Source organism: Carcharhinus amblyrhynchos, chromosome 27, assembly GCF_965287045.1.
Source record: "Carcharhinus amblyrhynchos chromosome 27, sCarAmb.v2.hapA, whole genome shotgun sequence".
Lineage (NCBI taxonomy): Eukaryota > Metazoa > Chordata > Chondrichthyes > Carcharhiniformes > Carcharhinidae > Carcharhinus > Carcharhinus amblyrhynchos.
Window position 1 is genome coordinate 11386080 of NC_137350.1, and position 460092 is coordinate 11846171.

At 45.0% G+C, this 460092-nt stretch overlaps 2 protein-coding genes and 1 pseudogene across 9 annotated transcripts; 1 reads left to right on the top strand and 2 right to left on the bottom strand.

Annotated features, from left to right (window-relative positions):
• The first annotated feature begins 18616 nt into the window (after window positions 1–18616).
• On the top strand, window positions 18617–131235 carry grnb (granulin b). Of its 8 annotated transcripts, none has more exons than XM_080213869.1 (14): window positions 18617–18724; window positions 84408–84551; window positions 91407–91541; window positions 94192–94341; window positions 94657–94887; window positions 97439–97520; window positions 102319–102428; window positions 102887–103034; window positions 107677–107774; window positions 111875–112105; window positions 112761–112988; window positions 117836–118078; window positions 125624–125839; window positions 129049–131235. In XM_080213869.1, exons 1-14 carry the CDS (start codon window positions 18632–18634, stop codon window positions 129187–129189), a joined length of 2250 nt encoding a protein of 749 aa, XP_080069995.1. In that variant the 5' UTR covers window positions 18617–18631; the 3' UTR covers window positions 129190–131235. The 8 variants fall into 8 exon arrangements, with proteins under 8 accessions (XP_080069995.1, XP_080069998.1, XP_080069999.1 ...); XM_080213872.1 differs by lacking the exon at window positions 18617–18724 and adding an exon at window positions 42729–42807; XM_080213873.1 differs by lacking the exon at window positions 18617–18724 and adding an exon at window positions 42796–42814.
• Window positions 131236–138392: 7157 nt separating this feature from the next.
• Window positions 138393–433879, bottom strand: fam171a2a (family with sequence similarity 171 member A2a). Its single transcript, XM_080213484.1, has 8 exons — window positions 433664–433879; window positions 319628–319855; window positions 279354–279446; window positions 247009–247167; window positions 243834–244010; window positions 164073–164189; window positions 151319–151442; window positions 138393–143788 (listed from the first exon to the last, which is right to left on the bottom strand). Exons 1-8 carry the CDS (start codon window positions 433764–433766, stop codon window positions 142237–142239), a joined length of 2553 nt encoding a protein of 850 aa, XP_080069610.1. The 5' UTR covers window positions 433767–433879; the 3' UTR covers window positions 138393–142236.
• On the bottom strand, window positions 321394–321545 carry LOC145359370 (U2 spliceosomal RNA; annotated as a pseudogene).
• Window positions 433880–460092: the final 26213 nt, after the last annotated feature.

Sequence of the window (460092 nt, forward strand, 5' to 3'; positions counted from 1 at the left end):
CTATAATCCCAATAGCCACAAATGGGGATTTTCATGAAGGAACATTAGGAACTAGAGTGGATCAGTCAACTCATTATGGCTGCTCCGTCACTCAAGTAGATCAGGGATGATCAGTACCTCATCTCCATTGTCCAATCATTAGTCCATATTCTTGAATTCCTTCTTTGTAAAAGTCTATCAATCTCACCCATGAAAAATTCAATTGTCCCAGTATTCCCAGCCTTTCAGAGACAGAGTTCCAGATTCCCACCACCTTTTCTGTGAAAATGTGGTCCCAGATTTCACCACTAGATAGCTGAGCTCACATTTATTCCCCCTAGTTCCTGATTCCCCCACAAGAGTAAATTGTTTCTCTGCCTCCACCCTACCAAATCCTTCAAACACTTCAACTAAATCACTCGTCAACCTTCTATACTCAAGAGGATGCAAGCCAATTTCATGCAACCTGCCATCATAATGCAGCCCTCTAAATTTTGATGCTGTTCTGTTAAATCTCTTCCTCCATGGTTGACGTACCTTTCCTCAGGTTCAGGGCCCAAACCTGAATGCAGTAGTTCAGGCGGGGTCTGACCAAGGCTCCATTTCATAGATATGTAACAGTGGGGATGCAATGGGATGACAATGCCATTGATCGTCATGATATTTGGAAAAACTAGAGGTTTAAGATCAACAAGCTCATATCCAATTTGCAATGTTCAAGAAAGGTCATGCCTGAGAACTTCAGACTTCTTACTGAGTGTTGTTTCCTTTAATAGGACAACTTTTATCAGCATAGACGTGTGTTTGTGACATGATTGGGTGAATTTGTCCGTCCTGCCCACCACGGGAATCGTAGTGGGTGGGCAGGGGCGGACAATGCAAAGGTCCATTGAACCCAGGCCGGATTTCCAATTTTGAGGTGAGCGCAACTGGAAAATCCCGCCCATCGATGACTTCATCACTCATCGGTCATATCTGGGGGCGCGGGCTCGTTGGGCCGAAGGGCCTGTTTCCCGTGCTGTGTTGTTCTTTGTTCTTTGTAAACTTGAACTTAAACAAAATGTGAGGGAGCAAGTTTTGCAAACATTCACACCCCACCTGCCATCGGGTTCCGTGTCATGTGAACTTCCCTGAGGGAAAACCCATTTGTTGGACTTAATGTGAAGCTTTCAGATCAGTTTAAACCAATACCCTCATCCAGTAAGAAGCATAAATCGAGACTAAGGCTCGAGCTGCCATCTAAAATCTGCTTTCAAAAACCTCTGTCAAAGTTTCTGAGGGACAAAATCAGACAACTAAAGTTCAATTTTTACAATAGCGGTTTGGGATTGTGTAGCCAGGATTCATCAGGGGCAATTTTAACTTGGGTATTGAGTCAACAAACTATTTTACATCTCTTCCTAACTTCAATGGGAATTTTTATTGACAGACACATAAAAAGTGGGCAGCTGACTCACTATCACCCCTTCCACACAGCGCAGACATCAAATGATTTCTGTTGGATCACTAAAGTTAGCAAAATTGTTTTAGCCAGAAGTCTGGGTCATGATCCTACCCAGTTGCCCAATCGCATTTCGTTCTGAATCTGGCTAAACCTTATTTGGTAAGAAGTCTCACAACACCAGGTTAAAGTCCAACAAGTTTATCTGACGGTAAATCCACAAGCTTTTGAAAATTAGAATGTGAGTCTTTACAGCTAACGTGCTACTCAAGATTAGCTGTGAAGACTGGCATTCTAATCAGTAATCTGTAAACTGTGTGCCTTTATATGCCCTGTTTGTGATCAGAACTTCCCACTCACCTGACGAAGGAACAGCGTTTCCGAGAGCTTGTGGGTTTACTGTCAAATAAACCTGTTGGACTTTAACCTGGTGTTGTGAGACTTCTTAGTGTGTTTACCCCAGTCCAACGCCGGCATCTCCACATCATAACCTTATTCGCACATTGAGGGACTGCCCTTCATCCCCGCTGGCACAATGCCCATTCAGATTGGGCCAGAATAATGTGACAAAATAAATAGCAGCAGTCTTTTTTTTTGTTAAGGTCTTATTTCTGTTACTTTCCCTGATTATGTTGTGAATATCTGAAAAGTATCGTAAAAGAACACACACAGGAATGTGTTCTAGTCATTGAACTTGGCAGGAAGAAGCATCAAGTGGTGAAAAGGTAGGGTACTTTCTCGGGTGATATGTTCGATAAGGCAAATGCTAAATCATTTGGTTTTCAGCATGTTTCTTTTATCTTCTTAATTGTTCGACTGTTACTTAAATTTCTGAAGATTGGAATTGTATCTGAAGCTCATAGTCTTATATTTGCAGAAGATTAGCCTGCATCACAATAATTCCGATTACTGGTGAAAAGATACTGCTTACAATAATGTTGTCAAAGATGAGAAACAAATGTGAAAATGTATCAGGCAAGCTTTGGTTTGTAAATATTGTGGAATATTGTTCATTGACAGCATGTGGCACAGCTATTTTCTATTCATTCAGAAGAGAGCCCCAAAAACCTGAAGACATTTTGTTGAGAGGCAGTGTGATAGGCCATTAATAATGAAGCACGGCAGTACATCAACTTACTCTGGCAGGGTATTGGATACGATGGATTTAATTAAACCACTCAAGCCTAAGCATTGATTTGTATTCTGGTCATCCCTCTTTTTTTTAAATTATGCACCAACTCAGGAGAAAATAGGAGATAATGGGTGGCACTATGGTTAGCATTGCTGCCTCACAGCGCCATGGACTTGCGTTCGATTGCCAGCTTGGGTCACTGTCTCTGTGGAGTCTGCATGTTCTCTGCGTGGGTTTCCTCCAGTTTCCGTCCAAAAGACGTGCTGGTTAGGTGCATTAGCCATGCTAAATTCCCCCTCCATGTACCCAAACGGGTGCCAGAGTGTGGCAACCAGGGGATTTCCATAGTAACTTCATTGCAGTGAGCTGACTTGTGACACAAATAAACTTTTTCTAAAAAAGCACAAGGCCACTCATCGATGCTCTAATAAAGTCTGCAATCACTGTACGATGTGAGGCCTGCTGGTCAGGCAGGGAGGAGGAGGATGAGAATGAATGCAGCGAGACCTCCTAATCAAAATATCAGAATGCCTGGAATAACTGGCCTTGCAGATCATCAAATCCACGCTCTTCAGATTTCAGAAAGTCTCTTGTAGACAGTAAATAGGCTGATGTGCAGCGTAAGCACCGGCATAAACCATCTGGCCAAATGGCCTGATTTGGGTGGTCAATTCTGTGTAATTTTGTACAATAATCACCCTCCTGCCACATGGCAATGCATATACATGTTGAGGAATGGTGAACTTTTCCCTCACTTCTCAAAGCACTGGCAATGCTGGATTTTCCAACTGACTTTCTCTCAGGGGATTATACCAATAGGGTAGATTTCTTAAATGCATATTTATAAAAGTTTGTATATTCATTGTAGGGCAGCATTGTAGCGTAGTGGTTAGCACTGCTGCCTCGTAGCACCAGGGACCGGGTCTGATTCTCAGTTATGGGGCACTGTCTGTGCGGAGTTTTCACGTTCAACGCGTGGCCATGTAGGTTCCCTTTGGATGTTCCGGTTTCCTCCCACTGTCCGAAAGATGTGCTGGTTAGGTTGATTGGCCATTCTAAATTCTCTCTGTGTACCTGAACAGAAGCTGGAGTGCGGCGACTAGGGGATTTTCAAAGTAACTTCATTCCACTGTTAACAAAACCTACTTGTGACACTAATAAATAAACTTAAAGCTAAACCATCAAAAACTCAATGGCCTTTTATAATTCCACATTGGCTTATATTTTTTTACAAGAAACAATCATTAACTTGGGGGCTTCACAGAACATGTCATTGTGCCCAGTATGTTTTTATTCCAGAACCCATGCACTGGCAACCTCAGAAACCATTCATCCACTCAACCTATCCCACTCTGGCCAAGTGACGCATCTAACCCATCATCCCAAGTAACAGTTTAAAGTTAAATGAATAGAATCTTTCCACTGCAACTATTTCACCAGTTTGTGTTTTGTATTTATTGAGGATGTTGGTGCAATAGTTCTTCTGAATAAATAAATTCAGTAGGGGCTTAGAAAATAATGAAGAGGACTTTGGGAGAAACTGTTTCCATTGATGGGTAGGTTAGCAGCAAGCAACACTGAGTTAAGATAATGGGCAACAGAAGCGGTGGACCCCATTGGTCTGACAGTTGGTACAATCTGGAATGCCTTGCTTGAATGGATGGTGAAAGTAGATTCACCAGTAACTTTTAAAAACAGAATTAGATTGAGAATTGAAAGGGAAACATTTGCAGGGCTATGGGCAAAGCACAGCAGACTGCGGACATACTGGATAGCTAGCACAGATATGGTGGGCCAAATGGCCTCTTCCTGTGCTGTAAGATTCGATAATTCTTTGGCAGTTGGATTCAAGTTAACCCATATGTAAATACCTTTCAACCTTTCACTGGTATTGAACTTAAACTTGATTGTAAATCAAAATGTAGGACGGGTGGAGCTCAGTTTCTTTTAAAACAGTAAGAAGTCTCACAACACCAGGTTAAAGTCCAACAGGTTTACCTGGTATCGGAGTGCCGCTCCTTCATCAGGTGAGTGTGCTGTGAGGGGGGGTTGGGAATCCAATGACTTCAATATTTGAACTGTAAGTGAGGTGTCGGTGCGTGTAACCTGATTAAGATATCAATATCCAGGACCAGCTGGAAATGATTCTGAATGTAACCATCCCATTCTTGCTGCTGTTCCTTTCGCTCCCATTTCCAGCTGGTCCTGGATATCGATATCTTAATCAGGTTGCACCCACCAACACCCCACTTACAGTTCAGATATTTATTGAAGCCATTGGATTCCCAACCCCGCTTCTGACTGCCAACCACTCCTCCATCTTCCACCCCAATAGGTAACTTCACATGGGCTCTGAAAGCTGGTTTAATGATCACCGTTCTGTGGGAGTGCAGTCTATCCATTAAACTGACTCTGCCCTTTGCATAGGGACACAAGCGATCAGTGCAATCACTCTGTCCTCTTCCCTCCTCATAGATCCATAGGGTGATGTTTTCCCGTCCCGCCAACCATGGGAATCGTAGCGGACGGGACATGGACCACACAAACATCCGTTGATCTCAGTTGGAATTTTCCAGCACTGGGGCAAGTACAATCCCTTCAAAGAGTTTTACAACACAGTAAGAGGCCTTTCAAACACGTTTCTAATCTAATCCCATTTTCCAGCATTTAGTCCACAGCCTTGTATGCTGTAGCATTTCAAGAGCCCATGTAAATGCTTCTTAACTGTTGAGGGTTCCCACCTTTACCATCCTTTCAGACAGCGAATTTGTCTAGCAAAAGCTAAAATTGATGCCATGGTGGCATCAAAATGTTGTTGGAGCCTTCAGTTTACTAACGTTATGCACTGATCTCCACACATCAGTGCCATCCAGCTGTAGGGATAATACAGCAGAATATATTTAAATTTATTCCTTTCCCTCCACTGCATCTTCAAGGGTTCAGAGATCAGTTTTGTTACCTAGGCCCCAAGTAATGCAATTCTCTTGCTCAACTTGTCCATACCTTCATTCCTCTCTCATATTTTTGAAACCCTCCCTTAATTCCACTTAGTCTCTCTCACGTTGCGCTCAGTGCCTTTTAGCTATGAAGTAAAGCTCAATACTATTTAAGTTTAGTTACTATTGTAACATTGGGCAACAAAGCTGCCAATTTGGGCACAGTAAAATCTCACAAACAAGTGGCAGGGACACCACAACTTCCTTGTTCCTCCTACAGGTCACACAAGATTCCGACTTGGGCATATTTTGTTATTCCCTGGGTCTAACATCTTGAAGATCCCACTGAAGAGCACGGGTAGGGTGGGTGGGTTTGTGAGGCAGGGGGAGGGTTATGAATGGACTCGAGGTTCAAGACGGATGCTCACAACCACTTTCTCAAGGGCAATTAGGAATGGCCATCCACATTCTGTGAATGAATAAATAGGAGGGAAGCAATGAGATTAAATGAGTAGATAATCTACAGTGATGTTAGTTCAGGGATAAATATTGTTGAGCAGACCTCTTCATGTGATTCTCTGAATAGTGCCATGTGATTTTTTTAATGTCTACCTGAGAAGGCACGTGGCCAGGTATCAACAGCTCGTTGAAACATTTTATCTCCAACAATGAAACACTCCTTTATCATGGCACAGGATTCCTGGGGTGGAGACTGAGCCCACAACCTTCGACTCAGGACCATTTAGTGAGCGAGATAAGACCAGAGAGAAAAATGTTTGTATACAATTCCTCATTTGCCATCAACAACACTGCACTCTGATTAATAATTTACGGTACAAAATGCCTTGAGACATTTCATCCACATGATAAGGCACTAATGTAAAGGGGAGAATTTCTTCCTTACTTTCTCTTACTGGTTCACTAGTTTTAATTTTAAACATTAGCACTACTGTTAGAATGGGAGACACTGGAATTATATACAAATGCATTAAGCCTCCTACTTGTACAATAAACTGTAAACTCACTGTGAAAAAAGTTGTTTTAGTGCTATGATTACTAATATTTTACCACAAGGGAAAAGAAGCTGGATTGATAAATTAATATCACATTTTCTCCTCTGTTCTTGCCCTTTATTTCCTGCCATGCTTTTGGATACCGGGTTGCTTTGCAATATTTCGACGCAGGGGGCTGCATTTTTGTAAACACTGCACCAGTTCTTAGGATTTCAACCCCAAAGTCTACACAGGTCTGTAATAAGGCTGCTTGTCTGTAATATACATTGCTAAATTTGGAGATGTAAAATGTATCAATAATGAAGGAAAAGGTTTTTTAGGGGGAAAAAAATTAAATTTTTCCCTGTAAAATTGTAATAAACTATACATTAATAAGTTAAACTTGTTTTTCATGTTTGTTGGTAGGCAACTATTAGTAGCACATCTTGATCACTAAAAAAACACCCACTGAATGCACCATGCCAACAGTATATTTGAATACATACACATGTACATTTGCTTATCCCTTCAAAAATGTCATGACTCACATACCATTCCTCATCCATTTGTAAGGAGACAAAAGAGCTGATGTTTCAAGTCCAGATGATCCTTTATCAAAGCACAACCTCAGGCTAAAAGACGATCCTTTAAAACAGAGATGAAGAGGAATTTCTTCAGCCAGAGAGTGGTGATTCTGGGGAGCTCTTTGCCACAGAAGACAGTGTAGACCAGGTCATTGAGTGTCTTTAAGACAGGGATAATAAGTTCTTGATTAATAAGGGGATCTGGGGTTATGGGGAAAAGGCAGGAGAATGGGGAGGAGAAAAATATCAGCCATAATTGAATGACGGAGCAGACTCAATAAGCCTAGCAGCCTAATTCTGCTCCTATATCTTATGGTTTTATGGTCATCTGCACTCAAAATGTCAGTGTTTTCTCTCCTTACAGATGCTGCCAGACCTGCTGAGATTTTCCAGCATTTTCTCTTTTGGTGTCATATTCCAGCATCCGCAGTAATTTGCTTTCATTCCTCATCCATTGACTGATGTAGGTATTTTGGGTGACGTACACTTTTTAGAATATGGATTGGGTTTTATCTTCTTTATCTTTAACCTCCATCTATGCACCAACAGGTAGGCTTACATTAACACTGCAATGAAGTTGGGGGATTTTCACAGTAACTTAACTGCAATGTTAATGTAAGTCTTGTGACACTATTAAAAGAAAGAAACCTCCTCTTTGTACTAATTCTCTGGAACAATTCTCACCGTCATTTTCATCAAGAGTCTCAGACTTGATTGGCCAGATTTGGACACAAATTGCAGCCAATCACAAAAAGGGACCTATTTATCATTGGTCTCCCAGCACGTGCAAGGTGAAAAATCCCCTCTTTGTCCTCAATGGGAAGCAGCACCACTTTATAAAAGTACTTTTTTTTTATTCATTCGGGGGACGTGGGCGTTGCTGGATGGTTGACACATTTATTGCCCTAGTTGCCTGAGAGTCAACCACATTGCTGTGACTCCGGAGTCACATGTAGGCCAGACCAGGAAGGATGGCAAACTTCCTTCCCTAAAGGAGATTAGTGAATGAAATGGGTTTTTCCGACAAGTGACAACGGTTTCATGGTCGTCAGTAGATTCCTAGTTCCAGCTATTTTTTAATTGATTTCAAATTCCACCATCTGCCATGGTGAGATTCAAACCCAAGTCCCCAGAACATTAACTGAGTTTCTGGATTGATAGTTTAGCAATAATACCACTCAGCCATTGCCTTCCCTTGGCTGTAAAGCATTTTGAGGAGTCCTGAGATGAGAGAAAGCGCTTACATAAATGCAAGTTCTTCTTTTCATGTGTAATCTTAACATTTGGATACTGGCCGGTTGTTCAACTAGGAAGCTGAGACCAATCTAATTCTTCACTCAACCATTTCCCAAGCACTCAGGACATCAAGCCCGGAATGGGAAACCCGGTTGGTGTCCTCCCTGTTTATTCTTTCATAGAATCCGACAGAGCAGGAGGAGGCCATTCGGCCCCTCAACCACAATTCCACCCAGGCCCTAGCCCCATAACTCCATGCATCTATCCTAGTTCATCCCCCTGACACTAAAGGGCAATTTAGCATGGCCAACCCTCCTAACCCGCACATCTTTGGACAGTGGGAGGAAATGGGAGCACCTGAAGGAAACTCACCCAGACATGGGAGCACATGCAAACTCCATACAGACAGTGGCCCAAGTCGGGAGTTGAACCTGGGTCCCTGGCGCTGTGAGGCAGCAGTGTGCCACCCCTATTCTTTAGACCAGATCCAACGCTCCCATTGGAAGCTCAGCTGAGATTGGCTTTGTGTGACTCCATTCCACAGCGAACAGTGAACATTGCAGCTGAGTTACCGATGCAGCCAACCTTGAACATTTCTTTAGGTTTTGGACTCCTAGCCTGAGATTTTCCCCAGCATGAGCTAAATCCCGACAGCGGGATTAAATGTAGTTCCCAAGCCCATGGAGCCAGGTAGCAGTGCCTTGTGCAGTGGTCAATTAAGAGATGGCCACCAGGCCTGCCTTCTGTTTAAGAATAAGTGGATTCTCCACACTGTCAGCAGAGCTGCCAAGAGAAGTGGCTGATCCTGAGACTACAAGGAGAATGGGAGTGCACCTCTATTTTGAGGTGCACTAGGCAGAGTAAAAATATATTCCTATGCCAGGGCCAGCTATGCAGGCATCGGCAATCAGAGAGGAAAACCTTACTGCAGTGGTGCCATGGCTATGGTGCCCAACTTTACAACCGTCTTACCCATCTTGGGCTATGCATTGAACCTCTGTATGAGATTGGGTCTCCCCCCTCCCTCCAAGGATTACCACTGGGAGGCAATTTCCTTACAGCTGATATCATGCAGTAAGAGGTGTTGAGGATTAACCAGACAATGCACAGTGAGTATTCAAATCTTTTAAGCTTTTTTTTATTGCTAGCAAGGAGAACAGGCACAGTGAATTTCACTATCATGTTCTAACAGAATTCCATACAGCGTCAGTTATAGCACTTTTTAGTTAATAAGAGAGAATATACCAGTTAAAACATCAGTCGTCTTACAAATTGATAGTTTCGTGTATACTTTCAACCAATGGAATTTATAATCCTTCATTTGCCTGCATAATCTACCAACCATAGCATAGCTTTTTGCCCCTTTCTTATCTGATTGAAAACTATTTCCTTCAATAGCATAATATGTCAATATATTTTGTTTTTTGATATTTGTCATGGTAACTTGTCTTTGTTTTTATCCTGTGGCCAAGCCTGGGAATGCAATGTTTATGAAACTGACACAAGGTTAGATTAGTCGCTTATCCTGAGAACGCAAGTGCTGGCCTCACTGAAAGCCTTGTTTACTAATAAGCATTTTCCATTACTTGAAAGAGTTGTTTGTCATAACTTAATTTCCACAATTGTTATAACTTAATTTCCACAGGGACACTCTGCCAGTGTCAAAATGCCAATGGCATGGGATGATGGTCCTCAATTAGGCCCTTTAATTAGCGTACCTAGTGGTCCATCTCCAGTTAGCAGTGAGAGTTTAAGGCGCTGCCCTTTCTGCTGCTAGTAAAATAGTTCAATGGCCAGCATGTTAATGCAGCACTCGACCATTGTACCAGCATCCTGCCTCCTAACCCAACAGGAAGGAACAGTAAAATCCTAGCCCAGGAGTTGATATGTACTCTTTACTAAGCACGTTCTACCATAACTATCTGAGTCATCAAAGAACAACCAAATCTTGTCCATTCTAGTGACACACACAAAGCAAGACAGTTGTCCCACAGGATATTAGGTTTTGTCAATGGCTATATAGTTCCTGTGTCACTCGGAAAGACCCATTTGATATTTCAGCCTTATAAGATAGAAATTGGAGCTGCAGCTGTCTATTAAGTGGAGTATGTGGAACACTCCCTTGCTTGTCTCAGACACAGGATGACAGAGGGATCAAATGTTTTGTTTGAATGTTATAAGTGGTCAGATGGACTTATTCATGTATTCTGTTTACTGAGCTGCTCAGTAAGTGAAGCCGACAGTCAGGATACTCACATTACAGGATTATTTTGGTACAAATTGCCTTCCGGTTTGTTCAATTTTGAACACAAATTTAGATGTCGGTAATCCAAGAGTTCCTGTGCAAATTCCAGATCTGGAAAGGAAGTAAACATTTCATATTTTATATATTGCAATGATTTATGCCCTTGAAAACAAAAACAGATTCTACCCACAAAAGCATCTCCGGTAACTGTCGCCCAGCATTTGATATTTAAGTCCTGACGCAGCTTTGCTAATTAGGCCGAAGCTGAAAATTTACTGCTTGTGATATTAGCATAGAAATATAGAACATAGTTACATGGGCGGCACACTGGTAAGTACTTATGCCTCATTGCACTTGAGACCCAGGTACAATTGTTGGATGGGTCACTGTTTGTGCGGAGTCTGCACGTTCTTCCCATGCCTGCATGGGTTTCCTCCGGGTGCTCTGGTTTCCTCCCACTGTCTGAAAGATGTGCTGGTTAGGTGCATTGGCCACGCTAAAATCTCCTTCAGTGTACCCAAACAGGCGCCGGAGTGTGGAGACTAGGGGATTTTCACAGTAACTTCATTGCTGTATTTACGTAAGCCTACTTGTGACACTAATAAGTAAAGTTTTAAAGTTAATCTAACAGCTATTTTTGCAGAGATGTTGACACTTAACACACAGAAGTAAATCACATAGACCCATTGGCTCAGAAATTCAGGGGGACCCATTGTTGGGCGCACGGAGATGCTGGCTGTGTCTGAATTGTGAGTTCCCTGGTACTCTCGATACTGGGCTTTGAGCCTCATTATGTCAGAGCTAATGAGGTAACGGGTTGAGTCTGCAATCAGGATGGGGCTGAAGTCCGGATCCAGCATCTGATCAGTGTCAGAGCCTGGTTTCCAGTGGAGTCTGGGAATTGTGGCTGTGGGTAAGAGATTTGGGGAGGGAGCATAGAGCTTGGGGCCTGGAGCACAACAGGTGGGGGTGAGGGGAAGGAGGGTTGCCGGTGGAAGTGGAAGGCGTGGGTAAACAGTGGTGCTGCCGGAAGTGTGAATGGGAGGTGAACAATGATGGGAAACGTATGGCACAGGAGGGGTGTCTGGCAATGTTAATGTGTGGTAATTGGAGGTATGCTGTAGATATGTGGGCAGCAAGTGACAATGGGATGTGATGATAGGAGCAGGGGGTGGGTGAGCAATTGCAATGATTAATGAGTGACCGCAATTGCTTTATTTTGGAACCTGGAGGGTCACTGCATTCCTGCCTGCTCCACGCTGAGGTAACTTTGATTCTTGGATTCTCCTTGCAGTAGCAATTAGGCCTGGTTTCCTTCACTGCAGCCTACACTGGCTGCTCAATAAATATTAGTCCTGGAAAGGGCAGCTGAAGCAGGAATTACTCCCTTTATTTGAATATAATTTGTACCTCATGCCGGTTTCAGGTATGGTAAAGGGGTGCATATTTTTTGCCCCCACCCAGGATGGCGGGGTGGATGGAGGGAGGTGTTTGAACAGATTTGATGTTATACTTGGTGTGCTAACAAAAATAGTACACAGGATTGATGCCTACTATACTCGGGCCTTAGTGGGCAAACGACTGCCAGATAAGCAGGCACTGCGAGACTAGTTTCTAGACCATTAAGCATTGCCTGCTTATATTGCAAACAATTCTTTCCATTATGCAGGGATGTTAATGGATTTTATTATATTTTACCCATGGTTCAGTACAGTCATTATTTTAGAAACAGCTCAGCAAAGCGCAAACTGCAGCTTTTACACGGCTTCAGACTGTTAGAAAGTGGCACTTCACGGCAACAGTCGAAATGTCTAAACCTTGCACTGGATATGTTTCTCCAAGTGCTATGCAGTCATCTTGTGGTGTGGCAGCAGACATCATTACTATTTTTAAACTCTGATACTGGTCTCTGGCCACTTCTCTGCCAAGTCACTGATATACAAGCCTTGTTCCTCACATGGAGACTAAACTTGATACACGGAGGCATCTGTTAATGTAATCACAGATCCTTCCATCTTTTCCTAGTGAGCCCTGCGTCAGTTTTCCTTTTAAAACACACACACAGCAAACTTTAATATCTTTTGAGGTAAATCGGGCATGCATTGTGCAACAGGTTTTTTTTTCCACATAAAATTACACCAATCTTACAGAGCAGAAAGGCCGTTCAGTCCAACTGGCCATCTTGGTGTTAATGACCTCCTCCCAGCCATGCTTCATCTCACCCTTCCAGCATAACCTTCAGTTGCTTTCTCACGTACTTATGTAACTTTCCCTGAAATGGATCTATGCTATTCACCTCAACTGCTGCATGTGGTAGCAAATTTCACCTGTAACAGGACATTTGATAACAACAACCAGTTTTTTTTATTCCGAATTGGAAAGAAGGGTTTAATATAGCAAAGGGAGAAAGAAGCTCCCTCATGGGGTAGGAATGCAAAGAACACCCATTTTCATAAATGGCCCACATTGAAAGGCCAATTACTCTAGCTGTCATACTGTTTGAGCTGTGCTTTTTCTCCCTCCAATGTATGTTGGGACGTGGGCATCGCTGGCTGGCCAACATTATTATTACTCATCCCTATTTGCCCTTGGAGGGCAGTTGAGAGTCAACCACATTGCAGTGGCTCTGGAGTCACATGTAGGCCAGGCCGGGTAAGGACGGCAGATTTCCTTCCCTAAAGGACATTAATGAACCAGATGGGTTTTTCCGTTTCATGGAAAGGTTTCATCAGTAGATTCTTAATTCCAGATTTTTTAAAAATTGAATTCAAATTTCACCACCTGCCGTGGTGGGATTCAGACCCGGGTTCCCCAGAACATTAGCTGAGTTTCTGGTTTAATAGCCTAGTGATACTATCATGAGCCATTGCCTCCATTTTCCATGGATTTTGGCATGGAAGTTGACATGGATTTTCTATACAGACTTCCGAAGAATTAGAGACATTATACCAGTGGTCCTTTCCTTTCTAACAAGTCTACTTTTCAATTGTGCCCCTTAGCATTGTCACTATTCCATTATTCCCACGTCTCTGGATTTCAACATTAGTATCTTACTGCTGAATGTTGCAAAAGTTGAGAAATTAATACTGCTCCCAATCTCTTTCTGTAAAGCTGTAGGTTTTAATAGACCTACCAGTCTGGAGGTTAGATTTTCCCCTCTTAAAATAGCCAGTCCTTCAGCTGTCAGATAGTAATGAAAGAACTTGCTTTTATATCATATCTGATCGAGACCTCAGGATGTCCCAAACCATTTCATTAAAAACAACGCCTTTAGAGTAGCAAAACATCCTAAGTTGCTTCACAAAGGTTTCTTGATAAATAGATAGGGTCCTGCGGATCTGATAAGAGTCACTAAGGAAATGGATGAAAACAAATGCGATTGACATTGGGTGGGATTTTTCAGCACCGCTTGCCCCAAAACTGGAAAATCCTATCCAGTGTCAATGGACCTTTCCATGATCCACTCCCTTGCCCACTATGATTTCATTAATGGGCGTACAAGGAAAATTTGCCCCATTATCTACTTGGATTTTCAAAAAACCTCTGATAAGCTACCTCTAAGCAGGTCGTTACACAAGCATAATGGTGCTAAGACCACAGACCACAGGGTGCGAATCTCCAGCAGCGCAGTGAGCTGGCCTCCCCCTGGGCAGCATGGTCTCCAAGTGTCTCCAACGCCAAGTTTTCTGGAAATTGGTGCAGAGCTGATTTAAACATTAAAATTTGAATTTAAATTTCATTAGCGGGCCCGGGGACCAAAGGTTCCGGAGTGTTTCACTCCAGCTGGGTTTACAATAGTGCCCCACGAATGGGGAACTGGCGGTCGATCTCGCTGGAAGGAACAGAGGCAATGGAGGCTCCTTCGGGAGGTCATGGGTAAGAGGGGTTGCCCGCAGGACAGTGTCAGCCTGGCGCCCTGACACTGCCCAAGGGGCACCTTGGCACTGACCTCTGGGCATCAGGAAGTACCAAGGAAGGTGGGGGGGGCGGTTCCTGCTGCTACACTGCATAGGGACTGGTGGATTGGTGGCAGAGAGAGGGAAGGGGGCATTCAGGGATGGCCATCCGGGGAGGGTGGGGGGGGGGGGGGGGGGGGGAGGGGGTGGGGTTGGGGGGGAGGCAGTGAGGGCTGCCGGGGGAGGAGGGGTGGTCAGGGAGATGGGTGCTGACCTGGAGAGGTCAGGGAGGCCAGTGATAGGGGGTGGAGGTACGCAAGAGCAATGGGGGGTGGGGGGTCACAGCTTGGCCAGTGGGGGCTGGCAGATTGGTGCTTGCACAGTGGCGCACTCAGCACTTTGCAGCCGGCCTCTCGGGCCACCCACTGATTTTCAGTGTGAATCTCCCTGGGGCTCTGTGCAGTTCTCAAAGTGTGGGAGATTCATTTTGAAAATCCTGCTAAAAAAATCAACGGGAGTTATTCCAGTTTTTATACAAATTTGGCACTTAGAATATTTTGGGGAGATTCACCTACATTTTTATAAAATACACATATACATCTTTATAGCTAATTCCTAAAAGTTTAAAACTGCACAATGAACTTTTTTTAAAATGACTGAAGCCATGTCTGGCTGTGGCCTTTGAACAAGAGGAGCTAATCTGGCAATATCAAAGAATTGTGCGCGTCGTTATGTCTGAAGAGGCACAAACAAAGCCTATGGATTCAGAGGCCAGATTCAAAGGGAATTATACAAATATCATCTACATTTCTGGTTAGATGCATTGACTTGAACAGGTGCCGGATTGTGGCGACTAGGGGAATTTCACAGTAACTACATTGCAGTGTTAATGTAAGCCTTACTTGTGACTAATAAATAAACTTTTACTTTAAATTTCATAAGCTAGGTCTAGCCATCAGCATCTGTTCATACAAAGAGCCCTGCAATCTTCCTTCCAAATTCATTGTGGTTGTAACATTAACGATCTCAGGAACCGAGACAAAGGAATATACATTCCTTGTCAAAGCCAAAGTGGAGAGGTGGAAGTCATATGACATGACCCTCATAACAGAGAGAACCTGTTTTGCCTTTTGCAAATCAGTCTGCTATCTTCCATCTACCAGCAGCAACTCAGAAAAGGGACTTTCTCCAGGTTGAATGTTGGGTGGCTATCTACACTGTATCTACTGGAACTTTTACATGATCACCTACAAAAATAATCCATCATTGCATGTCTATCTCATCATGGGAATCAATTCTATTGGAAAAGTGAATCATCCAGCATTGGGTTTCAACCTGCAGACCTCTGCAGGAGTATACCAGTGAGCTTTGATTCTGGACTCTGGACTCATGTGAATCAGTAATTCTTTACTCCGTGGTCTTTGCCCTGTAAATATTTCTTTTTCTATCACTTATTTATTGTATGAACACACAGGGAGTTGTGCTGTGACACCTTGGTCCATGTTTGAAATTTGTACCAATAAACTAACCCTATCTTGAGTTTGCTGTGGGGTTATTAATGGACATTGGATCACACTGAAATAAAGGGGTTGGGAAACACGGCACTGCTTATAAAAGGGGAAAATCAAAATGCCTTTCCGTTTAAGGACAGGTGGTAAAAGGAGAAATCAGGGCTGTTTAAATTAAACTCCCTCCTGCTATGACGTAAGATAAAACTTTACTGAATCAGTAAGAATTGGGGAGGTGCAAATTTGGTTTCCATATAGCACTGCTTGTGAGCCTTGCACCCTCCATGTGCTGTGCCATCAGCTGCTCCTGGTGTGGGCCAAATGGTGCACCCTCATGAAAAATGCACTTGTATGGGGATCCCCTGTATGGAAGCAATTGATTCAGTTCAACCTGGGTGTCACACAGCTTGCCCTGATGTGATACCTAAACGTAGACACAAAGATTGCTGGAACGGCAAATTGTGCGGAGGGTGTAGAAAGTCTGCAGAGGGATCTAGATAGGCTGAGCGAATGGGCAAGGAACTGGCGAATGGAATTTAATGTTGGCAAGTGTGAGGTTGTCCACTTTGGTAGGAATAATGGTAGGAAGGACTACTACTTACATGGCGAAAAGCTGCAGCATGCTATGGGGCAGAGGGACCTGGGGGTCCTTGTGCATGAGTCGCAAAAACCCAGCCTGCAGGTGCAACAGGTGGTCAGGAAGGCAAATGGGATGCTGGCCTTCATAGCGAGGGGGATTGAATATAAAAGTAGGGAGGTCTTGCTGCAACTATACAGGGCACTGGTGAGGCCGCAGCTGGAGTACTGTGTGCAGTTTTGGTCGCCGCACTTGCGCAAGGATATTTTGGCCTTGGAGGGAGTGCAGAGGAGGTTCACTAGGCTGATGCCAGAGTTGAGGGGGTTGAGCTATGAGGAAAGGCTGAATAAACTAGGCTTGTACTCGTTAGAGTTTAGAAGAATGAGGGGAGATCTCATTGAGACATATAAGATGATGAATGGGATGGATAGGATAGAGGTGGAGAGGTTCTTCCCGCTCAGAAAGGACAGTAAGACTAGAGGGCACAGCCTCAAGATGGGGGGGGGGGTGCAGTTTAGAACGGAGTTGAGGAGGAACTTCTTCACTCAAAGGGTGGTGAATCTCTGGAATTCTCTGCCTGTTGAAGTGGTGGAGGCTGCCTCGCTAAATATATTTAAGATGCGGGTAGATAGGTTTTTGGTAGGCAAGGGGATTAGGGGTTATGGGGAGAGGGCAGGAAAGTGGAACTGAGCCACTTCAGATCAGCCATGATCTTATTGAATGGCGGGGCAGGCTCGAAGGGCTAGGTGGCCGACTCCTGCTCCTATTTCTTATGTAGGTTTATCAGATGAATTTTTATATCACTCTACAAAGAAATAAGCAGCAAAGTGGGCCCCAGCCCCACCAGTGCTATTAAAGGGAAAGGTGCTCAATTTGCAGATAAGGTCATTTTGTAAAAAAAACTTCTGCTATTGCAAAGTTCTTCAAGGACAGTGGAATGTTCACAGTGGACCATCATTTCTGGACCGAAGAAAAGACAGCCAACGTGCCTTAATGACTATCATCCAGTGGCTCTCACATCCATCATTATGAAGTGTTTCGAAAGGTTAATCACGGCACACATCAATTCTGGCCTCCCAGATTGCCTGGATCCATGACAGTTCACCTACCACTGCACCAGGTCCACCATCTCCCTGGCCTAACACTCCACCCTGGAACACCAATGTCCGACTCAGCTGCAGGTGGGGGTGGGGAGCCCCACTGCCACTCTGCAAAGGGGTCAGTGGCAGAGGGTGGGAAGAGAGTGATTGGGGCTGGCCATCCAGGTGGGGCGGGGGCGGACATGGTCAGGGATGCCAGGAGGGGACTGCAGATGTGGGGGAAGGTGCTGGGGGTCAGGACTGCCATGTGTGGAGTTGGGGCTGATGGTGGAGGGGGTCGAGGGGAGGTGGTGAGGGGGTCAGAGAGACAGCGATGTGGTGTTGCAGGGCTGCTCAGCGATCAGGCTGGCCAGCGATTAGGAGGCCAGCGGTGCTGGGCTACCGTCATGTGCCAATCTTGGCGCTGACGGATCAGCGCATGCACAGCGCCCCGAACTCTCCAGCGGGAATTGGCCCCACCCAATGATTTTCAGAGTAATTCACGCTAATGCACTCTGCAGGGCACAGAGTGTGGGAGATTCATTCTGAAAATCCAGCTTAAAAAAATCAATGGGAGTTATTCCAGTTTTCAAGCAAATTCGGCATTTAGAAATTTTTTTGGGAGAATTGTCCCCTACCTTTGCTGAACACAAATCACAGGTATCATTTACAGAGAACTGTGATAAAAGAGATTGAGAAAGAATGAGGGCATTGTTGCTGCTATGCATTGAAGATCCATGAGAATTGTAGAGACTCTGTAGATAAAGTTAAAAGAATATTGAATTGTATTAATAAGATCATTCATGTTTTGTCGTTATACGATATCCAGACCGTCGGCACAATTTTCTCTTGTGATTCAGGATGCCAAGGCCCGGCCAAATGCAGGTCTGGACTCTGCACAGTAACAGGAACAGTGACTGACATCATTTCCTTGCAGAATTGGCCAATTAGAAGCCTAGGGCCACACTCACCATCCAATTAACGATGACTAATAGGCTGCCGAGGCTGGAGGACCAATAGGAAGTGATGACATATTGGCAGCTCCACCAGCCTAGATGGGAGCTGCTGATGTCTGCAGTGAGCACAAGACTTTCAATGGAGGCACCCTCTGAAGAGAAGGTAAGATAAAATTAATTTTAAACCATGACCACAGTTTTGACCTAACAGCCATGACAAATGTCAAGGGGGATCCTTAGTGGGATAAAGCAAGGCTGCCCTCCCCTCCCACTGGGGGGCTCACCTTGTTTAATTGACTATGTTTTGATTGCTGCATAGGGTCCACCTATCAACTGGATAAGGGCCTTAAAGGGCACCTTAATTATCTCAGCTGGCTATTAGCTGCTTGTGGGCAGGTAGCCATTCCACTACCAACCCTAACTTCTAAAAGATGGCTCCAAGATAAGATGGTGCCAGTAAACAGCATGATGGCTAGCAATGCAACATCCAACCTCACATTCATTGACTCAGTCTGCATTTCCCACTGCCTTGGAAAAGCAGCCAGCATAATCAAGGATCCTATGCACCCTGGACATTCTCTCTTTCACCTTTTCCATTGGGGAAAAGATACAAAATTCTGTGTTCATTTACCAACTAACTCAAGAACAGCTTCTTCCCTGCTACCATTAGACTTTTGAATGGACTTACCTTGTATTAAGTTGATCTTTCTCTACACCCTAGATATGACTGTAACACTACATTCTGCACCTTTTGCTATCCATCTCTGCACTTTGTCTGTATAGTGTGCAAGAAACAATACTTTTCACTGTATACTAATACATGTGACAATAATAAATCAAATCAAAAAATTAAGTGCCACTCACCTTGGTTCCCACCTATCTCAGATTCTACTGATCCACATCTACTGTACTGTGCCCAATTCTGGTTCCCATACGTGGTGGCTGGTACAATGTGTTTGGAAAAGTCTGGGGAGAACTACAAAAACCATTCCCAGTTTAAAGTGTCTCGATTACACAAATAAGCTCAAGGACTTGGGCGGCACGTTGGCACAGTGGTTAGCACTGCTACCTTATAGCGCCAGAGACCCAGGTTTGATTTCCGGCTTGGGTCACTGTCTGCAATCTGCATGTTCTCCCCATGTCTGTATGGGTTTCATCCGGGTGCCGGTTTCCTCCCATAGTCCAAAAATGTGCGGGTTAGGTGGATTGGCCATGCTAAATTGCCACATAGTGTCAGGGGGATGAGCAGGATAAATATGTGGGGCTATGGGCATAGGGCCTGGGTGGGATTGTGGTTGGTGCAGACTCGATGGGCCGAATGGCCTCCTTCTGCGCTGTTGGTATTCTATGATTTTGATGACTCAAATCTATTTACTTTACAATGGTATATAAAATTAATCAAAGGACTGGATAGCTTCTTTATTGATAGAATATTCTGGTTTAGTAAATTGGGAAGGATTAGGGAATGCAAGTTAAAATGATGGGACCAACAATGGGTTCCTTAAACTGAGATTCAAGGATTAAGGTAGTACAGGATTGATGGAGGAGAAGTCAATTGAAGAGCAAAAGGAGAAACAGAAAGAGAGAAAGAAAGTTTGTATTAAGACTGAAAGAGAGATAGAAGGGAAAAGTAAGAGAAAATGTAAAGTTGACATCTCTAACAACAATTTACTAACTGAAGGAATGAAGCACCACAGTTTAAATTGTTCAATTTCTGGGCCAAAGAGGCTGACTGGTGTTGCATTATCAATATTCACACCAATAAAAAAAAACTCACCAAGAAATTGCAGGGCTTAACTTTTTCTGGCAAGTTTTACAGGCAATTAATTGTGAACATCCAGGAAGTGCCTAAAGATAAAAGAGAGTCTAAGGGTGAAATGATCCTCTATAAAGTTGTGCTTTTCATAAATCGGTAAAACAAGTTCTTGAGAATTGCAGTGCAGGGCACATCTCAATCTCCTGTTTGGCACTTTGTACATTACTAACGGGGTACATCATTAGGGTAGCACAGTAGCTCAAAGGGCAGCATGGTAGTACAGTGGTTAGCACTGCTGCTTCATAGCTCCAGGGTCCTGGGTTTGATTCCTGGCTCGGGTCACCGTCTGTGTGGAGTTTGCACATTTTCCTCGTGTCTGCATGGGTTTCCTCCGGGTACTCCAGTTTCCTCCCACAGTCCAAAGATGTGTGGGTTAGATTGATTGGTCATGCTAAGAAATTGCCCCTTAGGGTCCAGGGATGCGTAGGTTAGAGGGATAACTGGGTGTAATATGTAGAGATATAGGGGTAGGGCCTGGGGGGGATTGTGTTTGGTACAGACTCGATGGGCCAAAAGGCCTCTTTCTGCACTGTAGGATTCTATGATCTATTAACACACAGCTATTTTTCAGCAGGAATTCTAACCACTGAACCATGAGATTCTGACTATTAGCTCCACAGTCAGCTTCAGTGGCACATTGATGCAATCTAGTGGTGATTTGTACAATTGCATGGTGCTCCTGATAGTTCCAAAGGTATGTATTTAGACTATTGGGGCAAAATTTTCCTGCTGGCAGGTAGGGTCCACCGAATTCCTCACACGGCCATCCCTCAGGACACCCCGACCCCTCCACAATTTAAAGGTGGGACAGGTGAGACCTAGGCCAATCCATCCACCCTTCCTCCATTTGAGGCATTTAAGCAATCAAATAATGACCAAAGGGTTAGTTTTGCACCCGGTCTCAATTTTCAAACTGGCAGGAGTTTGATGCAACTGGGGGTCTCCTGAGAAATGACCCAGTTCAAGCCTCTGGCAAGAGTGGTTGAGGGGCATCCCCATCAGTGATCCTTTCAAGATCGGACACACCTCTCCCCACATGGTCTGCCCTCCGGGCTGCTCTCCCCACCCCTCGTCTCTCCATCAACACCCCAACATACAACACATCCCCCCGATCCTTACCTCATCTCTCAACCCTGAGACCCCCAGACTTAGCTGGTGCTGCACTCCTAGGATTAGATTCCAAGGTCTGATTGCAGTCCCAGTCCTGCACACTTGTACTTTACTGGCACTGCTGGAATTAGAGGGCTGCCAACTGATTGGGACGAAGTGCCACCTCAGACCTGCCAGTGGAGTGGTTGCAGGTTTACCTCCAGTCAATTAACACTTTAAATGACTATGGGACAGGCAAGGGGAAGAATACCCTATCAGACACCTAACTTGGTGATTTGTAGATATTGGACAGGCTTTAAACATCAGGAGGGGACTTATTGCAGAATTCCCAGCCTCTAACATACTCTGATAGCCACAGTATTTTTATAGCTGGTCCAGTTCAGTTTCTGGTCATTAGTAACTCCAGGATGTCGACAATGGGGGATTCAGCAATGATAATGCCATTGAATAAAGAACAAAGAACAATACAGCACAGGAACAGGCCCTTCATGCCTCCAAGCCTGTGCTGTTCATGCGCCCAACGCATGCACCCCCATTTGTTTGTATCCCTCTATTCCCAGTCTGTTCATGTGGCTATTTAGATAAATCTTAAACGATCCCAGCATGTCCACCTCAACCATCTTGCTTGGCAGTGCATTCCAGGCCCCCACCACCCTCTGTGTAAAATACATCCCTCTGACACCTGTGTTGAACTTTGCACCCCTCACCTTGAACTTGTGGCCCCTTGTGTTCGTCACCTCCAACCTGGGAAAAAAGCTTCCCACTGTTCACCCTATCTATGCCCTTCATAATTTTGTACACCTCTATTAGGTCGGCCCTCATCCTCCGTCTTTCCAGGGAGAACAACCCCAGTTTACCCAATCTCTCCTCATAGCTAAGACTCTCCATACCAGGCAACATCCTGGTAAACCTTTTCTGCACTCTCTCCAAAGCCTTCACATCCTTCTGGCAGTGTGGCAACCAGAGCTGGACGCAGTATTTCAAACGTGGCTTAACCAACGCTCTATATAGCTGCAACATCATATGCCAACTTTTATACTTTATGCCCCGTCCAATAAAGGCAAGCATGCTATGTGCCTTCTTCATCACCCTCTCCACCTGTGCTGCCACCTTTAAGATCTGTGGACTTGCACATCCAGGTCCCTCTGTGTGTCTATACTCCTGATGGTTCTGCCATTTATTGTATAGCGCCCCCTATACTATATCTACGAAATGCATCACTTTGCATTTATCTGGATTAAATGTCAAGGCGGGGGAATGGTTAGTTTTTTTGTCATAGATGGTGATTGGGCAGCACAGTAGCTAACACTGTTGCCTCAGTGCAAGGGACCTGGGTGACTGTGTAGAGTTTGCACATTCTCTGTGTATTTAAGTTTAAGTTACACATTGTCACAAGTAGGCTTACATTAACTCTGCAATTAAGTTACTGTGAAAATCTCCTAATTGCCACACTCCAGCACCTGTTTGGGTACAGTGAGGGAGAATTTAGCATGGCCAATGCACCTAACCAGCTCATCTTTCAAACAGAGGGAGGAAACCCACACAGACATGGAGAACGTGTAGACTCTGCACAGACAGTGACCAAAGGCAGGAATCGAACCTGGGTCCCTGGTGTTATGAATGGGTTTCCTCCGGGTGCTCTGGTTTCCTCCCTTATCCAAAACATGATAAATTGCCCTTACTGTCCCAATGTGTAGGAGCATTAGTGGGGTTACAGGGATAAGGCCTTAGCAGGATACTCTGTCAGAGAGTTGGTGCAGACTTGATGGGCTGAATGGCCACCTTCTGCACTATAGGATTCTATGGTTGTTGGGCATTTGTGTGGGGTGAATGTTATTTGTTGTTTATCAGCCTAAGCTTACCTGTTGTTCAGGTTTTGTTGCATATGGACGTGTATTTCCCAATTTTTGTGGCTTATTTAAAACAGGGAAATATCCTCAGCAGGCGTGGTTGTGTGCAGGAAAATTGGATTGCCTCCAAAAAGATAAAGGTTAGCACTTTCCAAATCCCCGTGGTAGGTTTTGGGTGCCAAAAGTGGCACACCATTGGCTGCCAGCAGAATCTTCTGTCTCACCAAAGTCATTGGCAATCTGCATTCTTGCTGGCTATGCTGCAAAGAACTCACGACAGGGAGGTCACCTTTGGCAGGACCAGAATATCCCAAAGGCAGGAAGGACTGGAAGATCCTCACCCATAGAATCCTATGGTGTAGAAAGAGCCCTTTGAGTCTGCGCCGACTCTCCGAAAGAATAACCCACACAGGCCACCCCTCTGCCCTATCTCTGTAACATCACACATTTTATCATGGCTAACTCACACGTCGGACTGTGGGAGGAAACCAGAGCACCCAGAGGAAACCCACACAGCCACGGAGAGATTGTGCAAACTCCACACTGTCACCCAAGGCTAGAATCAAACATAGCTCCCTGGCGCAGTGCTACACAATGTGCCACTCTAAAGTGTGGGAACTCACGTACGAAAGACTGTTTTGCACTCAGACAAAAACCCAGCCAAAGGTTCAAAACCTGAACTCGAAGACTCAATTTTCTTTTTTAAAAGTAGCCACCTCCTGTGGTATGCCCACAAGTGAAAAGGAAATAATCAAGCTTATCTTTCACACTTTCCTCTGTTACTGCCATATAGTGGTTGACACTTGTTTGAGCCTTTCAGTTGCTGTGAAGGAGACACAAGTGCTCCTTCTTCACAAAACACCTTTATTTCTTTGAAACAACTTCACACACAATTCTCCAACAAAATAGTGCCACCTGTGACCCCTTTATATATCAGTGGCTTCTATTGAATAATTGACTTTATTGGAAGGTCTGTTAACCCACTCCTAACAGAATCCCTTTCCTCGGAGGAAAAAAATATTTTAAAGAACATAGAACATTACAGCACAGTACAGGCCCTTCAGCCCTCAATGTTGTGCCGAGCTATGTCCAAACCCAAGATCAAGCTATCCCACTCCCTATCATTCTGGTGTGCTCCATGTGCCTATCCAATAACCACTTGAAAGTTCCTAAAGTGTCCGACTCCACTATCACAGCAGGCAGTGCATTCCACACCCCAACCACTCTCTGAGTAAAGAATTTACCTCGGACATCCCTCCTGTATCTCCCACCATGAACCTTATAGTGATGACCCCTAGTAACAGCTGCATCCACCCGAGGAAATGGTCTCTGCAATTTCCCAATTTTGATGAATTTTCCACAGAAAAACAAAAAACACAAACCACACTCTATTTCCCCTTTCTCTTTTTTTAAAAAATACATTTTTTTGAAAAAAAAACATACATTCACAGAAAAACATGCCCCTCCTTTATAATGTCCAAAAGTTTCTTCAAACCAGCCCTCCTCCTAGTAAAACAATTGGATAACTGAGAGCTACTATCAACACATTTAATTTTTGATATATCCCCTTTGTCCAGCATTTGCCAACATGATCTTTAAAATAACACTTCCTGCCATAAGTAAATCCACCCTAAAATCCTGGTCTTCTAAGTTTTCTTCAAATCCCTTTGCCACAAGCCTGGCTTTTGCCTTATAATTACTGCAGGAAGCCCCTATTCCATGCAAATGCGTCTGGGAGATAGAGCTCTTTGTCCCCTGAGTGGTGTCTCCGTGTATGCCCCAAATTCACTCCAACTGTACAGTTCTAGTTGTTTGGCATTTTATAACTTTTTCATCTAATTTATTAGCAGCCACCAAAACCTCACTAGCATGTGGGCTTCTACTCCTAATAGCATTCATATTCTTACCCTTGTCAAGCTGCACCCCCTATCCTGCCTGATATCTCGTTCTGTGCTACCATTGCTTAATCTTTCCCTCCTACTGTGGGATGTTCCTTCAATTGTTCTCGATCTCTTCCTGTGATCACATTCACCATCGGACTTACTAACTGAACTGACACTACATTTCTGTGCCCTCCATTTTTGAACTTCATGTTCCCAATCCATGGTCTTGACATCCTCCCTTGTACTCTGTACATTTAACCAGTGTTTATACTTTACAGAGGCCTTCCCTGCTCTACTAATGACAGTTGCATCCTTCCATTGACTGGACCCTTCAGGCAAGTATGTACCTTTGCACCAACTTTTGGCAGCTATCCTTTCAGAAAAACAGCCTATTCTAGTTTGTCAGAAGTATCATGCTCCTCTACTGATACCCTGTCTACTTCAGTTAACTGGTCCTCATAGTATTACATGAATATCAGATGACCCTGGTTCCTCATCATATTCATCTACTCTTTCTAAATGTTCAAGTTTGTAATCTGCACCTGTTGCCCTTAATGAATATACTCTAACATTCTGATTACCGCATTGCAAAACAATTTTTTGCCATCTTTGCCTATAACCTTCCCTGGGCCTTTCCAGTCATTAAAATTGTCTCTCTTATTGTACTATGTGTCCTTGCTGAAACACAGTATTTGCTGGCCGTACATTGCGCCCTAAAGCTCTGTGAATCCTTTCAGAGTCTTCTGCTTCCAAAAATATTATCCCAGCATGCTTTGTAAATCAGCATCTTAGGTAGCACATTTGGCCACATTCCCCCCTCTTGATCCTGAACGTGAAGCATAATGGACCAATATCTGTCAGGAATTCCCCAGTCACTCAACAGTCATTGTAAAGCGCAGGCATTGGCATGCATAGTAATAATAAATCCCTACAACATATTTACATTGCAGAAGCCACAGACAACAAGCGTTCTACTGTTAACCATGAATTACAAACAACCACACATTCTAAAACAAAATTACATTAATGTTTGGTTGTTTGTCAAACAACCTAACATTATAATAACTATTCTCAATTCCGGTTTACTCTGATATTAAAATTTTCATCTGTCCATTAGTGCAAAGAGCAATCCGGCAGGTTCTCTGTAAACATTGCTCTAATGAATTAGGGGTGACCAATGATTTAAGTGCAGACCTCATGTCCAAACCACAAATAGCCAGAATACAAAAAAAATTCATCTCGCTTGGGGTGTCCTGTGTGTTGATCCTGATGATGAATATCCTAAGTTGCATCTTTGTCGTTGCCCTGAGGAGGACAACATAATTTCTGTTATTACCGTGTTATCATGGTGTTGCTCCTGCTCTGCCCAAGACCACAAGAAACTACAAAAGGTTGTGAATGTAGCCCAATCCATCACACAAACCAGCTTCCCATCCATTGACTGCCTACACTTCCTGCTGCCTCAGAAAAGCAGCCAGCATAATTAAGGACCCCATGCACCCCGGACATTCTCTCTTCCACCTTCTTCCTTTGGGAAAAGTCTGGAGGTCACGTGCCAACCAACTCAAGAACAGCTTCTTTCATAGCCTGTTTGTGCCTGTGCGATCTCACCATCCTGTTACTAGTGTATCTTCCACATTCTGCTTTATCACTGACTGGTCACAAGAACCATGGGGATAGATGTTTCCCTAAAAATATCTTTAAGGCCTCTGTCATTTGATTGAATAAGCTATTATATGCAAATTTAACTACTGTCAAAACCAGAAGCCTATCCATATTGGTCACTTTAGTACAGTCCAATAACTTGAATGCCAACACTGACTGTAGAAATTCCAGGTGCTGTTTTTGTAGCCTTTTATATAGTCAACTAAATTCCATCACATACTCTTCAATAGAAATATCCTCTGATTTGCAAAATCTATCAAATTCTGACCAGGCTTCATACATACTTAATAAGTTTGTATGGGTGGCACAGTGGTTAGCACTGCTGTTTCACAGCTCCAGGGTCCTGGGTTCAATTCTCGGCTTGGGTTTGTGTGGAGTTTGCACATTCTGCTCGTGTCTGTGTGAGTTTCCTCCGGGTACTCCGTTTTCCTCCCACAGTCCAAAGATGTGCAGGTTAGGTTGATTGGCCCTGCTAAGAAATTGCCCCTTGGTGTGCAGGGCAGTGAAGGTTAGAGGGATTGGTGGGTATAATATGTTGGGATATGGGGGGTAGGACCTGGGTGGGATTGTGTTCGGTGCAGGCTTGATGGGCTGAAGGGACTCTTTCTGCACTGTAGGGTTCTATGTTCTTAAGTAATCCTTTTGATAAATCTTATCCATGAAATTTAATAAATTATCCAGACCTTCTTCTGAGTTCAAATGTTCCAATTCCACTTCAGAAAACACTGTCTGGTTTTACTTCTATACGGCAAAAAAACGGCTGATGTTTTCTTTACCATAATCCACATGATAACTTCACTTCTCCATTGCTCATAAGGTTCAGTTTCTGAAAATAACAGTGGATGGTCATATCCTGACACTTTTATTCTGAGTTCAACCATTTTGTGGTCTCCTCCTTTGTTGATTTAGAATTTGAACCAAGTCTTCCTTTTTTTCCAGAGTTGTAACTTGCAGCCCTTTACTCAGAACCAACAACCATCCTCTGCTACCATGGTATGAGCCTCTCGGTTGCTGTAGAGTAAAGGGGACATGAGTTCTGCTTCTTCACAAAATACCTTTATTTCTTTGATCCAACTTTACACACAATTCTCCATCAACAAAATAGTGCCGCCTGTGACCCCTTTATAGATCAGTGACTTCTATTGAATAATTGACATCAAATTAGGACTTAATTGGAAGGTCTGTTCATCCATTCTCAATGACTTGTACTATCTACACAGTACAGAAAGAAGTCTCACAAAACCAGGTTTATTTCGTATCACAAGCTTTCAGAGTGCTGCTCCTTCATCAGGTGAGTGGAAATTTGGTTCACAAACAGGCAAACAGGGCATATGTAGACACAGACTCAATTGCAAGATAATGGTTGGAATGCAAGTCTTTACAGATAATCAAGTCTTTACAGGTACAGACGATGCAAGTGGAGAGAGGGATAAGCACAGGTTAAAGAGGTGTGAATTGTCTCAAACCAGGACAGTTAGTAAGATTTTGCAAGCCCAGACCAAATGGTGGGGGTTACACGTAGTGTGACATGAACCCAAGCTCCTGGTTGAGGCCATCCTCAAGTGAAGGGGCAGTGTTCCGAAAGCTTGTGATACCAAATTAACCTGGTGTCATGAGACTTCTTACTGTGCCCACCCTGGTCCAATGCTGGCATTTCTACATTATGTCTATACAGTGTAATAAAATAAACTGCCAAGGGCTTCTTTAGGTGCACCTCTCAAACCCTGTTGCCATTTAGAAGACAAGCGCTTGGGGATACCATATTACCCTGATGGCAGCATGGTAGCACAGTGGTTAGCACTGCTGCCTACAGCGTCAGGGACCTGGGTTCAATTCCCAGTTGGGACATTGTCTGTGGGGAATCTGCATGTTCTCCCTGTGTCTGCATGGGTTTCCTCCAAGTGCTCTGGTTTCGTCCCACAGTCTGAAAGACATGCTGGTTAGGGTGCATTGGCTGTGCTAAGTTCTCTCTCAGTGTACCCGAACAGGCGCTGGAGTGTGGTGACGAGGGGATTTTCACAGTAACATCATTGCAGTGTTAATGCAAGCCTACTTGTTACACTAATAAGTAAAGGCGGATATAAATCATCATTCCTTCATTATCTTCATTGAACAAAATTGTAGCCTTTTGTATGAACAGCATTGTGGGAGTACCTTCATGAAGAAAACCTTGTGGTTAATTTCAAAAAAGTGGTTACCTGATTGTAGAAGTGGGAAGAGGAATAACACTCCCTCTCCCACCCATTCGCCCTCCTAATCACTTTCCTTCCTCTCAATTGTTTTTGCTTCCTCTTATGCCCAAATAATATTGAAACCCTCTTGTTTGTTGAGCTGCCTTGGGATACCGAGCAGGCTCCTGCAGTCCCCTGGCCTCATTTAAGAAAGGCCCCAGACCCAATATGATCTGTGCTCACTTGGAGCTGGAAGGCAAACTAATTTCATGGAGTCATAGAATCCCTACAGTGCAGAATGAGGCCACTTGGCCCATCGAGTCTGCACTGACTACAATCCCACCCAGGCCCTACCCCTATAGCTCCACTTATTTATCCTGCTAGTCTCCCTGACGCTAAGGGGTAATTTATTATGATCAATCAGCCCAACCCGCACTCCTTTGGACTGTAGGAGGAAACCGGAGCATCCAGAGGAAACCCATGCAGATATGGGGAGAATGTGCAGTCTCCACACAGACAGTGACGGGAGGCTGAAATTGAATCCAGGTCCCTGGCGCTGTAGGCAGCAGTGCTAACCACTGTCCCACCGCGCCGCCCTTTCCCGACCTTTTTGAACTCTAGTTACTGCCTTGTCAACCAGTGGAAATGGTTACTGTCTATCCATCTTTTTGAATATTTCAATTTGGCATTATTATAACTTTCTTTGTTCCAGTGTATAGAGCTGCAGATTGTCTTCAATGAAAACTTCCCACCCAGTGTACCTTTTAGTAACTGATTCCATAACCTTGCCATGGATTTGACACCCTTCCTGAAGCAAGTAACCCAAAACCCCCAAACACCACTGTCATAAAGTCAGAGATATACAGCATTGAAACAGGCCCTTAGGCTCGACTTGTCCATGTTGCCCAGTTTTTACCACTATGCTAATCCCAACTGCATATCCCCCTACACCCATCTTGCCTATGTAACTGTCTAAACACTTTTTAAAAGACAAATTGTACCTCCGCTACTAGTACCTAAGGCAGCTTGTTCCAGGCACTCACCACCCTCTAAGTGAAAAAATTATCCCTGGGCCCTTTTGTATCTCTCTCCTCTCACCTTAAACTCATCTCCTCTAGTTTTAGACTCCCCTACCTTTGGGAAAAGATGTCGACTGGTTTCGTTTTTAATTGGCAAAAACCCTTTCTCAGCTAAAGAACAGTTGAAATTTGGGGATCAAATTTGGGGACCCTTCTGTTTTTTTTCCCTATTAGAGGAGATATGTTTTATTTAAGTCATTTTACAGGATGTGGGCATCACTGGCTAGTCCAGCATTTATTGTCCATCTTTAGTTGCCCCTAAGAATGAAGCGGTGAGCTACCTTCTCGAACTGCTGCTGTCCCAATTGTGTAGGTACACCGACAGTACTGTTAGGGAGGGAGTTCCAGGATCTTGACCCAGCGACAGTAAGGGGACGGCTGATATATATCTGAATTGGGATGGTAAGTGAGTTGGAGGGGAACTTAGAGAAGCTGTTTCGCTCAGCTGAACATCTCAAAACTGAGATTGATAGGCTTTTCTAATTAGTCAAGACAAATAATGCTGATACATTCAAGGCTTGTGGGTACAGACCAGCCATGATTTAATTGATTGATGGGATAGGCGGGAGGGGCTGAATGGGCTATTCTCAGGCCTACTCTCCTTTTGATAGTCCATTAAGCAAAAACTGTACAAAGTAGATATCTGCCCTTTTTGGGATTCCAGTCACCTAATCACCTTTACTTTGCCAGTTTCAAACTTTTGTGGGTTTAACATTTTAAGAGGAAATTGTGGTTAACAATTCATATATGGAGACAAAGAGAGAAATAAAAATGCAGAACCTTTTTAAACGTTGGTTAGGCCTTTGTGTTGGGAGAAATATAACCCGAAGAAATTGGTCTGTTGTTGGGTTAAAATGTGAAAAATCTGCTTCCTAAGTAAAACCTGCTGCCAATCTTCCTGTTTCCAGCTTAAACCTATCCAAGAAGGTGGGCTAGAATTTTGACGATGGCAGTAAGGCCAAAAATAACATTGTCATTCTGCTTTTTAACAGCTAGCTCCTAGCACTGTAGCACAGTGGTTAGCACTGCTGCTTCACAGCTCCAGGGACTGGGTTTGATTCCCGGCTTGGGTCACTGTCTGTGTGGAATTTGTAGATTCTCCTTGTGCCTGTGTAGGTTTCCTTCGGGTGCTCCAGTTTCTTCCCACAGTCCAAAGGTATGTGCATTAAGGTTGACTGGCCATGCTAAGATTGCCCCTTAGTGTCCTGTGATGCTTAGGTTAGAGGGATTAGTGGGTAAAATATGTAGGGATATGGGGCTAGGGCCTGGGTAGGATGTGGTCAATGCAGACTTGATGGGCCGAATGGCACTTTCTGCACTGTAGGGTTTCTATAATTAAGGGACATGTGTTGGACAGATTAATTGACTGATCACCCACTGTATTTTACTTTTTGTTTATTAGTGTCACAAGTGGGTTACATTAACACTGCAATGAAGTTATTGTGAAAATCCCCTAGTCGCCGTGCTCTGGCACCTGTTCGGGTACATTGAGGGAGAGTTTAGCATGACCAATGCACCTAACCAGCATGTCTTTCAGACAGTGGGAAGTGACTGGAGCACTTGAAGGAAACCTGCACAGACATTGGGATAACGTGCAAAATCCACATAGACAGTCACCCAAGTCCAGAATTGAACCCTGTGAGGCTGCAGTGCCACCGTGCCACTTACAATCAGTACAACTTTTTCCCCATGTTTCCAGCAGAGTAGATTTATTGTAATGTGGACTAGGCTGTAATTATTTAACATTCCTCCCTTGTTCACATGGGTATCATAAATATTCTGAGTAGTTCTTTTAACTGGGATAATTCATTGTGATGAATGAGAAGTAGCTGCACTCAGCCTTATGTTATTAAATTGTTTGCTGCTGAAACAGGGAAAGTAAGAGAGGATAAGGATCAGTGTGGAAGAGGGAATAAAAGCTTCAACATTGACTTAAGAATTGAGCAAGGATGTTCTTTAACTTATAGGATTTAGTTAATGAAAGGAATTACTCACCGGGCTACTAGGTATGATTTGCAGCGGGCAAAATACCCAAGGAAATTGGTTTTAAGATTTAAAGCTATTCAAGTCTTCCCCACACCTCCCAATTGTATTTTTCTCATTCCTTCTCTTCACTGAGTCTCTCTTTGAAGAGTTGTTGTCACCACACACAATCCAGTTGAGTTCCCATCAGCGTCGTCTTGTGTGAAATATTTGTTCACACAGTCAGATGTGAATTTGGATCATGCCCTCCCCCTTCTTAAAACTGGAAGAGGGATATAAATACCTGGCCGAGTTAAAGAGCCACAGCAAAACCTGCTCCATGAGCTGTCAGATGATTCAGCCAAGTTGGCCACCCTTGCAGCAACCAGTTCCAAAGGTTATGCTGCCCATTGCATTCAGTTCTGAGCACCGCATCTTAGGAAGGACATCAAGGCCTTGAACATGTTGGAGAAGCAATTAACTGGAAACAGGGATGAATGACTCCAAGGTTGTTGTTTAAAGTTAATAGTTTATTTATTGGTGCCACAAGAAGGCTTATATTAACATTGCAATGAAGTTACTGTCAAAACTCCCTAGTTGTCACACTCTGGCGCCTGTTCAGGTTCACTGAGAGAGAATTTAGCATGGCCAATGCACCTAACCAGCACGTCTTTCTGACTGTGGAGGACACCTCAGCATCCGGAGGAAACCCACATAGACACGGGGACAACGTGCAGACTCTGCACAGTGACCCTAGCTAGGAATTGAACTTGGATCCCTGGCGCTGTGAGACAGCACTGCTAAACACTGTGACACCATACCACCCCATATTGTGCACAATTTTACAGAGCTTCATTGCTGTTTCATGTTTATGCATCACACCATTTACTTCACTGCTCAATTCTACTCTCCTGCCCATTCTTGCCTGCCGGCTGGCAAGTCACCTTTTCTCTTTTGTGAAGAATTATTAGGCAGGAGTTTAAGATGAGCAACTTGAAATGAAGCCACAAGGAGTTAAATGGTTTCAGAATTTGTGTGCCTCTTGGCTGCACTGTTTAAACCACTTTGTGTGCAGCTCATGAAGCCCTTGGCACTTCATACTCTTTATTCTCCTCCTTCTCCAGATTGGCCTCTCCAGTTACAAAATACACATGTGCATTCACTAAATTCACATTCACTAATGTCCTTCAGGGAAGGAAATCTGCTGTCCTTACCCAGTCTGGCCTATGTGTGACTCCAGAGCCCACAGCAATGCAGTTGCCTCTTAACTGTCCTCCAAGGCAACTAGGGATGGGCAATAAATACTGGCCAGCCAGCGATGCCCACGTCCCACAAATTAACAAAAAAATAAATTAAAAGAGGAAAGATGGCGGTGGTGACTTGTGGGCATGCACAACGGGTAACCAATTGCAACATTCTACAACTGTTACCTGCAAATCCATGGAAGGAGCCAGAAGCTAATCAGTCAAAGGCTTTGGTGACCTTTATAACCACTGGCAATCCCTGGTCCATTCAGCAGCACCTCTTCCTGCGAGAGGCTGCCAACATCAGCAACCACCTGACAGAAAGTTCTGAGGGTCCTGAGGTGCTGGGGCTCAGCCAAGTCCAAGAAGATGTTTCTGTGTCTGTAAACCTGGCATTGGGCGCATCGTCTCCTATGACCTGCAGATCCGCGTTCAATCAGTCTCTTCAATGGAGTGGAGAGTGCTGTGGAGATTACTGCTGTTCCTGCTACTGCTGGCGGCAACCGTGTTGTTGCTCATCCTGTTCCTCATCTAAGGTCGAATGTGGAGTTGTATAAACAGCTCCCATGCTGAACTGAAAGTTGACAGTTGGGAGGTGGCGACCAGCACTGACAAACTCCAAAGTAGTGTATATCACCCCCAAAAGCTATGAATGTACACTCTCATAGAATCCTTATCATAGAATCCCGATAGTACAGAGGAGGCCATTCAGCCCATCCAGTCTATACCAACCACAATCCCACCTAGGCCCTATTCTCATAACCCCACATATTTACCCTGCTAATCCCTCTAACACTGGGGTCAAGATAGCATAGCCAATCAACCTAACTCACAAATCCTTGAACTGTGGGAGCATCCGGAGGAAACCCACGCAGACATGGAGAGAATGTGCAAACTTCAGATAGGCAGTGCCCGAGGCCAGAATTGAACCTGGGTCCCTGGTGCTGTGAGGACAAGGCCTGTGAGAAAAAGCCTAACAATGAAATTGGTGTAATAGTGAAAAACGACAATGATGGGTTTCCTTTGATTAACTATTCTGGCCTATGTCATATAAAACAATTCCAATCTGACAAGCCAAACACAGTTTCAACAACTCTTTAATTGTGTATGACCAAGTCTGGACAAACGCACAACGGGCAGAATTTTACAGGAGGTGAGAGGGTGACATGGCAGAAATGGGCAAATCCTGCTACCCAGTTCTGCATTCCCTCAACAATCACATGCCAGCCAGCCAGTGAACAATTGGCATTGGAAATGTGGGTGACAGAGAGGGTCTGAACAGGCTGGAAGGTGGTGATGGAGGGTGGGCTCATGGGCACAAGCTGCCGCTGTGGAGTTTGAAGGGACACCAGCAATAAGATTCAGAGTAAGGCAGGAGAAGGGCAGAGTGAGTTGTAGAGGCAGGCAGAGGGGCAAATGCAATCATTTCTGGCCCAGTCCTTCCAGAATACTCTGAAGAACTGGATGATGGAGTCAGAAGGTCACACTAAGGATTAGTGCCACAATGTTTAGCTATCAGAGTATTCAGAGGAATGGTCATGGATGATTCCAAAGTTTAATAATGTGTACCGTCCTCCAAATAACCAGTGAATGGTGGGATGTTCCTCTCCCTTGGAATGGCAAGAGATATCCACATCTGACCAAGGAAACTTGGATGGAGGTGGTACATATGGTCAACAAACATAGGGTAATTGTAGGACCTGGTTGCATTCAAGGAAAAGGGTAAATGACTTTCTACTTTCTGAAACAGTGAGTGTGGAAGCTATCCATCAGTGTGTTTGTACAAATATGGTAAGGTAAGTAAGAGGTGTGACTGAGAAATTTTTGCCAATGATATGAATACATAATCCTTGTGAACCCACAATGCCAAATGAAGGAATCCTGGCATGCTGCAAGGGTCTCGGGGGTTGGTATGTAATGACTGATTCCTCGCAGGAAATCCCCTTTGACCTGAAACTTAATTGGACCAGCACAGTTCAGGCCAGTAAGGCTATAAGAACAGTTCAGAGGCTGGATGGTTTATAGTGAGTTACTCACCGCTTGATTCCACAAAGCCTTTCCATTACCTACAAAGCATTCTCAGGAGTGTGATGAATAATTCTTCATTCGCTTGAATGAATGCATCTCCAACAACATTCAACCAGTTCAAAAGCATCCAAGTCAATTCAAACAACATGATTGGATTTTATTTTAATGAATCACTCTCTCCATCTACTTAGAGTCATAGAGTCATTGAGGTTTACAGCATGGAAACAGGTCCTTCTGCCCAACTTGTCCATGCCGCCTTTTTTTTAAACCCCTAAGTTAATCCCAATTGCACACATTTGGCCCATATCCCTCTATTACCCATTTTACTCATGTAACTGTCTAAGTGCTTTTTAAAAGACAAAATTGTACCCGACTCGACTACTACTTTTGGCAGCTTGTTCCAGACACTCACTTCCCTCTGTGTCAAAGTATTGCCCCTCTGGACACTTTTGTATCTCACACTTCTCACCTTAAACTTATGCCCTCTAGTTTTAGACTCCCCTACCTTTGGGAAAAGATATTGACTATCAAGCTGATCTGTGCCCCTCTATTTTATAGACCTCTATAAGATCACCCCTCAGCCTTCTGCACTCCAGAGAAAAAAGCTCCAGTCTATCCAGCCTCTCCTTAAAACTCAAACCATCAAGTCAGGGTAGCATCCTAGTAAATCTTTTCTGCATTCTTTCTAGTTTAATAATATCCTTTCTATAATGGGGTGACGGAACTGTACGCAATATTCCAAGTGTGGCCTTACCAATGTCTTCTACAACTTCAACAAGACGTCCCAACTCCAGTATTCAATGTTCAGATCAATGAAACCAAACATGTTGAATGCCCTCTTCACCACTCTGTCCAGCTGTGACTCTACTTTCAAGGAGCTATGAACATGTACCCCTAGATCTCTTTATTCTGTAACTCTCCCCAACGCCCTACCATTAACTGAGTAAGTCCTACCCTGGTTCAATCTACCAAAATGCATCACCTCGCATTTATCTAAATTAAACTTCATTTGCCATTCATCAGCCTACTGGCCCAATTGATCACTTGGGTGCAGTGTGTCCCACCTAAAGGATGTACTGCAGCAACATAGCAAAGCCTCTTCACAGCAACCTGCCAAAGCTGCAACTTCCATTATCTAGGAGGAGCAGGCATATGGGAACATGTGTAAGGAGGCATATTTAATAAACGATCTCAGAATAAAAGATTCTCTTGGAAACAGTGACCATAACATTGTGCATTCAGTTTGAGAGAAATTTGGATCAGAAACAACTGTGAAAAATTAAATAAGATAATTACAAAGGATTGAGGTGGAGTTAGCTGGAACAGACTGGGAAAGGAGTGTAGCAAAAAGACACTTGATCAGCAATGACAGGCATTTGTGACAATAGTTTAAGACTCACAACAAAGATACATGCCAGTAGGAAGAAGAGTTTTAGAAAGGGGAAAGATCAACACAGTCAACTAAGGAAATTAAGGATAGTATTAAACTGAAAGCAATGTGGCAAAGGATAGTGGTTAGCCAGAAGATTGGGAAAGTTTTAAAAACCAACAAAAGATGATCCCAAAAAAGATGAACTGTAAGGGTAAATTAGCAAGTAATATAAAAATGGACAGCAAGAGTTTCTTTATAGATATAAGGAAGAGAGGGGCCAAAGTAACATGGGTTCTGTTGGAGCTTTTTCAGAGACCATGTATTATGCTGGCTTTCTCAGCTAACACAAGATTCGCAGAGACAGTATGCTGGTTAAAAACGTTTCTTTACTTCCCAAGTTTGGTCCATGGAGAGAGATTTGGGGCAGTCCAAATCTATTGTGAAATTACATCACCCTCGGTATTACAATTATACAAATTTCAAAAGCCATTTGCCCACCTCTTTGCTCACAGCAGTTGGGTATGAGCCAATTATTATTGGTATGGATTATTTACCGTGGCCAATTACATTTATCCGCTGACAGCATGAGTCTACGTGAGTTCGCAGACTTTGGAAGTCTTTCTTAATGTCACTTGATACTTTCTGATTGAGTGGAATGTATGTTCTATTCATTAACTGTCTGGGACCTCTAGTACTGTCTGGAGCCCTCACTGATAAGAGCTTTTTTCCCTTTGCTCAACAACTGCATTGTTCTGAGGAATGTGGTTCTTTTCACTTGACTACATCCCACCTGATAGAAGTCTACAAGATTGTGAGGGGCATGAGCAAAGTGGACAGTCAGAAGCTTTTTCCCAGGGCGGAAGAGTCAATTATTAGGGGGCATAGGTTTGAGGTGCGAGGGGCAAGGTTTAAAGGAGATGTAGGAGGCAAGTTTTTTACACAGAGGGTAGTGGGTGCCTGGAACTTGCTGCCAGGGGAGGTTGTGGAAGTAGATATGATAGTGAGTTTTAAGGACCATCTGGACAAATACATGAATAGGATGGGAATAGAGGGATATGGTCCCCGGAAGAGTAGGGAGGTTAGTTCAGTCGGGCAGCTTGATCGGTGCAGGTTTGGAGGGATGAAGTGCTGTAATTTTCTTTGTTCTTTGCTGGACCTGTGGAACTCATGCCTCCAAATTAACCCATTCAATGTGCCTTCTCCTGTTATGCAAGCCTTGCTCTCAAAAGACGGATGCATTCTACAATCACCCAACTTCCCCTGGGAAGGAACACTCCAGTTGACCTGTAATTCTGTACTCTGGACACACGTAAAACCAAAACTTGTACTTTACTGCGGTCATGCCCTGAACCCTCTTCCTTTTCCCTTATCCTCCATTTATTGTGTGATTGCAAAAAGAGATGGAATTTGTGAAGCCTCTCTTGTGCGCGCGCGCGTGTGTGTGTGTGTGTGTGTGTGTCTGCGGGTGTATGTATGCGTGTGTGTGTGTTTGTGTGTGCGTATGTATGTGCGTGTGCATGTAAAAATAAACCAACTTTTATTTTCATCTTGCATCAGGCTTGTTATGCAGGTTACTAATAGAGGGTTAGAATCTTTCCAAATTTAAGTGTTGGGGAAAATACACCGTATATAAAGGGGGAAAGGATAAGGATAGGTAGAGGGTGGGAAATCAGGGCAGTTTAAATTGATCCCTCTTACCCATGGCAATCAGGATAAATAGTTATGATATTGCTGTAAATCCTATGTTGAATAACTCACCTCTTATACCATCATCTACAAGGCTCAAGTCAGGAATGTGACGGAAAACTCTTCACTTGCCTGGAAGAGTGCAGCTCAACACTCAAAAAGCTCAACACCACCCAGGACAAGGCAGCCTGCTCAACTGGCACCTCATCCATCATGTCCAAAATTCACTGCCTCCACCATCAACGAACATTGGCAGCAGCATGCATCCTCAATGCACTCACCAAGATTCCTTAGGCAGCACCTTCAAAACCTGCAATCTCTAGCATCTAGATGGAAAATGGCAGCAGATACGTAAGAACACCCTGACCAGCAAATTCCCTTCAAAGTCACTCACCATCCTGACTTAGAATTATATTGCCATTCCTTCACTGTCACTGGCCAAAATCCTGGAACATTCTCTCTAAAAGCACTGTGGGTGTACCTACGCCACATGAAGGTCTGCCTTCTCAATCTTGCCACATGCCTGAGATGTGGTGGCCCTCAGGTTAAAATCACCACCAGCCAGCTCTCCCCGTCAACGGGGAGAGCAGTCTATGATTATATGGGACTATTCTGACTTACTTTACCACATGGACTACAACTGTTCAAGAAGACAGCTCACCACCACCTTCTCAATGGGCAATAAAAAAATGCTGGCCTAGCCAGCGATGCCTCCATCTCATCAAATGAATTTTAAAAACTTAACTCCTCTAATAAGGAACAAAAATAAATGGGAGTGTTAATGCTCCTCAAAATTCAACCATTCTTTAAGTGAGAAACAGTTTTTGTCAATTGAAAATCAGTGCAGTGGTGTTGATTTTGGTTCCTTACACTCCTCTCCCCACTCTTACAAGATGATAGGTCATATATATAGGCATTTAAAAAATGCTAAATACACTCAGCCGCCTTCTAACCTCCAAATGGTACTTTCAGTAAACCAAAAAAAAAAGTTAGGTGGCATGGTGGCACAATGGTTAGCACTGCTGCCTCACAGCACCAGGGACTCAGGTTCAATTCCAGCCTTGAGTGACCATGTGGAGTTTGAATGTTCTCCCCATGTCTGGAGGTGGCTATGTTGAGGCTGCCTCAAAATCTGTTTGTCGGACTCCTGCTACTGAAATTGAGAATGTGCATCATCAGGAGTCTGCAATGCACAATCGCTCCCTCGGCAGGCTGACTGGCAAATTAAGACGAGCCCACTGCCTGCAGCAGCTAGAAACAGTTTAGCCCAAATTTCAATGACTAAGTGCATAAGATTACACTCAGGATTGTACATAAAGTGCTGCCCAATCACAGAATCAGATCAAACTGTAAACATTTGGTTTTGCAAACAGAGATTGATTGAGTATGGTGTGAATTCTGAATATTATACACAACTGAAAGAACATGCTATTGATTTGATGAGTCAATCATTGTGATGTGCGGTCTTCATAAGTGGCATTGGCATTGCTCCACCAGAGGTTCATATTGAATTGGATATATTACATTGTTACAACCTTTCCAAATTCAAACTGTGCTATAGGCAAAATTAAAGCAAAGCATTGTCTAAGCTGGAGATCTGAAATAGAAATAGAAAATGCTGTAAAAAAATCAGCAGGCCTGGCAGCATCTAGAGAGAAAGAAGTATTTTCAAGTCCACTTCGACTTAAAAAATCAGTTCCAGAAAAGAGGCATATTGAAATGTAAGCTCTGTTTGGCTCTCCGCAGATGCTGTCCGACCTGCCAATTTCTTCCAGCACTTCTCATTTTGATTTCTATTATAACCAACCGAGGAGTGGGAAGAGTCAGAGGAGGTAGTTCACCCATCCTCACTTATTCTTTACAGTACAAACATACAAACATATGAATCAGGAGCAGGAGTAGGCCATTCGGCCCCTCGATCCTTCTCTGCCCGCCATTCAATAAGATCACGGCTGATCTGATTGTAACCTTCATTCCTGCCAACCCTGAAAACCTGAGTTGAGGAGGAACTTCTTCACTCAAAGGGTGGTGAATCTCTGGAATTCTCTGCCTGTTGAAGTGGTGGAGGCTACCTCGCTAAATATTTTTAAGACGCGGGTTGATGGGTTTTTGATAGGCAAGGGGATTAAGGGTTATGGGGAGAGGGCGGGAATGTGGAACTGAGCCACGACAGATCAGCCATGATCTTACTGAATGGCGGGGCAGGCTCAAAGGGCTAGATGGCCTACTCCTGCTCCTATTTCTTATGTTCTTATGTTAGTCAATAGTGTACCTAATTCTCCTTTAAAAATACTCAAAGACTCTGCTTCCACTACCTTTGGAGGAAACGAGTCCCAGAAACTCATGATTCTCTGAGAGAAAATCATCTTTGTCTTAAATGAACGAGCCCTTATTTTTAAGTAATGACCCCCCTAGTTCTAGAACCCCTATTATGGGTGGATTTTGAGGGGGCTTCTGCTTAATTCCTTTCTCACTTCAGTCAGTGTGCAGGGTTGGGGTGAGGGGAAGGATATGCGGAGTCAGGTTGTTGGTGGGCCTCCAGGTGAGCTCCCTCCTAGCCCTGACCAAAGTGCCAAGTTGAAGCATAATGGGCAAGAGGGGCTAATCTTCAATCTGACTGCCTCCTCACAAATGCATTCCCTTGGTGCAGGTGGTATCGACTGTGAAATATTCCTCAACCAGAGGGTTGAAATGTTTGGTTTCCATGGAGTCTAATATCCTGATTTTATGTGTTGGCAAGTGCAAGGTGGTCCACTTTGGTAGGAATAATGGTAGGAAGGATTATCACTTACGTGGCGAAAAACTGCAGCAGGCAATGGTGCAGAGGGACCTCGGGGTCCTTGTGCATGAGTCACAAAAACCCAGCTTGCAGGTGCAGCAGGTGATCAGGAAGGCGAATGGGATGCTGGCCTTCATAGCGAGGGGGATTGAATATAAAAGTAGGGAGGTCTTGCTGCGGCTGTATAGGGCATTGGTGAGGCCGCAGCTGGAGTACTGTGTGCAGTTTTGGGCGCTGTACTTACGCAAGGATATTTTGGCCTTGGAGGGAGTGCAGAGGAGGTTTACTAGGCTGATGCCAGAGTTGAGGGGGTTGAGCTATGAGAGGCTGAATAAACTAGGCTTGTACTCGTTAGAGTTTAGAAGAATGAGGGGAGATCTCATTGAGACATATAAGATGATGAATGGGATGGATAGGATAGAGGTGGACAGACTCTTCCCGCTCAGAAAGGATAATAGGACTAGGGGGCACAGCCTCAAGATAAAGGGGAGGCGGTTTAGAACGGAGTTGAGGAGTAACTTCTTCACTCAAAGGGTGGTGAATCTCTGGAATTCTCTGCCCGTTGAAGTGGTGGAGGCTGCCTCGCCAAATATTTTTAAGACGCGGGTTGATGGGTTTTTGATAAGAGAGGGGATTAAGGGTTATGGGGAGAGGGCGGGAAAGTGGAACTGAGCCACGACAGATCAGCCATGATCTTATTGAATGGCGGGGCAGGCTCGAAGGGCTAGATGGCCTACTCCTGCTCCTATTTCTTATGTTCTTATGTTCTTATGAGTTAAAATTTTACAAATTGTTCACCCCCTTTAAAAGGATTTAATTGGATTTGCTGATTGATAGGATCATCACAGCTGGCACCAGAAATCATAGTTTGTCCTTCCTACAGAATGCTGGAAGCAGCATGGTAGCACAGTGGTTGACATTGCTGCCTCACAGCGCCAGGGACCCACGTTCAATTTTAACCTTGGGTCACTGTCTGTCTAGAGTTTGCACATTCTCCCCGTCTCAGCGTGGGTTTCCTCTGGGCACTCCGGTTTCCTCCCACACTCCAAAGATGTATGGGTTAGCTATGCTAAATTGTCGCTTAGGAGCAGCTAGGGTAAATGCATGGGGTTCCGGGGATAGGGCCTGGTTTGGGATTGTAGTCGTGCAGACTCGATGGGCCGAATAGCCTCCTTCTGCACTATCGGGTTCTAGGATTCTTGTTCAGGAGACGGAGCCCCGCCTTCTCTCACTAGCCCCGCCCCTCCCTCAGCTCCGCCCTTCTCCCACAAACCCGCCCCTCTCACGTGGCCCCCGTCCCGCCCTCAGCTCAGCCTTTCTCGCTCAGCCCCGCCACCTCACTAGCCCCGCCCTTCTTCCTCAGTCCCGTGCCCTCACTGTCCCCGCCCACTCATTCAGTCCCGCCCCTCTCCCCAGCCACGCCTCTCTCTCTTTCAGTTCCTCCCCCTGTGGCCCTGTCCCGCCGCCGCTCCTCCCCCTGCCCGCGAGCTCTGCCTCTGCGCTCATGTGACCCGCGGAGACAGGAGGCGGGACCGGTTGGCGGAGCGGCGGCGGTGGCGGAGTGGTGAGAACCTCGGGGAGTCGACACTGGGCCGCGGGGGGTGAGGGGTGAGGGGTAAGGGTCTCGGGGGGGAAAGCTCTGGTGTCGGGCGGTGATGCAGCGCGGGAATTAACTCGGATTAATGGTTTGAGGATGGAGCTGGGATTCACCCTTCGCCCTCACTCGCCCACCCCTGACAGACCCTCCCCTATCAACTCCCACCCACCCCGACAGACTCTCCCCCAGCCACCGTGACAGACCCTCCCCCACCCACCCCGACAGACTCTCCCCCCACCCACCGTGACAGACTCTCCCCCCACCCACCCACCCACCCCGACAGACCCTCCCCCACCCTCCCCCGACCACCCCGACAAGACCCTCCCCCGACCACCCCGACAAGACCCTCCCCCGACCACCCCGACAGACCCTCCCCCGACCACCCCGACAGACCCTCCCCCACTCTCCCCGACCACCCCGACAGACCCTCCCCTATCAACTCCCACCCACCCCGACAGACCCTCCCCCACCCCCACCCCCACCTTCCCCCACCCACCCCGACAGACTCTCCCCCCACCCACCCACCCCGACAGACCCTCCCCCCACCCACCCCGACAGACCCTCCCCCACCCTCCCCCGACCACCCTGACAGACCCTCCCCCACCCTCCCCCGACCACCCCGCCACACCCTCCCCCGACCACCCCGACAGACCCTCCCCCACACTCCCTCGACCACCCCGACAGACCCTCCCCCGACCACCCCGACAGACCCTCCCCCGACCACCCCGACAGACTCTCGTCACCCCCCCCCCCCCATCCCGGACAGACCTTACCCATCTCCCTTGATGAAGTCCCCACAACCCCTCTGCACAGAGCCCCATCCCACTGATTAAACCCCCAGCCTCACTCACAGAGCACCCCCCCCCCACCAACACAAAACAATTTTTTTGGAGGGAAGGGGTTTGGTATTTTGGAGCTTAACACTGTGTTCTTTAATTTGATGTTTGTACTCACATTGTACTTCTCAGGTTTTAGTTTTCTTATTTCAATTTCTGACAGGGTTGCAAAAAGAGCAATTACGGCAGAGAAAGAAGTAATAAAGCTTTGTGCTAACCTGTTAAGTCATGTGTTTAGAACATAGAACATTACAGCGCCGTACAGGCCCTTCGGCCCTCGATGTTGCGCCGACCAGTGGAACCAATCTAATGACCCTCTAACCTAAACTATTCCAATGCTATCCATATGCCTATCCACAGACCATTTGAACGCCCTTAAAGTTGGCAAAGTTTGGTTATGTTATTGCTCTCTACTTATACTGCCTTGGAAATGGAACTAATTTTGTGATATGCTTGCATACCTCTTTTACAATCAGAGGAACGACAACTTGAGCATATATCCTGCCGAACCCTTAATGCGGTTTAATGTCACAAGATGTTTCATAAGATTTAGTTTATTATTGTCATGTGTTAACAGTGAAAAGTATTGTTTCTTACACAAAGTATACTGTTCATAGAGAAGGAAAGGAGAGGGTGGAGAATGTAGTGTTACAGCCATAGCGAAGGTGTAGAGTAAAAACAACTTAATGCTAGGTAGGTCCATTCAAAAGTCTGATGGCAGCAGGGAAGAAGCTGTTCTTGAGTCGGTTGGTATGTGTCCTCAGACTTTTGTATATTTTTCCCAGCATAGGATGATGAAAGGGAGCATGTCTGGGTGCAGGAGGGGGTCCTTCATTATGCTGGCTGCTTTTCTGAGGCGGGAAGTGTGGACAGATGGGAGGCTGGTTTGCATGATGGACCAGCCTACGTATTTGTTGGCGGTCTTGGACAGAACAAGAGCCATACCAAACTGTGATACAGCAGAAAGAATGCTCTCTATGGCGCATCTGTACAATTTGGTGAGAGTTACAGTGGACGTAACAAATTTCCTTCGTCTCCAGAGAAAGTACAGGCGTCGGTGGGCTTTCTTAACTGTAGGGGGATGAGGACAGGTTTATTGGTGATCTGGCCAACCAAAAAAGCTGGAAGCTCTCAATAGGAGTCTTATTAAATAAAATTTGACACTGAGAAATACGAAAAGATATAGTGATGACCAAATACTTAGTTGAAAAGGCAAATTTGTAGGAATGTCTTTCAAGGGTCGGAGTGCATGCAAAAAGGGAATTCCAATTCTTAATGCTTCTAGTGAGTGCTGATTAAAGTTGGGATGTTCACAATATCTAAATGGCAGGATCACTTCTAATGATTTATTATTGTCACACACATTGATATACAGTGAAAAGTATTTTTTCTTGCATGCTATGTAGACAAAGCAAATTGTTCATAGAGTACATAAGCAGAGTGGGTGTAAATTAAAGGGGGCGATTCTCCTAGCTCGCTGTGCTACAAAAAGCAGCACAGCGAGCTAGGAGATCAAATGGTGGCCGTTTCATAGGTTCCCACTGGGCGTCATAGTCTCCGGGCGCTGGATTTCCGGTGCCATCAGCACCATGCTAGAAATCAGCACGGAGCTGTACAATTTATTTAAATGATGATTTGAATCGATTTTAAATATCATTCATGGGCCTGGGACTGAAGTCTCTGGGCCACTAGCCTGGCTCCCTGGCACTGTCCAAGGGGCAAAGTACAACCTAGGGGACACCTTGGAGCGGCCTCTGCAACCGATTAGTGGGGGTGGGATGGGGGGGGGGGGGGGGGGGTGCGGCTGCTGCTTTTGCCACTTTGCAGAGGGATCGCGAGCAGAAGGAGGGAGGCCAGCGTTTGGGATAGGGCATGGTGGGTATTTGGGAGATTGGGGCTGCGGGTGAGTGGGCGGATTGAGGCTGATCTAGATGTGTTCGGGGTGCCAGTGATTGGGCTGTGTGGGATCATATGGCCAGTGGGGCTGGCCAGCAATAAGGAGGCTGACAAGCGCGGGCTACTGTGCATGCCCTGATCTCGGTGCTGACAGATCGGCACAGTGGCCCGCTCAGTGCTATGTCGCCAGCCTCTCCAGTGAGAATAGGCCCCCGCTCCCTGATTTTTGGACTGATTCATGCTGGTGCATACTGCAGTGTATAGAGCGTGGGAGATTCATTTTGAAACCGTTGCTTAAAAAATCCCAATGGGATTCACTCCAGTTTTTACACAAATTCGGCGCTTAGAATTCTTTTGATCGAATCTCCCCATAGTGTTAGTCATAGCTGGATGTTGCTCATGAAGAAACTAGAGAATCATTTTTCTTCCTTCGGCTGGGCCCATTGAGGAATCGGTATTAAAGGGGTTAGCATTATTTACACCTCCAGGTATTTGGGACCCCAGAGAAGACTGAGTCCATATCTTAGGAATAAAATTCCATCCTTTCATAATGCAATTAGCTATAAGCCATGTGGCACAGTGGTTGGCACTGATGCCTCACAGTGCTGGGGCCTGGGTTCAATTCCGACCTTGGGTCACTGTCTGCGGAGACTGACCATTCTTCCCATGTCTGCATGGGTTTCCTCTGGGTATTCCGGTTTCCTCCCACAGTTCGAAAGACGTGCTGGTTTGGTGCATTGGCTATGCTAAATTCTCCCTCACTGGCGTGTGGCAACTAGGGGATTTTTATAGTAACTTCATTGCAGTGTTGATGTAAGCCTATTTGTGACACTAATAAACTATAAACTACTATATACTGTTTAAAAAAAACTAAATTCACCTCTTGTAGTCACCAACCTGGTAGTATTTAGGCTTTGGTCAGGGACTCCCATCATGAAAGGTACCAGGAGACAATGGAGGGGAAAAAAGAAGCAACATGCAATTTAAAAAGTATTTTGTGTTCTTTTTGTGACCTGGATGCTGCTGCTATTTACGGATACTTGTGAGGAACTTTTCTTTCTTTAATGCAGAGCAAGTTCTTTTTTTGTTGAGGGTGGACTTTCTGTCGCCTTGTATTGTGTAATCTGTTGCCAAAGCGCTCCAGATTCCATTTTTGACATTGCATAAGGAAGCAAATTCTAATCCAATGAACCCTGTGGCTTATTTAAATTGTTGTGTTTTGCGAAACATTTGTGTTGTAAAATGAACTTGTATTTAAAAAGTAACATTTATTTTCCTTAGGTATGCCTCGACTTTTCCCACATGCCTCTGACCTTCAGGGATATAAGTGTCTGGGGAATTGCTTGCACAGAAACAAGTCCAGTTGGTTTATGCTGGTATTTATACTGCAAATAAACGTCCTCCCACTCAAATTACTTCATTCCACACCGCACCTTTTATTGTTATAAAAGGAACCAAGCTCGAATCCAGCGACGTCTGGAAAATAACCACCAAGGCATCCACTATAACCTCCGCCATTTCTTTCAGAACCCTCGGATGCATTCCATCCGGTCCTGGGGACTTGTCCACAATCAGCCCCTCCAGTCTGTCGAGCACCACCTCTCTAGTAACAGTAATGTCATTAAGACCCTCCATTCCTACCACCTTTCCATCTCTAACACCCGCCGTTGTTTAAGAAGGGTGCCAGGCAAAAGGCGGGGAATTATAGGCCGGTTAGTTTAACGTCTGTGGTAGGTAAAATGTTAGAATCCGTCATTAAGGAGGAAATTGCGAGGCATCTTGAAGGGAATTGCTTGATAGGGCGGACGCAACACGGTTTCGTTAATGGGAAGTCGTGTCTGACAAATTTACTGGAGTTCTATGAGGATGTGTCTAGGGCAGTGGATAGAGGAGAGCCGGTGGATGTGGTCTTTCTGGATTTTCAGAAGGCGTTTGACAAGGTACCTCACAAGAGGTTATTGCAGAAGGTCAGGGGACATGGAGTTGGGGGTAGGGTGTTAGCGTGGATAGAGGATTGGTTGTCAAATAGGAGGCAGAGAGTGGGGGTCAATGGGTGCTATTCGGATTGGCGGTTGGTGACTAGTGGGGTGCCCCAGGGGTCGGTGCTGGGGCCTCAGCTATTTACCATTTATATAGATGATCTGGAGGAGGGAACCGAGTGCAGGGTGTCGAAATTTGCTGATGACACCAAGATTGGGGGAAAGGCAAATTGTGCGGAGGGTGTGGAGAGTCTGCAGAAGGATCTAGATAGGCTGGGTGAATGGGCCAGGAAATGGCAAATGGAATTTAATGTTGGCAAGTGTGAGGTGGTCCACTTTGGTAGGAAGAATGGTAGGAAGGACTATTACTTACGTGGCGAAAAACTGCAGCAGGCGACGGTGCAGAGGGACCTCGGGGTCCTTGTGCATGAGTCGCAAAAACCCAGCTTGCAGGTGCAGCAGGTGGTCAGGAAGGCGAATGGGATGCTGGCCTTCATAGCGAGGGGGATTGAATATAAAAGTAGGGAGGTCTTGCTGCAGCTGTATAGGGCATTGGTGAGGCCGCAGCTGGAGTACTGTGTGCAGTTTTGGGCGCCGCACCTGCGCAAGGATATTTTGGCCCTGGAGGGAGTGCAGAGGAGGTTTAAGAACATAAGAAATAGGAGCAGGAGTAGGCCATCTAGCCCTTCGAGCCTGCCCCGCCATTCAGTAAGATCATGGCTGATCTGTTGTGGCTCAGTTCCACTTTCCCGCCCTCTCCCCATAACCCTTAATCCCCTCTCTTACCAAGAACCCATCAACCCGCTTCTTAAAAATATTTAGCGAGGCAGCCTCCACCACTTCAACGGGCAGAGAATTCCAGAGATTCACCACCCTTTGAGTGAAGAAGTTCCTCCTCAACTCCGTTCTAAACCGCCTCCCCTTTATCTTGAGGCTGTGCCCCCTAGTCCTACTGTCTTTTTTGAGCGGGAAGAGTCTCTCCACCTCTATCCTATCCATCCCATTCATCATCTTATACGTCTCAATGAGATCTCCCCTCATTCTTCTAAACTCTAACGAGTACAAGCCTAGTTTATTCAGCCTCTCCTCATAGCTCAATCCCCTCAACTCCGGTATCAGCCTAGTAAACCTCCTCTGCACTCCCTCCAGGGCCAAAATATCCTTGCGCAGGTGCGGCGCCCAAAACTGCACACAGTACTCCAGCTGCGGCCTCACCAATGCCCTATACAGCTGCAGCAAGACCTCCCTACTTTTATATTCAATCCCCCTCGCTATGAAGGCCAGCATCCCATTCGCCTTCCTGACCACCTGCTGCACCTGCAAGCTGGGTTTTTGTGACTCATGCACAAGGACCCCGAGGTCCCTCTGCACCGTCGCCTGCTGCAGTTTTTCGCCACGGTACCTTGTCAAACGCCTTCTGAAAATCCAGAAAGACCACATCCACCGGCTCTCCTCTATCCACTGCCCTAGACACATCCTCATAGAACTCCAGTAAATTTGTCAGACACGACTTCCCTTTAATGAAACCGTGTTGCGTCCGCCCTATCAAGCAATTCCCTTCAAGATGCCTCGCAATTTCCTCCTTAATGACGGATTCTAACATTTTACCTACCACAGACGTTAAACTAACCGGCCTATAATTCCCCGCCTTTTGCCTGGCACCCTTCTTAAACAACGGCGTAACATTAGCCGTTTTCCAATCTTCCGGCACTTCCCCGGAATCCAGCGACGTCTGGAAAATAACCACCAAGGCATCCACTATCACCTCCGCCATTTCTTTCAGAACCCTCGGATGCATTCCATCCGGTCCTGGGGACTTGTCCACAATCAGCCCCTCCAGTCTGTCGAGCACCACCTCTCTAGTAACAGTAATGTCATTAAGACCCTCCATTCCTACCACCTTTCCATCGCTAACACCCGGCAAATTATTCACGTCCTCCTCCGTGAAGACAGAAACAAAAAAGTTATTCAAGACCTTAGCCATATCCCCATCCCCTACCACTAGCTCCCCTTTCTCATCCTCTAAAGGACCAACGTTCACCCTAGCCAGCCTCTTCCTTTTTATATATTTATAAAAACTCTTGCTATCCTTTTTTATATTAAGTGCTAGCCCAGCCTCATAGCTTCTCCTACCCTCCTTTATCAACTTCTTTGTCAATCTTTGTTGACATTTAAACCTTTCCCAATCCTCTTCTCGCCCACTGCTCTTAGCTACTCTAAATTCCTCCGCTTTTAATTTAACACTTTCCTTCACCTCCTTCGTTATCCACGGCTTATTACCTCTCCTCCTACTGTCCTTTTTAACCATCGGAATAAATTTCTGCTGAGCACCAAGAAAGATCTCCTTAAAGATCCTCCACTGCTCCTCAGCAGACCTACCTTCCAACGCACTCCCCCAGTCCACATTCGCCAATTCTTCTCTCATCCTACCATACTCCCCTCTATTCAAACAAAGGACGCGTGTCCGGGAACCCACTTTCTCCTCCTCCATCTGCACCAGAAACTCCACCATACAATGATCACTCTCTCCAAGAGGATCCTTCACCGCAAGGTCCCTAATTCTACCCGCCTCATTACATAGCACCAGATCCAAGATAGCTCGCTCCCTCGTCGGCTCCAACACACACTGTTCAAGGAAATTATCCCGGCAGCATTCCAAGAACTCCTCCTCGAGCCCACCTCGTCCAACATGGGTCGACCAATCAATATGCAGATTGAAATCTCCCATAACTACTGCCGTCCCATTCCTGCACGCCGCACTTATTTGCGTGTTAACAGCCCGCCCCACCTCCAGATCATTATTCGGGGGCCTATAGATGACACCCACCAGCGTCTTCCTCCCTTTGCTGTTCCTAATCTCCACCCACAACGATTCCACGTTCTGCTCTTTGGCTCCGATATCATCCCTTGCTACCACCTTGATACTATCCTTAATCAGCAGAGCTACGCCACCCCCTCTTTCCTCCTGCCTATCCTTCCTAAACACTTGATAGCCCTGTACATTCATCTCCCAGTCCCTGTCACCTTGCAGCCACGTCTCTGTAATGGCCACCAGATCGTATCCATCTGTGTCGATCTGCGCCACCAGCTCATCCACTTTATTCCGAATGCTTCGTGCATTCAGATAAAGCGCTTTCATCCCAGCCTTCACCTGGACCCTATTTGCCGTAACGCCACCAATTGGGACATCCTTGGCCTCTTCCCTTACCTGTACCCTATCCTTAACTTTAGACCTCGTAGCGTCACCTACCCTCGCACCCTCCCCCCCCCAATTAGTTTAAAGCCCTGTCTACAGTCCTCTTTACTCGATTCGCCAACACTCTGGTCCCAGCATGATTCAGACCAACCCCATCCCGCCCGAACAAGTCCCACCTACCCCAATACTGGTGCCAATGCCCCATAAATTCGAACCCATTCCTCCCACACCAATCCCTGAGCCACCCATTCACTTCCTTTATCCTGTCAACCCTACGCCCGTCTGCACTCAGTTCAGGCAGTAGCCCAGAGACGACCACCTTGTCGGTTCTACTTTTTAATTCCATTCCCAGCTTCTCATACTCCCTCCCCAGATCCTCAGTCCGCACTTTGCCTACGTCGCCGGCACCCACATGTACTACAACGACTGGGTTCTCACCCTCCCGCTCCAGATTCCTCTGCAGCCCAGCTGCGACATCCTGTACCCGAGCACCAGGCAGACAACACACCCTTCTGTGCACTTTGTCATTGTGACAAAGGACAGTGTCAATACCCTTCACCCCACTATCCCCAATCACTACTACGTTCCTTTTCCATTTCTCTTTGCCTATGTCCTGCTGCATCACTGTACCGTGTGCAGTTTGCTCACCAACCTCACCTGCCTCGTCCTCTTCCAGACTGGAAGCAAGAACCTCAAACCTGTTATGCAGATTAAGAGGCTGAGGCCTCTGCTCCTCACCCCCCTTCCTCCTCCCAGCAGCCCCCTTTTGTCCCTGACCCTTAGATTTAGCCAGTCTAGGGGCACCCTCTCTCCCCCTGATGAGCCTCAGTGTCTGTAGCTCAGAGGCCAGCTCATCCACCTTGAGCTGGAGCTCCTCCAGCAACCTGCACTTACTGCAGACATGGTCACTGGGGAGGACCCTGGGGTCCACCAGTTCCCACATCATACAGAAACCACACATCACATGCCCCTCCATTATTCACTGTAATTTTTTATGGGGAAAAATTTTTTTTCCTTGTTTCTTGCTGTAGTAGTTTTGAAAAAATTTTTTTTCCTTGTTTTTTTTTCAAACAAACTCACCTGGCCTTTTTCCTTCCAGCCCTTTTTGATATTAAGCCCTATTAACTCACTCTGCTTCCCACTCACTCCGCTGCCCGCTCAGACGCTGCCCGCTGTCTACACCAGGCCTCCTTTTAAACCTGGCGCTGATTTAAAGCAGGCTGGTCCACAAATGCCTTTTCACCACACCCTCAGAATTCTTAAAGCAGTAAATACAATAAATAAATGCTTTAAACAGTTCTACAAAGAGTAAAGTGCTTTAAACTTATTTTAAACAGGTTTTTAACAGGTAAAATCTTAGCTCTCTCTCTCTCTGCTCCAGCAAACAATGGAAGGCTTCACCGTGTGGCTGATACCGGAGTTGAGGGGATTGAGCTATGAGGAGAGGCTGAATAAACTAGGCTTGTACTCGTTAGAGTTTAGAAGAATGAGGGGAAATCTCATTGAGACGTATAAGATGATGAATGGGATGGATAGGATAGAGGTGGAGAGACTCTTCCCGCTCAAAAAAGACAGTAGGACTAGGGGGCACAGCCTCAAGATAAAGGGGAGGCGGTTTAGAACGGAGTTGAGGAGGAACTTCTTCACTCAAAGGGTGGTGAATCTCTGGAATTCTCTGCCCGTTGAAGTGGTGGAGGCTGCCTCGCTAAATATTTTTAAGAAGCGGGTTGATGGGTTCTTGATAAGAGAGGGGATTAAGGGTTATGGGGAGAGGGCGGGAAAGTGGAACTGAGCCACAACAGATCAGCCATGATCTTATTGAATGGCGGGGCAGGCTCGAAGGGCTAGATGGCCTACTCCTGCTCCTATTTCTTATGTTCTTATTTCTTATTTCTTATCTCCCTGAATTATTTGAGAAACGACGTAAGAAATATACAGAAGGAGGTTGGCTTCTCCGTTCCTTGGCACCAATGAATGTGGCTGTGTTAAAACAACCTTTAAGAGTCTTTAACTAACGACCGTCATTGGAAGTGGCATTAGGTTATATTATTTAGTCATTTTTGATCTGCTGTAACTTTGGCTGCTGCTTCTTCTGGATCCCTCTCACCAAAAAATATACACCATTCTCTTGGAGGTACTCAATTTGGAGCGGCATGGTAGCACAGTGGTTAGCAGTGCTGCTTCACAGCTCCAGGGACATGGGTTCGAGTCCCGGCTTGGGTCATGCCTGTGTGGAGTTTGCACCTTCTCCTCATCTCTGTGTGGGTTTCCTCCGGGTGCTCCGGTTTCCTCCCACAATCCAAAGATGTGCGGGTTAGGTTGATTGGCCATGTTAAAAATTGCCCCTTAGTGTCCTGAGAAGCATAGGTTACCGGGATTAGCGGGTAAATTATGTAGGGATATGGTGGTAGGGCCCAGGTGGGATTGTGGTCAGTGCAGACTCAATGGGCCGAATGGCCTCTCTGCACTGTAAGGTTTCCATGATTTCTATGATTCTGTCTTTGTACAGGGAATTGTAGTGTTTGTGTGTAATACTTATTGCAGGAAAGTAAAATCTGTATACACAACAGTTTGTTGGGATCAGAACTCAGTAATGTGGGGAATGAAATATGTGGGCCACTACCCAATCCATCTGAAATTCTACTGAAGCCGATCCACATGTTGTCACTGCACCCTCTGTATGACACTGAAATATTTGAGCCAAATTTCATTGACGATGCACCTGTGGAGATCTTTGCAACTTCTTCCTGTGTTAGATACAAGTTCATAGAATATCTGAGTGCAGAAGGAGGCCATTTGACCTGTTGAGTGCACCGACCACAATCCCACCCAGGCTCTATTTCCATAATCCCACATATTTACCCTGCTAATCCCCCTGACACTAGGGCCAAGTCACCTAACCCGCACATCTTTGGACTGTTGTTGCGAGTCATTTTACTAATTGGCCTTTCTCTTGGCTCAGTGCTTGCTGGCGTGTAGGTGGAGTGAAAAGCAGGTCTTGCAAAACATAGTTAAGTTAGATTGTGCAAAACAGATCTCAGAAAAGGGATGTTACAATCCAAACTCATCATTCTGACTTTCAGTCTAGAAATATACTATCTTGGCATTGGGGAACTGTGGCATCAGCTGTATTACTTGTAATAGGTTTTTGACAAATCGTGGTCAATATGGCACCAGCATTGTCTTGAGGCTGAAGTGTGAAAAATTCAACAGTATGAAAGTCCGATAGCTGCACTTAATGTTTGGGTCTGAAATTTTAGACAGCTTTTTGTGCGCAGAACAGCAAGAGTTGCTTCTCTTTTTTTCTAAATAGTCTTGCAATGTTGTTAAGCTTGGATGAGTGTGTATCTTTAAGGTTTACTTTTTGCTGTCCCTTTGCATTGCCAGTGCAATACAAATATATGATAATACCTGAGCAGGGTAATAATGGAGTGTGCTATTATTCCCCTCCCCTCCACAGTGTGGATGAATAATAAGACCATAAGGTAGGAACAAAAGTAGGCCATTTTGCCCATCGAGTTTCTGCTGCTATTCACAGATCATGACTGATCTGAAATGATAATCATCAAATCCCTGCAGTGCAGAAGGAGGCCGTTTCGCCCATTGAGCCTGCACCGACAAGAATCCCAATTTGGTGCGGCCAACCTGCACATCTTTGGAGTCTGCATGTGATACCAAATAAACCTGTTGGACTTTAGCCAAGAGACTTCTTCCTGTGAGACTTCTTGCTGTGCTCACCCCAGTCCAATGTCGGCATCTCCATATCATGTCTGGGAGGAAACCCCTGCAAACATGCAAACTCTACACAGAGGTCGGAATTGAAAGCAGGTCCCTGGCACTGAGGCTTCAGAGCTGACCAGTCCACTTTCCCACCTTAGCCTCATAACCCTTGATTCCTCCACTGATTAAAAATCTGTTTATCGCAGCTTTTAACATAACTAATGACCCAGCCTCCACAACCTTCTGTGATAAAGAATCCCACAGATTCATTACCCTCTGAAGGAAGAAATTTTAAGACAGCTTACTCTGAGATGATGCCCTGTGGTCTTAGACACCCACCAAGGAGCATCCACCCTGTCAAACCCCTGAGAATCCTCAATGTCTCAATAAGGTCGCCTTTCGTTCTTCTAAACCCCAGTTGTGGCACAGTGGTTAGCACCAGTTATGGGGGTAAGGTGGGAAAAGTGGACTGGTCAGGGACCCAGGTTCAATTGCCGGCTTGGGTCACTGTCTGTGTGGAGTTTCATGTTCTCCCCATATCTGCGTGGGTTTCCTCTGGGTGCTCTGGTTTCCTCCCACAGCCCAAAAGATGTGTTGATTAGGTGCATTGGCCATGCTAAATTCTCCCTCAGTGTACCAAAACAGGTGCTGGATTTTCACAGTAACTTCATTGCACTATTAATGCAAGACAGATTGTGACAAATAAATAAAACTTTAAAAAAAACTTGAGTATCGGCTCAACTTCTCTTTGTAAAATCCCTTCATACCTGGGATCAACTTAGTGAACCTTTGGACTGTCCAGTACATCTTTCCTCAGATAAATACTCCAGTGTTCTAGCTAATGTCTTGTATAGTTTTAGCAGCACTTAAACCTATTTTTATAGTCCATTCCCTTTGAAATAAATAACATTCCATTTTTCTTCCCTATTACTTGCTGAGCTTGCATGCTAGCTTGTTGTGATTTATGCATGAGGACCCCCAAATGCCTTTGAGGTGCAGCTTTCTGCAGTTTTTCTCCATTTAAATTATGTTTGACTCCGTTATTCTTCCTACCAAAGAGCGTAACTTCACATTTTCCTGCATTATAGAATTATCTCGTTGCTTCATTTGGACCCTGTCTGTGCTCATGTTGACTGCCATCCCATAGAATCCATACAGTATAGAGGGAGGTCATTTGGCCTATCAAGTCTGCATTGACTCTCCCTTAGAGTATCTTAACCAGGCCCAACCTCTGCGCCTTATTTCTGTAACCATTTACCATGGCTAATTTATCTAACCTACATATCTTTGGGACACTGAAGGGCAATTTAGCATGGGCAATCCACCTAACCTGCATATTTTTGGATTGAGATGGGAAACTAGAAACACATGCAGACATGGAGAGAATGTGCAAACTCCATACAGTCACCCAACTCCAGAATCGAGCCTGGCTCTCTGGCAGTATGAGGCAGAAGTACCACCAAGTTTTTGTCCACTCATTTAACCTGTCTATATCCCTTTGTAATCTCTTTATGCAGAAGGTGGACAGCAAGCCTCCCTGGAAATCAAGGTCATTTGTAATAGAATGACAAGCAACTCCGCAGCAATAAGCAGCTGCGGGACTCATTAAAAAGGGCCAAGTTCATTGGAGTGGGGGTCTCACCGTCTGGAACTGCCAGCCAATGCAGTTGGCTAGCAGTCCCATCTGCCCCAGCAGTGCCAGCTTTCTGGATTGCTGCCGCAGGGAGGAGCCCACGACCTAGAATTCCTGCAGTAGGTAAGTCAACGGTTTGGGTATGTTAGACAAAAAAGGAGAGAGAAAAGGGGGTGTGATGGAGAGAGGGTGGGTTTAAAAGAGGGGACAGTTAGGATGTCAGTCAAAGTGGGGGTGGGGGGGGGGGGGTTAATCTTAGCATCGTTCACTCAGATGGGTTTCCCCCATCCCACGGCAATGAACTGAGATTTGGCTGGCCAAATTCTCTGACTGCTGCAGTGGGAACATGGTGTGAATGGCAGGTAAGGTCGTGCTCTTATATATTGTTTTTTGAGTCTAAGCTTGTCATGAAGCCTTGGAAATTTGATGTGTAAAATGCTAGCGGCCTGAATTCCCAGCAGGTCATAACTCCAACCCTCTGCTTTTGAGGTTTTATGGATGTGTTGCTTCACTAAGCTTGCATAATGTATCACTGCCAATGCAGAAAAGATGGTCCTTGCACCAGTGTTCTGTTTGATTCCCTTCATTCATCAACTGTCAGTGTGAGTCATTAATCCTAAAGATCAAAATACTATTTTCACTTGTTTAGAAAGTATTACTTATGTTTTGGGGGGGTTTGGTTAGCTCAGTTGGCTGGACAGTTGGTTCGTGATGTAGAGCTCACCAACAGTGCATTTTAGTTCCTGTACTGGCTAAGATTATTCATGAAGGCCCTGTCTACTCAATCTTTCCCCTTGCCTGAAGTGTCATGCTCTCTCTCTCTCAAAAAAGGGGGAGAGCAGCCTATGATAAAAGCAAAATAGTGAGCATGTTGGAACCTGAAACAAAAACAGAAAACGCTGTGGAAAATCTCAACAGGTCTGACAGCATCTGTGAAGAGAGAATAAAGCCAATGTTTTGTGTTTGGATGACTCTTCGTCGGAACTAAGCATAGAAAATCAGAAAAGCTTTATACCAAGAAGGTTGGGGTGTGCTGAAATAGGACAAAGGAAATGTAAGTGAGGATGAAGAAGGCTCAGAGAGGTGCTAAAAATGTCCATTAAGTGATCAGAATGTGTGAATACAGAACAGAGGTTTAGATGGTTGAGGCAGTTGGCCTGAAGAAGTATTGGGGGGGCGGGGTGGTAGCAAGTAGAAGGGTAGGAAATGAAGAAGTGGAAAAATGGAAATGAGAAAGATAAAAATGAATGAATGAGATGAAAAGAAAAAACAGAATGAAATAAAGTAAACGAAAATGGGTGAAGGTGGAGAGAAAAGATCATGGTCTGAAGGCTGTAAAGTGTCCAAAAGAGAAAATGCGGAAAATCTCAGCAGGTCTGGCAGCATCTTTAAGGAGAGAAAAGAGCTGACGGTTTGAGTCCAGATGACCCTTTGCCAAAGCTAAAAGGCATAGGAAAGTGTCAAAGTAAATTATAAAGTGTCCAATCGGAAGAAAGAAACTTAAACATAAACTTAAACCTATCTCTCCTTCTCATCTCATTCATCCATTTTTGTCACCCTTTTTTCTCACTTCCATTTTTCCACTTCTCCATTCCTGCTCTACTTTGGCTCCCACTCCTTCAGGCCAACTGCCTCAACCATCTGTACCTCTTCTGCAATTTACACATTCTGTTCACCTTAATGGGCATTTTTAGCACCTTTCTAAGCCGCCTTCATTCTCATTTACATTTCCCTTGTCCCGTTGCAACCCCCCCGCCCCCACTACGACCTTCATAGTATAAATCTTTTCTGATATTCTTTGTTCTTAGTTCTGACCAACGGTTATCCAGACGCGAAACAATGGCTCTATTCTCTCTCCACAGATGCTGTCAGTCCTGCTGAGATTCTTCCGTAGTTTGTTTTTTTTGGGAGACCAACCTATGGTCCTTGGGGACTGGTGATTTTCATTTCACAGTATGAAAATTTCACACACTGGCTGACCTTTTCTGAAATTCAAGACACCATACAGATCTGTTTTAAATTAGTTTTGGATGTTTTTTAAAAAATAACTTAATTTTTGTTTAAGTCTTCCGGAAGGCTTTACTCATTGGTGGGGTTCCACTCGTGCCTGGTACCCTCACATATTTGATTTAGCAGCCACTAATCCTGTGCGAGCCTTAATGATGAGTTTCAGAAGTTTGTTCGATATGCGTCAAAGCAGAGCTCTTCCCAACCCTCTACTGATGGTCATTTGTTATGCATTTCCAAAAAATGATCCAGAGTTTATACTGATTCTCCCCTCGCTAACCCAACTCCCTAAACTGGCTATTGATAGCCATGTTGACCCCCCAGCAAATTAACTAATCAAGGATTGAGCACTGTGTTGGTACTTATGCATCAAATGAATCTCCTCCCCCTCCCCCTTTTCCCCAATTGCATCTAGCTGAATTTCTTTTTGGCATATCATTCTATTCCTTTCTCCCTTGTCCTTGTCCACTTTCCTTTTGAATGTATCTAACTTTTTTGGCTTCAACCACTTCCTGTGGTGGCGAGTTTCACTTCCAAACTATTTGCTGAATAAACAAAAAAACTGCCTTTTCCCTCTTTCATTTATTGACAACCACTTATTGATAGTCTTTGTTGTCCCTAGTTTTTAATTCTTCGAAGAGTGGAAACATTTGTACCACGTCTACCCTGTCAAACCCCTTCATAATTTTTAAAGATCGCTGTCATGTCTCCTTTAAGAAGTCTCACAACTTTCCACACACCTGACAAAGAAACAGCATTTCCAAAAGTTTGTGGGTTTACTATCAAATAAACTGGTTGGACTTTAACCTGGTGTTGAGAGACTTCTTACTGTGTTTACCCTAGTCCAACGCCGGCATCTCCACATCATGTCTCCTTTAAGCCTGTCGTTCTCAAAAGAAAGAAACTGGAATGTTCTTGATGTCCTCTAATCTCTCAGTTCTGGTACCAACCTTGTAGACTCCTTTGTACTTTCTCTGATGCTTCCATGTCCTTTTACTAGTATGGACACCTGACTGCTATTAAAGACTCTTTTTTAAAAAATAATCTATACCTTGAGGAATAAATTCCAACTCGTTATTAGCAAAGCAATTAAATAAGTGATTCTCATTTTTGTGAAGTGATGACTTTATTATGGGGAGATGAATTTTATTTAGTTTGGGTATTTGTGATGGTGCTTGTAAAGGAAAATGAGTAACATTCTGTTTTTTTTAAGAAAAATGCTGGAAAATCTCAGGAGGTCTGACAGAATCTGTGGACAGGGAGTAATGCCAATGTTCCAAGTCTAGATGACCCTTCATTAGCTCTGACGAATGGAAGTTCTGCCTGAAACAGTCCTTTTTGTTAAGCGCTTGTAGACGTGTGTTCTTTGCTTTTAGGATTTTATGTTTTTGCTGGATTATGGAATATCCAGATATGTTGCAATTTTAAATAAATACTTATTTGTCATTGCATTTAAACTGTGAAGTATTGAATGCAAGAAAGTCCAAAGAGCAGATTCAAGATTTACTGACCAGGGCTCCAGTAGAGTTCTGTGCTTCTGTCCTTGCAGACAAACTGGGATAACTTCAGTTGGCTGCGATATGTTATGACATTTGAGTGTTATCTATTGACAGGTTCTGTCATGCGAACGGTTAGTTTCTGCATATGTGAATAGATAAGTTGAGAGGTTTGCCTTATTGGCTTTGTTATTGCTGGCTATTACATCGAGTGATAACTGAAACCAAAATCAGAGGAAGTACAAGACATCTTTCTTTGTGCTCTCTTTGAGCTGCTGTTTGATTTCCCTTTTTAAGTGTCAGACCTGTTGAGATTTTCCAGCATTTTTCTGTTTTTATTTCAGATTCCAGCATTCACAGTATTTTGTGTTTTTTTTAAGCTTTCATGGGTAATATTATTTTCAGGATTTAAACTAAGTATAATAGTGGACAAACGCAATTTTCATCATTTATTTAATTTGAACAATTCAAGTAACATGGAATAAAACAAGAACATGTTGAATAAATGATAGGAACGTAGGAATTAGGAGCAGAAGTAAACAACTTCAGCCCTTCGCGCCTGCTCTGCCATTCAGTCAGATCATGGCTGATCTCTCTGTAGTCTCAAATCCACCTCCCCATATCCTGTTCCCATATCCCCTTGTCTGTTTTTTATGAGAAATATGTCTATCTCCTTCTTGAAACCATTCAACAATTCTGACTCCACCATGCTGTGGGACGGTTCCACAAATTCACTACCTTCTGTGAGAAGTAGTTCCTCTTCATCTCAGTTTTAAATCTACTGCCTCTCAACCTATACCTGTGACGTCTTGTTCTAGATTGCCCCATCAGAGGAAACATTTGGTTTACGTTTACTTTATCAATCCCTTTTAAAACTTTATACATCCTGATCATATTCCCTCTTATCCTTCTAAACTCCAGCAAATATAAGCACAAACTGTTTAATGTCTCCTCATACATCAACTCTTTTTCCTGAATCAATCTAGTGAACCTCATCTGAACTGTTTCCAATGCCACCACATCCCTCCTCAAATAAGGAGACCAAATTGGACACAGTACTCCAGATTTGGTCTCACCAACGCTTTGTACAATTGTAACAATGCTTCTCTATAATCCAGTCCCTTTACGATAAATGCCAACATCCCATTTGCCTATTATATGCTGCACCTGCATATCATGAACATAGACACCCCTCTGTCTAAATGAATTTGAATCTGCTTTCCATTTAGGTAATTTTTTTCTGCTAAAATGGATAACCTCGCATGATGCAACATCTCAACTAAACAGATGGAAGAGGTGAGAGCAATGTGAGGTTATGAATTAAGAGTAATGGGCAGGAGGTGTACTGTACAGTATTGAATTTTTTGTGTTAGTACAGGTTCAAGCATGGTGCCAGTGCTGATTTCCTTTTGTAAAATTACTGGCTGTTAATATCATTAGCAGCTCAGTTTTTACTTTTATCCAAATTCAACAGATGTAGTTGCTCCTAGGCTTTTATCAGCTTCCTATTCTTGAATAATTAGATTTAGTTATATGCAAATAGTGTCTGGTTTATATGGTTTTCTGTTATTCCCTCCACTGCATTATGCAATATATATATACTGTATGACTGTAGAGTAAGGTAACTAGTTGAACTGTTTAATTTTTACCTGGGTTTAAGTATTTTTCTAAGTATGTTGAAATTCTGGAGGAATTCTGCTCTTTATGTTGCATGTAAGCAGCGGACAATAGTATACCTTCCTATCTCGCAACAAACCATAGCTTGATGCAGAAACCAAAAAAGAATACACTGGAAGATCTCAGCAAGTCTGGCAGCCTCAGTAAGGGGAGAAAAGAGCTCTTTTCTCTTACAAATGCTGCCAGACCTGCTGAGATTTTCCAGCGTTTTCTCTTTTGGTTCCAGATTCCAACATCCACTGTAATTTGTTTTTATCCACAGTTTGATGCAAGTTTTCTTTCACATTAGTTTTTATCTTATTTAGTGTTTCTGATGTAGAATAAATTGCCAGCTTTGAGCCGTCAATTTGTTGTTGGTTCATCTTCTAATTGTAATAAACCTTTACAAAAAGAGTCAGCAATTTCTGCTTCAACTAAATCTTTGCCAGTTTGCGGCTTTCATGCAGCATCCAAGAGCAGAACTCCTCAGAATTTCAAATTAGTTTACACAAAAAATAAATGTTACGCTTTGAAGTATTTTCATTCAAGCATGACCCCTGTGACATTTCAGATACTAGTGTTCACATATTGGGAAAAATAATACTGGGAAGCAGTGGTTGTGAGCTGGTAGTCATTCATACAGTAACTAAAATGGCAGTGGGGAAAAAGATTTGGTGATGCATGGTGTCGTTTGAAGTTCGTCATTTTTCTGGCGGGCAAACAATTTGGTGTTTCACTTTGAAGCACTTTGAAAAGGGATAACTAATTTTCTGGTAATCTGAAAGTCAAAAACGATACTGAGAGAAAATAAAACTGGGTAATTCCTGTTGAAATAACAGGCAAGATAATTTCAGAACATGAAAAACAGAATGAGAAAAGACCCATTCTGCGCACTGAGCTTGATCTGTTGTTGACTGTGTTCCAATACTGTTCTGTCGATACTCCAACTCCCCTGGGAATGGGGAGAAGTTCTGCTGTTAATGCATTGCTAACCGCCAGTGTTCCTATTTGCATATTTAAGTTCCCCCTAAGAGCAGTTCATGTACTCTGAATCAGAGTAATGTGCTGGAGTTAGGTGTCCATGTGCACAAGTAACTAAAAGCTGGTGTACAAGAGCAGATCAGAGCTCTGTAACTCATCTCCCCAGTCTCCAAAGCCTGTCCACCATCCACAAGGCACAGGACTGTGACAGAATACACTCTACTTGCCTGAACGAGTGAACTCCAACAGCACTTAAGAAACTTCACACCTTGCAGAACAAGGCAACCAACTTGATTGACAGCTCATCCACATTCACTCCTTCCACCACCAACACTGGCACCAGTGTGAACATTATTGGAACTAGTGTTCCAATATGTGAACATCAGTGTCTGAAATGTCACAGGGATCTTGCTTGAATGAAAATGCTTTAAAGTGTAATGTTTAATTTTTGAGTAACTGATTTGAAATTCTGAGGAATTCTGCTCTTTAGATGCTGCATGGAAGCTGCAAACTGGCAAAGATTTAGTTGAAGCAGAAATTTCTGACTCTTCATAAAGGCTTGTTACAATTAGAAGATGAACCAACAACAAATTGACAAGATGCATTGCAGGAACTCACCAAAGCTCCTTGAACAGTACCTTCCAAACCCATGACAGCTACCATCTAGAAGGTAGAGGAAAAGTCCAACAGACATATGGGAGCACCACAGCCTGACCTGGAAGTTCCCCTCCATTCTGACTTGGAAATATATCGCTATTCCTTCACTGTTGTTGGATCAAAATCCTGGAACTGCCCACCACCACCACCCCGCACACGCCACTGAGAGTGTATCTGCATCACAGGGAATGTAACAGTTCAAGAAGGCAGCTCACCACCAGCACCTTCTCAAGGGCAATTGGAGATAAGTAATAAATGCTGGCATAGCCAGAGTCTCATGCATCCCACCCCTTAAAGGAAGAAAAAGGAGCAAAAGATAATCAGGCTGTGGCAATCAAAAAGTGGGATGTTGGCCTGTTTCTCAAAGGATCAGGAATTCAGAAGTGAAGAAGTGATTCTTCATTGGTTTCATTGCCCCACACCATAATTTCAGGGTCTGAAAACACATAGCAAGCCCATCAGTCTCTTAGAGTGGAGAGAAAGAATACGAGTAGATGCCTTAGGTTATAACTCTTGGATTAAAAGTTCATAGAACCCCTACAGTGTAGAAGGTGGCCATTTGGCCCATTGTGTTTGCACCAGCTCTCTGACAGTGTCTCTTATCCAGGCCCTCTTTCCTGCCCCATCCCCCCTGCACATCTACCACAGCTAATCCATCTAACCCACACGTCCTACTTAACCTGCACATCTTTGGGAGGAAACCCGTGCAGACATGGGGAGAATGGAAATTCTAGCTGAAATAGTCCTTTTCGTTAAGCGCTTTTAGACATGTTCTTTGCTTTTAGTATTTTCTGTTTGTTTTTGCTGGATTACGGAGCATCCAGATATGTTGCAATTTTAAATAAATACTTCACAATTTAAATCCAATAACAGATGAGTTTTGAACACAAAGTTCAAAGAACAGAAGATTAACCTCAAGATTTACTGTCTAGGGCTCCAGTGGAGTTCCGTGCTTCTGTCCTCACAGATAAACTGGGGTAACTTCAGTTGGCTGCGATATATTAAGCATTTGAATGTTGCCTGTTAACAGGTTCTGTCATGTGAATGATCAGTTTCTAGATATATGAATAGATATGTTGTGAGATCTGCCTTATCAGCTTTGGCTGTTACATCGGGCGATAGCTGAAACCAAAATCAGAGGAAGTACAAGACATATTTCTTTGTGTTCTCTTTGCAGCTGCTGTTTGACTGACCTCTTTTTTTGTTAAGCATCAGCATTATTTTGCTTTTTGCTGTTGCGCTTTCTACCTTATCTGGGATTGCAGAAGCATGTGATTATACCCATTTGGCACAATACAATGATTGTTTCTGTCTGGGTTTATACAATTACCAGATGTTTTGTTTATGAAAGTGGATTGCGCTTCTTAGGGAACTAGGCTACAGTTACTGAATTTTGACGACCAATAAGAGCAGTATTGGAGATAAAGATGTATGAATGTAACTGGCAGTGTGCAGGAGTGTGGGAAATTTAGCAGTTAAAACTCTAGCAGTACAGTAATCACATGATAAATCATTTCATATATAAGCTCTTGAGTCTGCTGAACTGGCAGTAAGTTTTGTCTCAATGGATTGCCTTGTTGCATCTACTTAACAGTTGCAGATCGGTTTGTGTGAAAGCTTAAGTTCACTGGGATTGTAATTCAACTATTTAACCTGCAAGTTTGATTCTATTGCATTTCCTGTTGATTACAGAGCATTATTGATAGGATATTGTGGAATATGGCTGCGTATCCTGATGGTCAGTTAGCTGTTAACCTGGGTCTTTAATGAAAACTTGAATTGGCAACTTTAAATTTATTAGTGTCACAAGTAAGCTTACATAAATATTGCAATGAAGTTACTGTGAAAAATTCCCTAGTCACCACATTCCGGCACCTGTCTGGGTACACTGAGGGAGAATTTAGCATGGCCAATGTGTCTAACCAGCACATCATTCAGATTGGGAGGAAAACGGAGCACCTCATGGAAACCCACAAAGATACAGGGAGAAAGTGCAGATTTTGTTTTTGTTTATATGCAATTCAATCCAATCAAAGTCTCAACAAGTGAGACATTCCATATCCAAGCTCACAAGAAGGGGAAGCCTCTTCCCGTCTTGGGCTTGATCTACATGATCCAAGCTGATAGGAGCAGGCATTGCACCTTTTCCAAGGCTTGATCTCATTTGCATCTTAGCCAAAAGACCTTGATACCACTTCAAAAAATTGCTTCAAATGAAGCATCAGTGAAACCTCATGACTTCCAAGTTGCAGGACTGTTGCTGCTACACTTGATCTTAGCCAAAAGACCGAGCCGCAAAGAGAAAGGGAGAAAGTGCAGATTCCGCACAGACAGTAACCCAAGCTGGGAATCGAACCCTGGTGCCTGGCACTGAGAGGCAGCACAGTGCCATCCTTTAAGGTGATCTTGGGTGATCTTAATTTGAATTTGTAAACTGCACCTTCTACCCTGTCACTAGATGGCCAAGAGTAGCGATGTAACAAGTCTCAACATCAGGTTAAGGTCCAACAGGTTTATTTGGTAGCACAAGCTTTTGGAGTGTCGCTCCTTCTTCAGGTGAGTGAAGAGTTGTAAATTTAAGGTTACTCACCTGAAGAAAGAGTGACACTCTGAAAGCTTGTGCTACCAAATAAACCTGTTGGACTTTAACCTGGTGTTGTGAGACTTCTTACTGTGCTTACCCCAGTCCAATGCCAGCATCTCCACACCAAGGTAGCAATGACATGGGAGAGCATCATCTCTTTAAGTCAAACACAGCATCCTAAGAGAGGCATATATCCCTATTCTGCTCCTTTTGCATTGTGTTAATATCCTCTTTAACACCATGTGACAAAATCATCACTACAAGGTCTGCAGCAACTCAAAGAAGATTTGTCACTGCCGTTTAGAGACACTGAGGTGGATGATAAATGTTGGCTTGGCAACCTCTGAATATATTTTAAAAAAATCAGTTTGAAAACTTTTGAGATAATAGTTTCTAATATGAAGGTTTTGCGTCCTTTTTTTTAAAGATGTCATGTGAAGTACATTACGTGTAAAGCCAGATCTCATTTTCCTTCAAATTCACGCCAGCAAAAAACGAGTGTTTTTTTTGTTGGATTAACATTCAAATTGGTGAGCGTGTTGCATTTTTTTGGTGATAGAATTGAAACAATTGAAAGTCCTCTGCAGTAAATATACTGAGGTACAAAGTGCAGCTATTGTTCTGGCTTGCTGAACTCATTACCTCACAATCACATGATAGCTTTGGCAGAACAAAAGGCAACTGTAGAGGTAAAGGCCCAGTTTTTCAGAGCTGCGTCTAAGTTTAATTTCCCATAGCGACGACTGGAGTGTTAGGTATTTTCAGTTTTGGATCTTCCCAAATTGGAGTAGCCAAATCTGAGCCTTAAGGATAGGAAGGCTCTGAGAGACTGCTGTGGACAGTTCTCACAATCGAGAACAGTAACTGCACTGCTTATTAGTTAGACCAGCCAGCACGTTGAGATTTTTTTCTTGTATTGTGTTTAAACTATGGAACTTAAAAATTATGGGTTTTTGAGAGGTGAACCTGTTGATATTTGCAGTACAGTGAATTCTGTAAATTATACCTTGTGACTAGCACCAGTTATCTTTTTGCAACTTAGCTATCTCTAGGTTTAAGCTATGAAAACAGTTGATGAAAAGTTTATTTAACTCCAGCAGCCTGGGTAAAGAGTTCTCGACTCTTAAAAAGCTATTTCTTCCGCATAGCTTGCTGCCACCATGCACTCACTGGCACACAACTGATTTCACATGAATTTGCAAGGAGTACGGCATTTGAATGGCCTATTTCTGCTCCTATTTCGTAAGCTGCAAAGGGAAGTGCTAGTGATCCTGATTTACTGAATACTTCAAAGTCAGCAGCTTTGTAATAGGCCCATGTTCTGTGTTGTAACTTGTGAAGGGTTTTGCTGCATTGAAGGCTTTTCATAGTTTGTCATCTGTGTGGCTTTGTATTGCTTCTTGTATATGAGTGCCTGTTGTTTTTGCAACTGTGTGTTTCAGGTGTGTCTGTTAATATGGACTTCACTTTAATTAGTGAATGTTTAATTGCAAAGAAACGTAACCAACCAAAGTTTGCGTAACTGGCCATTTTTTTCACAATTTCATTTTCACTTGAGTGCAATTGTAATGCAATGCTGTTCAACTTTCTAATGCCCTTGTTGTGCTGTCCATAACTAATTTCATAAGAACATAAGAAATAGGAGCAGGAGTAGGCCATCCAGCCCTTCGAGCCTGCCCCGCCATTCAATAAGATCATGGCTGATCTGTCGTGGCTCAGTTCCACTTTCCCGCCCTCTCCCCATAACCCTTAATCCCCTTGCTTATCAATTTGCCAACTGATCCAATCAACAGTGCAGCCTTGTTTTTGGGATTTAGCTAGTAACTTTGAAATGAAATGTCATGGTTTGATGTGACAACCCCACTTAAATGTGCTCATAATTCTAAGAAAACAAGTTAGATAAGATAAGATTGCAGTTTAAGAGGAGCTTTGTCATAAGGATAACATCCATTGTGAAAAAGACTTGAAAATGTTGATTTAAAGAGACTTGCATAGCACTATTCAAGGCTTCAGAATATCTTGTACTGTTACAGCGATGAGAGGATTGAGGCATGGAATGGTTTTGAAATGAGGGTAAGAATTTTAAATTTGTGTTGGACCAGATTTGGAGTGTGTTCAGTCAGTACCCGGGGTCAGGGGGCGGGTGTCATGTTCAGATTAGGTTGTTTCCCAACAATGAAGTTACGATGCTGTTTTTAAAAGATCGTTGAAATGGATAAACCATATCTGGTGAGCTTAGTAAGGCTCTATCACAAACATGCAGCAGCCTCACATGGCAGTTTTATTCGCTTCAGTGCAGTGTTTTTCAGCAAGGTAATGTTACAGCAAAGCCCCTGGAGTGAGAGGGGTACCTTGAACATTAACTTGCTGAGTTATACATTTAACTACACATGCAGAGGCTGATTTGTTGCTATCCAATTTGCACTTCCAGCAATGGTGACCTGTGATTTGCGTCATTGTTCATTCTACAGCAATCATTTGTGTTCAGAATAGTCTGTCTCTTCTATTAGAATGATGAAAAACAAGAGGCTATGTTGCTGCAAAACATTGAAGATGTGATTAGCTTTTGAGACCATATTGTCTCCCTTGAGTATTCCATTAAGTTGACCCATTTCAAAATCAAGTAGCATGCTGCATTACCAGATGTTCTGCAAGGCTTTTTCTTGCTCAGTTAATTTGTTTAATTAGGGAAGTGTGATTTTTGGGTGCAGTTTGAACACACAACTTCTTCTTTTGTTGGACCAAGTGTTGACCAGTTTTTAAAAGATATGTGCCTTCTGCTTTCTAAAACACTCTGCATTTTATCCTGGGTTTGTGTCATCTTTGTCAACCCACTAAGAAGGGAAATGTGATTGCTGGGGGTGGAAGAAAACATTGGTGGTATGGTGGTGGTATTGACCTTGTTATTTGCTCGTGGGATGTAGGTGTTTTTTAGACATCCCTGAGGGCATTTAAGAGTCAACCACGTTGCTGTGGGTCCGGAGTCACATGTGGGCCAGACTAGTAAGAGCAACAGATTTCCTTCTCTAAAAGACATTAGTGAACCAGATATATTTTCACAATCAACAGTGGTCACCATTAGACTTTTGATTCCAGATTTTTATTAAGTTGAAATTTCACTATCTGCCCTGGCAGGATTCAAACCCCGATCCCCAGAGCATTACCCTGGGTCTCTGGATTACTAGTCCTGTGACAGTGCCACTATGCCATGACCTTCCCTAGACTGTGTCAAAGAGTTCAGAGAACAAGGATGGATAATGTCCTGTGGTCACAGGATAGGATGTCTTTTGTGACTTTTATTACAGTCAGTTATGTGTTCTGATAGAAACACAAACCTGACTAGAGAAACTGAAAGATGGAATTGAGAGATTGAAGTATGGAAGTGAAGTAAAGTGGGAAGTGGAGCTGGAAGGTGACAACGTTTTGAAGGACTTTGGTGATTTGGTTGTTTGTGTTGAAGCGAGGATAATAATAGGGGCAGAGAATAATATGCAATGACTAAGTATAGGGAGTAAGAAAAGAAGTTCAATGGTCTGTGAATGGGGTCAAATGGACAGGAGACAGACTCATGGACAAAAACGCTAAGAGGCTCCTCAGGATTTGAGGGGACAAAAATGTGAACATACCAAGACAAACAGCTGGGTTGGACTTGAGTACAGTTTTTGTGGAGGATGAAGGCTTTAAAGATGGAGATGGCTTCAAAAGTTCATGTTGTGTTAAAGGCCTGGTCTAAATAGTTGGGAGTTTGAAAGTGCAGTTGTGAGTATTTTCCAGGAGTCGACATAGAATGAAATGGGGTTGAAAGTAGGCTAGGTGGTAGTCATGGGGAAGGATGCAAGGAAATAGTTGTGAACAAGACCAGCAGTATGGAGAAACCACTTGAGATGGCAAGGTTGAGGGAATGACCATGAATATAGGTAGGATAATTTACGTGGAGGTAGTAGTGCAGTGAGATGGACAGAACTGAGAAGGAGATTGAATTTCCTGGGAATGGATATTTGCATCGTCAATGGAGACGGGAGAGGTTCCAGAGGATTGCGGATGTGGTTCCTATTTTCAAGAAAGGGAACGGGGATAGCCTGAGAAATTACCGACCAGTGAGTCTGACCTCAGTCTCATTGTTCTCCGGAGCATTGAACCTGGTGGCTGTGGCTGTGGTGAGTGACTGATTTAAAGTGAAAACCGCTTTTTTCCTGTACTTCCGGTTCTCGGGGCTTGTTAGAGTGTAGTTTACTTCCGTACCGGAAGTTAGGCCAGGGGATTGTCGTTAAGGGGGAGCGGGGGGTATAAAAAAGAGGTAGCAGTATAGAGCAGGCAGCGTCGGGAGCGGGCAGCGGAGTGAGTGGGAACTGAGTGAGAAGGGCTTTGGCTTGCTGGGCTTAGGCGAGTGCAGGCTTGGAGAAGGTGAGTGACAGATTTCTACCTTGGGCACTTACAGGAGGTTGGGACATGGCAGGGAATATAGGGAGGAATGTAAGTTGCGTCCGGTGCCACATGTGGGAGTTCCTGGTGGTGTCACGGGTCCCCAAGGTACACATCTGCAGTAAATGTTTAGAACTGCAGCGCTTGAGGGCCCGGGTCAGGCAACTCGAGGGGCGACTGGAAGATGCGTTTCTAGTTAGGGAGAATGAGGAGATAATGGCTGGGAAACATGAGCAGGAGGAGGTCTCAAGGGCTGAAGATAAGGGAGGATGGACGACTGTTAGGAGGGGAAAGAGGAAGAAGAAGAGTAGTCAGGGTCCCCCGGCCTCCCCGGAGGCCCCCCAAGGTTCGTCGGCAGGGGCACAGAAAAATAGGAAGGAAGGGGAGACTGATTTAGAGGGACGGAAGGGGGCTGGTAAGGTGATAGTGGTAGGGGATGGGAGGGTCCGAGGGATTGATAGGAGGTTCTGTGGGCAAGGGCGCGACTCCAGGATGGTGGTCTGCCTCCCTGGAGCAGGGGTAAAGGATATAATGGAAAGGGTAGAGGGAATTTTGAAAGGGGAGGGGACCCAGGCAGAGGTCATAGTACACGTAGGGGAGGGGGATATAGGAAGGAGGAGTAGGGGAGAGGTCCGTAGGCAATTTAGGGAGTTGGGGGCCAAACTAAAGAGCAGGACCTCTAGGGTGGCACTGTCTGGGTTGCTGCCCAGTACGAGCAGGGCTAAGAATGACGAGATCATGCAGTTGAATGCATGGTTGAGGGACTGGTGTAGGGTAGAGGGGTTTACTTATGTAGATCACTGGGAGGTGTTTAGGAGAGAAAGGCAACTGTACAGGAGGGGTGGGGAGGATTTGAACGGGAGGGGGACTAGTGTCTTAGCAGGGAGGTTAGCTGGGGTGTTCAGGAATGATTTAAACTAATAGGGAGGGGGGGTGGGGAGGTGGCTGGGAGAGAGACGGGTGAAAGGAAAATTATAAGGGAGAAGGTGGTTCCGAGGGACATTTGTGGGTTGAACTGTGTCTGTTTCAATGCTAGGAGTGTGGCAGGGAAAACGGATGAGCTTAGGGCCTTGATGTTTGTGAGGCAGTTGGATGTGGTGGCTGTAACGGAGACGTGGTTACGGGAAGGGCAGGACTGGCAGCTGAATGTTCCTGGGTACAGGTGTTTTAGGTGTGACAGAGGAGGGTTGAAGAGAGGTGGAGGGGTGGCACTGTTAGTCAAGGAAAACATCACAGTAGTGCAGAGGGAGGGCGATATGGAAGAGATAGGGATTGAGTTGCTGTGGGTGGAGTTGAGGAATAAAAAGGGAGAGATCACACTGCTAGGGGTGTACTATAGGCCACCCAACAGCCCAAAGTCAGTGGAGGAGGGAATTTGCAGGGGCATTTTGGACAGGTGCAGAAAGAATAGAGTGGTTGTAGTGGGTGATTTTAATTTTCCCGGAGTGAATTGGAGGGGGCCTAGAGCTGGGGGTACGGAGGGAGAGGAGTTTGTGAAATGTGTTATGGAAGGGTCGCTAGAACAGTATGTAACTTGCCCGACTAGGGGAGGGGCTATACTGGATTTAGTGTTGGGAAACGAGCCAGGGCAGGTGGGTGAGGTAGAGGTAGGCGAACATGTGGCAAACAGTGACCACAAGTCCGTCTACTTTAGGATAAAAATGGAAAGGGACGAGTGCCGTCCAAGCGGGAGTGTGCTGAACTGGGGAAAGGCGAGCTATGGCAGGATTAGGAGGGAGCTGCAGCAAACTGACTGGGAGGGACTGTTAGCTGGCAAGTCCATGGTTGGCAAGTGGGAGGCTTTTAGGGACAAAATGAAATGGTTGCAGGGGAGGTTTGTTCCGGTTAAGCGAAAGGATGGGAAAGGTAGGATTAGAGAGCCGTGGATTACGGGGGATATTGAAGACTTGGTTAGGAAGAAGAGGGAGGCGTATGTTAGGTCAAAACAAATGGGTACGGAGTGTGCGCTGGAGGAATATAGAGAGAGTAGGAGGGGGCTAAAAAGGGGAATTAGAAGGGCGAAGAGAGGGCATGAGATGGCTTTGGCCGGTAGGATTAAGGATAATCCTAAGGCATTTTATTCCTATATTAGAGGCAAGAGAGTAGTTAGAGGGAAAATTGGTCCTCTTAGGGACAAGAGTGGAGAGTTGTGTATTGAGTCGGAGGGAATGGGGGAGCTCCTGAATGAATACTTTGCGTCGGTATTCATGAAGGAGAGGGGTTCGGAATCGTGCGGTCTCTTGGAGGGAGCGGAGGTGCAGTTGCAGGATATAGTTATTACGAGAGAGGAAGTGCTAGGGCTTTTAGGTAGCGTAAGGACGGATAAATCTCCGGGGTCTGATGGTATTTATCCCAGGCTGCTTAGGGAGGCGAAAGATGAAATTGCTGGGCCTCTGGCGCACATCTTTGTCTCTTCTTTGGACACAGGTGAGGTCCCAGAAGACTGGAGGGTAGCAAATGTGGTCCCGTTGTTCAAAAAAGGTAGTAGGGATAACCCTGGGAATTATAGGCCGGTGAGTTTGACGTCGGTGGTAGGGAAGTTAATGGAAAAAATACTTAGGGGTAGGATGTATGAGCATTTGGAGCGTTGCGATCTGATTAGGGATACGCAACATGGCTTTGTTAGAGGGAGGTCTTGCCTTACGAATCTGGTGGAATTCTTTGAGGAGGTGACAAAAACGGTTGACGATGGGAGAGCCGTTGATGTCATCTATATGGATTTCAGTAAGGCGTTTGACAAAGTCCCTCACGGTAGGCTGGTAGAAAAGGTTAAGGCGCATGGGATACGAGGCCAGGTAGCTAGGTGGATTGAGAACTGGTTGGGAAATAGGAGACAGAGGGTAGTTGTGGAGGGTACCTTGTCGGGCTGGAGGCCAGTGACCAGTGGTGTGCCGCAGGGCTCGGTACTGGGACCTCTCCTCTTTGTAGTCTACATAAATGACTTAGAAGAGGGAGTAGGTGGTGTGATCAGCAAGTTTGCTGATGACACCAAGATGGCAGGGTTGGCGGGTACAGAACTGGATTGTCAGGTGATACAACAGGATATAGATAGGTTGGTGCAGTGGGCAGATAGGTGGCACATGGCATTTAATCCTGACAAATGCGAGGTGATGCATTTTGGAAGGAATAATGCAGAGAGGAGCTATGTGATAAAAGGTAGGCCGATTAGGAGTATAGACGTACAGAGAGACCTGGGAGTGCAGGTTCACAAATCCATGAAGGTTGCGTCACAAGTGGAGAACGTTGTTAGGAAGGCTTATGGGATGTTAGCCTTTATAGGAAGGGGCTTAGAGTATAAAAGCTGCCGTCTAATGCTTCAGTTATACAGAACGTTGGTTAGACCGCATTTGGAGTACTGCGTCCAGTTCTGGTCACCTTATTACCGGAAGAACGTGGAGTCTCTGGAAAGGGTGCAGAGGAGGTTTACCAGGATGTTGCCTGGCATGGGGGGACTGGGTTACGAGGAGAGACTGAAGAGACTGGGGCTATTCTCCTTGGAAAGAAGGAGATTGAGAGGGGACATGATAGAGGTATATAAGATACTGAAGGGAATACATAGAGTTAATAGTGAGAGACTGCTCCCTAGACTGGGTACGAACACAAGAGGTCATCACTTAAGGGTGAGGGGGGGAGGTATAATTTGGAGGTAAGAGGAAGGTTCTTTACACAGAGAGTTGTGGGGGTCTGGAATGCGCTACCGAGTAGGGTGGTGGAGGCAGGAACGTTGGACTCGTTTAAGATGCAGTTAGATAGGCACATGAGTGAAATGAGAATGGAGGGATATGGTAGGGGCTATTAAATAGGGTTAAACCTCGGGAGACACCGGAAGGGCAGGCTGTATGATTAATATTTTTTGTCTTTATTCCACAGGTGGAGGTCCACCTCGTGTCAAGCGAGGGGCATGCACACGGCGGGTCGTGCGTGGGCTGCTCTTGGAAGTCCAGGAGTGGCCTAGTACTTCATGTCAGTGTGTGTGCTTGATCCTGGACCGATAGACGGGCTCCACAACAGCTCAGTGACTAGCACTGCTAGCTGTGCAGATACATGGATTTGGGCCTGTGTCTGTGGGAGTTTGCGCATTCTCCCTGTGGTTGCGTGGGTTTCCTCCGGGCGCTCCGGTTTCCTCCCACACCCCAAAGATGTGCTCTTAGGCTAATTGGTTTCCACCAAATTGACACTATTTCTTCCCTGAATCTGACTGAGTAGGGTCCCATTCGTAGACATGCAGGGTAGAATAGGTGTAGGGCGATGCGGCGGCGCGGGCTCGTTGGGCCGAAGGGCCTGTTTCCCGTGCTGGGTTGTTCTTTGTTCTTTGTTCTTTGTAAGTTGATGGAGAGGATTCTGAGGGACAAGATTTATGAGCATTTAGAGAAGTTTAGAATGATCAGGAATAGTCAGCATGGCTTTATCAAGGGCAGGTCGTGCCTTACGAGCCTAGTTGAGTTCTTTGAAAATGTGACTGAACACATTGACGAAGGAAGAGCGGTCGACGTGGTTTACATGGACTTCAGCAAGGCATTTGATAAGGTCCCCCGTGCAAGACTTCTTGAGAAGGTGAGAGGGCATGGGATCCAAGGGGCTTTGGCCTTGTGGATCCAGAACTGGCTTCTCTGCAGAAGACAGAGAGTGGTTGTGGATGGATCTTTTTCTGCATGGAGGTCGGTCACCAGTGGAGTGCCCCAGGGATCTGTTCTAGGACCCTTGCTGTTTGTCATTTTCATAAATGACCTGGATGAGGAAGTGGAGGGATGGGTTAGTAAGTTTGCCGACGATACGAAGGTTGGTGGTGTTGTGGGTAGTCTGGAGGGATGTCAGAAGTTGCAGCGTGACATAGATAGGATGCAAGACTGGGCGGAGAAGTGGCAGATGGACTTCAACGCGGACAAATGTGTAGTGGTCCATTTTGGCAGGACCAACGGGATGCAGGAGTACAATATCAAGGGTAGGAGTCTTAGCTGGGTTGAAGAGCAGAAGGATCTTGGGGTCCGGGTCCATAGGACTCTTAAATCGGCCTCGCAGGTGGAGGATGTGGTCAAGAAGGCGTATGGTGTACTGGCCTTCATTAATCGAGGGATTGAGTTTAGCAGTCGGGAGGTAATGCTGCAACTTTATAAGACCCTTGTCAGACCCCACTTGGAGTACGGTGCGCAGTTCTGGTCACCTCACTACAGGAAGGATTTGGAAGCTATTGAGAGGGTGCAGAGGAGATTTCCAAGGATGTTGCTTGGATTGGGAGGCATGCCTTATGAAGATAGGTTGAGGGAGCTAGGTCTCTTCCTGAAGAGACGAAGGTTGAGAGGCGACCTGATAGAGGTTTATAAAATGTTGAGAAGAATAGATAGGGTGGATTCTCAGAGGCTATTTCCCAGGGCTGAAATGGTCACTGCGAGAGGACACAGGTTTAAGGTGCTGGGAAGCAAGTACAGGGGAGATGTTAGGGGAAAGTTTTTCACTCGGAGGGTGGTGAGTGAGTGGAATCGGCTGCCGTCGGTGGTGGTAGAGGCAAACTCGCTGGGGTCTTTTAAAAGACTTCTGGATGAGTATATGGGATCTAATGGCGTTGGGAGTCACAGATAGTTCTATGGCTTGATAGGTATAGATGTGATCGGCGCAACTTGTGGGCCGAAGGGCCTGTTTGTGCTGTAGTGTTCTATGTTCTATTTCAGTGTGAAACTGGAGAGGGGGCGTGGTCAGTGATGAGAAAGGTGAGGCAAGAAAGATTGAACAGGCCAAGGTTTCTAGAACACATCTTTGAGAACACAACTTTTAAGCAGAACTATTTCTGGTAATTCACATGAGGAATGTTGGGTTCATAAAACCAGTAATGCAGCTAGCAGAATCGTGTGCAGCTAAAAAATAACTTGATTAAAATTTGAGAGATCCCTCAGTGAGAGCAACTCGACTAAAAAAAATGAGAAACTGACACTAAAGGTGATATGTGTGTTGAAATAAAGAAGTTATGAAACATCGATAAATATGTGGCAGAGCAGACGAGGAGATGTATTATGCTGAGAGATAGTCCAAGCCAAAAGAGCTGAGCAATTGCAGACAAAGGGCCAGATGCAAATATTGCAAAGGACAGTTTGCACGGGGGGATTAAAAAAACAATTGCCCAGCATTGGGAAAGCAGTGTTTTAACTGTGAGAAACAACGATTTCACACACAAATGGTTGGCAAGATAAAAAACCACAAGCCTATGTGGATGGTCATTGAAGAGGTATCAGCAGAGGAGTCTGATGAAACCATACATGATTATACATGATTATACATGCTGGTTCAGTCAAGTCTTTCAGCAGCAAATGGTTTGTGACTGTTACCATGATGACAGCAGAGGGAAAGTTTCGAGCAAATAAGAAATTTCAGATGGACACAGGTGTGTCATGTAATGTAATGACCTTCGCAGATCTGTAGGAAGTGGCTCAACAAGGCAATCTGAAAATGAAGCCTCTAACATCAAATCGATGGCTTATGAGGATGAGTTGGGATGATAGCCCTATGCGATGGCAAGAAGGAAGGTCTCAAGTTCCAGATTATAGATGGGACACAGTGACTACTCACCTCAGCTAGAGCAAGTCTAAAGTTTGGGCTGGTATGCCAAGAGATGCGGCAATAAGATTCCAAAGTAAGGGAGACAAAAGACCCCAGATAAAGGGAGACAATATTCAAATAAACTGCAAGATAGTTACCAAGAATGCTAATGCAATGAAATGCATGGGCCAAAGGTAAATTAAGCAATTCTACAGGAAAGTAGTTCTGTTCCAAGACTCATGTCATGCCACGTGTAACCAATCTTCCAATAGCAAAAAAATGCCGAAACCCAGGAGTGGTAGCAGGCATGAGTGAAAAGTCAATTTTTTAAAAGTTTATTCATTAGTGTCCCAAGTAGGCTTACATTAACACTGCAATTGTTACTGTGAAAATCCCTGGTTGCCATACACCAGTGCCTGTTTGGGTGCATTGAGGGAGAATTTAGCATGGCCAATGCATCTAACCGGCATGTCTTTCAGATGTGCGAGGAAAGCGAGCACCCGGAGGAAACCCATGCAGACACGAGGAGAATACGCAGACTCCACACAGACAGTAACCCAAGCCGGGAATTGAACCCGGGTCCTTGGCACTGTGAGCCAAATTTCATTTTGATAAGAAGCTGCCAAACTATGACCAGAGCTAAGCATTGAGAGCAGGTCAGGCTATGAGCTGCTCTTAACAAGAGTCAGCACATTTGGAAACTTGGCACATGCATCAAAGAATTGTCACTTCGATCGTACACAGAGGGAGGAAAGGGCCAAATATATATTGGCATAAACATAGGCACATCTGAACAACTAGCGAAACTGTTGCTTTGCAGAAGTCAACTGGTCAGCAAATCTCACCAACTGAGAACGGAACGACCATCAATCCCAAAAGTCCCCAGCCGCCGCAATGGAACAGTAACCAAGACAACTGGGGTCATGAGAGCAATACTCTCTGGACATGGAACATCTCCCAGACAGACAGCTAGTATCAATACGCAAGGGTTTCATTAAGAGATCTGTATGGTTTAAAGACTGTGGAATTTGTTTTCAGTGACTGACTAATTGAAGAAAGAGTAGACTCTTCAATTAGTCTTGAGAAGGCTAATTGAAGAGGATCATGCGTGCAAGTGTGTCTTTTGTTTGCTAGGTAGAATGGGCTGTTTGTATCTTTTATTCAATATGAATTTGGGTTTCGGAAATATAATTGGATGACATCTACTACCTGGCTTGTCATAGTCATATGGTTCTGCCACAAGGGCTGAAAGCTGCCATTTCTAATCAGTTCAGTAAAGCCTGTCACAGACGGATACTGAAGACTGCTATCCTTAGGCATGAAACATTGGGTGCATTGATGATCAACTTCCAAAATGCTATAGCTTCTGGAATGGTTCTTGTAGAATGTAACACACTATTTAAAAGAATGAGAGAGAAAACTGAAAACTGCCTATTTTAGCTCGATACCAGTAGTAAGGAAAATGTTGTAATCTATTATAAATGATGCAGTAACTGGGCACTTAAAAAAAAATGGTAGAGTTGGGCAGAATGGTCATGGATTTATGGAAGGGAAATCATGTTTACCAAACACAGATTTTTGAGAATATAACTAGATGAAGGGGACCAGTAGAGGCGGTGTATTTGCATTTTCAGAAGAATTTTGATAAACTTCCACATAGGAGATTACTAAACAAAATTAGAGCACTTGAGATCAAAGGTAATATACTGGCATAGATTGAGAATTGGTTAATGGATGGAAAACAGAGTAGGAATAAATGGATCATTCTCAAGTTGACAGGCTGTGACAACTGGAGTTGTCACAATGATCAGTTTCTGAGGCCCCAGCTATTCAATCTTTCTCAACGTTTTGAATGTGGGGAGCAAGAGTAATACTTTCCAGTTTGTTGGTAACACAAAACCAGGTGGAAACTGCCTATTTTAGCCTGATATCAGTAGCAGGGAAAATGATGTTCTATTATGAATGATGCAGCAGCTGGACACCGAGAAAATAATGGTAGGATTGGGCAGAATGAACATGGATTTATGGAAGGGAAATCATGTTTGTCAAACATTTTTGAGAATATAACTAGCAAAATGGGTGAGGGGAACCAGTAGCGGCAGTGTATTTGCATTTTCGGAAGAGTTTTGATAAGCTCCCACATAGGAGATTCTCTGAAACTCGGGAGCTTGACACTTAAGTATTGACTTTCATACAGACCTCTGGTTTTTCTCCTGGCAGCTTATGTGATTTTAAAAATTCTGTGATTATTAACCCTTTCAGAGGCCTTGTTCATAAGTCATATGAAGCGCACTCTCTCTCTCTCTCTCTCTCACTCACTGTCACTCACTCTGTCTTTCACAGCTTTAGGATCTTATGGTGTGATGGGTTCTCGATTTGTCAAACCCAGATTTAAAGATGTGGGTTGTGTTTTCCCTGTGGGCTTCATGTAGGTGGCTCTGTGGCAGAAACCAAATTTTCCAAGGGGAGGATTTTTTTTTGCAAATCTTTCAGCCACTCCTCCTTGGTTTCTGAAACTTGAATTCTAATTTTAGTTAGCGTATTGAATAGAAGCCTCCAGTTGGATGAAAGCTTTACCATAGAATAATAGGTAAGGAACTTTGTTTGAAATCTTTAATTACTGCACCAGATATCTGTATTTCTACCTCATGAAGCAGCCAGGCATGGAACTTGTGATGGACTCGACCTTGGGTGGAGTGCAGCACAGACTTATCAGAATGATGCTTGAGCTCCAAGAGTTAAATTATAAGGCTAGATTACACAGCAAGAGTTGTACCTTTTGGTATTTAGAACATTAAGGTGTGATTTGGTCAAGGTTTTAAGGGTATAAAGGGAAACTGCTGAGGTAGAAAGGGAGAATCTATTTCTGTCCATGAATGAGCCTAGGACTAAGGGACATAATCTAAAGGTTAGTGCTAAGATCTTTTGGGGAGATAGGAAACACTTCCACTTCAAATGGTAGAGGTTCAGCAAACTCTTCTGCAAACAGCAATTGTTCTAGGTAAATTGTTAATTTTAAATGTAAAATAGATTTTGTTGACCAAAGGTATTAAATGATGTGGAGTTGGGTTATAGATCAGTTCTGATCTCATTGCATGATGGAATTTACTTGAAGGGTTAAATAGCCTCTTGCAATTCTGTGTAATAACTGTCACCTCTGTTATCATGAAAACAATCCAAAAATGCAATCAGGATGTTCTGACAGTTTTTTTTGTTTGTTTTAACCTTGGTTTTCATTGCAAGCCATTCATTTTTGCCTGCAGTTTCATAATTTTTGCCAGCCATGTTTTCAGTCTCCATATCCTGAACAGAATATATTTGAAAATTAGCAAAAATATGGTCTTGTATTTTTTTATTTTTGAAATGTATGAAATAACTGTTGCTTGAGTTTAGAATGGTTTGTAATTATAGTTGACTGTTCAAATTAAATTGGGGCTGCCTGCATTGATAACTGTGTTGGTGGACAAAGAATGTGTGTATAACACAAGAAAGTTAATAGTATATTCAGGTCTCAAGACAACCCTAACCTGAGAGGACACAAATTTCCTCGTGAGAGTAAATTCCATGCGCCAGGTCATTTGGTTTCCAGTTGTACAGTAGAGCTGAAATAAAGTGGACAAAATAGAACTGGTCCATCAGACTAATGTAGTACTATGTATCATTAGGCTAAAAACACTGATCCTGCAGTAGAGCCCAAGCTATCAGATTGTTCTGTTTCAGGGCAGATTACTGATTCAAAAAATGCTCTTAAGAAACAGAATATTGGCAGTTCTAAAAATGGACTGGAATGCGGGGCTGAGTGTCGCAATCTGTGCCCTGTTGACCCAAGCATGAGATGGAAAACAGTTAGATTCACCCAGGCCTAATAGTTATTGACTGGGAAACCTATGTACGTTGGTATGGCCAACGTCACAGCCCTCGCTGCAGCTTGTGCATGAGGTGCCCAGGCAATAAGTCCATTTCAACAAATCCTTAATCTGTAACTTCTTATTGGCAGCACATCATGAATAAGTAGAAGAGTTTTTGGGATAATACATTTAAAGACACCTTGGGTTTTGCCTGGGTACTAAGAAGGACAAGCTACATGATTCTCTGTAGACTGTAGAGACCACATGACCTGATAATTGATAATCACATACTGTGATTACCAATTCAAAGTCTTAAGAATCTATGGGTGTCCAGTATCTGGAATAGATCGAAGCCTCTTCCTAAGTACTAAAATCCAAAACTGCTACAAGTTTACTACACCTTCAGGTTTGTATAAGCTTATGTCAATCTTTTGAAATGAAAATACATTTAACATGTTCCAGAAATTAAATGTATCCTGAAGGAGCCAGACATTTTTTTTGCTTCTGCACTGGCAAAATCTACCACTAAAGGCGTGCTAATCCCGTTTTCCTGCATTTGTCCCATATCCTTGAATATCGTGATGTTTCAAGTGCTCATCCAAATATGTTTTAAAAGGTTGTAAGGTTTCTGGCCTTGACTACCTTCCCAGGCAGTGCATTCCAGATTACCTCAGCCCTCTGAATGAAAAGGCTTTTTCTCAAATCCCCTCTGAATCTCATTTGGTAATATATACTATACCTTGCATGCTTCCTGTTGACCCAGTTACAGGTACAAGATGAAAAGAAAATATGCTGTGATGGAGGAAGTTAATAGAAGTGTGGTGAGCAGAAATAGGTGCCATTAACCAGCTTATATTGAACGATAGGTCCATTTTCTTGTGGAAGCGAGTCCATGCTCTTCTGGGATCAGCAAATTATTATCCGAAATTCCAGCAGCTCTATTAATGATGTCAAAACCAAGTGGTCTTTCATAGAAAATTCTTGTACCCTTTTCAGGCTTTCAGAATCTCAGACCATTCAAAGAATTTAACAGTCAACAAAATCCTTTTGAACTGAAGCCAGTCTTTTAGCTGGGAAGATGTTCACTATGGAGAAGGCTGAATGCCCTGTTGTATTGTAAACTCATCTGCACTGACTTCTTCTGAAAGAGTAAATTCATTTGTCATAGACTGTTTCAAGGTAGTTTTATGTACTTCGTATTACAGAAATACTGGGTATAATCAGTTTGATTGTTATATGTCTGTGTGCGAGTCAACTGATGTGCATGGAAGCAGCTATGTTGATGTACGCTTGCATGCTGGTTATTAATAGTACTTAATAAATTACGATCCCTTGCACAGAAAGCAAAAAGATACTGATTCCATGTTGTATTAAGGGCATGACCTGCTACAGAAACTATTGTTAAGCAGTGGTGTTTGAAATAATTGAAATCCAGCCAAAACCTTCCAATTTAAAGGGGAGTTTCCAGTATCTGAGCAATGCTATTGGAGAAATAGTAGTTGTTCCTCATTTCTGGTATTGCTTCCTGTTTATAACATTGTACTGAAACTGCAAGCTCAGTTTAATACAAAAGAGTAACATGGCTACTGTCATTCATTAAGATCAGCAAACCAAAGGCACGAAACAGATTGGTATTATGCGCAAACACACAGCAGATTAGTTTAATACAGAGAAGTGTGAAGTGATGCATTTGGAAGGAAAAAGGAGACACAATGCAAACATCACCTGATGAACCTGCAGTACTTTGAAAACTTGTGATTTCAAATAGGTCTGTTGGACTTAACCTGGTGTCGTGTGACCTTTCACCTAATGCAAACTAATATTGGTACAATTTTTAAAAAGTTTCAGGGACAGAGAGAGACAAATCTTTGAAGATAGCAGGACAAATCGGTACTATGTTTTGTTTTTAGAGCAATGGGATTAGAGATCTTTACAAGTAGAGGCATGGAATTCAAAACAAGGAAGTGCCAGCTAAACCCCTCAATCACTGGTCAGGAACGGTGTTAAGACCTCAGAGTGACGAGGATGATTCACTGAAATGGTAGAAAGAGTGGGAGACTTAGTTGTGAATAGATTAGCAAAAGGAAAATTGGGCTAGGGGAAACTTGAAGAGAATTGTTCAAAATTATGGTGTTTTGATTAAATAGGGATAAACTATTTAAGTGGCAAGAGTATGTGAGTAGCACGAGGACATAGGTTTAAGATGATTGAGAAAAGATCATGGAATTCCTATAATACAGAACAAGGCCGTTCGGCACATTGAGTCTGTACTGACCCAACAACATCCCCATTGAGGTCCTATCCCCGTAACCCCTGGTATTTTCCCTGCTAATCCCCCTATCCTACACATCTTGGGACACTGGCCGTGTTAAATTGCCCCTTAATCAACCTAACCCGCACATCTTTGGACTGTGGGAGGAAACTGGTGCACTTGGAAGAAACCCATACAGACACGGAGGCTAGAATTGAACCTAGGCCCTTGGTGCTGTGAGGCTGCAGTGCCACGGTGCTGTGAGGCTGCAGTGCCACTGTGCTGCCCCATTCTTTTGTACAGTTCTGTATCCTTGTTACTGTTTCCCTCATCGCACTAAATAGTTCATTTGATTTGATTATGCTAGTCCTGGACTTTATTTTATAAAGAAACCTGCTTCATCTTCTGAATTTTGCCAGTTGTTTTCACAATGGCCAGTCCTCCAGCATCTCTACTTTCGCTCCAATCTCTGTAGACATTTTTCGTCTAGGAACCCTGTGGTAACTTTTTTTTATTTGTTTATGGGATGTGGGCGTCACTGGGCATTATTGCCTATCCCTAAGGGTATTTAAGAGTCAACCACATTGCTGTGGACCTGAAGTTACATGAAGGTCAGACCAGATAAGGGATGGCAGATTTCCTTCCCTAAAGGACAGTAAGAAATCTCACACCACCAGTTGTCCAACAGGTTTATTTGTAATCACGAGCTTTTAAAGCATTGCTCCTTCATCAGCTGAGTGCTGATGAAAAAGCAGTGCTCTGAAAGCTCATGATTCCAAATAAAGATATTATTCCAAATAAACCTGGAATTTAAATTTCACCATCTGCCATGGTGGGATTGGAGCCCAGGTTTCCAGAGCATTACTCTGGATCTCTGGATTACTAGTCCAGCAACAATACCACTAAACCACCACAAATAAACTAGTCAAATGCATTGTCTAAAGAATGACCTTCTTTATGTAAATAAATAAAGTTTAACAATAACGATAATTAGCAGAACAATATTAACTATGAAAACAGGAGCACTAATAAAACAGTTCTTGCTTGCAGAGCACTCTCTTGCAGATTGAAAAGCCCTTGAAAACCTACATATGCTCAGATGCCGGTAAAACAGTTACATAGGAGGAAAGGCTTGTAAGAACGCTACTCAAAACGACCCTATGTTACAAGATTGAATGGTTATTCAAGGATGCAAGGCATCACAGCTTGAACCTTCTCTTGGCCAATGCCTGCTGCTGTGCACTTATCAATCTAGGGGTCCCTGGATAATGAGAATTTTCATTTCTCCAATATCTTGCTCACACACCTGCTCCACCCTAACCAAGGATTGGTAAGAGAAACTGTAACGTTCTGTGATTACCACAGTGGTGGTCACATAACTCAGCACAGTTGATTGATGTGGGATCTTGCTGTTTTGTATGGCCCTGCTGTTCAGTAGCTGCCTTCACTGAGCCTTTGGGGCCTCCTTTATTTCAGTGTATGACAGTTCTTTAACTTTGGTTCTTATTTTTATTTTAAAGATCTGAGCTTTGTTCAGTTATTGCTATATCATTAATTATTGTTCATCTTTACCTCACTTCCAAACACAGCATATCTAAGATTGAATGATGACCCGTCATGCTGGTAAAGATCTCAATTAGACATAATTTAATGCACAAATAATGAGATGTCTGAGACTAATCGAGAAGGTTTGCTTCTAAACTTGCCATCTTACCGTCTGGTCATTGAATGAAGATGCTCAGTTAAATTTTAAATGTTGTAGGCCACAGGCACTGGTCATTGGAGAGACTGTGTCCAATGTCAACATCCTGCTTATACAGGAGCAAACAGAGGAATTGGTTCTTGTTTATTAATGCAACTTTTACATGGCTTACTTTCTACCTGTTCAAGTGATCCACTGTTTTTTGGTTTCAGGTCATGATTCAAACATTTGTGTTCCTGTGGCTGGCCACAGGCCTGGCTTCTGCTATCCAATGTCCTGATGGGCATTCATGCCCGGACCCAGCAACCTGTTGTAAGAAGAGTTTTGGAGGATATGGCTGCTGTCCTATGGCGAATGTAGGTTGTACCTTACTGCATTATGCAGATAACAGTCAGTGATTCTTAGAGTTTCTGTTATCCAAATTGGTTTAATATGCTCATACTGTGATTTTGTTTCTGTTTTGCAAAGAAATTGCTTTGCCCCAGTTTAGGTTTAAGAGGCATGCAACTTGCCACATCCAGCCAATCAGAATACATTACCTTTATCCCTCCCGTATCTTCTATTTCCCAATTGTCCATTTATTAGTTCCTTTGCTTTTTATTTTTCCCGCTAATCTTTTCCTGCAGAACATTATGAAATGCTTTTTTGAAATCCATATGGATGCATTTATAAATATTCTGTTACCCACCAGCTCAGTACCATCAACAAATTAAGTTTAAAGTTAATTGATTCGTGTCGCAAGTACGCTTGCATTAACACTGCAGTGAAATTACTGCGCGAATCCCCTAGTTGCCACCTATTTGGGAAGACTAACAGAGATTTTAGCATGGCCAATGCACCTAACCAGCCTGTCTTTCGGACTGTGGGAGGAAACCGGAGCACCCGGAGGAGAACATGCAGATGCTGCACAAAGTGACCCAAGACAGGAATTGAACCTGGGTCTCTGGCGCTGTGAGACAGCAGTTTTAATCATTGTGCCACTGTGCCATCTAGCTAGATATGACTTACCATGTATACTTGAGTAATGGTTGATCTTGTGTAAAAGTCAATCTCTGACTTTTGGCCAAAAAATCCAAACAACTACTTAACGACCCATTTACCACTGAAGCCAAGCTCACTTGGTGCATCCTCCCTTATTCAAAAATAGCTGTTGAGCTCTTTGTGCCTGCAAAATAGTAAAAATACATTTGGTTCTTTGTGCCCTCCTTTTGGAAATGGCATTAGCAGGCACAATCTCTGATGGGCAACTCTGCGATCAGCTGATGTATTGCCGTAAACAGTTGCATAGCATGACGATGCGAGAGGGTGGATTTCAACACCTTGAATGTTAGTTATGTATAAATCAATCCTCAGCATTTTTCTAAAACCTTGGCCTCAAACACTTTTTTTCTCAAGTATATGATACCCATCATATCTGATACTCTCTTTGGTCAGCTTTCATTTGCCCAAGTGCTCAGTTACTCTGCCATTGATAAGTTCAGTAACCTTCCCATAATTGTTATTAAACTAATGAGTTTATAGTTCCTTGGGTTCTCCCTCATAAATAATGGAGCAAAACTTGCAATTTTCTACTCCAAAGGCACACTTCTAGAATCTAGAGTGGTCTGTAATGTAGCAATATTTTCCTGAGAGGCAAAAATGATCACTGAAAGCAACTGCAATGGTTGACTACTTTCCTGTGAAATATCTTCCAACATTACAATGTTTAATAACCACTAATCCCTTTTGCGGTTGTAAACTTGCCTTTTCATTTATTCTTCAATCTCTCCTGAAGCTTTGTTATCATAGAACCCTACAGTACAGAAAGAGGCCATTTGCCCCATCAAGTCCGCACTGACCACCATCCCACCCACTCTCTCTCCCACAACCCCACACATTTGCCCTAGCCAGTCCCCCGAAACTAAGAGGCAATTTAGCATGGCCATTCCATCTAATCCGCACATCTTTGGACTGTGGGAGGAAAAGGAAGCCCATGCAGACAGGGAAAGAATGTGCAAGCTCCACAAGGACAGTGACACAAGCTGGGAATCGAATCTGGGTCCTTGGCACTGTGAGACAGCAGTGCTAACCAGTGTGCCACCGTGCTGCCCAAAAAATGTTTCATTCACAGCATCAAGGGAATTTCCAGCAATAAATTCCCTTCAACTGAAAATTACAACCTTATCTCTGCTTAAAAGGTGCAAGCCTGCTTAAAAGGGTAATGACTATCATCTGATCAAACAGCATCCTCAAGTTAAGATTAAAGGTCAAACCTATTTATGAACAGGCTGGGTAGCCTGTCTTAAGTCCAGGAGATAAGGGATGAAAGTCAAAAACATGATTTGAAACATAACAATGTTTTTATGAAGCAAAATGCTGAGATATTCAACCTACGGGCATACAGAGTGAATGAGTGTATTAAGGGTGAAAAGCAAACCACAAAAATGTTCTTGTGAAACTTTTTAAAAAATTTTTCTTGTATTCAACAGATTTCACTTGAGCAATTCACTTATACACTTTCACAATTACTTTATGCCAAATAGCAGAAGCAGCATGCGATAGATATAGCTAAGTGATCCCATAGATCAGGTCTAAGCTCTGCAGATCTGCCACATCAGCCATGAAATGGTGGCAGTCAGTTAAACAACTAATTGGAGGAGGAAGTTCCATAAATATCCTTATTGTCCTAATTGTGTGGGCTTCCTCCGATTGCTCTTGTTTTCCTCCCCCACAGCCTAAAGATGTGTAGCTTAGATGGATTAGCCATGGTACAATTTGTGGGGTTACAGGGATAGAGTGTGTGTGTGTGTTGGGGGCAGGGAGGGGAGCTGGATATGGTCTTCTTTCAGAGAGTTGGTGCAAACTTGATGGTCCAGATGGTCTCTTTCTGCACTGTATGGATTCTAATGTTCAATAGTAGTAGAGACTTGTGTACCAAAACTTGGCACCTCTAGCCAAGCTGTTCCAGTATAACTACAACACTGACATCTAACCAGCAATGTGGAAAATTAACCCAGCATGTCCTGCTAACAAAAAGAAAGGCAAATCCAACTCAGCCAATTATCACTTTCTCATTCTACTCATGATCATCAGCAGGGTGTTGGAAGGTGTGGCTGAAGGTGCTATCTAGCAATACGTACTCAACAATAACCTGATCACTGGCACTCAGTTTGAGATCTGCCAGGGCCAAGACCTCAACTTGATGGAGACATGAACAAAAAGAGCTGAGTTCAAGAGGGAGATGTGAGTGACTGCCCATGACATCAGGAAAGCATTTGACTATGTGTGGTAGCAAGAAATCCTAGCGAAACTGGAATCAATGGGAATATGAGGGCAAACTCTCTACTGTTTGAAATAATGCCTAGCACTGAGGAAGATTGGTGTGGTTATTGGAGGTCAAACGTTTTAGTCCCAGACAGCACATTACTGCAGGAATTCCTTATGATAATTTCTTAGGCCCAACCACCTGCAGCTACTTTATCAATACATTCCCTCCTTTATTATATCAGAAGTGGGGATATTTGCTGATGATTGCACAATGTTCAGCACCATTCACGATTCTATGAATATTGACGGATCCCATGCCCATATGCAGCAAGACCTGGACAACATTCAGATTGAGCTGATAAGTTGTAACTAACATTCATGCCAACAAGAGAGAATCCGATAGCCTCCCCTTGATGTTCAATGGTACTACCATCACTGAATCCCCCACTGTCAAAAATTTTGGGATGGGGGAGGTTACCATCGACTAGAAATAATTGTATGAATCATAAAAATACTGTGGCTAGAAGAGCAAGTTGGCAGCTGAGAACTCCCCTTCTGACTTCCCAAAGTCTGTCCACTGAATACAAGGTGCAAGTCAGGAGTGCGCTAGAATACTCTCCACCTATTTGGATGAATTAACATTCCACTCATGACTGAGACTGCTTCAATGGCACCATCCACCTCCTTAAACATTCACTCCCTCTACCACAGTGGCAGCAGTGTGTACCACCTACAAGAGGCATTGCAGCAACTCAATAAGGTTCCTTTGACAGCACCTTCCAAACCCATGACTGCTACCTCCTAGAAGGACAAGGGCAACAAGTGCGTAGGACACCACCACCCACAAGCTCCCCTTCCAGTCTCTCATTATCCTGATTTGGAACTATATCACTATTGCTTAATTGTTGCTATGTCAAAATCCTTCCTTCCTAACAGTACTATGGGTGTGCCTGCATCTCTCTTACTGCAGCGGTTCAAGAAGTTGGCTCAGTATCACCACCTCAAAGGCAATTAGGCTTGGGCAATAAATGCACTGCCCACTTTTTTAATTTGTTCATGGGACATAGGCGTCATCAGCTGAGCCAGCATTTATTGCTCATCCCATCCCTTGAGGGAGCAGTTAAAAGTCAACCACATTGCTGTAGATCTGGAGCCACATACAGGCCAGACCAGGTAAGGATGGCAGATGTCCTTCCTTAAAGAACATTAAGTGAGCTAGCTGGGTCTTTACAACAATTGGCAATGGTGTCATGGACAACATTGGACTTTCAGTTCCAAATTTTTATTGAATTTAAATTTTACCATCTGCAGTGGTGGTATTTCAATCTGGTTCCCCAGAGACTTGCCCTGAGTCTCTGGGTTACTAGTCCAGTGACAATTCCATTATGCCAACACCTCCCCACATTGCCATGAAAGAATAAAAAGAACTAAAACTTTAAATTTCACAATCGTGATGCACAAATTCCCAAATTCTCACAAAATAGTTTTACACTAAAACTTATTTGACCAAAAATATTTACTTTTGCAATGAATATGTTAATTTGCTTTACTTAGCATTACTCTAGTTACACTTACTATTTGATTTGATTTATTATTGTCACATGTATTAACATAAGTGAAAAATATTCGCACTACACAGACAAAGCATACCGTTCATAGAGAAGGAAACAAGAGAGTGCAGTATGTGGTGTGACAGTCATAGCTAGGGTGTAGAGGAAGATTAACATAATGCAAGGTAAGTCCATTCAAAAGTCTGAAAGCAACAAGGAAGAAGCTGTTCTTAAGTCAGTTGATACATGACCTCAGACTTTTGTATCTTTTTCCCAACGGAAGAAAGTAAAAGAGAGAATGACAGGGGTGCATGGGGTCCTTAATTGTACTGGCTGTTTTGCCACAGCAGTGGGAAGTGTAGACTGAGTCAATGGATGGGAGGCTGGTTTGCGTGATGGATTGGGCTACATTCACGACCTTTTGTAGTTCCTTGTGGTCTTGGGCAAAGCAGGAGCCATACCAAACTGTGATACAACCAGAAAGAATACTTTCTATGATGCATCTGTAAAAGTTGCTGAGAGTTGCAGCTGATATGCCAAATTTCCTTAGTTGTCTTAGAAAGTAGAGGTGTTGGTGGGCTTTCTTAACATGGGAGGACCAGGACATGTTTCTTAACATGAGTATTAGCATGGGAGGACCAGGACATGTTTTTGGTGATCTGGACAGCTAAAAACTTGAAGCTGTCGACCATTTCTACTTCACCCCAATTGATGTCGACATGGACATGTTCTCCTTTATGCTTCCTGAAGTCGATGACAATCTCCTTCATTTTGTTGACATTGAGGGAGAGATTATGGTTGCTGCATCAGTTCATCAAATTCTCTATCTCATTCCTGTACTCTGTCTCATCATTGTTTGAGATCCGACCCTCTACAGCGGTGTCGTCAGCAGACTTGAAATCGAATTGGAGAGGAATTTGGCCATACAGTCATAGGTATATAAAGAGTATAGTAGGGAACTGAGAACACTGCCTTGTGGGGCACCATGATCGTGGAGGGGGTGTTGTTGCCTGTCCTTACTGATTGTGGTCTGAGAGATCGGAAGCTCAGGATCCAGTTGCAGAGGGAGGTGCCGAGGCCCAGGCCACGGAGTTTGGAGATGAGTTTCTGCTAGTTATTCTCTGCATCTTCAGCTTCACTCTCAAATCCTCAGATTCAAAATCTACGTCAACAACTATTTCCTCAATATAGTATAACAAAGTACTGCAGATGCTGGAATCGGAAACAAAAACAGAAAATGCTGGAAAATCTCCAAGTCTGACAGCATCTGTGGAGAGACAATAGAGCCAATGCTTTGAGTCTGGATGACCCTTCTTTAGAGCTTGAATATAGGGTAGTATTACTCTGGGTGAGGGGGACTGGTGGGGTGGTGCATGGATAAAGATATCATAGACAAAAGAACAAAGGGAATGTAAAGGGTGCTGATAACCAATAAGAGATCAGAATGTGAAAGTGGCAGAATAAAGGTAGTTAACTAAACCTATAGCACTTAAATTCTACCCACTTTCAAATGTTGGCTCCATCAAAAGTTAGTGGCTTTTGTACTTCAATTTAGAAAGCTTAATGGCCTTGCCTCTGGCAGGAACTGAAGTGTCTCTGAAAGTCCTGCACACAGCTAGCTCAGGATGAATTCATCTGACCCAAATGATCCTACTGTGGCATAAATCTTTGTTTTAATGCTCTCAAAGCCCCCCAGGTCAGGATTGATGATCAATACATAGAATTGAAGCTCTGCTCAGAGGAAATGTGAAAAAGCATATCTGTTGGAAAATACAGTTTCCACGTTGCTGTCTATCCTCTGCAACTACTGCAATGAAGTTAAATGCAATAAGGATTTCTGTTGGGTTTGAATTGTTTTTTAATTCATTTGTGGGACGCTGTCTGGCCAGCATTTATCGCCAATCCTTAATTGCCCTTGGAGGTTGGTTGAGAGTCAACCACATTGCTGTGGCTCTGGAGTCACATGTAGGCCAGACCAGTTAAGAGTGGCAGATTTCCTTCCCTGAAGGACATTAGTGAATAGTTTTTCCGGCAATAGTTTCATGGTCATCAGTGGACTTTTAATTCCAGATTTTTAAAAAATTGAATTCAAATTCTACCATCTGCAGTGGCGGGATTCAAACCCAGATCCTCAGAACGTTAGCTGAGTTTCTGGATTAATAACCTAGCATTAATACCACAAGGTCATTGCCTTCCCCTTTTAAAGAGCTGCACAAGGTTTAATTTTAGTAATATTTACATAAGCGAATTATGTTTTGAACATTTAAACATTTAACTATAATTTTGTGATTGACTGGGGTGATTTAACAGAAGCCATATTTGTTGACTTTATAAATAAGACAGTTTACATAGAAAATGCTAAGCTGCTGTGTTTAACATTTGCAGATTTCACAATCTGTTGTTTTTCTGTTACAGGCAGTTTGCTGTTCAGATCACGAGCACTGTTGCCCTGAAAATACCACCTGTGATCTCGTCCATCAAACTTGTACTCGTTTGAGCACTGTTCCCTGGGTGAAGAAAATCCCAGCAATTCGTGCAGAGACTACCATGGTAACTTGATGGTTCAAACTATTGAGACCTGTGCTGTAATTTCAATATTATCAATAATTCTCGTAAGAGTTTCACAGCACAGAAAGAGGCCCTTGGCTCATTATGTCTGCATCGACCATGAAGTACCTTTCTATTCTAATCCCATTTTCCGGTGCTTGATCCATATGCTTGTATGCTATGGTGCTTCAATTGCTCATCTAAATACTTCCTAAATGTGAGGGTTCCCACCTTTACCAGCCTTTCAGACAGTGATTCCCTACCACCCTCCGGGCGAAAATGTTTTTCGTCAAATCCCCCCTAAATATTCTGCTCCTTGCAGAGGATGTTCCTTACCCTACCTATGACCCTCATAATTTTGTACACCTCGATCTGGTTCCCTCCCCCAGCCTTCTCTGCTCTAAGGAAAACAATCCCAACCTCACTAACCTCTCTTTGTACCTGAAATGCTTCAGCCCAGGCAACATTCTATGAATCTCCTCTGCACCCTTTCTAATACAATCATACACTTTTTAGAGTGTGGCGACCAGAACTGCACACACGACTCTAACTGTGGCCTAACCAGTGTTTTATACATTCCACCAAAACCCCCCTGCTCGTATATTCTATGCCTCGGATAGAATTCTGTCTACAAATATCTATGTAACTAATTTTTGAACCAACAGGTATCTTTTAAAATATTAGACAAGTTTATATATAGATACCTGTAAAATGTTTTCAGCCATTATTTTCCTTTCCTTTGACTGAGTTTTTTTTTGACTTCCCATGCTGCCTTTAGGTTCATTTCATTTTTAAGTATTTTCATTTTTCCTGTGGCTTCTGTATTTGAGAGCTTTCTGACCAATTTTATATATGATTCATGCTCTGGTGCAGTTCTGTTAGTACTTTACAAATTGCCCATACTTCATGTGCAAAAATGCTTGATGAATGTTGGTCAGAAATTGACCATATGCCACTGCCAAGCCTGATTGACATTTGCAAGCAACTTTCAATGTAGTTTACTACATACTAACACATGTTAAATATGGTAACAAGAAGATTGTCTGATAATGTTCCTGAGTTGTATGGTTCTATATTGCATTCAGCCATTGAGCCATCTCTTTTTAAATTGTAACCATGAGAGTTAATGTTCTAAACTCCAGATAGTCTTCAGGACTGAATAATAATGAGCCAATTCTATGCAGGACTACCATAAGCTGCCTGAAAAGCTAATATTTGTGTTTAGCTGGGATTGTGGAGATGTGGGCTGTTTGGGGTGGGAGGATGGTGGGGATTGGGGGAAGGGTGGTGGAAGCATTCTCACCATAGCACTTTTTGTTGTTCTAAATACTAGTTATATAAGAAGCAAACTTTTTCAGCCTCAACTGATGTGCTTAGAAATTTATGCTAATAAATCAGGTTGGTTCTCCGGTAATTGTATCCAGTGAGCAGTGAGTAGAAATTTATCTTGCTGATTATAAATTCACATCCAAAGGCATGCAGTGCACCTCATGACCAAGAAGGTGCTTTGCTCAAAATTTTAGCTGCATATCTCATTAAGCAAAAGTTACTGTCATTCTGGGAAATGAGATGATTCTGAAGGGTTGCTGAAGTAACGTTGTTTTGTATTGGCCCCACACAGTAAGAAGTCTCACAACACCAGGTTAAAGTCCAACCAATTTATTTGATAGTAAACTCACAAGCTTTTGGGGTTTGCCCCTTCGTCAGGTGAATGGAGCATTCTGGCCTCAGACTGAGCATATAACAGCACACCCAGTTTACAGATTACTGATAAGAATGCGAGTCTTTACAACTTACTGCTATTCAAGTCTTAAAGATGCAGACGGTGTGAGTGGAAAGAGCATTAGGCATAGGTTAAAAAGATGTGTATTGTCTCCGGACAGTACAGTAAGTGAGGTTTTGCAAACCCAGGCAAGTCATGGGGGTTGCAGATAGTGCAACATGAACCCAAGATCCTGGTTGAGACCGTCCTCGTGTGTGGAACTTGGCTATCAGTCTCTGCTCAGCAACTCTGCGCTGTCACGTGCCGTGAAGGCCGCCTTGGAAAATGCTTACACAAAGGTCAGAGGCCGAATGCCCGTGACTGCTGAAGTGTTCACCCACAGGAAGGGAACAGTCTTGCCTGGTGTTTGTCGAGCGATGTTCATTCATCCTTTTGTTGTAGTGTCTGCATGGTCTCCCCAGTGTCCCGTACTTCGGGACATCCTTTCCTGCAGTGTGTTAGGTAGACAACATTGGCCGAGTCGCAAGAGTTTGTGCCATGTACCTGGTGGATGGTATTCTCATGTGTGATGATGTCATCCATGTCGATGACCTGGTATGTCTTGCAGATGTTGCTGTGGCAGGGTTATGTGGTGTTGTGGTCACTGTTCTCCTGAAGGCTGGGTAGTTTGCTGCGAACAATGATCTGTTTGAGGTTGTGCTGTTGTTTGAAGGCAAGAAGTGGGGATGGCCCTGGTGAGATGTTCGTCGTCTTCAATGAAAGCTGGTGTTGTGAGACTTCTTACTGTGTTTACCCCAGTCCAATGCCGGCATCTCCACATCATGTGTTGGGCCCGCAAGAGTTCTTGTCAGTAGACCATGACTACTAGTAGTTAATCAGTGCAGTATCCAAGAATGGGCAATCACTTCACACATGTTTATCTATTTCTAGTGGGAAGAAGCAAAGGCCATCCCTCTGGTTCAAGCAGGAACACCCAATGCAATGACTGAGAACATATGTCCGGATAATACTGAATGTCCTCCTGAATACACTTGTATGCCAACGTCAAAAGGTGTCTATGGCTGCTGCCCTCTCACTGAGGTATAAAAGCATATTTTAATTTTAGCTGCAGTTTTCTCATGACCTCCATAAAGTGTTTTGATTGTAAACAATGAAAATTGTGTTTAATAGTGAAAGTATTAGACTGGTTATACAAAGTGATATAAAATTTAAAATAATTTCACATAAACAGAAATTTAATGTAAAAAGCTAAAACCTAACAAAACTGTTTTTTTGATCCCAGTTGTATATAATCCTCATTTTCAATATAAATCTTGCATTTTCTCTGATCATGACCTTTTATTGTCAGAATTCTATAAAATCATTCCTCTGTTTTTATTGTTTTTCTGGTCGCAGGCAACTATTTGCAAGAACTTGGAGCATTGCTGCCCAAAGAGCTATGAATGTGACTTGAACGAAGCCAAATGTAAAAGAACTGGAATAAAGGAAGAAAAGTTGCCTTTGGTGTCTGGAGTAGGAAACTTGCGTACTGCCGAGAGTGAGCTTTGTGGGAATATGTCCTGCTCTGCGGGGTACACCTGTTGCACATCCAAGAACTTTGGATGGGGTTGCTGTCCTGTGAAAGATGTAAGCCCTGAGTAAAGTTATTTCTAGATTAGTTAAATGTTGATACAACTATTAAGTACTAGCAAATTAGTAAATTATTTGTATTGGTGCAGAGTGATCAGTGGGATGATAATATTCCCTTAGGGTTTGCTATAGATACTTCCTATTCAGTGGCTCCATGTTGGCAGGTTATATCGTCCTGCACGCAGTGGCACTTTGATTTCTCTACAACTTGAAGCAGAAATATAGTGCTATCCCTGGAGTTCAGACAAAACTCAAGTGCACAGTTTACGTGTCCTATACAGAACTTAAGTTGCCTGCCAGTAAGAGCACAGTGGGCTAAGAAGGGGGCTGACCTGCCTAATACGTGGGGCCATTTTCTTTAGCACTGTGATGGTCTTTTGGCTCCTGGGTTTGGCCACAGCTGTTACAACAGTGCGTTAGAGCTCAGTCTCTACCTTAAAGAGCACCAGGAAACCCAACAAGCACTTAAACAATTGCTCACTACTGACATTACAGCGGCTTCTGTTCCAAGGACAAGATTTAAAGGCTGACAGAAAGATTTATTTTGTGATCACCAGTATGAAATGGCAGAAATGGACCAAATGGATCTTTGACTAAGGAAGTAGAGAGTGTTCACTTGACTTTTAACATCATAATGAATCCTTGAGTACCAATTATGAAAGTACTGCTACTGAAGGCATGGCACATATCCAGAAATAATAGTTGAACTGTTTTACTTAGGTTGATGGAACTGTGGTTCAGGCAAAGTTCAGGATCATCTTGAGGGGAAAAATAAGTATAACTAAAACATTTAAAACAGAGTCAAATTTAAAGAGTAAAATTGGGCTAAATCAAATCTGTATTTCTAGCATTCAAGTTATTCAGCTGATTTGATTCTGAAAGGGAGAATGCTAACTGAGCAGAGCTGTACAGGGTTAGATAACTTAGCTATCACAAACTGAGAAAAGTCTAGGTAAAAGTTTAAAAGCACTCTTGGTATGTAAGCCAAAATAGAACAAAGAAAAGTACAGCACAGGAACAGGCCCTTCAGCCTTCCAAGCCCATGCTCATCATGATGCCCCAGCTAAACTTTAAAAAAAAAGCTTCTGCCCTTATTCAGTTTGTATCCCACTATTCCGTCCTTATTCGTGTACCCATCCAGACACCTCTTAAATGTTGCTAATGTGCCTGCTTCCACCACGTCTTTCTGCAGCACACGCCAGGCACCCACCACTCTCTGCGTGAAAAACCTTCCCTGCACATCTCAGCCAAACTTCCCCCTCTCACCTTGAACCTGCACCCCCTTTTCATTGATATTTCCATCCTGGAAAACAGCCTCTGACTATCCATCCTGTCTATGCCCCTTTATAATTTCGTAGACCTCTATCAGGTCTCCCCTCAGCCTCCATCTTTCCAGTGAAAGCAATCCTAATTTATTCAACCTCTTCTCATAGCCAGTGCCCTCAAGACCAGAGAAATCCTAGTGAACCTCCTTTGCATTCTTTATAAAGCTTCCATGCTCTTCTGGTAATGTGGCGACCAGAATTGCATGCAGTAGTCCAAATGTGGCCTAACCAAGGTTTTATATAGCCGCTTTCCTCATGTCCATAACACAATGCAAGTGTGAGGTTATCCACTTTGGCAGAAATAATAGTAGGAGGGATTACTATTTAAAGGGCGAAAAGCTGCAGCATGCTACGGTGCAGAGGGACCTGGGGGTCCTTGTGCATGAGTCGCAAAAATCCAGACTGCAGGTGCAGCAGGTGATCAAGAAGGCAAATGGTATGCTGGCCTTTATAGCGAGGGGGATAGAATATAAAAGCAGGGAGGTCTTGCTGCAACTGTACAGGGCACTGGTGAGGCCGCAGCTGGAGTACTGTGTGCAGTTTTGGTTGCTGCAGTTGCGCAAGGATATTTTGGCCTTGGAAGGAGTGCAGAGGAGGTTCAGTAGGCTGATACCAGAGCTGAGGGGATTGGACTATGAAGAGAGACTTTAATAGACTGGGTCTGTACTCGTTGGAGTTTAGAAGGATGAGGGGGGATCTTATAGAGACATATAAGATAACAAAAAGGATGGATAGGGTAGAGGTAGAGAGATTCTTCCCGCTTAGAAAGGATAGCAGGACTAGACGGCAAACCCTCAAAATAAGGGAGGCGGCAGTTTAAATTGGAATCGAAGAGGAACTTCTTCACTCAAAGGGTGGTGAATCTCTGGAATTCTCTGCCCGTTGAAGTGGTGGAGGCTACCTCGCTAAATATATTTAAGTCACGGGTAGATAGGTTTTTGACAGACAAGGGAATTAAGGGTTATGGGGAGAGAGCGGGAAAGTGGAACTGATCCACTTCAGATCAGCCATGAACTTATTGAATGGTGGGGCAGGCTCGAAGGGCAAGATGGCCACCTCCTGCTCCTATTTCTTATGTTCTTATTGTGTCAGCACTGGATGCTGGCATCTTCAGGTGGATTAAAGGAGTTTGACAGGTGGATTAAGGGAGTTTATTTTAGGTGATCACATCTGCATGCTTTTTTTTGTTGCAAATTTACCACAAAGCACCGTTCTGTTTACAGGCTGTGTGCTGTGATGACAATTATTGCTGTCCAAAAGGTTTCAAATGCGATAAAGTACACAAAACCTGCATCAAACACATTGGTAAGCAGAATGCATATTAAATGAATATAAGCCTAATATTTCAGGTATTCAGATTGTTCGTTGCGGGCTCGTTGGGCCGAAGGGGCTGTTTTTCGTGCTGTGTTGTTCTTTGTTTTGGTGAAAATAATTGTTTTTTCTCATTCTCTCCCACCCCCTCTATCAAGAATAAGAAAAGGTTGGGAAGAGGCCGTGTTTATTATATATTTTTATTTTTCGTAGCTCCTTCCACCATACTAAAATGACAGGTAATTAATTTTTTGATGTAGAAGGAGTTTAGGCTTGTGCTTTACATTCGCTGGTGAGTACTACCTATGTGTTCTGTTAGGCTGGCATCCTCCCATCTGCAGGCGATGCTGTGAATGCAGCCTGAGGTCAGATGAAATCGCCTGCAGCTACGTTGGCTGAACAAACCAGTTCTGGAAAAGCAAAGGCTGCCACGTGTGAAGTTTTTCCCCTTTTGATGGCACAGGATGGCCTCTACTGATGCCTTGTTTGCAGGGCTCGCGTATGGTTTGGATGTGGTTCAGAAACCACATGTTGTGGTGGCCAACTAGCCATAACTTGACTCGTCATTTGCATTGATTGTCAGCTAGAGTTTCCCATTTGTTGTGATTGATGTAGAATATTCTTCTGTTTCTTGATGGCCTTTGGAGTGCATCTGTCCAAGCCAGTGAACCCATGTTAACATGCCTTGTATATTTGTCCTAGAAATGACTGTTCAATGGTGACTTTGGGTGGGATTTTCTGGCCTCACTCGCCCCAAAGCCTTAAAATCCTACTCAAGGTCAAGAGACCTTTGCATGGTCTGTGACCTGCCTGATACGATTCCCATGGTGAACGGGATGGGAAAATGCCACCCTTTGTCTTTCTATGTGATGCCAAGAATACATCATAGACACCAGAGGTGAAAGTTATTTGTTCTTGGTAAGTATACGTTACCCAGGCTTCGAAGCCATACAGAAGTGAGCTGAGGATACTGGCCTTATTCTTCTTGGGCCTGTGAGATATAACCCCTTACTTCCAGTATTTGGAGGACTGAGTGAAAATCCAAGGTCCTTGTGTGCATGTTAGGTTAGCACAAGTATAATTTACAAACTGTCATCGTGGTGAGTTCTTTCATGCCCAGAGAATATTTTTAATATACTAAATTAGCAAGTATAAGTAATTAAAAATAAAATGAAGCAGTTAGGGACATTGATGAAATAAGTGAAATGAGCAAAAAAGTGGCAGTTTGAATTCCATTGCTAGTAAATGAGGTGACATTTTGTTTTTAGAGAAGGTAACAATTATACTTCAAAAGGGAGAAGAATTGATGATTCCCGACTAAAAAGTCATTAACTTCGCAAGATGCTGCTTTAAATGCAATTTTAAAAATCGAATGTATTGCTGGGCAAGAGCTTTGAATAGAAATTGAGGCAATCTAAAAGGAAATATAGTTGAAGTACTCTGCACTTTTGGGCTTTACAATGGACTTCGTTATAGGTGACAGCATTGAAATACGAATGTGGATACAGCATAGAGTCTCTAGGGCGCTGCCTACTATGAGAGAACTCAGGAAGAGAAGCTTTGAAAAACTGACTTTTTTTTAAGAACCGAGGCGATTAAGGGGTGATTTAATAGAGGTATTTAAAATTATGAAGGAATGGAACAGAGCATTGTTTCTGGCTGCTGTGAGGTCTAAAGTGTGACAATGTAAGATTAAATGCAAGAGATTTAGGAAACCTAAAATGTCTTGAGGCTTGGAACACATTTACTAGGGCTAGTTAACATTTCAGAATTGGTTACATAAATGGTTGAAGAGAAGGGGAAATAAAGCAGGGGAGCAACTACATTTGTGGAAGTTAAACTCCAGTGTGGTTTGGCTGTGTGACCTGTCCAAATGTTTTCATTGTAACCCTACGCGAACCAGAATTGTAAGGCTCACTGCTTATAGCACCTAGCCAGCATATTGGTTTGGGACAACAGTTTATACAATACTTCAGCCAGCTGGTTATAGGATTTGATAATCAATTTGTTGCATAGCAACTATTACAGGCATGGAGTGTATCCCAAGTTAATTACAGGAACCAGTGTCTGAGCAAAAAGTGCTATGTGTTCAAAGCAAATTAGTTGCTCCAGGTCATAGACAGTTGAAGCATTCAACTCCTTGAAGATTTTAGTGTCGCTGCCAGTTTATGAAGAATGAAATTTTAAATTGAAAATTAGATGGCAGAAAAATTGCAATTCCTGAAGTTCTGTTTGTGTTACCTTGCACTGTCAATTGCTTGAAATCTTGAACAACTCCCAGAATCTCTCGAGAACAAGACTGAATTTTGAAAATGAACTTAGCTGATGGCCCTTAAGTGAGCAGAACAAACCATTCAGATTCACAGAATTTTTACAGTGCAGAAGGAGCTTGTTTGGCCCATCGTGTCTGCATTGGCTTTCCGAAATGAGCATAATGACTTAGTGTCATTTTCCTGTCTTTTCCCCATACCCCTGCACATTGTTTCTATCAAATAATCATCTAATTGCCTCTTGACTGCCTCGATTAACCCTGCCTCCACCACACTTCCAGGTAGCGCGTTCCAGACCCAGAGCCATTCACTGAGAAGTTTTTTTCTCACGTTGTATTTGCTTTTTTTTTAACAATCACTAAATCTGAGCCCTCTCATTTTCAATCCTTAAACGAGTGGGAACAGTTTCTCTTTATCTACCCTGTCTAGCCATCCCTCATGATTTTGAACAAATCTTCTCATAGCCTTCTCTACATGGAGAACAGTCCCAATCTATCCTCGTATCTAAAATTTCTCATCCCTGGAACCATTCTTGTAAATCTCTTGGGCACACTTTCCAATATGTTCTCGTCCTTCCTATATTGTGGCATCCAGAACTGTGTACAATACTCCAGTGGAGGTCTAACTAGTGTTTTGTAAAAGTTCAACATAACTTCCTTGCTCTTGTACTCTGTCCCTATTAATAAAGCCCAGGATACTGTATATTTTATTAACTGCTATCTCCACCTTGAATGGCATATGCATATCAATATCGAGATCCCTCTGCCCCGCACCCTTTTAAGTGCACCTTTTGTTTTATAATATCTATCCATGTTCTTCGTAGCAAAATGAATCACCTCACACTAATCTGCATTGAGCTTCATCTGCCACCTATCTGTCCAGTCTACCAGCTTGTCTGTCTTTTTGAAGCTCTATGCTGTCCTTGTCACAGTTTGCAGTTTAGTTTATAGAATAATATGTTCTGTTTCATTGTCAGCTGATTGGTCTTGCATTTGAGAGTTCCTCTGATCCACCTCGTACTCAAGTGGCACAACCTCTGGGGTTTAGTGACTAGTGTGTCATAGCACAGATTACGCAATCATGTTTTTTGTAATCTGAGGGAGGGAAACGAGGATTCTGAGCCAAATGGCCCAATTTGGTAGGGGTGTGGAGGAAGGAAGAGTGGCTTTTTCTTATACAAAAAAAATGTTTCAAAACAGGCAACTCTAAATGTGTGACACCCTTCACAAAGAGAGTTCAGAGAAGTCTGGGTCTATTCTACTTGGAACAGAGATGGCCTGTTGAAGATTTTGAAAATTATTGATTTTGATAGGGAAGAAATCCTTCTGGTGAGTGAGTTAATAAGCAGATTTCACAGATTTAAAATTATTGACAAACGACGCAGCTTGGAGGTGAGAAATTGTTTCACTTCAAGTTGTTGGGTTGTGAATGCTTCATCTGAAAAGATGGTGGAAGTTGATTCTTCAAATCGTTTTAAAAAGCAGTTGGACAGAACTTGAGACTGAGGAACTTAACTAGAGCTATACTTTTTTAAAAAAAAAGGTGGTTTGTGTGGGAGTAAGCACAATTGCTCTTTCAATGAGTCGGCTCAGGTAAGGTGGATTAAATGGTCTCCTGTGCTATAAAGTTTCTATAATAATAGCAGATACACACTGGACTTGTAAAGTTTATTTATTAGTCGCAAGTAGGCTTTCTTGCACTGCAGTGAAGTTCTATGAAAATCCCCTAGTTGCCACATTCCGGCGTCTGTTCGGATACACCAAAGGAGAATTTAGCATGGCCAATCCACCTAACCAGCACATTTTTCAGATTGTGGGAGGAAATCGGAGCGCCTGGAGGAAACCCGCACAGACACGGAGAGAATGTGCAAACTCCACATATTGACCCAAGCCGGGAATCAAACCCGGGTCCTTGGTGCTGTGAGGCAGCAGTGCTAACCACTGCCACTGTGCCGCCTCACTGTATCACCATGTTTATATCTGTTACTTTCTGTTAATCATCATGGTCTGCCAAATGCTAGTAAAACTAAATTTTGTTGTCTTTGCTCACAGGGACACTTAGGTCACAAATAACAACAATCCTGGTGATGACCTGTCTCCCTCTGAGTGGGAAACCATTTTGTGTAGGGAAAGGCAGTGGCCTTATTATCGCTGGACTATTAATCCAGAAACTCAGTTAATGTCCTGGGGACCTGGGTTCATATCCCACCACAGCGTTGGTGGAATTTGAATTCAATAAAAAGTATCTGGCATGAAGAATCTGTTGATGACCATGAAACCTTTGTCGATTGTCAGAAAAACTCATCTGGTTCATTAATGTCCTTTAGGAAAGGAAATCAGCCATCCTTATCTGGTCTGGCCTATGTGTGACTCCAGAGTCACAGCAGCATGGTTGACTCTCACCTGCCCTCCAAGAGCAACTAGGGATGGGCAAAAAAACCAGCCAGCGATGCCCATGTCCCATGACTGAATAAAAAGTAATAACCATGCTATTGAGACTGAAATAAGGCTTGTTGTTCACAGATAAGAATGTAAAAGCAGTTATTTGCCCAGATGAGGCATCCGAGTGCCCAGATGGCTCAACGTGTTGTTTGCTTCCAGATCAGCGGTGGGGCTGCTGCCCTTTGCAAAAGGTATAGTTTGGGGATTTGATGTCATTGCATTCTAGCCCTGAGATATTGGGCATTTTAATTCAATGTACAAACGTGATGTTGTAGTAATCATGGTACTGTGCTGGCCAACCAGAGGTTGTATATTCAAACCCTGTGATAAATTGTGAAGGTTAATTCAATAGAGTACTAACTTGTGGGCTAGGTTTTATAAAATTCCAGGGAATTTTACTATCTTTGCCCGCAATGGAGCAAATTCTGTTTTTCTGTTCAGTTAACTTTTGGTGCATTCAGTGCCCTTCTCATTAAATATACCTTTGTTCAAGTTTGTTGCCTCTTGAGCTTTTACTAACTATAGAATGGATTTGCAAGTGAATGTATGTTACTTATCAGTTTCACTTTTTAATTAGTGAATGTCCATTGTGTAGTGACAATATCGAATGAACGCTTCCTTACCTGTTGGTTAATCACTTCTTGTATAGGCTGTGTGCTGTGAGGACCGTCTGCATTGCTGCCCTTCTGATACCAAGTGTGACCTGAAGCAGTCCAAGTGTGTGTCTGAGTTCGGTATGATGGAAATGTGGAAAAAGTTTCCAGCCCGCAAGAGATTTACAATGAAGAATACTAAAGGTGTTGTGAATTTCCTTTTCCTTAACTAGTTAATCCACAGTCGAATTAACAGAAGGATTAATCCACATTAGGATCTGTTAACAAATTTAAGAGTTTGCCTCAAATTGGGACCTAATAGCTACTGAACACAAGGCAGAAACCAGATGATTCTTGGGGTGAAATTCCAAGATCGAAGCCTTCTGATTGTTGCTTTCGCATCTTAATATGTTTATGTCACTTTACTTAATTGAAGATATATTGAGCTCAGAAAAGTATAATCCAAAGTATAGAAGAATGTACCTTTTCCCATGGAGCTTGAAGTCAGTCCAAATATAAAAGAGATCTGTTTTTCAATTCTGAGGACCTTTGGTGAAATGAGCACTCTTGCATTCAGACTCATCAACATATTGTAAGAGTATGTCTTAGTTTCATAAGTTCTAGAAATTCATGCCCACACAAAACAATCTCTTTGCCCCTCTTGCCTAGCTATCCTCTAGATAACATATGTCTACAGATCAACACAATCCATTGGAGATAATACATTCACTCCTAGTTTCACAATACCCACCCTACTCTGGGGGTTACCACTTAAGAGGTTGTGGTCAAAAGGCATGCACATTTATCGTGCTTCTGCCTTTATCTATTCTGGATAGCAGTTCAGGAGATTGTCCCTTGATTCTTACAGACTCAGTCCAGCTATTATTAGACTTACACTGATTAGAGATCCCATTGCAGAATAATTGTAAGCCAAGGGCACTTTGATGGATCTCAGCTTAGTCTTACCTGTACCAGTGACCCTAATTTGTTAGAGATTTTTCTTTTAATGCCATGTAATCATGCATAGGAACTTCAATGCACAGATTTTTTTTTTAATAAGCAGTTCTCTTGATTGTGTACCAAATGTCAGTTGATAGATTATTATATTGCAAGCTTATGAAAAAGATGCATAGATCACCTGTGCCAAATTTTGGAAGACATTTAAACCAAATATCTGATATTCAACAACAATTCAGCTTTCTCCAAGAGGCCGTGGTAACTGAATTCATTAGGACCTCGAGCACACTGCCTTCTTTGGTTTGAGATGTTCACTCCAGGACCTTGGCTAGCTTCCATCTGAAGGCTTGCAGAGAATTGGCATTTACCATATATGCCAGCATCTTAATAGAGAGAAATCGCTTATATTTCCTCTGTTGGAGGGATGCAGAACAAGAGGGGCTAAATTTAAAAGTTAGTGGTCCAATGGTGATGTCAGAACCACTATATCTCACAAAACGTAATCGAGAACTGGAACACATCCAAAAAAAACTGTTGAGGCTAGACTAATCAAAAATATCAAATAAACTTGATGATGTTTTATGCAGCAAGACCATTAATTCCATACTGCAAACTTTATTTTTAAATTTTTGTGCTGCTTCTACCTCCAGTGAACTTCATTGTCCCCAAGATCGAGATCTACCATTCAGCTGCCTCTGTTGCTTTTCTCCATTCTCCCAGCTCACTAGACTAAAGCTCTTCTAAAATACACAGTTCCAGACTCAGCTCTGGTGCCGAGCTCTTTCATTACTCTCTAATGGTTTTCCTATCTACTATCTGTTTGTGAGATCCACTTACGACTCCCTCAAATGTTTTCCCACTATATGGCTGACCACCATACCTCCCTTCCTGGCCCTTACATTAATTGATCTTGTTAATGGTTCTCTGTCTCCAAGTACCGTTTTCCCCTCCTCAAATTTGCCAATAATCAACCCACTCCTTTTTAAAAAGAAATTAAGCCTCGACCTCTCTGTTGCAAACCATCACTTTCCCTTTCCTTCGTGAACATATGACCGCCTCCCAAATCCAAGCCTAATCTTTTCTGGAATGGCATGTGTAAACCCCTCCATTCAAACTTCCATCCTGCCACACTACCGAAACAATTTTAACTTCATGAATGACATCCTATGTGACTGTGACAAAAGTAAACTGTCCCTTCTCATCCGTTTTGACCTGTTTTGAGTTTTTGACACAGTTGATCTTCTGTTCGTTCTCCTGAGCCACCAGCTCTGATGACATGAGACCACTGTCAGCACTCAGTTCTACATCGGCAGGCACTATTCTTTCTGAATTGCCAGATTGTTTGTTCGGCATCCAGAACTGGATGAATAGAAATTGCATTTGCTCATCACTGATTCCATCCTCATCCCTGTCACCCATCTGAGGCTGAACCAGATTATTTGCAACCTTGGTGTCACACTTTTCCTCAAGATGAGCTGCCGACCACATATTGTTACAATCGCAATTGATATTATAATTGGATGGGAAGATCCTAGATTGGAATCCTAACTCAAAAGACCTTGACTTTTACTTTTTTTTGAATAAAACATGAGGAGCTGAGTCACAGGACCATTAATTAGTTTTAACAACAAGAAAAAACATTTATTAAACATGAAAAATTGAGTTATATACAATACCCCTTTACTATCCCCGTATCTTAACAATTACATATTTAAAGATTAGCATGGATTACAAAATACATTTTAAACTATAATCTTATTAACACAAGTTAGTGTCTGTGGATTTCTCCTCAGATTCCTCCCAGATAATGATTACATGAGAGTTTTCAAATTCCACTCCCAAAGACACTTTAAAATTTTCTTTCATCATAATGCTTTCATAGAATCTCTGCTGTGTAGAAGAATGCCATTCAGCCCATCAAGTCTACATCAGCTGTCTGACAGAGCATCTTATCCAGGCCTTGTCGCCGTATTCCCACTATTTCGTACTAATCCCCCTAACTTGGGACACTACGGGACAATTTAGCATGGTCAGTCAACCTAACCAGCACATCTTTAGACTGTAGGAGGAAACCGGAGTACCTGAGGAAAACCACGCAGACACAGAGAGATTGTGCAATCTCCACACAGACAAGTCACCCAAAGCTGGTATTGAACCCAGATCCTTAATGCCATAAGGCAGCAGTGCTAACCACTGTGCCACCCCTTTAACGTTTTGCATTCCAAAATCAAAACCAGATTTTACAAATGGCACTTTTAAACAAGTGCTTCCACTCTACTTTTAACAGCAAAAATCCTGTCCAGGCTTTTACACTTTCGAATTCCTTTGTTTTGACTTCTGTGCAACCTGCTCACAATTCCTTTAACTCTCGATTCCCAAGCATCAGACGTTTGATTTACCTTAAAGGCTGTTGTCCCACTTTAAATATAGTAAGTATAATTGGACCTTTAACTCCAAACATTTGTTTATTTTTCCTTGAATTTTCTGAACAATACCTTGGTTTCTGTCATCTTGACTTCGGGAATCTTAAACGTTCCAATTATCTGGATTGTATCTTATTCCTTAGGAAGCTTGAATTTTTGCGACTCCCTTGTCGTTCCCCTGGCAGAGTTGAGAGAGATTCGCCCTCCAGTATCCTGTCTGCAACTACACATAAATTGAGCTAAAACTATAATTTAAAAGAAGCAACCATTGTTGGTTTATTTATTTTTCACAATGTCACCCTCTCTTAAGCACAATAGAAATACAGTTAGAATTTAACCAATCCCACGCACCCAACACCTTTGTCCAGCATGAATCTAACGATGGGTTTTACCCTTCCAGGCACAGGAATGTTAAATTAAACATACTTGGGTGGAATTTTCCAAAAATTGCATGAAGTGCTGGATCAGGTGATTAAAAGCAGTTTGAAACTCATGGAACCATACAGTGTAGAAGAGGCCCTTTGGCCCATCAAGAGTGCAGTGACAAAACTACACTAAACCACACTAATCCCACTTTCCAGCACTTGAATCATAGCCTTGAGTGTTATGACATTTCAAGTGCTCATCCATGCACTTTTTAAAAGTTGAGGTTTTTTGCCTCTACTACCCGCCTAAGGGAGCGCATTCCAGACACGCACCGCCCTCAAGAATTTTCCTCAAATTCCCTCAAACTAGCCAGATCGAACAACACACTGTGCAATTTTGAAGCACTGGTGAGGATCACTTTGGAGGGAGGGAGGGGTTGAGGGGGAGGTTGGGTGCCAGACTTGCTCGTAAACCAGTGATCCAGAGCTCGGATGCTATTTTTAAGGATGCCATGATTTCAGGATGCAGGCAAAGCCCCCTCCCCCCTCCCAAACTCCAAATACAGGGGGCCAACTTTGCCTCAAGCACTCAGTGGTCATGTTACCCCTTCCCCTACTTCATCACGCAGATACGAGGAGGAGCCAAAACCAACGCCACCCACCCCCCCCAACATACACACACACACACACACACACACACACACACACACACACACACACACACACACACAAAAACCCCTCCTCCCCAAACCCCTCCCCACTCAAGGTACCCTAGCTGCAGTGCCAGTGGGGGAGGGAGAATCTAATGCCCTCCGGAAATAACGATGTTAAGTCATTTAGAAAGTAATATTAAAATGTATTTAAATTCATGATAATCAGGCTCAAGCCCCTGCTGGGTGAGTTTTTGCAACAAACTGAGTACTTTCGGGAGCTTACAGCGGGAGAACATTGTAATTTTCGAGTCTATTAGTGTTTTTGTATATTGTATTTTACTTGCATAGTTGTTAACTTATTCCTCCCCTCCTTGCTCCCACATCCTCCAATCATGTGATCTATTGTATTTTGTCTTTCATTAGTTGATTACCATTTTTCTTCTTGTAGTTCAGGATGTGAAGTGCAATGACACAGTTAGCTGCCCTGATAACACTACATGTTGCAAGCTTGCCTCTGGAGATTTTGGATGCTGTCTTGCACCACAAGTAAGAAATAATTATCTACGTTTGAAATGTGATAGCATATTTCATATTTTCTGTTGAGGACTACACTAGCATTTCTAGAACAATTCAAAGTGACGTTCAGATGTATCAGGTGGCACAGTGGTTAGCACTGCTGCCTCACAGCGCCAGGGACCCAGGTTCAATTCCTGGCTTGGGTCACTGTCTCTGCAGAGTCTGCACATTCTCCCTGTAGCTGTGCGGGTTTTGAGTGCTCCAGTTTCGTCCCAGAGTTTGAAAAGCGTGCTGGTTAGGCGCATTGGCCATGCTAAATTCTCCCTCAGTGTACCCAAACAGGTGCAGGAGTGTGGCGACTAGGGGATTTTCACAGTAACTTAATAGCAGTATTAATGTAAGCCTTCTTGTGACACTAATAAACTTTAAAACTGTATTACATAAAGAACATAAAAACTAGCCTGCTCTGCCATTCAGTAAGAACATGGCTGATCTTTTTGTGGACTCAGCTCCACTTACCCGCCCGCTCACCATAACCTTTAATTCCCTTACTGTTCAAAAATTTATAAGAACATAAGAAATAGGAGCAGGAGTAGGCCATCTAGCCCTTCGAGCCTGCCCCTCCATTCAGTAAGATCATGGCTGATCTGTCGCTGCTCAGTTCCACTTTCCCGCCCTCTCCCCATAACCCTTAATCCCCTCTCTTATCAAAAACCCATCAACCCGCGTCTTAAAAATATTTAGCGAGGCAGCCTCCACCACTTCAACGGGCAGAGAATTCCAGAGATTCACCACCCTTTGAGTGAAGAAGTTACTCCTCAACTCCGTTCTAAACCGCCCCCCTTTTATCTTGAGGCTGTGCCCCCTAGTCCTTAAAAATTAATTAATCCTTGCCTTAAAAACATTCAATGAGGCAGCCTCAACTGCTTCACTGGACAGGGAATTCCACAGATTCAGAACCTTTTGTGTGAAGAGGTTCCTCCTCGAATCAGTCCTAAATCTGCTTCCCCTAATTTTGAGGCTATGACCCCTAGTTCTAGTTTCACCCGCCAGTGGAAGTTACTTCCCTGTTTCTATCTTATTTATTCCCTTCATAATCTTACATGTTTCTATAAGATCTTTCCTCATTCTTCTGAATTCCAATGAGTATATCCCCAGTCTACTCAATCTCTCCTCATAAGCCAATCCTCTCAACCCCGAAATCAACCTAATGAATCTCCTCTGCACCCCCTCCAGTGCCAGTATATCCTTTCTTAAGTAAGGAGACCAAAACTGTACGCAGTACTCCAAATGTGGCCTCACCAGCATCTTATACAGCTGCAACATAATCTTGCTGTTTTTAAATTCCATCCCTCTAGCAATGAAGCACAAAATTCCATTTGCCTTCTTAATTACCTGCTGCACTTGCAAACCAACTCCTTGAGATTCCTGCACAAGGACACCCAGGCCCCTCTGCGCAGCAGCATGCTGCAATTTTTTTACCATTTAAACAATAGCCCATTTTCCTGTTATTCCTACCAAAATGGATGACGTCACATATACAACATTGTATTCCATCTGCCAGACCTTTGCCCACTCACTTAGATTATCTATATCCCTTTACAGACTTTCAGCATCCTCTGCACACTTTGATCTTCCACCCAACTTGGTGTCATCTGCGAATTTTGACACAGTGCACTTGGTCCCCAACTCCAAATCTCCGTGTAAATCGTAAACAACTGCGGTCCCAGCATTGATCCCTGAGGCACACCGTTTATCTGACACTGAGTTTAAATACTGAATACCATACTCAAGTAATAGTTGATCTCATGTAAAAGTCACTCCTGACGTTTGACCAAAAAGTCCTTTATTTGATGCACCCTGTGTAAAGTCGATTTTCCAAGGGCGCAGTGCTATAATGCTGCAACATTGACTTGCTGATATTTAGACTCAGTGCCCTGGCTGATGAAGGCAAGCATGCTGTATGACTTCTTGACTACCTTTTCAACTGTGTTGCCCCTTTCAGTTATTTGTGTACTTGAACATCCAGATCCCTTTGCCTATCAGTACTCCTAAGGGTTCTGTCATTTACTGTATATTTGCTATCTTTATTAGACATTCCAAAATGCATTACCTCACATTTCTTGGATTAAACTCCATCTGCCATCTCTCTGCCCAAGTCTCCAACTGATCTACATTCCCCTGTATCTTCTCATGGTCCTCTTCACTATCCACAATTCCACCAACCTTTGTGTCATTTGCAAACTTACTAATCAAACCAGTTTCATTTTCCTCAAAATCATTCATATATATACACACACACATTTATATATCTATTACAAACAGGAAAGGTTCCGACACTGACCCCTCAGGAAGGCCACTAGTCACAGCCCTCTATTCAGAAATGCACCCTTCCGTTGCTACCCTCTGTCTTTTATGACCGCTGTATTATTTTCTGTATTTCTGTAAAATGACATTGATCATTAGACTAGGGTCTTCGATATTAGGATTCAATTTTTAACAGTCCTTGGAGTTTACTCATTATGCGGATGAAAGATGGACTGTTCTTGTATCTAGTTGACTTGCATTCTAATTCGGTTAGTTTAATTTAGCTCTATAGCTGGTACTGGCTATGGATAGCAAGTAGTGAAAATAGAGTTTGCCAGCGATCTTGTGAAAGAAGAGCAATGTTGATCACATTTGTTCTCAAGTGACTCCAGACACAATCGTATAACCTGAGTACTGTATTTAAGCTAATTAGGACCAAGAGTTTCTCTAAGACCTTTCCTGAACATTTGCAATAGCTTTACTTTGCTGCCCTCTGATTCCCCTTGATAAACAGATGTTCTGTACATAATGAACGAAAGATGGGAAAATAGATGCAAGGTATTCACTTGAGCAGAAATGATATTTTAGTTTCTAATGGATGGGGATGATGCCATGCACAGACAATGGTAATGCCATTAACTGTCAAGGGGAGATGGTTATAACTCTTTGTTGTGATGATTATAGCCTGGCATTTTTGTGTTATGAATTACTTGCCACTTTACAGTAACATCACAATTATGTTCTGTCAATTTCACACCCATTCGGTGAGTATATTATACTTCTGTGTTTTATTACATTTTCTACCATATTAATTACACTCCATATCATCCCTCCCTACCATCCCCAAAATTTGTGTTGGCAAAATTTGAAATTCTCTTTTCAGTTCCAAAATGCAAACGGTTTGTATGGAAATGGTGAACGAGCGTGGCATGCCCCTTGCTACACTGAGTAAATATCTTGATTTAGCTCCGACACTCTGAGGCATTCTATGAAAACAGAGCAGAAGGTGGCCGTTAGGCCCATCGAGTCTGCACTGACAAAATCCCACCCACGCCCTATCCCCTTAACACCAAATATTTACCCTGCCCATCCCTCCCTCACGTTAAGGGCCAGTATAACATGTTCAATTAACCTTATTCGCACATTTTTGGACTGTGGGAGGAAAGCAGAGCACTTGGAGAAAACCCATGCAGACACTGGAAGAACATGCAAACTCCACACAGACAGTCACCCGAGGCCGGAATTGAACCTGGGTCCCTGGCACTATGAGACAGCAGTGCTAACCGTTGTGCCACTTGCTGCCCCAAAGCTAGTTTTGAAGGCAGCTTGCCCAGTGTTCTGCTCCTTGTCTTGGTAATATTTGGACTCTGCAAATTCTGGTCCTAGTCACAAGTCTACCATGGAAACATAGTAGAATTAATCCTACTATATCTCTTAAGACAATGGTCAAGTAGAATAGTCTGTGCATCGATTGCATTTTATCATCTAAAATTGCAAACGAGGTGTTGGTACTTTATAAAATTTTCCTTTGATATTTGAAAGCACGTGATGATGAGTTGGCCCAGAAACTAATGACAGTTACCATTACAGTCCACTCTTAGTCAGCTGAAACTGACAAAAACATTTCCCCGTGTCATTAGGAGAGAGTAAGCACTGGAGGAAATGTTAAATTTAAATTCAGCCATAGGAGTGATTTGAGATATGAATGTTAACTTAATCAAGGTTTAGAAAGTTTAAGAAGCTATTTGCAACTCTAAATCTCCCTTTGCAGGGTACTGTTTGGAGTTATGGTTACTTTATTCCTTATTCTTTGTTCCCATTAGGCAGTTTGCTGTGATGACCATATACATTGTTGTCCACATGGATACAAATGCCGTCCTGATACTGGACAATGCTACCAGGAAAAGAACTCCATCCCCTGGATGATGAAGACTCCAGCTGTTGTGCGAGGGAAAGCAATGAATGTTAAGTGTGATGAGACCGCGAGCTGTCCTCCAAATCAAACTTGCTGCAAGGCAGCTTCAGGTCTTTGGACTTGCTGCCCCCTTCCACAGGTAGGTTTTCAAAACAAACAAAAGGTTCACCTGAACCCAACTAGATGAAGACTGGAAACAGCAACTATAATCACATATAGAATCTTTATCAGTTAATTATCAAACAAGGGAGGGAAGTTTGAACACTGGTGTCAATACATTAATCCTTGTCCAGCTAGGAATTGGATTAGATTGTAAACTAAAAGTCTAATGTAGTAAGGAACATAAAATTGGTGACAGGAAAGCTTTGCCTTAGCCCAGCAAGCCTTCTGGTAGAAACTTGAATGTCAGAAATAAAAATTGAGATGCTGAGAATAATGGATTAAAAATGTCTATTTGTTCTGATAATATAGTTTAATTTACCACATTAAGCACATTTCATGTCCCATCACTTAACAGTTTTGAGATTGTTCTTTGTATATCACATGTACAGTGTTTTGGATAGCCAACTATCTATTTGGGTAACATAGTGCAAGGGGAAAGGGTGAAGGCTTCTAGTTGGGTTTCTGAACTGCCAATGAGCTGAGGTAGTAGTTAACTGTTGAACTCACAGGTGCATCCACCCAATCTACAAGTTTCAAGGGTATACATTGATTTTAGACAGACTAATATGGGCAATTCTCAGACATCTCGGCAAACACATCTTGATTTAATGCTTTTGTTTTTGCCCTAATAGGCGGTTTGTTGTGAAGATCACATACACTGCTGTCCCAATGGCCACACGTGTGATGTTCAGCATGGACTCTGTAAATCAAAGGGTAGTTCCATTCCCATGATCCTAAAACTCTCAGCCAGTGTGAAAAGAACAGAAAGTATGATGTGTGACGAAGATACAATGTGCCAGTCAGGGACCACCTGCTGCAGAAACAGTTCTGGAGGCTGGAGCTGTTGTCCTTTAGCTCAGGTTAGTGGAACTTTCTGGTCATTTCCCTTTCTGTGCTGGTGCATTTGATGGGACATCATCAAATAGCCCTCTTCCTCTCCACAGCGTGAACTAGGCATGCCTTTCCTTTTAATTTAGCAGGTTTGTGGAACTTTCCAATGCTCCAGTGGATGCGCACATTAAAATTCTGAATTTAGATTTGGAATATGGATTCTGGAATTATACTCATAATTTTGCACCATCCCCCCCACCTTCTAAAATCTATTTGGTCTTTCTGTTCATGACGCACATCAGTATTTTCTTCAATTAAGCATCAGAAAGATCAGAGCTTTACTTCTAAACTCTCACCATAACCTTGCATCCCTTCTCACTGACCATTATTCTCCACTGACTTAGGCTGAAGCATGCCACTTTGTTTGATGCAGAGTTGACCTTCAAACCATATATTCTATCAGTTACCAAGACTGCTTATTTCTATCTCTTCAACATTGATTACCTCAGATCCCACTTCATTCCCACTGCAATTGAAACCATTATCCCTGATCTTGCCACATCTTGTTTGATTTCTCCATCAACCATAGCTTGTATTATTAGCATCTTTAATAAAATATCTCAAGGTGCTTTACATGAATGTTATGAAATAAAATTTGACATCAAGCTATAGAAGGTGATAATGGGACAGGTTTGAAGGAGTATCATAACGGAAAAGAGATGGCTGGAAAGGTTTTTCAGGAGGGAATTCCATTGTATCGGGCCTTGGGAGCTGAAAGCATCACCACCAGTGTTTGAGTAATTAAAATTGGAGATGCTCTTAAGGGACCAGAATTAGAAGAGTATAGATATCTTGGAGGCATATGGGGCTGTAGGATATTTCAGAGGTAAGGGACCAAACCATGGTTGGGATTTGAAAATGAGAATTTAGTCATAGCTTAACTGGGAGTTATTGTAGCTCAGTCAGCACAGTTGATGAGTGAATGGGTCTTAGTTTCTGTTAGAGTAAATGCAAAGAGCTTTGGATGACATCAAGTTGATGTAACATAGAATGTGGGAGGCCAGCCGGGAATGCATTGAAATTTTCATGTCTGCTGGTAACAGAGCATGAATAAGGGTTTCAGCAGCAGGTGAGCTGAGGTGGAACAGAGTTGAGTGACGTACAGAGGTAGAAGTATGCAGTCTTAGTGATGGTGCAGATATGTGGTTGGCATCAAATATATCAAGGTTTCACATCCTTAGCCTACTGGGGAGAAGGATAAAGTACATTGTGAATGAATGGTAGCAGGGACCAAAGCCATTTAAATATTGGAAAGCCTTGGCTTTGGGTTTCCTAATGTTTAATTGAGGAAAATTTCTGTGCTTTCAGTACTGGATGACAGTCTGCTAATTGCGAGTGTTGAGAGTGCTCACGGTGAGCTATAGTGGGCAGTCTTCAGTGTATATGTGAAAACTGATGCTTGTTTCCAGATCATGTTGGAAACAGGTAGCTCTTCAGTATAGCCCACAGAGGAGATCCCACCTTGTCATCATCTGTTGTGCCCCCTCAATTTGGCACAGCAGCGATGCGACATGCAGGAGGAGGAGGACCATGAGGGAGTGGGGAAAGAGCTGTAGGGGAACCTTGAAGAAAGAAGATAGGCACTGGCCAGGATGTGCCAGGCCTGGAGGACCAGGGCTACCCTCAGCCTCCAGGCTCACCTCTGCCCCTCCCCATGGAAGGTCTCATTGACATTTCACTAGGGTGACGGGCCTAGGTTGGCCATGAGTGTGAATCGCTAACCAAGGCATGAAGGTGAAGACGATGCGCTGTGAGGTAAGCTGTGATAGTTCTCAGGATCTGAAAATGTATAACTTCTGTCTTCTGACTGCACATTTTGATCCTCAACCTCATATCTGACTGAGACCCAGGAACATTCCTTTGTCCCACTGCTCTTAAGGGGGGGAAAGGGGCAAGGTTCAGGGTTCAGTGAGTGATGATGCAGTAATTTGAGGATGTCTGTCACTGTGGGTCAAACTGTTGGGATTACTTGGACCACCTGCACTTTTAATGGGGAGACGAACCATTCCTGTGGGAGAGGGGGCAAAGACAGAGGCCTTGCGACTTTGAGGTGCAATATTATTTAATATGATAGTGCGACATTATCAAGGTCCTTATTAACGGTGTCTAACTTCACCCGTACCCACTCTGTGCGCTTACAACTTCTTCATCTTGCATAGCCTAACACTAGGTCTACGTGTTTCCCCAGGATGCAAATCAAATGTGGAGGCAGCTTGCTGTTTTCCCTGTTCTGTAGCCTGAGATACCCTTGGCGGGTGTACTCTGGGGGTGCCTAGGCTACTCCATGGGATGGAGGGGCAGCTGGAATAAGCTCCTGAAGCCTCTACATCTCTTGGTGCTGTCAGTTCTGGAAGCCTGGAGACATTTTCTGTGCCATGGTATTGAAGCTCTTAGTGATGGCACTCTGTGTGCACCAAGCTCTGGAGCCCCTCAGCAATGACCATCTGTGTCTGGGCCATGATAAGGCCTTTCGTCATGGTCCTTGATGTCTGGGCCATGCTCTTGACTCCCTCAGCCATGGTCCTCAGAGATTTATCCATGCATTGGGCTCCATCACTCATGGCTCGGAGTCCTGCCCCAGGCTTTCCACTGTGGTTGCCATCCCTTGCAGTGTTGGCCTGGATGCCATGTAATGCCAACAACATCTCCTGCGACTGTAGGCTTGAGGAGTCCTCTAATTCTGGCAGCTGCGGGAATGTAGCTGATAACCAATCCTAATACTCCCAGCTCTGCCTTTGCATCTACAGCAGCTCAGGGCGAAATTTGTCCAAAAGCATAGCATCTGGCTGTGGAGCAGCTGCATCCTAGGATCCAGCAGATCTCCAATATCCTTGATGTTCCTGTCTCCATTTGATGTGCATCAGAAAGTGTGGTGCTCACCGGACGCCTGTCTGCTAAGATTACCCACCAAGGTCTGTGTCTCTGCGGTGGTGGGTGGAGCAGTTGCCAGCTGTGGCACCTCTTCCATTTTTCCCTTGGAGATTTTCTCTGAGCTGCTATTGAGGGTTTTGTAGGAAGCTCTGCCTCAGGATGGCCTGGCCTCATATTGTGATTCTGCAAGGCAAGGAACAAAGTTTCAGTAAATAGGAAGTTAAGAGTCTGGGCAATAGACAACTCAGTTGAGACAGGTCATATGGTTGAAGGTGTAATAGATCCTCACTTCTCTGGGACAGGTCAACCTCGCTGTGAGTCACAACACTCCCTGGCCCTCTTCTGCAAGCTCCATTGCTCTTTTTTAGGGGGTGAAGATTCTTCACTCGGGCATTCCCCCCTCCGTCTTCTCCCTCTCACTTTTATTATGGACTGTCTTTTCCTTCACGGACCCAAAGAGGACGTTGTGAGCTGCATGGCTGGCAGATGGGAGGTTATACTGGCACATGTGGGTACTGTGCCTAGCTCTACGGAATTGTGATTGAGTTATGGGGGGTCTGATGGAAGATGCTGGGAGATCAGGTGTTTGGAGGCTGTGAGGTGGCAGCGAGTAGATAAAAGGTGACCTACCAAAGGTGACAGATGGGAGTGATGTCAGGGAGAGATAGGTGGTCACTTGCTCCTGAAGGACATTGGAAGTTATTCATCTTCTTGGAGCATTGAACCTCTGTACTCCTGGTCATGTTGCTGGCACTGACTGCAGCTGCCAACATGCAGGTAGATGGTGGCCACCTCTCCTCCAATGCATCCAAAAGTATAGTAAGGTTCCCCCTCCGAGGATTGTCGAGCTAGTCTTCTCGTGGCCATCTTCCTGGCTTGACTGGGAGTGAGTGCTGAGGAACCATTTAAATGCATCTCCCCTTTGATTGCAGTGCACATTGAGCCCTGGGCCGGGCAGATCAGATGCCTGGTGAATCAGACATGTTCAGTCTCACATGGGGGAACAAATTACTACATTAAGTGGAGGAAGATCATCATCCGTGCACTGATTTTCGCACCCAATAAAACAGTCAATTTTGGGGAAAATTCCCCCTTCTGATTGTGTTTTCTTATACCCTTTCATGGGATGTGGGTATCTCTGCCCCCATCGGGGGCGTTTAAGAGTCAGTTACATTGCTGTGAATCTGGAATCACATGTAAGGATGGTAAGAAAATCACTTGGCGGCACAGTAGCACAGTGGTTAGCACTGCTGCTTCACAGCTCCAGGGTCCTGGGTTCGATTCCTGGCTCCGGTCACTGTCTGTGTGGAGTTTGCACGTTCTCCTCGTGTCTTTGTGGGTTTCCTCCGGGTACTCCGGTTTCCTTCCACAGTCCAAAGATGTGCGGGTTAGGTTGATTGGCCATGCTAAGAAATTGCCCCTTACTGTCCAGGGATGCGTAGGTTAGAGGGATTAGTGGGTATAATATGTAGGGATATTGGGGTAGGGCCTGGGTGGGATTGTGTTCGGTGCAGACTCAATGGGCCGAAGGGCCTCTTTCTGCACTTCAGCATTCTATAAGGATGGCAGATGCCCTTCGCTGAAGGACATTAGTGAACCAGATGCATCTTTATAATAATTGACAGTGGTTTCATAGTCATCATTAATTTATTTTTATTGAATTCTGATTTCACCATCTGCCGTGGTGGGATTTGAAGCAGGGTCCCCAGATGAGTGATAATACCACTGTGCCACTGCCTCCCTGTATCTAATTACAATTTGAAATTTCTAATCTGAACAGCACATCCGTAGATTGTAATAATGAAGGTGGAGCATGTTGCACAGAGAGCCCTTTCAGAGTTAACAGAACAGTCCACAGCTGCAATCCCTGAACAGTTTTAATTATACAGGGTGCAAAGTGCCTAGATAAACAGAACCATAAGTTTCTGCTTTTCTCTCCCATTAGGCGGTTTGCTGTAAAGACGAAATCCACTGCTGTCCCAAAGGCTACACGTGTGATGATGAAAATAAGCTCTGCACAAAGAAGGCAGTGTCTTTCCCCTGGACCACCAGTGAAGCAACTAACATGAAATCCCTGGAGAAGAGCAATGCATTAGATACCAAATGTGATGACACTAAGAGCTGCCCTACAGGCAGTACCTGCTGTCGGAGGCGTTCAGGAGCCTGGGGCTGCTGTCCTCTGATTGATGTAAGTTATGTGTGTGCTTCTGTTTAGATTTGTTACATGGAAAATTTGTTTCCATTAAATATTGTCACCAAATGTTTCTGCAGAGAGCGAGGAACATGTGAACCACAACATTCCAAAGCTGCTTTTCTCTACACCCCATCCAGCAGTTTTTGCTATTTGCTAGGATGTCTAACAGGCCGAGTTTTGCTAACATTCTGATGAAAACTGATCAGAAAACCAAAACATGACTCTGCTTCTCTTCCACAGTTGCTGTCTCCCCTGAATTTTTCCAGCATTTTCAGTTGTTTCACATTTCCTCCACCTGCAGTATTTAACTGGACTGGATGGCACAGTGGCTAGCACTGCTGCCTCACAGCACCAGGGACTTTGGATGTGATAGCCATTATATTCCTTTGTTTTTATCAGAGATGGTAATCAGCCTTTAGATTCTTTTAGAATTATCTTGCCTGGATCACATGATAAATCATTTCATACATTAGCTGTTTTGTCTGCTGAACTGAGTTTTGTCTCAATAGATTGCCTTGTTGCATCTACTTAACAGTGCAGATCGGTTTGTGTGAAGGTTTGAGTTCACTGGGATTGATAATTCAACTGTTTAACCTGCAAGTTTTTGGTTCTATTGCGTTTCTTGTTGATTACGGAGCAATATGGATGGGATATTGTGGAGAATGTGGCTGAATAGCCTGATGCTTTGAATTGGGATGCTCAATCAGCTGTTAACCTGGGCCTTTAATGAAAATTGCATTGTCAAATTTAGTTTTTAAGTTTATTTTATTAATGTCGCAAGTAGGCTTACATTAACATTGCAGTGAAGTTACTGTGAAAATCCCTTAGTCGCCACACTCTGGTGCCTGTTCGGGAATGAGGCGGAATTTAGCATTGGCCAATGCACCTAACCAGCACGTCTTTCAGACTGTGGGCAGAAACTGGAGCATCCAAGCTGGAAATCGAACCTGGGTCCCTGGTTCTGTGAGGAAGCAGTGCTAACCATTGTGGCACTGTGGGAATCTGGAGGGAGTGGTTCTCTCGTACAGTAGACTTTGCATTCATTTCTGTCAATGGCTTGTGGTACATTCTCAGCCATCTTTGAGGGGGGGGAGGTCTGTGTTCTTTTAAAAATACAAAACTCAGATCTTTTTAAAGTACAATATTTCTGTGTGGTATTCCAAGGTTTTTCTTTCATCATCATGCACAGTGGTGGCACAATGGTTAGCACTACTGCCTCACAGTGCCAAGGACCCAAGTTCAATTCCAACCTTTGGTCACCATGTGGAGTTTGCATGTTCTCCCCCTGTCTTCATGGGTTTCCTCCAGGTGCTTCAGTTTCCTCCCACAGTCCAAAGATGTGTAAGTTAGGGGGATTGGCCATGCTAAATTGTCCCTTCATGTCTCAAGATGTGTAGTTAAGGGGATTAGTACAGTAATCCATTCTTCAGGAATTTATAGCAGGACGTTTTGAAAATCTAAGTGCAATCAGGCCGAGTCGGCATGATTTTGTGAAAGGGAAATCGAGTTTTTTAAAGAGTTCCTGAGTTTGGAACCTCTGGATTTGGTGCACTTAGATTTTCAAAAGGCATGCGATAAAGTGCCACATCAAACATTACGTCATACTAGGAGCACACAGTTTAGGGTATCCATATTAGTATGGCTAGAGCACAAGATAACAGCAGAGAGTAGGGATAAATAGGTCGTGTGTAACTTGCCAAGCTGAACAAATAGAATTCCATCGGAATCAGTTTTGAGACCAAAACTGTTCACACTCTTTAGTAGCCATGATGTGGATGTGCCGGCGTTGGACTGGGGTAAACACAGTAAAAAGTCTGACAACACCAGGTTTCAGTCCAACCGATTTATTTGATAGTAAACGCACAAGCTTTCGAGGTTTCCCTCTTGACAAAGACGTAATCACCTGACGAAGAGGGAAACCTCAAATGCTTGTGCGTTTACTATCAAATAAATCGGTTGGACTAAAACCTGGTGTTGTCAGACTTTTTACTGTGCACACTCTTTATATCAGTGGTTTGGTTGAAGAATGTATGCTTACTGATATTAGGAGAATAAGTTGTGAAAAGGACGTAAGGAGACTGCAAAGGGATATAGATGAGTTAAGTGAGCGGGCAAACATTTGGCCAATTGGAACATGATGGGAGAAAATGTGAACTTGTCACTGTGGCAGGAGAAATAGAAATGCAGTGCCATATTTAAATGGAGAGAGATTGTGGTACCAAAAAAAACCCAGTCTGAGTATCAGAGAACAATAGTATGCAGTTATCGCAAGTGATTAGGAAGACAAATGAAATGATACTGTTTGCTGCATGGGGAGTGAAATGTAAAAGTCACTCGAATTATTCTTGTAGGATGATGGAACGTGGAAAAGGGTGAGAATGAGTCATGAAGAAACTGGAAGTTTTTGTCCGAACACTAAAGCCAAAAGTCACTGTGCTAAATTATGCTGTATAAAATATTTTATTCCTTATTATCACTTTAAATTGCATTTAGACAGAACTGCCACTAGTAGCGAGCACAATGATCATTTACAATTATGGTGGACATTGCTGAGAGGTATTCCTGGTAAAGTCTTGAACTTGTACAATTGGTGGCTCTTTTGAAAAGAACACACATGTAAAGTAGGTGCAATGGACATCTGGCCATATAGTTAAGATCCATGTGCAGTGGTTAGCAGTGTTGCCTCAGCACCAGGGACCCAGGTTTGATTCCCCGCTTGGGTCATTGTCTGTGCGGAGTTTGTACATTCTCCCCGCGCCTGCGTGGGTTTCCTTTGGGTGCTCTGGTTTCCTCCCACAGTCCAAAGATGTGCGCGTTAGGTTTATTGGCTGTGTTAAATTGCTCCTTAGTGTCAGGGGCATTAGCAGGGGATAGGGCTTGGATTGTTGTTGGTGCAGGATCGATGGGCCAGATGGCTTCTTTCAGTACTGAAGGGATTCTGTGATTATGATCTTAAGCGCCGGCATGTCTGTCTTCCTAACACTCGAAGCAGGAACTTGTCCAAAGTTTTGTCCTACTTTGTATATTTGGAAACAGATTGTGGAAAATAACACATCCCCAGCCCACGATTTTCAACCCCAAAATTAAAGGTTAAATTTTCTGATGTGTTTCCCAGGAGTTGTGGGAAAAGGTAGAGAATTTCCCTGTAACAAGCCAACTGTTCGACTGTCTAAAATTGTACTGCAGTGCGCGAGTCCTGCTCCCTTGAGGGGCAGGAACAAATGTAGCTAATAATCTTTTTACAAACTATGTAACCATGATCACTGGGATTAAACCTGATACTAAAACTTTGGTTACTACCAAATCATTTGGATAGGCATGCTATTTTGCTCTGCCTTTCATCACTGCTGTCAGTTGATCCTTTATATCTGCTTTTGCTAATGTTCCATGGCATATGTAAACCATTTCATATGTTTTATAAAGTATGGTTTCATTTAGTCTGCTCTGTGTCGGCAGTCAGTAGTGCTATACGTTGCACCTCAGCACATTTATCGTCTGTGCTGAGTATGTGGATTGGGAAAATGTCTTCAGTCTGATTTCAGAAAACTCTTGGTCATGAGTCTAAAATTCATTTATTGCTGGTTGCATAAATTATTGTTCAAATGCTGGTTTTATTTTGGACATTGAATGTAACAGACATCAAACATCTTACCTTGCTTGGCTCTTTTCCCTTTTCCTCAATCCCCATCCCCATCCCCACCCCCACCTCCCCTTTTCCTCTGCTCTCTTTCTCTACCCTCCCCCACCTTCCTGTACAAATTCTTTCTCTCTGCCTTCATCATCAATCGTTTTCTGTCCTGAAGACATTGGTGTTGGGGTGTGATTCCAAAGGTGGTGCTTTAGAACTTCAGTACAGTTCCATTTGCAAAGGTGTTGGAGAGTGGAGGGTGTTACAGCCAAGTTATTAGCTACTCAACATCTTTGCATGTGCTTTCCATCAAGAATCAAACAATAGTCAAGGTGTGGGCAATGGTGGTTATGTTGCTGAACTAATAATAAGGCTTGTGAATACAAATCCCTCTGTGGCAAATGTGTTTTAAAGTTTGTTTATTTATTAGTCACAAGTACATTAACACTGCAATGAAGTTACTGTGAAAATCCCCTGGTTGCCACACTCCAGCATCTGTTCGGGTACACTGAGGGAGAATTTAGCATGGCCAATGCACCCTAACCAGTACGTCCTTTGGACTGTGGGAGGAAACCCACGCAGACACGGGGAGAACATGCAGTCTCCACAGAGACAGCGACCCAAGCTGAGAATCAAACTCGGGCCCTGGAGCTGTGAGGCAGCAGTGTTAACCACTGTGCCGCCGTTAATTTTAATAAATCTGGTGAGCTAACACCAATCAAAATAACAATTATAGCTATGGATTTGTGCAAAATCACAACTAGCTCATTAACTTGCTTTTGGGAAGGGAGTCAGCTCCTTAATTGACGAATATGGTTGACGAATTTGCTCTGTAGCCTAGCAAACCACTCAGCTGTAACAAAAATAATTGTTATGTACCTAAGACGAGGATCAGCCATCTCCTCAAGGCAGTTTCTAAAAGGCAATGAATGCAGCCTTGTCATCATTGCCCATTCCCTGTGATCAAATTTAAATAACCTCCTATTGACTCTCTGTTGAAGGATAATCCTGACTCAACATTGGCTCTATTCTCTCTCCACAGGTGCTGTCAGACCTGTTGAGATTTTCCAGCATTTTCTGTTTTCTTTTCAGATTCCTGCATCTGCAGTATTTTGCCTTTATCCTGTTGACTCAATTAGGCCAGTAACTGTCAGCAGGAAAGATTTGCACGAATGCATTTAGAAAACTGGTGCAACTTTAAACACAGCTCAATTCAATGGAAGCCACCAGAAGTTCCGTAATCATTCTACTCCACAGGTCTAATAGTTTACTTATAGTTTAAGTGCTGATTAAAGAATGGAAGAGAGTGAGCAGAAGTTGGTTTGGAACCTTTCGTTTAGGACAGAACTTAATGTACTGAGGTTTAAATTCTATACACCCTCTGAGCATCTCTAAGAGGATGAAGCTCATTTTTTAAAAAATTGATGGAGCCATTATGTTGATTTTGTAGATAGACAGTGATTTTTTTTTACGTTTTCGTCTCTTCCCACTGATTTCCAAAGCGATAGTATAGCGAAGAATACAAATGGAGCTGTTTCTTCTCCCGAACCTTTGCCTATTTTCAGTCTAAAGGGTATACGAAAGTAAATCAGGTTGGCCAATTCCTTCTGACCATGCCATTAGTATAAAGATCATGACCTGCAGAGTGAGATTGGGCTATTAATGAACCCTTCTCACCTTCTGTTTGCCAGGATTTTGTTTGCTGTTGATTTTTGTAATTAATTGCTTTGTTGACAGGGAGAAATGATGGACCAAACTGCCATTGATGGACCGTATGGTGGACACACGCCCACTCACTGCTTGTACAGTTATCTGGATACGAAATCATGGCAAATGATGGTTAAAGTTATGAAAATCCTCTTGTGTGACAGTTGGCTGTCAATTTAGAGTTACTTTGCTCGATTGCTTCCAATACACTGTGAAACCATTGAGTATTAAGTAGAACTATGAGGGGGGTGGAGTTGCGTGGGCTTTGCATAGGCCACAGTTCAGATATTCTTTTAAGAACATAAGGACATAAGAAATAGGAGCAGGAGTAGGCCATCTAGCCCTTCGAGCCTGCCCCGCCATTCAATCAGATCATGGCTGATCTGTCGTGTCTCAGTTCCACATTCCCGCCCTCTCCCCGTAACCCTTAATCCCCTCGCTTATCAAAAACCCATCAACCCGCATCTTAAAAATATTTAGCGAGGCAGCCTCCACCACCTCAACGGGCAGAGAATTCCAGAGATTCACCACCCTTTGAGTGAAGAAGTTCCTCCTCAACTCCGTTCTAAACGCGCCCCCCCCCCCCTTTATCTTGAGGCTGTGCCCCCTAGTCCTACTGTCCTTTCTGAACGGGAAGAGCCTCTCCACCTCTATCCTATCCATCCCATTCATCATCTTATACGTCTCAATGAAATCGCCCCTCGTTCTTCTAAACTCTAACGAGTACAAGCCTAGTTTATTCAGCCTCTCCTCATAGCTCAACCCCCTCAACTCCGGTATCAGCCTAGTAAACCTCGTCTGCACTCCCTCCAAGGCCAAAATATCCTTGCGTAAGTGCGGTGACCAAAACTGCACACAGTACTCCAGCTGCGGCCTCACCAATGCCCTATACAGCCGCAGCAAGACCTCCCTACTTTTATAGAACAAAGAACAAAGATCCGCTCCTCCCAGGTCTATTTTGTACATGTTATGTTTCCCATTCCTGGCTAATGAAAAGCGGATATGACTAGAGGCAGCTGCTGCTTTATGCAGACAGTTGCCTCTGTGAAGCACACATGTACAAATCCCAATCCACCCTATCCCTGCCCCTACAGAAATGGTAGGTGCTGTGTTTGGTTATGGAAATTTCAGATTTCAGCCTTTTGTGCCATTTTTGTAATGATGGAGAGATTCTACATCATTGCAAAGTTCAGGTTTAATTCTATGCAAACCTAGGTGAAGATAATCCAACCAACAACATTTTGAGTTATATAGAAAGGAGCATAGTATTATTCTTTACAATTATATTCTATCTTAGGGTACATGGATTATTTATACTGAAATAGAGGATATTTCAAAATTTAAAAGAAAATTATGACCAATTTTGATAGGATGGACAATCTCTTCTGAGTCTGGGGAAAAATTAAAAATTGCTACTGAGTGAATAAAGATGTAAGAAAAATTTCCTTTTATTCAAAATAGTTGTTGGACTGCAGAAAATTTGGTTGCGAGCGTAGCTGATGCAGGGAACGCCACATTTTTTCAGGGACTATTGGAGAAATATATGAAATAATGGAAGGTACAGGACTTTGGGAAGCAAGATGGGCAGTGACATTAGTCTTGGGATTGATTTCGTGAGGCATCAGCAGAGACACGACGGCTCGGATTTTACGACCTTGCTTGGGCGAGGCTCATAAAATCCTGCCCGAGCATATTCAATCCCCCTCGCTATGAAGGCCAGCATCCCATTAGCCTTCCTGACCACCTGCTGCACCTGCAGGCAGACATTTACTTAATATAATGTCACAAAAACAATAAAAGTACCTATGAATGCCAGTTTCAATTCTTTTAAACCACTGCAGTGACTTCATCCACATTATTTAAGGTCCATTTTTTGATCATGACAGGTTGTGTTAACACTAGACCTTTTAGGTTCTTGTTGTTTTAATGTTTCCTTCCCATAAAATATTGTACATTAAAATAAAACAATAATGCAGATGCATTAATATGAAACAAAGCTCTGATGAAGGGTCATCCTGACTTGAAACATTGGTTCAGTTCTCTCTCCACAGATGCTGTCAGATTTGCTGAGATTTTCCAGCGTTTTCTGTTTTTGTTTTGTAATATTATAAACTGTAGATTTAGCTTGGTTTGCAGCCAACTGCTTACATGGAAGAAAAGGGACCCTTAAGCAAGTACTGAAGATTTTTTTGTATTTCCACTAGGCCGTGTGCTGCAAGGATCATGAACACTGCTGTCCAAATGGTTATACCTGTAACCTGAGCGCTGGAACCTGTGAAAAGCAAGGCCGTTCGCTACCTTGGAAGGTCAAGCACTCGCCCGTTTCTGATGTAAAATGTGATGACAAGTTCAGCTGCCAGTCTCCAGCCACCTGCTGTAAGATTGCTTCTGGGGGCTGGGGTTGCTGCCCCTATGAAAAAGTAAGTGCTTCTGAAATTGAACTCTGCTCTCTCAGTGGATTGATTTTGCCATCTCAGGCTGTACAGGACGGTTGGGACCTGGAGGTGTCAGATTCAATGATGAAGTTGCTAAGTCTGAGCTGGATCGATAGTTAAGATGCTCTGTTGTGAGTTCAGTGCCCCACTCTTAATTGCTGCCTAGTGATATCTGCTGGGCATTGAAAGGGAACAGGACAAAGCTCAATTATATCATAGAATTGAATTCCTACGATGCAGAAGGAGGCCATTCGGCCCATCAACTCTGCGCTGACCATAATCCCATACAACCGCTATCTCCAAAGCCCCACATATTTAACCTGCTAGTCCCACTGACGCTAAGTGGCAATTTAGCATAGTCAATCCACCTAACCCGCACATCTTTCAGACTGTGGGAGGAAACCAGTACACCCGGAGGAAACCCAGAAAGAGACGAGGAGAATGTGCAGACTCCACACAGTGACCCAAGGCCGAGATCGAACCCAGGTCCCTGGTGCTGTGAGGCAGCAGTGCTAACCACTGTGCCAAACTAATTTGTCCCATAATTTCAAATGTCCTGTTTTTGAAGTGATGTGAAATTTTATGCTAACATTAGGAGGTGCCTCTATTGACGACATTGAGGAGAAAGGAATGTGTGGTAGAGGTAAACTGGAGTCCGGTTAGATTATGTGAAGTTGGAAATGCATGAACATTTTAACAAGGTCCAGATATCCTTTGGTAAAGTAGATATCTGTTGCAGATGGTTTTTAACTAAGGTCTTGCTACATAAGTCAAAGCTACGTTTGGTGGCTTGCTTTGACGTTAATTCATGAGTGCTTCTCAATGCTGGGCACCCATGTTGAATGCCAGACCAGGAATTTTTAAACTCCACGCCGTAAGATATTAATACTTTGCAATTTCTCCATTATCAATCCAATATTGGGCTGATGGTTTTCTTTGCAGTATTTCACTGTAATGCCCTGAGTTTAAGCTAATTCACTTCCTCATAATCAAGTACGGGAAAACTAGACAAGCAAAGGTTTGGTGTGAGAGAGTTCTTTGGTTGGATTTTGTAGGTCAGATTTGTAAAATGAAAGTTGAGTTTTCACTGATTAGAGGGGCAATAATAACATATCTACTTTCTTCCATCCCACTTCACAATCTCTTAATTTCTGCTGAAAATATCCTGCTAACGGGAAAAATTCCTTAAATTAATTTAAAATATCTGACAGTGAAAGTGTATTTGAGGAAATGTCTGGCTCATCGAAATAACATTACATTGGAACAGGCATCAGCCTTTAAGCTATTGAAGTTAATTTATTAGCATCACAAGTGGTACATTAACACTGCAATGAAGTCGCTGTGAAAATCCCCTAGTTGCCATACTCAGCGCCGGTTCGGTTACACTGTTGGAGAATTTAGCATGGCCAATGCGCCTAACCAGCATGCCTTTTGCACTGCGGGAGGAAACCAGAGCATCCAGAGGAAACCCACGCAGACATGGGGAGAAAGTGCAGACTCCACACAGACAGTGACCCAAGCTAGGAACAGAACCCGGGTCCCTGGAGCTGAGGCTGCAGTGCTAACCACTGTGCTATGGCCACTATTGTGAGATGATTCTAGAACCTCTTTCAGAGCAGTTATTCTCTGCTAAAAGTTTTGAATGGAAAGGACTACACCTCAACATAGTAAAGTGTTCATTACCAAAAATGACTTCAGTCGCACACAGTCAAGTTATTCGTGTTAACGGACCTCACTTACTAACATGGTAAAGTTAGTTCAAGTGAATATGTCTTTTTGAAGGCTAAGATCATTTCAGGCATGTCCAATATCATTCAGCAGAAAGCAACCTTGCTGTTAATCATTTAGAAATTAATTTGCGTATTGCTTTTTGAGATATGCCATTGAAGCTTTTTGACCCACAAATCTTCAGGACAGAATCACAAGAATACCAAACCTAATTGGGAACAACAATTTATACTGCATGTGGAGAGGGTGCTGATTGGTTTGTAGAGGCGTTGTCACAGAGAATACGAACCACCAAGCTTTAGTTTAAATTCAAACTAGGTGGGTCCACTAATTGGCATTATATGGTTCTCCCCAGCATGTTTCTCTTCAGCTATAGAAAATAATTCACGGAGCCACTTATAAATATGTAAATCAACTTTTATTACATACAGTGGTCCTTTGTCTCAGGGTAGCGAGAGAGGAGTAATAAATGTGGCTTTGCTAGTATTATCCAGTCCACACGAACAAATAAATTTTTAAAATACTGTTCTTGAAACATAAATTTGGATCTTGAAGTATGGAAATAAGAAGGTCATTGAGACGAAAACACGACACTTAGTTTAAAAGTGTGAATCTGTGGGAGGAAACCAGAGCATCTGGAGGAAAGCCATGCAGATATGGGGAGAAAGTGCAGACTCCACACAGTGACCCAAGCTAGGAACAGAACCCGGGTCCCTGGAGCTGTGAGGCTGCAGTGCTAACCACTGTGCCACCGTGTTATGGCCACTATTGTGAGATGATTCTAGAAAGTTTAAATCTATGAAATACATCACCTTCCTTGTGAAATGCAACTGAACAGTTCAAAGTGTAAAAATGCCTCTTCCAGTCAGTTTGAAGATTTAATTTGATTGAACTGTCAGCTTGTGATTGTCCATTAGGCACTTTACACATTTAGGCCCAATAAATTACTATTTTTGTATTCGTTATAAGGCAGTTTTGCCCAGACAAGAAATGGAAGTTCTAAGGCAGGTATCAAATGTTCATTGGGTTGACTTTGATCTTGGCCATCCAGGCAAATATCTGTCCATTGCTGATTCTCAACTGTAGAGTAGCAGATCTGGCACAGAATCTTAGGTGGATTCTCAGGTGAAATTAAAACACGGAATGTGAGGAACATTTTTTTTTTACACAGCGTGTGGTAATGACCCCGAACTTGTTGCGAATTAGGGTGCTGCAAGCAAAGACAATCAATGATCTTGAAAAAAAAAGGATGAGAAATAAATTTGCAGAGCTGTGAAGATCGAACAAGGGACTGGGGCTGATTGCGTTTCTATAGACAATGCTGGCATGGACCTGATGGGTCGAAAAACCTCCCTTGAATTCATTGAGATTCAAAATCACTGTGAATATTTCCCTCACCCATACCCCATTAACGAATGTTCTTTAGTTATCAATTTCTGTAATGTATGATTATGATTACCTTGCAGGCAACTTGCTGTGAAGATGGGCTGAATTGTTGCCCAAACGGCTACACCTGTAATGGAGCAGCTAAAGCATGCACACTGCGACCTCAGCTGAGATGGGACCTCTTCTTTCCAAAGCAGAAAAAGGCCTTCATCAGGCTGTGATGTGCTTGTGCCTCTAATCTATTGTGTAATGCACCAAAACAAAACTCTACAGTGTGAAATCTCAGAAATTGTACAAACTAACATTTTGGGTTACTTTTATATGGTAAGTCTCTAGTCAGGCATGAAACTAGTCAGATTCCTAGAATAGTAAAGAGCAATTCTGATGCAGAAAAATCAGGTTTGTTAAGCCCTTTTCAATATTTTTCTTTAAAGATTTTAATCCTCTTTACTATAAAATCATTTTTAGAAACCTCTTATGTACACTGTATTGATGCTGTTTTTGTGCATTACATGGATGCTGAATGTAAACTTGGACCAGATTGAAATCCAGTTGCTTGATTTTCTTATAAAATGGAAACATGCTGGCTCACTAACCATCTCATTGTAAAGTAAGACCAGCAGACAACCTATCTGATAAATTACTAACCCAATTGGAGATTGGTTTTACTCAGATGTAGTGAGATAGATCTATCTCGTGTCTGAAAACCATTTAAATCTGTCCTTACTCTGCTGTAAGCCCTTCAGTTCAGTGTGCACTGAGTATATTTCTCAGGGTAATACTCCTGACTGTTCAATCAATGAAAACGTTGAAAGACATTTGAAAAATGAGGGTGAATCTTGATGATCCAGTGCAGGTACTGCTTTGGGAGAGGCGGGGAAACTACCACCCCTCCTGTGATCCAGCTTGGATGATGTCACACTCCCTGCCAAACAGAATGGACCTGATGTGCACTTTTTTCCCCCCTTGCACTTGCCACTCCAATGCACACTCCTTTATCTGAGTGTGACTCTTGTATTTGTGTGATGCATGTTTAGCTGCAACCAGCTGAATGCGGACCAGACAGTGATCTGATCTCTTTGTTGGAACTCCAACACATTAGGTCCAAACCAACCCCATAGAGTAACATTTTTATATGAAAACAAGACACAACAGATCAATTTGAGAACCATTCTTTAAAATGATACAATCTTTGAGATAGCTGAGACTAAAATGTTTCAAGTGCTAATTCAAGAATTAATTGATTTGGACAGATTATTGACATGCTTACTGAGTACTTTGGCGTTTAATCAAATTGCAAAATGAGTTCTGATTTTTAATGGTAAGACATATTGTTGGGACTTGTTAAATTCTTGCCGACTATAACTTAAACTTTTTTTTTGATTGAACTATAATCCATCTTGGACTGATGCTTTTTTTAATGATGGGGGGATGTGGGTTTTTTAAGATATGAGGGAGGCAAAAGGTTTGCTAGTTTTTTTGAGGGTATTGGTTGCTTGTAGAATTAGTGAAAGATAGCTGCAATGAGGTGGTGGCAGTAATGGTGATGATTGAAACAACCAGGTAGTGTGTTTGCTGTTAATCTTTCCAAACTTTTTATTTTGCTGACCAGATGTCATTTCACTTTTAATGGATTTTTTTATTATTTACTGTCATCATGGATATGGAGATCCAAAAGTCTATAGCCTTGTACAACCTTGCTTATTTCTGGATGAGGTCATGCTGCTGAACAAAGATGGAGCAACCTCAAATTTAATCATTAGTTTTTGATTGTTTCTTTCTGAGCACTCTAAATGGGGCTTTTGTGAGCATGAGAGAGAGGATTTGTTGAGCAAATATTTGGACAGTTTGTTTTGAGTAAAGTAGAATATTCTATTTGAGATGGCAGTTTCCACTCTGGCATAAATTTCCATGGTAGCTCATGCATTTATACAAAATGTTTGAATTCAGAGTTTTAATAAGTTCTGCATTTTGCAATCCTTGAATCCACTATACAATGCCTCTCATTATGTACACCATTGTTCCACAGTTGCCACCATTTAAGACCACTTTGTTGTGTAATTCCTTCACTGAAACTTCCAACCATTGCAGTTTGGCCATATGGCCATTGGCTGATTGAAAGGATGGCGCTGCAGTGTTGCTTTGGCATTACCAAAAGGGAATTCTTACAGCTAAATGATGCAAATCAAATCGCTCGTACTGTGCAGTTCTGCTGCTTTTTTTGAATGTTTGCTATAAATAAAAAAAAATAAATTCATCTGAAATATAGTCTTTGCTTCTTTAGTCAAACTTAGCACCTCAGTAAAATCAGTGTCACACATCATGACTTGTTTGGCCTTCAGAAGCTACATGAGTACCATGCACGTAAAATCTTCTGCTGTCAATAAGTCTGCACATGTTCTTCAATTGTTCCATCTACTCTAACTCAAAATATTTCTGTTTTTTGCTCTTTGTCTTGCACTATTGTGACTTTGCCAAGATTTCAGTCACTTCAGCAATAAGCAAACTTTTCTTACAGTTTTAGCATTTTAATTCTGTTCCATTCCAAATGATTTTGCATGTGTGTCCCCCAGGCCTTTAATCTTTAAACCCCAAAATTCTATAGAAAGGTCAATGGACTTGAAACATGAACTGTGTTTCTCTCTCCACAGTTGCTGTCAGACATGCTAAGCTTATCCAGTGTTTTCTGTTTTTATTTTGGGTTAAGATAAATGCTGCTTTGTTGCACATTAATAAGAATATTTTGTTCGGACCTGTTTAAAAAAAGAGGGAGATAAATTACATCCACGTTGCTAGCCTGGAAACCTCTGCTGCTTTTGGTTTGCAGTCTACAATATTAAGTCCAAGTTCCACTTTGCTGTTTAATTCAAGTCATTGGATTATGTTGGTCCAGAAATTGACTGAATTTCAGGAGTAAAGAACATCATTCATTACTTGTATAAGCACACAACATCTCAAAAGCACTTCATAGTCAATGAAACACTTTTGAAGTATTGTAATGTTGGCAAGCAGTTTGCACTCAAACTACCGCAACAGCAAAATGACAATGACCAGATAATCCATTTTTGTGATTGAGGTGCCAGTAATGGTCAGGGCATTCCCTTGGTTGTCTTCAAATGATGCCATGGAATTTTTTACATTCTCGTTAGGAGGCCGATTAGGCCTCGGTTAAAGTCTCAATCAAAAGATGACAGTGTAGTGTTCCCTCAGCCCCGCATCAAAGCCACAGCCTAAATCTTTGTGCTCGAACCCTGGAAAGATGACTTGAACCTTGTGTCTCAGGGACAAGAATACTACTAACTGAGCCAGTTGACAGTCTGAACTGTAATGGTTGTTTCTGATCACATGGTGTGAGTGTGATAAAGCATAAGGAATAAAATTGGAGTTTGAAAACTTTATTATAATCTCTCTCCTGTGTTTTAACAGCACTAATCTGTGCAACACACTGCCTAAGTGAATCAGAACTTGGAGAAACATGTCAACTATTTCCAACAGAGGCTTCAAACACAATACAAATCAAAACTAACTGCATATCAAACTGTGCACCTGTAAGAGGTTACTAAACCACATAGCCCGGCATCATGTAGGATCAAGAAACCCAAGAATGCCAATATGATTGACCTGGGCCCTCTTCTGAGAGCTAGAGGAGCAGTCTCTCCAATTTTGCTGCTGCTGCCCTGTGTTGGGTGGAAATAAAACTGCATGGTAGCTGCAGAAAGGACTTCTGTGCTACTAAATGGCAAGAGGTCCCTGGAGCTGAACAGAGAATGACAGTCTTTTCAATGCTCCATTCTCCAGGTTTATGGAAATGTTCCTATTCCCTCATCTGTTTCGTAAGGTTTGCATAGATTCCATTACAAAGGAATTGTATTGGGGGTGGACGGTGAGTGCAGGATGGAGCGATGCTACAGTACGTTAGAAAGTGGTCTTTTTTGGGGTCTGCCACAGGTCTTCTGTTCTCTGGCTGCAAGGGCCCTGTAAATTTATGCAGTAAGCTAGTCCCTACTGTGTGTTGGACCACTCCATAAAACTGTCTATGATCATCTAACAGTTGCTTAGAATAAGTCAATGGATGATTAAGAACAGGTCATTTAGCCTCTCAAGCTTGCTTTTCTATTCGAAGAGATCATGGCTGACCTGCAAGCTAACTTCATTTATCCACCACTCCGTAAAATTTAATATTGTCAGAGACTGTAATCTTACAATTGATTTAGTAAACTGTTGCTGTGAAAAATGGAAAAAGTGGCACACTGAGACAGTGGCATGGTGATTAGACGGCTGCCTCACAGCTCCAGGGACCCGGGTTCAATTCCAGCCTTAAGTAACTGTGGGTGTGAAGTCTGCATGATCCCCCCATGTCTGCATGTGTTTTCTCTGGGTGCTCTGGTTTCCTCTATAGTCCAAAGATGTGCAAGCTACGTTGAGTGGCCATGCTAAATTGCCCCTTAGTGTTCCAAGGTATATAGGTTAGGGGAATTGGCAAGGTAAATATGTGCTTTGTTGGAAAGTTGGTGAAGACTTGAAGGGTCAAATGGCCTCCTCCTGCACTGTGGGGATTCTATGATTCTAGACAGTTGGTTTGGGGACAGAATGAAGATGCCTTTATTCCTCTGTGGTTGTCCGTTATAATCTTTTGAGAGTACTTGGTGTTGACATTGGATATCTGAAATAAAATATTCTGTTCTTTGCCACTAATATCTCACTTTGATAAGCACAAAACATTGTGCTTTGTTTTAATAAATAATGCAAATGGGAAGATTGCTAGTTTTCCAGATGCTGTAGCTGGGAGAAACTCTCATTCTTGTCATTTACTCCATCCCACCTTCCATCTTATCACAAACCTGTCCTTTTGTCATTTCTTACCTTTTTTTAACATCAAAAAAAAATCAGTTGGATCTTTAACCTTAAGCTTTAATGAAAGGTCGTTGATTTGGAAACTGAGGGTGGGATTTTATGGCCTCACTTGAGTGAGTGTGGAAATTCCCTCCTGAGGTCAATGGACAGTTCCATAGTCAGCCCCTTGCCCGCTCTGATTCCATGATGGGCAAGGTGGTAGAATTCCAGTACATAGTTCTCCATTCTGAATAGATACTGCCTGAGTATTTTCAGTACAGGCAATCATCAGACTTATCAACACATGTTAAGTCGAAACACCATGAGACTAATTTTCCCATTCCGAAAATGGGAAATCGGAGTGGGTGAGGGGCGGATCATGGAAAGATCTGTCGTCCTCAGATGGGATTTTCTGTTTTCGGGGTGAGTGCAGTCGGAAAATTCCACCCCATAAGTTGGAACTGGTTTTTCTCATGGATACAGTGGGGGATTGGTTCCTGATCCAAGGCTAAAAATCACTCATGGGATGCCTGGCAGTGTTAAAGTCTGTCAACTCTTGCCCTGTCAGGTTGCTGAAGTGATTGTTAATGTCTACATGCCATTGCACAAGTTCCTCGGTTAGTGTGGGGTTATAATGAAGCCATTCCATCACTGTCAGTTGCCTGTTTAGCCTTGAACCTGTGAGTCTGAGCGCATATCAAATGCAACACAAGTGTATAAATGCATTAAAATTGCAATAGTTGTGCCAAAAAAACTAACAAAATAGTACACTCATTTCCAATCAAATAAAGGTGGTTTGACCTGTCCATGTTACAGGTGAGTGGCTCAGAAGGTTCCTGTATGAATTTGCTGGCATGGAGTTGTGATGTTGAAACTGATCGAATGTCAATTTATAAACAAGATTGCCAGTCATTGTAACTCGAACATTGTAAAGATGAGAACTGCCTTTATTTTGTGCTTATTTCTGTCCTTTGCTGGCTACAGCCCAATGCAGCTTGGTGCCTAAGTCCCCTGAGCGTAACTTAAGCTCAGACGCACTCTGTAAGGCTGAATCAGTTTCCTGAACAGATGCATTGCATAGCTGTCCATATTTTCTTTGTTGTTGCAGGTCACATGGGGGGGCAGTGGATAATAAGTAAACCCGTGTCTCCATGGATTTTGCTGATACTGAGCCAAGTGTTGGGATTTTAAGTTTTTTTTTGAGGGACGTGTTCACGGGTGGAGACATGGGCATTTTTAGACAGGTCGCGGATTTGAAGGACGGGATTGCTGTGCCTGAGGGATTGGCAGTGGTCTCCTGGGTTTGACTCCCTCCATTGCTTTCCCTTTATACTCCGATTGATTTGCAAAATAAAATGATCCCCTCGCTGCAGAGGGACGCTTTCAGGCCAGTGTGAGAACTCAATGAGGCGTTCACTGACAATTTGGAACATCAGAGAGGGCTGCGGGGAGGGGTAGGAGTGGGGGACATGATTGAGGTGTATAAGATTATAAGGAGTATGGACTGAGCAGCTGCGCCCCTTGGTTGAGGGGTCAATCTTTGGGGGGGGGGGGCATAATTTTGGGGAAAGTGGCTGGAGATTCAGAGGATACTGAAGAAAACATCACTGAGGGGAGTGAGAATCTGGAATGTGTTACCTGGAAAGGCAGTGGAGGCCAGAAACCTTACAACCTTTGGTTGAACACTTCAAATATAACATTCAAGGAACTGGGATAAGAGCAGGAAGATGGGATTAGTGCGCCTTTAGTGGTAGTTATTGTTGGTGTAGACTCGATGGGCCAAAGGGCCTTTTCTGCTCTACGTGGCTCTATTGCTGGAATTTTACTGCCTCGCCCATCCTAGGTTTGTAAGATCCCATCCGAGGCCAACCAAGAATGCCGTTCAAAATTCCGGTCTATAACTCTCCCTGTCTCAGTTTTCCCTTCATGGCCTGAAGGCATAGCTCCATTAGCTTTGGGCAAATGACAATTTGCATGTACTTGTAACTTTCCGTTGACTATCTAATCAGCAAGGCATTACTGATAAAACCAGACCTGTCCCACACACATACCTGCACTTTCCATAAACAGGAAATTTGCTGGTTTTCCCTACCTGGGCCAGGAAATGATAAGCTAATTCTGCGGCATTGACCCCCTTCTGATCTGCGTTGCTTGGCTCTCTTGGGTGGTGAGGTGGAGATTAGCCCCAGAAAGTTCGGTATTGTGATTTGCCAGCATAATTTTGTAACGTTAATCTTTAACCCCGGTTCAACGACTTGTTCAATAACGCAGGAAAGCTGGCTTCATTTCATCAAACATTTTTAATAAGCTTTGTATTAACAACTTTTAGGAACAAGCAAAAGAGATTGCACAGCATTTTGACCATGTTTTCTTTGAAAAGAGCAAACTCGATACCAAGCACACATCTCTGTTTAAGACCACCTTGTTTAAAAAAAAATGTGGCCGCGAGTCGAACAAAGGACACTGAGTCACTAGCACTAATAATCATTTAAAAAATGGAGCCACACGGATATTAGGTCCAGCAGAAACAGTCCAGGTCATCCATCCTACCTCAGTTGTGGCACAGCATCTGAAACAATTCAATGACTTGAATGCGCCAAAAAGATGTGAACTGATGGCACAAGACAGCTTTCTATCAGGTTAAAGAAAAACTAGTCCACAATCACAATACCAATAACCCTTAAAGTAGTTCTTATTTTGAGCCTAAAATGACACCGTTTAATATGTGCATCAACAGGAAATGCCAGCACCGCAACTAACGGGCCTTCTAAACAGATGAAAAAAAATACATTCCTTAACAGACTTCTGGTTTAGTCCAGGTTATGATGAGCTACACTCAAGGTCCAGGGCACTCAAGGTCCAGGGCACTCAAGGTCCAGGGCACGCAAGGTCCAGGGCACGCAAGGTCCAGGGCACTCAAGGTCCAGGGCACGCAAGTTCAAATTAGAGCTAGAAAACTAATTGACTGCTTCCACTAGCCATGCCCCCGCCTCTCTTGCCTCTGTCGTGTACAGAGGCTTCACGCGCTTGCCGCTGGTCAGCATTTTCATTACTGGTCATAGCTTGTCTGTGATCGTGTGATCATCACGAGCATCTCAAGTGATGCAGCAATAAACTGAATGCAACTGAAGTTTCCAAACGGAAAGAACCTAACAGCAGCACTTCCTTACCTGCTATGCCTCACCCGAGTTCTGGGATGGATTGATAAGGAGCAGAAAGGTTGTGTAAAATCTATTGGATAAAATATGTTGAAAGTTGAAAAACAAGGACTAATCTGATCTGGTGCTTTACTAAATCCACCCCTGCCCGCCCCCCCCACCCCCCCCAGTACCCCTTCCACTCCCCACCAGTGAAGAGATTCAGTTTATAATTTGGAGTTAATTAAAATCTGGTCACAGTTTGAAAGTTGCACTCTCTCTAACTTAATTTGAGAAAATTCCCTTTGCTTCATACTGTCTTTAACCAGATTGTGACAGAAACCGTGTCCAGCCTATTTGCTCAATGGCTGGGATTTTATGGATGCGTTCATCCCGAAACCATAAAATCCTATCCAAGATCAACAACCCTTTCCATGGTCTGCTCCTCACTCGCTCCGATTTCCCCTGGCAGGCGGGATGGTAAAATTCCAGCCAATCTATCAGGATGGCATGGTGGCACAGTGGTTGGCACTGCTGTCCCACAGCACCAGGAACCCAGGTTCAATTCCAGCCTCGAGTCAATGTCTGTGTGGAGTTTGCATATTCTCCCCATGTCTGTGTGAGTTTCTTCTTCCGTCCACACGCCAAAGATGTGCGGGTTAGGTGGAATGTCTATGCTAAATTGCCCCTTAGTGTCCTAAGATGTGCAGGTTAGGGGGATTAGTAGGGTAAATATGTGAGTTACAGGGGAAAGGACAGAGTTGGACCTGGGTAAGATGCTTAGTTGGCGAGTTAGTGCAGGAACAATGGACTGAATGGTCTTCTTATGCACTGTAGTGATTCTATGAGTTTATGATCGGTTAAAATTTGGTATGGGTGCCTGCTGTTAACCGACAGTAGAGTGTTTATTCAGGGTTTAGTCCAAGTTATGATGAGCTACACTCAAGGTCCAGGGCACTCAAGGTCCAGGGCACTCAAGGTCCAGGGCACGCAAGGTCCAGGGCACGCAAGGTCCAGGGCACGCAAGTTCAAATTAGAGCTAGAAAACTAATTGACTGCTTCCACTAGCCATGCCCCCGCCTCTCTTGGCTCTGTCGCGTACAGAGGCTTCACGCGCTTGCCGCTGGTCAGCATTTTCATTACTGGTCATAGCTTGTCTGTGATCGTGTGATCATCACGAGCATCTCAAGTGATGCAGCAATAAACTGAATGCAACTGAAGTTTCCAAACGGAAAGAACCTAACAGCAGCACTTCCTTGCCTGCTATGCCTCACCCGAGTTCTGGGATGGATTGATAAGGAGCAGAAAGGCTGTGTAAAATCTATTGGATAAAATATGTTGAAAGTTGAAAAACAAGGACTAATCTGATCTGGTGCTTTACTAAATCCACCCCTGCCCCCCCCCCCCCTCCCCCCCCCCCCCCCCCCAAATACCCCTTCCACTCCCTACCAGTGAAGAGATTCAGTTTATAATTTGGAGTTAATTAAAATCTGGTCACAGTTTGAAAGTTGCACTCTCTCTAACTTAATTTGAGAAAATTCCCTTTGCTTCATACTGTCTTTAACCAGATTGTGACAGAAACCGTGTCCAGCCTATTCGCTCCATGGCTGGGATTTTATGGATGCGTTCATCCCGAAACCATAAAATCCTAGCCAAGATCAACAAACCTTTCCATGGTCTGCTCCTCACTCGCTCCGATTCCCCTGGCAGGCGGGATGGTAAAATTCCAGCCAATCTATCAGGATGGCATGGTGGCACAGTGGTTGGTACTGCTGTCCCACAGCACCAGGAACCCAGGTTCAATTCCAGCCTCGAGTCAATGTCTGTGTGGAGTTTGCATATTCTCCCCATGTCTGTGTGAGTTTCTTCTTCCGTCCACACTCCAAAGATGTGCGGGTTAGGTGGAATGTCTATGCTAAATTGCCCCTTAGTGTCCTAAGATGTGCAGGTTAGGGGGATTAGTAGGGTAAATATGTGAGTTACAGGGGAAAGGACAGAGTTGGACCTGGGTAAGATGCTTAGTTGGCGAGTTAGTGCAGGAACAATGGACTGAATGGTCTTCTTATGCACTGTAGTGATTCTATGAGTTTATGATCGGTTAAAATTTGGTATGGGTGCCTGCTGTTAACCGACAGTAGAGTGTTTATTCAGGATTGTTTATGAATTAGATAAAGTAATAACACTAATAGTAATTAATATCTGTCCTATACAGTGATAATGCTTTTCTTAAACTGGATATCCCAAAATGACTAATTCCATCTTTGATGCCATGCAATATCTGACAATTATTTATTTGTCAATTTATCAACTGATAAGAAACAGCGGTGATGATAACTGAGATAGTCCACTCTCTTCCTTTGCATCACTATGAGATGGACCAGAATGTTATTTACCCTCTGTCATTTTCTATGAATTCGGCCAAAGTCAGCTGTGGCAAGGTGAGACACAGACAAAAGTCTGCAGTTGGTCCCAACAATGAGGTTTAACATTAACCTGACAAATTTTCCTCCAATCGTCTTCATTGGGATTTGCAACTTGGGTCCAATTACGGTGAGTTCTGAGCTGGAGAGGAGCATCTGACAGAATGGAAGTAATTTGTCCCTGGGTTCATTTCAATTGGCAGAAAATGAAGAGGGGAGGGGGCCAGACTGGGTTTTATACCCGGGTCTAGCAGGTGAAAAGGTAACATGTGCCAATGTTTCTTGACTCATTTTTGTGTTAAGGATTCATAAAAAGAAACCAAACATGTGAAAAGCAATTTCTACAGCGAGCCAGTGCCTTTACACCACTCTGGAAACTCCTGTTCAGTCAATACTTGTTCAGAGGGCCCTGAATGAAATACTTTATTATATTCGTACACCAGTGTCACGTTTATTAAGATATACTCTTCATGCTATTCCAATGGACAAGGAATTAACAGTTATAGATGTATCTGGGCATTTATTTCACTTTTATTTTCACCATTTCTTGTTTTGTGGTGAAACTTGATATCAATTGGCAGTAAACTGGATGGGCAATCTTTTACTTACAGTCAGGAAGGTGTAGCTCCCCCTGAGCGAGGAGGTTTTCTGGTGCATGTCTGGTTGAAGGTGCCAGCCAGATGCTTGACGGTGGTGCTGATCGGGTGGGCCATTTTGAGAGCTGGCCCCCACTTACATTAGGATGGTGTGTTGGCACTGGAGTTTGGATGGCCAGAGGTGCCTTTGTCAGTGTCTGGGATGAAAGTAAGTTTGCTGGGGCAGTGTCGTGGGGGTGGAGAGGAAAGGGGGGAATAGTGTGGTGAATGCAACAATGACATCAGTCTTGGCTAAATTTGTGGATTCCTGGTGGGGAAGAACCAGGCTGGATTTTTTTTTATTCATTCACGGGATGTGGGTGGCGCTGACTAGATCAGCATTAATTACCCACCCCTGACAGCATTTAAGAGTCATCCACATTGCTGTAGCTCTGGAGTCACCTGAAAGCCAGACCAGGTAAGGATGGAAGATTTCCTTCTCCAAAGGGCAATAGCGAACCAGGTGGGCTCTTTACGACAATTGACAACGGTTTCATGGTCATCATTAGATTTTTAATTCCAGATTTTATTGAATTCAAATTTCATCATCTACCATGATGGGATTCAAACCTGGCTCCCGTGAGCATTATCCTGGGTCTTTGGATTACTAGTTCTATTACTTAGGAAGCTATCACTGAGGTTATTTAGTGCTATCATGGTTGTCTAGGGACACAGGTTCAATTCTGGCCTCGGGAGATTGTGTGGAATTTGCACATCCTCCCCAAGGGTGTGTGTGTGTGTGTGTGTGTGTGTGTGTGTGTGTGTGTGTGTGTGTGTGTGTGTGTTTTCTCCGGGTCCTCCTGTTTCCTCCCACAATCCAAAGACATGCTGGTTAGGTGCACTGACCATGCTAAATTCTCCCTCAATGTACCCAAACAGGCGCTGGAGTGTGGCCACTTGGGGATTTTCACAGCAACTTCATTGCAGTGTTAATGTAGCCTACTTGTGACACTAATAAATAAACTTCAAAACCAATTGCCCCTTAATGACAGGGAGATTAGAAAGGTGAGTGTTTAGGATTATGGGGATAGGGTGGGATTGTTGTCAGTGCAGGCTCAATGGGCTGAATGACCTCTTTCTGCTCTGCAGGAATTCTATGATTCTACATCCCTCGTAACAGGTTCACAGATAAGGTACTTGACAGGTACTTTGTTTAAACTCCTGCAGCAATCTAACATGAGTCGTTATGTATATTAGCTGATTTACACAAGAAATCATACATGGCTGATTTACCAGGTAATCCCTATAGGCATCAGGCTACTAGTCATTTCTCTTCCACATATATTAATTGAGCAATTCATCTCGACGCAAACTAATATATTTAAATATAAAACAGCACTTGAATTAAATGTTTCCTGTGATTATTTCTCCTACCTGGCAGGTTGGCTAGCAAAAAAAATCACAGTGCTAAATTGTAACTGGGCTACAGTTCTTTAGCTGTTTCTGCACATATTGAGTGTCACACTTACAAAAGACATATAAATTCGGACTTGCTAATTTTAGGCTCTTTGTCATCGCCCGCCACCTGACATCAGCACAATATGATGCTTTCCCTCCTTTTAGCGCAACTTAGACATAAAGAAGGCACTTGGAGAGGACTGGACCAGGTCGATATGGTCTGCTACTGGGATTGGTTTCAGGTCAAGTTAAGGAAAGTACGAGATACGGAAAAGAAAACCTTCCAAAGGAAAAAAAAAGCTCCCATTCAAAAAGGTCGTGACATGTAAAATTACTGCTCCTCAAGCAAGAAAATGCTTCATTTGGTAGGGTTGTTCCAATTAAAATAACAAAAAGGACCTAACCTTTATATAGAGTTTTCATCTTCCTCAGGAAAAACAGTTACCGAGTTTATTGTGTGGGTTGAGGCCACACTGGCATTTTTCTTTTACAAAAACTCAGTATTTAAGTTCTAAAGACAACATTGACAAAGACAGCATGTTCCAACGTGCAGACGTGCACATCTGTCACTGGGATTGCTCTCTCTCTCTCTCTCTCCTGCAGCTATTTTACAAAACAAACAAAAAAATTAATTCTGGACAAACTAGTTGGCTGCTTTCATCTCTTCCTCCATTTGGACTCTCTTTCTCTCTCGCGAGGAAGCTCTTTTTTTGTTTACAAAGGTCACCAGATATGTTGCTTCAGACTTTTGTGGTTTTGTGCTCAGATTTTCTGTCAGGATGCTGATGCATTTTCAAACACTTGTGAAGAGTTTATTCAAGGTCTTGGGGAAACCAGTCCACTTTTCACTTCAGGTTAAAAACCATCAAAGGCCTCTCCTCGCGTTTCTGCCAGGGACTCTTCTTATTCTCACCTTGGTCGTCCGCCCCTTCCGAATGGTCTTGCATCTCCTCTTCTGGGCTGGTGGTGGAATCCCGGTGGATCTCACTGGTGCTGCTCCTCATGCTGTTGCCTCTGCTGCGGTCCCGCCGGTGGATTGTCTCCCTGTGTTCCGAAGTCTCTTCCAGCAAAGGGGTGAGGGAGTTATCCTCCGGGGAGCAGACGGCCGTTCTGCTTTCGCTGCTGCTCTGCTCGGTATCGTCCATGTAGACCAGCTTGCTGTAGGCCACGTTCCCGGGAACTTGCCTATCGCGGTCTTCCTTCGTCTTTTTGCCCGGCTTCGCTTCGTTCACGTCGACGCCGGAATCTAAGCTGGCGTCGTTGCTCCCGATCCTTTCTCCCGTCTGCAGGTCGATGTAGGAATGCCGGACGTGAGCGTTGGAACGCCCGTCCAATGATACGAACCAAGCTCTGGGATGTTGGGGCTTTACCCCGAGCTCCAGGAATTTCTTCTCAGTGAGCGCTTGCAGTTCCCCGTTCATCTGTGCCATCGCTGACTCGTTCAGTAACACAGCCATTGGGCCACTCATTGAGGAAGAATGGGGGCCCCACCCTTTGCCTTCTCCGTCATCCGATTGGGGGGTCGGCTGTTGCACTTGCTGATGTTGATACTGCTGGGGTCCGTGCTGGTGGGACATGGGAGCCCCCTTCATCTCCAGCTGCTCCGCGGGTATGCCCGCTGACTGATCCATGCAAGGATAATCAGAAGTTAATCCCATATAATGGGCAGGTATGACTAAAGTAGGCATCACGTTTCTGTACATGTTGTCCTTCATGTGATCGATAGAACCGCAGAAGATCAGTTGACCTGGCTGGGACAAGGTGGTAGGCCTGGCCAGGTGATCGACAGACTGGGACATCATGTACTCTGAAGGCTTATTATCCATTTTGTGGCCAACAAGGGATTCGAAGGGTGGTGGTAAGGGCGGAGGTGAGGGCGGATCATTCGCACAGAGTTTACTCTCGGCCAAAACGCGTCGGGCGTGAACTTCTCTGCCCTTTTCGTCCATCGGTTGTTGCGAAACCATCGAGCTGTAGCTTCGCCTGTAGTCATCCATTAAAGGTGGTTCCAACTCTCCGGACGCGTCCATGGACCGTGCAACTTTCAAGGGAAAGCTCTCCACCGGCCTGTGGTAGTCCTCTTTCGAGTTTCCTCGATGGGCCAAAGTGTCGGTGGATGCCTTGCTGATGTGCCTCATCTTCTGACTTGGATCCTTGTACGGAATCTGTTTGAAGAATTCCTCCCGAGAACTCTCAAACTCTCGGGATGTACTGAAGGCGGATTTCAGGATGGGTGTGTGGACGTCCATATCCCCGTTGGAGGACACCGATTCCAAGTGGCTGGTACTGATCAAATTAATGTGAGACATGGAGGTGGCTTGGTCTTTCTTGGAGCTGTCGAGAGTGGAAGCGATCTGTAATTTTCTGTGCTGTTGCCGCGGCTTTAGACATCTCCGCCTGTTAAATAAAAATTCCATTAGTGAAACTTATGACAAACTTAAAATCACCCACATCTGCCTTTAAAATGACAGGGAAAGATAAACATTCTCACGCATGCAGCAGAGCATTTGTTTCATTTCAAATGAAAATGAATGCACTGAATTCAAACAAGAGCCCACATACTTCCGATTGATTTGAAATTTAGTTTTAAAGCTATGGCTTACGTCATTGATCTCAGCCAGGGTGCAGTTGGGGTGATACAACTGACTGTAGCCCCTTGGGCATTGAGGGAGGGGAGGTGGGGGGCCGCAGGGGGAGGCTTGGGCGCAAAGACACACAAAGTTACAGTTCTCCAAACTCCTGATCACAATTCAGCGACCTTTGCTTGAAAGTGCATGTCAATTTGGAGTAGGAGCAATCACACCTTCACAGCTGAATAGGCTATTGGCTGCCCTGGGCTTCATAAGAACATAAGAAATAGGAGCAGGAGTAGGCCATCTAGCCCTTCGAGCCTGCCCCGCCATTCAATAAGATCATGGCTGATCTGTCGTGGCTCAGTTCCACTTTCCCGCCCTCTCCCCATAGCCCTTAATCCCCTCGCTTATCAAAAACCCATCAACCCGCGTCTTAAAAATATTTAGCGAGGCAGCCTCCACCACCTCAACGGGCAGAGAATTCCAGAGATTCACCACCCTTTGAGTGAAGAAGTTCCTCCTCAACTCCGTTCTAAACCGCCCCCCCCTTTATCTTGAGGCTGTGCCCCCTAGTCCTACTGTCCCTTCTGAGCGGGAAGAGTCTCTCCACCTCTATCCTATCCATCCCATTCATCATCTTATACGTCTCAATGAGACCTCCCCTCATTCTTCTAAACTCTAACGAGTACAAGCCTAGTTTATCCAGCCTCTCCTCATAGCTCAACCCCCTCAACTCCGGCATCAGCCTAGTAAACCTCCTCTGCACTCCCTCCAAGGCCAAAATATCCTTGCGTAAGTGTGGCGACCAAAACTGCACACAGTACTCCAGCTGCGGCCTCACCAATGCCCTATACAGCTGCAGCAAGACCTCCCTACTTTTATATTCAATCCCCCTCGCTATGAAGGCCAGCATCCCATTCGCCTTCCTGACCACCTGCTGCACCTGTAGGCTGGGTTTTTGCGACTCATGCACAAGGACCCCGAGGTCCCTCTGCACCGTCGCCTGCTGCAGTTTTTCGCCACGTAAGTAATAGTCCTTCCTACCATTATTCCAATTTAGTTACGCTGCTTTATGCATGTGCAGAATCCAACATGTTACAACCTACAACCACCGGCCATCCTTGTGGGAATATCTGTTCATTTCAATGTGCAGTGATTGGCTACTTTGTCCCTGACCCTGTACTTCCAAGGTGTGTCAGAAGAGTAATGCAAGCAGCAACACACAAATGTCCATAAGATGAGTAGCACAGTGGTTAGCACTGCTGCCTTACATGCCAGGGATCCAGGTTCAATTACCAGCCTGGGTCACGGTCTGTGTGGAGTCTGCATATTCTCCCCATGTCTGCGTGGATTTCCTCTGGGTGCTCTGGTTTCCTCCCACACTCCTAAAGATGTGCTGGTTAGGTGCACTGGCCATGCTAAATTCTCCCTCAACGTACCCGAACAGCGCTGGAGTGTGGCCACTAGGGAATTTTCCCAGTAACTTCATTGCAGTGTTAATGTAGCCTACTTGTGACACTAATGAAGAAACTTGCAAAAAAAGTGAGTGAGCGGAAAAGACTGGTCAAGCGAGCCCGTGCTAACAGAGTTGTGATGCATCACAATGTAGACATCTGGTACCCATTCTAATCTCTGGGGAGAGACGAAGAACAGGTCATCAGTAAACATAGAAACATATGAATTAAAGTTTATTATTGGTGTCACAAGAAGTTAACTTCATTAACACTGCAATGAAGTTACTGTGAAAATCCCCTGGTCGCCACACTCCAGTGCCTGTTCAGGTACACTTAGGGAGAATTTAGCATGCACCGAACCAGCAAGTCTTTGAACTGTGGGAGGAAACCGGAGCACCCGGAGGAAACTCACGCAGACACGGGGAGAATGTGCAAACTTCACACAGTGACCCAAGCTGAGAATCCAACCCGGGTCCCTGGTGCTGTGGGGCAGCAGTGCTAACCATTGTGCTACTGTGCCACCCACAGTCTTAGGAACAGGAGTAGGCCATTCAGCCCTTCGAGTCCACGCTGCCATTTAACACGATCATAGCCGATCACAGTAACGGGAACCACTGCTTTTGTGAGAAACGTTTTGAGAACTGCCAACACACAGAAATATGCACTGATACAGGGGGAAAAAAAATTGTCCAATATACCCAGAAATGCACTGTTGCAGTGATCGACAAAGAGATCTTTGGGTTTGTAACCCGTAGTCTGTACTGATAATGCAAAACTGGCCTCTAAGACCCATCGCAACCAAAACATCCAGAAGAACATAAAATGATAATGAAATCATACAATACTGACACAATCAGACCTCACTGCCATTAATCTAAATCAACCTTTATCTACTGCTGTCCCACTACACAGCCTGATTCATACAACCATCATTTTGTCACCTTGTTGTAGGGTTATCTATTTTAGGCTCAATCACCATTCTTAAAATGAAAAGGGGTTTATTTCCTTTACTATGTTTCCCTGTTCCAGGTTTGATACTGTACAGTCTTGCCGTGCCTCTCAGTGTCAAAAATGGACAGGGGTAAGTCAATCGCTTTTCCTTCATCCCTGACTTCTCTTTGATACTTGAGGTGGCAGTGATGCTGAAATGGCCAGTTCAGTTGTGTTATACCTAAATCCATGACACACTTCAAACTCTACGCTGCAGAATGCTGCATTGCCAATGGAAAGTAATTCTCATGTTTTGATGATGAATCCTATTGTTCAGTTCCCCCCCCATGCTGTAGTGAGCACCAGCTCCCAGCAGGTGGAGCTTGAGCTACTAGCACAGAGATCCAATGGCTTTGGAACCCCCATCTCCTGGTGTCCAATGTCTAAAACCATCCCAGTATTCTCTCTGTTCTTAACGCGCTGATTATCAACTACAAACAAAAGTCATCACGATTCCCTCAAGTAACAGGCCTTGCAATTTAATTTAATTTAATCTAGATGTTTCCATTAAATTACAGCTGAAAACTCTGCTGCACAATTTTGTTTACGTGCCATACACGTCAGAGGTTGGAGATGTTGCAGATACCCAATGGAAAAATGGCAAGAGCCTACAGCAAACAATACAGAAAGGTTGTACTTTAAAGCCCTCCAGCATTGGAGGCTGCCTTTTTGAATGAGTGAAGGTGAGGGCGTGCCGACACGCCAAGAATAGAGGCCATTTCTCTTCCTTCAACTTGTTTAGCTTAAAATTGAGAAATGCCCTCAGTCGCCAGGCCGTAGGGAGACCCGTGGCTGCAGCTGAAGCCAGGCAGGCAGGGAAGAGAGGCCTCTAGGCCTGCCAGAGGCATTAGCTCCTGATCTGTCGCCAGGAGGCTGCCTCCAGACAGTTACACCCTTCCTCAGTGCATTTCCCGGAGACTGAAGGCTGACTAGAAAGTTCTAATTGGCCTCCGACATTGGCAGACACTTGGAGCCAAAGGGCCGTTGCCGGCGCTATGAATCTCGATGATTATGAATGCGTAATGTGCTCAAGTGCTGAATAAAATTAATAGAACGTGATCAGGATTAAAACATTTGTGTCCCAGCTGCCATTTTATCTCATTCCATCCCACTCCTTTCCCATGTTCCTTAATAATTTTACTCAAGTAATTAACTCCCTTTTAAACAACTGAATTCATTTTGGATCCACGGCCTTCTAGGTCAGCACTTTGACAGCGCACAGGGTTCTCACTGATGGTTTGGATAAAAGATGGACACCTGCAGTCAAGACAGTCACGAGGGGAGCTGAGGAGGTTCCAGAAAGCATCGCAATTTTGCTGAAGAATGTGTCACCGACACTCAGGCTGAGAGGCCAGTGCCGTCAACTGAGGATTGGTGACAAAACTGGTGAAGGAAAAGAGCTGTAATTTTACCCCGAGGGGTTTCAGTTCTGAAGGAAATTGGTGCCAGATTTGCTGCCTAGTAAACCTGTGATTCCGACCGTTATGGTGTCTGTCATTTAGTAATATAGATCGACAATGATTTGTCTGCTGATTCAAGCGTAATTTATGTTGATTTTGGAAATAGTGAAATCTTATCCAATGGTTTTCCACTGAGAAGATGTTCGAAAAATGTGGTTCTTTTGGCTTGTTGATCTCCATGGGGGTCAGAGTCGTCGGGATTTTAATGGAGACGCCCCCCCCATTGACTCAGAGACGGGTACCATGTCCAATTGGACTTTCAAAGCTGGAGGGTCGGTGGCCCTCCACTCTGAGAGGTGGCAGCGAGACGTCAGGATGGCAGGGGGCTGGGGTTTTAATTTTGCCCTATCCATCTGTGGGACATGGGCATCACTGGCTGGCCAGCATTTATTGCCAATTCTTAGCTGTCCTTGAGGAGGTGGTGGTGAACCGAGTGGCTTGCTGGACCATTTCAGAGGGCAGTTGAGAGTCAACCACATCGCTGTGGCTCTGGAGTCACATGTAGGCCAGACAGGGTAAGGACAGCAGATTTCCTTCCCTAAAGGACGTTAGTGAACCAGATGGGTTTTTCCAACAATCGACAATGGTTTCACTGTCATCAGTAGATTCTTAATTCCAGATTTTTTTTATTGAATTCAAATTCCACCATCTTTTTGATTCAATTCTTAATTCATTCGAGGGGCATGGGCATTGCTGGCTGGCCAGCATTTATTGCCCATCCCTAGTTGCCCTTGAGAAGGTGGTGGTGAGCTGCCTTCTTGAATCACGATGTGGGAATGCCGGCGTTGGACTGGCGTAAACACAGTAAAAAGTCTGACAACACCAGGTTTCAGTCCAACCGATTACTTGAATCACTGCAGTCCGCGTGCTGTGGATTGACCCACAATGCTGTTAGGGAGGGAATTCCAGGATGTTGATCCAGTGACTGCGAAGGAATGGCGGTATATTTCCAAGTCAGAATGGTGAATGACTTAGAGGGGAACTTGCAGGTGGTGGGGCTCCCATTTATCTGCTGCCCTTGTCTTTCCAGATGGAAATGACTGTGGGTTTGGAAGGTGCTGACTAAGGATCTTTGGTGAATTGCTGCAGTGTATCTTGTAGATAGTACACACTGCTGCTACTGAGCATTGATGGTAGAGGGAGTGGATTTTTGTGGATATGGTGCCAATCAAGCGGGCTGTTTTGTCCTGGATGGTGTCAAGCTCCTTGAGTGTTGTTGGCAGAAGTATTCCGTAACACTCCTGACTTGTGCCTTGTAGATGGTACAAAGGCTTTGGGGAGTCAGGAAGTGAGTTACTCACCGCAGTATTCCTAACCTCTGACCTGCTCTTGTAGCCATTGTGTTTATGTGGTGAGTCCAGTTGAGTTTTTGGTCAATGGTAACCCCAAGGATGTTGACAGTGGGGGATTCAGTGATAGTAACACCATTGAATGTCAAAGGATGGTGGGTAGAGATCTCTTATCGGCAATGGTTATTGCCTGGCATTTGTGTGGTATGAATGTTACTTGTCACTTGTCAGCCCAAGCCTGGATATTGTCCAGATCGTGTTGCATTTGAACAATGACTGTTTCAGTATCTGAGGAGTCACTAATGATGCTGAACATTGTGCAATCATTAGCGAACATCCCCACTTCTGACCTTATGATGGTCATTGATGAAGCAGCTGAAGATTATTGGGCCTGGGACACCAACCTGAGGGACTCCTGCAGAGATGTCCTGGAGCTGACATGACTAACCCTCCACAACCTCAACCATCTTCCTATTACCAGGTATGATGTCAACCAGCAGAGAGTTTGTTCCCTGATACCCACAGATTCCAGTTTTGTTAGGGCTCCTTGATGCCACACTCAGTCAAGTGCGGCCTTAATGTCAGGGGCTGTCACTCCCACCTCACCCCAGAACATTAGCTGAGTTTCTGGATTAACAGTCTAGTGATAATACCACTAGGCCACCGACTCCCCTAAAGAGCACTCTTTAGCCGCATGCACACCCAAGCAGACAGGGTGTCCATCTTCAGGCATCCGAACTGCCCCTCCCCCCACCTGGTCAGGAAACTGGAGGCCAAATGGACAATCCCAGGCAGCCTCAGATTGGTTCACGAGAGACTTAATTGGTTGCCCATGTGCCAGCTTACGTCGATAGTTTCCAGTCCCGTCGGCCACTTTTCCCCCATGTGGGCGGGGCCAGAACATTCAGCCCAAAGTAATTTTACACCAACAAGAACTGTTAAAGTGCAAAGTTAGTTTTTTATGTTTATTAGTGTCACAAGTAGGCTTACATTAACACTGCAATGAAGTTACTGTGAAAATCCACTAGTCACCACACTCTGGTGCCTGTTCGGGTAAACTGAGAGAATTTAGCATGGCCAATGCAGTCTCTCAGACTGCGGAGTTGGAGCACACTTTACTCACTGAGTGATCGGGCGAACATTGGCTAGAAAACAAAACCTAAGAATCATCACTGGGTTACCAATAGTCTTTTGTGAAATTTACTAGAGTCATAGAGGTTTACAGCATGCAAACAGGCCCTTCGGCCCAACTTGTCCATGCTGCCCTTTTCTTTAAGCCACTAAGCTAGTCCCATATGCCTGTGTATGGCCCATATCCCTCTACACCAACCTCACCCATGTAACTGTCTAAAAGCTTTTTAAAAGACAAAATTATACCTGCCTCTACTGCTACCTCTGGCAGCTTGTTCCAGGCACTCACCACCCTCTGTATGAAAAATTTGCCCTTCTGGACCATTTTGTATCTCTGCTCTCTCACCTTAAACCTATGCCCTCTAGTTTAGATTCCCCTATCTTTGGGAAAAGATGTTAACTACCTAGCTGATCTATGCCCCTCATGAGTTTATAGACCTCTATAAGATCACCCCTGAGCCTCCTACGCCCAGGTAAAAAGTCCCAGTCTCTGAAACCATCAAATCCTGGTAGTATCCTAGTAAATCTTTTCTGCATTTGTTCTAGTTTAATAAAATCCTTTTTACAATAGGGTGACCAGAACTGTACACAGTATTCCAAATGTGGCCTTATTAATGTCTTGTACAACTTCAACAAGACATCCCAACTCCTGTATTCAATGTACTAGTCAATGGCTACAAAGTTAATTTGATTTCACAGTAGCTTCAGTCGAAGTCTATGAGCTGATTGCTTATTTAGATTTGAGTGTCTCAGTCAGGTAGACTTTGTCAGTTCTCAACTAAAGATCTGAGTTGAGACCAGGCGTTCCACACTGAAGAGTGGAGGTGACAATAGCACTTGTTCTATCGCCTCTAACATGTTCCTAAGCTTAAAGATCAATCAGAAGGGTGCGAGATCCTCGGCCCACTACACTCCACCCTGCTGGGTGTTAGGGGCCCAAGAACTGGGTGGGGGAGAAGGGATAAATGAGAGAAGAGAACAAACGAGATGCTGGCAGTGAAGGAAGCAACAAAAAATGTCACAGGTTTACCTGCAATAATAAAGAAGCAAGCACAAGAGAACCAGAACCAGGAGTGCCATGGCTCCGAGAATGGTCAGCAGAAATATGGTGTGGTAGGTTGTGATGTCTCCAAATCTCGAGGGGTTAACCATAGCTGTAAACACAGAGTAAAAATCAGAGTTACAAGTTAATAATCTTCAAACAAAAACCAGTATGACAGAAGCAGACATAAATGTTTACATTATTCACCACCAGCCTTTGAAAATATTCAATGTGCCCTTGTGTCTTGTCACTTGCCAGAAGTTGAGATGATGGTGTAATGGTAATAACACTAAACGGTGATTTAGTTGCCCAGGCTAATGCTCCAGGGACATGCGTTCAAATCCCACCATGACAACTGATGGAAGTTGAGGGGACCATGATGGCACAATGGTTAGCACCACTGCCTTGCAGCGGCAGAGACCTGGGTTCAATTCCGGCATTGGGTGACTGCGTGTGGAGTTTGCACATTCTCCCCATGTCTGCGTGGGTTTCCTTTGGATGCTCCAGTTTCTTCCCAGATGTGCAGGTTGGGTTGATTGGCCATGATAAATTGCATCTTAGTGTCAGGGAGAATTAGCAGGGTAAATCGCGGAGTTACGGGGATAGGGCCTGGGTGGGATTGTGGTCGGTGCAGGCTATCTCCCCCAATCCCTTCTTCATCCAGAAAGATATTTAATCATATCATAAACCCATTAACAATGCCTGCTTATCCTTCCCTTGTAGCCTTCATAGAATCATAGAATTCTACAGTGTAGAAAGAGGCCATTCGGCCCATTGAGTCTGCACTAACCACAATCCCACCCAGGCCCTATTCCCATAACACAATGCATTTACCCTAGCTAGTTCCCCTGACACTAAGGGGCAATTTAGCTTGGCCAATCCACCTAACCTGCACATCTTAAGAGTATGGGAGGAAACCGGAGCACCTGGAGGAAACCCATGCAGACATGGGGAGAATGTGCAAACTCCATGCAGTCAGTGACCCGACCAGGAATTGAACCCAGATTCCTGGTGCTGTGAGGCAGCAGTGCTAACCATCGTGCCGTCTTTGAATGGGAAAACCCTGCCGAGCTTATCTCCTTGCTCCTAACTTCTGAATCATTAACTTTTATGCTTTATTTGTGAACCACAAGCTGGTGTTTAGAAGTATTTTTAACCTAAGGGAGGAGTGAAGACTGGTAAAACTGAATACATCCAGAAATACTCCCAAATCCCTTCTTTAATTTTTTACTGCAACCTGTCTTAAGTATTTGCACTTACTACCCAGTGGAATAATAATCATAAGGTTGTGTAGGATATATATACAGTGTTGCAGAGATCCTTAGTCTGCCAAGATACTATTTATAGAAAGTAATTCCACCATATTTTTCCCAGTAAATGCACTACATCCACCAGAATTAAGATATTAATGTTGTCAAGTCTGGAATGTTACTATTTAAACAGCTGAAACTTTGTTTATACTGTTAACTAAGGTTGTTCAGACAAATTGTCAGCCTCGTACTAGGTTCTGTGCAGATGCGACAATTTGGGCCGGTGTCTGTGGGAGTTTGCGCATTCTCCCCGTGCTTGCGTGGGTTTTCTCCGGGTGCTCCGGTTTCCTCCCATACCCCAAAGATGTGCTCTTAGGCTGATTGGTGTCACAAATTGTCCCTAAATTAGTCTCCCCTCAATCTGGTTTCCAATGTGGAGTGCCATAAGCATAGACAAGGGTCATGGATGGAAGAGGGGACTCACAGTGTTGAAATGGCGGCGCAGGCTCGTTGCGCCGAAGGGTCTGTTTCCCGTGCTGTGTTGTTCTTTGACAGCCTGCAATGTGGAGTAAAGAATCCAGCCCCTGCTGTTTCGTCCATGACAGGTGATTCTCTGTTGTAAGCACAGTAAGAAGCCTCACGACGTCAGATTAAAGTCCAACAGGTTTATTTGGAATCACGAGCTTTCAGAGCTCTGCTCGTTCCTCACCTGAAGAAGGGGCAGTGCTCCTCCAAAAGCTCGTGATTTCAAATAAACCTGTTGGACTTTAACCTGGGGTCATGAGATTTCTTACTGTGTCCACCCCAGTCCAGTACCAGCATCTCCACATCTGTTATAAGTGGCAAATCCAGATTTCCATTTACAATTCACTAGGGCAAAATTTTCCTGTCTGGCCCACCATGAGAATCGTAGGGGTGGGGAGGGCGGGGGAAGGGTGGGGGGAGCCATGCCAGGGTCCGTTGACCTTGGGAAGGCATTTTCCAGTTTTGGGGCAAATACAGCTGGGAAATCCCGCCTATATTCTCTCAAGTCGAAGCAATATCTAAAGCCAGGTTCCCGGATGGCCACAGCTACAACGTTTGAGTTTCCAGCATTTCTTTCTGCAGCTGTGTACTCCGCAGATGCCAAACGTGAATAAGGGATTTCCACAGGAAACTGGGGCAAAACCAGACCCCCCCCAACCCCGTGAATGACTAATACTGTGTCAGGAACATTTAAACATGCTTAAACGGTAAAAGCTGTGGCGATATAGTCTTCCTGTTCAAGATGCTGTGCAGGCTATCTTGTCCAGGCAGTTATTAAGAATAGAATAGTTGTTCTCTGCAGGAACTTGTACTATCCAGGGTCCTATTAAACTTGAACCTTGGCTGATTTCTCCCTTCCCTTCCTGACTCCAAGGGACAGAGGCCGTTGGAACCCGTCTTGAACTCATCAGCTGTTTCATTACTTCAGTGTAACAAATCCAACAATATTACCAGGGGTGAAAGATTTCAGTTACATTGAGCGACTCGAGAGAGTGGGGTTGTTCTCTTTAGAGATAATGGGGAGATTTTACAGAAGTGTTTGAAGGGTTCTCAAAAAGTAAACATGGAGAAATGTTTCCTGAGGCGGCAGGATCAGTGACTCGAGCCGACAGTGGGGAAAATTCTAGAGTCCATTATCAAAGATTTTATAACAGAGTACTCGGTAAACAGTGGTAGAATCAGACAGAGTCAGCAAAGATTTATGAAAGGGAAATCATGCTTGACAAATCACTTTCATTCTTTTTGATTGTATCACAACTTGGTATGGCTCCTACTCTGTCCAAGACCGCAAGAATCTACAAAAGGTCATGAACAAAGTCCAGTCCATTACTCAAACCAGCCTGCCATCCATTGACTCCATCTAGCCTTCCCACTGCCTCGGAAAAGCAGCCAGCATAAACAAGGACCCTACGCATCCCGGACATTCTCTCTTCCATCTTCTTCCGTCGGGAGAAAGATACAAAAGTCTGAGGTCACATACCAACCGACTCAAGAACAGCTTCTTCCCTGCTGCCATCAGACATGTGAGTGGACCTAACTCGTATTAAGTTGATCTTTCTCTGCACCCTAGCTATGACTGTAAAATTACATTCGGCACTCTCCCCTTTCCTTCTCTATGAACAGTATCTTTTGACCGTATAGCACGCAAGAAACAATACTTCTCAAGGTACACTAATACATGTGATGATAATAAATCAAATCAAATCAGAGGACACAGACTTAAGATAACTGGCAAGTATCAAGCAGAATAAGATATTTGGGTGAGTTAACACATTTTTGAATGCATCACCTGAAAGAGTGGTGAAAACAGATTCAATAATAGCTTTCTAAGTAAATTCTTGAAAGGGAAAAGAAAAGTGAGTTAGTGGGACTAATTGGAAAAATTTCTAGCACAGCTGGCACGCAAATGATGGGCTGAATGGTGCTATAAGATTCTATGAAGCGGAACACTACAGTGGAAAACCAAGAAGATTTTAACACTTTAATTCCTGTAAAATATTGTTGGCAAGCCTTTCAGTATTCAGTGCCAGCCCAAGCTGATGAGGTTGAAGGTTTCTTTCTGATGTAATCCCAGGTTAAAAGGGAAGTAGAGAGAAACTGGGGAATTATAGAGCAGTCAGCCTATGGTATCAGTAGTGGGGAAAATTCTAGCGTTTGTTATCAAAGATTTTATAACAGAGTACTTGGTAAACAGTGGTAGAATCGGACAGAGTCAGCATGGATCTATGAAAGGGAAATCATGCTTGACAAATCTACTCTTCGAGGATAAAACCAGCAGAGTTGATGAGGGAGAGCCAGTGGATGTGGTTTATTTGGACATTCAGGAGGCTTTCAACAAAGTGCCACATAATACATTAGCATGTAAAGCTAAAGCACATGGGATTGGGGGTATTGAGATGGGTAGAAAACTGGTTGGCATACAGGGAACAAAGAGTAGCAATAAATGGGTCATTTTCTTAATAGCAGGCAGTGACTAATGGGGCACCATACGTATCAATGCTAGGACCCCAGCTACTCACATTACATGTTAATGATTTAAATGAGGGAACTCAATGTAATATCGCCAAATTTTCAGATGATACAAAGCTGGGTGAGACGGTGAGTTGTGATTAGGATGCAGAGATGCTTCAGTGTGGTTTGGATTATCTGAGTGAGTGGGCAGATGCAGTATAATGTGGATAAATGTGAGATTATCCACTTCGGTAGCAAAAAACAGGAAGACTATTATTATTTGATTATTTGATTATTATTTGAATGGCTATAAATTAACAGAGGGGAATGTGCAACAAAACTGGGTGTCCTCGTAGACTAGTCCCTGAATGTAAGCTTGCAGATGCAACAGGCAGTAAAGAAAGCAAATGGTAAGTTGGCCTTTAGCGAGAGGATTCGAATACAGGAGCAGGGATGTCTTGCTGCAAATATACAGGATCTTGATGAGACCACACCTGGAATAATGTGCACAGTTTTGGTCCCCTTATCCGAGGTTAGATGTTCTTGCTACAGAGGGAGTGCAGAGAAGGTTAACCCGGCTGATTCCTGGAATGATGGGACTGATGTACGAGGAGAGACAGAGTCAGTTAAGATTATATTCGCTGGAGTTTGTAAGGATGAGGGCATAGAAACCTCTAAGATTCTAGCAGGACAAGACTAGCCGGGTAGATGCAAGAAGGATGTCCATGATGGTAGAAATGTTCAGAACCAGGGATCATAGTCTAAGAGTACAGGGTAAACCTTTTAGGGATGAGATGAGGAGAAATCTCTTCACCTAGAGAGTGGTGAGCCTTTGGAATTCACCACAACAGAAAACAATTGAGGCCAAAACATTGTATGTTTTCAAGATGGAGTTAGATATAACCCTTGGGGTGAAGGGGATCAAAGGATATAGGGGGAAGATGGGATCAGGATATTGAGTTGGATGATCAGCTATGCTCATAAGGAGTGATGGAGCAGGCTTGAAGGGCTGAATGGCCTACTCCTGCTCCTGTTTTCTATGTTTCGATGGCTGTTGGCATCCCACACATCATGTGTCTGGGCAGTTTAAACTCAATTCTTAGTGGGTTTGAATTCACACATGGAGCTCTCTCAGCGGTTTGTGTGGGAAATGGAGATTTTCATCCGAAGGAAGAGCTGAGGTATTTTGAGCAGGATTTTACAGCTTGTCCCACTGGCAAGATTTTCCTGTCCCGTCAAAGTCAATGCACCTATGAACAGCTCACCACATTTTCCAGTCCTGCCAGTGCCATGATGTGACCGCAAAACTCAGTCCCGTTGAAGATAATCACCTGTGGTATTTCCCTCAGTGAAATACTTCATCTATACCTCATCTGGGAATGTCTCAAGCAAAGGGATTTCATCCTCCAATAACCACTTACTTTTGATAAGTACAAACCTTATATAAAAGGTATGGATGAAGTATACGAGGATGGATGATTCCTCTTGTGGGGCATTCTAGGGTGAGAGGTCATAGTCTTAAGATGAGGGGTAGCAAGTTTAAAACAGAGTTGAGGAGAAACTATTTGTCCCAAATGCCATGCTAAAATTGCCCCTTACTGTCCTGAGATGTGTAGGTTAGAGGGATTAGTGGGTAAATATGTCGAGATATGGGGGTAGAGCCTGGGTGGGATTGTGGTTGGTGCAGACTCGATGGGCCGAATGACTCTTTCTGTACTGTAGGGATTCTATGATTCTGTGAAAGGGTTGTGCATCCGTGGAATTCGCTACCCCAAAACGTGGTGGATGCTGGGACAGTGAGTAAATTTAAGGAGGAATTAGACAGATTTTTAATTGGTAATGGTTGGAGGGTTATAGGGAGAAGGCAGGAAAATGGGGAGCCATGATCGAATGGCGGAGCGGGCTCGATGGGCCGAATGGCCTAATTCTGCTCAGCTATATTATGAACTTATAAAAACAAACAAACTGATCAAAGTCTAATGAAGAAATGAGAAGTACAATTGACGTCCTTTAGTCTGGGTTTAACAGCTGCATCATGCAGTATTCAATTGTTCAATGCTTGGTTATGTGTGCCTGTTGACTCTTTCCTGTGCTGTGTGCTGTTAGCCAAGCCTGGGTGCAGTGACTGAGGAAGAGCAACTAAATTGAAAGCAAGCAGTAAGCATGAGAGATTTAAACCAAGCTGCTGTTCAGGCACAAAGTGTCATCTCTCCATACCTCCGAGGCAAGAAACGTAACACGTAGAACTAATTGCTATTCAAATCTAGAATTGTAGCATCGTCCAGCTCAGGAGGAGGCTACTCGGCCCAATGTATTCTATCAGCTGATTGAAAGGGCCATCCAAATTGGGCCCAAAGCCAGTCCATATTTCTCTTTTCAAATAGATGAAAAACCCTTTCGAAAAACGTTTGGCATCCAATCATTGTCTGTGAACTGCAACACTCCTGAATTCTTTGCAGTTTTTCAACCCCTATCTCAATTCTGAGTGTAATTGTGGACTTGAAACTACAACACAAAGTCACAGTGGAAAACAGAGCAGACTTGCAAACGTATTGCATCCAGCAACCCTGCTCATAAATCCCCAACCACTTGGCGAATCTTCAATGTCGCACCCACACACCATCTGGGTTTACTCACTATAAGCTTATGAAGTTCGGCATCTTTAATTAGTTTAGTGAAAGGAGTTGAAATGAGGATGCCTTCAGAGGGCGCACAACTGTGCGACAAAGAGATTCTCATCCAGCTCCCGCGACCACGACACCAACATCAGAGTTAACCCTGCTCAAAAGTCAGGAAGGCCATTCAGCCCATCATTCCAGCCAGAACGGCCTTTAGAGTACCCTTTCCCCATCCCTGACCGCAAAACACATGGCCGGTTGCATGGAAAATCCCGCCCATAATTTAGGAACTCAAAGGCCACTTGGGGAAGGTCTGCACTACAACCTATTTTCAAGGTCTTAGTCTGGAGTTTTGCCATGTCAGGGTGGCTTGGGAGACCTTTAAAAATGGTGGGCAGGGCTCCTATAGGAAACCCTGCCTCCATCGCTTATCATTTATCCGGCAAAGAGAACGGGGTGGGGTGTGAGTGGCACTGGCGGGAAAGCAGGACCATTTGATTTGACTGCTGAGTGAACACCCAATGTTCATTGTCCCAGTAACTAAACTCAGCTATTCAGGATTTCATAGAGAAGGTGAAAACGCAGTCTATGAAGGGTTGTGATTTGAAGTTAGTTAACTCTGAATCCTTTGAAAACTGAAAAACAAATTCCACTTTGAGTAAAAACAGGCGCCGTTCTGATTCACAGGATATCTAGCGCCGCTTATGAAAAAAAACCCATTAGCCATCTGTTTTTGCAATTTCAATAGGATTTGCTGTTTATAGTTTCCCAGAGTTTGTTACAATAGCAGAGCCCATTATGAATGCTTGACTGAGTTTTAAAAAGTCCAAGACCATCATGCGGCACAGCGGTTAGCACTGCTGCCTCTCGGCACCAGGGACCCGGGTTCGATTCCCGGCTTGGGTGTGCGGAGTTTGTGACAGTTTCCTCCGGGTGTTCCAGTTTCCTCCCACAGTCCAATGATGTGCAGGTTAGGTAGATTGGCCATGTTAAATTGCCCCTTAGTGTCAGGGGGATTGACAGGGTAAATTCATGGGGTTACGGTGATACGACCTGGGTGGGATTGTAATCAGTTCAGATGCGATGGGTGAATGCCTCCTTCTGCTTTGTAGGGATCCTGTGATTTAGTTCATCTGAGGGCAGTGTTCACACTTTGACTGACAGTTTGAAGAGTTCATTAATGGACTGTATGTCTTTGTCACGTTAAGTGAAGCAGCTGCTTGATTTTACAATGGATTAACACTTCAGGGGGTTTAAATTTTCTGGAGTATGTTTTGTGAATGATTTTCCAGCCCTTGCCTTCTGGTCTGGCCACAGCGGGGCGGGTGAACAATGCAGAGCGCCACAGACATCGCGGCTCCGGAACATTCTGCCGGTGGCCAATGGCGACCTGCCTCTGCCACCAGGAAACATGTTGCTGGGGGAGCGGGTGGAAAATCGTACCCAAAGGCTGGAATTATACTGACCTGCCCATCACGGGAATCGGGAGTGGGTGAGGGGCGGACAATGGGAACGCGTGCTGCCCTCCGGTGGGATTTTATGGTTTTGGATGAGCGATCCTGCCCATAGCTTTATTTCAGTGTGAAGTGTGTTTGAGTGAGTGCCTAGTCAATAGTTTGAAGATTAATTATTTTTCATCTCCAGCTCAAAGGCATTGGCTGCAGAGGTCTCCCCATGGTTACCACTGGGTGAGTAGCTAAGGAGGACACATGGGTGGCACGGGGTGTGCATGGGGGCACAGAGTGTGCATGGGGGCACAGAGTGTGCATGGGGGGGCAGGGTGTGTGCATGGGAGGCAGGGAGTGTGCATGGGAGGGCAGGGTGTGTGCATGGGAGGCAGGGAGTGTGCATGGGAGGGCAGGGTGTGTGCATGGGAGGCAGGGAGTGTGCATGGGAGGCAGGGAGTGTGCATGGGAGGCAGGGAGTGTGCATGGGAGGGCAGGGTGTGTGCATGGGGGGCAGGGAGTGTGCATGGGGGGGCAGGGAGTGTGCATGGGAAGCAGGGAGTGTGCATGGGAGGCAGGGAGTGTGCATGGGAGGCAGGGAGTGTGCATGGGGGGGCAGGGAGTGCGCATGGGAGGCAGGGAGTGTGCATGGGGGGGCAGGGAGTGCGCATGGGAGGCAGGGAGTGTGCATGGGAGGCAGGGAGTGTGCATGGGGGGCAGGGTGTGCATGGGGGGGCAGGGTGTGTGCATGGGGGGGCAGGGAGTGTGCATGGGGGGGCAGGGAGTGTGCATGGGGGGGCAGGGTGTGCGCATGGGGGGGCAGGGTGTGCGCATGGGGGGGCAGGGTGTGCATGGGGGGCAGGGTGTGCATGGGGGGGCAGGGTGTGTGCATGGGGGGGCAGGGAGTGTGCATGGGGGGGCAGGGTGTGCGCATGGGGGGGCAGGGTGTGCGCATGGGGGGGCAGGGAGTGTGCATGGGGGGGCAGGGAGTGTGCATGGGGGGGCAGGGTGTGCATGGGGGGGCAGGGTGTGCATGGGGGGGCAGGGTGTGCATGGGGGGGCAGGGTGTGCATGGGGGGGCAGGGTGTGCATGGGGGGGCAGGGTGTGCATGGGGGGCAGGGTGTGCGCATGGGGGGGCAGGGAGTGCGCATGGGGGGGCAGGGAGTGCGCATGGGGGGGCAGGGAGTGCGCATGGGGGGGCAGGGAGTGCGCATGGGGGGGCAGGGAGTGCGCATGGGGGGGCAGGGAGTGCGCATGGGGGGGCAGGGAGTGCGCATGGGGGGGCAGGGTGTGTGCATGGGGGGGCAGGGTGTGTGCATGGGGGGGCAGGGAGTGTGCATGGGGGGGCAGGGAGTGTGCATGGAGACAGGGAGTGTGCATGGGGGGCAGGGTGTGTGCATGGGGCGCGGAGTGTGCATGGGGGCACGGAGTGTGCATGGGGCGCGGAGTGTGCACGGGGGCGCGGAGTGTGCATGGTGGCGCGGAGTGTGCACGGGGGCGCGGAGTGTGCACGGGGGCGCGGAGTGTGCACGGGGGCGCGGAGTGTGCATGGTGGCGCGGAGTGTGCACGGGGGCGCGGAGTGTGCACGGGGGCGCGGAGTGTGCATGGTGGCGCGGAGTGTGCACGGGGGCGCGGAGTGTGCACGGGGGCGCGGAGTGTGCATGGTGGCGCGGAGTGTGCACGGGGGCGCGGAGTGTGCACGGGGGCGCGGAGTGTGCATGGTGGCGCGGAGTGTGCATGGGGGCGCGGAGTGTGCACGGGGGCGCGGAGTGTGCATGGGGCGCGGAGTGTGCATGGGGCGCGGAGTGTGCACGGGGGCGCGGAGTGTGCACGGGGGCGCGGAGTGTGCACGGGGGCGCGGAGTGTGCGTGGGGGCGCGGAGTGTGCGTGGGGGCGCGGAGTGTGCACGGGAGCAGGGAGTGTGCACGGGAGCAGGGAGTGTGCGTGGGGGGTGCGGAGAGTGCACGGGGGCGTGGAGTGTGCACGGGGGCGCGGAGTGTGCGTGGGGGCGCGGAGTGTGCACGGGAGCAGGGAGTGTGCACGGGAGCAGGGAGTGTGCGTGGGGGGTGCGGAGAGTGCACGGGGGCGCGGAGTGTGCACGGGGGCGCGGAGTGTGCGTGGGGGCGCGGAGTGTGCGTGGGGGCGCGGAGTGTGCACGGGAGCAGGGAGTGTGCACGGGAGCAGGGAGTGTGCGTGGGGGGCGCGGAGTGTGCACGGGGGTGCGGAGTGTGCACGGGGGCGCGGAGTGTGCACGGGAGCAGGGAGTGTGCACGGGGGCGCGGAGTGTGCAGGGGGGCACAGAGGTTGTAAAGATTATAAGGAATTATAAGGTAAACTGCTTGTGGGATAATAATATTCTACATTAATTGAGAAAGTGAGGTTATTCACTTTAGAACTGAGAAGATTACGGGAAGATCTGGTGTTCAAAATCATGAAGGGTTTTGGAAGAGTAAATAAGGAGATAGCAGGAAGGTCAGTAACCAGGGGACACAGATTTAAGGTCATTGGCAAACCAGGTGTGGCGTTGTTAAAAAACTATCTTTGTGAATTGCTGTATTTTGGGCCACATCATCCCAAAGGGTGTTGAAAGCAAACTGAAGATAGGCACAAAATTAATTAAAGTGAAGGTTAAATAAAACCACTTCACTTAGATAGCTGGCATGTTGAATTCTGTCCCACAAATGGGTATGGAAACGAGGCCCGTAAATCTGTTAAAACAAAACTAAAACATAAAGTGGCAAGAATTGGACAAAAATGACCTCCCTTCAAATCCACCGAGGGTGAGCTGGGAGGGGGCAGAGGGGCGTGTGGAGGGGTTGGAGGGCTGGTCTGCAGAATTAAGTGCTAAGATGTGGGGTCCAAAGTCTGTCAGCTTCCCAACTCCCCCGATTAAGTTGGAGTGGGAAATACCAAGGTCAGCTTTTCCAGCGTTGAGGTCCGTTAAGAGCCTGATCCTCATCATAGAATTCCGAACCTGCATCGGCAACAATCCCACCCTGGCCTTATCCTCGTAGCCACAGGCTAATCCTGTGACACTAAGGGGCAATTCTCCATGGTCAATCAACCTAACCCGCACACATCTTTGGACTGTGGGAAGAAACTGGAGCACCCAGTGGAAACCCGCGCAGACACAGCGGGGGGAGGGCGCACGTGCAAACTCCACACAAGGCTGGAATTGAACCCGGGTCCCTGGCGCTGTGAGGAAGCAGGGCAAACCATGGTGCCACCATGTCACATCCTGCTGCTATTGGCAAAATACCAGTGGTGGGATGGGGAAGGGTGGTGTTGTGATGAGGGATGGGCTATGCCACACGTTACATCCATATGCCCGATGCCAATGTATATTTGTCAGGTTCCCTGGGGGATGGAATGGGGGCCAACACTCTCTTACTCAGGCACCCTCTGTCCCTTTGGAGGATTATGCCTGTGGCAAGGGCTGCCCCCCCAGCCCTGAAAGAGCTCCCTAACCTTCCATACAAATCACCCCCGCTTGTCACACTCCCCCAGCTCCTCACCAGGGCCTGGGCTGAAAGGCCCTGGCAGACTCTCCCACTCATGTCTCTCTTTTTTCATTCATTCATGGGACATGGACTTCACTGGCTGGCCAGTATTTATTGCCCATCCCTCGTTATCCTTGGAGGGCAGTTGAGAGTCAGTCACATTCCTGAGGCTCTGGAGTCACATGTAGGCCAGACCAGGTAAGGACAGCAGATTTCCTTCCCTAAAGGACATTAGTGAACCAGATGATTTTGACAACAATTGACAATGGTTTAATGGTCATCAGTAGATTCTGAATTCCAGATTTTCTTTTATATTAAATTCAAATTCCATCATCTGCCACGGTGGGATTCGAACCTGGGTCTCCAGGACACTAGCTGAGTTTCGGGATTAATAGTCTAGCGATAATACCACTGGGCCATCGCCTTCCCTTTTTTGGGGTATTCATTAATGCTGCTGTCCTGGGCCTCCAAGAGTCCATGCTGTGCCACCTCCAGACCTAGCAGTGGCGCTGTTGGGTCCAAAGAGCTGCTGGCTACATGAATGGCTGGACCTACAATCTGCAAAGGGGCTAGGACGGCGGACTGATGGCATTATATCCCACCAGGGTTCAATTCCGGCCTGTCTGTGTGGAGTCTTGGAGTCTGCACATTCTCCCCGTGTCTGCATGGGGTTTCCTCTGGCTGCTCTGATTTCCACAGTCCAGAAATGTGGGGTTGTATTGATTGGCTGTGCTAAATTGTCCCTAATCAGCATGGTAAATATGTGGGGTTAGGGAAAATGGCGTGGGTGGGATTGCGATTGGTGCACAGTCGATGGGCTGAATGGCCTCCTTCACACTGTAGGGTTCTATGATTCAATGCCTGTTCCCTGGTCTGCTCACTACAGGGGGAACTCCAGTCTCTTCATTAAATTAGAAAAAGCAGGATTTAGACAAAGCGAAGCCAGCTTACCTTGAGTTAACGGGAACATGGCTGCGGCCCAGTAGCCGAGCTGCGGAGCGATGTACGACCAGGTGAGCTGCCCTCCCTCCTTCTTAATCACCCCGCTTCCACTTCTGAGCCAGGCTCCTGAAAAAACAGGTTCGGAAAAGCGGTCATGTAGCTTTGCACTTCAGAGCTGGCTGCATAACCCATCTTCGCCAGCAGCCCAAACCTTTCTTCCCACCCCCTGAACCCACACTCTGGAGTCATCCCAGAGATTTGCTGTTTCCTGACTTTGATTTACGGACGAGTGCTGCATGTTTAGAATAGACGACAGCATTTGGAGAAAATGAAAAAATTTTCCCAAGAGTTTCTTTCTCCCCGCTCCCCCCCCCACCCTCAGTGGCCGCACCGCACGATTGATAATCTTCTATCTCTGGGAAGGGCCTATAAAATCTTTGCAGTTTTTTTGTGAGCAAAACACAGAGACGCGTCTCAGAGAAAAGCAGAAAAATCGAGGTCCGGGGAACACAGATAAAATGAAAGGTCACAAAACTCTGAGGTCCCGTACTTTCATGGCCTGGAAAATATTGACATTGGGCAGGATTTTCCGGCCCTTCCCGCCAGCGGGGTCTTCCAGTCCCGCTGAAGGCGACCCCCACACCACTCCCTCTCCCACCACCCCCCTCACTCCCCTCAGCAGTGGGTTAGACGAGCATGAGCCATGCAAAGTGATGTCGACATTGGTGGGACCAGAGGGTCCTGCACCTCCACCATCAGAAACACACCGCCAGTTAATCCCACCCACTGAATTTACAGCACAGGAACAAACCATTTTGCTCCTGTTTATCTCCACACAGGCTTCTTCCCACCTTAGTCCATCTCACCTTAACCCCATATCCTCCCTTGCGCACGTATCTTAGTCCCTCTGCTTCACTTACCAGTCCATACAGAATCATAGAAACCCTACGGTGCAGGAAGAGGCCATTTGGCCCATCAAGTCTGCACCAGCCACAATCCCATCCCGGCCTTACCCCCATATCCCTACACATTTACCTGCTAATCCCTCTAACCTATGCATCTCAGGACACTAAGGGGCAAATTTTAGCGTGGCCAATCAACCTAACCTGCACATCTTTGGGCTGTGGGAGGAAACCGGAGCACTCGGAGGAAACCCACACAGACATGAGGAGAATGTGCAAACTCCACACAGACAGAGCCCCGAGCCGGGAATCGAACCCAGGTCCCTGGAGCTGTGAAGCAGCAGTGCTACTGCGCCACCCCCATCTGGGTAGTGGGTTCTCTATTCCCACAACTCCCTGACCTTTGTGTTTATTCATTTGTGGGACATGAGTTTCACTGGCTGGCCAGCATTTATTGCCCATTTCTAGTTGCCCTTGAAACTGAGTGTCTCACTTGGCCATTTCAGACAGCAGTTGAGAGCCAACCACATTGCTGCAGCTTTGGAGTCACATGTAGACCAGAACAGGTAAGGACGGCAGATTTCCTTCCCTGAAGGACATTAGTGAACCAGATGAGTTTTTCCGACAATGATTTCATGGTCATCAGATTCTTAATTCCAAACATTGTTAATTAAATTCAAATTCCACCATCTGCCGTGGCAGGATTCGAACCCAGTTCCCCAGAACATTAGCTGAATTTCTGGATTAATAGTCTAGCAATAATACCATTAGGCCATCCCCTAAAGAAGCTTCTCCTGACTTACTTACTGAACTCATGCTTGACTATCTTAATTTATGACCCCTAGTTTTGGATGCCCCCACAATTGGAAGCATCTCTATATCTATCTGATTGAACCCTTTCATAATATTAAGAACCTCTATCAGATCACGCTCAGACTGATCAATCTTTCCTAAATGTTTGACCCTGTCACTTCTGATCTCACCCATGTTAAAAAAAAATTCAGAAGGTAATTCTGGGTGGCAGGATAGCACAGTGGTTGGCACTGCTGCTTCACAGCTCCAGGGACCTGGGTTCAATTCCTGGCTTGGGTCACTGTCTGTGTGGAGTTTACACATTCTCCCCGTGTCTGTGTGGGTTTCCTCCGGGTGCTCGGGTTTCCTCCCACAGTCCAAAGATGTGCGGGTTAGGTTGATTGGCCATGCTAAAATTTGCCCCTTAGTGTCCTGAGATGCGAAGGTTAGAGGGATTAGCGGGTAAATATGTAGGGATATGGGGGGGTGCGGTTGGGATTGTGGTCAGTGCAGACTCGATGGGCCAAATGGCCTCTTCCTGCACTGTAGGGTTTCTATGATTCCAATTGGAACTGGAGTAAACCATACCACAGCTCGAGACTGCTCTGCCAATCAATTAAACTCATGGCCAAACTTCAGTATCAAACCCACATTCCTGCTCCATCTTCATTTCCTTTTAAGTTCCTTGGTGTCCTGGTCTAACCCTTAAATTTATCCACTGACTTAAGCATCCACAGCAGGAGAACATTCCAAAGGTTTATCCTTCCTAGAGAAAACATTTCTCCTCATCTCTGTCCTAAACAGCCCGAATGCTTATCCTGACATTATGACCCTGAATTCTAAGCTCTCCAGCCAGGGGATTGGGCCCACCAACATCCACCCTGTCAAGTGTTCAAAGACTTTTACACATTCCAATGAGATCACCTCACATTCTTCCAAACTCCAGAGAATACAGGCCCATCTTACTCAATCTCTTCTCAGTAGGGAAAGCCCCATCAACCCAGAAATTAATCTGGTGAATCTTTATTACAGGTCTGCTGAGGCAGTTCCTTTCTGAAGCTAAGGTTCCAAAACTTCCCAAAATACTCCATGCAACGCGTCACCAAATTTCTACATAATTGCAGCAAGATTCCCTTACTCTAATACTCCAATGAAGGCCAATGTACTGTTTGGCCAAAAAAGAAACAGAAAATTCTGGAAACACTCAGCAGTTCTCACAGCTTCCAGAGAGAGAAAGGGAGAGTTAACATTTCAAGTCTGTGACCTTTCCATCAGTATCTCCTTCATTTGCCTTCTTCATTATTTGCTCTGTTTGAATATCACTTTCTGGGATTTGTGTGCAAGGATCTCCAATTCCTAAAGACAAACATTTACTTGGAACTAAACTTTCAAAAAAAAATCATATTCCCTTTATTCCTAGCAAAATGGATATTTTTAACACTTCTCCAGAATATTTTCCATCTACAGTCTTCTTGGCTAATCAGTTAACTCATCTACATCCCATTGTCTGGTGGGGAGGCAATAGTGGGTATAATATGTAGGGATATAGGGGTAGGACCTGGGTGGGATTGTGTTTGGTGCAGACTCGATGGGCTGAAGGGCCTCTTTCTGCACTGTAGGGTTCTATGGTCTATGGTCTTTGTAACCGCTCTGGGGCGAATTTCTCCTTTGCGTCCACCATGGGGAATCACAGTGCGCGGAAGTTGGGCAGAGGCGGACCATGCCAAGGTCTGTTGACCGTGGGTGGGATTTTCCAGTTTTGGGATGAGCGTGGCCAGAAAATCCCACCCTATGAGCCGGATTTTATCATTTTCATTCTAAGTGCCGATTCTGGGCGGAGTACAGATCCGACTCAGAAATCCGCTTTCAGGCGCCCCCATTCGCTCTCAACCATCTCCAGTCCGATTCGCGTTATGTGCGGGGCTTAGTGTGGCTGGAACGATCGGAGCTCTGAACTGCGCACGTGCAGTTAGAAAAAAATTTGAAAAAGCGCGCCCGTGTCAGATTGCTCCCGAGCAGCAAAAAGCAGAGAAAGTGGCCTGAGAGCGAAAAGTGGGATCGATGGTGCACACTCACATGTCACTGTCCCCCTTATCCACCCCCCCACCTACACGCCCACACATCACTGTCTCCCTTATCCACCGCCCCCCCCACTATACACACACATCACTGTCCCCCTTATCCACCCCCCCCACTATACACACACAACACTGTCCCCCTTATCCACCCCCCCAACTATACACACACATCACTGTCCCCCTTATCCACCCCCCCCACTATACACACACAACACTGTCCCCCTTATCCACCCCCCCCCTATACACACACATCACTGTCCCCCTTATCCACCCCCCCACCTACACGCCCACACATCACTGTCCCCCTTATCCACCCCCCCCACTATACACACACATCACTGTCCCCCTTATCCACCCCCCCACCTACACGCCCACACATCACTGTCCCCCTTATCCACCCCCCCCCCCACTATACACACACATCACTGTCCCCCTTATCCACCCCCCCACCTACACGCCCACACATCACTGTCTCCCTTATCCACCGCCCCCCCCACTATACACACACATCACTGTCCCCCTTATCCGACCCCCACTATACACACACATCACTGTCCCCCTTATCCACCCCGCCCCCACTATACACACACAACACTGTCCCCCTTATCCACCCCGCCCCCACTATACACACACATCACTGTCCCCCTTATCCACTCCCCCCCACTATACACACACATCACTGTCCCCCTTATCCACCCCCCCCACAATACACACACATCACTGTCCCCCTTATCCACCCCCCCCACTATACACACACATCACTGTCCCCCTTATCCACCCCCCCCCACTATACACACACATCACTGTCCCCCTTATCCACCCCCCCCACTATACACACACATCACTGTCCCCCTTATCCACCCCCCCCCCCACTATACACACACATCACTGTCTCCCTTATCCAACCTGCCCCCACTATACACACACATCACTGTCCCCCTTATCCACCCCCCCCACTATACACACACATCACTGTCCCCCTTATCCACCCCCCCCACTATACACACACATCACTGTCCCCCTTATCCACCCCCCCCCAACTATACACACACATCACTGTCCCCCTTATCCACCCTGCCCCCCCTATACACACACATCACTGTCCCCCTTATCCACCCCCCCCCCACTATACACACACATCACTGTCCCCCTTATCCACCCTGCCCCCACTATACACACACGTCACTGTCCCCCTTATCCAACCTGCCCCCCCTATACACACACATCACTGTCCCCCTTATCCACCCCCCCCCACTATACACACACATCACTGTCCCCCTTATCCACTCCCCCCCACTATACACACACATCACTGTCCCCCTTATCCACCCCCCCCCACTATACACACACATCACTGTCTCCCTTATCCACCCTGCCCCCCCTATACACACACATCACTGTCCCCCTTATCCACCCCCCCCCACTATACACACACATCACTGTCCCCCTTATCCAACCTGCCCCCCCTATACACACACATCACTGTCCCCCTTATCCACCCCCCCCCCACTATACACACACATCACTGTCCCCCTTATCCACCCCCCCCACTATACACACACATCACTGTCCCCCTTATCCACCCCGCCCCCACTATACACACACATCACTGTCCCCCTTACCCACCCCCCCCACTATACACACACATCACTGTCCCCCTTACCCACCCCCCCACTACCCATATACATCACTGTCCCCCTTACCCACCCCCCCACTACCCAGTCCGATCGCCACCTCTGCTCCCCTCCCCACTGATCGCCCGCAGAGTGGCAGCGGACCCTCCTGCCCCCCACCAGAGATCCTATTGCCCCCCCGCAACCAGCGAGCGATTGGGCTCCCCCACCCCCGACAATGATCTAGCCTCACTCTCCCCGTCCCAGAGAATGATCTGGCCTCACTACCTCCTCCTCCAGAGGAACATCTGACCAGCCTCCTCCTCCCTCCCACTAGACAATGATCGGCCCTCTCCCCTCTCCCCCTCCCTGCCCCGCCAGAGATACATCTGACCCGCCTCATTCCCCTCACCGCCCCCACCAACAATTTGCATGGATGCGGCTGCAGATCGCGTTAATGGCCTCACTCCCGACTTTACCAAATTTTCGCGCTCGAAAATGGGCGCAATGCAACGGTAAAATCCGGCCCTATGTATCTTCCATGTAGTTTACTGTGCCACCTCATTTGGTATCTTTAGCAAATTTGGATACATTAAACATCGATATATACCGCCATTCCAAAAATAATCCGTTTATTCCCACTGCTCTGCTGTATCCTCTGTTAACCAGTCCTTAACACAGTAAGGAGTCTCACAACACCAGGTTAAAGTCTAACTAGTTTATTTTTTAGCAAAACGCCACTAGCTTTCAGGGCTTTTCCCCTTCATCAGGCGACTGGGCTCACTTGGCTAAGGGGAACAGCCCCGAAAGCTAGTGGTGTTTTGCTACCAAATAAACCTGTGGGACTTTAACCTGGTGTTGTGAGACGTGTCACTGCATTTACCCCAGTCCAATGCTGGCATCTCCACATCATAACTAGTCCTTAATGCACCCTAACATGTTATATCCAACTCCATGAGCCCAAATGTCACGCACCAACCTCTTGCATGGTACACCTCCTTTCTGAAAATCCGACGATATTATACCCACAGCTTCCTCCTTACCTATTGTGTTAGTTCTATCCTCAAAAAGAAAGTTAATAGTTTCATCATTTCGTAAAACTGTGTTGATGCTGCCAAAACATATTGTAATTTTCCAAGCGTTATCTCATCTCTGACAATAGATTCCAGCATTTTCCCCATTACCGATGTCAGGCTCACTCGCCTAAATTTTCCCTCTCTTTACTCTCCCTCTTATTTTTAATTGGCGGGGTTATATTCTCTATCTTCTGATATACAAAGAGCATTCTAGAATCTAGTTCCCCAGCTCTGGAGAATTAAACCAATACATCAATGACCCCAAAAGAGGAAATGTAGGAAAGTCTCAGCAGGTCTGGCAGCATCTGTAAGGAGAGAAAAGAGCTGATGTTTCGAGTCCAGATACCCCTTTGTCAAAGCCTTTTACAGCATTTTAAAGCATTTTACAGTGGGGCCAGAGAGCTTTGACAAAGGGGTATCTGGACTCGAAACATCAGCTCTTTTCTCTCCTTACAGATGCTGCCAGACCTGCTGAGATTTTCCAGTGATTTTTCTTTTGGTTTCAAATTCCAGCATCTGCAATAATTTGCTTTTAACAATACATCAGTGATCTCTGCAGGTAATCATAAAATCCCTACAGTACAGAAGGAGGCCATTCAGTCCATTGAGCCTGCACCCATAACAATCCCACCCTATCAACATAACCCCACACATTTACCCTGCTAATCCCCATGAAACTAGGGCAAATTTAGCATGGTCAATCAACCTAACCCGCACTTCTTTGGACTGTGGGAGGAAATCAGAACACCCGGAGGAGACCCATGCAGACATGGGGAGAATGTGCAGATTCCACACAGACAGTGATCTAAGCCAGGAATCAAACCTGGGTCCCTGGCACGCTGTGAGGCAGCAATGCTAACCACTGTGCTACAGTGATGTAAAACCCTACAATGTAGGCCATCAAGTCCAGCAGATTTGATGGATTTTAGTCCCATTAATTTCTCCAGCTATTCTCCTTTAATTGTATAAATTACTTTAAGTTCCTCACTCTCATTAAACCCCTCGTTCACCACAATCTCCGGTAGGTTCTTTGTACCTTCCACTGTGAAGTCAGATACAAAGTACTTGTTTAATCTCCCTGTCATTTCCTTATTCCCCATAATAATTTAATCCTACCTCTGCCTCCAAGACACGTACTTTTGTTAATCGCTTCCTCTTCACATAGAATCTGTTTTGACATGTCTTGCTGGTTTACTCTCATACTCTTATTTTCTCTCTCCTTATCAAGTTCTTCTGCATCCTTTGGTGTTGGTAAAACTCTCCCAATCCTCACGTTCACTATTTCTAACACCGCAAACCTCTTATTTTGGGTGTGGTAATCTATTTCGTTTTACAGCTGGGGCCAGGGCTTGAACTGGCAATGAAGGTCATCAGCTTCGATCCCTGGCCTATGTTGGGTCATATAGAAAGAGGGAGTCCCTATTCTTCACTGCTATCTGTTAACTTGAAGCAGATAAGCATAATTCTGACTACACTGGTTGTAAAACTCAATACATAACTGACAGCATGAATGTGTCAACCAACCAGCATCAAGTCATACAACAATGTGAAGGAAAAGTTAGATAGGCAAGACATTGCAGCCTAAATCCTAACTCATACCAAATTCTGTTCACCCATCACCCACCCCTCTGCTCACTAATCTATACTGGCTCCTGTCCTGGCAATGCATCAATATTAGAATCCTCATCCTTGCCTTCACTCACCTCTCCCTATCTCTGTCTCCTCCACAACCCTCTGGGATCTCTGCACTTCCTCCAAACCAGGCCTCTTGTGTACCCCCATTATCAATGCTCCACTATAGGCAGTCATGCCTTCAGCTGCTTAGGTCTGGAGTTCCCTTTCTGTCTCTGTAAATCTCTCCTTTAAAAAAAAGCATTAAAATCTGTCTTTTAATCAAGTGTTTGGTCATTTTTTTCCCTATTTTTTACATGACCTGGGGTCACATTCTGCTTTCTATTGCTCCTGTGATGCACTTTGAACATTTCATTATGTTAAAGCTGTCATATAAATGCAAGTTGTTGTATAGTAAGCGATATGTGAGATTTGTGGAGAGCTCCTATTGTGGTAAAGATAAAGCATCCTTCTGGGAGTTAAGATTGTTGACACAGAGATGGCGGATGTATGAGTAGGAGAGAAGGTGGTAACTATAGAAAAAGATGGAGGAGTCAGAGGCAGATAAAGATGGGGTTTGCTGCATTCTCTGACTATGGCAACAGGGCTGATTTCCTAAATGCGCATTTCTAATGTGGAGATCCAGCTGCCGCAGCACAGAATGGAATATTCCCCCCTGCACCAATTATACTGTGGGGTCAATGCTTGCTAGCTGTGCTCCTACTGGCAGGAGCTCTGGGCACATTTGGGCAATCAATCTCAATACTGAAGGAGACTAGGAGATCCTGAGTGTGTGAGTCTAGCTTGAGCTAACAAGGTAATGGAGGGAATGGGAAGATGTGATAACCTCCATGATAATTGACCTCCTAGTTAGGCTCGTTGAATACAAGCTCCCTGCGGATTGGTAATTACAGTAAGGAGTCTCACAGCACCAGGTTAAAGTCCAACAGGTGTATTTGGTAGCAAAAGTTTTTGGAGTCTCGCTCCTTCTTCAGGTGAGTGAGGGGTTATGTTCACAAACAGGGCATATACAGACACAAACTCAATTTATGGTTGGAATGCCAGTCTTCACAGGTAATCAAGTCTTAAAGGTACAGACAATGTGCGTGGAGAGACGGTTAAGCACAGGTTAAAGGGACGTGTATTGTCTCCAGCCAGGACAATTAGTGAGATTTTGCAGCCAAAGACAAGTCGTGGGGGTTACAGATAGTGTGACATGAACCCAAGATCCCGGTTGAGGCCGTCCTCATGTGTGTGGAATTTGGCTATCAGTTTCTGCTCAGTGGTTCTGCGCTGTTGTGTGTCATGAAGGCCGCCTTAGAGAACGCTTACCCGAAGATCTGAGGCTGAATGCCTGTGACTGCTGAAGTGTTCCCCGACAGGAAGAGAACACTCCTGCCAAAGTGCAGGCAGCAGGTGACCGAGGAGGTCATCCGACCTGACTATCTGCCTCTCTACCGCAGCTATATTTGCAGCTAGGTGCCCCTGGAGAGCATGCAGTGTCTGAGGACACTGTTAACGCCTTCCGTGCCCGCTGGGCACCACAAGGGGTGCATCATTGACCTCTTTAATCACATTTTCATTTGTTGTTTGAAGTTTCCACCTTGACCTTTGTTTCGTGCTGTTTCCCTCCTTTTTGGGAGCTGCCCCTTTTAATTTGTCCCCTTGTTAATTTGAGTTAGTTTATTTGGTTGGCCAAAAAGATCGGCAATTAATCAATCAGGTGGAGCTTGTATACCGAGCCCTGTATAAAGCAAAACTCTGAGAGGGTCCATTAAACTTTTGGTCCTGGTTGGGATCAGTTGTGTTCAGCACAGGCTTGTGGTTATTGCTTATTTTCATTTAGTGCTGACTCCTGGAGTTATAGAAGAAAAGAGAGCTGTACCTTATACAGTGATCTGACAGGAGGAACAGATATCCAAACGTGGATAAGCATGTCAGGGACACAGGCCGAGTGTGCCTGAGGCTGGAAAAAAGCTAATTCTGACAAAGAGAAAAAGTCCTTTCAGATGACATTTTCTGGTTTTCATTTTCATTGCAACGAAATGCATAATGATCTGATTTGCTGTTTTATTACTGAAGTTATATATTCTGTTTTATGACAGCACTTTGGGAGTTCTGCCAGCATTGTGGGGACCACATTCCAGTATTTATTTTCAGCAGCCTTGTTAATAAATCATCATTTTGTGCTAATAGTCATCAAACTGATGTAAATATATTTGACAAACCCTTCCTTTTGTGGGGGTGGGATGGGTGAGAGGTCGACAATTTGACTTGATACTATCTGTAGAACACATGCTAGCAGGTGAGGGGGATGGAAAATGGGCTGGTGTTGCCGTCGCACCAAGTCAGGACCTACCCCAAGAGGTGGACCTGTCACAATCATCGATAAACACATCGACACACATTATGCATGATTAAATGTCAGTGCTGCTTTCAGGAACGAGTTAGGTCAATCATCCGGTTCTGTTTATCTCAAAATGCTCAATTAGATTACTGAACTCTGTGCCCAAGCCACTTTTATTCTGTAATCCAATAAATGTATGATGTGCAGATGCCGGCGTTGGACTGGGTTAGGCACAAGTCTCACAATACCAAATTAAAGTCCAACAGATTTATTTGGTAGCATGAGCTTTCAGAGTGCTGCTTGTTCGAACAAGACCTCTTCACACAGAAGGCCTTCAACTGACGCTATAAGGCATGAGATATATCAATGACATTTTCTTTCTTTAGCCTCATGGCGAACGATCACTGAAACAACTAAATGATGACATCAACAAGTTCCATCCCATCATCAGACTCACCATCGGTTGCATTCTTGGACACACGCGCCTCCATCAAGGGTGGTCACCTCAGCAGTTCACTGTACCGCAAGCCCACAGATAACCTCACGATGCTCCACTTCCCCCATAGTAGACATGGCCAATTGGTTAAAGGCAATGGATTCGAAATCCATGGGGGTTTCCCCATGCAGGTTCGAATCCAGCTGATTACGTTCTCAGCTTTGCTTGTATGTTTCCTGTATTTATCCAGGACCATTTGGAGCTCTTTGATCTTGCACAGAATTACATACCATTACCCCACCCTAAACATGTTAAAGAAGCCATCCCCTACAGACAAGCTCTCCGTTTACACAGGATCTGCTCAGATAAGAAGGAACACCACAGATACTTGAAAGATGCCCTCAGAAGAACAGGATATGGCGCTTGGCTCGTCGATCAATAGTTCTGACATACTACAGCGAAAAACTGCACCAACATCCTCAAGACAAACACGGGTCAAGTCATCCAGTACTTTCCTGCAGCAGAGAAGCTATGACATCTTCTTCGGAGTCTTCAACATATTGATGAAGACGAACATCTCACCTCCACCACTTGCCTTCAAACAACCGCGCAACCTCAAACAGACCATTGTCCGCAGTAATCTACCCAGCCTTCTGGAAAACAGTGACCACGGCACCACACATCCCTGCCACAGCAACCTCTGCAAGTCGTGCCGGATCATCGACACGGATGCCATCATCTCATGTGAGAGCACCATCCACCAGGTACACGGTACATACTCTTGCAACTCGGCCAATGTTGCCTATTTGATACGCTGCAGGAAAGGATGTCCTGAGGCATGGTACACTGGGGAGACCATGCAGACACTATGACAACGGATGAATGAACACCAGTCAACAATCACCAGGCAGGAGTGTTCCCTTCCTGATGGGGAACACTTCAGTGGTGACAGGCATTCGGCCTCTGACCTTCAGGTAGGCATTCTTCAAGGCGGCCTTCAAGAAACATGACAATGCAGGATCGCTGAGCAGAAACTGATAGTTAACTTCCATACACATGAAAACGGCCTCGATCAAGATCTTGGGTTCATGTCACACTATCAGTAATCCCCACGACTTGCCTGGACTTGTAAAGTCTTACTAACTGTCCTGACTTGAGACAATACACACCTCTTTAACCTGTGCTTAACACTCTCTCCATTGTCTGTACCTGTAAAGATTTGATTATCTCTTAAGACTCACATTCCAACCATTATCTTGTAATTGAGTCTGTGTCTATATATGCCCTGTTTGTGAACCCAACTCTTCTTTCACCTGATGATGGGGCAGCGCTCCGAAAGCTTGTGCTACCAAATAAATCTGTTGGACTTTAACCTGGTGTTGAGAGATCTCTTTCACTGCCAATAAATATATGGTGTTGATCCTGTTACATGAACAATGCTGTTCAAATGCTGCACTTGCAGCAGTTTACAACCCAATTTACGCCTTATGTACAATCTACTGATAAAGCTCAGCTATTCCTAATGTTTAAACCTCCATGGGCAGAATTTTACACTCCACCCAAGAGAGGTTCTGAGATGGGGGCAGATGAGAGTGGTGCTAGAGTGGTGCCCCCCCTCCCCCCACACAGCCCCCTGTGAAGAGGCATCTCATTACACCCAGGGTGTACCAACACTGCATGTCTCATCTACAGATGACTGAGAACCAGTGTCGCTAATGCCTGCGCATGCCCAGGGATGCGGTATCTCACATAGAACATAGAACCCATACAGTGCAGAAACAGGCCTTTTGTTCCATCGAGTCTGCACCAACCACAATCCCACCCAGGCCCCATCCCCATATCTCTACATATTTACCCGCTAATCCCTCTAACTTACACATCCCAGGACACTAAGAGGCAATTTTAGCACAGCCAATCAACCTAACCCACACATCTTTGGACTGTGGGAGGAAACTGGAGCACCTGGAGGAAACCCACGCAGACACGAGGAGAATGTGCAAACTCCACACAGACAGTGACCCGAACCAGGAATCGAACTCAGGTCCCCGAAGCTGTGAAGCAGCAGTGCTAACCACTGTGCTACCGTGCTGCCCACGTGCCATATTTGGCATAAATTGGGGCTACATAGACTCGGAGGACAGTGGATTCATTGGATGTGAAAGTAACAGCTTCTATTCCAGGGTTTGATCTGAGACCTCCTCGGGATCTCCCAGGCATTCACACGAGGCCATAGACACCCTTCCTGCTAAGGCCCACAATCACATCAGCTTTGACAGATATCAAGCCAGACTGCTAGAGCACTGTCTTTCACTGAGATTAATGGGTTTCCACAGATGCTGGGTGCCATTGACTGCATTCATGTGGTTCTCAAAGCTCCCTGGCAGCAGGCACCAACAATAGATAAACGGGAAAGGTTTCTACTTCCTCAATGTACAGATGGTATGCGACCATAACAAGCAAATCCTGCAGCTTTGCACCAGATATTCAGGAAATATCCGTGAATCATACACCTCGAACAGATCGCAGATCCCTGAGATCTTTGAAGGATCACACAAGATCCAGAGCTGGCTCCTTGGGGACAAAAGGACCCGAAAATGATGTGATTGATGATGCCTGTGTGGTCAGCTCAGACCCCTGAGAGTGCAGTGGAGGCAGATTCAAAAGTGGCTGTCAAAAGAGCATTGGATCATTTACTGAAAAGATGCATCGTCACGACAATAGTGGGGGGGAGAAAGGGAATGTTGCAGCAAATCAATTGTTCTTGAAAAGAGCCAGCTAGGACACGATGGGTGAAATTCCTGCTTCTGTGCTGCCCTACTTTAACCTAACAGTGCTGAGTCCAACATAGCATTTCAATTATCACCCCAGCTGGGGTCAACTGTTTCACAGCAGAATGAAGGTCAAATTTAGGACCTACTGGTTCCCATTGTTTTAAGAACATCAGAATGTAAGAAATAGGGTGAGGATGGCATGATGGCACAGTGGTTAGCACTGCTGTCTCACAGCGCCAGGGACCCCTGATTTGGTTCCCAGCTTGGGTCACTGTCTGCGTGGAGTCTGCATGATCTCCCCGTGCCTGCGTGGGTTTCTTCTGGATGCTCCGGTTTTCTCCCATACTCCAAAGATGTGCATTGGCCATGCTAAATTCTCCCTCAGTGTACCAGAACAGGTGCCAATGTATGGCGACTAGGGGATTTTCACAGTAACTTCATTACAGTGTGAATGTACTTGTGACTAATAAATAAACTTTAGGAGTCAATCGTAAGGCCCATCAACCCTTCTGCACCATTCAATATGATTATTGCTGAGTTCAACACCTGTTCCCTTGACCTTGTCAACCTTAAATACATTCCAGGATGGCACACACACAACCCGCTGGAGTAGGGGATTCCAAAACTTCCAACACCTTAAGAGTGAACAACCTCTCCATCTCGGTCTTAAACGCTTAAACTCTTATTCCGGAATGCTTATTCCAAAATCCACCAGTCTGGAGAAATAATGAGCAGAATCTAACAGGGTGGCACAGTGGTTAGCACTGCTGCCTCACAGCGCTAGGGAGATGGGTTCGATTCCCGGCTTGGGTCACCGTCTGTGCATAGTCTGCACGTTCTCTCCGTGTCTGCGTGGGTTTCCACCGGGTGCTCCAATTTCCTCCCACTGTCCAAAGATGTGTGGGTTAGGTGCACTGGCCATGCTAAATTGGCCCTCAGTGTCAGGGGAGAACTTGCTAGGGTAAATGCATGGAGTTATGGGGATAAGAGCTGGGATTATGGTCAGTGCAGACCCGATATGCTGAATGGCCTCTTTCTGTGCTGTAGGATTCTATGATTCTATGAATTTTCCCATCCTGCCCACCACTGGAATCGTAGCAGATGGGACACGGGCCATTCAAAGGTTCGTTGACCTCGGGTGGGATTTTCCAGCCTTGGGTGTGACATGGCTGGAAGATCCTGCCCAATGTCTCACTGGGTTCTCTTTTGTACTGCACTGGCCAATATTTTTTCAAAGGGAGCCATCAGGTGGAGCACTTTGGCAAACAGGAGCCTTGTTAAGCTTCAGAAGATCTCCCAGTGCAATTAAACGTGCTCACCAGGGAAGTCTTTGTGGCATTTCACTGGGTTGCTGACAAATGAATAATGCAATGGGGCAAGGATAAGAGCCTTCTTATTCCATCATCAGGAACTAAATACCTTCCAACACTCTCACAACAGACTGATAAAATGAGGGTTCTTTTTGTCAGTAAAAAGACAGTGATGGAGCAAATAATTAATCCAGACAAACCGGCAAATTAGCCAATCCGTTATCCTCCTGGATCACAGCCCTTGCAGATAATCCTAACAGTTTCAAACACAGCTGGCATTAGTCTGTCTATAAGTCAGTAGTATTCATACCTCACTTTTAACCAAAGGTTCAGAGAGCTCACGGTGACACCGCAGTTAGTACTGCTGCCTCTCAGCGCCAGGGACCCAGGTTCGATTCCGGCCTCGGGTCACTGTCTGTGTGGAGTTTGCTCATTCTCCTCTATGTCTGTGTGGGTTTCCTCCGGGGGCTTCGGTTTCCTCCCACACTCCAAAGATGTGTGGGTTAGTATGATTGGCCAGGGTAAATTGACCCTAGTGTCAGGGGGATGAGCAAGGTAAATATGTGGTGTTTCAGGAACAGGGACTGAGTGGGATTGTGATTGGTGCAGATTCGATGGGCCAAATGGTCTCTTTCTGCATTGTAGGGATTCTATGATTCTAAATCCAATTTATTTATAGGTGGCTTATTAGCCTGGGGGTCTGATTCTCATTTTGGGTGTTCTATTTTAGGATGGCACAGGTTAGTGCTGTTGCCTCACAGCGCCAGAGATCCTGGTTGAATTCCAGCCTCGGGTGACAGTCTTTGTGGAATTTACATGTTGTCCCCGTTGATTTCCTCTGATTTTCTCCCACAGTTCAAAGATATGCAGATTAGGTTGATTGACCATGATAAATTGCCCCTTAGCGTCAGCGGGTCCAGCAGGGTAAAATACATGAAATTGCGAGAGTAGGGCCTGGGAGGGATTGTGGTCAGTGCAGACTTGATGGGCCAAATGGCCTCCTTCTGCACTGTAAGGATTCTATGATTCTATTCTACAATATTCTGAAATGCACTCGATCTCTGATTTCACTTTTGAAGGGTCTATTTCTGTTACAGTGGAAGTTTCTGTTTGGAGCTAAAACTCTGTCTCTCATCCTCATTTCATCTTGCCAGTATCTATTTACAGTCGCTCATATTAAAATACAAGGTGACAAGTACACAATCTGAACACCAACACCAGACAAATAACACTGGACCCAATGACACACATTTAGGGTGCACCAGAGATACCAACTTATAGGAATTAAAATAAGAACTTAAAATCAAAGAATCATACTGCAGGGAGGGAGGGAGGGAATGAGAGGGGGAGGGAAGAAGCGAGGGAGGGAGAGAGAGAGGGAAGGAGGGAGAGGAGGAGGAAGGAGACCATTTGGCCCATTGTACCCATGCTGGCACTTTGAAAGAGCTATTCAATTAGTCCCATTCCTCTGTTCTTTTCCCACAGTCCTGCAAGTGGTTCCCCTTCAAATATTTACTTTGAAACTTAATTGTGGGAGAGCAGCCAGAAAGCTGTAAAACTGCAAGGAAATAAATGATAAATCAACTTGAATGCCTCTTGCAATGAAAAATCTCGAGCTTTTATTAGGGGGTCACTTAGATAGATGTGGAAAGATTTGGGGAAATGCGTCAAATTGGTGGGTGAATCACACCCAGCAAGTGTCGGAGAGGCACGGAAGTTAGCACTGCTGCCTCACACCTCCAGGGACCTGGGTTCAATTCCAGATTTGGGTAACTGTGTGGAGTTTGCACATTCTCCTCGTGTCTGTGTGGGTTTCCCCAGGGTGCTCTGGTTTCCTCCCACAGTCAAAGATGTGTGGGTTAGGTGGATTGGCCATGCTAAATTGCCTCTTAGTATCCCAAGGTGTGTAGGTAGATGGATTAGCCATGGGGAATATGCGAGGTTACAGGGAAAAGGTGGGGGAGAAAGCCTGGATAAGACACTGTCAGAGAATCGGTACAGGTTTAATGGGCCGAATGGTCATTTTCTGCACTGTAGTGATTCTATAATACTTGGGATTCTTTTACCAGGATACCTGGTAACACTGCATCTGTCTCTATAAATTGTTTGCTTTTGGTGCTGTGTTCCACATTATCTCTGCACTCTCCTTGCATCTTAACTTGAGTTTGCCACAAAAGCCTGTGTTCTTCGAATATGCCATCTAGCTACCCCGTCATAGCCGTTCATTAAAATAAGCTCCCCCTCACAATGGTCTGCTACAAAAATGGAAAGTTCAAGTCCCCCTTCATCCCTGCTCAGTCCTGCAGCCAGTGGAAGTTCTGCTTTTAAGGCGACAGAAAGAACAGCCGATTCCATGGATATGCCTCACTGACACGTCAATGGTATTTTGTTAACTTAGAAAGTTTCTATGGTTCAAAGTCATAGCAAGGCAATTAAGTCGGAACTGTGCTTACCCCGTGTTTGTGTGCGCTTATCAGAAGCAAGTACCATCACAGGGTCTGGACTCATTCTATCCAACTGGGTTCTGTCAATCCGATGTGGGTATGCCGGCATTGGACTGGCATAAACACAGTGAAAAGTCTGACAACACCAGGTTTTAGTCCAACCTATTTATTTGATAATATATCTTGGGTTCATGTCGCACTATCTGTAACCCCCGTGACTTGCCTGGGTTTGCAAAACCTTACTTACTGTACTGTCTGGAGACAATACACATCTCTTTAAACTGTGATCAGTGCTCCTTCCACTCACATTATCAGCCACTTCAGGTCTTGAACAGCAGGTTAGGCGTAAGGATTTGCATTCTAATCAGTAATCTCTAAACTGTCTGTGCTTTATATGCTCTGTCTGAGGCCAGAACTCTCCATTCACCTGACGAAGGGGCTAACCCCGAAAGCTTGTGAGTATATTATCAAATAAATAGGTTGGACTAAAATCTGGTGTTGTCAGACTTTTTACTGTGTTTCTGTCAATCCACCATTGTACAGCCCTTGAAGCAAAGCTTTCATCAATATTTAATTCAGCTAGAGTTTCTAATATTGTATTTGTTTGGCAAGGTAATTAATGGGAACTTAGTTTATTTGAATCCAATATAAAGCTATGAATATTTTCCGATCCTCAAAATAACATTCAGTGGACCCCATGGCAAACAATTCTGGTTTTGTCATGTCTTCATTAGCTTGAAGAATGTGGGCGCTGGGGTGAATGCAATATTTCATCAGGCTTTAACAGCGTGGACTTCCAGCTTCAGTCCGGCTGGAATTCATGGGCAGAGGGCACCAAAATGTCCAACTTGGCCCTGCTCACCGGCAACATGGACTAGTGAGACTACCCTGCCCCACCATAGTGGATGCAGTTGGTGATTTGAATGGTGAGCTGTCTCAGTGAATTGCGCATGTGCGGAGCCCTACCTGACTCCAATGCCACCCCTGCCCCATGAACGTGGGCAACACAGGTTTGGGCCCAGACTTAGAACCTTCAGCCATTTCCTGGGTTTTCAGTGATCTAGAGGCTCATCATCGTGGTCAAAATCGGGGACTTGGTCACTCGTAGCTTTCCCCTGTTATCTCCATGTTCACTGATCTACAAGGGCTCCCAGTCAAGCAACACCTCCATTTTAATGTTCTCACCTTTGTTTTCAAATTCCTCATGGTTTTACCCCTCACTAACCATAATCTCCTCAAGCACCATGAGCTTCTGAGAAATCTGCACTCCTCTAATTCTGCCCTCTTGACCATCTCTGACTATAAACACTCCACCATTGTCAGCCATGCCTTCGACTGCATCGACTCTGGTGTTCTCGCCCTAAAGCCTCCCAACCACTGAAGCTGTCTTTCCTCCTCTCAGGTGCCCCCTCAAGCTCTTGAGGCAAGTTTCTACTATCTGCCCCAATGTGGCTCACTGTCAATTTTGCTTTAAAATATTCCTGTACAGAATCTTGGGACACTTAATCACATTAAAGTTGCCATGCAAATCTCAGTTGTTGTTGACTACACTTCTAGGAAGGATTTTACTCTGTTAAACGTGCTAAATGTAAACCCAAGTCAATGTTATAATCATAGCGGAAACTCTTAGTGATGAGGGCGGAAGGCAGTTAACATTGCTGCCTCACAACACGAGGGACCTGTATTCAATTCTGGCTTCAGATCACAGTCAGTGTGGAGTTTGCACCTTCTCCCTGTGTCTGTGTGGGTTTTCTCCGGACACTCCAGCTTGCCGCCACATTTCAAAGATGTGCGGGTTAGGTTGGTTAGCTATGCTAAATTGCCCCTCAGTGCCAGCGAGATGAGAAGTGTAAATACGTGGAGTTATAGGGATAGGATGGGATTGCTGTCAGTGTAGGCTCGATGGGCTGAATGGCCTATTTCTACACTGTAGGGAAACATTGATTCTAAGTGTGTTAATGTGCCACCTCCCTTTAACCCAACTAAATACCATCCTTGTAACAGCATCTCCACTAATGATAACATAGAGGTTATTCTTCAAGCTTATTGAGATCATGCACAAATCTTTGCCCCCGGAAAGGTGAAGGGCATTAAGTTCGATAGTGGAGACTTCTGGTTATCAGGTTTAATTGGATATTTAAATACAATAAGCAAGGAACAAATCAGAATTTAGGATGCTGCACTTGCAAACACATTTTAAGAACACTGCTCCAGTCAGCGAGGGGAGCTGTGCAGCAATTGCGACTCTTGTATAGCTGCACTGATTTTTAATTAAATTGTCACTGCAAAGAGCCATGGGTTGTTGTGTCTGACTGTTATGCTGCAGGTGAAACAGAGTTCAACATGAATCCATTACACAGCTGTGACCCGCAATTTAAAATGGGGCTTTTCTTCGAGATCAGTTGCGTTTGTTTTGTGCCACAGATATTTTCTTTTGATGACGGGGAACGCAGATTTTCTCATCATAAAAAGAGTTCACTGTGTTTATCGAGCAGGAGGTCTTGCGGCTCAGTGGGTAGCCTCACTGCCTCGAAGCCAGAAGCTCCACGTTTCAGCTCCATCCGAATAATTCTAACCTGCAATGGCTCATCAGTTCTTTTAACCTTCCTGTGATCAAGCTGCAGCTTTACAATGAATGATCCCAGGAGTGAGAAGCTTGACTACGAGGAACGTTTGAGGACTCTGGGTCTGTACTCAATGGAGTTTAGAAGCACAAGGGGAGATCTCATTGATACTTACAGAATATTGTAAGGCCTGGATAGACTGGATTTGGGGAAGATGTTTCCATTAGTAGGAGAGACTAAAATCCAAGGGCACAGCCTCAGACTAAAGGGATGACCTTTTAGAACCGAGATGAGGAGAAATTTCTACAGCCAGAGGGTGGTGAATCTGTAAAATTCATTGCCACAGAGAGCTGTGGAGGTCAGGTCATTGAGTGTATTTAAAACAGAGTTAAGTTCTTGATTGGTAAAGGGATCAAAGGCAGGAGAATGAAGTTGGGGAACTTATCAGCCATGATTGAATGGCAGAGCAGACTTGATGGGCTGAATGGCCTAAATCTGCTCCTGTATTTTATGGTCTTATTGTGAACCATTGATGTTTCAATGTAAAAAGCATCTAAAGGACAGTTCACTGAAGAAATGCCATTGGGATGAGAAGCCAATGTCAGACTCCAATGTTTAAAGTACTAGGGCTCTCCGATTCATGACTATCCAGTTTGTCAGATGGTCCAAAGCTAAGTGAACCTAGAGGGCAAGAATGGGGTGGCAATCTGCATTGGTCAGTGATAGAGTAGGAGGAAGAAAGCTCCCAATCTAAGACAAGTTGAGCAAGAGAGGAAATCAGAAGTGACAATCCATCCTTTCCACCCATAGGATAATCCATCCATCTGTCCCTAAAAGGTTGTCCATGTGCCGTTTTGATGGCAGAATCGTAACTAGATAGACTGGGAATATATGTGAATAATTTGAATGAGAAAACAGTCAAAGAACATTGAGGGTCAAGGTCCATTTAGACAACCTCAATCTTACTCTGTTGTTGTCGCCGTATTGTTGCAGTAAAGATGTGGGGAAGATATCGTAGAAAACATAAAGACCAGGAGCAAGAATAGGCCATTCGGCCCTTCGAGCCCCCTCCCCAATCAATATGATCATGGCTGGTTTTCTCTCTCAATACCATATTCCCACTTTCTCCCCACATCCCTTGATGCCATTAAAATCTAAAAAATTACTATCTCTTTTTTGAATTTATTCAGTGACCTGGCCTCCACAGCCTTCAGTGGTAGAGAATTCCACAGAGTCACTACCCTTTGAGTGAAGAGATTTCTCATCTCAGTCCTAAACGGTCTACCCTGTATCCTGAGACTATGTCCTCTGGCTGTAGACTCCCTAGCCAGGGGAACCAGCCTCCCAGTATCCAGTGTCCCACCCTCTTAGAATTCTGGGTGTTTCAATCAGAGATCTCTTCATCCTTTTAAACTCTAGTGAACATAGGCCCAGTTGAACCAATCTGTTCCATCAGGACAGTCCCCTGACCCTGTTATCAGCACAGTGAACCTCCGAATCTCTGTCACACTCCCTCTACGGAAGTCTATACTTTCTTAGGAAGGGAGATCAAAACATTGCACAATACTCCAAGTGTGATCTCACCAGGGCCCTGTATAACTGCAGTAATCACAGATTCATAGAATCCCTACAGTGTAGAAAGAGGCTATTCGACCTATTGAGCCTGCACCGACAACAATTCCACCCAGGCACCGTCCCTGTAACCCCACATATTTACCCTGCTAATCCCAAGGGGCAATTTAGAACATAAGAACATAAGAAATAGGAGCAGGAGTAGGCCAACCAGCCCTTCGAGTCTGCCCCGCCATTCAATAAGATCATGGCTGATCTGTCGTGGCTCAGTTCCACATTCCCGCCCTCTCCCCATAACCCTTAATCCCCTCTCTTATCAAAAACCCATCAACCCGCGTCTTAAAAATATTTAGCGAGGCAGCCTCCACCACTTCAACGGGCAGAGAATTCCAGAGATTCACCACCCTTTGAGTGAAGAAGTTCCTCCTCAGCTCCGTTCTAAACCGCCCCCCCTTTATCTTGAGGCTGTGCCCCCTAGTCCTACTATCCTTTCTGAGTGGGAAGAGTCTCTCCACCTCTATCCTATCCATCCCATTCATCATCTTATACGTCTCAATGAGATCTCCCCTCATTCTTCTAAACTCTAATGAGTACAAGCCTAATTTATTCAGCCTCTCCTCATAGCTCAACCCCCTCAACTCCGGCATCAGCCTAGTAAACCTCCTCTGCACTCCCTCCAAGGCCAAAATATCCTTGCGTAAGTAAGGCGCCCAAAACTGCACACACTACTCCAGCTGCGGCCTCACCAATGCCCTATACAGCCGCAGCAAGACCTCCCTACTTTTATATTCAATCCCCCTCGCTATGAAGGCCAGCATCCCATTCGCCTTCCTGACCACCTGCTGCACCTGCAAGCTGGGTTTTTGCGACTCATGCACAAGGACCCCGAGGTCCCTCTGCACCGTCGCCTGCTGCAGTTTTTCTCCACGTAAGTAATAATCCTTCCTACCATTATTCCTACCAAAGTGAACCACCTCGCACTTGCCAACATTAAATTCCAAGGCCAATCAACCTAACCCGCACATCTTTGGAGTGTGGGAGGATACAGCAGCACCCAGAGGAAACCCATGCAGACACGGGGAGAGTGTGCAAACTCCACACAGACAGTGACCTAAGGCCGAAATTGAACCCAGCTCCCTGGCGCTGTGAGGTATCAGTGCTAACCACTGCATTGTAATGAAGGAGGAGGTGCAGTGATGTGAAAAGGAAGGGGTTACATTATAAAAATCCACCTGGATTTAATTGGCAAACAGGGTGCTATCCTTCAACAGTTCAAACGCACTTCTGTCAATCAACCAAATATGATGCATTCGCTCATTTAATTGCATTGCATTAAGCCTCAGTCTAAAAGTTTTGGAAGTGGCTGGTTTTTGCTGTCTTTAAAAGGCTCAGGGTTTCCAGCCCTGCTTGACGACAGTTGTGTTCCCTGTCTCACAAACTCCAGTGGCCACTGTCTATCCTGTTCCTCAAACAGCGATGGTAATGAGCCCACACGTCAGCCGCTTGCTTATACAGCTCCACAAGGTGCCTCGCATCATGCACGAGGACAAATTCCTCTTTTGGGGCCCTCGGAAGAGTTGCCTTAATTACCGTCATAAATCAAACAGGCTCACCCTCCCCCCACCGCCGAACCTTCATTACTCCTCCGCCGTGCGCTCAATCAGACTGTGTGAAGGAAAACTGCAATATTTCCTCAGAATCATCAACTTAGTTGACTGGATTAATTAGAGATTAGAAATGCGAAAAGAAGTGAGATTGCATTGCCAATTTAAATTAGGCCAAACTGATTTGAATCTTCTTAAGATTTTAGGTACTGAACTGTGATGTTGTTTTAGGGGGCTTTGTCTTCACGGGAATGTTATTCTGAGAGAATGCAGCAATTTGCCAGCAACACTTCAACGGTATGTGCCAAACCTACCATGAAGGACAAGAATTGCCAGCGTCAGGGGAACGCCGTCACCTCCATGGACCTTTATCCTCACCACTCTACCTCCAACTCCCCCCCACCACTCTGCACACTATCCCCAAGGCACATAAAATCCCACCTTTTAAAAAAAGATTTTATTGGTCTCAGCTTACATTAACACCGCAATGAAGTTATTGTGAAAATCCCCAAGTTGCCACATTCCGGTGCCTGTTCAGATACACAGAGGGAGAATTTAGCACGGCCAATGCACCTAACCAACATGGCTTTTAGACTGTGGGAGGAAACCAGAGCACCCGGAAAAAGCCCACACAGACATGGGGAGAATGTGCAGACTCCACACAAGCAATGACCCAAACCAAGAATCGAACCCGGGTCCCTGGCAGCAGTGCTAACCACTGCGCCACCCCTAGGACCCTGTAATTGGTATGTTGTTAAGTGTAGATTTTGTATATTTATGCCATTTCTTCATTGTTGCTGGGTCAGAAAAATGGAATTTCCATACCTAATACCAGAATGGCCCATCACCATCTTCTCTGGGCAGTAACGTGGCCCTGCGGATCTCGGGAACATCCAAAGGTTTTTTTTATAGTTGGTTCATTTGCAAAGAGGAAGGCATAGGGCTAAGAGAATGTTCCATTTCCCGTTTTGAGAGAAAGTGTGCCTCAAATGGACGGCAAGGTGACGTACACAGGGCGAGTCCAAATTGGTGTAGTCTTCAGCTCCCTGACACTGACATGCATTTAAACATTGACCTGAACCGTTCCCATGGAGATCAATCCGGTCAAAACTGATGTTGATTTAGAGAGTGTTACACAGCCCGTTGTGATTGGCAACAGGAGGTTACTTTTACATTATTTATGGAAGTGCCCAAAGGAGACTTAACATTGGAGAAAGGGGGCAAAGTGAAAGATTGTCGCTTTGTTCCATCCTTCTTATGACAATTTAGATATTATAATGGAGGATGAAAAGCAGCGGTATAAGCAATAAACCCAGAGCACTATTTCATTATTAAACCAGTTCAACGGGTCAAAGGACATGGACTTCAAACTGACGAAAGGTGCTGATCTAGATAGGTTTTTAACACAGAAAGACCACTGGTGGGATTTTGCATGGCATTTCAGGCCACCCTGCTATAGAAAGGTTGTTATTAAACTGGACAGGGTGCAAAATGATTGACAAGAATATTTCTGGCCTGGAAGATTTAAATTATAAGGAGAGGCTGGATAGGCTGGGACTTTTTTCCCTAGAGCGTAGAAGATGAGGCACGACTTTATAGAGGTTTATATAAAATCGTGAGGGGTATAGATAAGGGGAATAGCCATGGTCAATCCACCTGACCCGCACATCTTTGGACTGAGAGAGGAAACCGGAGCACCCGGAGGAAATCCATGCAGATAACGGGGAGAAAGTGCAAACTCCACACAGACAGTCACCCAAGCCGGGAATCGAACCTGGGTCCTTGGTGCTGTGAGGCAGCAATGCTAACCAATATGCCACCATACCGCCTAAATGGGGCTAGTTCAGTTTAGGAAACTTGGTTAGCACGGATGAGTTGGGCCGAAGAGCCTGTTTCCGTGCTTATATATCTCTACATTACATATATACATTACATTAATGCTCAAGGCATTTATATTTCAGGAAAATAAGTTCACTGTCCCTCAGTCTGGATAACTCGCACCCTGCAGCCAAATGCTTTAAACGCCTTGTCTGGCCGAGAGACCATTTTCTTATTCCTTCATAGAAAAAATGTGGTTTACGTCTCCTCAGGCACAATTGAAGAGTTGAGCAGGGCGATGGATTTAGAAATGACATTCTGCTACTCTTCACCTCTGACAGGCACAGTCAGCACTGGCAAGTTGTAATTCTATTTCATTTCATGTTGCATCAGCCCAGCACCGCCTCAAAATGCCCAGTGCCATCAACATTGCCAGTAATGTGTGGAAGAGGACACAAGTGATGAATCCATTTCATGAGCAACGCTACTACAAAGAGATTCCGCTCCCATCCTTCTGAGGAAGAAGCGCACGAACATCAAACGAGCTTGGCTACTGTCCTGCTTCCTCTCAGTGACAAATAACTGGATGATAAAAGGAATCCAATTTAAAAAGGAATTAATTTGTCCTTTGATTTACAAAACTGGCAACTAGGTAACGGGGGAAGAAATTTCTGTCAATCAGTCGAAGATTACTGCCTAGTTAACCTGCAGTGAAGGCCGTTCCAATCAGTCATTCTCTTTCTTTTTTAAAAGCTTATTTTTATTGTAGTTTTCATTTGATGAAATGCAACCAGTCCTCAAAATCTAGTGCGATAATCATTATTCCTCCAAACGAGCAGAAACGACCAGTGAATATTCTTTCAAATTAGCCATCATTGTATTCATTGTGTTTGGTGTTTGTTCTCATACAGACAAAGAAAGGGTACCAGATAGAGTCGGGGAATAACAGGATAAAATCTGAACACATGGCCTCATGGTGCATGCCCTCCTACACAGGATAACAGAGACATGGCTACAAAATGCACGGGATCCCTCATGATGTAACATACAACAGCCTAATTCAGCCACTCAGGATCTCCAGGCAATGAAAGGATAACCCAGGAAAGTGGGAACATCAGATTACTGCAATCAATAGAGGCTACAGCATAGCAGCGTATATTCTCATGTGAAGTAAGCCAAAGACTCAGACACCACACTCAGGTTCACAGCAATACAACCCTCACTCTTCTCTAACCAAATCAGAGCGTCAAACAGCCTCCCCGTCGCTGGAAAATTTAAACCATTTTTCTCCAGAGAAACCACACCAAAAAGGAAAAGGATCGTCAAGACACCCATCAGCAGGTCATCCCTGGGAGAGATACAACCGTCCTTTTCCCAATAGCCACTCTCCCCCCCAACAATGCCAGTGGCAGCTGATGGTGAATGTCTCCCCCACCAGAGAAATCCTGTAGGGAGGGTGAAGTGGGGATGGGAGGTGAGCGAGTGTGGGGGTGGGGAGGGGGGGGGGGAGATGAGGGAGTGGGTGGGTATGAGGGGGCATGGGGAGTGTGGAGGGGGGTGGGGGAATGTGTGGGGGGTGGAGGAGTATGGGGGGTGATGGTGGAGTGTGGGGGGAGTGGGGGAGTTTTGGGCAGGGTGGGGGAGTTTTGGGGAGGGTGGGGGAGTGTGGAGTGGAAGTGAGGGGGTGAGCAGATATGGCTCTTATATGGCCTTTTGAAGTATTCCAGCTAGTCACTCAGTTGTATCAAATCATTGTAAAAACAAAGCACAGACTGCAGTGGACCTTTGGCCAACCAGGGGCAGACATTGAATCACAGCCTTGCCTGCCGAGAGGGAACTTAAATGAAAATGTATCGGACTTAGCAAGCAGGAGAGAATTTCCACAGGAGAGAGTTGGCACATTCTCCACAGTTCACGTTGTTCCCGCAGGCCATTTCCTCCCAGGGCAGTTTGGACTGTGATGACCTGTTGACAGTTTTAACCAGAAACGCAGGAGACATTTTATTTACTACTGCGTGTTGAAGGTCCTCTCTCCAATCCCCCAAGTTCTGAGACCTCAGCCAGGGCAGCCACTCGGTCGCCAGGGTTGGGCCTGACATCCCTGAGGACGAGGGAGTGTTGGGGTTTGAAGGTGTATAGATCAGCCAGCTTCCTGCTTTTGATGGCTGAGCTGTGATACTGTCCCTGCCACCCATTGTCCAGAATGATAGCAATCAGCAGCAGATGTAGACGTCCTGAAAATGATATCATCAGATGTACACACACGTCTGAACACTCTGGGTCGGTGCTCAATGGAGTTTAGAAGGATGAGGGGGGGGTTCGCATTGAGATTTACAGAATACTGAGAGGTCTGGATAGAGTGGATGTGGGGAAATCCTTCCATCAATAGACGAGATGAGGACCCGAGGACACAGCCTCAGAGTAAAGGAGAATTGAGATGAGGAGGAATTTCTTCAGCCAGGAAGTGGTAAATCTGTAGAATTCATTGCCACAGAAGGCAGAGGAGGCAGGTCATCGCGTGCATTTAAGTCAGAAAGAGGTAGGTCCTTCATCAAAGGTTATGGGGAAAAGGAAGCAGAATGGGGTTGAGAAACTTATCAGCCACGATGGAATGGCAGAGAAGATTGATGGGCGAATGGCCTAATTCTCCTCCTATATCTTATGGTCTTATGGCATGCAGGAAGCTATCACTCAAACAATGTCAGTGTTCAAAACCACATCAAGGGGAACTGTTATCAATGTGTTAATCTATGAGATATGCCAGTGCAGTACTGAGGGAGTACTGCACTGTCAAAGGTGCCTTATGAATGAGATGCAAAACTGAGGCATCATCTGCTCTCTCAGGTAGATTAGAATGATGCCATGATAACCATTTTGAACACAAGCATGGTAGCCCAGACACCATCTGTTCCTCAAGCAACATCAACACAGTGGTTAGCACTGTTGCCTCATAGTGCCGAGGACCGGGTTCGATTCCCGGCTTGGGTCAATGTCTGTGCGGAACCTGCACGTTCTCCCCATATCTGCCTGGGTTTCCTCTGGTGGCTTCGGTTTCCTCCCACAGTCCAAAGACGTGCTGGTTGGGTGGATTGGCTGTGCTAACTTCCCCCTCAGTGTACCTGAACAGGTGCCGGAGTGTGGCGACTTGGGGATTTTCACAGTAACTTCAATGCAGTGATAATGTAAGCTTACTTGTGACACTAATACATAAATAGAAAAAACACCCCAAAGAAAGAAACAGATAATCTGGTCACTTATCGTGTTGTTATCTGTGGGATCTTGCTGTGCACATGTTTCTGCATTTCAGTGGCTTATCACAGCGACTACATTTCAAAATGGCTTCATTGGCTCTGAAGCACTTTGGGATGTCATGAGGTTGTGAAAAATATCACACAAATGTCATTCTCTCTTTTTGCTCTTTCGTGGAGTTCAACAATCATCAAGACCGTTCCTCTTAGTGAAATTTACAGCCAGAATTCTCCGACCTCGCCCACGGCTGGGATTCTCCAGTCCCGCTGCAAGGGACAGAATGTTGGCTGAGTGCCAAATTCTTCCTTCTCATTGGCAGCAATGGTAAGAGAACATCGGAAAGTCCCGATTTAAGTATCAGTACACCTGTGCTTTGAAAATGTTACACAAAACATTATGTGGTGGAATAAATGTGAGAATGCCAAAGATTGTGAAACACTGATATTTCCCAATATTCTGATGAAGCTATCTCAGTATTACTTATGAAGTGTAGTTAATGAGGTGAAGCACTCAGCCTTAACCCTTCAGATAACCTCACAGTGCTGCGGCGTGCCGTAAATCATGTTGGTGTCAGTACATCTGTGTTAGGGTTTCATCGGGCGATGGCCCCTCTGTGCTTTCTCCACAGGAGATGTCCGAATACCATGTCCCCAACACAGCAGGAATCAAAGCTTTTCCGAGAAAGCCATATGCCCAACCCAGCTGTTTCCACAGTGGATCCTTGCAGTATCTTAATTTCCATGTGTCAAAGGGACAAGTGGAAAGGATTGACTTCTCTGAGGATTTAACGGGGGCGACGTAGAACACTTCATTCTGTGATGACCTTTGACCTGGAAGCAGTACATCAAGGAAAATGTGTAATTTCTTTAAAAGGTCTGTGGAATCATAATTGTTTCACAGAATATTTGAAAAGGACTTTAAGAGTTTGTGTCCACTGTAAAGGGATCCATTATAATTTTCTTGGATAAGAAAGGCTGGTCCATATGTGACCTTTCAACTCTTGATCTGCAAACAGTGCCAACTGTGGCCAGACACAAAGGAGAGGAGGCTGACGGTACAGGTACAGACACAACAAGAAAACAGAGACACACTAAATTCTTGTAGGAGGAGAAGCTAATCCCACTCAGGAGGAGGTCAGTTTTGCTGTTTGGCAGAAAAGGACACGGGGGTGGTGGGAGCGCAAATATTTCTGTTGCGCTGCCACAGTAATGATAACGGGCCAGCGTGGTCACAAATATTTCACAACATTAACGATTTGGAAGAAGGAACTGAAGACACTGTTGCTAAGGTTGCAGATGATACAAAGATATGTAGAGGGACAGGTAGTATTGAGGAAGCAGGGGGGCTTCAGAAGGACTTGGACAGGTTAAGAGAGTGGGCAAAGAAGTGGCAGATAGAATACAATATGGAAAAGTGTGAGATTTTGCACTTTGGAAGGAGGAATAGAGGCATAGACTATTTTCTAAACGGAGAAATGTTTTGGAAATCAGAAGCACAAAGGGACTTGTGGAGTTCTTGCTCAAGATTCTCTGAAGGTTAACGTGCAGGTTCAGTCGGCAGTTAGGAAGGCAAATACAATGTTAGCATTCATGTCAAGAGGGGAAGAATACAAGAGCAGGGATGTACTTCTGATGCTGTATATGGCTCTGGTTAGGCCCCATTTGGAATACTGAGAGCAGTTTTGGATGTCATATCTAAGGAAGGATGTGCTGGCCTTGGAAAGGGTCCAGAGGAGATTCACAAGAATGACCTTGAAATGAAGAGCTTGTTGTATGAGGAACGGTTATTGACTATTTAAGTTGAAATTTACCTTTTTAATTTGACATATCATTTGCCTGTTTAATTTTTATTGGTTCTGATTTGTTAAATTAGAAGTTACGAAAACTGATATTGTTTATTTATTAGTGTCACAAGTAGGGTTACAATGAAGTTACTGTGAAAAGCCCTGAGTTGCCACACTCTGGCATCTGTTTGGGTACACTGAGGGAGAAACTGGCATGGCCAATGCACCAAACCATTTTAGACTGTGGGAGGAAACTGGGGCACCCAGAGGAAGCTCACGGAGACACAGGGGGAGTGTGCAAACTCCACACAGACAGTGACCCAAGCCAGGAATCAAACTGGGTTCCTGGCACTGTGAGGTGCAGTGCTAACCACTGGGCCAAGGTGCCACCCTAGACCTTGTTGGTAACTTCTTAAAATTGGGGATAATTTGGTAAATTTGGTTATTTGGGTTTATGGTTCCCTTATAGGAAATGGAACAGTAGCTTGAGCCAATTTGGAATCCCCAACCCCATTCATTCTCAACTGGATGGTTCTGGAGAGGAAGCATCACTACATCTGAATTATTGCATGACCAGAGGACAGTACAGCATGGACAGTGTCTGATAGACATGCAGGATAACAAGAAGATTCTGTCTGACAGGCACTCAGGAGGAAAGATTTTATCTGATATGTTTTCTTTTGGTTTTGTTAAAAGTAGACTTAAGATCCTCTTACTGGTTTTGCCTCCATGGAGCACATCCAAATTTGCTCCTCTGTTGGTGATACTGGGGCATCCCAGCAACATCTTTATGTAATAGGCAATGCTGGTTCTGTCTCTGTTGGGTGGTGGAATAATTATGGTTAATTTTCTCTTGAAAATAGAAGCAAAGTGCATGAAAGCATTCCTCCCTCTATTCTTTCCAATCACCCCTCACCCATATTCCCATTCAATATTCAAAAACACTTCCTCAGGGGATTATCTGGTATATAATGAAGGAAAGATCAATGTCTATTCCCAGTGGACAACTAGATTGAAACAACAGCATAAACCCTCCTTCTCTGAAGCTAATGATGTGGAATTCAGTGCACTGCAATCAGTAGTGATGGGTCTAACAGCATCAGTTAGACGACCCTTTCCTTATCATCTATAAACACAATCACAGTGCTATCAGATACACACGGTACCATCTGCTGTACAAACAGGATCATGTACACTTTCATATACACAAATCATACAGTGGAAATCAATCTGGAGGTTCAGCTATGAATCAAGATCAGCTGACTCCTGAATGTCATCAGAAATCAGGACCTCTCGCAGTGAACGGACTGTGTCCCTCCTTTGCATGTTTTGCTTTGTGCACTTATTAAGATGAATGAATTCTGTGCTATGGAATGGAGCGCTCTCTATTGCAAACCCCAGGGAAGCTAAAACAAGAGCACATTAGACTCAACTCCTTTGCAATACTGTATACTTTAACCTTAACCTCAAAGTAACTGTTGTGCACCGTTATAACCCCCACCCTTTAACAGCTAAAACAGTAGACTGTGTGAGCCATCTACTTTAGCATCAGTCTATGTCCATTTTTATTACTTCATATTCTTATTTTTATATTTTTACTTCTGAAATCTCACTCTCCAGCTTGTCTGTCAGCTGCCCTGCTTATAATAGTGACATTGCATCTTTTGCATTCAGCAAAGGGTGCTTTGTTTAAACGTTCATCTGAAAGACAACATCTCGATACTGCTGCTTTCTGTCATTCTGCGCTGATTTACGAGTTTAGCTGGTGTGCTGAAGTGTCTAGAATATTTTCTTTTGAACACAATCCTTTGACCGAGGTGAGAGTTCTACTGCTGAGTAATAGGTAACAACTTACTCAGCTCCAACAATACAATACAATCTAATCTCCTTTTATTTGTTCATAAAGGGACCTGGGAAGCACCGAGCCAGTACCTGTGAGACTATACACTGTGCTTTAATGTCTGCAGGTGTCAAGGTAGGATAGGTAGTAACGTTTTCTGGAAACCAGCGGCAGAGGAGCCATTATGAATAAGAAAGTTAGCACTGCTGCTTCATAGTGCCAGGGACCCGGGTTTGATTCCAGCCTCGGGTCACTGTCTGTGCAGAGTCTGCATGTTCTCCCCATGTCTGCATGGGTTTCCTCTAGGTGCTCCGGTTTCCTCTCACAGTCCAAAGATGTATGTATTAGATTGATTGGCCATACTAAATTGACCCTATTATTAGAGGATTAGCAGGGTAAGTATATGGGGTTATGGGAATAGAGCCTGGGTAGGATTATGGTCAGTGCAGACTCGATGGGCTGAACAGCCTCCTTCTGCGCTGTAGGGATTCTATAATTTCTCAGGCGTTCCTCTGATAACCTCTACCTTGGTTCTGCCATTAGCACATTCTGAACTCTTCATGGATGTTCTTAGCACCTTTCCTAGCCTTTATCATCACCTTTGTCCAATTCTAGCAATTCGACTACCCCCTGCCCAATCCCCCAACACTCATAGTATAAATCTTGTCCTTCTTTCTTTGTATTTAGCTCTGACGGAGAGTCATCTAGGCTCAGAACATTGGCTCTATTCCCTCTCCACAGATGTTGTCAGGCCTGCTGAGATTTTCCAGCATTTTCTGTTATTGGTGAACTATTGATGATTTGGTATCATGGGTCCACGCAAATTAAAAGCTGAATTCTATAATCCTCTGGTTATTATACACACAGGACACTAGCATTCTATCATTGAGTGTGAACCCTAGGACCCTGTGATTGATTTTTTTGTATACATTCCATACTGGCGATTACAAATATGTAATTTAAATTCTGAAACATTGGATATTTTTCTTTTCGCATCTTGAAACTAGCAAGAAAAGCAATCAAAACTCTTAAACTATGTCTGATAAGCACTCACTATTCATCAATATTCTTATGTCATAATTTTGCGACAGCAGTGAGATGTGGCTCCTCAGGTTAGCGTTAGTTATTCATGCTTCATAATGTCAGCGACTGACGTATAATAACTAATTCAGCATTGACTATCCAATTATTGTACAGTGATGATCGCATTGATTACCAAATGTATCATTTCAAGCCTGGCACACTTTAGATTGGTTCCTTAAATAAATGACCACTTTGTCAAAGGAGTCCTGATTAAAGGAGCTATTGTACAGACAGTTCTTTGATCACATCACCGAGTCTAAAATATTCCCATTAATTAAAATTCAAAGGAAAATTGTTAAGCATTTCAGCATGGCCGAGGAGGGGTTTGACGGGGTGGATGTGGAAAAGACGCTTTCTCTTGTGGAGGAATCCAGAATTAGGGGCACGTTTAAGTCTCTGAAACCCTCTTCTTCCAAAGACTGTTTTTAAGGCAGAGTGAGATAGAATCTCAAGAAGCAAGGGACTGAAGGTTATCAGGATAGGCGAGAATGTGGAGTTGAGGTTACATTCAGATCAGCCAAGATCTTACTGAACAGTGGAGCAGGCTCGAGAGGCTGAGTGGGGCCTCCTCCTGTTGCTAATTCATATGATTATATGTTCGGCTGTTGATGTGATGTTCCCATTTATTTCAACAGATAGTGGGACAGCTGTGAACTGGACAACCTTGAAGGGTTTGGAACAGGCGAGCACAGAAAATGAAAATCACTTAGGATGTCAGCTCGTTTATAAAGAACCAGTTGCAGAACAAACTAAAAAAAGAACAATAGAATGATTTACATTTATGTTCTGCCTTTTAGGATGTCCCAAGAGCGGGTTGATGGGTTTTTGATAAGAGAAGGGATTGAGGGTTATGGGGAGAGGGCGGGAAAGTGGAACTGAGCCACGACAGATCAGCCATGATCTTATTGAATGGCGGGGCAGGCTCGAAGGGCTAGATGGCCTACTCCTGCTCCTATTTCTTATGTTCTTATGTTCTTATGTTTATAGCCAACAAAGTATTTTTAACATAGAAAATAGGATCAGGAGAAGGCCATTCAGCCCTTCAAGCCTACTTGGCCATTTATGATCATCCAACTCAATAGCCTGATCCTGTCTTCTCCCCATAGCCTTTGATCCGCTTCAGACGTAGAGCTATATCGAACTGATTCTTGAAAACATGTAGGGTGAGATTTTGCAGCCTCGCCCGTCCCAAACCGTAAAATCCCACCTGAGTTCAACTGACCTTCCCAAGGTCCGCCCTCACCCACTCCAATTCCCATAGTGGGTGGGATGACAAAATTCCGGCCACAAAGTTTTGGCCTCAGTTATTTCCTGTGGTAGTGAATTCCACAGGCTCACCACTCTCTGGATGAAGAAATTTCTCTTTACCTTAGTCAGGTGGCATGGTGGCACAGCAGTTGGCACTGCTGCTTCACAGGGCCCACCAAGGACCCGGGTTCATTTTCCATCTTGGTTAGGTGCATTGGTCATGCTAAATTCTCCCTCATTGTATACAAACAGGCGCCAGAGTGTGGCGACTAGGGGATTTTCACAATAACTTCATTGCAGTGTTAATGTAAGCCTACTTGTGACACTAATAAATACATTTTTAAACTAAAATGTTTACCCCGTATCCTTAGACTATGACTCCTGGTTCTAGACACTCCTACAACACCAGATTAAAGTCCAACCAGTTTATTTGATAGTAAACCCACAAGCTTTCGGGGTTTGTCCCTTCGTCAGGTGAGTGGAAAGTTCTGATCTCAAACAGAGCATATACAATGTATTCTGTGAACTGTGTGTGCCTTGTATATGCTCTGTTTGAGACCAGAACTCTCCACTCACCTGAGAAAGGGGCAAACCCCAAAATCTTGTGGGTTTACTATCAAATAAAGCTGTTGGACTTTAACCTGGTGTGGTGAGGCTTCTTACTGTGTTTACCCCAGTCCAACGCTGGCGTCTCCGCATCTAGACACTCCTGCCATTGGAAACATCCTTCCTGCATCTATCCTGTCTAGTTCTGTCTTGGCTTGTCCTAATTAGAATTTTATAGGTTTCAATGAGACCCCCTCTCATTCTTCTGAACTCTGGTGAGTATAATCCTAACCTGGCTCAATGACTGGTATTTTACTGCCACAATCATCCCGGAATTGGGGCAGGTGTGGCTTGTAGAACAGAATTCTCCATTGGCTTCGGGCGGGATTTTACGAGCCAATACAAGGGTGTAAAATACCAGCAAATCTACCCTCATACGTCAGTCCTGCCACCCCAGGAATCAGTCCCGTAAACCTTCATTGCACAGCCTCTACAGCAAGAACACAGGGCGGCAGTGGTTAGCACTGCTGCCTCACAGCGTCAGGAACCTGGGTTCAATTCCTGGCTTGGGTCACTGTCTGTGTGGAGTTTACACATTCTCCCCATGTCTGCGTGGGTTTCCTCTGGGTGCTCCAGTTTCCTCCCTCACTCCAAAGATGTGTGGGGTTAGGTGGATTGGTCATGCTAAATTGCCCCTTAGTGTCAGGAGGATCAGCTAGGGTAAACGCATGTGGTTATGAGAATAGGATCTGGGTGAGATTGTGGTCAGTGCAGACTTGATGGACCAAATGGCCACCTTCTGCACTGTTGGATTCTATCCTTCCTTGATAAGGATTCCAAAACTGCGTACAATATTCCAGGTGTATAATTGCAGCTAGCCATCCCTGCTCCTGTACTTTGGAAATGCAGTGGCTGTTGTGCAGGAAACCATAATCCCTTGAACTTTATGTGGGTGTAACCTTAAAACCAGAGTCAGAACATTCAGGAGAGATGATCGGAAAGATGTCTTTACACAAAGCCTGGTAAGAATGTGGAACTGTCTCCCACAAAAAAAATGGTTCAATTAATAAAATTGAGGCTGACAGTTTTGCTCGGTTACAATACCAATGGATATCACAGCAAGGTGAATGGATGGAGTTAAAATACAGGTCAGGCATTGAATGATGGAAGAGTTTGGAGAAGATGATCTGCTCCTGTTCCTATCTATTGTCAACATGGATCACTCTCTGCCAAGATCAAAACACACTAAGAAGTCTCACAACACCAGGTTAAAGTCCAACAGGTTTATTTGATAGTAAACACACAAGCTTTCGGAAACGCTGTTCCTTCGTCAGGTGTGTGGAAAGTTCTGATCAGAAACAGGGCATATAAAGGCACACACAGTTTACAGAATACTGATTAGAATGCCAGTCTTTACAGCTAACCTGCTATTCAAGTCTTAAAGGTGCAGACAATGTGAGTGGAGACTTGAATAACAGATTAGCTGTAAAGACTGGCATTCTAATCAGTGTTCTGTAAACTGTGTGTGCCTTTATATGCCCTGTTTCTGATCAGAACTTTCCACTCACCTGACGTAGGAACAACGTTCCGAAAGCTTGTGGCATTTACTTCCAAATAAACCTGTTGGACTTTAACCTGGTGTTGTGAGACTTCTTAGTGTGTCTATCCCAGTCCAACGCCGGCATCTCCACATCATGACTCAGATCAAAACAAAACAATAGTTTTATGGAGGGAATGAAGGCCAAGGGAATATTTTCATCTCGGGGAATGCTGTTTATGATGTTTAGTCAGTCTTTAATTCATTAATAGGACGCGTTTGTTACCATCTTATGATTTCAAAAATGAGAAAATTAAGACTATGGCCGGAATCTTCTGGCCATTCGCGCCCCGCTGCTGCTGCAAGTGAGCATGGAGAATATGATGCTCAGTGAAATCTCCATTCACTGCGGCAGAACCAGAGAATCCCGCTGGCGTGAAGGACTTGTGATGTGTGAGCTGAGAGATTGGACATGCTGAACTGCTTCATAGTGTCCAAAGATATATAGGATTAGCCAAAGGAACATTGAGACAAATATTTCATTATCACAGTCTGTCACTGGCTTCATCTGGCACATGAATTTATTACTTAATAGTCACAACTAGGCTTACATTAACACTGCAATGAAGTTACTGTGAAAATCCCCTAGTCACTACACTCCAGCACCTATTCGGGTACACTGAGGGATAATTTAGTATAATCAATCCAGCTAACCAGCGCATCTCTCGGACCATGGGAGGAAACCAGAGCACTTGGAGGAAACCCACACAGACATGGGGAGAACTTGCAGTCTCTGCACAGACGGTGACTCAAGCCGGGAATCGAAACCGGGTCTCCGGCGCTGTGAGGCAGCAATGCTAACTACTGTGCCATCACGCCGCCTTCACATGTGTGAATGCGAGAGGTTTGTTAGCTGGGGCCAGAAGCTCAGATAACATTTCTAATTTCCATCTGGACAAAGAAAAGTTGCTTGGATTTGTCAGCAGGTCACAAGAAAATTATCAGAAGCTCTACTTCTTTTTACATCCACTGCTGCTTTACGCTCCTGCGCATATCCTCTCTCCACTCTAACACTTGACTTGCTATCACTTGGTAAGAACATAAGAAATAGGAGCAGGAGTAGGCCATCTAGCCCTTCGAGCCTGCCCCGCCATTCAATAAGATCATGGCTGATCTTAAGTGGATCAGTTCCACTTTCCCGCTCTCTCCCCATAACCCTCAATTCCCTTGTCTGTCAAAAACCTATCTACCCGTGACTTAAATATATTTAGCGAGGTAGCCTCCAGCACTTCAACAGGCAGAGAATTCCAGAGATTCACCACTCTTTGAGTGAAGAAGTTCCTCCTCAACTCTGATCTAAACTGCCCCCCCCCCTTATCTTGAGGCTGTGCCCTCTAGTCCTGCTATCCTTTCTAAGCGGGAAGAATCACTCTACCTCTACCATATCCATCCCAGTGGATCCCTCAGCTCCACTGACAAATGCTTGTTGAGCATCCTACAGTCTGCAATTTTTTATCCAACTCCCTCTGTCTGATCAGCTAAATACACATTTTTAAAAAGCACTTCAAAACCCTATTTAACCATTGCTGTTTTGTTATCCCAGTTTCGCCATTTCCCCAGTCCCTCACATATGATGTCCACTATATTACTTTTCACTTTATTGCAAAACACTCGGAGAAGTCTTCCTGTTTGTGAGAAGCATGATCTAAACGTGCAATGGTTCTATTTTGTTTGTGAGGTTAAGAGCTGGAGGGAGGTGGGTGGGAGAGAAATGATCACATTTGGCACTCAGGAAGAAGGTGCCGGAAGGCTCAAGGACAGAGAAGCCCACTCGAGGATTGAGCTGAATGTTGTGAGTGTTCATGTTGCAGTACATCACAAGGCAAAGTGTTAATATGCAGCATCCTTTTATAATTAATCGCATCGCTGTTATATTATAGTGTTCCCTTCCTGTCGGGGAACACTACAGCAGTCACAGGCATTCAGCCTCTGATCTTCGGGTCAACATCCTCCAAGGCAGCCTTCACAACACACAACGCGGAATCACTGAGCAGAAACTGATAGACAAGTTCCACACACATGAGGACGGCCTCAACCGGGATCTTGGGTTCATGTCACACTATCTATAACCCCCACGACTTGCCTGGGCTTGCAATATCTCACTAACTGCCCTGGCTGGAAACAATATGCATCTCTTTAATCTGTGCTTAACCCTGTCTCCACTCACACTGTCTGTACCTTTAAGACTTGATTACATTTAAAGAATCTCATTCCAACCATTATCTTGTAAATTGAGTTTGCGCCTGTATATGCCCTGTTTGTGAACACAACTCTTCACTCACCTGAAGAAGGAGAGACACTCCGTAAGCTTGTGCTACCTAATGAACCTGTTAGACTTTAACCTGGTGTTGTGAGACTTGTCTCTCTAACAGGACAAAGGTTAGCAGGAAACTCCTAAAAGGCCCAAAGGAAAAAAAACTCCAGATGCTGAAAATCTGTGATAGAATTCAGAAAAATGCAGGAAACCATAAATCCCTACAGTGTTGAAGGAGGCCATTTGGCCCATCAAATCTGCACTGACTTTCCAACAGAGCATCTTAACCAGGCCTGCCCCTCTGCCTGATCCCTATAACCCCTCATATTTTACCATGGTTAATCCACCTAATCTACATATTTTTAGACACTCAGCGTTAAATTTAGCATGGCCAATCCATCTAACCTGCGCATCTTTAGATGGTGGGAGGAAACCAGAGCACCCGGAGGAAAGCCACGCAGACTCGTGGAGAACTCCACACAGACAGTGACCCAAGGCAGGAATTGAACCTGGGTCTCTGCCACTGTGAGGCAGCAGTGCTAAGCACTGTGCCACCAAATTAGTGGAGAGAATGATGAAGGATTTTAATGATGGGTTAAGCCTGAAGCATCAGCTTGTCAGTTCACTGATATTGTGCGTCTGACTTGCTGCTTGTCACTTAACACTTACTATTTTCATTAATAAAACTTTCAAATTCCTCTTTGAGAATGCAGTTCCAATCTCCATTCTTTGCCCGTTTTTGCCTCTTTGGTCTCTTCCCATTTCATTGGGATTCTGAGGATACCTATCTGGTGAAAATGGGGCAGTCTGGGATTGACTTATGGACATTAACATGGCTACCCCCTCCACAGACCCATTTAAAATCCAAATCGGGTTCCATAAGGAGCAGTGGACCCGAGTTGCCACGTTGGGAAAGAGCTTTGCAGAGCTGTACAGTAGCTGCCTGTGAGTGATCCCAAGTTCTCAATTTCCACTTATTAAGAAGATGCAGAACTCAAAATTGACCAGATTCACCACTGTCCACATCACTATCCACTATGTTACCTTCGGTCTACTTGTGGCAGGTTATCTTCCTGTACATGAAAAGTTTGTGAAATGTCTACATTTTGCTGACAGGAACATTAAGGTACGCTATTAAGATCTAACTATGGTGAATAAGAACATTCTATTTTAAGAACAAAACATTTTTTCCGTCAGAAACCTGCAGACCGGTATTTACCTTAGTAATAGATAAAGAATAAACTGCCATTTATAGAATCACAGAATCCCTACAGTGCAGAAGAAGCCCATTGAGTCTGCATTGACTCTGACAGAGCACCTTACCCCGGCCCTCTCCCCCAACACTATCCCATAATCCCACACATTTAGCATAGCTAATTTCTGTTCTGCCTGACACCGCAAGAAACTACAAAAGGTTGTGAATGTAGCCCAATCCGTCACACAAACCGGCCTCCCATCCATTGACTCTGTCTACACTTCCCGCTGCCTCGGCAAAGCGGCCAGCATAATCAAGGGTCCCACGGACCCCGGAATTCTCTCTTCCACCTTCTTCCATATCGGGAAAAAGACTCAAAAGTCTGAGGTCACATACCGACCGACTCAAGAACAACTTTTTCCCTGCTGCTGTCAGACTTTTGAATGGACTTACGTTGCATTAAGTTGATCTTTCTCTACAGCCTAGCTATGACTGGGACACTACATTCTGCACTCTTCTTTCCTTCTTGATGAATGGTATGCTTTGTCTGTATAGTGCAAAGAAACTATACTTTTCACTGTATATTAATACATGTGACAATAATAAATCAAAAATCATCTAACCTACGCAACTTTGGACTGGCAGACGAAACAGGAACACCCACTTATGTAACATCTTAATGTATCTCGAAGTGCTTTACATTCAACAAATTAGTTTGGAAGAGTTTTCACTGTTGGGATACACTACAGTGCTGGTTAAGGGAGAATATTGCAGAGACCTGCCTGTTCATCTGTAAAGAATGCCTGATAATCTTTGTAAGCCTATCTAACAGATTGCTGCAGCGGCTGGAAGAGGAAATCAGTGCCGTGCCTCAGACCAAGCCCTGGGGAACTGTACTCTGAAAAGGATCAGGGATCCCAGGCAGGGGACTGATGGGGATGCCCTGGTTGTGGGTGGGGGAGGATGGGAGGGGAGATGGGTTGAGGGAGCAATGGGGGGAATGGTGCTCGCCCCCTTCACTGTTGGAGGCAGGAAAGGGGTGAGCAGAATAGCGGGCTGAAGGTCTCTGGCCCTTGAGGGGAGGGTGTCCCCCGTGTGAAAGGGGCTCCCGATCCTGCCCAAAGTCAAGAGTGAGAACTTTGCCTGTTTCCCACTCTCAGTCATCAGCCGCCCACCAGCCTACAAATTGAGGCTGGATGAGAAAAGGCCCCTAAATAGCAACCTAATTGGGGCATGGGCAGGCCTTGATCCTGAGGCCCTGTCTGCCTCACTGTAAATCATGTCCGGGTTAGTGAGATACTGGAGGGAATCCCATCCGTGCTATTTTATGCTATTCTCGTGCACACTCGCCTCAGAACCCACTGGAGGGAGAGTGTAAAATCATGGCCAAGGTCTCATTTGGAAATGGTAGCAGTGACAATACTCGAATACTCGAGGTGTTGGCCGAATTACATGCTCAGGAGCAGAAATCCACTTATTCGTAAAGTGACAGCGTTACCGATAGCAGGTCATCCCACTAAGACACCTCACCCTCTCTCCAGATCTGCACCCCCTCCCCAGCTCCTCACTCAGATGGAATGCAGTGGTGCTGAGCCTTAGGTTCCTCTTCACACACGAGCTGAAATTCAAACCCCACATCCACTCTTCCCTTTTGTCCACTATCTTCCTTTCTCCGCCTCCCCGTCAGTCCAACTTTTACCAACTCTTCACCAACATCCATTCCCTCACTTTACCCACTCATTCTGATTCCTAGCAAGTCCAGTGGCCAAGGACAATATTCAGTGCAATGCTCTCTGTCATCTCAATTCTGCTTCTATTATTAAAGGAAAGGACAGGGATGGTAACCTTTATATACACAACATAGGAACTCTTGTTGTGCAGGATTCCACTTACACCCTATGGAACTACAACATTTGCCATTAGCATTGGGAGTAACATTGAACTGACAGCAAAAACGGTTAACTTGCTATAGCCACTGGACCATAGGGAAGCACAATCGAAGAGTCTATGCTTACATTTTGTTAGTTAAATTTGACCGAGCTTCTATAAATGGAAATAATTGAGTTACTTGGAAGTACTAAAGTTAATTTATTAGTGTCACAAGGGGGCTTACATTAACACTGCAATGAAGTTACTGCAAAAGTCCCCTTGTTGCCACACTCCGGTGCCTGTTCGGGTACACTGACGGAGAAGTTAGCATGGCTAATGCACCTAACCAGCACGTCTTTCAGACTGTGGGGGGAATCCGGAGTACCCAGAGGAAACCCACGCAGACACGGGGAGAACATGCAAACTCCACACAGACAGTGACTCAAGCTGGGAATCAAACTCGGGTCCCTGATGCTGTGAGGCAGCAGTGCTAACCACCGTACACTGTGTCACTCCTGTTGGGAGTCTTTAGAAAATATGATCAGTGAAGACTTATTTATGGGGATTCTAGTACCCAAAATAACAGGATCATTGGTTGCTACAGCAAAAACACTGCACCATCAGTGAAGTTTCTGCTCCAGCTTCCCATATACAACTTTTGTATATTTTCAAAAAAAATTGGTAATGGTAAATAATCCTATTTTCCTATAAGGCTTCCCCTTTCTTTGGCCTGACTAAACTGACATCAATAAATTTCTGACGAATCTGACAGCAGGACAAAATAATGATAGTTTGAGAAAGCTTTTATGAAATGTGAAGTATTCTAATCGCATTTTTCAGCTGCCAACAAGTTCAGTCAGTTATCTGACCCGCAGGGAATGAGAGATATTCAAAAGGAAAAGGCATCCCATCGCTGCTACGCGTTCTGAAGAGTCACACTGGACATCCAACAGAACCACTATTTCTCTCTCCACAGATGCTGCCAAAACTGTTGAGTATTACCAACATGTTTGGTTTTTATCCCATCACCTGGTACATTCCTTTTATTCCTGGACAAAACAAAATCTAGATGCTGAAGAGTGGCACAGTGCTTAGCACTGCTGCCTCACAGTTTAGGGACCTGGGTTCGATTCCTGGCTTGGGTCACTGTCTGTGTGAAGTTTGCACATTTTCCCCATGTCTGCATGGGTTTCCTCCAGGTGGTCCTTTTCTCCCACACTCTGAAAGATGCGCTGGCTAGGTGCATTGGCCATGCTAAATTCTCCCTCAGTAAACCTGAACAGGAGCCGGAGTGTGGCGACTAGGGGATTTTCACAGTAACTTCATTGCAGTGTTAGTGTAAGCCGACTTGTGACTTAACAAATAAACTTAACGCATGGTTACCAATGAGAGTTGGGTCAGCATCGTCAGACACAAGGTTAGTCTGAGTCTGGCAATGGGAGTTGGGTGAGAGCCAAGATTGCAGGAGTGCCAAGACTTTACTAAAATAGTCTGTTTTTGTGTCAAAGGAAAAAGGACAAAATCCCCAAGTCACAAAGCACAATTATCTGTGTTGACAGGGTCATAAAGAATGAGGAAATGGGACAATTTTTGCTACACATTTCCAAAACATTTTCCAATACATTTCCTCGTATGCACTTCAACTTTTTTTTTATTTTATTACTGGTCTCTTTCAGTGTAGCCAATGATCTCATGATATTTATTTAACACAGTGGTACCGTTACACAACAGAAAAATCTCACATGTGGTCTTTGTGCCAATACAGTTCCCTTGTGCTGCTCTTAACTGAAGTTACTCTAAGATGCTGCTCCATCCAACACTCCTGCTTCCATGAAATGGTACGAATGGAATGAGTGCCCTGCCCTTTACATTAGTGATCGAGCCCTGGGATTTAATACAGAGCCAATGCCAGGGCGGACAAGTAACTGATGCCTGCTTCCCTACACTTCCTCACGGGTGCGGGGTGTTCTAGGTGCAATCAGCAAGTGTGCTAACAGGCTGTTAAAATGCTCACTGGCTTGCGATGAAAATGGAGCTCGGTTGGGTTATAAATTCATCAAGATTCTGGCAGCCAGTTACTGCTGCTAATGTTGGTTATCTACCAATGCACAACCAGGGTCACATTTCACATTACACAGCTCGCCAATCATTCTATCATCATCTCAGACTCAGAGGATAGTGAACATTGTATTTTACAGAAATTAGAACATGTAATCTTCTGTCACCACACACCGAAAATAATCAAGGGGTCTTTAACAGGAAGAGTGAATGCTGCTGATAAACACTCCTGCTAAATTCAGAGTTTATCCTTTTTAATAATGGAATGAATATTGAGAGTAGCTGAATGAATCTAATCTCCATGCTTGAGACAGTTTGTTAAACAGCTCCATTTATTATACTGGTGATCTCAGATGTCAAGATTAATGGCTGGCAGTTCACCCAGTTACTCCTTCCCTTCCATAAACATAGGAACATAGAAAATAGGAGCAGACGTAGAATACCTGGGTACACACAACACTAGGCACTAAGAGTACTCAGACTTCCAAGCTTTAATTACTCGTGCACAAGTGACAACATAATACAGCCTGAAACATTGCAAGGTATTCTGTCTATTCATGTAGAAAATGTAACAGTCATAGTTCACCATACCTTGCACTTTGGAATTTTGTTATTGAAAAGGTCTTAGTTTCATCCTGTGGCCAAGAGGCTGGGAACACAGTGTTTATGAAACTAACATAAGGTTCAGATTAGTCGCTTATAAGAACATAAGAACATAAGAAATAGGAGCAGGAGTAGGCCATCTAGCCCTTCGAGCCTGCCCCGCCATTCAATAAGATCATGGCTGATCTGTCGTGGCTCAGTTCCACCTTCCCGCCCTCTCCCCATAACCCTCAATCCCTTCTCTTATCAAAAACCCATCAACCCGCTTCTTAAAAATATTTAGCGAGGCAGCCTCCACCACTTCAACGGGCAGAGAATTCCAGAGATTCACCACCCTTTGAGTGAAGAAGTTCCTCCTCAACTCCGTTCTAAACCGCCTCCCCTTTATCTTGAGGCTGTGCCCCCTAGTCCTACTGTCTTTTTTGAGCGGGAAGAGTCTCTCCACCTCTATCCTATCCATCCCATTCATCATCTTATACGTCTCAATGAGATCTCCCCTCATTCTTCTAAACTCTAACGAGTACGAGCCTAGTTTATTCAGCCTCTCCTCATAGCTCAATCCCCTCAACTCCGGTATCAGCCTAGTAAACCTCCTCTGCACTCCCTCCAGGGCCAAAATATCCTTGCGCAGGTGCGGCGCCCAAAACTGCACACAGTACTCCAGCTGCGGCCTCACCAATGCCCTATACAGCTGCAGCAAGACCTCCCTACTTTTATATTCAATCCCCCTCGCTATGAAGGCCAGCATCCCATTCGCCTTCCTGACCACCTTAGGAGGAGGTGCAGTGATGTGAAAAGGAAGGGGTAACATTATAAAAATCCACCTGGATTTAACTGGCAAACAGGGTGCTATCCTTCAACAGTTCAAACGCACTTCTGTCAATCAACCAAATATGATGCATTCGCTCATTTAATTGCATTGCATTAAGCCTCAGTCTAAAAGTTTTGGAAGTGGCTGGTTTTTGCTGTCTTTAAAAGGCTCAGGGTTTCCAGCCCTGCTTGACGACAGTTGTGTTCCCTGTCTCACAAACTCCAGTGGCCACTGCCTATCCTGTTCCTCAAACAGCGATGGTAATGAGCCCACACGTCAGCCGCTTGCTTATACAGCTCCACAAGGTGCCTTGCATCATGCACGAGGACAAATTCCTCTTTTGGGGCCCTCGGAATCCTGAGTACGCAAGCATTGCCCTCACTGAAGATCTTGTTTGCTAATAAGCATTTTCCATTACTTGACAGAGTTGTTTGTCATAACTTAATTTCCACACTTGTCGTAACTTAACTTTCCCCTACCAGCATCTGTATTTTTTAACTGCTTTTAACTATAATTTTACAAGCTCCAGCAACCCCATAGTACTTTATTTGAGGTGAGCATCCTTAATCTTGCAGAACAAAGTGAATTAAACATTTGGCCATAGCTGGAATGACAACTTAGTTTCCACACAGAAATGGGCCATTTGGCCCTTCAAGCCTGCTCTGCCATTCAATATGACCATGGCTGATCTCCTATCTCAACGTCACATGCTTATGCTCCCTCCATACCTCTCGACATCTTTAGAGTCTGAGGGTGGGATTATATGGCCTTGCTTGTCCCAAGGTCAAAAAGTCCAACCTGAGGTCAACATGGTTCATGTCCCGCTCACTATGATCCCAGTGGCAGGCGGGATGGCACAATCCACTCTAAAAGCCAATCTAAACAGTTGTAAAATCGATCTAAGAGTCCCCCAACCATTCATTACCCACTTCTCTCCCTTCCAAAGGAAATACTTGAGATGGGAATTGTCAGGGAGGGGTGGGGGGAGGAAAATTAAATGGAGAAGAAAGGTCTGTCGTAAGACTGGAAAATCCTAGCCTAGGTTACAGTCTGGGGCTAAAGAAATTGCAACAAAAATAAAAAAGCAAAATTAAAAATAATTAGAAAAAAGGAAATCGGTGCGTGTGGCAGTTATTTATTCTTCAGTCAAAAACCATGATTGTGGTGTTTTCACCCATCAACATTTCACACCCAGAGTTCTGAGCCAACCCTTAAAGAGAATTTAACAAAATGGAGACGAGATTCATCTGGATTTACACATGGACGTGAAGTGCTTTTGTAAATTAAAAGCAGTAAAACTGCTGTACGATAACCGGGGCGAGGGAGAGGTCACATCTCATACCACATTAGTTTGAAAGTAATTGCTATGATTTGCATTTCTCATGATCAGAGATAAAACCAGCTAACTGACAAATGATTTGCGATGTAAAGCTCAGGATATAAAACACTCTGCTTTTTTGCAGCTTCTCAAGGAAGGATGTTCTGTACAGACTGGGGTTGGAGGTTTTTAACTGGACTGGAAACAATGTAGCATTTCTATCGAGGTCAGGCTTCCAGCCGTGTTACCTGCACGTGACGGGCTTTAATGGTCAGCTTCTGAGAATTTAAAGCCTCTTTAACATACATTTTGCCATTTGGTCAGATAGATGAAAGGTATTCCACAGATCTGGTAATGATGTTATAAGGAGGGATTACAAAGTGGACAGGGGTGCGATGGGGATGCTGGGATTTTTACTTGCCAGCTTGCTGAGAGTCAGAGGGTTACAACACGGTGGCACAGTGGCTAGCACTGCTGCCTCATGATGCCAGGGACCCAGGCTCGATTCCCGGCTTGGGTCACTGCCTGAACAGAGCCTGCTTATTCTCCCCATGTCTGCATGGATTTCCTCCGAGTGCTCCGGTTTCCTCCCACGCTCCGAAAGACGTGCTGCTTAGGTGCATTGGCCGTGCTAAATTCTCCCTCCGTGTACCTGAACAGGTGCCGGAGTGTGGCAACTAGGGGATTTTCACAGTAACTTCATTGCAGTGTCAATGTAAACCTACTTGTGCCACTAATAAATAAATTTAAACCAATATCATGCAGAAAATCCAGAATTTTGGATTTTTCTGTGAGCTACCCCTGAACCTAATAGACTTGGCTTCCATTCAGACAGGGATCACACCGGAACTGATCGCAGAGTCAGGTAATTCCAATCCCAAACTTCAAAAATAGTTGTAAAGGCTGTTTGGAGTTTCACAGAAAGGTCTGGAGACTGGTATCCATTCATTTTCTTCCCCGTATCTACAGACAGACAGAACACATACTCATGTCCGCATGCCTGTACCCATAGCTGGAATTTCCTGGGACAAGTGACTAGCCTGTTACCAACCTGGCATCAAGTCCTGGGGTGGGACTCAAACCTGGAGCTTCCGGCTCAGAGGCAGGAACACTGTCCACTGTGCCACTAGATCTGGGGGCTTGTGTGATTGAACCTACGCCATTTATTGGTAACCCATAACTACGTACTTATCCAAGGTACTGCCTGGGGTTTGCAGATTCCCACAATCCGGGATACTTTGTCTGCCTCACTCTTGGTCATTCACAGTACTTCTTGGGGGTTTCCAGTCCTTCTTTTGTGGTCTGTGCTCTCCGCAACTTGGAATTTAAAAATATTTATCAGCCCCGATGGACCTGACAGGCTGTCCTTTCAAACAAGTTAATTCTGCTGGAAATATTAAAAGAAGCCACTTTGGGCCAGCATTGCTCCTTCAAGGCTAGGAATTGACTACAAGTATGTTTTGAACTCTGACTGCAGTTTTTTTTATATTGAACATGTTTTCAATCCAGTTCAGTCACCACTCAGTTCACTTTCAGTTGCATTCTGGATGTGCTGATCCTGATGACTGCCTATTTTATAAAGTGAGTTTTATTCACTGCGTTTTGTTTTTGTTACCCTATTTTTGGCTCGGTCTTGTCACTCTGCTTCCACTCAGGTCTGGTCTTTCCTCTGCACAGTGGGTTATTCCTTTGTTCAAACTTTTTTCCTCTTTGCTTTTAAATTTTGCTTGTGTAGTCTGACCATGTCCTTTGACTCTGCCTATGTCTGACTATGTCTATGTCTGATCAGATCTGACTTTTCAACCGCACAGTGGACTCTCTTTTCAGTCTTTTTTCATCCAGCTAGGTCCTTTGACTCTGCATTTGATCAGGTCTGACGATGGATCTCCTTGTGCACTGGTAGCATCTTCCAGCCTCCGTATCTGCAATGGGTTTTTTTTATCTAGGCGCTCCCCAGCTATGTCTTTAATTTTGTTTTAAGCAATCTCCAACTGTGTCTTCAACTGAAGCACAGTTCTCTGTCCAGCTCAGACTTTAGTTTCTTCCTGCTTGGAGATCTTGCATTCCTTTGCAGGAAGGGTGAAATCACAATGTTGCGAGTGTATTACAGACCTCCCAACTGCCCGTAGGAGACAGAGGAACAGATGTGTAGACAGATACTGGAAAGGTGTGAAACAAGCAGGGTAGTTCCCCAGGTGGGTGACTTTAACTTTCTCCCCACATTGACTGGGAATCCCTTACAACCAGAGACTCGGATGGAGAGCAATTTGTTAGATGTGTCCAGGAAGGCTTCTTGACACAGAATGTTAACAATCCAACCAGGGATACCAGACTTGGTATTGGGGAATGAGCCAGGCCAGATGATCGATGTTTCAGTGGGAGAGCGTTTTGAACTTAGCGACCATAATTTCATAAGATTTCGGTTAGTCATGGAGAAGGACAGAAGTGGCCCTCAGGTGAGGGTGCTTAATTAGGCGTGGGCTAATTACAGCAAATTAGACAGAAACTGGGGAATGTGGATTGGGTTTTTACAATCATCAGTGATGGTCTGATGGTCAGTAACTTATCAATTCCAGATCCTTATTAATTGAATTTAAATTCCACTAATTGTCATTTTATCTTATTCTTTCACAGAACGTGACTGTCAATGGCAGGTCCAGCATTTATTCATAGAATCATAGATCATAGAATCCCTACAGTGCAGAAAGAGGCCATTCGGCCCATCGAGTCTGCACAGACAACATTCCACCCAAGCCCTATCCCCGAAACCCTACATACTTATCCTACTAATTCCTCTTACTCTAAGGGGCAATTTATCATGGCCAATCAACCTAACCCACACATCTTTGGACTGTGGGAGGAAACCGAAGCACCCGGAGGAAACCTATGCAGACACAGAGAGAATGCACAAACTTCACACACACAGTGACCCAAACTGGGAATCGAATTCCTAGCGCTGTGAGGTAGCGGTGCTAACCACTGTGCCCATCCCTAATTCCCCTTGAGGGGGAATCAGCCACATTGCTGTGGGTCTGGAGTCACATTTCAGCTAGACAACAAAAGGGTGGCAGATTTTTTTCTCCTAAGGAACATGAGTGAAGTAGATGGTTTTTTCTGACAATCAACAATGGTTCCACGGCCATCATTAGACTTGGTGGGATTTGAACTCATGTCCTCCCCAGAGCATTAGCCTGGGCCTCTGGATTACCAGTCCATGGACATTAACACTACACCACCATCTTCGCTTATCCTCAGCAGGGATGATTCACAGAGCGGGGAGCTGTTGTTGCCCCGGCAGTTTAATAAGCAAATACCATGCCTTCTATGCTGAAAATCAGTGGTAGAAATCTCACAGCCAAAATCAGGAAAGTCCAAACCAAATTCAAACCTTTGCATCATAACATCGTACACTTCACATCCCAGCTGAGAGGTTTGTTGTTGAAACAGAATATCGTACACCACATTATGTCTGAGCACTCTGAGCAATTCATCACACCTATAACTATGGAGCCAGTGTCCTACTGGGATAGGAAATTGACAAGTATATAGTGGTCTGCATATTAAGTTAGCATGTGGCATCTCACAAAGGCAGTTCTCAAGTTATTTTTAACTCTGTGCACTTCTAATAACCTTAACCTTCACAAACTCCTGGTTGCTTTAAGTTTATATTTTAACCAGAAGATTGATAATCTCGACTATGTAAGCACTCTATTAGAACCTGATGGCACTAAACAGCATAGGAAAATCTTTATTTGTTACCACTAATAACTTCATTCTGCTAAAATGTCAATTGGTACATTGCTAATAAGATAAAGTTTATTTATTAGTGTCACAGGTAGGCTTACATTAGCACTGCAACTGTGAAAATCCCCTAGTTGCCACACTCTGGCGCCTGTTCGGGTACACTGAGGGAGAATTTAGCATGGCCAATCCACCACACCAGCAGGCCTTTCGGGTTGTGGGAGGAAAGCAGAGCACCCAGAGGAAACCCACACAGACACGGGGAGGAAGTGGAGACTGTGCACAGACAGTGACCCAAGCTGGGAATCGAACCCGGCTCCCTGGCGCTATGAGGCAGCCATGCTAACCACTGTGCCGCCCCGTTATAATAAAGTGTATAGTAAAAATTCAACTTGAAATCACTGCAGTCCAACCAATGGGTGGCCTATTCCATATTCTTCATAATGCCAAAATTATGCGTCATCACCACTTTTTTTCATTTACATCCAGTCAAAAGCCAAATTGGTCCAATCAAAGTCCCTACAAGAGAGACATTGTAGATCCAAACTGACAAGACTGGCCTTACTTTTCCTGCCCTGGGCTCAATCAACAAGATCCAAGCTGATGGGAGCAGACATTTCACCCCCTCGAGTGCTTGATCGGAGCTTCATCTTAGCCAAAAGGCCCAGATGGTGTTTTAAAAGATTGCTTCTATTGAAGCCTCTTTGGCTTCTATCAAGTGCAGGATCAGCAAACTACACTTGATCTTAGCCAAAAGGACGAGAAGTTTTACAGATGAACTTCAACATTCTGTTCCAAACCAAAAGATCACCACAAAATGTCAGCAGGGAACACTGCCCTCGCGGACTCCTCTCTTAGTTCGTGGTGTTAGCTGAAATTCTGCACATTGAGTTAATGGTAGATAAAGGAAACTCCTCCGAGGAAAGGCCTGGAGCTCTGGGGCCTGCCAGCCTGCTATCCCTGCCCACAGCCACCTCTCTGAAGACAAACTGTCCCCCCTATCATCCCAGGCTGCTGCTGGGGGGCAGTTTTCATTCAACCGGTGGTGTCTCCCAGCCTCACCTCTGGCAGGTGGGGTGAAGGGAGGGGGTGGGGGGGGAGGTGCTGCAATCCACTGTTGGCAAAATACTAACAGGCCTGATAAAAATGGCCTTTTAAAGGGCCTTTACATATTCCAATTGGCTTCCCACCTCCTTGTAGTGGGATGCCTGTCTGCTCCATTAGCTGACAATAAGAAGTCTCACAACACCAGGTTAAAGTCCAACAGGTTTATTTGAAAGTTAGAACTTTCCACTCACCTGACGAAGAAACAGTGTTCCGAAAGCTTGTGGCGTTTACTATCAAATAAACCTGTTGGACTTTAACCTGGTGTTGTGAGACTTCTTACTGTGTTTACCCCAGTCCAACACCGGTATCCCCACAATAGAACTGCACACAATATTCTAACTGTGGCCTAACCAGCGTTTTATACAACTGGATCATAATCTTCCAGCTCTTATATTCTATGCCTCTGCTAATAAATGCAAGTATCCCATATGCCTTCTGAATCACCTGTCCTATTGCCTTCAGAGATCTTTGGACAAGATCCCTCTGATCCTCTGTACTTCCTAGTGTCCTACCGTTCACTGTGTATTCCCTTCCTTAGTTGGCCCTCCCAAAATTCATCACCTCACCCTTTCCAGGGTTAAATTCCATTTGTCACTATTCTGTCCATCTGACCAGCCCATCGACATCAGCCTGTAATCTAAGGCTTTTCTCCTCGCCATTTACCACACCACCAATTGTTCATGTCACCTGCAAACTTACTTATCATACCCCCCACATTAATGTTTAGATTGTTAATATACACTACAAACAGCAAAGGACTCAGCACTGATCCCTGCGGCACAGCACTGGACACAGGCTTCCAGTCACCTAAAATAACCTTTGACCATCACCCTGCCATTAAGCCAATTTTGGATCCAATTTGCCAGATTTCCCTGGATCCTATGGGCTCTTAACTTCTTGATCAGTCTCCCTTGTGGGATCTTGTCACTGGTCAAAATCCAGGAACTCCCTTCCTGACACCACTTTCATTCCACGGACAGCAGCAGTTCAAGGCGGCAGCTCAGCATCCACCTTCTCAAGAACAATTGGGAATGGACAATAATTGCCCCCATTGCCGGCAATGCCCACTTCCCATGGATGAATTTCAAAAATGGGTGAAGTGAAAAGTCCTTACAGACACACTAGTGCCATGACAATGGCAGCTCAAATGTTGGTGATACATCAACGCAATACATCAATGTCAGTATAAATCTCTGCTTCACAGCTTACAGTGAGAGAATTATTGTACGCTCACAGGACTTGTTTAATTATCCTTCTACAAACGGTGGCCATGTGATTGAACAGCAGATTCAACCAGAATCGACTAGATGAAGGATTTGTTACATCCAGATTACCATGTTCCTGCGAACATTCATCATCGCTCACTCTTTACTCCCAAGTGACTTAGTGGGCAGTGATTGGCTCAGGGATATTATACAATCCCTACAGCACAGAAGGAAGCCATTCGGCCCATCATGTCTGCATTGACTCTCTGACAGAGCATCTTACCCAGGCCCACACCCCCACCTTGTTCCTGTAACCCCACGCATTTGCCTCACTAATCCCCCTAATTTACACATCTTGGGACATTATCCACCTAACTTGCACATCTTTGGGCTGTGCCTCTCAATTCCTTTCCTCTCTGGAATTATATCTTGCTGTTTCTCATTGCAGGCGACATTAATGGCACTCCCTTGTTACTTCCGCCACACGTTTATCACCTCTTATCATTAATACCATCTATCAGATGGTTAGTATAAATAACTCCCTTCCTAACATCACCACACCTACTCTACATGGTCTGCAGTGGTTCCAGAAAGCAGTTCATTACCACTTTCTCAAGGGCAATTAGGGATGGACAAAACTGCTGGCTGAGTCAGCAATACCACATTGTGTGGATTAAAAAAAGCTCTTACTTGTTTCAGCTTCTGTATCCATCATTTTACACTTGGTGTGATACGATCCTGAATCCAACCATTTCACATAGAGCCATGTAAGGAGTGAGAGGTTGACTAAGTGTGAGTTCTCAAATCCCGCCTCAGTGTAACAGCTCCTAAGCTACGTTAATACTTTAGTGCAGTAGAGAAAATTTGTTGGGTGATTGTAACCAAGACCGTCTGTGTGTGTATTTCATTGAGATTCCATGGTATGGAAAAGTAGGGGATTTTCCTCAAGTCTTTGCCATCTCCGAACTCTCTAAGCAATTCATCTGATGTAATCTTCATGTGTCACAGTCAGCTGCTACACTTGGCTACTATTCAGCAGCTTGTGAAGCAATGCAGAATGTCTCGAGGATGTGGTTCGATACCAAATAATTGGAAAGTCTTGCTTTTGTTGAAAGTCATTCAAATCAAAAGGCTTTTGAAGTTTATGATACTATTAAAACCCAAAAGAGGAAGTCCCAGGGGATGATTTTACCGGCTTGTCACACCAGGGGCAGGGTCAGCAATTAAGATTACGAGAGAGGTGTTTAGGTTTGGCCCAATATCTCGCCTCCTTTGATCTAATGTGGCCTGGATTTCTGAGTGCGAGGCAGGTCTCAATATTTAAATCAAATGATGACTTAAATATTACAAGTGAGCCCAGGAAGCAATCGTCACGGCTCACTTGCCTTAGCAGCCTCACCAGAACTCACCGGCGAAGGTCCTGTATGGTCCCCATTAATGGGCACCAGTAATGATGGCCTCGCCAGCAGGACTGGAGAGAATTAAGGTCCCCGGGATGGTTGGGGACAGTGCTCCTTGGAAAGTGCCAGCCTGGCACTCTGGCACTGCTAGCCTGGCAGTGCCCGCTAAGCACTGGATAGTGCCTGGATGGGCTCAGGGCCTAAGGGCAGGTGGATGGGGTGGGGGGAAGCTGCACACTCTGCAACTGAGATCAGACAGTGGGGGAAGAAAGCTGCAAAACATGCAGCCAGCGATCAACTGGGTGGAAAGGTAATCAACTGGGCCAACCATGGGGGGGTTTGGGGTGCAATTGACCTGAGGTAGTGGGAGGTCTGATCGCCTGGAGAGGCCAGCAATTGCATGGGGGTGGAGGAAACTGTGATATCCAAAGGGTGGAGTTAACAGACAGATCTCTCTGTTCTGTTGGCACAGAATGGAGGGATCTGCACATGCGCGATTGCACACTCCATTGAGAGATGCCAGCTTTCTGGTGAGCTTAGGCCCCACCCCTCCTCTTTCTAGCAGGAAACAGGTTCTGCATTTTTTTTTTGCACTGAGTGACATAAGATTGGCCTGGCCAAAAAAATGGATCTGAAACTCTCCTGTTGTCACACTTGTTTGAAACTTAGAATTTTGGTGGTAAGATCGCACCTTAATCCCACCCCCCCAAACCCCAGTTCCCCTCTGGAGTGCAGCAAATTGTTTGAGAAACAGATTGGAATGGCTTCTCCCACTTCCCTCAATATCCCCAGTCATAGTTTCTTGACTGGACAACTGAAACAGGTTGTACAGGGCAGAAAACTCCCTTTGGCCCATCGAGCCTACACTGAAAATAACTACCACTAAAGTCATACTAATCCCATTTTTTAGCACTTGTCCTGTATCCTTGAAAGTTATGCTATTTCACGTGCTCAGCCAAATACTTCACAAAGGTTGTAAGGTTTCCAGCCTCCACAAGCTTCGCAGGCAGTGTATTCCAGATTCCCACCACCCTCCGAGTGAATTTTCTTTCCCTCAATTCCTCTCTGAATCTCCCGTCCTTTACCCTAAGACTGTGTGTGAAGGTGTTGACCTGTTCCAGTTGTTAATTCCAGAGTGACACTGAGTTGTAGGACCTCTTTGAGCCTTTTTAATGAATCAGAATGCCATTAATTGCCACTGCTCTGCATTTGAGGACAAGGTAGATCATTTAAGATGGAGATGAGGAGACATTCCCTCACCCAGAGGGTGGTGAGCCTGTGGAACTCATTACCACAGGAAGTAGTTGATGCCAAACCATTGAATGCATTCAAGAGGCAGCTGGATATAGCACTTGGGGTGAATGGAATCAAAGGTTTTGGGGAGAAAGCAGGATTAGGCTATTGAGTTGGACAATCAGCCATGATCGTGATGAATGGTGGAGCAGGCTCGAAGGGCCAAATGGCCTCCTCCTGCTCCTATCTTCTATGTTTCTATGACTGGATGGCTGTGCTTTATTGTATGGGAACACCTCCATTTAACAATCTTCACCTTTCTTTTCCAATTCCTCTGTGGCCTCCCCCACCCCTATCTCCGTCACCTGCTCCAATCTTGCAACCTTCCAAGATACCTGTACCACTCCAATTCTGGCATTTTCCACATCCTCAGTCTTAATTGCTCCATTGTTGGTGGTGGTGCCTTCAGGTGCTGAGGCATTAACATAGAATCCCTGCAGTGTAGAAGGAGAGTAAGAAATCTCACGACACCTTCCACACACCTGACACAGGAACACTGTCTCCGAAAGCTTGTGAGATTACTATCAAATAAACTGGTTGGACTCTAACCTGGTGTTGTGAGATTTCTCACTGTGTTTACCCCAGTCCAACGCCGGTATCTCTACATTGTGTAGAAGGAGGCCATTCAGGCCATCGAATCTGCACCAACAACAATCCCACCCAGGCCCCATTCTCGTAGCCCCACATATTTAACTTTACCCCCCGACACTAAGGGGCAATTTAACATGGCCAATCAATCTAACACATACACCTTTGATCTGTGGGTGTAAGCCAGAGTATCCGGAGGAAACCCATGCAGACATGGGGAGAATGTACAAACTCCACCTTGACAGTGACCCCCAGCCGGGAATTGAACCTGGGTCCCTAGCGTTGTGAGGCAGCAGTGTTAACTACTGTGCCACCCTGACCTCTGGAATTACCTTAACCTCTAGAATACTGTCCCTAAACCTCACCTCCTCCCTGTCTCTCTTTCCTTCTTTATAAAGCTGCTCCCTCTTTGACCAACTCTCCGGTCTCCCGTCCTAATATCTCCTTACACTGTTCGGTATCAAATCTTGGTTGCTAATACTCCTGTGGAGTGACATAACATGGTTTACTCGGTTAATAGCACTGTGTAAGTGCAAACGGTAGTTACACATGCATTACAAGTTAATGGAGAGCTGTAAAAGTAAACTGCTGACCTTGAAAGGCGAGAACATCTTACAAGGCAGAAAAAAAGTACAATCAATATTTGGTGCGTTATAAATAATGCAGAAATCCAGTGGAAAACAAGGGCTGGGAGTGATAAAGGAATGCTGGCTTTTCACAGCAATCACTAGCAGTGAACCCATCCACAGTGGGAGTTTTGAATGAAGCACAAATGAGGGATCAACTTTCTCCAGCAAATCCCAATTTCAGACACCTTTTCAATCAGTTGATAAGATTCTCGGATGGTGGGAGTCTGGGGGGTGGGGGGGGGTTGGGGAAGAGAAGAGAAACAAAGACAATAGGATTATAAAGAAAACGAGGAAAGGTGCCATGTTTCTAAATCTCAGCTTCTAATCTTGTTATTTTGTTCCCTGAATGCACTCAACTGATAAAACTGTTTTGTTGAGAGTGTTTTTTTTTCCCCTCTTGAATGCAGCAAAAACAGCCGTCACAGGGTGTGGGAGTGGAATACATTATGGGAAAACTGGCAATGTGTAACCGCAATGTGCACGTTTAATAGCAAAACATCCAATCGCGGCACAGCACAGGCCGTGAGAAAGCCGTAGGGGTTAATTCTCAGAATTTTCCTGAAAATAGTTTTGATACAGCAACTCTCAATGTCCAACACAACGCAGAAACACCACCCAGGGGTCAGAATGTCGCTGGGTTTCCAGAGGTCGGATCTCGTGTGGTTTAATGCCAAGAGTCGGAAGTTTCTATTCTCTAAGCTGCTGATTTCACTCACTTAGAATTAACATTAGGAAAGGTTAAAGTCGTTTTATTATTTATGTCACAAATAGGTTTGCATTAACACTGCAATGAAGTTACTGTGAAAACCCCTAGTCGCCACACTCTGGCGCCTATTTGATGGAGATGGCCAATGCACCTAACTAGCACATCTTTCAGACTGTGGGACAAAACTGGAGCAGTCGGAGAAAACCCACACAGACACGGGGAGAACATGCAGACTCTGCACAGTGACCCAAGCAGGGAATTGAACCTGGGTCCCTGGCGCTGTGAGGCAGCAGTGCTAACTTTCTTGTTCATAACAGCTCCTCTGCTGCTGGTTTCCAGGAAATGTTACTACCTGTCCTATCTTGACACCTGCAGACATTAAAGCAGAGTGTATAGTCTCACAGGTACTGACTCGGTGCTTCCCAGGTCCCTTTGTAAACAAATGAAAGGAAATTAGATTGTGTTGGAGCTGAGTAAGTTGTTACCTGTTACTCAGCAATGGAACTCTCACCTCAGTCAAAGGATTGTGTTCAAAATAAAACATTCTGGACACTTCAGCACACCAGCTAAACTCATAAATCAGCGTAGAATGACAGAAAGCAGCAGTATCCGAGATGCCGTCTTTCAGATGTACATTGTAAAGGATGCAATGTCACTATTATAAGGACAGGAGAGTTCTCCCAGTGCGTAGGACAACACTCACCCCACAAATAATGGCCGGAATTCTCCAACCTGCCCCCCCGCCAGCTGGGGCTTTCCAGTCCTGCTGCAGCGAATGGAGATTTGGTTGAGTGAGATCAGAGACTACTGGCCAACATCTCGAGCAACAGATTATCTACTCATGTTCAGATTCCTACGTGTGGCCCCTTTACTGTGCATAGATTAGCTGCCATGTTCCTCAAATATTCCAACAGTGACCGTGGCCGGAATTTTACCATCCCGTCTGCCATGGGAATCAGAGCGGGCAGAGGGCAGACCATGGAAAGGTCTGTTGACCTGGGGTGGGATTTTACAGTTTCGGGATGAGTGAGGCCGAAAAATCCCAGCCTACATTTCAAAAAGAGCTCCCTTGGCTGCGAGGTACTTTGGGTTATCCTGAGCTGGGGGAAAGTGCTGCATAAAGTGGACATCCTTTCCTGAATGGTCCATTCGCCCAGCTTCCAGTTACTATAAGAAACAGGGCGTAAGGATTACATCTCTCTAACACCTGGTCTGCAACCTGCAAAAGAAGGTCTGCTTCTATATAGTTCACACTATATAGTTCACTCCATATTTAGAGGTATAAGTATTTGACTGGCAACTTCACTGAAATGACCGACTTTTATTTAAGTTTACTGGACTGATAGTCAAGGGCATTCAGCCTCTGATCTTTGGGTAAGCATTCTCCAAGGCCTTCAGGACACACAGCAATGCAGAATCGCTGAGCAGAAATTGATAGCCAAGTTCCACACATGAGGATGTCCTCAACCGGGATCTTGGGTTCGTATCGTACTATCTGTAACCCCCACGACTTGCCTGGGCTTGCAAAATCTCACTAACTGTGCTGGCTGGAGACAATACGCATCTCTTTAACCTGTGCTCAACCCTCTCCCCACTCACATTGTCTGCACCTGTAAAGACTTGATTACCTAAGAAGACTCACATTACCTTGTAATTAAGTTTGTGTTTATATATGCCCTGTTTGGGAATACAACTCTTCACTGATGAAGGAGCAGCGCTCCAAAATCTCGTGCTACCAAATAAGCCTGTCGGACTTTAACCTGGTGTTGTGAGACTTCTGACTGTGATATTTGAATGCCTGTGTTTGAAAAGCAGCCTCCCATTCCAGGGATAAATTGTACCCACTACATAGGGAACTTCTCAGCAATTTCTCTGTAATCAACCCTCCTTAATGACCAGAATCATAGATAGAAAATCAGCACCTAATGAATTGAAGAGAGGAGCTGTTCAGGAAAGAGCAACAAGCCAGGGTTTGTCCAGCTCACCCAACAGTCATTAGTCATGAAGCCTGGTGCTGACGTTATCATTCTGTAACCAGCCAGAGATCGTTGCCCTTTAGTGCAGTGTACCCTTCCATAATACCCATTCTTTTGAGGCATGCAAAGCCCAAGCATCGCTGCGTACTTTAGCCGCACAAGAGATTGATGTGACTTGCAATTCGCAGAGAGAATGACGTGACATTCTAAGTGTCACACCTTTCAGTCGCTCCGATTACTCACCCGAGGTAAACTCGAACTGCAGCTCAGAACAGGAGGCACTCTGCTGAGATCGTTCCCCCCCGCCCCAAAACTGTTCCCGGTTCAGCAAAACATCGGCAGCTGCAGCAGCAGCACCGAGCGGAAAACATACCACGGCGCGACGTGGGATTTTAGCTGAGGTATCCGTGCATGACAAATAACTTGGGGCACTAGCTGTTTGTGCAACTTGTGCCTTTGCAGGCATGCCACAAATCACAGACAGTCTGCAGGATGACCCAGAGTGCCTGACACAATAACGTGGAGCCAAAACATCAGTGCAAATTTACTTTGCTTTTCCAAACTCCCAGATCACACCATAATGGGCTATGATTACTGAGATCTGTCTGAGTTTCACTGATGTTCAATTTGGGTGTTAACCTTTGCCCACATTGTGTAGGAGGGTCTGAGAGAGATGTTCCTAATTATGCATCACATAGTTTCCAATGTCAATCATTTGAACTCTTTGGATTTTCTGGCCAGACTCGCCCCAAGGTCGAAAAATCCCACCCGAGGTCAACGGGCTTTTGTATGATCCGTGTCCCACCCGCTACGATTCCCGTGGCAGGCAGGACGAGAAAATTCCATCCTTTTTGATTCTTTCTCCTTGTGAGGATTATAGTAAGTAAGAAAGAGGAAGTTTCGGTTTCTATACCCTCGTCACAGTGGTGAGCACTGCTGCCTCACAGCACCAGGGACCCGGGTTCAAATCCGGCCTTGGGTAACTGTTTGCACGACTGTCTGTGGAGTCTGCACGTTCTCTCCACGTCTGCATGGGTTTCCTCCCGCAGTCCAAAGGTGTGCAGTTTATTTGGATTTGTCATGCTAAGTTGTTAATTAGTGTTCAAAGATGTGTAGGTTAGGGGAGTTAGTCATGGTAAATGCATAGGGTTCCGGGGATAGGGTGAAATGTAGGGTCTGGGTGGAATGCTCTTTCAGAGAGTCAGTACAGACTTAATGGCCCAGATGGTCTTTTTCTGCACTGTAGGGATTCTGTAGTCACTATGAGGATTAGTTTTGGTTTGGTATTAATTCGGGCACTGTAGCTGGAGTTAATGAAGAGCTAGGCTCAGGATTCATTCCATATCTAATTGGATAGGGAACCAGTCAGGTTGGTAGGACTCTGTGCGTTGCAAGCTATTCCCTGAGATAGTCATCAACTGCTTTTGAAGGGCCATCGACTCGGTGAAAAGCACTCTTTGGTCTGCTTGTAGCTAGTTGGTCTTTTAGTGAAAAGAGTTGTCCGCCACTGGGTGTTGTAGACTGGCACATTCCAAGGTCCAGAACTATGTGCTGAGGCATACATAAAGACAAGACATGGCAGCTAACTTAAAGGCTCATGGGGGAAAGAACAGCTAAGGTCCTCTTAACAAAGGACAGAAAACAGTGTACAATACCTCGAACAGTATCTTTGTCATGGAAAGTATAAGATCATTGTGTCACATCTACTGAAGCACCTCAATGTACCATGTACTAGGTGTGATATGTGCAATTCTGGTAATGTCCAATTTGATTTGGAACGTGATTTGATACATTTTTACGAATAAGGTATATTTTGGGAAAATAAACCAGTCAGGCTAGCCTCAAGTTGTTGGTTTGACCAGAAAACAAGACAAATAAAGAATCATTGATCTACGGCCAGTTGAAGGCACAAAACCAGTGATTGGTTTGCTTCTCATGTCAGGACCTGGTTTGATAGGTAGGATTTTAATTAACAATTTATAATGCTGATCAGTGTTAATCAACTTGGTTTCTTTCAAGGATAGTTGTTAACAAATCTAGTTTGGGCAGTTTACTAATGAACATAATTGCTGTAAAAAGGTTGCAAATCTTTGGAATTCTCTACTGCTCCATTGTTGATGAGATATGTGCCTGAATTTTCGCACGGCAGGTTCTCCTTTCTCACCATCTAAAGAATTGACAGCAAACACATCCCCACCCACTCCGAGTGCCCCGCAGCCGCTTCACACTCAAAGGAATGCCAATGGCTGCTGTTATATAGTGACACTGCAGGTATGGTCAAGCTAATTCAGCCTTCACTTGAAACAAAAGCAATCTATTGATAAAGAGAATCTAAGTACAGGGGTTTACAGCCCTAGACATGCCTGCCCAGTTGTTCTGATCCTTACGTGCTTACTACATGGCTTCCAGATGTGTTCTGCCTGAGAGAGGACTCCTCCCTCTGGGATAATCACTCCCTCTCGGTTCCCATTAGTTCCTCACGTCAGTTGACCCTCTTCTGCTGTGTGTTAAAAGATGTGGGGGTGCCGGTGTCGGACTGGGATGGAGAAGACGAGAGGTCACACGACACCAGGTTATAATCCAACAGGTTTATTTGAGATCACAAGCTTTCAGAGTGATACTCCTTCATCAGGTAAAGTGGAGTGAAGTGCACAGGCACAGAATATTATAGGTGGAGTGATCATAGTCCGACACTAACAGGTAATCAAGAGTGTCAAAGGATAAGTAAAGATAGTGTATGCTGGCTAAATAATAAGTCTTTACAAATAATCACGAGTGTTAATAGACAAATGCAAGCAGTTAACTATATGTGTAAAGTGTCAACAGGTTCTATGACAAGTGAAGGGGTGACCTAAGAATGGTAGGGTTACGATCACTCTGGCTATATATTCTGTACCTGTGCACCTCACTCCACTTCACCTGACGAAGGAGTATTGCTCTGAAAGCTTGTGATCTCAAATAAACCTGTTGCACTATAACCTGGTACATAAGAACATAAGAAATAGGAGCAGGAGGTGGCCATCTAGCCCTTCGAGCCTGCCCCGCCATTCAATAAGATCATGGCTGATCTGAAGTGGATCAATTCCACTTTCCCACTTTCTCCCCATAACCCTTAATTCCCTTGTCTATCAGAAACCTATCTACCCGTGACTTAAATATATTCAGCGAGGTTGCCTCCACCACTTCAATGGGCAGAGAATTCCAGAGATTCACCACCCTTCCAGAGATTTACCACCAGAACTCTCGTCCTGTCTTAAGGAGACAGGCAAGGCAATTACTCCAGCTGTGGGAAAGACCTCAGCCAATGACTCAGGAGGAAGGTCCACTTTAAGAGAGCTGCCTGCCCATCTGATTGGTTGACAGGTCTCTAGTTCCTGCAGTGACAGGCGCTACAGTGGACAGTAAAGGTCGTCCTGGAACATGCCTGGGCCGACATTTGCAAAGCAAGGACAAGGTACATTTAAGGGATCCTAGAGTGGGGAGGGTAACAAAGGCCTGGGTAGGCATAGGGGGATCAATCGGAGGAAAGGCCATTGAGGGACAGAGGTCCGATGGCCGGGAGAGGTGGCAAAGAGGGATGTGGGTTATAAGCTCTGCAATGAAATAGTCCACTGTGAACCTTCTATAGAACAACAGAACTGAAAAGATCAATAATAATGTAATTATTTTCTCAAGTGCTCACTTTGTTCACACTTCATTATTTTTAAAATGAAATATTCCTGGTTAAATTTTGTATGATATATTGATCACCTTTCTCCAGTGTAGCACCATTCAATTTCACATTCATCTGCTTTGAAACTTCCTGCACATAGGAGACTAAGAAGCTGCTGATCTAATTGGAGATTCAGTCTCCAATGAACAGGACTTCAAAGTAAAGTTTATTTATTTATTAGTCACAAGTAGACTCACATTAACACTGCAATGAAGTTACTGTGAAATTCCCCTAGTCGTCACTCTCTGGAGCCTGTTTGGGTCAATGCCTAACCAGCGCGTCTTTCAGACTGTGGGAGGAAACCGGAGCACCCGGAGGAAACCCACGCAGACACGGGAAGAAAATGCAAACTCCACACTGAGTGAGCCAAGCCAGGAATCGAACCCAGGTCCCTGGCACTGTGAGGCAGCAGTGCTAACCACTCTGCCACCGTGCCACCCATTAAACCAGTGCGTAGTGTGAGGAGGGAATGTCTTTTATTACAATCAGAGCCAGCTACAGGTGGATGAGTGCAGTATCGCAGAACTGTCACAGTGCAGAAAGAGGCCATTTGGCCCATCATGTTTGCACCAGAAAGAATACATAAGACTAAGGAAGTCAGTTTTATTTATTCATTCCTGGGACAAGGGTGCCATTGGCTGGTCAGTATTTATTGCCCATCCCCAGTTGCCCTTCGAGGGCAGTTGAGAGTCAACCACATTGCTGTGGCTCTGGAGTCACATGTAGGCCAGACCAGGTTAGGGATGGCAGATTTCCTTCCCTAAAGGAGATTAGTGAACCAGATGGATTTTTTCTGACAATCAACGATGGTTTCATGGTCATCGGTAAATTCTTAATTCCAGATTTCTTTCATTGAGTTCAACTTCCACCATCTGCCGTGGGGGGATTTGAACTCAGGTCCCAGAACATAGTCTAGCGATTCTAGGCAGCACGGAGGCACAGTGGTTAGCACTGCTACTTCACGGCACCAGGGACCTGGGTTCGATTCCTGGCTTGGGTCACTGTCTGTGCAGAGCCTGCACATTCTCCTCGTGCCTGCATGGGTTTCCTCCGGGTGCTCCAGTTTCCTCCCACAGTCTGAAAGACAATGGTAAATTCTCCCTCAGTGTACCCGAACAGACGCTAGAGTATGGCTACTAGGGGATTTTCACAGTAACTTCACTGCAGTGTTAATGTTAGCCTACTTGTGACACTAATAAATAAACATAACTGACTCCCATAGGCCGTTACCTCCCCATATAGTGCCAGTTACGCAGCTTTGGAGGCATTAGGTTCACGCATTGTTAGAAAGTGTGGGAGATGGACAAAGGCAGGACAGCAAAGACTTAAGGTAAATAACTAAGAGCACGCAAAGATACAGGGCTGGATTTTACGTGCCCTTACCAAGCATGTTTTTGGTGGGATTTGGTGCCCAACTCGCAAAATAGGGTGGCATTATAATTAATGATTAGTAACGCTGACTAACGTGAACCAATTTGGTTTCATGTAAAGATAGTTGTTAACCAATCAAGGTTTGGACAGATTTCTAATGGACATAATTGCTGTCAAAAGGTTACAAATCTTTGGAATTCTCTACTGCAAACAGATACGAATGCTCTATTGTTGATGTTTCATGTGGCGGGATTCCCCTTTTTGCCATCTAAAAAGTCTGTGAAGAACACATCCCTGCCCTTTCCGAGTGCCCCACACCCCATTTTACACTCATATGAAGGCCAATTGGCTGCAACTTGTCCCCCGTCTAATTGGCTGACAGCTGTCTCGCCCTGCAGTGACAGGAGCTGCAGGGTCGTCCTGGAAGATGCCCATGCCCACATTCACCAGGCATAATGGCAAATACGTACACAACACACAGAAAATGCAGCAAGTCCTCAGTCCTGCATTCTGCTCTGTACATTGGAATTCTGGAATTGTTGGAAATCAACTAACACATTTCCCCTTCTTCTGATTTGAGGAATATGTTGACAGAGAAGGTCACTGAGGTTGGCATTGTTTGGATAAAAGGCTCAGAGAACGATGTCTATTGACCAAAGGAAGCAAGGTGTATGGTGAGTGGGTGGTGAAGTAGAGTTAAGCTGCAAAAAGCCTTCTGGGTTTTTTCTGTTCCTGACAGTCTGAAACCAGTATGCGTGAAGAGAAACAAGTTGGCCAGTGTTTATTCTTTAGAGGTGGATCAAGTCTGTGGCATGCACAACTTATGCCCTGTGACCTCCGCCCTTTGTGCCTTGGGTTCATGATAACCAGGAGCACTGGGGAAGGGCAGGGGTCAGTGCTGCGAGTACACAAGGTTCCATTTGCCAAACTCAACCCCGACGACAGGAATGTGAATGAGAGATGGGCAGGGTTATCACTGTTCCTTAAGGCAAAGAAGAGATTTTTCACCATGCAACTACACATCAGGACATGTATTTAATAAAGTGATCAGAGAGTTACTCATATCTAAATGGAAGGATATTAACTTCACCGTACAAAGTAACCACTAGTGGCAACTTGCTCCCTGATTTGGCAATTTAAAAAAAATTAGTTAAATATAACACGGCTGCTATTTACAATCTGAAGTGCTCCCTCTCTGATGATGTATGCTCTCCCTAGACTCTAATCTTGGAAACTCCATGATTAATACTTTCTTTACCTTCCCCCTTTTAGATGCTCCTTTATAACCAGATTCTTGTTCATTTGTCCAAATATATCTTTCGGTGGCTTGGCAGTCATTTCTTTCTGATTATGTTCCTTTGAGGCATTTTATCACATTATCAATGCTATGCGAATATTGTTGATGGTGTTTCAGTGAGAAATCCACAAGGATTCTTGGAATTTAGGATCAGATTCTGTCCAACACACCCACTTGACAATACCAGAGCTGCGAAAGACCAGGAGGGACTGATGGAAGTCTGTGGCCCCATTAACTCCCCGGTTTCCCCAGCTTCGCATTTGGGGGGGGTGCCCCAAGGATGGTCTGGGGAATCCCTCTAGGAAGTTCCCACTTAAGGGTTTGGCCAGTAATTGTTCAGAAGGGCTAACTTCCTCCGGACAACTGTGTTGGGCTGGGAAGCATCCCACAAATCAGTTTAAATCACTAATATCAGATGGCTCTGTCAGTTTTACCCTGATAGTTACTCTGAAAGAGATAGAAGGGGAAAAAAAGAGTTACTCTTACGCCAGGATAACTATTTGAACAGTCAGACCCAGTCTTGTGCGCGCGTATACACACACACACACACACACACACAAACAATTCCCCCAACGCCCCATCCCCATTCCGATCCCCAGTCCCAATCCAGCTCGACTGGTAAAGTCTGGATAGAAAGCTGACCGGTTTCTCTGGAGAGAAACACACTGGTTTTCTTGTCAGTAACAACACTCTGCCATTTTTTGCAAAGATTTTGCCCATCCTGACAATGATACAGGATGTGCCAGTCACACACCTTATTCCTCTCTGCCTCCCTATCTAGAAAATCTTCCCCAGTTTTCCAACTCTGCCTTCAGCCATCTATACTTAGTCCTGTCCTTAAGGCCCAGGCACATACTCAGGACATTCCCCAAATCTCACTCCCCACTTTGGTAACTTTGCCATAAAAGTATGATAAAAACCCTACAGTGCAGAAGGAGGCCATTCAGCCCATTGAGTCTGCACCAACCACAATTCCAGATAGGCCCTATTCCAGTAACCCCACATAGTTACCCTGCTAATCCCCCGACACTAGGACCAATCAACCTATTCCACTCATCTTTGTGCTGTGGGAGGAAACTGGAGCACCCAGAGGAAACCCATGCAGACATGGGGAGAACATGCAAACTCCACACAGACAGTGACTCGAGGCTGGAATTGAACCCAGGTCCCTGGCGCTGTGAGGCAGCAGTGCTAATCACTATGCCATTGTGCCCTCGCATATGAAAGATGCGACAGGGAGAGTAGGGGGGGTTGGTTGTGCTTATTCCCGTCTTCACCAACATTAAGGCCACTCAAATGGTCATTGAATAAACATATGGATGATACTGGAATAATGTAGGGTAGATGGGCTTTAGATTGGTTTCACAGGTTGGCGCAACATCGAGGGGCGAAAGGCCTGTACTGCACTGTAATGTTCTATGTTCACCCATTCTCCCGGCCTCACCCATACATTTTCCACCATGTTACTGGGGCAGAAACAGCAACTTCCATTGGGTTTTCACCCCACCACACCCAACGGTACTGAGGACGGCTGTGGCACCTCACTTACTCTCCTGACTGGGATCAGATAAGTCCACGTAGACCAGAAGGTCGCATTTTTGATTAATCAAGTTTTGCACTGTGCCAAGCATCATGGGTTCATTTACCCACCAACTTCTGTAAGGATCCAAACCTTCAAGGCTTTTTCCAACCAGAATTCCCAAGATTCAAGCCAAGGAGTGGAAACATTATCGGTGAATTTCCAGTGATTGTTTCAAATCAGGAGACAAAGTGAAAGGCCTGTTTCTGAGCAACACAGCTGACTATCGTCACGCCTGCTGCAGAGTTAACCGCTCCACTGCTGCGACCAGTGTGGAGATCCATCTCAAGATAGTTTATCTCTTGTGGATGGCACGGTGGCACAGTGGTTAGCACTGCTGCCTCACAGTGCCAGGGACCCCAGGTTCAATTCTGGCCTCAGGTCTGTGTGGAGTTTGCACATTGTCCCCATGTCTTCATGGGCTTTCTTCAGGTGCTTCAGTTTCCTCCCACACTCCAAACATGTGTGGGTTAGGTGGATTGGTCATGCTCAATTGCCCCTTAATGTCAGGGGGATTAGCAGGGTAAATATGTGGTGTTATGATGGGATAGAACTGGGTGGGATTGTTGTCAGTGCAGGCTTGATGGGCTGAATGGCCTCTTTCTGCACTATAGGGATTCTAAGATCCTATGATCTCCCATGTTGCCAGTGAAGATAATGTGACTGAAACAGCAAGACTTAACGCTGGCTTGGACCAGGCAAGAGAATGATTCCATTGAAGAACATCTTTTGTGTATCGTCCACAGTGCATCAGAAATTCTCTGCTAATGAATGGGATTTAATGGTTATGGCACTGGGTCTGTGCACTAGCCTGAAAGTTGGTAGTAACCCCACTGTGGCCATTTCTAAGAGCCCCAGGAAGTTTGATTCCCAACAAGCAGCGTGCTGGCTGTGAATGGAATTCTCGCTTCCAATTTCCTACCACACTTTCTGGTGTGGCGTGAGTACCCCACCACCAGGAGCTGATGGCCAATTGAGGGAAGCATACTGGTAATATTACTGGACAAATAATCCAGAGGCCTGGACTGATACTCCGGAAATATGAGTTCAAATCTCACCCATTTCACTGGGAGAATTTAATTTAAAATATAGCATGCAAATTTGTAATGCCTTCAGATCTGTTCTGGGCATGGCAGTAGGTATGTGGAGTTAGATTAACCATCTGACTGAACAGTGCCATAGATTTGAAGGGCTAAATGTTCCCACTTTTGTTCCTATATTCTTCATTAACCAGTTAGAAATTCCTCTTGCTGAGGGCTATAGAGAATAATATTCTTGGGAGTGGAGTGGAGGGTGGCACTGTGGCATTGTGGTTAGTGCTGCTGCCTCACAGCGCCAAGGGCCCAGGTTCAATTCCAGCCTCGGGTGACTCTTGGAGTTTGCATATCCTTCCTGTGTCAGCGTGGGTTTCCTCTGGGTGCTCTGGTTTCTTCCCTCTGTGCAAAGATGTATGAGTTACATGGACTGGCCGTGCCAAATTGTCCCTTAATGAACTGATGGTGGAAGGGTCCCAGGTTCAATTCTGGCCTTGGGGGGTTCACTGTCTGTGTAGAGTTTGCACATTCTCCGTGCATCTGCATGGGTCCCTCTGGATGCTCCGGTTTCCTCCAAAGATGTGCAGGTTAGGTGGATTGGCCATGCTAAATTGCCCCTTAGTGTCCCAAAATGTGTAAGTTAGGAGAATTAACAGGGTAAATGCGTGGGGTCTGGGATGCTCTGTCGGAAAGTCGGTGCAGTCCTGATGGGCCAAATGGCCTTCTTCTGCACTGTAGGGATTCTATGAATATAATTCTCTCCTAACTCCTGGATCACTCAGATATATATGGACTATAAGCTGCTGCTGCTAATGGTAATTATAGTAATCACAGCCCAGCCCAGCGAGAGATGGCCCGACTGTCTTTATACCCAACCATCTGACAGTAAACATCACAGTCTTATGATAGAATCACAATGAGAACAAAATCTGATTCTCCTTAACCCTTTCATTGATAATAATTTACATTTAGCCTTAAAAAAAAGCTCCAAGATCCAGAATTTTGCTCCGTATCGTCACTTTTGTGCCCCACCTCAAACAGCAGTGGAGTGGCTTTCTCTGAATGAAGATATAAACATCAGATGCGGTGCACAGTTAGAGTGACATAATAACAGTTATTAACAGATAACGTGAGGAGCAGCTCTGAAGGCTATTGTCAGCGCAGTTGGAACCATGTCTTTTCAGACAGATTCGACATCACAATCAACAGGCCTCAGACTGAAGGTGCACAGCATCTAAAACGGCTCTGTTACCAGGGCAACTGGCTAATGTGGAACAGCAGAAATGTTAGATTTGTTCTTGATCCGCCTTCTTAATAAGAGTCCCCTTCTCCTGCTGCTTATGCTGTGACTCCCACAGCAGAAATCGCATCCTTGTTGGTGGGGACAGGTTGGCTCTAACGGGCCTCATGATGCTCACTGACTACACTGGCGAGCCAGGCAGCTGAGGGAAGCAGACACACATCAATACACACCGGGGATATGGCACTAGCATAGCCTGGTGTTGTCAGACTTTTTACTAGCACAAAGGTCAGGACAGCACCTTGGCTATGATTCTACCAACTTTTCTAGCTGCATATTCCGGCAATCATAGTTCTTAAGCCCCTCGGCCTAAGATCAAGTATCAGAACAAGCCCATGATGGAATGCAATGCCTTATTTGATTTGATTTCTTATTGTCACATGTATTAATATACAGTGAAAAGTATTGTTTTTTGAGCGCTATATAGACAAAGCATATCGTACATAAAGAACAAAAGGAGAGAGTGGAGAATGTAGTGTTACAATCATAGCTAGGGTGTAGAGGAAGATCAACTTAAAGCAAGATAGGTCCATTCAAAAGACTGATGGTAGCAGGGAAGAAGCTGTTTTTGAGTCGGTTGGTATGTGATCTCAGACTTTTGCATCTTTTTCCCCTCAGTGGGAGGTGAAAGAGACTATGTCTGGAGAGCGTGGGATCTTAGTTATGCTGGCTGCTTTGCCAAGGCAGCTGGAAGTGTAGACAGTGTCAATGGATGGGAGGCTGGTTTGTGCGATGGATTGGGCTGCCCTCATGACCCTTTGTAGTTCCTTGCAGTCTTGGGCAGAGCAGGAGCCATACCAAGCTGTGATACAACCAGAAAGAATGCTTTCTATGGTGCATTTACAGAAGTTGGAGCAAGCTGTAGCGGACATGCCAAATTTCCTTAATCTCCCAAGAAAGTAGAGGTGTCAACGGGCTTTCTTAACTATAGCATCTGCATGGAGGCACCAGGACAGATTTTTGGTGACCTGGACACCTGAAAATTCAGGATCCTGTTTGTATCTCTTACTGGGACCTTGAATTGGATTCAGTTGGGTTTTAAATTTGGTTTTTGAAATAAGCAAGGACCAAAAGAGAAAATGCTGGAAAATCTCAACAGATCTGGCAGCATCTGTAAGGAGAGAAAAGAGCTGACGTTTCGAGTCCAGATGGAGCTTTCCACTCAGAACTTAATTCGGGCAGAGACAGGAAGGTGGTGAGGTTCTTGCACACCACCATCCTGGCCAAGTACATGCCCTAACATCCTGGCTGGCCACCAGTGGGAGCACAAGGTTCCACCCACTGAGGGGGAGGGGGTAAAACTGATCTTGGGATGTCAGCACAAATGAGCATTAACGAATTGTTAATCCAAATTTTCTTCCTGAATGAAGACTGCCCCAGACCAATTGCGTCTAGTGGAAATGGTATCTGGGCTCAGGACATTCAAATGGAGAATGATGTTTGGGGAGTGGACTGAATTGGATTGTTCAATCCATCAATCAAAGAAAGGTCATCCTGGGGGCATCTGTCGTACTCGAGTTCTGTAAGAAGTTATTTCCTAAACATACTAGAGTTTTCATTCATATTCACCTGGAGGTACACAATCTGATGAATAGCTTCAGATTTGCTACAAAGAATGACATATCAAATTTACTGTCATAAGTACGCTCACTTAGACATTCATTTAACTAGTCACTTTATATTGATGGACTTGTGTTATGTAAGCATGCTTTCACAGGTCATTAGCCTTTCACAAGCACAATGAGCCAAATGGTCCTCCTCTGACTATATCCTAGAATAGAATCCCAAAATAAGGCCATTCGGCCCATTGAGTCTGCACCGATCCTGCCCCATCCCCATAACCCTACACAGTTACTATGACTTATCCATTGAAAAACAAAATCTTGGGATACTAAAGAGCATTTTTTTTCCATGGCCAATCCATCCAACCTGCACACTTGTGAACTGTGGGACGAAACTGGAGCCACCCAGAGGAAACCCATGGCGAGAATGTGCAGACTCCGCACAGACAGTCACCCAAGGCTGGAATCGATCCCAGATCCCTGGCGCTGTGAGGCAGCCGTGCTAATCACTGTGCTACCTAATTCATTCTATAATTCTAATCCGTGGTCACATAGTACTTGTAAAAATACACATTAAGGGCAGACTTTTCCCATTCCACCCATACGAGCGGCACGGTAGCACAGTGGTTAGCACTGCTGCTTCACAGCTCCAGGGTCCTGGTTTCGATTCTCGGCTCGGGTCACTGTCTGTGTGGAGTTTGTACGTTCTCCTCGTGTCTGCGTGGGTTTCTTCCGGGTACTCCGGTTTCCTCCCATGGTCCAAAGATGTGCGGGTTAGGTTGATTGGCCATGCTAAGAAATTGCCCCTTGGTGTCCAGGGTAGCGGAGGTTAGAGGGATTAGTGGGGTATAATATGTAGGGGTATGGGGGTAGGGCCTGGGTGGGATTGTGTTCGGTGCAGACTCGATGGGCCGAAGGGCCTCTTTCTGCACTGTAGGGTTCTATGATCTATCATGGCAGTTGTAGAGGGCGGGATGGAGACCATGAAAAGATCCATTAACCTCAGGTGGCCTTGGGATCAGTGCAGCTGGAAAATCCAGCCCTAAGACTCTGTTTTAGTTCATTGAGTTATTGGAAGTCACATGCTGCCAGATGTTTAAACTGATGTCAAAGGAATGACAAGGAATGTCAAGTTTCTACAGGATGCATACTGTGCTTACCGCAGTCCTACGCTGGCATCTCCACGTCAAGGAATGGAACATGGGAGGCACAAGGCCCTGAGATTTTGTTGGTACGTGGACCCTGATGGGAGGATGCTGAGTGTCAGGAGCAGGCAGCTCTGGGATACCAAGCTCTTCTAAGAAGCGGTGAGGTTCAACGAAGACTTGGACAGGTACCTAGAAGGGAATCCATGTCTCTTGCTGCTTCCACAGTCCCAGGAATCTGAGTGTGTGTGCAACCAACTTAACAAAAAAGTGTTGGCCTTGCGAGGGAGTACTCCAGCTTTATTTATGACTATTAATCCAAAAGTCAGGAATCACAAATGGTGCAGAATATCTGGGGAATCCACCCCACCCAATCCACTCACTTCTTGAATTTCCTGGATCAGACTGCTAAGGTTTCACTGTTCTTTTACAAATATGTAACACGCTCCCTATCGCAATTAAACGGAGCAGGGTGGGGAAGGTTGAAATGATCTACAAAATCTTCAGTAATCCTCCATCTCCCTTACATTCCAGACAATACTCGCAGTGTTTACCTCATCGATGAATGGGTCGAGTGCTAATCCAGCTTCCTCTGAGGAGCCGAAATCCTTTGTGACTCCAGGCACGTCTGTCATGCCACTGAAATACCTCGGGGCAGTCTCCAGCAGCAACTGGCCTGCTTAAAAATAGCTCTCTGCACCAAATAACATTTCAATGCTGTGCGTGAAGAAGCAACCCCATTAAACCCGGCTTGTCCATTTTGTCACATGCACCTGTCCCCTCTGCAATTATTACCATGGCAACTGGACTTGACTGAAAGGCTTGACTGCCTTCGATGCAAAGCCATGGCTCCCTTGCTGTTCCTGCGTTGGTCTCAGTCTGATCAGACTGTGGGAGTAGAAGCTGGACAGCAATGTGCTCGTTTTCTAGACGGAAAATGGAGTGGGGGTGGGGGTGGGGGTGGGTGGGAGAGAGGGATTGGGAAGGGAACGTGTAATAGATCCTCAGAGACTGAAGTCCGTTCACCAAAATTCCTTTATTTACAAGATCCACCAACACTACAGAGTGCTTTCTGTATGCAGTCTACATCCAGAGTGCCAAAGGAACTGACATTCCTGGTTACATACAGAGCATGGGGCTCTCTATTGGACCATCAATTTGGCCCTTAATCAGGGAATTCATATTCAAGCAGCCAACTTCAATTAAAATCAGGAAGTGAACAATTTCACGGAGCTATGTTCTGTCACCCAGGAACCCCTGAAAAATCTCAGATGCCACGTTGGTTTCAAACATTTTTCAGACATCTGGAGTGCTCGCTCGCCTAAGACAAGTGCTAGGCCTTCTCATGTATGTGCTCATGAGGAGCCTAACTCTTAGTACCTCTCAGGATAGCTGGTTGCCCTATGCAGAGTCAGCACTGGGCTTCCTCTACCCAGTATAGATCCACCCTACAGGCCAGTAAGCAAGCGAGCACGTTTCTTTACATGAGGAGCAGTTAGGTTCCTCCAGCACCCATGGCACTCCTGGTGTCCACAGTCAGACCCTCCCCCACCCTCTGTTGTCTGTTCTGACTCCCCCTCAACTCCACCCACCCACCTCCCCCCACCCCCTTCCCCACACACACACCCCCACACACACCCCCACACACACACACACACACACCCACACACACACACACACACACACACACACACACACACACACACACACACACACCCAACCGAGACTCACCAAGGCCATTGCCCTGAGGCACACAGCAAAATAGTTGAATGTCTTTGAAGGACAAGTTGTCTGCAGGGCTGTGAGGGGCAGCAACAACTCACACTTATACTGACACATTAACTGGGACTTGAGATTAGAGTCACCTCCTTCGAGTAGCAAACACTTTCCGGTTTGATTGTGAGCGCATAAAAATGACTGATTTAAAAGAACGTCACAACTGACAATGGAAAAGGTCCTTTGGGATTTTAAATCCACGTAAGATGAGTTAAGAGGCAATTTCACCTGTGCAGCAGCAACACGGTTTGAAGTGAGTGGGGTGAGGGATGACAATGTTTGAAGGAAGGTTGATCCTGCATTCACGCATCATCATCTCTCATTCACAAAGCGCATCATAGTCAAGGCAGCCTGGTCAGATATAATGCATGGTGCAATACTAATCCATACACACTCTGGCTCACTATTGCTGATGTGGGTATGCCGGCGTTGGACTGGCGTAAACACAGTAAAAAGTCTGACAACACCAGGTTTTAGTCCAACCTATTTATTTGATAATATTCTCACAAGCTTTCGAGGGGACAGCCTCTTCGTCAGGTGAATGGAGAGTTCTGGCCTCAGACAGAGCATTTATATGCTTTATATGCTCTGTCTGAGGCCAGAACTCTCCATTCACCTGACGAAGAGGCTGTCCCCTCGAAAGCTTGTGAGAATATTATCAAATAAATAGGTTGGACTAAAACCTGGTGTTGTCAGACTTTTTACTGTCACTATTGCTGGCCATGCCTTCAGCTCCCAAGGCCCCACGCTCCAGAATTTCCTCTCTTCGCCTCCCTACCACTCTCTCATTCTTTAATTAGCTCCTTAAAACCCATCCCTTTGACCAGGCTTGTGTCACCTGTCCCAATATCTCTTTGCCAATCTCTCTTCTCGGTGTTAGCTGATGCCAAGCGACCTGGGATACTTATTTTCAGAGGGGCTATATAAATGCAAGGTGCTGTTGTCATGCCACTCAAGCGAGATGGTCTATTATTCACCGGATGGTATTTCATCACTAAGAAAGATTGCAGTTGGTGGGACAGCTTGTTCCATAAATACGGTTTAATGCCAGTTTTACTGGTAAAAGTTTGTGCGCTCCTGGGTGGTGGGATGTCTTTGGAAGCCGTTAATTTTATCTGTGCTCTCAAAAGAAAATGTAAAAGCTCGTTTAGTAGTAGACACAGCCACTAACGTGGTGACGCTGTGTCATCTTCAGATTGTAACAAAGCTTGTAAGGCAAAGTACAAGTTAATTTGATTTCATGCTGCTCCCTTCCATCCCATTCCACCTACTCCACCCCCATTGTGGTCCTGTTAAAGGGGGATGCCCCTTTAAGAAAATGGGTCAGGTGTTCCAGGACTCAAGTTCTACCTTGGATGGGGCTTGCCAACCTAGTCTTGGGCTTGTGCTCACTGGAGTTCAGACAAATAAAGAGGGATCTGATCATGATATATAAAATGCTAAAGGGGATTGATAAGATGGACATTAAACAGACATTCTCCCTTGTGAGACAGTCTAAAACAAGAGGTTATAGATATAGTGTGGGAGAAGGTAGGTTCAAAACTGAGATGAGGGGAAACTAGTTCTCTCAGAGGGCTGTGAATCTGTGGAACTCATTGACCCAGAGTGCAGTGGAGGCAGAATTAATCAACAGCTTCGAGAAAGAGATAGGTATGTTTCTGATGAAAAGTGGAATAAAGGGATATGGGGAATAGGCAGGGAAATGGAGCTGAGGCCAGGTTAAGATCAGCCATGATCAGGATAAATGGGATTGGGTTCAAACAGCTGAATTGCCCACTCCTGCTTCTAATACCTATGTTCCTATTGATGTATTAATAAACAGTTCTAGTAGTTTATTCCACAAACCTCATGGGTTTGTATTAGTCTTATCTGAGACCTCATACATAATAGGTCCCTTAGGCTGTTTCCAGCTCTCTGAAACGGGCACTATTTAAACAGCAACTAAGTGGAGTGCACACATTGTACAAACTCTTTGCAGCGCAGAGAGAAATTAAGCAGCAACAATGTTCAGCTGAATGGAGTGACCTCAATGTTTTCGACATGTTGGCTGTTGCCCAGTGGGCAGCAAAATTGCATAGTGGTTAGCACTGCTGCTTCACAGTGCCAGAGACCTGGATTTGATTTCTGGAATGGGTCACTTATCTGTGCGCAGTCTGCACATTCTCCCCATGTCTGTGTGGGTTTCCTCCAGGTGCTCCGATTTTCTCCCACAGTCCGAAAGACGTGCTGGTTAGGTGCATTGGCCATGCTAAATTCTCCCTCAGTGAACCTGTCGGAGTGTGACAACTAGGGGACTGTCACAGTAACTTCATTGCAGTGTTAATGTAAGCCGACTTGTGACTAATAAAAATAAACTTTATTTCTTTAACCTGATTTCATTTTGACATCCTGCACAGTGGTTAGCTCTGCTGTCTCACAGCGCCTAGGACCCGGGTTCGATTCCCGGCTTAGGTCACTGTCTGAGCGCAGTCTGCGTGTTCTCCCCGTGTCTGCGTGGGTTTCCTCCGGGTACTCCGGTTTCCTCCCACAGTCCAAATACGTGCAGGGGTAAGGTGGCTTGGCCATGCTAAATTCTCCCGTAGTGTCAGGGGGACTGGCTGGGCTAAATGTATAGGGTTATGGAGATAGGGTCCAAGTGCGATTGCGATAGGTGTAGAGTCAATTGGCCGAATGGCCTCCTTCTGCACAGTAGGATTCAATGAGAACCTAACGGGTCAAACTGGTCCGCTGCTCGAATCCGAACAATTGCTCCATTTTTTCGAACCGATCAGCCTATGAGGGATCTGAAAATTAATCTGGGTAAGTATGATTGCGGCTAATGGATAAAGTGAGGCTCTTTCAAGGGTTCCAGTCAGAACCAGCTTTAAGTAAAGCAGGAAATCTGATGTGCACAGAGCCGCAGATTAGCGACAGGGCCTCATTTCCGCTGGACCAGCTCCACATAAATAAATATGCCAGCCTCACGTCAGGGAGAAGGCAGGGTGACAACAAAAGAAGATCCAATAGCAAAATATTGACCTGAAATACACATCCCAGTCAGCCCTGACAAAGAGAGCCTGTAATCACGCATCACAGGGCATTATCGATTCAACAGCACATCTGGGAATGTGCAGAGGGTACAATTATTTCAATGAGTAATGCCTTGTCTCTCAGATTTCGGATGAATCAGCTGGTAAGGTCAATGCCCAGTTTGATACTGAACCATTGCAGCCAGGGACATCCACTGCTTCGTCTGCGCTGAGCTTACGATGATGGGGAAAGCTGCAATTGGACTGTACACACGGCCTGGTCAGGGAGGGAGTTGTCAGAGTTCTTATTAATTGGCACCCCGTGCTTTCTGCTGGAAAATATAAGTATGAATGGCGGATATGCACAGTAAGAAGTCTCACAACACCAGGTTAAAGTCCGACCGGTTTATTTGATAGTAAACCCACAGGCTTTTGGAAACAGCGTTCCTTCGTCAGGTGTGTGGAAGGTTCTGATCAGAGAAGGACGTATAAAGTCACAGAATACTGATTAGAATGTTACAGCTAACTTGTAAAGACTCGCATTCTAATCAGTATTCTGTAAACTGTGTGTGCCTTTATATGCCCTTCTCTGATCAGAACCTTCCACACACCTGACGTAGGAACACCATTTCCGAAAGCTTGTGGGGTTACTATCAAATAAACCTGTTGATGTTGAGAGACTTCTTACTGTGTTTACCCCAGTCCAACACCGGCATCTCTACATAATGGTGAGTATGGCCAGGGTCAGAGATCGGCACACTTGAATAAACACGAAAACCTATCCTTGTGTGTTAAAATTAGCCACTTGTGAAGGCAACTATGAAACTACATACAGCAATATTCTTCTTTATTATTCTGTTTATTACTGTCACATGTCAGTTAACACTGCAACAAAGTTACAGTGAAAATCTCCCAGTCACCACACTCCGGCGCCTGTTTGGGTACACTGAGGGAGAATTTAACACGGCCATTGCACCTAACCAGCACGTCCTTCAGACTGTGGGAGGAAACCCCCGCTGACACGGGGAGAACGCATAGACTCCGCACAGTGACCCACGCCAGAAATCACACCCGGGTCCCTGGTGCTGTGAGGCAGCAGTGCTAACCAGCGCTTCCTGAGAGTAGGAGGGAAAATTATTCTCTGGCGCGGAGCTGAGCTTAATTTAGTCAAATATCAGCAAACAGCGACCTGTGGGATTGTGACCACAGCTCTCCACGTGGTGAAGCTTCTTATCGCGAGTGTACATTGAGTGGGAGAGCTTTGGTTCCTCAATGATAGGGAGGGAAAAGCCATTGAGTTAGTCACTCTGGGCTTCCACATTAAGTGTAGACAGCCAAATTCATGCGGAGATAGCTCTGAGCAATGGAGTATTTTGAGTTTCAGCAACATACATTTTAGGGAAAATTGTTGGTTCATAAAGAGAATGTGGCTCAGGGTTTAACGGCCTTGTCACAACGCGACTCCCCAGCAGCAGATGCCATTCAAATTGCCATTTATTTCAGTGGGACTGTAATATCTTGCCAGATAGGATAAAATCCAAAAGCTTTTTAAAGTTTATTTATTAGTGTCACAAGTCGACTGACATTAACACTACAATGAAGTTACTGTGAAAATCCCCTAGTTGCCACACTCCAGCGCCTGTTCGGGTACACAGAGAGAGAATTTAGCATGGCCGGTGCACCTAACCAGCACGTCTTTCAGACTGTGGGGTGAAACCGGAGCACCCGGAGGAAACCCATGCAGACACGGGGAGAACGTGCAGATTCCGCACAGACAGTGACCGCGGGTCGAACCCGGGTCCCTGGCTCTGTGAGGTAGCAGTGCTAACCACCGTACCACCATGCCACCCCCTTGCTTTTGCTTTTCGGTAAAGTAAAGCAGCTCACCGAGTTCTTTGCACCAGTTTATCTATCACTTTCAGTCATGACTTTAATAATTGCCTTCTAGCACAGCAGGGGTTTTAATTCACTACTTTTGATATAAGAAGCCTTGTGGCACAGTGTTAGCACCCCCTGTCACTGGACTAGAAGCTTTGGGGATGTCCAATGCCAGCATTTAACACAGTCCAAAGAGCTGATACCCAGCTCAGAAATCCTTCCACCACTTCCCCCGCTATTCGCCAAAGCTTAAAACAACAAAGTGTGGTTGTGAAGATACACTAACAGCAACAGCTACTGCTTTTGGGATTGCTAAAATTAAACAGGAATGTGCACCAAAGGTACATAAACTCAATTGAATTGTCAACCTCATTGGAATTGTCCACTGCCAAAAGGGACTGTCCGGGTGTCAAGACATTAAAATCTCCTGCCCTTTAAATATTTAACAAAAAATCAAAATCCTGGAGATTCCTCCCTCACAGCACGGTGAATGTACCTTTACCACACTGCAGTGGGTCAAGGAGCCAGTTCACTTCTATCTTCTCAAGGGAAACTGTGGATGGACAATAACCTCGCCAAAAATGTACTGCGTTTGACAAATGGGGGAAAACAATGCTACATGTCATAGAATCAGATTCCCTACAGTGCAGAAGGAGACCATTCGGCCCATCGAACATGCACAGACAACAATCGCAGCCAGGCCCTAACACCGTAACCCTATGTCCTTCCTCTGCAAATCCCCCTGACACTATCGGACAATTTAGCACAGCTAATCAACCTAATCTGCACATCTTTGGGTTGTGGGAGGAAACTTGAATCCTGGTGGAAACCAACCCATGCAGACACGGGGAGAACGTGCAGATTTCGCATGAACAGTCATCCAAGGCTGGAATCGAACCCAGGTCCCTGATGCTGTGAGGCAGCAGTGCTAACCACTTTGCCGCCCTATCCTCTTCAGTGCTCCGAAACACAATAATGACAGCTCATCAGCCTGAAACTTTAACTCTTGTTTCTTTTGCCAGAGACTTGAATTAACAGCAAAATGTGCCTGCCTCAGCAGATGTTACTCACCAGTCTTACTGTCAAACTTCCAGGCTGGGATGTTTCTCACTGTTGTCACGAGGCCATCAGCTGGGAGAGGGACGGACACTTGAATGGGGCCTGAGACCTGGACAGCAGAGCCATTACTGGTGAACAGGTGAATGCTGACGGCAGCCACAGGAATCAGTTCAAGCCTGGAGTGATTAGCTGTTTATATTAAAAGAAAAGTTCTGATCAGCACCCCAATCAATAGCAGCATATACTATTATAAAGCAAACTTGTGACAAGCTTCAATACAAACTGGATTGGTTTTTTCCCCAAATCTAGAAAGGTCACTTCCGCCAGTTCAGGGTTATGAGCCTAAATCTGCCTTTGGAATGACGGGGTGTAACTAACCCACAGCCTGTTTTTCATCTCAAATCCCTTTCCCAATACAGCCAAGAAAGTTAGGCCTGGAGAGAAACAGCTACCAATTGATAAATGCCCCATTTGCTCAACTCTCAAATCCAATTTCATGTACTTTACATGGATTGGATCTTACTCATTATCCAGTCTTCAGTTAAATAGAATGGTGGCAAGAAAATGGGATAGAATTATAAAGTCTCAATTGTTAGAATATAACCAGTGACAACTTTGTATTGGATATAATGTGACCAATGGTAACAAGCTGTAAGGGTCAGCTGACCCAGTAAAGTATGGAACCAATTACAGAATGATGTGATGGTCAACTGACAACTGACTCACTATAAATAAGAACCTGTTGGGAATTGTGGGGAGCTTAGATTGGCCCAGGGCCTAGCCTCAAGTTTGGAGTATGAAGTTTCTCTCTTTGATTTATAAGTTGGATTAAAATTTTGTTATATTTTTATTGTCTGCATTTGAAGCGTTCCTTCTGATGAAGCATCAATATGAGGGAGCATGTATTTGATAAGGTCCAGCCATTATTGTCAGGCATGGCATATGGCCACCTAACCAGAGGTCCTTTCATGGGGCCAGTGCAGGCTGCCCTGAAAAGAAACTTCAAGAAGAGTTTGTAAGTGGTTTTTGTGAAGTCAAAAAGAGCCTTAAAATATCTTCGGAGCCTCCAAAAATTAAACCTCTGACTCCACAATGTGAAATGGCAGTTTTTTAATTTATATCTAACCTATCACATCACATCATTTTAGTTGGAGATATAGGGGGGCCTCCTCCCAATCCTTTGATAGAAAAATACCTTTCTAAGATTGACCAGCGTAACCCAGCTCCCACTATAACATGCTAAAGGACCTGCCAGCGGGTTCCTGTGAGTTCCAGCACTTGGCAAACCAAGGGCAATATATGTATTGAAACACCATGACGTCCACGTCATCCTGACGTGTAAACGACTTATCATTCCTTGGACGTTGCTGGAATGAAACCCTGGAACTCCCTACGTTCTCTCGGGGTTGTAAGGCACTTGGACTATAGAGGTTCCAGAAGAAAGCCCATCACCATCCCCTCAAGGCTGTCTCAGGCAATAAAGTGTTAGCCTTTTTTAGCAATGCTCATATCCCAAGAATGAATTAAAGGCTGAAACTTTTGAAATGGCAGGTTTTTTTTATTTATATCTAATCTATCACATCACATCTTTGCAGTTAGAGATACAGGAACCATTCTGGGTGGTTTGTTTGCAGAAATAAAGGTTGCTTATTTTACTGCATTTTTAAGACATTCTTATCACTGACATTTGGATCCTGGTTTGAGTCTGTTTATTTGAGACTGTTTGCTACAGCATCATGAACACTAACAGAATCTCAATACAATCATGATCAGGGCAGCTTTAGAAGAATCATAGTACCATAGAATTCCTACACTGCAGAGGCCATTGGACCCATTAAGTCTGCACCGACAACAATTCCACCCAAGCTCTATCCCAATAATCCCACATATTTACCCTGCTAATCCCCTGGTTAATTTAGCATGGCCAATCAACTTAACCTGCACATCTTTGGACCGTGGGAGGGAACCAGAGCACCCAGACGAAACCCACGCAGATACGGAGAGAATGTGCAAAGTTGACACAGTCACCCAAGGCTGGAATCGAACCTGGGCCCCTGGAGCTATGAGGCAGCAGTGCTAACCACCGTGCCACCATGTCGCCCAGGACTTTATTGTCTCTGGAGTGCCCCAAGCTCTTAGGAGCTTGAGGATCAATGTTGGCTCCCCTGTATTCTAAGCGAAACTGTGAAAGAATGGAATATTTCACTCGTGACTCCACACACATGCAACTTGTTTACCTTTCCAAGTCATCAGTGGAGGAGAAGGGTGGACAGAGGGGCAGGCCAGCAAAGATCAGGGTGGGGATTGGAAGAGTGAAGGATTGTGGAAGTCATTCTGGCCCCCTCACCCACACCAGAATGTGACATTGACGCAGGTCATTCACCCATCCACCCCACCCATCTCCCACCGCCAGGGAATGGTGCACTGGCCTCAGGTGATTTGAAGTGTAAGAGAAAATAGAAAGAGATATGAGAAAAAGGAATATAACCTGAAATTGTGAAAACACATGCAATGTGGGAGCAAGTATAGCTCCTCAGTAGGAATGATGGCCGGAATTCCCCAGCTGTTCACGCCCTGTTGCCACTGCCAGCAAAACCGCAGAATTTGGCACTTCACCAAATTTCCGCTTGCTGCAGCGGGACTGGAGAATCCCAGCTGCTGGCGAGGTCGGAGAATTCCAGCCAGGTATTTTGAGTTGAAGTATGGCAATGTTCAACCAAATGCCTGGTTGCAGCAGGTATTGCTAGCAATGATTTACAAATGAGGTGCCTGTGAGGTTTCTATAAGCTTCCAGCTTCTCAAAGAACAAAGAAAATTACAGCACAGGAACAGGCCCTTCGGCCCTCCAAGCCTGCACTGACCATGCTGCCCATCTGAACCACTCTTCCAGGGACCAAATCCTGCTATTCCCATCCTATTCATGTATTTGTCCTGACACCCCTTAAAAGTCACTATTGTATCTGCTTCCACTATCTCCCCTGGCAGCGGGTTCCAGGCACCCACCACTCTCCGTGTAAAAAACTTGCCTCCTATATCTCCTTTAAACCTTGCCCCTCGCAACTTAAACCTGTTCCCCCTGGTAACTGACTCTTCCAACCTGGGGAAAAGCTTCTGACTATCCACTCTGTCCATGCCCTCTCGTATCCCTCAGCAGCAGGAGGACATGTCAACCGCAGTGTAAAGATACCTGTTGTGTTGGTTTCGTAGCCCAAGAGATAGGGGAATCTTTCCACATCCATCTCAGTGTTGGCTGTAGTTAGGAAAGCAGACAGCTCATTATAGGATGTGTTTGATGGAAGTCCAACGTTCTTCCTCTGGAATTGGACCCATGGCTGATTCTTGGCACCTAAATGAGAGGGAAACAGACCATAATAACTGGAGAGGGGGGGAAGAAAAGCATCACTTATGTCAGACCACACACTCGCTCACACACACGCGTGTACACCACAGAAGAGTTTCTGATTTATTGACGTATAAAACATTCTGCAAACACCCTTCTCTAAAATTACTCCCAGAAGTCACATTATCCGACGGTTGGAGGGACACAGATTAAAGGAATGAAAAGACTTCCAAGGTTAAAACAATCAATTTTCCTGCTGATCTGAAATATATCTCTCTCCAAGATTGTTGTTCTGTCATATACGAGTTGTATATATTCTGTCGTCACTCCCAGTGGTCTCCATTGGTGATCGGGCTTCTGCAGTTATTTTTTCTACTCGTTTCTTTTCCACACTGGCGCTCGATTCTTGGGGGTTCCCAGCAGCACTAAATCCTGACAGTTGGCATTCTTCCCAAATGAGCCAAGGCCACAGAATCCTTAATCACTGGGAGGATCACAGGCATGGCGCCTAACCCAATGTTCATACACACACAACACAATACACCACACACACACACACACACACACACACACACACACACACACACACACACACACACACACAACACAATACACCACACACACATAGCACACACAGACACACATACACAAAACACACACACACAAAACACACCACACAACACACACAGACACACACACAACACACCACACACACATACACAAAACACACCACACACACAAACACAACACACACACACAAAACACACCACACAACACACAGACACACACACACAACACACCACACACACATACAACACACACACAAAACATACCACACACACATACAACACACCACACACACACACAGAACACAAAACACCACACACACAAAACACACCACACACAGACACACACACAACACACCATACACACAAACACACAACACACCACACACACAAACACACCACACAACACATACAGACACACACACAACACACAGACACACACAACACACCACACACACACACATACAACACACACACACAAAACACACCACACACACACATACAACACACCACACACACACACACACAACACACAGACACAAAACACACCACACACACACATACAACACACACACACAAAACACACCACACACACACATACAACACACCACACACACACACACACAACACACAGACACAAAACACACCACACACACACATACAACACACCACACACACACACACACAACACACAGACACAAAACACACCACACACACACATACAACACACACACACAAAACACACCACACACACACATACAACACACACACACAAAACACACCACACACACACATACAACACACACACACAAAACACACCACACACACACATACAACACACCACACACACATACAACACACCACACACACACAAATACAACACACAGACACACACAACACACCACACACACACACAAAACACGCCACACACACACCACACACACAAACAACACAACACCAATACACACACACACATACACACACACGACACAAACACAACACACACACATGCCTTCTGAGCAGAGGCCAACTCTGCATTATCTCCCCCTCCTCTCACCCAAGGACTGTTGAGGCCAAATGCCCCAAATAAGATCTGCCAACTCCCATCAGAGGGATTTGAACCAAGAGCAATGTCACAGTGTGTACAGCTCAGCTACTCACTACTATTGCCTCACAAACCCCTTCATGAAGTCTTTTCATCTCCCACCTAGTTAAAGTTTATTTATTAGTGTCACAAGTAGGCTCACATGAACACTGCAATGAAATTACCTGCAGTGAAAATCCCCTAGTTGCCACACTCCAGCACCTGTTCGGGTACACTGAGGGAGCATTTAGCATGGCCAGTGCACCTAACCAGCACGTCTTTCAGACTGTGGGAGGAAACCGGTACACCTGGACAAAACCCACACAGACACGGGGAGAATGTGTAGGCTCCGCACAGACAGTGACCCAGGCTGGGAATCGAACCCATGGCGCTGTGAGGCAGCAGTGCTAACTTTCTTGTTCATAATGGCTGCTCTGCCACTGGCTTCAAGAAAATGTTACTGCCTGCTCTATTTTGACACCTGCAGACATTAAAGTACAGTGTATAGTCTCACAAGTACTGGCTCGGTACTTCCCAGGTCCCTTTATGGACAAATGAAAAGAGATAAGATTGTATTGTATTGTTGGAGCTGAGTAAGTTGTGATTCAGCAGTAGAACGCCCATCTCAGTCAAAGGATAGTATAGAATCATAGAATCCTTACAGTGCAGGAGGAGGCCATTCAGCCCATTGAGTCTGCACCAACCACAATCCCACTCAGGCCCTATTCCCATAACCCCACACATTTGCCCTACTAATCCCCCTGACTCTAGGGTCAATTTAGCATGGCCAATCAACCTAACCTGTACATCTTTGGAGTGTGGGAGGAAACCGGAGCACCCGGAGGAAACCCACGCAGACATGAGGAGGACGTGCAAACTCCACACAAAGAGTGACCCGAGCGGGGATCGAACCCGAGTCCCTGGTGCTGAGAGGCAGCAGTGCTAGCCACTGTGCCACCCAGATTGTGTTAAAAAAAAATTCTAGACACGTCAGTACACCAGCTAAACTCTCAAATCAGCGCATCTGGAAACCGGAGTACCCACGCAGACATGGGAAGAATGTGCAGACTCCACACAGACAGTGACCCAAGCCAGGAATCGAAACCAGGTCCCTGGCGCTGTGAGGCAGCAGTGCTAACCACTGTGCCATTATGCAGCCACTAAAACCTACAAATTATTCTCGTTTGTCAACTTCCATTTGCATTTTTTCTTTTTCTCCTTTCTCGGGATGTGGGCATCACTGGTAATGTTAGCAATCATTACGCTGGGGACGATGGTGATGAAACATTTTGAACTGCTGCAGTCCATGCCATGTAAGTACACCCACAGTGCTGTTAGAGAGGGAGTTCCAGGATGTTGCCGCAGTGACAGTGAAAGAATGACATTATATTTCCAGGTCAGGATGGTGAGAGACCTGGAAAGGGACTCTAAAGATCTACTGTGGGTAGAGGTCACTGGATTGGGGGGGGGGGGGCTGTCACGACTTCGCCCAACGTAAAGCACAGACACACTGCCAAATAGTCCAAAGAAAAGTAAATCACTCCATTAAAAATTTCCTTTGCTTTTCTTTGATCTACAAATCCAATTCAAAGTTATAATTAAACATACATCATCCAAAGATGTGTGGGTTAGGTTGATTGGCCATGGTTAATTGTCCCACAGCGTCAGGGAGATTAGCAGGGTAAATAGGGTGGAATGGGGGAAATAGGGTCTGGGTGGGATTGTGGTTGGTACAGACTTAATAGACCAAACAGTCTCCTTCTGCACTGTAGGGATTCTATGAAGCCAATGCTGGAAAATCTCAGCAAATCTGTGGAGAAAGAGAAGTGTTAGTCTAGACTCGAAGCATTGGCTCTATTCTCTCCTCACAGATGCTGTCAAACCTGATGAGATTTTCCAGCATTTTTTGTTTTTGTTTCCGATTCCAGCAATTATGCATCTTCCTTTATTCCAACATTTTTCATCTCAACTCCATGATTTATATCTTTTCCTTACTCCCAGTCTTTAATATTTGCATTTTCTGCCCCTTGCTCTCTTTTGCCCTTCTCTATTTCTTCCCATTTATTTACTTCCTCTCTGGCTAAGTTTTATTTTTTGTCTCTTTACTCTCTGATTCTAGTGCTTCCAGCATTCATAGAATCATAGAACCCTACAGTGCAGAAAGAGGCCCTTCGGCCCATCGAGTCTGCACCGAACACAATTCCACCCAGGCCCTACCCCATATATTATACCCTCTAATCCCTCTAACCTAAATATCCCTGGACACTAAGGGGCAATTTCTTAGCATGGCCAATCAACCTAACCAGCACACCTTTGGACTGTGGGAGGAAACCGGAGTACCCGGAGGAAACTCACACAGATACGAGGAGAATGTGCAAACTCCACACAGACAGTGACCCGAGCTGGGAATCGAACCCAGGACCCTGGAGCTGTGAAGCAGCAGTGCCACCGTGCCGCCCATTCTGAATGCTCAGCATTTAAAGCAGCCAGTGGCAAAATGGCTGCTGCGATGACCAAACTGATGTATTGCAAGTTTGCATTTTCTTTCAAGATCTTGGCAGCTGTAGATGTGCAGCACTTTGGGGTTCCTGGCAGGATCATTAAAATGGATGCCATCAGAAAATGGGGGAGGCGATAGACCAGTGATATTATCACGAAACTATTAATCCAGAAACTCAGCTAATGTTCTGGGGACATGGGTTCGAATCCTGCCACAGCAGATGGTAGAATTTGAATTCAATAAAAAAAAATCTGGAATTAAAAATCTACTGATGACCATGAAACCATTGCCGATTGTCGGCAAACCCAACTGGCCTTTAGAGAAGGAAATCTGCCGTCCTCACCTGGTCTGGCCTACAGGTGAATCCAGAGACACAGCAATACAGTTGACTCCCAACTGCCCTTTGGCAACTAGGGATGGGCAATAAATGCAGTAAGAAGTCTCACAACACCAGGTTAAAGTCCAACAGGTTTATTTGATAGTAAACCCACTAGCTTTCGGGGTTTGCCCCTTCATCAGGTCACCTGACAAAGTGGGTTTACTATCAAATAAACCTGTTGGACTTTAACTTGGTGTTGTGAGACGACTTACTGTGTTTACCCCAGTCCAACGCTGGCATTTCCACATGAATAAATGCTGGCCAGCTGGCGACGCCCATGTCCCACGAATTAATAAAAAAATTCTTCCAATATCCAATGACAAATCAGGACTGTTGCAGGACAAAATTAACTGTCGAGCTACTTTCAGACTTAGTCCCCTTTTGAGTGAGTAGAGGGAGATCTTTGGAATTTTAAAAATGGCTTTTATTTTTGTGCGGTAGCAAGGAATCTAGTACTCCAGCTGGTGGCGTACCAGAGAGCCCTGAATGAAACATTACAGACAGTTACTTTAGAATTCAGTTACAGTTAATTAGCATATATCAAACAAAGGTGTACATTTGTTCAGAAGTTATCTATATCCACTCACAGCTAATGGGATTACATAATCATAGAATCCCTACAGTGCAGGAGGAGGCTATTTAGCCCATCAGATCGGCACTGAATCTCCCAAAGAGCATCCCATTCAGACCCTATCCCTGTAACCCCATATATTTACCCTGCTAATCCCCCCTAACACATCAAGCCTTCACTGACAACAATCCCACCCAAGCCTTATCCCCACAGCCCCACGTTTGTACCCTGCTAATCTCCCTGATGCTGAGGGGCAATTTAACATGGCCAATCCAACCGAACCCACCCATCTTTGGACTGTGGGAGGAAACCCACACTGACACAGGGAGAATGTGCAAATTTCACACAGTCACCCAAGGCCACAACTGAACCCAGGTCCCTGGCACTGTGAGACAGCTGTGCTAACCACTGTGCCACCCACGGGATGTGAACTCCTGCCCCCAGATCATTAGCCTAGCTCAGTGGCATTGCCACTACACCACCAGGTTACTCACACAATTGAGCCTTCTGGTTCGATCAACTAATTCTAAGCCTTCAGAAGTCTTTATTGATTATAAAACACTTTGAGATGTCTGATGATCATGAGAAATGCTATATAAACATGTCTTTCTTTTCTTTAGGATCATAGAATCCTTCCAGTTCCTCCATTTGGCCCGTTGAGTCTGTACCCACAAAGATTTCACCCAGGTTCTATCCCCATGTATTGACCTTGCTCGCCACACCCCAATCCCCCCGACACTAAGGGTCAATATATCATGGCCAATCCACCTAACACACACATCTTTAGACTGTGGGAGAAAACAGGAGCACCTGGAGGAAACCCACGCAGACACAGGGAGAACATGCAAAATCCACACAGACACCCAGGGCCGGAGTTGAACCGGGTCACTGAAGCTGTGAGGCAACAGTGCTAACCACTGTGCCACCATGCCTTTTATAAGCAAGTTCATTGCCCAAACCCTTTCATAATACTTTGAAAGAACTAATTTTCTTTTTAAAGAATGTATAGACAGTGCCATTCATCCTAGAAGAGAACATTCAAACCAGCCCCTGTGCAAAGACAATTACAATTTCTCAAATAGTTTCCTACATTCTTGCCCTCTCTGATAGTTCCTCACTCTCTAGTGTAAAGTATCCATGACTAATTATCATTTCATGATGCTTCATTAATCTCAAAGACTCCTTCAGGTCACCCCACAAGTTTCTCTTCATAATTGTAGCCCCTCAATAATCTCGCAAATTGACAATGCGGGCAGGATATTTTTGGCCCTTCCCATTAGCGCGGTCTTCCGATTCTGCCAAAAGTGACCTCCGCCACCACCCCCCCCCACCAACCCCGAACCCCCAGTGGCAGGTTCCCCAGTGGCAAAATGGGTGATTCAAACAATACACCCTAGATGTTGGCGGGACTGGAAGGGGGTGAAATCTAATGGCATTCACATTGGTGGCCTCTGTATTGCACAGAGAATGGGAGCCTCCTGGCCTTAGCTACTGGCTGAAAATAGGAAAGGAAGGTTGTTTCTCAAAGGCCTAATCAGTTAGGCCTTTCCAGTTATTCACAACTTCCAAAACAATACATGGGTGTAAGTTCCAATGTCTTTGTCCTTGTCCCACTCTGATACACACTCAACAAGCTGCAGACTTCAAGCCTGTCATTATCCATCCAAAACACATGGAAGGAATACAATTCTGTAATGTGTGAGGGACAAGGAGAGAATTTTTAGCTCTAAGTGGTCTGCGGCTGCTACACCAGAAAATCTGGGCTGGACTGAACTGAGAGTTTTAACTACAGACCTACATTAATCAGAACAACTTATTACATATTCTTACAATATACACAACAGTGGTAGTGTTCTAATCAGTCCTCTCTCAAGATATCAGTGATAGCACTCAAAGACCGCTCCAGAAACCTGAGCATATCATTTAGACTGAGTGGGCATTGTACTCTTTTTCATATGAAATGCTTAACTGAGATCCATCCTCGCAGGTGGATATAAAGATCCATAAAAGTTATGTAAAAGGGGTGGCACAGTGGTTAGCACTGCTGCCTCACAGCGCCAGCGACCCGGGTTCAATTCCACCCTCGGGTCACTGTCTGTGTGGAGTTGTCCCTGTGTCTGCGGTTTCCTCCGGGCGCTCCGGTTTCTCCCACAGCCCAAAGATGTGCAGGTTAGGTGAGTTGGCCATGCTAAAAATTGACCCTTAGTGTCAGGGGAATTGGCTGGATAAAAGAGTGGGATTACGGGGATAGGGTCTGGGTGGAATTGTGGTTGCTACAAACTGGATACTCCGGATGGCCTCATTCTGCACTGTAGGCATTCTATCCCGTGGAACTATTTGAAGAAGAGAAACAAATTTCTGCTGAACAATTAGATTATTTGTAGGAAGAAGTCCCACAACACTAGGTTAAAGTCCAACAGGTCTATTTGATCTCACAAGCTTTCGGAGCACTGCTCCTTCAGCAGGTGAGTGATCCCATTGCTGTTGTTGGGACTTTGTCCCCTGAGGCACAGGCTAATGCCCCAGCGGCACGGGTTCAAATCCCACCATGGTGGAATTCAAATTCAGTTGCTCAAATCTGCAATTGAAAGCTAGCCTCAGTAACAATAACCATGAAACAATGACCATTGAAGTGGTCTATATGTGAATTCAGCACCACAGCAACGTGGTTGATTCTGAACCGCCTTTCTCAGTGGCTGGACAAGCCAATAAAGATAATTAGGGACAGACAACAGCTAGCCTTGCCAGTGACGTCCACATGTCAGGAAATAATAAAGAAAAAAATTCCAACGACAGCCTGTTTTTTTTGGTTTAGTTTTACATCTTAAGCCAAAGAGACTTTAACATCTGACTGGGGATGAAACAAAGGCGGCTAAAGAGGCCACTTCAGGAGAGAGAGGCGCATTGGGAGATTCTCCGTGCCCGTATGTACAAACACAGCATCCACTTTATAAAGCTGCTTGGCTCCCCATTGTGAAGCTCGATGTGCACGGCATGTCAGAGAGAAACAGAACAGGAGTTAACACTGCACTACTGTTTCCCACCAGCAAATAGGCAAACAGCTGGATATTATCAGCTTCTCGCCTGGCGCTGTAGCATGGTAAAACGTCCTTCGTACTTTCAGGTTGAAAAATCAAACACATTTAACAGAGTCATCAGAAAGGTCGTGTAAGGTTCCTTGGTGCGTTACTTTTAACTCTTTCAAAATGAGCGTAGAAACTAACAGACAAAATGGTCAGTGGAATTGGGGCTGAGGCTATAAAGAGCTCAAAGAATCATAGGAACTTAGAGGGCAAAAGGCGGCCATTCGGCTCATCATGTCACCTAGTCAAGAAATTGCAGTCAAAGGGAATGGAGAGTTGTGTGAGATTTTTGAGCTGTAATAGGTAACAAATGCAAGGAGGGGCTAAACCACAAAAGGATTTAAGCAGGAGGATGAAATCAGAGTAACTGGAGGGTTGGGTGAATCAACAGTAATTCAGCAAAAACAGAAATGATGGGTGAGCAGGTTCTATTCATGGTGGAAGTTGCATTAAATTTTATCCTGATCAATAGCAAGCAACATAGGGTGTAGCACGGCAGCACAATAGTTGGTGCTGCTGCCTCACAGCACCAGGAACCTGGGTTCAGTTCCAACCTCGGGTGACAGTCTATGTGGAGCTTGCACATTCTCCCTGTGTCTGCATGGGTTTCCTCCAGCTGCTCCGGTTTTCTTCCATAGTCTAAAAATGGGCAGGGTGAATTGGTCATGCTAAATTTAAAGTAACATTTATTTATAAATCACAAGTAGGCTTACGTTAACACAGCAATGAAGTCACTGTGAAAATCCCCTAGTCACCACACTCCAGCACCTGTTCAGCTACACTGAGGGAGAATTTAGCATGGCCAATCCACTTAACCAGCACATCTTTCGGATCGTGGGAGGAAGCCAGAAGCCCGGAGGAAACCCACACCGACACAGAGAGAACCTGCAGACTCGGCACAGACAGTGACCTAAACCGGGAATCGAACCCGGGTCCCTACCACTGTGTCGACCTATCAAGTCACATAGTCCCCCCTTAGCATCAGGGGGATTAGTTGAGTAGATACATTGAGTTTGGTGATGGGGCCTGGGTGGGATTGTTGTTGGTGCAGGCTTGATGGGCCGAATGGCCTCCTTCTGCACTGTAAATATTCCAATTAAACTATTCCAAGCAATAGTAAAATTTCCAACAATCCATTCCACTCTGGAAATCTCAGCAAATTGTGGTATTATCTCAAAGAATAAAGAGCAAAGAAAATTACAACACAGGAACAGGCCCTTCGGCCCTCCAAGCCTGCACTGACCATGCAGCCTGACCAAACTAAAGCCCCCTACCCTTTTGGGGATCGTATCCCTCTATTCCCCTTCTATTTATATATTTGTCCAGACGCCTCTTAAAAGTCACTATTGTATCTGCTTCCACTAACTCCCCAGGCAGCAAGTTCCAGTCACTCACCACCCTCTGTGTAAGAAACTTGCTTCGTACATCTCCTTTAAACCTTGCCCCTCGCACCTTAAACCTATGCCCAAAGTAATTAACTCTTCCACCCTGGGAAAAAGCTTCTGACTATCCACTCTGTCCATGCCTCTCATAATCTTGTAGACTTTTATCAGGTTGCCCCTCAACTTTCATCATTCCAGTGAGAACAAACCAAGTTTCTCCAACCACTCCCCTAAGCTAATGCCCTCCATGTCAGGCAACATCGTGGTAAATCTTTTCTGTACCCTCTCCAAAGCCTACACATCTCCTTTTGATATTCACCTGAAACTGCCATGGTGGGACCTTCATTTGTTGCTAACTTTGCTACTGTTTCTTCTTTTACGATGTTAGATGATGCTGTAAGCTTAACTTTATCCATCTCCCTTCTCCCTCAGTTCAATACTCACTTCCTTATATTAGTTGACTTTTAGCTGGTTAACTGTTAACAGTGTAGTGTCGGTGTCTGCATTTCCAAGCACATAAAATGGGCAGAAGTGCTCTGATTAATGTATATATCTAATGCCCAATAGGAGGAGGATTGAGACAGAACAGCCTCATGTTCTGGATTTGTTGAACCTCCCCTTTGTTTTTCTTGGAGACTGTTTATTATCTCAAATATTGTCCATTTCTTATTGGTTAGCCAGGTGCCTGACACGTGCAGAATCAATTTGCCATGCAGATGGGTGCCAAAGGCAAAACTTTTGGAAAACCAAAGTATTTCCATTTTCCCAGTGAAGTGCATAATCCCAGCATATTTAGTGCTGTCAATTTTCAATTTTCTCCATGGTTTCAATCCATGCAACCTCAGTGATCTCACAGAATCATAGAACCACTACAGTGTCAAAGGAGGCCATTTGGCCCATCGAGTCTGCACCAACAACAATCCCACCCAAGTCCTATTCCAATAACCTCACATAGTTACCCTGCTAATCCCCCTGACAATAGGGTCAATTTAGCATGGCCAATCCGCCTAACTTGCACATCTTTGGAGTGTGGGAGGAAACCAGATCACCCGGAGGAAACCTACGCAATCGTGAGGTGAACATGCAGTCTCAACACAGACAGTGACCCAAGGCCAGAATTGAACCAACGTCCCTGGATCTGTGGGGCAGCAGTCCATCCGTATCAGAACATAAACACATAAAAATTAGGAACTGCAGCAGTCTACAAGATCGGTTGAACCTGCTCCATCATTCAATTAAATCATGGCTGATTTTTGGCTTCATCCCAACTTTATCACCATCTGCCTATATTCCTTGATTCTCTGATAGACCAAAAATCTGTCTACTTCAGTCATGAATGGACTCAATGACACAGCATGCACAGGTCTCTGAGATAAGAGAATTCCAAAGATTCACAGCTCATTCCTCGCACTCTCTGTCTTTGCAACATTACAGGCATGTTTTCTGAATCTAATACTATCCTTTCCATTCTTAGCAAACCCAGATGGATCTTTCTTGCTGAGTTTTTGGAACGTATTTCTGTTGAACGTTTTGAATTTTTTTTAAAGCTTTTCACTGTTTAAATGTGAAACTATGTTTACTCACATACCTTTTTGTCTATTTATCCAATCAAACTTACCCAGCTCTCCCCTCACAGCTATGTAATCTGTTTTGTTTAAGGTTCTTCTTTGTGATTGAAGAACATTGCTTTCAAAATAACACAAATCAATTGTATTATGATCACTATTGCTCAGCCAGTCTTTTGCATATGATTACTAACCAACTTCACATCATTGCACAATAATTGATGTAAAATAACTTTGTCCCTGCTTGGCTCCATAATATATTGTTCGAGGAAACTGTCACAAACTATTCTGCAAACTCATCTTCCAGACCAGTTTACCAAATTTGACTCGTCCAGTTAAATCAAAGTTTAAAGTTCTCCATGATTATGGAATTGCATTGTCACAAGCTGCAATAATTTATTGTTTAATATTATGTCCAATGGTTTAATGACTGTTCAGGACTATGAGCTACTCCCACCAGCTTTGTCTTGTATTTGCTTTTCCTAATCTCCACTCATGCTGATTCAATATCCTGATCCTCTGAGTCAAGATCCTTTCTCACTGATGTCCTTATGCCATTCTCTTGGTAGCATGATAGCATCCCTTATGCTATCACAATTACCCACCTCCTTTTTCATTCTGTCTGTCTTTTTGAAATGTTGAGTATCCTGGAATATTTATTTTCAAAACTTAGTCACCTTGTAACCATATCTCCATACTAGCAATTAAATTCAAACCATTTCCCTTCATTCATACCATTGGTTCATCTTTCTTATTTCAGATGTTTCATGCACTCACACAAAATGTCTTACATGTATTTTGTTAACTATAATCATTTACATGGACCTTATTCACTGATGCATTATTACGGTTAAACTCTATCCCACTCTGCTTGTCTTTATCCACATTGCTACTGTACTTAACTTTGCCCTTTGGATTTCTAAATCTCCTGATGCTTAAAACCTCCCCCCCACCCATTCAGTTTAATGGTCTAACAATTGGATTCTCAGAGGCTACTTCCCAGGGCTGAAATGGTCACTACGAGAGGACACAGGTTTAAGGTGCTGAGGAGTAGGTACAGAGGAGATGTCAGGGGTAAGTTTTTCACTCAGAGGGTGGTGGGTGAGTGGAATCGGCTGCTGTCGGTGGTGGTGGAGGCGAACTCGTTGGGGTCTTTTAAGAGACGTCTGGATGAGTACATGGGATTTAATGGGATTGAGGGTTATAGGTAGGCCTAGTAGGTAAGGATATGATCAGCGAGCGCAACTTGTGGGCCGAAGGGCCTGTTTGTGCTGTAGTTTTCTATGTTCTATGTTCTAATACCACCCCCCAGTTATATGATTCACTATAAGACTAATCCCAGCTGGTTTAAGTGGAACTCACCCCAATGGAATCGCTGCTTTCCTGAGTCCTGGTGCCAGGACTGCATGAACTGAAGTTCCTTCTTCCAAGAGTACTCTTTGAGCCATGTTTAATTCTCTAACCTGCTTAATCCCTTGTCAATTGGCATGCGATTCAAGTAACAAACAAGAGATTACCACTTTTTGAGGTTTTGCATTTCAAATTGGGCGCCAACCATGGGAGGCACGGTGGCAGAGTGGTGAGCACTGCTGCCTCACAGTGCCAGGGACCTGGGCTCGATTCCACACTATCAACTGGTATAAAGATGGCTATGGCCTTGGAGAACACCATGTCCTGTTAATCATCCTGCAACTCCTTCCATCCAATATCCAACACAAGGGAAAAGTGCAAAGATACAACAAGAATCCAAAACTATCGATGCCACGTGTAGTTCTCACTTTTAAGGAGGGTGATTTACTTGTTCGGACATTTACGTGGCTTTGCCCCTCACCAGTTTCCTTACAACATGACAGCGACATGCAACTAAACCAAACGGGATGAAGCAACTTGCACTTACGCCCTTCTTGTGTGCAAGTAATTATTTTCTGGAGCACAGTGAATGTTCTTATGTGGTCACTGCTCACAATTGCAAAGCTGAGCCTGTTTCCTTGCAACATTTGCAGATATCTATCAGCAATGGGCATTTGGTTATCTGCATTATTATGGAATTTGCAACATTTTTTAATTCATTCATGGGACATGGGCGTCGCTGGCTGGTTAGCACTTCACAATTTATTGCCCATCCCTGGTTGCCCTTGTTCACAGGGGAGTTGCTGTGGCTCTGGATTCACATGTAGGCCAGACCAGGTAAGGATGGCAGATCTCCTCCCCTAAAGGACATTAATTTGATTTGACTTATTATTGTCACATGTATTGCTATACAGTGAAAAGTATTGTTTCTTGCGCCCTATACAGACAAAACATACCATTCACAGAGAAGGAAATGAGAGAGCGCAGAATGTAGTGTTACAGCCAATAGCTAGGGCATAGAGAAAGATCAACTTAATGCAAGGTAAGTCCATTCAAAAGTCTGGCAGCAGCAGGGAAGAAATTGTTCTTGAGTCAGTTGGTACATGACCTCAGACTTTTGTATCTTTTTCCCAAAGGAAGAAAATGGAAGAGAGAATGTCTGGGGTGCATGGGATCCTTAATTATGCTGGCTGCTTTACTGAGGCATCAGGAAGTGTAAACAGGGTCAATGGATGGAAGGCTGGTTTGCATGATGGATTGGGCTACATTGTAGTTCCTTGCAGTCTTGGGCAGAGCAACAGCCATACCAAGCTGTGATCCAATCAGAAAGAATGCTTTCTATGGTTTATCTGTAAAAGTTGGTGAGAGTCGAAGCTGACATGCCAAATTTCCTTAGTCTTCTGAGCAAGTAGAGGTGGTCGTGGGCTTTCTTAACTATAGTGTAGGCATGGAGGACCAGGCCAGGTTGTTGGTGACCTGGACACCTAAAATCTTGAAGCTTTTGACTATTTCTATTTTGTTCTGTTGATGTAGACAGGGGCATGTTTCCCTTTACACTTCCTGAAGTCGATGACAATCTCCTTCATTTTGTTGACATTGAGGGACAGATTATTATTGCCGCACCAGTTCAACAGATTCTCTGTCTCATTCCTGTACTCTGCCTCTGTTTCAGTAGTAGGCAAACTGTAGTGGATCCAGGTCGTCCGGGAGGCTGGAAATGACTAACCTTTCGAAGCACTTCATAATGATGGATGTCAGAACCACCGCCTGATAGTCATTAAGGCACATTGCTTGGTTTTACTTTTAGGTACTGGGATGATGGTCATCTTCTTGAAGCAGATAGGGACCTCAGATTGGTGTACAGAGAGATTGAAGATGTCCGTGAATACCTCCCCCAGCTGATCCATTACTGAACCAGATGGATTTTTCTGAGTCATCGACTTCAGGAAGCATGGTGGAGATCATGCCCCTGTCTACATCAATGGGGATGAAGTAGGAATGGTCGAGAGCTTCAAGTTCTTAAGTGTTCAGATCACCAACAACCTGTCCTGTTCCCCCCATGCCAACACTACAGTTAAGAAAGCCTGCCAACGCCCCCACTTTCTCAGAAGACTAAGGAAATTTGGCACGTCAGCTATGATTCTCACCAACTTTTACAGATGCACCATAGAAAGAATTCTTTCTGGTTGTGTTACAGCTTGGTATGGGCTCCTGCTCTGCCCAAGGCTGCAAGAAACTACAAAGGTCGTGAATGTCGCCCAATCCATCACGCGAACCAGCCACCCATCCATTGACTTGTCTATACTATCCGCTGCCTGAGAAAAGTAGCCAGCATAGTTTAGGACCCCACATACTCCAGACAATCTCTTCCACCTTCTTCTGTCAGAAAAAGATACAAAAGTCTGGGGTCACGTACCAACTGACTGTAGAACAGCTTCTTCCCTGCTGCCCTCAGACTTTTGAATGGACTTACCTCATACTAAGTTGATCTTCCTCTACACCCTAGCTATGACAGTAACACTATATTCTGCACTCTCTCCTTTCCTTCTCTACGAATGGTATGCTTTGTCTGTATAGCACGCAAGAAACAATACTTTTCACTGTATACTAATAATAAATCAAATTAAATCAACCAATAGCGGTTCCATGGTCATCAGTAGATTCTTAATTCCAGCATCTTTTAAAAAATTGAATTCAAATTCCACCATGGTGGGATCGGAACCCAGGTCCCCTGAACATTAACCAGGTTTCAGGATTAATGATAACACCACTGAGCCATCGCTTCTCTGATGCTTGTTTCAGCGTGAGACAATGTAAGCTCCTGTTTGTTACAACAAAAGGTGCCGAGGGCAGATGGTCTGGAAAGCAGGTGGTAGCGTTGGGGAAAAGCTGAAGCCTGTAAGGGTGGGGAGAACGAAGGCCGATCACTCATTTCTCAAGTGATTTAATGCAGCAGGTCTGATACTAATACAACACATAGTTCTGATCAAAATAAATATTAAGTATAACCAAAGGTACACAAAATACCTGAGGATTACTGTAAAATATTTCCAGTTAGAGCAATAGGATGAGATTTCTGTCTAAGTGAACATTCTAGAACACAATATAAGCAGGAATATTGCAAATCCGATATCCATTTTGTTTTGTCTATCTGTTTCTCTGGATAATTCCTCTAAGCTGGGCTAAATATATACTTAAATATTATGCACTGACGGATGTTTCCGACATACAAAACCTGATGATGAAAGGTGAATCGAGAGCTGCGTTCCATCTGAAAGATAATTACTGCAGTTTGTTAGAAATGCTCGTTTTGCAGGAATAATTACTCATCTGAAACCTCCTGCCACTGTCTTCAATAAAAAGCTGTGATTAAAGCATCACTCTGTGCAACCAGATTTCCAAGAAACTGCAGCACACACAATGGAATGGATTTTCGCAACATCCTCCCCCACCCCCGTCACCACTACTCCAGTCCCCACACTGGGCCTCGCTTGGCTGTAGGTGGGAGCTGTAAATATCCCCGTTGGCTGGTTTGGTGATTCCCCCACTCCATGTCATTTTTGGAGAGGGGAGGTCAAATGATGGCAGGGCTATCTACCCAAATGTGGTAGATAGCCATCATAGTTTGTGGAGAATTGGAGCAGCGTGGTGGCACAGTGGTTAGCACTGTTGCCTCACAGTGCCAGGGACCCGGGTTTGATTCCTGGCTTGGGTCACTATCTGTTTGGAGTTTGCACATTCTCCCCGTGTCTGCATTGGGTTTCCTCTGGGTGCTCCGGTTTTCTCCCACACTCCGAAGATATGCATGTTAGATGGATTGGCCATGCAACATTGATCCTAGTGTTAGGGAATTAGTAGGGTAAATATGTAGGGTTATGGGAATAGGGCTTGAGTGGAATTATGGGCGGTGCAGGCTTGATGGGCGGTGCAGGCTTGATGGGCCGAATGGCTTTCTTCTGCATTGTAGATTGCTTCGAAAATTAATTGAGAATCGAAGAAGATGGGCCCAGCAAACCGCAGACAGTGAGGCCCAGTTAGATGCCTGGTGGTGGACTCCTAGCAGACGGTCAAGGGGTCAGCACTCCAGGTAGGTCTAGGAGAGGCACTCCCTCCCTGTCTGTCCTTTGCAGGAGCAACCTAACAAGGGACAGCAGTGGCCTCTCTTTGAAGGCCATTTTTTTATTTAGATGTGGAAAAGTCAAAGAAAGGGCACCTCCATCTTGAAGCACTCTCTCTCTTATTTATTTTCAAGCTGGAAGGCCTCTGATTGGCCCTCCAACTTTGTGAGCCTGACCACCAACTCAATTGACAAGAAGGCAGGTTTGGCACCCAGAGGAAGTGCCCACTTCTGTTTCCATGGAGGGGAGGTCCTGCCCACTGTCGGCTAGTTTGCGCGTTAAAGGAAATGGAAAGCCTAGCCAAAGTACTCAACAACGCCTCTCTAGGAAAGTCAATAATTACCATATTAGTTGCCATTGGCAGTTTTTCCTCTATTCTGCAGGTGTCACACAGTCCAACATTTTGATTGGGATTCTTTTTCTCCAGAACCAGTCTGTGATATCCTGAGGAGAGGGAGGAGCACAAGTCCTGGGACAAGTCCATTTACTCCAATGGAGTTGAGCAGCTCCAGCACAGGGCAGTTCACTTCCAAGATTCTGACCTACATTAAACTGAGCTGTTCATTGGTATCTTGTTTCCATCCTTCATTGGCAATGGGCAATTCAAGAAGGAATTAGATCAATTCAAGTGTTGATTCTCAATGCCAAGTGCTGGCAAGTGGGACTCAGAGGGCTTTTCATACATCAGTGCAGACTCGATGGGCCAAAAGGCCCCTCTGTACTGCAGTATTCTGTGATTCAGAAACCCCATAAATATCAGGAAAGAATTTATAAATGGCAGCAGACTCTATGAAACCTTTTTTTTAAACTCCTGTAAGACTACGGGGTATGAATATTCACTGCATTATGCGATATATTCTGGAAAAAAAGTCAATAAACTGGTTGCTCCAACATGGCCACAGGAAAATGGCTGCTAGTTGTCACAAAATGGAGGCTCTACCCACCTCCCCCCCAACACACGCACACACACACACACACAAACAACACACACACACACACAACCAACACACACACACAAACACACACACCAGCTACTTAGTCAATGACCCAATCTCCATTGCTTTCTTCCTCAGCTCTACCTTGAATAGGAGCCATTTTATTCTTAAATTGTACCCCCTTCGTTTAGATTCTCTCACAAGAGCATCCCCTCAACATCTACCTTGTCAAGCCACGTCAAAATCTAACATCTTTCATCAAGATCACCTTCTCATTTTTCTAAACTCCAACATGTATAGGTCCAACATTGTTGATCTTTCTTCAAAAGACAATCGCTTCAACCCAGGAATCAGCCTTGTACACTTTGCCTCCAATGCAAGTACATTCTTTGATTTGATTTGGTTTGATTTATTGTCACATTGAGAAATATTGCTTCTGGGGGAAAAGGGGGAAATTCCAGCCTTTGTTTCCTCCTCACAGCTCGCTGTCAATCAGCAAAACTGGCTACAAATACAGTTAGCCCAACACTAATGATTTGTCAGTTAATAATGATCTCCCCTCATCAGTAAGGAAGGCAATTAAACAGGGAATATTTTGCTATGTACAAAGAAATGTACCAAAAGCAGCTACAATACAAGGCCTGCGTACTACCAGATTTAGCCCATTAGTCTGCTATTTCTCCTGAGATCCTGAAGAGAGTTCCGGTCCCCACAGTTCCAACATGCTATTGAGTGGGAACTGCCAACTGCATCTTCTTATGTAATGTTTCTAATGGCCTTAGCATTTCAGAGTTCAAAAGACACGGTTCTAAGACAACACTGTAGAAGCCAGAGTTATACTACAATCTGTGACCTGGATTGTGGGTATAACATTCACACAGTCATAGAGATATATAGCATAGAAACAGACCCTTTGGCCCAACTTATCCATGCCAAGCAGGTTTCCTAAACTGAATTAGTCCAATTTGCCTGGTTTGGCCCATATCTCTCTAAACCTTTACCATCCTGTCCAAATGTCTTTTAAATGTTGTAATTGTATATGCCTCTATTACCTCTTCTGGCAACTCATTCCATATAAACACCGCACTGTGTGTGAAGAAGGTGCTCCTCTGTCCCTTTTAAATCTTTCCCCTCTCACCTGAAACCTCTGCCATTTAGGTGGGACTCCCCTACCTTGGGGAATAAGACCTTGGTTAATCACCTTATCTATGCCCCTCATGATAGCACGGTGGTACAGTGGTTAGCACTGCTGCCTCACAGTGCCAATGACCCAGGTTCAATTCCCAAGTTGGGTTACTCTCTGTGCGGGTTTTGTATGTTCTCCCCATGTCTGTGTGGGTTTCCTCCGGGTGCTCCGGTTTCTTCCAACAGCGGGTTAGGTGGATTGGCCATGCTAAATTGCCCCTTAGTGTCAGGGGATTAGCTAGGGTAAATGGGTGGGGATAGGGCCTGGGTGGGATTGTGGTCGGTGCAGACACAATGGGCCAAATGGCCTCCTTCTACACTGTAGGATGTCTGTGTAATAAATAAATTTTTAAACTTAAGGTCACCCCTCATCCTCTTACGCTCCAGGGGTAAAAAAAAGTCCCAGCCTATCCAACCTAATTCAAACGTTCCAGTCCTGGTAACATCCTTGTAAATCTTTTTTGCACCCATTCCAGTTTAATAACATCATTTGAGTGCTGGAGATTTCACTTCCCAAAAATCAAACATGTCGCAGAGACTGTTCCGCAGTGATTTAAATTTAGCAGCAGCCTTAAGGACATTCAGTGTCATGTCCTTTTTTTAAATCCCCTAAGCTTTTATGATCAATTTTTCAGCTAGCTGAATCAGCTGCAGCCTAAATTCCAGCCATAATGGAAGGAATCTGCGAATCATTCTGACAAGTTGCTGCACAAGTGATGCCTCCCCTCTAATGTCAGGAGAGTGCACTCGTAGCCCATTACATAACACTTGCGTGTTCATAGGTGGGATTACAGCGGATATTTTTACCATAGTTCATCTCGGATTATAAACAAAGGATTGACACGATTCTTGATGCATTCAGCAGCGGTAACGAGATAAAGTGTATTCCACTCAATAAAGTGAAAGCAAAAGACTGCGGATGCTGGAAATATAAAGTAAGACCAGCAGGTCTGGCAGCATCCGAGAAGAGAGAAACAGAGTTAGCGTTTCCAGTCTGTTTGACTCTCCTTCAGAAGCCCGGTCACTTCTCAGCCTCCAGATGCCCCCAAAAGTAAGAAGTAATCATTGGATTGTGTACGAGGCCAAATGGTTAGCTCACATCCACTAGAGTGGGAATTCTGCTATCCTTACCGGGTGTGGTCAAAATGAGACTCCAGTTCAATACAGATGCCTCTTAACCGCCTTCTGAAGTGACGTATCGCAAATCACGCAATTTAAAACCAAAACCAGGGGTTCAAGCAAGATCATTTTCCACATGGGAAGATATCAAAGCCATTGCACCCCCTTACCTCCACCGGGCTTTTTTTTTTAAGTACAGAGGATGTGGGCTTCACTCACTGGGCCAACATTTATTGCCCATCCCCAGTTGCTCCTTGAAGTAAAGGATGTCAGGCCATTTCAGAGGGCATTTTAAGAGTTATCTACATTGCTGTGGCTCTGGAGTCACATGTAGGCCAGACCAGGTAAGGACAGCAGATTTCTTTCCCTAAAGGACATTAGTGAGCCAGATGGGTTTTTATAACAACTGAGCAAGTATAAATGAGCCACATTATGAGCTCAGTGGATGAGTTAAATTATTTGTTGATGCCGCTATGAGTACACTCTTCAGCAAGTGCTGCCCAGTCACAGAATCACATGGAACAGTCAAGGGTTTGGTTTTGGTTTTGCAAGTGTGAGCTTGTTGAATACAGTCTGTAGTTCACTTATTATGAATAGGCAGTTGATCTGATTAGCCAATTGCTGGGACATACAATCCACATGCCTAGTATTGCACTGGCATTACTGCACTTCACGTATCGGAAATACGCACGAGGTAAGGTGTTAGGGTTTATTCCCATCAAAACCACGTTTCTCATTAAAACAAATAAAAATATTAGTGAGCACCGGTTCTAGAGAGATCATAGAATCCATACAATACACAAGGAGGCCATTCGGGCCATCAAATCTGCACTGACTCTCTGACAGAGCACAGGCCCTATTTCTCTTAACCCCATGTATTTACCCCACTAATTCCCCTAACCTACACATCTCTGGACACTAAGGGGCAATTTAATATGGCCAATCCATCTAAACTGAACATCTTTGGATTATGGGAGGAAACTGGGTACCCGGAGGAAACCCATGCAGACACAGGGAGAGCGTGCAGACTCCACATAGACAGCGATCCAAGGCTGGAATCGAACCCGGGTCCCTGGTGCTGTGAGGCAGCAGTGCTCACCACTGTGCCACCGTGTGACTGATCCCAAGATTAAATCATCTGTTTTGCCATACACTGGGTCACTAAAACTGAACTCGACTGCACACATTGCTATGTTCATAAGTTTGATTAATGCAGATTCAAAAGATGGAGGCACATCTAGATTGTGGTGAAACAGGGATGTGGACTAAATGCCGATGTCTTCTGATACGACAATCTCGATATGCTGCCATTTTCTGAATCTTTAGCAGCACCACAGGGAAGATGCGACACCAACCTGAGACCAAGTATCATTGCTAATTAACAGGCCACAGGTGAACAACAGCAGGTTAGGGGTCATGGGGTTTGAATGTTGGGGGGAGGGAGTCGGCAGCAAGGGCAGTGAAGGGGGAGACGGAACCTCAGCCCCTCTTCCCGACAACGGGTCCCTTGGTCAAGCACTGAGCATCTTTGAACGAGAATAGCACCACCCCACTCTTCCCAAGGAGGCCTCAAGCCATTTAACCCACTTAAGGGCCTGAAATGGAAAGGCCTTCCTTGGGCCTCACTGATATGGGCTTAATCAGGATGGAAGATACCAAAATCCCCATCTTATAAAATACACTCCCTCCAACACCAAACTCACTGTGGGGGAGGGCATTAAAAACACCCTCCGGTTCATATTGCAGAGTAGCCTCTTAGAAGCTTACCTTGGGAATAAATGGTAGAGCAGTCTTTACCCTGCAGCTCTTGGCTTATACACAGTTCCTGAGCTTCAGGAATTTTGTCACCCAGAGAAATCAATCCTATAGGTGCTTAGTTTTCTTCTATTGTTGATTTAAGGTTAAAGTTTAAAGTTTATTTGTTAGTGCAGGCTTAGATTAACACCGCAATTAAATTACTATGAAAAATCCCCTAGCTGCCACATTACTGTACCTATGGGGGACCCTGAGGGAGAATTTAGCATGGCCAATGCACCTAAATTAGCATGTCATTTGGACTGTGGGAGGAAACCGGAGCATCCGGAGGAAACCCACGCAGATATGGGGAGACTCCACACAGACAGTGACCCAAGCCGGGAATTGAACCTGGTCCCTGATGATGTGAGGCAGCAGTGCTAACTGCACTGTGTGGCCCCTGCAGGTTTTGAAGGGTCTATTTTGAATACTCTTCACTGAATCCAAATGCATAAGTAACAAAGCAACTCAAGACGCAAGCAAAGCAGTGGGATGAGAAAAGAAATTTTACATGCTGCAACTCTGTGATACCACATTCCCAGTAGGCTAGTCATATGTGAGTGAAGCAGATCAGAGGTGAGAAACATTATATTTGGTTTGATCTACAGCCTGCACCTCACTGCTGGGGTTGTGGAATTTGTATGCGATTCCCAAGGCTGTATGACACATACCTTTGTAACCTAGAAAGATTAAAGCTTAGTCATGCTGTGATGTTGGAGAAGAACTTACAATCTCCCCCTCATCATCACTGTCTATACTGTGAAATTTATTATAATGTGGCGATGCCGGCTTTGGACTAGGGTGGGCACAGTAATAAGTCTCACAACACCAGGTTAAAGTCCAACAGGTTTATTTGGAAGTACGAGCTTTTGGAGCATTGCTCCTTGAGGCGAGTGAAGAGTTGTGTTCACAAACAGGGCATATATAGACACAAATTCAATTTACAAGATAATGATTGGAATGCGAGGCTTTACAGGTAATCAAGTTTTTACAGGTACAGACAACGCGAGCAGAGAGAGGGGTAAGCACATGACACACAGAATCACTGAACAGAAACTGAAAGCCAAGTTCTGCACACATGAGGACGGCCTCAACCAGGATCTTGGGTTCATGTCACACTATCTGTAATCCCCACGGCTTGCCTGGGCTTGCAAAATCTCACTGTCCTGCCTTGAAACAATTCACACCTCTTTAAACTGTAAACCAATCGTATTGTCTGCACCTATAAAGACGTGATTACCTGTAAAGAGTCGCATTCCAACCATTATCTTGTAAATTGAGTCTGTGTCTGCGTATGCCCTGTTTGTGAACATAACTCTTCATTCACCCGAAGAAGGAGCAGTGCTCCGAAAGCTCGTGCTACCAAACAAATTTATCATACACACGGACTATATAGATAGGAATTCCAATCTAGCGTGTCGCTCATTCTTAATTTTTGTGTCCATAACCTGGTTGTACGCTGGAAAACTCCATCTGGAGACAAGAAATTACCAGTTTCAAACTTTCACTGCATCATAAAACTCCATTTGTGATGCTCGACATCATAAAATTCCTAAGTTGGGAAACAGAAAATCATAAAACTCCATCTGCGAGACAAATGCCAAAAAATATAAATAACTATAAACAGAAAGCCAAACCCAAATCCCTCACATAGGGAACAATGATGACTTTTTCGACAGAAAACAAATCCGGGGTCAAGCAATGAACATAATCTGATTGAGCAATCTCATCCGATCCTCTCAAACGTACTGCAGTAATTCACTGAGTCAGCGATCAGTCTACGCATTATCATTCCGTCTATGCATTATCAAGGGAGACTGTGCTGCGGTTCCTGTTTTTTTTCTCTGTATTTTATGCTTCACTGTTGGTGCTTAGGGACATTTTGTGGAGAATTTATCATGTAGTCATAATGCGAATGAGGAAACTCTGTTCATAGTAATCATTGATGGTGCAACGGTGTAGGGATTCACATCAGAGAAGGGCAAAGTTCTGTATTAAATCTCTGGTCATACAGTAAAAATAAATTACTGTGAATGTTGGACGCTGAAAAATAAAACAGAAAATGCTGGAAAATCTCAGCAGGTCTGACGGCATCTGTGGAGTGAGAATAGAGCCAACATTTCGATTCTGGGTGACTCTTCATCAGAGCTGAAGGCAATAACACGTAGGATGATATTTATGCCATTAAATTGAGGAAGTTGTGTAGGTGAGGGCGGGGGAGAAGTGTAAACAGACAAAGATGCATTAGACAAAAAGACAAAGAAAATATAAATAGTGTGATCATGGCTAGGAAGGGTGCTGGTAGCGGCCATTAAGAGATCAGAATGTGTAAATGGCAGAACAAAGGTAAGCAGAATGTCAAAGGAAAAGAACATAAGAACTAGGAGCAGGAGTAGGCCATTTGGCCCCTCAATCCTGCTCCCTCATTCAATAAGATCATGGCTGATCTTTTTGTGGACTCAGCTCCACTCACCCGCCCGCTCACCAAAACCCTTAATTCCTTTACTGTTCAAAAATCTATCTAACTTTGCCTTAAAGACACGCAATGAGGTAGCCTCAACTGGATCACTGGGCAGGGAATCCTACAAATTCACAACCCTTTGGGAGAACAAGTTCCTCCTCAACTCAATCCTAAATCTGAGAACCTGACAACCTGGGACATGTGACAGGTGCTCAAGCTGAGGGGAGGGGAAAAGATGGAAAATATAGAACTAAAGGTGGAAAAATAGAGCAGACGCAGCACGGTTTCATTAAAGGGAAGTCGTGTCTGACAAATTTACTGGAGTTCTATGAGGATGTGTCTAGGGCAGTGGATAGAGGAGAGCCGGTGGATGTGGTCTTTCTAGATTTTCAGAAGGCGTTTGACAAAGTACCTCACAAGAGGTTATTGCAGAAGGTCGAGGGACATGGAGTTGGGGGTAGGGTGTTAGCGTGGATAGAGGATTGGTTGTCAAATAGGTGGCAGAGAGTGGGGGTCAATGGGTGCTATTCGGATTGGCGGATGGTGACTAGTGGAGTGCCCCAGGGGTCGGTGCTGGGGCCTCAGCTATTTACCATTTATATAGATGATCTGGAGGAGGGAACCGAGTGTAGGGTGTCGAAATTTGCTGATGACACCAAGATTGGGGGAACGGCAAATTGTGCGGAGGGTGTGGAGAGTCTGCAGAAGGATCTAGATAGGCTGGGCGAATGGGCCAGGAAATGGCAAATGGAATTTAATGTTGGCAAATGTGAGGTGGTCCACTTTGGAAGGAAGAATGGTAGGAAGGACTATTACTTACGTGGCGAAAAACTGCAGCAGGCGACGGTGCAGAGGGACCTCGGGGTCCTTGTGCATGAGTCGCAAAAACCCAGCTTGCAGGTGCAGCAGGTGGTCAGGAAGGCTAATGGGATGCTGGCCTTCATAGCGAGGGGGATTGAATATAAAAGTAGGGAGGTCTTGCTGCAGCTGTATAGGGCATTGGTGAGGCCGCAGCTGGAGTACTGTGTGCAGTTTTGGGCACCGCACCTGCGCAAAGATATTTTGGCCTTGGAGGGAGTGCAGAGGAGGTTTACTAGGCTGATACGAGTTGAGGGGGTTGAGCTATGAGGAGAGGCTGAATAAACTGGGCTTGTACTCGTTAGAGTTTAGAAGAATGAGGGGAGATCTCATTGAGACTTATAAGATGATGAATGGGATGGATAGGATAGAGGTGGAGAGACTCTTCCCGCTCAAAAAAGACAGTAGGACTAGGGGGCACAGCCTCAAGATAAAAGGGGGGCGGTTTAGAACGGAGTTGAGGAGGAACTTCTTCACTCAAAGGGTGGTGAATCTCTGGAATTCTCTGCCCATTGAAGTGGTGGAGGCTGCCTCGCTAAATATTTTTAAGATGCGGGTTGATGGGTTTTTGATAAGAGAGGGGATTAAGGGTTATGGGGAGAAAGCGGGAAAGTGGAACTGAGCAGCGACAGATCAGCCATGATCTTATTGAATGGCGGGGCAGGCTCGAAGGGCTAGATGGCCTACTCCTGCTCCTATTTCTTATGTTCTTATGTTCTAAAATGAAATGATGGGGAATGAATTATTAACAAATAAGAAGACAAAATGAAATAAGATAAATTCAAATCAATGGAAATGGGATGAAGATGGCGGAGAGAGTTCATTCTCTGAAATTGTGGACCTCAATGTTTAGTCCAGAAGACTATAAAGTGCCCAATGGGAAGATGAGGTGCTGTTCCTCCAGTTTGCATTGGGGTTCACTAGAACATTGCAACAGGTCAGGGAAGTACACGCGGACATGGGAGCAGGAAGCTGTGTTGAAATGACAAGCGACAGGAAGGTCTGGTTCCTGTGGACAGGCCCAAGGTGTTCAGGAAAGCAGTTACCAGACTCATCTGATCTCTCCAATGTAGAGCAGACCACACTGGGGGCAGCAGACCAGAGTAAAGGAAGTGCACATGAAGCGCAACTTCACCTAGAATGTGCGTTTAGGCCCTTGGATGGCTGAGTAAGGAGAAGGTAACGGGGCAAGCGCGGTGTTGCAGGGTGTGAGGTTGCTGGTGATCTCCATCCTGAACTCCAAAAGCCACCCCAGACCTTCTTCAGGTTAGTCCTGGCTTGTGCACGTCACATTATTTGAAACGTGCTCCAAACTAGCGTGTTTGCCTGCTGGTGTCACGGAGAATTGGGCTTGGGGTGTGGGGAGGGATGGAATTATGCCATCAACATTCAGGCCTTCATTTGCATTTCATTACCAGGATGCAATGTGGTTTTACGCCAGCCTCTAGTGGTATTCCCAATCTGCCACATCGGGCAGCATCGGAAAAATCCACAGGAAACTCAAGCTGGCGTGAAACCAGTTTTTGTATCTCACCAAATTAGCCCACCATTCATCCTGCCGATAAGAGATGGGAGAATTCTGCCCCAGGTCATTAATATACAGCAAGAGACAACATTTCACTTTGGCTGTGCTATTTTCAACTTAAGGATGGATTTGATGCTGGGAATGTTTTGAAATGGCAAGTTGATTTGATTTGATTTATTACTGTCACGTGTATTGGTAAACAGTGAAAAGTGTTGTTTCTTACACGCTGTACAGACAAAACATACCGTTCATAGAGAAGGAAGGGAGAGAGTGAAGAATGTAATGTTACAGTCATAGCTAGGGTGTAGAGGAAGATCAACTTAATACAAGGTAGATTCATTCAAAAGTCTGACAGCAGTGGGGAAGACGCTGTTTTTGAGTTGTTTTTGAGTTGGTTTGTGTCCTCAGGCTTTTGTATCTTTCCCGACGGAAGAAGGTGGAAGAGAGAATGTCCGGGGCACACGGGGTCCTTAATTATACTGGCTGCTTTTCTGAGGTAGTGGGAAGTGTAGACAGAGTCAATCAGTTTTAAGCACAAAGAAACTATGTATCTATAAATAAAACCAAAAACAAGATTGCAATGCAATCTCAGGGTCCATTTAATAGTGTTTACATTGTCCAATCCCTACTTCCGCCTTTACAATCTGAACCATTTGGCGAGATCACAGATTACTTTCAAGTAATCTCCTTTTTGTAACATAACAGATATCATCCTTAATTCGGAGCTTTGCCAACAGCTTAATATAGCAGAGGGTTGATTCAAGATATCAGGAATCTATCAGCCTGATCAGAGTTGGGATCTCTACAGCTGCAAGTTCCGGTTCTAGAAAGCAGAAGTTCAGCCAGTTCCATTAGGCTGAACTCCTCTCCCAAAAAATACTTCACTGCTACATTTCCCTTGTGTTTGGGGCTGCATCTTTGATGTAGATATTTTATGGCAGGACATGTCCCTGAGAACGCTCAGGAGAAATGATGTTGACAGTGAGTCACAGCCAAGACCCTCTCTTCTCCACTCAGTCTAGACAAAGTCAGACAGATTGCAATTAAAAATCTTCTCTGAAGGACCCGCGAAATAGCAGCAGCATCTGTGCATCTAGCTTTAGTCAGTCGTGATGGCCTGATAACAGAAGGCTTCATGCCATTACACATACTTCACTTCCCAAACCACACGTCTCCAGCAGGTTATTGAGGGGAAGATGTTGAATAGAGGGAGACAAATGAAACATCATTGCAGAAGGTTTCGCACTGTCCAAGGTCAATTATTGAATGGATAACCAACACTCTCCCATCTCCAAACCCTCCATAATGGCAACTAGCCCTAAAAGGGGGGACCATCCAGGACGAAGCAGCTTGCTTCATTGCTATCCCTACCACAAACATTCAATCCCTCCACCATCAACAAAGAGTGTGTACCATCTACAAGATGCACTCACCAAGGATCCTTAAGCAGCACCCTCCAAACCCATGACCACTACCATCTAGAAGGACAAGAGCAGTAGACACGCAGAGGCACCTGGAAGTTCCACTCCGAGGGACTCTACATCCTGACTTGGAAATATATCCCCGTTCCTTAATTGTCACTGGGTCAAAATTTCCTCCCTAACAGCACTTTGTGTCTACCTACATCACACGGATTGCAATGGTTCAAGAAGGCAGCTAGGCATCTCATTCTCAAGGGCAATGAGGGATGGACAATAAATGCTGATCTAAGCAGTGATGCCCACATCCCATAAATTATTTATTTTTAATCCTTAGAAACAGTTATAGTCTGCAATAATTCTGTATCAGACTCTTCCTCTCCTCCCATTTGCAAACAGCGTCAGCGCAATTATGTCATTGTCCTACATTGATATGCTCTGTCCTGCTGTCAAGCATGGCAAACTGCTGTGCTCTTCCCTCATATCATCCTGAAGGTGATGATTCACAACAGGGTAGAGGTTCACACGCTTGATATAATTGAGCTGTTTCCAAGGATATGATTGAATAGATAAACAATTTCCTCTGATGGGGAAGCCCAAACTAAATGAGTGTGTGAGGCATTCAGATCACCAACCACCTATCCCGGTCCCTCCACGCCAAGGCTATAGTTAAGAAAGCCCACCAATGCTTCTGACTTTCTCTGGTGGCTAAAGAAATTTGGCATGTCTACGATAGCTCTCACCAACTTTACAAATGCACCACAGAAAGATTCTTTCTGGTTGTATGGCTCCTGCTCTGTCCAAAACCACAAACAACTACAAAGGGTTGTGAACGAAGCCCAGTCTGTCACGCAAACCAGCCACACATCCATTGACTGTCTACATTTCCTGTTGCCTCAGAAAAGCAGCCAGAACAATTAAAGACCCCACGCACCCAGGGAAAAAGATAAAAATTTGGAGGTCAGGTACCAACCGACCCCAGAACAGCTTCTTCCCTGCTGCCATCAGACCTTTGAAGGGACTGACCTTATATTAAATTGATCTTTCTCTACACCCTATCTATAGCTATGACACTACATTCTGCACCCTCTCCTCTCTTTCTCTACGGTATGCTTTGCCTGTATAGCATGCAAGAAACAATACTTTTCACTGCATACTAAGACATATGATCACTGCATACTAAGACATAATAAATCAAATCAAATAATTACTCTGTAAATGCCTTTTGTATAGGTTGGAAAAGGAGCCAGTAAGATAAAAATTGAGGATTATGATCTTAATAAAGGCCTTTGGTGGTTCAAAGTCGTCTACAGCTCATTGGTAGGAACTAGGTGCAAGCACAGCCCTTTGGAGTGTTTGCTTTTGATACTCTCTGAGATCTCTGGGAGTCCTTCTCTTGGCCCTCGTCTACTCAGTCAAATATAGGGGCAGTGAAAGCAATACTGTACCCCTCCTACTTCAGATGGTTGTCATGTTAAAACAGTTCGAAGCGTTAACTGTCTCCTCATCTGGTGTCTGAGAGTTGTTGGCCAATCAGATGGTTGGCAGCTCTCTGGCCCAGCAGCATCACTGGGAGAAGTGGCCACGGGGCTGTGACTGTATTCAGTCCTGGACACAGAGGAGCCAGGAGACAAATGTGGGTTAAGTACTGGGAGTGAGGAGGGCCGATCGCCAATGCCTGCCAGCTTAGCCCAGTGAAGGTGTGCAGGGGGCAGTAGAGGATAGGAGGCCAAGATTGAGAGGCCAGAAATGGAGAATTAAAAGGGGAAATAACCTTGATTGGGAATTCTCTGAAGAGGTTCCCAAAAAGTAGGTCTCCTCACCCATTGTCCAACCCTGGCAAATGAAGTTTAAGGAGTTGGGCTTCACACATGGCATGGTAATAGAGTGGGATTGAGGCCTTTAAGTGGTAATTAATTAACCACATAAGGACCTCTAGTAGTTCAAAGGGCAGGTGGGCTGGCGGCCTGCTTCCCTGCTGCACTCGCAATAGGAGAGGGAGTAGTGGCAAATGGGTGAGAGGAAGACACAGTTCCCATTGGAATTTATGTGACCACCCGGATTCAAACTGGCTGGAACTGGGAGAGTTTATAATCCAACCTGTAGTTTACACTGCCTGCAAGGCCTGGGAATAGATGCAGGAGAAGGCTAACCAGTAATGCCATGTACCAAATAAGTGGCTGAAGATGTTACCGGATGTTGTCCATTTACTGTTGATCTATGCTAAACCTACATCCTAACATCTTTGTGTTGGCATTCCCATTCCTGAAATATTGCACAGTGAGGATGTGGCACAGTGGGTTAGCATTGCTGCCTCACAGCGCCACAGGGACCCAGATTCAATTCTGACCTTGGGTCACTGTCTGTGTGGAGTCTGCACATTCTCCCCGTGTCTGCGTGGGTTTCCTCCAGGTGCTTCAGTTTTCTCAGACAGTCCAAAGGTGTGCGGGTTAGGTGGATTGACCTTGCTAAATTGAGCCTAGTGTCAGGGAATTAGCAGGGTAAATATGTGGGGTTATGGGTATAGGGGCTGGGTGGGATTGTGGTCAGTGCAGACTCGATGGGCCGAATGATCTCCTTCTGCACAGTAGGATTCTATGATTCGATGTGGATTCTAATTGACACTCTTACTACATGCAAACTTTTCAAAGAAAAGTCAGCCCTAAGATCTCTACAGGAACAAACTTGAAAGATTGAATGATATCCCTTGTAACTTTATATCACTGTCACTTACTAAGGATTGCAATGAAAACCGGTAGTTATTCTCCAAGGAAACTTTGAACACAGATATGTCACACTGATGTATTTTCGTCATTTGAGAGTGCTATATCAGTATTTGATCAACCAGCATGAGGCATTGAGAGGCTAGGAGGAAATATTGAATGGCTGCTTTGCTCCATGGATCTCACATTTGGGACATTAGATGAACATGATGTGAAACAACTACATGATGAACTGTGATTGTGTTGCTGTTCTGCTGGAACTACTTATATCTCCTCTGGACCCACTATTTGTTTCGATCCTGGACAGATTATTACTCTCTCTTGTCTTGTAGCTTCAAAGCCTCTGTGTCATCATGGATCTTTTCCTTCCCCCACCCTTCCACCATTCCAATTCAGCACTTGCAGAACAACTGTTCATTGCTAATGTTGGCAACGTTTTGCTCTGTTCATTAACGTCTCCCAGTTCTGATGAGAGGCCAGTGTTCTGAAATATAGGGCAGATTTTAATGCTCTCCCACCTAACAGGCGGTGCTGGGGAGCCAATTAAGCGGACGGGAGGCTGTCGTGGGTGGAAGTGCCCATTGCCTTCCTGCCCCGCTGCCAATTAAGGCCCTTAAGTGGGATGTTCGTGTCAACTTAAAGGCCTCACTCTGCTCTGCTGGTATTCACCTCTGATTGGCTGGCAAGGCTTCAATCCCAAGGTCCTTGTTTGCAGGAAAGACCAGGCATGGGATTGACACTTAATGCAATGGGCATTTCTTAAAAGAGGCAATGCATTTGGGTTAGGGTCTCCACCTGGTGGCAGCATGGTGGCACAGTGGTTAGCACTGCTGCCTCACAGCACCAGGGATCGGGGTTCAATTCTGGCTTTTGGTGTCTGTCTGTATGCAGTTTGTACATTCTCCCCATGCCTGTAGGGTTTCCTCTGGTTTCCTCCCACAGTCCAAAAGATGTGCTGATTGGGTAGACTGGCCATGCTAAATTGCCATTTAGTGTCAGGGGGTTAGCAGAGTAAATATGTGGGGTTACAGGATAGGGTCTAGGTGGGATTGTTGTCAGTACTGGCTTGATGGGCCAAATGGCCTTCTTCTTCACTGCAGGGATTCTATGATTCAGTGTGAAAGAACCACACTGCCCCTAAACTGCATGGGTGCAGTTTTCCCATCCTGCCCACCACGGGAATCACAGTGAGCCACAAACGGAACGTGCAAAAGTATGTTGAACTCGAATGTGGGATCTTCCAGCCTTGGGGTGAGCGCTTTGAATGTTACCCTACCTGCTGACAGCTTCCAGTGGTTTTTAGCTTTTATTTCAGAGAGTATTCCTATCAGCTATCCGTGCTCAATAAGTGTTATCAAGGGAGGGTGGCCAAATACAAATGAGCACATACATAAATTCAGTTGAGAATTCCATTGTTCCATTCCCACTTGTTAAGCAGAGATTCACATTCAAGAATGGCGCTGGCTAACCAATAATCAATGGGTTCAATAGGATTCTTTGAGACAAGCGAATTCTCCCCCGTAGTGGGGTTAGAGGAAGTCCAACTCAGTGCAGTGTACACTCTATCCTCACTTACCGGGTGATCCCAGTAGGACTTGCACCACATCTTCGTACAGCATCAGGGTAGCTGGACGTTCTGGAAGAAGGTAAAGGCTCACCGATGTAAACACTGCAAGGGAACAGGCAAAAGGTAGAGATTTAGATCCACTGTTCTATTCATAATCTGTCCCAATGATTATATCAGAGGGAATTATATAAAGTGCTTTTATCTGTGATCCCTTGCTACCCAGGATAATCACCAATGTTATCTAATCATCTCCATTACATTAGTGCCAGGAGCATAGAAGAGTGCTATTGAATCAAAACTGAACGGCACGGTGCAACAGTGGTTCGCAATGTGCCTCACAGCACCAGGGACCCAGGTTCAATTCCAGCCTCGGGTGACTGTCTGTGCAGAGTGTGCACATTCTCCCCGTGTCTGCATGGGTTTCCTCCAGCTGCTCCAGTTTCCTCCCACTGTCCAAAGATCTGTTAGGTAGCTTGGCCATGCTCAATTGCCCCTTAGTGTCAGGGGGACTAGCAGGGTAAATATGTAGGATTAGGCCTGGGTAGGATTGTTGTCAGTGCAGACTCAATGGGCTGAAGGGTCTCCTTATGCACTTTAGGGACTCTATTATTCTATGTACTAAATGGTTCAAAGATTTCTTCTCTAAGTGCCGCAGATTGAAGCTGACATTAAATTAAACAGGAAACTGACTTTCAGAGAGGGTACAGATAAGATTTCAGAGGATATTGCGAGGAATGGTGAATTTCAGCTATGAGAAAAGGCTGGGAAGGCTGGGATTTTTTTCTGTTGAAGAACAGCTGCGATCGGGAACTTGTGGCAAAAGGCTCAAAGAATGGTTTCCACTTACTGAAGGGCAATAACGTCAGTCTACACCATTCTCAGTTCAAACAAAGGCGAAACATGTCAACATAACCACAACTACACATGTGAGCTGCACCAACTAACATTATGGTAGTATTTGCTCTCAAAGCACTTGAAAATCAATTCATTGGATGTGCTTTAAGACACTCTGAGAACATGTTTTAAGTGCTACATAAATGAGGGCACTTATCACTAGGCGGATCTTACCGGCTCACCACATTGGTAAGATTTCTCACCTCTCGCAATCTTGCCCTGCGTTGCCAGTGAAATCAGGGCAAGAGGCTGATTTAAATATTAACCCGGACGTTATTGTCTAGGGTTAATTACCTTAGCCCCCTTGCTGGTGGAGGTTCTGATCCACAAGGTTCACAGGTGGTCCCACCAATAGAGACCAGACACTCCGGCCTCACTGGTGGGAACGAAGGCCGTTGAAGCCCTCGGGGTCATCAGGGGCAGAGCCAGTCAGTGCCCCTTGGGCAGTGTCACCCTGGCATTGTCCACTGGGCACAGGGCCTGAGGGCGCGAGACCTGTAGGCAGGGCCTGATGAGGGCAGAGCCATGGCGAGGGTGGGGAGGGCGACTTACCGGTAAAACAGGGCCAGTACGATCGGGCAAAGCAAGAAACCGGGTACATTTTTGATTTCCACCTCTCACCTGATCATATCACCGCGCTTCACTGAATGATGGGCAGGTCAAGGTGGTAAGATCGCGCCGAGTTCTTTCTCTCTTCCTCTTTATTTAGGTGTTGAAATCCCAATTTTAATAAGTGTCTCTCTTTACAGCTTGCTTAAAAGATTAATTTATGCGGATAAACACCTTTGGACAGACAGAACATGGGGTGGAGATAGTCATGGAGGTGGGGGTCTGCTTTTCTCTCTTCAAGTAACATTAGAAAGAGTATTTTAATTTTTAAACGTGACTAACTTGGTACACCCTTATTTAAAAGACACTGTTGCCAGCTGATGGTGGGAGCCCTGCATTTCTTTGAAGAGTAGGGCAAAAAGGACACTGTCCAGTTTGCTGATATCCACACTGGTCTGAGGAAGCTGCAGAAGGAAGCGCTGCATTCTCGTGACAAATGGAACTGTCAAAAGGTAGACTCAGGAATAAGACCATAGCGGTAGGACACTTAGCCCCTCTAGGCTGTTTCTCCATTCAATAAGATCATGACTGATCTGTCAGCTAGCTCTGTCTATGCCCCACATTCCTTAATAACTTTGCAGAGTAAATACCTATCAATCCTAGGTTTAAAATTGACCTAGTATCAACTGCAAAGTGTTCCGAACTTTTTACCACATTGTAGAGTTAGAAATATTTCCTAACTTCACTTCTGAAACGTCTGGCTCCAATTTTTAGACACTTCTGAAAGATATTTTTAGACTACACCAACTGTAGTCTTAATTAGACTCCCCAACCAGTGCAAATAGTTTCTCTCTGTCTATCCTATCAGTTCCCTTTAATGTCGTGAGAATTTTCATCAGATCACCCCTTATCTGACAAAATTGCAGAGAACGCAACTCTAGTTTGTGTAACGTAGTGTCTGGAAATAAAAGGCTGAATCATCAGGCGAGCTCTCAAAACATGCTACGCACAAATAAACACTTCCACAGTGCTCAAAGCAGGCCACACAACACTCAATGAATTTGCTTCCAGGGGATGAGTGATCCAGACCCAAAGTTACACATCATGAACAAAAAGATTGCAGAATAGTATGGCACTGAAATTCTACTAGACCTGCGTTGTTTTGAGGAGGAAGTTATTTTTTATTCATTCATAGGACACGGGCATGGCTGGCTGGCCAGCATTTACTACCCATTCCCAATTGTCCATTGAAACCGAGTGGCTTGCAAGACCATTTCAGAGGCAGCTGAGAATCAATCACATTGAGAAACTGGAGTCACATGTAGACCAGGACCAGGCAGCTTTCCTTCCCTAAAGGACATTTGTGAACCAGATGGGCTTTTCCGATAATGCTTTCACGGTCATCAGATTTTTAATTCCATATTATTCTCAGAAAGCCATAAGCAGCATATTTTGTCAGGGAGTGTTCTAACAGACTATTTATACCTGGTAATACTGTCCATGAAACTTTTGTTTATGGTTTTCTGAGAATAATCTGGAATTAAGAATCTACTGATGATCGTGAAAGCATTGTTGCAAAGCCCATCTGGTTCACAAATGTCATTTAGGGACGGAAATCTGCCATCCTGGTCAGACTAACAGAAATCCAGGGGATATTAAAAAAAAGAGTTCTCCTTTGAGGATACCCTTACGGAGGGTGTGATAGCCAGTATTATCCATATCAGTGAAAACACGGGAAATATTAATGCTCCCATTCATCCAAGGGTTTTTATTTCGGTTCCATCAATTGTTATGGTTCTCAGTTTTACTCAAGATATTACTCTCATGTTCAACAATCACTTCCAGAAGTAAACTCTCACTGCCAATGAACAGAAATCTGATCTTTGACATCTAGCTAACTTTTTAGGTTGCACCATACTGTATTTGGGTTACAGGTTGGTTATGTGTCAAGATCACTCATAGAAACATAGAAAATAGGTGCAGGAGTAGGCCATTTGGCCCTGCGAGCCTGCACACCACTCAATATGATCATGGCTGATCATGCACTTTCAGTATCTCACTCACACTTTTTCTCTATATCCAAAAGGAAAACTCTGTTTGACAAACTTTAGAGTTTTTTGAGGTAAAGGGGAAGCAGTAGTTGTAGCATACTTTGATTTCCAGAAGACATTAGATAACATGCCACGCAAAAGGTTAATAAACAGGATAATGGCTCATGGAGTTGGGAGTGATGTGTTACTATCGATAGAAGATTAGGTAACAGACAGGAAGGAGAGAGTAGGGGATAAATAAGGCACTGTAAGTTGGCAGACTGTGACCAGTGAATGCAGTAGGGATCAATACTGGGGCCTCAGATATTTATATAGCTTAGATAAAGAGACAAAGTTGGATGAAAATACAAAAGCTATGCAGGAATACAAGCTGTGAGGATGGCACAAAGAGACTGCAAAGAGCTATAAAGAGGTAATGTGGAGATGCCAGCATTGGACAGGGATGGGCACAGTAACATAAGAACATAAGAACATAAGAAATAGGAGCAGGAGTAGGCCATCTGGCCCTTCGAGCCTGCCCCGCCATTCAATAAGATCATGGCTGATCTGTCGTGGCTCAGTTCCACTTTCCCGCCCTCCCCCCATAACCCTTAATCCCCTCTCTTATCAAAAACCCATCAACCCGCTTCTTGAAAATATTTAGCGAGGCAGCCTCCACCACTTCAACGGGCAGAGAATTCCAGAGATTCACCACCCTTTGAGTGAAGAAGTTCCTCCTCAACTCCGTTCTAAAACGCCCCCCCTTTATCTTGAGGCTGTGCCCCCTAGTCCTACTGTCTTTTCTGAGCAGGAAGAGTCTCTCCACCTCTATCCTATCCATCCCATTCATCATCTTATACGTCTCAATGAGATCTCCCCTCATTCTTCTAAACTCCAACGAGTACAAGCCTAGTTCATTCAGCCTCTCCTCATAGCTCAACCCCCTCAACTCCGGTATCAGCCTAGTAAACCTCCTCTGCACTCCCTCCAAGGCCAAAATATCTTTGCGCAGGTGCGGCGCCCAAAACTGCACACAGTACTCCAGCTGCGGCCTCACCAATGCCCTATACAGCTGCAGCAAGACCTCCCTACTTTTATATTCAATCCCCCTCGCTATGAAGGCCAGCATCCCATTCGCCTTCCTGACCACCTGCTGCACCTGCAAGCTGGGTTTTTGCAACTCATGCACAAGGACCCCGAGGTCCCTCTGCACCGTCGCCTGCTGCAGTTTTTCGCCACGTAAGTAATAGTCCTTCCTACCATTCTTCCTTCCAAAGTGGACCACCTCACACTTGCCAACATTAAATTCCATTTGCCATTTCCTGGCCCATTTGCCCAGCCTATCTAGATCCTTCTGCAGACTCTCCACACCCTCCGCACAATTTGCCGTTCCCCCAATCTTGGTGTCATCCGCAAATTTCGACACCCTACACTCGGTTCCCTCCTCCAGATCATCTATATAAATGGTAAAAAGCTGAGGCCCCAGCACCGACCCCTGGGGCACTCCACTAGTCACCATCCGCCAATCCGAATAGCACCCGTTGACCCCCACTCTCTGCCTCCTATTTGACAACCAATCCTCTATCCATGCTAACACCCTACCCCCAACTCCAAATCCCCTGACCTTCTGCAATAACCTCTTATGAGGTACTTTGTCAAACGCCTTCTGAAAATCCAGAAAGACCACATCCACCGGCTCTCCTCTATCCACCGCCCTAGACACATCCTCATAGAACTCCAGTAAATTTGTCAGACACGACTTCCCTTTAATGAAACCGTGCTGCGTCTGCTCTATCAAGCAATTCCCTTCAAGATGCCTCGCAATTTCCTCCTTAATGACGGATTCTAACATTTTACCTACCACAGACGTTAAACTAACCAGCCTATAATTCCCTGCCTTTTGCCTGGCGCCCTTCTTAAACAACGGCGTAACACTAGCCGTTTTCCAATCATCCGGCACTTCCCCGGAATCCAGCGACGTCTGGAAAATAACCACCAATGCATCCACTATAACCTCTGCCATTTCAGTAAGAAGTCTCACAACACCAGGTTAAAGTCCAACGGGTTTATATGGAACTACAAGCTTTTGGAGCGCTGCTCCTTCATCAGATGAATGGAGGTAGGTTCACAAACATGGCATATAGAGGCAAAGACACAATTGCAAGATAATTACAGATTGGGATGTGGAGAATGGTTGAAATGTGAGTCTTCACAGGTAATCAAGTCTTTACAAGTATAGACAATGTGAGTGGAGAGAGGGTTAAGCACAGGTTAAAGTGGTATGAATTGTCTCAAGCCAGAATAGTCAGTAAGATTTTGCAAGTCTCGGCCAAATGGTAGAGGTTACATGTAGTGTGACATGAACCCAAAATCCCGGTTGAGGCTGTCCTCATGCGTGTGGAACTTGGCTATCAGTCTCTGCTCAGCAATTCTGCGCTGTTGTGTGACTTTAAGGCCTCCTTGGAGAATGCTTACCCGAAACTTGGAGACTGAATGCCCTTGACTGCTGAAGTGTTCCCCAACTGGAAGGGAACACTCCTGCCTGACGATTGTTGCGCTGTGGCCATTCATCTGTTGTCGTAGTGTCCACATGGTCTCGCCTATGTACCATGCCATAGGACATCCTTTTCAGTAAGGTATGAGGTAGATAACGTTGGCCGAGTCGCACGAGGCAGCAGTGTAACCATTGTGCCACTGTCTTGTGGAACCATGTTAAAGAATAGCAGTGCCATTCCTCCCTGCTGGCATCCTCAATCGACATCAAAAACAGGATTATCTTATCATTGTCACATTGCTCTTCGTGGAGGCTTGTTGTGTTGCTGATTTTCTGCTACATTTCAGCAACACTTCAAAAGTACTTTACTGACTGAAAATCACTTTGGAATACCTTGCGGTCAACGGAAGGCACTAGGTTTTCTCTTTCTTAGTTCGTCCCAAATATATACGGACCCAATGGGGAACGGATTTGGAAAGCTAACAATTACGTTAGTACACATACTGTAAATCAAGGATAAGACTACTGCGAATTAATCATCACTTGCTTTACAAGATTTCTAGAAATATATACAGTTTAAAGTTTATTTATTAGTGTCACAAGTAGACTTGCATTAACACTGCAGTTATCTCAGGGACACCAAGGGAGAGTTTAGCATGCCAATGACCTAGCCAGCACGTTTTTTGGACTGGGGTCACCCGGAGGAAATCCATGCAGACATGGAGAGAAGACGCCACACAGACAGTGACCCAAGCAAGGAATCAAACCCAGGTCCCTGGTGCTTACCTCTGTGCTACCGTACTGCCCAGTGGGCGAGTGGGGAATCTAGACCATGATGTTCTAACACAGGGCATGCAATCAACTGCTTTCGTAACCACAGCAAAACTGAATTGAAAATAATCTAATGGCCATATTTAAAATAGCCTAGCAGCAACATTCAGTTTTGAGGATTATTCCATCACTTTGCCAAGTTAGGCCTTTTTAGTTTATGTAAGGTAATAATAGGGAACAATAATGTTCTTCCTGTTGAAGTCTATCGTGGACAACCTTATTATAAACATTATTACACAAACACAGTCTCTTTCATTTGGTAATATGTGAATTGCTGTTTGGAAACAATTGCTTCTTTCTCGATATTGTGCTAGATTTAACCTCTAGGGTATTCCTTTAAAGTCGCCTGGTTTGCCTTCCTTTTCTAACCTGTACTTTGAACGCACTGATACATTTATAATATAATTCACAAATGGTTAACAACTGGAAGAGCAAGCTCTTGGATCTGAATTTGAATGCAATCTAACAACGCAACGTACAGTGCCTTCACTTTTCCAACTCATCCGAATAAAGTCATGAAATGCTGCTGGAAATCCAAAATAAAATCAAGGGCCAAATTCCTCTTCTTTTGCTTATCAAAAGTAAAACATGACCTCTCCTTGCATTTTTCACCAAATTTAGACTCTCTGGTCTAGATAGGATCCAAAACAAGTTGAACAACTTGCATCAAAAATCAAATTCAATGTGTTTTCAGTCAACTTCAACTTCACATTATTAAGATCAATCTTTCATCTTGAATGTTGTTGCTTACGAGGGTCCTTTCATCCAGTGGAAGCTCAATGTGTAACAGCTTTTTAAAGGGAAGTAGGTTAGTGATGTTAAATAATGAAAAAGATATGTTTAAAGTGGCAGGGACTAAATGATTAAATCAGTTAATCTGATCATTATTTCCTAGCTGTTTGTGGGTAATGTTTGTGGGGCAACACAGTGGTTAACACCTGCTACCTTACCACACCCACCAGTGACCCAGGTTCGATTCCCAGCTTGGGTCACTGTCTGTGCAGAGTCTGCACGTTCTCCCCGTGACTGCATGGCCTTCCTCTGAGTGAATCATAGAATTCCTACAATGCAAAAGGAGGCCATTCAGCCCATTGAGTCTGCACCGACAACAATCTCACCCAGGCCATATCCCCGTAACCCCACATAGTTACCCCACTAATCCCTCTAACCTACGCATCCTGGAACACTGAGGGGCAATTTAGTATCGCCAACCAACCTAATCAAACTGGTGCTCTGGTTTCCTGCCACAGTCCAAAAGACGTGCTGGTTAGGTGCATTGGCCCTGCTAAATTCTTCTTCAGTGTACCCGAACAGGCACCCGAGTTTGGCAACTAGGGGATTTTCACAGTAAATTCATTGCAGTGTCAAAATAAGTCTACTTGGACAATAAAAAAAAGCTTTAATTTCTCTTACAATAGATTTCTTTCTTAAAACAGTGAATATACGTCAAAAAAAGTACTTCATTGGCTGCAAAATGCTTTGGGAGTTTGTGAAGGCGACCGTATCAAGTCTTTCAATAGCACTTTGAAGTATTAGCACAGACAGGCAAGGTGAATGGCCTAGTAATTGTCCTGAAACGATCCTATAAATGGTCAGAATGTTATTTAATGCTGCATACCTAATTCAATCTTCGCTGTGGGTTGGATTTTACGTTTCCTTAGAGACGATCATTAGGTTAGTCTTCTTTCAGTCCCGTCAGAAGTGCCACACAACAAACATTTGGTGACCAGCCAGCAGCTGTACAAACTTCCTGTCCTTTGTGATTAACTCTCTTCCTGAGGCGCAGGGTGCATTGTCCAACTTGGTGGGGGGAGAAATACTGCATCAAAATGGCCATCAGTGAAGCCTGAATATGGAACAACACTGACAATCCTCTTCCCTCCTCTTGGCGTAAACATCATTATTTTTAACACTGCTTAGACAGACGTGAGACTGTTCCGCTGCTTACTTTGCACTTAACGAGCCATAACTTGACTAAAATAGACCAGGATACAAACAATATCAGCATAAATGCCTTGGAAACTCTGTGGAATCAAATTATAGAATTTTACAGTGCAGGAACATAGAAACTAGAAGCAGGAGTAGACCATTTGACCCTTCGAGCCTAATCCGCCGTTCATTTTGATCATGGCTGATCACCGAATTCAATATTCTGATCCCCCCTTCCTCCCATATCCCTTGACCCCTTTAGCCCTAAGAGTTATATCTAATTTCTTCTTGAAATCAGACACCGTTTTGGCCTCAAATGCTCTCTGTGGTAGTGAATACCACACATTCACCACTCCCTGGGTGAAGAAATTTCTCCTCACCTCAGTTCTAAAAGCTAGCCCTTATCCTCAAACTATGAAACCTAATTCTGGACTCACCCACCACTGGGGACATTCTGTCTGAGGCCATTTGCACAATAATCGCACCCAGGCCCTATCCCCATAACCCCATGTATTTACCTTGCTAATCCCCCCTGACACTGCAGGGTAATTTAGCATGGCCAATCCGCCTAACCTGAACAATTTGTGTTTAGTTCAAGTCTTAAAACTTGAAATAATCATGTGATCCTTTCAGCCGGGCCACTTGGAATTCAAAGTTCTGTTGAAGGTGGAACTGCTGGAGTGAAGAGCTGCCGTTTAGCCAGCTGTCCTTTAGAAGTGGGATGTTTTTCCTTAAAGGTAAAATTCCAGCCAGCAAGTTCCCACAAAGTCGAAAGATATGCGTGTTAGCTTGATTGGCCATGCTCAGTTGCCCCTTAGGGTCAGGGGGATTAGCAGAGTAAGTATATGGGGCTACGGGGATAGGGCCTGGGTGGGATTGTTGTCGGTGCAGGCTTGATGGGCTGAATGGCCTCTTTCTGCACTGTAGGATTCTATCCTTTTATGATTCTTCCAAAAATGAAATCAATAACTAGTTAATCTATTTTATCTATGATGATTGAGCAACCTGTACTGTCTTTAGGCTGTCAGAACTTGCTGCTCTGCTTTGAAAAAGCATCACCTGATCTTTTTACACCCATCTGAAAAGGCCTTGTAATGTCTTACTCAAAGGTCAGCTGTTCCAACAGTACCGCACTCCCGCAGCAGTGAACTGAAGTGTCAGTTCAGTTTATGTTGTCAGGTTTTTGAGTGCACTTTGAATACGAATCATTCTCACTTAAGAGACAAGGGATGCTGTCACTGAGCTTAGATGGTAGTCATGATGTGGAGATGCCGGCATTGGACTGGGGTAAACCCAGTAAAGAAGTCTCACAACACCAGGTTAAAGTCCAACAGGTTTATTTGGTAGCAAACACATCGTCAAAGGAGCAGTGCTCCAAAAGCTAGTGGCGTTTACTACCAAATAAATCTGTTGGACTTTAACCTGGTGTTGTAAGACTTCCTACTGTGGTCACTGACCTTAGAACAGACAAGCGTGAAGAACCCTGATACAATCTTAATGCCTATAGCGAACAGGGGATATCCCCATTTGTTAAATGGCAACTCCTTTACCTCTTACCCTTGTTACCATCTCACCCGGCCCCCGCAACACTCCCCACACCCCCCTCCCCCCCAACCCTCCCATCACTACCCGGCCTTCACTATCCCCTACCTCCACCATCACCACGGCCCCCACTGCCCCCCTGCCCTCACCACTTCTCCTCTCCTCTTTCTATGGGTCCAGTACAGATCTGTTATTTGGTCAACAATCACAGTGTATGATTCACCATCAGACCAGGTAACTTTTTTCTCCGGCATTAAAACCGGAACTTGCGCTTCATGACAAATTTCAAAGCTTGGATTTGTTCTGCTTGTTTTAACGATTCGTTCTCAGGATGTTTTGGCATCGCTGGCAAGGCCAGCATTTACTGTCCAGCCCTAGTTGTCAGTGATAAGGTAAGTGGTGGGCTTTCTCCTTGGATCGATAGGTCCAGACAGCGCAATACGCCACTTCCCAGGGTGTATAAGGGCCATTACGTTGGTGCTGTCCCAGAGTCACAGAGTTCAGAATGCGGAAGGATGGCAAATTTCCTCCTTGTCTTAGAACACCACGGGCTAGATTTCCCACTCGCCCACTGGGTGGCACGGCGGCACAGTGGCTGGTACTGCTGCCTCACAGCGCCAGGGTTCGATTCCCGGCTTGGGTCACTGTGCAGAATCTGCACGTTCTCCCTGTGTTGGCGTGAGTTCCCTCCGGGTGCTCCGGTTTCCTCTCACAGTCCGAAAGACAGATGTGCTGGTTAGGTGTATTGGCCATGCTAAATCGTCTCTCCGTGTACCCGGACAGGGGCCGGAGTGTGGTGACTTGGGGACTTCATTGCAGTGCTAATGTAAACCTTCTTATGATACTAATAAAATAAAACTTAAACTTAAAAACAGTGGAGGTATGACTGGGACAGGACCTCTACCTTGTCCCATATGTTTATCACTTACCACAGGATTCAGAAATAAGTGCCAACGGTGGATGAATTCTAGCACTTCCACCTCTGATCAGACAGTTAACAGTTCAAGGCATGCTCCAGACACCTTAGCACAATATCCAGGCTGATGTTCTGGTGTCACACATTCCTCAATCCTCATGACCAAAATAGATTATCCAGCCAGTATCACATTGTTGTTTATGGGAGTTTGATGTGTTCAAATTAGCTGCCATGTTTTCAGTAGTACAACAGTAAAAAAAAAAGAAAATTACTTCATGGATTGTTCCAAAGAATTACACAGTTTTTACGCAAATTAATGCCTACTTTTAACCAGCCCAAAGCATGTCTTAATTCTCCCAAACTGATTGGGGCAGCATTTATTGCCCATCAGTTGAGTTGCTTGCTAGGCCATTTAGGAGTCAATCACATTGTTGAGGATCTGGAGTCACAAGTAGAATTCCTTCCTGAAAGGACATTAGTGAACCAGATGGGGTTTTATGACAATTGACAATGGTTTCATGGTCATCATGAGTTTTTTGGCTCAAATTTCATTGGCTCCCATGGTGGGTGATGAACCCTGGCCTTCTGGATTGCTAATCTCTGGATTACTGTCCAATGACAATACCATTATGCCTCCACCTCCCTTTTCATGCTCTGGGCAAGAAAACTGTACACTTGGTCTAGCCTGGTGAACTTAGTAGAGAACAACATTGATGACTTTTGATACTCATTTGGTACAGAAGGAGTGTATCGTAAACCCAGAAGAAATTCTCTGTCATACAGTTTCTTACTCTCTGAATTCAGTAACTCCTTTTGCTCTTCTATAAAACCAGGAATTATGAACAGAACCTTGTGGCCTTCCCCTTGATGGGTTTGGTGGTAAGTGAGTATTTAATCAGGCAGGAGGACTGTGGTTGGCAACCTGGCCACCTTTCCAAAGCTGTGCAGGTTAGATGGATTGGCCATGCTAGATTGCCCTTAGTGTCCCAAGATCTGTGAGTTAGGGAGATAATTGGGGTAAATACGTCGGCTTTCAGGGATAGGACCTGGATAAGATGCTCTTTCAGAGAGTCGGTGCAGAATTTTTTTATTCATTTGTGGGACATGGGCATCATTGGCTGGCCAGCGTTTATTGCCCATCCCTAGTTGCCCAAGAGCAGTTGAGAGTCAACCACATTGCTGTGGTCCTGAAGTCACATTAGGCCAGTCTGGGTAAGGACAGCAGAATTCCTTCCCTAAAGAACATTAGTGAATCAGATGGATTTTTCAGACAATCGACAATGGTTTCATGGTGATCAGTAGATTCTTAATTCTGGACTTTTTTTACTGAATTCAAATTCCACCATCTGCTGTGGTGGAATTTGAATCCAGTTCCCGGAACATTAGTTGAGTTTCTGGATTACCAGACTAGTGATGGTGCCACTAGGCCATCGCCTCCTCTCACATAACGGGCTGAATGGCCTGCTTCTGCATTGGAGGGATTCTATGGTTCCATCTTCACCCTGATTAACTCTCTGGCGGGAAGGCAATTAACGTCCACTCATCCTGCTGCCATAGGCATTAGTTAATGGTGGGCAGGGGTCTGCCAGGGAGGGAGCACAGCAAGCAAACCGCTATGGGATTGTTGTGAGCTCTCGAGGGAGGGGGATGCCTCATTTAAAGGCCCAAAGCTCCTGATCGAAGGAGCTGCAACTGGGAAGGGGAGAGGCCCACTGAAAGCCTCACTCCTGATATTGCTCCCAACCCCTCACCTTCCACCCCTGCAACCCTAACCCCATGACCAACCCCCATCCCCTCCCCACAACCTGCAAATCCAGCCCCCCCACCATCACTTACATCTGACCTGGGATCGAGCTGCCATCCTGGGCCTCGGGTGGATATTTTACTGGCAACAGCCACTGACTGGTGTTTTACTAACTTCTGACTATTGCTCGGTTGTCACAGAATTGGAATAAAACCAAAACTTTTCATCTGGCACTCATCTGGACAAGCACAAGAGTGACAAATTCCAAGCAATTATAATTTACTTAACAAGAGAAAAGGCTGCTGAATGGTTGGCAAGTTAACTTTGATTGGCTGGTTGCCATGGCAAAACAACAGGAAGCTCGAGGCTTTCCAAGCTCCCTTATAATTCAAAAAATAACGCAAGGCTTGGACATATTCCTCTTGTTTGCAGAGCATGAATCTCTTTTTGTGTCCTCCTCGCTGCTTACTTTCCCAACTATCATCTGGAAATGTTGATACATTACTCTCTGTCACTTTGTAAATTTTTAATATAGATAGTAAATAGCTGGGGTCCCTGCACTTATCCTTGTAGCACTTCACATGTTACAGCACATTATTCCACATTGTAAAGTTTAAAGTGTATTAGTGCCACAATTAGATTTATATCAACACTGCAATGAAGTTACTATGAAAATCCCTCAAACTCTGGCGCCTGTTCGGGTACACTGAGGGGGAATGTAGCACGGCCAACGCACCTACCCAGCACGTCTTTCCAACTATGGGAGGAAACCAGAGCACCTGGAGGAAACCCACGCAGACACAGGGAGAACGTGCAGACTCTGCACACACAGTGAGTGACCCAAGCTGGGAATCGAACCTGGGTCCCTGGCGCTATGAGGCAGCAATGCTAACCACTGTGCCACCATGTAACAACCACTATGTATAATAATTTGCATTTTGTCATCTGTCCTGTTTAATTCTGGGTGTCCTGACTTAGGTTTGCGTCGTCTCGACGGCTGGTGTACTCAATCGATCAACACTTACCTCATCAAGCATTCCCCAATATCAATTCTTTCACAAATCCTTTAAAGTTTGCAAGCGTTGAAACCATGGTCCAAATATGACCTTAGCTGCTGACAAGGTGGAAGTTATGTCCCAGCTGTCACTGCTGCCTCTCCCTGAAACACTGCACCAACTGGGGATTAGAGACACATTGTGTCATGAGGCAGAATAATTATGGTGATAAAGCCAAAGAATGTGGGTCATGGCAGAAATGTGAATAAGTGAAATAGCAGCGATACTGTGAGACAGATGGCAGGTTAGAGAGCACATCTGAGAGACTGCATGGGACGTGGAAGCATGGCAGAGCTCTGAGGAGCTGCTGGGACCAAGGCAACAGCCGCAACGATGCCTGCCTTCACCCACATATCCCGTCCCACTAACACAACATCACCCCAAGCTGCAGGAAGTCAAGGGGTGGAGGGGGGGAGGGAGCTGCAGGAAGTGGAGCTGGTTAAACACTTCGCCACCAATGGAGTAGTGAGGAGAGCAAGCGATTGATGGACGGAGAACATAAGAACTAGGAGCAGGAATAGGCCATCTGGCCCCTCGAGCCTGCTCTGCCTTTCAGTAAGATCATGGCTGATCTTTTTGTGGACTCAGTTCCACTTACCTGTCCGCTCACCATAACCCTTAATTCCTTTACTGTTCAAAAATGTACCTATCCTTGCTTTGAAAACATTCAATGAGGTAACTTCAACTGCTTCACTGGGCAGGGAATTCCACAGATTCACAACCCTTTGGGTGAAGAAGTTCCTCCTCAACTCAGTCCTAAATCTCCTTCCCCTTATTTTGAGGCTATGCCCCATAGTTCTAGTTATACCTGCCAATGGAAGCAACTTCCCTGCTTCTACCTTATCTATTCCCTTCATAATCTTACATGTCTCTATAAGATCTCACCTCATTTTTCTGAATTCCAATGAGTATAGCCCCAGTCTACTCAGTCTCTCCTCATAAGCCAACCCTCTCAACTACAGAATCAGCCAAGATTCAAATAACACAGGGAATTTAATACCCATAACTATCTTATTATGATTCAACATGGGGTGGCAAGGTGGCAGTGGTTAGCACTGCTGTCTCAAAGCGCCAGGGACCCGGCTTGGGTCACTGTCTGTGCGGAGTCTGCACAATCTCCCCGTGTCTGCGTGGGTTTCCCCCGGGTGCTCCAGTTTCCTCCCACAATCCAAAGATGCGCAGGTTAGGTGGATTGGCCATGCTATATTGTCCATTCATGTCAGGGGGACTAACTAGGATAAATTTATGGAATTATGGGGATAAGGCCTAGGTGGGATTGTGATCATTGCAGACTTGAGGGGCAGAACGGCCTCCTTCTGCACTGCAGGGACTCTGATTCTATGAAGTGTTAACAGCCTTCAAGGAAAGGATATCTAATTCTTATGAAACAAAGTAAGGGACACTTTGATTGTGTAACTGGGGAGTGGGACATGCTGGTGACCATGGTGTTTAGCATGAGAGGGGGTGGGGAGACCATAGTAGCGGAGGTCGGGGTGTTTAAACTGAACTAAAATTTACATCCTGTCTTAAGAAATAGAAGGATCCCTACAGGAGGCTATTCAAGCCAACAAATCTGCACCGACTCTTCATCAGAGCATCTTACCCAGAACCACTCCTTTACCATCCCCCTAACCCCACACAGCTACTTTGCTAATCTCCCCCAACCTACACATCTTTGGCCAATCCACTTAACAAAGAACAAAGAACAACCCAGCACGGGAAACAGGCCCTTCGGCCCAACGAGCCTGCGCCGCCGCATCACCCTACACCTATTCTACCCTGCATGTCTACGAATGGGACCCTACTCAGTCAGATTCAGGGAAGAAATAGTGTCAATTTGGTAGAAACCGATTAGCCTAAGAGCACATCTTTGGGGTGTGGGAGGAAACCGGAGCGCCCGGAGGAAACCCACGCATCCACAGGGAGAATGCGCAAACTCCCACAGACACAGGCCCAAATCCATGTATCTGCACAGCTAGCAGTGCTAGTCACTGAGCTGTTGTGGAGCCCGTCTATCGGTCCAGGATCAAGCACACACACCGACATGAAGTACTAGGCCACTCCTGGACTTCCAAGAGCAGCCCACGCACGACCCGCCGTGTGCATGCCCCTCGCTTGACACGAGGTGGACCTCCACCTGTGGAATAAAGACAAAAAATATTAATCATACAGCCTGCCCTTCCGGTGTCTCCCGAGGTTTAACCCTATTTAATAGCCCCTACCATATCCCTCCATTCTCGTTTCACTCATGTGCCTATCTAACTGCATCTTAAACGAGTCCAACGTTCCTGCCTCCACCACCCTACTCGGTAGCGCATTCCAGACCCCCACAACTCTCTGCGTAAAGAACCTTCTTCTTACCTCCAAATTATACCTCCCCCCCTCACCCTTAAGTGATGACCTTTCGTGTTCGTACCCAGTCTAGGGAGCAGTCTCTCACTATTAACTCTATCTATTCCCTTCAGTATCTTATATACCTCTATCATGTCCCCTCTCAATCTCCGTCTTTCCAAGGAGAATAGCCCCAGTCTCTTCAGTCTCTCCTCGTAACCCAGTCCCCCCATGCCAGGCAACATCCTGGTAAACCTCCTCTGCACCCTTTCCAGAGACTCCACGTCCTTCCGGTAGTAAGGTGACCAGAACTGGACGCAGTACTCCAAATGCGGTCTAACCAACGTTCTGTATAACTGAAGCATTAGACGGCAGCTTTTATACTCTAAGCCCCTTCCTATAAAGGCTAACATCCCATAAGCCTTCCTAACAACGTTCTCCACTTGTGACGCAACCTTCATGGATTTGTGAACCTGCACTCCCAGGTTCCTCTGTACGTCTATACTCCTAATCGGCCTACCTTTTATCACATAGCTCCTCTCTGCATTATTCCGTCCAAAATGCATCACCTCGCATTTGTCAGGATTAAATGCCATCTGCCACCTATCTGCCCACTGCACCAACCTATCTATATCCTGTTGTATCACCTGACAATCCAGTTCTGTACCCGCCAACCCTGCCATCTTGGTGTCATCAGCAAACTTGCTGATCACACCACCTACGCCCTCTTCTAAGTCATTTATGTAGACTACAAAGAGGAGAGGTCCCAGTACTGAGCCCTGCGGCACACCACTGGTCACTGGCCTCCAGCCCGACAAGGTACCCTCCACAACTACCCTCTGTCTCCTATTTCCCAACCAGTTCTCAATCCACCTAGCTACCTGGCCTCGTATCCCATGCGCCTTAACCTTTTCTACCAGCCTACCGTGAGGGACTTTGTCAAACGCCTTACTGAAATCCATATAGATGTCATCAACGGCTCTCCCATCGTCAACCGTTTTTGTCACCTCCTCAAAGAATTCCACCAGATTCGTAAGGCAAGACCTCCCTCTAACAAAGCCATGTTGCGTATCCCTAATCAGATCGCAACGCTCCAAACACTCATACATCCTACCCCTAAGTATTTTTTCCATTAACTTCCCTACCACCGACGTCAAACTCACCGGCCTATAATTCCCAGGGTTATCCCTACTACCTTTTTTGAACAATGGGACCACATTTGCTACCCTCCAGTCTTCTGGGGCCTCACCTGTGTCCAAAGAAGAGACAAAGATGTGCGCCAGAGGCCCAGCAATTTCATCTTTCGCCTCCCTAAGCAGCCTGGGATAAATACCATCAGGCCCCGGAGCTTTATCCGTCCTTACGCTACCTAAAAGCCCTAGCACTTCCTCTCTCGTAATAACTATATCCTGCAACTGAACCTCCGCTCCCTCCAAGAGACCGCACGATTCCGAACCCCTCTCCTTCGTGAATACCGACGCAAAGTATTCATTCAGGAGTTCCCCCATTCCCTCCGACTCAATACACAGCTCTCCACTCTTGTCCCTAAGAGGACCAATTTTCCCTCTAACTACTCTCTTGCCTCTAATATAGGAATAAAATGCCTTAGGATTATCCTTAATCCTACCGGCCAAAGCCATCTCATGCCCTCTCTTCGCCCTTCTAATTCCCCTTTTTAGCTCCCTCCTACTCTCTCTATATTCCTCCAGCGCACACTCCGTACCCATTTGTTTTGACCTAACATACGCCTCCCTCTTCTTCCTGACCAAGTCTTCAATATCCCCCGTAATCCACGGCTCTCTAATCCTACCTTTCCCATCCTTTCACTTAAGCGGAACATACCTCCCCTGCAACCATTTCATTTTGTCCCTAAAAGCCTCCCACTTGCCAACCGTGGACTTGCCAGCTAACAGTCCCTCCCAGTCAGTTTGCTGCAGCTCCCTCCTAATCCTGCCATAGCTCGCCTTTCCCCAGTTCAGCACACTCCCGTTTGGACGGCACTCGTCCCTTTCCATTTTTATCCTAAAGTAGACGGACTTGTGGTCACTGTTCGCCACATGTTCGCCTACCTCTACCTCACCCACCTGCCCTGGCTCGTTTCCCAACACTAAATCCAGTATAGCCCCTCCCCTAGTCGGGCTAGTTACATACTGTTCTAGCGACCCTTCCATAACACATTTCACAAACTCCTCTCCCTCCATACCCCCAGCTCTAGGCCCCCTCCAATTCACTTCGGGAAAATTAAAATCACCCACTACAACCACTCTATTCTTCCTGCACCTGTCCAAAATGCCCCTGCAAATGCCTTCCTCCACTGACTTTGGGCTGTTGGGTGGCCTATAGTACACCCCTAGCAGTGTGATCTCTCCCTTTTTATTCCTCAACTCCACCCACAGCGACTCAATCCCTATCTCTTCCATATCGCCCTCCCTCTGCACTACTGTGATGTTTTCCTTGACTAACAGTGCCACCCCTCCACCTCTCTTCAACCCTCCTCTGTCACACCTAAAACACTTGTACCCAGGAACATTCAGCTGCCAGTCCTGCCCTTCCCGTAACCACGTCTCCGTTACAGCCACCACATCCAACTGCCTCACAAACATCAAGGCCCTAAGCTCATCCGTTTTCCCTGCCACACTCCTAGCATTGAAACAGACACAGTTCAACCCACAAGCGTCCCTCGGAACCACCTTCTCCCTTATAATTTTCCTTTCACCCGTCTCTCTCCCAGCCACCTCCCTACCCCCCCTCCCTATTAGTTTAAATCATTCCTGAACACCCCAGCTAACCTCCCTGCTAAGACACTAGTCCCCCTCCCGTTCAAATCTTCCCCACCCCTCCTGTACAATTGCCTTTCTCTCCTAAACACCTCCCAGTGATCCACATATTAACCTGCATATCCGTGGACTGAGCAGGAAACTGGAGCACGCGGAGGAAACCCAAGCAGACACAGAACATGCAATCAAAATAAGGTGCATACCCTCAAAAATAGGGCAATCAGTACTCTGCATTAAAAACTTTACTCAAGCGAATAGAGTTCACATGTAAACCTAGACTATGAATGTCAGCAAACTAAGCCACCATGAAAGGTGGCACAATAATCAGTAGGTGACAATCAGCAGTGGTTATCTGGGTTGATATTTACTTCTTGTAGCCCAGGGATACGAGAGTCAGTGCTAGCACTCCAAGCCACTAGCACACTTGGATCTTATGGCCTGTTAAGCTTCATTTTACAGGGTGCATTTATCCACATTTATCAGAGGGCTATCCTACAAGGGCTAACAGTACAATTGATAGCTGGGAGCAACTACAGAGTAGTGATCTAACTGAAAAGTTCAGATAATATCCACAACAGGCGAAGAGCTTACAGTCAAAGGGGTAAAGCTATCCCCATTGGTCAGTGAATCAACGCTAGAAAGCTTAAATTAAATATAACTATAAAGCAATGTGACCAATTAGGAGAGTTTTTTTTTAAACATAGCACTGTTCAAGCATGAATCACTCGAGCAAAAATAGCAGAGGAGGCAAGATCCATAATAGATGTTTAAAAAGGAAATGCATAAATATCTGAAAATGGAATATTTAATATATTGGAAAGGAAAAGATTGGGCAGGGACTAGACAATCCTTAAAGAGAGTCATTACAGATGCAACATCTTAAATGCATCCCCTCCAGCCTGCGCTGCCATTCACTACGATGATGGTTGTTCTGCTTGTGTTTCAAGAACATTTCCATTTACCTCGATAACTTTTGATTCCCTCACCCAAAAAGAATCTATCTACCTCTGCCGTAAGAACATTCCCTTACCCAGCTTCCACGGCCTTCTGAGGCACAGAGTTCCAAAGTTGCACAACCCTCTAAGAGAAAAAAAATTCTCCTCATCTCTGTCCCATATCCTGTAATTTTAACAGCGTCTTCTAATCTGGGCTCACCCACAGTAGAAAACATCGTTTCCACATCCATCTAGTCAATACCATTCAGGATCTTACGCACTTCAATCAAGTCACCCCTCATTCTTCTAATCTCCTGTGGAAAGAAGCCCAGCCTGCTCAACACATCCTCATAAAACAATGCATTCACTCCAGGTATCGATTCAGTAAACTTACTCTGAAAGCGCCTCCAAAGCATTTACATCCCTCCTTAAACAAAGAGATCAAAACTGCACACAGTATTTGATGTGGTCTCAGCAATGCCCTCTATAACTGAAACATAACATCCTTATTTCTATGTTCAATTCCTCTGATAATAAAGAACAGCATCCATTAGCCTTCTTAATTACTTGCTGTATCTGCATATTAACATTTTATGACGCATGCACTAGAACACCCAGATCCCTCTGCACCTTAGAATTTTTCAACCATTCTCCGTTTAAGTAATACTCTACTTTTTTATTCTTCCTGCCAAAATGAACAACATTGCATTTTCCTACATTATACACCACCTTCCAGATTTTCACTCTCTCACACAAACTGAGTCATATCTTCTTCACAACATACTTTCCTACCTGTCTTTGTGAGACACATTTAGCTACCATGTCTTTACTCCCCTCATCTAAGTCATTGATGTAAGTTGTAAAATGCTGAGGCCTCAGCACAGACACATCCTGTCAATCAGACAAAGACCCATTTATGCATGTTCTATATTCTCTGCCAGTCAATCTTGTATCCCTGCTAATGTGCTACCCCCATGAGGTCTTAATTTCTAAAATAGCCATTGAAGTAGCACCTTATGAAACACCTTCTGGAAATCCAAGACCCCTGCTACAATTATGTTCCTTTTTGATCCCCCCACTCCAGTGGCCTCCTGGACCACATGCCATGGTCAGTCAGCTCACCCACCCAAAAGCCCCATTCTCACCCAAACAACCATAGACAACCCCAAACTTATTTTTGCCCTGTGCAATGCCATGATTCTACAAAGCACAATAATTTACAACAGTCCATTGACCGCAGGTGGGATATCCCAGTATTGGGGTGAGTGCAGCCAGAAAATCCCACCCTTGACATCTATCTGATGGTTAGTGATCTGCTGATACACATGGGGCAATTGTCACTATTAATCTCTGGTGCAGCCTTCAGAAGCATTCCTCAAATGGAATAAGGTATTATTGGCACCAATTTTCCTCCAAACTACAATGGAAAAAAACAGTCAAACTGAGTGTGACATAGAAAAAACAATTTTTCTCCAACAACATTAATCAAGAGTGAAAAGTATGCCTCAATGCCCATAGCAGAGGAGGGACTCACATTATGAAAACAGTGGGAGCTCGTCCAAAACACACTATTAGGAAAAGGTATACCGTGCAGCTAGGCTGTGCAAACCTGAAGGCTGCTAGTTCAGTCCTCAGTGCGTGCTGCGGATGCTGAGTTCAGCTAGAGTGAAAGTAGGAACGTTACAACTGGCCTTGAAGTCAGTCAGCGTAAAATCAGCTGTAGTTTTGGCTGTTGGCTGGTCTGTAGTTGCCCTGTTAGAAAGTGTAAGCATCACCATTGCTAGCCATGCCTTCTAGGCCCGCAGCCTTGCAGTTCCTTCCTGAATCTCTCCACCTTTGAGACTCTTTGATATAAATGTTTTTAGTGAAGTATAATGCAAGAACAACCATAAAGTAGTGCACACAGCTTAAACACTGGCGAACTTTTATCACAGGCGTGCACTGTCCCACCACCAGATCCTGAACTGCATAACTGGATTCCACACTGGGAAGAACTAACCCCCTCAGTGGTCACATGACCCACACTCTTAAAGGGGCAGTATGCACACCAAACCCCCAAGATACATTTATCATACTCTTCTTAAAGCCTGTTCCTTTGATGTGGTTAACCTACTGTCCCCTTATTTGGATTGGTATACTTGCACTTTATCTTTTCATGGAATGTGGGTGTCACTGGCAAGGCCGACTACCCTTGAAATGAGTTTTTTGCTAGGCCACTTCAGGGGCAGTTAAGAGTCGGGTGGTGAAATATGAACTCTATTGAGATCATAAAACCATTGTCCATTGTCAGAAAAATTCATCTAGTTAGCTAATGTCCTTCAGGAAAGGGAATCTGCCATCCTTACCTGTGGGCCTACGTGTGACTCCAGACCCACAGCAATGTGGCTGACTCTTAACTACCCTCTGAAAGGGCCTAGCAAGCCATTCAGTTCAAGGGCAACTAGGAATGGGCAATAAAGGCTGGCCAGCCAGGGATGACATTTATCCCACAAATGAATAAAACAAAACAAACATGCCATGCTGATTTTCTGTTTGGTTCTGGACTCTAGCATATATTATCAAGGCCGATACTGCAGAGGCAGCGTGGCACTCTTGGGATGATGTCTTTTGTTAAACCAAGACCCTGTCTCTCAGGTGGGTAGAAACTATCCCATGGCACTATTTCAAAGAAGAGCAGGGATTTATCCCCTGTGTCCTGGCCAATATTTATCTCTCAATCAATATCACCAAAACAGACTGGTCATTATCACATTGCCTTCTGTGAGAGCTTGTTCTATTAAGAAGTCTCACAACACCAGGTTAAAGTCCAACCAGTTTATTTGATAGTAATCCCACAAGCTTTCGGAAGGTTCTGGAACCTTCCACATACCTGACGAAGGAACACTATCAAATAAACTAGTTGGACTTTAACCTGGTGTTATGAGACTTCTTACTGTGTTTACCCCAGTCCAACGCCAGCATCTCCACATCAGGAGCTTGTTCTACTCAGTTGTTACATTTTCTACATTACAACACTGACCGCACTTCAAAAGGATTTCATTGACTGTTAAGTGGAGGCAGTGGCATAGTGGTATTGTCCCTTGGCTAGTTACTCCCCAGGGTTCAAATCCCACCACACCAGATGGTGAAATTTGATTTCAATAAAAATCTAGAATGAAACGTCTAATGATGACAATGAATTCATTGTCAATTGTAAAAATCCACCTGATTCACTAACGTCCTTACGGGAAGGAAATCTATCACGTTTATCCAGTCTGGCCTACGTGTAACTCCAGACCCACAGCAATGTGGTTGACTCTCAAATGCCCTCTGAAATGAAGGGCAGTTCAGGACAGGTAACAAATGCTGGCCTGGCCTGTGATGCCCACAGCTTGTGAATGCATTAAAAAAACGTTCTCAGCTGTGAAAGATGCTACAGAAATGCAAGTCTTTCTTTCGTTCATCCACCCTCACCCCAATTTACAAGGAAGAACTCCCTGTGAGTGTTGGTGCCGATAGGAATTTAAAAAGTGAAATTTTATTAATTAGCCACAGGTAAGGCCTATATTAACACTGCAATGAAGCTACTGTGAAATTCCTCTAGTCACCACAGTCAGGCACCTGTTCGGGCCAATGCATGTCTTTCAGAATGGGGTAGGAAACCCACGCAGACACAGGGAGAGTGTGCAAACTCCACTCAGACAGTGACCCAAGCCAGGAATCGAACCCAGGAACCCAGTGTTAACCACTGTACCATCCAGAATTGACCTCCTGAAATGAAACCTCCTGAGAATGGCTAGCGAGTGGCCCAAGCGCACTCACGTGTTGGCTCATTAATGTTCTTGTGCGAGTTTATTACCATCAAGGCCAGAAATAACAATTAGCCGCAGAATAAAACCGTTTGCCGAAGGGTGCAACAGAATACGAAATATGTATGTCAATCAATGTGCCGGTGTTGCATCAGCTTTCGCGCTGCACGTACAAGCTAGGGAAACAATAAAAGGCAAAGACAGCAAAATAGCCTGCTGGTGAAGCTCATTATCGGAGTAATTTATGGTTTATGGAATTCAGTCTCCGTACTTCTTGTATTCATGAATTCCCTGATTGACGCTTTATGTAGAATTTGATTTACACGTTCAAAGCATGTTTTACAGCAGAATGCTGAGTGAATCCCATCAGAGCTGTCCAAACTACAAACCACGGAGCTACTTCCAGCCCTGGCAAAGACTAGGAGTCTCAGTTCTATTTATATTCTGGCCAATGATTATCCCTCAACCAACAAAACCCATTCTCTCCGCTCATTACTGTGGTGTGCTTGTGACACTGTCTTAAGGGCTGCTGGATTTCCTAAGCCACAACAGTGCCTGTATTTCTAGAGGCTCTGTTGGGTGTGTGATGCTTCAGAAGAGGTTGTTAAGGGTGCCCCGCAAATGCAGGCTTTTCTTTCTTTTAATCGGGCCCTGACCTGCCCACCTAATCCCATTTGCCAGCACTTGAACGTTATGGCATGCCAAGTGCTCATCCAGGTACTTTTTAAAGGATGTGAGGCATCCCGCCTCCACTGCCCTCCCAGGGAGTCCCTTCCAGACCGTCACCACCCTCTGAGTAAAAATGTTTTTCCTCAAATTCCCCCCCAAACCACCCACCCCTCACTTATAACTTGTGTCACCTTGTGACTGACCCTTCAACTAAGGGGAACAGCTGCTTCCTATCCACTCTGTCCATGCCCCTCATAACCTTGAACACCTCGATCAGGTTGACCCTCAATCTTCTCTGCTCCAACGAAAATAACCCAAGTCTATCCGTCCTCTCTTTGTAACTGAGGATTGAAACTGAGATTTCTGGCTCTGTGTAACTTGGCACTACATCTGTCAAGCCGTTTATCACAGAACTGCTACAGCTCAGAAGGAGGCCATTTGGCCCATTGAGCCTGCATTGATATCAATCCCACCCAGTCCCTATCCCCATAATCCCACCTATTTCCCCCTGACACTAAGGCCAGAGTTTTACCATCCTGCCCACCATGGAAATCAGGGCGGGCAAGAGGCAGAGGTCTGTTGACCTCAGGTGGGATTTTATAGTTTTGGGATGAGCAAGGCCCTTATATCCCACTCGAGGGGTCAATTTAGCATGGCCAATTCCCCCTAACCCGCACATCTTTGGACAGTGGGAGGAAACCAGAGCACCTGGAGAAAACCCACGCAGAAACGGGGAGAACATGCAGAGTGAAAGTGGAGTCACAGATGGACAGAGTGGTGAAGGAGGCATTCGACATGCTTGGTTTCATTGGTCAGAACATTGAATACAGGAGTTGAGACGTCTCATTGAAGTTGTACAAGACATCGGTAAGGCCACACTTGGAATGCTGTGTACCGTTCTGGTCACCCTATTGTAGAAAGAATATTATTAAAGAAGAAAGAGTGCAGAAAAGATTTACTAGGATGCCACTGGGACTTGATGGATTGAGTTATAAGGAGAGGCTGAATAGACTAGGACTTTTTTCTCTGGAACATAGGAGGCTGAAGGGTGACCTTATAATGGTCTATAAAATAATGAGGGCATAGACCAGCTAGATAGTGAATATCTTTTCCCAAAGGTAGGGGAGTCTAAAACTAGAGGGCACAGGTTTAAGGTGAGAGGGGAGAGATATAAAAGTGTCCAGAGGGGCAATATTTCCCAAACAGAAAGTGGTGAGTGTCTGAAACAAGCTGCCAGAGGTAGTAGTAGAGGCAGGTACAATTTTGTCTTTTAAAAAGCGTTTGGATAGTTACATGGGTAAGAATGGGTACCCAGAGATATGGGCCAAATGTAGGCAACTGGAACAAGCTTAGGAGTTAAAAAAAGGGGGCGGCACGGACAAGTTGGACTAAAGGACCTATTTCCATGCTGTAAACATCTATGACTCCACACAGACAGTAACCCAAAACCGGAATTGAACCTGGATCCCTGATGCTGTGAGAGAGCAGTTCTAACCACTGTGCCTCCCTTTGATCCATAGGGACAGTGGAAATGGGTGAGTGGAGGAAGGAGAGTTGGAAGTGTGGGGACAAGGGTTGGGTTGAAGCATTACATCTCAATGCCTCTGTCAGGTAAATAATGAAGGGATGTTTCTTTACTTGTGTGAAGTTGCCTAATCCCTGGTTACTGTGTTCCTTCCTCCCACAGCTGGAATATTTTATCAAATATCCATAATAAACACGTGCACTGTCTGTGTGATTTATTATTCAGTGCAGTTCCACAACCCGAGTCAGCCTTAGAAATGATAGAAGCAGTGCCAGAAACAAAGAGAGACCAGTCTAACTTTCCATTGACCGAGTCGATTCCTTCATCACAGGATTAGTCACAAGATGCAAGTCCAAAAGTGTTCAAGAGTGTTACACCAAAACTGTTAGTATTTCTTAAACAGCGTCTCTCCAACTATATTCCCTTATAGGGTCTGTTTACCAGACACCCTGTATGCAGATTCTTTAAAGATAATCCAGAGAATCCAGAGATTGAATAGACTGGGTCTGTACTCGTTGGAATTTAGAAGGCTGAGGGGGGATCTTATAGATACATATAAGATAATGAAGGGGATAGATAGGGTAGGGGTAGAGAGATTCTTCCCGCTTGGAAAGGATAGCAGGACTAGAGGGCACAGCCTCAAAATAAAGGGAGGGGGGGTGGTGCGGGCAGTTTAGATCAGAGTTGAGGAGGAACTTCTTCACTCAAAGGGTGGTGAATCTCTGGAATTCTCTGCCCAGTGAAGTGGTGGAGGCTACCTCGCTAAATATATTTAAGTCACGGGTAGATAGGTTTCTGATAGACAAGGGAATTAAGGGTTATGGGGAGAAAGCAGGAAAGTGGAACTGATCCACTTCAGATCAGCCATGATCTTATTGAATGGCGGGGCAGGCTCGAAGGGCTAGATGACCTACTCCTGCTCCTATTTCTTATGTTCTTATGTAGAATCCCTACAGTACAGAAGGAGGCCATTCAGCCCATCGAGTCTGTATCGACCACAATCCCACCCGGGCCCTATTCACGTAACCCCACACGTTTACTCTGCTACTCCTCCTGACACTAGGGTCATTTTTAGCACGGCCAATCCGCCTAACACACACATCTTTGGAGTGTGGGAGAAAACCCAAGCAGACACAGAGAGAATGTGCAAACTCCATACAGACAGTAACGCGAAGCCGGAATTGAACCCGGGTCCCTGTGAGGCAGCAGTGCTAACCAACCACTGTGTCACCCACTCATAAATTAGTTATCAACAAGAGATATGCATTTCTCCTTCACTATCACTGTGAGACAGACTGCAATTTGTGTATGAGAAAGAGAGCACTTGCATTTTATATTGTGGCTGGGGACCAGTGGGTTTGGGAGTGGTGGGTGCACAGTGGCAGGATTGCTGGAGGTGGGGGAATAGCATTGTTAGTGAGCAGGCGAGGGGGTGGGGGCAGTGTGAGGGGACTGAGCAGATTTGGTGCAGGGAGGTTACGCAGTCTCAGCAATGATGGAGGTTGCAGAGTGCTTCAACACTGATTTAAAGGGTTGCACCTCCCCCCGAGCAGGATTAATGGTGTCTAGGAAGAATTCTCAATGAATCGGGGTAAAGAAAATGCTTCAGTACAGGGGAAAGAGACCAGTTTACATACGGACACTTCCTGGAGGAATTATCAGGGGACTGCCTATAACAAACCGCAAATTCCAGCTTTGGCTGTAAACCTTCGATTATTGATAACCTCAATAATTTATTATTGGCACGTGTTGGGATACAGTGAAAAGTATTCTTCCTTGCGCGCTACACAGACAAAGCATACCATTCATAGAGTACATAGGGGAGAAGGGAAGGAGAGGGTGCAGAATGTAGTGTTACAGTCATAGCTGGGGGAAAAAGATTTACTTAATATAAGGTAGGTCTATTCCAAAGTCTGATGGCAGCAGTGAAGAAGCTGTTTTTGATTGGTATGTGATCTCAGACTTGTGTATCTTTTTCCCAATGGAAGAAGGGGGAAGGGATTGTGTACAGAGTGCTTGGGGTCCTTAACTATGTTGGCTGCTTTTCCGAGGCAGCAAGGAGACGGAGTCAATGGGTGAGATAAATAATGACAAACATCTTCATGTTCGCTGCCATTGGGTGGAAGGTCGAGGCCAATAGCTGGCAGTATTTGTTCAATCATAAGGATATAAAATTATAAAACCGTAGAATCCCTACAGTGCAGAAGGAGGCCATTCAGTCCATCGAGCCTGCACTGACAACAATCCAGATCCTATCCCATAATCCCATGTATTTACCCTGTTAATCCCCCTGACACTAAGGGGCAATTTAGCCTAACCAATCCATCTAACCTGCACATCTTTGAATTATATCCTGTTGTCTCAATTCAACCACCATTAAAAATAGTTTCTCCGTACCTACTCCGTGAAATCCTTTTAAACACCTCAATATGATCACACCTCAGTCTCCTGTACTCAATGGAATACAGGCTGGGTTTAAGCTACTTGCCCTGGTAAATTAAACCACTGGTGAATTTCAGCTTCCCCCTTCCAAGGCTAATATACCTTGTCTGAGATGAATGCAGTAGACCAGGTGAGGTCTGACCGAGGTTCCTTGTGACTGAAGTCCTGTCCTTCACACTGCAGCCTCTGGTACACCAATCCAGCATCACTGTACAGTCCCTCAGCATAAGAAAAATTATGGACTGCACAAACACTTTTCCAATGCGGAATGCCAGTGGAATCGACAGCCCAGAATTGGAAATAGATCCTACACTGCACAAAATACAATGCAGCACGTTGAGCCCACGCTTAACTCACTACAGGCAGTTTCTATGCTTTCCAGGGAGGTTAAATACTGCCAAAAAAAAACAGCTCGCAAATCTCCGAAAAGGTTGGAGAAACTCAGCAGGTTTGAGAGCATCTGTGGACAGAGAATAGAGCCAATGTTTTGAGTCAGGATCCTGACTCGAAAGGTTGGCTCTATTCTCTCTCCACAGATGCTGTCAGCACTGGGTGAGTTTCTCCAGCATTTTCTGTTTTTGTTTCAGATTCCAGAGTCCACAGTGTTTTGCCTTAAGCTCTCAAATCTCCTTGGATGAAGGCTGATACCAGTCACCTGTCTCTGTGAGCTCAGACTCAGTATTCTCAAACAGGCTTACCTCCCATCTACATGGGTAGATTGATGCGGGAATGGGACCCACTCCAAGTGTAGATCAACTTTGTACCAGAATGACATCTGCTGAGAAACTGTGGCTGAAGATTTTCTGCACATTGACAAGCGGAGGGAGACGTGCATCTGAATGATCCATCCCCCCTGTGTGGGGCGGATCGCAGTGTGAAGATCTGGAGTAATGCCAGTGTTCACAATACCCACAGGTAATGGAGGCTTGTGGCGCAGTGTCCCTATCGCTGGATCAGACGTTCTGGCTTCTAGTCCAATGTCAAAACCTGTTGGCCATGGTGGGAGTGTTCAGTGTGGTTCTTAGAACTTAGGATCCCTACAGTACAGAAAGAGGCCATTCAGCCCATCGAGTCTGCACCGACCGCAATCCCACCCAGGCCCTACCCCCATATCCACCCACTAACCTATACATCTCAGGACACTAAGGGCAATTTTAGCATGGCCAATCAACCTAGCCCGCTCATCTTTGGACTGTGGAAGGAAACCGAAGCACCCGGAGGAAACCCACGCAGACACGAGGAGAATGTGCAAACTCCACACAGACATTGCCCCAAGCCGGGAATCGAACCCAGGTCCCTGGAGCTGTGAAGCAGCAGTGCTAACCACTGTGCTACCGTACCGGTTCAATGGGCTGGTGATCAGTTCAGGAATCCTACCAATGCTTCCCGCACTATTCCCCAAAGGATAACAAACATCCTGGGTGCAAAGATAAAAGAAAATGCCCAGACGTGGAGTGGAAACGTTCATGATCTGCAGCACTGCAAATTGGGCAATGAAACTTGGCCAATTCAATTTCATGTAGGAGATGAAATCTATGCACCTTCCTGATTAGCTACTCATGAATCAGGAATGCTAACAATATTTGGACCAGGAATGATTACTCAAACACCACTGACAAATAACAGATCAACTAGTTATTCAATTCATGCTCCTTTTGGGATCTTACTGTGTCAATCTATCTATTTAGCTTCTCATTATGTTTCAGACTGACCAGTTTCATAAGCTTGCTTTGGTGCTGTTTCTGAGAAATAGGATGAGGTGTGAGATAAGTTTTTAAATTTGACTCCGTAATCACTCCACAAGTTAACAGATTGGTTTGGAACATGGTGCATTGCCAACCTTGCTCACCAACTTCTGCTGCATGTTCACCATTCCCATCGGTGCTGTGCTCTCACCTGAAGGTGGGATTGGGGTCTCAGTCACACTGACTCCCCCACAGCATGGCATCCTGGTTTCAGTTGAGTTGGGAAGTTATGCTTGGCGCCTCCAGTGGAATGGAGGAAACATTGACGGAGTGATTTTCCAGCCTCACTCGCCCCGAAACCAGAAAATCCTGCCCGAGGTCAACAGACATTTCCACGGCCCGCCCCTCATCTGTTCCAATTCCCGTGGCAGGCGGAATAGTAAAATTTGCCCCTTAGAGTGCCATAGGAACTTAGGAACAGGAGTAGACCATTCGGCCCTTCGAATCTGCTCTGTCATTAAATAAGATCAAGGCTGACCTGGTTTAGTCTCATCTCCATCTCAATATCTGCACCTCTTAATCCTCGACTCCCTTGTCTATCAAAAACCTATCTAACTCGGCCTTAAATTAATTCAATAAGCCAGCTTCTATTCCTTTCTAGGGAAGAGAATGCCATAGGCCAATGACCCTAACGACCAGTTAGAGCCAGTAGCTCTAGTCAAATTCTAGGACGAAGGGAGTCACTTAGTTTGGAAACACTGTCATACAGTTCACCCACTCCCAGATAGGTAATAATATGGTGGACAGCTAGCCAACAAGGAAATAACAGAGAATCTCAACTCTGGCAACACCCCTTCAACTTAATGGAGGCTTAGAAATAAGACGATACTAAACTGAGGACCAAAATGAAGGGGAGAGGTACAAAGCCAGACACTGGCTTATACTTATAAGTATTACCACTTTATACTGCGCTGTAATCCTTGAATTAACTACAAAAATAAAGAATGATTAATACATTTACTGAAAAGAATTGAACTGCTGCATATTTTGTGTCCCTCATGCTCCCCAGATTGAATCTTGATCCACATGCTTCATCTTGTGTTTAATTCAGAATTGAATTCAACTTCCCTCACCTCATCACATAGAATCAAAGATCTAAACCTAAATATTGAAACAGGGACCTGAATTTTGCAGAGCTAACAGGGCTGAAAGCAAGAAGTGACCATGTTTCAGAGGTCTGCACACTGGGGCTGTTGCTCCTATTAAAGATGGCTGCCAGCCCAATCAGAGGGTTGGCAGCTCAGCAGCGCCACTGCCAGCAGTGGCCACTTCAGGGGCTACACCTGCAGAATGAGAGCATATTGGTGGCCGCGCACCCTTGAAATCAAGTAAGTGGAACTGGGGGCACCAGCATCGCCTGATTAGCCCCCGGTGAGGGGCAGAAAGGGAGTTGTTAAAAGCATGTGGCAGCATTGCCAAAGGGGTGGCCATTACCTCCAGGAGTTGTAACTTTGTGCCTAAGGGTGGCCAAAAACGAGCCTGCAGGATTTACCTGGTACCCTCCGCATGTGCAGAAGACTCCAACCAGCCATTGGTAAAATACCACAGGCCGGTAACTGGTCATTTAAGTGGCTCAATTGGGCTCCAGCTGGGTGGGCCATCTGCAACTTTTGCTGCCAAGATGGCATGGCAGGGGGGAGACAACTGGCCCACCACCCATGACCTTCCCACCCCCCAGCCTATCCCTAAAGGGCTGGAAGAACTCAGTCCAGAATCCGGAGTGCTCAAAATCTCAGGCAGCCGATCGACGTATGATCCCAAATAAACATCTATGCATTTTTTTTAAACTTTAAGTAAGCTGACATAAACACTACAGTGAAATCATTATGAAAATCCCCTAGTTGCCACACTCCAGTGCCTGTTCGGGTACACTGAGGGAGTATTGAGCATGGCCAATGCATCTAACCAGCATCTCTTTCAAACTGTGGAAGGAAACCAGAAACCCATGCAGACATGGGGAGAATGTGCAGACTCCACACAGAAAGTGACCCAAGCCGGGAATTGAACCCAGGTCCATGGCGCTGTGAGGCAGCAGTGCTAACCACTGTGCCACCGTGCTGCCCCCACCCAGGAAATTTTGATCCAGGAATTCCTTGCGATTCCATTATAAATCCTATTTTACGCTCACTTATTCATACATTGGCCCCCCTGTATTGTTTATTGAGAGAGAAGGAAGCTGGCAAAATGAGAGTCGTTTCTGTACCGATCAATTAACACACTAACCTCTGTCAAAGACACTCAGAGATATTGTAACTCTGACTGAGATGATTTATGACTTCCTCTGTAACAGAGAACCATTCAAAGTGGCATCTCTATAAAACATCCTACAATATCTGTTCTACTTATGGGCCAAAGAGGAAGTTAGACCGATGCCTAAAGGGCAGAGGCAAAAGCCCAGCACAGGGAGGATACCTATGTATTTATAGAAACTAGTTCTTTTATTACCAAGCTTCCTTCTTCTTTCCATTGTCTGTTTCACTATGGGCTAAGTACCACATGCAGACAAGAGAGCAGTTGGCCATTCCCAAGCCTCTGGTAGTGCAAGGCTGGTAAGCAGAACACAGTATCAACAAACAGTGACTCTCTCTGATCCTCCTTCCCATCTGTACAGACTAAAGGTTTCTGCTCCACTAGACGCCTCAGCATTGTGCCTTACGGCAAGAAATATTTTACCCACTGAATTACATTTGGGAAACAGTGACAACTTTAAAAGGTGTCTTCAGAGATTTTGAAGGCATAATGCATCACGTATGTCAATAATTTACCCGTAATCTAAGCATGATACCATCAATATATTTTACCTCTGACCTTCAGAAATCATTAATTTTGTCAAGTTAAGAGTTCATGCCATACTTTTAGCATTCACCAAGAAGGAATTTAGTGAAAATTGAGTTTTTTCCCCTCATTTTAGTTGATCCAAATGTAGAACCATAGAACCCTACAGTGCAGAAAGAGGCCCTTCGGCCCATCGAGTCTGCACCAACCACAATCCCACCCAGGCCCTACTCCCATATCCCTACATATTATTACCCGCAAATCCCTCTAACCTTGACATCTTAGACACTAAGGGGCAATTTTAACTTAGCCAATCCACCTAACCCACACATCTTTGGACTGTGGGAGGAAACCAGAGCACCCGGAGGAAACCCATGCAGACACGAGGAGAACATGCAAACTCCACACAGACAGTGACCTGAGCTGGGAATCGAACCCAGGTCCCTGGAGCTGCGAAGCAGCAGTGCTAACCACTGTGCTACCATGCCGCCCATAAATGTGTATGTCTTGTGCCTGTATCATTCGCTATCACACATCTACTAAGGTAATGCCATGCCCCCTGTGCCTGTACCATTCACTATCACAGGTACCAAGGTACTGCCATGTCCCATGTATCAGTACCATTCACTGTCACATGTCTACCAAGGTACTGCCATGCCCCCTGTGCCTGTATCATTCACCATCAAACATCTACCAAGGTATTGGTAGATTGGTAGATGATAGAGGGGAGTATGGTAGGATGAGAGAAGAATTGGTGAATGTGGACTGGGGGAGCGCGTTGGAGGGAGGGTCTGCTGAGGAGCAGTGGAGGATCTTTAAGGAGATCTTTCTTGGTGCTCAGCGGAAATTTATTCCGATGGTCAAAAAGGACCATAGGAGGAGAGGTAATAAGCCGTGGATAACGAAGGAGGTGAAGGAAAGTGTTAAGTTAAAAGCGGAGGAATTTAGAGTAGCTATGAGTAGTGGGCGAGAAGAGGATTGGGAGAGGTTTAAATGTCAATAAAGATTGACAAAGAAGTTGATAAGGAAGGGTAGGAGAAACTATGAAGCTGGGCTAGCGCTTAATATAAAAAAGGATAGCAAGAGTTTTTATAAATATATAAAAAGGAAGAGGCTGGCTAGGGTGAACATTGGTCCTTTAGAGGATGAGAAAGGAGACCTAGTGGTAGGGGATGGGGATATGGCTAAGGTATTGAATAACTTTTTTGTTTCTGTCTTCACGGAGGAGGACGTGAATAATTTGCCGGGTGTTAGCGATGGAAAGGTGGTAGGACTGGAGGGTCTTAATGACATTACTGTTACTAGAGAGGCGGTGCTCGACAGACTGGAGGGGCTGATTGTGAACAAGTCCCCAGGACCGGATGGAATGCATCCGAGGGTTCTGAAAGAAATGGCGGAGGTTATAGTGGATGCCTTGGTGGTTATTTTCCAGACGTCGCTGGATTCCGGGGAAGTGCCGGATGATTGGAAAATGGCTAATGTTACGCCGTTGTTTAAGAAGGGTGCCAGGCAAAAGGCGGGGAATTATAGGCCGGTTAGTTTAACGTCTGTGGTAGGTAAAATGTTAGAATCTGTCATTAAGGGGGAAATTGCAAGGCATCTTGAAGGGAATTGCTTGATAGAGCAGATGCAGCACGGTTTCATTAAAGGGAAGTCGTGTCTGACAAATTTACTGGAGTTCTATGAGGATGTGTCTAGGGCGGTGGATAGAGGAGAGCCGGTGGATGTGGTCTTTCTAGATTTTCAGAAGGCGTTTGACAAAGTACCTCACAAGAGTTTATTGCAGAAGGTCGAGGGACATGGAGTTGGGGGTAGGGTGTTAGCGTGGATAGAGGATTGGTTGTCAAATAGGAGGCAGAGAGTGGGGGTCAACGGATGCTATTCGGATTGGCGGATGGTGACTACTGGAGTGCCCCAGGGGTCGGTGCTGGGGCCTCAGCTTTTTACCATTTATATAGATGATCTGGAGGAGGGAACCGAGTGTAGGGTGTCGAAATTTGCTGATGACACCAAGATTGGGGGAACGGCAAATTGTGCGGAGGGTGTGGAGAGTCTGCAGAAGGATCTAGATAGGCTGGGCGAATGGGCCAGGAAATGGCAAATGGAATTTAATGTTGGCAAGTGTGAGGTGGTCCACTTTGGTAGGAAGAATGGTAGGAAGGACTATTACTTACGTGGCGAAAAGCTGCAGCAGGCGACGGTGCAGAGGGACCTCGGGGTCCTTGTGCATGAGTCGCAAAAACCCAGCTTGCAGGTGCAGCAGGTGGTCAGGAAGGCGAATGGGATGCTGGCCTTCATAGCGAGGGGGATTGAATATAAAAGTAGGGAGGTCTTGCTGCAGCTGTATAGGGCATTGGTGAGGCCGCAGCTGGAGTACTGTGTGCAGTTTTGGGCGCCGCACCTGCGCAAAGATATTTTGGCCCTGGAGGGAGTGCAGAGGAGGTTTACTAGGCTGATACCGGAGTTGAGGGGGTTGAGCTGTGAGGAGAGGCTGAATAAACTAGGCTTGTACTCGTTAGAGTTTAGAAGAATGAGGGGAGATCTCATTGAGACGTATAAGATGATGAATGGGATGGATAGGATAGAGGTGGAGAGACTCTTCCCGCTCAAAAAAGACAGTAGGACTAGGGGGCACAGCCTCAAGATAAAGGGGGGGCGGTTTAGAACGGAGTTGAGGAGGAACTTCTTCACTCAAAGGGTGGTGGATCTCTGGAATTCTCTGCCCGTTGAGGTGGTGGAGGCTGCCTCGCTAAATATTTTTAAGACGCGGGTTGATGGGTTTTTGATAAGAGAGGGGATTAAGGGTTATGGGGAGAGGGCGGGAAGGTGGAACTGAGCCGCGACAGATCAGCCATGATCTTATTGAATGGCGGGGCAGGCTCGAAGGGCTAGATGGCCTACTCCTGCTCCTATTTCTTATGTTCTTATGTTCTTATGTATTGCCATGTCCCTGTGCCTGTACCATTCACTATCACAGGTATCAAGATACTGCCATATCCCATGTATCTGTATCATTCACTATCGTACATCTACCGTGGCAATGTGTTGAAAATGATCATCCAAATGTAAGTTTGTCTTGAAAACTAAAAGCAAACTAGCACTTGAGGACCTTTGGTTTGTACCTCACCACAAAACCCCATTACACCTGGCACAAACCCAGTAAAGCTCTCTAAATCCACTTTCACTCGGGATGGATAAAACAGAACGAGGCTCCTTATTTCAATCGTTATTACTCACCAGACACCAAACACAGTTATTCCTGGCTTTAGGCATTCAAAGACACGATGGAACATTCCGGTGTAATAAATGCGCTCAAGCATATTCCCCTTTGCAGCATCAATATTTATATAGTACCTGAATACTTGAACTTCAAAGAGAAATGAACCTGGATATAAGCCACAGCTGGATTGTCACTTTCTCTTTAGAATGAATGTGAGAGTCTGGAGTTGATGCATCACTGAGGGAAATTGATGGAAAGCAAGCTCTGTGCAAACACTATTGTGAAAAGCACCAAGAATGGAAAAGGGTTTGTTTCTGTGGCCTACTTGCCAGTTGGTTAAGGTGTCCTACCTACTGCGTTGTGACACCAGCTAAACAAGGTCAGGCACTCCGGGTGGGATTTTCCAGCCACTCACCCCAAGAATGGAAAATTCTGCCCGAGGTCAATGGATCTTTGCATGGTCCGTGTTCCACTCACTATGATTCATGTGGCAGGCGGGGGCGCGAGAAATCCTCCCCTCCTGTTTTTTAAATCGGTAGCATTAAAAGCATTGCAAGTTTTATCTAAGATTGCGGTTTTCATAGAATCGACGCAGTGCAGAAGGAGGCCATTCGGCCCATCGGATCTGCACCAACAAGAATCCCACCCAGACCTATCCTCGTAACCCCATGTATTTACCCTGCCAGTCCCCCTGACACTAAGGGGCAATTTAGCATGGCCTATCCGCATAGCCTGTAAATCTTTGGAGAGTGGAAGGAAACCAGAGCATCTGGAGAAAACCCTCGCAGACACAGGGAGAATGTGCAGACTCCACACAGACAGTCACCCAAGCTGGGAATTGGACCTGAGTCCTTGGCGCTGTGAGGCAGCAGTGTTAACCACTGTGCCACTGTGCCACACATGGGATGTCGAAGTCACTGGCAAGGCCAGCATTTTCACTAAGGATAGTTCAGCAAACGTCTTTCATTTGCCACATGCTCACTGAGATGACCCAGTTTACCTGCTTGTAAGAAAAGGGAATCAATATGGATATAAAAGTGTTCTGACTATTCGCTTCCCTGAAAGTGAATATGTTTTCTTTTATTCATGGGCGTTGCTGGCTGGCCAGCATTTATTGCCCGTCCCTCGTTGCCCAAGGGCAGTTGAGAGTCAACCACATCGCTGTGACTTTGGAGTCACAATTAGGCCAGACCAGGTAAAGACGGCAGATTTCCTTCCCTAAAGGACATTAGTGAACCAGATGGGTTTTTCTGACAATTGTCATCAGTAGATTCTTAATTCCAGATATTTTTTATTGAATTCAAATTCCACTATCTGCCATGGCAGGATTTGAACCCAGATCATTAGCTGAGCTTCTCGAATAAGAGCCTGGTGATAATACCACTGGGCCATCGCCGCCCCCCCCAAGTTAAAATAGTGCCTCTTAAATTCTGATTTTCTGAGTTGTTCATTGTGAAATGGCATCAATACGTTCACCATTGCATGGTAGCATGGGGAGCATTGGACTCTGCCATCCCTCTGTTCCGCCATCTTGCTTCTTGCTGTGTACAGACAATATGGGATTCACAGTGTCGCTCCTGTGATTTAACATCTCATCCAGCTGGAGCAGGTCTCATGGGGCTTGAACCCACAACTTTGCAACACAGAAGGAGAGAACGGGATGAACTGAGCCAACCGATATGCAAGTCTTCTTCCGGTGCTTCATTTCGGGACAACTGGACAGGAGTATTTGTACACCAGAGCCCAACCAGAACGGGCTGGTGACAACTGTTCAAACTGGGAGCAAATCCAGGGATTTGTGCTGAAGTGAATGGAAGTCCAAGGAGATAAAATTATATTTGTGCAGGAATGCAAAGCGGATGGTAGTGTAATTGTCACCCATCGGGTGTGTGATCTGTAGTGCCCTGGCCCAAGTTATGCACTGCCAAATGCTCTGTGTCTTTATTGGTGTCTTCTTTCTCTAAGGCACTGTTCCAGGTTTATAATATCCAGTCCGTCTGCAGAATCAAAATTTGTAAGCACCTAATTTCCTTTATTGACAAACCAAATTTCACATGCGTTAGTTTTGCAGGTTAAAATTTGAGTAGCATAATGGCACAGTGGTTAGCACCGTTGTCTTACAGTGCCAGAAACCTGGGTTCAATTCTGGCCTCGGAAGACTGTCTGTGTGGAGTTTGCACGTTCCCCCTGTGTCAGTGTGGGCTTTCTCCGGGTGTTCTGGCTTTCTCCCACAGTCCAAAGTTGTGTAAGTTTTTATTTATTCATTTTTGGGATGTGGGCATTGCTGGCTGGGTTAGGAGGATTGGCCATGCTAAATTGCCTCTTGGTGTCCCAAACTATGAAGGTTAGGTGGATTGGCCATGCTAAATTGCCTCTCAGTTTCCAAAGATGTGAAGGTTAGGTGGATCAGGCATGGTAAATGCGTGAGGTTATGGGGATAGGGCAGATGAGAGGTCCCTGGGGGAGAGGGCCTCTGTCAGAGAGTCAGTGCAGACTTGATGGACCGAGTGGCCTCTTTCTGCCCTGCAGGGAATCTATAATTCTGGTACCAAATATGGTCAGATCAGGTTAAACATAGGAAAGAGTTGTCCTTAAAACAGCATCATATTGCATTCACATACGAGGGTAGATTAGAGAGAAGGGATAATTTTCCCTCTAGTCTCCTTTAATAGTGCATCTTTAGCACATTCAAATGGTCATTGGATAGACATATGGATAATATTGGAATAGTTTAGGTTAGAGGGTCATTAGATTGGTTCCACTGGTCGGCGCAACATCAAAGGCTGAAGGGTCTGTACTGCGCTGTAATGTTCTATGTTTATCAGTATTTTCCTGGTAAAATCACCTTCATGTCATCTTACAAATGTTTATAAACAGAGATAAACAATGATACATTTGTTACGCATGCAAAGTTGAAACAAAATCTGATCAAATGAATCATGAAACACGAACACACTGTGTGGGGCGCTGGCTGTCAGTTCCTGAATGTCTTCTTTTCATATAGAAGATGACAGTGCAGTTAACTGGGAGACAGATTTCAGGGACTCTCTCCCCTTGGGGCCCCAGTTGGGCCAAAGGACCTGTTTCCATGCTGTAAACCTCTCTGACTCTATAGTAAGTTCTGATTGATGGATAACATCGCAAAACTGACTTGGACATTTTGACACAAGCCATTTACAGTGATCATTGTGATAAACAAAAGTGAGGCTTGGGCTCAGGAAGTGCACATTCCCTGAAAGACTTCCTGCAGCCATTTAAATATACGTTGTGAAAATCACATGACCACACTTCATACAGGAAATGATGCAAATGGCTGCTTTCAACATAGACCATCTTCTGATGGTTTCATCATAGACCATTATATGATTTCATATCTTGCCTAACCAGGATTCTAGAACAATTCTCCTTTATTCACCAAGGATTCTTAGGCAGCACCTTTCAAACTCACAGCCAACCATCTAGAAGGCCAAGGATGTAGATTCACGGTAATACCTTCACCTATAAGTTCCCCTCCAAGCCACTGACGGTCTTGACTTGGAAATATATCGGCCGTTCCATGGATATGTTTATGGACGAAAAGGGACTGGTTTAGGTTAGTGGGTCATTGTTTTGTAACTGGTCGGCGCAACATCGTGGGCCGAAGGGCCCGTTCTGCGCTGAAATGTTCTATGTTCTATGTTCTATGTTCCTTCGCAGTTGCTGGGTCAAAACGGCATTGTGGGTCAACCCACAGCACGGGGACTGTGGCGATTCAAGAAGGCAGCTCACCGCCACCTTCTCAAGGGCAACTAGGGATGGGCAATAAATGCTGGCCAGCCAGCAACGCCCAAATCCCACAAATGAATAAAAAAGAACTACCTCAGAAGGCCAGGCCCTGCTAAAATTTCCATTGCCATAATGTGTAACCCTGGTAGCCTTCCTCAGACAGTTCACCACTTTATGATTGGATTTCACCAACACAAATGAAGCTGAACAGATCAAAACGCTGATGTACGTCCACACACAACTTTACATCAGTATCATTTCCTTTCCCGCCAAGTAGCTTGCATTAAAAAAAAAGACTCTGATTTTTGTAGACATTGTTTCACTTACGTGGTGTTTTGTTGGCTTGCCACGGAGCAGAATTTGTCACAAAGCCGGGTTTTGCCGCAGTGACAATCAGCCATGTTCCCAGGCGGTACTGCAATGTAATCAACGCCACTCCATCCTTATCAGTGGTTCCTGCGGCCAACCAGGACTGGTTTGTGTAAACTTTGACCGCAGCCTCCACCAGAGGTGAGAGGTCACCGTTATCGAAGACTTGCACTTTTATAGACACCTCTGAAAAGGAGGGAAAAGACTCCATGTTACTATTGTCCAACATTCTGATTACATTCAACACAAGTGAACAGCTATAGAGTGTTTCAAGCAATGGATTCACACTGAAGTATCTGGGATCTCAGTCTTAGCTATGAGGAGAGATTGGGTAAACTGGGGTTGTTCTCCCTGGAAAGACGGAGAATGAGGGGAGACCTAACAGAGGTGTATAAAATTACGAGTCATGTGGATAGGGTGAACAGTGGGAAGCTTTCTCCCAGGATGGAGGTGACAAACACGAGGGGTCACAGGTTCAAGGTGAGGGGGGCAAGGTTTAACTTGGATATCAGAGGGATGTATTTTACACAGAGGGTGGTGGGGGCCTGGAATGCACTGCCAAGCAGGGTGGCGGAGGCGGACACGCTGGGATCGTTTAAGACTTATCTGGATAGTCACGTGAGCAGACTGGGAATGCAGGGATACAAACAAATGGTCTGGTTGGACCAATGAGTGGCGCAGGCTTGGAGGGCCGAAGGGCCTGTTTCCTGTGCTGTATTGTTCTTTGTTCCTCTGGGTGCTCCAGTTTCCTCCCACACTCCCAAAGGTGTGTGGGTTAGGTGGATTATCAGACCCTGTAATTATCTCCCTCCTCTCCCCAGGCTCGCCTCCAACTTTCTGTTCTTCAGAGGTTTTGCCGAACTAACAGCTGCCTTGGCTTCCCATCAACAGCTTCCAATGGCTCCCCATTGCAGATCCTGTCAGGAATCCTGATCCTGCCACGTATTAAATGGCTGGATATTAAATTGCTCTTTTATAGGGAAAAGCTCCAAGAATCTGTAAAATGGAAGATGTCCAGGAAGCATTCAAAGAACTTTCAAAAAATCTGAAGTAATGCTCATTTATTCCCTCAATAGCGCGGAAAGAGGAAATGCCAAGCTATTTCATTTTCCCCGCTCCCTGCAACTGAGCACTTCGAGATTCAGATGGTGCAGAAGGAGGTCATTCGGTCTATCATTCACATGCCAGCTCTTTGAAGGAGCGATGAGTCTCACATCCCTGCTCTTTCCCACTGACAGCTGCTCGGCTATGTATGCTGATATTTAACAAAGAAATGTGATAACTTTCCAATTTTTGTCAGTCTCATTTTGTAGCTTTTATTTAAGAATGTAAGTGAGGATACGGAATTTCACCAGGGGAATCCAACTGGACAGAGTTACCGACCCAGTGATTAGCAAGGCAAATTCACAGCAGAGGAAATATTCATTAGCTCAGAGTTCTTGTCATTTAATCTGGGCTTGTTTTAATGAAACTCCTCTGCGTGGTCCTGGCTCAGAAAACTCCTGGAAAACAACTCCCTGATGAGGTAATCGGCAACTCATCACCTGAGCAAAAATATTTTTTTAAAACTTTGTTCCAATTCAATCCAATCAAATCAAATCCAATTCAGAGTCCCAACAAGTTGAGACATTCCCGATCCAAGCTGACAAGACAGGGCTCTCACCTCCTGTCTTGGGCTTGATCTACACGATCCAAGTTGATTGGAGTAGGCATAGCTCCTCCTCCAAGGCTTGATCTCATCTGCATCTTAGCCAAAAGGCCGAGATGCCACTTTTAAAAATTGCTTCAAATGAAGCTAAAATGTAACCTAATGACTTCAACCAAGCGCAGCATGTCGATACTACACTTGATCTTAGCCAAAAGGCTGAGAAGAGCAAAAATATACAAAAACGGAGGGCAGCTTTGATAAATAAAGTGTTATTAACTCAACTAGAAGCCGGCCTAGAACTCATGAAAAACCACCTCACAGTTGGCCTTGAGGAGCAATGACTACTTTCTGCATGGCAGTCGCTTGCCACTGCCACTGATAAAGCAACCTTTCACAGAGCAAAACGCACCAAGGTTCTTCACAAAAGTGTAATCAGACAAAGGTTGATGGTCTGAGGAAGTAGGGTAGCTCATTTCCATCCAAGGTTACGTTTGCTGCATCGCATCATATCTGCTTCCACCTCCACCTTTGGCAGCACACTCCAGACACTTACCACTCTGTCTAAAAGACTTTCCCTCCTCCCACCTTAAGTGCATCCCCCTAGTATTAGACATTTTAACTCTGGGAGAAAGATTCTGACAGTCAATCCTATCTACGCCTCTCATAATTTTATAGACTTCTATCACGACTCCCCTCAGCTTCCGCCACTCCAGAGAAAATGCCCCAGTTTTCTTATAGTTCATACCATCTAATTCTGGCAGCATCTTGGTAAACCTCTTCTTCACCCTCTCCAAAGACTAACATCCTTACTGTATTGTGGCGACTGGAATTGAACACAAGTGTGGCCTAACCAAACTTTTATAAAGCTGCAATATGACATCCCGATTCTTGTACTCAATGCCTTGACCAAAAAAGGCAAGCATGCCATATGCCTTCTTTACTGCTCTATCTATTTGTGTGGCCCCTTTCAGAAAGCTATGGATTTGAACCCCCAAGATCCCTCTGTACATCAAGTCATTAGATTGTCGTTTCTCTTCCCTCACCTATTAGTGCAGAAGGCAGGCTTTCTTCTAATTTCCATAGTGGATTTTACCTGGAACAGGTCGCTAGTCTAGGCTTATAGCTTATCACTCCGCATTAAGCATGACCAGGAGTCTCTCCTCCTCTTATCACCAGCCATTGGGGTCTTTGGAAAGATTTTGCAGGATACTCAATCTGTTCAACTGCATTATGAATGCACCTTCCTTGACCATCAAGTCCTGGGGTGGGACTCGAACCAGAAGCTTCTGGCTCAGAGGTAGGGACACTACCCACTGCGCCACAAGTCCTCCATATTACTTTGAACGCTTGTGCTAAAATGAAAAAAAAACAAACATCAGTCAAACAACTTTTTATGGAGCATTTTTTGAAACAGAAAACTGGGAAGAAGGGGAATCATAACCCCTCAAAAATTATCTGTTGGAAATGCCTCTTTAATCATTTAGATGTTGCTGTACGATGTGACAATTAGATGCTGATGTGTATCAGAGGAAACAGGCTTTGAATTTATGCGGCTTACGTGGCTTCTTACATTTGTGCGGGCCATGTTGTGAATTTAATGAAGTTATGCTAGCAGACGATTCTCCAAAGTCCTGCAAACTGATTTATAAATAAAAATGAATTTGCATTTACATGATACTCTTCATAACCTTGGGACATTTCAAAATGTTTCACAGCCGCCAAAGTACTTCTGAAGGGCAGTAACTGTTGTAATGTGGGGAAAAATAAATATGAATTTGGTACATCAATGCCTTATATGTACAGCAGCAGAGATACACGATTAGATCATCAGTTCAGCGGTCTTGATTGAGGCATGGGTTCTCACCCTTCTTCCATCCCTCAGAGCTGCAACTTTCTGAGTCTTTCTCCATTTAAATAATATTCAGCTCCTTTATTCTTCCTAGCAAACTGCACAGCTTCACATTTCCCTATATTACATTCCATCTGCCATGTTTTTGCCCACTCACCTAACCTGTCTATAACTCTGTGTAGGCTCTTTGTGTTTTCCTCACCTCTTGCCTTCCCACCCATTTTTGTGTCATCCGCAAATTTGGCAATCATACATTCACTTCCCCTCACCCAAGTCATTAACATATATCGCAAATAACTGTGGCCCAGCACTGATCCCTGTGGCACGCCGCCAGTTACAGTGCCAACCTGAAAACAGCCCTCTAATCCCTACTCTCTGTCTTTTATTTTTATTTATTTATTGGTGTCACAAGCAGGCTTATATTAACACTACAATGAAGTTACTGTGAAAATCCCCCAATCGCCTGTTCTGGTACACAGAGGGAAAATTTAGCATGGCCAATGCCTCTAACCAGCATGTCTTTTGGACTGTGGGAGGAAACCAGAGCACCCAGAGGAAACCCACGCTGACACAGGGAGAACATGTAGACTCCACACTGTCAGTGACCCAAACTGGGACTGGAACCAAGGTCCCTGGCACTGTGAGGCAGCAGTGCTAACCACTGTGCCACTGTACTGCCCTAAGGGGACTTACTGGCCTTTGGCCCCATTAGTTTCTCTAGTTCTTTTTCTACAGTAATAGTTATTGTGCTTATTTCCTCCCCACCTTTTGCCCCTTGATTAGTATTTTTAGAGTGTGATTAGTGTCTTCCACCATGAAGATTGACACAAACGATTTGTTTATCTCCTCTGTCCATTTCCTGATTCCCCATTACTATTTCCTCAGTCTTAATCACTCAGGGGCCTATGTTCAGCTTGGCATCTCCCTTCCCTTTTATATATACAAAGCTCTTCTTGTCCATTTTTATGATACTTGCCAGTTTACCCTCATAATTTATCTTTGTCCTCTTTATGTTTTTTTAAACCATCCTTTTTTGGTTTTTAAAACTCTCCCAATCCTCTGGCTTAACCTTTCCCATATTGTGGGCAGAATTTCACGATCTCATCCGTTCCCACCCCACTGCCAGCAAGACCAGAGAATTTGGCACTCAGTCAAAACTCCATTCACTGTAGTCTCACTGGACAATCCCAGCCATGGACAAGGTTGTTGGCATGAATGTTTCTTCTTTCTGTTTCATATTATCCTTAATTTCCTTGGTCAACCATAGTTTACTTATCTCCCTTCCTAGAATGCTTCTTTTTCACTGGGATATACTTTTGTTCTGAGTCATAAACTATTTGTCATCTTTTCTGCTAAACTCCTTTTGCACTCCAGCCAACTGAGCTTCATTCCTTCATCATTATCCTTTTTTAGCTTTCGCACAGTTGTCTCTGACCCAAATTTCTTCCTCTCAAACGGAATGCTAAATTAAAGTGACTACGTTATGGTCACTGTTTCCTAGTGGATCTTTTACTCTGAGATTGTTAAAGCTGCCTTCTCACACATTACCTGATCCAAAATAGCTTAAATCCCGATTGAACTCATAAGAACATAAGAAATAAGAGCAGGAGTAGGCCATCTAGCCCCTCGATCCTGCCCTGCCATTCAACAAGATCATGACTGATCTGAAGTGGATCAGTTCCACTTACCCGCCTGCTCCCCATAACCCTTATTTCCCTTATCGATCAGAAATCTATCTACCCGTGACTTAAACATATTCCACAAGGTAGCCTCCAATGGGCAGAGAATTCCAGAGATTCACCACCCTCTGAGAGAAGAAGTTCCTCCTCAACTCTGTTCTAAACTGCACCGCCCCCCCTCCGCCTTATTTTGAGGCTGTGCCCTCTATTTCTGGTTTCCTTTCTAAGTGGAAAGAATCTCTCTACTACCTCTACCCTATTTCGCCCCTTCATTATCTTGTAAGTCTCTATAAGATCCCCCCACAGCCTTCTATACTCCAGTGAGTACAGGCCCAGTCTACTCAATCTCTCCTCATAAGCTAACCCCTCATCTCCGGTATCAGCCTGGTGAACCTTCTCTGTACTCCCTCCAAGGCCAATATATCCTTTCGCAAAAAAGGGGGCCAAAACTGCACACAGTACTCCAGTTGCGGCCTCACCAGTGTCCTGTACAGTTGCAGCAAGATCTCCCTGCTTTTATATTCTATCCCCCTCGCGATAAAGGCCAACATTCCATTCACCTTCTTGATCACCTGCTGCACCTGCAGACTGGGTTTTTGCAATTCGTGCACAAGGACTCACAACACATTGTTCCAGAAAACTGTCCCCAAATGCACTCTATGAATTCTGTAATGCTCCTGACTTGTACTCTGTAAATGATTAATAATGAGTGTTTGTATCCTTTCAATCAGATGAAGGAGTTCTTCAAAATACGCATATTTGTTTTTATAGAATTGAAATGTTCCTCTTTATGGGTGTTCAAGTATGTTAGGTTTCAACCTATTGCAGTTTAGAGCCTGATTAAGCTAAAGTAGCATGCAATTTGAGAAAGAATCTTGAGGTAACGCATCCATGTTGCGGTAATCAAGATTTAGACTTACATTTTTGAATGTGGAGTAACAGATCAGTTTATTTATTAGTGTCACAAGTAGGCTTACATTAACACTGCAATGAAGTTACTGTGACAATCCCCTAGAAGCCACACGCTGGTGCCCATTCAGGCACACTGAGCAAGAATTCAGCATGGCCAATGCACCTAACCAGCATGGCTTTCGGATTGTAGGAGGAAACCAGAGCACCCCAGGAAAAACCCATGCAGACATAGGGAGAACATGCAAACTCCACACAGGCACTGAGCCAAGTCGGGAATCAAACCTGGATCCCTGGCTCAATGAGGCAGCAGTGCTAACCACTGTGCCATCCAGTATATTAAATATAAAATAGACAGAGGTCGCAAAGACTGCTCATTACACGGATGAATTAAAACCTATTCATACAGTAAACGAAAAATCAGACACAATTTATATTTTTCTATCTGTCAAATCAAACACAAATGCAAGATATGAAGTTCCCCTAAAACTCCACAGTCCTGGCACCCAACAGTGTGAGTGGGTGTAACCGAGCTGAAGTTATTGTTACTGTGGGTTATTTGTGTTGGCCTCAGCTCCTTGCCGACTGAGCTGAGGAAATCCACTATCTTTTTGATGCTGCTGGAGAGTGTATTCCCTGGTAGCCTCTCCCTGTTACAACCCACTCTGCAGCAGATTGCCCTGCCCCAGCCTGGTCTGAAACACAACCATCTCCCCCAAACAACCACAGACCAGCGATCGCCACGCTGATTAACTTTGCATCATCCAAAGCGCCAAATAAACCAAACAAGCAGATATATAACCCGTGCCACCCCATTTAGGAAACCAAAGGTTGTTTTAAAGGTTTTATATTTGGATGGGTAAACATTAGAAATAAGATATAATTTTAGGCAGGTTTAGTTTAATATTTCTATGTCCGGAAAGAAACCTAAAGGTTTTCTGAAAGTATTTCGCCGAGTGAATGTATTGCTACGAGCAGCAATTTTAAAGCGTATTTTGTGAGTGAAGTTTGGAAATTCTCATATGATAATCATTGGGGGTGGGGGGGCAAAATCGGAGGAGAAATCTGCAAACATTAACTTTGTGTGCTAATCCAGCTTCATCCATGTTTATCTTAAAACCTGTATGTATCAGTTAAGCTAAGGCTGTGGCTTCAAGATCCACTCCAGAGGTTGGATGCATATTCCAGGCTGACACTTCAGTGCAGCACTGAGGGGGTGCTGCGTTGTTGACGGTACTGTCTTTCAGTTGAGATATCAAAGTGAGACTCTTGTCTGCCCTCTCAGGTGGGGTGCAAGAGATCTGTTGGTGCCATTGAAAAGGAGATGATGATGTTCTGCTGGTGCTCTGGCCAGCATTTAATCCTCAGTAACACCATTAAAGGCAGGTTACATCTTGGGATGTATCCCGACATTAAAGACATAATATGAATGCAAGTTATTGTCCACAACATTGCAGATTGAAACGAGCCCAGTTTCTCACTCATTTCGAGCGCGTCTCTGTACATTTCCCATGTGAGCGTACATTGTCAATATTCCAAATTTATTTTGTGCCCTTCCTTTTCAAAATAAATATTGTTACTATAAAAAGGCTTCCTTGAGGTAATATCCAAAGTAGTAATTTTGGTACACAACGTCTTCAATCTGTTCATTCCCAGGAAGTGGTTTAGCAAGTTGGATGGTGGGAACATGTGGCTCTCATTAACCTTTTGAGGTTTTCATTTGTGCCTATCTCATATTTTGTTTATACATTGAAAAACGTCCTTATGTCTCTGAGAGAATTGTATGACAATTTACTTGGAAAGTAGCTTAGTTAACAACAGTCCATATATGGGCAGTGATGGGTCTTCTGCTTTAATTCATTTTGCTTCTCTGTCCGCATCCCATGGGATCAAGTTGCATTTTTATAGTGCCTCCATGGTCCAGCTTGCAGCCTCGAGGAGTCCGTGGACCATGTCTACGTTTTGTGTTATAGATTGCACACCCTTTTTGGTTTTCTCAAACACCTTTTACTGATGTTTTGTTTGCACTTCAGTCCCACGCTCCTGATCTACGGGCATCTGGTGCAGAGAGGGGTGGGTCGGTATGCCGACCTCCTCATGAACCTGCTCCTGGGCCTGGCGAGACGTGCCATCAATAGGTCCAGGCAGCGGGTGATCGATGGGGCCGTCCATCCCGACTGCCTGCCCCTCTACCGCGGCTACGTTCGCGGCCAGGTGTCCCTGGAGAGGGAGCATGCGGTGTCCACGGGCACAGTTGACGCCTTCTGTGCCCGCTGGGCACTGCAGGGGCTGGTGTGTGTTATAGACCCTTACAACCACTTTTTGATTTGATGTTTTAAGTTTCCTTTGGACTTTGGTTTCTTTTCGGGCCGTCCCCCCTTTCTTTTTGGGGGGCTGCCCCTCTTAATTTGTCCCTAAGTTAATTTGAGTTTGTTTTACTTGTTAGGTACATGAAAGAACTTCCATGGTCCAGCTGGAAGCCTCAGGTTGTCTCATTTCTACAGACACTTGATATAGGCTCAATGTAATTGAGCCAATTGGGATTCAAGTTCATATGATGAGGTGTCTGGAATAATTAGTCTGGAATTCAATGAACTCCCATCTGTCTGTTACATTTCATGGCTTCACAGAGCCACAAAGTGTGTTACAGCCAATGAAGTAATTTTGAAGTGTACTGACTGTCTGGCTGAATCTCTGGAATTCTCTGCCCCAAAGGGAGGAGTGGAGAGTTGGCCAGTTAGCTCAGTTGGTTAGGACGTGGTGCTAATCGTGCCAAAGCTGTACATTCGCTCCCCATAATTGTCAGTGGATTTTGCCCTGTGCTTATAAAATACTCACCAAGCAGGGGAGAGACAATGATCAGGCAGGGGATGAGACTAGCCCATTGTACCTGGGATATGCTGACACCTGAGATGGTGGTTTGCCTAGAGTAGAGTTAGGGTAGCCAATGAGGTTTTGGCTAAGACAAAGTGTTAGATCAAGCCTGGGAGGGGGTGCAATGCCTCATCCCGTCAGCTTGGATCTTATTTGAATGAGCTGAAGATGGGATGCAATGTCTTACCCTGTCAGCTTGGATCTGGTTTGTCCCTCATGTGGGGGCCATAATTAGACTTAATTTGAATTGGCTTTTTGATTAGAAGTAAAGTACCAAAAGGTATCAATAAAAAAGGGAGGTTGGATTAGCAGAAGTATTCAAAGTTCAGATGGGTAAATATGTGATAGATTGAGGAACAGAGGGATATGAGCAAGTGGTACAGAAAAGGAGTTGAGGCCGATATAGATCAGCCATAATTGTATTGAATTGTGCGGCACTGTGGCACAGTGGTTAGCGCTGCTGCTTCACAGCTCCAGGGACCTGGGTTTGATTCCTGGCTTGGGTCACTTTCTGTATGCAGTTTGCACATTCTCCTCATGTCTGTGTGGGTTTCCTCCGGGTGCTCCGGTTTCCTCCCACAGTCCAAAAGACGTGTGGGTTAAGTTGATTGGTCATGCTAAAATTGCCCCGAGACATGTAGGTTAGAGGGATTAGTGGGTACATGTGTAGGGATATGGGGGTGGGGCCTGGGTGGGATTGTGGTCAGTGCAGACTCGATGGACCAGACAGCCACTTCCTGCATTGTAGGGTTTCTATGATTCTCTGAACGGTGGGGCAGGCTTGAAGGGCTGGTGGCCTAATTCTGCTTCTATTTCTTGTGTGACTGTAGGAAATGTGGAGGCCAAGTCACTAGTTCCACAAATTCAGTGATGAGGCAAATGGGAACAGGAGAAGGCCATTCAACCCTTTGAACCTGTTCTGCCACTCAGTGAGTTCATGGTTGAGTTAGGTTTTGATTCCACCCACTTGCCTTGGCTCTGTCTACCACACAATTCATTAGCAACAATCGAAATGACCAGGCCAAAGTTGCAGGAAGGCAGATTCTTGGGGAGGTTGTGGGTCTGAGGGGGTTACAGTGATGACGAGGGGGCAAGATTGGATACAAGCAGAGGAGGCTGAGTTCAAAGTTTCTGACTAGGCAGGAAAGAAAATGCAGGGCAGTAAAGCTTTGGAACAGTCAAGTCTGGAGGTGACCATAATGGATACATCAACACGTGGGCGAGAGACAGAGGTGGTAGAAGTAGCTAATCTTTTTGACGGTGAGGAGATCAGAGGTCACCGTATTACAAGAAAGGTGTGAATGGAGGCGTTGGAGAGGGTACAGAGGAAATTTACCAGGATGCTGCCTGGATTAGAGAGTATTAGGTACAAGGAGAGGCTGGACAAACTTGGGTTGTTTTCTCTGCAGGACGGAGGCTGAGGAGAGACCTGGTAGAAGTCTATAAAATTATGATAGGCTTGACAGTCAGAATCTTTCTCCCAGAGTTGAAAGGTCCAATACATGCATGAGAGGAGGAAAGTTTAAAGGAGATGTGAGGGGCAAGTTTTTTTTACACAGAATGGTAAGTGTCGGCATCATGTTGCCAGGGGTAGTGGTGGATATGATAGGGGCATTTAAAGGACTTTTAGATAAGCACATGAATATGCAAGGGATAGAGGGATATGGACCAAGGGTAGGCAGAAGGAACTGACATCATGTTCAAGGGCCTATTTCTATGCTGTACTGTTCTGTTAAGACTCCAAACAGGAATCAAAGCTGCAAATGGTCTGACTCAGCCTGAACTATGGTTCAATAAACATCAAGATGCCTAGAAGCTGAGAATACGGCCCAATTCCCGAAGGATGCTCCCGTGACAGGAATCTTTGTGCCTGGAGGACTGACTATTTAAAACCTGCATTCAACCAAAACCCCTGAAAATCCATTCTCACTTACAAGGTTTATTTATTTATTAGTGTCACAAGTAAGGCTTACACTAACACCGCAATGAAGTTACTGTGAAAACCCCCTAGTTGCCACACTCCAGCACCTGTTTAGATACACTGAAGGAGAATTTAGCATGGCCAACGCACCTAATCCACACATCTTTGGACTGTGGGAGGAAACCAGAGCACCCGGAGGAAACCCGCACAGACACTTGGAGAACATACGGACTCCGCACAGACAGTGACCCAAGCCAGGAATTGAACCCTGGTCGCTGGTGCTGTGGGGCAGCAGCGCTAACCACTGTGCCACCGTGCCGCTCCAGGTCAGATTTGATTCTAACTACATCACAATGCTAGGAGGGATGGTGTGATGAATCGAGAGTTTTTGTAGAATTATACCATACTGGAGGCCGTCTGATCCATCATGTCTGTGCTAAATCTTTGTAAGACTTTCCCAATCATTCCCACTTCCACATTCCTTCCCCATTGTTTTATTGCATAACTTGCACATCGATGAAACAGACTGAGAACCTTATGGTACAGCTGAATAATCAGTAGTGCTCCTACAGATCCGATGAATTCTGTAATTATGGATTTTCTTTTCCCTGAAGCAGCAGCAGGACTCATCCACGAATCACTCTCACCGCGTTTGACTAATGTCCTAAGGCGGAATCATTTAAGCAATCAGAATTAGGCGCTTTGTAAGCAGCTCCCACATTGTGCCCCAGGCCTGTTCATGAACTGTGGAGTTACCCATCAGCTCACACTGAAACATTCTATCCAACCAGTAACCCTCTGAAGGTTAATGCATTCTCCCAGGCTGACTGACTCCTACAGAATTGAGATTGCAACACCAGCATGGAAAATCTGACTGAAATCTTCAATAGTCTGGCAGCTCAATTAAGATGTAGAGATGCCGGTGTTGGACTGGGGTAAACACAGTAAGAAGTCTCACAACACCAGGTTAGAGTCCAACCAGTTTATTTGATAGTAATCTCACAAGCTTTCAGAAACGGTGTTCCTTCGTCAGGGTGAATCAGAAACTTCCACATACCTGACGAAGGGACACCATTTCCAAAAGCTTGTGAGATTACTATCAAATAAACTGGTTGGACTCTAACCTGGTGTTGTGAGACTTCTAACTCAATTAAGGTCAGAATATAGGTCTATGGCATGGGGCGCAATACAACATGGGCACTAAAACTACAGCACACAACAATAAAGAGGACAACGGTTTGCATTTCAGAGGGCAAAGGTTATGCCTTTCTCAACTCTAGGACGGTCCAAAACGAATTACAATTTTTGGTCACCTAATTACAGGGCGACAGTGCAGAGGGACCTTGGGGTCCTTGTGCATGAGTCGCAAAAACCCAGCTTGCAGGTGCAGCAGGTGGTCAGGAAGGCGAATGGGATGCTGGCCTTCATAGCGAGGGGGATTGAATATAAAAGTAGGGAGGTCTTGCTGCAGCTGTATAGGGCATTGGTGAGGCCGCAGCTGGAGTACTGTGTGCAGTTTTGGGCGCCGCACCTGCGCAAAGATATTTTGGCCCTGGAGGGAGTGCAGAGGAGGTTTACTAGGCTGATACCGGAGTTGAGGGGGTTGAGCTGTGAGGAGAGGCTGAATAAACTAGGCTTGTACTCGTTAGAGTTTAGAAGAATGAGGGGAGATCTCATTGAGACGTATAAGATGATGAATGGGATGGATAGGATAGAGGTGGAGAGACTCTTCCCGCTCAAAAAAGACAGTAGGACTAGGGGGCACAGCCTCAAGATAAAGGGGGGGCGGTTTAGAACGGAGTTGAGGAGGAACTTCTTCACTCAAAGGGTGGTGGATCTCTGGAATTCTCTGCCCGTTGAGGTGGTGGAGGCTGCCTCGCTAAATATTTTTAAGACGCGGGTTGATGGGTTTTTGATAGGAGAGGGGATTAAGGGTTATGGGGAGAGGGCAGGAAAGTGGATCTGAGCCACGACAGATCAGCCATGATCTTATTGAATGGCGGGGCAGGCTCGAAGGGCCAGATGGCCTACTCCTGCTCCTATTTCTTATGTTCTTATGTTCTTATGACAGATCAGCCATGATCTTATTGAATGGCGGGGCAGGCTCGAAGGGCTAGATGGCCTACTCCTGCTCCTATTTCTTATGTTCTTATGAAAGGGTACAGAGAAGGTTCACGAGGATGTTGCCGGGACTTGAGAAACTGAGTTACAGAGAAAGGTTGAATAGGTTAGGACTTTATTCCCAGGGGCGTAAAAGAATGAGGGGAGATTTGATAGGGGTGTATAAAATTTTGATGGGTATAGATAGAGTGAATGCAAGCAGGCTTTTTCCACTGAGGCTAGGGGAGAAAAAAACTAGAGGACATGGGTTAAGGGTGAAGGGGGAAATGTTTAAAGGGGATATTAGGGCAGGGGTTCTTCACACAGAGACTGGTGGGAGTGTGGGAAGAGCTGCCAGATGAAATGGTGAACGTGGGCTCACTTTTAACATTTAAGAAAAACTTGGACAGGTACATGGATGAGAGGGGTGTGGAGCGATATGGTGCAGGTGCAGGTCAGTGGGACTAGGCAGAAAAATGGTTCAGCACAGACAAGAAGGATCAAAAGACCTGTTTCTGTGCTGTAATGTTCTATGGTTCTAATACTTTTGCACTGTAGTCACTATTGTAATGCAGGAAACTCTGCAGACCATCTGTGAACGGCAAGATCCCACAATCAGGAAAGCACTGTAAGGTTTCTATGGATTCCATTCTAAATAAATACTGCACTGTTGTGCCAGCCTAGATACACGCACCAGTTAGCGGGTATTGAACGGAGAAGTTTCTGATTCAGAAACGAGTGCTTTCTATCCATCTTTCTCTCATTTGGAAAAGCTATGGGGACTTTTTGCCACATTTCTTGCAGAGTAATTGCAACCCATTGGGAATATGTATTGTGGGCGGCAGCCTTCCATCTTGTAAAATGGTGGTTTATACCATGGTGTGAACTCTGTGTAAAGTGTGGTCTGGTGTGGCTCAGGAACCTCACTCTGGCGGGTCAGTCTCCGCCACATTTGGGCAGAGGAAGTGCACAATTGACTGCCTTTGTTTTCTCTGGGCCAGCTCACCGAGCTCTCCCAATACCCATCCAAACACGCGGCCTCCAGGGGCCATGGCCATCAGTGACTGTCTCCTAGCCGTCAATGTCCTCCATCTTCATATCTCTTTTTGAGGTATTCTTTGAGCCAAGGAATAGGCACCTAAAAGGTCGTGGCCCCGTGGTCAGTTCACCATACAGAAGGTCTTCTAGACAGCTGATATTCATCCAATGAACGTGGCTGAAACAGTGCAGGCATTGCTGGCTTAGCATTGAGTGTATACCAATGGGATTAGCACAATACTGGACCTGCCAAGAGATGCAGATGCCTGAGAAAGGTGGAAATTTCAGCCTTTTCTCCTGCCTAGTGTGTGATGTCCAGGTCTCACCCGGGTAGAGAAGTGCATTGAAGATGCAAGCCTGGCAGACTGGCAGTTTGGTGTTCTCATTCAGCAGTTGCTGTGGTTCCACACTTCTGCTCAGCTCGGGCAGAACAGCTGCAGCTTTTGTGACATGGGAGTTGATTTCAGCATCAAGTGACAGATTGCTGGTGATTGTGGCGCCTACGTATGGGAAGCTATAAACCTCCAGCGTGATATTGTCAATGTTGATAGATGGCAGTTTGGCAACATTCTGAACCATGACATTTGTCTTCCTAATACTGATGGTCAAACCAAAATCTTTGCAGGCGTGAGAGAGTCTGTGCATTTGTTGCAGAAGATCTTCCTCAATCTGAAATGTTAGTGTGGCATCATCAGTGTAGTGTTATTCTCTGATGAGGGCTCGGTTCACCTTTGTTTTGGTGAGCAAAGTTGAACAACTTTCTATAATTCTGCTATGTGCATCAACACTCCCTCTAAATATCCTAGATGTATATGACTGAAATAAAGAGAATATATCAAAGAGTGTCAGTGCCAGAAACAACCCTATTTGACCACACTATGGAGCTCACAGGGTTCTGACATTGCACAGTCGTAGCTGACATTACCCATCTTGTAGTCATGGAAAGAGATCACATTGAGCAGCTACGGGAAGCCAATTTTCTCCAGCTACTTACATAGACCGCCTCTGCTCACAATTAAATGCCTTGGAAATTTGGCATGTCAGCTACAACTCTCACCAATTTATACAGATGCACCACAGAAAGCTTCTTTCTGGTTGTATCACAGCTTGGTATAGCTACTGCTCTGCCCAAGGCCGCAAGAAACTACAAAGGGTCATGAATGAAGTCCAATCCATCACGCAAACCAGCCTCCCATCCATTGAATCTACAACGAATCGACACCTCCCACTGCGTTGGAAAAGCAGTCAGCGTAATCAAGGACCCCACGCACCCTACATGTACTCTCTTCCACCTTCTTCTATCAGGAAAAAGGTACTAACATCTGAGATCACATTCCAACTGACTCAAGAACAGTATTTTTCCTGCTGCCATCAGACTTTTGAATAGACTTACCTCGTATCACATTGATCTTTCTCTGCACCCTAGCTATGACTGTAACACTACATTCTGCACTCTCTCCTTTCCTTCTCTATAAATGGTATGCTTTGTCTGTATAACGCACAAGAAACAATACTTTTCACACTATACTAATACATGTGACAATAATAAATCAACTCAAATGGTGAGATCAATGATGGGAATACATAGTGACCTCCTTCCCTCACAGCATTTCTCTTCCAGCCATCGGACTGGAGGTAAATTGTTGCAAATGCTGCAGTCGCCCTTGCTCTTGTACATCATGCATATCTTGGGACACATCTCAGTCCCTCCAGCGGAGATGGAGGAATTAGTACAGCGTTGGTGCTCGGACTGCTGGTTTCCTGTTCTCAATGTGTTATGGTGCTTTGCCCCTGGTAAATGAGTCAATATCTTTGCTAAGCTCCTTTACTGTGGGTTCAATATCCCAGTTCTGCCTCAACAGGCAGGATTTCTCTGGTGTCTAGAGTTTCCTCAGTGACAGTGTTCTCTCTGGAGTACAACTCAAGTTTGGGATTCCATCCACCTCTCCAACTGCAGTCTGTGATGGCCTCCTCCTCCTCAATTGAGTTGTTTTGTTTGCGAATGGATCTAATGCCTTTCTGATTCTTTCACACCTGCCTCAGCTTCCTGCGTTGAAGGACATCTGGATGTTGTGGCCAGCGTATGCACCACCCAGCACTCTGTTGGACTTTATTTCAAGCAACTCTTAGTTTTCTCTAACTACTTGGCTTTGGCAGGGGTGAAACCGTGATCAGGCAGGGGATGAGAGTAACCCATTGCACTGGGGTTGCGCTGACCCCTGTGACAGTGATTTGTCCAGGCTAGGATACAGTAGAGGATCAGAGAGGTTAAACTGAGGCTTTACCTGGTGCCAATTTTTCAAAGCCATCTCGACCTTTTGATGAAGATAAAGTGTCAGATCAAACCTATGAGGGGATGCAATGCTTCATCCTGTCAGCTTGGATCTTTTCGAGCCCAATATCGGATGCAATGGCTTGTCTTGTCAGGTTGGATCTTGTTTGACTCTCATGTAGAGACCATGATTGGACTTAATTTGAACTGGCTTTTTTGATTAGAATTAAAGTATAATGCCTTGCTCCCCACAGTGGTTAGCATGGCTGCCTCAGCGCCAGGGAACCAGGTTCAATTCCTGGTTTGGGTCACTGTCTGTGCGGAGTCTGCACATTCTCCCAGTGTCTGCGTGTGTTTCCTCCGAGTGCTTCATTTTCCTCCCACAGTCCGAACGATGTGTTGGTCAGGTGCATTGACCATGCTAAATTCTCCCTCTGTGTACCCAAACAGGTGCCGGAGTGTGGCAACTAGGCGATTTTCATAGTAACTTCATTGTCGTGTTAATGTAAGTCTACTTATGACACTAATAATTAAACTTAATTTTAAGACTGGTCAGTAAAGCTTGAGTTAGGGCACAGTTCTGAGGATAATCTGAAGGGTTGTCCTTTATTCTTTTCCCTTCACCTCACTATCTCCTTCCCATCACCTCCTCCCCTTTTCCTTCAACATTCCTCCCCATGCAACCCCAGGATCTGCAGCTATCAACGACGGGATAGTGTGAACCCACTGTTTGAGCCTCTCGCTTGCAATCCAGTAAAGGAAACACAAGTTTTGCTTCTTTATAAACTATCTTTACTTCTTTGATCCAACTCCACATACAATTTTCCCCAGCCCCTAGTGCCACCTCCAGCGCCTTTATATATCAGTGACTTCTATTGAATAATTGACATCAAATCTGTTAACCCATTCCGAACACGCACAGCCTTCTAGTTTGCACATCGGCTCAGAAACAACTTGAGACAGGCCAACATTCATAAGAACATAAGAACATAAGAAATAGGAGCAGGAGTAGGCCATCCAGCCCTTCGAGCCTGCCCCGCCATTCAATAAGATCATGGCTGATCTGTCGCTGCTCAGTTCCACTTTCCCGCCTTCTCCCCATAACCCTTAATCCCCTCTCCTATCAAAAACCCATCAACCCGCGTCTTAAAAATATTTAGTGAGGCAGCCTCCACCACTTCAACGGGCAGAGAATTCCAGAGATTCACCACCCTTTGAGTGAAGAAGTTCCTCCTCAACTCCGTTCTAAACCGCCCCCCTTTTATCTTGAGGCTGTGCCCCCTAGTCCTACTGTCTTTTTTGAGCGGGAAGAGTCTTTCCACCTCTATCCTATCCATCCCATTCATCATCTTATACGTCTCAATGAGATCTCCTCTCATTCTTCTAAACTCTAACGAGTACAAGCCCAGTTTATTCAGCCTCTCCTCATAGCTCAACCCCCTCAACTCCGGTATCAGCCTAGTAAACCTCCTCTGCACTCCCTCCAAGGCCAAAATATCTTTGCGCAGGTGCGGCGCCCAAAAATGCACACAGTACTCCAGTTGCGGCCTCACCAATGCCCTATACAGCTGCAGCAAGACCTCCCTACTTTTATATTCAATCCCCTTCGCTATGAAGGCCAGCATCCCATTCGCCTTCCTGACCACCTGCTGCACCTGCAAGCTGGGTTTTTGCGACTCATGCACAAGGACCCCGAGGTCCCTCTGCACCGTCGCCTGCTGCAGTTTTTCTCCTCGTAAGTAACAGTCCTTCCTACCATTTTTCCTACCAAAGTGGACCACCTCACACTTGCCAACATTAAATTCCATTTGCCATTTCCTGGCCCATTCGCCCAGCCTATCTAGATCCTTCTGCAGACTCTCCACACCCTCCGCACAATTTGCCGTTCCCCCAATCTTGGTGTCATCAGCAAATTTCGACACCCTACACTCGGTTCCCTCCTCCAGATCATCTATATAAATGGTAAAAAGCTGAGGCCCCAGCACCGACCCCTGGGGCACTCCACTAGTCACCATCCGCCAATCCGAATAGCACCCGTTGACCCCCACTCTCTGTCTCCTATTTGACAACCAATCCTCTATCCACGCTAACACCCTACCCCCAACTCCATGTCCCTCGACCTTCTGCAATAACCTCTTGTGAGGCACTTTGTCAAACGCTTTCTGAAAATCTAGAAAGACCACATCCACCGGCTCTCCTCTATCCACCGCCCTAGACACATCCTCATAGAACTCCAGTAAATTTGTCAGACACGACTTCCCTTTAATGAAACCGTGCTGCGTCTGCTCTATCAAGCAATTCCCTTCAAGATGCCTCGCAATTTCCTCCTTAATGACAGATTCTAACATTTTACCTACCACAGACGTTAAACTAACCGGCCTATAATTCCCCGCCTTTTGCCTGGCACCCTTCTTAAACAACGGCGTAACATTAGCCATTTTCCAATCATCCGGCACTTCCCCGGAATCCAGCGACGTTTGGAAAATAACCACCAAGGCATCCACTATCACCTCCGCCATTTCTTTCAGAACCCTCGGATGCATTCCATCCGGTCCTGGGGACTTGTCCACAATCAGCCCCTCCAGTCTGTCGAGCACCGCCTTTCTAGTAACAGTAATGTCATTAAGACCCTCCAGTCCTACCACCTTTCTATCGCTAACACCCGGCAAATTATTCACGTACTCCTCTGTGAAGACAGAAACAAAAAAGTTATTCAATACCTTAGCCATATCCCCATCCCCTACCACTAGGTCCCCTTTCTCATCCTCTAAAGGACCAACATTCACCCTAGCCAGCCTCTTCCTTTTTATATATTTATAAAAACTCTTGCTATCCTTTTTTATATTAAGCGCTAGCCCAGCTTCATAGTTTCTCCTACCCTTCCTTATCAACTTCTTTGTCAATCTTTGTTGACATTTAAACCTCTCCCAATCCTCTTCTCGCCCACTACTCTTAGCTACTCTAAATTCCTCCGCTTTTAGTTTAACACTTTCCTTCACCTCCTTTGTTATCCACGGCTTATTACCTCTCCTCCTACTATCCTTTTTGACCATCGGAATAAATTTCCGTTGAGCACCAAGAAAGATCTCCTTAAAGATCCTCCACTGCTCCTTAACAGACCCTCCCTCCAACGCGCTCTCCCAGTCCACATTCTCCAATTCTTCTCTCATCCTACCGTATTTCCCTCTATTCAAACAAAGGACGCGTGTCCGGGAACCCACTTTCTCCTCCTCCATCTGCACCAGAAACTCCACCATACAATGATCACTCTCCCCAAGAGGATCCTTCACCACAAGGTCCCTAATTCTACCCGCTTCATTACATAGCACCAGATCCAAGATAGCTCGCTCCCTCGTCGGCTCCAACACACACTGTTCGAGGAAGCTATCCCGGCAGCATTCCAAGAACTCTTCCTCGAGCCCCCCACGTCCAACATGGGTCGACCAATCAATATGCAGATTGAAATCCCCCATAACTACGGCCGTCCCATTCCTGCACGCCGCACTTATTTGCGCGTTAACAGCCCGCCCCATCTCCAGATCATTATTCGGGGGCCTATAGACGACACCCACCAGCGTCTTCCTCCCTTTGCTGTTCCTAATCTCCACCCACAACGATTCCACCCTCTGCTTTATATTCCTTAATAATGCTCACAGTCAGAACAGAACAGAACTATCTGTGACACAGGCCACATAGAAAAAAAGCTGGAAGTGGGCTGTTAAGGTAGTGGGACTTTCACTGTGGCTCTCGGGGGTTGCATTTGGATTGATAGGACATGGTTTCATTATATCCTGGTCTACAAACATTCAATTCTGCAGGAAGTCTCAGCTTTTCCTCCATATTGTGGGTCAACTGAAGGCAAATTTAAATCCACCCTTTCCTTCACCCAGCCTCCAATTTTATACAAGGAATCATAAATGGCCAGGCCGAGGGTTAGTCGAGCCAAGTGCTCCAATCTAAAAATAAATATCGTCTGAATGGAGTGAATCTCACAGCACTAATATTATCCATCTCCATTAACCATGTCTAGACTTTACTCCTTTCCATTGATTTGTTTCTGCTGGTGGAAAATAGTGGCAGACGGTCTCCACCATTTTATCTCTGCGTGTGTTACCCTCAGATTAACCTCATCCATCACTGCATAGCTATGGGGGGGAGAGAGAGAGAGAGGTGGGGATGGAGAGAAAGAGATAGTTCATGCATTGAAAAGAGAGACAATGTTAAAGAGAACGAGGGTGTTGGAGAGAGAGAGTGAGTGAATGTTAGAGGAGTGTCAGTAAGAAAATCTGTTGGAGGATATTAGAGAGAAAGTGTGTTAAAGGGAGTGTGTGAAAGAGTGTGTGGGGTGGCACGGTGCACAGTTGTTAGCACTGCTGCCTCACTAGCCAGGGAGCCCCTTTCAATACCCGGCTTGGGTCACTGTCTGTGCGGACTCTGCACATTCTCCCTGTGTCTGCATTGGTTTCCTCCTGGTACTCTGGTTTCCACCCACAGGTCAAAAGATGCGCTGGTTAGGTGCTAAATTCTCCCTCTGTGTTCCCGACTGGTGCCAGAGTGTGGCGACTATGGGATTTTCACACTAAATTCATTGCAGTGTTAATGCAAGCCTATTTGTGACACTAATAAATAAAAAAGAAAGAATGTTAAAGAGAATTTAACTGAGCGTGTTAAAGGAAAGGTTTATACAGATACCAGGGATAGAGTGTAAAATGTTAGAAAGATATAGATAAAGACATAGAAAGACGGCAAAGAAAAGATGAGATAAAGGGAATATAAAAACCTTTCCAACACATTAGCCTCACCGCCACTGAATGCAGTTCGAGCCAGCGTTCCATCAAGATAAATGCTGGGGGGAATTGATTCTGAGCCATTTTCAATTCATTCCAGGTTATTCTCCAATCAGTTCACACAATCAGAAACTCTGCTTGGTGGGGGAGGAGGAGGAGGAGAGAGAAATCGACTGTGTTTTGTCATTCTAACCAGTCAAGTTAAGTGAAAAGAAAACCTGTCGGAACGGCAACTCCCACCTGCATTCAATCCTTTGCTGTTGCTGAAATGGGACCAGAAAAAATACCCAGAAGTGAAAGATGTCTCTGCCTTTTTGCAGTCAGGCTGTGATCATCTTTCCTATGTTTTGACTAAATCAGATTGCTTTGCTTTTATTGTCCAGCCATGGTGAAGGGTACAAATTTACTCGACATTATCGATGTGCTAAGATAGAAATTATTACAGTATGATCATTTTCTAACTGCATAAAGCAGGGGCCATCAGCAGAGCTATCAAACAGCACTTGCTTAGCAATAACCTGCTTGCTGATGTTCAGTTTGGATTCCATCAGGGCCACTCAGATATCATTAGAGCCTTGATCCAAACATGGACAAAAGAGCTGAACTCCAGAGGTGAGGTGAGAGTAATTGCCCTTGAAATCAAGGCAGCTTTTCACTGTGTGTGGCATCAAGGAGCCCAAGGAAAACTGCAGTTGATTTGATTTATTACTGTAACATGTAATAGTATACACTAAAAAGTATTGCTTCTTGTGTGCCATACAGACAAAGCATACCATTCACAGAGAAGGAAAGGAGAGAGTGCAAAATGTAGCGTTACAGTTATAGCCAGGGTGTAGAGAAAGATCAACTTAATACGACACGGGTCCATTCAAAAGTCTGACAGCAGCAGGGAAGAAGCCGTTCTTGAGTCGGTTGACACGAGACCTCAGACTTTTATAGAACATAGAACATAGAACACTACAGCACAAACAGGCCCTTCGGCCCACAAGTTGCACCGATCACATCTATACCTACCAAGCCATAGAACTATCTGTAACTCCCAATGCCATTAAATCCCCTGTACTCATCCAGAAGTCTTTTAAAAGACCCCAGCGGGTTCGCCTCTACCGCCACCAATGGCAGCCGATTCCACTCACTCACCACCCTCTGAGTGAAAAACTTACCCCTCTGTACTTGCTTCCCAGCACCTTTTGTATCTTCTTCCTGACAGAAGAAGGTGGAAGAGAGAATGTCCGGGGTGCTTGGGGTCTTAATAATGCTAACTGCTTTTCCGAGGCAGCAGGAAGTATAGATAGAGTCAACGGATGGGAGGCTGGTTTGAGGGATGGACTGGGGGAATAACTCTCCACTGAGAGTCAGAGTTAACACAAAAAGAAGATGGTGGTTGTTGAAGGTCAATTATCCCAGTGCTGGAACATTGCTACAGGAGTTCCTCTGGATGGTATCCTGGGCCCAACCATCTTCAGCTGCTCCGTCAGTGATCTTTCTTGCAACGCAAGGCCAGAAGTGGGGACGTTTGCTGATGACTACACAATGTTCAACACCATTCACAACCACTCAGATATTGTAACAGTCCATGTCTAAATGCAGCAAGATCTCTACAATATTCAGGTATGGGCTGATCAGAGGCAAGTAACATTCACACCACACAAGTGCCAGTGGTGACAATGCCCAACAAGAGAGAATCCAATCAACTTCCCTTCACATTACCATCGCTGAATCCCCCACTATCAACATGTTGGTGGTTACAGTTGACCAGAAACTGAACTGGACCAGCCATATAAATACTGTGGCTACCAGAGCAGGTCAGAGGCTGGGAATTCTGTGGTGAGTAATTCATTTCCCGAATTCTTCAAGTGGTTGACCCCGACTGTTATGCAGGGCCGCAGCCTGCACATAAAATATCAAACCAAGGGACTGACTCCCTATTGGATGCTGCTGGTTCTGTCTCATGGGATCTCAGCTCTTGATAAATGACAGAGTAGCTCGAGCTGTTATGTAGCGTTTAAGTACTGAACAAGCAGGAAAGAGAGATAAGAGAATAGCAGCAGCAACACAACATATATTTCTACAGGAACAGATAAGTTAGCTCTTCATCGTACTGGAAAATAATAAATAATCTCCATCTTCTATACCAAATTCAATCTGAATTAATTTTTACACACTGACGTTCTTTTTAATCTTCTCACCAATGTGAAAGTACCTGGTTAACTAATATTCATTTTCAGGAAGCATAGTGGAGAACACACCCCTGTCTACATCAATGGAAACAAAATAGAAATGGTCAAGAGCTTCAAGTTTTTAGGTGTCCAGCTCACCAACAACCTGTCCTGGTCCCCCCATACTGACGCTATAGTTATGAAAGCTCCACCAACGCCTCTACTTTCTCAGAAAACTAAGGAAATTAGGCATGTCCGCTACGACTCTCACCAACTTTTACAGATGCACCATAGAAAGCATTCTTTCTGGTTATATCACAGCTTGGTATGGCTCCTGCTGTATCTAAGATCGCAAGAAACGACAAGGGTTGTGAATGAAGCCCAGTCCATCACTCAAACCAGCCTCCCATCCATTGACCCTGTCTGCACTTCCCACTGCCTTGGCAAAGCAGCCAGCATAATTAAGCACCCAACACACCCCGGACATTCTCTCTTCCACCTTCTTCCATCGGGAGAAAGATACAAAAGTCTGAGGTCACGTACCAACAGACTCTAGAACAGCTTTTTCACTGCTGCCATCAGACTTTTGAATGGACCTACCTCACAGTAAGTTGATATTTCTCTACACCCTACCTATGACTGTAACACTGCATTTTGCACTCTCTCATTTCCTTCTCTATGAATGGTATGCTTTGTCTGTATAGTATGCATAGTAATACGTGTGGCAATAATAAATCAAATCTATTAAACAAAATCTCTTCCCAAGCTTTAGGCAAATGTACTTCAAAGATTGTAGACAAGCTTGGCATGATTTAGGATTTTCCAGCCCTTCCTGCCGGCAGGATCTTCCATTTCCGCCAAAGACAACAGCCACCCCAACCCACCACGCCCAGCTTATGGTAGGTTCTTTGGCAGCACTTCGGGAGATCCAGGTCCAATAGTGAGCTGCCTCTCTTGGGGGAAAACCTGGAACAGGGGAGGAGGCCGCTCAAATCCTTGAGGACAGGCTACTGGTTCACTCTGGAAATACAGCGCTGCTAATCAAACACATAATAAATCTGTCTGTGTGTTTATACTTAAATTGAGAAGTTTGACTCCTGTCTGAAATGGCGCCCAAGACCCAAATGAACAGATAAATAATTAATGGAAGCATGTGTTACCCAGATGGGGGAATGATCTCTGCCAGTGAAGCTGATTTTTAACCTGTTATTCCAAGGTAGAATTCGAGAATTCTTAACTTGGACTTTGAAAAATATCGGGTGCGACGCTCCCAAAATAAATCAAAGTGCCTCATGGGCAGGAAAACAGGAAGGAGTGGCAGGCTGGCACTGCCCAAGGGGCTCCCCTACCCCCATCCTCCTGGGGACCTCAATGGCCTCCAAAACCACCACTGAGACCATTACATCAGGCCTCCTTTGCTGGGGTCCATCAGTGGTTCCCGCTGGTGTGGATCTCAACCAGCGAAGTGAAAAACCTCAGTGAGCCTGGATGAAAGCATCCCGAGCTCACTAAAGAGATTTAAATCAGCCTCTGGATATTGCAATATGAATCCAGGGGAAATGGCCTGGGAAGATTGTGACCAGCCGGACAGGGGTCACGATTCCCGTTATTGGCCTCCCCCTGACATTTCCTGCCCCGCTACACTACTCAACAGGTGGGAAAATCGCACCCATCGCGCTTTTTGTCACACAAGGATCTTAAAATCCCTTTATTGGTCTTATATTCTGGCAATGCTTTGGATTCATGGAATCATAGAATCCCTACAGTGCAGAAGGAGGCTCATCGAGTCTGCACTGACTCCCCAAAACACATCTTATCCAGACCCACCCCATCCGCATAACCCCACATAATTACCCCATTAATCTACACTAAGGGGCAATTTAGCATGGCCAATCCAACTGACCCGCACATCTTTGGACTGTGGGAGGAAACCGGGGCATTTGGAGGAAACCCACACGGACACGGGGAGAATGTGCAAACTCCACACAGAAGGTGACCCAAGCCGGGAACCGAACCCAGATCCCTGGCGATGTGGGGCAGCAGTGCTAATCACTGTGCCATAATTGGAAAGCAGAATTTCTTTACCCTGTTAGCCGGGAATTTTTAATACTGTGGGGCCTTAGTTCCGTGTCTTCTGGACGTGATCGGGTATTTTTCAAATTGGTTCAAATCAGGCTCAATATATGATGAAAGGTGTCCTTAATTGTATATAAATGTATTGCAATGTACCTAAGTCACACCCGTTGTTTATCTTTCTGAGGACACCTCCATGTTGATGTTTCGTCTTGGTCTCTGGCCTACCTCAGTAGTAAAAAGTCTGACAACACCAGGTTTTAGTCCAACCTATTTATTTGATAATATTCTCACAAGCTTTCGAGGGGTTACCCTCTTCGTCAGGTGAATGGAGAGTTCTGGCCTCAGACAGAGCATATAAAGCACAGACAGTTTAGAGATTACTGATTAAAATGCGAATCCTTACACCTAACCTGCTGTTCAAGACCTGAAGTGGCTGACAATGTGAGTGGTAGGAGCACTGATCACAGTTTAAAGAGATGTGTACTGTACACTAGATACATCGATGACATTTTCTTCCTCTGGCCTCATGGTGAACAATCACTGAAACAACTATATGATGATATCAACAAATTCCACCCCACCATCAGCCTCTCCATGGACTATTCCCCAGAATCAGTTGCATTCTTGGACACACGCATCTCCATTAAGGACGGTCACCTCAGCACCTCACTGTACCGCAAGCCCACAGACAATCTCACAATGCTCCACTTCTCCAGCTTCCACCCTAAACATGTTAAAGAAGCTATTCCCTATGGACAAGCCCTCCGTATACACAGGATTTGCTCAGATGAGGAGGATCGTGACAGACACCTCCAGACCCTGAAAGATGCCCTCATAAGAACAGGATATGGTGCTCGACTCATAGATCGGCAGTTCCGATGCGCCACAGCGAAAAACCGCACCGATCTCCTCAGAAGACAAACACAGGACACAGAGGACAGAGTTCCCTTCGTCGTCCAGTACTTCCCCGGAGCAGAGAAGCTACGACATCTTCTCCGGAGTCTTCAACATATCATTGATGAAGACGAACATCTCGCCAGGGCTATCCCCACACCCCCACTTCTTGCTTTCAGACAACCACACAACCTCAAACAGACCATTGTTCGCAGCAAACTACCCAGCCTTCAGGAGAACAGTGACCACAATACCACACAACCCTGCCACAGCAACCTCTGCAAGACATGCCGGATCATCGACATGGATACCATCATCACACGTGAGAATACCATCCACCAGGTACATGGTAAATACTCTTGCAACTCGGCCAACATTGTCTACCTGATACGTTGCAAGAAAGGATGTCCCGAAGCATGGTACATTGGGGAGACCATGCAGACGCTACGACAACGGATGAATGAACATCGCTCGACAGTCACCAGGCAAGACTGTTCCCTTCCTGTTGGCGAACACTTCAGTGGTCACGGGCATTCAGCCTCTGACCTTCGGGTAAGCATTCTCCAAGGCGGCCTTCACGACACACGACAGCGCAGAGTCGCTGAGCAGAGACTGATAGCCAAGTTCCGCACACATGAGGACGGTCTCAACAGGGATCTTGGGTTCATGTCGCACTATCTGTAACCCCCGTGACTTGCCTGGGTTTGCAAAACCTCACTTACTGTACTGTCTGGAGACAATACACATCTCTTTAAACTGTGATCAGTGCTCCTACCACTCACATTATCAGCCACTTCAGGTCTTGAACAGCAGGTTAGGTGTAAGGATTCGCATTTTAATCAGTAATCTCTAAACTGTCTGTGCTTTATATGCTCTGTCTGAGGCCAGAACTCTCCATTCACCTGACGAAGAGGGTAACCCCTCGAAAGCTTGTGAGAATATTATCAAATAAATAGGTTGGACTAAAACCTGGTGTTGTCAGACTTTTTACTGTGTTTACGCCAGTCCAACGCCGGCATACCCACATCATGACTACCTCAGTAGCACAAACCTCCCTGACTCAGGCTGAACCCCGCTCCCCCGACCCCGTTCCCTCGACACAGGCCTTGGGAACCTTCAGCGGCAGTGCTGGGCCTGCAGCACCAAGGAGCCCACCCACTTCTTTAACTGGACAACCCGCTTGGAGGCAGCCATTTTGGAAGCCCAACATGGGGAAACAACACTGCTGGCCAAGTGCAGGCTTGGGAACCCTGCCCCCCCTCCATTTGATCCTGAGTCCTAGGCCCGTGGGGGAATCCAGCTCATTATCGCTGCTTCAGTTCCTACAGAGCTGTACCTGTTCAGCAAAAAGCCACCAGTTAATTCCACAACCCTGCTCTGACAGCTGCTCAGGAAAGGATCGCAGCTCGGAGATATTCTCCTAATGGACTGTCCGCCTCAAACCTCCCACAAACACAGCTCCCAGCTGGAAATATCGGATTGCAGCTTCAACCCTGACACTCTTTTCACCGAAGGACATTAAAGTGATAACAATTTGTCACCAGGCATCATGCGAGATTTAATATATAGCAGAAGATTGAATGGGGCATTGAGTTATTCAGGGTCACATTATCCGTTCAACTGGCCTTGGATCAGGACAGACTTTTGTGACTCAGTCAATATATTTGAAAATAATGAAGTATAGTTTGCTCTGCAACACAGCACATCTGATATAGAGTCATAGAATACCTACAGTGCAGAATGGAGCCATTCGGCCCATTGAGTCTGCACTGACCACAATCCCACCCAGGCCCTATTCCCGCAAACCCACATATTTATCCTGCTAATCCCCTAACGTTAGGGTCAATTTAGCACGGCCAATCAACCTAACCCGCACATCTTTGGACTGTGGGAGGAAACCGGAGCACCTGGAGAAAACCCACGCAGAAACAGGGAGAACATACAAACTCCACACAGACAGTGAACCGAGACCAGAATTGAACCCAGGGCCCTAGCGCTGTGAGGTAACAGTTCTAACCACCGTGCCGCACCTTCACATGTGTACAAATATATTGGTTTATTAGAATGGTCTACTCAGGATCAAATTTGGGGATTATATTCATGTTATTAATGCCTCTATCCAATACAAGCTGAAGAAATACAAGTGGGATGAGAGATATTTATGGGTGGATTGTATTCAGTTTTAAACATTATTCTTCCATTCTATGTGATCTAGGGGGGAAGATGGGATCAGGATGTTGAATTTGATGATGAGCCATGATCAAAATGAATGGCGGAGCGAGCCCGAAGGGCCAAATGGCCTACTCTTCCTTCGACGTTCGATGTTTCTACATATCATATTCTGCCTGGTGCTTACCCAAATAGAAGTCAGTCAGAGCTGGTATTATTTCAGTTAATTGTGCATCTGCAGCAACCACTCATTTCTCCCAGTTTTTGAAAAACAGATGCCATGATAAAAACCAAATTTCCCCCCTACCGTCCCAAAGCGTATAGGCCAAGGAAGTCTCACATTCACTTCCTGTCCTCGATCAGTGGATCTCTTCTGGAGTAAAATAGAAGGTAAAGGCGCCATAGTCCCTGATAGAAGTCTCATAGCACCAGGTTAAAGTCCAACAGGTTTATTTGGAACCATGAGCTTTTGGAGCACTGCTCCTTCATCCTGATGCAGGAGCAGCGCTCTGAAAGCTCGTGATTCCAAATAAACCTGTTGGACTTTAACCTGGTGCTGTGAGACTTCTTACTGTGCCCACCCCAGTCCAATGCCAGCATCTCCACATCATAGTCCCAGATGACCATAGGCTGCTCTCCCCACATTGAGGGTGATTTAACCTGAGGATCACCACACCTCTGCCTAAAGTTGAGAACCTCAATAACCTGATAAATAACCTCAGGTACGGGAATTGAACGCACACTGTTGGCATCTCTCTGCAACATGAACCAACTATGAGAATACTGAGAAAGAATGCCACAATTGGCCTCACCATCTCCAAATAGCAGTGGGGTGGGGGGGTGGGTGGGTGGTTTGGGGGAAGGGTTGGGGGGGGGGGGGGCACAACGTCACATGTTTAAACGTTTTCAGATTTGCACCATAACAAATTCAAGGCATTTGTAAAAAACTGCCACTTTGAGGTACGGAATAAATGAAGGAATGTATTCCTGTGTCTCGTGAATATAAATGAGGTCTCGCTCCCAGAACAATGCTGCGTCCCTCAGTTTAATGATTGACTGGAAATGTTCGCACAGTGTGCAAATTTCTGCAATGTGGTTTTCAAATTAAAACTTCCAGCCCTGGAATGGCCATTAAATCCTCCAGCTAACTAACCCAGGGAAAGTCTTCCACGGTTAGCAGATGATTACATTTCCACAGGATACACAATGAAGGAAGGTTGAGACAATACAACAGCTATTGTGCCACTGATGTGTAAGACATCCAATTAAAGCCAACTCTTCATCGATGGATTGTACAGAAGTCTGTTGAATTCCATTCCTTCTAAAGCCTTTTTTATTTTTTCCGCACCAAATTGCAATTCTCTTGGCTCTCGTAACTTTCTCAATAAAATTAGTTGAACTAAAAACTGTTACCTGAGCTAAATAAACACTTGGTTTTATTAGACTTGCTAAAATGGCCAACAAATTCACACTCTAAAGACAGTGTTCACTTGTCTCTGAAAAATGGCCACCTGCCTATGTCAACAGGTGTCGCCAAGGCCCAGCCTTTGATAAACTTCATTCTAGTTGATCAACAAAGCAAACGTCCTCCAGAACCGACCTCAACCATAGGGGACTAAGGAGGAAATTAAAACCCAAAATAAATACAACTGATTTTGAATACACTGGAATTATGACTTTACGGTTTGTTTTGTGGGCTTTTATTCTTTCCTCTCATTCCCATAGACCTCCCTGGCCCACTCAACTTCCACCACAGACACGTGGCCGATCCCCAGATTCTAACAACAAGACTCTCTTGAGTTGCCTCAGATGAACTTTCGGAGAGAGCCTGAGGATGACTCATCCTCTCATTCCCTGTATGGGGAATTCAGCATCCTTGGTACAATTTGCCAGTACACCACCCACAGCTACTGTGCTCAAGACTAGCGCTCCTTTGCCACAATACACTTCATGAGATTTCTCTCCATTTTCCCCCTGAAACGCTCTGGGTCTTTCTGCATTTACAGGAAACCTCAGTCCTTCTGTACCTCGTCCATACTGGCTGGCTGAACCTTGACAGTGAGGGATGATACTTGTCCACTTTTCTATAGAAGACTATATAGGTGAAGCTAACCTGCCTTCGCACCATATTCTTTTGTGACCTTGTGGAGTCCATGGACCACGGATACGTGAGTTGTCCTGGGCTGCACCCCCTTTTTTAGTTGTCTGGCTAGGCAACTGAAAATTGGCCAATTAGGTGAGGAACAAGGGAGAGCTGTCCGTATTCAGGGATTTATAATTAATAAACAATCAGCTCAAGTTGGGGGAAAGGCAAATTGTGTGGAGGGTGTGGAGAGTCTGCAGAAGGATCTAGATAGGCTGGGCGAATGGGCCAGGAAATGGCAAATGGAATTTAATGTTGGCAAGTGTGAGGTGGTCCACTTTGGTAGGAAGAATGGTAGGAAGGACTATTACTTACGGGGCGAAAAACTGCAGCAGGCGACGGTGCAGAGGGACCTCGGGGTCCTTGTGCATGAGTCGCAAAAACCCAGCTTGCAGGTGCAGCAGGTGATCAGGAAGGCGAATGGGATGCTGGCCTTCATAGCGAGGGGGATTGAATATAAAAGTAGGGAGGTCTTGCTGCAGCTGTATAGGGCATTGGTGAGGCCGCAACTGGAGTACTGTGTGCAGTTTTGGGCGCCGCACCTGCGCAAAGATATTTTGGCCTTGGAGGGAGTGCAGAGGAGGTTTACTAGGCTGATACCGGAGTTGAGGGGGTTGAGCTATGAGGAGAGGCTGAATAAACTGGGCTTGTACTCGTTAGAGTTTAGAAGAATGAGGGGAGATCTCATTGAGACGTATAAGATGATGAATGGGATGGATAGGATAGAGGTGGAAAGACTCTTCCCGCTCAAAAAAGACAGTAGGACTAGGGGGCACAGCCTCAAGATAAAGGGGGGGCGGTTTAGAACGGAGTTGAGGAGGAACTTCTTCACTCAAAGGGTGGTGAATCTCTGGAATTCTCTGCCCGTTGAAGTGGTGGAGGCTGCCTCGCTAAATATTTTTAAGACGCGGGTTGATGGGTTTTTGATAGGAGAGGGGATTAAGGGTTATGGGGAGAGGGCGGGAAAGTGGAACTGAGACACGACAGATCAGCCATGATCTTATTGAATGGCGGGGCAGGCTCGAAGGGCTGGATGGCCTACTCCTGCTCCTATTTCTTATGTTCTTATGTTTATGTTCTAAGTTCAAAAAGGAGAGAAAAATGTGAGGAGAAAAAGAACAAAAAAAAGCAACTTTATACATATGAGAAAAAAAGACACTAACTTGACGAAGCAATAGTTTGCACTATCACTTCATTCACAAATTAGCAGAAAATTGACCTTAAAACAATTTAATGACTACATAACCAACTGGCGCAAATGAATTGAAAGCACATTGTATAATCTAAATCTGGAGGTTCAAAATGAAAATGACTGGGCAACACTCGCAGCTAAGTTTAACACTGAGTTTCAATTAGTCCAGGATGAGGCGTGGGGGAGGGCGGAGATACGAGAAAGCGGGGAATGGGACTGAATGTTCTTTTGCTCTATGTGAGTCCAGCGGATCCAAAAGGTCATCAAAACACCAAACGAACTCTTGGGCCTTCCTCCAGGCCAGAGTCCGAGCAGACTGGCCGGATACACACAAGACGCCTCTTTGCAGGACACCATTATGCACTCACGCAACGGATTTTGTTAACTGATAGCATATTTTCAAAAAGAACTAAAAAAGGGCTGAAAATGAAAGCCATGTGGAACTCACAACTTTAATTCGGCTCGCCAACTGCAAGATGTTGGGAAAATTTTTTAAAAATTGACACTGCGTTAAACCCCTGACCCAACAGCACTTTTTAATCAAAGGCAGAGTTAATGATTCCTTAATACAGGCCGGCATTCAAGAGTTCTATCCGGTTTTCCCTCTGTTCGTTTGAACCATTCCAAAGGATTGCAGTGACTCAAGAGAATGCGGCTGGAATCCATTCAACCCATGACCTCATCACTGGACTGGTCCACGAATGGAAAGGAATGTTAAAGAAGGAAAAGAGCTTGCATTTATATAGCACCTTTCAAACGCTTGACAGCCAATGGGGCGCTTTTCCAGGTGTTGTTACATTTGTAATGGAAGATGCACGGCAGTCAAATGGCACACAGCAAGATCCCACTATTTGTTGTAAACTGTGTGGTCCAACATGATAACATTCACCGCAAGGATTTGAAGGAAAATTACAGTTGTTATGAATGAGGGGAATTAAAATGTTCTTGCGGGGTAAAGCGGAAAGGGCTTTCCCTGCAATCCATGCTGGGAATAGTTGGATAATAAAGGAGAAAGTGTCCCATTTTTTAGCACAAACATCATTCACATTAGAATCTCTACAGGGCAGAATGAGGCCATTCGGCCCACTGAGCCTGCACTGACCACAATCCCACCCAGGCCCTATTCTCCTTTGCATTGAAAAACAAAATTGAGTAAGATCTTGATCTATTTCCTTTTGAATGAGTTTTCCATTCAATCTCCAAAGCAAGGACGGTTATGATTGAGTAGAGATAAACTGTAAAATTATAGAGAATTTTTATGTTCGTTTAAATGACATTCATAGAATCCTACAGTGCAGGAGGAGGCCGTTTGGCCCATCGAGTCTGTTCCGACCACAATCCCACCCTATCCCAATAACCCCATGCATTTACCCTGGCTACTAGTCCCCCTGACACTAAGGGGTAATTTAGCATGGCCACTCCTCCTAATTAAAGTCAATACAGTAAAATTCTCTCAAAATCTATTCAGATTATCTCTGAGCATTCCATGAAGAGCTAATTTCTTATAAACAGAGAGTGTGGGCGGAATTCCCCCCTCTGGTGGGTTCAATGGTGGGCGGGGGTGGTGAAATTTGGCAGATCCAAAAATTGGTTTTACGCAGATGTGGATTTCCCACGGGAATCTTCCAGTAGTGCCCGCCATGGTGGATTGGGAAGCTCACTGGAGGCCGCTGTGAAACTGATTTGCATCCCATGAATGGGATGTGGATGAAGGCCCGACTGGAACCTTCCACCCACACCTGACTATCCGTGGCTCCAGTGGGAAAGCATACATATCTGGACCAGTGTGGCGTGTAGGAGTCATGATTCATCTGAACAATGTCTCGAGTTGCCTCTGGAGCCCAGGATGGAGGTCGCCAGAGAATCTGGACTCTGGAACACTGCAGCACTGTTGATGGTAGAAGTATTTACAGGTGGATCTTCCAGCTTCAGAGCTGGATCCTGGAGATCCATCTTGTTCCTTCAGGAAGTCCATCTTCTTCCTTCGATAGCGGGTCAGTAACACAGACTCCTGTTCAATATGGCATCCAGATATAACAGTGGGATATGCGTAATCAAGCCAGCCTCGTCACAGAATACGGTGCTAAACCTCCTGAGTCCATAATTAGTGAGATCAGAGCCAGAAGATACAGTTTCCTGTCATCCGCAGTGGGAAACATCCTCCATCCCTGGCCCCGCCATGGGATTTAGACCGGGATTCTCCAATCCTCTTCACCCTGTCACAGCTGCCAGTGAGAACAGGGAATTTGGTGGCCAACCATAGCTCTATTCACTGCAGCGGGACTGGAGAATCCCAGCCATGGGCGAGGTCAGAGAATTCCACCTTTAGTCCCAGATGGGAGAATTGCACCCTGCCTTGGTGAATCAGAGTGTTCTCAAATCCAGATCCGATTTTCCTGTGGATCACCATCCCTCTGCACCATTCAATTCTAATTCTATTGATGGGCAGGACTCTAAGTGCATCAACAAGTGAAAAGTAATTCCCAGCTCCTCAAAGCTTTCCTGGTGTTGTCCCTCATGCCTCACGTCTCAGTCAAGTGCCAGACGGTTCTTTAATCCAACGGCCAAAATCAATATCCGCAGCTCATCCTCCCAGATTTGGGAATACGCATGATACAGAATGGGGAAAGAGAATGGGCAGCACGGTGGCGCAGTGGTTAGCACTGCTGCCTCACAGCAATAGGGACCTGGGTTCAATTCCCGGCTTGGGTCACTGTCTGTGTGGGTTTCCTCCGGGTGCTCCGGTTTCTTCCCACACTCCAAAGATGTGCAGGTTAGGTGGATTGACCATGCTAAATTGTCCCTTAATGTTCCAAGACATGTATCTTAGGTGGATTGGCCAGGCTAAAATTGCCCCTTAGCGTCCAAAGATGTGTAGGTTAGGTCGGGTTAATCGTGGTAAATGTGTGGGATACAGGGATAGATTGGGGGCGCTGGGCCTGAGTGGGATACTCTGTCAGGGATTCAATGAACCAAATGGACGCCACGGTAGCACAGTGGTTAGCACTGCTGCTTCACAGCTCCAGCGACCTGGGTTCGATTCCTGGCTCGGGTTACTGTCTGTGTGGAGTCTGAACTTTCTCCTCGTGTCTGCGTGGGTTTCCTCCGGGTGCTCCGGTTTCCTCCCACAGTCCAAAGATGTGCGGGTTAGGTCGATTGGCCGTGCTAAATTGCCCCTTTGTGTACCAGGATGCTTAGGTTAGAGGGATTAGCAGGTAAAATATGTAGGGATATGGGGGTAGGGCCTGGGTGGGATTGTGGTCAGTGCAGACTCAATGGGCTGAAGGGCCTCTTTCTGCACTGTAGGGGTTCTATGAATCTATTCTATGAAAAAATGGCCTCCTTTGCACTGTGGGGATTCTATTAATCTAACTGCACAGGAATTCTTGCTTGGATGAAGTCGACGTGACAGTCACTGATTTTATTGTGTCCACTGTTTGATTAGGATACTCCAACTCAGCTGCCTTGGTGGCAATAATCACTGCAGCGAATCAGAGCCACCAAACAAGCCCTAATAAAATGCAGTGTGATTTTTATACTTTTAATAGAGGAGTTTTATTTCTAACTATATTGATTTGTTCTAGGTAGCCTGTGATGAATGCCCAACACGTATCGCTAATGAGGTTAACGAAGCAAAAAGCGACTAAGCAAAACACCGGCTCAGATTTCACAGCTAACGATGGACTGTATATCATTTTTACAGATGAGGAAGCAGAAAATGAAAAGGAAGCAGTTTCATTGACATTTATGGGGTGTCTCTCCACTGCCTTCTTAATATGACCTCCACAGTGCAGCAGCCAGGCAGTTCCTGAAAGGAGGTGGGGAAATCAGATGGCTTCTTGTGCTTGAATGGGCCTCATTGCAATCTAAAGATTAATCTGCTCCAATATTAAATCTCTGGTAAGAAATAAATTATGTCAAAAGCAAAGGTCCGCAATGGTAGGATGTGTCTTTTCACAACCTGCCCTGCTTCCTCTTGACTACCTATTAGGCATCGTTCCCTCCCTGCACACTCTTTACTGAGGGGGGAACACATCCATAGAGGTGCTCTCCACGGAGTCCTCCAGCTCACGGATGTGCTGCAGTGATGTCACCTGATGCTCAAGCTCTGAAACCCAGAGCTCGAACCACTGTAGCTGACAATACTTCCTGCACATGTGGTTATTGAGGGCATGGGAAACGTCCTGCAGCTCCCACGTGGCACAGGATGAGCACGTGAAAGGTCAGAGCTGCCCTTTAATTCCTCTATCGATCAGATATTAACCTTTGCTGCATAAAAAGAAAGCCTCACCAGCTACTCACATCCTTTGCACTGACGTCAATTAAATATAGAGAAGTTACCTGGAATGTTTTATTTAACCATTTTCATTTAAAAAAATAAAGTTTCTAATTTCCAAGCTCTTCAAACTAACTCCCTAATTTTGGAGATAGGGAAATGCAGTTATAATATTCAGCAACCAGTCAACTCACAGTCTTGCTGTGATGCTACAATTTGATTACTTTACTTCACTCCTGCAAACTCTCTATTGCAGCATTTGAGTTTTTTTAAATTATTTAAAGTTTTATTTTGTTAGCGTCACCAGTAGGCTTCCATTAATGCAATGAAGTTACTGTGACAATCTATTTGACTACTCCAGATAAGTGATAGGCCCCAAGCCTGGCCCTCAATTTCCCCTCACTCCACTGTCCCTGATTCCTTTCTGGCTCCAGGTAAGGGGATAATCAACACAGATGATCTAATTCTCTCCTCTGCGCCCACCGACATAAAAAGTGATCACCTTGGTTATGACTGTTTACTATCCGAGTTATCAGCAAAGGCGTAAGGTTCAATGGCCTTGTAATAAGTGAGCCACATTTTGCTGACTAACACCTGATTTTATTTTTCCTTACTCTAGCTTCAGGGCACCGAGCCAATTTTAGCACTTTGAACGCTCCCCCGGCTGATGGCAGGTAACTGAATACAGATTAGGGATCAAGCCTGTGGCCTTCTGGGACCTTTTATGTCTCAATTCCACATGGGGGAAGAACAGAACCACCTGGGAATCTGCGGATCAAATTTCGTACGCCTGGGGATATGAAGGACAATGACAGTGACTGTGCACTACAGGGCTAGGCTCTATAGAAATCCACTGGAGTAGATTAATGCTTCAGTCTGCACGCACAAAAAAATGCACAGAGCTGCTTCTTCATACTGATTCTAATCGGAAACGGCTGTGCTTTGATTAGTAACATGAATGTCTATGAAATTCTGACTACCAGCTACAATGAGTCAGTTTGCTTAATTCAAGTGCTACTCTGGGCAACACGTACAAATGATGTGGAGATGCCATGAGTTTCAACATGTAGAAACCCCTAACAGAGGTAGTATCATAAATCCAACAGTGCTCCTCCCGCCCCCACTCCCTGTAGTTAACCCTTTGAAGTCACCAAAAGTCAAAAACATCAGAAAAGATTGCCTTTTTTTTACCTTTCTAGAGAGGACAATTAAATGTTAGCGTTCCTCTAATTTTCAACATTATTTTACAGGAAACATTGAACTTTAAAACAAAGGATCAGGCAATCTGGCCAGTCAGATCTGCACCACCTATTTTTTCTCCATGAGTGGGATTTTCCAGCCCTTCCTCCTGGATAGATCTTCCAGTCCCGCCAAAGGCAATCCCCACCCCCCCGTGGTGGGTTTCCCAGCAGCTCGGCCAACAAGCAACACAAGTAGCCATTGACTTCGGCGGGACAGGAAGACCAAAAGGCGAGCTGCCTCCTCTGCTGGAAAACTCATCGCATTGGGACTGGAAAATCTTTCAGCATATTGAATCCCACTCTGCTGCCCAACACACGCGACCCTTTAACACTTCTAACCAACTATTCATTTCAAAAGGATTTATGGACTTTGCTTTGACAATGATATTTGAGGTGGAGAATTCCACATTCCCTCTGTGTGAGAAAATTGTTCCTCGCCTTCCTTTGAATTAAGTTTGGACTATCAGTGGTGGCTCGGTTGTTCGCACACTTGCAGCAGAATGACAAGGTTCCAGCTTCCCCCTGACACTGGGGCTAATCAACCCAACCCTCACATCTTTGGAGCATGGGAAGAAACAGGAGTAGCCGGAGCAAAACCAAGCAGAAATGGGGAGAACACCCAAACTCCACACAGACTGTCACCCCAGGTCAGGATTGAACCTATATCCCTGGCGCTGTGAGGCAGGAGTGCTAACCACTGCGCCACCATGGCTTAGGAAGGCACAAAGGTGGATGTGTTGGCTGACTAATGGCTGGAGTGTGGGGGCAAATCATGTGATGAAACCTCTTGGAGTAGAATTAATCCAGTTGGTAACCCTAGCAGCACATCGCCCCTCCACCTCGAATCAGAAATACATCGACTCTCCAAATTATAAGCGCTCACAATTAAAATCTGGTTAATCCAAAATTGGAAAGGATCAGTAACCAGTTGGCACAGATAACTCACAAAAAAAACAGGGAAGATGAGAACTTTTTCTTAAAAGGAAAAAATTGTTATGATGGAAGTTGTTTCAATTTTTAAAAATTATTATTCATTCATGGGATGTGGGCATCAGTGGCTGGGCCAGCATTTATTACCCATCTGGGCCATTTGAGAGTGAGAATCAATTGCCAGCACACCTTCCCCCATTCCCCACACCTTCATAGGAGGCTGAGGCACTCAGCTCTCCACCAGCAGCCAGTCTGGGTGGACGGTCTCCGTCTCCTTCCGGAGCTGGTCACAAACATCGCCAGAGGCCGTCCCCAATATGTCAGCAGCTGCAAACCCTGCTCCCTGTGGTGGGACTGAGGCAGTGGTGGTAGAAAAGTGGCCTCGTTAATTTTAAAGCCAAGGTTGAAAGTATCCTCAGCATTAGCCAACTAGGGTGCAAATCCATCCATAAAAAATACTTCACGTAAAAGATCATTGCCATTGGTCGCAGTGGCAAAAAGAAATAGAATGAAATGAACAACAGATGAGATATTATCCATCACTAACAGCCCCCGTTCAATCAGCAGACAAATGAACATTTGACATAAATAATTTCTAAACATGAATCAGCAACAATTCTATTAATAGAGAACATCAGCCATATGTTGTTGAGAATCCCTGATTTCAATCAGATGAGATTCATACAGCTTTTCCAATGGATGGTCAAAAAGACCTGTAAATAATCAGATTCCCTACATAGCACAAGAGGCCATTCAGCCCATCAAGTCTGCACCAACACAGTTTCTTATCCAGGCCTTCTCCCCGCCCTATCCCTATAACCCATTTAACATGGCTAATCTAAGGGGCAACTTAGCATTGCCAATCCACCTACCCTACACATCTTTGGAAAATCGGAATATCCGGAGGAAATCCATGCAGGCAAAGGAAGAATGTGCAAACTCCACAAAGTTACCCGAGGCTGGAATTGAACCCGGGACCTGGCGCTGTGAGGCAGCAATGCTAACCACTGTGCTGCCCCTAATAAGGTTCAATTGTTCCCATTACACTCGCCATCAATCTTCCTGTCTTTCTGCTTTGTGTGGGAGTAAACAATGTAGTTGTACTGCACATTTTCCCTAAGACATTGGCTAGAATTTTCCGGCAGTTCCCGCCGGCTGGATCTTCTGCTCCCACCAATGGTGAGCGGTGCATATGATGGAAAATCAGTTGACAGCGACAAGATCAGAAAATCCCACCACTGGCCAATAGTGGGTCAAATTGGCCCAAATGGTGGGCGAGTTTGGGGAGGGGAGAAATCCCACCTATAGTACGGCCGCTTTGACACTTAAGGTACCATGGATACACTGGTGGTCACATCCATGCAGTTCATGACTCCAAATTCCTCAATGACCTTTCTTCCTCCCTCCAACACCCCCAGCACCTTGCTGAGCTAACCTAATCTCCTCTGTAATATGTGAAGCAGTTGCATTCTCCCACTCTCTGCACTGAGAATACAATCCCTCTCTGCAACAAGCTGGTTTGGGAGCTTCTCCTCCCAGTATAGTGAAGCAGCTTAACCGACTGTAAAGAGGCTGGGAGGAATTGGGGAGACAGTCAATGATCTTGCTAATGCCTGCACATTAATGAGAGGCTGTGTTTACGTCCTCACAAAGGAGAAGCAAAGACCTCAAAACTATGATTATGTATCTGGTAGAAGTGAATAAAAGATACTCAAATCTGCTTTAGTAAAGGCAGGACGAATTCTGATGCCTCAGCAATCCATTCAATGCGATTAAGAAATCTGTATAACACTAGCTTTTACGAATAAAGGCCGAGAACCATTGAATCCCTACAGTGTAGAAGGAGGCCATTCAATCCATCGAGTATGCACCAAGAGCATAATTCTGGACTCCACACACACTGACCCTTGTGAGGATCACACTGCTGAGCGATACCTGGAGGAGCACAAGTTGCAGATGGAAAGAATGTGTCAGCAAGGAGAAATGTGATAAAAATCTTCCTACAGGCTGGTATCGGTTTAAAAGGTAGAGGCAGCGACATTTCCTGATAAACTGGGCACAGCAGGAGGAAAGGGTCAGTGTGGATACAGTCACTGCAGAGAGACTGCGATGGTCAGAGATACCAGTGCAGGGTGGGGGGGCGTGGGGGTGTGTGGTGAGCCGGGGGTGGGAAACAGCAGTCGGTAAATTCTTCCCATGATGATGTGAATGGTTGTTGGTGAGAAATGAGTGGCCTGCAGGGAGATTTCACATTCAGCCAGGTTGCTGTGCGTGTGGAGCCTTATGCTGGCCAGACCGAGTAAGGATGGCAGATTTCCCTCCCCATCAGTGGTGAGTAACATTCACCCCACACAAGTGCCTGGCAATGACCATCTCCAACAAGGGAGGATCTGACCGTCTCCCTCCTCCACATTCAACCATCACTGCATACTCTTATTATTATTATTATTATTAATATTATTATGCATACGGTGTCTTGGCGTTTATTGGTAGCGGGATTGAATTTAGGAGTCGCAGCGTCATGTTGCAACTGTACACAACTCTGGTGCGGCCGCACTTGGAGTACTGTGCAGTTCTGGTCCCCACATTACAGGAAGGATGTGGAGGCTTTGGAGAGGGTGCAGAGGAGGTTTACCAGGATGTTGCCTGGTATGGAGGGGAGGTCCTATGAGGAGAGACTGAGGGATTTGGGGTTGTTTTCACTAGAAAGAAGGCGGCTAAGAGGGGATCTTATTGAAACATATAAGATGATTAGAGGTTTAGATAGGGTGGATAGTGATAGCCTTTTTCCTCGGATGGAGAAAGCTAGCACGCGGGGGCATGGCTTTAAATTAAGGGGGGGTAGTTATAGGACGGATGTCAGGGGTAGGTTCTTTACCCAGAGGATGGTGAGGGATTGGAATGCCCTGCCTGCTGCAGTTGTAAATGCGCCTAGTTTGGGGGCGTTTAAGAGATCCGTGGATAGGTTTATGGACGAAAAGGCATTGGTTTAGATTAGTGGGTCATTGTTTTTAACTGGTCGGCGCAACATCGTGGGCCGAAGGGCCTGTTCTGCGCTGTTATGTTCTATGTTCTATGTTAACACTCTGTACGGGCATCCTACCCAGTCTCACCCCACTCCCCTAACCCTGTAAACCATATATTTATACGTCTTTGGATGCTAAGGGGCGATTTAGCATGGCTAATACACCTAACCTACACACCTTTGGACAGTATGGGACAATTTAGCGTGATCAGTACACCTAATTTATATATCTTTGGACAGTAAGGGGCAGTTTAGCATGGCCAATCCACGTAACCTACGCATCTTTGGACGCTAAGAGGCAATTTAGCATGGCCAATCCACGTAACCTACTTATCTTTGGACGCTAAGAGGCAATTTAGCATGGCCAATCCACCTAACCTACATATCTTTGTACGTTAAGGGGCAATTCCGCATGGCCAATGCACCTAATCTACATATCTTTGGACATTAAGGGGCAATTTAGTATGGCTAATCCACATAACCTATATATCCTTGGGCGTTAAGGGGCAATTTAGCATGGCCAATCAACCTAGCCTACATATCCTTGGACATTAAGGGGCAATTTAGCATGGGCAATCAACCTAACCTACGTATCTTTGGACGTTAAGGGGCAATTTAGCATGGCCAATCCACTAATGGAATTACATTATCAAATATATTCATTCATACACTACTATTCAAACCTTTCATTCTCTGTTCTGAAGTATTGGCCTTCCCAGTTTAACATTCAATCTGACATTCTAGAAAAGTGCTGCTGTATGTAACAATGTAATACAAAACTTCATCTAAAGCTGAATAGGCCCTTTCTCCACAGTAGAATCTAAACATATATTAATCTCTCGTGAAAGTTATCCTGCTGCAGGATTTACCTTTCCGTAGCACACATTATATTAATCGTCAGATCTTTCAAACAAGCACCTACACATAGCTTGGCTGCTGGTGAGGACTGCATAATACCAACTCCTTCACACAAACCCAGAGTCGCGCTGTCTGTGCACACAGCCTTTGAGGCCCAGAGTCGCACTGTATATGCAAACTGCCTTCGAGGCCCGGAGTCTCACTGTCTGTGCCCACTGCCTTTGAGGAGGCTGCAGTGGAGAAGAGCCTGTCGCACACCTCATTCTGACTCCGCAAAGCAGATAGCGTGGCTTTTGTTTGGGTTTATCTTGAGCAGTTACCGGACGGCATAGTGGGCGGCACTGTGGCACAGTGACCCGGAATGGGACCCAGCTCCCTGGCGCTGCGAGGCAGCAATGCTAACCACTGTGTCACCGTGACAACAATCAGGTCCAGCTGTCACCAGAACTTTCTCCAAGAACTGTGACACAACAGGGGTCAAATAAAACTCAATTTTTCTTCTCGTTTTGAAAAAGTTAAATGCGACTGAAAGATCTGCTAAACGTTAATGAAATAAAGGCAAACAAATAAAACAAAGTTATCTCTTTTAACCAAGCACGAGGCCGAGAGTTATTGAAGTCTTTGATGATTGGTCAGTTTCTATTCCAGTCACGACTTCATCTGCTCACAGGTCAGGTCAAGGTGCCAATCTGCATTAGTTCTGGGCCTGTGATGGAGAGGGAGCACCCTAGAGATCTCTTGTCATCTGATGACTTTTAATGACTTTCCAGCATACGCCACATGGCTGCTGAGAAACAATGCTTCAGTGTTCCAGGAATTATCAGTCAGAAGCACCCTGGATGGAAGGCGGAAGAATCCTTCTTCATGCATTAACTGCTTCATCAAAAGCTGCCAGATTTCCAACACCTGTCACGTCTGTGTTATCTGAGAAATCCGCAAGGGTTACAGTAAGGTGATCTGAACCCTCAGGAATATGGAGGGGGTTTTAGTCGGGCGGGGAGTCAGGGCTAGAGTTCTCCAAGCTCGCTCGTGGCTGGGATTATCATAAAATAGGATCACAGAATCCCTACAGTGCAGAAGGAGGCCATTTGGCCCATGGAGCCTGCGTCAACAACAATCCCACCCAAGTCTTATCCCCATAACCATACATATTTACCCTGCTAATCTCCCTGACACTAAGGGGCAATTTAGCATGGCCAATCAATCTAACCCACACATCTTTGGAGTGTGGGAGGAAACCCACGCGGACACAGAGAGAGTGTGCAAAATCCACACAGACAGTGACCTGAGGCTGGATTTGAACCCGGGTCCCTGGCGCTGTGAGGCAGCAGTGCTAACCACCGTGCCACCCACAAATGATCCAGTCCCGCTGCTGTGAATGGAGATTTTGTTCTCACTGGCAGGCGTGCGAGACAGAACTCTGAAAACCAAACCTAGCTCTCCACAAATCTGCTCACCTGATGTTTAAAGGAGTTGGGGTAATAATAGGGTTCCAATTAACCAGCTCATTTAACTAATTTTAATCAGATTGTTCGTCTCGGGCTGTGGCCAGAAGTTTACTGTCCCGCCCACCATGGGAATCGGAGAGGACGAGGGGCGGAGCATGGGAAGATCCATTGATTTCAGTTGGGATTTTACGGTTTTGAGATGAACGAGGCTGTAAAATCCCGCTCAATATATTTTTACACAAGCCAACTGGGCCTCAGGAGGCAAGGACTGCATCCAGTAGGTAGCCCAATTGATTCTGCGCCAACAATAAAATCGCGCTAATCCTATTTTCCTGCTCACTTGTCCCATATCCTTGAATGTTATCATACTCCACGAGCTCATCCAAATTTTTTTTTTACAGGTTGTAAGGTTTCTGGCCTCCACTACTTTGATGTGGAGATGCCGGCGTTGGACTGGGGTAAGCACAGTAAGAAGTCCCACAACACCAGGTTAAAGTCCAACAGGTTTATTTGGTAGCACTAGCTTTCGGAGTCTCGCTCCTTCTTCAGGTGAGTGAGAAGTTGTGTTCACAAACAGGGCATATAAAAACACAAACTCAATTTACAAGATTATGGTTGGAATGCGAGTCTTTACAGGTAATCTAGTCTTAAAGGTAAAGACAATGTAAGTGGAGAGAGGGCCAAGCACAGGTTAAAGAGATGTGTATTGTCTTCAGCCAGGTCAGTTAGTGAGATTTTACAAGCCCAGGCAAGTCATGGGGATTACAGGTAGTGTGACATGAACCCAAGGTCCCGGTTGAGGCCGTCCTCACGTGTGCAGAACTTGGCTATCAGTTTATCCTCAGCGACTCTGCATTGTTATGTGTCATGAAAGCCGCTTTGGAGTCTCTCCTTATAGCACAAATGGTCCACCCCGAAGATCAGAGGCTGAATGCCCGTGACTGCTGAAGTGTTCATCGAAAGGAAGGGAACACCCCTGCCTGGTGATTGTCGAGCGGTGTCCATTCATCCGTTGTTGTAAAATCTGCATGGGGCTCGCCAATGTACCATGCCTCGGGACATCCTTTCCTGCAGCATATCAGGTAGACAACGTTGGCCGAGTCGCAAGACAACCCAACGTTGTTTACCTGATACGCTGCCGGAAAGGGTGTCTCGTGGCATGGTACATCGGCAAGATCACAGAGATGTTACAACAATGGATGAATGAACACTGCTTGACAATCACCAGGCAGGAGTGATCCCTTCCTGTTGGGGAACACTTCAGCAATCACAGGCATTCAGCCTCTGACCTTCAGGTAAGCATTCTCCAATGCAGCCTTCATGACACATGACAAAGCAGAATCACTGAGCAGAGACTGATAGCCAAGTTCCGCACACATGAGGACGGCCTCAACCAGGATCTTGGGTTCATGTCACACTATCTGTAACCCCCGTGACTTGCCTGGGCTTGCAACATCTCATTAAGTGTCCTGGCTGGAGACAATACACATCTCTTTAAGCTGTGCTCAGCCCTCTCTCCATTCATATTGCCTGTACCTTTAAGACTTGATTACCTGTAAAGACTCGCATTCCAACCATTATCTTGTAAATTCAGTTTGTGTTTTTATATGCCCTGTTTGTGAATAGAACTCCTCATTCACCTGATGAAGGAGCCTGAGACTCTGAAAGCTAGTGCTGCCAAATAAACCTATTGGACTTTAACCTGGTGTTGTGAGACTTCTTACTGTGTTCCACTACTTTCCCAGGCAGTACATTCCAGATTCCCAATATCTTCTGAGTGAGAATGGTCTTTCTCAAATCCCGTCTGAATCTCCTACCCCTTACCCTAAAACTATGTCCCCTCATGATTGGTCTCTCAATCAAGGGAATCCCTCAACCATCCTGTCCATATCCCTCATAATCTTCTTCATCTTAATCATGTCCCCCCTCAGCCTTCTCTGCTCTACAGAAAACAATCCAAGCCTATCCAGTCTCTCCTTATAGCTCAATTCTCCACCCCAGGCAACACTCTGGTGAACCTCATCTGTACCCCCTCTAGTGCAATCGCATCCTTCCTATAGTGAGGTGAACAGAACTGCACACAGTACTCCAAATGTGGCCTAACCAACTTCCTGTACAGCTCTATATTACCTCCTTGTTCTTTCACTCTATATCATGACTGATGAAAGCAAGTGTCCCTTCTTATCTTTCTAGCACTGCTTGTGGGTCAAGAAGATCAGGTCTCCTACCTCCTGGCCCACCACTCTCACAACTGCCCAGCAAGGTCCAACCCCACCCATATCCCGATCTCTCATTGTCCCTGTCATTCTGTTCTCCAAATTGCTCATTCAGATCCCACCCTTCCTGCTCTGCACTCCCTAATTGCATCCTCCAACCTCCCCCCACCAGCCCGTTCAATCTCTGCCCTCTCCCAATTCTTCCATTTTCTGTCCCTAATCTTTTTGATGCCCCAATCTTCTGATGTCATACTTTCGGATCAGTCTCTGATCTGCTCCTTTATCTGATCTCCTTACCCCCTCACCACCGCCTCAGATCTCCCTTTCTCCCCACCCCAACATTTCCTATCTCTCCCTCCTTCCACTTCACTCCCTCAGCCGTGGCCTAGAGTTATTAAGTTCCTCAGAACAGTTTTCTTGATGATGCCTGCAGGCCCTTGCTTCTTTGCCCAGAATTATTCCAAGGGTCCAGGTGCACACACCAGATACAGGCCTACCCCCCTCCAACTGGGTACTGCACATGTGCACTGGGGAGGAATCCAAAGGACCGCAAAGTCTTTGGACATTTCAGGGTGGAGGGGGATAGGTAACTGAAAATGGAGGTCACCACAACCTGAAGGGAGAGCCCCTATTGACCATGGGGGGCTTCTGATGGAGGCCCCTTCCACCCCTCCACTTCCCAAGTGAGATTGAACTTTGTTCAGTTTTGGGCCCACCTCTCTGATTTATCTGAGCGTTGAGGCTGGGTCCTTCAGTGGGTTTCCCGTCCAAGGCCCTGCCTTACTTTGCATAATATTATCGCCACCAGGGTTGGTGCAGGTGGGATCCCAGAGGGAATCCCATCCATGCAATTTTACCTTGAAAATTTTGATGAGATATTAGAGTTTCCTCCTCCCCACCCCACCTTCCCATGAGGTCAACACACCTAACTGCCTTAATCTTGCTCACAACTATAATCCAGATTCCCAGAATCAGCTTTTGTTGCTTGCCCCCGTTCCCTGTCAAGGGCACTAATGCAATCCAAAGATTAACCCAAAAAAAAAACTACCCACATCTATTAATGCAACTCAATGCCTTGCTTGGATTTCACTTTACTGCAACTAAGATGCTACACTTTTTATTACGGTTATCTGCTATAACCTCTTAATCATATGAGGAGGTGATGGCCCAGTGGGATTTCCGCTAGACTATTAATCCCGAAACTCAGCTAATGTCCTGAGGACCTGGGTTCGAATCCTGTCACGGTGGAATTTGAATTCAATAAAAATCTAGGCCCTTCATTGGGTTTCCCGTCTAAGGCCCTGCCTTCCTTCGTGTAATATCGCCACCAGGGCGATATTACAGGTGGAATCCCCTCCATGCAATTTTACACTCCTTGAAAATTTTGATGAGATATTGAAGTTTCCTTTTTGGTCTCTGTGTCTATAATGAGTTTCCTCCGAGTGCTCCCATTTCCTCCCACAGTCCAAAGGTGTACAGGTTAGGTGGGCTCTTTCTGCACTGTACGGATTCTATAAATCTCTTCTCCCTCCAAGAAAAGCGATTGATGCTGGGGGGTTATCTAAAAATGAGATTGATAGATTTTAGTTCAGTAAAGGTATTAAGCGTTCTGGAACCACAGCAGATAGAATTAAAATATGAATTTTCCATAACCTAATTGAATGGCATGACAAACCTGGGGGTTGGTGGCGTGGGGGGACACTGAATATATTATTTCAGTTCCTGGTATGAATGTTGATGCTTTTCCAATCATTATTCCTGTCTAGAATGTCAATTTGTGACATAGTTGAAAACTGTACAGCAAAATTGAATATTGCAGCAGGTGTAATGCCAACTGTGTGTCATGGTTTTACTGAAAATAAGTCTGGTTCTCCCCACCCCACCCAACAAAGGAATCTTAATCTTTCTGATTAAGAATCTAATGACCATGAAACCAGTGTTGATTGTTGAGAAAGCTCATCTGGTTCACTAATGGCCTGTAGGGATGGAAATCTGCCATCCTTATCTGGTCTGGCCTATATGTGACTCCAGAGCCACAGCAATGTGGGTGACTCTCAACTGCCCTTGGGCAACTAGGGATGGGCAATAATTAGCAATGCCCATGTCCCACCAATTTTTAAAATTGCTTTATTGAACAAGAGTTCTATTTCAGAAGCCTGAAGAAAAGTCTATTTTGGCTTCCAGATTTTGACAACTTCCAAATCCTGGGTTCCAAGAGGAAGCTCTTCAGAACCTAGACTTATTTTCAGTAAAACCATGACACACAGTTGGCATTACATCTGCTGCAATATTCAATTTTGCTGTACAGTTTTCAACTATGTCACAAATTGGCATTCTAGACAAGAATAACGATTGGAAAAGCATCAACATTCATATCAGGAACTGAAGTAATATATTCAATCTCCTACTGTCCTGCCAACCCCCAGGCTTGCAGTGCCATTCAATTAGGTCATGGAAAATCCATATTTTAATTCTATCTGCTGTGGTTCCAGATCCCTTAATACCTTTACTGAACCAAAATCTATCAATCTCATGTTTAGATAATCCCCCAGCATCAATCGCTTTTCTTGGAGGGAGAAGAGATTTATAGAATCCATACAGTGCAGAAAGAGGCCATTCGGCCCATTGAGCCTGCACCAACAACAATCCCACCCAGGCCCTATCCCTGTAACCTCATGTATTTACTCTGCTAATCTCCCAGACACTACGAGACATTTTAGCATTGCCAATCTTTGGACTGTGGGAGGAAACCGGAGCACTCGGAGGAAACTCACGCACACACAGAGACCAAAGGCCGGAATTGAACTTGGATCCCTGGCGCTGTGAGGCAGCAGTGCTAACCAGTATGCCACCGTGCCAGAAGGACCTTCCAAATTTTCACCACCCTTATATGAGGAAATGCTTCCCAACATTACCCTGCCTGACCTGATTCTAACACCCCCTTGTTCCTGACTACCCCATCAGAGAAAATAGTTTCTCTCTATCTCCCCTTTCAAATTATTTAATCATCATATCACTTCATTAAGAATCACTTAATCTTTGTGACTCAAGGGTAATACAGGTGGCATGGTGCCACAGTGGTTAGCACTGCTGCCCCACAGTGCCAGGGACTCGGGTTTGATTCCCAACTTGGATCACTGTCTGTGCAAAGTCTGCATGTTCTCCCCGTGTCTGCGTGGGTTTCCTCTGAGTGCTCTGGTTGCCTCCCACAATCCAAAGCTGTGCTGGTGAGGTGGATTGGCCATGCTAAATTGCCCCTTGGTGTGTCCCAAGATATATAGGTTAGGGGGATTAGCAGGACAAATGAGTGGGGTAAGCTTGGATAAGAGTCAGTGCAGGCTCGGTAGGCCGAATACACTGCATTCTATAATTTAAACCTTTTAGCATCAAACTGCACTCTCTGCAACAAAATAAAGAAAAGCATCATTACGAGGTGATAGTGCACCCTTTAAAAATAGATCTTCCCATAAATGAGGTCAGGCTTGTAAAGGGTGCTTCTGCGAATCAAGTACATTTTTGAGTCAGTTATTAAAGCTGGGCAATTAGCAACATTTTAATGCTTCCAATCTGATTCTGCACTCGGCTTACGCCTGGCTGATGGATTCTATACAATGGAAAACCATCTGGGGACAATGGAAATCTAAATTTGGCTCCAAATGCTACTTGGATTGGGGAGATGTTTATCGACTTGGTGAGTTATACATCAAGAGTTGGACACACTGTTGGAGCATGAAGGAAAAATGCTCCAAATCTTACTGCTCCCGAGCCATCGAAGGAATGCTCCTAATTGCAGAGATAGTCTCCATATGTTCCACTGCTTTCACAGAACGGCTGCCCAGAAAGCTACGAAAGTCTCTCTGGTTCAAGCAACTTTGAAAGAAAAACACTGAGGGTCCCAGAAGAAGAAACAGAATTCCTGGTTCAGGGCACAGGGTTATAGAGAGGAGCATCGCTGATGGAGGATGAGCTGTCGCCAAGCCCGCATTTGACTGCACGAATGAGGGAAAACTGAGAACTGTTCCACATCCTGAGACAGAATAGGGCAGAGTGACAGACACATGAAGTGACACAGACAAACTTCAATACAGTCAGAATGCAATAAAGGGAAGAAACAATCAGGAAGGATGTTACCGGGACTGGAAGATTTGAGTTATAAGGAGGGGCTGGGTAGGCTGGGACTTTTTATTCTGGAGCACAGAGGATGAGGGATGACCTTATAGAGATTTATAAAATCATGAGGGGCACAGATAAGATGAATAGCCAAGGTCTTTTCCCCAGCGTAGGGGTGTCTAGGGTAGAGGGCATAGGTTTACGGTGAGAGGGGAAAGATTTAATAGGCACCTGGGGGCAGCTTTTTCACACAGAGGAGGGTGTGTATATGGAATGAGCTGCCAGAGGAGGTGGTAAAGGCGGGTACAATTACAACATTTAACAGGCATTTGGACAGGTACATGGATAGGGAAGGTTTAGAGGGATAGGGGCCAAATACAGGCAAATGGGACCAGCTCAGTTTAGGAATCCTGATCATCATGGACAAGTGGGGCCAAAGGACCTGTTTCCATGCTGCATATCATAGCATCATAGAACCCTACAGTGCAGAAAGAGGTCCTTCGGCCCATCGAGTCTGCACCGAACACAATCCCACCCAGGCCCTACCCCCATGTCCCTACATATTATACCCATTAATCCCTCTAACCTACGCATCCCTGTGCCATATGTCTATGACACTATGAGAATATAACTGGGAATGTATGAGGGAAAAGCCATTGGTGGTCGTAGAGGACACAAGAGAAAATTCATCAAATTCATAATTTGGACGGTTGAGTGGAATCCTATACCTCATTACTTTTCTTACTCTTACTCATCGTTGTAATTTTTTAATTCTTTCATGAAACGTGGGAGACATTGACAAGGTCAGCATTTGTTACCCATCCCTAATTGCCCTTGAATTGAGTGATTTGTTACATTATTTCAGAGGGCAGCTCAGGATCAAGCACATTTGCTGTGGGCCTGGTGTCATATGTAGGCCAGGTCAGGTCAGAAAGGAAGATTTCCTTCCTGAAAATGCATGACTGAACCAGATGGGTTTTTAACCACAATCGATGACGGCGCACCAGCATTGGGCAGGATGACCTGTCAGAGACTAGCTTCCAATTCTAGTCTTTACCCACTGCGTTTAAATTCCACTAGCTGACATGATGGGATTTGAACCTGTGTATCCAGCACTTTGGGCTGGGCCTCTGGATTACCAATTCAGCAACGTGACCACTACACCACTGTCTCCCCGAGCACTTTGAATGGGACAGGATGGTAGGACGAAAGTTACTGCCCAGCCATCCCCGCTGGGAATGCAGGATCCAGATGAGGAAGGTCAGACTTGCCTCCTATACTATTTGCGTTCAGTCAGCCTGCTCTTAATTGCTGTCAGCGGTCCACGTGGATTATGATGACTTGAATGAACTGCTGACGCGAGCTTAAGGGCAGGAGGACGTGAGTGACTCCACAATGCGTGACCTCACTCTTGTCATCTTTCCTTCTATTTCCCTTTGCTTTCAGCCTTTCTGTGATTTCATCACAAATCGAATAAAAACTCGGTGGCAGAGATGGAGGGTCGGGGGTGGGGGGGGGGGGGTGGGGTGGGGGCGGAGGGGGGGGGTGGGTGAGGCGTTTGAGGGTGGTGGAGGAGAGTACTTCTGAATGATCGCTTGAAGCCAAACGTTTGCACAAGTATTATTTAATCTGTAACTTCATAATTAATTTTCATGCCAAAAACACCCATGAAATCAATGCAACCCACTCTGCCTAAAGCAGCTACATCAGACCATCCCAACGCAGAGAAAAGTCTTTGATACTCTCCACGTTGATACCAATTGTCATGATTTCTTCGTCTGAGCTCCACAGAAAGGTACATCTCTTTGTCCTCACTTCATTCAATAACCTGGCTGACTACTTTATTTCACTCCTCTTTCCCATTCCTCTAAAAACACCATGATAGCTTTAAAGTTTTATACATACAAACAGTCCTGCGGATACTTTTTTCTCATGATCTCCCACAGAGTCTGTTCCCAAGTTCATTCAGATGCCAAAGTAACCACAGCACTCCTCCCATAGAATCATGGAATCTCGACAGTGCAGGAGGCCATTTGGCCCATTTAAGTCTGCACCGACTCTCTGACAGATCATCCCATCCATGCCCTATCCTTGTAACCCCACCAAGTCAGTCTGCTAATCCCCTTAATCTACACATCTTGGGACAATAAGGGGCAATTTTGCTCAGTCAATCAACCTAACCTGCATATCTTTACAGTGTGGGAGTAAACTGGAGTACCTGAAACTCACACAGACACAGGGGAAACATGCAAACTTCACACAGACAGTCACCCAAGATCAGAATTGATCCCAGGTCCGTGGGGCTGTGAGGAAGCAATGCTAACCCACAGTGCCACCATACCACCCATGATGTGCAGGTCTGGTGGATTGGCCATGGTATATTGCCCCTTAGTACCCCAAGATGTGTAAAGCCATGGTAAATGTGTGGGGTCATGGAGAAAGGTGGGGGGGTGGAATGGTGCCTGGGTAAGGTGCTCATTTGTAGAATTTGTGCAGACTCGATGGGCCAAATGGCCTCCTTTTGCATTGTAGGGATTCTATGATTAATAAGATGGACGCAGCAATTTGATCACCAGGTTGCTTCTTGGCAATCACAGTATTGGTGTGCTGTACTTCACAATGGAAACACCAGCTCTTTAGCTGCCCTATTCCAATTACTCAGTGAGGGAAAGATACCTCAACCATCAGCCAAACAGAACAAATCCAACTCCTGAACTTGGCAACTCACATTCAAGAGCTCAGCCTTTCACCCAAGCCTGCCCACTGAGAGCAATGCAGTTCTATATGAAGTTTTTATGAAGTTTGAAGTTCATTTATTAGTGTCACAAGTTGGCTTACATTAACACTGCAATGAAGTTACTGTGAAAACTCCCTGGTCGCCACACTCTGGCACCTGTTCGGGTACACCAAGGGACAATTTAGCACGGCCAATGCACCTAACCAGCACGTCTTTCAGACTGTGGGAGGAAACCCACGCTGACATGGGGAGAACATGCAAACCCCACACAGACAGTGACCCACGCCGGGAATTGAACCCAGGACCCTGGTACTGGGAGGCAGCAGTGAGAACCACTGTGCTGCCCATAAATCTCAGTTACACAGTGATAGCAACTTATTGCTAAATATGTGGCTCATATTATTGCACATGCAAATGATCTTTGTAAATGGGGCCAGTGCCATATTATGCAATGAAAACACTCACATTGATGCCATTCCTGTATTCAACTCTTACAATAACTAGTTTGCAGACAAGCTACCAATGGCCAATCTTATCGGACATCCCTCAGGGTATCAGCTGCATGATCATAAACTTCTAACCGACAGCTCTTCAAATTGGAGAGTTTCAGATAATTAGGATTGGCGCCAAGCTGCTAGTCAAGCAGATGCATGATGGGACTGTACGTACAATGCTGATCCAACTTCAAAATAATCTCTCATTAAACGCCCCCTCATGAAGAATGGAAAAAGTTCAATGCTGCTTTTTTGATCTTATAACCATCTTCACCATTTAATCAATGAACTCCTTAGCTGTTCCAGACCGGACAATGAGGCCAACAGGTTTTCAAAAACCTTGGCTAGATTTTCCGACAAAATGTGACTGCACAAAATGTTCCAAGGATAAGCAGCCTTAGCAACAGGCAATGATGCATTAAAATTAGTACTTCACAATTAGTCTTCTAGAAGTATAGGCCGAGATTTCGTACCACCATCTAACCACTCCCACCTTCCGCATTCCCTCATATATAAAATTAATACATAGGGCCCTTTTCTTCACAGACAGAAAGAACAGGTACACACATTGTGCCCCTTTCAGCAAAACAAAATAGATGACAGCCATTTGCTGGTTCATTCCTCATTGTAATGCCTTGACCAATCAGAGCCAAGCTGCCTGATTTAAATTTGAAATAAAGCTTGGCAGTTAACCACCAATCACCATCAACTGGTAGATTCTCCATGGTAATCCCTCTACCAATCAGAGTTCACTTGCCAACCAATCACCATTCTCTTCTCACACAGTAAAAACTGTTGTCCCCTTGAATTTGGAAGCTTACGAAATATCCTGATAAGTGCAAGATGAAAATTTTGGACAAAAAAAGGACACTTTTTCAGCAATAACTCAAGAAAGCCAGTAGGACTGCATTCTTTGCAATCAGCGCATAGACAGTTAAGTACAGACACTTCGTCCTGATGAATTTCAAAACCCTGTCACAATCAATCGAGGAATGGGAGAGAAAGGCTAAATCCTGACATCCACCCTCACCCGATTGTAATACATTGTACAGGGCTTTCACACACACACCTACAGACACAAGGCGAGCCAGGCAAGGCTTCAGTGTCACATAGTCTCACAAAGGAAATCAGTTTAGAGAGTAATGCTGCCTGAAAGCCAGATTTGAAATCTTTGCCTGGGAAAAAAAATGCAAAGAGCGAAAAACGTAGGCTGGCTCAAGGCACTTGCTTTCCTCTGATGGCTACAAATGAAATACCAGCTATCAATCCATATTCTTCCAATCTAGGAATGTGTATTTCATCTGGCTTGCTGCATGACTTTTTAATGAAACCAATTTCTCAGTACGTGTAACTCGTCAACAAAGATGGAGAATCACTGATGAAAAGAAGGTTGATTAAATGAACATGTAACCCCAAGGAAAAGAAAATGGAACAATGGATATTCAGTTGGTCACACAGGTGCTGAGCTGAATGGTTTTCTGTCCTTCCTAGATAGATTTATGTTAAGTCTTCAATTTAGCACTGCTCCTCATTGAAGTGTCATTACCATTGTGGAGAGATTAAGTTCGAAAAAGACTTGACATTGATTAAGTAAGTACAGTACAGCACGATGTGACAGCTTGGATTGAATGAAAGGTAGAACGAAAGAAAGAGAGTGCAACTAAAGGAGAGAGATGAAGAGAGAGTATATGTGTGAGAGAACATACACACACAGATCCCTGCATGCACACACACACGTATATACACACACACAGATCCCTGCATGCACACTTCAATGCACACACATGTATACACACACACCCACACACCCCTGCACATTGCACACACACACACGCACACAGATTCCTGTATGCACACACACGTATACACACACACATGTATACACACAAACAGATCCCTGCATGCACACTTGAATGCACACACACCCACACACCCCTGCACATTACACACACACACACACACACACACACACAATCTGAATCCCCTCCACCTGGGATTCAATCCAACCTTTTAGGAGATGCTTCCAAGAGCTGCTTTTTACCACAATAACATTCAGACTGAATTTATTATTCTTTGACAGTACAAACTCTGTTTGTGTTGAACTTTGCACTGTTTTATAACAGGTCCCAGACACCATTCTATAGCACCCTTTTTCTCTTCCAGGGCATTCAACATAGCAAATTAATGATGCATTGTACACTTTGTGAGTTATTCAAAGTGAACAGCTCGCTGACAATAAATTAGTTCAACATTTCTCTACTTCTTAATGTTGGTGTTTTTAAACCACTTTTCATTTCTACAGACCTCTTAAGTAGACGTGGGGGGTGCTTCCACTTGTGGGGCATTCTAGGACAAGAGTCATAGTCTTAGGATAATGGGCAGCAAATTTAAAACAGAATTAAGGAGAAACTACTCCTACCAAAGGATTATGAATTTGTGGAATTCACTACCTCAAAGTGCAGTGAATGTTGGGACAGTGAGTAAATTTAAGGAGGAGTTAGACAGATTTTTAATTGGTGAGGTTACGGGGAGAAGGCAGGAAAATGGGGATGAGGAGCATATCAGCCATGATCCAATGGCAGAGTGGACCTGATGGGCCGAATGGCCTAATTCCACTCCTATATCAAATGAACTTATGAACCTATCCAATTATAACAGGCTTCCACCACCTCCTCGTGATTTTCAGTTCCCACATCGGTCAAAATGAGAATTGTTATTCACTTCCTGCAGATTGGCCAAGGGGTTGGTAACATGCCCACTCTCATGGTTGGGGAGTGGGTTGTGTGCCTGTAAGATAGATTTCTATGACACTCTTTGACCTAAGCAAAAAGGCAAAAAAAAGTAAAACTTCCAAGCCACGTTCTGCCTACAAACGTTACCATTAATTGCAGTTAGCATTGTCATATAAACAATCTGTTTCCATGAACTGACAAAAGAAAATATATTTTAAAAGAAAATTGCACCCAATTTGTACAAAACTAGGGGACAATATAAAACAGATGTACTTATAATGCATCGAGACCAATAAATTTTAAGGAAAAATTCAAACTTCCAAATAACACTCAAAAATTCAAGATTTCACATTTTAAAGCTTTCACTGTAACAAATGACTTAAAACACTTTCCACGAAACACCATTTTCTTTTTGTAGACAACTTATACTTCATACTACAGAAAAGAGATTTCCCATTTAACTTTTATCACCGCCAAAAATCTTCTATTATGTTTAAACATTACACTGTCCCTTAAGTCCCCTTTGGGGGCGGCACAGTGGCACAGTGGTTAGCCCTGCTGCCTCACAGTGCCTGTGAACTGGGTTCAATTCCCAGCTTGGGTGACTGTGTGGAGTTTGCACATTCTCCCTGTGTCTGTGTGGGTTTCCCACAGGTACTCCGGTTTTCTCCCATACTCCAAAGATGTGCAAATTAGGTTGATTGGCTATGCTAAATTGATCCTTAGTGTCAGGGGGTTGGTAGGGTAAATAAGTAGGGTTATGGGAATAGGGCTTTGATGGGATTGTGGTCAGTGCAGACTCAATGGGCCGAACGGCATTCTAGCGATTCTATGATTCTAAGTGGACACTTCATCCTTCAGGAACCAGTCTAAATTTATTCTCAGCTCTCAATGGCTTGCTTCTTTTTTGCTTTTCCAGCCAACATCTAATCCCAGAACTATCTTTCACTGTGATGGTTACATGATAGATTCCTTCCCAATTAGGCAAATCCTCCAACGTCCTTTAAATCCTCACAAAACCAATCTTCAATCTGAGTGCAGGCTCCCATCTGCCCTCTGCTTGTTGAACAACAGTCATCATTTTCTCTGCTTAAGGTGCAGACCTGGCTGCTTCTATTTCCTGCTCTCTGTCCCTTAACGGCTGAAGGCCACACAAGATAAAACTGCAAACTGCCTGTGATCTCCCTGGGTTTATAGGGAAGCCTGTAACCTGAATGGTTTTGTCTACCTTTGTCCCCTGGCAACATAAAACACATGAGCCTTGTATCTTGTGCTTCCATGGTGAGAGTATTTAAGTAAAGGAGCAGGGATATCACTACAGTTATACAGGTTCTTGATGAGATCACACCTGGACTATTATGTGCAGTTTTGGTCTCTTTATCTAAGGAAGCATGTTCTTGCAATGAAGGGAATGCAGGAATGGGTTACCAGACTGATTCCTGGGATGGACAGATTGAGGCAGATTAGTATGAGTCCATTAGGATTATATTCACTGGGGTTTAGAAGAACGAGGGGGGTTTCATGGAAACCTATAAAATTCTAACAGGAATAGACAGGATAGATGCAGAAAGGATGTTAATGATGGCGAAGAAGTCCAGAATCAGGGATCACAGCCTGAGGATACGGGGTCAACCATTTAGGGCTCAGAGGAGGAGAAATTTCTTCATCTAGAGTGTATTGAGCCTGTGAAATTCTCCACCACAGAAAGCAGTTAAGGCTAAAACATTATTTGTTTTCAAGAAGGAGTTAGATATAGCACTTGGGGCGAAGGGGATCAAAGGATATGTGGGGAAAGGAGGAACGGGTTACTGAGTTGATGCAGCCAAGACCATAATGAATGCTGGAGTAGGTTCAAGGGGCTGAATGGCCTTCTCCTGCTTCTATTTTCTTGTTTCTATCAAAGTAAAAATGCTTAAACTAAAAAGAGTGCAGGAAAGATTTACTAGGATGCTACCAGGACTTGATGGTTTGAGTTAACAGGAGAGGCTGGATAGACTGGGACTTTTTTTCTCTGGAGCATAGGAGGCTGAGGGGTGATCTTATAGAGGTCTATAAAATAATGAGGGGCACAGATCAGCTAAGATTGGCAATATCTTTTTCCAAAGGTAGGAGAGTCTAAAACTAGAGGGCATAGGTTTAAGATGAGAGGCGAGAGATACAAAAGGGTCCAGAGGGATAATTTTTTCACACAAAGGGTGATGAGTGTCTGGAACAAGCTGCCAGAGGTAGTAGTAGAGGCGGGTACAATTTTGTCTTTTAAGAAGTGCTTAGACTGTTACATGAGTAAGATGGGTACAGAGGGATAGGGACCGATCAGGAGCAATAGGGATTAGCTGAGAGGTTTAAAAAAATGGGCAGCATGGACAAGTTGGGCCAAACGGCCTGTTTCCAAGCTGTAAACCTCTATGGCTCTATTACTCTATGCTAATTAGTTATTGTTAACCCCCAACTCTCTTCCATCTTGGAAATAAATGGAGTTCATAGCACCTGTTTAAAATTTAATATCTTTCTGGGGCTGTGGGAGACTCAGGGTCTACTAATAACATATAGTCAGAGACTGTGGTCATCACCTACAAGTGTAAATACCTTGCACATTTCTCGTAATAAAATCTGAATCTTCCTTTGATGTCTAACAATTTAACCATCCACATTTATTATCAGGTGCACTTCAGAACCAGTCACATGACCTCCCCCTTCATTTAACCTAACTTTAAAGACACAGTCCCAAAATATAACAAACTTATCAACTTCTTAATTGCAACAATATTAGCAAACTAACTGCTCACTGTATATTCTTCTCATTTTTACTTCCATTAACTCCAATAAATATAAACATTAGAATTAGGGCCCATAGCTTGAGTATAAGGAGTAAACCTTTTAGAACTGAGGTGAGGAGAAATTTCTTCACCCAGAGGGTGGTGAATCTGTGGAATTCACCACCACAGAAAGTAGTTGAGGCCAAAACGTTGTGTGACTTCAAGAAGAAATTAGATATATCCCTTGGGGCTAAAGGGATCCAGGGACATGGGGGGAAGGTGAGGGGATCAGGATATTGAATTCGATGATCAGCCATGATCTTATTGAATGGCGGGGCAGGCTCGAAGGGCTAGATGGCCTACTCCTGCTCCTATTTCTTATGTTCTTAAGATATTGAATTCGATGATCAGCCATGATCAAAATGAATGGCGGAGCAGGCTGAAAGGCCGTATGGCCTACTCCTGCTTCTTGTTTCTATGTAAGAGAGGTCAAAAGAGCTGCTGTCCACATTACACTCTCACAAAAACTCACCGCCAGAGACTTCCACCTTGTGAAAGGTACAGCAGGTTAACAGTGGAAATTGCTCAGGGATTTGTGCTGGGTGCAATACACATGGGCTGGAATTCTCCAATCTCCCACACCCAAATGCTGCCGCCAGCAAGAATGGAGACTTTGGAGCTCAGCCAAATCTGTGTCACAGCTGCGAGAGGACAGGCTCACAGCCGTGAGCGAGGTCATAGAATTCCAGCCATGAGCTGCACACTGAACTGAAATCCCCGTATTTGGCAAGTCCACCTTTTTTCACAGAGCGTAGGCACCTCTCACCACCTTCTCATGGCTCCAAATCTAAACATTGCAAGGCTTGGAGAAGTGATGGCCTAGTGGCGTCATCGCTAGACTATTAATCCAGGAACTCAGCTAATGTTCTGGGGACTCAAGTTCGAATCCCAACATGGCAGATGATGGAATTTGAATTCAATAAAAATATCTGGAATTAAGAATCTACTGATGATCCTGAAACAGCTGTCGAGTGTCGGAAAACCCATCGGGTTCACGAATGTCCTTTAGGAAAGGAAATCTACCATCCTTAACTGGTCTGGCCTACATGTGATTCCAGAATCCACAGCAATGTGGTTGACTCTCAACTGCCCTCAGGCAACTAAGGACGGACAATAAATGTTGACCCGGCCAGCAATGTCCATGTCCCTCGAATGAATTTAAAAAAATTGAATGAACTTATGTGAAAAATAAGGCAATAACAGACAGTAATCAAATTGTTCAGGCAACACAGGCTGTATACGGTATCTATTTACAGTAACACACTTTTATTTCATTTAATTTCAGTAATGCAGGAGTTCCCTGGTCAATTCGTTTTGTAATGGGGCAGAATGGCATGTTCTGCAGCACTGAAAAGCAGCTAGTGAAACCCACTTATCCATCCTGTTTTATTTTCCCTCTCATGGTCCGCTTCTTATTATCCTGCTCAACTGAGGCACGCACTGGTCCAGCAGTGGTAATTATAACCGACACCATTGCTAATTTTGTACCTCGACCAGACATCTATTGTACCGCGGAGAAGGGGGCCAAGGACATGCCCATCAATCCAATTTTCCCCAACCGTCCCCAAACATGAATTATTTATTCAAGCATCCTGCTCGGCACCGTTAGATGTGCTTGTACTGCACGACTGGGAATTGAAGACTCTGTGAAAGGGACAGGGAGGGAGGGTTGCTCGCAATCAAAAGTGAACCAACATGTTGAATCAGTGACCTTTACCTGAGCCTAACAATTCTTACATTCAAAACAAAATCTTGATTTTCTCGCTAAACTCAACAGAAAATACCGCAATGTAATTAACTGCAGCCAATTTCCTTGGGAACGGGAAATGTGCAAAATGTGATCCTTTTTAAATAAAAGGCTGAAATTTAATTTGAAAGAATTATTGATATTCAGCTGTGGGGGTGAGCTCAGCCGGACTCACCTGTTGTGAAGTTGAGTTTGTAAAGGTATAAAGGATGTTTATAAAGATATGGAAGAATTGTAAAAAAAAGAGTTAGAAGGAAATAAAATAGTGCGTTATCCCTATCAAAGCTGTTTTTACGTTCTGTGCTAAAATGCAGGTATGCAGAGTACTCAGATGGCAACATTTGTTTCAGAGCCCAAAAAACACCAGGGTTGCCTTGGTAACCAGCTTTTGTTGGCTTTTGCATTTTGGTTAGCCTATGAGTCTAAAGAAAACACTCAGCTAAAAGGAGCCTGTGATATTTGAATTTTGCTGTTGTTGCCAACCTCAGACCAATCTGAGTACAGGCATGTTAATAGGTAATAAGGATTATTAATGAGGAGCTATCTGCCTTGAGCTCAAATCCATTGGGGTTGAGTCAGAAGTTCAACCAGAAACACGGCCAGACCACCTGACCAATTAAAGGCAGTTAGATTAACTGGAGCAGTTGGTTCTTACTTCCAGCTTTAGATTGGTCTTAAAATAATTCACCCTCTAACCAGCAAAAGGTACAAAATCCAACAATGTTTGCAGACAGCAGAGAACTATAGAAGAACTCCAAATAGCTTCCAAATTCCATTAAGTCTGATTGCATCATTTCTTTGAGAGTGCCTCAAATGCCCCTTGTATTATCCGAACAGCATTTCAGTCAAACTATACATTAGTTAAAGTGTTACTTGTTTAGTTAAAGCTCCTGGTTACCTAAATAAAATACCTTGTTAATTGTTCACTTAAAGCAAGTGCCAGGCCTTTATGTTAACGAATCTCTGAACGTTAAAGAACAGATAACACCTTCCCAAATAATTAAGCAGATTATGACACGAGATAAAGGGGATTAACCTCTGTGTCAAAGAACAAAGTAAAAAGTCTGACAACACCAGGTTTAAGTCACCTGAAGAGGGAAACCTCGAAAGCTAGTGAGTTTACTATCAAATAAATGAGTTGGACTTAAACCTGGTGTTGTCAGACTTTTGACTGTGTTTACCCCAGTCCAACACTGGCATCTCCACATCAAAGGACAAAGACAAAGAACAAAGAACACTACAGCACAGGAACAGGCCCTTCAATCCACCAAGCCTGCACCAGTCATGTGTTTCTAACTAGACCATCCATTTGTATCCCTCTATTCCCAGTCCGTTCATGTGGCTATCTAGATAAGTCTTAAATGATCCTAGTATGTCTCTTTCAACCACCTTGTTTGGTAGTGCATTCCAGGCCCCCACCACCCTCTGTGTAAAATACGTCCCCCGCATATCTGTATTGAACCTTGCCCCCCTGACCTTGAACTTGTAACCCCTCATGTTTGTCATTTCTGACCTGGGAAAAAGCTTCCAACTGTTCACCCTATCTATGCCCTTCACAATTTTATAAACTTCTATTAGGTTGCCCCTCAACCTCCGTCTTTCCAGGGAGAACAACCCTAGTTTACTCAATCTCACTTCATAGCTAATAACCTTCATACCAGGCAACATCCTGGTAAACCTTTTCTGCGCTCTCTCCAAAGCCTCCATGTGCTTCTGGTAGTGTGGCGACCATAACTGGACGCAGTATTCCAAATGTGGCCTAACCAACATTCTATATAAGTGCAACATCATACGCCAACTTTTATACTCTATGCCCTGTCCAATAAAGCAAGCATGCCATATGCCTTCTTCGCCACCTTTTTCACCTGTGCTGCCACCTTTAAGGACCTGTGGACTCAGATCCCTCTGTGTGTCTATACTCCTGATGGTTCTGCCATTTATTGTATAGATCTCCCCTGCATTAGATCTACCAAAATGCATCACTTCACATTTATCTGGACTAAATGCCATCTGTCATTTCTCCGCCCAATTTTCCAAGAGGTTGCAGGCAGGGAGGGCAGTGTTCCTTGGGCAGAGTCAGCCTGACACTGTCAGCCTGGCACCCTGGCACTGCTAACCTGGCAAGATTGGCAGTGCCCTTCAGGCACCACGCAGTGCCAAGGGGACAGGGCCTCACAGGGGTGGGACTAGATGGGGGTGGAGTCAGATCAGTGGGGATGCAGGAAGGGAGGGAGTCTGCATTGAGGGATGGTGGCTAGTGGTGGGGCTGGTGATTGGGATTGACGATCGGGAGGCTGGTGATCAGGGAAGGGAGTTGAGGCTGTTGATTGGGAGGCCGGTGATCAGGGAGGGTCGGAAGTTGACAACTGGTAGGCCAGTGATCAGGGAGGGTGGGGTCAGCAATCCGGAGACCGGCGATCAGAATGCCGGTGACAGGGCAAGTGGCGAGCGGTGGGGGTGGATGTGATCAGGAGGCCAGTAATGTCCAGGGGCGGGCAGCCATTCCCATTGGGTGGGAAAGCCATGTCTGTGGGGGAAACGTAAACTGGTCTCCCAGTATACCTCCTGTTTTCCTGCCCATTGGACACTTATGGAGGAAATTTCCCATTCAGTCACCCCAGGAATCATAGCGGACTATACAAAGGTTCATTGACCTCGAGCGGGATTTTCTAATTTTGGGGCAAGCACAGCCAGAATATCCCACCCTTAGAATTATTTTGGGAAAATTGCCCCCAATAGGTATCTAGCATCATCAGTGATGATCATGACATTTAGGTCCCTTTTTTCCCCTATTCTTTCACGAGCCATAAACGTTGTTGGCTGGGCCATCCCAAATTGCCCTGGAATGGCTTGCCAGGCCATTTCAGAGGGCATTTAAGAATCAACCACATTATTGTGGATCTGGAGTCAGGCCAGACCAGGTAAGGATAGTAGATTCCTTCCCTGAAGGAAGTAGGGTGTTTACAACAATTGACAATTGTTTCCCAGTTTGATAGTTTCATTTGAGTTTTAATTCCAGGTTTTTACTGATTTCAAATTTCACCATGTGCCATGGTGAGATTCGAACATGGGTCCCTATAGGATTACCCTGGCTGTCTAGCCAGTGACAAGACCACGACACCACCAGCTCCCATGAACAATACAACGGAACAATGACCAATGTCAATGATGCACCATTTGCTCACATGGAGATATTATATTTCTATATCGATGGCAATGGGAGGCATTTAGCAACATTAAATTCAGTCACTTCACACTGCTTGCCTCACAGCGCCAGGAACCCGGGTTCGATTCCAGGCTTGGGTCACTTCTGTGCAGAGTCTGCACATTCTCCCCGTGTCTGCACGGGTTTCCTCCCACAGTCCGAATGACATGCTGGTTAGGTGCATTGGCCATGCTTAATTTCCCTCAGTGTACCCGAACAGGCACCCAGAGTGTGGCGACTAGGGGATTTTCACATTAACTTCATTGCAGTGTTAACCTAAGCCTACTTGTGACACTAATAAATAGTCTTTAAAGTTTAAACACTTATTGAACCCACATAGGGAGAAACCTGCTGAATAGGAGCGACATTGACTAGATCCATTTTTTTGTTCAAGATTCCAAGCTTTAATGGAAGGTTTATGGTTGACTAAACTGATTGATGAAGGAACGATTTATGACCTTCCAGAAGCGTCATTAGTTTTGCTGTGTTCAGAATGAATGTAAAACCTTGGAAAGACCAATCATTCATTGAGATCCATTCTTTAGTTATGGGAAAATAAATTGAAAATCACAGACTATTTTTCTGCTCAGCCTGTTATATTCCTTCTCATTATCGAGCAATGTTAGCTGTTCATTCTTGTAGAGTGAACACATTTCACCCTACGTTACACATCGCCAAGTTTTACAGCTCTTATTACATTGTCGACTGTTAAAAATTCATGGGGTCAGCGGCTGCTCCCGGGGCCAGGTTCAACACCCGTGTTGTAGGACGTTGGGGAACGCAAGTGGCAATAGAAGCTTTTGTTCTCTGGTCTTCTCTCAGGGAGGCACCAAGGAGAGATCAAGAGCCAGTTCTGAGGAGTAAGGGTTCGGGACACTGTGACAGAGATTCATTGCCCAGCCTTGAGCTGTGCACCTTCCAGCATTTGACCAACAGGGGTACTATTAACGGAGGAAGATAACCCATTAAGCTGGGAATGCAAGAGGCTGGTATCCTGGAGCCATCCATCTATCACTAGCTTGACCTCAGTTTGAAAGGCAAACTGAATTGCAGTGACAGATGCGATGGACTCATTATCATATCCATCATTTCCCTGTCTTACCTAAAACCCAGGAACCTTTTGGGTTAATGACATGACGTAGTAACCATTACAAAAATAACAGTCACATTCCCTTTCGAAAGAACTCTAATATATGTGTATAATCACTGGCCAGAATATTTAACGTTAAGTGATAAAACATGTGTTGGAAAGGTTTGCGATTGGAAGTATTAAAATAAGGCGCACCAGCCACTGTGCATTCACCTTCTTCGCATGTGGCTGCTTTTTCCATATAGAAGCTGCCAAGAAATTGCTGCCAACTGCTGATTCTGTCGTTCTCGAGACTGGAAGGCAGTTAAAGGGGAAATGGGAAATATAAATCTTCTGGTGTGACAGGGATTGGGAAGCACTGTCGAGTAGGCCTCCGGGATCATGCTTCTGAAAGCAGCGCTGGTGATGGGACAAAAGAAGCCCTCTCGCTCTCTTTCGTTAGCTGTGAACTGGGTTTAGGTAATGCCAACCAGGTTAACACAGCACCAAATTCACCCCAGGTTTCACTTCAGAGTCTGCATGCTTGGCTGATGTGTGAAACCGAAGTGTAATTGGGGTTTGATTTCAAGATTGTGGTTAAGGCACACTCTCAAGGTCGCATTACATTGTGACTGGTTCCACTACTATTCCCATTATTGCTGGGAATGTGTTATACAGCAGGTTTCAAAACGCATTTTAACGCAAACATTACTTTATAATCTACAGAGTTCGATCAATGACCGGCCTAAAGGTTAAATGCACCTAGTGGTATTGTGCTGTAAAATAACTCACATTTATATAATGCCATCCATGTCCTTAGGGTGTTCTTCAGTGCACTCTATCGCTCCTGAATATTGCTATAGATTAAAATGACCTGCTAGAGAGTGTACCTCAATATAGTGCGGTTGACAGGGGTGGGCCAGGGTTGGAGGATGGTAGGAAAAACAAATGAGGAAGTTTGTGTTTCTTGCTCCTGAACATTATTCAGTAGCTCTGACTGGATGGTGGAAGGGCATGTGAACTTGGAGTGTGAGCAGCGACAGGCAGGAATAGGATTGGGCCTGAACCTAACGGGCTCCAAACTGAAAAAGATGGGGCCAAAATGTGACGCCTTCTGCGGCTAAATAGTTACAGCCCCCCGTGCACTTCCCACATGGAGCACGACCACTGAGGCAAGGACAGTGGTGGGGGGGGGGGGGGGGGGGGGGGGGGGGGTGGTGCGGTGGGGGGGGGTGTTGGCAGTGCTTCCTGCTCTGTAACCCAACATGAATTTCTGACGTCAGGAATAGAATAGAGAAAAGAAAGAGTGAGGGGGAAACAGAGTGGCATTATTGGACAGGTCCCCGGCCCTTTGACTGTTCTAAGGGGTTTGGAAATTTCAAAAGCAAGGCTGGAAGGATTATTTGTCAAATCAGGGGGTTAAGGATTATAGATTCAGGATGAGTAGATGGAATTATGATACATATCAGCCATTATCTAATTGAATGGCAGAAGAGAACTGATGGAGTGAATGGCCTCCTTCTGTTCCTGTCTGCTGTGTGTTTCTATCACATTCTTGACTGAATGGATGTCTGAAATTTATTCAAGGATACTTCACCCCAAATGGCTTGAGTCCATCTCACCTTCTCACTGGGCTCCAGTTACAACTTCAGATCAGCGTTTAGAATCTACACACTGGGGTCCGGGGTTCAATTCCAACCTTGGGTATTTGTTTATTTATTAATCACAAATGGACTTACATTAACACCGCAATAAAGTTAATGTAAAAATCTCCCAGTCGCCCACATTACGTGCTTTTAGGCTGATTGGTGTCAACAAATTGTCCCTAAATTGGATGTATTTAATCTGGCGCAGACATAATTTGCTAAATTCGCACCCCTTTATTGTGGAGTCCACTAGAGGTAGACAAAAATCGTAGGTAGAAGAAAGACTTGAGTAAAGCACTCACTGAGTGTTAAAATGGGAGGTGCTGGCTTGTGGGGCCAAAGGGCCTGTTTCCTGTGCTGTGCTGTTCTTTGTTCTTTATTCCAGCGCCCTGTTTGGGTACACTGAGGGAGATTTTAGCATGGCCAATGCACCTTAACCCAGCACTACTTTCGGACTGTGGGAGGAAACCGGAGCACCTGGAGGAAACCCACGCAGACACGGGGAGAATTTCAAACTCCACACAGACAGTGATCGAAGCCAGGAATTAAACTAAGGTCCCTCGCGCTGTGAGGCAGCAGTACTAACCACTGTGCCTCCCTGCTAACTTGTCTGTGTGGAGTTTGTATGTTTTCTCCGTGTCTGCGTGGATTTCCTCCGGGTGCTCCAGTTTACTCCACAGTCCAAACATGTGTGGGTTGGGCTGGATTGGCCACGCTAAAATTGCGCCTTAGTGTCAAGGTGGTTAGCAGAGTAAATACACGGGATTACGGGATAGGGCCTGGGGGGGATTGTTGTCAGTGCAGGCTCAATGGGCCAAATGACACTGTAGAGGCTCTATGAATGCTAAACCACAAAGACAAGCTCTTAAGCGGAGATCTGAACTAGACAGCTTGAAACCCTTGTACAATTCACATGACAAAATGAGTTTCGACTTTAATCACTGCCTATGATCAAGTACAATCCTAACTGCAGCAAGTGACTTGCTTTTAATCTGACGGATCATTATTACATACTTCAATGTGATAGCACTTTACATGTTCCCCGAACCCTGTGATAAGCTCCCACAGCCTTGCACTATCCACAGCCTCCATCAATTAGTTGATTTGTAGTGACAGGCTGGGAGATGACAATTAAAAGCTAACTCAATTTCAAAATATGTGCAAATAAATAATTCAACCTTGAGCAAATAAATAGGTTCAGGCAAAAGCTGCTTCCATTGAGGTAGCGAGTCTCACTGTTATTTTGAAATAGCTCATATCATCAGCACGTCACTCTGGGAGCAGATTGATAAACACTGTGGCTCAGCAATAGGTTTAATGCAGTTAGACTCAACACAGGCCTGGCCTCCAAACATTGTTCCTATCCTCCATGACCTTCACCCCGATTACCCCTGAGAAAGGAATTGTTTTATACTATCAAAGAGCTGGTGGGTTTGCTTTGCCTCTATCTATCAAAGGATCAGTCATGTCTTGTGTCAAATTCCTGTAGAATGACCAACACCAAGATTCCCCAGACTGCAAGCTTTCATCACAGCATTAAACAGTAATGCCTCAAAGTGCCAGGGATCAGGGTTCAATTCCTATCTTGGGCCACTCTTTGTGTGCAGTTTGCACATCCTCCCCATGTCTGCATGGGTTTCCTCCGGGTGCTCCAGTTTCCTCCCACAGTCCAAAAGATGTGCTGGTTAGGTGCATTGGCCGTGCTAAATTCTCTGTCAGTGTACCCAAACAGGCACCAGAGTATGGCAACAATGGCATTTTCACAGCAATTTCATTGCAGTGTTAATGTAAGCCTACTTGTGACACTAATAAATAAACGAAATAATAAAGTATCGGTACACAAAAAAAAAATCAGAGCCATAGAATCCCTCCAATGCAGAAGGATGCTATGTGGCCTATCGAGCCTGCACCAACAACAATCCCACCCAGGCCTGATCCCCATAGCCCAGCTAGTCCCCCTAACACTAGTATTTACCCCAGCTAGTCCCCCAACACTAATGGACAACGTTGCCACGGCCAATCCATCTAGCCTGTACATCTTTGGAGTGTGGAAGAGAACTGGAGCGCCCGGAGAAAACCCATGCAGACACGGGAAGACCATGCCAACCCTATACGGACAGTTAGCCAAGGCCGGAATTGAACCCAAGTGCTGTGATTCTAAGATGGGCAGCATGGTGGCACAATAGCGGTCTAACCATTGTGCTGCCCATCTTAGAATCATAGATTTCCTGCAGTGCAGAAAGAGGCCATTCAGCCCATCGAGCCTGCACTGATGGCAATCCCACCCAGGCCCTTTACTACTTGTATTTACACTGCTAATGCCCCTGACACTAACTAAGGGGCAATTTAGCACGGTCAATCCACCTAACCTGCACATCTTGTTTAAAATCTGCAAATTACAGGGTAATGCAAAGATAGCAATTCCTCCTGCATGTGATGCAGACTGATCCATTGTGATATGTCACTTAGGTGAAAGAGGTTTCACATCACTGAGTTGCATTGGTGCTACAATTAATGGGACCAGACCGGTGAGGCCTCCTGTGACTCTTCTCAGTCTGATGCCTGGGATTCCATGTCTGCGTTCAAGCAGCTGAATTTTTCCCGTACACTAATGGCCAGACTTCAGTTCACACATGAGGAAACCCCGTTACGGCTGACTATTCACGTCCCAGTGTTTCCCAGTCCCTGAAGCATCGAACACAGGAATGGTTTTTCACGGATAAGCACAGCACCTTGGGGTCAGCCAGTGAAGCAAAGAAAAATCATCAAAACATAAGCAACAAATGTGGTTGGCAGGAGGCAGAAACCAGGCCTTGTGCTGATGCAGTGGTGATGTGCAGTGTCTGTGGAGGCGGAATAGTCACAGAGGCTTCCAAACACTGGTCTGGGTGGGGATATTGCCAACGGTAGTCATGATGTGGCAAAGCCAGCGTTGGACTGGGGTAGACACAATGAGAAGTCTCACAACACCAGGTTAGAGTTCCACACTCCTGACGAAGGAACGGCGTTTCCGAAAGCTTGTGGGTTTACTATCAAATAAACTGGTTGGACTTTAACCTGGTGTTGTGAGACTTCTTACTGGGGATTTTGCAGCCTCAATGTTATCAGCAATTCAACAAATTCAACCACTCTATAAAATATAGCTTGGGCTCCAGCTGTGTCCACTTCTGGGCACTTTTGTTAGGAACAGGCAGAGAGGAGATTTACTGGAAAGAATCCAAGAATGAGGTGATTTCAGAGTGAAGAAATTAGTCTTGTCTCCAGAGAACACAGAAAAGACTTAATAGAGGTGTTTAAAATCATGACAGGACTAAGTAAAGACTAAGATTTTCCGGCCACATTCACCCTGAAACTGGAAAACCCCACCCGAGGTCAGTGGACCTTTCCACGGATAAAAGCAAATTACTGCAGATGCTGGAAGCTGAAACCAAAAGAGAAAGTGCTGGAAAATCTCGGCAGGTCTGGCAGCATCTGTAAGGAGAGAAAAGAGCTGACGTTTTGAGTCCAGGTGACCCTTTGTCAAAGGTCCGTGGGTCACTGTCTGTGTGGAGCTCACATTCTCTCCACGTCTGCGTGGATTTCCTCCGGGTGCTCCGGTTTCCTCCCACACTCCAAAGATGTTTGAGTTAGGTTAACTGGCCATGCTTAATTGCCCCTTAGTGTCAGGGGGATCAGCTTTACAAAGGGTCATCTGGACTGGAAATGTCAACTCCTTTCTCTCCTCACTGATGCTGCCAGACCTGCTGAGATTTTCCAGCATTTTCTCCTTTGCGACCTTTCCATGGTCTGCCCCTCGTGCGCTATGATTCCGGTGGCGAGCAGGATGGGAAAATTCACCCCAAAGTAATGTTTTAATGGTTGATCGATTGAGAACAATTGCACAGACACAAGGTGGTTAGTAAAAGAACCAGAGGTGACATAAGGAAAACTCTGTATATAAGAATGGTTAGGATTTGGATACATTGCGTGATAGGGTGGTGGAAACCTATTCAATAGCAGCCATTTAAAGGAAAGTGGATGAACACTTGGAGAAAAATTGTAAGGATAAACAGAAGGAGTAAGATCTGGAACTACCTGGATTGCTCTTATACAGGACAAGCACAGATAGGGCAGCACTGTGGCACAGTGGTTAGCACTGCTGCCTCACAGCAGCAGGGACTCAGGTTCAGTTCTGGCCTTGGGTCACTATCTGTGTGGAGCTCGTATGTTCTCCTCGTGACTGCGTGGGTTTCCTCCAGATGCTCCAGCTTCCTCCCACAGTTCAAAGATGTGTGAGTTAAGTGGATTAGCCATGTTTATTTGACCCTAGTGTCAGGGGATTAGCAGAGTATATGTGTGGGGTTATGGGAATAGGGCCTGGGTGGGATTGTGGTCAGCACAACCTCGATGGGCTGAATGGCCTCCTCTGTGTACTGCAGGGATTCTAAGTTTAAAATTTATTTATTAGTGTCACAAGTCAATGCTTACATTGACACTGCAATGTAGTTACTGTGAAAATCCCCTAGTGTTGGGCTAAATGGTCTCCTGTGTTGTACTACTGCATGATTCAACAATGAATATTCCTCTCAAGCCTTAACATTATCATGAACGATTTACACTTCCTATTTGTACTTTATGAGTTTTTCAATGACCCTCAAACACACAGCAGTGAAAGGACAAGGACGTAACTTTGCTTGTCTGAAAAAACACACACACACATACTAGTGTTCCCTTTGAAATACCCGAGTCACTGCTTTAAAAGCTCAGCAAAGCCCGGGGCCTCTGAGGGAAACAATGCATTACAGTGTCTGATGGATCAGAATCCCCTGCAGCATACCGTAATATCTGAATAGTGCGCCCCACCCCCAGCTCATCTCTTACTTCCTGTAACAACAGATCAATGTCTAGGTTCAACAAAGCACAATAGGGCCATCCCAGGTCAATTACGTCATGTAAAATGTGGATGAGTGGCCAACTGGTTGCAATGTGCGTTACCAACTTAAAAGTGTTAAGAGGGGGCTGCAGGCAGATCTGGCAGAACAGCCACATTGCGATAAAACCACCCATTTTCTGTTAGCAGGCATACCTTTGCTTCACACATAGAAAAACTTGCATTTAATGCTTAAAAAGAAGTCCTGAGGTGTTTTGCTAAAGGATAAATCAAGCTAGGTGGATTGGAATTGTTAAATTGCCCCTTGGTGTCAGGGGCCTGGGTGAGATTGTGGTCAGTGCAGAGTCAATGGGCTGAATGGCCTTCTTCTGCATTGTAGGGTTCCATGATGATTCTAAGCAATAATTGACAAGGGGCCAAAGGATATTCAGATAAAAAGGTTGGTATCAAAGGGGTAGGTTTTAAGAAGTGTCTTAAAACAGAGACAGAGAGAGAGATAGAGTGAAGAGAGATTCTGGAGGGGATTTCAGAGATCAGGGCTTAGTTGGCTGTAGGCCACACTAGCCAATGATGGGGCAAAGAACACTGTCACAACCTGACGATATGATGCAACTTGATATATATTAAAGGTATGGTAGGTTTGTAAGTAAGCAGGCACCATTTTGCCAAAGTGTGGTGGCATGGTCCCTTTAAGAGGATGTTTTATCTGAGGGCCATATGATTGGGCCTGACCCTATGGAGTGTCAAGGCTGGTAGCTGAGCCAATTAGGTGCAAGGTCTGAGGATTTGGGGTAGACCATTTAGGATGGAGATGTGGAGACATTTCTTCACCCAAAGTGTGGTGAGCCTGTGGAATTCGTTAGCACAGGAAGTAGCTAATTCCAAAACTTTGAGTGTATTCAAGAGGCGGCTGGATATAGCATTTGGGGTGAAGGGGATCAAAGGTTATGGGGAGAAAGCAGGATTAGGCTGTTGAGTTGAACGATCAGCCATGATGAATGGTGGAGCAGGCTCAAAGGACTGAATGGCCTCCTTCTGCTCCTATCTTCTATGTTTCTATGTAAGGGCACGTATACCGGGTCGGGAGGATCCTCAGTTGGAGTCAGGGAGGAGTGTTGTACCGTAGCATCCTTTATTCTGTCTGACACTTCATTGTAAATAACTATCATTGGCCTTTATTTTTTTTTACTTTGAGTCACATCAAGTCGCTCTTGATGTATTACACAGAGAAACTTCATGAAGCCAATACCCCTTTAAAAATCAGGTTATGTAAAGAAAATAGGAAATATTTGGCTTCTTCCATATTAAAATCTATCCTTTTGATCCTCACCCGAACACTGTCATTCTAAACCACACTCATAAAAATGTGATCAAAGACCCTCGGAGAAGCGATATTTTCCTGGTCAGTAATTATTTATTCCTTTCAGCCGGGGCCAGTTCCTGAATACTCTCAGGAAGGGCTCCATCGGAGTGCAGCACTGACTGAGAATCAAAAACAAGAAACAGACTGGAGCTGCTGCAGACAGCAATGAGATCTGGGCAAACTCCAGAGTCGGAGGACACGAGGCTTCTTGGAGGTCGGTGGTGCTAGTAGAGTTCACAGAAATAGGGAAATGTGAGGCCGTGGAAGGGTTTGAGCAGTTTTGAAATTGAAGTGTTGACCAACTGGGAGCCGACAAAGCAAAATACTGCAGCTTCTGGAAATCTGAAATAAAAACTGAACAGAGGAACTAGAGGAGGTTGGTGTGTTGGCCCCTTTAAATGATGTGGATATGCCGGCGTTGGGCTGGGATAAACACAGTAAAAAGTCTGACAACACCAGGTTTAAGTCCAACCAATTTATTTGATAGTAAACTCACAAGCTTTCAGGGTTTGTCCCTTGAGAGTTCATTCACCTGACGAAGGGACAAACCCCGAAAGCTTGTGAGTTCCCTTTAAATGACACAGAAAGGTTGGGAAGGATGAGCAGGGTTAGTGTACCGCAGACAGAGAGATTTGTAACTTTAGTTCAAGCTATTTCAGTGCTGTGGTAGGAGCGGCAACTTCACAGAATTTCAGAATTGGGGATGGCACAGTGGTTAGTACTGCTGCCTCACAGCGCCAGGGACCCGGGTTCAATTCCCAGCCTGGGTCACTGATGTGTGTGGAGTCTACAAGTATATCCTTGAGAAGCTACATTTAGGTTAATTAATGATCTGCAAGGGGCATTTATGATAGGCTGCTGAATTGAACAGCTCTCCAAGTGAGCATTATGACTTAGAATCATAGAACCCTACAGTGCAGAAAGAGGCCCTTCAGCCCATCGAGTTTGCACCAAACACAGGCCCTACCCCCGTATCCCTACATATTCTACCCACGAATCCCTCTAACCTACATATCCCTGGACACTAAAGGGGCAAGTTCTTAGCATGATCAATCAACCTAACCCGCACATTTTTGGACTGTGGAAGGAAACCGGAGCACCCGGAGGAAACCCACGCAGACACGAGGAGAACGTGCAAACTCCACACAGACAGTGACCCGAGCCGAGAATCGAACCCAGGACCCTGGAGCTGTGAAGCAGCAGTGCTAACCACTGTGCTACCGTGCCACTGACTTATGAATGAGCATTATGACATTCCCCTGTCTTGCCCCATACCCCTGCACATTCTTTCTATTCAAAATGAATAGAAAGAATGCCTCGATTGAACCTGCCTGCACCACACTTCCAGGCAGTGCATTCCAGACCCAAACCACTCGCTATGGGAAAAAGCTTGTTCCCCCATCAAATTTGCTTCTTTTGCAAATCACTTTAAATCTGTGCCCTCTTGTTCCTGAACCTATTGCGAGTCTGCTCATTATTCTCGTGTCTGCGTGGATTTCCTCTGTGTGTTCTGGTTTCCTCCCACAGTCCAAAGATGTGTAGGTTTGGTACATTGGCCATCTTAAATTCCCCCTCAGTGTACCTGAACAAGAATCACAGTGCGGAGACTAGATGATTTTCACAGTAACTTCATTGTGTTTGACTAATAAATAAACTTTGAATTGTTACGGTGCAGAAGGGGACCATTTGGCCTATCGCGTCTGCACCAGCTCTCCAAACGAGCATTATGACTTAGTGCCAGTCCCCTGTCCTGTCCCCAGACCCCTGCACATTCTATTCAAATAATCATTAATGCCCTCCTGAATGCCTCAATTGAACCTGTCTACACCACACTTCCAGGCAGTGCATTCCAGGCCCCAACACTCACTATAGGAAAAAGCTTGTTCCCACATCACATTTGCTTCTTTTGCAAATCACTTTAAATCCGTGCCCTCTCGTTCCTGAACCTTTTACGAGTAAGAACAGCGTCTCCCTATCTACTCTGTCCAACCCCCTCATGATTTTGAGCATCTCTATCAAATCTCTTCTCAGTCTTCTCCTTTGCAAGGAGAACAATCCCTTCTTCTCCAATCTATCCTCATAATTGAAGTTTCTCTTCCCTGGAACCAATCTTGTAAACCTCTTTTACACTGTCTCCAATGAGTTCCCATCCTTCTTATAATGTGGCTCCCAGAACCATATACAATTTCTAGCTGAGGTCTAACTAGTTTATTGTATAAATTCAACATATTCTCCTTGCTTATATGTTTTATTAGCTACTCTCTCCACCCGTCCTGCCTTGAATGGCAGGACTCGAGTCTTGGATTGGGGGAGAAAGTCACACCTTTGAGAGGTGGAGAACTTTGAGAGGAAAAGGCAGTTGGAGGTCAAGATCTTCCAAGAACAAAGTGATTGAGAGCTGGTTTTTATGAGATGGGAAATGGGACAGCAGTTTTGAAAGGAGGGGGATAGTACTGGAGAATAGCCAACTAATATACCATTAACTAGCAAGGGAAGGTCAGCAGCTGAGTATAGGGACAGAGTTGAGTTGAGAGGGCAGGAGCTGGGTCTGATGGACAAGTTGAGTTTGGAGTAAGCACAAAGGGAGATTGGATGACAAAGACACAGGGACAGAGTCAGAGTCACGTTAGAAGATTGGGTAAAAATACCCCTGTGAGCAACCTGTATCAACCTTAGTGACAAAGAATCACAGAAAGCCTTCACAAGATTCACTTTATTACAACTAAGTCCATTGCAGCAACTATTTAAGAAAAGCTAACCATTTTGAAGAAGGATATCTCACACTGGGCTATCACACTGCACAGCTCCAGTGAACATCAAGCACAGTTTAATTCAACAGCCTGTCATAAAGGCCCCTGTAAGAAGTCTCACAACACCAGGTTAAAGTCCAACAGGTTTATTTGGTAGCAAAAGCCACTAGCTTTCGGAGAACTTGCTGCTCCTTCGTCAGGTCAGTGGGAGTTCTATTCACAAACAGGGCATATAAAGACACAAACTCAATTTACAAAATAATGGTTGGAATGCGAGTCTTTACAGGCAATCAAGTCTCAAAGGTACAGACAATGTGAGTGGAAAAAGCGTTAAGAGATGTGTATTGTCTCCAGACGGAACAGTGAGTGGGATTTTGCAAGCCCAGACAAGTCATGGGGGTTACAGATTGTATGACATGAACCCAAGGTCCTGGTGATGCCATCCTCATGTGTGGGGAACTTGGCTATCAGTCTCTTCTCAGCAACTCTGCGCTGTTGTGTGTTGTGAAGGCCGCCTTGGAGAACGCTTACCTGAAGATCAGAGGCTGAATGCCCGTGACCGCCAAAGTGTTCCCCAACAGAAAGCAAACACTCTTACCTGGTGATTGTCAAGCGGTGCTCATTCATCCGTTGTCGTAGCGTCTGCATGGTCTCCCCAGTGTACCATGCCTCGGGACATCCTTTCCTGTGGCGTATCAGGTAGACAACATTGGCCGAGTTGTTCTCACGTGAGATGATGGCATCTGTGTTGATGACTCGCACGTCTTGCAGAGGTTGCTGTGGCAGGGTTGTGTGGTCTCGTGGTCATTGTTCTCCTGAGGGCTGGGTAGTTTGCTGTGGACAATAGTCTGTTTGAGAGTATACGGCTGTTTGAAAGCAAGAAGTGGGAGTGTGAGGATAGCCTTGGCAAGATGTTCATCTTCATCAATGACATGTTGAAGGCTCTGGAGAAGATGTCGTAGCTTCTCCATTCTGGGGAAGTACTGGACGATAAAGGATACTCTGTCCACCGTCTCCTTTATTTGTGTTCTGACGAGGTCAGTGCTGTTTTTCACTGTGGCATGTTGGAACTGTTGATCGATGAGTTGAGCGCCATATCCTGTTCTTATGAGGGCATCTTTCAGCATCTCTCAACCGGTGTATAGACCGACACTTTACACTAGATACATCAATGACATTTTCTTCCTTTGGACTCATGGTGAACAATCATTGAAACAACTATATGGTGACATCAACAAGTTCCAACTCACCATCAGATTCACCATGGACTACTCTCCAGGATCAGTTGCAATCTTGGACACACGCATCTCCATCAAGGATGGTCACCTCAGCACTTCACTGTACGCAAGCCAACGAATAACCTCACGATGCTCCACTTCTCCAGCTTCCACCCCAAACACGTCAAAGAAGCCATCCCCTCTGGACAAGCCCTCCGTATACACAGGATCTGCTCAGACGAGGAGGATCGCAACAGATACCTCCAGACACTGAAAGATGCCCTCATCTTTGATGTGGCGCTAGACTCATCGATCGACAGTTCTGACACACCACAGTGAAAAACCGCACCGAACTCCTTAGAAGACAAACACGGGACACGGCGGACAGAGTATCCTTCGCTGTCCAGTACTTCCCTGGAGTGGAGAGACATCTTCTCCGGAGCCTTCAACATGTCATTGATAAAAACAAACATCTCACCAAGACCATCCCCACACCCCCACTTCTTGCCTTCAGACAACCACATAAACTCAAACAGACCATTGTCTGCAGCAAACTACCCAGCCTTCAGAACAGTGACTACAGCACCACAAAACCCTGCCACAGCAACCTCTGCAAGACGTGCCGGATCATCGACACGATGCCATCATCTCACGTGAGAATACCAACCACTAGGTAGACGGTACATACTCTTGCAAGTCAGCCAATGTTGTCTACCTGATACGCTGCAGGAAAGGATGTCCCGAGGCATGGTACATTGGGGAGACCATGCAGACGCTACGACAACGGATGAATGAACACCGCTCGACAATCACCAGACAAGAGTGTTCTCTTTCTGTTGGGGAACACTTTGGTGGTCACGGGCATTCGGCTTCTGATCTTTGGGTAAGCATTCTCCAAGGCGGCCTTCACAACACACAACTGAGCAGAGACTGATAGCCAAGTTTCACACATGAGAACGGCCTCAAGCAGAATCTTGGATTCGTGTCACACTACCTGTAACCCCCACTACTTGCCTGGGCTTGCAAAATCTCACTAACTGTCCTGTTTGGAAACTTTAACCTGTGCTTAACGCTCTCTCCACTCACATTGTCCGTACCTTTAAGACTTGATTATCTGTAAAGACTCGCATTCCAACCATTGTTTTGTAAATTGAGTTTGTGTCTAAATGCCCTGTTTGTGAACAGAACTCCCATTCACCTGATGAAGGAGCAACAAGCGCTCCAAAAGCTAGTGGCAAAAGTCAAATAAACCTGTTGGACTTTAACCTGGTGTTGTGAGACTTCTTACTGTATTTACTCCAGTCCAACGCCGGCATCTCCACATCACAAAGGCCCCTAGCAGACCATTAATTAACCTAAATGAAGCTTCTTAAGGATATACTTTTGCTTTGAGTCACTGGTCAAATTTCCTTCCAGGGTGGCATTCTGTGCAGAAACAAGCACTGAAAAGGATGCATTATACATCCCCAAGTTTTCCATTCCCTCACGAGCATGTTACAAAAGCAAACCATTGAACTCTGCAACCTGGTCGGTCCTTCCTGCTTCTGCAAGAACAGGTTGGAAAACAGGAAAGCTTTAGGCAGAGTGCCGAGTCCATCAGCAGCCAACTCAGTGGAGAACAATTGTTTTGGACAGACAGTCGCGGTGGAGAAGTCCTTCACCTAAATACCACACTCATACAAAAGTTTATCTTAAAATCACAGCAGGCCAGAAAAAGACCTCGTGCCAGTAATAAATAGGTTGCAGTGCAACAAGAACCTTGCAGACTTATTATAAGGTTCATCTTGGTTTCTAACAAGGAATCGGGGCTGGCGCATCTCGCAGAACGGAATTCTCCATTGGCCTCGGTACGGGGGTTGGATTTTATGAGCTTCGCCCAGGCGAGGTTGTAAAATACCGGCCTATGGGGCAACTTAGCATGGTTAGTCCGTTTAACCTACACATCTTTGCACTGTTGGAGGAACTGGAGCACCCAAAGGAAATCTACGTAAAGAACACATGCACTCAACACAGTCACCCAAGGTGGGAATCGAACCCCGGTCCCTGACATTGCTAACCACTGGGCCGCCATACCTACTGTAGTACGTTGGGATGGACTGGGTAACCTTTCCCCATCCTTCAGATTTACTTTCCCATCCCCCTTGTTCAAACCCAGCTGCAGTACTAAATGCTGGCCCGATAATTAACGTACGAAATAGGAGCAGGAGTAGGCCATTTGGCCCCTCAACGCTGCTCCACCATTCAATAAGATCATGGCTTTCTATCTCCTTCACAAATGTTCGCTGTGTCTCATCAGAAGGATCCATTTAGATAAAGAAAATATGACAGGATTCAAACATATGGAGATTGCATGCAAGCGGATCTGCTCGGGGCTTGCTGCACTGACTCATCCCTCCCTTCCATTTGGATGGAATTATTAGACTGATAGTCGGGCCTTTCATGTACAAGAGCATCACACGCATAAATTGTGTGCATATGAGGCAACTCACTCTGAGGAAGAGGATAGAAAGTACAAAAGTTGAGGATTACTATTGTACTAACCAGAGAAATATGGACAAGGTTTTACAGCATTATGGTCCTGCACCCGTGGCAGTTCTTAGTTAAAAACTTGCCAAGTGTTCTGAGGGTAACATGCCTCCCACTGTAGTCAGCCAGTACAGATCAGTGACAGGGGCCCGATATAAATATACGCAGTTATCCCAGCTTTGTGAGATTCATTTCCAGGATTAGTGACGGAGGCAGAAACAATCTCAACATTCAAAATTACAACACCCAGAACTGATTTAGGGAAAGGGATAGGAAGGGTATCACAGCAGGCTGGGTTAATGCAATTAGAACTACTTGCTGGCGTAGGGATTGAACACCAATGTGGATTCATTAGATTGAATGGTTTGTTTGCGTTGTAAATTATCATAGATTCCCTGCACCAATTTCTGAAAGAGCATCCCACCTAGGCACCCTGCCCACCAACACCCTATCCCTGTAACCCCGCACACTTACACTGACTTATCCATCTATTCTGCACGGTTTTCTCTGTCCTGGGGAGGCGGGGGGGAGGAGGGTGGGGGGCTTTTACCCGAAGTTCCCACCAGTGGGGTCGGAAAATCCTGCCTTCAGAGTCTTCCACTGACTTCAAAACTGTGAGAAAATCCTAGTATTGATCCAGGGGGGGTTGTCTGATGAGAGTGGGTGGTTTTGAGTCATTTCCCAAACGGTAACTATGCTGCCTGCTTACAGAATGAACTGAGCAGCTGAAAGGCTCTGAGTCAAATCGGTGCCATTGTGTGAAGAAGTGTTTGGATCACTGACCTGTACATATCACCAAAAGCCACCGTTACACCAGCAAAGCACTCAGGGTGACTCCAAACCAGCCGCGAATGTGGAAATTAGCACATGATTGGTTGTTTTAATTACTAATTACTGCCAGAAGTGATGTCTTCAGCATGCAGGAGAGGTTAGACCAAGGACTCCCTCACCATCACAGCTGGAAATTAAAGATCCCCCTGGTACTCTTTCAAAGATTGTCCTGGTCAAAATCTATCCCTCTGCCAGCACCAATGACAAAACAATCTAATTTAGTATCACGTTGCTGCTTGTGGGTCATTGCTGCGTGCAAATGCGAGGCCACCAGTTCTGTAAGAGGGATTTAGTTCCCAAGCTAAATTTTCACAATCTTCCCAAAAACACACAGAGTGTTGGCTCAGAAAACCCCTGTGAAGCTCGCAGGCTGCGCGGTCAGTTTTTCTTGTTACTTTGAGCACCACCGTGCATTTTAAAAGGGGAAGATTCCTCTTCCCACCACCCCCCCTCCACCACCCCCCCCCCCCCCCCCCCAACCCATGGAGACCCTTCCCCCTGGAGAAGGCAACACCACCCCACCCTCTGAAAATGAGGGGAACATCCCCCCCCCTACTTCCCCCCATTTGATTTATTATTGTCACATGTATTTGTATACAGTGGAAAGTATTGTTTCTTGCACGCTATACAAAGCATACTGTTCATAGAGAAGGAAAGGAGAGAGTGCAGAATGTAGTGTTACAGTCATAGCTAGGGTGTAGAGAAAGGTCAACTTAATGCGAGGTAAGTCCATTCAATGGTCTGAAGGCAGCAGGGAAGAAGCTGTTTTTGAATCGTTTGGTACATGACCTCAGACTTTTATATCTTTTTCCTGACGTAAGAAGGTGGAAAAGTGAATGTCCAAAGTGTGTAGGGCCCTTAATTCTGCTGGCTGCTTTGCCAAGGCAGCAGGAAATGTAGACAGAGTCAATGAATGGGAGGCTGGTTTGCGTGATGGATTGGGCTACATTCACGACCTTTTGTAGTTTCTCGCAGTCTTGGGCAGAGCAGGAGCCCAGACCAAGCTGTGATACAACCAGACGTCCCTCCCACCTCATGCTCCCTAGCTGTTCCAGGGGGCAGTGCCAAAGCCTGTCCATCACCAACTGGGGGCCACACATAACTCTCAACAGGGTCATCTCAAGCGGTTTTCGTTTTCGAAAACCAGTAGTGATTAGTGCTGGTGTTACCTCACCCCGGCTGTTTGGGAAGTTACGATGAGGGCGGAAGTATCGGCGCCAAGCTCGCTAATGTGATGTTAATTCACGCAAATCAGGCTGACGCCCATCCTGGACACGAACCTGATGATCTGATGATGTCTCCAATTGGGGGGGGGTGAAATTTCACAAGATTGAGGTGCCATTGCTGGATTTACGACTGCGGTCAATGGGGCCATTAGATTGCGGACACTGACTGACAAATGTTTTGGGAAATTGTGAGGGAGTAGAAGATGTTTTTAAAACACAAGGTGCTTCATTCTTTATTGTACAATATAAACAGGGTGGTGGCAACTGATCTTCGATATCCATCATTCCTCAGCACACAGGGAAATGAATAGGCCAATGTGAGCGAATACAGCAATCTCTAGGATGAGAAATAGTTCACAGACAAACACAGGGCGCACTGGGCTTCTGCCTCAGGCTGCAAATAACTATCAGCAACCACTACCCATTTCCCCCCCGCCCGATTGCCATTTTATGCCAGGCCAGAGAGGGCCTCAGATGGGCAGCTGATCAGGACCCATGATACAACGGTCAGAGGATGGACGCAAGCTCGGGGGGAAATGAAGAGATTGAGCTCTCGAGCAGGATGTTGGGGGGGTGGGGAGCGGCCGCGTGGTAGTGGTGGGGGGACTGAGTGGTGGTGGGGGGGAGGGACACTCCATCAGAACAGCGGCACAGTGGTTCGCCCTGCTGCCTCACAGCGCCAAGGACCAGGGTTCAATTCTGGCCTCGGGTCACTGTCTGTCTGGAGTCTGCATGTTCTCCCCATGTCTGTGGGAGGAAACTGGAGCACCCGGTTTCCTCCCACAGTCCAAAAACGTGTGGGTTAGGTGGACTGGCCATGCTAAATTGCCCCTTAGTGTCGGGGGATTAGGGTTTCTATGATTCTATGAAGTTCCCTTCTGACTGGGAGTACTCTCTTCTTCAGGCTCAGTGATTTATGGACCTCCACCATCCACCCCCACCCACCCACTGGCTTATCCCTCAAGACTCCGCTTGCCCCCCTGTCTAGACCCAGGTCCTAGGCTCAGGAAGTTTCAGACAGTACCTCAACAAAGCAGTTCCCGAAAAAACTGGAGAATTGTTGATTGGCCACAATTAGTCAGCAGCTCTGCAAGGTGGGACTCCCTCCCGAGCGAGAGATGGGAATCCCGCCTCCTGCCATTCAACGCTTGTTAGAGTGTAAAATGTCAGCGGTGCTGTAGGAGTCCCTGCCAGCGTCCCGGTGCAAATTGGTTTGTGTTTTAATAGATTAGGACAAGGGGGTTGTTCTGAAGCTGGCAACAGAGTCCCAAGAGTTCTTAATCCAATTTTGGAGACACTTCTCAAACAAGCCTGAATAAAGAGCTTCTGTCGCTTTCAGACAGACAGGTGACAGCTGTGAGCATCACTTACAGTGTCACACTAGCCAGGGATGGGAAGCTAATGGATTGATTCTCATAGTATTTGTTTTGTAGCATTGAAGGAAAATCATCATTAAATTTCAGTGGCATATCCCTCCAGTTAGCTCACTGAGCCATCAAAGAAAGTTCGGGTTTGCAGGTGTACCCCAAACACCTCTTGAAACAGTTACTGCCAGTTGGCAGGTTTTCAGGGTTAATAACATTGAGTGGCTTTGTACAGCACATTTGTGCGGCAACTGCTGCAAACCTTTCTTTTGAAGTTTGCGATTTGTAATCGAGGAAGAGGCAGAGGGGGTTCATGAGCCAAGAAGCAGCTGCACAAGTGCTGCTATTGTACACAAACAGGCAGGCACAAGTTTCAGGACCTTCCTGCAGCTAATCAGGACCCATGATACAACGGTCTTTCCACCTGATATTATCGGCACGGTAGCACAGTGGTTAGCACGGCTGATTCACAACTCCAGGGACCCAGGTTCGATCCTCGGCTTGGGTCACTATGTGTGTGAAGTTTGCACATTCTTCTCATGTCTGCATGGGTTTCCTCCAGGTGCTCCAGTTTCCTCCCACAGTCTAAAAGATGTGCAGGTTAGGTGCACTGGCCATGCTAAATTCTCCCTCAGTGTACCCGAACAGGCGCCAGAGTGTGGCAACTTGGGGATTTTCACAGCAACTTCACTGCAGTGTTAATGTAAGCCTATTTGTCACACAAATAAAAAAACTATTTACACTGCCATCGAAACCCCTGTTGCCCTTCTGGGGTGGCACGGTGGCACAGTGGTTAGCACTGCTGCCTCACAGCACCAGGGACCTGAGTTCAATTCTGGCCTCAGGTGACTACGTGGCATTTGCATGTTCTCCGTGTGTTTCCTCAGGCTTGCCCCGATTTCCTCCCACAGTCCAAAGATGTGCAGGTTAGGGTGACTGGCCATGTTAAATTGACCATTAGTGTCAGGGGTTTATCAGGGTAAATATGTGGGGTTACAGGGATAGGGCTTAGGTGGGATTGCTATCAGTGCAGGCTCGATGGGTTGAATGGCCTCCTTCTGCCCTGTAGGGATTCTATGACTTTATTATGTTTGAGATCTGATACTGAGACTAATAAAAGACCACGAGATCAGTGGTAGTAAACTAACTGGAGCAGTTTATTAACGTGTCTTTATCCTAGCATAGTCAGCACAGGATTGGCTAGGTGAGCACCACCCAGGGTTGAACTTGAGTCCCAGCTGGACCTGTTTTGTTAAAGGGGCGTGCGCCAACATACAGAACATCCTTCCATACAAGGCCAGTTTATAAATAAATCTTGCTTCTTCAGATCCCACTGCACTCAATTTTCTATCCATCTCTCCTGAAACTGGAGATTCAGTGTGCTGGAAACTCTTCCAGAAGTAGCCATGTCCCATGGCTGAGTCTCATTTGTGAGGCTGTCAGGCTGTTTGGCATCGACAGCCTAGTCGCATCCCATTTTAACCCTATATCAACAAGGGCCATATCGCGAGACACTAACTAGTTCAATGGATTGATTCCTGGGAATGAATGGGTTTGTCCCATGATGAGAGGCTGACTAAATTGGGCCGATACATGCCGGATTTTAGGGAAAATGAAAGGTCATCTCGTTGAAATGTTCAAGATTCTTGCAGGGGTCTTAGAGGTGTTTCCCCTCGACACAGGGGCAAGGCCTCAGGGTATGAGTTCAATTATTTATGCCTGAGTTGGGGAGAAATATCTTTCCCCTTTGGGTTGTGAATCTTTGGAATTCTCATTCCCAAAGAGTTGTGGATCCTCCCTCGTTGAATATATTTAAGGCTGAGGTGCACAGAGTTTTGGTCTCTCAGGAAAGCATAGGATATGGGGCAAGAGGAGGGAATTGAAGGTAAAGCATAAGATTAGTGGTTAGCACTGCTGCCTCACAGCGCCAGGAACCTGGGTTCAATTCCAGCCTTGTGTAACTATCTGAATGGAGTTTGCACATTCTACCCGTGTCTGCCTGGGTTTTCTCCTGGTACTCCGGTTTCCTCCCAAAGATGTGCTGGTTAGATTAATTGACCCTAGTGTCAGGGGGATTAGTAGAGTAACTATGTATAGGCCAGGACCTGGGTGAGATTGTTGTTGGTGCAGGCTTGATGGGTCGAATGGCCTCCTTGTACACTGTAGAGATTCTATGATACTGAATGATGGACCAGGCTCAACAGATTGCATGATGTATACCTGCTCCTTACAATTCTTGCCACAATAGAAATGGAATCAGTTCACAAGAGGTTAATGAATGCCCTATTCAAGATACTGCAGTTTCTAGTCTTTTCTGAACACATTCTTGGTAACACAGTCTCTGGTGGTGATTTACCAGGGCAACTGTCAACAGAGTTTCTATTCAACATATCTTATAAAGATGAGGTAAATTAAAGGGCGCATACGGGTCTCAGGATTAGGTAGACACCTTTGAAAATCATCCTTAACAAGCAGTATCCAAGCAGTAACACATCACAGCAAACAGTTCGTTAATAGCTCAGAATGTGAGTCTGTTACTGGTTGAACTGTCCTTATACTCCGCAGAGATAATCACGCTTTAGGGGAAGCAATGGTCTCGTGGTATTATCACTAGACTATTAATCAAGAAACACATTTAATGTCCTGGGGACTCAGGTTCGAATCCCGCCATGGCAGATGATGGAGTTGAATTGAATTCAATAAAATAACACTGGAATTAAGAATGCACTGATGACCAGGAAACCATTGTCGGAAAAACCCCTGGTTCACTAATGTCCATTAGGGAAGGAAATCCACTGTCCTTACCCGGTCTGGCCTACGTGTGACTCCAGAGACACAGCAATATGGTTGACTTTCAACTGCCCTCTGAACAAGGGCAGCTAGGGATAGGCAATAAATGCTGGACAGCCAGCAACACCATGTCCCACGAATCAATAAACAAAGATAAATAACACGCAACAGAAATGAGACAACTTCAATGAAGGAATGGAAATCACCTACATTTATATAGCACCTTTCATGATCTCAGAACATGTCAAAGTGTTTGACAACCAATGAAGTGCTTCTGAAGTGTAGTCATGGTTGCAATAAAGGGACTGCAGCCAATTCGAACACAACAGGATCCTGCAAACTGCACAGCGATCATGAGTGGGTAAGGTGTTTTTGTCATGTTGGCAAAGGGATAAGCGCTTGCCAGGACGCTGGAGTGAACTTCCCTGCTCTTCTGTGGAAGGAGATCGACAATGGACTGCAGATTGTGGCAAGGCATGGACTAAATCAAAGTTCTAATCCAGGCCTTGGAAGAGTGAACAAGCTGCGCCGTGCTCCCATAATTATTCGGATGCACACTGGAACAGTTCAGGTGGAAACTGGCCACACTCTGGGCTGGCAATAAACCTCCATCCAGAATGTGTGCATAAAGTACTGACACCACGATATCTCAACAACTTGTATTATGAGGCACCTCAAAGTTGTAAAACCTCAACGTGCTTCACCAAAGCATTACCAAACAAGATTTGACACCAAACCACATAAGGGGATATAAGGGGAGATGTTCAAAAGCTTGGTCAAAGAGGTGGGTTTGAAGGACAATTATAGAGGAAGAAAGTGTGGTTTACAGAGGGAGTTCCAGGGATAAGTAGTGAAAGAGCTGTAGCAATGGCAGATATGGGTAATGTTACAGAGGCCAAACTGACAGACAGACTGTTGGGTCAGTTGGATAGCTCAAGACCACCAAGATATTGAACAATCTTCAATCTTAATTGATTTATTAATAATTGAATTAATTAATTCAATCTTAGACAGTGGCCAGGGAAGGGACAGAGTAATGGTTAGGGAACAGAGTTTGTACTGGGGACTGGGTTAGGTGGATTGACCATGCTAAATTGCCCCTTAATGACAGGGGGATTAGCAGGGCAAACACATGAGGTTATACAGATAGGGCCTGGGTGGTTTTGAGGTTAATGCAGGCTCGATGGACTGAATGGCCTCCTTCAACGTTATGGGGATTCTATGATTCTATGACTGAAAGGTGACTTTGATTTTGCTCAAACTTTAATTGGCAGAAATGCCAGCTCACCCAAAGCTGGATGCTTAGGAGCTGAGTAACAAGTCGAAGATAGAGATTTCAAAAGAGATGGTGCTGGGATGGAGCTGGATGTCATAAGCACACACGCAGAAGCTGATATCTTAATTTGGTGAGAGAACACTGACATGTGTAAAGTTACAACACTGCATCATGATTTCATAGAATCCCTACATTATAAAAGGAGGCTAGTTGACCCAGAGTCTGTACCAACCACAATCCCACCCAGGCTATATTCCCTTAACCCTCATTTACCCTGCTAATCCCTATGACACTCAGGTCAATTTAGTATGGCCAATCAACCTAACCCATACATCTTTGGACTGCAGGAGGAAATTGGAGGAAACCCACACAGGCACAGGGAGAATGTGCAAGCTCCACACAGTGACCCGAGGCTGGAATTGAACCCAGGCCCCTGATGCTGTGAGGCAGCAGTGCTCACCACTGAGCCACCACACCACCAATATTTCACCAATTTCACCAATACTGGCATAGTAAAATACTTCATGAGCCCCAGCGAGCCAGTGTCAGTCAAGGAGGATAAGTAAAATAATGGATCTTTCTGTTCATCAATCACTATGTTCCAGCAAGTTTACTTATTTGTACACAGAAAGGACCGAAGAGTAACTAAATATTAATAAGCCCAGCAGCTATATCGAACAATGGAAAAATTCCAACAGCAATCAATGCTAATGAGATGCCAATTGCTTAGGGCAGCATAACTGGTCTGTTTGGTATCAATTTATTAATGACCCATAGGTCACATCACAAGGGGTGTGGAAATGTCAGCAGAAAACAATTGGCTGGATTTTTCTGCCCTTTTTTGGGCATGTTTTTGGTAGTGAGGGTCCATGTAAAATACCAAGGGTTAACAAGCCCACTACCTTCCTGTCCACCCGTGAGCTGTCCTCCATGACATGATAGGTGGGCAACACCAATCTCAGCAACCCAACCACCATATTTAAAACTATAGGATCGTACAGTACAGAAGAGGCCTTTCGGCCCATCGAGTCTGCACTGACACATGAGAAAACTTGACCTCCCACCTATTCCCATTTACCAGCACTTGGCCCATAGCCCTGAATGGTATGATGTGTCAAGTTCTCATCCAGATATTTTTTAAAGGATGTGAGGCAACCTGACTCTACCACTCTCCCAGGCAACGCCGTCCAGACTGTCATCATCCTATGGAAAAGAAGTTTTTCCTCACATCCCCCCTAAATCTCCTGCTCCTCACCTTGAATCTATGTCCTCTCATGACTTACCATTCAACTAAGGGAAACAGCTGCTCCCTATCCACTCGGTCCATGTTCCTCATAATCTTGCACATCTCAATCAGGCCACCCCTCAGTCTTCTCTGCTCCAACACAAACAACCCACCATAAGAGTCAACCGTTAATAAGCCAATGGACCCGTACAATGCCTCTGACATCATAGAATAGTTGACATGTGCAAAATGTTGCCTCTCATCCCATCCCATCCCCCCAATTCTCCCTCTGCCAGGCTCCCCAATCCCTCCCTCTCCAGGACTCCAAATTACCTGGATCCTGATGGCATGGCTGCCAGTTTACAGCTCCAGCAACACCCCTACTGGCACTGCTGTGATTGTCAGCCAATCAGATTGGCTGACAGACCTTGAGGGCGGGAATTCTTCTCACTGAGGAATTAAGTCCCACATGCACAGTGGTACTGCTACCTCACAGCACAATGATAAATTGCCCCTTAGTGTCCAAGGTTTGCTGGTTAGGAGGATTGGCCATAGTAAATGAGTGTGGTTACGGGGATTAAGCCTGTGTGGGATGCACCATCGGAGCGTCGGTGTAGACTTAATGGGCCAAATGGCCTCTTTCTGCACTGTTGGGATTCTATGCAGCCTGTTTAAGCCGTCGACAGTGGGTGACTGCAGGGTGGGCTTCTTTCCTGTGCGTTAAGAACATAAGAAATAGGAGCAGGAGTAGGCCATCTAGCCCTTCGAGCCTGCCCCGCCATTCAATCAGATCATGGCTGATCTGTCGTGGCTCAGTTCCACTTTCCCGCCTTCTCCCCATAACCCTTAATCCCCTTGCCTATCAAAAACCTATCAACCCGCGTCTTAAATATATTTAGCGAGGCAGCCTCCACCACTTCAACGGGCAGGGAATTCCAGAGATTCACCACCCTTTGAGTGAAGAAGTTCCTCCTCAACTCCGTTCTAAACTGTCCCCCTCTTATCTTGAGGCTGTGCCCTCTAGTCCTACTGTCCTTTCTGAGTGGGAAGAGCCTCTCCACCTCTATCCTATCCATCCCATTCATCATCTTATATGTCTCAATGAGATCTCCCCTCATTCTTCTAAACTCCAACAAGTACAAGCTTAGTTTATTCAGCCTCTCCTCATAGCTCAACCCCCTCAACTCCGGTATCAGCCTAGTAAACCTCCTCTGCACTGCCTCCAAGGCCAAAATATCCTTACTTAAGTGCGGCGACCAAAACTGCACACAGTACTGCAGCTGTGGCCTCACCAGTGCCCTGTACAGTTGCAGCAAGACCTCCCTACTTTTATATTCAATCCCCCTCGCTATGAAGGCCAGCATCCCATTAGCCTTCCTGACCACCTGCTGCATCTGCAGGCTGGGTTTTTGCGACTCATGCACAAGGACCCCGAGGTCCCTCTGCACCGTCACATGCTGCAGTTTTTCGCCACGTAAGTAATAGTCCTTCCTACCATTATTCCTACCAAAGTGGACAACTTCACACTTGCCAACATTAAATTCCATTTGCCAGTTCCTGGCCCATTCGCCCAGCCTATCTAGATCCCTCTGCAGACTTTCCACACCCTCCACACAATTTGCCGTTCCACCGATCTTGGTGTCATCAGCAAATTTCGACACCATACACTCAGTTCCCTCCTCCAGATCATCTATATAAATGGTAAATAGCTGAGGCCCCAGCACCGATCCCTGGGGCACTCCACTAGTCACCAACCGCCAATCCGAATAGCACCCATTGACCCCCACTCTCTGCCTCCTATTTGACAGCCAATCCCCTATCCACGCTAACACCCTACCCCCAACTCCATGCCCTCTAACCTTCTGTAACAACCTGTTAGTGGGCAGTGGGTGCAGCAGTCCCTATATAGGCATAGAAACATGGCAAATGAAGTTTAATATGGATGAATATCTATTGCCACACACAAGGACAGGAAGTGATGGATATGGGAAAGTAAATATGGTGTATATTTTTATTCTTTCATAGGGTGTTGTGGGGCGGTCACTGGCAAGGTCAGTATTTGTTGCCCATCCCTAGTTGTTCATGAAGTGGTTTGCTAGATAATTGTGGAGGGCAGTTTAGAGCCAACCACATTTCAGTGAGCCTTGGGTCATGACTCACATGTCAGCCAGACCAGGTAAAGACAGGAGATTATCTTCCCTAAAGGGAACCAATGCGCCAGGTGGGTTTTTACAACAATCGACAATAGTTTCATTCTGGCAATTACTAAGACTAGCGTTCAATTCCAGATTTTATTAACTGAATTTAAATTCCACCAGCCAACATGGTGGGATTTGAACCCACATTCCCAGGGCATTAACCTGGGCCTCTGGATTACTGGGCCTATGACAGTACCACCACGCCACCACCTTCCTCAAAGTATATTGACTTTCGAAAGGGGACTCCTGAGAAAATCAAGATGTTTTGAATTAGGGGATAAGTTGAAAATTGGATTTAAATCTTATTAAAAATAAGGGAGGGGAGATTAGGAGTTAAGAGGAGTTGTAATTGGGAGTGCGTATTGTGTCTCACAAAGTGTTGTTCTGGACCAATGGATTGGATATGGGGCTGTGGGGAAGGGCGCCCATGTCTGCAGATGATCATAAAATAGGAAGCACAATGGGTGAGATTATCTGGCTATGCTTGCCCCCAAACCCGCCTGAGATCAATGGACCTTTGCATGGTCCACCTCTGCCCGATATGATTTCCAACAGAGGCGGAATGGGAAAATTTTCCCCAATGAATAACTGTGAAGCAATCTGGAGGCGATATCGGGACTATGATGGATTGGACAGACCTAGTGGATGGAATTCAATGTCAGGTGACACATTTGCATTAAAAGAACACAATACACTTTTAATGAGAGTGAAGCTGAAAATTCGGGATATTCCATTCGCAAAACATTAAAGTGACATGTCAAGTGAATAAGGCTGTACCAAAAGCCTAATGGGGTGCTAGGTTTAATGTTGAGAGGTGTAAGATCAAAAAGTTAAGATGTGATGATAAGTCTGTGAAATGATAGTAAGACGGCAGTCAGAGTACCCGGTGCAGTTTGTGAGATCCAATGATCTAACTGGGAACAGTATCGAAACAATGGAGAGGTTTTGAGAGGCGAGTGGTGAAGAAGCAGCTCTTGATTCCAAATAAACCTGTTGGACTTTAACCTGGTGTTGTAAGACTGTAACTGTGACTACCCCAATCCAACGCCAGCATTTCCACATCATGGTATGCGGGAATAGAGATACGGAGAAAGGCTTGACAAAATTTGGTTGTCTCTGTTAAAATGGAAGAAATTATAGGATGATTCGACAGAGGTGATGACCACAATGATGGGGTGGGACGGCTTCCACTGATTGAGGGTTGAGAATGAAGATAAACAGCAGTACGGAATTGGCCAAACAGCCTGTCTCCGTGTTAACATTCCTGTGCATTCTAAAATGAGTGACATCTTCTCCTTTCCTCATAGGCAGTCCCTTGGGATCAAGGATGACTTCCTTCCACTCCAGTGTGGTGGCTGTGTAGTGACTGATCAGTCAAATGTATGATCAACACACCCTCTTATATGCAGGGTAGCTGGTGTTTTTCACGTGCTCGCAAGATGTAGGTGGCACTGGCTGGCCCGGTATTTATTGCCCATCCCTAATTGCCCTTCAGAAGGTGGTGGTGAGCTGCCTTTTTGAACTGCTGCAGTCTGTGTTATGTAGGTACATCCACGGTGTTGTTAGGGAGGGAGTTCCAGGATTTCAATCCACTGGCAGTGGAGGAACGGTGATATATTTCCAAGTTAGCATGTCTTTGTCTTACTAATTGGTAGAGATCACAGGTTTGGAAGGTGTTGTCAAAGAAGCTTTGGTGGGTTGTTGCAATACAGTTTGTAGATGGGACACGCCGCTGCCACTGTGCATCGGGGGTGGAGGGAGTGAATGTTTAAGGTGTTGGATAGGGTGCCAGTTAAACCGGCTGCTTTGTCCTGCATGTTGTCAACTTCTTGAGTGTTGTTGGAGCCGCACTCAGCCAGGCAAGAGGACAATATTCCATCACACTCCTGACTTGTGCCTTGTTGTTGGTGGAAAGGCTTTGGGGAGTCAGGAGGTGAGGTACTCGCCACAGTATTTCCAGTCTCTCACTGCTCTTGTAGTTGCATCATTTATATGTCCACTTCTGCTTCTCATCAATGGTAACCCCCAGGATGTTACTAGCGGGGGATTCAGTGATGCAATTGCCTTTGAATGTCAAAGGGAGATGGTTGGATTCTCTTTAGTTAGAGATGAATGTTGCCTGGAACTTTTGAAGCGCAAATGTTAATTTCAACCCAAGCCTGAAAATTGTCCTGCATATTGGCATGGACTGCTTCAGTATCTGAGAAATCACAAATGCTGCTAAACAGTGTGTAATCACCCGCAAATCTCCCCACTTTTGACCTTATAATGGAGGAAAGGTCATTGATGAAACAGCTGAAGATGGTTAAGCGCAGGATACGACCCTAAGGAAGTCCTGCAATAATGTCCTGGAGCTGAGATTATTGATCTCCAAACAATCATAACCATCTTCCTTTGTGCTAATGTGACTCCAACCAGTGGAGGATTTTCCTCCTGATTTCCATTCACTTCAGCTTTGCCCGGATTCATTTATGCCACACTCGGCTGTAACTCTCTCCTCACCTCTTGTGTTCAGCACTTTTGTTCATGTTTGAACCAAGACTGTAATGAGGTCAAAAGTTGAGTGACCCCAGCAGAATTCAAACTGAGCATCAGTAAGCAGGTTATTTCTGAGTGACTGCCTCTTGGCAGCACAGTTAACGACCCTCCCACTGCTTTACGGATGATTGAGAGTAGCCTGATGGGGCAGTAATTGGTCGGGCTGGATTTGCCCTGTTTTATGTGAAGAGAGTAAAAAGACTGTGTTTACCCCAGTCCAACGCCCCGCATCTCTGCATTATGTGAACAGGACATACCTGGGAATTTTCCTCATTGTTGGGTAGATGCCAATGTTGCAGCTGTACTGGAACAGATTGCTTAGGGGCATGACTGGTTCTGGAGCACAAACCTTTAAGTTGGTGCTTGAAATGTTGGGTATTTACCGACAAATGTTCCTGAATTAGTTAAAGATGAATTTTAAGGAGATGTAGGCATCTTAGTAGCTCCGACACTAAACTTATTCAGTCATTGCCAAAGCAATTAGGAGCGGAACACGAGTCTAATGCCTAAACTGTGCAGTGCCTAGACACATCCATTTCTTTATCGTAAGAAGTCTCACAACACCAGGTTAGAGTCCAACCAGCTCATTTGATAGTGATCCTTTCAAATAAACTGGTTGGACTCCAACCTGGTGTTGTGTGACTTCTTACTGTGTTTACCCCAGTCCAACACCGGCACCTCTACATCATTTCTTTATCAACAGGACACTGAAGCCACTGCGGACAAGCCAGTGATCTAACCCCTAGCATCAAAGGACAGAGTTACCAAATAAAACTGAAGACACTTAGGATTTTCAGTCTTGAATTTAGAAGCCACTTTTCAAACCATATCCCCAAAACACACCTTCTTAGCGAACCATGGCAGGTATACAATGGTTCACAGGTTCATACCAGTGAAAAGCATTCATGGCGGGTGTCGAAGAATTATTCTTCACATTAACAGTGATCAATAATTCAAACTGACTTCTCGTTAGAATAGTGTAAGCAAATCCAAGGAAAGAGATCAAAAGATAAAATGCTGGAAAATCTCAGCAGGTTTGGCAGCCGCTATAAGGAGAGAAAAGGGCTGAAGTTTCAAGTCCAGATGATCCTTTGACAAAGCTTTGACAAAGGATCATCTGGACTCAAAACGTCAGCCCTTTTCTCTCGTGACAGATGCTGCCAGCCCTGGTGAGATTTTCCAGCATTTTCTCTTTTGGTTTCAGATTCCAGCATCTGCAGTAATTTGCTTTAATCCAGTATTATTGTCACATGTATTGGGATGCAGCGAAAAGTACTGTTTCTTGCAAGCTATACAGGCAGAACATAGTGTTCATAATGTACATAGGGGAGAAGGAAAGCAGGGGGTGCAGAATATAGTGTTGCAGTTACAGATAGGGTGAGGAGAAAGATCAGCTTAATATTTGATGGGACCATTCAAAAGAGCAGGGGAAGAAGCTGTTCTTGAGTCCGTCGGTACGTGTTTTCAGCAGTTATTATTATGCTGGGACTGTGTTCACCTCGTACTAGGCAACAATCAGAATTCAAAGCGCTGGGAGATATTTTTATCTCTAGCCTAAAGATTGATCAAGAATTATTGGCATCCATCAGCATTTCAATTGCTTTAGCCCGTAGGTCAGTTTGTTTACATTTCACAAGGGACTGCAGCTTTTACAACAGAGATTGGAGGTTGTCAATATCAACTATTCCGATCAGTTAGAAGGTGACAGCACTGTCAGAACCAATCAGAGTGGTTGATGTCTGTCAGAATCAATTAATTAATCACATTTCTTTCAGCAACAATTTGAGTTTATGTCGAGATCTTTAAAATAGTCAAACATCCCAGGGTGCCTCACAGGACTATTATCAAACAAAGTTGGACAACAGGTCACACAAGGATATTGGGACAGGTGACAATAATCTTCAAATAAAATTATATCTATCTAGCAATCTTAAAATAATAAAATGCCCCATGGTTCTTCACGAGTGTGTTATAGCGCAGAATTTGACATTGACACCCTGGAGATTACCATTGACCAGAAACTGAACTGGACCAGCCATATAAATACTGTGGCTGCAAGAGTATGATGTGGAGATGCCGGCATTGGACTGGGGTAAACACAGTAAGAAGTCTCACAACACCAGGTTAAAGTCCAACAGGTATATTTGGTAGTAAATACCACTAGTTTTTGGGGCAAACCCCAACCAAATATACCTGTTGGACTTTAACCTGGTGTTGTGAGACTTGTTGCTGCAAGAGTAGGTCAGAGGTTCAGAATCCTGCAGTGAGTAACTCATTTCTTGACTCCCCAAAATCTGTTCACCATCTACAAGGCACAAGTCAGGAGTGTGATGAAACACTTGGCACTTGCCTGGATGGGTGCAGCTCCAACAATACTCAAGGTGCTTGACACCATCCAAGGCAAAGCAGCCCACTCGATTAGCACCCCATACACAAATATTCACCCCCTCCGCCACTGGTGCACAGTAGCAGCAGTGTGTCCCATCTACAAGATGCACTGCAGGAATATGCCAAGGCTCCTCAGGCGCATTCCAAACCTATTACTGCTACCATCTAGAGGACAAGAGCAGCAGACACATGGGAACACAACCACCTGGAGGTTCTTCTCCGAGTTATCCTGCCTTGGAAATATGTCACTATCCCTTTCCTGTTGTTGAGTCAAAATCCTGCCACTCCTTCCCGACCACACCAGATGGACTGTAACAGTTCAAGAAGGCAACTCACCACATCTTTCTCAAGAGCAATTAGCAATGGGTAATAAATGCTGGCCTAGCCATCGATGTCCACATTCCTCAAATGAATAAAAATTACATAAGGTGTCATGAGAGCAGATGACTTGGTCTAAGAGGTAGGTTTTAAGGAGCTTCTCAAAGGGGAAAATGGAGGCAGAATGAGAGGAAATTCCAGAATTTTGAAGCAAGGCCAGTGCTGGAGCAATTAAAATCAGAGAACACTCAAGAGGCCAGAAATAAAACCAAGACAGACGACTCGGAGGATTATGTGGCTGGAGCAGATTACATAGACTGAGTGGGTCAAAGCTATGGAGGAACTTGAAGACAGCAATAAGAACTTTAACATGGAAGTGGGTGAAAAGGTAAGTGAACGAGTGCAAGCATAGGTGAATGGGGCTTAGCACAATGTAAAACCATGGACATCGGAGTTTTGGATGATCTCAAGTCTAGACAATACAATGTAGAAGATCAACCAGAATGCAGGAGAATCATAGAAACTCTACTGTGCAGAAGGAGGCCATTTGGTCATCAGCCAAAAAAATGGTTTGGAACAGACAAGGAGGGCCAAAAGGCCTCACCACATCTTGAGAAAGATGTGGTGAGTTGCCTTCTGAGCTGTAATTTTCTATAGTTCTACAGTTTTATCAAGTCTGCACCCACAACAATCCCACTTAGGTCTTATCCATGTAACCCTACATGTTTATCCTGCTAATCCCTCTAATTTACACATCCCAGGGCACTAAAGGGCAATTTAGCATGGCCAATGCACCTAAGCCACATATCTTTGGAGTGTGGAAGGAAACCGGAGCACCTGGAGGAAACCCACACAAACACAGAGAGAGCGTGCAAACTCCACACAGTGATCCAAGCCAGGAATCAAACCCAGGTCCCTGGAGCTATGAGGCAGCAATGCTAACCACTATGCCACTGTGCTGCATCCGGAGTCACATCCCGATGTAATGAAGACACAGGCAAGGGTTTCAGCAGAAAGAGGAACTGAGTAGGGTAGCATCATGGAGGTGGGAATAGGCAGTGATGCAGCAGATTTGTGGTCAGGAGCTCATCCCAGAGATAACTTTGACACCAAGGCTGTGACCAGTTTGCTTTCAGCTCAGATAGTTGGCAGGGAGAGCAATTGAATCAGCAGCTGGGAAATGGAATGGAGAATCCTCACCTTCTGACTCCCCAGAGCCTACCCACCATCTGCAAGGAACAAGTCAGGAGTGTGATGGGATACTCCCCTCTGACCTGGATGAGTACAGCTCCAAGTCCATCCAGGGAAAAGCAGCCTGCTTAACTGGCATCTCATCCACAAAGTCCAGAGGTAACAACCTGCATGAGTGTTTCAGCAGCAGCTGGGCTTAGACAGGATGACCGGAAATGGAGTCGAAGGTTATTGAACATTGAGTTATGGTTAGGTCAGAGCAATGCAGTGTTTATTTAACATGTGTCCCTTAAGTATTTTTAAAATTCAATGTAAAAGGATGAGTAATAAAACTTTCCAAATGTTTTCTCAAGTATCTTCCTGGGCTATGCCCACTGGTTACCATACTGGAAGTTTCATTGTTTTCAGAATCAGCTGTACCCATTTCTTGCCATAAGAAAGGTGCTCCTGCTGTGAGTGGGGCTGTATTGGAGTCTTCCTGTCATTGTGTTTGTTGAACTGCCAGAATGTGGACTAACATAGCGAATGCCAAGAGACAGCCAAGTTTTATATCATTTTAAAAGCATCACAAATATGTGAATTTATTTCTGTGGGTGTGTGCGATGAGGAACGTGTTTGTCTGTGGAAGTACAACACTATAATACTGAAATAACTCCTCAAAGGCCAGCGTCCCTTCACCAGATTCCCTTTATTTACAAACCTATCTTCATTCCTAAGAGTGCATCAGGTACAAAGTCAGGATCCAGAGTGCTAGCCACCCTGATACTCCTCAATATAAATATACGCGCGTGAGTCTCCATGATTGGGCAGGCAATCATTATTTTAATCAGGGAGCTCATACTCCAAGAAGACAACCCCATGGATCTTGTTGAGGTCACTATAAATATGCTAACTATGAAATCTATTTTACGATTGCTAGTGATTGAAGATCCCATGGTTACTGTGTGGTACCAGGGCAAAGTCCAGAGGGCCTACATTAATGGTCAATATCTGTGGGGAACATGGAGTGTCCTGGCCAATATTTATCCCCCAATCAACACCACTAAAAAGTCATTGGGCTGGATCTTCTGTGTTTTGTGGCAGGGCAAATAGCCCGCCAATGGCCAGCAGTGGGATCTTCCAGTCCTGCCGATGTTGCCAGCTTTTTTCCATGGCTCACTCCTTCCATCACCAGGGAACTGGCCAAGAGGGGTCACTATTGGTGGGGCTGACAGATCCCGCCAGCAGGAAGGGCTAAAAAATTTCAGCTATTATCTTGTTTGTTTGTGGGAGCTTGCTGTGTACAAATTGGCTGCCATATTTCCTAGAATGCATTAGTGACTACACTTCATAAGTATTTCATTAGCTGCAAAACACTGTGAGATCTCTCGAGTCATGAAAGCTCCAATATCAATTCAATTTAATAATCATTTAATAATCAGTAAAACTTAAAAGATTGTAAACCCTATCCTTGGATGGTTAAATTAGGTCTGTTCATTACCATAAATGTCAGCTCCCCGCACTTGTCCCCATTAACCCTAGGATAAGTTTGCATCTTCAGCACTGACACCAGAAACCTACAACGGGAAGCCAAGCTTAAATAGAAGCAAAATACTGCAAACGCCGGAAACCTGGAATAGAGGGCCGGATTTTCTGGCTACGTGCGCCCCGAAGACTGGAAATTCTCACCCAAGCTCAGTGGACTTTTAAACGGTTCACCCAAATTTCTCTCCCTCCCGCTACAATTCCCACTGCGGGTGGGATGGGAAATTGTCGGTCAAAAACTAAGAACGTGGGGAAAATTCAGCCAGGTCTGCAGAGCTTTTCCAGCATTTCCTGCTTTCAGAAACCCAGGCTTTCTATCCTGGAATCTCTGCGCTGAAAGGGATAAAGATGAAGATTTGCCTCCACTTTTGTGCACTTTGCATTTCAGCCACCATATCGTAACCTAACCAACTTTATTTACAGTGTATTAAATCAAGCTTATTGACAGGATTACAAGCAACACAGACTAGAAGTCACTATTGCCAATAAATGTTGACGAGCGCTTAACACATTTGTATGCCATTCCTCTGCCAGAAACCTCACTGGAGGCATTTACAAGTTAGCATCACCTAAAAATAACAGACGTGAGATTGCCTGACGAACCAGTGGAACATTCGTCCATTATGGTTCGGTAACTACCATGTGTTAATCCTTTAAAAACAGAACAGTTTTAAAATACAGAGACATCTAAAAACAACAGGAGAATCTGAGGTTTCATGTGATCCTTCATCAGACATTCGGGTCTCAGGTTTTCTTCATTTGATATCGGCGCATCCTTATTGCTCCCGCAGCAACAGGAAGTATTGAAGTCACTGGCCCCATAAGCAGCTAGGCCTGGTTGCTTCAGGGTTGCCATGTGATCAAATGCTGACAGATGATAATGAGGAATGAGTGGGATTATTGTAGGTACGCGTGGTAAATAATTTCATATTCACAAACTAACATTGCGTATCTGGAGTTAGATTATTTCGTCAGTGCCAGCCACTGCCCCCGATGGTGAGCTGCCTGCAAATGGAGAGCTGACAGCCTGCGACTGGCTAGAATCTCTCATTGGCCTAGTCCACCCGAGTCCTAGATTCTGGGCAAGACCCAAGCTGGCCACTTATGCAGTGACACATAATGGGTGGCACGGTCGCCCAGTGGTTAGCACTGCTGTCTCACAGCATCAGGGACTCAGGTTCAATTCCAGCCTTGTGTAACTGCCTTTGTGGAATTTGCATGTTCTCCCCGAGTCTGCGTGGGTTTCCTCCGGGTGCTCAGGTTTCCTCCCACACTACCAAGGTGTGTGGGTTAGGTTGTTGGGCCATTGTCCCTTAGTGCCCCAACAGATATAGGTTAAGGGGATTAGCGGGGTAAATAGGTGGCGTTATGGGGATAGGGCCTGGGTAGGATGCTCTGCCAGAGAATCAGTGCAGACTCGATGTGTGGCCTCCTTCTGCTCTGTAGGGATTCTATGATTCTATGAATGCCTTCCCCAAAGGAACACTCTCGAGCCAGTAATTGAGATCCTGGTCGCATGGATTAAAATCCATCCTGTAAATCTGATCCCTGATCTGTACTGAGTTTGCTGATAGGGTGATGGGACAGATGTTACGACAGGCCTTCTCTGACTACCTGCTTCCAGGTTTTCATGGGCGGAGAAGACCGGGTTCCCTTCACCCCTGCTGTAAAATGTGAAAACGATGATGGATTATGCAGGTACACACTGTTTAAAGTGGGATCCAATAATGCAGTTTGAAAAAATGGAATTTATGTAAATAGTGCTTGTTCTATTTTCATTTTAGTGCATGTGCCAAGGATCGTGTTGTAACTGCGCATCTTAAGACTGTCTTTGTAATCAGATTTTTGCCTCGCTCTCCATCTCCTCTTTTAACTTCTCTCAACCCTCTTTAACTTGCCACTTCTCTCGTTCCCTCGCACTCATCCCCACTCCCAACCTCCCCACTCCTTCTAGCTCACCACTTCTCCCTCCCTCCAACTCACTAATTCCTTCTCTTGATGCCCTCACTCCCTGCTTTCCTCTCCCCACACCCCCCCCCCCCCCAATGCAGTCACTCTCTCCTGCTTTCCTTATCCCATTCTGTCCCTCTCAATGCTTCCTTCTCTGGATTCCCTCATTCCTCACTCCCACCACCTCGCTTGCCGCTTCACTCTGTCATTCCATCCCACTCACCACCCTATTCGCTGTGCCTCTCTTTGCCAGCCTCACAGTGAGAGGGAGGGTGACAAAGTGGGAGAAAGCTGGGGGGAACAGGAAATGGCAAACAGAAAGGAGTGAGTGGGTCAGGAGAGGCAGTGAATGGGAATTGGAAATCAGCAAATAAGAATATAAGAACATAAGAAATAGGAGCAGGAGTAGGCCATCTAGCCCTTCGAGCCTGCCCCGCCATTCAATAAGATCATGGCTGATCTGTCGTGGCTCAGTTCCACATTCCCGCCCTCTCCCCATAACCCTTAATCCCCTCTCTTATCAAAAACCCATCAACCCGCGTCTTAAAAATATTTAGCGAGGCAGCCTCCACCACCTCAACGGGCAGAGAATTCCAGAGATTCACCACCCTTTGAGTGAAGAAGTTCCTCCTCAACTCTGTTCTAAACCGCCCCCCCTTTATCTTGAGGCTGTGCCCCCTAGTCCTACTGTCCTTTCTGAGTGGGAAGAGTCTCTCCACCTCTATCCTATCCATCCCATTCATCATCTTATATGTCTCAATGAGATCTCCCCTCATTCTTCTAAACTCTAACGAGTACAAGCCTAGTTTATTCAGCCTCTCCTCATAGCTCAACCCCCTCAACTCCGGTATCAGCCTAGTAAACCTCCTCTGCACTCCCTCCAAGGCCAAAATATCCTTGCGTAAGTACGGCGCCCAAAACTGCACACAGTACTCCAGCTGCGGCCTCACCAATGCCCTATACAGCCGCAGTAGAGCAGTGAGGCAGTAAGAGTTAAGTTGAAAGAGAACTTTTGACCAGTTAGGTTCTGGGCAGCTAATAGGTTTCAATGTAAAAAATACAAGTCAGAAATGTAACCCTTACTAAAGGCACAGTGTCTCAAATCTAGCTAAAATCTGGACATTTTTAGAGCACGCCATGCATGAAATTTAATTGAGCAAGATGTATGGGTTAGGTGGATTGGACATGCTAAATTGGTCCTTAGTGTTGGGGAGATCAGCAGGATAAATACATGGTGTTACTGGGTAGGGCCTGGGTGGGATTGTCGTCAGTGCATGCTCAATGGGCCGAATGGTCTCTTTCTGCACTATAGGGATTCTATGATTCTAAGATTTAAAAAATGAACATACCTGGGGAATTCAGCTAAGTGATGTATTGGTACGCCAGGCGAGTTATCCTCTTCACCACTTGCAAGCTGATCCATTTCCACATCCCAATTCCACCTGACCTGGCACTGCCCAAATCACCCACCAAGAAATCTGGGAAGACTCAAATCTGGCATGGCCTAGATCCTGCGGTTACCGGTTTTGAGACATTATACGTGATTACCGTTTAGCACATCTTCAGTTAGCACAATGCTTTTTAGGGCCACATTAGAAGTGTTAAATGACCAGCTGCTGCCGCCTAATTCTTCCCCTCAATGAGTCAATGCTTATTGGCAAGGCTCTAAACTGACTTTAGGCATAGAGATAGCAGCAATGTAATGGCATAATTCCAGTACAGTTGGTCTATTCAGAGAAATGCAATAGGCGTTTGGCCTACAATTTGAGGCAGGTCTTTGCCCTTTAATATTGTCCGTAGAAGCTGCAATCTGCAAAAAAAAATGCTTCGCACAAGATGGAAGGATGTGGTTTTCCCATTAGCAAGAAATACATAAACAACAAAGACAATAATGAAATCTGCCAACAATTCACAATTTTAGCACAGTGCTCAAGCTTTCCCCCGCCAGCTTTCAGATTCATAGCTGATGTGCGTCATTTTGTGATTTCCCTGTCCAAGATCTATTCCCTGTAGAAACACTACTTTTGGTACCAACACTTGCAATGTCTGCATTTCCTACTTTCTCAATCAGTGGGACCCAAAATATATACACTGGCTTGACTTGACAGCATGTAGAAGTCTCACCATAAGGTACAAAATGTTAATGTGTTACAAGATCTCTTGCCACTCTCTGATCTCAACATCAATCAGGACAGTCACCTGTGAAATCATAAGATTATCAATTCAAGTCCCATTCCAGAAACTAGACTAGCACTGCAGTGCAGCGCTGAGGGAGTGCTACAATGCAGATGAGGTATTGAGCGAGAGCCTGTCTTCAGTCCAAAGCGCCCATAAAATATCCAATGCAGCTATTTCAAAGAGAAGGGGACCTCTCCCCGGTGTCCTGGCCAATGTTAATACTGCAATCAACATAATTTAAAATAGATTATCTGGTCATTACCATACTGCTATTTGCACAATCTCTCTGTGTGCTAATTCGCTGCCATATGAAATGAATTATATTAATTCTTCTTATCATTTCTCTTTGGTTTTGAAATGCCATCATTATCAGGTGTGATTCAGAAAAGGAGGTCATTCTAGACACTAATAAAAATAAAATGAGATAAAATAATTTTTAACAGTGATAATGCAAAATTCTTCTGAACCGTTACTGCATTATCTCAAAGGATCCCTACAGGGCAGAAGGAGGCCATTCAGCCCATCGAGTCTGCACCGACCACAATCATAAGAACATAAGAAATAGGAGCAGGAGTAGGCCATCTAGCCCCTCGAGCCTGCCCCACCATTCAATAAGATCATGGCTGATCTGAAGTGGATCAATTCCACTCACCCTCTTGCTCCCCATAACCCTTAATTCCCTTATCGATTCGAAATCTATCTACCTGTGACTTAAATCCCACCCAGGCCTTATTCCCGTAATCCCACCCTGTTAATCCCCTGACACTAGGGTCAACATAACACAGTCGATCCATCTAACACGCACATCCTTGGACTGTGGGAGGAAACCGGAGCACCCAAAAGAAGCCCACACAAACCTGGGGAGAACGTGCAAACTCCACACAGACAGTGGCCCGAGGCTGGAATTGAATCCGGGTCCCTGGCACTGTGAGGCATCAGTGCTAACCACCGTGCCATCTTCCCCACCAGAAGCCAGATTTGAGTCTTCCCAGATTTCTTGGTGGGTGATTTGGGCAGTGCCAGGTCAGGTGGAATTGGGATGTGGGAATGGATCAGCTTGCAAGTGGTGAAGAGGATAACTCGCCTGGCGTACCAATACATCACTTAGCTGAATTCCCCAGGTATGTTCAAATGACGGTCTCATTTTTACCCCAGAACTTGCATTGCAGAATATTAAATATTATGGTCCATGTAAACACAAGAGATGATGCATTCGAGTCATGACAGTAGTCAGTGATCTAAGCTCAATTTACATCTGGTACAATTCATTCTATCACCTGGTGACATTGTAATTCTAAATAAATTCCGAAAGATAAGCAAAGATGAGGGAGATTTCTTGGTCCATGTGATTCACCTTGTACTGAAACCTGAGATTCTCCCCCAAAACAGCATCCAACTGCCCTTTACAAAACCTAACAGATATTGCTAGAAGAATAACATGGATGTTGGAAATACTGAGCAAGTCCGGGAAAGAGAAAGGTTTCCATTTCTGGCAGAGTGGTCATCAATCTGGAACATGAACCCAACCTTTCTCTCTAAAGATGCTGTGTGGGTTACTCAGTGTTGTCAGCATAGCCTGACTCTATTCCAAGTATAGATCAAGACCAAGTATAGATCATTCTGAGTGCAAAGAAGTGCTTCAGTCCTTAGGGTTGAGATTTTCTCAGAGTCAATCTCACAATTTATCTTCTTCTGAGTCTAAAATTCCAATTTCTGACGAAAAGCTTTAATCCATACATTTCCAAGGAATCACAGTGATCCGGGGTAGGCCATTTAGAACAGAGATGAGGAGACATTTCTTCACCCAAAGGGTGGTCCACCTGTGGAATTCATTCAAAACGTTGAATGTAGTCAAGATGCGGCTGGATATAGCACTTGGGGCGAATGGGATCAAAGATTAGGGGAAGAAAGCAGGATTGGACTACTGAGTTGGACAATCAGCCATGATTGTGATGAACGGTGAAGCAAGCTCAAAGGACCAAATAGCCTCCTCCTGCTCCTATCTTCTGTGTTTTTACGTTTCTTCTTTTGCCCAGTTTCCAGACAAGGTTTGCACCCTTTCATAACTTCAGAATATTTAAATTGTGAAGCCAACTCTGCACTTTTGAAATGTGGTCATCTAGAATTATAGAATTCCCACAGTGCAGAAGGTGGCGATTCGGCTCATCAAGGCCGCACCGATAACAATCCCACCCAGACTCTATCCCCATAACCCCGAGCTAGTCTCCCCGACACTAAGGGTTAATTTTGCAAGGCCAATCCACCTAACCTGCACATCTTTGGAGTGTGGGAAAAAACTGGAGCACCCGAAGGAAACCTACGCAGACACGGGGAGAATGTGCAACTCCACACAGACAGTGACCCAAGGCCGGAATTGAACCCACATCCCTAATGCTGAGGCAGCAGTGCTAACTGCTGGGCCACTGTGCTGCTTTAAAGTGAAATATGGTAACCAATCGGCAGCCAGAGAACTCCCACAAAGAGTAATGTGATAAATCCATTTTCAGATGTAGAATGAGAGGTTAATCTGGGACACTGGGGTAGCTGCTTTGCTCTTCATCTAATACTGCTGCGGGATCTTCTTCATCCACCCAAAAGGGTAGATGGGGTTACTCAGTCTTATCTGAAAAATAGCACCCTTGCCAGTGTAGTACTCACTCAACACTGCACTGAACATCAGCCTAGGTTATGTGTCAGGTCTCTGGAGTGGCATTTGAACACATGAACAAGGCGAGAGTGCAACCAACTCAGCCAAGGCTCACATATCAGGGATCCTTTATTCAAGAGAAAAATAGAAAGGGATACAGGCTGGAAATGAACACAGCTGAGGCAAGCTTAGCAAGACACTAGACTCTGAGCAGAATAGATAAATGAGGCAGCAAAACAGAACCTTACACAAGGAGAGGGATCAGGTAAAAGTAACATAACCCTGGAGATAAATACCATAGCAGTTGGGAGTAAAGGTCAGACAAGAGCGCGGAATACAAGGTAACAAGACAGTCAGTGAACAGATATAGAACACAGATTAAAAAAATGACTGGAACAACGAATAAAAATGAAGAAATTTGCTTGTACAGCAATCTGCATTGTGTTTTAAGGAAAACAGGCAAACTGGAGGCAACAGTTTGTCGGGAGGAGAGGCGTAGTTCGTAGAACTGCAACTGGTCACGATAAAGAATAGGAAGTTAAATATATCAGATTATAAACTATTTTGAAAGGTTAGAGAAGGGAAGGGGTGTCCTCATTACAGACAAGAGCAGTACAAAAACGGGACACAACTAACACTGAGATAGAAACAGAATCCATATGGGTTGAGATAAAAAGATAAAAAGAAGCATCGAGTTCGTAATATGGGGATTCTAAATCGTGTAAGAAAATGACAGGAAGAAATGCATGTAAGCAAATCTACGAAATGCATAAAAGAAAGAATAATAATGGAAGATTCCAACTTCCTACAAAGAAATGGATAAAGGGGAAATGGCAATATGGTTTCTACAAAGTGATCAGGGCCAGTTTCTTATCTAACATAAAATGTGGTGTTTGCACATTCTTTCTGTGTCGGTCTGGGTTTACTCCGGGTGCTCCAGTTTCCTCCCACAGTCCAAAGATGTGCAGGTTAAGTTGACTGACTATGATAAATTGACCCTAGTGTCAGAGGGATTAGCAGGGTAAATATGAGGGGTTACGGGAATAGGGCCTAGGTGGGATTGTAGTCAGTGCAGACTTGATGGGCCAAATGGCCTCCTTACGCACTGCAGGGATTCTATGATAAAAGAATCCCAACAAAAGAAATCACAGAATCCCTACAGTGTAGAAAGAGGCCATTCAGCCCATCAAATCTGGACTGACGTTTCGATAGAGCATCTTACTCAAGCCTTATCCCTGTAACCCCATGCATTTACCCCACTAATATCCTAAGCCTACACACCTTAGGACTCTAAGGGGCAACTTAGCATGGCCAATCCATCTAACCTGCACATCTTTGGATGAGTGGAGGAATCCAGAGCACCCGGAGAAAGTCCTTGCAGACACAGGGAGAACATGCAAACTCCACACATGCAGTCACCAAGGCCGGAATCAAATCTGGATCCCTGGCGCTGTGAGGCAGCAGTGCTAACCATTGTGCCAATTGATAAATCTAGTAATAGGAAATGTACAAGAACAGGTAAGCATCACGGTGTAGAGGAATATCTAGGTACAGTGTCTCAGAACTGGCAACCTCAAGACTAAGTCCATGCCAAATTTTGGATCTTGCCACTTCTCAGGTAAGGTGCTTCAGGCCAGGTGGGTCAGTTCAGGTAGATCTGTCCAAACCAGAGTGGGTGAGTTCAAGGGTCACTAAGAGCACAGGAAAATACAAGCACACAAAGCTGATAACTAATTGGCGTGCCAATGCAGCACTTGGCCAACCAAGCCAGTTAGTTATTTAACACATCTAAAAATAATTGAAATTCATATATGACAGCTTAAACAAACAGTCTGGTTTTGGACATTGCCAGTTTTAAGTAGCCGGATTTGAGACACTGTATGTGTAATAATGATAAGAATGTAACAAGATTTAAAGTCATGATTAAGGCAAATGCTAAACTGATAAATTGGGAGAACAAAGTAATTGAAGAGATGGGAATAGGCTTGGAATGTTTGATAAATAAATCAAATTTAGAGAGGGGAAAACCTCAACTCCAGGTAGGTCACAATCATGCATATTAAAAGAGATAACAGAGGCGTTTAATATGTGTATATAATATATATACATTCACATGTTAAATGCACACACACACACACACACACACACACACACACACACACACACACACACACACACACACACACACACACACACACACACACACCACACACACACACGTACTTTTAAAAGAAAACGAAATAGTCCCAGAGGAATGGTAGATAACTATCTCCCCCTTTACTTAAAGATTACATAGAAAAACATCTAGAAAATAAAAATACTACACAAATTTCTAAAAGAAAGGAAATGCTTGGCCAACCTTATTGAATTATTTAAAGAAGTAACAGAAAGAATAAAAAGTCAAATTATAGAAAACTACAGTGCAAAAAGAGGCCATTTGGCCCATTGAGTCTGCACCAACAACAATCCCACCCAGACACAATCTCCGTAACCCATGCATTTACCCTGCCAATCCCCCTGACACTAAGCAGCAATTTAGTATGGCCAATCAACCTAACCCACCCTTCCCTTGGAGTGAGGAAGGAAACCGGAGCATCTGCAGGAAATCCACGCAGGCCAGGGGAATATGCGCAAACTCCACGCAGACATTCTCCCAAGTCTGGAATTAAACCTGGGTCCCTGAAGCTGTGAAGCAGCTGTGCTATCACTGTGCCACAGAAAATATCTGAGTTTCAGAAAAGAACTTTGATAAGATACCATTTATTAGAATTGTGAGTAAGCTAGGGTAGACAGGAAAGACTTGTTTCCCCTGAGCGGAGGAGTCAATTAGAAGGATTAAAGGGGACACAAGGAAAAGCCTTTTCACCCAGAGGTGGTGGGTGTCTGGAATTCATTGCTTAAGTTGCTGGCTGAAGCTGAAATGCTCAACTTATTTAAGAGGTTCCTGGGCCTACATCTGAAGTGCTGGAACCCGCAACGCTACAAATCAGGTGCTGCGAAGTGGGAATAAAATGAGTGTTAGTTCCTTTTTTACCTCTTTTTTGGCCAGAGCTGACACGATGGGCTGAACGGTCTCTTTCTGCACTGTTACTTTTCTGAGCTCCTAAGGTCTGAGTGATGCCACGTGGAGTCAGGATACATAGCAAAGCAGAAAACTAAGCAGGGGCTAAGGGCAGGTATCCAGACTGGCAAAACATGGGAAGCTGTGTTCCACAGGATCACTGCTGATCCCAATTTGTATTAATAATTTGGAGGTGGAATTGAGAAGGCTGAGGGGTGACTTGATAGAGAAATTGAAGATTATCAGAGGGTTTGATAGGCCGGACATATAGACAATGTTGCTGCTTGCGGAAGAGTCAAAAAACAATTTAAGATTGCAACCAATAAATCCAGTGGGGAAATCAGGTGAGATTCCTTGACCCGTGAATAGTTAAAATGTAGGACATTATGCTTCACGCAATGGTTAAGATGACCAGCATGGATGCATGATAAGCAAAATAAACACAAGGGAGAAAAGAATGAAAGGAAATGTGGACAAGGTGGATAAAGAAGACGAGGAGGGGGGGGATGGGGTGGGGGGGAACAGGGGTGCAGGATGCTTGTATGGAGCAAAACACTGCCACAAAAAATTCAGATCAACGGCTCATTCTACTGTAACACTGGAATTTGTACTGGTTTACACATGAATGTCTTGATTTGTCAAATAGTTTGCATTGTTTGCACTTTTGACATAATTGGAGCACAGGACTAACTTCATGGGCTGCATGCAACACTATTTGTGATACCTAATTTGCAGTGGGACTTAAGGCAGGAAAGTTCAATGTTACATTTATTCTGGTATGATCTTACACATATAGATTAAAGGCAAAATACAGAATTGCCTTTACATAAAGCCACTCACATTCTCTAGACATTTCAAAACAGTTTACAGCCAATGGTCTATTTTTGAAATGTTGCCACTTCACTAATGCAGAAAACACCACAGCTAATTTACAAGTGCCAGTGATTAAATAATCTGACCAGATAATCTGTATTAGATGTTGGTTGCAAGGTAATTGTCAGACGGGACACCAGAAGAACCTCTTTTGCATCTAAACAACAGGGCAGACGGAGCCTTGTTTATATTGTGTCATCCAAAAGAAAGAACTTCCTACAGAGTGGCACTCTCTCAGTACTGCACTCAAGTGTCAGCCTGAATTATGTGTTCAGATTTCTGGGAGAGGATCTTGAATTACCAGCATTCTGACTCAGGAGTGAGTGTTACCACTAAGCCATTGTTGACACATGAATTGTTCAGGAAAGATTTCCACATTAATACAGAATCTTAGGCTTGGGAACAGTAAATAATGGTCTGTAGTAATCTCAAAAATCAGCCATTGCGACAGAGCTGCTTCCTTTTCAATTAATTGTTTTCTTCATTCATTCACGGGGCATGGGCGTCGCTGGCTGGCCAGCACTTACTGCCTATCCATGTTTGCCCTTAGAGGGTAGTTGAGAGTCAACCACATTGCTGTAGGTCTGGAATCACTGATAGGCCAGACCAGATAAGGATAACAGATTTACATCCCATTTCAGTCTTGCTATAGTTTTAAAGAACTGTGGTGAGACCACAACTGCAGCATTTTGTGGAGTTTTGGGTTCCAATAAGGATAGCCTTGCTTTGGAGATGGTACACTGAAGGTTCACTAGACCAGTCCCTCAAATGCCAGCTTTTCCTATAGTGAAGGGTTGTGTAAATTGGCCCTATACTCTTTGGAGTTTAGCAGAATTAAGAGGTGATGCCATTGAGACATACAAAATTTGGAAGACAATTGTCAGGATAGATACTGAGAGGTTGTTTCCTCTGACTGGGGAATATAGAATTCAGGCCTCAGGATAAACGATTAGGACTGAGACGAAGAGAAATCTCTCCACTCAAATTATTTGTGAAACTTTGGAATTGTCTATCTCAAGAGGGTTGTAGATGCGTCATCATTCAAGGCTGAGAAAGATATATTTTCAGGAAATCAAGGGATAGCAGTGCCAGGCAAGCAAGTGGAGTTGAGGCAGAAGATCGGTCAAAATCATACTGAGTTTTGGAGCATTCTCAAGGGAGCATATGGTCCACTCCTGAGCATATCACTTACATTCTTAAGATCACAGCTTTCTTTGCGTGGGCAGAAAGAAGGGTTGAAAACTCTGTGTGTTGGGGGTGGAACATCAATGTCAACTGTTCAATATGACATACACTGCATGGGCTTTGAATGTTCATAAATACAGCAACCTCATCAAATTGTACTCAATTTTTTTTATTCCTTCGAGAAGTAAGAATATCATTGGCAAGGCAAGCACTTGCTGTCTATCCCTGATTGCAAGTGAGAAAGCCACCTCCAGAACCATTGCAGCCTATCTGGCATTGGTACACACACAATTCTGTTAGGAACAGAGTTCCACGGTTTTGATCCAGCTGCATAGAAGGAACCACAATATAGTTTCTAGTTAGTGTGTGACTTAGAGGTGAATTTGCAGGTGGTGATATTGCCGTGCATCTGCTGCCCTTAAATGTCTCAATGGAATAGGTCACAGATTTAGAAGCATAAATCTCTACAGTGCAGAAGGAGACCATTCTGCAGGAACTCTCCAACAGAGCATCTCACACAGGCCCTATCTCTGTAACCCCACATATTTATCCCGCTAATCTCCCTAACCTACACATTTTGGTACACTAAGGGGCAATTTAGCATGGTCAATTCATCTAAGCTGCACATCTATGGATTGTGGGAGGAAACTGGAGCACCCGAAGGAAACCCATGCAGCCAAGAGGAGAACGTACAAACTCCACACAGTCACCCAAGGTCGGAATCGAACGCGGGTCCCTGCTGCTGTTAGACAGCAGTGCTAACCACTGTGCCACCGGAAGGTATCGTTAGAGGAGGCTTGGCAGGCTGTGGCAGTACGTCTTGCATGTTGTAACCATACTGCCATTGTGTGTCAGTGGTGGCTGGAATTTAGTTTTAAAGTTTACTTATTAAGACTTACTTAACACTGCAATGAAGTTGCTGTGAAAATCGCCACACTCTGGCACCTATTCAGGTACACTGAGGGAGAATTTAGCTTGGTCAATGCACCTAACCAGCACACCTTTCAGACTGTGCGAGGAAACCCACGCAGACACGCAGAGAATGCGCAGACTCCGCACAGTCAGTGATCCAAACTGGGAATCGAACCCAGGTCCCTGGAGGTGTGAGGCAGCAATGTTAAACACTGTGTCACTGTGCTGCCACAGGGGTGGTGACCGGAGTGCTGACCAGATGGATGGCTTTGTCCCGGATGGAGTGGAGCTGTTGAAATGTTGCTGGAGCTGCACCTTTCTAATTCCCAATAAGGCTGTTGTTTAAAACTGGTGAGTGGAGAAGGGGGAGGGTTGGGAAGGAGGAGTTGGCGAGGAGGAAGAATGCACCTCCTCAAACTCTGAAAGGAACATCAGGTCAGGATGAACCAAACTACATTAGTACAAACGTCTTGTTGTCCTTTATCCAGGGTTCACAATATCAACAGCTGAATGTAAATCATGCATATCAGATGCCATATTTGCATAACCCACTGCATCCAACCTGCTGAGCTGTTGCTGAATGACAAACTCCTGCTTAGATTACCCTTGGCTGAAAGCGCCCAGAATTTCACCAGTATGTTTCCGCTGTACGCTTTCTTTGAAGAGTAACTACAGTTGTCAGTTTAATATTTAATTGTAGGAATCAGGTATAACCATTTGATCATTTCTTTGATGAGATTTCCTATTAATTGATGCCAGGCTGCTGTGTAAAAGGCGGCTTTCCCTTTGGAGATGAGCTAGTCAAGTTCAAATAGACCCAGCTTCAATACTCTGATCAATACAAAGTTTAGTTGATCTCAGACAGGACAGAAGTTCAATATAGCACAACATACATTCAATAGGATGGGGGAAAAAAATCAGACGCCTGGCACACTGACTTCTGTTGGAGATTACACACGTGTGGGTATTTTTAAAATCTATGTGGGAACTGTAGGCAAGACTGTTCGTCCCAAAATGCTCTGGTTTAATACAACTTAGCCATTCACTCAGACACTTCAGATCAAATGAGCTGGGGTTGGGACTGGAGTCGTACAGAGGCCCAACCTTCCCCTGAAGGACATTGGTAAACCATTTGATTTTTTTTAATGGTATTCTTACAAAATCACAATATCCGTTTATAACAAAGACTGAGTTCAACTTCTCAAACTGACTTTTTGGGATTAGAATTCGACACTCTCTGGATTACCAGAGCTGTAAAATAACTGTCACATCGCTACAAACATAATGTATGTTGGGATGACGGAGTCTGGCTGTATCTCCAAGTTCACTCTAACCTATGAGCCTCCCCCCTGTCCTGAGGTGCATACAATGGGCATTTGGCAGGAGTGGGGCCACCCTCACACCTGGCTCCCAACATGAAGCAGAACATTTGGAATAGAACGGGAGAAATGTTTGGGGGCATGGGAGGGGGGCAGAAATACAATATTAAAGATTAAAAAGTCATCCATTTCATATTCCACTGCAGGTGCTTTTTTTAATTCATCCAAATACTAATATTTGGAAAAATCATTTCCCCACTGCCCTGGGGCCACTTTTAGTCTGTACACTGGGGGACAGCATCTGAAGCTCACAGGCAGTGCAGGGGTCGCTCATTCCACCCCTCCCCCCCACCTCCAAGGACAGAGGGGCTTCCCCTCTGTTTCAGAGGGGATTTTGACTGAAGCTGGAGACCCTGGCAATTGGGTGACCTGGGGAAGATAGCTTATTCATTTGGGAATCTGAGTTGGGGGGATGGGGGAATGATTTTAAAAGAGCTCATCTAGGTTCCAAATTATGTGTCTACAATCACCTCCTTATCGACACGACAGTATATTAATAAGCAAAAATAAAGGACGAAAGAGCCGGACGTATTTGAGATTAAAATTCATTTCCTGCACTGATTTTCAAATTGTCCCCATCAAGCAATCAAGAGAATTTAACCCCACTGAGGCGAATTCTTTCCCGTCCCTTTTTATCTTAAAGACAGCCCCAGCTGTTTCGGGGTGAGGTTCACTCAAATACTGCAGGAACCCCCCACCAAATTACTCCAATCGCCGTGATATTTCTGCCTGAAGATAGGGGAACAGTGACTGGATTAATCCTCCATCATTCTCCCTGCTCCCTTTAACCCTTAACAAGATCAGGAGTGTAGAGTGCAGAAAATAATTAAGAGGAACAACTAGCCAGGGTAAACACATGGGGTATTGGGGATAGGAGCTGGCTCCAGATCTCGATCTCTACACACACACACACACACAGCTGAAGGGGGAATGCGCCTGGCTGAATTGTAAACACATAACACGTACAGAAATCCCGGCCTCAGCCTCTTGTTACACACCCTGTTGACAATACCAACAGGATTGCTGAAATCCTCGTCAATTTCAGCCGCTGAAACTCCCGATTGAGGCAGGCAGCGCAAAAAATAGAGGTGGGGGTGGAGGCTGAAGATTCAATATAACATCAAAAGCAATCCTCCCCCCCCTCCCCAACCCCCTCAGGGTGAACACTGCAATGGATGGCATTGCCTCTGGCTCTCTACCCCAGTCATTGTTCAGTTCAACACGGATTTTTTATTTTGCACAGGACCCGGGGCTCTCTCTCTCTCTCTGTCTCCCGCACTGCCCACAAAGAGAAGGGTCATTGTGCAGGAGAAATGAATGTGCATCCAGATCCTTTCTCTCTCTCCCACACCCCTCTCTCGTTTTCTAACTAACCGCCCAGCGATGCAGCCTGGCGCCTGGGAAAGGCAAGAATCGTATTCCCTCCCCACTCCCCCTCTCCCTTCTCCCCTTTCCCCCCTCTCCTCCCCATTCCCCCTCCCCCTCTCCCTTCTCCTCCCCTTTCCCCCTCTCCCTTCTGCTCCCCTTTCCCCCCTCTCCCTTCTCCTCCCCTTTCCCCCCTCTCCCTTCTCCTCCCCTTTCCCCCCTCTCCCTTCTCCTCCCCTTTCCCCCCTCTCCCTTCTCCTCCCCTTTCCCCCCTCTCCCTTCTCCTCCCCTTTCCCCCCTCTCCCTTCTCCTCCCCATTCCCCCTCTCCCTTCTGCTCCCCTTTCCCCCCTCCCTTCTCCCCTTTCTCCCTCCCCATTTTCCCTTCTCCTTTCCCCATTTCCCCTCTCCTCCTTTCCCCATTTCCCCTCTCCTCCTTTCCCCCTCCCCATTTTCCCTTCTCCTTTTCCCCATTTCTCCTCTCCCTCTCCTTTCCCCATTCCCCCTCCCCTTTTTCCCATTCCCCCCATCTCCCCTCTCCATTCCCCTTCTCCCTCCCCCTCTCCCCATGTTGCATTCAGATGTACTCACCCCGCGGGGCTGAGACCTGCAGTGCCTTGGACAGGGCAGCCCGCACACTGGAAGCCAGCAAGCACAGCAGCGTGAAGCTCAAAGCCGCAAGAGGTGGCATCATGACAGGGACATCACTGGAGTGGGTCTCTCAGAGCTCAGCCATCCCTCCACATCGCCTGCAGCACGGCCGAGGCTGCTTCCAGCCCCGAATCCTCCAGCCCGGCGCCACCTCCCCCCCCCCCAGCACACTCTGCCTTCCCCCCCCTCCCCTTCACTCCAGCCGCATCAAGCTCGCAAATCGCGTAATGGTTTGTTTTAGTGTCTTGAGAGGTAAGGGAGGAGGAGGGGGGGAAATCCCATATTCACTCCCAGCGCCATCCTCTGTCCCACTCTGGCATAGCGGCGACCAGCGTCCTTAAAAACGAAATACTCTTGTTTAATTTCCATCTCTCATCAGTACAACGGATTGTAGCAAGGCTGCTTTGAATAGGGTGTGGAATTATGGTGGTGGAATGTGAGCTGGACTCGCCTTGGGATGGGAATGGGCCATAAAGTGTCAGTCAGGAAGGTTCAGAAGTTTGATTTGATTAAATGTATTAGTCACAAGTAAGGCTTACATTAACACTGCAATGAAGTTACTGTGAAATTCCCCTAGCCGCCGCACCCTGGCACCTGTTTGGGTCAATGCACCCTAACCAGCACGTGTTTCAGAATGTGGGAGGAAACCAAAGCACCCAGAGGAAACCCACGCAGGCACAGGGAGAACGTGCAAACTCCACACACACAGTGACCCAAGCCAGGAATTGGACCCAGGCTTCTGTCAAAGACTGAGTTAGCACTTTGGAAGTGACAAAGAATTTTGTTGTCCATGTCTGTCTTCATCAAGAGGAGATTCCCAATACAAGGAAAATGGCCCACATCTTCCCGGATCTCACTATTGACCTTGTGCCATTCAGGGAGGTATAGTGCTATGGGAGCTGATTGAAAGAGGGCCATAGTTTGCCGGGTATTTAGGGGAAGGTCGAGTTTCTCTCTTGGCATTCCAGTGCTGAAGAAGTGCTGCATTGTCACAGGTGTCATCTTTCAGATCAGACGTCAAACTGAGTTATTCTGAAATCGACTTAAAAATATAGCATTTAAAGAGACGGGGAATTCTCTCCGGCAATTTTCAATCTCTTGACTGGCATCAGTAAAACGGGTTGCCTGATGATTATTGCAGTTTCATTTGTGGGAACTTGTGTACAATTTGGAGCCACATTCGCACTTGGCTTGAATAAGATTAGAGATCAAGGGGTTTGGTATTGATTAAATGATCACACATTCGGGAGATGTATCCGGAGTAAGGGGAAGCAGAGCAGATCAAGGCGGGTATCGGAACAGGGCAAACATTGAGCAAGTTTATTTGTTTGACTTACAAATTAAGGAGCCTCACCTTCAAGTGATTGTTAAGTTGCGATGGAGCCATGATAGTATGAATTGTGCAGTCTCTTTAAAGTGGGACAGATGACCTGAATTTCCTTCCTGATTCTAATGTTTTGATCTGAAACCATGACAGGAACACAAATGTTTCTGAAATGCATTCTTGTGGTCACATCCTTCCTTCATTCTAATCCTTTACCAAGAACTATAATATTCAAGGAAACAAGACCAGGCTATTCTGGTCAACATATAGACTTGGATTTGATAACTGGCAAGTAACAATTGCATGAATCAAGTGCTGGGCAATAACCATCTCCAACAAGAATCCAACCACCTCCCCTTGACATTTAATGGCATTACCATTGCTGAATCCCCCACCATCAACATCCTGGGGATTACCATTGATCAGAAGTGAACTGAAGCAGCTGTAATGTAGCTATAAGAGCAGGTCAGAGGCTGGGAATTCTATGCTGAATAACTCACCTCCTAACTCCCCAAAGCCTGTCCACCATGCACAAGGCACAAGTCAGGAGTCTGATGGAATACTCTCCCCCTGCCTGGATGAATACAACTCCAACAACACACAAGAAGCTCAACACCATCCAGGTCAAAAGAGCCAATTTGATTGGCATCCCATCCATCACCTTAAACTGTCACTCTCTTCACTAACAATTCACTATCAACTCACCAAGGATCCATTGATAGCACCTTCCAAACTCACAACTTCTATCACCTAGACTGGGACAAGGGCAGCAGATGCATGGGAACACCACCACCAAATTCCCCTCCAAGTCGCTCACCATTCTGGCTTGGAAATGTATCACCATTTCTTCACTGTCGCTAGAGGAAATCCTTGTGGATGTATCTATGACAGATGGATGGCAGTGGTTCAAGAAAGCGGCTCACCACCACCTTCCCAAGGGTAATTAGGTATGGACCATTAATAGTAACTGAATCAATGACGCCCACATCCCATGAAAGAATTAGAAAAAATTGCATCACATTGAGCTTAGTCAGTCAATCAATTAGATCATTGTTGACCTGTACATCAACTCCATTTACCCACCTCTGTCTTATTTCTCCAGATATCTTTACCCACAAAAAATCTCATCAACCTCTGCCTTGAAAGGTCCAATGGTTCCCAGGTATCCATAGTCTTTTGGAAAGGAGGAATTCCATATTTCCACTACCCTTTCTATGCAAAGACTGAACCTAATTTCACATTTACTTGACCTGGTTGTAATTTTACCATTATGTCCCACATGTTCAACTCCCTCACCTGTGGAAATATTTCTACCAAATCCTGTAAACAGTTTATACACCCCTAATAAGATCACTACCAATCTTATATTTCAGTTCTCTTCCCACACCTAGTTGTGCACTCAGATAGACTTTCATCTGTTTCCATAGCAAGTAATTCCTGGAGCAGGTCACTGGTCTATCACTGGGGCTTATAGCTCGAGAGGGGCACCACTCCACATCCAGTGTGGCTGACCAGGAGTCTCTCCCGCTCTGACCACCAACCATTAGCGTGGAAGGATTTGCAGATTGACACACACAACCTGTTTAGTTGCGTTATGAGCACACTATCCTTGGTCATCAAGCTCTGGGGTGGGACTCAAGATGTGGGAATGCCGGCGTTGGACTGGCGTAAACACAGTAAAAAGTCTGACAACACCAGGTTTTAGTCCAACCTGTATTATTTGATAATACAAGCTTTCGAGGGGACTGCCTCTTCGTCAGGTGAATGGAGAGAACTTGTGAGTATTATCAAATAAATCGGTTGGACTAAAACCTGGTGTTGTCAGACTTTTTGCTGTGGGACTCAAACCCAGGGCGTCTGGCTCAGAGGCAGGGACACTACCCATTGTGTCGCAAGACTACCAATCTTCTATACTCAATAGAAATTTCAGCACTGAAGATACAGCCCGGAAGTGTCTGGCTATTCACGCCGGCAGGATTCTCCATTCCCACTGTGGGGTGACATCAATGGGAATCCCCATTGACAGTGGTGGGACCAGATAATCCTGCCGCGAGCAAACATCACGCCATCTCCCACTGGTGGTAAACACACGGCTGGGAGGCCAGAGAATCTCAGTCAGAATGTTTGACATTCTATTTGTTTGACAAACACACTATGTAACAGAATACATTTTGATGAAATACTCATCACTTTGGGTATGGCATCTTATGAGACAAAGGCAGGCTGCTTTTAAAAACTTAATCAAGTCTAAAACTAACATCACATCTATCTGGCAGCATTTTAATGATTGAAATAACATTAACAGCAAATGAATTGTGGGTGTCAAACCCCAATATCCATGGGACCTGTATCCTTTTCCTCAGTAATCACAATACCATGCCCTCCAGTTCCCCATTACCAAAAACGTTCATTCTCTGTGATTGCATTATTCATTACCCCCCCCCAGCTGCTTCCATCGCTTGCCCCATTCTATCTGGGAATTCAGAATAACAGCAATGTTGAACTGCATTTACATAGCACCTTCTGTGTTACTGAAGTAATTCACTGAGGCAGGAAAATGGAAAAACAGAAGCCAGGCCAAAGGAGGGATGATTAAGTTATGAAGACCAATTGTTTGGATGAAATGTTGGATAGAAAGGGGGCTCTTGAGGGCGATAAGGGAGGCGAAAAGATGGAAGGATTTAAGAGGATTGCGGGAGTATATTTCCTAGGCAGCTAAAAGCGTGACCACTGAGGAATGGGGAGAGCAGTAAGGGTTGACCAAGAGATTGTGTCAGGAATGGAGATGGGAATGTTGCATTGGAAGAGCTAGAGATAGAAAATGTCTGTGTGGAGTTTGCACATTTTCCTTGCGTCTGCGTGGGATTCCTCCAGGTGCTCCGGTTTCCTCCCAGAGTCCAAAGATGTGCGGATTAGGTGCACTGGCCATGCTAAATTGCCCCTTAATGCCTGGGGACTAGCTAGGGTAAATGTGTGGTAATGCGGATAGGGCATGGGTGGGACTGCAATCGATGCAGACATGATGGGTTGAATGGCTTCCTTCTGCACTGTAGGATTCTATGGATTCTATGATAATGAGGATGAGAATTTTAAATTTAAGATAATGGGGATCAGGATCAAATATAGGTCAGTGCTGAGTGCTACTTGCTGCAGCATACTATATAGCGACATTGAAACCCTACAGTGCAGAAGGAGGCCATTCGGCTTATCGAGTCTGCACCCACTTTTAAGAGGCGTCTTGGCAAATACATGAATTGGATGGGAATGGAGGGATATGGTCCCTGGAAGGTAGGGGGCTTTGGTTCAGTCGGGAAGCATGATTGGTGCAGGTTTGCTGGACCGAAGAGCCTGTTCCTGTGCAGAAATTTTCTTTGTTCTTTGACAACAATCCCACCAGGCTCTATCCCCGTAATCCCACATACTTGAGATACTAATCCCTCTAACCTACGCATCCCAGGACATGAAGAGGTAATTTAGCATGGCCAATGCAAGTAACCCACACATCTTTGGACTATGGGAGGAAACCAGGGCACCCCCCAAAGGAAATCCATGCAGACGCAGGATGAATGTGCAAACGCCACACAGACAGTGACTCAAGCTGTGAATTGAACCCATATCCCTGGTGCTTTGAGGCAGCAGTGCTAACCACTAACCTATGCAATATGAGCCACGGAGTTTTAATGAACTGAAGTTTATACCAGGTGGAGAAGGGGAGGTTGGCTGTGATTTCAACAGCTTGCGTGGTGGGATTTGAACCCATGTGTCCAGATAAGCATTAACCTGGGCCTCTGTATCACCAGTGATGACCTTAACATTTCTCTCAAATATGAACCAATAATTGAGTAGCACAATCTTTGGCTGAATGGAAAATGGTTGGAGTCAATGACAAGGGAGCAGAGTTAGTGGCTGGACTGGAAGGCAAAGAAAGAAATCTGAAATTAAGAATCTACTGATGATGACGAAACAATTGTCAATTGTTGGGAAAACCCATCTGGTTCATTAATGACATTTAGGGAAGGAAATTTGCCATCCTTACCTGGTCTGGCCTACATGTGACTCCAGAGACACAGCAATGTGGTTGACTCTTAACTGCCCTCAGAACAAGGGCAACTAGGGATGGGCAATAAATACTGCTCAATCAGCGATTCCCATGTCCCATGAATGAATAAAATAAAATGGAGAACAGGAAGGAATCTTTGGAACGCCATTCTAGTATCTGTAGCAGGTAGTGTGAGATTCTCAGAATACAACAATTTATTTGCTGTTGATTTTATTACAACACATTTTTCTCAGATGCGCTTCTTCATAATGACTCATGTAAAGTTGTTCTGAGTCCATTTGCGAGGCTACTTATTGCTGTGAGAAACGGCTGACAGTATTGTACCCATGAACATGACTTTCAAGCAAAGGGAAATGAAACATTTTCTGCCTAAGAGAATGTTTACTCTGGGCCAGCTAAATATTAGAACCAGGAATTTAAATATAAAGGGCACTCTGATAAGCTGGCATATTTAAAAGCAAACATCAAATCAGGAAAGATTGCAAATACATTGCAGCTTATCAGCATCCGGATGTTGATTTTTTTGTTCGTTTTGAATACTGATTAAAACCAACAATAAAAATGTTAACACGGTGTAGTTTACCAAAGAGTTATAAGTTTTCTGCTGCTGATCCAGCCAGGACCTGGTGAATGTTAGCTCAGAGGCCAATTACAGTGCAGAGAGGGCAATTCTCAGTCTCGTCAATGAGCTACACTGCCTGGTCAGCCATTGTAAGAAGTCTCACAACACCAGGTTAAAGTCCAACAGGTTTATTTGGTAGTAAACGCTACTAGTTTTCAGGGTTTGAGGACCTGACAAAGGGGAAAAAGACCAAAGTTTAGATGCATTGGCCATGCTAAAAACTCCATCAGTGTACCCAAACAGGCGCCGGTGTGTGGCAACTAAGGGATTTTCACAGTAATGTCATTGCAGTGTTAATGTAAGCCCACCTGTGGCACTAATAAATAAACTTTTTTAATTTTTAAACTTAAACTTTAAAAGGTGAGACTGCCTGATTGGGCAGGGAGTCATTACCTTAATCAGGGAGCTCATACTCCAAGAGGCCAACCTAATGGGACCCAATGAGGTCATTCCAGTCTCTTTAAAAAAATACGCTTTTTGTCAATTTGATTTTCACCGTATCAGCTTAGCTTGAAGTGTAGAGATTTTGAAGGGTCAGACACAGAAATCAGGAGAGGCTAGCAGGCAGGTCAAACAAGTGAAGCAAAAAGTGAATTGAACATGACATTTATTTCAAGAGAACTGGAATAGAAGGAGGGGAAAGTAATGTTTCAATCATTCAGAGCATTGGATTAATCCCAACTGCAGTATTGCATTCCACTCTAGTCACTCCACCTCAGGAAGGGTATATTGGCCTCAAAGGTAGTGCATTTTATATTGACCGGGATAATCGAGAGCTAGAAGGATTAAATAATGAAATGAATGCTTGTTGTACACACTAAAGCTGGGATTTTCCAGTTGAGACGGAACCCTCATTGGAGATCTGGCGGTTCAGCCAAAGTTAGAATCATAGAATCCTGCAGTGCAGAAGGAGGCCATTCGGCCTACTGGGCCTGCACTGACAACAATCCCACCCAGGCCCTATTCCCATGTCCCCATATATTTATCCTGCTAATCAGCAGGGTAACCACTGTGCCACCATGCCAACCCATTGACTTCATTGATTTGCTACAGGACCAGGCAATCCTGGTGGCCTGTGTGGCCAGAAACTCCTCCCCAGAGTGTATTCTGTTCAATTGTTGTTCTCTGGAATTTCATCCCAGTTGTAATAAAAGCAGCTATGCTCTATAGCTGTAACACTGCCTCATGAGCTCTCACCTCCTCCCAGCCACTCCAACCAGCCTCTCATACCCTTCATGCCAACTTAATGCAAACTCATGCTCCCCCTGGCCCCAATGCTCTCTATGTCAGGTTAATACCAATTTGTGCCACTTCTGTGCCATTCATCCAGCGTGCTCTATGTACAGCATCATAGAATCTACAGTGCAGAAGGAGGCCATTTGGCCCATCGAGCCTGCACTGACCACAATCCCACTCAGGTCCCACCCCCATATTTTCCCTCCTTACCCCCCAACACTAAGGGGCAATTTATCATGGCCAATCAACCTAACCCCACACATCTTTGAAGTATGGGAGGAAACTGGAGCACTCGGAGAAAATCCACGCAGACACGGTGAGTTTGCTACACATTCTCCAGGGCGAAAGTGCAAACTTCTCTTCAATATAGACATTTAAGGGGTTAGCTAATTGAAATCTTCCAAGATAGTTAAAGGATTTGATAAGAAGTGTGGTAGGAACTACTTTCTCTGCAGGAAGAATTCTAAACTAGGAGGTATTAGATTAAAATTAGATCTTGACTGTTCAGGGGGTGACATCAGGAGGCATTTCTTTGTTCAGAGACTTGTGGAGATCTCTGGAAGTCATTTCTTCAAAAATACTTGTGTCTGGAGGTCATCTTATAATTTCAAAGTTAAGGTTGACAGATCTTTGTTAAGCAAGAGCACTGAGGACTACAGAACCACGGTGGGAAAATGGAGCTAAAATACAGATCAATGAAGTCTAATTGAATGGTGGGACAGCCATAAGCAGTGAAATGGTCTATTCCTATACCTCAGATTGGGTGGGCAAAGCATTCAAGTGTCTTGACCCATTCACCTTTCAATGGAGTGGGATCCAGAGAGACTTTGCAGCAACTCCTCAGGTGAGATTTAAAGGGTTTGGTTAAAAGATTAAAAATAATGAAATGGGGCTGGGTATCCCAGGAATGGGGAGGAGAAGGTGAGGAATCAGCCGCTGTCGTGACCCCTTGCAGCAATTTCTGCCGTGTAGTGCGGGCTATTTGGGTCCTGGGTGAGAATAGGATCCAACTCAGCCGGCTTCCCAAGCCTACACCGCCCCCCCCCCCCCCCCAACAACCCCCCCCCCCCCCCCCCCTCCACCGCCATCACAACTGCTGGTCTACCCAACTCCACCACCTGCACCCCCCCAGGTCAGCCCCATTCACTAGCTCCCCATGGGCAGCACAGTAGCACAGTGGTTAGCACTACTGCTTCACAGCTCCAGGGTCCTGGATTCAATTCCCGGCTCGGGTCACTGACTGTGTGGAGTTTGCACATTCTCCTCACGTCTGCGTGGGTTTCCTCCGGGTACTCCAGTTTCCTCCCACAGTCCAAAGATGTGCGGGTTAGGTTGATTGGCCGTGCTAAGAAATTGCCCCTTAGTGTCCAAGGATGTGTAGGTTAGAGGGATTAGTGGGTATAATATGTAGGGATATGGGGGTAGGGCCTGGGTGGGATTGTGTTCGGTGCAGACTCAAAGAACAACACAGCACGGGAAACAGGCCCTTTGGCCCAACGATGGGCCGAAGGGCCTCTTTCTGCGCTGTAGGGTTCTATGATTCTATGTGCAGTGCCGATTGTCTCCTCCCTCCCAAACCCACTCATCCTATTGCAGAATAAGCAGTGGGTTCCCCGCCCACCACTATCAGCCAGCCCTCAGTAGGGTCCACCCCAGTAGATGCTTGTCCCCTCTGGTCCCACCCTCTTGGCTCTGCCTGATACCTGGTAGACAGTGGCAGAGTGCCAGGCTGGCACTGCCCAAAGGCTGTCCCCTGCTCCCGACCTCCCAGGAGGGGTGGGGTGCTCAATGACCCTCAATGAATGGGGTGGGCACACTTGGTCCCTGTTGATAAGGGTTTGTAATCCCTGCTGTTTGGAACTTCTGCCAGCAGGGGTGAGAAACTAAAGGTCCCGAAGACTATCAACCCAGGCTCACTAATCATATTGAAATGGCAATTTCAATACAGTAATCCACCCCGTGCTGATTTTCAGCATGGAGCTGATTATATCTAAAAACAGCCTGAGAGGCTCACATTCAGCCGGATGCCAGCTGCGGGTCCTGCCACAGAACCGCCCCCCTCCCCAGCTGACTCTCTTGGCTCGCTGTGCCACTCGGACAGTGCAGCGGGCCAAGTGAATCGCCCCCCAGTACTTTTCATCCCATTACATGTGATAATCAATTCAATTTGGCCAGGGTGCCACAGTGGTTAGCACTGCTGCCTCACAGTGCCAGAGACTCAGGTTCGATTCCCAGCTTGGCTCACTCGCTGTGTGGAGCTTTCACATTCTGTATGAGCTTCCTCCGGGTGTTCCAGTTTCCTCCCCCCACAGTCCAAAGATGTGCAGGATAGATTGATTGGTCATGCTAAATTACCCTTTAGTGTGCCAGGATGTGTAGGTTAGAGGGATTAGCGGGGTAAATATCAGGGGGAGCTAGCAGGCATGGGGTCACGGGGATAGGGCCTGGGTGGGAGTGTTGTCAGTACAGACTTGATGTGTGAAATGGCCTCATTCTGCACTGTAGGGATTCTATAATTCCTTTCACACATTGAGGCTGTCCTAAAGAACTTTACAGCCAATAAAGCTATAATGTAGGAAACCACTCATAACAGAAGTACAATTATTAGGGTAAAATACTGTGGGTAGTAAATTAATTGTTCTAGCACAGAGGCTATTCCTTCTCATAGAGGGTGATTTTTAAATACATTGGTTTGAATGCTGCGTGTGACAATTAACATATAAACATTGTAGTATTAATCTCCTCAGTGTTTACAGTGAAAGGAATCAGAGATGGAGAGTCTCTCAGCCTCTGCAAGTGACAGCTGTATTTAGACGCCTTTTGACCTTTGACCCCGCTGAGACTTTGTCAGCCCCCATGTCCAAAGTGGCCTTTCTGCCTTTTAGTTTGTGATTTAGTGACATTTATTTCCTCATCTTTATTAAGCAATATCTCAAGAGACTACATTTATTGACTGACTGTCTCTTACAGTTAAGATGAGTCACTGGCTACCTTTTTTTGAAAGCCAGCCCCTGACACAGTCATGTTCTCTGTCTCTATGACAGATTTACAAAGAAGGATTGAGTTATCGCCCACCAGCTAGCGTAGCCAGAGTCCCCGCAGCCGAGAAGCCAGGTGAGTAAACAAGCCCGGGAAGTGGCGGCTGAGTCATCTTTTTACTTTTGGTCTTTCTGGGGCACTTCCGAAGCTTAAATGAAAGCAGAAAATGCTGGAAATGCTTAGCAGGTCAGGCGGCATCTGTGGAAAGAGAAAGAGAGTTGGCGTTTCGGGTCAGTGACCTTCCTTCCGGAAGCTTCTCTGTAAACCCACCTGGAAGGGAAGGATGTCAGAAAATTCTTTAACAATCCATCCCGTCTGTTCTGCGCAAAACCCGTCTCCTGCTGATTTATATCTCTGAATGTGGAAATGGTTTCGGAGGCAAGACATGTGTTGTTTGTCCCTTTTCAGGAATACACAGGGAAGCAGGATAAAAAGCCAGCTGCAGACCTGTACAGGTACTGGGGTGTTAGTATTTTTGACAGAGAACCAAGAAGAAACTTGTTGGCAAAATTACTCTTTCACTCTCTGTTGCTGGAAAAAACCTTAGCAAAAGTTACAATTCAAAAGAAAATGGACAACCCCTGAGCTACTCTGTAGAGTCAGCTCACTGGAATCGCTCAACTTAATGGCTGCAACATATTGCCATCTACACCCCATGGACAAACCAAAGACTGATTCACATTTTTTTCTTTCATGTGGACTTTTAACTTCTCATCTGATCAATGTGTGATGGATATTGTATTGGTTTCTTGGGGTTTTTTTAGTAACTAAAAAACTTACCTTCTTGAGTCGAAGAAAAAGTCTGGTTAAGTTGGCTCCTCCTAAAAAGAAAATACTTTTAGGCTGGGAATAGATATCCACAGGCGGACGGGATTTCTGTTAAATTCACCTCGTTGCAATTATGTACGTGCAACCACAGAGGTCTGCACATGTGCAATAGTTCCTTCTGCTGCTAGAGAAGCTGGCTGGCGAGTTAGGCCCTACCCACTGCCTCTAGCAGCTGGAAACAGTCTAGCCCATTTTTTGATGCACTAGTCCGTAAGATCGGGAGTAAAGACTCACCCAAAAAACAGATCAGGAACTCTCCCATTTTCCACGCAAGCTGGACACGTAGAATTTTTCTCATAAAATTCCACCCATTGTGGCTACAAGAGCAGGCTAGAGGTTAGGAATCCTGTGGCGAGTAACTCACCTCCTGACTCCCAAACCCTATCCACCAATGACAAGGCACAAGTCGGGAATGTGATGGAATATGCTTCCCTTGCCTGGATGAGTGCAGCTCCAATAAGACACAAGAAACTTGACACCATCCAGGATAAAGCAACTTGATTGGCACACTGTCCACAAATATCCACTCCCTCCACCACAGACGCACAGTAGCAACAATGTGTACGATCTACAAAGTGCACCGCAGGAACTCAAAAAGGCTCTTTAAACAGCACGTGCCAAAGTCATGACTGCTACCATCTAGGAGGGCAAAGGCAGCAGACACGAGGTAACACCGCCATCTGGAAATTCCCGACCAAGCCTCTCAGCATCCTGGCTTGGATATACATCGCCGTTCCTTCACAGTCATTGGGTCAAAATCCTGAAACTCCCTCCTTAACAGCACTGTGGGCTTTTGGGTGTATCTACGCCACGTGGACTGCGGGGTCTTCAAGAAGGCAGTTCATCATTACCTCCTCAAGGGCAATTAGGGATGGGCAATAAATGTTGACCGAGCCAGCGACGTCCACATCCTGTAAATGAATGAAAAAAAGTTAAAATTCCACATTTGGCTGTGTACTTGGAGATATCAAGAGAGCCTGAAGTAAATTGTCTTCCATGCTGTAGGTTTATGTTCAACATAAAACGGCCTCATAATTTATGAGGAGAATTGTATTTTAAAGAACAGGTCCCAGCTGAACCTGAAACAGTGAAATGTGAAGTGCATTTAGTCCAATGAAACTATTGTGATACGTAGCACCATTAAATTGACAATCAAACTCTCAGTGAAAAGATTGTCTTTTGTGAACCATTAACTTGGTTTTCTTTTATATAACGTACAAACCCCACTTTCTTGCCGATTCACATCTTGCTGTGGAATTGTTAATGAAAAGGTGCAACAAAACCCCTTCCTCAAAAACAAAAATCACAGAGAAAGATTCCTACTTATTAAAAATATAAAGCTTGTCCCTGAATGGAAGAGGTCATTGAAATTCACAGAGCAATGCGTGTTGCTTTGCCAAACCTCCCAATTCGAAACTCAGTCAGTGTAAGGGAGACTGTATCTGGGCATTGTCATCCTAATGATGCCTGACCCACTTTCCCCAGTAGAGTAGAGTGTTGTCGAGATGAGAACAGGATCCACTCAATATACCTCATCCTGGAGAAAACAGAGGATCTCGCCCGGAAGTATTGCCTCTCCCCCACCAACACTTCCCCCACCCCCGCCAACGATCGCAATGCAAAGTGCCCTCCCCATACTGGTGGTGATGTAGAGTGGTGGCAGGCCTCACCCTCCCTCCCCGACAGAGTTGCCCCAGCCTGGCACCCCCACCCTACTTAGCATGGCCCTATCCACTTTAGGCCCTGCCTCTGTAAGCCTCACTCTTTGGCACTACCCATCGGGCAGTGCCAAGGTGCTTGGTGGGCATTGCCAAGGTGCCAGGCTGGCACTACCCAAGGGAGTAATCATCATGCTTTACAATGGTCAGCAGTGCTATTTAATTAAATGAACAGGCAGAAGTCAGGCATTGACTGCCTGCAATTCTCCAAACAACACTTGCCAACAGCGCAAATCTGTGCTGGGAGCACAGCGATAGGGAACAAACCTTCTGATAATAAATAAATAAGAAACACATAAATGCGCAAAGAGTGTTCATCCTACATACTGAGTTTGCTGACTTCAGTTTAATCACAGTTGGGTTGCTTCAATTGGCATCAATAATCTCATTGCTTACTCGATAGATGAGGATGTCCAGTCTGGTTAAAATAGCTGCTCACACCGCTCACATATTAAGAATGAACCCATAACATGGATAAGCATGGCATTCAGTGACTGTGCTACTTTTAACATCTTTACTTGAAAAGGAAGATCGGGAATAAAAATTCTGAACACAGTTTTACCATTGTGTGGCGCCTGTTTTCGAGTGCGAAAACTTGGTAAAGTTGGGCGTGAGGCGAGCAGCACGATCCGTGCCCACCTCTTTACCAAGTTCCCCCTTTACCAAAGCCCGAAATGGGCACGACAGCTATTTAAATGCATTTGTATTCATTTAAATTGTCTTAATGGACTGCATGCCCAACCTTACTGGCACAGCCCTCTTTACCACTGTGTTCACTCATCCAGAACTGGGAAGAAACAGACATGTTCCACAAAAGCTCGATGCAGGCACTCCAGTTAGTGAGTTGATAAGTGCCGAGCTTGAGATCGATGGCGGGGGGGGGGGGACTGGATTTGCTGCCTGAGATCAGTGGAAGTGAAGTGGGTGTCTGCTGCCACTCTATCTGAGATTGGTTGGGGGAAGAGGGGAGGAGCCCATGATCGGTCTAGGTGGTGGGGGTGTGAGGAGATCAGGGGGTCAGTAATGTTGTGGGGGTGTGGAAATAAATATCTGTGAGGGCCAGGAGGAGGCATTATCCAGCCCGGGAGCGATGTGGCAAGGGAGCGGCATTTTATCATTTTTTTCCCTGCGCGTGTGAAGTTGGAGGCACCGATCGGAGTTGTAGGATTTTGGGCACATTAAACCCCGTCCACAGGCTTGTGCAGCACGATTCGGAATTGCTGATATTTTTTCAGGCAGATGTACACGGGGGTGCCTCAGAACGGATCTAAAAGTCGGATCTGAAACAATTCCAGTTTCAAGTCCGCCCAGCAGTTAGGATCAAAATGGCAAAATAGGGCCCAATGTCTCCCAGGATTTGGGAAACGAATGTTCTTCAAAAGTAACTGAGACTGAATAATTGGGATGATAACTGTAATGACGCACTTTCAGAGAGTCCATTCGCGAAAAGAAAAAGGATTTATTTAAACCAATAGTTCAGCAGTCTAGAGCAGCCACATGGCTGCACCCAGGTCTCTCTATCTCCTGCCGAATAGGATTCTCCCACCATAGAGTGATTCCACACTCTGAATCGTGATTGGCCAGAGAGACCATGTGACCCTTACTCTGCTGTGTTGCCCTTAAAGGGTCACCACAAATCATCCCAATAACCCAAGCAGGAAAACTACTTGATCCAGCCAACTATTGCATGAGCCAATGGAAAGGTGAGATGTGTAATGGCAGATCAATACTAACTTACTGAAAAAGTTTGAATGACCTCCAACGACGTGATGACATGGTTTGTAGCAAGAAACAAGAGGTGAAAACAATATTCTCATGTATAGAATGCCCAGGAAGGAAATAAATGTGTTGTTCTGTACATAGAGACCTAAGCTGTAAAGGAAATAGATCCGATAGAATCATACAGTGCAGAAATAGGCCATTTGGCCCATCGAGTCTGCACCAACCACATTCCCACCCAGGCCCTATCCCCATAACTCCATGCATTTACCATAGCTCAGCCCCCTGCCAGTAAGGGGCAATTTAGCATGGCCAATCCACCTTACCTGCACGTCTTTGGAATGTGGGAGGAAACCGGAGCACCCGGAGGAAACCCACGCACACATGGGGAGAATGTGCAAACTCCACACAGACAGTGACCCAAGCCAAGAATTGAACCTGGGTCCCTGGTACTGTGAGGCAGCAGTGCTAACCACTGTGCCACCATGCTGCCCTTTAGAGAAGGGATAAGTATGTGGTGAGGTAATGTGACTTTATTTCTAACCACAGAGAATTATGGTACAGTTAGGAGTACGCAACATTCTGTCAACTCGGAGTGAGGAGGACAAAATGCTTTAGAAAAGGAGAATATGTGAAAACTGCAATTCAATCAACCATATTTAAAGCAGCGATGCCCAGTCTGGAGTGTTAATTAGCACAACTGTAACGAATGATTGCTTTATGACAGCGAGGTCAGGGAGGTCACAAATGAAGACTCTCAGCTTGACTTGATAGCAGTAAAGTGATTCCTGACTGTGAAATGAAAGCCGAAGGCCCTCTCACGAAGCAGGGTGTGATTAAGTTTGAAATGATTTAGAATTCAACCCTGCCAAAGACCAACATCCTTCCAGGTAAGCAACTTCAATCGGGTCAAATGCAAATATATAAAGGGAGAGTTATATCGGGTTGACTGATGTCCGGCTGGGAATGTAATATCCGCTGGATCGTTCCAAGTTTTATTACTCTTCCTAATTTACGCAAGTGGTTAAACCCATCATTAGATTGTTACTCACTGTCCCAAGAATGTAAAGTTGGCCTTCCTGTAAGCTATCTTCGCTGTGCTAAATAATAACCAGCATATACACAGCGTAAGAAGTCTCACAACACCAGGTTAAAGTCCAACAGGTTTATTTGGTAGTAAACTCCACAAGCTTTCAGAACGCTGTCCCTTTATCAGGTGAGGAGATGCCAACGCCGGCATCTCCATATCATATACACAGCGTGCCAGCGACACTTTAGTCAGTGAACATGCACGGGTGGTGGTATTGGGGAGGCAGTGGTATTGTCGCTGGACTAGCAATCCAGAGACCCTGGGGATCCGGGTTCAAACCCCACCATGGCAGATGGTGAAATTTGAATTCACTAAGAATCTGGAATTAAAAGTCTAGGAGTGACCACGAAACCATTGTTGATTGTTGTGAAAACCCATCTGGTTGACTAATGTCCTTTAGGGAAGGAAATCTGCCGTCCTGACGTGCATGTGACTCCAGACCCACTGCAAAGACACTTAACTGTCCTCAGGAATGGGCAATAAATGCTGGATCAGCCAGCGACACCCACATTGCTTGAATGAGTAAAAAACAAGTAAGATATTGGCCGGAATTCTCTGACCATTCACCCCCAGCCGCTGCTGCAAACCTCACTGTACTGTCTGGAGGCAATACACATCTCTTTAACCTATGCTGGCTGGCGTGGGGGACATAGAGACCGGGGGAGGCCAGTGATCAAGGGTGGGGGGTGGGGGGAGCCGAAAGGCCAGCGATGGGGGTTGCAGTGTTGGCCAGCAATCAGGTGGCCAGTGATCAGGAATGGGGGGGGGGGGGGGGGGGGGGTGGTGGGTGGTTGGGGGCACTGCGCATGTGCCAATCTCTGTGCTGACAGATTGGCACATGTGTAGTGGCCCACCCAGTGCTATGCTGCTGGCCTCTTGGGCAGGAATAGACCCCAGATTCCCAGAGTGAATCTCGTTAGGGCACTCTGCAGTTTTCTGAATGTGGGAGATTCAATCTGAAAATCACACTAAAAAAAAGTGTGATTTACTCCCATTTTCCTGCATGTTGGGAGTTTAGATTTTTAATAGGAGAATCCCTGTCAATGTTTTATGTCCAATGTGATCCTTCTTCAGAAGACATAGCATCAGATTAACCTCACTGGCAATCTAATCTGCTGAATTTGTAATTCCCTGGGTTTGGAAAAGAAGTACAGTTCTGAGAAAAGATAAATAAATCCTCTCACAAAGATGAGTCTAGGTGAACATGGCTGCTTGGTGCTGTCTCTTTATTTTCAGTGTATATGAAATGTGAGAAATAAACCCATCGGTTTGTGCGTATCACCAAACACCAAGACTATAATAAAGCATATTTGTCCTCATGATGGTGGCACGGTGGCACAGCGGTTGGCACTGCCTCCTCACAGTGCTAGCGGCTCATGTTCGATTCCCAGCTTAGGTCACTGTGTGGAGTTTGCATGTTCTCCCCGTGCCTGTGCGGGTTTCCTCCCACAGTCTAAAAGGCGTGCTGGGCGGCACAGTGGTTAGCGCCGCTGCCTCTCAGCGCCAGGGAACTGGGTTCAATTCCAGCTTCAGGTCACTGTCTGTGTGGAGTTTGCACATTCATAAGAACATAAGAAATAGGAGGAGTAGGCCATCTAGCCCTTCGAGCCTGCCCCACCATTCAATAAGATCATGGCTGATCTGTCGTGGCTCAGTTCCACATTCCCGCCCTCTCCCCATAACCCTTAATCCCCTCGCTTATCAAAAACCCATCAACCCGCGTCTTAAGAATATTTAGCGAGGCAGCCTCTACCACTTCAACGGGCAGAGAATTCCAGAGATTCACCACCCTTTGAGTGAAGAAGTTCCTCCTCAACTCCGTTCTAAACCGCCCCCCCCCTTTATCTTGAGGCTGTGCCCCCTAGTCCTACTGTCCTTTCTGAGCGGGAAGAGTCTCTCCACCTCTATCCTATCCATCCCATTCATCATCTTATATGTCTCAATGAGATCTCCCCTCATTCTTCTAAACTCTAAAGAGTACAAGCCTAGTTTATTCAGCCTCTCCTCATAGCTCAACACCCTCAACTCCGGTATCAGCCTAGTAAACCTCCTCTGCACTCCTTCCTAGGCCAAAATATCCTTGCGTAAGTGCGGCGACCAAAACTGCACACAGTACTCCAGCTGCGGCCTCACCAATGCCCTATACAGCTGCAGCAAGACCTCCCTACTTTTATATTCAATCCCCCTCGCTATGAAGGCCAGCATCCCATTAGCCTTCCTGACCACCTGCTGCACCTGCAAGCTGGGTTTTTGCGACTCATGCACAAGGACCCCGAGGTCCCTCTGCACCGTCGCCTGCTGCAGTTTCTCGCCACGTAAGTAATAGTCCTTCCTACCATTATTCCTACCAAAGTGGACCACCTCGCACTTGCCAACATTAAATTCCATTTGCCATTTCCTGGCCCATTCGCCCAGCCTATCTAGATCCTTCTGCAGACTCTCCACACCCTCCGTGCAATTTGCCGTTCCACCAATCTTGGTGTCATCAGCAAATTTTGACACCATACACTCGGTTCCCTCCTCCAGATCATCTATATAAATGGTAAATAGCTGAGGCCCCAGAACCGACCCCTGGGGCACTCCACTAGTCACCAAACGCCAATCCGAATAGCACCCATTAACCCCCACTCTCTGCCTCCTATTTGACAACCAATCCTCTATCCACGCTAACACCCTACCCCCAACTCCATGCCCCCTTACCTTCTGCAATAACCTCCTGTGAGGTACCTTGTCAATCGCCTTCTGAAACTCAAGAAAGACCACATCCACCGGCTCTCCTCTATCCACCGCCCTAGACACATCCTCATAGAACTCCAATAAATTTGTCAGATACGACTTCCCCTTAACGAAACCGTGCTGCGTCTGCCATTCACCCCATGTCTGCATGGGTCTCCTCTGGGTGCTCCGGTTTCCTCCCACAGTCCAAAGATGTGCAGATTAGATTGATTGGCCATGCTAAAATTGACCATAGTGTCGGGGGATTAGCAGGATAAATATGTGGGGTTATGGGAATGGGGCCTGAGTAGGATTGTGGTCAGTGCAGACTTAATGGGCCGAATGGCCTCCTTCTGCACTGTAGGGATTCTATGATTCTAGGTGCATTGACCATGCTAAGTTCTCCCTCATTGTACCTGAACAGGCGCCTGAGTGTAGCGACTGGGGGACTTCCACAGTAACTTCATTGCAGTGTTAATGTAAGCCTATTTGTGATACTAATAAAATAAACTTTAAAGTAAAAAAAAAATTGCAAACATTCCCCATTATTGTATCCTTTTCAGATTCTGACAATGCAATTGAGTTTATAGATTAAACCAACATGTGTGGAATCAGAACAAATTCAGTACGGATCATGTTCATTCAAATTTATAAGGCTATCTGAAAGCACTTGCCTATTTGCACTAATAGCAAGAGATTAGGGTAGCTGGTAGACTGAGAAGATAAGATAGACCACGTTAATCTCTGTTAGCACACACACATCCATTGTTATACAAATCTCACTTACAGATTCCCCACATTAATAAAATAGTAACTATTTACATGCGAGCATGCGGGGATTCGAAAAACTTTGCAATTTGTTTAAAAGCAAATGCAACCATTAATGGTGTGCAGCAAATTTAAGCCCTGTTTTAACATGCTATGAATGAATAAATGTTGGCAAACCATAACAGATTGCCACGTAACACAGTTTTGATTACATCCCAGCCTTTAATTAGTTTGAATTAGCAAAAGTCAGTGTCTTGGAAGAAGGCCAAACACTATCCTTCATGCTTTTGTCTGAGAAGGCAAGGTGAGCTCAGGCATTTCCCTTTTTAATCTGCACTGGATCATACTCTGCTGGGAGTCTGCAGTAGGGTATGGAAAGCGGGGGGTGAGACAGAGGCAAAAGGTCAGAAAGGCTTTGTGGAGTAGGAGTTGTGCACAAGAATTAAAATCCGTTCATAAAGATAGAAACGTAGAAACTAGAAGCAGGAGTAGGCCATTCCACCCTTCAGGTCTGCTCCACCATTCATTTTAATCATGGCTAATCATCAAATTCGATATCCTCATCCCCCCTTCTTCCTATATCCCTTGATCCCTTTAGCCTCAAGAGCTATCTCTAATTTTTTCTTGAAATCAGACAATGTTTTGGCCTCAAGTACATCCTGTGGTAGTGAATTCCACCCATTCGCTGCTCTCTGGTGGAGAAGAAATTTCCCCTCACCTCAGTTCTGTAAGGTTTACTCTTTACCCTCAAACTACGACCCCTAGTTCTGGATCTCCCAGCATTGTGAACATTCCTTCTGAATCTGCCCTGTCTAACCCTAATAGAATTTTCTACGTTCTTATGAGATCCCCTCTCACTCTTCTAAACTCCAGTGAATATAATCCTAACTGATTAAGTCTCTCCTCAAAAAACAGGCCTGGAATCAGCCTGGTAAATGGTCACTGTACTCCCTCTATAGCAAGGACATCCTTCCTCAGGTAAGGACACCAAAATTGAACACAATACTCCAGGTGTGGCCTCACCAACGCTCTATCGAATTGATAGCCTGCACTTGCATGTCCTGTTTGATGTAGTATCCTTGGGAAAGTCAATGCTTGAATCAACTCTGTACTTAAACCTTGGGTCTTAAAGGGCAATATTGATTGGGGAGTGGGAGGAGGGGGGCAGGATGGTGAAAGGAGGAGAGACCATCTTTTCTTGCAGGTTTCCAGCACAAAACTATAGTTGTCTGCAACTTGTGTGCGAACTAAAAGAATGTTGCAGCAACATGAACACGTTACCATTATACTTTTGGAATTTTATGGAGTAGCTCTCATTTTTTTATAGATATCCCCAGTGAATCCTAAACAATGTTATTTTTATACCTCTTTTAAAATTTTCTGGGACTGGATTAACAGAGTTGTGAGATAGCTTTGGCCATTGCTCTTAGGGAGTGGATTACAATGGATGGAAACTATAGTTAAGGAGCAGCATGTCCAGAAGATTTGGAATTCCGTGCCCTTTTCTGGAAACCTGGAAATGTTAAAGTTGCTTAATTAAGACCCCTCTGGGATAAAGAAGGATATTTCTGACTTTTATACACTTTTGATCTGCCTACAGATAAAATCAAAGCTGTTTCTGAGGTTTTGCATCAAGATATTAATGAAATATATACGTTAATAAATCATGGACCCAGAAGATGATCCATCGCTAGGGAATGCCTTTAGTCTTTAGAGTAACACTATTCCAAATGACTATAAAATTTGAAACTATAACAGTGACATGAGAGGTGAATGATTGGGAGCAAATAGAACTGATCTCAGAGGAGGGGCAAAGCACCAGAGTCAGTCATTAGTCTCCCTACCAACTGCTATACCCATTCCTGTTGGAGCCGAGAGACTCTAGCAGGCTATTCAACTAGATGAGGCACCACATCTGGGCTAGATAATGCTCTCACCCACTGTTCAAACACATGCACCTTCCAACTGAGACCACTGCCTCTCAATTCAGAGCACAAACTCTGACTGATCCATCACGTGGGCATTTTGCGCTCCATCTGCTGTTAGCTCAGCTCACTTGGTACAAGCTAAGGATTGAACTAGGACCCTTGCTGCCGAATAACGCGTCTTGCACCCGAAAAAGAGCGTGGATTACGGGCTTCAGACTAAATACTTCAGCAGAACTGAACAACAAACAAGTGGCATTCCATTTCTGTGTTTCTACTTTTCTCTTCTGTGGAACTTAAGAATTTTCCTGTTCTGTAGGTGATTGAGGGAATCACTTGCCTTGAGAGGGATTTGGATAGAGTGGATGGGAAGGGCCTTTGACTTTAGCAGAGAGTTCAGTGCATAGACTTAAACAGATTGGTGGAACGATTAGGGGGGAAGCGATGAATAACCTTTTCACTCAGAGTGTTGTGGGAAGTCTGGAACTTGCTGCCTAAAAAGATTAAAGAGACAGAAACCCTCAACTCATCTGAAAGGTATCAGGATATGGACCTCAAAATGCCATAACCTGCAGGGCCATGGACCAAATGCTGGAAAGTGGGGTGAGGCTGGGTGGCCTGTTTGTCAGTGGGGTAGCCACTGTGGTAACTCTCAGGACTTGCAGGGGGAATCACTAATTGACCTCCCCGTGGGACTCATTGAATATGAGCTCCTTCATGATTGGTAATTATCTTACAAAGTGGAGCTCGTATACTGAGCCTTGTAAAAAGCAGGCCCCTGAGTGGATCCATTGATGTATTGTCTCAGTTGGGACCTGTTTGTGTTCACCACAGGCTTGTGGTTTTCCTTTATTTTGTGCAATAAAGCTTTGGTCCTTTACAGCCGACTACTGGAGTTACCGCAGTCACATTGGGCCAAGTGGCCCATTTCTGAGAAATGATTCTATGACCTTTGTCACATGTTTACATTTAGACCCACTTCTGGTATCCATACCTGTGATTAGACCTACATCCAGGATCCTATTTTTATTTATTATTGGGACATGAGCATCACTGAATGGCCAGTATTTATCACCCATCCCTGGTTGCCCTTGGGGAACAGTTGAGAGTCAACCACATTGCCATGGCTCTGGAGTCATATGTAGACCAGATCAGGTAAGGACGGCAGATTCCCTTCCCTGATTAGTGAACCAGATGGGTTTTTCTCACAATCAGCAAGCATTTCGTGGTTATCAGTGGATTCTTAATTCCAGATATTATTTATTGAACTCAACATCTGCTGTGGCAGGATTCGAACCCAGATCCCCAGAACATGAGCTGAGTTTCTGGATTAATAGTTTAACGATAATCACAGTTAATCCCACACCTGGTCAGTCACAAAATATATAATTCTAGGAGTAGAGGAAGAATAGTTTCATTATTTAGTGATGTGGAATGCAGTCACATATTGAAAATTAATTGTCTGATGAAAGTAAATAACTGAAGAAAGATTCAATAATTCATTATTTTATAGTGAACACAACAGATCCCGACATCGTAGGAACTCTTAAATACGCCCAAAGGATAAAAAAATGACCGAAAGTGTCCAACAAGAGGAGATAAACTAAATGGGGAGACAATGCCTAGTCCTATACTCACCTGATGAAGGAGCCGTCCTCCGAAAGCTCATGCTACCAAATAAATCTGTTGGACTTCAACCTGGCGTTGAGAGTCTACTTACTGTGATGACCATGAAACCATTGTCGATTGTCAGGAAAATCCATCTGGTTCACTAATGTCCTTTAGGGAAGGAAATCTGCTGTCCTTACCTGGTCTGGCCTACATGTGACTCGAGAACCACAGCAATATGGTTTCCTCTAAACTGCCCTTGGGCAACTAGGGATGGGAATTAAGTGCTGACCAGCCAGCAATACCCAAGTTCCATGAATGAATAAAAAGCGAAGGTTGATTGGCCGTGATCAATTGCTCCTTAGTGTCAGGAAGGTTAGTAAGGTAAATACGTGGGGTTAAGGGGATAGGGCCTGGGTAGGATTGTTGTTGTTGCAGGCTCGATGGGCCGAATGGTCTCTTTCTTCACTGTAGGATTCTATGAATCTGTGTAGGCACCAACTGAGCATTGGTTAGATTTGGCTTAAACCTTCTCGTATAATCTACTCATTGCCCACACCTCCACACCATGAATTAGGACAGTCATGAGGTAATGAACAGCTGACATCAATGGAACCAAAGTCAAGGTCAAAGAGTCAAAGAGAAATGTTAACTTAAACCCTGTCTGCTTTTTCGTATGTACATAAAAGTTCCCATTAAACTATTTTGTAGAGAAGGAGAGTTCTCCCTAACTTCTGCTCAATATTTATCCCCCAACCAACATCACTAAAACACATTCTCTGGCCCTTTATCATGTTACTGTTTGTGAGAGCTTGCTGTGCGTAAAATGAGTGCTACACTTCTATTTTTTTCATGGGATGCAGACATCAATGGCGAGGCCAGCATTTATTGGCCATCCCTAATTGTCCTTGAGAAGGTGGCGGTGAAGTGCCTTCTTGAACCACTTCTTGCAGTCCATGTGATATAGATACATCCACAACGCTGTTAGGGATGGAGTTCCAGGATTTTGACTCAGTGACAGTGAAGAAACAGTGATATATTTCCAAGTCAGGATAGTGCGTGGTTCTTGCCAGGTGGTTCTCCCATGCATCTGCTGCCCTTGACCTTCTTGGTAATAGAGATTTAGAAAGTGCTATCTAAGGTGCCTTGGTGAGTTTCTGTACAGCACCTTGTTAATTGTAAACACTACTACCACTGTTCTTCAGTGGTGGAGGGAATGGACTTTTGTGGATGGGGTGCCAATCAAGCGGGCTGCTTTGCCTTGAATGGTGTCAAGCTTCTTGAGTATTGTTGGAGCTGCACCCATCCAGGCAAGTGGAGAGTATTTCATCACACTCCTGACTGAGTAATAGAACCCTACAGTGCAGAAAGAGGCCCTTCAGCCCATTGAGTCTGCACCGACCACAATCCCACCAGGCCCTACCCCCATATCCCTACATATTTTACCCGCTAATCCCTCTAACCTAAGCATCTCAGGACACTAAGGGGCAATTTTAGCATGGCCAATCAACCTAACCCGCACATCTTTGGACTGTGGGAGGAAACCGGAGTACCCGGAGGAAACCCATGCAGACACGAGGAGAACGTGCAAACTCCACACAGACAGTGAGCCGAGCCGGGAATCAAACCCAGGTCCTTGGAGCTGGGAAGCAGCAGTGCTAACCACTGTGCTACCGTGCTGCCCCTGCGCCTTGTGCCTTGCAGACGGTGGACAGGTTTTGTGGATGCAGAAAGTGAGTTACTCACTGCAGAATTCCTACTTTCTGGCCTGCTCTTGTAGCCACAGTATTTATATGGTTAATCCAGTTCAGTTTCTGGTCAATGGTAATCCGTAAGATGTTTTAACGGGGGATTTAGCACTGGTCATGCATTTTGAATTTTGTGGATGTTGATTAGGTTCCCTCCTACTGGAGATGGTCATTGACAGGCAGTTGTGTGGCATGGATGCTATTTCCTACTTATCAGCCTGGATATTGTCCAGGTCTTGCTGCATTTGGACAGGAACAGCTTCAGTATCTGAGGAATGATGCTGAACATTATGAAATCATCGGTGAACATCCCCACTTTTTATGTGGAAGGAATATGATGAAGCAGCTGAAGATTGTTGGGCCCATGGCACTACTTTGAGGAACTCCTGCAGTGATGTCCTGGAACTGAGATGGTTGACCTCCAACCACCGCAGCCATCTTCCTTTGTGGTGGGCATGGCTCCTGCCAGCGGAAAGCTTTTTCCCTGATTTGAGCCAGCTCCAGTTTGGATAGGAATGCCGTACTTGGTCAAATGCTGCCTTGATGTCAAGAGCAGTCACTCTCACCTCACCTCTGAATTTCTAAGTTACAACAATAAATACGCTTTAAAAGCATTTCATTGACTGTGAAAAAAATTGAAGCGTGATCAGGTTGTGAAAGGCTTAATAAAGTGCAAATCTTTCTTTTCCTCGTGCTGCAAGTTTGCAGACCAGATCTACCTGCGGGAGTATGACACATTCCTGGTGACACGTAGCACTTAAACTACTAGAAGTATAAAGCTATTGTGACATGTGAAATTATTCACATCAGCTAAACTTTATTATCCAAACTGAACAAGTCAAATAGATCTTTGCAAAATTCAAAAATGCTAAAGCAATCACTCATATTAAACTTCAGAAACGTAACCATAAAATTTTACATTTAAGTTGAATTTAAGAATACTTATTTACAAGCTTTGGCCAAGCTGTGATGAAATTTGAGGTGTTCATTAATTATAATTGAAGTAATAATAGATGACTAACTCAATACTGTTTTTGATATCCTTTGAAGCTCAATATTCTTCCATTCGATTTCAGATGTGGAGGGAAAACAGGGGTGATTTACATAAGGAAAGAGAAAGGAGAGGGAAGGAGAAACTGATACAGGTGGAGACAGGGCGCTTCCCTTGCTATTTTTCCTGCTAGGAGCCATTATCATCTTCATTATCATATAGGAGCAAGGGTTAACTCATGCCAACTTCAAAAACAACATTTGATCCTGGAATGGAATGATCAAGTCTCGTCCATTCATTTCAAACATCTGCAGTTCCTGTTCACAATGTTTTATGGGAAAACTTCCCCTTGCAACTATACCCCCACCCCCATTCTTCTTCACTTCAGCTGAGGCAGAATGTCAGTAGTTGCGCCCCACACACACATACACACCACAGAACACCTACAGCACAAAAAGGCCATTCGACCCATTGTCTCTGTACCAACTCTCTGACAGAATATCTTACCCAAGCCTATCCCCTGCCCCATAAACATTTCCCATGCCTATCCCATCTAATCTACAAATCTTGGGTCACCAAGGGGCAATTGAGCATGGCCAATCCACCTAACCTGCACATTTTTGTACTCACCTCATTTGATGATCTTTCTAACACATCAGCCCTCCTAACATTGCTTCTTCAACCCAAATTATCAGCACCCCTCCTTTTTAAATCCCCTTGATTCTATCTTGTCTGACAACCCTGCAAAAATGTTGAGCTGCCATTCTTGTCCCTCTTTAAGGCATATTTCTGTAAGAGCTATGATATTACACAGCTATCTTTCTACCTGATCTCTTAGCTCATCTGCACTACTTATTATACTCCTTGAATGACAATCAGAATTAATATTTTCCTTTCATAATCAACTATAGTGGCCAGCTGAAAGGTCTGGGGACTTGACCACATAGCTTAGCATTTCACTGGGAAATATTTATAACT

What these genes read in the sequence shown, in the direction of transcription:
- grnb (XM_080213869.1), top strand. Translation starts at nt 18,632, where the DNA reads ATGACATATTGGCAGCTCCACCAGCCTAGATGGGAGCTGCTGATGTCT. An exon ending in TTCGTGCAGAGACTACCATG is followed by an intron (nt 91,542 to 94,191) that starts GTAACTTGATGG and finishes ATCTATTTCTAG; the next exon opens with TGGGAAGAAGCAAAGGCCAT. An exon ending in AACCTGCATCAAACACATTG is followed by an intron (nt 97,521 to 102,318) that starts GTAAGCAGAATG and finishes TGTTGTTCACAG; the next exon opens with ATAAGAATGTAAAAGCAGTT.
- fam171a2a (XM_080213484.1), bottom strand. Translation starts at nt 433,766, where the DNA reads ATGATGCCACCTCTTGCGGCTTTGAGCTTCACGCTGCTGTGCTTGCTG. An exon ending in CTACGAAACCAACACAACAG is followed by an intron (nt 244,011 to 247,008) that starts GTATCTTTACAC and finishes TAATATAAACAG; the next exon opens with CTAATCACTCCAGGCTTGAA. An exon ending in TTGCTTCTTTATTATTGCAG is followed by an intron (nt 143,789 to 151,318) that starts GTAAACCTGTGA and finishes TTTATTTAACAG; the next exon opens with GCGGAGATGTCTAAAGCCGC.